The sequence below is a fragment of the Lepidochelys kempii genome, chromosome 12 (genome assembly GCF_965140265.1).
Source record: "Lepidochelys kempii isolate rLepKem1 chromosome 12, rLepKem1.hap2, whole genome shotgun sequence".
In the NCBI taxonomy this organism is placed as follows: Eukaryota; Metazoa; Chordata; order Testudines; family Cheloniidae; genus Lepidochelys; species Lepidochelys kempii.
Window position 1 is genome coordinate 2,764,721 of NC_133267.1, and position 461,832 is coordinate 3,226,552.

A 461,832-nucleotide genomic window follows, 5' to 3' on the forward strand; every position below is an offset into this window, starting at 1 on the left:
GCTTTTCCAGGGATACCTGGGCAGGAGGATCCCAAAAGATAAAGAAAAAAAAAGGGGTGGAGTGTTAGGATATAGATATTCAGGCCTGTCTGCAAAGGCCTGTACTTTAAGAATTTAGGTGTATTCTTATCGCTTGGCTAGTTCTAGAGGTATAAAAGAAAGAAATCACTGTCTGCTGGTGTAAGGGCCTTCTCTTACTGTGACAGTTTGTGGCCCTGTGCTTAGGCTCAGGCCTTTGGCTAAGCAGCAGAGGCAGCCATAAGCTGGGAAGCGAACGGTCACATCCTCACATTCCAAACTAGTCACATTGAAATAAGGTGCTATTGGGCTGTTAGACACTATCAGGACAGGATTGTATTCCTATCACCTCCAGAGAAAGGGAAGTGCCTAGAAAATGTAAAAGGAAACTTAGTTTGATAGCATCCTGTCTGGCAAGAACTCACTTATCAATAGCTGGGATGTGAAATCCTCACTTCTGTATTGTCTTGTCATTATAGTTCCCACTTTGCTGTTGTTTGTCTGTATAATCTCTGTCTGGTTCTGTGATTGTTCCTGTCTGCTGTATAATTAATTTTGCTGGGTGTAAACTAATTGAGGTGGTGGGATATAATTGGTTACATAATCATGTTACAATATGTTAGGATTGGTTAGTTAAATTTCAGGAAAATGATTGGTTAAGGTATAGCTAAGCAGAACTCAAGTTTTACTATATAATCTGTAGTCAATGAGGAAGTGACGGGGTGTGGGTGGGGGTGGGCATGTGGGTGTGTGAGATGGGAACAAGGAATGGGGGTAAGAAAATTGGAATCATGTTTTGCTAAAGGGGGAAATGGGAACAGGGAATGGGAGTAAGGAAGTTGGAATCATGCTTGGCTAAGGGCAGGAATCAGAACAGGGACACAGGTGTAAGGCTCTGTGGTGTCAGAGCTGGGAAGGAGGATACTAAGGAAGGAAACTGGAATCATGCTTGCTGGAAGTTCACCCCAATAAACATCGAATTGTTTGCACTTTGGACTTCGGGTATTGTTGCTCTCTGTTCATGCGAGAAGGACCAGGGAAGTAAGTGGGTGAAGGAATAAGCCCCCTAACACCAACAGAAACATAAAAACCTACATATAATATATATTTTTTAAAAATTACCATAGGGATAATTACTCCAGCCAGGACAGGCTAAATATTTTAGAACTCACTACTCAAAGAATTAAATTTAAGTGTAAGAGAGAAATAAAAATTATGAAATGCATAGATGAGTTAAAAAACTAAAATAACAGCACTTTGAAAGAATAAGATTATAGAGAATATATGTGCATTGCAGGAAGTATCAAGAAGTAACAACAACAATAATACAAGGCTATCTGTTCGGCACTAACTCCCCGAGAGATTTTTAAAAGGAAATAGATCCTGGGTTATTTCTCATGAGAGCACCAAAGGGCCTGTTACAACTAGCCTCAGGAGCTACTTTCCATGTGATATAGCAGGTAAAAGCCAGGTCTGGGATTAACCCAGCCAGGTACCGTACCGCCTTGGAACAAGACGGGGCTGGAGCTCTCCCTATAGAGCAGCCCTGAGCAATTAATCCAGCAGTGCTAAGAGTCAGAAAGCTTCACTCTGATTCCTGTTCACCAAGAATTTCGAGCTGATTGACAACCTGCCAACCTGAAGCATATTCTCACCAGCAACGACACACCACACCATAGTAACTCTAACTCAGGAACCAATCCATACAACAAACCTCGATGCCAACTCTGCCCACGTATCTACACCAGAGACACTATCACAGGACCTAACCAGATCAGCCACACCGTCACCGGTTCATTCACCTGCACGTCCACCAATGTAATCTACGCCATCATGTGCCAGCAATGCCCCTTTGCTGCACATCAGCCAAACTGGACAGTCCCTATGTAAAAGGATAAATAGACACAAATCAGATATTAGGAACGGCAATATACAAAAACCTGTAGGAGAACACTTCAACCTCCCTGGACACACACTAGCAGATTTAAAGGCAGCCATCCTGCAGCAAAAAACCTTCAGGACCAGACTTCAAAGAGAAACTGCTGAGCTTCAGTTCATTTGCAAATTTGACACCATCAGTCACCACCACCATTAAACACAGACTGTGACTGGCTCGCCAACTACAAAAGCAGTTTCTCCTCCCTTGGTGTTCACAACTCAACTGCTAGAAGAGCGCCTCATCCTCCCTGATTGAACTAACCTCGTTATCCCTCGCCTGATTCTTGCTTGCCTCTGGAAATTTCCACAACATGCATCTGACGAAGTGGGTATTCACCCACAAAAGCTTATGCTCCAATATGTCTTTGAGTCTATAAGGTGCCACAGCAGTCTTTGCTGCTTTTACAGATCCAGACTAACACGGCTACGCCTCTGATACTTAAGTTTGTAAGGGCACTGAAAGTGTTAAGATCAGCTTAAAATGCATTTCGCTTTTCTTTCATTTGACCAAATCGGACTTGTTGTTCTTTGACCTATAATTGCTTAAAATCTATCTTTTGTAGTTAATAAATTTGTTTGTTTAGTCTACCTGAAGCAGTGCATTTGGTTTGAAGCATGTCAGAGACTCCCCTTGGGATAACAAGCCTGGTACATATCAATTTCTGTGTTAAATTGACAAACTCATATAAGCTTGCAGCGTTCAGTGGGCATAACTGGACGCTGCAAGACAGAGGTTCCTAGGGTTGTGTCTGGGACTGGAGATATTGGCTAGTATCATTCGCTTGCACAATCCGAGCAGTGGCTGGCCAAAAGTGCTCAGTCATGTATCTGGGAGCAGCTTACATACCAGAGGCTGGGCATGAACAGCCCAGGAGTGGGGGTTCTCACAGCTGAGCAGGATAAGATTGGCTCCAAGAGTCGAGGATTGGAGTGATCTTGCATATCACCAGTCAAGATAACACCAGGGGAACATCACAACCAGATACGAAGAAAAAGTTTGTGGGGCTTCCTTATGGTTCTTCACCTCCAAACTTGTACACTTCAGCTGGTATGCCATCTGGCCTGGCTGCCTTGTTGGTCTTGATTTGTATAATGTCTTGTGTTACTTCTTCGAGGGTAGGGGGGGTCAGCAAGAGATTCTCTTTCACATTGTTGAGGTATAAATTCAATAGTGGCATCAGAGACGGTTGACTCGTGGTTCAAGAGTAACTCAAAATGCACCTTCCATCTGACTTTGATGGCTTCACTGTCCTTAAAATATGTTGACATGTCTTAGGCTCAGAGTGGTGTGGGACCATGGGAGCATGGACTGTAAATGGCCCTTGTTGCCTGAAAAAAACTCCTCATGTCATGTTTATCAGTGTAAAGCTCAATCTCCTTGGCCTTTTCTTGCTACCATTTTTGATGTTGCAGATTTTCCTTTGGGCTTCAGCTTTGAGTTGCTTGTATGACTCTTTCTTCTGCTGGTGTAATATGTCATTTTGCCATATGCAATGAGGTTTTCTTTTCTGGTCGAGCAGTCCCTGAATCTCAGCATCAGCCTCATCAAACCAATCTTGGTAACGGCGAGTGACATAGCCAATGGACTTAGCACATGCTGAGAGAATGTATAAGACCACCTGGAGAAACCCTCGCTCCAGGCATTAACACCTTCTTGACTATGTTATTGTCAGAGCTCGAGATCAGAAGAATGTCCGCATCATGAGGGCCATGCATGGAATTGATGACTGTTGGACAGACCATTGCTTTGTTAGATCTATCATGAATTTCCAGATTGCCTGAAGACATCATAAGCAGGCAAAATCAGTATGAAAGGAATTCAACATCAAGTCCCTTCAAGATATAGTGACTTGGGGGAAACTTCAGCAGTATTTTCAAGAGAGGTTTGCTGCTATGCCTACAGTTGATGATTATAATGAAAATTTCTGGAAGGGATTAAAGGCTGCCATTCTCTCGGCAATGGGGACTCTAGGAGCTACTGTGATAAATACTAATAAGGTTCACATTCCCAAACTGCATAGTGTTCAGATCTGGACTTTTTTTTTTAAAATTTCAGGCCTACATCTGCCTTGAAATAGGTTACGCAGCGCTTACAAATTTGCCATTCCCTGTCCAGTGAGAACTGCAGAACAAGAATAAAATAGGTACAGAATGTGCTGGGTACAGCTGGTGCATCAGGAACTCTCCACTCATTCAGTACCAACTGCCAGGACAGAGGGGGAGCAATGCTGACAGCCAGGCACCTGCACAAGTGTGTCCCACCAATATACTAGGTCTCATTTTGGAGGCACAATATACTCCTTCCCTCAAATGCTTGTCAGCTGCAAAAATAATCTACTCTGAAGTGATTTTTTCCAGAAATTAAACACTGCTGGCAGAATATACAAAACACCTATGCAAGTCCAAGGGCTTTATGTGCAAATACTGACTGAATCCAGCAAAACAGCAGTATGCAATAAAAGTCTTCTGTAGGGAAATAGCAAATAACTACCCTATCTTCGGTTTAATTTTAAGGGGTCCTATGCAGCCTTCTTGACATAGGGTGCTTCACTTCTCCTCTGATTTCTATGACCTTTGCCTGAGCGGAATAAGGCTCTAGACTGGAGATTGGCCTTGATTCCCAATATGAACTAATAAAAACAACAGGGTAGGCTTAGAAGTGTAACCCATGCTAAAACGGTGTGGCTGTTTGTCTCCCTCTAGTGGCAAAAACAAGTCTGAAGCTTTGTGAGTCTGCTATTGCCTCTAACCCTGTGGCTTCCAAGTTTTTTAGCGCCGCGGCTCTTCACAGCCAAATACTGTGGTTTTTTACCCAATTCAAGACATTAGATTCAAAAATTCAGGCCACCAGATTCAAGAGGGACACTAGAGTTTGGATGATTTTGCACATTTGTTCAGCTATAGATGGTTTGTTTACATAATATGATCTACTCTGGGTTCTTAAAACTATAATTTGAAAATGTAGATTTTTTGGCATGCTCAGACACAGCCGAAGATTTTAGTGAGAAGAATGGGACTGCTTAATAAATGTTCTTCAGCTACTGTACCTGCTTGGACAAATCTCCTGACACAGAAACTGAGCCATGTGGGCTGTGTGAGGGGATGAGTCATGCCTGAACTGGAGCCTGACTGAGTCACATGCAGGGATGAGTCATTCCTGTGTTAGGTTCCAGCCAATCCACAAGCCAGCAGCTGGTCTGGTGACACTCAGGACAGGCATATAAACCTCACAGGAGCCATACCAGTTCAGTCTGCTCAATGTCATGTCATGGCTTGGAACTCTCCTCTGCTTGATAGTGGTTCCAGGCTCCCCTGCCCCTAACCTGCTCCAGCCCTGCTCTTTTCCTAGTCCAGCCTTGTCCCTAGTCCTGCTCTTGCTCCAGTCGAGCTCCCAGCCGTACTCTTGCCTTGTTCCAACTCCCCTCTTGACCTCTGCCAACTGCCACCACTCTGACAAGTAAACCTAACCGGCACTGCTCCAACCACTAAGCATGACCATGCTCCCCTTGGGTTCTGATGCTATCATTGTGGATTAATCAAGCTGCAGTGCAAAATATTGACTCTTCTTAACTTCTTCTATCCACTAGTTCTGGATATGAGCCACAAAATATACCCATCAGAAATTGTCTGCTTTTCTTCTTTTTCCATCCAACTTGATTACAATCTTCTTCACTTGAGCGTATGCTGCATTGTAGGCTTAGCACTTGGTAAAAACCATTCCATTACAAAGATACACCTGTCTCTCTTTCACTCCCCTTCCTCGATCTGCTGGTGCTGCAGCTGGCATAGGCGGGAGCCTCTCTTTGCCCTTTGCTCTAGTGGGGGGTTTGCTGCAGAGCGGTTTTCTGCTGAATGCTTCCCCCAGCAGGGAAGCGCTTTGCTGGAGACCCAGGGCACAGAGAGGCTCTACCAGCAGCTGCAGTAGGAGTGTCAGATGCAGACCCTATAGATAAGATGCAGGTGATTTTTTAAGCCTAGTTTAATAGTCTCTTAATTAAGAAAACAAAAGCAGGCAGATGGATTAAAATTTTTTCCCAAGCACTCATGGCTCCCTCATGCACATGTGATGAGCCACACAGACAGCAATGGCTCACAGTTCTGGGAGTACTGCTCTAAGGAAATGGTTTAGCCCTTTAGCTCAAACAATCTAGACTTATGTTTTTAGGGATTGGTCCCTGTGGGCTGTATAGGGTTTGGGTGGGGGAGGGATGTTCAGAAGGATTTAATTTTTATGATGAATTTCAAAACTTAACATAGTATCACACTGGTCAGTTTACATCTGTGCAGCAATCCTTTAATGCAGGGGTGAGCAAACTTTTTGGCCCAAGAGCCACATCTGGGAATGGAAATTGTATGGCGGGCCATGAATGCTCACAAAATTGGGAGTTGGGGTGAGGGCTCCAGCTGGGGGTGCGGGCTCTGGGGTGGGGCCAGAAATGAGGAGTTCAGTGTGTGAGAGGGAGCTCCGGGCTGGGGCAGGGGTGCAGGAGGGTGGGACTGAGGGGTTCAGAGGGCAGGAGGGGGGATCAGGGCTGGGGCTGGGGGTTGGGGCACAGGAGGGAGTCAGGGGTGCAGGCTGCAGGCGGCACTTACCTCAAGCAGCTCCCGGAAGCAGCGGCATGTCTGGCTCCTATGCCAGGTGGTTCTGCGTGCTGCCCCATCTGCAGGTGCTGCCCCTGCAGCTCCCATTGGCCGCGTTTCCCAGCCAATGGGAGCTGCGGGGGCGGTGCTTGCGGCAGGGGCAGCATGCGAAGTCCCCTGGCTGCCCCTACACTTAGAAGCCAGAGTGTGGGACATGCTGCTGCTTTTGGGAGCTGTGTGGAGCGGGCACAAGCCCTGGAACCCACTCCTCAGCAGGGGCTCGAGGGCCAGATTAAATCAACTGAAGGGCCGGATGTGGCTTCCGGGCCGTAGTTTGCCCACCCCGGCTTTAATGGATGGAATTGGAACTGCTAAACACTGTGGCAGAGGCCTGGTACTGCTAACAGTGAATAGAGATTCTGCTTTAGCTTGTGTTGGAGATTTTGTTTCTGGAGCACCCTTACTCAAAATTATAGGTTAGCCCTTTGAGCTTTATTGATCCTGTCTGCACTGCATGCATATCTGCCTGGCACTAACTGAGCTCCCAAAGTCCTGTTACAGCACATACAAATGATTGATTAGCTGGAGAGTAGTCTCATGGGTTGTTCCAAAGGCCTGGTCAGAAATCTGGAGATGTTGTACTCAGGACATTAAAACTGTGATTGCTAGTGGGAGGATTCATGGAGGAAAATAGCAGTCTCCATAAGGAATGAAAGGTGAGTTATTCAGATAGGCATTTGTTTCATGTCTCCTGAGTAGAAAATGCTCAGTATATTCTTTCCTATGTGGAAGGAACACTGTGAGCTTCATGTCTCCTCTTGGATTTCCTTTAAACAGTTAGACTAGATCCTGACAGCATTTTACTTTCAAAATCCATCAGTTTGTCTAAAAAAACCACAAACCACTCTTCATGCAACACCTACAAAAGCCAGCCTGAGGGATAGCAAAGAGAACTTCAGTAAATGGTAAAAGGCTATTATTTGTTTAATACCTAACAAATTCCAATAAGAGAATATCTTATGTTTTTGGGCAGGATAGCTATTGGCTCCTGAATCTTACACAAGGTTGGATCCTGGACTTGCAGAATTCCTTCACCCCTGTTGTGTAGCCCCATGATTTTGTTTATTTTGTCAATGTCATGCCTGGATGTGGTGTTGCAATCTCTGAGACCCGCAGGACCAGCTGGGAGAAGGTGAATCCTGGGGGGGGGGGTGTGTCACCAGTGGGACCATGCTAAGGCACCGAAAGCATCCATCACCATCTGATATGTGAAGGGAAATAAAATTCTCATAGCTCAGGCACTGGGCTGGGATTCAGCACCTCTGGGTGTAAGCCCCAGCTCTGGCAAGTCACTAGATCTCCCTGTAGAGCAGTAGCTGCTCTTGGGGCCAGGGGCTGTCTCTTACTTGGGGTTCGCACAGCGGGGCCTCGGGCTCTGCTGTCATCCAAAGAAGCACAGAGCTGGCAAGGACCCCAGGAGGTCACTTAGTCCAGCCCCCTGTGCACAGTCTCCCTCCCAGTACCGGATTTACCATGGCGCCCTAGCGCCGGGCCCAAGATCAGAAGGGGCCCATAACACTCCCTTCCTCCCCTCTGGCAGCGCTGCAGAAATGGATCCTCAGAGCAGCAGGGATCCAGCCTGGGAGCTGAGAGCCCCCCGGGGCCCTGGGAATTGTAGTTTCTTGGCCAGCTCCCTGCCTATAGTGCTGGCCCTGGAGCATGGAAGGAACTACATTTCCCAGCATTCCCTTGGCCACTATCCACAGGAAAGGGAGCGGGAGGGAGTGGGGAAGCTGAGACCCCATGTACTGCAGCTTGCTGTGAATGGGGAGCTGGCTGCTAGAAGGGGGTGGCACTGTGAATGGGGAACACGTATTCCCAAGGAGTAGAAGGCTTTGGCCCAGATAGCACCCTCAGAAGACTTCCCCACACTGGATTAGGGATGTTGGTGTGACCTTGCCTGGCAGCCCCCAAAGAAGGAACTGGGTGGACTAAATGGACAGTGCACCTCTCTATCTGAAGCCTAGCAAGGGACGTATGTGGATCCCACCAGAAGTTTAAATGAAAAGTAAGGGAGGGGAAGAGGACCCAGGCAGCTTCAGATACAGTACAGGAGGATTTCCACTTCTGAGTCATGAAAGTAGAAATTGACTTTTCCTTTCCAGACTTATCTAATATTCAGAAAGGGAATCTAGCACCTGCCTTCCAGATTTGAACACCCTCAAAATTCAGGAGTGCTCAAGCTCAATTTGGGCAGCTGTTACTTCATTTCTCCAAATCAAATATGCTGATCCACTGTAATTTGCTGTAGAAAAAGAGGGATAAAATTGAGCAACAAATGCTGGCGTCTTCCCAGTGCTCACTAAGACTGGAATTGCTATTTTCAACAGCCGTTACCATTTTTAGTTTTGTTTGTTTAAAAGGAAGACAGTATTATTGCATTGGCAAATTCCCCATAGAAATGAAGAGTGGAACAAAAGAATAATAAAGACACCTCAACATTTCCTCATTTATGTAGGGCAGTCTTATAATATGGCTCCAGATATCCTCCAATCACACAAACTGAAAATTGTTCCACTTTACTGCAGTTCTATAACCATGCGGGAACCAGTCCTGTCTGTGTTCTGTGCACATCCTGAATTCAGAAGGGCCTTGCTTTTGTGACCACACTACCAGACATTTTCAGCCCTTGTAAGCGAAGCAGGTTTGCATTTGGTAAGTGGGTGGGAAGCCTCTCAGAAAAAGTTAGGTGCTATAGGAGGTGTTGCTTATTCACTGGGTAATGTGAGGTCTTCCTGTTACCATAAACATAAACATAAAAAAGAAGCTTACAAGAAGTGGAAGGTTGGACATATGACCAGGGAAGAGTATAAAAATATTGCTCGGGCATGTAGGAATGAAATCAGGAGGGCCAAATCGCACCTGGAACTGCAGCTAGCAAGACATGTCAAGAGTAACAAGAAGGGTTTCTTCAGGTATGTTGGGAACAAGAAGAAAGCCAAGGAAAGTGTGGGCCCCTTACTGAATGAGGGAGGCAACCTAGTGACAGAGGATGTGGAAAAAGCGAATGTACTCAATGCTTTTTTTGCCTCTGTCTTCACTAACAAGGACAGCTCCCAGACTGCTGCGCTGGGCATCACAGCATGGGGAGTAGATGGCCAGCCCTCTGTGGAGAAAGAGGTGGTTAGGGACTATTTAGAAAAGCTGGACGTGCACAAGTCCATGGGGCTGGACGAGTTGCATCCGAGAGTGCTAAAGGAATTGGCGGCTGTGATTGCAGAGCCATTGGCCATTATCTTTGAAAACTTGTGGCGAACGGGGGAAGTCCCAGATGACTGGAAAAAGGCTAATGTAGTGCCCATGTTTAAAAAAGGGAAGAAGGAGGATCCTGGGAACTACAGGCCAGTCAGCCTCACCTCAGTCCCCAGAAAAATCATGGAGCATGTCCTCAAGGAATCAATCCTGAAGCACTTACATGAGAGGAAAGTGATCAGGAACAGTCAGCATGGATTCACCAAGGGAAGGTCATGCCTGACTAATCTAATCGCCTTCTATGATGAGATTACTGGTTCTGTGGATGAAGGGAAAGCTGTGGATGTATTGTTTCTTGACTTTAGCAAAGCTTTTGACACGGTCTCCCACAGTATTCTTGTCAGCAAGTTAAAGAAGTATAGGCTGGATGAATGCACTATAAGGTGGGTAGAAAGTTGGCTAGATTGTCGGGCTCAACGGGTAGTGATCAATGGCTCCATGTCTAGTTGGCAGCCGGTATCAAGTGGAGTGCCCGAGGGGTCGGTCCTGGGGCCGGTTTTGTTCAATATCTTCATAAATGATCTGGAGGATGGTGTGGATTGCACTCTCAGCAAATTTGCGGATGATACTAAAGTGGGAGGAGTGGTAGATACGCTGGAGGGCAGGGATAGGATACAGAGGGACCTAGACAAATTGGAGGATTGGGCCAAAAGAAATCTGATGAGGTTCAATAAGGATAAGTGCAGGGTCCTGCACTTAGGATGGAAGAACCCAATGCACAGCTACAGACTAGGGACCGAATGGCTAGGCAGCAGTTCTGCGGAAAAGGACCTAGGGGTGACAGTGGACGAGAAGCTGGATATGAGTCAGCAGTGTGCCCTTGTTGCCAAGAAGGCCAATGGCATTTTGGGATGTATAAGTAGGGGCATAGCAAGCAGATCGAGGGACGTGATTGTTCCCCTCTATTCGACATTGGTGAGCCCTCATCTGGAGTACTGTGTCCAGTTTTGGGCCCCACACTACAAGAAGGATGTGGATAAATTGGAGAGAGTCCAGCGAAGGGCAACAAAAATGATTAGGGGTCAGGAACACATGACTTATGAGGAGAGGCTGAGGGAACTGGGATTGTTTAGTCTGCAGAAGAGAAGAATGAGGGGGGATTTGATAGCTGCTTTCAACTACCTGAGAGGTGGTTCCAGAGAGGATGGTTCTAGACTATTCTCAGTGGTAGAAGAGGACAGGACAAGGAGTAATGGTCTCAAGTTGCAGTGGGGGAGGTTTAGGTTGGATATTAGGAAAACCTTTTTCACTAGGAGGGTGGTGAAACACTGGAATGCGTTCCCTAGGGAGGTGGTAGAATCTCCTTTCTTAGAAGTTTTTAAGGTCAGGCTTGACAAAGCCCTGGCTGGGATGATTTAATTGGGGATTGGTCCTGCTTTGAGCAGGGGGTTGGACTAGATGACCTCCTGAGGTCCCTTCCAACCGTGATATTCTATGATTCTATGATACCATAGTAAAGGAGTGCACCATAGAATGCACTTTGCTCCCAGAGTCTAGAATGGGGTATTTTGCTTCTATACACAACCCATTAAAGACAACGAAAATACTCCCACTCACTTCAAGAGGCCTTGGACAGAACTGGTTATACACTCACTGTCTTCACAGGGTCCTGGTCCCACAGTGGAGCGGGTCCATGTGAGCTTGTTGCAGAGCTGCTGCTCAGGGATGGGAACTCCTGGCACCCCAGTCTCCAAAATCATTCAGGCTACACTTTCTGCATGACTACGTGCTAGCTGAGGGGTGGGTGGGAATTGGTGGCCTCTGCTGCAGGTGATGGGCATCTCAGGTACATATAGCCATGGCCTAGAGGAGGGAAGTGCATAACTGCAGAGTCTGCAGCTGCCTAGGGCCAGAGCTGAGGATTTAGAGTCCCTGGTGCCGCCGTTGCAAGGTTCAAGAATGCATGGCCTTGGAATAGCCACCCCTTCCTTGACTAGTAGCTGCAGCGATCTAAGGCTGGCCTCGGGCAATTGGCCCCATGGCTATAGCCAGAGAAGCTGCAGATGGCTTTGTGATACTGGGGGCCATTAAGCTAGAGCAGATAAAGAAACTGGAGTTAACCTCAAGGAACAGAGGTCACCAGTAGGAAAGGAATGTCAAGGGGAGCGGGGAAGGAGGAAGCAGGTCAGGCTTGCAGCGGCTGGTTGGGGAGCATGTCCAAAGTAGAAAGGAAACAAGCATGGGGAGAGGTGGTGGTGATCAGGTAGTAGACTAGCATGTAGATGGGAGCAGAGGGAGAAAGGCTGGTGTCTTCAGATTCCTAAGGGCTAAGTCCTCACTTTGGGGAAATGGTGTTTGCAAGTGGCTTGCTCAAATGGCGGGATGGGTGCTGGGGAAGGGATTTGTCAGAATTGATCAGGTATCTGCTGGCTTTGGATCTTTGAGCTGAGACTAGGACCACATATGGTGACCGGTGACATAGGGTGGTACTGGAGACATGGCTATAGAAGGGCTGAATGAGGAAGGAGATAAATCTGTGGGGAGTTTCTCTGATCACTATGAAAGTTCTGTTCACTGTGGACACTGGTAAATGCACATGGGTGTAGAGCGCAATGAGAAGAACTGGGGGCTGAGGGAGCTGTGTATGGCAATGCAGCTAGTCATGTAGAGGTGTGTGATCAAAATGAAAAATGTCTCTGAGATTCAGGACCGGGGACACTAGGGCACCAATGGCCCTGCCACACCAGGCCCACACTCGGAGCCCACAGTGACAACTTAGGGGCCCACAAATATGTTTGGAGCCGGGGCCCATAAAAGGTTAATCCAGCTCTCCCCTCCCTATAACCTCCATTCATGACAATCAAATACAATGGGTAGGGGGCCCCTTAAGAAGCTGTCCTCTCCTGCAGGGCCCCAAGCACCGGCCTCCGCCCTTGCCGGCGTCCCTACAGTTGCCATGGAGCCCAGAGCCTGCCGCTAAAGCTCCCTGCTGGAGGGCTGGCAGGCCCTGGTTGCTACGGGAACGAGGGTAACAGCCAGGGCTGGCGGCCAGAGCGGGAGAGGCCGGGGTGCTGGTGAGGCTGTTAAACAGGCGGCAGCAAGAGGGACTGAGCATGTAAGTGTCCAACCACGTCCCCCGTGGGAGCCGGGCCCCACTCTGCAGGGGATGCCAGGGAGGGCTCAGCGCAGAGATGGGGGGCAGAGCTCCGGGGAGCCAGGCCCAGCTCTGCAGGGGATACCAGGGAGGGCTCAGCGCAGAGATGGGGGGCAGAGCTCCGGGGAGCCGGGCCCTGCTCTGCAGGGGATGCCAGGGAGGACTCAGCGCAGAGATGGGGGGCAGAGCTCCGGGGAGCCCCAGGCCCCACTCTGCAGGGGATACCAGGGAGGGCTCAGCGCAGAGATGGGGGGCAGAGCTCCGGGGAGCCCCAGGCCCAGCTCTGCAGGGGATACCAGGGAGGACTCAGTGCAGAGATGGGGGGCAGAGCTCCGGGGAGCCCCAGGCCCAGCTCTGCAGGGGATGCCTGGGGGGCTCAGCACAGAGATGGGGGGCAGAGCTCCGGGGAGCCAGGCCCAGCTCTGCAGGGGATGCCTGGGGGGCTCAGCACAGAGATGGGGGGCAGAGCTCCGGGGAGCCAGGCCCAGCTCTGCAGGGGATACCAGGGAGGGCTCAACGCAGAGATGGGGGGCAGAGCTCCGGGGAGCCAGGCCCAGCTCTGCAGGGGATGCCTGGGGGGCTCAGCACAGAGACCGGGGGGAGTGGGCAGAGCTCCGGGGAGCCCCAGGCCCAGCTCTGCAGGGGATACCAGGGAGGGCTCAGCGCAGAGATGGGGGGCAGAGCTCCGGGGAGCCGGGCCCAGCTCTGCAGGGGATACCAGGGAGGGCTCAGTGCAGAGATGGGGGGCAGAGCTCCGGGGAGCCGGGCCCCACTCTGCAGGGGATGCCAGGGAGGGCTCAGCACAGAGATGGGGGGCAGAGCTCCGGGGAGCCAGGCCCAGCTCTGCAGGGGATGCCTGGGGGGCTCAGCACAGAGACTGGGGGGAGTGGGCAGAGCTCCGGGGAGCCGGGCCCTGCTCTGCAGGGGATACCAGGGAGGGTTCAGTGCAGAGATGGGGGGCAGAGCTCCGGGGAGCCGGGCCCCACTCTGCAGGGGATGCCAGGGAGGGCTCAGCGCAGAGATGGGGGGCAGAGCTCCGGGGAGCCAGGCCCAGCTCTGCAGGGGATACCAGGGAGGACTCAGTGCAGAGATGGGGGGCAGAGCTCCGGGGAGCCCCAGGCCCAGCTCTGCAGGGGATGCCTGGGGGGCTCAGCACAGAGATGGGGGGCAGAACTCCGGGGAGCCAGGCCCAGCTCTGCAGGGGATGCCTGGGGGGCTCAGCACAGAGACTGGGGGGAGTGGGCAGAGCTCCGGGGAGCCGGGCCCTGCTCTCCAGGGGATACCAGGGAGGGCTCAGTGCAGAGATGGGGGGCAGAGCTCCGGGGAGCCGGGCCCCACTCTGCAGGGGATGCCAGGGAGGGCTCAGCGCAGAGATGGGGGGCAGAGCTCCGGGGAGCCAGGCCCTGCTCTGCAGGGGATACCAGGGAGGGCTCAGTGCAGAGATGGGGGGCAGAGCTCCGGGGAGCCGGGCCCCACTCTGCAGGGGATACCAGGGAGGGCTCAGTGCAGAGATGGGGGGCAGAGCTCCGGGGAGCCGGGCCCTGCTCTGCAGGGGATGCCTGGGGGGCTCGGCACAGAGACCGGGGTGAGTGGGCAGAGCTCTGGGGAGCCGGGCCCTGCTCTGTAGGGGATGCCAGGGAGGTTCTCAGCACACAGCTCCAGGCAGGGTCTGGATCTGGATGGATATATCCCCTACCCCAACTTGTGCAGGAGTCCCCAACCCCGCTCTTGGCATGTAATGGATGGACAGACTGTCCAGCTGCCCTTTGGGCACGGACGTGGCGGGGGTTAATGTTCCGGTATGCTGGCTGGCCGAGGGAGGGGTTGTTGGTAACATGTTTGAAGACCCAGTGGTACCTGATCGTAATACATAGGTGTGGCTAGGACCCTCAGCATGGAAAGCTATGAGGGAAAGCAGTGGCCTCTCCCCCGGATGGCTCAGTTCAGTCCCAGAGATCCTAGGGTAGGAAGGGGGTGAGGCAGGTGCATTGGGGCTCACATTTATTGTTCCCTCCCCACCACCCCTGGGTATTCTGCACTCATGTTGATAGGATGTACTGCTATATTAACACTCCTGGGGTGTCCTTTCCCCTCCAGGAAACCCACATTAAAGGGGGTCCTGAGGGTTGCTGCAGGAGGAGGGAGCCCGTAGAGCTCAGGTAAGCTGCAAGGGCCCCCAAAGTTGGGTTAGGTGCACAGGGCCACCATGCAATAGATCCACAAGATTCCCGTTAATCTCCAGGGGATTGTGTGCTAGAATCCATGCTGCCTCTGTAGAATCAGGCTGGGGGCAAACCCCATGCCCTGGAAGAAGAATATGGAGGAAACCCTACAAGGGAAACATCACAGGGCTTCCTCCCCTGGGGGGCATGCTCTCACCTTAGTTTAGGGCACGGGGCTAGTTGTGAGGAGAAGGGGTTCTGCTCCCAGCTCTGCCACTTATGTGCTGGGTGACTTGGGGTGAGGTGCTTAGGCTAAAATATTCCAGAGTGGCCTGCCGCTTTGGGTGTTCAGGTTCAGAGGCCTTGGGCCTGTTTTCAGAAAGTCTGTGCACCTACAGCCTCTGTTGACTTTAGGAGGAGTGCTGGGTGCTGAGTGGTTCCAGGCCTTAAGTGGCTCAAGTTGCGCGTCCAAAAGCAGAGGTCACTTTGGAACATTTTAGCATTATCTTTTCTGTGCCTCATTTCCCAATCTGTAACCCATAGGATTATAAAAAGATCAGACTTTTATATGGATAAGGAGAATATCCTCAGTTAATTAGAGAGGCTAAAATATTTTAAGGGTTGTAAACTTTCATGCTTCAGGGCATAAACCAATTGCTAGGGGTCAGGAAAAAATTTCCCTTATGGACAGGTTATTCAGTAACTGTCCACTACAGGTTTCTGTCACGAAGCAATTGGTACGGGCCACCATGAGAAACAGGACTTTGAACTGGGTGGCTCAGTGCTCTGATCCAATGTGGTATTTCCATTTCTCAACCACTTCTTTTTCTATATATTCATGATGATGAAGTGAATCTGTTGCTTTTGTGAGTACCTTATTAGGGGAATGTGACCCCATCCCAGTGACACTGGTACAAATGTTCCATTACAGCTCCATATACTGGTTCAAAGCAGCTGGTGCAAGGCACTGTACCTATGTATTCTCGCCCTAATAAAAATACATCAGAGTCCTCTGCTTCTGTAGGCAAATCTCTTTTTGCCTATGCAGAATGGGTGTAGATCCACCCCTGTGGCTCAGTTCTCCACCTCTTAACACCCTGTGAATGCCTCTCCATGCTGTATGGTGGTGGAGCAAAGGAGCAGTTACCTTCCAATGGAAATCTGCTAGATTTCCAGGTGGAAATCCATCCAGAACTTAATACAGCTTGGATAAGTATGTCCCACTGGGTTCTCTCTGGGCAAGGGATCCCAGGCCGTAGCAGCACAACTGCTTCAAAGTCCATGGTGCCAGGGAGCAGTGATGTCCCATGGAGGAGCAGCCCATGCTGATGGCTCTTGCCTCCGTAGATCTAATACACTACAAGCTCCATTTCCTTTCTTAATCCCCTCCCACAGTAGGAAACTTTGGACCAGATCTAATGCTCATTGAAGTCAGTGGGGCCCAGATACTCAGAGGTATTTAGGTGTCTAACTCCTGTTGAAATCAGTGGGAGTTAGGTGTCTAAACGCATATGAGGATCTTGGCTTAGGAGTCTTTCCGTAGACTTCAATGGGCTTTGGATTAGGCCCTGCTAGAGTTCACCCTGCAGAGTTTTGCTGCTTCCATGGCCCAATCTACTGACATTTGCATCCAATCCTAAAGCACCTTCTTATTTGTTTAGTTTCCTCCTCTCCTTCCCAAAGAGGTTAGCCTCATGCGATGTTTGAAACATTCAAAACCTAACAAACATATTCCAAGCTTCAGCTGGTTTTATTCATGCCAGAAATAAATGGCTTTAAATAAAAGAGAACTTGATGCATGTTAGAAAGCCTGAAGAGCAGAGATCTGTGAAAGGGAAAGGAATATTAAAATATTTAGAAATGGGTTTAGATATTAATTGTAGGTATTCCAGGAAGTCATGAAATTTCAGCATTGTAATGGAACTTGGGAGGGAAATGCTATTGGCATTTTTTAGAGTAACAGCCGTGTTAGTCTGTATTCGCAAAAAGAAAAGGAGGACTTGTGGCACCTTAGAGACTAACCAATTTATCTGAGCATGAGCTTTCGTGAGCTACAGCTCACTTCATCGGATGCATACCGTGGAAACTGCAGCAGACATTATATACACACAGAGATCATGAAACAATACCTCCTCCCACCCCACTGTCCTGCTGGTAATAGCTTATCTAAAGTGATCATCAAGTTGGGCCATTTCCAGCACAAATCCAGGTTTTCTCACCCTCCACCCCCCCACACAAACTCACTCTCCTGCTGGTAATAGCCCATCCAAAGTGACAACTCTCTTCACAATGTGTATGATAATCAAGGTGGGCCATTTCCTGCACAAATCCAGGTTCTCTTACCCCCTCACCTCCCTCCAAAAACCACACACACAAACTCACTCTCCTGCTGGTAATAGCTTATCCAAAGTGAACACTTTCCCTACAATGTGCATGATAATCAAGGTGGGCCATTTCCAGCACAAATCCAGGTTTTCTCACCCCCCTCCAAAAACCACACGCACAAACTCACTCTCCTGCTGCTAATAGCTCATCCAAAGTGACCACTCTCCCTACAATGTGCATGATAATCAAGGTGGGCCATTTCCAGCACAAATCCAGGTTTTCTCACCCCCCTTGCTTGCTCTTCCATATCACTGTCAGATGAGAATGGAAGTTTAATAAAAAGGAATAACAGGATGATGTAATCTGGGAGCCCTAATTAGTAATCTCAGCTATGGCAGAGTTTATTTCTGTAGTAAATTACAGTTTGACAGTAATAAATTGTAAAATATTGGAGGGACTGGAATGTAGAGGTGGCGGGTCTTGCATCCCAGATTGCAGGGTTTGATTTAAACAGCAGTCAGCAGAGGCAGATTTATAGTGAAACACAGGGTGCCCTGGCATGGGGCCCCCCAACGACAGGGGCCCTCAGGGCAGGGCAGCTGCGGGGGCAGAAGCTTGATCCTGCTGGGTCCTGGGGCTCCTGCTGCAGGCTCCGCCCACACCAGCAACCAAGCTCCCTCCTTCCCCGCCTCTTCCCTGCCTCCTCCCTCAAGCGTGCCGTATTCCTGTCCCTCCCCCTCCTTCCCAGCGCTCCCCCCTGCTGCCAAACAGCTGTTTGCCGGCGCTCAGGTTGCCGGGGCACTCCAGGAGGGAGAGGGAGGGGCCGGGCCGCAGCACACTTGGGGGAGGAGGTGGAGAAGAGGCGGGGGCGGGGCCTTGGGAAAGGGGTTGGAATTGGGGCAGGGCAGAGCAAAGGTGGGGCCCCCGCACTCCCCCCTACATATACTCCCTGCTGTGAGCCGCTGGAATTTCGGGCATCTAGCAGGATTCCCAGTAGTTTCTCTTCTTGGCCACCAGAGGCTAGAGCCTACGCTGGCAATGGAATTGTAGGTAGCCAAGCTGCTGCTTCTTGTGCTCTGCTCTTGCTGCTCCCCTTGCTAGTTCCCAGCCAGTGTGGAGCAGCTGTGTCTGACTGCCCCAGTGCCCTGCCAGCAGAAGGAGTGGGGACTGAAGTGGGATAGAGGCAGAATGAACAAGGCTCCTCTAGGATCTCCCAATCAACCCTGGTTCACTCCACAACCCCGTGGAAAGAAAAGGCCTGGGTAGAGACCTTCGAATCGTGGAAGTCAGCGAATGGCTACACAGGTGGTGTCGGAGAGAAGGCTTTGGATTCTTTGACCATGGGATGGTGTTCCAAGAAGGAGGAGTACTAGGCAGAGATGGACTCCACCTAACGAAGAGAGGGAAGAGCATCTTCGCAAGCAGGTTGGCTAACCTAGTGAGGAGGGCTTTAAACTAGGTTCACCAGGGGAAGGAGATTAAGTTTAGATTAAGTTTGACAAACAGAGTTTGAGATTAAACTCTGGATTAAGTTTAGAAGTGTGAGCAACAAGGGTGATGTCATGGTGGGAGTCTGCTATAGACCACCGGACCAGGGGGATGAGGTGGACGAGGCTTTCTTCCGGCAACTCACGGACATGACTAGATTGCAGGCCCTGGTTCTCATGGGAGACTTCAATCACCCTGATATCTGCTGGGAGAGCAATACAGCGGTGCACAGACAATCCAGGAAGTTTTTGGAAACTGTAGGGGACAATTTCCTGGTGCAAGTGCTGGAGGAACCAACCAGGGGCAGAGCTCTTCTTGACCTGCTGCTCACAAACCAGGAAGAATTAGTAGGGGAAGCGAAAGTGGATGGGAATCTGAGAGGCAGTGACCATGAGATGGTCGAGTTCAGGATCCTGACACAGGGAAGAAAGGAGAGCAGCAGAATACGGACCCTGGACTTCAGAAAAGCAGACTTTGACTCCCTCAAGGAACTGATGGGCAGGATCCCCTGGGAGAATAACATGAGGGGGAAAGGAGTCCAGGAGAGCTGGCTGTATTGTAAAGAATCCTTATTGAGGTTACAGGGACAAACCATCCCGATGTGTAGAAAGAATGATAAATATGGCAGGCGACCAGCTTGGCTTAACAGTGAAATCCTTGCTGATCTTAAACACAAAAAAGAAGCTTACAAGAAGTGGAAGATTGGACAAATGACCAGAAAAGAGTATAAAAATATTGCTCGGGCCTGCAGGAGTGAAATCAGGAAGGCCAAATCACACCTGGAGTTGCAGCTATCAAGAGATGTTAAGAGTAACAAGAAGGGTTTCTTCAGGTATGTTGGCAACAAGAAGAAAGCCAAGGAAAGTGTGGGCCCCTTACTGAATGAGGGAGACAACCTAGTGACAGAGGATGCAGAAAAAGCTAATGTACTCAATGCTTTTTTTGCCTCTGTCTTCATGAACAAGGTCAGCTCCCAGACTACTGCACCGGGCAGCACAGCATGGGGAGGAGGTGACCAGCCCTCTGTGGAGAAAGAAGTGGTTCGGGACTATTTAGAATAGCTGGACGAGCACAAGTCCATGGGGCTGTATGCGCTGCATCCGAGAGTGCTAAAGGAGTTGGTGGATGTGATTGCAGAGCCATTGGCCATTATTTTTGAATACTCATGGCGATCGGGGGAAGTCCCGGATGACTGGAAAAGGGCTAATGTAGTGCCCATCTTTACAGAAGAGAAGAAGGAGGATCCTGGGAACTACAGGCCAGTCAGCCTCACCTCAGTCCCTGGAAAAGTCATGGAGCATGTCCTCAAGGAATCAATTCTGAAGCACTTCGAGGAGAGGAAAGTGATCAGGAACAGTCAGCATGGATTCACCAAGGGCAAGTCATGCCTGACTAATCTAATTGCCTTCTATGATGAGATAACTGGCTCGGCGGATGAGGGGAAAGCAGTGGACGTGTTGTTCCTTGACTTTAGCAAAGCTTTTGACACGGTCTCCCACAATATTCTTGCCAGCAAGTTAAAGAAGCATGGGCTGGATGAATGGACTATAAGGTGGATAGAAAGCTGGCTAGGTCATTGGGCTCAACGGGTAGTGAGCAATGGCTCTATGTCTAGTTGTCAGCCGATATCAAGCAGAGTGCCCCAAGGGTCGGTCTTTGGGCCGGTTTTGTTCAATATCTTCATAAATGATCTGGAGGATGGTGTGGATTGCACCCTCAGAAAGTTTGCAGATGACACTAAACTGGGAGGAGAGGTAGATACGCTGGAGGATAGGGATAGGATACAAAGGGCCCTAGACAAATTAGAGGATTGGATCAAAAGAAATCTGATGAGGTTCAACAAGGAGAAGGGCAGAGTCCTGCACTTAGGAAGGAAGAATCCCATGCACCGCTACAGACTAGGGACCGAATGGCTAGGCAGCAGTTCTGCAGAAAAGGACGTAGGGGTTACAGTGGAGGAGAAGCTGGATATGAGTCAACAGTGTACCGTTGTTGCCAAGAAGGCCAATGGCATTTTGGGGTTTAGAAGTAGGTCCATTGCCAGCAGATCGAGGGATGCGATCATTCCCCTCTATTCAACATTGGTGAGGCGTCATCTGGAGCACTGTGTCCAGTTTTGGGCCCCACACTACAAGAAGGATGTGGAAAAATTGGAAAGAGTCCAGCGGAGGGCAACAAAATGATTAGGGGACTGGAACACATGACTTATGAAGAGAGGCTGAGGGAACTGGGATTGTTTAGTCTGCGGAAGAGAAGAATGAGGGGGGATTTGATAGCTGCTTTCAAGTACCTGAAAGGGGGTTTTAAAGAGGATGGATCTAGACTGTGCTCAGTGGTAGCAGATGATAGAACAAGGAGTAATGGTCTCAAGTTGCAGTGGGGGAGGTTTAGGTCAGATATTAGGAAAACCTTTTTCACTAGGAGGGTGGTGAAACACTGGAATGCGTTACCTAGGGAGGTGGTGGAATCTCCTTCCTTAGAAGTTTTTTAGGTCAGGCTTGAGAAAGCCCTGGCTGGGATGATTTAGTTGGTGTTGGTCCTGCTTTGAGCAGGGGGTTGGACTAGATGACCTCCTGAGGTCCCTTCCAACTCTGATATTCTATGATTCTATGATTCTAACCGTCTCTTCCTTCTCAAAGGGCCTGCATGCCCACCACCTGCTGAGGTTGCCCCAGGATTCCTTCAGTTTTCCAGCCCCTCAACCTGTCCCTTTGTCACTCAGTTGCCCCTGGTTCCTACACCTGCCTCTGAGGTGTAGTCTCCTTGCTCTCCCTACCTGTTCCATGAAGCTGTACAAAACACAGCAGCTCTGCATTCGTGGAAGGGAAGATACTTTCACTGGCTGTTTATCTCCACAGGCTGACAAAGGCTCAGATCCTTAAAGATGTTGGGTACCCACAATGCCCATGGATTTGTGGAGAGCGGTGGTGTTCAGCACACTGTAATCAGTTCATTGCAGCACTTAGGGATGGCGTGCACAGAGTGTTATGGACTGCTTACATGCATGAGGCTCTGCTGTTGCCCATGTGGCTGGGTGCCATGCGAGAGACATATTCTGCAATGGATCCATACAGTCTGGCCGGTCTCTTGCTGAATCAACTGGCTGGGTCTATAGCCAATTTTATTTTTAAGTCTTGAGCCTTTCTTGATTAGATTTTAAACCTCCGAATAATGAATAGTTTCAGAGTGGTAGCCATGTTAGTCTGTATGAGCAAAAACAACAAGGAGTCTTTGTGGCACTTTTGTTAGTCTTTAAGGTGCCACAAGGACTCCTTGTTGTTTTTGAGAATAATGAATGTTAGTTTTCAAACCAGATTTCCTCACTAACAGATTAAATGAGTTGCTGTTTTTGTTTATAACTTACGCTGTGCTGCAAATTCCTTGGCATCCAAGAGGAGTTTGTGAAGTTGGGTGTCCTTGTCTGTTTTTTGTGTGCCTGCTATTAATTGAAGCATGCACCATATATAAACAAGAGGACAACCCCAAAGGAATGGTCAGAGTATGCTATGCTGCAGGAAAAAGATTGACTCTGTTCCACCTTTTGCCTTGATATTACCAACGTCCTTGCTGGTTGCATAAAACAGAATCTGAATCCTAGTTTGTGAGTTGATGTGGAAATTTCTTTTCTTAAAGAACTAACTAGCTTATCCGCAGTGATGAAATTAACTTATCTGATATTCTTGGAACGTTAACAGATGCCGTTAGAAGGTGTTCTTTGGAATGCTGCTGCAATCATTCATAGCAGAGTGATTCATTCATAATAATAGATGAGCTTCTGTGGTTTACAAGGAAATAATTCTGTTGAGGGATCTTGGTGACATAAAGCATAGCAGCACAGGCCAAGTCACCGGCTCATCCAAGGAAGAAATGATTCCACATAACGCTGTGTGTCCTGTTTGTTCAATGATAGATGGTTCTAACAGTGACATTACATTTAAAAAAGAAATACCTAAAACATTAATTAGTGCAACAACTCAATTAAAGACTATAACAGCTACTATGAAAGTTAAAGAGCCAACACTTACCCTATCCTCAAATTCTTTTTTGTAGCATATGCGCAACATGCCTCAGGTGGCACGTGGCCGGGATTCAAAACAGAATTTGGTCTGCTGGTTGGATCATTAGCTCCCTGGCTAGGGCCGGGTACTGATGGGGAGTGCAATGTGAACACTGATCCATGCCCCCTATCCTCGAATTAAAAAACTCCCAAAGCATACAGCTTTTTCCCTTTTTGAAAACAAGTCAGTGTTCTTACATGAAGATGGTAAATATAATAAAATCCCTGTTTCTTTGCCGGGTGACCCATCACAGTAAAAGTAAAGCTGGTTGGATGGGCTTATTTGCAGTTATCATGTGTATATCTTTGCCACTTGCTCTGTTCTTGGGTTCCATTGGGGGTCCTGAAACATGCAAGCTGCTCACAAGAACAGAGTAGGTGGGCAGAGTGGAGGGATTATGTAGTGGGAACGCTTGTATTTTACAGGATTCTCTACAATCCAAAAGCAGTAGGTTAAATGTTGTGCTGATTTACACCCCGTGCAGTTCAGCTCTGTCTATTTTAGGTGCTTATCTGGCCCCCAGCTGTGCAGTATTTGAGCACCTCTCACAACACCCCTGTGAAGCTGGATATGAGTCAACAGAGTGCCCTTTTGTCCAAGAAGGCTAACAGCATTTTGGGCTGTATAAGTAGGAGCATTGCCAGCAGATCGAGGGAAGTGATTATTCCCCTCTGTTCGGCACTGGTGAGGCCACATCTGGAGTATTGCGTCCAGTTTTGGGCCCCCCCACTACAGAAAGGATGTGGACAAATTGGAGAGTCCAGTGGAGGGCAAGGAAAATGATTAGGGGGCTGGGGCACATGACTTATGAGGAGAGGCGGAGGGAAATGGACTTGTTTAGTCTGCAGAAGAGAAGAGTGAGGAGGGATTTGATAGCAGCCTTCAACCACCTGAAAGGTGGTTCCAGAGAGGATGGAGCTAGGCGGTTCTCAGTGGTGGCAGATGACAGAACAAGGATCAGTGGTCTCAAGTTGTAGTGGGGGAGGTTTAGTTAGGTTGGATATTAGGAAAAACTATTTCAGTAGGAGGGTGGTGAAGCACTGGAATGGGTTACCTAGGGAGGTGGTGGAATCTCCATCTGTCAAGGCTGATTCCCCACTCTGGCACTTCGAGTGCAGAAGGTGGGGGCCCGCAAGGATTCTAAAAATTAATACTGGCCACTCCAGTCTTGTATTAAACTCCCAAGGTTACAGCTTCTCTCTGACCTTGGATGGATAGATGCTGCCACCACCCAAGTGCAAAAACCCCCTTTTGAGAACCCAGAAAGGTGCACTTGGGAATTCCTTCCTGTGGGGTATCCTCAAGCCCTTTCACCCCCTCCCTCCGGGGAAGAGCTGAGAAAGAAAAACAAAGGAAATCAGCTCTTGCCACCAGCTAGTTAAACAACATATGCACAAACCTCTTAGGATACATAAAAAACCCAATCATAGAATCATAGAATATCAGGGTTGGAAGGGACCCCAGAAGGTCATCTAGTCCAACCCCCTGCTCGAAGCAGGACCAATTCCCAGTTAAATCATCCCAGCTAGGGCTTTGTCAAGCCTGACCTTAAAAACCTCTAAGGAAGGAGATTCTACCACCTCCCTAGGTAACGCATTCCAGTGTTTCACCACCCTCCTAGTGAAAAAGTTTTTCCTAATATCCAATCTCAACCTCCCCCACTGCAACTTGAGACCATTACTCCTCGTTCTGTCATCTGCTACCATTGAGAACAGTCTAGAGCCATCCTCTTTGGAACCCCCTTTCAGGTAGTTGAAAGCAGCTATCAAATCCCCCCTCATTCTTCTCTTCTGCAGGCTAAACAATCCCAGCTCCCTCAGCCTCTCCTCATAAGTCATGTGTTCTAGACCCCTAATCATTTTTGTTACCCTTCGCTGGACTCTCTCCAATTTATCCACATCCTTCTTGTAGTGTGGGGCCCAAAACTGGACACAGTACCCCAGATGAGGCCTCACCAATGTTGAATAGAGGGGAATGATCACCTCCCTCGATCTGCTGGCAATGCCCCTACTTATACACCCCAAAATGCCATTGGCCTTCTTGGCAACAAGGGCACACTGTTGACTCATATGCAGCTTCTCGTCCACTGTCACCCCTATGTCCTTTTCGGCAGAACTGCTGCCTAGCCATTCGGTCCCTAGTCTGTAGCGGTGCATTGGATTCTTCCATCCTAAGTGCAGGACCCTGCACTTATCCTTATTGAACCTCATCAGATTTCTTTTGGCCCAATCCTCCAATTTGTCTAGGTACTTCTGTATCCTATCCCTCCCCTCCAGCGTATCTACCACTCCTCCCAGTTTAGTATCATCCGCAAATTTGCTGAGAGTGCAATCCACACCATCCTCCAGATCATTTATGAAGATATTGAACAAAACCGGCCCCAGGACCGACCCTTGGGGCACTCCACTTGATACCGGCTGCCAACTAGACATGGAGCCATTGATCACTACCCGTTGAGCCCGACAATCTAGCCAGCTTTCCACCCACCTTATAGTGCATTCATCCAGCCCATACTTCCTTAACTTGCTGACAAGGATACTGTGGGAGACCGTGTCAAAAGCTTTGCTAAAGTCAAGAAACAATACATCCACTGCTTTCCCTTCATCCACAGAACCAGTAATCTCATCATAAAAGGCGATTAGATTAGTCAGGCGTGACCTTCCCTTGGTGAATCCATGCTGGCTGTTCCTGATCACTTTCCTCTCATGCAAGTGCTTCAGGATTGATTCTTTGAGGACCTGCTCCATGATTTTTCCAGGGACTGAGGTGAGGCTGACTGGCCTGTAGTTCCCAGGATCTTCATTTGGCCCTCCTGATATGATTCCTACATGCCCGAGCAATATTTTTATACTCTTCCCTGGTCATATGTCCAACCTTCCACTTCTTGTAAGCTTCTTTTTTATATTTAAGATCCGCTAGGATTTCACCATTAAGCCAAGCTGGTCGCCTGCCATATTTACTATTCTTTCGACTCATTGGGATAGTTTGTCCCTGTAACCTCAACAGGGATTCCTTGAAATACAGCCAGCTCTCCTGGACTCCTTTCCCCTTCAAGTTAGTCCCCCAGGGGATCCTGGCCATCCATTCCCTGAGGGAGTCGAAGTCTGCTTTCCTGAAGTCCAGGGTCTGTATCCTGCTGCTTACCTTTCTTCCCTGTGTCAGGATCCTGAACTCAACCAACTCATGGTCACTGCCTCCCAGATTCCCATCCACTTTTGCTTCCCCTACTAATTCTACCCGGTTTGTGAGCAGCAGGTCAAGAAAAGCGCCCCCCCTAGTTGGCTCCTCTAGCACTTGCACCAGGAAATTGTCCCCTACGCTTTCCAAAAACTTCCTGGATTGTCTATGCACCGCTGTATTGCTCTCCCAGCAGATATCAGGAAAATTAAAGTCACCCATGAGAATCAGGGCATGCGATCTAGTAGCTTCCGTGAGCTGCTGGAAGAAAGCCTCATCTACCTCATCCCCCTGGTCCGGTGGTCTATAGCAGACTCCCACCACTACATCACTCTTGTTGCACGCACTTCTAAACTTAATCCAGAGACACTTAGGTTTTTCTACAGTTTCGTACCAGAGCTCTGAGCAGTCATACTGCTCCCTTACATACAGTGCTACTCCCCCACCTTTTCTGCCCTGTTATTTAAAAAGGTAAATTTTATTAAAAACAAAAAGAAAGGAAATACCTCTGGAACATAGGTTTTGCTAGATTTTAAAAACCCGCTTACAAAAATAAAATGTCAAGAATAACCTTCTTGGGGTCCAGCTTAATGGTTACAAGCAAAACAAAAGCATCTGGGGTTAGCACAGAGGAGTCCACAAGCCAATAAGAAATAAAAGAAATAATCCTAATCATGTCTTCCTAGACATTCTCTGATTTACTTACATATCTGGGGTTTCAGATAAGCAATTCCTAGGTATGATTTGATGATTTTTCATACCTGGTTTAAAGCTTCCTATAGCATAGTTTAACCCTGTTCCTGCTCTGTGTCTCCTCTCTCTGGAGAACAACTACAGACAGACAAAGGGAAAGATTTTTCCCAATTTTAAAAAAATTCTAGCCCTCCCATTGGCTCTTTTGGTCAGGTGTCCACTCTCTTCTTTTTACCTATGGGCTTTTAAAACCCTTTACAGGTAAAGCAAGTAGAGAACAGCTACCAAGAGGATTTTTATAGCTAACTGGCTGGCTGGGTGTCCATAAAAGGAAGCTACCCCTTCCCCACCTTCATTTATCACACCATCCTTAGAAGTTTTTAAGGCCCAACTTGACAAAGCCCTCGCTGGGATGATTTATAGAATCATAGAATCATAGAATATCAGGGTTGGAAGGGACCCCAGAAGGTCATCTAGTCCAACCCCTGCTCAAAGCAGGACCAATTCCCAGTTAAATCATCCCAGCCAGGGCTTTGTCAAGCCTGACCTTAAAAACCTCTAAGGAAGGAGATTCTACCACCTCCCTAGGTAACGCATTCCAGTGTTTCACCACCCTCTTAGTGAAAAAGTTTTTCCTAATATCCAATCTAAACCTTCCCCACTGCAACTTGAGACCATTACTCCTCGTTCTGTCATCTACTACCATTGAGAACAGTCTAGAGCCATCCTCTTTGGAACCCCCTTTCAGGTAGTTGAAAGCAGCTATCAAATCCCCCCTCATTCTTCTCTTCTGCAGGCTAAACAATCCCAGCTCCCTCAGCCTCTCCTCATAACTCCTGTGTTCCAGTCCCCTAATCATTTTTGTTGCCCTTCGCTGGACTCTCTCCAATTTATCCACATCCTTCTTGAAGTGTGGGGCCCAAAACTGGACACAGTACTCCAGATGAGGCCTCACCAATGTCGAATAGAGGGGAACGATCACGTCCCTCGATCTGCTTGCTATGCCCCTACTTATACATCCCAAAATGCCATTGGCCTTCTTGGCAACAAGGGCACACTGCTGACTCATATCCAGCTTCTCGTCCACTGTCACCCCTAGGTCCTTTTCTGCAGAACTGCTGCCTAGCCATTCGGTCCCTAGTCTGTAGCTGTGCATTGGGTTCTTCCGTCCTAAGTGCAGGACCCTGATTCAACCCTGGTGTAACTCCATTTAATTAGTGGTGTTACACCAGGGATGAATTTGGCCCAGTGCTCCTGTGTGCAGTGCACACAGTTTAGAATCATAGAAGCGTAGGGCTGGAGGGGAGCTCAAGAAGCCATCTAGTCCACCCCGTGTGCCAAGGCAGGATTAAGGGTATGTCTGCACTACGAAATTAGGTCGAATTTATAGAAGTCGGTTTTGTAGAAAGCGGTTTTATACAGTTGATTGTGTGTGTCCCCACACAAGTGCTCTAAGCGCATGTAGTCAGCGGAGTGTGTGTGTGTACCGAGGTGACCGTCGACTTCCGGAGCGTTGCACTGTGGGTGGCTATCCCACAGTTCCCGCAGTCTCCGCCGCCCATCTGAATTCTGGGTAGAAATCCCAGTGCCTGATGGGGCTAAAGCATTGTCACGGGTGGTTCTGGGTACATATCATCAGGCCCCCGTTCCCTCCCTCCCTCCGTGAAAGCAAGGGCAGACAATCATTTTGCACCTTTTTTCTTGAGTTACCTGTGCAGACGCCATACCACGGCAAGCATGGAGCCCGCTCCGCTAACCGTCACCGTATGTCTCCTGGGTGCTGGCAGACGTGATACTGCATTGCTACACAGCAGCAGTTAATTGCCTTTTGGCAGCAGACAGTGCAGTATGACTGGTAGCCATCATCGACATAGTCCTGGGTGCTCTTTTAATCGGGCGCCTGGGCAAACATGGGAGTGACTCATCCAGGTCATTTCCCTTTTAAGTTTTGTCTCGTGGCGATTCAGTCCTACTGGCAGTGCACTGTCTTTTAACCTCCAGCCAGCAGAAGATGATGGCTAGTCGTCATACTGCACCATCTTCTGCCGAGGACCCAGGAGATGATGACGGCTAGCGGTCGTACTGCACAGTCTGCTGGCAGCAAGATGTATAAATATAGATGAAGTGGCTCAAAACAAGAAATAGACCAGATTTGTTTTGTATTCATTTTCTCCTCCTTCCCTCTGTGAAATCAATGGCCTGTCAAACCCAGTTTTGAGTTCTATCCTTGAGGTTTGTGAGTTCTATCCTTGAGGAGGCCATTCAGTTTCTTGCAAAGCCACCCCCTTTGTTGATTTTAATTCCCTGTAAGCCAACCCTGTAAGTCATGTCGTCAGTTGCACCTCCCTCCATCAGGGCAACGGCAGACAATCGTTCCGTGCCTTTTTTCTGTGCAGACGCCATACCACGGCAAGCATGGAGCCCGCTCAAATCACTTTGGCAATTAGGAGCACATTAAACACCACGCGCATTATCCAGCGGTATATGCAGCACAGGAACCTGGCAAAGCGATACGGGTGAGTAGGCGACGTCAGCGTGGTTAAGTCAGTGATGAGGACATGGACACAGACTTCTCTCAAAGCAGGGGCCCTGGCAATGTGGGCATCATGGTGCTAATGGGGCAGGTTCATGCTGTGGAACGCCGATTCAGGGGTCGGGAAACAAGCACAGAGTGGTGGGACCGCATAGTGTTGCAGGTCTGGGATGATTCCCAGGGGTTGCGAAACTTTCGCATGCGTAAGTGCACTTTTATGGAACTTTGTGACTTGCTTTCCCCTGCCCTGAGATGCAAGAATACCAAGATGAGAGCAGCCCTCACAGCTGAGAAGCGAGTGGCGATAGCCCTGTGGAAGCTTGCAATGCCAGACAGCTACCGGTCAGTCGGGAATCAATTTGGAGTGGGCAAATCTACTGTGGGGGCTGCTGTGATGCAAGTAGCCCACGCAATCAAAGATCTGCTGATATCAAGGGTAGTGACCCTGGGAAATGTTCAGGTCATAGTGGATGGCTTTGCTGCAATGGGATTCCCTAACTGTGGTGGGGCCATAGACGGAACCCATATCCCTGTCTTGGCACCGGAGCACCAAGCCGCCGAGTACATAAACCACAAGGGGCACTTTTCGATAGTGCTGCAAGCTCTGGTGGATCACAAGGGACGTTTCACCAACATCAACGTGGGATGGCCAGGAAAGGTACATGACGCTCGCATCTTCAGGAACTCTCGTCTGTTTCAAAAGCTGCAGGAAGGGACTTTATTCCCAGACCAGAAAATAACTGTTGGGGACGTTGAAATGCCTATATGTATCCTTGGGGACCCAGCCTACCCCTTAATGCCATGGCTCATGAAGCCGTACACAGGCAGCCTGGACAGTAGTCAGGAGCTGTTCAACTACAGGCTGAGCAAATGCAGAATGGTGGTAGAATGTGCATTTGGACGTTTAAGAGCGCGCTGGCGCAGTTTACTGACTCGCTTAGACCTCAGCAAAACCAATATTCCCACTGTTATTATTGCTTGCTGTGTGCTCCACAATATCTGTGAGAGTAAGGGGGAGATGCTTTTGGAAGGGGTGGGAGGTTGAGGCAAATCGCCTGGCTGCTGGTTTCACACAGCCAGACACCAGGGTGGTTAGAAGAGCACAGGAGGGCGCGGTGCTCATCAGAGAAGCTTTGAAAACCAGTTTCATGACTGGCCAGGCTACGGTGTGAAAGTTCTGTTTGTTTCTCCATGATGAAACCCACCGCCCCTTGGTTCACTCTGCTTCCCTGTAAGCCAACCACCCTCCCCTCCTCCCTTTGATCACCGCTGTCAGAGGGAATAAAGTCATTGGTGCTTCACATTCATGCATTCTTTATTCATTCATCACACAGATAGGGGGATAACTACCAAGGTAGCCCGGGAGGGGTGGTGGAGGAGAGAAGCACCAGGAGGGGTGGTGGAGGAGGGAAGGACAAGGCCATACAGCACTTTAAAAGTTTAAAACTCATTGAATGCCAGCCTTCTGTTGCTTGGGCAATCCTCTGGGGTGGAGTGGCCGAGTGGCCAGAGGCCCCCGCACCATGTTCTTGGGCGTCTGGGTGAGGAGGCTATGGAACTTGGGGAGGAGGGTGGTTGGTTACACAGGGGCTGTAGCGGTGATCTGTGCTCCTGCTGCCTTTCCTGCAGCTCAACCATATGCTGGAGCATATTGGTTTGATCCCCCAGCAGCCTCAGCATTGAATCCTGCCTCCTTTCATCATGCTGCCGCCACATTTGAGCTTCAGCCCTCTCTTCAGACCGCCACTTACTCTCTTCAGCCCGCCACCTCTCCTCCCTGTCATATTGTGCTTTCCTGCACTCTGACATTGTCTGCCTCCATGCAGTTGTCTGTGCTATGTCAGTGTGGGAGGACACCATGAGCTCAGAGGACATTTCATCACGAGTGTGTTTTTTTCGCCTTCTAATCTTCACTAGCCTCTGGGAAGGAGAAGATCCTGTGATCATTGAAACACATGCAGCTGGTGGAGAAAAAAAAAGAGGCAGTGGTATTTAAAAAGACACATTTTCTAGAACAATGGCTACACTCTTTCACGGTAAACCTTGCTGTTAACATTACATACACAGCACATGTGCTTTCCTTTCAAGGTCGCATTTTGCCTCCCCCCACCAAGTGGCTAGCCCCTCACCCCCCCCCCCCCCCCGACTAACAGCGGGGAACATTTCTGTTCAGTCACAGGCAAACAGCCCAGCAGGAACGGGCACCTTTGCATGTCCCCTTAAGAAAAGCACCCTATTTCAACCAGGTGACCATGAATGATATCACTCTCCTGAGGATAACACAGAGAGATAAAGAACGGATGTTGTTTGAATGCCAGCAAACATACACTGCAATGCTTTTTTCTACAATGATTCCCGAGTACGTGCTACTGGCCTGGTGTGGTAAAGTGTGCTACCATGGTGGGTGGAATAAGGCTGCCCTCCCCAGAAACCTTTTGCAAAGGCTTTGGGAGTACATCCAGGAGAGCTGCAAATCCCAGGGCAAATTAATCATTAAACATGCTTGCTTTTAAACCATGTATAGTATTTTAAAAGGTACACTCACCAGAGGTCCCTTCTCTGCCTGGCAGGTCTGGGAGGCAGCCTTGGGTGGGTCTGGGGGGGGGACTGCCTCCAGGTCCAGGATGAGAAACAGTTCCTGGCTGTTGGGAAAACCGGTTTCTCCTCTTGCTTGCTGTGAGCTATCTACAACTTCATCACCATCATCTTCCTCGTCCCCAAAACCTGCTTCTGTGTTGCCTCCATCTCCATTGAAGGAGTCAAACAACACAGCTGGGGTCATGGTGGCTGAACCCCTAAAATGGAATGCAGCTCATCATAGAAGCGGCATGTTTCGGGCTCTGACCCGGAGCAGCCGTTTGCCTCTCTGGTTTTCTGGTAGGCTTGTCTCAGCTCCTTAAGTTTCACGCGGCATTGCTTCGGGTCCCTGTTATGGCCTCTGTCCTTCATGCCCTGGGAGATTTTGACAAATGTTTTGGCATTTCGAAAACTGGAACGGAGTTCTGATAGCACGGATTCCTCTCCCCATACAGCGATCAGATCCCGTACCTCCCGTTCGGTCCATGCTGGAGCTCTTTTGCGATTCTGGGACTCCATCATGGATGATGATCATCCATGAGCATCATCCATACTGATGAGCTCTGCATGGTCACCTCTGCTGATGAACTCTGGCCAGCATGGCAAGCTGCGGGTGACCATGCAAACAGGAAATCGAAATTCAAAAGTTCGCGGGCCTTTTCCTGTCTACCTGGTCAGTGCATCTAAGTTGAGAGTGCTGTCCAGAGCGTGCTGTTCAGAGCACTCTGGGATAGCTCCCGGAGGCCAATACCGTCTAATTGCATCCACAGTACCCCAAATTAGACCCAGCAAGGCCAATTTAAGCGCTAATCCACTTGTCAGAGGTGGATTAAGGAAATCGATTTTAAGAGCCCTTTAAGTTGAAAAAAAGGGCTTCATCGTGTGGACGGGTGCAGGTTTACATCGATTTAACGTTGCTAAATTCGACCTAAACTCCTATTGTAGACCAGGGCTAAGTGTACTTGTGTCTGTGTATACCCTGTATCTGGAGCTCTGCATTTCAGTATGGGCCAGCCTGATTCTGAATACACCAGTGTGAATCTATTGTAACTCCAGGAGCAACCACTAACAGGAAAGAAAGAGGACTAGTGGGCTGCTTTATACTGGGTCTATACGGGCAAAACTGAAAGCCAAGTCTAACCCTGCAGTTGAAATCAATTGAAGTCAATGGGAGCTTTCAGTGTGAAGCTAGGATTTCACCCTATGTGTCTAACAATCAGTGGAAAATCAAGTAGAGGCAAACCCATTCCCTAACACCAAATGCAGGTAGCTTGGCTGGGCATTGAGACTCTCCAGAGAGGAGAAAGGGAACAGAGCTGCTTTGCAGAGCACTTGGTGGCTAGAGCAGCTTCCAAGGCAGTAGGTATAGCTCCTCCCAAGGGGGCGGAGGGCTCGGTGGCCCAGTATATAATTGATTGGAAACACTGTGGTAGCACGAAAGCTCTCCCATTCCCATCACTATGGTAGCTCCACCATAGACAATCCAGGAAGTTTTTGAAAAGCGTAGGGGACAATTTCCTCGTGCAAGTGCTAGAGGAGCCAACTAGGGGGGGAGCTTTTCTTGACCTGCTGCTCACAAACCGGGAAGAATTAGTGGGGGAAGCAAAAGTGGATGGGAATCTGGGAGGCAGTGACCATGAGTTGGTTGAGTTCAGGATCCTGACACAGGGAAGAAAGGTAAGCAGCAGGATACGGACCCTGGACTTCAGGAAAGCAGACTTCGACTCCCTCAGGGAACGGATGGGTAGGATCCCCTGGGAGACTAACATGAAGGGGAAAGGAGTCCAGGAGAGCTGACTGTATTTCAAGGAATCCCTGTTGAGGTTACAGGGACAAAGCATCCCGATGAGTCAAAAGAATAGTAAATATGGCAGGCAACCAGCTTGGCTTAACGGTGAAATCCTAGCGGATCTAAAACATAAAAAAGAAGCTTACAAGAAGTGGAAGATTGGACATATGACCAGGGAAGAGTATAAAAATATTGCTCGGGCATGTAGGAATGAAATCAGGAGGGCCAAATTGCACCTGGAGCTGCAGCTAGCAAGAGATGTCAAGAGTAACAAGAAGGGTTTCTTCAGGTATATTGGCAACAAGAAGAAAGCCAAGGAAAGTGTGGGCCCCTTACTGAATGAGGGAGGTAACCTAGTGACAGAGGATGTGGAAAAAGCTAATGTACTCAATGCTTTTTTTGCCTCTGTCTTCACTAACAAGGTCAGCTCCCAGACAGCTGCACTGGGCATCACAACATGGTGAGTAGATGGCCAGCCCTCTGTGGAGAAAGAGGTGGTTAGGGACTATTTAGAAAAGCTGGACGTGCACAAGTCCATGGGGCCGGACAAGTTGCATCCGAGAGTGCTAAAGGAATTGGCGGCTGTGATTGCAGAGCCATTGGCCATTATCTTTGAAAACTCGTGGCGAACGGGGGAAGTCCCAGATGACTGGAAAAAGGCTAATGTAGTGCCAATCTTTAAAAAAGGGAAGAAGGAGGATCCTGGGAACTACAGGCCAGTCAGCCTCACCTCAGTCCCTGGAAAAATCATGGAGCATGTCCTCAAAGAATCAATCCTGAAGCACTTACATGAGAGGAAAGTGATCAGGAACAGTCAGCAAGGATTCACCAAGGGAAGGTCATGCCTGACTAATCTAATCGCCTTCTATGATGAGATTACTGGTTCTGTGGATGAAGGGAAAGCAGTGGATGTATTGTTTCTTGACTTTAGCAAAGCTTTTGACACAGTCTCCCACAGTATTCTTGTCAGCAAGTTAAAGAAGTATGGGCTGGATGAATGCACTATAAGGTGGGTAGAAATTTACCTAGATTGTCGGGCTCAACGGGTAGTGATCAATGGCTCCATGTCTAGTTGGCAGCCGGTGTCAAGTGGAGTGCCCCAGGGGTCGGTCCTGGGGCCGGTTTTGTTCAATATCTTCATAAATGATCTGGAGGATGGTGTGGATTGCACTCTCAGCAAATTTGCGGATGATACTAAAGTGGGAGGAGTAGTAGATACGCTGGAGGGCAGGGATAGGATACAGAGGGACCTAGACAAATTGGAGGATTGGGCCAAAAGAAATCTGATGAGGTTCAATAAGGATAAGTGCAGGGTCCTGCACTTAGGACGGAAGAACCCAATGCACAGCTACAGACTAGGGACCGAATGACTAGGCATCAGTTCTGCGGAAAAGGACCTAGGGGTGACAGTGGACGAGAAACTGGATATGAGTCAGCAGTGTGCCCTTGTTGCCAAGAAGGCCAATGGCATTTTGGGATGTATAAGCAGGGGCATAGCGAGCAGATGGGGGCTGGGAGGGACTGGTGCAGAGCTGCTACCGTCTAGCTCATTAAGCTGCCATTATGGTTGCCTTGCCTTTGCCTTGCACCTTGTCACTTAACACCTGTGCCAAATGAATATAAAACACTCCCACCAGTGTGGACGGGAAGTTCTGACTTGATAGCAGTTAACTGGGGCCATAAGGAGCAAGACAACGGAGACCTGGGCTCAAAGGAAGAATGGCAGGGGCCGCTTTATCTTTGTATCCTTCTGTTGGTTGCTTTTCCTGCTGCACTCCCCTTTCATCCTCATGGCATGTAAGTGACTCTTGTTTTACACACCAGCTGAATGACAAATTGGTATAAAATACACCACTGACTCTCAGTGTGTAACTTACCTCCTCATTTATGCCACTGCAGCATTTGTCTCTAGGAGATCTGAGAAGGTGCTGACACTAAATCTCCTGATTTGTGAGACTAACATAACTGGTCATTTACTGATGAGTAAGGGAAGAGAAACTGGCCTAATGACTCGCTGGAGAGGACCAGTGAGTGTTTGGTTTTGTTATTACCAAACTCTTTGGTTGTTTCCCTGCCCTCCACCTTTTGCATGCTGCTTGTCTTCTTAGATCGTGATCTTGTTGTGGTAGGTACTATGTTTGCTCTGCTTGAATGGAGTCTTACCCGGTGGTTGGTGCTCTTAATGTTACTGTGGTAATAAGATCCCAGACCTAATGGTCTGCCCAAGACTCAAGAGGCTGAGTGCAGTTCCTTGGATCTGGTGGAGAGCATTGTACAGTGTTAAGGTATCAGGGATCTCCTTCAATCAGCTGGATGTTTGGGACAGAATAATGTAAAATGATTGGACTGGTTCCAAGGTTCTGTAACAATTGAACGCTTGTTTGAAAGGAGTCAAAGGGGACTGTGCTTCCACATCCAGCTCAGACCTTCTCTCCCTTCACCCTCCTCTCAATTAAAACCATAAACAACTCCCTGAAATGGTAAAAAATAGAGTATTTGTTCTAGGCCCTACCTCCTCAGAAGCCAGGTGAGAGGAACATGAGTGTTTTAAAAGGCATTAACGTGTCAAGGAAATGATGTGAGGTTTTCCTCCAGATGTGGCAGAGCAGACCCATTCACTGATGGGGGGAGCTGGGTGCATGCCAGCTCCCACTGTATTTTTTTTTAAAATGTATTATTTAGGTGAACTCAAATAGCTTTTCCTTATTCTCCCCTCCTCCTGAGGATCTCACTGATACCATTGGGCAGTTTGGCTCTGAGCGTGTTTCCTCTGGTTTCACTGCTCTCTGTCCATGATTTGTAAGTGGGTCATTATTCAGGAGAAGAATATCCATCCAGAAGATCTGCTGCCATCGTATCCCATCTGCCCTGGATTGCTACTGCCCAAATCCCCTGTCCCTGCGAGCAAAATGGCTGGGCCTGCGTGGGGCAAGGGTTGGCAGTAGCGTCAGTGTGTTTGTGTCTCCCGCATGCTCTGCTCCACAGAGGCTGTATCTGAGATAGTATTGAAGGGGTTTCCTGGTGCAGGATGAGGGTTTGGTCAATGAATCCATGGCTCTCTAGATTCACTGGCTGCCAATAATGAGGCTCACTGTGGAGGTTGCTGCCACCCTTTTGTGTCTTAATTGGTGCTCATGGCTTGGGATTACACTCAGTCCCACCCGAGCGCTGCAGTCCTTACTCGATCAAAACTCCCAAAGAAAATACACCAGGGATTATAGAAATACTCCACTTCCACAAGCCCCTCATTCTGATTCCCCTAAAGATGCACAAACCCACATTAGTGACTGGGCAGACAGTATTTATGGTAAAGAAGGGAGTGAGATTTGGGAGGCCGTGTGCATGACATGTTTTATGCTGGTGTAACTCCATTGACTTCAGGGGGGTTATTCTGTCGTGTTCCAGTGTGAGAGGATAATCTAGCAGTAGAGGTTTAAAAATTAAAACCCTGTAAATTAGAACTCTCCCATGGGTCTCCCAGGGTATCTCAGGTTTCAGTTTCTGCAGCCTTGTGTCATCATTTGCTGTTGAGCGAAGTGAGTGTAAAATGCCCAGTCAGTGCCTGAGTCAGTGGAGTTCTACACTCTGTCCCATGCAGTAGGTACCTAAGATACAGGGCAGTGAAAATTGGGCCCAGTACCTGTTGTTGCTGAGGATTTTTAATTCCAAGGGGTTTTTTGGCTTTTAAAAATTGCACTATTGCTTATTCCAGATGAGCTAAGAAATTATGTGAGGATGCCATCCAGCAAGGTTCATCAATCCTTGGGGCCCTCCAAGATGCCTGAAGGATTCCAGAGCAAAGTTGTGGCCCCTCGTAATCCTAAACTTGTCAGAGAAGAAGAAAAGGCTGTTACTGTAAGTACTTAACACATGGCTAGAACATCTGATCAACATCAGGGGTGGGGAGGGACCCCACAGTGCCAGTTTCCCTGCCCCCCTTTCCCACAAAGAGGTAATCCCACATTTTGTTTTGTCTTCTGACTTCAGGAAGCCCCTCCTATGGGATCCAGGATCAATGGATGAGGAAGGGGTGGGCAAGAGGAAAGGAGTGGGAGGATACTCATCATCCCTTACCACAGACCTTGCAGTAAAGGAGAACCCCAGCAAAACAGCCGTCTCCTCAGAGTTTAAACTGGAAGCAGGTCCTTAACTAGTGGAGTGATGCTGGTGGTTGGTGCAGTAGGAACTTGCTATGCAAGCCATATCTTATGAGACTATTCCTGTTAGGCTCAACTCATCCCACCCTACTGTAAGATCTAGCAGCCTTGGGGAATTTGCCTGGCGTAGGGGCTTCTCCAGATGGCATTGAGACACCATAATGGCCCTACACCTACCCCTGCACTAGCCCTTGGGGAATGTCAAGGATGATCTGGGAGAGAAGGAAGCCTGGCCTGTGTGCCACTGAACTCCAGCTATTCCTGGCTGATGCAGTAGCCCCTACGTGCCTTTGGCAGCTGGTCATAAGTTTGGGTCGTCTTCAGGCTGCTGTAACCTGAGCCTGGGGTTGAACTCATCCAGAATAGGTGAACACAGAAATGATATCATGCCAGCTTTGTCCCCTCATGAACTCTGTGTCAACCTCAGTTCCAATGCAGGGATCCACTGAGCCACTGACTTCATGTCACGTGAAGTGAGGACTAATATGATAAAGGGCTTGTAGGGTCAGGGGTCAAACCCCGCCCCTTTTATCCACACATTTAGTGAATGGGGTTTACTGTTTGAGAAGGTAAGCAGGATTCAGCCCAATGCTAGATCAGACCATGGAAACAGCTCTTTAGAGTGCCATCAAAAAGGCTATAAGGACAAAGCAAGATCAGACAACTACTGATTAAAATTTGATGATCTAAACTTGGGCCATTCCTCTTTCCTTGAATCTTGTCGCTCCATTTCTTTTATGCTTTGCCTTGACAATTCCCTCAGAGAAGTTGTCCCTACATGGGTCTTTGCATGAGCATTGTGTAATAGTGTAGCCATGGGATTTTACTAACTTTTTTCCTTTTAAGTCACTTGCTTCAGTCAGGAGTTAAAGGAACTCCCCGCCCAAAGAATCAAATTCCTCAGCTAGATGTCATTTCAAATCATGGCTGACAGAGAGACAAATAGGATGGAATCTCTTGGGTACTGCATGTATATTCCGCTCTGTATAATTAATTTACCAGTTTTAAATATTTCAGCAGGGAACTTAGTGGCATTCCAGGACTACCCTAACGGCTGAGAACACAAATTATTTATCAGCGGCACTGTAACAAGAAAAATCATTTATATAGCTCTGGTTCCTGTTGTTTTGAATTGCAGCTGACTCCATCTGCCTTCCTGAAGGAGATGTCTCTTACTACGGAGCAGAAGCTGGCTAGTACTCATGAGATGCGGCCACCTCAGATTATTGAGCTTTTAGACATGAGTGAAACCTCCCATCAAAAGGTAGCACTTCTCTGCCCTTCCCTCCAGCTCCCTTTTTCTTTCTATTTTATGTGATGTTTACAGAGACACAGTACATAGGATTCAACTTGTTTAAATCCTGCACACAGTGGGCCTGACTGTCCTCTCAAACCACTTATTTCAATGGAACTACTCCTAGTTTACACTTGTGTAAGTCAGAGGGGATTCAGGCTCCATGTCTTTTGCAGACAAAGGGCCAGATTCTGATCTCACTTCCACCAGTATGAATGCAGAGGATCTCAGTTTAAATGAATGGAGTTTGTCTGGATTTTAATTTCTTCTTTTTTGAGTGATGATCTCTATATGTGTTTCAATTGTGGGTGCACATGTGTGCCATGCGCCAGAGCTGGCAGGTTTTCATAGCAGTGACTGCTGACTGGCACATGTGTCTTGGCACATGACTGCTGACTGGCACATGACTGGCACATGTGTCATGCGTTTCCATAGGCCATGTGGGTCAAGGCCTCTCCAGTTCCCTCTTACTGCTGCGTGGCTGGGGTCAGAACCCCTGATCCTGTTTACACTAAGAGAGCTTTTAGTGTTCCTGTTTATAGTTCCTCTTTGTTGTTTTTTGCAGTGTAGATTGTTTTAAATAGGCGTGATAGTTTTCCCAGGTCTGGACCCCCAACCCTGGGGTCTCTGTCCTGTAATCTGGGGTTCAATGACTGTTTATCTGCCCTTGCTAGTTCTCCAGCACAAGGACCAGCACTGTCTGTACTGCTTCAGGGAAGCCCATTTTGCTGCTTGCTGTGCTATCTGTAAGGCTTTCCCACTGTGGACCTGGGAGGTGCGACAACTTCACTTTAGAAAGCACCTCATGGAGGGGACCAGGGGGCCACATGCCCATTTGGACCCAGGACCATTGGAACCAGCGGTGCAGTGTCCGTCATCAGTGGTGAGTGCACTTCCCAGCACTTCCCATGCTTTGGACCATGCCCTACCCACCTTTGCCACTGCTCTCCGGCCCATCACTCACCTGCCCGGTTCCCACTGTGGAGACAAGCTGGTCCTGCTCCAGTTGGAGAGGATGATACCCATGCTACACCATGGTCTATCCACACTGCTGGCTCCCCTGCTGCCGAAGGCATCTTTGGATTCCGAGAGCTTTTCTGAAGCAGAGCCAACATTTTCTCCGATATCCAGACACAGCTCTGACTCTTGCTCCCAACTGCCTCCACTACTCCTCTGCAGTGTTATAGTTTCACATTGCCAACTATCAGGTTCTGCTGGTGAAATACGACCTTAACACCTATGCTTGGAGAGTTCAAGGACAAGCTACCCCAAGACCAGCAGCAGCGATTGCAGGCGCTGGTGGATGAAGGGCACCTTTGTAGACGAAGTCAGCCTCCAAGCAGTGGTCAATCCAGCTGACACATCCTTGTGCTGGCTTGCCAAAGGGGTCCTCATGCACCACAAGTCCTGGGTGCAGTCCTCTAGTTTCCCTCAAGAGGTACAAACGACCATAGGGACCTCCCCTTTGATGAGGACAAGTTGTTCTATGCTAAGACTGATGAGCATCATCACTCGCTAAAGGACTCGAGGGCTACGCTGTGCTCCCTGGGGATCTATACTCCAGCCCCGCGGCGCGAACAGCAGCTCCAAAAATTCCGCCCCTGACTGTATGCACCCTATCCCCACTGTACTAGCAGTGGCCCCAGGAACCCCGACGCCAGCACCTCCAGTCCCAGCATCAGTGACCCATGACCTCAGCCAGGGCCATTTCCTCGACTCTTACCCACTGGCAACTCAAGGCATACTTCTGATAGGTCGGTTGAGAGCTGCGAACCCTTCCCCTTGCTACCTGTGGCCCCACACATCATCTTTGGGGGCCATCTTGCCCTATTCACCCACAATTGGGACAAGATCACCATGGACTGTGAGGTCCTGGAGATAATCCACTATGGACACTCCACAGAATTTCTTTTGTTTCCCTCACCCCCCAGACACCTCCAGGGGACCCTACCAATCAATGCCTTCTCCAACAAGTGGCCGAAGCTCTTCTCGCAAAGGGTGCCATAGAGACCAAAGGCTTCTACTCCTCTTACTTCCTCATCCCCAAGAAGGGTGGAGGTGCTGCCCCATTCTAGACCTGTGCATACTAAATAGCTTTATCCGAAAGTCCGAATTATGTATGCTGATGCTGGCTTCTATTATCCCCTTCCTCTCCCGCCCCGGGGCCTGGTTTGCAGCCCTTGACATGAAGGATTGTATTCAGGTTACAGGGAACCAGATGAACTAATTCGGATGGGGCCAGGCACTATTTGTGTCACCAGGCGTCAGGCCAAGATGAGGACACTGGGAATTAGGCAGGTCACAGTACATAGGGCTGGGCAAGCGTTCCAGGCAGCAGCCAGGTAGAGCCCAGTTGTGCAGATAATTTCCTGTGCCTCCCTTTGGGTTTAAATAGGAGCTCTGACCAATCCGAGGTCCCATTGTTTCACCAATCAGGGCCTAGGGGAGGCCTCACTGATATAGCTTCAGGTTTCATGGTCTCGCCGCTAGGTTGTTTAGTACCAAGCTGCTGAGTGAGACAGGGAGGTGAACTTCAGGGTCATGATACCATGGAGGTTGCATAGGGGAATGCCCCTCTGACAGCGTGGAGGCATGCTCAGCAGGATAAACATTTAAATTTGGTTTCTTGCTCAATATTTAATACCTATTCCAAGAGGATACATTACTGAAGTGCTCTACAGAGCAGAAAATCCCCAGCCAAAACCTGTAACAAATTGGTTGAGAACTATCCTAAATAGCACAGGAAACTTGGAACATATCCAAACTCCAGGGGCCGGAAATAGTTGACAGCACACACTGACAATCCTCCCCCACCTGTGGATGAAAACCTGGCCCCACTACAGTCAATGGCAAAACTCCCATCGACTTGAGTGGGCCCAGGATTTCATCATGCAGGCCTTCTCAGTCTGGACCAGTGGTTTTCAACCTGTAGTCTATGGGTCTGCAGACCATGTCAGAGATTTCCACAGTGGTCTACACCTCTGTTATAAATATAAAGGGAAGGGTAACCACCTTTTTGTATACAGTGCTATAAAATCCCTTCTGGCCAGAGGCAAAACCCTTTCACCTGTAAAGGGTTAAGAAGCTAAGGTAACCTAGCTGGCACCTGACCCAAAATGACCAATGAAAGGACAATGTCAAGGTTTCTTCCCCACTCTGAATTTTAGGGTACGGATGTGGGGACCTGCATGAAAGACCCCCTAAGCTTATTCTTACCAGCTTAGGTTAAAAACTTTCCCAGGGTACAAACTTTGCCTTGTCCTTGAACCGTATGCTGCCACCACCAAGCGTGTTAAACAAAGAACAGGGAAAGAGCCCACTTGGAGACGTCTTCCCCCAAAATATCCCCCCAAACCCTACACCCCCTTTCCTGGGGAGGGCTTAATAAGAATCCTTACCAATTTGTACAGGTGAACACAGACCCAAACCCTTGGATCTTAAGAACAATGAAAAATTAATTAGGTTCTTAAAAGAAGAATTTTAATTAAAGAAAAGGTAAAAGAATTACCTTTGTAAAATTAGGATGGTAAATACCTTACAGGGTATTCCAGAAGGAATTTTATAGCACTGTATACAAAAAGATGGCTACTCTTCCCTTTATATTTATTACAACCTCCATTTGAAATTTTTTAGGAGTCTACAAATGAAAAAAGGTTTAAAATCACTGGTCTAGACTCAAGGAGTACTTGTGGCACCTTAGAGACTAACCAATTTATTTGAGCATGAGCTTTCGTGAGCTACAGCTCACTTCATCGGATGCATGAAAGCTCATGCTCAAATAAATTGGTTAGTCTCTAAGGTGCCACAAGTACTCCTTTTCTTTTTGCGAATACAGACTAACACGGCTGTTACTCTGAAAACTGGTCTAGACTCAGATGTCCCTCGAGGGTCTTGGCGCAGGATGCCTCCTTATTAGACTGTGGAGATGGTACCTGCCTGTCGGTGCAAGGGCAAGCACAGTCAAATTAAAATATTTAGGGCTAACCTAAGAATCTCCACTGAATATGTGCTGCTTTGCCCCACAACCCCCTGCTCTGTGTGTCAGTGCACATTCCTCGGCATGCTCAAGGAACAGCGTGAAATAACACAGGTTTGAAAGGACAAAGTTGAGTATTCCTCGCTCTGGTTTAAAACTCACTAGAAAAGATTATGTAACCAAAGTTCTGTCCTCATTCAAATCCTCCAGGGACACCAAGGTAATGTGAAATCATATAGCCTTGTCTTCTGTCATCTTTTGCTGAACTCTGAACAGCTGCTGCATTGCTTCTCTTGGTTGCCTTCCTTACTGACACTAAAACTCTCTGCTCTCTAGTCTCCTGGGCCAGATCTTCAAAGGTATTTAAGCACCTTACTCCCATAGGATCCTCCCAGATCCTCAAAGGCATTTAGGCACCTAACTTCCATGGGATCCTCAAAGGCATTTAGGAGCTTAATTCCCATGCCTTACTCCTATGCCAGTTAGGCATTTAAATATCTGAGGATATGGACCCTGATGTCTTTACCTCAGGGTGAGTGCAGGCTATAAAGTTAATGGGCAACAATCATCCCTACAGTATCTCCACTGGGGTCCTGATGTAAATTCATTGATCTCAGTTACTCCATGGTTCTTTTGGGGAGTGTTCACTGCAAACCTTATATAATTGCTCATAGAGATGGTCTAGATTGCATCCTGTTAAAGAGCAATGCAGAATTTGCATTCATGACCCCATTCCTCCAAGCATTTCTGTGTCCACTTACTGAGTGTCTCTTTACATCTTTAGTTCTCTTCAGTTGACCTGGAGCAGAGCTTGTTTCAGCCCTTCCCATCAGAGGTGGTATTTCAGAACTATGCCCCTTGTGAGATCTATGAAGTCCCGCTGATTCTGAGGAACAATGACAAGGTAAGAGCCATCACTTGGACCTTTACCAGTCCATGGTGTTGTCTAATTTCTATAGGTTTTGTACTGCACTGATCACTGTGTTATTAGCTCAGTGTTGGAGCACGGCCTATAATAAGATGCTTCTGATGGCTATAGTTACAAAGTGACTGTAACCTACCAGCAGAATTTGTGCCCCTAAGTGCCTGATGCTTCAGTGTGTAGGACACACATTTTTCTGCAAGCTAAAATTCTGATTTATTCATGCAAATGGATTTTGCACCCGTATCCCGGGTACTTAGATGTTTAACTACTGCACTGGCAGGCATAAATGCCAATTGACATTGAAAGGTTTCATGTGAAGGTGTGAGCCTGAAAATCAAACTTTCAGACTGACTAGGTCTAATCTTTCTCATTTGTGTGACCTGCTTTGTGACTGTGTCGCCTAAGGGGGATAATATTTCGATTAGGATCCAAATTAGGTTTACTCTGGGATAAGAGGCCAAGGCTGAGTTAGGGCAAGGTTTGCATTGATGGTGCCAAAATCTGATGAATTGTTCTGAACTGGGGTCCAAATGTCGCTCTGGTGGAAGGACATGCAAGCTCATTGTCTTCATTGGGGGCTGTTCCTCTGACACCAGGATTGGAACAGGCCCTGGGACTGGGAGAGGAGTGTCTTTCTGCTATTTGGATCTAGAACTCAAGCCAAAGGCGCAGATTTGGTGTGGGGATAGACTCAGAACCACCTTTCCTCCTGAAATCCAAAGGGAACCCATTCTTAGGGTTTGGTTTTGGCCTGTCCTTGCTGTAGCTGCCCTGGACAGTGAGAAAGTACCATTTATAGAGTAGTGGTAAGCAGGTCCCTGCTTCCTTGATGAAGGGCCTTATCCTTTGATGTGCCAAGTGCCCATTTTAATGTCTTTTTAAAGCTCACCTCTTCCTTTTCGAGGCTCATTTTGTCCTCCTTTTTGGTCCCCTTTGTTGACATGGGCCTTGACAGGAAGTGCAGGACATTTAGGCTTGCCATGTGATGAACTGAAAGAACAGTTTCCTGCTTGCTGATAACACTCACCCATACACCTCTCATTCCATAGACTCCACTTAGTCTCTGCTTGAACCATGCAGATGGGCCTTGTCTGAACCCAGGGAAGATGGAAGTCTTGGGAGGGGTTCTTGGCTCGCTCCTTTTTGTGTCCCTGCTCATGGAGGGGTCTGTTCCAAAGGAGTTAACCCAATTAGGAACCATTTTTGGCGATGTCCTTCCTTTGGAGAGCTATGTTTCTAAGGTGGTGCCAGAGTGTTTTGGGCTTCAGCCTTGCACATGCTGTGGCCTTCTCTGTCCTGCCATGGCCAGGGAACAATAGCACGAGCCCTTGTGGCCAGAAGGCTCAATTCCTGCCAGTAATTTCCTCTTCGCAGTGTTCCCAGCAGGACTTCTCTGCTACTCACAGCTAGTGTGTAGCATGCCTGACTGATCAGCCGTACTCTGACTACACCCACCACATGTTCCGTGCCTGCCTACTAAGTGATTGTCAAGGTTCCTTCCCCACTCTGAACTCTAGGGTACAGATGTGGGGACCTCCATGAAAACCTCCTAAGCTTCCTTTTACCAGCTTAGGTTAAAACTTCCCCAAGGTACAAATTAATTTTACCCTTTGCCCTTGCATTTCCACTGCCACCACCAAACTTTATCTGGGTTTACTGGGAAACGTAGTTTGGACATGTCTTTCCCCCCAGAATCCTCCCAACCCTTGCACCCCACTTCCTGGGGAAGGTTTGGTAAAAATCCTCACCAATTTGCATAGGTGACCACAGACCCAAACCCTTGGATCTGAGAACAATGAAAAAGCATTCAGTTTTCTTACAAGAAGACTTTTAATAGAAGTAAAGGAATCACCTCTGTAAAATCAGGATGGTAGATACCTTACAGGGTAATAAGATTCAAAACATAGAGAATCCCTCTAGGCAAAACCTTAAGTTACAAAAAAGACACACAGACAGGAATAGTCATTCTATTCAGCACAGTTCCTTTCTCAGCCATTTAAAGAAATCATAATCTAACACATACCTAGCTAGATTACTTACTAAGTTCTAAGACTCCATTCCTGTTCTGTCCCCAGCAAAAGCATCACACAGACAGACACAGACCCTTTGTTTTTTCCCCCTCCCGCCAGCTTTTGAAAGTATCTTGTCTCCTCATTGGTCATTTTGGTGAGGTGCCAGCGAGGTTACCTTTAGCTTCTTAACCCTTTACAGGTGAGAGGATTTTTCCTCTGGCCAGGAGGGATTTTAAAGGGGTTTACCCTTCCCTTTATATTTATGACAGTGATGGATTGGCATGAACCAAGAGCATCCTGCCTCTGGTCAAGACCTTTTTTAGCCTTGTTCTTTAGATGCTGTAGCAGTGTGAGACTCACCCCTGTGGCACCTCCTGCTGGTCGTCCAGGGAATTAGTGTTCCAGCCTCCGGAGCGCCCTCTGCAGGCCGGTGTCCTGCTTGCTGCTGGCCCCCATGTCCCTCCCGGACCCCGGTGCCCCTTTTACCCAGGGTGCTTCCCCCTGGCAGTACCTCCACAGATCTGGGTCTCACCTCCCCCAGGGAATCCCCACCCACTATCCCCACCTCACCTCAGTCTGTTGCCACTGCCAGTCATCAACTAGCCCCCGTTCCCTGAGGCCGACTGCAGTGTAAACGCCAGTCGTCACAGGCAAGAGGGGTTTGGACCTGCTGCCTTTGCCTACCCCCTCCAACCCCAGTATCTATTTAGCCTTATTCTAGGCCTGCAGCCTGGGGAGTTTCCAGGCCGGAGCTCCCCAGCTCCTCTAGCCTTCCCCCAGCCCTGCTCCACCTCAGGTACTCTCTCAGCTTCCAGGCAGTCAGGTCCTTTTCCCTCAGCAAGCTAGAGGGAGAGTCCTCTCAGCTCCTGGCTTCACTGGCCTTTATAGGGCCCACTGGGTCCGTTTGGGTCGTGGCCCCAGCTGCGCCTACTCCACCAATCAGCCCAGCTTTTCCCCTGTCCCAGCCCTCTCCCAGGGCTGTTTTAAGCCCTTCAGGGCAGGAGCGGGTGACCACCCTGCAACAGGAAGGAGGGTCAGTCTGCTCGGGCTGCCCTGCTGGCTGGAGTTCTCTCCCTTCTTGGGCTGCTGCTGCCACTGCTGCGGAGTGAGGGGGGGTATTGCCGGCCCGCCCCCTCCACCCTCCGCCTCCGGAAGGAGAAACTAGAACCCCACCATCGCTACCATCTATGGGTCCTTCCTGCCTGGCTGGCTGATTGCTGCTCACTGCTGCTCCTGTGGGAACCGCTGCTGCCGGTGAGGAGGAGCAAGAAGAGGACTCCCGCAGAGGGACATTGTTGAGAGGGTTCATTCACAAACGGAGTGACTTTTGACATCTCTGCTCTTCGGGGGCGGGGGTGACTTTATTGCTGCTGGGGGGAGCAAGAGGAAGAGGCGTGGAGCCCTCCTCCTTGCCCATCTGCTCCCAACCTACCACCACCCCCAACTACCGCCGCCCCCTCCGTCACCCCACATACCAACCGGACCTGCTCTTCGCCCCTCGACGTGGCTGATTGTTTTCCCCCCCTTCACCACCTGGGACTGTTTGCAGCAGTGAGCGGCAATAGACTGAGCTACACAAGCACATGTGGGCGCACGTGTCTCCTTACCTTGGACCTTCCCTCCCCCCAGCTGCATTTGGCTGGTGGGGTCCCCTCCCTGCTGTGCCCCCCAGTCCCCTGTGCTAGTTTGCCCCCCCCCCCACAGCCAGCCCCGCCTGCTACTTGTTTTGTTCCCCTAGGGGTTCTGCTTTTGTTAGTTTTGCCTCCTCTGCCCCGGCCCTTCCGTGTTTGCTACCTGCCCCGCCCCAAACTTTGGGTTTTAGTTTGGTTGCCTGCCCCTCCCTTTTATTTGTAGCTTCCATTTGTGATATATTTGATAACTTGTATTTGGTCCGGGACCTCTTGGAGCTGGGGTATAGGGATGCTGTGTCTTTTGCCCTCCTGTCCCTGGACCAGGAGAAGGCGTTTGACAGGGTGGACCACGGGTATCTCCTGGGGACCCTGTGGGCGTTTGGCTTCGGTTCCCAGTTCGTGGGCTTTTTCCAGGTGCTGTACGCTGACGCGGAGTGTCTGGTCAGGCTCAACTGGACCCTGACTGAGCCGGTCAGCTTCGGGTGGGGAGTATGGCAGGGGTGCCCCCCTTCGGGCCAGCTGTATGCTCTGGCGATTGAGCCCTTCCTCTGTCTCCTCTGCCAGAGGTTGATGGGGTTGGTGCTTCGGGACCGGAGCTGCGGCTGGTCCTGTCTACATACGCCGACGATGTGCTCCTTGTGGTCCAGGACCCGGACGACCTGGTGCGGGTGGAGGCCTGCCAGGCCGTTTACTCAGTGGCCTCCTCCACCCGGGTCAGCTGGGTCAAGCGCTCTGGCCTGGTGGTTGGGGACGGGTGGCAGGCAAGCTCCCTCCCACCTGCGCTTCAAGCCATCCAGTGGGGCATGGGTCCGCTGCTCTATCTTGGCGTTTATCTATCCGCCACGCATTCTTCTCTGCCAGAGAACTGGCAGGATTTGGACGCCAGGGTGGGTGTGTGACTGCGGAGATGGACAGGACTGTTCTGGTGTCTCTCCCTGTGAGGGAGAGTGCTGGTGCTGAACCAGCTAGTCCTGTCCATGCTCTGGCACCGGCTCAACACCCTGAGCCTGGCCCCGAGGATCCTGGCCAGGCTCCAGAGGATGGCTCTGGAGTTCTTGTGGCTGGGGCTGCACTGGTTCTCTGCAGGGGTCCTGAGTCTCCCTTGGAGGAGGGAGGACAAGGCCTGGCCTGCCTGCGCAGCCAGGTCCATGTCTTCTGCCTCCAGGCCCTGCAGAGACTCCTTTATGGTGCAGGTAGTCCGGCGTGGAGCACGTTGGTGCACGCCTTCCTCCGCCACCTCTGAGGGCTCCGATACGACCAGCAGCTCTTTTTTCTCCATCCGAGAGGTCTCCCGCGAGTCCTTTGTGGCCACCGAGGGGGCGGACCTCCTCGCGGAGCCCCTGCTACACAACCTTGATCTACGTATGCAGGTGGCAGAGTCTCCCTCGGTGCATCGGAGGTTGGTCCTGGCAGAAACCACCAGAGTCTGAGACTTCCTGGACTACGACAGGGGGGACTGGGTGGTGCCCTGTGTGCTCGGTCGACACATGGGGCTTTCCACCCTTCTGACCCCTAGGCACGTACTCCAGGAGGTGGAGGCCGCCTTGTCACCTGATTCTCTCGTTTTCCTGCGGCGAGCCCTGCGAGAGGGTGCTCTCCACCCACCCCTCTCCCCTGGCCCTCCAGACATTTTTCTTCGGCCCCTGTTCCACGAGGCCCCCCCCGGCCTCCCCGTTCCCACACTCCGAGCCAGCTGTACACCCTGCAGCCAGTCTGGTTTCGAACCGCACCCAGAAACCATCTGTACATACTTGTACTCCACACACTGCACTTCCTCACCCTCGTGTCCCGCCCCGATGGGACCTTTCCACCTCAAGAGGGTGAGGAGCCCCGGTGGGCCAGCCTTTATTCCACCTTGGACCCACGGACCTTCGGGGACATAGGTTGGTGGCTTCTTCATGGAGCCATGAGCATGGGCATGCACCTGGCGCGGTTCACCCCTATACCCGAGGCCTGCCCCTTTTGCGGCGAGGGAGAACCTGGCACACGCCTATCTTGAATGCACCAAGTTGCAGCCCCTATTCCGGCTCCTCCAGAACCTCTTGTTGAGGTTCTGGCTGCACTTCTCCCCGCACTTGTTCCTCACGAACAAGGTCAGCTCCCAGACTACTGCCCTGGGCAGCACAGCATGGGGAGGAGGTGGCCAGCCCTCTGTGGAGAAAGAAGTGGTTCGGGACTATTTAGAAAAGCTGGACGTGCACAAGTCCATGGGGCCGGATGCGTTGCATCCGAGAGTGCTAAAGGAATTGGCGGCTGTGATTGCAGAGCCATTGGCCATTATCTTTCAACACTCATGGCGATTGGGGGAAGTCCCGGATGACTGGAAAAAGGCTAATGTAGTGCCAATCTTTTAAAAAAGAGAAGGAGGAGGATCCTGGGAACTACAGGCCAGTCAGCCTCACCTCAGTCCCCTGAAAAATCGTGGAGCATGTCCTCAAGGAATCAATTCTGAAGCACTTTGAGGAGAGGAAAGTGATCAGGAACAGTCAGCATGGATTCACCAAGGGAAAGTCATGCCTGACTAATCTAATTGCCTTCTATGATGAGATAACTGGTTCTGTGGATGAAGGGAAAGCAGTGGACGTGTTATTCCTTGACTTTAGCAAAGCTTTTGACACTGTCTCCCACAGTATTCTTGCCAGCAAGTTAAAGACGTATGGGCTGGATGAATGGACTATAAGGTGGATAGAAATATGGCTAGATTGTCGGGCTCAACGGGTAGTGATCAATGGCCCCACGTCTAGTTGGAAGCCGGTATCAAGTGGAGTGCCCCAGGGGTCAGTCCTGGGGCCGATTTTGTTCAATATCTTCATAAATGATCTGGAGGATGGTGTGGATTGCACACTCAGCAAGTTTGCAGATGACACTAAACTGGGAGGAGTGGTAGATATGCTGGAGGGTAGGGATAGGATACAGAGGGACCTAGACAAATTGGAGGATTGGGCCAAAAGAAATCTGATGAGGTTCAACAAGGACAAGTGCAGAGTCCTGCACTTAGGACGGAAGAATCCAATGCACCACTACAGACTAGGGACCGAATGGCGAGGCAGCAGTTCTGCAGAGAAGGACCGAGAGGTGACAGTGGACAAGAAGCTGGATATGAGTCAACAGTGTGCCCTTGTTGCTAAGAAGGCCAATGGCATTTTGGGGTGTATAAGTAGGGGCATTGCCAGCAGATCGAGGGACGTGATCGTTCCCCTGTATTCGACATTGGTGAGGCCTCGTCTGGAGTACTGTGTCCAGTTTTGGGCCCCACACTACAAGAAGGATGTGGAGAAATTGGAAAGAGTCCAGCGGAGAGTAACAAAAATGATGAGGGGACTGGAACACATGACTTATGAGGAGAGGCTGAGGGAACTGGGATTGTTTAGTCTGTGGAAGAGAAGAATGAGGGGGGATTTGATAGTTGCTTTTAACTACCTGAAAGGTGGATCCAAAGAGGATGAATCTAGACTATTCTCAGTGATAGCAGATGACAGGACAAGGAGTAATGGTCTCAAGTTGCAGTGGGGGAGATTTAGGTTGGATATTAGGAAAAAGTTTTTCACTAGGAGGGTGGTGAAACACTGGAATGTGTTACCTAGGGAAGTGGTGGAATCCCCTTCCTTAGAAGTTTTTAAGGTTAGGCTTGACAAAGCCCTGGCTGGGATGATTTAGTTGGGGATTGGTCCTACTCTGGGCAGGGGTTTGGACAAGATAACCTCCAAAGGTCCCTTCCAACTCTGATATTCTATGATTCTCTTTGCACACCTTATCCGTGGCCCCACAAAGTCACAAGACCTCCTCATCAACCTCCTCCTGGCCCTGGCCAAAGTTTCCATCTATAACAACAGGAGGAGGATGGTGGACAAGGGGGTGCTCTGCAACTGTGGGGCCTATTTTTGCTCCTCCGTAGTTTCACGCATCCGGGCAGAGTTCCACTGGGCAGCATCACTAGCTCCCTTGACAGCTTTGAGGAGCGGTGGGCGCTGTCCGGGGTTCTCTGCTCGGTGTCCCCATCCGGTATCCTCGTTTTGAACCTATGACCTTCACTCCGACCCATTTTTCATTAGTTGTCCCCCGCATTTACTTGGTCCCTGGGTCCAGTGGTCCCTCCCTCTAGGTTGGGGGAGGGGCCTTTAGAACCTCCCACGTTTTCCAATACGACCCCGCTAAAGATGTCTACATTCTTTTGGGGGTCCCACCAGACCCCCTGGAGTCAGCAGGTCACCATGCTGCTGTGTGAGGACTCCTAGAGTGTCTCAGTTCATCTTCCCCTGGTCTGCAAATGTTCCATGTTGACATGTGTCTTCTATTTTACTCAAGCATGGCCACAGTGGGGCCCAGCCCTGGTGTCCTCATCCCTGCTTGTTAAAATCAGGATTGTTCACTTGGATTGTGTCTCAAAACAGGGTGATTTCCTTCACACTTATTCCCTCTCTGTAATTAATATGATCTCCTCACATTGATGTAATCCATTTACCAGCCTCTGTCTCTGCATCATTACTCACCTGGGGATGGATGAATCAGCCTCAGCTCAGATAGGCTCTCCTTCCCCTTTGAAGTTGTCATAAATATAAAGGGAAGGGTAAACCCCTTTAAAATACCTCCTGGCCAGAGGAAAAATCCTCTCAGCTGTAAAGGGTTAAGAAGCTAAAGGTAACCTCGCTGGCACCTGACCAAAATGACCAATGAGGAGACAAGATACTTTCAAAAGCTGGGAGGAGGGAGAGAAACAAAGGGTCTGTGTCTGTCAGTATGCTGCTTTTGCTTGGGATAGAACAGGAAAGGAGTCTTAGAACTTTTAGTAAGTAATCAGCTAGGTATGCGTTAGATTATGATTTCTTTAAATGGCTGAGAAAAGAATTGTGCTGAATAGAATGACTATTTCTGTCTGTGTGTCTTTTTTGTAACTTAAGGTTTTGCCTAGAGGGATTCTCTATGTTTGAATCTAATTACCCTGTAAGGTATCTACCATCCTGATTTTACAGGGGTGATTCCTTTACTTCTATTTACTTCTATTTCTATTAAAAGTCTTCTTGTAAGAAAACTGAATGCTTTTTCATTGTTCTCAGATCCAAGGGTTTGGGTCTGTGGTCACCTATGCAAATTGGTGAGGATTTTTACCAAACCTTCCCCAGGAAGTGGGGTGCAAGGGTTGGGAGGATTCTGGGGGGAAAGACGTGTCCAAACTACGTTTCCCAGTAAACCCAGTTAGAGTTTGGTGGTGGCAGTGGATATTCCAAGGACAAAGGATAAAATTAATTTGTACCTTGGGGAAGTTTTAACCTAAGCTGGTAAAAGGAAGCTTAGGAGGTTTTCATGGAGGTCCCCACATCTGTACCCTAGAGTTCAGAGTGGGGGAGGAACCTTGACAGAAGTGTTCCCGATTTGTATGGGGCCAAATCACTGCACCACCTGTGCACCTCACTCAATGACTCTGAAGTCAGCTGACGCTACTAGATGATGTGGAGCTGCTGGGGGTGGGGAATCAGGCAGAGGAGCTTCCTTCCCCTGCCCATAACAGCACTGTCTCAGTCCCGACTCTGTCTGTCAGTCTGTGATGTGGCAGAGGTCCGTGCCACCCTTGGGCTGCTGCTCTTGCATGGGGAAAGGAGAGTTCCAGGTATTGTGTTACAGGAAAGGCTGGGTTGATGGGAGTTGCTGGAGGAGACTTCTCTGTACCCTGTGATTACCTTCAGGGAGATCTTCCTCCCAGTGGCCTCTTCTCCTCTCCCCCCTGACAATCCTGTTTCAGGTTGGTGGGAGTTGTGGGAGGAGACTTCTCCGTACCCTGTGATTACCTTCAGGGAGATCTTCCTCCCACTGGCCTCTTCCCCTCTCCCCCCTGACAATCCTGTTTCAGAGCTGTGAGCCATCTTGAGCCATGTGGCCTGTTCATGCCCCCTGTCTGTCACTCACCTGGGGAGGAATGTGTCTGCTTCCCTCTGGGCCAACCAACAGCATGGCACTGCATACCTGAAGTCTTTCCCCTCCACCCGATTGCCAGTAGAAATAGGGCTGGGCTTAGCCAGACATGCTTGTGGCTGCAAAGCCTCCCCATTGCATGTGGTTGCTATGCACTCTACTCCCCAGACTCTCTCTGGGCCCGGAACTGACCCACAGGTTTTAATGTTAATCTCTTTTGAGAAGTGAGTTAGTAACATATGTATCCTCTGCATTGAACTGACATGTCTTATAAATCACTAAGAGCAAGTACAGGGACTGATTTCCTTCTTACATACACTGGAGTAAAATTAACTCAATGGTGTTAGTGTCCAGAAATGTTCATTTAAATCAGAAATGGGAACAGACTGACTTACTGGCAGCAGTAGAATGCCTTTTAATTGCATGCTTATGAACGAATTTCAGAAGCCCTTTCAGTGCCATGCCTTTTCTGAGAGGAGTAGCTCTGTTTTACCTTTAGAGGGCTCACGATCGCCAGCACCTCAGCTCTTTCCACAGTGTCTGCCGCCTTTGCTTGAAATAACTTTGTGATCATTTTGAGATTTCCCTGAGAGGAGTGGGAGCGGGGAGGCAGTTGAAAGATCTCAGCAATTTTGAACCATTGATTTATAATCAGGACTGAAAATGGAGAAAACGAGGACTTGAAATTTCAGCAGAGAATAAGCTTGCTTGAAGGAGGTGTGTGCCGGAAAGAATCCCATGGGAAAAGATAGTGAGAAGGAGCAAGAAAGGGATCTGAATAAGAAAGTGTTCCAGGAGAAACTATTGTACGCCCCAGGGTTTTGTTTGACATCTGAACAACAAGAAGAAAGTGTGAAAAGTAATCAGAGATCTCGTCCTGCAAGGAAAAGGCATATTAGATATAAAACTTCAGGTGCAAAGAGGATGGAAAAGTGTATAGGAGAGAGTGGAAAGAAAGAAATCCTTCTCTGGTTCTAATGGTACAAGATGATAAATCAGAGGATGAAATGAAGCCTGCCTGAGAGTAATGGCTAATGAGAAGCTCTGCTGTTATGGAGGTAGTAGGAGGCTAAAGGGAACTAGTGTTAGAGAGTGTCCCAGGAGAGGAGAAAGATGCTGTGAGGACCTTAGGGCTACATTCATTTGGTAGTGGAGGAATATTGGCAATATGGCTGAGCCATGACACATGTATTCCCAAAACAAAAGGGAAGGAGCTTCCTCGTGAGATTTTGTATGCTCTACAGTATAATCCCAATTTTAACTTGGGTTGACCCTGCCTGTGTACACTTCTCCAACAAACCCTGCCTCACTTCTCCTCCTTGACCACTTCTCTGCTGCATTCCCTTACACTTGCCCTTTGGAGGACAGGCGTACCATTGCCACAGCACTGCTTCCGAGTGATGTAGATGTGGCAGCAAATGATGTTCATCTTTGCCAAATACCAGCCAGCAGACAAAGCGTTAACTCTTCTTTTTAAGTGGAAAAGAACTTCTGCATAAATATTTCTGCAGCTCCCAGCAAAATGAATAAACGTGTACAGTTGCAACTGGGGAGGTGTACGTTATGGGAGGGAGGGAGTGACTGTGTGAATGAGACAGTGTGGAATTGTTGCTGTTCCAAAACAAATGTGTTTTGGAAGCTAGTGAGACCTCAGTCACTGGACAGCACTTGTGTAATAGGGACCCTGAGACATACTGTAGCATTAACAGTCTTGAAGATTCCACACTCATCTCTGCTGAATTTTAATACCACAGGGATGTTGTTAATAAACCCCCAAAAGATCCCCTTACGTTTTAATTTGACTGTTTTTGTAAATAGTTTTCATTGTATAAAAGTAACAAGACACTTCAGCAGTTAGTTTAGAATGTTTTATCTCTAGTTTTCAGATCTCTGAATTGACAGCTGCAGACAATGCACTTGTGATTATAACTCTGTGCTCTGCTTTGTGAAAATCAAGTTAAAGGCATAGAGTATTCCGAATGTGGCCTCTCTAATCTTTTAAATACAGAGGTGGAATGATTTAGTCCATCTTTATTGCTGCTATTTATACATAGTAAAATTGCTTTCTTTTTCTCTGGCTCTTTCTAAGCAGTGCTTAGAGAGATTTTCATTGTTTGTTCTGCAGAAAATGCTTATGTACATTCATTTTATTAGAGAATAGATTACACAGGACTTTTGTACACAATTTAAAGTTAGCCTTTGGAACTCACTTCCACAAGCTATAATTGAAGGATTCTGGATCATCTGCATTTACAGTGATGGTAGCCATCAGTGACTGGTTACTGGTCTGATCACATGTAGAAATCCCTATGCTCCAAAGCATGAATTGGATTTTGTGGCATATTTGTGAAGATCTCCCAGCTTGTTAGTAAAAAAAATTTTCATTTGAGTTTCTCTCAGCGGTAGATTGCATGCTTTAGGCTTGCTGCGCCAGTACCAGTAAACCCCTGTTTGTTTTCTATTTTCTTCCAGTATCATTGTGACAGATGTATGTTATCAATTTGCCTGAGGCATCAGGTGATCAGGCTGAGGCCGCAGGATCGTTAGGGGAGGTGATGAAGGAGCACACCAAGTGACTAAGTTTTAAAGCTTTATTAATAAAATAATAGCGGGGAGTGCTGGGTGCTCCCCACGTCACTCAGAGGAAGGAAGAAAGCATTAGTGCCCGAGCCCTAACCCACTTTCATACTCACACATGCACAACCAGAGGCTAGCCATGCCTGGATGTAACGTAAGAAGAAGGTGGGGGAGGGGTAGATGAGAGTTCTGTCCTGTGCACAGGCCATTTAGGGTCTGCTGTTGATCTCTGACTTGCTTCAGCTCTCGGGAGGGTTTTAAGCCCTGGGTTCTTCCAGGGGCATTTTCGTCCAGAGCCCTTTGTTCCCTGTGCTCTCGGTACCAGTCCGAACCCGCCTGACCAGTCCGAACGCTCCCTTAGGTTCCCCAAAACACACTGGGCTGCAGGGTTGCGAGACAGTTGTTTTTCAATTTACTGGCCTTCGCAATCTTTTTTGTTTTGCAACCCCCTTCAGGTCTGTCTGGTTCAGGTCTCCTTGCCAACAGGCTTTTGGCTGTTTAGCAGCAGGGAGCTTGTTTGTGTGCATTGGCCTTGAGTGGCAGTTTCATTCCTTATCTTCGAGCCTAGCTGAATCGTCGAGTTAACCCGTTCCTTTCTCCCTTCTTCCCTCTTCGGCCTCTCACAACCTGCAAAGGAATCTTTCATTCCACACACCTTCAACCCTTCCCAATGCATATAAAAGCATTAGCAATATACAATGCTGGTGCGTACCCAGGGGACTCCGTGGTGAGGGGGGCAATTTTATTGTGACATCATGAAGGGCAGCTCTCATTGCAAAATGCCATGCAAGGTTTCCTGTGTATTAACAAGGTACTTGGGAATTTGGCTCCACTGAGCTTTAACTGTTGTCTGATTATGAACTGATCAACCGGCAGAATCTTCTGCAAGAAGTCATGCTAGTTTTTAATAATGAAACTGGAATACAAGTCAATAACAGTAACATAGCCTGAGGCTGGAAATACACAAAGGTAGCATTCCCCCTAAAGAACAGTATCAACAGATGGGCATGCCCCAGGGGAAACCAAGTAACCACAACCTTTCTTTGGACAGTCAGTAACTCTCTGCTTCTGGCTTCCTGCTCTTTGGGCTTTTGTGACTCTTCTCTGATTCTCTTCAGCTGTTCCTTTGTCAACTCTTGGGTGGTTCTTCCTTCATCTCTTCTGATGTCAGTCAGTGCCTTCCCAAGGCTGTCTTGCTCCCTTCCTTCTCCCTCTGCTCCTCATCCCTAGATGAACTCCTTTATTCTCACAGCTCCTGTTACTTATGTTTATGCTGAGAATTCCTTGATCGTTTACTTTGTTTTGCTTGGCCAGCTGATTATGTGGCATTTTTCTTTGGAACAGAAAAACCCCTACCAAAGTAAAAGACTCCACTGCACACACTCCCCTCCCCCTCCACCCCAGGGGAGAGGATGAGAGAACAACCAACATGTCACAACGTTAATCATGTTGCTTAATGCAACATGGGAAGGTGTCCCCCTCTGGCTCCCTGCTTTTGACCCTCACTCCCATCCCTGTCTTATCATTTGTTGCCCACTGTGGTGGGGTCAGGACTCACTACCGCTGGCGTCTCCCGCTGGTTGCTCTGGGAATTAGCTCTTGTCAGCTGCAGAGTACCCTCTGCAAGTGGTGTCTCACCCGTTGACTGCTCTGCTGGTTTGGGAACCGTGTTGCTCCCCGCTCGGCAGCGTTCTTTTCAGGACACTGCCCTCCAGCAGTGCCCACTACTCCAGTCTCACCCCCTTCTGGGAGGCAGGGGGTTAATAGCAGTCCTTTGGCTTGCACCTGTCTCAGTGGCCAACCACAAACACACTGTCTAGCCTCTTGCCTCAGGAGCAGGTTGCCGTCTGTCTCGGCCCCACTCCTCTGTGGCCAGGTGCAGTATAAGGAGGGAAAGGGAGAGACCCAGGCCCACCCGCTACTCTGGGTCCCAACGCAGGGACCCTCTAGTGGCAGCCTCTCTCTGCCCTCCTTCACTCCCCTCTTGTCTGGCTGTCTTCCCCGGGCCACTTCCCCTTTGGCCCCGTGCACCTTCTCAACCCTTTTTAGCAGGGGCTGCAGCCTGGCAGGTAACTGGGCCAGAGCTCTTCTCTGCTCCTCCAAGCCTGCCCAGCACTTCTCTGTCCAAGGTGCTATCTCCTTACCGCAGGAGCCAGTCCTCCTCCCTTGCTAGTCAGGGAGAGACTGTCTTCTCCTTTGCTAGGCAGCCTTTATATAGGACCCAGCTTGGCCCTGATTGGCCACCTCTTCCCTTGCCTTCATTGGGTCTCCACAGGCCTTTGCTGATTGGCTGCTGGTCTGCGCAACCTCTCTGGCCTGTTCCAACCCTTTTTCTCATGGAGTGTGGCAGCTGCCCCACTACACCCCCACCCAGAATTGTTTGAGATCTGGGTCTGGTAGCCCCACTCCTTACGCTGAGGGAGGGGCCTTTAGATGTGGGCAGGCTCGTGCACACCTGTCCCCAGATGTTCAATAGGTACTGGAAGGTGCTTCAGTACTATGGTGATGAGCGCAGTGCAAGAGCCTACATAGAATAGAATAAATGGCCCACTGCCAACTCAAACTCAACACATCAAAAAGTTTAATGTCTCTCCATTTCCCCTATAATAAACTAATTGCACTTAACCTTTAGGGAGCACTAAGGATCAATATCCCCATTTGATGACTAGGATGATTTCTTTCTCTTTGCCCTTCCATGTGGATTGCATAATCTTATATTTTACATGTCTCCTACAGATTCCCCGGTTGGTGAAAGTCATCCTGGAGAGTTCTCCTTACTTCAGAGTTATCAGTCCCAATGATGTGGGTCACAAAGTAGCACCGGGCATGGCATCTACCTTCCACATCCTCTTCATTCCTGAGGAGAACAAGGTAACACCAACACCCTTAAAGGGATCGGTGCCTTTTAAACATTGAATATGCACACAAAGGGCTAGATTCTGGCCAATAAAACAGGTGTAAATCCAGAGTAACCTTTCTGATTTCAGTGGAGTTACTCTGGACCCAGCCTACTGCGATAGCAGGAGAACACCCACTATTCCTTTGTGAAGGGTATCCTTTAACAGACTGGACGTTCCTTTTGCCTGTTGTTCTGTAATCTGTCAACCTATTTTCGGGGCTCTTTTCATCCTTCAATACCCAAGGGATTTAAGGTGTAACTCAGGGGTTCTCAAATTGCAGGTTGTGACGCTGCAGGGGGTGTGAAGTTATTCCGTGGGGGGGTCATGAGCTGTCAGCCTCCCCCAACTCCACTTCACCTCCAGCATTTATAATGGTGTTAAATATTTTTAAAGTGTTTTTAATTTATAAGGGGGGTCATACTCAGCGGCTTGTTGCATGAAAGGGGTGACCAGTACAAAAGTCTGAGCCCTGCTGGACTGTAACTCCTATCAGAGAACTGCTTAAGCACCTGTGGGCTGATAGATTATGCACCATACAATCAAACATAGGGCTTTCTGCATGACTGTACATATTTTGAGTTACTGAACCAATTATAAAGACCAACGCCTAAACTTTCAAAAGTGATCAGTGATTTTGGGGGCCCAACATGGGCCCCTTGAAAGAGGCCTGATTTCCAGTGGGGGGATGTTCAGCACTTTCTGAAAATCTGGCCACTTTAAGGTGTCTCAGGTTGGACACTGAAAAATGGAAACACTCAAGTTCGATAGTTCTTTAGGCCTAAAGTCTTTTTTAACCAATCTGTGTATGATTTCATTGCAGTCCACTTACCACAGTTCGAGAACCACTGTTTTAGACTAACTGGCAAGGGACAGTGTGGAATTCTGGGAGGGTATGGGTATTTGATAGGCCACACTTGGGATTACATTGCTGCTGTTTCTCCCTTTTTATATGGGATCTGTATGTATGAGTGGGAAGACACATACACAGATGTTCAGTTATACCTATAGGAATGCAACAGAATCATAGAATCATAGAATATCAGGGTTGGAAGGGACCTCAGGAGGTCATCTAGTCCAACCCCCTGCTCGAAAGCAGGACCAATCCCCAATTAAACCATCCCAGCCAGGGCTTTGTCAAGCCTGACCTTAAAAACTACTAAGGAAGGAGATTCCCCCACCTCCCTAGGCAACGCATTCCAGTGTTTCACCACCCTCCTAGTGAAAAAGTTTTTCCTAATATCCAACCTAAACCTCCCCCACTGCAATTTGCAATAGATTAGGGAAACCTATTCTTCATCTCTCCCCCTCCTCATTTTGGCCTGGGGAAAAGGAGATGACTTTTAAAAACTCTGTTTTTAGGCCTTACAGATATGCTGCGCCTGCAGCCATTCGCCTGCCTACATTCCAGTTGTCAATCAGGGAGAGGAAGTGCTACATGTGTGGCAGAGAGCCAGCTTGGCACAGACAAACTGAGCTCTAGATTTTCTTCATTAAGAATGTGCTCAGTGTGCTGCAAAGGGCTTAGTGGTACTTCCTATCTGAAAGATTCTGTGCAGAAATAAACAGGCATATGCATTGTCCCACTGCCATGTTATCTCTGTCATACGCATGTTGTCTCGAACTCAGTGTTTCTCGCATCGTAGGAGGTTATAGTGCCAAATGTAAAGAAACGTCTTTTAATATTGGTTTGCCTGCCTCCTTTAGCCCTGTGCCACAATGATTCCTAACAGCGCCTCTGCCTACCTACTGGCATCTCACCGCAGTATCTAGGCTGCTCTACCATTCCTTTGCTGAAGGTGTGCAAATAACATTGCTGTGCTAGTAGGGAGTGCTAAGATGTCAACATTCACTATGGTGATCATGAGACTTGTTGGGGCAGAAGAAGATGTAGCAGCTGGGAAGGGTCATACGCATGGCAAGTTGATGCTTAAAGAGGTGCAGAGCAAATTTTTTACAGCATCCTAGTGTTAGTATGGTCCTTCATATAACCTGTCTTGAAGTGGAAAGGTTAGGAATAGCTTTGTACTAGCCAGTGTTGGTGCACAAGAGAGCTGAGGAGTTTGGTCCTCTCTTTGGACACAGTTGATTTCTTTTCTTTCATTTGTTGGTAGGTTTTGGTTTGATTGTATTCCCTTTTGTGTAATGTTTGGAAATGGAATAGTGTAATAGATGAAAATCCCCATGATCTGTATCCTGTTCCCCAGCAACATGAGCATGTGAAGTAATTGATTTTCCTCTGACAGGACTGAGAAGTTATTGAAAGTCATTAATGTTTGCAATAAAACTATGTTGGTATGGGAGGAAATTTTCAAGAGCACCCAAGTGATTTAGGCTCCGAAGGTGGTCTCTCAAGTAGAAAGGACCCATGTTATTTAGGTCTTTATAAATCAAAGCCAGAACCTTAAATTCCTACAGGATTTAGCCCAATTCCCCAGGTCCTAATGTTACAAATATGAAAAATGGTTCCTTAGAGCCATATTTTGAAAGCCGTCTGCATTGTGTTTGCAGTTGCGTGCAACAGAGTAACACTGATGCACGCATACTAGGCTCTGTACTTTGTACGTGCTAATGTATGGCCCACTTCTGCTCCCATTGTTGATGTTATGGGAGCAGGATCGTGCTACTAGAATCTTTTTTTAAATAGGGGGGGAGCCTTCTTGATGCTGAAATACTCCAGTAAATTAGTATGTAAGTTATGCCACTAGGACAAAATGTAGGTACGTGTGTGTGTGTGTACATACATTATATATTCAAAAAGAAAAGGAGGACTTGCGGCACCTTAGAGACTAACACATTTATCTGAGCATCAGCTTTGGTGAGCTACAGCTCACTTCATCAGATGCAGTGAGCTGTAGCTCATGATGCTCAAATAAATGTGTTAGTCTCTAAGGTGCCGCAAGTCCTCCTTTTCTTTTTGCGAATACAGACTCACGCGGCTGCTACTCTGAAACCTGTATATATTCAGTGCTTGTCCCTGTAATCCCTCTTCAGGCATCTCACGTGTTTCAGCACACGCACGCACACACATACACAGTATGCCTGAAGAGGGATTACAGGGACAAGCTCTGAATTATCCCACTTTATGCTAATAAAAGTTCAGTTTCCATAGATTGAGCATATCATCTGTGACTCTTGGTTAAGTGTGGTACTTTAAAAAGCACTAACCTTTCTCTGTTTGAGCTCTTCCCTGTTATTATTGGTTACCTGTAATTCTCTTAGCCTGAGTCTGATCTTACATACACTGGATAACTCTGACTTCAGATGAGTCATTTACAGAGGTATTGCACAGAGCAGGATCAGGGCCTGTGTGTTCTAAAGAAAAATAATTTGGATGCTGTCAGTGGCTGGAATGCCATGTGGCACGAGGCTTCATCCTGAGAATGGAGCATTTTCATATTATCTCTTAGCCTTGTGGGTCTGCCACACAACTGGGCAGTCAGTAAATAAATAAATAGCTGATATGTAATTGGAATGTACTTTATAAATATGTAATGCAAATCTTTCCACTTGGCAACAATTCCAGTTCGTTACGCTAACTGCTTCTAATTTACACTGTTTTGTTTTATGGCTCTGTTTGTTTAATGTGGGTGTTCTTGTTCTGTAATGTGTTCTCGGGTGCTCTTGTATTTCTGTCTGACAGAATCTGTCTAATTGGAAACCTTTGCCGAGTTGATGGGCAAATAAACAATGGACAGGAATCTTCACGTTTTATGTGTGTCCTTCCAGATTATTAATAGATTATGATAAAAGAAAATTAAAGGGAAAGCAAGAGGCATATAAAACTATTTTACAGCACAGTTTATTCAATCTTCCGCCTCCTACTCTTTGCACCATAACAATGCCACATTTTTCAGGCAATACCAGCTTAGACGGGAGAGTTTGCAAAATTCATTACTGCTGCCAGTAATGCTTTTTGATTAATATGAACTATGACAGGACAATGAGTTATTGTATTAGCAGAATTAAGTCCTTTTAAAATTGAGTCCAGCCTGTTAGAGATGTTTTGTAGCATATTGAAGGCATTCCTAGTATATCTTCAGGGGCAGGGTTCCTAAGGGAAGCGCTTATGTTCACTTCACGGAATGCCTTTCTGTAAAATTGAGTTGGGATCAAATTATCCCCTTATCAAGGACAAGAAAAACATAGTCCCTGATTGCAGGGTTCTCTGTGAATTGTTCTTTTGTGGGAGGGGGATGTCCCCCATACAGCAAAAGTGGCATGGGGTATTTGTGAGATTTCCAGAGTCTCTGCACTATTATCTAGTACACCACAGTTGTGCCTCCGTGGCCCCATGGTTCCGCCATGGAGCTGTGTTCCTCTACATTCTTGCCTGACTTTTAATTACATTGCAGTGGACCTGGTGATGTTCTTTGCAGCTATGATCAGGAAATAATTCATGCAGTATTTGTACTCAATTATATAGTTAAACGGACATATGAGAGCCACCTGGCCCATTGGGTAGTTATCAGACATGCCATTATGAAATGAAAATGTGCAAATCATCAAACTGGTGCAGAAATGAAGCCTTAGATTGCAGAGATCCTGAAACAATAATTCTTTGAGTGATGGTCCCTATGTGGATTTCAAACGCAGGTGCGCATGTGTGTTATGTGCCGGAGCTGGAACTGTTCATGGTAGTGTCTGTTGACCTCCACGTGTGTTGTGCTCCACTGTGTGAGATGTCCAAGGCTTTAAGAGGCTGTGCGGGTCGATGCCGCTCCAGTTTCCTCTTCCTGCTGCATGGCCAGAGTCAGAACCTGTCATAAATATAAAGGGAAGGGTAAACCCCTTTAAAATCCCTCCTGGCCAGAGGAAAAATCCTCTCACCTGTAAAGGGTTAAGAAGCTAAAGATAACCTCGCTGGCATCTGACCAAAATGACCAATGAGGAGACAAGATACATTGAAAAGCTGGGAAGAGGGAGAGAAACAAAGGGTCTGTGTCTGTCTGTATGCTGCTTTTGCCAGGGACAGAACAGGAATGGAGTCTTAGAACTTTTAGTAAGTAATCTAGCTGGATGTGTTAGATTATGATTTCTTTAAATGGCTGAGAAAAGAACTGTGCTGAATACAATGACTATTCCTGTCTGTGTGTCTTTTTTGTAACTTAAGGTTTTGCCTAGAGGGATTCTCTATGTTTTGAATCTAATTACCCTGTGAGGTATCTACCATTCTGATTTTACAGAGGTGATTCCTTTACTTCTATTAAAAGTCTTCTTGTAAGAAAACTGAATGCTTTTTCATTGTTCTCAGATCCAAGGGTTTGGGTCTGTGGTCACCTATGCAAATTGGTGAGGATTTTTACCAAACCTTCCCCAGGAAGTGAGGTGCAAGGGTTGGGAGGATTTTTGGGGGAAAGACATGTCCAAACTATGTTTCCCAGTAAACCCAGTTAAAGTCTGGTGGTGACAGTGGAAATTCCAAGGGCAAAGGGTAAAATTAATTTGTACCTTGGGGAAGTTTTAACCTAAGCTGGTAAAAGGAAGCTTAGGAGGTTTTCATGGAGGTCCCCACATCTGTACCCTAGAGTTCAGAGTGGGGGAGGAACCTTGACATGGTGGCAGAGTGGTGGGATTAACCTGAAATCATTTTGAGATCAATTTGAGATTTTTTTGAGCCAGAAATACAGATTTTAAAAAGGAAATATTTTTTTTTTCCTTTGGAGCTGCCGGAAAGGAGGTCCAACTGAAAGCAGCTAGTTTTTTCTCTGCTTTGGGGCCAGAGCAGAGACAAAAGGGGATTATCTTTGTGAATTGCAGGTTTTCTTTGCCTGGAGGCAGAGTAATTAACTCCTGCAGGGAAATTCACAGTCTTCACAAACCAGAGTTTTTTTTCCCCCTAAAAGTAAATGGGGGGGGGGTGTTCTACCCATTTGCCTGGAGACAAAAGTGGCAGGGGTTTTTTATAGATTTTTTTTTTTTTTTTACAAGAGCACAGGTTTGAAAGGAATTTTTTTCCCTTTGGGCTGCTGGTAAGCAGGTTTCCAAGTAGTTAGAGGTTTTTTGCTTTGATTTGGGGCCAGAGCAGAGACAAAGGGAATTGTCTTTTTCTGTAGGCTGACAATCACTATCAGAGAATAGGTATCCTATTCCAGCACAGCAAAATTTTACAGCCAAGTTTTGTTTGTTTATTTCTAAACCTCGGGAGTAAAGTTAGTTAAAAACAGAGAGGTTAGGTTTCAGAGTAACAGCCGTGTTAGTCTGTATTCGCAAAAAGAAAAGGAGTACTTGTGGCACCTTAGAGACTAACCAATTTATTAGAGCATAAGCTTTCGTGAGCTACAGCTCACTTCATCAGATGCATATCGTGGAAACTGCAGCAGACTTTATATATACACAGAGAATATGAACCAATACCTCCTCCCACCCCACTGTCCTGCTGGTAATAGCTTATCTAAAGTGATCATCAGGTGGGCCATTTCCAGCACAAATCCAGGTTTTCTCACCCTCCACCCCCCCACACAAATTCACTCTCCTGCTGCAGACTCTACCGTCCTCAAGAAGAAATGCAGCATGATTTGGTCCCACCACACACTGTTTAATAGTAGCCTGTTCCAATACATTCAAAGGGGGGTGGCTATTTAAATTGTATTTGTTCAGCTTCTCTGAAACTTAGGATGACAGATTCCACGGCTCAACAAAAGCTGGAATTAGCCAGATTTCAGGCTGAGGAAAAACAAAAGGAACATGAAAGACAGATAAAACTCATGTGGCTGGAGAAGGAGGTACAGGAGGTTGCCCACAGGAGGGAAATGGAGGCAAGGGCCAAAGAACTGGAGGAGAAGGAAAAAGAGAGGAAGCATGTGGAGGAGATGGAGAAGATAAAGGCTGAGCAGAATATACCAACAAACCCTAGCAATCCTTCTCCAGGTACCACTTCCCATCCCAGAAAGTTCCCCACCTACAAGGCAGGCGATGATACGGAGGCCTTCTTAGAAAACTCCGAAAGGGCCTGCCTTGGGTACAGCATCTCTACCGACCAATACCTGGTAGAGCTGAGGCCGCAGCTCAGTGGACCCTTAGCTGAGGTGGCGGCTGAAATGCCTAAAGAACACATGAACAAGTATGAACTGTTTAAATCCAAGGTGAGAGTCAGAATGGGGATAACACCCGAGCATTCTCATCGGCGGTTCAGAGCCCTAAGGTGGAAACCAGACGTGTCATTTACCCGACATGCCTACCACATTGTGAAACATTGGGATGCCTGGATATCAGGAGCAAGTGTTGAATCTCCAGTAAATTTGCCCTTCCTAATGCAAATGGAACAATTCTTAGAGGGTGTTCCTGAGGAAATAGAAAGATACATCCTAGATGGGAAGCCCAAACCTGTAATTGAGGCAGGAGAGATTGGAGCCAGATGGGTGGAGGTGGCAGAGAAGAAGAAAACTGGTCGCAGTTGGAATGGAGACCAGAAGGGACAACCCCAGACCACACCCTATTACCGGGGGCCGCCTAACCTCCTAACCCTAACCCATCTACCTCCTAAAGAACCCTTCAGACACCTTATTGTCCCACCCACCCTGTTCTCCAGCAACCCGCCTCGCCCCAATGACTCATCAGCTGGATGATGTTTTAAATGTAACGAGCTGGGCATTTAAAGGCCAACTGCCCCAAGAACCCCAACAGATTACAGTTCATTGCATCGGAATCACACCAGAGGTCCGCAGGCCCAGATACCTCCCAGATACCCTTGGAGCGGAGGGAAACTGTGAGTGTGGGCAGGAAGAAGGTCACTGCATGGAGGGACACCGGAGCACAAGTGTCAGCAATCCATGCTTCCTTAGTGGACCCCAGTTTAATCAATCCAGAGATCCAAGTGACGATTCAACCCTTCAAGTTCAACTCTTTCGATTTGCCTACAGCCAAGTTGCCTGTCCAGTACCAGGGCTAGTCAGGAACGTGGACTTTTGCAGTCTATGATGATTATCCCATCCCCATGCTGTTGGGGGAAGACTTGGCCAATCATGTGAAGCGGGCCAAGAGGATGGGAATGGTCACCCGCAGCCAGGCTAAACAAGCCGTAAGGCCTAGCTCTGTTCCAGAAACTTCTATCAGGACCCGCTCAGAGGTGATGGACCCGGACCCCAGGCCAATGTCTGCAACAGCAGTAGTGGATCCAGTCCCAGAGACCCAGACGGAACCAGTCCCAGAACCGGAACCAGCGGAACAACCAGCATCAGACCCATTGCCAGCACTGAATCCAGTACTTGCAACCTCAACACCAGAGGGCCCCACCGAACCTGAACCGGCAGCAGCCCATAACCCTACACAAAAGGCTCAGCCGGAGCCTGAACCCCAACAGAGTGTCCCAGCGGAGAGCGGTTCACAGTCAACGGAAACAGCCCCATCCCCTACATCGCTTCCAGAGGGACCAAGCATAGGTCCACAATCCAATGAGGAACTGATGTTTCCAGCATCAAGGGAACAGTTTCAGACCGAACAGGAAGCAGATGGAAGCCTCCAGAGAGCTTGGGCGGCGGCACGGAGCAAACCACCGCCTCTCAGCTCTTCTAATCGATCCAGGTTTGTTGTAGAAAGAGGACTTTTATACAAGGAAACTCTTTCTGGTGGACACCAGGAAGACTGGCATCCTCAGAGACAGTTGGTAGTTCCAACTAAATACCAGGCCAAGCTTTTGAGCTTAGCCCACGATCACCCTAGTGGCCATGCTGGAGTGAACAGGACCAAAATCCGTTTGGGGGGGTCATTCCACTGGGAGGGAATGGGCAAGGATGTTTCTACCTATGTCCGGTCTTGTGAAGTATGCCTAAGAGTGGGAAAACCCCAAGACCAGGTCAAAGCCCCTCTCCAGCCACTCCCCATCATTGAAGTTCCATTTCAGCGAGTAGCTGTGGATATTCTGGGTCCTTTTCCAAAAAAGACACCCAGAGGAAAGCAGTACATACTGACTTTCATGGATTTTGCCACCCGATGGCCGGAAGCAGTAGTTCTAAGCAACACCAGGGCTAAAAGTGTGTGCCAGGCACTAGCAGACATTTTTGCCAGGGTAGGTTGGCCCTCCAACATCCTCACAGATGCAGGGACTAATTTCCTGGCAGGAACTATGGAAAACCTCTGGAAAGCTCATGGGGTAAATCACTTGGTTGCCATTCCTTACCCCCATCAAACAAATGGCATGGTGGAGAAGTTTAATGGAACTTTGGGGGCCATGATACGTAAATTCGTAAATGAGCACTCCAATGATTGGGACCTAGTGTTGCAGCAGTTGCTCTTTGTCTACAGAGCTGTACCACATCCCAGTTTAGGGTTTTCCCCATTTGAACTTGTATATGGCCGTGAGGTTAAGGGGCCATTACAGTTGGTGAAGCAGCAATAGGAGGGATTTACACCTTCTCCAGGAACTAGCATTCTGGACTTTGTAACCAACTTACAAAACACCCTCCGAACCTCTTTAGCCCTTGCTAAAGAAAACTTACAGGATGCTCATAAAGAGCAAAAAGCCTGGTATGATAAACATGCCAGAGAGCGTTCCTTCAAAGTAGGAGACCAGGTCATGGTCTTAAAGGCGCTCCAGGCCCATAAAATGGAAGCATCGTGGGAAGGACCATTCACGGTCCAGGAGCGCCTGGGAGCTGTTAATTATCTCATAGCATTCCCCACCTCCAACCGAAAGCCTAAGGTGTACCATATTAATTCTCTAAAGCCCTTTTATTCCAGAGAATTAAAGGTTTGTCAGTTTACAGCCCAGGGAGGAGACGACGCTGAGTGGCCTGAAGGTGTCTACTGCGAAGGGAAAAGTGCTGGTGGTGTGGAAGAGGTGAACCTCTCCATGACCCTTGGGTGTATGCAGCGACAGCAGATCCAGGAGCTGTGCACTAGCTATGCGCCAATGTTCTCAACCACCCCAGGACTGACTGAACGGGCATACCACTCCATTGACACAGGTAATGCTCACCCAATTAAAGTCCAACCTTACCAGGTGTCTCCTCAAGCTAAAACTGCTACAGACTGGGAGATCCAGGATATGTTACAGATGGGTGTAATCCGCCCCTCTGGAAGTGCATGAGCACCTCCAGTGGTTCTAGTTCCCAAACCAGATGGGGAGATACGTTTTTGCGTGGACTACCGTGAACTAAATGCTGTAACTCGCCCAGACAACTATCCAATGCCATGCACAGATGAACTATTAGAGAAACTGGGATGGGCCCAGTTCATCTCTACCTTGGACTTAACCAAGGGGTACTGGCAAGTACCGCTAGATGAATCCGCCAAGGAAAGGTCAGTCTTCACCACACATCTCGGGCTGTATGAATTTAATGTACTCCCTTTCGGGCTGCGAAATTCACCCACCACCTTCCAAAGACTTGTAGATGATCTCCTAGCGGGATTAGGAGAATATGCAGTCGCCTACCTTGACGATGTGGCCATATTTTCGGATTCCTGGGCAGAACACGTGGAACATCTACAAAAAGTCCTTGAGCGCATGAGGGAGGCAGGACTAACTGTTAAGGCTAAGAAGTGTCAAATAGGCCTAAACAGAGTGACTTACCTTGGACACCAGGTGGGTCAAGGAATATCAGCCCCCTACAGGCCAAAGTGGATGCTATCCAAAAGTGGCTTGTCCCAAAGTCAAAGAAACAGGTTCAATCCTTCTTAGGCTTGGCCGGTTATTACACACGATTTGTACCGCAATACAGCCAAATCGCCGCCCCACTGACAGACCTAACCAAAAGGAAACAGCCAAATGCCGTTCAGTGGATCGAAGAGTGTCAGAAGGCCTTTAACCAGCTTAAAGCAACACTCATGTCTGACCCTGTGCTAAGGGCCCCAGACTTTGACAAACCACAGATGCGTCCGAGCATGGTGTGGGAGCAGTTTTAATGCAGAAAGGACCTGATCAAGAATTCCACCCTATAGTGTTTCTCAGCAAAAAACTGTCTGAGAGGGAAAGCAACTGGTCAGTCAGTGAAAAAGAATGTTATGCCATTGTCTATGCCCTGGAAAAGCTACGCCCATATGTTTGGGGACGGCGTTTCCATCTGCAAACCTACCATGCTGCACTACAGTGGTTTCATACTGCCACGGGAAATAACAAAAAACTTATTCGGTGGAGTTTAGCTCTCCAAGATTTTGATTTCGACATCCAACACATTTCAGGAGCTTCTAACAAAGTGGCTGATGCACTCTCCCATGAAAGTTTCCCAGAATCAACTGGTTAAAATCGTCCTTGAGATGTGGAAAATATCGTTAGTCTTTATGTACTTGGTAGTATATTTAGAGATGCATGTGTCTTATTAACTCTGTTTTTCCTAGAGCTCCAGGAGGAAATCCCAGCCAGCGTTTCACCCTAGCTGAGATTTGGGGGGCGTGTCATAAATATAAAGGGAAGGGTAAACCCCTTTAAAATCCCTCCTGGCCAGAGGAAAAATCCTCTCACCTGTAAAGGGTTAAGAAGCTAAAGGTAACCTCGCTGGCACCTGACCAAAATGACCAATGAGGAGACAAGATACTTTCAAAAGCTGGGAGGAGGGAGAGAAACAAAGGGTCTGGGTCTGCCTGTATGCTGCTTTTGCCAGGGACAGAACAGGAATGGAGTCTTAGAACTTTTAGTAAGTAATCTAGCTAGGTATGTGTTCGATTATGATTTCTTTAAATGGCTGAGAAAAGAACTGTGCTGAATACAATGACTATTCCTGTCTGTGTGTCTTTTTTGTAACTTAAGGTTTTGCCTAGAGGGATTCTCTATGTTTTGAATCTAATTACCCTGTAAGGTATCTACCATCCTGATTTTAGAGGTGATTCCTTTACTTCTATTAAAAGTCTTCTTGTAAGAAAACTGAATGCTTTTTCATTGTTCTAAGATCCAAGGGTTTGGGTCTGTGGTCACCTATGCAAATTGTTGGGGATTTTTGCCAAACCTGCCCCAGGAAGTGGGGTGCAAGGGTTGGGAGGATTTTGGGGGGGAAAGACATGTCCAAACTACGTTTCCCAGTAAACCCAGTTAAAGTTGGGTGGTGGCAGTGGAAATTCCAAGGGCAAAGGGTAAAATTAATTTGTACCTTGGGGAAGTTTTAACCTAAGCTGGTAAAAGGAAGCTTAGGAGGTTTTCATGCAGGTCCCCACATCTGTACCCTAGAGTTCAGAGTGGGGGAGGAACCTTGACAGAACCCCTGTTCCTCGGTGATCTTAACTCGCTAAGAGAACTGCTCTTCATCTTTGCTGTATATAGTTTCTAGTTAGAGAGTTGTCTGTTACTTTTTATTAGTTTGTTTGTTTTCCTTGGGCTTTTCCCCTTCAGGGTTCTTTTTTCTCCCCGACCTGGGGACTATGCCCCGACAAGTCTGCTTCAAGAACTGGGCCTTGTGCTCTCACTCCTTTTCAGTGAGTAACGAGCACACTCGTTGCCTTTACTCTCTTGGTGAAGCCCATGTTGTCTCTTGCTGCTCCATCTGCCGCTTGTTTCCATCCCAGACTTGAGCAGCTCATGAACTTTGCTTCTGCAAATGTCTGATGGGGGAGGTGATGCACCCACATGTGCAACCAAACCCAGCTCCGATGGACCCACTCAAATGGGACCCGTCACCCAAGGTGAGCACTTCACTGAGCCCCTCACTGGCAGCACTGTCACACTCATCCAAGTCCCACCTCATGCACAAGAAGCACAGACATAAGGGCAGCTCCCTGATGGGGACTGTCTCTAAATGCAGTGTTACCTTCCCAAGCTGTTAGGTTGGGTGAGAAGTTGTGCGCAGCTGTGGATACTCCTGCTCTGAAGAAGGCTCATATGGCGCATCACTCCAAATGCTGTCGTACACCACCATCCCCATCTTCTGCTCCAGCACCTGGGCCTCCTCCTTTGCCCTTGGCACCATCGATGCTGCCAGCACCTTCTGGCCTGTAACGCCCAGTCCCGCACATTCCAGGGCAATTATCACCCCTGACACCATCGGCTGAGCTCGTGCTGCCTTTTGCTGGCTCTCCCACACACTCTGGACCTCTGCCTATTCCAAGACTACATTCTCCAGTGGATGAGCCCCTCGTGCTCCATCCTTCTCTGCTGGCTCCAGTGATGGATGAGCCCCTTCTACTTGTTGAATTCCCTCTCGGACCTCATCTTGCACTGATGGCCCCTCCCTTGCTGGACCATTCTTCTGAATCTGAGTGGTCTCCAATCTAGACACAGCCTTCTCTCCTGCCTGGTCCTACAGCTCAGACTCTCTCCACTTGTCCTACCCACCGACATACTGACCCGTGGTTCTTCTACCTGCAGGCACCTCTGATGCCTGGTGATCCGTATTCCTGTCCCTAGTCACCTGCTTTGGACCCCTACCATGATTGTGGGATGCACCACCCGCATCACCACCTATTTTCCACCCATACTGCAACTTTCCATGATGAGTCTCTGGGTGCTTCTGCTCCATCAGCCCTGTGGGCACCAGCTGCAACATTGGCCCCTGTGGTCCCCGCGGGTGCCTCTTCATTCCTGGACGATGCCCTCATTTCACTCTCCCTCTCGCCACCTGATGACCATGCCCAATACCAGAGCTTGCTTGGCTGCTGAGCTTAATCTCTCAATGGAGGACATTCAGGACTTCCAGGACCAATTCCTGGACATTCTCCAGGACCTTCCTGTATTGCCTTGCCCATCCATGATGCCATCTTGCAGCCAGCTCAGGCTGTTTAGCACGCATCAGCCTCCTGTGCTGAGGTGGGTGGAACGCTGCTACTTTGTGCTGTCTAAGGATACGGACTTTCTCTTTACCCACCTGCCACCCAACTCCCTGGTAGCCCACATGGCCACCGAATGCGCTAAGTCAGAAACACTTTAAATCCACCCCTCCTGACCACACTGCCAAAAAGCTGAACTTGCTCGGCCACAAGGTATCTTCGTCCACGGGTCTACCTGTTCTGCATTGCCAGGTACCAGGCTGTTCTTGCAAAGTATGAGTTCCTGTCCTATTCCAAGCTGGTGGTTTTTCCGAACTTCTTCCCTCCAGAAAAGCAGCAGGACTTTCAGCATCTGTTGGATGAGGGCAAGCTGGTGGCCAAGGTAGCTCTCTAGGCTGCTGTTGATACCCTGCCACCACCGCGTCATGCTCCCTGGCATCCGGAGTGGTGCTCCATTGAGATTCTTGGCTCCAGTCTAGCGGTTTCCCTAAGGAGGTCCAGACAACTCTTGAGGACCTTCCCTTTGACAATCATAAGCTATTTAGTGACAAGATGGACGAGTCCCTCCTCTCCCTTAAGGACTCCTACACCGCCCTATGGTTGCTGGGCATTTATACTCCGGCCCTGACCTGCCAACAGCAATGCTACTTCTTCCACCCTTGCCCTCAAGCCGCTTACTAGCAGTACCCTCAACAGCCACCTGATTTGCCTTGCTGCTATCCACACTCACAGCGACCTTGACATTTTTCCTCTGCTGCTTCCACCTTCCACCACCATCTGTCTAAGCAATCTCTTTGACTCTTTTCTCGAGACCAATGAAACCTCTTCCATTTCTCCGGCCACACCATGGATCGCCTTCGGGGGTCGTCTTGCCCTCTTTGCCCACAACTGGGCAGGATCACTTCTGATTGTTGGGTGCTGGACACCATCATCAGGGCTACCTTATCAAATTCCTCTTCTTCCCTCCTTGTCATGCGCCCAGTGGCTGCCCTTTAGACCCTTCCCAGAGCCATCTCCTCCATGAGAAAGTGACCGCCCTCCTCCAAAAAGGCATTATAGAATCAGTGCCATAGCGCTACCATGGCCGTGGTTTTTATTCCCCCTATTTCCTCATCCTGAAGACAGGGGGTGGTTGTCAGGGTTCCCTCCCCACTCTGAACTCTGGGGTACAAATGTGGGGACCCGCATGAAAGACCCCCTAAGCTTATTACTACCAGCTTAGGTTAAAAACTTCCCCAAGGCACAAATCCTTTCCTTGTTCTTGGACGGTATTGCTGCCACCACCAAGTGATTTAGACAAAGATTCAGGAAAAAGACCACTTGGAGTCCCTATTTCCCCAAAATATCCCCCCAAGCGCCTTCTCCCCCTTTCCTGGGGAGGCTTGAGAATAATATACCAACCAATAGGTTAACAAATTGAGCACAGACCAGACTCTTGGGTTTTTAGGACACTAAAAACCAATCAGGTTCTTAAAAGAAGAACTTAATTATAAAGAAAAAAGTAAAAGAAGCACCTCTGTAAAATCAGGATGGAAGGTAACTTTACAGAGTAATAAAAAGATTTAAAACACAGAGGATTCCCCTCTAGGCTCAGCTTCAAAGTTACAAAAACAGGAATAAACGTCCGTCTTAGCATAGGGAAAATGCACAAGCTAAAACAAAAGATAATCTAATGTATTTCCTTGCTATTACTTACAATTCCTGTAATTTTAGTTGTATCATTTCAGTAGGAGCTGGGTTACCTGCTTCATCTCTCTCTTTGTCCTGAGAGGTAACAAAAACAAAGAGAACAAACAAAACCTCCCTTCCCCACCCCCAGATTTGAAAGTATCGTCTTTCCCCATTGGTCCTTTTGGTCAGGTGCCAACCAGGTTATTTGAGCTTCTTAACCCCTTACAGGTACAGGACGGATTTTATGCTACCCTTAGCAGTATGTTTATGACAGTGGTCTTCATCCCATTCTGAATCTCTACTCCATGAACAAGTTTATTTGCAAGTTTTGCTTGATTATCCCTTCCCTCCTCCGTGGAGCTTGGTTTGCAGCTCTCGATATGAAAGATGCATACTTCCACATAGACATCCACCCTGCTCATCGCAAATTCCTTCCCTTTCAGGTGGGGAGTTCCCATTACCAATTCCCTGTCTTGCCCTTTGGAATTGCAATTGCCCCCCCCACCCCCCACATCTTCACTAAGGTCTTCATGGTCGTGGTGGCCTATATGTGCCACCTCTGCCATTCCCTCTTTCCCTACCTGGACGACTGGCTCCTTGTGGCACCATCTTTCCCCCTTCTCCTTGCTACTATCCAGACCTTCTGAGCCCTCATCGGCAGCTTGGGGATCTGCATCAATGAGGAAAAGTCTATCCTTGCCTCAACCCGCACGCTCACCTTCATAGGGGCACGTCTGGACTCTGTCTCACCTTTCTTCTCACAGACCACTTTGCTGCTCTTATCATGATGCTCTGCCACTGCCCATGAACGTGTGTCCATCAGTGCCTCTCCCTCCTGGGCCATATGGTGGCCTGTACCATGGTCATGCCATTTGCCTGCCTCCATATGCGTTGTCTTCAGCTCTGCAGCTCTGTCTATGTCCTGCAGTCGGACCCCCTGAACAATCTGGTTGTCATCCCTCCCACTGTTTTGGCTTCCCTCGCCTGATGGTGCAACCCGTCTGTGGTTCTAGCAGGCATTACGTTCATGTCCCCCATGTTCAGCACTACTTTCACCACAGATGCCTCACTCATGGGCTGGGGCACCGACCTCGACAGTCGCCCAGGCCAAGGACTTTGGTCAGCAAGCATCATGCAGATGCACATCATCATTCTGGAACTATGGGCGGTGCACCTGGCTTGTCAGGCCTTCCTGCCCTTCTTCTGGTTCCCATCATATTCAACTTATGTCTGACAACATGATGGTGTTTGTATATATCAACAAACAGGGCAGAGTCAGGTCTCCTTCCCTCTGTGTGGAGGTCATCCTTCTTTGGAACTGGTGCCTCCAGCACAGAGTCACCCTTCACGCTGTGCACCTCCTGGGCACCAACAACTTATTGGCGGACAGGATCAGCCAGTCCTTCCACACCAACCACGAATGGGAACTCCATGACTCCACTCTCCGGTCCATCTGTTATCTGGGGGGCACATCATGCTGGGATCTCTTCGCAACATTGGAGAACTACAAGCTTTTCCCTCTTCTGCTCCAGGGAACTCTTGGCCCAGGTTCATAGGGTAATGCTCTTCTCCTCCCCTGGACCTCAGATCTCCACTACACCTTCCCATCCATTCCCCTTGTCAGGGTTCCTTCCCCACTCTGAACTCTAGGGTACAGATGTGGGACCTGCGTGAAAAACCCCCTAAGCTTATTTCTACAAGGTTAGGTTAAAACTTCCCCAAGGCACAAAGTCTTTGCCCTTGGTTTAGTTAAACACTGCCACCACCAAGTGATTTAACAAACAATCAGGGAAAGGGCCACTTGGAGTTCCTATTTCCCCAAAATAATCCCCCCCCAAACCCCTTACACCTCCTTTCCTGGGGAGGCTTGAGAATAAACAAGATAAGCACAGACCAGCCTTGGATTTTTAAGACCCAAAAACCCCAATCAGATTTTTAAAAAACAGAACTTTATTAGAAGAACAAAAAAAGATAAGAGAACAACTCTGTGAGATCAGAATGGAAGATAATCTTACAGGCAGTCAGATTCAAAACATAGAGAATCCCTCTAGGCAAAACCTTTAAGTTACAAAAAGACACAAAAACAGGAATACACATTTCCTCCAGCACAGTGAATTTCACAAGCCAAAACAAAGAAAACCTAACACATTTTCTAGCTAGATTACTTACTAACTTTACAGAAGTTGGAGGGCTTGCATCCTTGATCTGTTCCCAGCAAAGGTAACACACAGACAGACAAAAGCCTCTCCCCCCCCCCCCGATTTGAAAGTATCTTTTTCCCTCATTGGTCATTTTGGGTCAGGTGCCAACCAGGTTATCTGAGCTTCTTAACCCTTTACAGGTAAAAGGACTTTGCCTCTGGCCAGGAGGGATTTTATAGCACTGTATACAGAAAGGTGGTTACCCTTCCCTTTATATTTATGACACCCTCCTTCCCCAGGTCCTGCGCAAAGTACGGAAGGACCGAGTGACGGTTATCCTTGTAGTTTCCTCCTGGCCTGACCAGTATTGGTGCACTGATGATCTCTGCCTCTGCGCTCACCCCCTGATTCCTCTTCCAACCCTCCCAGATCTCCTAACACAGGTGCACGTCCAGCTGCGACACCCCAACCTGAGCCCTCTCCACCTCACAGCATGGTATTTGGTTGGGTTCATGTGTACACCAGGCTTGCTCCACTCCCATCTGAGACATCCTCACTTGTAGCAGATGCCAATCCACTCAAACTTGTTATCAAGCAAAGTGGCACCGATTCACTGCATGGGTGCACTGCCATCACATCTCTCTGGCTCCCTCTCCATTCCTGTCCTTCTGGACTACCTCCTTCATCTTCGCCAATCTCTTGCCCACTCTTCCATCTGCATCCACCTGGCAGCACTCAGAGCCTTTCTTCCTCCTGTGGATGGCTTCTCTGTCTTCACCCATCCAACGACCTTCCACTTCTTCCATGGCCTTCTCAACGCCTTTCCCACTCAATATAGAGGCCTACCCCTTCTTGGGATCTGAATCTGGTCCTCTCTGCACTCACCAAGCCACCCTTCGAACTCCTCAACATCTGCTCCCTTTCCCATCTTTCCATGAAGGTGATATTCTTGGTGGCCATTACCTCTGCATGGCATGTCAGCAAACTGGCAGCCATGATAGCAGATCCATCATTTACCATCTTCCATAAAGACACAGTCTCCTTACGCCTTCACCCCAGGTTCCTCCCCAAGGTGGCTTCCTCCTTCCACCTCAACCAGAGTATACACCTTCCAGTCTTCTACCCTAAGATGCATGCCTCCCCAGTGGAGCAAACTTGCACACCCTCGATGTTTGCAGAGCATTAGCCTTTTATCTCCACAGCACCCGTGACTTCCGAGCATCCCCCTGGCTCTTCATTGCCATTGCAGAGCATTGCTGCAGTTATGCCCTTTCTTCCCAACACCTCTCCAACTGGATTTCCCATTGCGTTGGACCTGCTATGCACTCTCTCATGCTTCCCTTCTGCTGGGAGTCACAGCCCACTCCACACAGGCTTATGCCACCATGTCAACTTTCCTTGTGGTTGTTCTGTGGCAAGAGATATGTCAGGCAGCTACTTGGTCCTCTGTCCACACCTTTTCCACTCACTATGCCATTGTCTCCTCAATGGCAACACATAACACAGGTATGGGTCAATGGACACTACTATGAACAGTTCCAGCTCTGGTACATGGCACACATGCACACCCACCTTTGGAATCCAGATAGGGACCAGACATCTCGAAGAACCTCCATTTACAGTAAGTAACCTTCTCCTCTGAGGTGTAAACTGTTGCATTCATTTCAGTGGCTGCAACTCAGATGGCAGTGATGATACTTTGAATGTCAACACGTTTCACTGCTTATCAAAGCATGTAAGAAAGGAGAGGCTTGTATTACAAAGATCTACTTCACCATTTCCTAAAGTATGTGCGTCTCTCTCTTTCTGAAGAATTAGCCATGTGGCGCAGTCTAAACACAAAATTGTACTAGTTTAAGTAAAGATGTGGTGTTAAATCAATGTAAAATCTGTGTATGGAGACTTAATTTGATTTAAATCTGCCTTAACCAATATAAATCAGTTTTAAACAATGACCAGACTGGAATATGCAGCAGTTTAATTAAGTTGGATTTTAAGTTGATTTTGGTTAAACCAGTGCAACTTCTATGCGTAGACAAGATCTTAGCTGTGTTTGCTAAAATGGTGGGATTGCAGTGGAGCCATGATTGGTTTCATTTTCTTGACGGGGCGGGGGGAGTCTTACCTTTTAAAAGTCTGGGAAACAATGGGCTAGTAAACAGGACAAACACTTAAGAAGATAATTTTGCCTTACCCCTAGCATACTTGGTTCATTTTTTAAAACAGGCAATAAATAAATAAAAATCAATGTTCTATAACTCATTCCATAGCAAGGACTATCACCTGGATGGATGTTAGGATGAAGAGTCTTTTTGTTCTGTGTTTGTACAGCACTGAGCACAAGCGGGCCTAGAGCCATGACTGGGAGGCTCACAGGGGCTGCTGTGATGGCTGACACATTGGGGATTGAACCTTGCAGAGCTACACGGACAAACTACTACTGCTTGAGCTAAACAGCCAGTTCTCTGTACCCAGGGATGTAACAACTCATATCCTCTGTAGATCGGCACAAAATGGGCTCTGCAACACACAGTTACCAGTGAGCAGTGCTTTATTTGTGACAGGGTTGAGCCTTGGTACCTCTAGGCTTGCTGCATCAGATATGAATGTAAAAAAATTGCTTGCACCCCAGCACCTAAATGCTTGTGCCCCGAGACCTCTTTCATTACAAATTAAACACTGGCAGTGGGTTACGTATGTCATCTGCTCAGAAGAAGCTGATCCTGAGTGTTTGAGGCCCACAGTGAGACTTTGACTTCGTCCCATTTAGGAACATAGAAATTTTTTTTCAAAATTTCTAAAATTCTTGTGGGACAGGAAAACTATTTCCCACCCAGCCCTGCCTATAACACATTTAAGCAATGTGCTTGTAACAGTGAGTAAACAAATACTGCTCATGAACCATCTATAACAAATAGTGTACTGCTGACATCAGTAGTGTGTTTATTGGGCTGTGTCTATCACATCTCTATCATGTATTAGCCTTTATAAACCATCCACGAATGGAAACTTAAGATAGGAATACAGGAATTGCCAAACTGGATCCAGCCCAAGGTCCATCTAACCCAGTATCCTGTCTCTGACAGTGGCTGGCAGCAGATGCTTCAGGGGGGAGGTTTAAAATGTGGGGTAATCCCGCCCCCCATTGGTCCCATCCTGGTCTATAATAAAGATTGGTTTAAGTCTTGAAGCACAAGATTTAATATCCCTTCGAAAAGTGTATATAAATAAAACTGTAACTGTATTCATTTTATTTATCCTAAAAGACCTCCGTTATTTTTGTACAAGTTAGATTTTCTCTCTGTAGCAAGCTCTGTGGTATGCTCTAGGAATTATTTTGGGAAATGGTAACAAGATGGTAACAATGACCCCTTCTGGCTTTTTGATCTATTAATCTGTGACAATAAATAATGCCATTACTTCAACTGACATGTCGGTTAGAAAAACTCCCTCATTGCCTATTTTCTTTCAGTGCTGTTACCATTTAGGTTTCTCTGACATCACTTCATGGCAACCCATCAACCCCTCTGTGGGACAGCCCCGGTAGGGGTGCTGCTCCACACAGTGCAGGGCCGGGCACATAGTTGGCGCTCGGCGATATGCAAATAATTATAATGGCCAACCATATTTTTTTAAAATAAATGTTTGCTGAGTAGCACTTCCCATCTCTCAGGGTTGCAATAATACCTAGCTCTTCAGTAGCGCTGGTCATCAGCAGATCTCTTTACAAAGGAAGTCAGCATCATTATCCCCATTTTCAGATGGGGTAATTGAGGAACAGAGAGGTGAAGTAACTTGCCCAGGATCACCCGGCAGCTCAGTGACAGAGCCAGGAATAGAGTCCAGGTCTCTGGAGTCCCAGTCCAGTGCGCTCTCCACTAAGCAAGGCTATATAAGGCATACTCCCAAGGGATAGTGTTATGGTGGCAGACCCTCAGCTCATGTTAGTTGTCACGGCTCCATTGACGTAAATGGAACTGTGATGGTTCGCACCAGCTGAGGATGGGCCCTGTAGTTGACATGGGTCCCTTAACTCTGAGTTCTGTTGCTGTGGCCTTCAAAATCAACATCTGAACGCAGTGGGCCTGACACTCCCCTCACTGACACCCGTTGAGCACCATCAAAGGGCAGTGCAGGCAATTCATTTACTCCTGATTTACATGGGGGTGAGAGGAGAATCTGACCCAGTGTGAATCATAGGCCCCCACTTCTCCGGGCGCTGGAGGCGGGGAGCTGCCAGTGGGTGCAGAGCACCCACCAATTTTTCCCCGTGGGTGCTCCAGCCCCGGAGCACCCACGGAGTCCACGCCTATGTTGTGAATGGGTTTGAATACAGTTGGCCTGCTTCTGCTCTCATATCAATGGAAGGCCCCGATTCAACAGAACATTTAAACACGACTTAAGTTAAGCAACTGCTTAAGTGCTTTGCTGAATGGCGATGGGATTACTCACGTGATCAAAGGCAGTCATGTGCTTAAGTGCTTTGCTGAGTGAGGATTTAGATCAGGAGTAATGGGGAAGTTGTCTCTACAAGGAAGTTAGGATAAGTAAGCTAGAGTGTGAATTTAAAGTGTACTGGCTACTCTGCACTAGCCCCCTGAATGGACACTCCTACTCCACACTAGGAACGCCTTTGTGTGTTTTATCTCAATACACTTTGTGTGCTGAAGCACACCCAGGAATATGACTGTCCATGCGGGGGGTTAGTGCATACAGTAGAACTTCAGAGATATGAATATGATATGAACTCCAGAGTTACAGACTTCCTGGTCAACTGGACACGCTGTGAAGCTGGAAGTCCTCAATCAGGCAGCAGCACACATGCAAAAAAGGCAAATAGGAGGCTCAGGGCTTCAATCAAGAGGGGGTTGGGACTGCAGCTGCGGACGGAGGGAGAAGGAGGGGGGCAGGGCTCTGGGCAGAGTGGGAGCTTGGGGCTTCTAACCCTGGACTCAGGGTTTCAACCCTGTGGCTCCGTTCCCGGCTTCAGTCCATCAGGGGGTGCTGGGGCTTGGGGCTTTAGCTTTGAGGGGAGTGTGATGTTGCACTCCATATTCTTTATGGAAATATGCTTATAATATGGATTTGACATAGCTGAGATATACTTTATGCAAGATGGGTCTTGTAAGATATCATTAAAAAAAAGAAAAAACATTTGGATGATTTAGTTGGGGATTGGTCCTGCTTTGAGCAGGGGGTTGGACTAGATGACCTCCTTAGGTCCCTTCCAACCCTGATATTCTATGATTAGAAAGGTTATGATTTACTGAATGTGATTATCCAATTTGTATGCATGCATCATTTCTGTATCTAAAGTTAGGAATATGGACTATGTAACAACTATAGCTGGGTGTGTATTGGGAAGACACCCACCAGGGGATGGGCCATCAGGAAGGAACAACAAGACCATGAAGATACTAATCTCTCTCCCTCCTGGGAGGTGTCCAGGAACATAACTGTGACAGTATTAGGTCAGGTGGTCTTGTCACCTGATATTAAACACTACCTGGGACTTCTTGTAACTTTCCACTGGAAGGGAAGGGGAGTCAAGTTTGGGAAACAAAGGATTCTCGCCTTATGTAAATCCTATTTAAGGGTGGGGAGGAAGGCAAACAGGACCCCTCCTCTCCATGGCTGGTCTGCCCAAGAAGAAAGACTGCTAAAGTTCCATAAAAGAAAGGTGGGGGGCAGTCCAGACTGAGACAGAGGTCCAGTCTGAAAAGAAATATAACTGGAACTCTGAACCACAGAAACTTTGCAACCTGCCTAAAATAACATTTAGGGTAAGAAATTACATCTTGTAACCGGTTTCTTAAGTATATTGAGCTTAGCTTGCATACTTTGTTTTATTTGCTCAGGAATCTGCTTTGTTCTGTTATCTCTTATATTCACTTAAAATTCACCATTTGTAGTTAATAAACTTATTTCTTGTTTATAATATAACCCAGTTTGTATGATTTCTAATGGGGGGGAGAAGTGTGCACATCTCTCTTCACATTGAGGAAGAGGGCGGATTTTTATGAGCTTGTGCTGTGCAGATTTTTCTGTACAGCGCAAGACCATATTATTTTGGGTTTATCTCCCAAAAAGGGGTGTGGACTGAGTGCTGGGGGAGTCCTCTCACACAGAGCTGACTTCAGTCTGTGTCTGCAGCAGGGTGTGGCCCGACCTGTGTCTGTGTGCTGCAAGAGGCCAAAGAGCCGAATTCAGCAAAGCAGGGAGAGGGAACCCAGGCTGGTAGAGCAGGGGAGGCTCAGTAAAATCCCAGTGTATCAGGTGGCATCCCAGAAGGGGGGTCCAACCCGTCACAGGGAGCACTGTTTCAGCCCCAGCTCTCCCCCCCCCCTCCCTTCACAACTAAAACCCAGAGCCATGGCACACACACCCCTGGCTGAAACCCAGAGCAGAGCCACGACACTGAAGCCCTGATTTCTGGCACCTCCCACAGGGCTTAAGCCAGGAATGGAGCCATGGGGCTGATGCCCCAAACCCCATTGCTTCCTCCAGGTCTAAAGCCTTGAGCCCTGGTGCTCCCAGGAGGTAGAAGCCCTCATGCTGGGAATCCTGGCGGCCTCTAGGGCAGAAGCCCCTTCCCCCCCGGCCCTGGATCTCTGACCCCCTGGGGCTGAAGTCTGTATCGTCTTTTTCAGAGTTACAGACCATTTCAGAGTTATGGACAACCTCCATTCCCGAGGTGTCCATATCTCTGAGCTTCTACTGTAGTAGCTAATGCATGCTAGCTGCTTGTAGACAAGTCAATGGAGTTACCTAGGTGAGATTGGTATCATTTCCAATCCAGTGCCCGTTCTTAGGCTTGACCTTCAAAACCAAAAAGCTGCTTAGCTCCTCAACAAGAACAACCTTAACCACATTTTTATGAGATCAACGCCTGCTCACCTCAATCACATGAGGCTTGCTTCTGATACCCTTATTTACACTGAACAGTCTTTTACTTTGCAAAGGGTCCCATTTAGGTCAGTGTCAATTTAGGTTAGTCAGTCAATAGTCCCAATACTACCCACTGGAATAAAGGTGGCAGAATCTGAACCATGATGACCTCCATTGGCTTCAGTGGGTTCACACACTTGAGTAGGGAAAGCAGAATTTGGCCCTTAGATTCTTATTTACAACGTTGTCCATTGTTCAGTCCTTTGCCCTGCACTCACTTTGACAATGACTTTTTCTTAGTGCCCCTTTCCTCTCAAATGCCCTGAACGATATGAATTTTTTTTCTTTATCCTCCTGTTGATCTGAACTCTCTGCATCCTCCTCTGCCCACCTTACACATGGAGGGAGAGAGACCAGATATGTAAATTGCAATGCTCCTAAGCTTACTAAGGCATTCATCTTCCAGTTGGGTTTACAATGCCCATGTTATATCAGCATGTGCAAAATGATAATACGAAGTACATTTTTCTATCATTTGCTTATACAGCTTTCTGAGAATATAAATAGTCAGGAATGCCAAGTACCCAGCTAACAGGTGCAGTGAATTCACGCTGGCTACCCTTAGCTTTTCTTCTTCTTAGAAGGTTAAACTGCAGATTAAGTGCAAAATTATTCATTCAGGGAGGATTGGTGCAGGTGAATGTGAAGAACTGCATCGCAGCTAATGTTATGTTGATTTATCTTTCCATGTATTGAGAGAGTAAATCCCCCTGAAATTTTCAGCTTGAATACTTGAAATTTGTTTTTAAAAAAACTATTTTCTGATGCTGAATGTAACGGTGTCTTTTGTTGTAACCTGAGAATCCCATCTGGACTGGCAGTTCATGTGGCATGAGAGCCATGAAAATGCTCAAACTTAGCTGCTGCAGCTCTGATAATACAATATTTCTAAACTTGTTCATGTGTCTGTGTGCCTGGGTTTATCTTCCAGTAGACAGTACCTGGAAAAAGCAGCACAGTTAAGAAGAAATGTGTCATTCAGGTGACAGTAACAAGTACTAAATTCCATGTGCTGGGGTAATATAGTGTTAGACAAATTTCTAATGCAGCAACAATCTTTCCTAAGTTAAAACCCTGGGGCCATTTAATCTTTTAACAGAAGTAGTAGCAAGGAGACAGTTTTCACTGATTTCTAAGTACCCATGAAAGAGCACCACTATGATAAATAAGTAGGTAGTGTGGCCTAGTGGATAAAGCACTGCACTAATCTCGATTTGAGATGTGGGTTATTGTCTTAGCTCTGCCATTAGCTGCTGGGTAATCTTGGGCAAGTCATTTCCCTTGTCTGTTCCTCAGTTTCCCCATCTGTAAAGTTGGCATAATGATACTGATCTCCTTTTAAAAGAAGCCCTTTGAGATCTCCTGATGAAAAGTGATACAGAAATGCTAGGTGATGGTGGAATTATTAATAAGATGCAGGCATGTCTATCAATTTAGACTATTGTTTCTTAGAGCAACATTGGTTCTTCTTCGAGTGCTTGTTCATGTCGATTCCAGTCAGGTGTGTGCACACGCACGTGCACGATGGCTGGAAGATTTTTCCCTTAGCAGCATCCATCGGGTCGGCCTGGGCACCCCCTGGAGTCACGCCCTTATGGCACCTAATATAGAGCCCTGCTGACACGCCACCCCTTCAGTTCCTTCTTACCACCAGTGACGGTGTCTGGAACTTCCCTTAGCTCTTGCTCAGCAAGTTTTCTTCATTATTCTGTGGATATAGTTAGTTAGTTGTTAGTAGTACCAGTTTAAAGTTTAGTATAGTATAGTAGTTGGGGGTTTCCCCCCACCCACTCCGGCCCTGGCTCTGTGACATGCCGCAGTCCCCGAGTTTTAAGAACTGCGTGGCTTGCGCCAAGCGCATGCCTAAGAGTGATCCGCACTCATTGTGTCTTTGGTGCCCGGGGGAGACTCATCAGAAAATTCGTTACAAGATCTGCTGCGAGTTCCACCCGAGAACACTTAAAGAACGGGAACCACAGCTGAAGGCGATCCTCATGGAGGCAGCCTTGCACCCCCACTTCGACCCGGGCTTGAGAGACTGGACCCTGACGGCATCGTCCTCGACATGAAGTGCCAAGGCGCCATTGGTGACTTCGACGCCGAGGAAGGACTCCTTCAGGGATGCTTGACACCGCCATGGCTCCTCAAGGGGCCCTTCTGATAGGAGGCACCGCTCCCATTCACCGGTGCCTCAAAAGAAGAAAAAGCCAGACAACGGTTCTCTGGCTAAGCCTGGAGAAGTGTGACCCCAGGTGGGCCACTCCTCGGCATCTCCTTCCGGGGCTGTGTCGACTCCTGTCCAGGTGAGGCAGTCGAGTCTGGCCCCACCTCGATCTCAGGTGCCTACACAGCTGTTCAGCTCATGTCCACGCAGGAAGCGTACCAGGCTGCCAGAGATCTCCTCCACCTGACTGAACCGTTCTTGCCTGCCAGGGAGGAACCCTCAGTGCCGACAGAGCCCCGTCCTCTGGTGCATTCTAAGGGAAAGCTGGCTGTGATGTCGAGGCACTCCCCTTCACCTTGTCCATCGGCACCTACACGCTCCGACAGAGAGCCTTCCCACTCCCAGAGCTCTCGCCGTTTGAGACACCAAGGATTGGCTCCTCCATGGTCTTCAGTGTCTGAGACCTTGGAGTCAGAGCCCGACTCCTATCACTCAAGTAGGAGCAGAAGCCAAAGAGCGAGGTCGGGCAGAGACAGAAGGGAGCATCAGGAGTGGCCTCTGCAGTGGCAGAACCCACCTCAATGGCCCTTCTGGACTCCCTGGGCTTATCACAAGGGCCAGGGCGTAACCCAGGGCCCATGCTCAGCGACGTCTTCAGTCGCCTCCACCATTTACGTACTGCCTTCCGCTGCGCATCTGCACCTGGCTCCTATGGTCCTGATGCCTTTTCCTTCAGCACCGTCATCAACTCCAGCACTGTGCTCAGCTCCGACTTTGGCACTGGCCTCCACAACTTCAACACACCCGTCTCCCTTGCCTGAACTGTTGTCGACGTTGACCTCGATGCAGGCACCTACGGCCCAGGTGCCGATGTTGGCTCCTGTGAGCATGCCGATGCAGCTCCCTCCTGTGAGACTGATGCCGACGCCAGTGTTGGCTACGATGCCTACGGCCCTGGCACCATTATCGGCACCACCTCTTACAACTCTGCCCTGGGAATCACATGACCCGCCCAGGGCAGATGGCAGGGAGCTTCCCTCACTGGCACATGCTTCTTCCTCCTCGTCACCGGACGAAGCGTTGGCAGGGACGTCCAGACCCCCTGCATTAGAGGACAACAGAGTTTTACAGCAGTTGCTCTGCGGGGCTGCCCAAGGCTTGGGCATTAAGGCCGAGGAGGTGGTCACAGAATCATAGACTATCAGGGTTTGAAGGGACCTCAGGAGGTCATCTAGTCGAACCCCCTGCTCAAAGCAGGACCGATCCCCGACTAAATCATCCCAGCCAGGGCTTTGTCAAGCCTAACCTTAAAAACTCCAAAAGAAGGAGATTCCACCACCTCCCTAGGTAACGCATTCCAGTGCTTCACCATCCTCCTAGTGAAAAAGTTTTTCCTAATATCCAACCTAAACCTTCCCCACTGCACCTTGAGACCATTACTCCTCGTTCTGTCATCTGCTACCACTGAGAACAGTCTAGATCCATCCTCTTTGGAACCCCCTTTCACGTAGTTGAAAGCAGCTATCAAATCCCCCCTCATTCTTCTCTTCCACAGACTAAACAATCCCAGTTCCCTCAGCCTTTCCTCATAAGCCATGTGTTCCAGTCCACTAATGATTTTTGTTGCCCTTCGCTGGACTCTCTCCAATTTTTCCACATCCTTTTTGTAGTGTGGGGCACAAAACTGGACACAGTACTCCAGATGACGCCTCACCAATGTTGAATAGAGGGGAACGATCACGTCCCTCGATCTGCTGGCAATGCCTCTACTTATACATCCCAAAATGCCATTGGCCTTCTTGGCAACAAGGGCACACTGTTGACTCATATCCAACTTCTCGTCCACTGTAACCCCTAGGTCCTTTTCTGCAGAACTGCTGCTGAGCCATTCGGTCCCTAGTCTGTAGCGGTGCATGGGATTCTTCCGTCCTAAGTGCAGGACTCTGCACTTGTCCTTGTTGAACCTCATCAGATTTCTTTTGGCCCAATCCTCTAATTTGTCTACGTCTCTCTGTATCCTATCCCTACCCTCCAGCGTATCTACCTCTCCTCCCAGTTTAGCGTCATCTGCAAACTTGCTGAGTGTGCAATCCACGCCATCCTCCAGATCATTTATGAAGATATTGAACAAAACCGGCCCCAGGACTGACCCTTGGGGCACTCCACTTGATACCGGCTGCCAACTAGACATGGAGCCATTGATCACTACCCGTTGAGCCCGACAGTCTAGCCAGCTTTCTATCCACCTTATAGTCCATTCATCCAGCCCATGCTTCTTTAACTTACTGGCAAGAATACTGTGGGAGACCGTGTCAAAAGCTTTGCTAAAGTCAACGAACAACACGTCCACTGCTTTCTCTTCATCCACAGAACCAGTTATCTGGTCATAGAAGGCAATTAGATTAGTCAGGCATGACTTGCCCTTGGTGAATCCATGCTGACTGTTCCTGATCACTTTCCTCTCCTCTAAGTGCTTCAGAATTGATTCCTTGAGGACCTGCTCCATGATTTTTCCAGGGACTGAGGTGAAGCTGACTGGCCTGTAGTTCCCAGGATCCTCCTTCTTCCCTTCTGTAAAGATGGGCACTACATTAGCCTTTTTCCAGTCGTCCGGGACCTCCCCCGATCGCCACGAGTTTTCAAATATAATGGCCAATGGCTCTGTAATCACATCTGCCAACTCCTTTAGCACTCTCGGATGCAGCGCATCTGGCCCCATGGACTTGTGCTCATCCAGCTTTTCTAAATAGTCCTGAACCATTTCTTTCTCACCATGCTGTGCTGCCCAGGGCAGTAGTCTGGGAACTGACCTTGTTTGTGAAGACAGAGGCAAAAAGAGCACTGAGTACATTAGCTTTTTCCACATCCTCTGTCACTAGGTTGCCTCCCTCATTCAGTAAGGGGCCCACACTTTTCTTGACTTTCTTCTTGTTACTAATATACCTGAAGAAGCCCTTCTTGTTACTCTTAACATCTCTTGCTAGCTGCAACTCCAGGTGTGATTTGGCCTTCCTGATTTCACTCCTGCAGGCCCGAGCAATATTTTTATACTCTTCCCTGGTCATTTGTCCAAACTTCCACTTCTTGTAAGCTTCTTTTTTGTGTTTAAGATCAGCAAGGATTTCACTGTGAAGCCAAGCTGGTCGCCTGCCATATTTACCATTCTTTCTACACATCGGGATGGTTTGTCCCTGTAACCTCAGTAAGGATTCTTTACAATACAGCCAGCTCTCCTGGGCTCCTTTCCCCCTCATGTTATTCTCCCAGGGGATCCTGCCCATCAGTTCCCTGAGGGAGTCAAAGTCTGCTTTTCTGAAGTCCAGGGTCTGTATTCTGCTGCTCTCCTTTCTTCCTTGTGTCAGGATCCTGAACTCGACCATCTCATGGTCACTGCCTCCCAGGTTCCCATCCACTTTAGCTTCCCCTACTAATTCTTCCCGGTTTGTGAGCAGCAGGTCAAGAAGAGCTCTGCCCCTAGTTGGTTCCTCCAGCACTTGCACCAGGAAATTGTCCCCTACACTTTCCAAAAACTTTCTGGATTGTCTGTGCACCTCTGTATTGCTCTCCCAGCAGATATCAGGGTGATTGAAGTCTCCCATGAGAACCAGGGCCTGCGATCTAGTAACTTCCGTGAGTTGCTGGAAGAAAGCCTTGTCCACCTCATCCCCCTGGTCCGGTGGTTTATAGCAGACTCCCACCACGACATCACCCTTGTTGCTCATGCTTCTAACTTAATCCAGAGACTTTCAGGTTTTTCTGCAGTTTCATACTGGAGCTCTAGGCAGTCATATTGCTCTTACATACATTGCAACTCCCCCACCTTTTCTGCCCTGCTTGTCCTTCCTGAACAGTTTGTATCCATCCATGACAGTACTCCAATCATGTGAGTTATCCCACCAAGTCTCCGTTATTCCAATCACATCATAATTCCTTGACTTTGCCAGGACTTCCAGTTCTCCCTGCTTGTTTCCCAGGCTTCTTGCATTTGTGTACAGGCACTTGAGATAACTCACTGATCTTCCCTCTTTCTCAGTATGAGGCAGGAGCCCTCCCCTCTCGCGCTCTGCTGCTCGTACTTCCTCCTGGTATCCCGTGTCCCCACTTACCTCAGGGCTTTGGTCTCCTTCCCCCGGTGAACCTAGTTTAAAGCCCTCCTCACTAGGTTAGCCAGCCTGCTTGCGAAGATACTCTTCCCTCTCTTTGTTAAGTGGTCAAGGACACTGATCCCATGGTGAACATCCTAGCACCCTCAGGGCCCTCACGGGTAGCATTGCCCCTCATAAAGACAGTGGTGGACACCACCAAAACTCTATGGCAGATGCCAGCATCTCTGCCACCCACTGCCAAACGCAATGAGTGCTGGTATTTCGTCCCCTCCAGGCTTTGAGCATCTATACTCCCATCTGCCTCCGGACTCGTTGGTCGTCGATGCGGCTAACCAGCAGGAGAGACAAGGTTTCCAAGGTCCTTCCCCAAAGAATAGGGATGCTAAACAATTGGACCTTGTGGGTAGGAAATCTACTCCACCAGCGGTCTACAACTCCGTATTGCTAATCAGCAGGCCATTGTGAGCAGGTACTCTTATAACCTGTGCTTCCATGGCTAAGTTCACAGAGCTCGTCCCTTTGGACTCTCAGTCAGAGTTCACCGCCTTGGTGGAAGAAGGGAAATTAGGCTCTCACGCTTCACTGCAGGCAGCCTTAGATGCTGCAGACACTGCCCCAAGAGTCATGGCGACAGGGGTGGCTATGTGATGGGGGGCCTGGTTGCAAGTCTCAGGGTTACGCTACCAAGTCCAACATACGATTCAGGACCTCCCGTTTGAGGGTGAGACTCTATTTTCAGAGAAGATGGACAAACGGCTCCATAGACTAAAAGATTCCTAAGCCACCCTCAGATCCTTGGGCTTTCATACCCCTGCCACACAGCGCAGACACTTCCGCCTACAACCTCCTCCAAGGTTCCAACAGCAGAACCGCCAGAGCAACTCTAGGAGGAGGAACCGGAGCAGTAGAAGACAACATCCCTCCGCTAACCAAGGCCAGCCCAAACTGCCCTCTGGCCCTAAACCAGGATTTTGAAGGTGCAGTCAAGGACAGTGCACCAGACCAGAGACTGGATTCACCCCGCCTTACCTTTTCCTTCCCACTATCCCCTTTCTACCGTGCATGGTCCCATATAATTTTGGACCGTTGGGTGCTTCGCATGGTAGAGAGGGAATACTCCATCCAATTCTGTGCCCTCCCGCACTTCCTCCCCCTTCCCCGTCCCTCTTCAGGGACCCTTCTCACGAGAAACTTCTCATTCAGGAGGTGCAATTGCTCATAGCACTAGGGGCTGTGGAGGTTCCACTGCAGGACAGGGACAAGGGTTTCTATTCCTGCTATTTCCGAATACCGAAGGCCAAAGGCGGCCTAAGGCCCATCCTGGACCTGCGTGACCTCAACAAGTTTGTATATTTTCATATAGCAATAGCGCAAAACCACAGAAAGTACCTCAGGTTTGTGGTCAACAGTTCCCATTACCAATTTACGGTCCTCACTTTCGGCCTGTCAGCGGCACCTCGAGTCTTCATCAAGTGCATGGCAGTCGTTGCCGCCTTTCTGCGGAAACATCAGGTACAGGTGTTCCCATACCTCGATGACTGGCTAATCAAAGGCTGATCCAGAGCTCAGGTGGAGGCTCAGGTGGCATTCATCAGAGCCACCTTCGAGAATCTGGGCCTCCTACTGAACAAGGCGAAATCGATTCTGTACCCGGTCCAGAGGATAGAGTTCATAGAAGCGGTTCTGGACTCAACCCAAGCCAGAGCATTCCTCCTCCAAGTGAGATTCCGGGCCCGCGACGCCATGATCCAGGTACTCAGGCAGTTCCCCAACACCACCATGAGAAATTGTCTCAAACTGCTTGATCGCATGGTGGCCTGTACATATGTGGTCTGACATGCCAGACTCAGGCTTTGGCCGCTTCAGTTGTGGCTTGTGTCAGTGTACAGACCTGCCAGGGACAGCTTGGACAGGATCGTGACCCTGCCTCCTCCCATCCTCGACTCGCTCCTGTAGTGGATGGACGCTCAGCAGGTGTGCTCAGGAGTCCCCTTCACTGCTCCACAACCATCCCTGACGCTAGTAACGGACACGTCAGATTTGGGGTGGGGGGCTCATCTGGGGGACCACAGTACTCAGGGCCTCTGGTCACAGACAGATCGCCGTCCTCATATCAATGTCAGGGAGCTCAGGGCAGTATGCCTAGTGTGTCAGTCATTCTCCCTGTATATAGCAGGTCGATGTGTATCGGTCATGACAGACAATATGACCGCGATGTTCTATATCAACAAACAGGGGGGTGCATGCTCCTCTCCCCTGTACCAGGAAGCCCTCAGGTTATGGGACTTTTTTATAAAGTACTCAGTCGATCTACAGGCATCGTACCTTCCAGGGGTCCAAAACAAGCTGGCGGACCGCCTCAGCAGGTCCTTTCACAGCCACGAGTGGTCCCTTCGCCCGGACGTCACATCTTCGGTCTTCCAGAAGTGGGGCTGTCCCCAGATCGACCTCTTTGCCACGTGATGCAACAGAAAGTGTCAGCAGTTCTGCTCCTTCCAGAATCACAGTCTGGGCTCCACAGCGGACACGTTTCTCCTCCATCGTGGAAAACTGCTTCTCTACGCCTTCCCACCCGTACTGCTCGTGCACAAGGTCCTGCTCAAGATTCGCAGAAACTGGGCTCAGGTCATTCTCATAGCACCAGCTTGGCCCCGCCAGCATTGGTACATGTCTTTCCTAGGCATGTCAGTCGGAACCCCGATTACCCTGCTGCTTTTCCAGGACCGTCTCACGCAGGATCACAGGTGGCTCCAGCACCCAAATCTGCAGTCGCTGCATCTCACAGCCTGGAGGCTTCATGGCTAAACCTGTCCAAGCTCTCCTGTTCAGAACAGGTCAGACAGGTTCTCTTGGGTAGTAGGAAACCCTCCACTCGGGCCACGTACCTGGCCAAGTGGAAGAGATTTTCAATCTGGTCAGCTCAGTGTGACTTTCCCCCGGTGCTAGCCTAAGTGCCCCAGATTTTGGATGATCTTTTCCACCTGAAGCAGGAAGGTCTCTCCTTGTCTTCTGTCAGTCGCTTCCTGAAGGGCCTCAACAGGTTGTACCCCCATGTCTGCCAACTGGTTCCTGCTTGGGACCTTCACTTGGTCCTCTCTAGGCTCCTGGAGCATCCCTTTGAGCCTCTAGCAACATGCTCCCTGCTCTACCTCTCCTACAAGGTCGCATTCCTGGTGGCGATAACTTCAGCCCGGAGGGTGTCTGAGCTTAGGGCTCTAACATCAGAGCTACGCTACACTGTGTTTTTTAAGGACAAGGTTCAGCTCAGACCCCATCCGGCTTTCCTCCCGAAGTTGGTATCGCAGTTCCACATCAACCAGGACATTTTCCTCCCGGTGTTCTACCTCAAGCCTCCTGCGAGTTGTAGTGAGCAGAGACTCCACACTCTCTATGTCTGCAGAGCGCTGGCCTTTTACATAGAAAGGATGAAACTGTTCAGGAAGCCAGTACAGCTCTTTGTCGCAGTAGCAGACAGAATGAAGGGCCAGCCTGTTTCGACACAGCGCATTTCATCATGGATTGTGGCCTGCATTACCGAGTGCTACAATCTTGCAGGGATCCCAGTGCCACCGATAACGGCACACTCTACAAGAGCGCAAGCTTCATCAACAGCTTTCCTGGCCCAGGTCCCCACCCAGGAAATTTGCCGGGTGACGATGTGGTCATCGATACACACTTTCGCCGCACACTATGCAATTACTAGACAGACCAGAGATGATGCAGCCTTTGGTAGAGCAGTACTCCAGTCAGTGGACAGCTCCGACCACACTTCCTAATTTTGCTTGGGAGTCACCTGATTGGAATCAACATGAACAACTACTCGAAGAAGAAAAACCGGTTACTCACCTTCTTGTAACTGTTGTTCTTTGAGATGTGTTATTCAGGTCCATTCCAATACCCATCCTCCTACCCGTCTTTTGGAGTAGCTGGCAAGAAGGAACTGAAGGGGTGGCGGGTCAGCAGGGCTCTATATTAGGCGCCATAAGGGCGCGACTCCAGGGGGCGCCCAGGCGGACCCAACAGATGCTGCTAAGGGAAAAATCTTCTGGCCATTGCATTGTGTGCGCGCACACACCTGATTGGAATGGACATGAACAACACATCTCGAAGAACAACAGTTACGAGAAGGTGGGTAACCATTTTTTTTCATTCCCCTATCACAAACTTCTCAGGTTAAGAAGAAAAGATGGTTGGGAGGTAGGGCCAGTTTCCGGTTGTGCCGTTGGTTTTAGTGGGACCAAGATTTTACCGCAGTACACAAAGTCTTTAACTCTGGAGACTAAGCTAAAATCTGTTAGATCTATAGTAGGATGATTTTGCTGGTTTGATTCTGGTCCTAGCTGCGTTTATCCAGGTCTCCAAACCACCACTCATCTGCATGGGATTGTCCAGCTCTGTTCTGAAAAAGCCAAGGCCTTAGAGTTCCACAGTTCGGTTTGCTGTGATTGGCATGTGTTGGCAGAGCAGTCTGGGAGAAGACTGAGCCTCTGTGATTCGCAGCATGGTTGGGTCTCACTGTTCTCTTCATTGGCTTGTCCAGTTCATCCCACTTTTGAACTAATAAAACCTCAGATCATCCCCCCCGCACCAACTCAACACCAGAATTATTGTGCTCACCATGTTTGGTGTTTCATTGGAGACTGGCTGTTTGATCTTTACAGGATGATAAAATATACACATGGCTACATTATCAGGAACATGCATCTGTGTATACAAAGAAAGTGGCATGGATTCACCAAGGGAAGGTCATGCCTGACTAATCTAATCGCCTTTTATGATGAAATTACTGGTTCTGTGGATGAAGGGAAAGCAGTGGATGTATTGTTTCTTGACTTTAGCAAAGCTTTTGACACGGTCTCCCACAGTATTCTTGTCAGCAAGTTAAGGAAGTATGGGCTGGATGAATGCACTACACGGTGGGTAGAAAGCTGGCTAGATTGTCGGGCTCAACGGGTAGTGATCAATGGCTCCATGTCTAGTTGGCAGCCGGTATCAAGTGGAGTGCCCCAAGGGTCGGTCCTGGGGCCGGTTTTGTTCAATATCTTCATAAATGATCTGGAGGATGGTGTGGATTGCACTCTCAGCAAATTTGCGGATGATACTAAACTGGGAGGAGTTGTAGATACGCTGGAGGGGAGGGATAGCATACAGAAAGACCTAGACAAATTGGAGGATTGGGCCAAAAGAAATCTGATGAGGTTCAATAAGGATAAGTGCAGGGTCCTGCACTTAGGACGGAAGAACCCAATGCACAGCTACAGACTAGGGACCGAATGGCTAGGCAGCAGTTCTGCGGAAAAGGACCTAGGGGTGACAGTGGACGAGAAGCTGGATATGAGTCAGCAGTGTGCCCTTGTTGCCAAGAAGGCCAATGGCATTTTGGGATGTATAAGTAGGGGCATAGCGAGCACATCGAGGGATGTGATCGTTCCCCTCTATTCGACATTGGTGAGGCCTCATCTGGAGTACTGTGTCCAGTTTTGGGCCCCACACTTCAAGAAGGATGTGGATAAATTGAAGAGAGTCCAGCGAAGGGCAACAAAAATGATTAGGGGACTGGAACACATGAGTTATGAGGAGAGGCTGAGGGAGCTGGGATTGTTTAGCCTGCAGAAGAGAAGAATGAGGGGGGATTTGATAGCTGCTTTCAACTACCTGAAAGGGGGTTCCAAAGAGGATGGCTCTAGACTGTTCTCAATGGTAGCAGATGACAGAACGAGGAGTAATGGTCTCAAGTTGCAGTGGGGGAGGTTTAGATTGGATATTAGGAAAAACTTTTTCACTAAGAGGGTGGTGAAACACTGGAATGCGTTACCTAGGGAGGTGGTAGAATCTCCTTCCTTAGAGGTTTTTAAGGTCAGGCTTGACAAAGCCCTGGCTGGGATGATTTAACTGGGAATTGGTCCTGCTTTGAGCAGGGGGTTGGACTAGATGACCTTCTGGGGTCCCTTCCAACCCTGATATTCTATGATTCTATGATTCTATGTTCTTAAGAGGATGGATCTAGACTGTTCTCAGTGGTAGCAGATGACAGAACAAGGGTAATGGTCTCAAGCTGCAGTGGGGGAGATTTAGGTTGGATATTAGGAAAATCTTTTTCACTAGGAGGGTGGTGAAACACTGGAATGCATTACCTAGGGAGGTGGTGGAATCTCTTTCCTTAGAAGTTTTTAAGGTCAGTCTTTACAAAGCCCTGGCTAGGATGATTTAATTGGGGATCAGTCCTGCTTTGAGCAGGGGGTTCGACTAAATGATCTTCTGAGGTCCCTTCCAACCCTGATATTCTCTGATTCTGTGACTCGCTCACCCTCCCTGGGTCACTTCCTACCGTAGTTCCAGAAGTTGCTGTCTGTAGGGCATCAGGGTCTCCAAGCTCCTCAACATGGATGGTTCTCTGGTGCTCCTTAGGCTCCAGGCCTCCAATCCGGCTCGTAGGGTCTCTGGCTCTTGCAGGCAGGGGCTGTGGTGGCTCAGCTGGTGCTTCAGCCAAAGGTCCTTCCTCTCCGGCAGTCAGCCCAGAATGAGCTGGGCTGCTCCCTTTTATACTGAGGCAGCAGTTGGAGCATGCCCAGCATGGCCTGAAGGCTGGGATTTCTGCCACTCATGGTGTAGGGTTAACCCTTCCCTCTCCAGTGTGGGATATGCACACCCCATCACAAGACCCATCTGTCAGGTCTAGGATCTGAGATACGCAGTGTATCCCCAAAACACATGAAGTTACATCAGCCACTGAGTCTTGGCACAGACCACCAGCCCTGATGAAAGATATCCTACAGTGGGACTGTTGGCAAAGGGAGGGAGGGCCCCTGTGGAGCTGGGGAAGGATCAAGAAACACAGGATGTTGGGAAGAACAAGAGTTATCGTGTCCAGTTTGGGGGAATCAGAGTGGGAGATCCCAGCTGAGGCACGGGATGAGGAAGAAAAAGGATAGGATGGTTAGGGGGTTTAGAGCTCAAAGAAAGATCTGGTATCCTTGTGAAGTGTCAAGGAGAAGGATCGGAGTGAAATTAACTTGTGTCACCATCTTAACTGTATCAAAAAGGCAATTAGGATTAGGTGAAGAACATGCTTGCAGTTGCTTGCTTTCAATATATGTACTTTCACTGCGTTACCATTGCAGAAAAATTGGTACTGTTTTTGAATGTCTCTATGAAGAGGATTGATCATAAATCATAGTAGTAGGGAATAGTGCTATTTTGCTCACACCTGAAACACTGGGAGCAATTCTTGTCTCCAGTTTGGGAAGAATACATTGTAGAAAAACTGTTAAACCATGATACAAAGAGTGAAGGCCACGGCACCCGAAATGCCTTAATGTTCCCTTCTTGTAAGTATGGATTCTGTTGTCCATGAAGCCAGTTGGATTCCTTCTGTTGCTCGCTTTGTTGTGGGAATGATGCCTGAGTTTACCAGACTGACGTGGTATGTGTTATTTCCCCGTAGGATTACATCCACCAGGTAACCTGCATCACAGAAAGAGAAAAGTTTATTGTGCCTATCCGAGCGATAGGGGCTCGGGCAATACTGGACTTCCCTGACCAACTGAACTTCTCCACCTGCCCCGTCAAGTACAGCACTCAGAAAACTCTGCTGGTTCGCAACATTGGCAATAGAGAGGCCCTCTACAGAACCAGCCTTCAGAGGTAAAGGGGGCTCTGGTTGGTCTTCATGTGCTTCACCTCGCTTGCTAAAGGCTGTGTTAATGCAGGGTAGCAAAGAGGAACTGAGCAATCAGATAACGTGCACATTGCAGCTTAGAGCACACCAGCTGTTTATTGTTACTTGCTGTGTGATGGAGAAAGTGTTTGTCTGAGACTCCAACCCTTGTCCATGGTGAGTCGCAGAGTTTTAGGGCATGCTGTTGTGTGTGCTCCATGGAAATAGCATGCACCAAACCTGTCAGATGAAAAAGGAAAAAATCTTGTTGCAGCCCTATAGTTAAAGATACAGATAGGAGAATGGTAGCTAAGTCCTTCTCCCGCTATGGAGTCTATGGGTAGGAGCTGTTGTCAGTTGCTGAATGTGGGTGTGTTCTCTCCGTGTGCTGTACCGGCTCTGGCCAGGTAGCCAGTACAGCAGACTCTGATCAAACTGCCCAGGAAGACCACAGACTTGGTTCAGTAGTGAAAACACTTGGCCAGGTTTACTGTCAATGAAGCACGGTCCTAGTGCCCAGGCTCAATGGTTATAGGTACACTAACACACGTATACTCATTACAATGGACCAGTTAAGTGAACTGCGGGATTTTTCATTCTCACCATGGCCAGACAAAGACACCCCCCTGTGATCCCTATTTTATACACTGATACAAACAAGTTACGTATTGCCCCTCTGATGTGGTTAGTTACCACCCTTTAGTTGCACCTGTTTGTTGGATCAAAACATCTCTATCCATCACACAGTCATCCTGACTTTATTTTTAAGAGGGGTCAGTGTGCCCTTGCATCATCTTCAGGGAGTGACAGGGAGTGTGTGTACACCATAACCTTGTATTGGGATGTTCTGGTACTAAGTGCTTGTGTTTTCGCAACGCCTTGCCAAGTTCATGTATTGGATAGTGAACCTGCAAGCATCTGCTTTGTAAAAGGGTTTTGCTCATAGCTTGAGCCTTGGTAACTTTGCTTTATCTCAGCAGGGTCTGTCTTTAGTTCAGGCCTTAGGCCTTACACCATGCCACTTATGCCAGACCTGTCTCAGGCTCTCTCTTTCTACTAGAGAAGCTTGTCAATCAGAGTCCATTTCTTGTCAATCAGACTCCATTCTCCAGATTTAGCTGCAATAGCTATTGTATGGTAAAGAAATACCAACTGAGTACTAAAACTTCTTTAAAGGTGCTTATCAGCTCCACGCCCCACCCCCGCATAGATACACCATAGATTATATTCATGTTAAACTTCACTAACTATGTATGTCAGTCAGTTCCTAGGTCAGCAATCAACTAGTTCAATCCTGGTTTGCAACATGAAATTGAATGCATTGGAAAACTTTTTTTAATAATCTTGAACTGCAAGAAAAATCCAGCTGACTGTTATGAAAGTGCATGTTGACTGTGTAAAGATGAATAGCTGATAAGATTTCTCTTGTAGTCAAATAGTTGTGGGGAATCTGTCATCTTTTGCATTTTATTACGAATTTTCCAAAACCAGACTGGATTTTCAAGCAGAAAATTTACATCTTTGACTACAAACTGTATTTTGTGCTAATTAAAAAGAGAGGCCACTCTGCTGTTCAGGTTCCTTTTAAATACTTATCTGCTCTTTCAGCATTGCAGCTGCAGCAGGGTTTTGTTTTTTTAAGTGCCAAAAATATTCAGTGAAATGTCAAAAAGAGCTCTGCAGTGAAAACACTAAGAGAGATTGACCTCCAAGCAAAGCTGACAACCCAGTTGGAGGGTCAGGCCAATACACCACTGCACAGGAAAATAAACCATTTGCTGGCAATTATATACGAATAAATATGTCTAGGCAGACTTTCCCCGGAGACAGGCTCTTTTTCTGTTAACAGTATGGGGGTTGATTTCACTGCTGCTCGGGCTGCAGTAGAGACCGTGATGGTGTTACTAACAGTACAGGTGATGGGGATAAAGTTCAATTTGACACTGGCTCTTTTGCATATCAGCAGTAGTAACTTGAGGATGGTGATTGACTGTTATCTTTGAGCATTCAGACTTGTGCCAGGAGCTTCACAAATAAATGAGAGATGTGTTCCCTGTCCTGGAGAGCAGACAATGAAAATATAAGATGGTATGCAATAGTGAGACCAGCAGCGTGGCGAATAGGGGACGGTAGCCAAGTACACACCTGAATTCTGCTAAGTATGTGAGCACGTGCTTAAGTCCATCTCTGTTCAATAAAGTGACTAAGCACATGCCTAAAGTTAAGCATGTGCTTAGTCTTTGCTGAATAAGAATGGACTGTTGAATTGGGGCCATAATATACATTTCTTGGATGTGTCTTGAAGTGCCCTTAATGTGTGTCCGTTAGAGTTCAGTGAATAATTATTTTTTTTGTTTTGATGGCCAAATTGGGGGTAAAAAGTTCAGTTAACTTCTAATCGAAACAGAATTTTTTCATTTTTTCTTGCTGAAACCAAAATGCTGGAAAAAATATGTTTGGGTGGAAAGAAAATATTTTGAGTGGTGATTGGGAAATACCATTTTGGAAGTTTTTGTTTTCAGAGTTTTTTTTACTGAAACTATTTGCACAAATTCAGATCAGATTTGGCAGTTTCAGTGGCCCAGAACAGCATTTCCCAGCAAATTTACTAATCACTTCCCCCAAAATCACCCAACTTTAATATACATGTGTGTGTATTTTTACATATACATATATATTAAAAATTGAGGAGTTCAATTTGGTGGAATGGAACTGGTGTGGTGGAATAGAACTGAAGTGATTTGTAAGGGCATATGAATGTATAAACATAGGGAGGTGTCCTGGTGTCTTCCCCCTCTCTTTTTGTCATTGATAAAAGCAGAATAACGAGTTTCTCTTCTGTGATATTCAGCAAGATAAATGTCAAGGGCCAGGAACTTTGAAATGAAAATGGTGCCTCAGAGCAAATCTCAGCGCACAGCTTCCCGTTTTCATCTCAGCCTTCTTTGTTGTTGGCGCTAAAACCACTGTGCTGCGCTGCCTTGTAGGGAAGGGATGTTGAATTTCAAAGATGAGCACTTGCCTTTAGGAGCTTCACCACAAATCTCCTAAAAGTTTTAGCAAACTCTCATGCAGAAAGAGTTATTGATGCTTTACTGTATTCTGATTCATTGTTATGATGAGTATGCCCATGACCCCAGCTCCCTACCCCCACTGAGCACAGGCAGGCCCCTCCCTGAGCCTCTGCCCATACCCTCACCGTACCCCCACCTGTGCCTCATGGCCATGAATAAATTTAGACTGGAAAATAGGTTTCTAACCATCAGAGTAGTGAGGTTCTGGAATAGCCTCCCAACAGGAGTAGTGGGGGCAAACAACTAACCTAGTTTGGAAATGGAGCTTGATAAGTTTATGAAGGGGATGATCTGATGGGGTTGCCTGCTGTAGCAGGGGACCGGACTCGATGACCCAGGAGGTCCCTTCCAGTCCTAAATCCCTATGTTTGTCACAGCTCCAGTGTCAGAAATCCCCTTTAATCACTCAGTGCACTTCCAACACTTCCTCCTCCTTCTCCCTGATGTTCTGGAGAGCAGGAGGGCATGGTGCTGCCCTGGCTTCTCTCCTCTTTGTTGACAATGTAGTGCCAACATTGTGCGGGAGCTTAGCTGGAGAAAGTGGCAAAGTATGGTTCTGTGGGTCTCAGAGCATCTTTTCCCCTACGTCTGAGGCCAGAACACAGGTCATGTTGAGAGCTGCAAATCACCAGGCTCATTCTAGGAGAGAACCATGCTAGAAAAGAAGAAATTCAAGGCGACTGATCCCCTTTCCAAACAGAAAGACACATTGAGTCAAATTCTTCCATCATGCAACTCCATTGATGTCACTTGAGTTACATGAAGGTTGAGATTGTCCCATCAATGGTCAAGCCAAGGGAGAAGATGTCTACCGAATCAGACCAAGACCACAGGCAACCAGGAAACAGAGTAAGTGGAAGGTTGATCAGCTGCAGTAACAAACAGTGATTCTGAAGAAATGATAAAGATGATCAGCTCATCTTCTCTCTTCAGAAGCTTCCTCTTAGCTGTCTCTCTGCAGAGCTTCTTGTCTCTATCAGGGAATGATGCAGAGGACAGTTAGGGCCATCACAGTATTCAAGGATCCTTCTGGGATATAGTTCAGCCCCTTTGATGCTGAAGAAGAGCTCCCAAAAATGGAGGCTGGAGGCAGAGAAGAGATGGAGATGTGGAAAGGGAGAAGCTGAAGATTCTTTGCAGGATTCTTCTGTGATACGATGGAGTGTTGGCTGCTCTGCTTATCCCATCAAAGAGACCTGTCTAACTGGGACAATCTTATTTCTTGTCTTGGTAACAGTACCATTATTAAAATTAACGTATGTGCTCAGATTAAATTATGGTTTGGGATTCGCCCCTTTTAGGTCCTAATGGAGGCCTGGAGGACATTCAGTCACTAGTAGGTTAATGCAACTCTGCTAGTGATTTCTCAGGGTCAGCAGGTGATTTTTTAATGAAATAAAAAGAATGGAAAAACCAGTTTTCAGCCTAACCTAAATTATTGTATTGTGAAGAACAGGTTTGGACACTGATAATGAGAAAGCAAAGACATTTTAGGAGGGAATAGAGAAAAAGGCAAATAAAAAGGTTATTGATGAAAGGTATAATATGGCTTGATAAGAAAGATATTGTTGCACCTGTGTGTGGTCCATGCATCTCGCAACTGGACAGATATTGAGGGTTTGGTTTAAAACCTAAATAAATTAATTGAATGTTGCCAACGCCACTTCCTCTTGTTAGTTACAATCCTAAATTTATAGCAGTGGTATTTGGGTTTGGCATCTTGATCAGATAGATACATTTGGCCAGCTCTTTAAAGAAGGGAAACTGATGACTGGAGGAATCAAGCTAATTATAAACGTCAAAATACCCTTTTATGTCATAACTTAGAAATTCAGTATTGGTCCCTTTCCAGTGTGGAAATAGGGGCCAGATCTTTGGTATCTAGCTCTGTTGAAATCAATGGAGTGAGGCTGATTGGTACATGCTGAAGCTCTGACTGTGATTTTTGTTGACTGTAGGGAGCCTTCTAAACTTAGGCAGGTAAAATGGAGACAGTAGATCAAAACCAGAATTTGAAAAACAAATCAAATAGCTAAGTATATAAAGACACATAATACATCAAAAGTAGGAAAGTCATGTAAAGGAGAAAAAATAAGATAGTTGAAGATTTTTCAATATCCAGGGTCACTGGTGATCAGTTTAAAAGGATAGATTATCCAGAACCAGTATGGTTTTTAAGACCAATGCACAATTAATAAACTAAAGGCTAAAGTTTAATCTGACATCTTCATCTCAGCTGACCATTTGGCCGTTGAAATACATTCCCAGCTGGGGTGTGTAGCCTACCGTCTGTTTTATTATTTATGAACTATAGAAACCAAACTGATGAATTGATTTAAATCAAGAAAAGTTTAGGTTTAACAATGGGGCTCCCATTCCCCAGACCTGGAGACCTGGGATGCCTGTCAAAGGTAATGCACTCAGGCTTCAGAGAAAAAAGGCGGGGGAGGCAAAGCACAAGACTGTTTCTGCTGGCTTACCTCTGCTAGGTGGCTACAGACTGCGTACAGCTCAGTCACAGTAGCGAGGCCCCAGCCTGAGGGTTATTGCCTAATACAGCAAGGCGTAGTGGCCTCCATCCCCGCTTGAGAGTGATAGACCACTACACTTCCCTTCCTCATCCAGCCATCTACATAGGCAACTTTAACAGCCATCCCAAAGACTGGGGATACTGCTCAAATGACACAACCGGGGAACCGATCACAGAATGGGTCTCCCTCGAAGACCTCCACCTGCTCTATGATCCGAAGCAATCCAGATCTTTTCGGTCTGCAAGTTGCACAATGGATCGCAGCCCTGACCTGTGTTTTGTGACCTGTAACAGCACAGGTATTCCACTGGCCACAACAAGAACCATTTTAAGTCACTTCCCACATAACCAACATTACTCAGTTATCCTCCAACATTAGTTGAAGACAGGGATCACGTTTGTTGATTTGTGTTTCCCTTCATCCTCTCCCCTGGTTCTTGTCACACATATGGAAAGCAGACCAGAAGTCCAAAGTGCAAGCAATGTGATTTTTATTGGGGTTAATTTCCAGCAGGCATATGTATACTATAATTCAATTCTGCAGAGCCCTGTTTCCCAGTGTTCCCACTCCCCCCTTCTCAGCAGGCATAATTATAACTGAAATGCACACCCATAGTCCCACCTCTTACAACTTATGGTCATGTTTCGTTTTGGGGCTCATCTGGCTAGAGTCTTCCGTCCTACCCCTTTTGTACCCCATGGGAGGGGTAAGGAATGAGGTTGTACTTTGGTCAGGGGCAAGCATTTCTCTGGTCTTTTAGTGTTTTACTGGTTGCTTGACCTTGCCTTGAGATAAGGAGTTGAGGCAGTCTTCAAGTGTGCACTCATATATTACATTCCCGCCATGCCTGAGAACACTTTAACTGCTTTTATCTATTTTCATTATATTAACAAACCCATCTGGTTTAGGCAAAAGCAACATTTACAGTGTCTCTTTGGTTTTAGTAAAATCCTTTTGTTCATACATATTAGTAAAAATATATATATATATCCAACACCAAACAGACAAGCGGAACTCAAAATACTATCTCAGGCAAAACTTACAGGCCTGGATCCTACATTGGCACTAATACAGTAAACAATTTGTCCTCTGCATACAACACTGTCTGGAGACAGGGCCTCCTCCTCAAGATCTCCCGTGTCATTCACTGCTGGCGAACGAGCTGTCTCCTGGGAGCGATGACCGGGGACTGCAGCTTTAAGGTACACCGTAATGGCCAGATCAGTAGTCCAAGAACTCTTAACTGAAGCATCCCTCAGGGCTTTATCCTGGCCCTGATACTTTTTAATCTATACACTGTGGATATAGCAGCAATGGAGTTGAGGAAATTTGTGTATGCGGATGATTTTGCCCAACTGTTCAGCATACAAGCTTCCATACCATCAGCTTCACCCTAACCCAAAATATTAGCATAATGGCTGATTATTTCCAATGCTGAGAACTTAGGCCTAACCTGAAAAAAAACATGGTAACCACTTTCCATCTCAACAATAAAATAATTAATACCAAACTCGATGTGCAGTTCAGTGGTGAGAGTGTCAGCCACGAAGCTAACCCAAAGTATCTTGGCGTTACACTGGACTGGAGTTTGATCTTTCAATAACACATCGAGAACACCCACGATAAGGTCAGATCTCATGTTGTGCTTATCAGGAGATGGCTGGAACATCATGGGGCCCCAGTACAAGGACCTTATGATCCACAACAATTATTTTGGTATATTCTGTGGCTGAATACTATGTGCCAGTGTGGTCTCACAGCAGTCTTGCTAAACTCCTTGATACTGAATTCAGTAACGCCATGCGCATAGTGTCAGGAACACTCAAATTGACTCTGGTTGACTGGCTCCCGGTCCTATTGCACATCCATCCTCCACAGATTAGAAGTGCTTCCTAGACATCTCACTTTCTCAAACACATCAATGCAAACATAAGGATCCCATTGCACGATGACCTGCAGAAGCCGCCAAAGACAAGATTAAAATCCCGCAACCCTCTATGGAACTGCATCAAGACCCTTACAATCAACTTCAATGCTGATGCTCAATGGAGAGCCACAAGGACTGTTTCAACTACTCAAAACAAACAGCTCGTCGATGACCCTGCCGAGGAATCACTGAGGTTTTGATTTATCTTGGACAGGCTGATTCAAATTGAATCGCATCAGGACATCTCATGGGAGATTGGGACAAACCCTCTTTAAATGGAAAATGAGGCAAACACCTGTATGCGACTCTGATCACCAGACACAAACAATGAAGCACATCATATCCGACTGTCCTCTTAGTTCTTTTGCCAGGAGCCTGAGGACATTCACCAGTTCACTGCTGTGGCAATGTGCTGGCTATCAAATCTAGATTTACATTTGTAGCTGTTGCTATTGACCTAAACCATACGAAAGAAGAAGGCTTCCTGTGGCTTCCTGCCACAGCCTCGCCAAGAAGCCTCTTGGTGAGGCTGTGGCAGCAAATAAATCAATGGGGACACAGCTGTCTGACCAATAGATGGCTGGCACAAACAGTCCACTACAAGAGTGCTTTAACTTAAAGCTGCACTTTATTTAGTCTCTAGCACTTACACATGTCTGCAACAGGTTAGTAAAACACTCCAAAAATTAATAATTACTAAAGTCTGGAGTGGTCTTCAAGTGGTACAATGACAGCCATCCGATTGGCCCATCTTTCAGCTGCTGTTGGGGACCCTAAGATGTGTCCACAAAGTTTCCCTGAATAGTCCAACTACCCCATACTTTTTCTCCTTATTTATTTGGGTTAGAGTAACAATAACATGTCAATAAAAAAAATGAAAAGGAGTACTTGTGGCACCTTAGAGACTAACCAATTTATTTGAGCATAAGCTTTCGTGAGCTACAGCTCACTTCATCGGATGCATACTGTGGAAAGTATAGATCTTTTAATACACACAAAGCATGAAAAAATGGGTGTTTACCACTACAAAAGGTTTTCTCTCCCCCGACCCCACTCTCCTGCTGGTAATAGCTTATCTAAAGTGATCACTCTCCTTACAATGTGTATGATAATCAAGGTGGGCCATTTCCAGCACAAATCCAGGGTTTAACAAGAATGTCTGGGGTGGGGGGTAGGAAAAAACAAGGGGAAATAGGTTACCTTGCATAATGACTTAGCCACTCCCAGTCTCTATTCAAGCCTAAGTTAATTGTATCCAATTTGCAAATGAATTCCAATTCAACAGTCTCTCGCTGGAGTCTAGTTTTGAAATTTTTTTGTTGTAATATCACAACTTTCATGTCTGTAATCACGTGACCAGAGAGACTGAAGTGTTCTCTAACTGGTTTATGAATGTTATAATTCTTGACATCTGATTTGTATCCATTTATTCTTTTACGTAGAGACTGTCCAGTTTGACCAATGTACATGGCAGAGGGGCATTGCTGGCACATGATGGCATATATCACATTGGTGGATGTGCAGGTGAACGAGCCTCTGATAGTGTGGCTGATTTATTAGGCCCTATGATGGTATCCCCTGAATAGATATGTGGGCACAGTTGGCAACGGGCTTTGTTGCAAGGATAGGTTCCTGGGTTAGTGGTTCTGTTGTGTGGTATGTGGTTGCTGGTGAGTATTTGCTTCAGGTTGGGGGGCTGTCTGTAGGCAAGGACTGGCCTGTCTCCCAAGATTTGTGAGAGTGTTGGGTCATCCTTCAGGATAGGTTGTAGATCCTTAATAATGCGTTGGAGGGGTTTTAGTTGGGGGCTGAAGGTGACGGCTAGTGGCATTCTGTTATTTTCTTTGTTAGGCCTGTCCTGTAGTAGGTGACTTCTGGGAACTCTTCTGGCTCTGTCAATCTGTTTCTTCACTTCCGTAGGTGGGTATTGTAGTTGTAAGAATGCTTGATAGAGATCTTGTAGGTGTTTGTCTCTGTCTGTGGGGTTGGAGCAAATGCGATTGTATCGCAGAGCTTGGCTGTAGACAATGGATCGTGTGGTGTGGTTTGGATGAAAGCTGGAGGCATGTAGGTAGGAATAGCGGTCAGTAGGTTTCCGGTATAGGGTGGTGTTTATGTGACCATCGTTTATTAGCAGTGTAGTGTCAAGGAAGTGGATCTCTTGTGTGGACTGGTCCAGGCTGAGGTTGATGGTGGGATGGAAATTGTTGAAATCACGGTGGAATTCCTCAAGGGCTTCTTTTCCATGGGTCCAGATGATGAAGATGTCATCAATAAAGCGCAAGTAGAGTAGGGGCAGCATTGTTCTAAGTCAGCCATAAAAATGTTGGCATACTGTGGGGCCAATTAACTTAGGCTTGAATAGAGACTGGGAGTGGCTAAGTCATTATGCAAGGTAACCTATTTCCCCTTGTTTTTTCCTACGCCCCCCCTCAGACGTTCTTGTTAAACCCTGGATTTGTGCTGGAAATGGCCCACCTTGATTATCATACACATTGTAAGGAGAGTGATCACTTTAGATAAGCTATTACCAGCAGAAGAGTGGGGTCGGGGGAGAGAAAACCTTTTGTAGTGGTAAACACCCAATTTTTCATGCTTTGTGTGTATAAAAAGATCTTCTATACTTTCCACAGTATGCATCCGATGAAGCGAGCTGTAGCTCACGAAAGCTTATGCTCAAATAAATTGGTGAGTCTCTAAGGTGCCACAAGTACTCCTTTTCTTTTTGCGAATACAAACTAACATGGCTGTTACTCTGAAATAAAAAAAATGTAAGCAAACAATTTCAAAGTTTAAGCAAGAGGTTTCCTCAAACCATTAGACAGATATGTTTTTGCAGAGTCTGCATGTCTTGACGGCCCTGACAAACACATCCCAAAGGGCAGATATAGATAAGCTTTCGTTTTTTCTAAAACACATACCTCAACAATTTCAACAGAGATCTTATCGGGAAGGACAGAGGGTCAGGCTCCCCACCTACTCCTCCTCACTGCTTCCTTAGTTATTCTAAGGCTGTTGCAGAGGCCTGCTAAGAGCTACTGATGTAGCTACATTTGGCCATATGCATGATAATCAATATTACAATTATCGGTAGCAGCCAGGCATCTTGCTGGTCCACCAAAATCTCCCCATACAGTGGCAGACATTGGGAATACCCATAACGGAATCCCTATCCATAGCAGAAAGAAAAGGAGAACTTGTGGCACCTTCATGCAGCCGATGAAGTGAGCTGTAGCTCACAAAAGCTTATGCTCAAATAAATGTGTTAGTCTCTATGGTGCCACAAGTCCTCCTTTTCTTTTTGTGGATACAGACTAACGCGGCTGCTACTCTGAAACCTATCTCTAGCAGGTATCTGATGGTAGGTACGCTGACCTGAACACTTCTGGCAGCAGAAGCAATCTGTGTACCCTTGAGAAACAAACCCTCAGCTGTATAGGAACAATTAATTTGTGACATTTGATCCTTCCTGACTGGTTCCGCTCAGCTGTCAGTGAAATGACTTGTTCGCCTTTAATACACTGAAGAGCAAAACTATGTTTTAGCTCAGGAGTTCTCAACCATTTTCTTGCTGAGGCCCCCCTCAACATGCTATAAAAACACCAGGGCCCAGCAGCGGGGGGGAGGGGGAAGAAATTGGGGCTCCAGTCCAAGGGGGACCCTTGGGCATAGGTATGGTTTTACTTTTATTGGGGTGTGGGGCAAGAGCTGGTGAGGCTTGAGCCAGCTCCGCACAGCAGTGTCCAGGGAGGGAGCACCACCTCCGCCCCCTGACTCACTCAGGAGGCCACCAAGTCTGTCTGGGCTGTGGGGGCCCTGTCAGGGTTCCCTCCCCACTCTGAACTCTAGGCTACAGAGATGTGGGGACCTGCATGAAAGACCCCTGAGCTTATTTTTACCAGCTGAGGTTAAAACTTCCCCAAGGCACAAATTCTTTGCCCTTGGAGGGTACGCTGCCACCACCAAGTGATTTAACAAAGAATCAGGGAAAGGACCACTTGGAGTTCCTATTCCTCCAAAATATCCCCCCCCCCCAAGCCCTTACACCACCCTTCCTGGGGAGGCTGGAGAATAGTATCCTAACCAATTGGTTACAAAGTGATCACAGACCCAAACCTCTGGGTCTTAGGACAATAGAGAAGTCAGTCAGGGTCTTAAAAGAAGGACTTTATTAAAAAAAAAGGTAAAAATCACCTCTGTAAAATCAGGATGGAAAATAACTTTACAGGGTAACAAAAGATTCAAAAACACAGCAGAACTTCCTCTAGGCTTAGTTCAAAGTTACAAAAAAAACACAAATAAATCTCCCCCCAGCAAAGGAAAAATTCACAAGCAGAACAAAAGATAATCTAACACGCCTTGCCTGGCTTTTACTTACAATTTTTGTAATACGACAGACTTTTAGGATGGTTTATAGGAGAAGGAGTTTTCTGACCTGATGCTTCTCTATTCACAAGAGAACACACCAAACAAAGCCTTCTGCCCCCAGATTTGAAAGTATCTTCTTTCCCCATTGGTCCTTTTGGTCAGGTGCCAACCAGGTTATTTGAGCTTCTTAACCCCTTACAGGTAAGGAGGAATTCTAGGCTACCCATAGCTGTATGGTTATGACAGGCCCGGAACCAAAAAATATAACTCAAAGTGGGGACTCAGTTCAAAAAGTTTGAAAACCACTTGGGGTGCAGGGAGCGGGTAGCTGGGGCTGTGTGCTGGTAAGGGAGTAGCTCAGGGTGCAGGGAGGGGATAGCTTGGGGCTGTGTGAAGGCAGGTGAGTAGCTAAGGGTGCAAGCAGGGGGTAGCTAGGGGCTGTGTATGGATGGGGCTGGGGGGTCACAGTGCAGCTCTCAGCTTTGGGGAGGAAGGTGCTGAGGCTCCTGGCTTTGGGGGAGGTTTGCCAGCTTCACCCCACAACGCTCCCAGCTTCAACGCTGGGGCTTGGGGCATCGGGTTTCAGCGGTGGAGCTCCTCGGTCCCTCTGAAAGAGCTCGCAGACCCCCATTTAAGAACCCTGTTTTAGCTGATGCCTAATCATCGGAATTCAACTCCCTCCATCACATTAAAGAGCAGTTATTAGGGAACCCGAGACAGCTTTCACCAGTCATAGGGGTTCATGGGATCCAACCATGGCAATTGGAATGCAGATGAACTACTGCATTTGGCAATCCAAGTATATGAACATTGGGGCTCATAATGGCCAGTGCTGCTTTCCCAATAGCAAACAGTCCAAGATTCCTCACTCAACTTCTCGGGATATATCTGCACTGCAGCTGAGAACCAGCCTCCCAGCCCGGGTAGCCAGAGTTAAGCTAGCGAGACTTAAGTTACTGCGCTATACATAGCAATATGAATGTTGTGGCTCCTTTGCAGACTTGGGCTGTCCTGAGCACGGGCCCAGGGGGTCTTGGGAGTGCGAGCTGTTACCTGATCCGTAACGTCCATGCTGCTATTTTTAAGTGCACTAGCTCAAGCCCTGCTAGTGGGAGTCTGTCTATCTGGGTGAGCTTGAGGCTCACTCTCAACTGCAGTGTAGACGGACCTGCAAGCTCCAGTGCTTCTCCCATTGAAATCAGTGGCAAAGCTCTCACTGACTAATGGCCCTTAATTGGAGCTACTTATCCTTAATGAGCAAAAACTCCAGCAATTTCATCAGCTGTCTATGGGTTCCTATCAATAATGCTCCGTATGTGCCATGCTCCAATTGTTCACCTTGTTTTTATATATGAATTACATTTCAAAACCACAGTGAGACACTCCAGACTGTGCTTTTCAGGATGATAATTTAACTACCAGCAAAATAATAAAAACAAATAGATCTTGGTCCTTTCAGAGGATGCTATAAGCCCCTCCCCCCACAAATCAGGCAGTCCTTGCCCAGAAATGCATTTCACCTGACTTATCCAGAAAATGATTCCAAGACATTAAGATGTTGAGACTTCCCTTTGATGAACCAGGAGTCCCTTGTTATGTTCTGTCTCAAATCACCATGTTTTTATGTCAATATTAATGCACAGCAAATTCTTATAATGACTTCTAACACACTGGAAAGAGCTTAAGCAGTCCAAGTACTTCTAGTAAGCATAGCCAATGTTCTTTACAGACTCACTTAGCAAGCACTCTTGATTCCTGCCATCCAGAATTACAACTTTCATCACTTGTGCTTAAATAGAGAATCTCCCATTAAATTCACTTACAATTAAATCCTCCTGTTAATGACACTTCAGTTACCTAGAAACTCAATTGCTGAGATTGTAATTGAAGTATTCTCTTCTCTTGTTTGACTTATTTACATGCTGAGATACCACTCTAGCTACAGTTTTGATCTTCATTGATTCAACGCCTTTACTTCTTAGAATTAACTGTAACTGAAATACCAATAGGTTATGATCCTTCTTAAATAGAATCAGGATATTTTTAAAATTGAAACAATGAAAACGATAGATTAAAAACCCCATTAATCATTCCCTCCTTTGGTCTCCTAGCAGTCTCATAGACTCATAGACATTAAGGTCAGAAGGGACCGTTATGATCATCTAGTCTGACCTCCTGCACCCACCCACTCTTGCAATAAACCTCTCACCTATGTCTGAGCTATTGAAGTCCTCAAACCATGGTTTAAAGACTTCAAGGTGCAGAGAATCATAGAATCATAGAATATCAGGGTTGGAAGGGACCTTAGGAGGTCATCATAGAATATCAGGGTTGGAAGGGACCCCAGAAGGTCATCTAGTCCAACCCCATGCTCAAAGCAGGACCAATTCCCAGTTAAATCATCCCAGCCAGGGCTTTGTCAAGCCTGACCTTAAAAACCTCTAAGGAAGGAGATTCTACCACCTCCCTAGGTAACGCATTCCAGTGTTTCACCACCCTCTTAGTGAAAAAGTTTTTCCTAATATCCAATCTAAACCTTCCCCACTGCAACTTGAGACCATTACTCCTCGTTCTGTCATCTGCTACCATTGAGAACAGTCTAGAGCCATCCTCTTTGGAACCCCCTTTCAGGTAGTTGAAAGCAGCTATCAAATCCCCCCTCATTCTTCTCTTCTGCAGGCTAAACAATCCCAGCTCCCTCAGCCTCTCCTCATAACTCATGTGTTCCAGTCCCCTAATCATTTTTGTTGCCCTTCGCTGGACTCTCTCCAATTTATCCACATCCTTCTTGAAGTGTGGGGCCCAAAACTGGACACAGTACTCCAGATGAGGCCTCACCAATGTCGAATAGAGGGGAACGATCACGTCGCTCGATCTGCTCGCTATGCCCCTACTTATACATCCCAAAATGCCATTGGCCTTCTTGGCAACAAGGGCACACTGCTGACTCATATCCAGCTTCTCGTCCACTGTCACCCCTAGGTCCTTTTCCGCAGAACTGCTGCCTAGCCATTCGTTCCCTAGTCTGTAGCTGTGCATTGGGTTCTTCCGTCCTAAGTGCAGGACCCTGCACTTATCCTTATTGAACCTCATCAGATTTCTTTTGGCCCAATCCTCCAATTTGTCTAGGTCTTTCTGTATCCTATCCCTCCCCTCCAGCGTATCTACCACTCCTCCCAGTTTAGTATCATCCGCAAATTTGCTGAGAGTGCAATCCACACCATCCTCCAGATCATTTATGAAGATATTGAACAAAACCGGCCCCAGGACCGACCCTTGGGGTACTCCACTTGATACTGGCTGCCAACTAGATATGGAGCCATTGATCACTACCCGTTGAGCCCGACAATCTAGCCAGCTTTCTACCCACCTTGTAGTGCATTCATCCAGCCCATACTTCCTTAACTTGCTGACAAGAATACTGTGGGAGACCGTGTCAAAAGCTTTGCTAAAGTCAAGAAACAATACATCCACTGCTTTCCCTTCATCCACAGAACCAGTAATCTCATCATAAAAAGTAATTAGATTAGTCAGGCATGACCTTCCCTTGGTGAATCCATGCTGACTGTTCCTGATCACTTTCCTCTCATGCAAGTGCTTCAGGATTGATTCTTTGAGGACCTGCTCCATGATTTTTCCAGGGACTGAAGTGAGGCTGACTGGCCTGTAGTTCCCAGGATCCTCCTTCTTCTCTTTTTTAAAGATTGGCACTACATTAGCCTTTTTCCAGTCATCTGGGACTTCCCCGGTTCGCCACGAGTTTTCAAAGATAATGGCCAATGGCTCTGCAATCACAGCCGCCAATTCCTTCAGCACTCTCGGATGCAACTCGTCCGGCCCCAAGGACTTGTGCACGTCCAGCTTTTCTAAATAGTCCCTAACCACCTCTATCTCCACAGAGGGCTGGCCATCTCTTCCCCATTTTGTGATGCCCAGCGCAGCAGTCTGGGAGCTGACCTTGTTAGTGAAAACAGAGGCAAAAAAAGCATTGAGTACATTAGCTTTTTCCACATCCTCTGTCACTAGGTTGCCTCCCTCATTCAGTAAGGGGCCCACACATTCCTTGGCTTTCTTCTTGTTGCCAACATACCTGAAGAAACCCTTCTTGTTACTCTTGACATCTCTGGCTAGCTGCAGCTCCAGGTGCGATTTGGCCCTCCTGATATCATTCCTACATGCCCGAGCAATATTTTTATACTCTTCCCTGGTCATATGTCCAACCTTCCACTTCTTGTAAGCTTCTTTTTTATGTTTAAGATCTGCTAGGATTTCACCATTAAGCCAAGCTGGTCGCCTGCCATATTTACTATTCTTTCGACTCATCGGGATGGTTTGTCCCTGTAACCTCAACAGGGATTCCTTGAAATACAGCCAGCTCTCCTGGACTCCTTTCCCCTTCAAGTTAGTCCCCCAGGGGATCCTGGCCATCCGTTCCCTGTGGGAGTCGAAGTCTGCTTTCCTGAAGTCCAGGGTCCGTATCCTGCTGCTTACCTTTCTTCCCTGTGTCAGGATCCTGAACTCAACCAACTCATGGTCACTGCCTCCCAGATTCCCATCCACTTTTGCTTCCCCCACTAATTCTTCCCGGTTTGTGAGCAGCAGGTCAAGAAAAGCTCCCCCCCTAGTTGGCTCCTCTAGCACTTGCGCCAGGAAATTGTCCCCTACGCTTTCCAAAAACTTCCTGGATTGTCTATGCGCCGCTGTATTGCTCTCCCAGCAGATATCAGGAAAATTAAAGTCACCCATGAGAATCAGGGCATGCGATCTAGTAGCTTCCGTGAGCTGCCGGAAGAAAACCTCATCTACCTCATCCCCCTGGTCCGCTGGTCTATAGCAGACTCCCACCACTACATCACTCTTGTTGCACACACTTCTAAACCTAATCCAGAGACACTCAGGTTTTTCTGCAGTTTCGTACCGGAGCTCTGAGCAGTCATACTGCTCCCTTACATACAGTGCTACTCCCCCACCTTTTCTGCCCTGCCTGTCCTTCCTGAACAGTTTATAACCATCCATGACAGTACTCCAGTCATGTGAGTTATCCCACCAAGTCTCTGTTATTCCGATCACGTCATAGTTCCTTGACATCACCAGGACCTCCAGTTCTCCCTGCTTGTTTCCAAGGCTTTGTGCATTTGTATATAAGCACTTGAGATAACCTGTTGATCGCCCCTCATTCCCAGTATGAGGCAGGAGCCCTCCCCTCACAGACATTCCTGCCTGTGCTTCCTCCCGGTATCCCGCTTTCCCACTTACCTCAGGGCTTTGGTCTTCTTCCCCCGGTGAACCTAGTTTAAAGCCCTCCTCACTAGGTTAGCCAGCCTGCTGGCAAAGATGCTCTTCCCTCTCTTCGTAAGATGGAGCCCGTCTCTGCCCAGCACTCCTCCTTCATGGAACACCATCCCATGGTCAAAGAAACCAAAGCCTTCTCTCCGACACCACCTGTGTAGCCATTCGTTGACTTCCACGATTCGACGCTCCCTACCTAGGCCTTTTCCTTCCACGGGGAGGATGGACGAGAACACCACTTGCGCCTCCAACTCCTTTATCCTTCTTCCATCTAGTCATCTATCCTTCAGGTCATCTAGTCCAACCCCCTGCTCAAAGCAGGACCCATCCCCAATTAAATCATCCCAGCCAGGGCTTTGTCAAGCCTGACCTTAAAAACTTCTAAGGAAGGAGATTCCACCAGCTCCCTAGGTAACGCATTCCAGTGCTTCACCACCCTTCTACTGAAAAAGTTTTTCCTAATATCCAACCTAAATCTCCCCCACTGCAACTTGAGACCATTACTCCTTGTCCTGTCATCCGCTACCACTGAGAATAGTCTAGATCCATCCTCTTTGGAACCACCTTTCAGGTAGTTGAAAGCAGCTATCAAATCCCCCCTCATTCTTCTCTTCTGTAGACTAAACTATCCCAGTTCCCTCAGCCTCTCCTCATAACTCATGTGTTCCAGTCCCCTCATCATTTTTGTTGCCCTCTGCTGGACTCTCTCCAATTTCTCCACATCCTTCTTGTAGTGTGGGGCCCAAAACTGGACACAGTACTCCAGATGAGGCCTCACCAATGTCGAATAGAGGGGAATGATCACATCCCTCAATCTGCTGGCAATTCCCTTCCTTATACATCCCAAAATGCCATTGGCCTTCTTGGCAACAAGGGCACACTGTTGACTCAGATCCAGCTTCTCATCCACTGTAACCCCTAGGTCCTTTTCCGCAGAACTGCTGCCTAGCCATTCGGTCCCTAGTCTGTAGCAGTGCATTGGGTTCTTCCGTCCTAAGTGCAGGACTCTGCACTTGTCCTTGTTGAACCTCATCAGATTTCTTTTGGCCCAATCCTCCAATTTGTCTAGGTCCGTCTGTATCCTATCCCTACCCTCCAGCATATCTACCTCTCTTCCCAGTTTAGTATTGTCTGCAAACTTCCAGAGTGTGCAATCCACACCATCCTCCAGATCATTTATGAAGATATTGAACAAAACCGGCCCCAGGACTGACCCTTGGGGCACTCCGCTTGATACTGGCTGCCAGCTAGACATGGAGCCATTGATCACTATCCGTTGAGCCCGACAATCTAGACAACTTTCTACCCTCCTTATAGTCCATTCATCCAGCCCATACTTCTTTAACTTGCTCCAATCCTCCAGCAAGTGAACTATGCCCCATGCTGTAGAGGAAGGCAAAAAACTCTCAGGGCTTCTTCCAATCTGCCCTGGAAGAAAATTCCTTCCCGACCCCAAATATGGTGATCAGCTGAACCCTGAGCATGTAGGCAAGATTTACCAGCCAGATACCCAGGAAAGAATTCTCTGTAGTAACTCAAATCCCATCCCATCTAACATCCCATCTCAGGCCATTGGGCAGATCTACCACTAATCGTCAAAAATCAATTAATTGCCAAAATCATGTTATCCCATCATACCATCTCCTCCATAAACTTATCAAGTTTAATCTTGAAGCCAGATAGGTCTTTTGCCCCCTCTGCTTCCCTTGGAAGGCTGTTCCAGAACTTCACTCCTCTGATGGTTAGAAACCATCATCTAATTTCAAGTCTAAACTTCCTGCTGGCCAGTTTATATCCATTTGTTCTTGTGTCCACATTGGTACTGAGTTTAAATAATTCCTCTCCCTCTCCGGTATTTATCCCTCTGATATATTTATAGAGAGCAATCATATCTCCCCTCAGTCTTCTTTTGGTTAGGCTAAACAAGCCAAGGTCTTTGAGTCTCCTTTCATAAGACATGTTTTCCATTCCTCGGATCATCCTAGTAGCCCTTCTCCGTACCTGTTCAGTTTGAATTCATCCTTCTTAAACATGGGAGACCAGAACTGCACACAGTATTCCAGGTGAGGTCTTGTATAATGGTACTAACACCTCATCTCTACTAGAAATACTTCGCCTGATGCATGCCAAGACCGCATTAGCTTTTTTCATGGCCATATCTCATTGGTGGCTCATAGTCATCCTGTGGTCAACCAATACCCCAAGGTCCTTCTCCTCCTCCATTACTTCTAATTGATGCGTCCCCAGCTTATAACAAAAATTCTTTTTGTTAATCCCTAAATGCATGACCTTACACTTCTCACTATTACATTTCAGCCTATTACTATTACTCCAGTTTACAAGGTCATCCAGATCCTCCTGTATGATATCCCGGTCCTTCTCTAAATTGGCAATACCTCCCAGCTTTGTATCATCCGCAAACTTTATTAGCACACTCCCACTTTTTGTGCCGAGGTCAGTAATAAAAAGATTAAATGAGATTGGTCCCAAAACCGATCCTGAGGAACTCCACTGGTAACCTCCCTCCAGTCTGACAGTTCACCTTTCAGTATAACCCGCTGTAGTCTCCCCTTTAACCAGTTCCTTATCCACCTTTCAACTTTCATATTGATCCCCATCTTTTCCAATTTAACTAATAATTCCACATGTGGCACCGTATCAAACGCCTTACTAAAGTCTTTCTTCTTTATGTCAGCCTTATAGGTTGTAGACTTTCTGGGAGAGGGACTATCTCCGATATTTATGCCTTGTGCAATGCAAGGTACCTTGCTAGTACTCAGCAAATAATTAATAATTATTTCATTTTGTGAAAATAGTTAGTCTAAAAGATGAGCTAGAAAAACCTCGCATAAAAACCAGATTTTAAAACAGAGTCTAGTCTCTGATGTGAGTTAATTGCTGTTAGGATTATTGTGTTCTTCAAAAAAAGTTGTGCAGTTGTGTTTGTATAACACCGACAGACCCCGGTCGTCAGTGGACGGGATCGAAGCTGGGACCTGTGGAGCTTAGTGCATGAGCCTCTCCTGCATGAGCTAAAAGCCAACTGGCTATTAGCTAAGGCTATTGAGCAGACTCAATCTCTTTCTCTCTCTCTCTAAGTCAGGGGTTCTCAAAGTGGGGGTCAGGACCCTCAGGAGGTCTCAAACTGGGGGTCAGGACCCCTCAGGGGGTCGCAAATTTATTTCATGGGGGGTCTCAAGCTGTCAGCCTCCACCCCAAACCCTGCTTTGCCTCCAGCATTTATAATGGTGTTAAATATATAAAAAAGTGTGTCCATTTATAAGGGGGGTCTCACTCAGAGGCTTGCTATGCAAAAGGGGTCACCAGGACAAATGTTTGAGAACCATTGCTCTAATTTGTCTCATTGCCACTACATGGGACAGAACACCACACCCAGAAGGTGTGTGGGTTACATACTTCCCCTAGCTGAGGAAGCATGACCCAAGCTTCAGAGACTTCCCAGTTGAAATCCTGGATGAGCCCCCAGTTGTTACGCCGACAGACCCCTGTCATCAGCAGACGGGATGGGACCTCTGAAGCTAAATGCATGAGTGTCTACTGCATGAGCTAAAAGCCAGCGAGTTATTAGCTAAGGCTGTAGAGCAGACTCAGTCTCCTCCTCCCTCTCTCTCTCAGTGGTCTTGGTGCCCCTAGATGGGACGGGGCACCACACCCAGGAAGTGTGTGAGGTACACTTGCTGACTCATTTTTATTTCAGTGGCTGCTAGAATGGGACTCAGTGGGCCTGATTCTAGAACTCTATAGACCATCACAGAATCATCCCATACAAGTGGAAATTTACAAGGGGCTGGGATTTCATTTGATTACAGACTGATTACATCCCAGTAATAATTTGAGGTGTGAGATCTCTGCAGAAAGTTGGGGTCACTGAGCCAGATTCTGATCTTACAAACCCTGATTTAAGTGCCTCCTAATATACACAGGTGTAAAAAAGGAGAACAAGAACTAATAATCAGTTTGCATGTCTGTTAGCCATCAAAGGGTGTATCCCAGTTTAGGCCTGATGTGTCATTTTCATTGTGTTGCAGCCCTTTCTCTGTAGAGCCGTGCATTGGGACACTGGGTGTTGGGGAGACCATGCAGCTAACAGTAGAGTTCCAGCCGCTGGAAATAGGTGATCACTCCAAGGACCTGATTGTTCATTATGACACAGGTGAGTGCTGTGCTGTGTAAGTACTCCATATATTTCCAATCAAAAACCTGGAGTTAAAAAAGAGTTAAGGCTGGTAGCCTGTTTCAGTGGAGTCCAGCCAATGCCCCAAAATAATATTAAAATGGCTTTACACAAACTGCCCCTTTTCAGACCTCGAAACGTTTGAGTGCCTGGAAATGAACAGTCAAAGGATTCGGCCTGTACATATTTGTCTGCGTCGAGCACAATGTGGTCTTGATCCATGCTGGGGGTTCCGTTGTGATACATAATGAAATAATTGTTTGTCACTCACTATCGCCCCCACCCATCCAAATGTAACTTTACCAGCTCGATTGTATCCAAATAGAAGTCAAGGTCAAAATAGTTGGTGACTAGAGGATTAATGGAAATGGATCTCTTGAAAAGTATGGGTTGGATGAATGGACTATAAGGTGGATAGAAAGCTGGCTAGATCGTCAGGCTCAGTGGGTAGTAATCAACGGCTCGATGTCTAGTTGGCAGCCGGTATTAAGCGGAGTGTCCCAAGAGTTGGTCCTGGGGCTGGTTTTGTTCTATATCTTCATTCATGATCTGGAGGAAGGAGTGGATTGCACCCTCAGCAAGTTTGCAGATGACACTAAACTGGGAGGAGTGGTAGGTATGCTGGAGGGTAGGGATAGGATATAGAGGGGTTATGGTGGATGAGAAGCTGGATACGAGTCAACAGTGTGCCCTTGTTGCCAAGAAGACTAACTGCATTTGGGGCTGTATACGTAGGGGCATTGCCAGCAGATCATGGGACGTAATCATTTCCCTCTATTTGGCATTGGTGAGGCCTCATCTGGAGTTCTGGGTCCAATTTTGGGCCCCACACTACAAGAAGGATGTGGAAAAATTGGAAAGAGTCCAGCGGACGGTGACAAAAATGATTAGGGGTCTGGAGCACATGACTTATGAGGAGAGGCTGAGGGAAATGGGATTGTTTAGTCTGCAGAAGAGAAGAATGAGGGGTGATTTGATAGCTGCTTTCAAGTACCTGAAAGGGGGTTCTAAAGAGGATGGATCTAGACTGTTCTCAGTGGTAGCAGATGACAGAACAAGGAGTATTGGTCTCAAGTTGCAGTGGGGGAGGTTTAGGTTGGATATTAGGAAAATCTTTTTCACTAGGAGGGTGGTGAAGCACTGGAATGGGTTACCTAGAGAGGTGGTGAAATCTCCTTCCTTCGAGGTTTTTAAGGTCAGGCTTGACAAAGCCCTGGCTGGGATGATTTAGTTGGGGATTATTAGGTCCTGCTTTGAGCAGGGGGTTGGACTAGATGACCTTCTGAGGTCCCTTCATATTCTATGATTCTGTGTTTCTAAGTTACTTTGATCTGTGTGACGAGGCAAATTAATACCCTTTTGGTCATCCTTGTTCTAGAAGGAATGAGGATTTGTGCTGGCTGACCTAATAAATCTTAGTATCAATAAAGAATCATTGGTGTATTTACCTTTGTCTGACGGAGAAGTCATCTTCTGCCCCTTGTTCTAATTCTTGGTCCTGAGAAGCTTGATCTACATTAATGTGGTTAACACCATGCAACCTAAGAAACGGTTCTATTTGTCCCAAGTATGTATGGGTTGGTAAAAAGCTTTGACTTGTACAGACTAACCTTTCTAGCGCTATGGGTATTAATGCCTTTATTTAATATTTGGCATTTTCTGGTACCCTGACTGAGAATTGTTCAGTCCTATACTTTCTTCTTTTGATCACACTGTCCTTTAAAAGAAAGGCATTAAAGTTCCAGATGGAAAGCAACTGAAGTGCCTCATTTGTATGTGTGCACCATTTTCACTGCTTCCTTAACGAAGCCAGAGGATAAAAAACAAAGGACCAGATCCTTCATGGTGTAAATTAGAACGAGCTGAGTTGGAGATCTGGGTTGTGAGGAAAGAGCAGGGGAGTTGTATCCTTATGTATCAAAGATGCTAATGATAAAACTACCTGAATATATTGAGAAATAGTGAAAGTGCCATGCGGCCTAACCACACATCATTTCTACATTGGTAGAACTCCTTTGATTTCAATAGGGGTAACACCTGATTTATAAATGAGATCAGAATCAGGTCCAGGATCTACATGACACAGACTGAGGTTTTCAATCTGATTCTCAATGCACAGAAATCCCTGTCATCTAATCTGATCCCCCACTACAGCTGGAATAGGTGCTGGAACAAGGGGTGCTGGAACTAGAGGTGCTGGGGGTGCTGCTGCACCCCCTGGCTTGAAATGGTTTCCATTATATGTAAGGTTTCCAGTTTGGTTCAATGGCTCTCAACACCCCATTATAAAATTGTTCTAGCATCCCTAACAGCTAGTCCCCTTGCTGGCACAGAGGAGATAAGAGTGGATGGGCCACAGAGATAGATAGAACTAGTGTCTCACTCCCCTAAGAGGTGGTCCTTCTTCACTGGGGTTGAAATATATTCTAGGAGTGATGTGGGGGAAGCCTGCACTGCACGTTCTGTAGATAAATACAGGACTTCACTCCCCATCACTATGACAACTTTCAATGGGACTAAATTCATTAAAGCAAAACAAGAGAGAGATAAAGAACAAGGGAAAAATTAAGGATCATCTCTGTTGCTTTGTAGCATACAAAGAAGTAGGTGACTGCAGAGATTGATCAAATGCTTCAATTCCATTTCAGCTATTAATCAGTCTCAAAAGCTGCTTATTGCAAGTGTATTACAGAGCAGCTGAGATCCCATTACACAGCCTAACACAGCAGACCCTTGCTAATTTATACTGCGCTGAGTCATACACCCATAACTCGCAACCCAAAAGCAGGCACATCTCTCTTACAAAGCTGCACAACAGATCATTTTCTAGTGAAATACAAACTATAAAGACTAAATGGCAGTTCAGTACATTGTGATGCATTTTCCTTGTATTATTGTTTTTCGTTAATTCCTCACTAACTTATATTCTCATTGGGTCTTCCAGTTGTTAATGTGATTTAGAGAGGGGCTACCATCTGTTACGTTATTGTTACTGTGACGTTGCACTCTATATGATTTTATGGAAATATGCTAATGAGTGTGTCTATAATGTAACTGGAATATGCTTTATGTGAAAGGTTTCTTGTAAGGTATCATTATAAAGCTTCAGAGTCGCAACCGTGTTCATCTGTATCCACAAAAAGAAAAGGAGGACTTCTGGCACCTTAGAGACGAACAAATTTATTTGAGCATAAGCTTTCGTGAGCTACAGCTCACTTCATCGGATGCATTCAGTGGAAAATACAGTGGGGAGATTTATATACACAGAGAACATGAAACAATGGGTGTTACCATACACACAGTAACGAGAGTGATCAGGTAAGGTGAGCTATTACCAGCAGAAGAGCCCAGGGGGAAAAAACCTTTTGTAGTGATAATCAAGGTGGGCCATTTCCAGCAGTTGACGAAACCGTGTGAGGAACAGTGGGGGCAGGGGGAAATAGTTTTACTTTGTGTAATGACACATCCACTCCCAGTCTTTATTCAAGCCTAAGTTAATTGTATCCAGTTTGCAAATTAATTCCAATTCAGCAGTCTCTCATTGGAGTCTGTTTTTGAAGTTTTTTTCCTCAGCTCTCGTCCCCTAATGCCCCTACTCTACTTACGCTACATTGATGACATCTTCATCATCTGGACCGATGGAAAAGAAGCCCTTGAGGAATTCCACCATGATTTCAACAATTTCCATCCCACCATCAACCTCAGCCTGGCCCTGTCCACACAACAGATCCACTGGACACTACAGTGCTAATAAGTGATGGTCACATAAACACCACCCTATACCGGAAACCTACTGACCGCTATGCTTACCTACATGCCTCCAGTTTTCATCCAGACCACACCACACGATCCATTGTCTACAGCCAAGCTCTACAATAGAACCGCATTTGCTCCAACCCCTCAGACAGAGACAAACACCTACAAGATCTCTATCAAGTGTTCTTACAACTACAGTACCCACCTACTGAAGTGAAGAAACAGATTGACAGAGCCAGAAGAGTACCCAGAAGTTACTTACTACAGGACAGGCCCAACAAAGAAAATAACAAAATGCCTCTAGCCATCACCTTCAGCCCCCAACTAAAACCTCTCCAACGCATCATCAAGGATCTACAACCTATCCTGAAGAACGACCCATCACTCTCACAGATCTTGGGAGACAGGCCAGTCCTTGCTTACAGACAGCCCCCCAACCTGAAGCAAATATTCACCAGCAACCACACACCACACAATAGAACCACTAACCCAGGAATCTATCCTTGCAACAAAGCCCGTTGCCAACTGTGTCCACATATTTATTCAGGGGACACCATCACAGGGCCTAATCACATCAGCCACACTATCAGAGGCTCATTCACCTGCACATCTACCAATGTGATATATGCCACATCTGATATATGTGATATATGCACATCTACCAATGTGATATATGTGGCATTGCCAGCAATGCCCCTCTGCCATGTACATTGGCCAAACTGGACAGTCTCTACGTAAAAGAATAAATGGACACAAATCAGACGTCAAGAATTATAACATTCAAAAATCAGTCGGAGAACACGTCAATCTCTTTGGTCACTCGATTACAGACCTAAAAGTGGCAATTCTTCAGCAAAAAAACTTCAGAAACAAACTCCAAGCAGCGACTGCTGAATTGGAATTAATTTGCAAACTGGTTACAATTAACTTAGGCTTGAATAAGGACTGGGAGTGGATGTGTCATTACACAAAGTAAAACTAAGTAAAAAGCAATGTCTAGCAATGTCAGTGTCATAGAATATCAGGGTTGGAAGGGACCTCAGGAGGTCATCTAGTCCAACCCCCTGCTCAAAAGCAGGACCCATCCCCAATTAAATCATCCCAGCCAGTGCTTTGTCAAGCATGACCTTAAAAACTTCTAAGGAAGGAGATTCCACCACCTCCCTAGGCAACGCATTCCAGTGTTTCACCACCCTCCTAGTGAAAAAGTTTTTCCTAATATCCAACCTAAACCTCCCCCACTGCAACTTGAGACCATTACTCCTTGTCCTGTCCTCTTCCACCACTGAGAATAGTCTAGAACCATCCTCTCTGGAACCACCTCTCAGGTAGTTGAAAGCAGCTATCAAATCCCCCCTTATTCTTCTCTTTCTGCAGACTAAACAATCCCAGTTCCCTCAGCCTCTCCTCATAAGTCATGTGTTCCAGAAACCTAATCATTTTTGTTGCCCTTCGCTGGACTCTTTCCAATTTATCCACATCCTTCTTGTGGTGTGGGGCCCAAAACTGGACACAGTACTCCAGATGAGGCCTCACCAATGTCGAATAGAGGGGGACGATCACGTCCCTCGATCTGCTCGCTATGCCCCTATTTATACATCCCAAAATGCCATTGGCCTTCTTGGCAACAAGGGCACACTGTCGACTCATATCCAGCTTCTCGTCGATTGTCACCCCTAGGTCCTTTTCCGCAGAACTGCTGTCGAGCCATTCGGTCCCTAGTCTGTAGCTGTGCATTGGGTTCTTCCGTCCTAAGGGCAGGACCCTGCACGTATCCTTATTGAACCTCATCAGATTTATTTTGGCCCAATTTGTCTAGGTCCCACTCCTCCCAGTTTAGTATCATCCGCAAATTTGCTGAGAGTGCAATCCACACCATTCTCCAGATCATTTATGAAGATATTGAACAAAACCGGCCCCAGGACCGACCCCTGGGGCACTCCACTTGACACCAGCTGCCAACTAGACATGGAGCCATTGATCACTACCCGTTGAGCCCGACAATCTAGCCAACTTTCTACCCACCTTATAGTGCATTCATCCAGCCTATACTTCTTTAACTTGCTGACAAGAATACTGTGGGAGACAGTGTCAAAAGCTTTGCTAAAGTCAAGATACAATACATCCACTGCTTTCCCTTCATCCACAGAACCAGTAATCTCATCATAGAAGGCGATTAGATTAGTCAGGCATGACCTTCCCTTGGTGAATCCATGCTGACTGTTCCTGATCACTTTCCTCTCATGTAAGTGCTTCAGGATTGATTCTTTGAGGACCTGCTCCATGATTTTTCCAGGGACTGAGGTGAGGCTGACTGGCCTGTAGTTCCCAGGATCCTCCTTCTTCCCTTTTTTAAAGATTGGCACTACATTAGCCTTTTTCCAGTCATCTGGGACTTCCCCCGTTCGCCACGAGTTTTCAAAGATAATGGCCAATGGCTCTGCAATCACAGCCGCCAGTTCCTTTAGCACTCTCGGATGCAACTCGTCCGGCCCCATGGACTTGTGCACGTCCAACTTTTCTAAAATAGTCCCTAACCACCTCTTTCTCCACAGAGGGCTGGCCATCTATTCCCCATGTTGTGATGCCCAGTGCAGCAGTCTGGGAGCTGACCTTGTTCGTGAAGACAGAGGCAAAAAAAGCATTGAGTACATTAGCTTTTTCCACATCCTCTGTCACTAGGTTGCCTCCCTCATTCATTAAGGAGCCCACACTTTCCTTGGCTTTCTTCTTGTTGCCAACATACCTGAAGAAACCCTTCTTGTTACTCTTAACATCTCTCGCTAGCTGCAGCTCCAGGTGCGATTTGGCCCTCCTAATTTCATTCCTACATGCCCGAGCAATATTTTTATACTCCTCCCTGGTCATATGTCCAACCTTCCACTTCTTGTAAGCTTCTTTTTTATGCTTAAGATCCGCTAGGATTTCACCGTTAAGCCAAGCTGGTCGCCTGCCATATTTACTATTCTTTCAACACATTGGGATGGTTTGTCCCTGTAACCTCAATAAGGATTCTTTAAAATACAGCCAGCTCTCCTGGACTCCTTTCCCCTTCATGTTAGTCCCCCAGGGGATCCTACCCATCCGTTCCCTGAGGGAGTCGAAGTCTGCTTTCCTGAAGTCCAGGGTCCGTATCCTGCTGCTTACCTTTCTTCCCTGTGTCAGGATCCTGAACTCAACCAACTCATGGTCACTGCCTCCCAGATTCCCATCCACTTTTGCTTACCCCACTAATTCTTCCTGGTTTGTGAGCAGCAGGTCAAGAAAAGCTCCCCCCCAGTTGGCTCCTCTAGCACTTGCACCAGGAAATTGTCCCCTACGCTTTCCAAAAACTTCCTGGATTGTCTATGCACCGCTGTATTGCTCTCCCAGCAGATATCAGGAAAATTAAAGTCACCCATGAGAACCAGGGCATGCGATCTAGTAGCTTCCGCGAGCTGCTGGAAGAAAGCCTCATCCACCTCATCCCCCTGGTCCGGTGGTCTATAGCAGACTCCCACCACTACATCACTTCTGTTACTCACACTTCTAAACTTAATCCAGAGACTCTCAGGTTTTTCTGCAGTTTCGTACCGGAGCTCTGAGCAGTCATACTGCTCTCTTACAGTGCTACTCCCCCACCTTTTCTGCCCTGCCTGTCCTTCCTGAACAGTTTATAACCATCCATGACAGTACTCCAGTCATGTGAGTGTCCATTGTTGAAAGCTGAGGTTACACGGTGAGTGTGAGAGTGTTGCATTGCCCGTCATTTCTGTACCAATAGGCTGGCCTTTCCTTCTGTGCCAGTGGTGCCATGAAGGAATGGGAAGAACAAAATGGCTTGTCTCCACAGTACAGATCATGGTGGTGAATCATAGCAGGCAGGGATTTAGTAGTGAAAATCTGGAGGTTATCGGGACCTTGTGCTTTAGCTTTCTTTATAATGTGTGGGGTTTACTGCTGATAAAGCTCTTCTACTGTTTAGGGCTCATTTCAATGTACAGTGGGTTCATTAAAAACTTTGCACTCACACCCCGAATACCTGTTGGAACTGGATCATTTTCCTATATACAGAATAGATGTCACTGTGATACTAAATTCACAGAGGCAAACTGTGAGCTTCTGCTGACCACATCTATATATGCTGATGGATATACAAGTCCCTGTTTGTTCATTTTAATGCAATTCTTGATTCTTTTGATATCAGATAGATTTACAGTAGTTACCTGAACCAGTCTCAGGGGCTTGGACAGTCTAATTTCTGAGCAGTGACCTCTTTTGAATCACTAGTTAATTTCTTTAATGTTTCTGTCCACACATTTTTGATTTCTAGAGCTAGTTACAGTAGTGATTTTTCTGCTGTTTTAGATGGGGCTGTTCTACTTGTTACAGAGTTGGCTGGGAACCACTGTCTCTCTCCATGGCCCTGTGTATTGAGACAGATTATCTGTCACTGTAAGGGTACATGGGGGAGAATTATGTTTGAGTCTGATTTTAGATATCTGTTGGCACAACTTTCTAGCTCAGAAAGCAAGAAAAACCTGTTAATGCAACACTAGGATTAGGGCTTTCGTTCCCTAAGGTCTGGAGATGCCCAACCCGGTTTGCAGAGCAACAGTAACTCACTCACCTGTATGTGCACAGCTCTGTGTAATAGCGAAGAGCACAATAACTATGTGCGAAGTGTGTTCCTGGTGCAGTAAGCAAATCTCCATTGATTTCAGTGGAGGAGTGTTAGCTGTGAAACTGGGCCTCTCTATGCAAGAGCTGAGTTCTGTTTGCTGTGGGACCATTGTTCACTTAAAATCTGAGTGTTGGCATTGCATTTAATTAATTTTTTCTGCCAAAATTTATATTTCAGCCAGGCGGGTACCATAGCTCATCATTATCACAACATCAATAATGGTTAAAAATAGGCACCATCATCCTGTATATACTGCAGCCACGTCTTTCAGAGCTTCCTCATTCTCTGATAGCGCTGGGCTCTTCCTCAAATATATTCTGAGAGATTCCTCCACTTTGCTTCCATTTGTAGTGAAGCCTGTTCCATGACTCCCAGTAATTCCAGTGACACAATGTATGATTGCAGGAGACATCTAACTCGTCTATGCTCCCCAAGGGTGGTGCAGAGCAACTGATGGGCCCCTTTTGTCCACCCAGTTAAAGAAAGGGCTGAGATTGGGGGCACTGCTTTGCCTGTCCCAAAAACCATTTGGAGCATAGCACTTAGATCAGAGAGCTGCCTGAGGACAACACAGCTTATCCTGTTGACCAGTATTGTTTCATTGCTTCCTTGTACTCCCACATCAGTCTGTCTCCAGCTGGTGTCTCTTGTCTTCTACTTAGCTTGTGAGCTTTTGCAGGCAGGGACCATTTGTTTATTCTGCGTCTGCACAGGGATTCTGGTCCAAGGCGAGCGCCTGGATACTACTGTAATACAAGTAATAAATTGAAGAATGTCCTGAGCTTTCGTTCCAGTCTGAAAAACAATTCTTTAAAACTGTAGATTTCATCAGTGGCAATTATTAAGGGATGACTTTTATAAATGAACAATTGCTGAAGGCCAGCATAAATAAAGCAGTGATTTAACAATGTCCAGAAGAGGCTCCTGGATACAGGCTGGTGGGAACAATATTGAAATTACCTGCACGTAGAAGTCTCTCACTTCAAGAACTGTAACTGGTGTACTACCATGAAGGAAATTTGAGTATGGGAGCTTACATATGGCCTCTCCTCAGCCCAGTGAAGATCAAGTAGATCGCTGAGGCAATGCAGTTAGTCTCCCTGGAAGTGAGAAGGACCAAGTGCCTCATTCTTGAGTATTACCTGCTGGTGACTCCAGGGATGGTCCAGTGGATAAGGTGTAGGTTTGGGAGAGCTGGGTTCTCTTCTCCATTTTGCCACAGACTCCCTGCGTAATCATGGGCAAGTCACTCTCTGTGCCTTAGTTCCCCGTCTGTACAACAGGGAGTATAGAGGATAAAAATACATTAATGCTTGTGAGGTAGAGTCATAGAATATTAGGGTTGGAAGAGACATCAGGAGGTCATCTAGTCCAACCCCCTACTCATGACAGGACCAACACCAACTAAATCATCCCAGCCAGGGCTTGGTCAAGCTGGGCCTTAAAAACCTCTAAGGATGGAGATTCCACCACCTCCCTAGGTAACCCATTCCAGTGCTTCACCACCCTCCTAGTGAAATAGTGTTTCCTAATATACAACCTAGACCTCCCCCACTGCAACTTGAGACCCTTGCTCCTTGTTCGGTCATCTGCCACCATTGAGAACAGCCGAGTTCTATCCTCTTTGGAACCTCCCTTCAAGTAGTTGAAGGCTGCTATCAAATCCCCCAAATCCCCCATCACTCTTTTCTTCTGCAGACTAAATAACCCCAGTTCCCTCAGCCTCTCCTCGTAAGTCATGTGCCCCATCCCTCTGATCATTTTCGTTGCCCTCCGCTGGACTCTCTCCAATTTGTCCACATCCTTTCTGTATTGGGGGGACCAAAACTGGACGCAATACTCCATATGTAGCCTCACCAGTGCCGAACAGAGGGGAACGATCACGGCCCTCGATCTGCTGGCAATGCTGCTACTACTACAGCCCAATATGCCGTTGGCCTTTTCGGCAATGAGGGCACACTGCTGACTCGTATCCACATTCTCATCCACTGTTATTGCCAGGTCCTTTTCTGCAAAACTGCTGCTTAGCCAGTTGGTCCCCAGCCTGTAGCAGTGCATGGGATTCTTCCTTCCTAAGTGCAGGACTCTGCACTTGTTCTTGTTGAACCTCATCAGATTCACATACTCTGCTAACATACTGTGGTAACTGTGGCCATATAAGTACCAAACAAGACAGATATGGAGCCATATTAATGCCCATCTGAGTGACAGGCTATAATTTTTACTTGCATTTCCAGTAATGAATTATGAGGACTTTCTCATACCTGTAAATCTTCAACTGCATTTATTGCTTAAAGAGGTGATAGCAAAGCCCGATTGAACCTTTGAAAGCCGGGACAAAAAGAGTTAAATCTGAATTTCCATATTTCCTAGGCATTCAAAACTTTAGACATCTGCTCATGTTAGCTTCTTAAGAGATTCTCATTACAAATCCCAGCAAAACAAAGGTGGTAAGGAATAAAGGAGCAATACATATCAATGAAGATGAGAAAAACATGCAGCATATTATTCAATATGTCTGTCTAATCACTCTGTTTATCCTCCCTTAACATCTGGAGTAGTTGATGATGAAATATTGGCTGCAGATTTAATAAAAATCCCAAGTTAATTTTGGAAGTTTGTCGAATAGTTTTCTCACCCATTCATCGAAATAGGCATTCAGATAAACAAGGTGCTTTGACTCTGTTGTAAGATCAGTATGAAGAGAGATGTTCTGAAAATTCTTACATCTAGTAGTTCGGGATGGCATTTCCTGTATTACTAGAGTTCTCTGGAATTCTGTATCACCTTGTTTATTTTACACATTCAGTTGTTTCCTATGGCATAGGAAAGATAATTAGCTGGCTCAATCTCTTATTTGAGAAGGAAAAAAGGTACCATGATATGCTAAATTCTATGTGTCCATAGGCTTGCAGATAAATGCAAACTCCAAACATACCTTGGTGCCTGCTGTGTCAAAATACCTTTCGAAAGCCCCACGCTCCAGTTACTGTGCTTTGCTAATGTATTAAAAGTCCCTTTTGATTTACATTTCCAGTTTAGGGTTTCCTAACTGGCTGTAGAGTGAGATTGTCTTTTATTTGTCCTGCCGCTATGTAAATAATTTATTTAACAGTATCTAAGGGTAAGATGATTGACAGTCCCCGTAATAAGGATGTATTCTGTAAAAAAGAATAGGGCTGACATGTCCAGTTTCAGTAAGCATGTGGTTTGATGGCTACAAAACATCCCAAGCTACTAAACTGCAGAAATCTACCCTGTCAACTGAAATTCTCAACCACTGTTACAGTCAAGAGATTTATTTTTCTTATATATTAAGATACAAAGAGTCCTAAATGAAATGTCACATCTAATTTGCTGCTGAAGACATGAAGCCTGCAACTGCCCTCAGCTAACCCTGACAGCTCCATGCCTGGTGTCAATTCATCTGCCTCGCAGTGAAATCCACAGCATACTGCTGACTCACTGGGATCTGGGCTCTCTATTGCATATTAAGCTATTCGTGGATCTATATATTGAATATGCTTTCAAATGCATCTCCTCTTCTTGCAGCAAAAGCCCCAGAGCTTTCAGTGGAATCCCTAACACATTTTACCCAGGCCAACACTTTGAAAAGAGAAGGCACAAAATCGTGGCACAGAGCCTCAGCTAGTGTAATTGGACGTGGGTCTGTTGACTTCTGTGGAGCGACACTGATGATTTATACCAGCAGAGTATCTGGTCCCCCATGAAAGCTTTTGACATGTGTCCAGGTCCTGTACACAAAGCCTGGTGCACATGTCGTCTGTACCTTGGTGTGCTCCATCCCCCAACTTGTGAGCATACATCAGGGACCTGGTGCTAATTGGGCATGCTCACTTTAAAAAATGTCAGCCACTTAGACTCTTCTCAATAGCAATCCACTCGTTTTCTGCGATAGATTGTCTGTTATGCAAGCCAGATCCTCAGTGGAGAATCATCCTCTCTCCAGCAGTTAGACTCAGATGTCTGTATCACAAAAGCACCATTGCAGTTGGCACTAAAGCCTTGTGAGCATCGTCAGCAGAGAAGATAAAGTTTGCATGAACATGGAGAGGCAATTACCCACTCACCAAGGCCTAGGCAACACCTGAGCACTATTTGACCTGTCCTGTGAAATCAAGACTTCTCCTACATTTAATCCACATTTCAGGAGAGGTTTGCAATGCATGTAAGTCTTTATCTGGTTTGACTAATGGTCCATGCCCTGGAAAAATCAGCAGCAGCCAGAACATTTAGCCTGCTTGTTGCTAGGACTCAAAGTGCACGCAGGGTTTGGGGTGGATGTTAAAGCCACTTGAGAGTTCCAGACATCGAGCAGTTCTGATGGGTAAACTTAAGACAGAGAGAGACCAGACATGCCTTCCACACACACACTGGGGTGACTAGAAGCAGGGCACACTCTCATGTGGCTCCATTCCCTGGGGCCATGGAGGGACCCCCTTGTACCAGAACCAGTGTCATTGTGCTGCACAGTGCCTGGGCCAGGGTTTGGGGCACTCCAGGCAGGACAAGCACACTCACTTTGTGCCAGGAGTGCAGTATGGTCAGTGTTCTCTGTGTGCTGTTATCCAGCAAGCATTTGTGGGCAGGACCATTCACTGGCCGCCCTCCCATCTACTGTGTTCTGGGTCACGAGGAGCAGCAGACGCCACTTCTGCTTTCCAGCTGGAGTAGACGCTGCTGCCAGGAGGTAGTGGGGATTATGTGGCCTGATTGAGAGGAATGCTCCAGCATGTGGCCTGGCTGCTCAGGCTGTGCTTGGAGGCCAGCCTTTGGACCTTGTCTCTGCACAGAGAGAGATTTAGAAAGGTCATTTCTAGGTAGAAAGTAGAGGTGGGCCTGGACTTACATGCTTGTATGGCAAGTAAATGTATTTTTCTTGGTGGTTGCTTCCTCCCACAGGACCCATCACTTGTATGCAAACAGGAGTGTGTGCTAATGCCTCAGAGCCACAGTCTGATTTCATGCATGTCCCTGCAGCCGCCTTGCTGGAAACTGTCAGATGGGCAACTTTCAAAATGCTGGTGTCAGTCGTGTTATAGGCAGGAGCCCTCGCTGTGTCTTTAAAAGTGCTGGCAGGTTCTCAGAACATGGCATTATCATGCATTATCCATTGTTCTGGGCAGTCAGCAGCCATCTCCACTTGGCAGATAGGGAGGAACAGGTTAGAACTAGTTGAAGGTAAAAATTTCCTGACTAGTTTTATTAAAATAGCTGTGAGCACATTCAGCATGCAACTGCACACTTGGGGTAAGCAACAATAGCAGGGCAACAGCAATGCTCGAGCGGGACTGTAGTAGGCATGCTGGGTGCCAGCCCCTGTCCATGGCCACACTCCACAGAGCCTCAGTTCACTGTGTTCAAGTCAACCTGTCATTGTCCTTCTCATAACACTACAGCAAACAGAGAGCCCAAAAGAGGCTCTGGCTTGCTGTGTCTCACTTCATTTTGGATTCTCTCTCCACCTGTCAGTCTGAACCACCGTGTGTCCCAGGTCCTGTCAGTGTAAGGTGATCAGGAAGGGGGGCATTGCGGTGATCAGCTCTGATCCATGAAGTACACAGAAGGCCCCGAGCAAGTGGTGTCTAAGGTGGGACTTTTCAAAAGCACCCAACTGATTTAGGAGCACAGATCCCATGGACTTTCAATAGAACGTGTGTGCCTAAATCACCAACACACCTTTGAAAATCCCACCCTACACTATTAGCAGCCTGAGGAGTGGGCATCTCCATAGAACTCCAGAACTGCAGTCTCACTCATTGCAGTCCCAGTGTACCATCGCTGTGTACTCTTCCTTGGAAAGAGAACATGAGTACATCCAGTGGTAAGAGCTGAATCCACATTGCTCTTGGCCATATCTGCCATGAGGATATGTTAAATATATCAGTTTATTTCATTATAGATCCTTCCATATTGATGTATTGCCCTAAGCAAAAAATTCACTTAGAAAAGACCACTGAGTTTCTGTCCTTTGCTCTGTTCTAGGTGAGGATATCCACATAAGTTTGTATGGAGCGGCCATAGACGTCAATGTCAGACTGGACAAGAACTCCTTGATGATTGAGAAGACATACGTTACTTTAGCAAACCAAAGATCGGTGCTTATACACAACCGAAGTGACATCATAGCACGCTTCCAGTGGAAGGTCTTTGTTACTCAAGAAGAGGAGGAACAACAGAAGCTAAGGTTAATTTGAAAGATAGATTGTTTTCAATATGACACTCAATCTTGACTAAAGCCCATGTTCAGTCTTTCCTGTTCTTGAGTGGATTACGGCAAATTAAATTTCACTCTAACCACCCAAGGCTAGAAATGCTCCATTGGCCTCTAGGGCAGTGGTTCTCAGCATTTTCCCTCCTAACCCCACCTCTCATATAGCCTTTCTGTTTATCACCCAATGAACGCCATGGTTGGATGGTTTCCCATATTGAAATTACTGCACATTTTTACCATAAAATGTTAGCAATGACAAAGCCAATGTCTAAAAAACATCTCTACCAATGAGGAACCTCTTTCCTAACCATAGCCATTCTTGTTCCCTGGGACCCTCTTGCCTGTCAGACTGCTCGCACTCCATAGGAAGGCTAATTTTAGGGCTTGGCACTTTTTTGGAACACTCTTCTCCTGTCAGTGAGAATGTATAGCTGTAGAACGCCCAGACTTAACATGTGGGAAAAAACGTGGTTCAGCCTGCAGCAGTGACCTGGGGATGTTTGTGCTGTTACCATCCCCTGCTGAGGGCATCAGAGACTCATTCTTCAAATGTCATAGCAAACAAATGGACAAAAGGGCTTTTCAAAGTCTCGATGTAGCCTGTTCTTTGGCATCCGCAGAACTGGGCACTTTTGGGAGCTCTAGGTTTTGCACTTGCCAACAGCATTTGTTTGCACATATCAAATAGCTTAGGGCCACGTGCACCCCTCTGTTGATGGGAGGGGAGGGGAGCAAAGGCTGGCTGGTGGCCATAGAAGGATATCTGGGAGTTGTGTGGGTTTTGTCTCTGTGGGCTCCATCTGGGGTTCCCTCACACTTTCCCTGACAGAACAGCCAGACAGCCTTTCCTGGTCCTTTGTGGGTATTTTGTATGATATCTAGGTCCTCAATCATATCACAAACTTTAAAAGAAGGCCAAAGAGAGGTGGGAGTGGAGTGTGTGTGGGTTTCTCTCTCAGAACTCTGGAGTTAGGGATATCCTCCCTGCACGCATACTCAGCACCCGAGATTTCACTTCCCTTTGCAGATATGAGGTCATGGCAGAAAAGTGTAAGTGTGTATGAGAAGTATGCTGGGAGAGTAACTAGTCTTCAGCTGCTTGTAGGCTTGCTCCCTGTGTTTGCATGGAATTTCATTCTAGTAGCAGTGAGAGTTGCTAGCACAGAACAACAGTGCAGCAGGAGACAAAGAAAAATGGCAAGGACATATGGCCAGCAAAAACATCCTGAGATCATGGGGCCAGCATGAGGGGAAAGTCCTGCATAGGTGAGCATGGGACAAAGATCTCATCTGGGATAAAATAGAGGGGGAGGGGGACTTTCTTCACTGTGGGACAGCTGTTGTCATATGTCCACACTAATGGTTGCACTTAACAGTTTCAGAGGTGAATTTGGGAATTGCACTGAAAAGACTAGGTGATTTGGGGATCTTGTCTGTAGCTTTTCATACTTGGATGGAAATAAGTGTCAAAAAGCTACACTTTAGCCCAATGATGATCAGAGAAGTGCCTTAGACTGGAGCCAAGTTTTTAAAGACTTCTGAGCAAATAAAGATCAATATAATTAGGTCAGCCATGCCTTAAAGGGCATAACTAGTTTTCCACTGTTCTCTGTGTTTAATTACATAGTATATGACTTCTGTGCAAACTCAGTGTTCCAAAGGAAAATCTAATGAGATAATCTGTTTGTATCTCCCTCCCTGATTTCTTCTGTACCCCTTTATGTTCCTCCATCCCCAGCAGGCCCCCTCTAGGAAAGGCAAGGTTTCCCTGTAGCCTTACCCAACCAGGATTTTGTATTTGATTTTCTGATAACTTCCAGTTCAAGATTCCATTCTGGATTGTTTGCTTCCTACTAGTGGTGAGCCCAGTGGGATGGCCCTAGGTACATGGCAAGCGGCTATGCCATCAGACTCCTAGCACATCCCTACAGTACAACACTCCCCTGTTTGCTGTGATTCTCCCACAGGGGCATTCACAGGAATTTAAATTTGACCCCTTTGGAGGGGCACAGAAGCTTGCTATCCCCCGACCTGGCCCCGGCCCAAACATGATCTTCCCTCCCTCCACCCTGCCCCTCTCCTGGTCCTGGCAGGAACTCAATCTTCCCTGCCTCTGTGGCCCTGGAGCCAGAGAAGTTCTGTGCCCCTGAGGATTATTGGGGGGCCAGTGCCCCTGCTTGCTCCCCCTGCACACGCGCCTGTTCCCCCATCTTCAAAGATCAACTTGGGTCTCCCAAAGATGAGAACCCTAACCCATACCTTACCAGGTACAGGCAACCTGCCCTACAGACCTCTCATCAAGTGCTCTGAACTGCTGCCCAGCTGCCAACTTAATTCAGGCCAAAACACATGCTATTTGGGATATTGAACTGCAGTCTTGAGCTCCCTGAGCACACACTGAGATCAGCCAACTGTATGGAACCCAAATATCAGGAGTTAAACAGATTTGGGTGCAGGGCTAGTTCAAGCCAATCAGCAGCCCCGGTGAAGCCATTTCATTCACCTCATCTGTCTACAAGGCCAAAGGTTGAGCATGCATCTTCTATACTCCACCTGGTCCGAATTCTCTCCCGTGCCAGCTGCAGGTTCAGTGGAGCACCCAGAATGGAGAAAGGGGTGTTTGTGGAGTAGGGTTGCCAGGTGTCTGGTTTTCGATGGGAACACCTAGTCGAAAAGGGACCCTGGTGGCTCCGGTCAGCCCCACTGACTGGGCCTGTAAAAGTCTTGTTGGCAGAGCTGCAGGGCTAAGGCAGGCTAGTCCCTGCCTGTCCTGGCACCGCGCTGCACCCCGGAAGTGGCAAGTAGGTCCGGCTTCTAGGTGAGGGGGCTATGGGGCTCCACATGCTGCCCCCACCCTGAGCACCAGCTCCGCATTCCCATCGGCCAGGAACTGCGGCCAATGGGAACTAGGGGGGTGGTGCCTGTGGGCGAGAGCAGTGCGCAGAGCCTCCTGGCCCCCCTGCCTAGGAGCCGGACCTGCTGGCTGCTTCCAGGGTGCAGCGCACTGCCAGGACAGGCAGGGAATCTGCCTTAGCACCCCCACTGCGTCGCTAACCATGAACTGCCCAAGGTAAGCCTGCATCCCAACCCCCTGCCCCAGCCCTGAGTCCCCCCTGACATGGATCCCCCTCCTGCACCCCAAACCCCTCATCCCCGGCCCCACCCCAGAGTCCATATCCCCTCCCACACCCAGCCCCCTGCCTCAACCCACAGCCCCCTTCCACACTCCAAATCCCTCAGCCCCCCCCCCCAGCTTGGAGCTCCCTCCTGTCCTCCAAACTCCTCATCCCCAGCCCCACCCCAGAACCCACACCCCCAGACCAGAGCCCATACTCCCTTCTACACCCCACCCCCCTGCCTCAACCCGCAGCCCCCTCCCACACTCCAAATACCTCGGCCCCAGCCTGGAGCCCCCTCCTGCACCCCAAATCCCTCATCCCCAACCCTACCCCAGAGCTGCACCCCCAGTTAGAGCCCTTACTCCTTCCCACACCCCAACCCCCTCCCCCAGCCCAGTGAAAGTGAGTGAGGGTGAAGGGATTGGTCCTGCTTTGAGCAGGGGGTTGGACTAGATGACCTCCTGAGGTCCCTTCCAACTCTGATATTCTATGATTCTATGAGAGTGAGCCACCAAGGGAGGGGGAATGTAGTGGTGGGGAGGGCTCGGAGAAGAGGTGGGGAAGGGTGCAGGGCCTCAGGGAAAGGGCAGGGCTGGGGTGTTCGGTTTTGTGCAATTAGAAAGTTGGCAACCCTATTGTGGAGGAAGCTGGGGGTTGGTGCATCACCACGCCCAGGAAACCTTGCATCCTGGAACACAAGGAAAAGCAAAGGACTGGCCACTTATCTGTTCAACCAGCTCTCTATTGCTACCTATGTCCTGGGACTGTTCTGGGAAGGAGTCTTGGAATTATCACATGGTGATACAGGTTGGGATCAGGGGCCCTGAATTTTGTGGCAGGAAGCTATCCTGATACGCAGCATTTTAGAACAACTATAGATAGAATTTTCCTATTGAACTAAATGCAGAGCTAGTCCAAGGGATATTTTCAGCACTGGTATTGGTGACAGGGTCCGCCTGAGGCTTTGTCTATGTGAAGTTAGCACTAACCATGAGCGAACTGTCTTTGTAATTGTATTTGACTTTGGAAGTGCAATAATCACTGTCCTTCTGCTTTCATTTCCCTGCCCATTTTGTTACATGTCGTGCCTTGCACTCTCTCCCACAGAATTGTCACCTTGTGGCTGCTTCTAGCTAGGAAAGTGGGAATGCAGCACCTCTTTGATTGGACACAGCAATATTCCAAGCAGGAAGAGACTTGCTACGGAGAGATGGAGTGTTAAGCTTTCCCCAGCCCAGCCCAGAGAGTTTTACTCCATGAAACAAATGTTTGCTGACCAGCTGTGGAAGCAGGGTCACCATCTATGGCGAAGGGGAGGGAGCCGCCTCTTCTTTTTCTCCAACCCTCCCCTGCTCTAGCCAAAAATATATTTTAAAATTTTGTTCTTGTGTTCCTGCAGTTAGGTAAGGAGAGTTAAACAACCCATGCATTTGTGAGCAAGCGCATATGGCAGGAAGGCAGGTCTAGTAGTTTAAGTATAGCAATAACATAGAATAGCAAATATGGCAGGCGACCAGCTTGGCTTAACAGAGAAATCTTCTGTGAGCTTAAACTCAAAAGGGAAGCTTACAAGAAGTGGAAACTTGGACAGATGATTAGGGGGGAGAATAAAAATATGGTTTGAGTGTGCAGGGGTGTAATCAGGAAGGCCAAAGCACACCTGGAGTTGCAGCTAGCAGGGGATGTGAAGGGTAACAAGAAAGGTTTCTACAGGTATGTTAGCAACAAGAAGATGGTCAGGGAAAGTGTGGGCCCCTTACTGAACCGGGGAGGCAACCTACTGACAGATGATGTGGAAAAAGCTGAAGTACTCAATGCTTTTTTTGCCTCAGTCTTCACAGACAAGATCAGCTCCCAGACTGCTGCACTGGGCAGCACAGGATGGGGAGGAGGTGAGCAGCCCTCAGTGGTGAAAGAACACGTTAAGGACTATTTAGAAAAGCTGGTCATGCACAAGTCCATGGGGCCGGATCTAATGCAACTGAGGGTGCTGAGGGAGTTGGCTGATGTGACTGCCGAGCACTGGCCATTATCTTTGAAAACTTGTGACGATCAGGGGAGGTCCCAGATGATTGGAAAAAGGCAAATATAGTGCCCATCTTTAAAAAGAAGGAGACCCAAGGAACTACCTCAGCCTGAGCCTCACCTCAGTCCTTGGAAAAATCATGGAGCAGGTCCTCAAGGAATCCATTTTGAAGCACTTGGAGGAGAGGAAGGTGATCAGGAATAGTCAACATGGATTCACCAAGGGCAAGTCATGCCTGACCAACCTGATTCCCTTCTATGATGAGATAACTGTACAGCTCTTGGATATGGAGAAAGTGGTGGACATGATATATCTTGACTTTAGCAAAGCTTTTGATATGGTCGCCCACAATATTCTTGCCAGTAAGTTAAAAAAGTATGGATTGGATTAATGGACTTTAAGGTGGATAGAAAGCAGGCTAGATTGTCAGGTTCAACAGATAGTGATCAACGGCTCGATGTCTAGTTGGCAGCTGGTATCAAGCAGAGTGCCCCAGGGGTCCGTCCTGGGGCCAGTTTTGTTCAACATCTTCATTAATGATCTGGATGATGGAATGGACTGCACCCTCAGCAAGTTCGTGGATGACACTAAGCTGGGGGTAGAGGTAGATATGCTGGTCGGTAGCGATAGGGTCCAGAGTGACCTAGACAAATTGGAGGATTGGGATAAAAGAAATCTAATGAGGTTTAACAAGGACAAGTGCAGAGTCCTGCACTTAGGACGGAAGAATCCCATGCACTGCTACAGGCTGGGGACTGACTGGCTAAGCGGTAGTTCTGCAGAAAAGGGCATGGGGATTACAGTGGATGAGAAGCTGGATATGAGTCAACAGTGTGCTCTTGTTTCCAAGAAGGCTGACTGCATATTGGGCTGCATTAGTAGGAGCATTGCCAGCAGATCGAGGGAAGTGATTATTCCCCTCTATTCAGCACTGGTGAGGCCACATCTGGAGTATTGCATCCAGTTTTGGGGCCTCCACTACAGAAAGGATGTGGACAAATTGGAGAGAGTCCAGCTGAGGGCAACAAAAATGATTAGGGGGCTGGGGTGCATGACTTATGAGGAGAGGCTGAGGGAACTGGGCTTACTTAGTCTGCAGAAGAGAAGAATGAGGGGGGATTTGATAGCAGTCTTCAACTACCTAAAGGGGGGTTCCAAAGAGGAGGGAGATCGGCTCTTCTCAATGGTGGCAGATGACTGAACAAGGAGCAGTAGTCTCAAGTTGCAGTGCGGGAGGTCTAGGTTGGATATTAGGAAACACTATTTCACTAGGCGGGTGGTGAAGCACTGCAATGGGTTACCTAGGAAAGTGGTGGAATCTCCATCCTTAGAGGTTTTTAAGGCCCAGCTTGACCAAGCCCTGGCTGGGATGATTTAGTTGGGGTTGGTCCTGCTTTGAGCAGGGGATTGGACTAGATGACCTCCTGAGGTCTCTACCAACCCTAATTTTCTATGATTCTAAGTATACAACAGGGGAGCTGAATTCCTAAGTGCTGCTCCTAACTCCACAGACTAATTATGCAAACTCGGACAAGTCGCTTAAGCTCTCTACCTCGGTTTTTCAATCTGTAAAATGGAGAGACCTACCTCACAGGCTTAATTCCTTACTGTTCACACAGTGCTTGGAGCTCCTGGTATGGAAGGTGCTATAGACATGGAAAATATTATTTCATTGGGCAAACCACATTTTGTCTGTTTATCCTGGGAAAACCGGGAGCTGAAACAGGGGTAGAAAAATCAATGGGACTTGTGCCTCTAAATTGCTTTTGAAAATTCACCCAGTCCTTATCCAAATATTATCCTCTGATGATCACTGCTGCTGTTGCCCTGCCAGTGATAAATGGCCTTTTTCGCTGTGCTGAGCTAAGTGTATACTACCTGACTGCCACATGCAGCACTGGTTGGGGGGGTAGGTGGACTCCACATGGTACCATCAACTGGTAGAAGCTGTGGAGCAATAGGAACTTAGACACACAAGTCCCATTGACTTTCCCACTGTTATTCAGGGGTCCTAACTTTCAAAAATCCTGTTCTTCAGCAGCTTCAAATGGAGAGGCTACTGGCAACTGAGCTTCGAGAAAAATTCCCCATCATGCCAGTGTGGAAACCAGTTGATTCAGTTACCTCCTCTGTAGTGCCGTGGGTTGCTTCCTCATGCACCACACTGCAAGTTCCATCACCCATGCATTCAAGTGACAGCCTTTAGCAATACTTTGTTTATTAAATTCATAGATTCATAGATATTAAGGTCAGAAGGGACCACTATGATCATCTAGTCTGACCTCCTGCACAATGCAAGCCACAGAAACTCACCCACCCACTCCTGCAATAAACCTCTCACCTATGGCTGAGCTATTGAAGTCCTCAAATCATGATTTAAAGACTTCAAGAAGCAGAGAATCCTCCAGCCAGTGACCCGTGCCCCCATGCTACAGAGGAAGGTGAAAAACCCCCAGGGCCTCTTCCAATCTGCCCTGGAGGAAAATTCCTTCCCGACCCCAAATATGGCGATCAGCTGAACCCTGAGCATGTGGGCAAGATTCATCAGCCAGATACCCAGGAAAGAATTCTCTGTAGTAACTCAGATCCCACCACATCTAACATCCCATCACAGGCCATTGGGCCTATTTACCATGAATAGTTAAAGATCAATTAATTGCCAAAATCATGTTATCCCATCATACCATCTCCTCCATAAACTTACCGAGTTTAATCTTGAAGCCAGATAGGTCTTTTGCCCCCACTGCTTCCCTGGGAAGGCTGTTCCAGAACTTCACTCCTCTGATGGTTAGAAACCTTCGTCTAATTTCAAGTCTAAACTTCCCGATGGCCAGTTTATATCCATTTGTTCTTGTGTCCACATTGGTACTGAGTTTAAATAATTCCTCTCCCTCTCCGGTATTTATCCCTCTGATATATTTATAGAGAGCAATCATATCTCCCCTCAACCTTCTTTTGGTTAGGCTAAACAAGCCAAACTCCTTAAGTCTCCTGTCATAAGACAGGTTTTCCATTCCTCGGATCATCCTAGTAGCCCTTCTCTATACCTGTTCCAGTTTGAATTCATCCTTCTTAAACATGGGAGACCAGAACTGAACACAGTATTCCAGGTGAGGTCTCATCAGTGCCTTGAATAAGGGTACTAACACCTCCTTATCTCTACTGGAAATACCTTGCCTGATGCATCCCAAGACCGCATTAGCTTTTTTCATGGCCATATCACATTGGCGGCTCATAGTCATCCTGTGATCAACCAATACTCCAAGGTCCTTCTCCTCCTCCATTACTTGTAATTGATGCGTCCCCAGTTTATAACTAAAATTCTTGTTATTAATCCCTAAATGCATGACCTTACACTTCTCACTATTAAATTTCATCCTATTACTATTATTCCAGTTTACAAGGTCATTCAGATCCTCCCGTATGATATCCCGGTCATAGAATCATAGAATCATAGAATAACAGAGTTGGAAGGGACTCTGGAGGCCATCTAGTCCAACCCCCTGCCCAGAGCAGGACCAATCCCAACTAAATCATCACAGCCAGGGCTTTGTCAAGCCTGACCTTAAGAACTTCTAAGGAAGGGGATTCCACTACCTCCCTAGGTAACGCATTCCAGTGTTTCACCACCCTCCTAGTGAAAAAGTTTTTCCTAATATCTAACCTAAATCTCCCCCACTGCAACTTGAGACCATTACTCCTTGTCCTGTCATCTGCTATCACTGAGAATAGTCTAGATCCATCCTCTTTGGATCCACCTTTCAGGTAGTTAAAAGCAGCTATCAAATCCCCCCTCATTCTTCTCTTCCGTAGACTAAACAATCCCAGTTCCCTCAGTCTCTCCTCATAAGTCCTTCTCTAAATTGGCAATACCTCCCAGCTGTGTGTCATCCACAAACTTTATTAGCACACTGCCACTTTTTGTGCCGAGGTCAGTAATAAAAAGATTAAATAAGATTGGTCCCAAAACCGATCCCTGAGGAACTCCACTGGTAACTTCCCTCCAGTCTGACAGTTCACCTTTCAGTATGACCTGCTGTAGTCTCCCTTTTAACCAATTTAACAAATTATCTGCTGCGTTTGTCTCTCTCCCTTTGGTTTCAGGCTCTGTTACCAACTGCAGACACAGGAAGAGGATGGGACTGATCCATTTCTGGAGGAATGCAATGCAGACCCTATGTTGCGAGAGCGCCTTTCCACTCTCTCCCGCACCTTCCAGAACCACAGGGCAATGATGCAAGGAGACTCCATGCTCTTCTCTGATAATATTTTCACTATTGAGCCAGTGGTAAGTGATAGCAGACTGAGAACACCCCCCAGAATGGATCACACCATAAACAAATAAAGACATTGAGGATGTACTGAGGATGTCAGCTTTGCAGGTTTTGCAGCTAGATTTGAAGGGCAAATTGTAAGGTCATTTCTGAACTGGGGGCTTCCAGTGGATGATAAGAAAGTGCTCTCATCCAAACTATTGCCTTAGATCTACATGTTGGTTTCTAGCAAGCAGTGTGGTCCAGTGATTAGGGAGTCTATTGAATTGGGTTCTATTCCCAACTCCATCACTGAGTTAGGTAAGTTACTTTAGTGCTCTTTGCCTCAATTTCCCCATCTGTAAAATGAGGATAATGGTACTGACCTTCTTTGTAAAGAAAAGCTTATACTTAGTAGCAAAGTATTATTATTAGGACACTTAGCTCTACATTTATTTAGCTTTCTTTCCATAGCAGGTGTTAATGGAAATGTGGCTATTTATTCTATGCACCTACTTAACATACATTTGCAATTTGCGCGGTTCAGAGAGGTGCTGATTTGGGCACATCTCGCATATGTGGTGTTTCAAGATTATTAAATCATAGATTGGCCAATCCAGGTCACACACTGATTCTAAGACTAAGAGGTCTTTTAGGGATACAGGGCCAAATTCAGACCAGACATAAGCATGGGTTAACTCCATGCAATTCTGTCCATACAACTTTGACTCATACCATGTCTGAATTTGCTCTACAGTGTCATTCATGAACCCTTCCGCAAACATGGCACGTTGGAATAGGCTTTTTGATTTTAAAGATATGTACTTTTAAAAACAGTCCTTGCCTTTTTGTTTATATCTAGTGTAGCTATGTGAAAAGCAGGCACTTAAATTAATTGGAGCCCTAATTCTCTGAATGTTTTCACTGTCTGATGCCAGCAATACATGTTCTTTTTGCTGAGCAATGAAACAGCATTCTCTTTTGAGTAAGCCCTGGAGTAAATCCAACATCTCCTTTCTAATAAAATATATGAAACTAAATCTTTCTGAGTAAAGTAGTCAAATTCTATACTCAGTTACTCCATTGTTTGTCTGGAATAATGCCACTTATGACCATAGAGCAGTGGTCTCCAACCTTTTTATGCCCAAAATCACTTTTTGAATTTAAGGGCACCCCAGAGTCTAACCTTCACCATCACTCGCTGTCCCCCGCCCTCACTCACTTTCACCAGGCTGGCAGAGGGGGTTAGGGTTTGGGAGGGGGTGCGGGCTCTGGGCTGGGATGAGGATTTCGCAGTGTGGGAGGGGACTCTGGGCTGAGCCTGGGGCAGGAGGCTGGGGTGAAGGAGGGGATGAGGGGTGCAAGCTCTAGGAGGGAGTTTGGAGGGGGTTCCAGGCTGGGGCAGAGTGTTGGGGTGCAGGATGGGGTATGGGATGCAGGCTCTGAGAGGGGGTTACAGGCTGGGGCAGAGTGTTTGGGTTCATGAGGTGGTCCAGGGTGCTGGCTCTGGGAGGGGGTCAGGGATGGGGTTTGGGGTACAGGAGGAGGTTTGGGATGCAGGAAGGGTTCAGGGTGCTGGCTCTGGTAGAGAGCTCAGGGTTGGGGTGGCTCCCAGTCAGTTGCGCAGCGTGGCTGCTGCTAAGGCAGGCTCCCTGCCTACCCTGGCCCCACGCCTCTTCCAGAAGGGGCCAACATACCCCTACAGCCCCGGGGGGCGGGCAGCACATGGCTCCGCTCACTTCCCCTCTTTGCAAGCACTGCCTCACAGCTCCCATTTGCCACAGCTCCCCATTCCCAGCCAATGGGAGCTGCAGGGGCAGTGCTTGTAGGCAGAGGCAGTGAGCAAAGAGGGAGACCTCAGGTCCCCCACCCCTGGGCCCGCGGGGCCATGCTGACTGCTTCCAGGAGCGTCGCGGGACTGGGGCAGGCGGCACATGGCTCCGCGCAGTGCTCCTCTCTGCAAAAGCCACCCCCACAGCTCCCATTGGCCACAGCTCCCTGTTTCTGGCCAATGGGAGCCAAGGGGTGGTGCTTGTAGGCAGGAGCATCATGTGGAGGGAGACCCCCCCGCCCCTGGGGCCGCGGGGCTGCGCTGACCGCTTTCGGGAGTGGTGTGGGGCCGGGGCAGGCAGTCTTAGCGGCAGCCCTGCTGTGCCGCCGGAGATTGCGATCGACTGGGAGATCCTCGAGGATTGACCAGTCCATCGCAATCGACTGGTTGGTGACCACTGCCATAGAGCTACTCCAGACTGACACTGCTGTAATTGAGAGCAGATGCTGTGCAGTCATTGTATCAGTGGCGTATACTGCACTCAGTGTGAGTGGGGCAGTGGAGCTTTACCAAGGTCACACAGCAGGCCAGTGGCAGAGAGCGGAATAGGATGGCTCCAACCACTAAGGGGAAATGTGCAAAAGTGCCTGAGTCCCATTTTCAAAAGCAATCTAGTCCTAGATCTTCAAAGGTGTTTAGGCTCCTGACTTTCACTGTGAGGCAGTGAGACTTCGGCTTCCAAGTGCTTATGTCACTTCTGAAAATGTGCTTTAGAAAACTTTACCCTTGGTCACTGTGCAGGCAATGATTGGGGGCAGCATGTAGAGTACAGACAATGTACTAAGAACAGGAGGACTTGTGGCACCTTAGAGACTAACAAATTTATTTGAGCATAAGCTTTTGTGAGCTTCAGCTCACTTCATCGGATGCATGTAGTGGAAAATACAGTGGGGAGATTTATATACACAGAGAACATGAAACAATGGGTGTTACCATACACACTGTAACCAGAGTGATCAGGTAAGGTGAGCTATTACCGGCAGGAGAGCAGGGGGTGGGGGTACGGGACTTTTTGTAGTGATAATCAAGGTGGGCCATTTCCAGCAGTTGACAAGAACGTCTGAGGAACAGTTGGGGGCTGGGGGGGGAATAAACAGGGGGAAATAGTTTTACTTTGTGTAATGACACATCCACTCCCAGTCTTTATTCAAGCCAAAGTTAATTGTATCTAGTTTGCAAATTAATTCCAATTCAGCAGTCTCTCCTTGGAGTCTGTTTCTGAAGTTTTTTTGCTGAAGAATTACCACTTTTAGGTCTGTAATCGAGTGACCAAAGAGCCTGAAGTGTTCTCCGACTGGTTTTTGAATGTTATAATTCTTGACGTCTGATTTGTTTCCATTTATTCTTTTACGTAGAGACTGTCCAGTTTGGCCAATGTACATGGCAGAGGGGCGTTGCTGGCACATGATGGCATATATCACATTGGTAGATGTGCAGGTGAATGAGCCTCTGATAGTGTGGCTGATGTGATTAGGCCCTATGATGGTGTCCCCTGAATAGATATGTGGACAAAATTGGCAACGGGCTTTGTTGCAAGGATAGGTTCCTGGGTTAGTGGTTTTGTTGTGTGGTGTGTGGTTGCTGGTGAATATTTGCTTCAGGTTGGGGGGCTGTCTGTAAGCAAGGACTGGCCTGTCTCCCAAGATCTGTGAGAGTGATGGGTCGTCCTTCAGGATAGGTTGTAGATCCTTGAAGATGCGTTGGAGAGGTTTTAGTTGGGGGCTGAAGGTGATGGCTAGTGGCATTCTGTTATTTTCTTTGTTGGGCCTGTCCTGTAGTAGGTAACTTCTGGGTACTCTTCTGGCTCTGTCAATCTGTTTCTTCACTTCAGCAGGTGGGTATTGTAGTTGTAAGAACGCTTGATAGAGATCTTGTAAGTGTTTATCTCTGTCTGAGGGATTGGAGCAAATGCAGTTGTATCGTAGAACTTGGCTGTAGACAATGGATCGTGTGGTGTGGTTTGGATGAAAGCTGGAGGCATGTAGGTAGGAATAGCGGTCAGTAGGTTTCCGATATAGGGTGGTGTTTATGTGACCATCATTTTTTAGCACCGTAGTGTCCAGGAAGTGGATCTCGTGTGGACTGGTCCAGGCTGAGGTTGGTGGTGGGATGGAAATTGTTGAAATCACAGTGGAATTCCTCAAGGGTTTCTTTCCCATGGGTCCAAATGATGAAGATGTCATCAATGTAGAGCAAGTAGAGTAGGGGCATTAGGGGACGAGAGCTGAGGAAGCGTTGTTCTAAGTCAGCTGTAAAAATGTTGGCATACTGTGGGGCCATGCGGGTACCCATAACAGTGCCGCTGATTTGAAGGTATACATTGTCCCCAAATGGGAAATAGTTATGGGTGAGGACAAAGTCACAAAGTTCAGCCAGCAGGTTTCTCGTGACATTATGAGGGATACTGTTCCTTATGGCTTGTAGTCCATCTTTGTGTGAAATGTTGGTGTAGAGGGCTTCTACATCCATAGTGGCTAGGATGGTGTTTTCTGGAAGATCACCGATGGATTGTAGTTTCCTCAGGAAGTCAGTGGTGTCTCGAAGGTAGCTGGGAGTGCTGGTAGCGTAGGGCCTGAGGAGGGAGTCTACATAGCCAGACAATCCTGCTGTCAGGGTGCCAATGCCTGAGATGATGGGGCGTCCAGGATTTCCAGGTTTATGGATATTGCGTAGCAGATAGAATACCCCTGGTCGGGGCTCTAGAGGTGTGTCTGTGCGGATTTGTTCTTGTGCTTTTTCAGGGACAATGCACTGTATAAATAGTAGTGTAGACGGTGAGGCATGGCTTAGATGAGTAGAGAAGAGTAGAGAGCCCTGCATTCCTGAACCCCCAGTGTATATACCCTTCATGGGCTGTCTGCATGCCCAAGCAGTGTCTCTCATGTCTACCACTATTTTTTAGCAGTGTAATGGCTCAGTGCCTCCCCACTGCTGGAGCTTTCCCCTGCTGAAGTGAAAGGCTCTGGCATGGGGAGGCAGCAGGGAAAGGCTCTGGCAGCTCCCACTCCTGCTCTGTCCTCTACACACTGCCATTAAGTGTAGTCATAAAAGTAGCATCCTACTCACTAAGGCACAAGTCCACTGATGATACTGTAGCTAAATGATTTGCAGCAGCTCTATTGTACAAACAGGTACTGCCATTTTTAATTCCCTTCTTACTTTGCACCTTCCCGTTTTCTCCGATTGTTTCTTGTTACCATTTCAAAATATCACGATTTTGCTCATCTACTCCCAACGCTTTTGCACTCTCATCCTCTGTCTTTGTTTTTCTGACTCGTTGTCATTTAAAATCCCACTTCTGCATCTCTCTCCTTATTGGTTCTAGTGCTATTGGGTTTAGGCTTTGCATTGAGGAAAGCATCCAGATCTTGACTAAATATAGCCTCTTCCTAAAGGTAGATATGGATTTGGCTGTAAAGGCATCTGCTGAAGCTGTGTGTGTGGTTCATTAGATTAGGTCAGCCCCTCTGCCCTTATTTGCCGGTGTTGTTGTGTTTAGAGAAATGGCCATAGAAATGTTGATGGATACAGAGTTAACTTGACTGACAATAAAAAGGAAAAAAAGATCAATAATGTCTTAATTATCATGTGAATAATAAACATTTTGAGCAGCCTTTCAAGCCTGTGGAAAACAAACTGTTACGCAACTCTGACTTTCTGACTGCATCTCGCATTTGGTTTAATTTATTTCTGCAAATAGACGTGATATGTCAGCAGCAACAGCTGTGGTAGAAGCCCAGGTGGCTACCAAAGACATTGATCTCCCTTTTTGCTGCAGATTTTTTTTTCCAGCATACGGTGCCATTAGCTGTGAGTCACATTGGGAGCACGAGGGAGCTGACTCCTTGGAAATGGAAACCAAGGAGGACAGGGATTTTCTACCATTGCACTGTCCTTGACAAGTCACCACTATCTTGTCATTGCCTTCCTGATTAATGCTGATCCTCTGGAAATCTGCCTTTCCAGGTTGTGACAGTGCTGCCATTTTTGTAGTACAGCAAGGCAAGGAGAGGCAAGTGTGTATAGGAATTGTTAGTATTCCAGAGGCTCTCCAAATCAGCTGGAGAGCTGAGAGGCTTGGTTAGTGGCACTCACTAGAAGAAGAGGCCTTTTCCGATCAAGTCTCTGCCGGGAGGAGTCACCCCTATTGTGAGTGATAGCGTCCATCCAACAACCCCACTGTGTTTTCAATGAGGCTTCAGTTACTTGTGGGAAAAACACAGGACAGGTGTTGGGTTTTTGTACTCCTTTTTTTATGATGGGTCTGAAGGGATGTGCTTTGCAGTCAATAGCTCCTCCTCGAGCTCCATTCCCAGCTCTATTACTTATTTTCTGTGTGGCTTTGGACACATGACTTCACCTCTCTGCATCAGTTTCACCCTTCTATAAATGATATTAGCCATGCTCTATCTACCTCCCATGCGGGCTGTGTGAAGCTAAATCAGTGAGGGCCAACTTTACACAATGGCCTTTCATTATTATTGTCAGAGCTGGTGGGAGTCACTGGCTTTTTTTGAGAGTTCTAGGTGCTCAGGATCTCTGAAAATCAGGCCCTAGATGTCTGAGGGTAGGCACTCAAAGGTAACAACCACTTTTAGATATGTGGCCCGTAACATCCATAGAGTGCTTTGGACTTGTAGAGTGCTATATGTGCTGCACATTGCTTAGAATGCCTGTATTGCACTGCTTTACAACATATGTAACAAAGCCAGGTAACACCACATGTGTAACACCAGCAGACCCCGGTTGTCAGCAGGCAGGATTGAATGTGGGACCTCTGGAGCTAAATACATAAGCCTCTACTGCATGAGCTAAAAGCCATATAGCTATTAGCTAAAGCTGTAGAGCAGACTCATTAACTCTCTCTAAGTGATCTCAGTGCTACTAGAGGGGACAGGACACCACACCCAGAAGGTGTGTGGGTTACACTTGTGGGTTACACTTGTTACTCCTTTTGTGCTGTATCTTGATACAATACCTCTTTGCATTGTATACCATGTGGCAGTTGTATCTTGTCTCTGACTGCCATTAAGCCATATACACTAAAATATCATGCTTGCAGTTTTGTATCTGTTATTTCTTTAGGAGTAGGTGTCGCCCGTAGCATTCCACATGTTGATTCAAGTATCGTCCTATAGAGGACTTGGCTGCCCAAGCTAACCTATCCTCATCTAAAAACACATATACCTGTACCAGCTAGTCTCAAACGGTATGTAGTGAAGCATAGTCTTTTAAGCAGTAGTTCCTGTTCTCCTGTGGCTTTACAAACCAGCATCTAAAACTCCACCTGGAGACTAACAGCCAGCCAGAGCAGATCCTGATCATTGGTGTCATATCCTTCTAACACAATGCTCTGCCAAATAAGCACGCCTATGCATTTCTACAGCAGTATCAGTCTCCAAATAGCTTTCAGGTGCAGCCCCAGGTACAGCACATTCCAATGGTCTAATCCTGAGATAACAAAAGCATGGATAACAGTGTCAAGGCCTGCATCCAAAAGGAAATGTAATAACTTCCTAGCCAGATACATGGCAGGTCCATCTCTTTTTTTTGGAGCATGCACTCTGAAAGCTTCCTTGAAAGGTTACCTTGAGCTAGCTGGACTGAATGAGAAGCCATATAACATTCTTTACTATCCAGTACACTGGACAGATATTCCCTGCCTAAAACTGTCCTTGGTGCTCCACCTGAATCAGAATATTTCCTCCAATTGTCTGGCTTAGGACGACCCAGTGCTGTTTTTGCCCAGCTGCATGAAGTTCAGTACAAACTCTTACAAAATGCTGTGGATCTATTGGAGATTGGTATAGATGCCATAATGGAGGAAGTGGGGGGACAAAGGAAATAAAAGAGGAGCTAAATGCATAGGGCCAAGTCCACCCCTGGTGCAACTCCAATTCAATCCATGCAGCCTATGCTTTGCAAGTCTATTCACAGCAGAAGGAAACCTGTGGTGAACAGAATTAGAGCAGATGGCATTAGAAATCCAGAGGAACTGCCCCATCACTGCACCATGACACAGACCACAAGCAGATGGGAGTCACCCAAGGGTATTACAGGAGTGAGGGGGTGGCACTTTCAGACTCAAACTCATGGATATTGAAGTTGTCATAGAGCAAAGGCAGAGAACAAAGAGCATTTAGGGAGGCTGATGTAAAGCTAGTTTTTAAAAAAGAGCAGCAGGTGTGATGCTAGTAACTGCAGATTAGTTGATTTGATCTCTGTTCCAAGTAATATAGTTAAATCAATCATTAGGGATAACATGGTAGGGTGGTTTAGATGGAAATGAATTGCCAGGCAGACATCAGCTTTGGTTTATAGAAGGCTAAATCTTGTCAGCTAAATCTGATTGACTTTTGTGAAAGGCTGATGAAATAGGTAAAGGAAAAACAGACATCACCATTTGATAAAGCGTTTGATAAAATGTCACATAGAAATCTTGTAGATAAAGCTAAGAAGACAGGCATTGATAATCTGGATTACAAATCGGCCATTGGGAAGGCCGCAGAGGGCAGTTGCATATGAAAGGAAAGGAGTGGGGTCTTGCATTGCTGGGGGTTGGGATCCATTCCAGTTTATACATAAGGCATTTGGAAGGCAGGACAAGCTGTAGACGGTACAAACTACCAAGGATGTCAGGGATCATCAAGGGGATGTAAACAGAGCAGCGAAACCCAGCATACTGGAGAGCAACAGCCTTGATGTTACATTTTGGTGGGGTGATAGTGAGTGTCAAGGTTCCTTCCCCACTCTGAACTCTAGGGTACAGATGTGGGGACCTGCATGAAAGCCTCCTAAGCTTCCTTTTACCACCTTAGGTTAAAACTTCCCCAAGGTACAAATTAATTTTACTCTTTGCCCTTGGAATTTCCACTGCCACCACCAGACTTTAACTGGGAAAACGTAGTTTGGACACGTCTTTCCCCCCCAAATCCTCCCAACCCTTGCACCCCACTTCCTGGGGAAGGTTTGGTAAAAATCCTCACCAATTTGCATAGGTGACCACAGACCCAAACCCTTGGATCTGAGAACAATGAAAAAGCATTCAGTTTTCTTACAAGAAGACTTTGAATAGAAGTAAAGGAATCACCTCTGTAAAATCAGGATGGTAGATACCTCACAGGGTAATTAGATTCAAAACATAGAGAATCCCTCTAGGCAAAACCTTAGGTTACAAAAAAGACACACAGACAAGAATAGTCATTCTATTCAGCACAGCTCTTTTCTCAGCCATTTAAAGAAATCATAATCGAACACATACCTAGCTAGATTACTTACTAAAAGTTCTAAGACTCCATTCCTGTTCTGATCCCAGCAAAAGCAGCATACAGACAGACCCAGACCCTTTGTTTCTCTCCCTCCTCCCAGCTTTTGAAAGTATCTTGTCTCCTCATTGGTCATTTTGGTCAGGTGCCAGCGAGGTTACCTTTAGCTTCTTAACCCTTTACAGGTGAGAGGATTTTTCCTCTGGCCAGGAGGGATTTTAAAGGGGTTTACCCTTCCCTTTATATTTATGACAGTGAGTGACGAAGGATTACATGGCAATGGGGAGCCAGCTGGTTGTCTCCAGGCATTTGAAAGTTTGGGTTTTTACTAGGTGTGGCATTTCTGTAAAGGAAGCACTGCACTGTTTGAGAGTGTTAGCCAGACTCCCTTCAATACACTTGTGATGGGTTCAGTCACAGAGACCCCCTTGGGACTGTCACCTGATGTGCTGAAATTACCTCTGAGCCAGTTTTCCGTGCCATCTTGGGACTCCTGAACCTTGCCTTGTTGAGCCAGACATGCTAGCCAGCTGCAAACACAGACCCAGGTCTGGTCCACGCCCCCAAAGCTGCAGATTTTAACCAAAAACTGCTCAGCAGGTCACCTATCTCCAGCACCCAGACACCCTGTTCCCAATGGAATCCAAACCCCAAATAAATCCATTTTACTCTGTCTAAAGCTTATACAGGGTAAACTCATAAATTGTCTGCCCTCTTTAACACTGATAGAGAGATATGCACAGCTGTTTGCTCCCCCAGGTATTGGTCACTAACTCTGGGTTAATTAATGAACAAAAGTGATTTTATTAAATATAAAAAGTAGGATTTAAGTGGTTCCAAGTAATAATGGACAGAACAAAGTTTGTTACCAAGCAAAATAAAACAAAACATACAAGTAAAAAGAAAAGGAGTACTTGTGACACCTTAGAGACTAACCAATTTATTTGAGCATGAGCTTTCGTGAGCTATAGCTCACTGTAGCTCATGAAAGCTCATGCTCAAATAAATTGATTAGTCTCTAAGGTGCCACAAGTACTCCTTTTCTTTTTGCGAATACAGACTAACACAGCTGTTACTCTAAAACATACAAGTGTAAGCCTATTACATTAAGAAACTGAATACAGGTAAATCTCACCCTTAGAGATGTTCCAGTAAGCTTATTTCACATACTAGACTTCTTCCTATCTGGGCCCAGTCCTTTCCCCTGGTACAGTTCTTGTTAATTCCAGCTCAGGTGGTAACTAGGGTATTTGTCATGACTGGCAGCCGCCTTTGTTCTGTTCCACCCCCTTATATATCTTTGACCTAAGGCATGAATCCTTTGTCTCAATCTGGGTTCCCACCCCTCGTTCTAAATGGAAAAGCACCAGGTTAAAGATGGTTTCCAGTTCAGGTGACATGATCACACGTCACTGTAAGACCTCCTTCTTCATTACTCAGGAGCTGGAGGACAGGTCCACAGGCAGGCTGGCAGCTAAACAAACCCATTTGCAGGTCGTTGATTCTGAAGCAGCCTTAATGGCTTCCACTTAACATGTTTACATTGGCAATCAAGTTGATGTCTTATTCCCCTAATGCCAGACCTAGAACTCGTACCTGTGAACAAATGGGATGACCACACTCAGTAGATCATAATCATTGTAATGATACCTTACAAGAGACCTTTTGCATGAAGCATATTCCAGTTACATCATATTCACACTTATAAGCATATTTCCATAAACATATGGAGTGCAATGTCACAACACTTTCAACCTTCACTCTTAAGCAAATATTTTCTTTGGGAGTGTCAGGTGATAAGTTCACTTTCTCCCATGTCCACCCCCTCCCTTTTCTACATATTTCTCTCCTGTGTCTGCTTTTCCATCACTGCAGGCCAAAACAAAAATCACCGCAGTTGGCCGGGGTACCTGGAAATGAATGCAATACCGGGAGATTCCCAGCAAATTGAGCCATGTGGCCCCACCGTCTTCCTTCACCTTTCCTCCTAGCCAGGTCCAGTCTATGTTCAGAAAATCCAGCAGGCTCTCTGTCCACTCAGCCTCTGGAACTCACCCTATCTCCCCACCATTCAGATAGTTGGTGTTGTTACCCAGGGCTTTCAGAACCCAAAGCAGTGGCAACTTAACTGTTTTTCTCCAGGCGGTGTGAGGAATAAATCAACGGGTGCACAGCTCATCCATCTAATAAATGATTGGCACCAGCAAAGTCTGAAATGGTTCTGAGGGATCAGTGGCCAGGCTTCAGGGGGGGCCCTCCTTCCATCTGACTGCTGGGGAACGTAGGTGTCAAATCCTTGCCCAAAGGAAAGCTTCCTCGAACTACTTCAAAGCACACTTTCTAACTAAACTTTTTATAATTTTTCTCCTAACAAAGCACATGATTCATAATAGCCTCTAATAGGCTAACAATTTTCCTAGCAATTGCCAATAACAATTCATTATTCTCCTTATCAGCAAAGCATTTCTCGTCATAACAACAATAAAACTTACATATTAGAGACACCTAAAACCAAGGTCATTGTCCAAACAATCCTTCTATTTTCATGGAACTTTCACTTCTTGTCCCAACTTCCCATTCTGCTAACAAAACTGCAAACATGCAGTTATTTGGCCTTGCCTCTGAGGCCTAAGATTTTCCTAGCTATGTGATGTGTGGTTTTCAGCTGGCAGTGGCTTAACATATAAAATTGCTGACTGTAATACTGTCAAATTCTGGGGTACACTAAAGAATGTCAAATTCTGGAGTAACAGTTTACCATCTGTTTCTAGAGCAAGGAGGGAATCTGGTTTAATTGGGCTACAGGCCAGGACCCCTGGGTTCCATTGGCTCCCTGTGTGACCCTTTGGGAAGTCACCGAGGGGAAGTCATAATCATATTTTAAAGGTATTGCCCCTTTTTGATCAACTGCTAGTCAAGGTTTGGGGCCCTGGGAATATTCCAGCTGGGAGCATAAATTGATGGAGTCTGGTATGCTATTTGATGCAATGTTGTTTATTTACAACGAATGTACAAAGTTATGTGTCTCTGAACTCAGAAGCCACTGAATAAAAGGAGCAGATTCGTTAGCTTACAGCCCTCAAGTCTCTTTAGCAAACATGAGACCCAAAAGTTCTCTCTTGCTTTCTCCAGAGTCACATTTGCTTTCTTGCCTCTTTCTCTCTCTGTGTGTTCTTGTCCTCAGTTTTTGTGTAATCTCTCTTCTCTCACACACATACTCCTACCCAAAACAAAGCTCAGTCAAAAGCTCCTGGGCAAGTTCATACAGCTCTGTTGTCTTTGGGGGTGGCTTACGCTTACAGTTGTGTTAATTGAAGGGTGAATTCACATCTATCAACCTCAATGGGGTTTTAACTCAACCCGTAACAAGGTTTAGCCCAGGTCATAACAACATTTAGGTGTCTAACTTCCTGAATGGGATGTCGATGCCTAAGGGCTTGTCTACACTGGCAATTTACAGCGCTGCAACTCTCTCGCTCAGAGGGGTGAGTGAAAAAACACCCCTGAGCGCAGCAAGTGTCAGCACTGTAAAGGGCAGTGTAGTCAGGGCCCCAGCGCTGGGAGCCGCGCCCCTCGTGGAGGTGGGTTTTTTAGAGCGCAGGGGGAGCTCTCTCCCAGCGCTCTGCCATGACTACACAAGCCACGTTAAAGCACGGCTGCAACGGCGCTTTAGCGCTGCCCGTGTAGACTAGCCCTGAGTATCTTTAAAAATCTGGCCCTTCGTTTTTCTGTGCCTCAAGAGCCCCAGCAAATGGGGGTTCTGAGGATAAATCCAGGAAAGATTGGGAGGTGCTCATATACTAGGGTAATGGGGCCAAAGAAGTACCATAGGATAGACAGAGAGATTCCCAGCTCTGATGCTGACGTGCTGTTTGATCTTGGGCAAGAACCGCTCTGTGTCTCAGTTTCCCTATAGCAGAAAACAGGAAGAAAACCATGTTTTCCTCACAGCAGGATTGTGAAGCGACATTTGTTAGAGTTTGTGAAGTGCTCTGAAAAGCTCTGATGGAAGCAGCTGTTTTTTAATGTAGCCCTTTTTCCTAGTTCCTCCTTTCAACAAAATGCAGTGTGTCTTTATTCACAGCCAGCAGCGTTAGTGTCCAGGTTGTGCTAAAGATTCAAGTGCCCAGAGTATGAATCTCACATGGCACCATAGCTTACCTCTCCTTACCTTGATTGCCTTAATTTAGGTGGTAAATAACCATTCACAATCCACAGGCCAGTCACTTTAAATCCAAATCTGTTACCAGTGGAGAAGAACTGCTATTTGTTTTGGGGGGCACTAATGACAAGACTAAATTGGTGTGGCCTGAGAGCACCTGCTGACTCTGGCCTATTTACCACGTCTATCCCTGGCTCTTGACTCAGCCTCCCAAACCTAGATTTATGTGTCCTGTTATGTCTGTCTCCCTATCAGTCCCATTACTGAGCTCGGAAACAGCAGGGTAAGAGCGTAGTGTCAGTCATAACTGTGTCACAGATGTGCTGGCCTTGGATTTCATCAAATCCCAAAGTCAGCCAAACCCACTCAGCTAGAAAACCACACTGTTGTTAGCAAGGGCACCTGTATGTTTAAATTCTCTCTCTCTTCTGTATGCGTTTGTTTTTGCTTATGAGTTTCATTGCGCTTTCTTCCATGACACCTGTCAGCCTTTGAGTAATGAGCAAGCCAGCTTGAGGAGAGTGGGTTTTAGGGCCAAGATGTCTGAACAGACCATTGAGCTCGACTGGCTCGCAATCCACACTAAAGCAACAGTAAAAGGCACTTTGTTGTGCAGTCAGTCCGAGAGCCTGAGCCTGCACCATTATAGTTACAGGGAGATTTTCCATTGCTTTGAATGGAAGCAGGATCGAGCCCTAAATGTCCCAAGCCTGATTTGGATTTCACCAAAGTGTAAATAACCCCAGTGAAATCAATGCAAGAGTGATCATAACTGGACAATATCCATTTATGATGATGGAATGATCAGATTTTGATGAGCTCTGGGAAGCATTCCATTGGAATTTTTGCATTTACTGCTGTGTAGGTCTAAGGAACTGAGTTTCCTTGACACAGCTCCTTTTCTGATGTTTTTAAAGCCTGCTGTGCTGTGGTGAACATATCGCCACCTTCACTCCCCTGAACGGGGGGGGAGGGGGGAGAAATACCTGCCCTGAAGCAAGTTGCCATGGCTGAAAGGTGAGGCTGAGAGCTGGGACTCACAAAGGAGTAGTGTTTGGGCTATGGCAGAGGCCCTGGGTTCAGGGGGGAAAGCACACTGCCTGGACCCTGGCCTGAGAGGACTCTTGCTCCTGGGCTGAATAGCACAGATGTTAACAGACACAGAATTTAGCTTGCTTTGGACTCACTGGGCTGACGTTATGGTGATGATTCCTGGTGATTGGGGAGATTTTGCTGCAAGTTAACCCTTCCAGCCATCTAGAGGAAATCTTGTTTGACATCTCCAATTGTGTTGTAACTGGCTTTGTGAAGCCCGAAGTCTGCTGAACCCTGACAACCCCACTGAGAAGGCCCTAGGCCCTGACATAACTGTCCATAATCCTTGGCACACATAGACCCACACTGACACGCACCATCACCAGTTTTCTGTCTTGTACGGGAGGCCTTACAAACGCTAATGAAGAAAATACCATGGATTCCTCAGGGTAACAGTTTTCAGTTGTCATTCGCTTTCCTCTTTCCAGTGGCAACATCGGTGTTCCAGTTGTAAGCCTACAGGCATCCTGTTTTCCTCTGCTTTACATCCCCATCTTTTCTAATACCTCCATCATAATCACTGTCCTTCTAGCCAGAGGTTAAGGTGATTTTCTCATCTTAGTGTAATGGCTGGTGTGAGGGAGTTTTACACTCCAGCTTGCCATGAACTAAGTGTTCATGTAGACAAGCACTCTTTGCCTTTGAGGGACAGAATTGGTGGGCTCTGCAGCTCTCTGCTCTGAGGATCACGACAACCAGGATGGAGAGTCAGACCTTACTGCTTAGCCACTGAGTCAGCCCTGACATAGTCCTTTTAAAGAGAAATGTACAAAGTCAGAGAGCTGTTAAGATGTACATTAAACCTCATACAGTAGATAGTGTGGCAAACAAAATTAGCTGCATACTGCATGTGTCCATACACCTGCTCTGGGAATAGACTGCCAGGATGTGAAGTGATAGAGTTAGTTATATTTAACTGGAGGAATAGTAGAACAAAGAGCACTGAATAATTATTACAGACTTGTTTTAACTAAGCCAGGGAAAACTATCATTTGTGTTTCAGTTTACCTCTTCTTCTGCTAGATTAAAGCCTCAGACAACTTGGGCTGGGTTTTGTTTTGTTTAGAGCCATTGGGACAGATTTGACTTTTAGTTAAACTTGTGTAAATCCATGATAACTCCTTGGAAGTTGTTGAATCAGGGTGAGATCAAAATTGGGCCCAATGGCTCTATAATGAAATGAGATGCTTTATGGTTTGCAAGTAGTATGCAGTATTGTTGTACCCGTGTCGGTCCCAGGATATTAGAGACAAGTAGGGTGACCAGATGTCCCAATTTTATAGGGACATTCCCGATTTTTGGGTCTGTTTCTTATATAGGCTCCTATTACCCCCCCCACCCCTTCCCGATTTTTCACATTTGCTGTCTGGTCATCCTAAAGACAAGGTGGGCGAGGTAATATCTTTTATTGGACAAAGTTCTGTTGGTGAAAGAGACAAGCTTTCGAGCTTACTCAGAGCTCTTTTATTCATAACTTTGCTAGACACTAAAAATCATGGACTGAATAGAGACACTGTCTATTACAACAATCTGTAACCCCAACCAACTGCTCCCCCCCACTTTCTTTCATGTTAACAGGTCACTTTACCTTGAATGGTTCCTTGAAACATGTATTAACTACTTATGCTAAACAATTTGTTCCACCTTGTTTTTAGCTGTGACACTCTGATTAAGTTTCCCAAACCTGAAGATGAACTTTGTGTAAGCTTGAAAGCTTGTCTCTCACTGATAGAAGTTGGTCCAATAAAATATATTACCTCACCCACTTTGTCTCTCTATGGTTTACAAGGTCAGTCTCTTAAATTTCTCTAGTATGCTTAATCAGGTAGTAGTATCGGGATATAATATTCATGCTATCCTTGTTATTTGTTGGTAGAAACCTGTAACATGAAGTGCTCTTAATAAGGAAGTTATATTTACAGTATGTTTTTTAGTAAATCCAAATGGCTTCATGCCTTCAGTTTTTCCTTTTTTTTTCTTTTTTAACTTGTGTATCTGTAGTTGAAACTGCGCTATTCTTTTTTGTTTTAGGAGGGAGATGTTTGGCCAAATTCTACAGCTGAAATTAATGTGATCTTTAAGCCCCGAGAAGCCAAAGTCTATCATAGGACCATCTACTGTGACATCTCAGGTACAGCATTTCCAAAGGCACAATAAGCATAACATACTAGTGTGGTTGGTTTTCATGTCATGGGATAGCCAACATTAGCTCTGGTGTGAGGCTTTCCGGTGGTGCTAAGCTACTCCAGAGGCAAGCTTCAGGATGCAATGTCTGGAAGTCACTAACTACACTGAGCTCATCTAGGTCGAAGTAAGGTCTGTCATTGTGTTATATGGACCACATAATATAGTAGCTTTCACTCTCAAATTTTCAGACAGTTACAAACTTGGCCTGTGGCTCCCAATCATTGCCTGGACTATGGCTCATATGGCATGACTGCATGGATGGCAGGGCCCCATCCTAAAGTCTTGCCACGCAGCCAAGCAGCAGCCCCTCTCCCTGAGCAGTCTTGCAGAGCTTTATGGAATGGATTGGCATGTGGCAGTACTATCAGGACCAAGTCCTGTAATCCTAATGCTTCTCTCCATACATGTGGGTGGAGAGGAGGAAAAGTGAGTCTAGATGCATCCAGCCCCCTGGGGACCGAGTGCAATGCTTTCCAGGCCCAGTGCAGTGGTGGCTACCAAGGATTTGCAGCTGAGAGCCGCCTAAGTCCTGCTCCCTTTGTGACCGTATGCACATCTCAGCTGACACTGGCATGGAAGCGTCTTCTGATAGAAGTGACTGATTCACTGTCCCTGCCTAATGACAGGTTTCAGAGTAGCAGCCATGTTAGTCTGTATCCGTAAAAAGAAAAGGAGGACTTGTGGCACCTGAGAGACTAATAAATTTATTAGAGCATAAGCTTTCGTGAGTACTCCTTTTCTTTTTGTCCCTGCCTGTTACCCCTTGTGGAGACAGCCATTAAACTCTGCTGTCTAAAACCAGCACGAAACATTCCTGGAACTGGGCAGTTCCTCTGGGGCTTGATGTCTGTCCTGCTCAGCTTGCTGTAAGGCACTCCTCTTGAGCTGGAGGCTGTGGAGATGGAACACTGTGGGTTTCCTAGTGGAGTATTTCCCTGCCTGTGGGTTTCTGAGATGGAGGGGAACATCAGGCCCTTGATCTGTTGGCAGCCAAACTCCCGTTGAGCTGCTGGATAGTACAATCTATGGTCTGTGCACAGTCATTTGTTGACTTCCATAAGGCTTTAAGCTAAAGGATACAGATGTCATGCAAGTACTTTTTATTTACATAGTAATTGCATATGATTTACTTGGCAAACATCACCTCCAGTAATTAAAGAGGGCTTCTGTTAACAAACTGTCTTCCCAGCTGCCAGCTGCAAGGGTTGGTCTTCACTTCTCAGCCCTACTGAAGGAAAGATTTGTTTGAAAAGCCCTTGCCCAGGAACCCATGTTTAACATTCTGCTCCTTAGCCTGGGCTTCTAGGTCTACCACCAGTGGAGTATTACTCAACTTTCTACTGGAGTCCCCCAGTATGCTGCAAAGGGAAGAGGCTTTTTCCTTGCTGACATCTGGAACAAAATATAGCACTAAGGGAAGAGCCTTAATAAATGGGAAGATTGCAGAGGGAAAGGAGAAAGAAGGAAAGCTGCTGCATGATGCAAGATATTTACAGGCGAGGGAAATCCACCCAGTTAGACTGACAGTAATAGCAGAACTAGAACTCAGCAAGTAATTGCAATGATTAAGAGGAGGGATGGTCTTGTCATTAAGGCACTGGATTGGAACTTGGGAGATCTTTGTTCTTCCACAGCTTCCCACTGTGTGAGCTCAGGCAAGTCACTTAATCTTTCTGTGCCCCAGCAGTCCATCTGAAAAATGGCAATAACAAACCTTCCATTGTCTTAACTATAAAAAGAAAAGGAGTACTTGTGGCACCTTAGAGACGAACAAATTTATTTGAGCGTAAGCTTTCGTGAGCTACAGCTCACTCAAATAAATTTGTTCGTCTCTAAGGTGCCACAAGTACTCCTTTTCTTTTTGTGAATACAGACTAACACGGCTGCTACTCTGAAACCTGTCTTATAAGATCTTCAAGGCAGGGACCGTCACAATGGGGTTCTGATCTTGGCTGAGGTCTCCAGGGGTAACTATAATGCAAATAATAATCTTTAATCAATTATTTATTGAATTTTGCTTCATATTCTAGTTCAAAAATTTCTCATGTGTTCTCAACTTTCCTCAGTGAATAATGCACAGAGTGCTTGCAAGCAGCCCATTATGAATCTTTGCAGTTCTTACTTTATTGGGCCCTGATCTTGCAGAAGAATGATGCAGGCAAATCTCTGCACCCATATGAGTGGGACTCTGCATAGGTCCACTTGCACAGGGGCCTTGGCTCATTACTCAGTGTCGTTTCTGTCTCTGGATCAGGTGACTGCATAACTAGCCAATACAGCACAGCTTGCAAATTTGACAGTTAAGGAGAGAGGCCATTTGAAATTTGCTTTTGGCAAATATTTGAGCTCAGAATAAGCTTTTCTAGGTATACATGCTAGTAAACTTAAGCTCTGAGTGTTTGTAGAAAACAAACATGGAAGAGCTGAGAACAGTCCAATTAAAATTCACTTTCAGATTTGACTGAGTATGTACAGAGATTTCTTCCACTTTTCCATTAGCTCAACACAGCACAAATCAGGGTTCTGTACCCTGTGAGGTAAATCAGGAGGTATTAAGGAAAGGAAGTAGCCTTTTCACAGGTAAGATTGCAACCAGCTTCCATTGTAAAGCCCTATTTTAGCACCCCTTGTCGGACTGAGCTCTAAATTAGATCTTCTTAGTTCATTATGGAAAAGTTCCATTGGATTCCTGAGTCTAGTGCCAGTCACTCGTTTAATTTAATAGTCTAGTGCTATGTCCATCCCACTTATCTGAACTGTAAAGAATAGCTAAAATGAAAGCTATAAAGAAACCACAAAATATGTTTTTCCATAAACAAAAATTTGTATTTAAAAACCAGGTTAAATTTGTTAAATGACTACAGTCTCCTTGCCTATTGTGTCATTTATGAAACCCAAGGACTTAAAAGCAAGGAAGTGACCATTTAAGGTCACTATAAATCTTACACCCACACCAACCTGGATTAACCAACGTGTCCTCTATGCACTTGCACAGGGCTTCCATCTCAGGGGACCCCCCAACAACCAGGAAAATACCCCACAACTGAACAGCGCTGTGTCCCCTTGCACCAGAGTGCAACACCACTCACTCAAATTTGGCCCACCCCCCTCCCCACCCTGCCCCTTCCACGACGGAGGGAGGGGTGGCTGTGCCAAACCTGAGGGGTGCAAGGGCGTGTGAGTGCAGTGCAGGCTGCAGGAGTGAACGGAGCTGCCCGGCCAGGATTGGAAGGATCCACCCGAGCCTGGGGTGGGAGCAAAGCACTGAGCTGGGGGCAGAGGGCGCCGGTGAGTGCTTAGGAAACTCTCAGAGATGGTGGGTGCGGGGGTAAGGGTGAGCAGCAGGTGGGCTATGGGGTGAGGGGTTGGGAGTGAGTGGGGGATGGTGGAGGGAGTGGAGAATGTTGGGGGGATGGAGGTGGGGGCCAGCACGTTGGGGGTGAGCAGGGGATGGTGGCGGCTGTGGCCAGTGGCATTAAAGTATTGGGAGCTGGGGTGAACGGGATGTATGTCAGCGCTGCTGGGATGTGTGTGAGGGCAGTCAGGATAGGTGGGGCTGGTAGAGGGCTGATGGTGTATATGTGGGTTGGGAGGGGGATTCCAAGGGCTGTGGGGGATGGGAGGGGGATTCAGGGGGCTGTAGGGGATGGAAGGGGGTTATCCAGGGGGCTGTGGGGAGTTGGAGCGGGATTCAAGGGGCTGTGGGGGATGGGAAGGGGATCCAGGGACTGTAGGGAATGGGAGGAGGATTCAGTGGCTGTATGTGGAGCAAGAGGGGCATTCAGTGGGAAGTGGGGGGTAGGAGGGGCATTCAGGGGGCTGTGCATGGAGCAAGAGGGGCATTCAGGGTTGTGTGAGGGGCTTTCAGGGGTCTCTGTGTGGGTTGAAGAGAGAGGGGCATTCTGGGGCCTGTATGGGACAGGGGTGCTTGATTGTCTAGTTTAGGGAAGATGGGGGACCTAATTTCCATAGTGCACAGGCCCCCACAATTCTGTAATGGGGCCTGTGCCCACATATTATTCCCATCAAATTCAAATGGCTATAGGGCAATTCACTAGCATGCATGGAGTCCAAGTAAGATTTGACAATGCTGGCAGACAATTCTATGGTAAACTAACTAAAGATTTATTAGCTAAGAAAAAAGAATTACAGTTTCTGAGAGATTAAAGCAGGTAAAATATAACAATAGGTAAATTACAGTTTGTAACTCCAAATGGTGGAAGTAATGTAATAAACTGCCAGTTTCCCAAAAGTCTTTCAGGGCTACTTAGAATTATTCTGGGAATCTTTGTTTTCTCGTTCAGTTATTCTGTCCTGTTAGAATCCAAACAGTCCAGAGAAAAAGGATCTTTCTTTGAATCCGTATGTATAGTCTCTTCACACAGAAAGCAAGCTGAGAGTGTTTCTATTAACATGGCCTTTTCCTTTAATGATGGTTAGTGAGGAAAGCACTTAGACCTTTGACCTCTGACTATATATATAATGACCTCTTGCTGTGAAATTAGCATTTCTGTTAAAGTCCTTAAGTCCTTCATTAGCCTTTCACAAGATTTCTTTGATGGGTAAGTTAGTTACAAGGTTATTAGCAACTGTCTGTATTCGCAAAAAGAAAAGGAGGACTTGTGGCACCTTAAAGACTAACCAATTTATTTGAGCATGAGCTTTCGTGAGCTACAGCTCACTTCATCAGATGCATTCAGTGGAAAATACAGTGGGGAGATTTATATACATAGAGAACATGAAACAATGGGTGTTACCATACACACTGTAACGAGAGTGATCAGGTAAGATGACCTATTACCAGCAGGAGAGTGGGGGGACAGGGATGGGACCTTTTGGAGTGATAATCTAGGTGGGCCATTTCCAGCAGTTGACAAGAACGTCTGAGGAACAGTGGTGGTGGTGGTGGTGGGGAATAAACAGGGGGAAATAGTTTTACTTTGTGTAATGACCCATCCATTCCCAGTCTTTATTCAAGCCTAAGTTAATTGTATCCAGTTTGCAATTGTATCCCTTCCCCCGCTCCGCTATCCTGCTGGTAATAGCTCACCTTACCTGATCACTCTCATTACAGTGTGTATGGTAACACCCTTTGTTTCATGTTCTCTGTGTGTATAAATCTCCACATTGTATTTTCCACGGAATGCATCTGATGAAGTGAGCTGTAGCTCAAGAAAGCTTATGCTCAAATAAATTTGTTAGTCTCTAAGGTGCCACAAGTCCTCCTTTTCTTAGTTACAAGGGTGTTTACCATGTAAATGTTTGCTATTCCATTGTGACAGGAACAGATAAGCAAAAACAATACCAGTAGCATTTCACTAGTTTTCATGAAGTTTAAACATCTGAATATACACTTATACATCTAACCATTACTTTGATCTACAGAAATGAATTGACCTGAATACACTCTAGCATGGCCTAGTCAGCCAGAGTCACACTGGGCTTAGATAGGATTGACCCAGTCTGGCAATTCCTGTGTTTTGTGTATTGAAAATGGGATCTTCTTCACAGGCCGTGAGACCCGGCTCCCCCTGCGCATCAAAGGGGAAGGGATGGGCCCCAAGCTCCTCTTCAGCTTCGACCAGCTAGATATTGGAAAGGTTTTTGTTGGGTCAACACACAGTTATGAGGTAAGCAGATAGGGCAGTGCTGATAGGCCCATGGCATGTAGACTATAGAGTACTGACTGCTTACTGTACAGCCAAAGGTGAGGTAATCCTACAGAGTATGGAGACTCATGAACCCCAGAGCTTTTGGTAACTGGGTCATTTTGATTTGAGAGTGGCTGGGTGTCCTCAGTGCAAGCTCAGAATGAGCAAACCCCGGGTTTCATCTACATGGTGTGAATGGTGTGTATGTTTCCAGAAGTGACCTCTGCCTACTTCTGGGTGCACGTTTCTCCTTGCAGTATCCTTAGTGCAGGGTTCCTATGTCTGATGTGTTTTGTGGCTTGAGCAGCACTTTATGCATTAAAATAGCATGAGGACATAGCTACTCCTCTGCAAAAAGACTCCAGTGACTTCAGTAGGCTTTGGTTCAGGCCTTAAATGCAATGCACCTTTGTGCTATGGCTGTTAAGAAGACACGGTGTCCAGGTCTACACTACAAAGTTTTGTTGATCAGGGTGTAAAAATCCATGCCCATAGCTGATGTAGTTCTGCCGGCAAACCCCCCAGTATAGATGCAAAGGTGCTGACAGAAGAGTTCTTCTGTCAGCATTGCTGATGTTGTTAGGGGAGATGGTGGTACTATGTCGGCAGAAGAATGCCTCCTGTCAGCATACATGGTGTCTATGCTTGAGGGCTATGCTGACATAGGTTTTGTACAATAGACATGGCTAATAGCTGGAGCATTCAAACAACCCTCAATTCAGTACATCCTACAGATTCCTGAGGTTAAGGGAAATGCCACCTCGTCTATTTTCTTTTCTATGAGAGGAAAGTGATCAGGAACAGCCAGCATGGATTCACCAAGGGAAGGTCATGCCTGACTAATCTAATCGCCTTTTATGATGAGATTACTGGTTCTGTGGATGAAGGGAAAGCAGTGGATGTATTGTTTCTTGACTTTAGCAAAGCTTTTGACACGGTCTCCCACAGTATTCTTGTCAGCAAGTTAAGGAAGTATGGGCTGGATGAATGCACTATAAGGTGGGTAGAAAGCTGGCTAGATTGTCGGGCTCAACGGGTAGTGATCAATGGTTCCATGTCTAGTTGGCAGCCGGTATCAAGTGGAGTGCCCCAAGGGTCGGTCCTGGGGCCGGTTTTGTTCAATATCTTCATAAATGATCTGGAGGATGTTGTGGATTGCACTCTCAGCAAATTTGCGGATGATACTAAACTGGGAGGAGTGGTAGATATGCTGGAGGGGAGGGATAGGATACAGAAGGACCTAGACAAATTGGAGGATTGGGCCAAAAGAAATCTGATGAGGTTCAATAAGGATAAGTGCAGGGTCCTGCACTTAGGACGGAAGAACCCAATGCACCGCTACAGACTAGGGACCGAATGGCTCGGCAGCAGTTCTGCAGAAAAGGACCTAGGGGTGACAGTGGACGAGAAGCTGGATATGAGTCAGCAGTGTGCCCTTGTTGCCAAGAAGGCCAATGGCATTTTGGGATGTATAAGTAGGGGCATAGCGAGCAGATCGAGGGACGTGATCGTTCCCCTCTATTCGACATTGGTGAGGCCTCATCTGGAGTACTGTGTCCAGTTTTGGGCCCCACACTTCAAGAAGGATGTGGATAAATTGGAGAGAGTCCAGCGAAGGGCAACAAAAATGATTAGGGGTCTGGAACACATGAGCTATGAGGAGAGGCTGAGGGAGCTGGGATTGTTTAGCCTGCAGAAGAGAAGAATGAGGGGGGATTTGATAGCTGCTTTCAACTACCTGAAAGGGGGTTCCAAAGAGGATGGCTCTAGACTGTTCTCAATGGTAGTAGATGACAGAACGAGGAGTAATGGTCTCAAGTTGCAGTGGGGGAGGTTTAGATTGGATATTAGGAAAAACTTTTTCACTAAGAGGGTGGTGAAACACTGGAATGCGTTACCTAGGGAGGTGGTAGAATCTCCTTCCTTAGAGGTTTTTAAGGTCAGGCTTGACAAAGCCCTGGCTGGGATGATTTAACTGGGAATTGGTCCTGCTTCGAGCAGGGGGTTGGACTAGATGACCTTCTGGGGTCCCTTCCAACCCTGATATTCTATGATTCTATTGACTGCAAATTACCACTTGCAAATGACTCTGAATGCTGTTCACTGCCCATCAATCTCTTCCCACCCCTTTCTCTCTTTGCAATGAGGACTTTAGAAATAAATCTGAAAGAGTTAAGAGTTTCTGCAAGTGAAGCAAATATTAGCAATGGCATCAAATATTAGCAAAAATGAAAAGCACAGCAACCTAAAGAGGTATTAAATGAGGTAATGCATCATGTTGGACATTTTTGAAAGCCCCACTGTGGCGGGGAAGGACATGCTTAAGGTGTTTCTTAACAGAAGTATTTTGTACTCTGTGCATTTTTAATGCTGATGCCTTATTGCTTCTCTCTCTATCAATTTATTATTTTCCTTACTTGAGAAAAATTTAAACAACTAGATGTTGCCCTTAGTCAGTGCTGTTTTTGGCAGCTACACAGAGAGTAAACTTCAACTTAGGGGTAGCTTATATTAGGACCTGGTATAACTAAGGAGTAAAATACATGAAAGTGTGTATGATTATTTTTATTCTTTCCTCAATGAGGAATAGGAGGGTGTGCAACTATTCTTTGCAGCAGTACCAGAATTTAAAAAAACAAGGCACATTTTCATGCTTCTCCCTCAATTTCTTTGCTAGATTCTACAAGGACAAAAGGGAGAGAGATATTGTAAAACAGGTGAAATGTGTCTGTGGAAATGGCAGGAAGTCACCCTGCAGCACTGAAGAAATTTATAATTTTGCCTAAGGCAAACTTAATCAGTGAAACAATGTGTTTGTTGATAGTAGTGGGGACTTTTTGACTAGTATAAAGGGTATGATCTGGAGAGAAGCTGAGGCCTACATCTCTTATTCGAGACAATGGGATTTGTGGGTGCTCAGCAATTTACAGAATCCAGCCCCAAGCTTACAATTTGTCACAAACAATTGCGAAAGTCTTAGATTGTGGTTGTGAATATTTATGAGATTAAAATTGTTTGGAACAGGTCATGCCGATATTTGCCCTCCTTGTTCACTGGCCTTTGTAGTTTAGCTAAGACAGAGCTGATCCAACAAGATAAAGGAAAATAAAAAAGGGTCTGTATTGAACCCCAGTACTTTTGGATACTTCTGAAATTAGCAATAATTGGGTTTCTGAGTACTACTTGGCTTTGTACAATAAACAGCAGGTGCCCTCGTCACATAAAAATAAAGGTGTCCAGCAAAATAAGATAAGTAGGTTAATAAAAATGAACTCATAATATTTTGCATTTCTGTATTATAGAAGCTTTCACCAGAGGACCCCAAAGTGCTTTTCAAAGGAGGGATAAACAACCATTTAATAAATACAATAATAGTTCCCAAGAAAGGATGTCTGAAAAATGCGTCTATCTATCTATCTCTCTCATCATGACAAGGTCATATTTTTTCTGTTCGCAATCTGGTTTATGCTCCCAGATCTAAACAACAACAGTGGGCATTATCAATGTGATAACCCAGTCCACCCAAGTCTGCAAGGTGCCAAGCGCCCTCAGCTTATTGGCTACAGAAGGAGTGAAATGCATTCAGCATGTTGCTGGATTGGCACCATCAGGAGCAATATGATTGTATGATGTTTCATCAGAAACAATGTGACTGTTCTTTGCTACTCTTGGGGACTTTTCTGAAAGCACAGATATCTGTGTTCAGTATCTATCTTGTACTGCAAATTCAGTTACAGTGGAGGATATTCTGCTCTCAGTTGCAGTGGTGTAAATTCAGAATAACTCTCTTGATTTATTTGGAATTATTGCAGTTTTAATTGAGTGCAGAATTTAGCTCACTGTATTTCCCTTGGCTTCCAACAGGCAATGTCTTATCACTTCTCCCCTTTTCAGATGTTAATCATTTAATTAGAAAACAAATCAATTCAATCTATGAGAAGTAAAGGTTCCTTGTATGTTTCCATTCCTTCCCTTTTACTGCTGCAGGCAATCCTGTATAACAAAGGAGCCATTGATGCCCTCTTTAACTTGATCCCTCCATCTACTGCACTGGGCGCCTGTTTTACCTTTGACCCCAAAGAAGGCATCATTCTGCCAGGTGGACTTCAAGCCATCCAGATCTCCTTCAGTTCCACCATCCTGGGGGAGTTCACAGAGGAGTTTAAATTCAGTGTGAACGGAGCCCCCGAGCCTGTGATCTTAACTATTAGGTAAGTTGGGCTTATTCATTAATAATTGGCATTTTTGTAGCATCTTTCATCTTAGGACAATTTTGATCCTCACAGCACCCCTGTGAGGTAGAGTATAAATCCTCATTTTACAGATGGAGCTACTGAGAAGAACAGAGATTTGTCCAAGGTCACATCATCAGGAACCAGTGTCAGAGCCAAGACTAGAACCCATGATTCCTTATCCCCTGCTCTAACCACTTAGACTCCATTATCTCCCAACTGTGTGCAGCATTCGTATGGTGAAATATAATGCTCTGTGAGAGGGAAAAGTTTCTGTAAGCAAGGACCCCGGTCTCCTACATTTTCTGCTCATAACTAAACCAGGAAGTTACTGGTCCTCAGTAAACCAGCAATAACTGGTTTCAGAGTAACAGCCGTGTTAGTCTGTATTCACAAAAAGAAAAGGAGTACCTGTGGCACCTTAGAGACTAACCAATTTATTTGAGCATGAGCTTTCGTGAGCTACAGCTCACTTCATCGGATGCATACCGTGGAAACTGCAGCAGACTTTATATATACAGAGAGAACATGAAACAATACCTCCTCCCACCCCACATGTTCTCTGTGTGTATATACAGTCTGCTGCAGTTTCCACGGCATGCATCCGATGACGTGAGCTGTAGCTCACGAAAGCTTATGCTCAAATAAATTGGTTAGTCTCTAAGGTGCTACAGCAATAACTGGGGCTTTCTTAAAGATCAGGCCAATCAGTATTTTTGATGTCAGAATAATCTGTTTGCACAGACTTCTGCAATGTGATAACTCCCTTCTGAGACCAATACCTGTCCTCATGCAGAGAGGTTCAAGGGTACTAGTGCTTTTAGTATAATTGCTTATTCTGGAGAACTGCTTCAGGGAGGATTGTACAGGAAATAGTCTGGTCAGGGGGGACTGGGGTAGCTCATAAATTCTTAGATTTCTAATAGTTGTAAGGCCTGCACCATTGGAAGTGCACAGTACCTCAGCTGTAGTTCTGGGGGGTTAGGAGATGGAGGAGCGTAAATCCTTAGTTTTCAGGGTAATGACACAGGCGACTGCTCAGACCTTATCAAACGGAGTCATTGTGTCATCTCAAGACTGCTTGGATGTCAGATGGGCAAGTTTCCAATTCTGGAGCAACATAAACTTTGGTGGGCTTAATTCAATGGAGAAAGTGACAGATTTTCTGATCCTTCAATGTGCTGAGTGCTTCGACCCCCATTGAAATAGGAGATTGAAGCATTTGAAGGACTGGACCTGCAGCAAGGGAAACCAGATAACTTGGTGTTCACACCTCAACTGCTAGAAGAGGGCCTCATCCTCCCTGATTGAACTAGCCTCGTTATCCCTAGCCTGATTCTTGCTTGCATATTTATACCTGCCTCTGGAAATTTTCATTGCATGCATCCGACCAAGTGGGTATTCACCCACGAAAGCTTATGCTCCAATACGTCTGTTAGTCTATAAGGTGCCACAGGACTCTTTGCCGCTTTTAAAGATCCAGACTAACATGGCCACCCCTCTGATACAGATAACTATAGACAGTGAGGTTCTGGCAGCTGCCAGTGTGGCAGAGCGGGCTCTAGCATGGTCTGTTCCTGGGACCAGAAGTCTTTTAATATGTTATTAATGATTCACACCAAAGCACAGCAACATCTACCGTGCTCTCGTATTGGAAATGATCGTGGTATTTCCTGTTCCGAGCACAGCAAGGGCTGTGGTAATCCATAAACCTCAGCCAAAGAAACACTGATTTATAAGATCATTAATTTTGCAGATAGCACTAATATAGGGGGAGAGGTGCAGATTCAGAGAAGAATATTCTTCACAGCCTGAATGAATGAGCTGAATGATGGAATATGAAATTTAAGGGCCGATTCTTCTACCCTCTCCAGCCCCTGTAGGCCACTCTGGTTGTGTATAGGGGCCTTACATAAGCTACAGGAAGCCGGCGGTGAATCCCTTCAGGATCAACATAGGATCAGCACAAGTCATCCCTCCCTGCAGACCTTGGTGTAGGGGGTGTATTGCGGCAGGAGGCACAGCAGCTGTAATGCTGGGCACTCTGGAGATACTGGGCTGGGGGCAGCTTATTGGCAGCCCTGGGGAAGCTCCCCCTCTCCCCTAGGCTATGGGTTTGGGGAGATGCAGCATATTATCAGACCCTCTGAGGAAAAGGATCTCCACTATGTTTATTGATAAACATTTACATTCTTGGGCCAGCGTGCAACAACAGGAAAGAAGGCTGATGAGTTGTTGGCTTTTATCAGAAGGGCATATTGTGTCATCCACGGTTATTGTGCTTTCACCCTATAAACACTTATTAGTGCACATTTAGTGCCCTGTCTGAACCATGTTATTTGAAAAGAGATGTCGTTAACATGGAGCAAGTTCAGCATACAGCACAACAGGTGATAAATGAGATGGAGTAGGTCATGTATGGAGAGAGAATGACAAAGCTGGGATTATGTAGCCTCGAGAGATGAGGCAAAGGTGACTGAAGCAGTTACATTGGCAGAGATTTTATTAAATTAAGATGGATGATCTAGTTCAGGTTGTTGGATAAGCCAGAAATGGGGGATGCAGGTTTAAACTGAGGGAGCATATGCAAGGAGAATTTAATTAGGTTGTTATTTTACAGAGAAAGTGTTGAGTTGGTGAATTGACATCGAGGGGGGATGGTGAAATTAAGTAAGAAATGAATTTTAATCCAAAATAGTTGACTATAGTATCTAGAAATTAATAAATAAAAGGGTTTGTAGTTAGTTTTGTGCTTGGAAGTAGGCTGCCCTTTTTCGGGACCAAGTGAGAATGTTTTGCAGTCACATTTTTCCTCCCCGAAACTGGTTATGGTATGTCTTTGCAAGAGACGGGAGTGTTTTTGCCTTCTAGCAAGAAATGGCATTTTAAGGGTGTACCTAGGATGGAGCTGACAGAGTTCGCATCAAATACTTCCTGTCTTGAGGGACCCATAGTTGCACCTGCTTCCCTTCAGTACATGGCTATGTAACTACAATATGTGTTGAAAGGGGTGGTTAAAGTGGGCAGCCATCTTTCGTAAGTGGACTAGGTCATTCAGCAACAAGAAGGTCAGGGAAAGTGTGGGCCCCTTACTGAATGCGGGGGGAAGGAGGGGAGTGGGGGTTGGGAAACCTAGTGATAGAGGATGTGGAAAAAGCTAATGTACTTAATGCTTTTTTCACCTCTGTCTTCATGAACAAGGTCAGCTCCCAGACTACTGCACCGGGCAGCACAGCATGGTGGGGAGGTGACCAGCCCTCTGAGGAGAAAGAAGTGGTTCAGGACTATTTAGAAAAGCTGGACGAGCACAAGTCCACGGGGCCGGATGCGCTGCATCCGAGAGTGCTAAAGGAGTTGGCAGATGTGTTTGCAGAGCCATTGGCCATTATCTTTGAAAACTCATGGCTATAGGGCGAGGTCCTGGATGACTGGAAAATGGCTAGTGTAGTGCCCGTCTTTAAAAAAGGGAAGAAAGAGGATGATTTAATTGGGGATTGGTCCTGCTTTGAGCAGGGGGTTGGACTAGATGACCTCCTGAGGTCCCTTCCAACCCTGATATTCTATGATTTGACTTGATGTATGTTTGCTCATATTGCACTTTAACTCAATCACCTACCATCCTAACTTCCTTTGTCTCCAGAATTCGGGAGCATACTGATTACTCCTGCTTCCTAGACTCCCGTTCCTTTCAGTGTGGCTGCTGCACCCTTCATGCTGCTGGAGCAACCCCCTTCAGGGTCAAAAATGACCTTCTAGTTAAATCAAAAGGGCACGCCTTTAAATTAATCCTTTATAATTCATCTGCTTCCTTAAATAGTCACTCCCTCCTCCATTTTATTTCTTCTCTTGGCTCTCTTGACTCTTTGTTCTCTCCTGGTTCACTCCTATTTTGATGATTGTTCCTTCAGCATCTCACTTAATGGCTGCTCATCCTCCCCTCTTTGTCTTCTGTTGATGTCCCTCAAGTTTCTGTTTTCAGCCCCTTCCTTTTCTTTCTCTATACTCTCTCTGCCACCCTGGATTCTACCATGCTTCAGAGTCAGGGACTCCTGTCCAGCCCTGATATCTCTTGTCCCACCAGTTCCATAACTCAAGCTGCATTTCTGACATCTCCTCCTGGATATCCACCCACCATCTCAAACCTAGTTCCTCTAAAACTGGATTTCTTGGGCCAGACTCTCAGCCTCACTCCATTCCCTTTGCATGGCTCTGATTGCAATGGTGAGGGACACTTCCCTGGCTAGCCAGGAATTCCTGACTCCCTGGTGGAGCAGAGCCAGTGCATCAGTGCTATACCTCCCACCTACTTCCCTTTTCCCACCATAAAGAGTGTGGCCAGGGTGCCTCTTCACTCTGGCTACTTACAGCTGCCAGAGTGGCCTCATAGGTGCAGAGTGTAGCTCAGAGCAGCCCATGTTATGCTCATAAGAAGCACCTGGGATCTTTTTCAGGGGAAAAGGCAATACGATGCATTTATTGAAGATACAACAATTAGCATATGCATTCAATTACACACACACACTGTCCCGCCAGTCAATGTTATAGTTACCAGTCCAGAGTCTGGATCAATCTAGTGGCCAGCTAGGTTGATTGCGGGTAGGTAGGAGCCGGGTTCTTTTGGTTGTGACACAATGCTCTGGGGAAGTCTTGGCAGGACGAACCCAAAGTTTCATGGCAAGGCACCCTGTTAATATAGTGATGTTCCTTCATTGGGACCAATGATTTTTGCACCGTCATGCTGTAATTAATTGTTGTTTGACAAGTGCTTGTTTTTTTAAATTGTTTTTTTTTTATGCTTAATTTTTTTTTTAATTAAGTCTTTTAGGGAGTTATTCCAGGCTGGTTTTGATCACAGCTATTATGTCCCCATTGATAGGTGCCTGTTTTATTTTTAGAGTTGTTAATTTGCCCTTCTCTGACATTTCAATAGGGGCATGTTGCAATTTTCTGGAGCCCTTACGTTTGTCCTTAGGTTTTTTCCTAGAACATTCGGTTCGCTGATGGCCTTTATACTTATTTTCTAACACACTCATTCCTCATTCACACACAAAACAGAATTGATTTACACAGAACATTTGAACAGGAACATTGAATTGTAATGCAAAAGAAAAACAATCATTTCATTCTTTTCCTTATTTTAAGTTGCTAACCCTACAACAAAGTGGCTACCCTAAAAGGTCTGTTACTGCCTTGAAATCAGCTAAGACACAGATTCTGCCTCATGCATTTCTACCAGTGGCCCATTAGGCCATTCCTTTCTGCTTTTAGAAAGGGTGGCTGGCAGGATATGGTCAAATTATACACCAATACATTTAATACATGCTACATTATTGTTCTTTATTCTTCATTTTAAATTATACAAAATACAAACATAACATTTTACTACTACATATATTTTTTTTGACCCTTCAAGAACGATTTTTGAGTGGGTCATATTTTATACAACTGTTTCATAGCAATATACTGAGAGGCCATTTGAGGTTGTGGTTGTAATTTAACAAACATTCTTTTTGTTCAGCAGCACATACAACACATTCCTAGAAATCAAACACAGGACAATGTTAACACAACTAGCAATGGGTGGAACATGATAGATAATATGCCCTTAGAAGTCGGGGACCAGCCTGTAAAAACGTCGTGCCAATGATAGGCTGTTAGGTTTTTTTTAGACCTAGCAATTTCTAGCATGTGTCCATTTGCATGCAATATTTGAATGACACGCTTCCCTGTATCCCTCTGTGTCTGTTGTAAAAACTGAGTCACCTTTGTTTTTAACGACAAGTGATCAGTTCGATTGTGCCAGTTCCGACCAAGTGTAACAGAGAAATTAACCAGAGTAGAGGTGATAATGCTCTGTGCTTTTACACTGGCATTACGTTTACATTTATTCACTGGGGATGGACTGATACTTGCATTTTTCCAAAATACTGTTTTCCAGGATGTAACACATATACATTGTTCATTGTACAAAACACGCGTTACATTTTTTAGTTTGTTTAACACACATGTTCCCAATGAGGTATTTTTGCTTCATGGTTCTATGGTGACAGGTAGGGACAAGCATACCCATTTGAGAGGGCTCCATTTCGTATACCCTCAGGTGTCCAATAATTTCTTCTCTTTCCCAGCCTAATGACCCATAACCTGGGGTAGCCAAAAGGATCCCATGGTCAGTTTTGGGAGTGGGCTCACTTTCCATATTTCTGTTTTTACAGACTGTTGGTGAGCAATTTTAACAATAATTTTACCTAATTACAAATCAGGCTTAACCATGCTGAAACATATTGCATTTATTTATATTTGTAGGTATTGAACAAGGACCTTTTTCATTGTTTTAAAAGATGCCTTAATACCTTAACTTTCTCTGATATTACCAAAACATTTTGTGTTCAAGTGATGCTAAACTAAGAATTTGCATCTTAGCACCATCTATGGCCAAGGCAGTTTTATTTTCTAACTTTATTTGTTGTTTATAAAGCATCCAGGAGGTGGTGTTTAGCCACCGCTACATATTTTATGTTGCTTTTAGGTTTCCCAGTCCTATTTGTACCAACTCCACAGTAGTAATTGCCTGCTTGTGAATGAGGGCTATCTTGCAGTTGTGACAGGGAACTTAACTTATTTTTAGGTCTACAGTATTTATAATTCCTGCTCCAAAACCAATTCCTTCTAATATGGTGTCTGCTACATGAGGATGTTTCCCTATTAACAGACTGGCATTCCTTGACCTTCGCCCTTCTGCAACATTGGTTTTTGTAAATACAGTTAAAATGCTTATTAACTTTTTTTTGCCTAAGGCAGTAGGTTTTTTTTTGTAACACAATACACAACAATGCTAGCAACAAGGCAAACAACACAAGGCAAAACATAAAACACAAAACACAATTTTTGTCACAACTGTAGAATGATGGTATTTTGGGTTGCATTTTAGCTGGTACCAGCTTTTTTTCAAGTTCTGAAAGACAAAAAGAATATTTTTCTACCCCTTTTGGGGTGGCAGATTATTGCTTAAAATATCCCTTCCTTTTACAAATATCCTTGCTGATTGCAGGCAAAACAGAGGAATTACCCCCATACTTTCCTATGTTTTTGTTGTATAGGCAAGCCAGGTTTAATGGTTTTTAGCCTTTAACAGTTTAGGGGAAATTATCCCACTGTTCAGTCATTAAATTCATGAGGTGGTGTATGGCGTACCTCAGTTTCCCTTTTTATACAGCAGACCAGGTTTGCAATGTTTTTTCTGTTGTGCTAAGCTTTAAGTTTATTCACAGGTAATAGCTGAGAAGCATCATTACCATATGACCTTAAAGGTTTTTTCAAAAAATCATACATGCTATACATTATTACAGGAGTACTTATTAACATTAAATTTATCTCAATGTTTAATATTAACATCAAATTTATTAAAAATATCTTGTTATACCATGCCTTTTATTTAGACAATTTGTTTTTGAGGCCAGTGTATTTAATGTCCTCTTGAAATCTTTGCATAGGCTTTTTAATATAATTATATACTTTGGGTTTTGGTGAATTAAAAGGGAGGGGTGTTATGCATATAAGCAGATCCCTTTTGTATTTGACTTCAGATTTTAGCACTGTGTATACACACAAAAAAGTATTTTTTTTCTACTTAGGGTTAACCTGTTCCTCTCTTATTCTTAGGTTTGACTTCTTTTTCCACCTTCCTCTGGGGGGTTATAATTTGATCCTTTTGGTTTCAGGTAGTTTGTTTGCTGACCAGGTATGTCCTTTATTTGCAGCTCCTTTGTGCTGCCATTTATAGGCAGTTCTCTCCTTCCTCTATCAGTTAGGTAATTTGCATAAACACAGACACTTTCTGGCTTGCTTTTGGATTCAAAGCCGTCAGCAGCGCTCAGAGACTCTGTCTTGAAAGGGACACAGTTAACTTCCTCCAGAGTTTTAATTACTTTTTACTTTTAACTCCTGCTTCCAAAACACACAGCGATCTGAAAAAGAAAACACAACCTATGGTGGCTCCTTTTAGGAACCGTAAAAGGAGTTTAATTAAGTAGCATGTTTTGTTTGCATTTCTTTTACCCCTTCTATAATATACACTGCACATGTCCTGGGAAAAATGCACATTCCTTTCATAGTTTAACTTCTATAATATTATATTAGCCATATCAATTTTTGCATAAAGTGTAACTGGGTTTTTTTCCCGTGCTCATGGAGTTTTCATATACCTTTATTAAAGTTTCAGAGTAGCAGCCGTGTTAGTCTGTATTTACAAAAAGAAAGGGAGTACTTGTGGAACCTTAGAGACTAACACATTTGTTTGAGCATAAGCTTTCGTGAGCTACAGCTCACTTCATCGGATGCATAGTGACAGTCTGATTATTCAGAGCCACCTTAAGGCTCAAAGTTCCTAATGTTGCTTCTTTTTTTTGTGCATCTTACCCCTGCTGTTGCTCCAGAGGAGCACTGTCTTTTTTTAGCTTTATATTGTTTTACTACAGCTCTTATTTGCTATTTTGTTACCAAAAAACAAATCCAGAATCTCTTCCCATTCTCCTAGTTTTGACTGCCCTGCTGCAGTCATGACTTTGGTCTTTAAAAAGATATTGAATGTTATAAAGCATTAAGGTACCTTAAGTGTTAAATGCTAAATACCAAAGCCAAACAACACTAGTTACCTGTGTCTGGCAAAAAGGGTTTTTCAGTATTGCAACTTTGAATAAAAGATTCAAATGGATTTTAGTGGTATTATTTAAAAACAAAACAAAACCAATTCATCTGAAACCTACAGACCAGAAGTGTTGATTTAGGTCCTTAAAACCACACATATTTACACAATATATTTACACACACATGTTCTTTTTTTTTTTTTAACATTTCTTACACTGCTTTAATTTTTACACAGCTGTACATAGATTACACTTGTATACATTTGGAGACAGTTAAGTTCCAATAGAAACCCGTTATGTTCTTTTAGCAAATTTGACTAAATTGTTCATAGTCAAATGATTTAAAATTAGATTGTCTTTTTGCCTGGCTTATTTACAGACATTCCTTTGGAAAAGGGCCCATTTTTCCTTCAGAATGACTGCAAAGAAACCAAGAATTCTCTTTCTATAACACTTTTCCTTTTTAACATTTTTGCAGTGTTTAACTGCTTAATTCCCTCCAGCCTCTGCAGAGTTAACTTATGACTCTTTTTTCTTAAATGACTTGCTTATTTCCCAAAATGACACCTGCATCAGCCCAGATATCACCATTCCAAGTATTGTCCCAGGGATCTGAAATCCCTATGCCTGTACTTACTCCTTTCCTTACTCCTGCCACTATGCCCCTCAGGCCTCTCAACTTGTTTTCCAATCTCTTTATTTGTTGCCTGCCTGCTTGTCTGGGCCCAATCCTGCTTTCCTTGTTGAACCGTCCCTTTTCATGGTCACAGGCTTTGTCCCACTAACCATTTAGCAAGGAGGGTGGGCTCCTTAGCTAGCCCCCAAACCTCCTGGTCCATTTTCCTAAACATTTTTAAATTTTCCTGTAGACCAACGCTTGTGCTGGGACTTACACAACACACAAAAAGTCTATAACCACTAAAAATTCTGCCTGACAGAGCAAGAGGGAGAACGCTAAGCCTTCTACCTTCTGGGCTCGATCCTGCTATGACTGAGGGTATATTCACCTATGCAATATTTTCCCGACAGAGAGGTCGGAGCGAGGACTCTAACCCTCTCCCTTATGGCTTGGCACTCTACAACCAGGGTTGTATATACCTAGACAGTTTGTACAAACAGTCTATCTATCTATCTATCTATCTATCTATCTCGGTATAGTTTTTCCCGACAGACGGGTCGGAATGAAGACTCTAATCCTCCCCCTATTGCCTGGCACTTCTACGACTGGGGGTGTGCACACCTGAATGATCTATCACTTTGTATGTATGGTATACCTTTTAGCAGTATTTAGCAGTATTTTCAACAATCACAGTGCATATCTTTCCCCTTGCGCAATTCTCCACCAAAAATGTTATGCTTATAAGAAGCACACGGGATCTTTTTCAGGGGAAAAGGCAATGTGCTGCGTTTATTGAAGATACAACAGTTAGCGTATGCATTCAATCACACACACATACACTGTCCCGCCAGTTGATGTTATAGTTACCAGTCCAAAGTCCGGATCAATCTAATGGCCAGCTAGGTTGATCACAGGTAGGGAGGAGCCAGGTTCTGTTGGTCACGACACGATGCTCCGGGGAAGTCTTGGCAGGACAAACCCAAAGTTTCATGGCCAGGCCCCCTGTTTATATAGTGATTTTCCTTCATTGGGACCAATGAGTTTTGCACCGTCATGTTGTAATCAATTGTTGTTTGACAAATGCTTGTTTTCTTAAATTGTCCTTCTCATCCTTCATTTTGTTCTTTCATTAAGTCTCTCAGGGAGTTACCCCATGCTGGTTTTGATGACAGCTATCTTGTCCCCATTGATAGGTGCCTGTCTTATCTTTAGAGTCATCTATCTGCCTTCCTCTGACATTTCTGTAGGGGTGTGTTGCAATCTTCTGGGGCCCTTACATCTGTCCTCGGTTTCTCCCTAGAACATCTGGTTCGGTGATGGCCTTCATACTTATCTTCTAACACACACATTCCTCATTCACACACAAAACAAAATTGATTTACACAGAACATTTGAACAGGAACATCAAATTGCAATGCAAGAGAAAGAAATCATTGTGTTCTTTTATTTATTTTAAAATGCTAAACCTACAACAAAGTGGTGGCCCTAAAAGGTCTGTTACTGCCTTGAAAGAAGCTCAGACAGATTCTGTCTGATGCATCTTTACCAATGGCCCGTTAGACAATTCCTTTCTGCTTTCAGAAAGGGTGGCTGGCAGGATATGGTCAAATTATACACCAATACATTTAATACATGCTACATTATTATTCTTTATTCTTAATTTTAAATTATACAAAATACAAACACAAAATCCTACTACTACACCCACATACATTGGGTGTTGAATTGGCTCCTGTTGGCCCCTAAAATTGGGGCGGTGGAAACGCACACCAGAGCATGAGGCAGACTCACAGAACTTCTTACGGCTCAGTACTATGCTGGGTTGAGTGTGCACAGATAGAGTTGGGGAGCAGCTGACTGACTTTGCAATGATCTGGTCACCCCACTTTGATGCTCTGCACTCATGCTGAGCCCACTCACCATTTTCCTGGTGAGTTCCAGTTGCTCTTGGGCCCAGCCAGGCTATTGCTGCTATACTCCAGGTGTTGGTTCTACATGAAGAAACACTCCCAGTTCTCTTTTGGATGGAGGTGCCCTGGCTGGAGGATCCTGCGGGATAAGGTATGTGGTGATGGAGGTCACATAGGCTGGGATGAGGGCTCAGACGACTCATCCCTCACCCCCATGTCCTCTCCCTCATCTGCCACAAGGACCATCATCCCTCCAGAGCTAGACGGTGCATATCTCTGGAGGGCCTCACATCTCCTGGTTGGCTGTGGCTTAAGGGGCTGCCCCTGCATGGATGTTCCTGGCTAATTAAGGACCAAGGGAGACTCTCAGAAATCTCACCCAGCACCTCCATCCATGTCTCTCCTACTAGGTGGCCCTTCACCACCAGAGCTATCATCCCGAGGAAGACGGGACATCTTTCATTGACTGTGCTGCTTAGTAGTCTGACCTCCTTCTGATTAAAACTGGCCTGGCTTCTGAATTTGGTCAGGTTACCTTGTCACTACAGACTCACTATTCGGAGTAGATGCAGACAACTTAGCAGCAGCTGAAACCCACATCAGCTGGCACAATCTAAAAGATGCCAGTTTAGCTGCAAAATCACTATTTACATATGAAAATTTTACATTGTAATATTTAAGTCATATAAGGGGCAGAAATCTGCTCTGCCAATAGAGCATACAGCTTTTGAAAATACCTCTGGTAACTGCCTACATAAACACCTGTGCCCTTGTACTCATCCCCCTGTGCTGCTCCAGCAGCCAGTTCTGGTGGAGGCCAAATGCCTTTAAACTGTTAGCATCATCCATAACAGCTGCTCATAACTCTTCTAAGCAAGCAGTAGTTCTGATACAATGTCGTGTTGGTGCCTTCTTTCCCAAAGTATTGGTGAGCCCCTGCACCCGCCAAATGAAATCAGAGAGCACCAGGCTTCCCCAGTCAGTGGCTGGGTCCTTTGCCCCTCTCCTCTCGTCTCTTCTCCTCTCCTCTGGTGAGAACATAAGATCGACCACACTGGGTAAGACCAAGGTCCATCTAGCCCGTATCCTGTCTTCCAACTGTGGCCAATGCCAGTTGCCCCAGAGGGAATGAACAGAATAGGTAATCTTCAAGTGATCCATCCCCTGTTGCTCATTCCCAGCTTCTAGCGAACAGAGACTAGGGACACCAGCCCTGCCCATCCTGGCTAGTAGCCATTGATGGACCCATCCTCCATGAACTTATCCTGTTCTTTTTTGAACCCTGTTACAGTCTTGGCCTTCACAACATTTTCTGGCAAAGAGTTCCACAGGTCACTTGTGCATTGTGTGAAGAAATACTTCCTTTTGTTTCTTTTAAACCTGCTGCCCATTAATTTCATTTGGTGACCCCTAGTTCTTGTGTTATGATAAGGAGTAAATAACACTTCCTTATTTACTTTCTCCACACCAGTCATGATTTTATAGACCTCGAGCATATCCCCCCTTAGTCGTCTCTTTTCCACCTGAAAAGTTGCAGTCTTATTAATCTCTCTTCATATGGAAGCTGTTCCATACCCCTGATCATTTTTGTTGCCCTTTTCTGTACTTTTTCCAATTCTAATATATCCTTTTTGAGATGGAGCGACCACATCTGCACACAGAAGTCAAGATGTGGGCGTACCATGGATTTATATAGAGGCAATATCATATTTTCTGTCTTATTCTCTATCTCTTTCCTAATGATTCCCAACATTCTGTTCGCTTTTTTTACTGCTGCTGAACATTGAGTGGATGTTTTCAGAGAACTATCCACAATGACTCTGAGATCTCTTTTTTGAATGGTAACAGCTAATTTAGACCCCGTCATTTTATATGTATAGTGGGGATTACGTTTTCCAATGTGCATTACTTTGCATCACCAAGCATCACCTGCTCTTGCTCTGTGATTCTTTAAGAGATCACTGTTTCAAAACCTGCTGTCCTTTCTCTTGTTATGTGGTGGCTGCCCTGTTATCAGCTATTGGCACAGAGCTCTGAGATGGCACCGTGCCCAGAACTTCTGGGTAGACAAGCAGGGTTTAACTCATTCAAGCAGAGATGCAAATGGCTAAGCCCAAAGAAAAGTAATCTTTTCCCTTTGCATGGCAAGCTTGGTCTTTGGTAACTTCCTGGTAGAATCCACAATCAGAGGCATTTTAGAGGTAGCTTTCCTTTGTGTTGTTAGTGAGGCTAATGAGAAGCTTAGGGATAATGGTAGGATGACAAATGGGAAGGAGGATATGGAGGTAGATATTACCACATCCGAGATAGAAGCCAAACCTGAACAGCTTAATGGGACTAAATCGGGGGGCCTAGATAATCTTCATCCAAGAATATTAAAGGAACTGGCACATGAAATTGCAAGCCCATTATCAAAAAATTTTAATGAATCTGTAAACTCAGGGGTTGTACCATATGACTGGAGAATTGCTAACATAGTTCCTATTTTTAAGAAAGGAAAAAAACGTGATCTGGGTAACTACAGGCCTGCTAGTTTGACATCTGTTGTATGCAAGGTCCTGGAAAAGATTTTGAAGGAGAAAGTAGTTAAGGACATTGAGGTCAATGGTAATTGGGACAAAATACAACATGGTTTTACAAAAGGTAGATCATGTTAAACCAACCTGATCTCCTTCTTTGAGAAGGTAACAGATTTTTTAGACAAAGGAAATGCAGTAGATCTAATTTACCTCGATTTCAGTAAGGTATTTGATAACGTTCCACATGGGGAATTATTAGTTAAATTGGAAAAGATGGGGATCAATATGAAAGTTGAAAGGTGGATAAGGAACTGGTTAAAGGGGAGACTACAAGGGGTCACACTGAAAGGTGATCTGTCAGGCTGGAAGGAGGTTACTAGAGGAGTTCCTCAGGGATCGGTTTTGGGACCAATCTTATTTAATCTTTTTATTACTGACTTTGGCACAAAAAGCGGGAATGTGCTAATAAAGTTTGCGGATGACACAAAGCTGGGAGGTATTGCCAATATAGAGAAGGACCGGGATATCATACAGGAAGATCTGGATGACCTTGTAAACTGGAGTAATAGTAATAGGATGAAATTTAATAGTGAAAAGTGCAAGGTCATGCATTTAGGGATTAATAACAAGAATTTTAGTTATAAACTGGGGATGCATCACTTGGAAGTAACGGAGGAGGAGAAGGACCTCAGAGTATTGGTTGATCACAGGATGACTATGAGCCGCCAATGTGATATGGCCATGAAAAAGCTAATGCGGTCTTGGGATGCATCAGGAGAGGTATTTCCAGTAGGGATAAGGAGGTTTTAGTACCGTTATACAAGGCACTGGTGAGACCTCACCTGGAACACTGTGTGCAGTTCTGGTCTCCCATGTTTAAGAAGGATGAATTCAAACTGGAACAGGTACAGAAAAGGGCTTCTAGGATGATCCGAGGAATGGAAAACCTGTCTTATGAAAGGAGACTCAAAGAGCTTGGCTTGTTTAGCCTAACCAAAAGATGGCTGAGAGGAGATATGATTGCTATCTATAAATATATCAGAGGGATAAATACCGGAGAGGGAGAGGAATTATTTAAACTCAGTACCAATGTGGACACAAGAACAAATGGATATAAACTGGCCAGCAGGAAGTTTAGACTTGAAATTAGACGAAGGTTTCTAACCATCAGAGGAGTGAAGTTCTGGAACAGCCTTCCAAGGGAAGCAGTGGGGGCAAAAGACCTATCTGGCTTCAAGATTAAACTCGATAAGTTTATGGAGGAGATGGTATGATGGGATAACATGATTTTGGCAATTGATTGATCTTTAACTATTCATGGTAAATAGGCCCAATGGCCTGTGATGGGATGTTAGATGGGGTGGGATCTGAGTTACTACAGAGAATTCTCTCCTGGGTGCCTGGCTGGTGAGTCTTGCCCACATGTTCAGGGTTTAGCTGATTGCCATATTTGGGGTTGGGAAGGAATTTTCCTCCAGGGCAGATTGGAAGAGGCCCTGGGGGTTTTTCACCTTCCTCTGCAGCGTGGGGCACGGGTCACTTGCTGGAGGATTCTCTGCACCTTAAAGTCTTTAAACCACGATTTGAGGACTTCAATAGCTCAGGCATAGGTTAGAGGTTTATTACAGGAGTGGGTGGGTGAGATTCTGTGGCCTGCATTGTGCAGGAGGTCAGACTAGATGATCATAATGGTCCCTTCTGACCTTAAAGTCTATGATTCTATGACATGTGTCACCAGATAATGCTGTTATACACAGTCTTCCCAGTTCTTTTTCTCAGCCCGTGAGCAAATGTTCAATATTGGGAATATATGCAGTGGTTTTAGTTTTTGTTATGCAAGATTCTGTGTAGGGATAGAGATAGTGGTCCTTGCAAAGGGAGCTGTGCAAGCAGCAGGAGAGTTTGCTGTCTGCCATGGTCTCTGATTAGAGTCCATTCTTAAAGCAGAACTGCTTCCTGTGAACTGAGCATTGGTTCTGGCCGAGATTCCTGAAAGAGGGGATTGACTGCTTGTGGTCCAGGACTGAACAAATTATGACCAGAATGTACCCAGTCCCCAAGTCACTGATTTCTCCTCTACTGGGAAGCCAACCTGCAAATTCCTGGGTATCTGCTCCTGCTCAACGAATGGCTACGCAGGTGGTGTCGGAGAGAAGGCTTTGGTTTCTTTGACCATGGGATGGTGTTCCATGAAGGAGGAGTGCTGGGCAGAGACGGGCTCCATCTTACGAAGAGAGGGAAGAGCATCTTTGCCAGCAGGCTGGCTAACCTAGTGAGGAGGGCTTTAAACTAGGTTCACCGGGGGAAGGAGACCAAAGCCCTGAGGTAAGTGGGAAAGCGGGATACCGGGAGGAAGCACAGGCAGGAATGTCTGTGAGGGGAGGGCTCCTGCCTCATACTGGGAATGAGGGGCGATCAACAGGTTATCTCAAGTGCTTATATACAAATGCACAAAGCCTTGGAAACAAGCAGGGAGAACTGGAGGTCCTGGTGATGTCAAGGAACTATGACGTGATCGGAATAACAGAGACTTGGTGGGATAACTCACATGACTGGAGTACTGTCATGGATGGTTATAAACTGTTCAGGAAGGACAGGCAGGGCAGAAAAGGTGGGGGAGTAGCACTGTATGTAAGGGAGCAGTATGACTGCTCAGAGCTCCGGTACGAAACTGCAGAAAAACCTGAGTGTCTCTGGATTAAGTTTAGAAGTGTGTGCAACAAGAGTGATGTAGTGGTGGGAGTCTGCTATAGACCACCGGACCAGGGGGATGAGGTAGATGAGGTTTTCTTCCGGCAGCTCACGGAAGCTACTAGATCGCATGCCCTGATTCTCATGGGTGACTTTAATTTTCCTGATATCTGCTGGGAGAGCAATACAGCGGCGCATAGACAATCCAGGAAGTTTTTGGAAAGCGTAGGGGACAATTTCCTGGCGCAAGTGCTAGAGGAGCCAACTAGGGGGGGAGCTTTTCTTGACCTGCTGCTCACAAACCGGGTAGAATTAGTGGGGGAAGCAAAAGTGGATGGGAATCTGGGAGGCAGTGACCATGAGTTGGTTGAGTTCAGGATCCTGACACAGGGAAGAAAGGTAAGCAGCAGGATACGGACCCTGGACTTCAGGAAAGCAGACTTCGACTCCCTCAGGGAACAGATGGCCAGGATCCCCTGGGGGACTAACTTGAAGGGGAAAGGAGTCCAGGAGAGCTGGCTGTATTTCAAGGAATCCCTGTTGAGGTTACAGGGATAAACCATCCCGATGAGTCGAAAGAATAGTAAATATGGCAGGCGACCAGCTTGGCTTAATGGTGAAATCCTAGCGGATCTTAAACATAAAAAAGAAGCTTACAAGAAGTGGAAGGTTGGACATATGACCAGGGAAGAGTATAAAAATATTGCTCAGGCATGTAGGAATGATATCAGGAGGGCCAAATCGCACCTGGAGCTGCAGCTAGCCAGAGATGTCAAGAGTAACAAGAAGGGTTTCTTCAGGTATGTTGGCAACAAGAAGAAAGCCAAGGAATGTGTGGGCCCCTTACTGAATGAGGGAGGCAACCTAGTGACAGAGGATGTGGAAAAAGCTAATGTACTCAATGCTTTTTTTGCCTCTGTTTTCACTAACAAGGTCAGCTCCCAGACTGCTGCGCTGGGCATCACAAAATGGGGAAGAGATGGCCAGCCCTCTGTGGAGATAGAGGTGGTTAGGGACTATTTAGAAAAGCTGGACGTGCACAAGTCCATGGGGCTGGACGAGTTGCATCCGAGAGTGCTGAAGGAATTGGCGGCTGTGATTGCAGAGCCATTGGCCATTATCTTTGAAAACTCGTGGCAAACCGGGGAAGTCCCGGATGACTGGAAAAAGGCTAATGTAGTGCCAATCTTTAAAAAAGGGAAGAAGGAGGATCCTGGGAACTACAGGCCAGTCAGCCTCACCTCAGTCCCTGGAAAAATCATGGAGCAGGTCCTCAAAGAATCAATCCTGAAGCACTTGCATGAGAGGAAAGTGATCAGGAACAGCCAGCATGGATTCATCAAGGGAAGGTCATGCCTGACTAATCTAATCGCCTTTTATGATGAGATTACTGGTTCTGTGGATGAAGGGAAAGCAGTGGATGTATTGTTTCTTGACTTTAGCAAAGCTTTTGACACGGTCTCCCACAGTATTCTTGTCAGCAAGTTAAGGAAGTATGGGCTGGATGAATGCACTATAAGGTAGGTAGAAAGCTGGCTAGATTGTCGGGCTCAACGGGTAGTCATCAATGGCTCCATGTCTAGTTGGCAGCCGGTATCAAGTGGAGTACCCCAAGGGTCTGTCCTGGGGCTGGTTTTATTCAATATCTTCATAAATGATCTGGAGGATGGTGTGGATTGCACTCTCAGCAAATTTGCGGATGATACTAAACTGGGAGGAGTGGTAGATACGCTGGAGGGGAGGGATAGGATACAGAAGGACCTAGACAAATTGGAGGATTGGGCCAAAAGAAATCTGATGAGGTTCAATAAGGATAAGTGCAGGGTCCTGCACTTAGGACGGAAGAACCCAATGCACAGCTACAGACTAGGGACCGAATGGCTAGGCAGCAGTTCTGCAGAAAAGGACCTAGGGGTGACAGTGGACGAGAAGCTGGATATGAGTCAGCAGTGTGCCCTTGTTGCCAAGAAGGCCAATGGCATTTTGGGATGTATAAGTAGGGGCATAGCGAGCAGATCGAGGGACGTGATCGTTCCCCTCTATTCGACATTGGTGAGGCCTCATCTGGAGTACTGTGTCCAGTTTTGGGCCCCACACTTCAAGAAGGATGTGGATAAATTGGAGAGAGTCCAGCAAAGGGCAACAAAAATGATTAGGGGACTGGAACACATGAGTTATGAGGAGAGGCTGAGGGAGCTGGGATTGTTTAGCCTGCAGAAGAGAAGAATGAGGGGGGATTTGATAGCTGCTTTCAACTACCTGAAAGGGGGTTCCAAAGAGGATGGCTCTAGACTGTTCTCAATGGTAGCAGATGACAGAACGAGGAGTAATGGTCTCAAGTTGCAGTGGGGGAGGTTTAGATTGGATATTAGGAAAAACTTTTTCACTAAGAGGGTGGTGAAACACTGGAATGCGTTACCTAGGGAGGTGGTAGAATCTCCTTCCTTAGAGGTTTTTAAGGTTAGGCTTGACAATGCCCTGGCTGGGATGATTTAACTGGGAATTGGTCCTGCTTTGAGCAGGGGGTTGGACTAGATGACCTTCTGGGGTCCCTTCCAACCCTGATATTCTATGATTCTATGATTCTATGTTCAATAGAAGGGTGAAGCTGGTGTCAGAAGGGACACTGGTGTCAGAAAAAGGGGGAATAGTGTGCACTGCATACACAATGAATGTAAATTCCCTCCAGCAGGACACTGGAAACCACCCTATCACCTCCTTACAATGGCAACAAACGCAGAATGGCTGCAGTCACAATCCTGAGAACAAACTTTGAAGGCACAGTGCAATGACTGTGATACCTTTATTCAGTCCAGAAAGACAGAGATCTCAGTTCTTTGCACCAGACAGTGCAAATACCTATTTAGCATTGTTCAGCTCCAGTCACCAGTTTCAGTGGAGTCTGCAAATGTCCTGGCTGTGGGGCTGGGGGATGAGTGAGAGGGAGGGGAGAAGTAGGAAAGTGAGCTGGCATCAGAGCAGTTCAGATTGCTGGCAGCTTAATTCAGATATGCATTGGTTATTGTTTTAATTGTCAACCAGTGTGTATGTGGCTAATTGGCATATTTCTCCATTAGCCACAACTCCAGTACAGCAACCATGTTCTTTAGTGCTATCTCACTTGCATTTGGGATACTGACAGTTGTCTTGAGCTCCCCTGGATCCAGGCCTCAGAATCCTGCAAGTTCACTGTTTGCTTGGGCCAATATTCATCAAGTGAAAGACAAACCTTATCCATCAGAAGAACACCTATTACAGCTCAGAAACATTGCTGGCATTTTGAAGAACATCAAGCTAGCGAAGCTATGGTCTGGAACCCTGGCTAGGTAGCATCATTGGATTGAGTTTTAGGGTCTCTGGTATTTGCAGTACATTGAAAAAAGGGGATATAAAAGTGAAACTGTTACACTCCAGGTCCTTGCCAAGGGAGGGAAGGAAACTTGACTTTCCAAATCATTTCACTTGATCCCAACTTGCCTCCCTCTCAGAAAGATTTTGACTTGACCAGTCAGATTGATAAATAAGACTAATTAGAGTCAGCCTTCCTCAGTTTGCATTTATTCATCACTTCACGTAGGCTGCCCAGCTTCCACATTGATGCCTTGCTAAGAACAGGTGGGAGGAGAATTGATTTGACACTGGTGAGTCTAAGACCAACATTCCCCTAGTTGCACTGCTGACTGTAGCTGTAACTAAAAGCTAAGGACTTTTTCTTGCTAACCAGGATGACACTTTCTCCTTCTGTGTCTTTTTCCTCCCAGGGGCTGTGTCATTGGACCAACGTTTCATTTCAATGTACCATCCCTAAATTTTGGCGATGTCTCCTTTGGTGAGTATATTGTTCTTAGTTGCCAGTAGTAGGTGAGATCTACTGCAATATTAAAATGAAACACTTTCATGCAAGAGCATCCACTGCATGAGATCCTTTGCGTAAGGCTTTGGGGTACTGAAACAAGCTTTGTTTTGTAGAGTCAGCTGATTTGTAAGATTAATACGTAATGGAAGTATTCCACATTGCAAAACAAGCACGGAGAGCTCTTTGCTGATGGATCAAGGTATTAGGGAGACAGTCCCGATAATTGCATCTGGAAAGACCCAAATTTCCCACACTGCATTTGGGCAGCTCTTAGTCACAAACGCATGCACATTAATGGGACAAAGTTCTTGAAAAGAAACTAGAATGTATTGTACTTTGTCAGGAATGATAGGAAACGTTCAGCACCATCTGAAACGAGGGGGAGGAGTTTAACTCCTCTTAAAGTTTTTGAATGGCAAGAGAAAACTAGGAGTTCTCAGGTTACATCACTTTATATTATGTGCCATAGAATGTCCAAAGTCAGAGTTTTATAGTAAGTAGTAATATTAGCTCTTTGTATTCCATTTCTCATTTGGAGATGTCAAATAGGAGGAAGCAACCAGTATAGCTAGTGTCAATATTATACAGTATCCACCAGTGTTTTTTTTTTAAGGTAGGCCTTGGCAGCAAAGTGGCAAGAAATGGTCTGGTCTCAGAAGGAGAAAGGGATGGGAGGTAGAGTTAACTATTCTCTGTACATCTCAGAGAGAGAAGAGTTAGTCATATCACTAACCTGTACCTGTCCTGGGAAATTATTTGAAATCCAAGGCAAAGAAATTACTTATTCCACTGTCCTTTAGTGTGAGAAGTTAATTCATCCTGTGTGGACATCTCGCTATCACTTACCAGCTAATATGCCCATTCAATAGCTGTGTGGTAGGCCCTGATGTCCTAGATTCTGGTTTCTTCTCTATTGAAAGCATGGCATTGCTGACATACTCTTGTGTCCCTGCATTCAGAACATCTCCATTTAAATGCAGATTCTGACTCTCCATCTCAGCCTTACAAAAGTCTTTTCCCAGAGATGATCTAAAGTTTAAATGTGAAATCAATTGTGGATTGATTGAAGGCACATTATCATTCTTGCCTAGTGTGCCTCTGTGCTTTCATGCTGTCCTTGGATTCTTTAAGAAACCTAATTACCGTTTCTGAGCATTTTCTTCCTTTCCATGTGTCACCATACTGTCTTTTACTCTTATTTCCTTTTGAATAAAAAAATAAAATAACTCCAGACAGTTCATACTGGAAAAAAAGGAATAGGTGCAAAAACAATTAGGTAATGTGAGTTTCATTTCCTTTAATCTGATTTCATTAATGAGGCTCTTTCAGCATTAAAAGAGAGACTTTCTTATCCTTGCTCCTTTTAATATATACTAATAACTATTGCCATTGTCTGGCGACTTCAGCCAATTTTGGGATTCTAGATAGTGTACATGTATCCTCCAAACTGATCTCCAACCTCCTTGCTAAATAACTTCCACAGAAGATTTCCATGCAGCTGGCCTGAGACAGGAATTTATCACTGTAGGACATGGGTAAATGACATCTGCATCTCCAAGTGGTTTCTTTCCATACTTGAATGCATCTGATGCTTTGTAGCTGGAGAGTGGGTGATATGCCATTTCTACCACAGGTTTAGTTGACTGAGCAAGCGGACCAATTCTGCCTGCTCTCATGAGTTAACCCCCTTTTTTGCTGCCTTGTGCATGCCCTGTAAACTACAGAAGTGATAGAACATTCTTGCCAAGTACAATTGTCATACTGGGGTGCAAAAAAGAGCCAGTATGCGAGATAACTGGAGCTTAAACCATTTAGAGGGCTGTTGGTAGATACCATTGCCCTGAATTTCACCTGGAACTGAATTTGACAGCCAGTGCACCGTATAGATGTTATACGTATTCACCAGCCTGCCTTGCCTTGCCTAGCAAGTGAGTAGGTTTGTTTTGAACCAGCTTCCAAGTGGACTTCAAGGTTGTGCTAGTAACGAATACTACAGCAGGAAGTCATATGGTGACTGTAGTGAGATCTCTAGCAGAGAGGAAGGGGAACAATTTCTTGGCCAAATGAAGGTGGAAAAGAGTGTTTCTGGTGTTTCCAGTTTCTATCTGGAAATCCATGAACAGAAGTAAATTTAATAGATTCTTCCCAGATTTCAAACTATTTGGCAATAGATGGGCCGACACCCACGTTTGAGGGAGCAATCAGATTTTGGCCCGGTTCTTAAGAATGTTTCCCTTGCCAACTGAATGTTTCCCCATCACCTCCTCTTTTTCCAGACTGATCTTAATCCGATCAAATAGTACAACTTCAATGGAAAAAATGGGACAAGCAAAGGTTTGAAGATCAGGTTGAGTTAGCATTTATAACTGGTGCGAGTACAAGAGTTGTAAAACTTATTTTATTTATAATAAAGAAGTAATCCTATGAGTGTCTGATTTACAGTGGAAAAACTAAAAGAACCAGCCTTAGTTCCTTCAGACTTGAACTGTGACAAAGCACATGGTAACTCATGCAACCAGTATAGTTATTATTTCCCCAACAACAGCACTAGTTCCTGACAATGGGATTCAGGACAGGTAAACTCCCAACATGTACTTGAACCCACTCGGCAGGGAAAGCAGTCTTCAGATTTTGATGTGCCTTGGTAGGTAGCAGGAGTGAAGCAGCTTTGCTCATATTTGTCACTAATGATCCAATCCTGCTCTTAGTGAAGTTGACTGAAGTTTCACCATTTCATCCACTGAGAACAGGACCATGTCTTCGATAACAGCAAACTTGCAGTGGAAAGATCTTGGGGGGGGCAGGGATAGCTCCGTGGTTTGAGCATTGGCCTGCTAAACCCAGGGTTGTGAGTTCAATCCTTGAGGGGGCCATTTAAGGATCTGGGGCAAAAATTGGGGATTGGTCCTGCTTTGATCAGGGGGTTGGACTAGATGACCTCCTGAGGTCCCTTCCAACCCTGATATTCTGTGATTCCATGGTGCTGTAGTTCCCAAAGGATTCATCATTCTGATTCTTTTGCCACCCTTTCTCATGAGTAGTACCATGTGCTGTATTTTATTTATGTATTGAAAATCATGGGGTAAAATGCTGTTCATGAGCAAGGGTAGCAGAATCTGGGTCTTATTCCAATATGCCCATCACGCTCTCTCTAGACTTAGGTTTAAAAATGAATAATAATCAGTGCTAGTTAGAGAGGACTTCTCCCAACTAAAGCTGTAATGAAAATCTTCCCACATTTGGTGATCAAGAATCGTAAATTAGTATCCCCATGGAATCAACCTGTGTGATCAATTTACAGGGAAACCAAGTGAAGATTAATTACTTGCTTAGCATCTCAATTAACTGTGATTCAGTCTGAAAAGAGCTAAATTCCAAGCACAGCTTTTATCATTCTGAAATATTCACACTAGAAATCAAGGGATAATTAATGCATAAACTCATATTCAGTGACATTCTTTTATAGGCTTTCCTCGGTCCTTATCGTGTTGCCTCCGGAACACGTCTTTGATCCCCATGACATTCAACCTTTGCATCCCTGGGGATGGCCCCGGGGATCCAAGTGTTACCAGTTTTGTTCAGACCTTGGACATCACAAGAACATCCTGGAGAAAGGGAGCCCAGGGAAGTGTCAAGCCAAAAGAATTTATCATAACACCCAGTAGTGGTACCATCCGCCCTCATGGGCTCCTGGATATCCAGGTATAGTATGTGTCAAACTACAGTTGAACAGGAGAGTCTGATGGTTTGCAGAGCTAAAACAAGGCTTTTGTTACTGTTGGGTTTATTGTAAAGTAATAATCCAAGAGCTTTTCATAACCACAGTTTTGGGGGCGCTCAAGGAGGTGCAGTTCAGTTTCCAAAACTGCAAGGTCCAGATTATGAATTTCAACCACAATAGTCACATATTAATGAGTTTCCTGATGTGGGTTTAGAAAACTTCTCAGAGCAGTTGGTCTTTGATTTAAAGTGGAAGGAGGAAGAAATAGGATGGAAAGCAGTAGTTAAAAAGTAATGTTTTACAGTATATAAGCAAAAATAGTTCACTCTCTTTTTCATTCTTACATTCACTCTCCCACTAAGTCTCCTTAAATGCAATGATCTCCGGGGGGACAGTGAAAGTTAGGGTATCCATTAATGATCCCAGTCACTCTTGGGCCAAATTTTGCTTTCAGTTACCCATTGTAAATTTGGAATAATTCTATTCAAGTCAGTAGTCTTCCTCTGGATTTACATTGGTGTAACTGAGAGCAAAATTTGGTCCCTTGATTTTAAAGCCACAATGAATTTATTTAATTTACGTTTGTTCAGGAGACCTGGGTTAAAGGGAGTGTTTTAAGCCTTGCTACCAGGCTGAAGGAGCTAATAGCATCATGGAAATGACTGTTTTCCCCATTTTTGTAGCTGGGATTTTGTCATGTAACACACAAAACAAAGCCATGATCTCATTCTAGTGACAGTGTGTAGTGTTTGGCTTGCATTTCAACTCATAGCCAAAATATGGTACCATCCACTTTCATATTCAGCTACATTTGAAGGTGATTTATGGGATGGATTTCCACCATATCTGTAACATTAGCTTGAAAGTCAAGGTCTTTTTATGAGGAGGAGGTTTTAGGCAAAGCTGAACTCTGGCATAGGGATCTGCTCTTGCGTAAGGGTTGTGATGTGGGTTATGGAGCAGAATCCTCTGTCTCTTTATGCTTTAGCGTGGAAGTTTGGAGGAGATAAACCTTTTGGGGTCTCTCGGTTCTTAACTTGGTTTTGCAAAGATCCCAGGGCATCCAAAGTATTCACTTGTGGAGCAAATTCAGCCTTGGTAAGTGGACACATTTAAGTCAATGGAGTTGCACCTGGTAACATTAAGCTAGTATTTGGTCTTGTATCTCAGTTCAGAGATTGTCCAAATGTAACTTTACTCTAAGGGGCCATCTGTTGTAAACAAACCTACAGATGAAGATTTAGGTCAAAATCCTTGTGTTAATCATCAGACCCACACAAAGGGGAAGAGGAGAAAAGGCAAGTGTGACTTGCTGACACCCCAATATTCACCACCGTCATGTAATTAGAATATGTTTTGTACAAAGTATGTCTTGTGAGCTATCATTCTAAAAGCCTTAATTTGCTAAACATTAATATCTCATTGGATTGTACGTGCTATCATCATATGTGAAGTTCTGAAGTTTAGCTACGTATGTGTTACTGAAACATGTTGTGAGGCTGAAAACACCCACAATCAGCCTTTCAGGTACAACAGTAAAAAGACCAAACAATGCTAATGGCTTGCTGAGGAAATGCACAGAAGCACAAGGAACTGTGTACAACAGAAACCTCTCAGAGACAGCACTACACAATGGGGACTGTTTGACCCAGGTCACAGCAAAAGAGCTTTCCAGCAAGTGGGAAGAAGATATAAAAGGGGGGACAATGAGATCATGATGGTACCTCACTCTCCCTGCAACAATACATCTGGAAACACCTGAGGGGCAAGGACTGAACTGTGGGAAGCGATGGTCCCAGGCTAGAGGGAATCTTTAGCCTGTGTATGAAAACTTGGGAAAGCCAAGGCAATTTCTGCCTTAAGAATCTGCCAACCTGTTTATCACACAGGGTGAGGATTTGTTAATTTATATCCTACCTATCTAGTGTGTTAAGCTCAGTTTGCGGTTTTTGTTTATTTACTTAGGTAATCAACTTTGATCCGTTTGCTATCTCTTATAATCACTTAAAATCTGTCCTTTGTAGTTAATAAACTTGTTTTTGTTTTCAACCCAGTATGTGTCATTCATAACTAGGGGGCCAAAACTGTGCATATCTCTCTCCACATTGAAGGAGAAGGCAAATTTCAATTAGCTTATGCTGTACAGTTCTCTGTGCAGTGCAAGACAATACAATTTTGGGTTTACTCTCCAGAGGGGGAGTGCACTTGAGTACTGGGCAATTCCTTAGCTGAAAGCCTTCCCACGCAGTATTGATTTCAGTGTCTGTGTCTTTCTGCAGCTGGGTGTGTCTTTACCTGTGGGTGTGCTAGAGGAGGCTTGAGGGCCTGGCTTAGCAGGACAGGATGAGGGAGGCCAGGCTGGTGGAACAGGCAGGCTCAGTGGTACCCCAGTACTTCAGGTGGCACCCCGCAAGCTTAGTTGTGCTGTAGGTCCTGAGCTGTGCTCCTGGAGAGGATGGGAGATGTATAATGCAGCACACTTTATTTTTATTCCATATGGTAACACCCCTTGTAGCACCTTTGCTCAGGAGTCCATTGAGCTGGTCACATCCCTGAGCCAGCAGACTATGGCCCATTGTGACATATGCAGATGTCATTAGCCATTCCCACAGCTTTAGGCTAGAATGGCTGCTGTGTGGGAGTGGACATTCTTCCTCCACTAGCCCACCTTAATAGGACAGGCCAGGTTTTGTCTTTGGCATTTTGGCTTTGTTATTCTGCTGTCTAAAGTAAGAAATGTAACAAATATAGCTGTTTTCACAGTGGAACTTTCTATTTTGCACTGTGTCTGATTTCTCCAGGAATTTTAACTTATCATTCCACTGTGAACTCATCTCCAGACAGATCGAAGAAGAGACACACTCCTTTTTACAGAGTAGTGGCTAAAATAAATCAGAGAAAACAGGCACCAATAAGTATCATCCTTGATGTGCACACAATGTGGGAGGATTCTGGATGACGATGTGTTTGCTAAAACATAAGGATGACTAGGGTCACTTCTGGCTCCTTTTCATTCTTAATGAAAGCAAACTTAGGAAGGCCATCCCTTCAGATCCCTGTGAGTGCTCAATACCAAGATGTAGAGCTTGCTGAGGAAAAGAACTGCAGCTTTTTGAGCCATCATGGATGCCCATTGTTATTTAAAGTGATCCTCGTTGGGGAAAAGTTCAAGTGCTGGAGGAACCAACCAGGGGCCATGCTCTTCCTGATCTCCTGCTCACAAAGAGGGAAGAATTGGTAGGGGAAGTAGAAGTGGGTGGCAACCTGGGCAGCAGTGACCATGAGATGGTCGAGTTCAGGATCCTGACAAAAGGAAGAAAGGAGAGCAGCAGAATATGGACCCTGGACTTCAGAAAAGCAGACTTTGACTCCCTCAGGGAACTGAAGGGCAGGATCCCCTGGCAGGCTAATATGAGGGGGAAAGGAGTCCAGGAGAGCTGGCTGTATTTTAAAGAAGCCTTATTGAGGGTGCAGGAACAAACCATCCCGATGTGCAGAAAGAACAGCAAATATGGCAGGCGACCAGCTTGGTTTAACAGAGAAATCTTCAGTGAGTTTAAACACAAAAAAGAAGATTACAAGAAGTGGAAACTTGGACAGATGACTAGGGAGGAGTATAAAAATATTGCTCAAGCATGCAGGGGTGTAATCAGGAAGGCCAAAGCACAACTGGACTTGCAGCTAGCAAGGGATGTGAATGATAACAAGAAGGGTTTGTTACCATACACATTTAGGTATTTTAGCAACAAGAAGAAAGTCAAGGAAAGTGTGGGCCCCTTAGTGAATGAGGGAGACAACCTAGTGACAGATTATATGGAAAAAGCTGAAGTATTCAATGCTTTTTTTGACTCGGTCTTCACAGGCAAGGTCAGCTCCCAGACTGCTGCACTGTGCAGCACAATATCGGGAGGAAGTGAGCAGCTCTCAGTGGTGAAAGAACAGGTTAAGGACTATTTAGGAAAGCTGGACATGCACAAGTCCATGGGGCCGGATGCAATGCATCCGAGGGTCCTGAGGGAGTTGGCTGATGTGATTGCAGAGCCATTGGCCATTATCTTTGAAAACTTGTGGCAATTGGGAGAAGTCCTGAACAATTGGAAAAAGGCAAATATAGTGTCCATCTTCAAAAAAGGGAAGAAGGAGAACCCGGGGAACTACAAACCGGTCAGCCTCACCTCAGTCCATGGAAAAATCATAGAGCAGGTCCTCAAGGAATCCATTTTGAAGCACTTGGAGGAGAAGAAGGTGATCAGGAACAGTCAACATGGATTCCCCAAGGGCAAGTCATGACTGAACAACCTGATTCCCTTCTACGATGTGATTATTGGCTCTGTGGATATGGGGAAAGTGGTGAACGTGATATGGATTGACTTTTGCAAAGCTTTTGATAGGGTCTCTCACAGTATTCTTGCCAGCAAGTTAAAGAAGTATGGATTGGATGAATGGACTGTAAGGTGGATAGAAAGCTGGCTAGATCATTGGGCTCAATGGGTAGTGATCAATGGCTCAATCATAGAATCATAGAATATCAGGGTTGGAAGGGACCTCAGGAAGTCATCTAGTCCAACCCACTGCTCAAAGCAGGACCGATCCCCAATTAATGTCTAGTTGCCAGCCGGTATTAAGTGGAGTGCCCCGGGGTCACTCCTAGGGCTGGTTTTGTTCAACATCTTCATTAATGTTCTAGATGATGGGATGGATTGCACCCTCAGCAAGTTCATGGATGATACTAAACTGGGGCGAGAGTTAGATATGCTGGAGGGTAGGGATAGGGTCCAGAGTGACCTAGACACTTTGGAGGATTGGGCTAAAAGAAATCTGATGAGGTTCAACAAGGTCAAGGTTTTTAAGGTCAGGCTTGACAAAGCCCTGGCTGGGATGATTTAATTGGGGATTGGTCCTGCTTTGAGCAGGGGTTGGACTAGATGACCTCCTGAGGTCCTTTCCAACCCTGATATTCTATGATTCTATGATTCTATGACAAGTGCAGAGTCCTGCACTTCGGACGGAAGAATCCCATGCACTGCTACAGGCTGGGGACCGACTGGCTAAGCGGCAGTTCTGCAGAAAAGGACCTGAGGATTACAGTGAACGAGAAGCTGGATATGAGTCAACAGTGTGCCCTTGTTGCCAAGAAGGCCAATGGCATATTGGGTTGTATTAGTAGGAGCACTGCCAGCAGATCGAGGGAAGTGATTATTAATTGCCTTCTATGACAAGATAACTGGTTCTGTGGATGAAGGGAAAGCAGTGGATGTGTTTTTCCTTGACTTTAGCAAAGCTTTTGACACTGTCTCCCACAGTATTCTTGCCAGCAAGTTAAAGAAGTATGGGCTGGATGAATGGACTATAAGGTAGATAGAAAGCTGGCTAGATTGTCAGGCTCAACGGGTAGTGATCAACGGCTCCATGTCTAGTTGGCAGCCGGTATCAAGCGGAGTGCCCCAAAGGTCGGTCCTGGCGCAGGTTTTGTCCAGTATCTTCATTAATGATCTGGAGGATGGCATGAATTGCACCCTCAGCAAGTTTGCAGATGACACTAAATTGGGAGGAGAGGTAGATACACTGGAGGGTAAGGATAGGATCCAGAGTGACCTAGACAAATTGGAGGATTGGGCCAAAAGAAATCTGATGAGGTTCAACAAGGACAAGTGCAGAGTCCTGCACTTAGGACGGAAGAATCCAATGAAACGCTACAGACTAGGGACCGAATGGCTTGGCAGCAGTTCTGCAGAAAAGGACCTAGGGGTTACAGTGGACGAGAAGATGGATATAAGTCAAAAGTATGCCCTTGTTGCCAAGGAGGCCAATGGCATTTTGGGATGTATAAGTAGGGGCATTGCCAGCACATCGAGGGACGTGATCATTCCCCTCTATTCAGCATTAGTGAGGTCACATCTGGAGTACTGTGTCCAGTTTTGGGCCCCACACTACAAGAAGGATGTGGAAAAATTGGAAAGAGTCCAGCAGAGGGCAACAAAGTTATTAGGGGACTGGAACACATGACTTATGAGGAGAGGCTGAGGGAACTGGGGATGTTTAGTCTACGGAAGAGAAGAATGAGGGGGGATTTGATAGCTGCTTTCAACTACCTGAAAGGGGGTTCCAAAGAGGATGGCTCTAGACTGTTCTCAGTGGTAGCAGATGACAGAACAAGGAGTAATGGTCTCAAGTTGCACTGGGGGAGGTTTAGGTTGGATATTTGGAAAAACTTTTTCACTAGGAGGGTGGTGAAACACTGGAATGCGTTACCTAGGGAAATGGTGGAATCTCCTTCCTTAGAAGTTTTTAAGGTCAGGCTTGACAAAGCCCTGGCTGGGGTGAATTAATTGGGGATCGGTCCTGCTTTGAGCAGGGGGTTGGACTAGATGACCTCCTGAGATCCCTTCCAACTCTGATATTCTATGATTCTAGGACACTGGTGAGGCCACATCTGGAGTATTGCATCCAGTTTTTGGCCCCCCCACTACAGAAAGGATGTGGACAAATTGGAGAGAGTCCAGCGGAGGGCAACGAAAATGATTAGGGGGCACATGACTTATGAGGAGAGGCCGAAGGAACTGAGTTTATTTAGTCTGCAGAAGAGAAGAGTGAGGGGGGATTTGGTAGCAGCCTTCAGCTACCTGAAGGGGGTTTCCCAAGAGGACAGAGCTAGGCTCTTCTCAGTGATGGCAGATGACAGAACCAGGAGCAATGGTCTCAAGTTGCCATTGGGTAGGTCTAGGTTGGATATTAGGAAAAACAATTTCACTAGGCAGGTGGTGAAGCACTGGAATGGGTTACCGAGGGAGGTGATGGAATCTCCATTCTTAAAGGCTTTTAAGGCCTGGCTTGACAAAGCCCTGGCTGGGATGATTTAGTTGGGGTGGTCCTTCTTTGAGCAGGGGGTTGACTAGATGACCTCCTGAGGTCTCTTCCAATGCTAATCTGTGATTCTATTAAAAGAAAATATCAGTTGGTTTGTTAAAGCCACATTTCCCCATTTTTCCATTCTATGGATCACTTTATATTAAAAAAAATAATCTTGGAGCCCATCTCTGATCCTAGACTTCCCAGTCCCTTACAGTTTTGGTCTCAAAATGCTTCCTTAATGGTCCACCAGATAAGGCTTCCTGGACCAATGATTGTCCAACGATCCTCAACTGAGAACCATTGATACAACTAATGCAACCTTACTCAACAGAGTCCTTCTCCAGCAAATGATCTCCAAGTTCCAAAAGCCTAACAAAGGAGATACTAGAGGTTGTTAAATGAGCACCCTATCTGAGGGATTGCTTTAGAAAGTAAAGTATTTGTTCCCCTTTTCCTGCGCTAGGTGACCTTATGTTCCAACACTGTGAAGAAATATGAAACAGCATTGGTGGTGGATGTGGATGGTATCGGAGAGGAAGTGCTGGCACTCCTAATCACAGCGAGGTATTGACACTCCATTTGCATCCATTCCCCCTTTGTCCCTGTGTCAGCTACACTGTGCTGTCATATACACAATATGGTGTATTTATCCCTCCATTCCAAAATGAGAACCACTGTTTAATATGATTATTGTGCATAGTTAGGCATGAGAACTAAATCTGATATGGGAGTGGCAAAGTATTGTAAACAACACATGCTGAAAAGCACCTGTACTAAAGATAAGGGAAGGGCCCTGAGCCTTTTTCAACACAGGAAGAGTAAGAGTATACGTTATGGTCTGTGACTTTCAGTGTTCGCAACAGGTTTCATGCGTGAAGAGCCCAACAGCTATTCCTTTTCATCCTGAGTATTGTACTTAACTCAGGTTTCCTGCAGTGGAAAATCTATTTGGCATGGAGACATCTGCGGCATGGATGGCAATGCAATGATGGGGCTAGTTTCAGACAATTAGCATGTGGATTAATACTGAAGAGTTTAAGACAAAATTGTGAATTTTAGCTAGGAGAAATAAACAAAAGATAGTGACGAGGGAAGAGTATTATTATTATTATTTGCTTTATAGAATGAGCTCAGCTTCATCTGCTTTCCCTAGTTTTAGTTATTTGCCATCAGAAATTTGAGCCAGGAGTCATTTTTCCTGGGTCAGAAACTATAGGACTGTTGTGACTCGGTTGACTTCAGTGCAGTTACAAAAGGGATGCATTTGGCCCTGTATGTATAATTGTGTATATATAGATGCGGGGGGTGTTGGGGAACAGTTTTAAAAGACCTTGGTACTGGCAATATCCCTTTGAAGTCAATGTGAACTTTGCCATTGACTTCAGTGGGAACAGAGTTAGGCCAACACTGAGTCTGAAAAATCCCACTTGGAATCAATTTTGTAGGATAATTAGGAGATCATCATGCAGAAACACTAATGAACATGAGCTTCATCAGCCTCGTGGTCCCCCTGACTCCTCTCTGATACATCCTGCAGAGGGCAGAAGTTGCCCCAGTTTGTAAATTAAGACCTTTTCCTTCTAACAACCAAATGTCTTCTCAAATCCAGATAAGGGAGGAAGATTTGTAGTCTGGGTTAATGGGCAGGTGTTGCAGAATGACAAGAGACAGAAAGCTCCCTGGAGGCTCAGATACAAACCCAAAATCACCCTTTCCAAGTAGGTTTTAGGGTAGGGGTGTCAAGTTAATGCACATTAACACAGATTTGGCAGAAATCTCTAGCTGCACATTCCTTCCACGCAGAAGACACAAAAAATACGAACCAACCAGTAAATATCATCCAGGCTAAGAAAGCTCAGAATGTTAGCAGGGTTCCAGTCTGAGAAATTGTACTCTGCTTGAATGCTTGCTGGTGTTAATGAAACACTGTTGAGTAGAGACCCATCGCAGTTTCCCCACATGTCCTTTAACAGAGATTGTTGATTAAAAAGTGAATAAAAATAATTTTAATATGATTAATGTCTGTATGAGTGTCAAGCCTCTATGTGACAATGACAAATATATTATGCTCCATTTCACCATATTCTGGGAATAAACAAACACTGTGTTCTCTTGGTTTCTGTCATGCTGTTTTTTGGGGGGCTAGATGTGTTGTTCCTCCACTGTGTGTGGTCAACCCTGTGGTGAAGTTTGGACGGTGTTTCCTGAAGTTCCCTTACCAGCAGGTGGTGATGCTTGTGAACGATGCTGAGCTTCCTGGGTGCTACGGGGTTCTCCCTCAGGTTTGTCATCTCATCCTCCCTTTCTGCTGCTTCTCTTCCATTTCCATGGGGCTCTCTGAGAATGGAAGGGGTATTTCCCCACTAGCACATAATAGATAGTATCAAGGGTTGTATTATTGTTGTCTCTAGCCTCACCCGCATTTGATGTGAGAATGTTTGAGTTATCTTCTTTGGAACTCTCTTGCAAGTGAGAACTTACAAGTTCTTAAAGGGGAGGGTCCCACAGCATTGAAACCAGGAGTGATTCTTTGAAAGATACAATACATTATAAACAGCAAGGGTTTCTTTCTGAGAGGCTGTAGTTCACAAGAAGAAAGGGAAGAAAGCCACTGACTGAGTCCATAGCTGGCGGTCTGTGTGGCATTCCCTGATATTTCATGGTGTAACCCATTCTACAACAGGAAAGGGGAACAATTCAAAGCCTTCTGTGAACTTGGTTTATGAGTCAGCTGTAGGCTGGGCTGAATAGATGCAGCTGCTGTGGGAGCCACTGGGCCAGATTCAGTAGTGGTGTAGTTACACATTAGGCATTTGTTGGTTAGAAAGCAGGTGTCAGTGTTGACTTGCACCAATCTACAAGATTTTCAAAGCAAGCAGAACTTGCAAGCCAGGGGCTCATTTCACTTTACTGGTAAAAACCAGACTGCAGTCTCTGGCAACAGAGAGGTCACTGGCATTTGGGCATGGGGGCCTCACAACTCCATATCTCCCATGAGGACTGGAGCCAGCCAAGGAAAAGTTGGGCCAGAGTGCCTGGAAGGTACACTGACTCAGCATATATTCCTGGGAGCCTCCATTGGTGAGCCCCAGATGGAACCTAAAGCTGCCTTCGTCCTAGGGTGAATCCCTCTTGGAGACATCTCTCCTGAGAGCAATCGAACTCCTGTGCCTATATGGATGAGTCAAACCCTGAAGGAGCTGAAGGGGAGAGTTGCTTTCCTTCCTACCTCACAGGAGAGTGTAAGATAAAGCAGCTAGGCCACTCCTTCTCCAATTTGCTAAGACCAAATTTAGCCCTGGTATAATGGAAATGGCACCTGTTTACCCAGAGCTAAATTTGGACCCTGCAGAATACCAAACTCGTGCAAGTTTTGCTACTTACACTTGTTTATACCAGTTTCTGGCTAACTTTACTCCCCCATTTACATGCTGTTAAATGTAGTCCATTGTATTTTATTTTTACTTGTAATATCCTCATAGGTGATTGAAAATAATGTCCTTCCCCTCCTATTTTTCCTATTTCCATCTGGCAGACATGGACACTGTTCCATATTTTCTGGGGCACCAGCCAACATAGCCACTGTGTTTTCTTTCATAGTTTTGAGTAACTCTTTCCTAATGAAACTTGGAGATGCTTGGAACAGGTGCTCCTGATATTGAATCCGTTTGATTGGCTGGATTGCCTTTAGGTAATGCCTCGGGCAAGTAAATGTCTGTACTAGTTCCAGAAAGATTTAGAAACTTGAAGGCCAGAAGGGGCTATTGTAACACAGGCCAGAAAATTTCATCCAGTAATTCCTGCCTCATTCCTATAACTTCTACTGAGCAATATCAGGTCCCTTAGAAAAAGACCCAGTCTTGATTTAAGGACTGCAAGTGATGAAGAACTTACCACATCCTGTGGTGAGCTGTTCCAGTGGTTAATTACCCTCCCTGTTAGAAATGTGTGCCTTCAGCTGTGCTGTTTTGCATATTTTACAGTCTATCTCTGGGTGAAATTCACCCCTGCGCAGAAGGCTGGCGCTTGTCTGTGCATCACTTCAGTCCCACATAAGTCCTCAAAATAGGGGTCAACATAGGCTTTGTGCTAGTCCTCTGCACCATGGTCAATTCCCCCCTTTGACGTGATTCTTTTAACTGTGCAATAATTGTAATATTTTTAAATGTCAAGGAACAGAAAGTTTCCAAAGAAGTCATGGTGAAGACTATGTTCTGGTTGTGTCTCTGCACAGGAGTATGAGAAGAAGCCCTCTGTGTTGTACTCCAGCCCCAGGCCTTGTGGCATTATTCAACCTCATAGCACTGTGGAGATCCCCTTAGTACTGGAAGCCCAGGTGACTGGACAGCAGGACACTGTGGCTTCCATAGCCATGTTTGGGAGTGAAGAACCCCCCCTGGTGAGACCCTGATGATGAAATATGCCTTGTGTCTGAATCAATGTTCTCTCTGGAGTGTGGAGACATGTACTGAGGGTTGTCTTTGAACACAGCACGTTTGTATTCAGACAGTCTAGTTCTTTACAATTCCAGGGATTTTTCTGGTGAATTCAAAAGCTGCAGTAGTAAACTTAACGTCATTAGAGTATAAATATCACTGTGATAGCACCTCACTGATGATAGAAGTCAGATGTTTTGAGGTTAATTGCACTGCTCATACCAATAACGAGGAGGGTCAGGAAAGATCAAACCTGTTTCAGTTGGCAAGGAGAATATGGGCCTGATCCCAGAAAGTGCTGAGTGCCCTTCACTACTGTATAAAGTCAAGACGAATGGAGGGAGCTTAGAACCTTGCAGGATTGTTCTTCCAAAGGGGCACGATAGGAGTATACAAGTAATGATTGGTGCAGAGAAGGTAAATTGGGCATTTCTAGACCATTTGCTATAGTTCACATCGAAAGGGACAGTCAGTACAATGGAAAGGCCACAAATGTAAATCATTTGCATAGCGTGGCAGGCGTTTTCGGAAGCACCTAAGGGTAGTCACTGGGAGTCAGGCAAATAACTCCCCTCTAGGTGCTTCACTTAACATGACTACCTATAGAACTCATTGCCATCAGAAATCATAGAGACCAGGAGCTAAGTATGATTCCAAAAATATTAGATGTTTATATGAATAATGAGAGAGAATAAAAAAGGAAAGCTATAAACCCTCATGATTCATTGCATAAGCCAAGAACTAACTGCGTGGGGATAAAAGAAAAGGAGTACTTGTGGCACCTTAGAGACTAACCAATTTATTTGAGCATGAGCTTTCGTGAGCTACAGCGCACTTCATCGGTTAGTCTCTAAGGTGCCACAAGTACTCCTTTTCTTTTTGCGAATACAGACTAACACGGCTGTTACTCTGAAACCTGCCTGGGGATAGGAAGGAAACTTTCCTTATGGGCAGATATTTCCATTGGTCATTATGGAGAGTACTCTGAAATATCTGGAACTGTCTATCTTTGTAGATTAACTCTTGGTCTAAGCCACTACAGCAATTCCTTTGTCTCTAAGTCTGTTGTATACTTACAGAGTAACAATAACCACTGCATAATAAAGGCCCCAATTTGAGAAAGCAACCCTGTTCAGGAAAGCCCTTAAGCACATGCTTAACTGTGAGTACATGCTTAAGTCCTCTCACACACTTAGAAAAAGCACCTCCTTAAGTACTGTCCTGAACAGGAATCAACTGATGCATGTGGTTAAGTGCTTTTCTGAATTCAGTCCATTATGGGCCACTGTAGCCTCTGTACTGAAACCACAAGGACGGCCATATCAGCCGTATAATTGGTAGGTTGCAACTGGAGTGAAGATAGACTTTTTCTACCAAATGAGAACTAGTATGGGCAAGTGGTTTCTGAATTATGATACCCAAAAAATAGAGTTATTTGTCAGAATTCCAAGAGGCTTCCTGGGTTTTTTTACCACCTTCTAGCAAAAAAAAAAAAAAAAAGATAGATAGGTGAGTGATAAAATGTATTTATTGAATTAATCTAGCTGAGAGCTAAATCAAGTTTAGTTAATTAAATTTTCATTTAAAATGGCATTAACTTTTGAAATAGCGATGACGGAATGGCTTGTCATCTCTGATGAGCATGAACTAGGGTGTCAAAGGACTGCTGAAAGCCTAAGTGTCCATTAACCAAAAGTAAGGCTGACATTTTCAAAGCAGTCCAAAGGATGTGGGCTTTCTTTAAAACGAATGGAAGGTGTGCAGCTCTCTCCCCTGGACTGCACTGAAAATCTTAACCTAGGTCTCCAACCCTTTTCTTTGCATTAGAATGAAGACCAATGGCTAGTGGCTTTGTCAATGGAGGAAGGTGAATTTTGCCATTAAGGCTGAAGTTAGCCAAATAAGTGGTTTGTAAAGTTAAGACACATTACAAAAAGAAGTGGGGGGAGCGGGAGCTTCTCACAGTTAGAATTTCCTGACCTTTTAGTGGTTGGTTTGTTTTTCAAACTATGGTGATCTTGTAAAGATTTTATCCTTGGATTAATGATGTGTACTTTCAGCCATAGCCTCACTTTAATGATGTGAATTAATATGTCAGACCGTACCCCAATGGGAGCCTTGTGAATTGTGGGATCTTAATAATTTCAAAGGGAAAACTAATAGCACTCCAGTAAGCTCATAAGCGTGCCCATTAAGTTGGAGTTTAATGCATAGCATTTGGCTTTCACACAATTGCAGCAAACATCTGAGCTGTGCTAATAGAAAGCTCGCTGTGCATAAGCACAGTACACACTTGCATGTCCTGTTGCTAAAGCTGCCTCAGGTTTGAATTTTGTCCAAGCTCTGCCCTGCAGCTTTAACACACTTTTAGTGGGTCCCATTCTGGCCACCCAGACTTTTCCCCACTACATTGTGACCAGTATGGCCAACAGCCTGCTAAGCACTCTACTGATGGTTGGTTTCAGATGTGTGGGCCTTATTCTGCTCTCTCTTGCACTGATGTAACTCTGTTGAGTTCAGTGGGGTCACTCTAATTTTAGATCAGTGAAACAGAAAGAAGAGCATGGTCCTATGATCTTATGTTATGCCAGATGCTGGGAATGAGTGACAGGGAATGGATCACTTAATTTCCTGTTCTGTTCATTCCCTCTGGGGCACCTGGCATTGGCCACTGTCAGTGGACAGGATACTGGGCTAGATGGACCTTTGGTCTGACTCAGTCTGGCCGTGCTTATGTTCTTATGTTTTGCTTAATAATGCCCAACAGCTTGAGTCTGCTATAGCCCTTCTCAGAGTGCAGTCTTTCACAAATCCTTCTCTCTAGGCTGACCCTTCATGGCTGTGTTGCCTTGTGTTTTACTTGCAAGTGACTGGATGTCAGTTTCAGTTTGCGGCAAGTAATCCTGTGTGTTAGGGAGCTGGTACAATACAGCCTGGGGTTTACCTGTGGCGTATCAGCCTGCAGCCTGCCAGAGGCAGCAATTTTGCAGCTGGCTGCTATCAAAACAGACAGTCATTCAGTACTGCAGCTGACTGCGGGAGGACAGGCTGTTCATTCCCCAGTGATTGAAACTGACACTATGTCCCCATCAACAAAGCCAGCAAGATCTTTGAGCCCATGGAAAATTACTGATAGCAATGTCTTCCCCCTCATCTTCCTTTTCCCTTTATACCATTTTGCTTGTGAGCAATGGCCTGTTAAATGTTGCTGCTAAAAGCACTTTTGTGAATGGTTTAAGTGAAGCATTTTTAAAAATATTAACCACTTCCCTGCTGAATGACATACCATGGACATCCAGCAAATGTACCTGTCCAGTGCAATTTGACACAGTGAGGAATTCTAGGTGTCCTGTCTTCCTTACTGGATGGTCTGTAGAAAATGAATGACAGAACACTAAAGGTTAACATCCTGGAAGGACACATGCTACATTTGTTTGCTCTGCGGGGAAGAGCACACTAAAAACTTAGATATGCTCTCAGGAGAAGGGTTTATCAATGCACACTCTACAGGAACTCTTTCCTATGTGTTTTTTGCTCTCTTCAGTCTTCTCTATCAAAAAGGGGTATCCTCTCCAAACACTGAAGTGCAAGTACAGTAGCAGAGCTGTGCTTCCCAACTGTGTTCAGAGCCTGAAAGGCAAACACAAGTTTTCCTAACAATTGCACAAACTATTGTTCCACTCATAATGAGGCCTAGTATGAAAAAGAAATGTAGGAAAGATCCTGATGTCTTTAGAAAGGGATTTCACTAGCTCCCCCAACAGTACTGCCGTTTCCAGAAGAGAAAACCAGGCTGACAGCCCCATCCTCTTCCTCCACACTGCCCCAAAATCCTGCTCTCCAGGAAGTGCTGGAAATGAGCGAACCTGATGTCTCCAGGTCTGGGAAATGAGTTATCAATGGCTTCCTTCTCACGCTCCTGCTCTCTCCAACATGTTGGCGGAAACAGCCACTGCAGGTCTGCAATGGAGGCACGTGAGCCACCAGCAGCCGCTGGATATTACTCTTAGGCAGTCTGATGGGGCTGGTATAGGAACCCGTGCAGAGTACACTAGGCTTTGGTGGCATTTTTCCAGCTGAGTGGGACTTAGGGTGACCAGATGTCCTGATAAAATCGGGACTGTCCCGGTATTTAACCCTTTGTCCCGTGTCCCGATCAATGTGTGATCGGGACACCATTTGTCCCAATATTCAGGAAAGGAGGCGAGTGGGAGGGAGGCGCTGACTCTGTGGGTGCTCCGGGGCTGGAGCACCCACCGGGGAAAATTGCAGCCAAGCTCCCCCTCCTCACCTTCTTCTCCCCCCATCAGTGCACTGCATCCCCACTCCTCCCGCTCCCTCCCAGTGCTTCCCACCGCCTAACAGCTGTTTCGCAGCAATTAGGACTTTCCGGGAGGGGCGGGGAGGAGGCGGAGAAGAGGCAGGGCAGGGGTGGGGACGTGGGGGAAGGGGCTGGAATGGGGGCTGGGCAAGGGCGGTGCAGGCAAACACCCACCGGGCAGAGGGGAAGTCAGTGCCATAGGGATGAGTGGCGGGCCAGGGGTATGAAAAGGCGAGTGGTGAGCAGGGGGGATGAAGAGTCAAGCGGTGGGTGGGGGACGCAGCAAGCCAGCGGCAGGCCGGGGGATGAGGAAGGGCGCGGTGGAGGGGGGGCCGAGACCTGGGGCAGATTGTGGGTAGGGCTGATGGCACCCCAACGTGTCCCGATATTTACTGTTGTGATCTGGTCACCCTAGTGGGACTAGATGTGGGTCACTCTAGGAGCAGCCAATGCCATTTCTTGAGCCAGATGTCATTCAGGGTGCCCTACAGGACAGACTGGAACTTTGTGTCTAAATAATATACTTTGCCCTTTCATGAGTCACATAGCATCTTGTCACTCTGGGGGTTTATTACTTATTTGATTTCAGTTTAGGAGTAGGCATGAAGGAATCACAGGTCTTGAACCCATGTCTGTGGTTCCCTAGTAGGCCTCAGATCACAGCCATCATCTGACACCTCCACCAGCAGGGAGTATGGGCTGCTGGACCTCAGCTCACCATAGGCATTGCCCATGAAGATCTCAACTGGAGGTCATGTCTGGCCTCTCCAATTGGCTCAGACTCATTATTTAAGCTGGAAGGAGGCACAGGACTTTGTCTGAGCAACTAGGCAAATCCGTGGGTGGCTGCTACATTAGACCCTGCCTTCTCACCTGACTCCTGAGCCTTGACTTAATCCTGATTCTTGCATTCCTGTCCTGTCTTGTCCCTGCCCTCCTGCTTTGTTCCAGATCCCTGCTTCTGAGCCCCACCCCTGGCTACTGGCTCTGACCCTTGGCTTAGCTCCTGCCTCTGGCTCTGTTGCTGACCCCCGGTTCCTGACTCCTGCTCTGACCACTAGGCCTGATCACCACTGCTTTGACCACTAGATATGACTGCCTATGACCTGGTCCATGACAGTAAGGCGTTTGGTCCTGTGCAGTCTGTCTCCTACAGCAAAAAAACTGGTGTAAACATTTAAACCATTAGCTGCTTTTAATGCTCTGGGAAGGTGACTTGGATAACAGATCACTATTCTACCCCATGCAACCCACCCCTCCATGACCCCTGGAACTGATCCATAGTGAAGATAGAGAATACTATCAGGATCACAGATATTCAGGAGAGACAATTACAGCTCAGGTGACATAATTAATATTCATTACTTATACAGCTCCATAATGTACATGGCACTTCAGAGACAAGACATGAACCCTGCTCCAAAGAGCTTAAAACCTAAGTGTCTGATTCACACTCACACCAGTGTAACTCTCATGGAGGTATTCCTATTTACACCAGTGGTGAGTGTGTGACAGCAGAAAAAGTTAGAGGGAAGGATGGGAAAATGTTGAGAAGGGGTAAGATGGGGTGGCAACGGTGAAAGGGAAGCTGAGGGAGAGATGAATAGGTACAAGTGGGGAGCTTCAGGGCAAATGCAGTTGGTTTGGTGGAACAAGGCAAACAGGGAGGTGGATTTCTCTGTCACCAGATAACCATTCTGAATGGATGACCTTCTTCACATGAAGATCACTCAAAATCCCAGGTCTACTCCAGTCATTCCCTACCATTCTGTGTCCAAGGATTGAAAACAGTCTAGGAGAACAATGAGAGCTAGCTGGACCCTTTCAACTTTCCCTGTTTTTGTTTCCCGTTTCCTGGAGCAGAAGATCCATTTAGTGAGCATCGGTGAAGGCCCAGTTGTCCACGTGGAACCTGCTCAGATAGATTTCGGCAATATCCAGGTTCTAAAGGATGCTTCCTGTACACTCCACCTCTCCAATCAGACTGTTATTCCTGCACCATTTTGGGCACAGATGGTAAGTGCACGTGGGGCTATGTTACAATGAACAAGTAGCTTGGAATATATAGTCTCTAACAGTCTGTGACTTGACTTAATATGCAGCATTCTCCTAAAATTATCTCAGAGAGAGAATGAAATGGGCATGACATAATTCCCCAAAGTGGCTGGCTGAGTCTGCTCTGACGTGCACCTGAGTCACCCCATTGGTGTCACTAGGATCTCATAGATGCAACTAAAAGCAGAATTTGGCACTTGATCTTCTTTATAACCTTTCTCTTGATATAGTGCCGGGGAAGGACCACTTGGAGTTCCTATTTCCCCAAAATATACCCCCAAGCCCTTACACCCCCTTTCCTGGGGAGGCTTGAGAATAAACAAGATGAGCACAGACCAGCCTTAGATTTTTATCACCCAAAAAACCCAATCAGATTCTTAAAAAACATAACTTTATTTAGAAGAACAAAAAAAGATAAGAGAACAACTCCGTAAGATCAGAATGGAATATCATCTTACAGGCAGTCAGATTCATAGAATCATAGAATCATAGAATATCAGAGTTGGAAGGGACCTCAGGAGGTCATCTAGTCCAACCCCCTGCTCAAAGCAGGACTGATCCCCAATTAAATCATCCCAGCCAGGGCTTTGTCAAGCCTGACCTTAAAAACTTCTAAGGAAGGAGATTCCACCACCTCCCTAGGTAACGCATTCCAGTGTTTCACCACCCTCCTAGTGAAAAACATTTTCCTAATATCCAACCTAAATATCCCCCACTGCAACTTGAGACCATTACTCCTTGTTCTGTCATCAGCTACCACTGAGAACAGGCTAGAGCCATCCTCTTTGGAACCCCCTTTCAGGTAGTTGAAAGCAGCTATCAAATCCCCCCTCATTCTTCTCTTCTGCAGACTAAACATTCCCAGTTCCCTCAGCCTCTCCTCATAACTCATGTGTTCCAGACCCCTCATCATTTTTGTTGCCCTCCGCTGGACTCTTTCCAATTTTTCCACATCCTTCTTGTAGTGTGGGTCCCAAAACTGGACACAGTACTCCAGATGAGGCCTCACCAGTGTCGAATAGAGGGGAACGATCACGTCCCTCGATCTGCTGGCAATGCCCCAAAATGCATCTCAAAATGCCATTGGCCTTCTTGGCAACAAGGGTACACTGTTGACTCATATCCAGCTTCTCGTTGACTGTAACCCCCTAGGTCCTTTTCTGCAGAACTGCTGCCTAGCCATTCAGTCCCTAGTCCATAGTGGTGCATTGGATTCTTCCGTCCTAAGTGCAGGACTCTGCACTTGTCCTTGTTGAACCTCATCAGATTTCTTTTGGCCCAATCCTCCAATTTGTCTAGGTCCCTCTGTATCCTATCCCTGCCCTCCAGCATATCTACCTCTCCTCCCAGTTTAGTGTCATCTGCAAACTTGCTGAGAGTGCAATCCACACCATCCTCCAGATCATTAATGAAGATATTGAACAAAACCGGCCCCAGGACCGACCCTTGGAGCACTCCACTTGATACTGGCTGCCAACTAGACATGGAGCCATTGATCACTACCCGTTGAGCCCGACAATCTAGCCAACTTTCTATCCACCTTATAGTCCATTCATCCAGCCCATACTTCTTTCAAAACATAGAGAATCCCTCTAGGCAAAACCTTTAAGTTACAAAAAGACACAAAAACAGGAATACACATTTCCTCCAGCACAGCGAATTTCACAAGCCAAAACAAAGAAAACCTAATGCATTTTCTAGCTAGATTACTTACTAACTTTACAGGAATTGGAGGGCTTGCATCCTTGATCTGTTCCCGGCAAAGGTATCACACAGACAGAAAAAAGTCTTTTCCCCCGCCCCTCCAGATTTGAAAGTATCTTGTCCCCTCATTGGTCATTTTGGGTCAGGTGCCAGCCGGGTTACCTGAGCTTCTTAACCCTTTACAGGTAAAAGGACTTTGTCTCTGGCCAGGAGGGATTTTCTAGCACTGTATACAGAAAGGTGGTTACCCTTCCCTCTATGTTTATGACACCCCCACTCTGTTGCTGGACTTCTGCCTGCATTCTCTTTTTACTCCTGCAGCTTGTTCATTTGTTGATGTTTTGTTTTTAGCAGTGAGTGTTTTTGGATTTAAGTTTCATAGAATCGTAGAATCATAGAAGATTAGGGTTGGAAAAGAACTCAGGAGGTCTACCTGAAAGGGGGTTCCAAAGAGGATGGCTCTAGACTGTTCTCAATGGTAGCAGATGACAGAACGAGGAGTAATGGTCTCAAGTTGCAGTGGGGGAGGTTTAGATTGGATATTAGGAAAAACTTTTTCACTAAGAGGGTGGTGAAGCACTGGAATGCATTACCTAGGGAGGTGGTAGAATCTCCTTCCTTAGAGGTTTTTAAGGTCAGGCTTGACAAAGCCCTGGCTGGGATGATTTAACTGGGAATTGGTCCTGCTTCGAGCAGGGGGTTGGACTAGATGACCTTCTGGGGTCCCTTCCAACCCTGATATTCTATGATTCTATGATTCTATGATCTAGTCCAACCCCCTGCTCAAAACAGGACCAACCCCAACTAAATCATCCCAGCCAGGGCTTTCTCAATCCAGGCTTTAAAAACCCTAAGGATGGAGATTCCACCACCTCCCTAGGTAACCCATTCCCGTGCTTCACCACCCTCCTACTGAAATAGTTTTTCCTAATATCCAACCTAGACCTCCCGCACTGCAACTTGAGACCATTGCTCCTTGTTCTGTCATCTGCCACCACTGAGAACAGCTGAGCTCCATCCTATTTGGAACCCCCCTTCAGGTAGTTGAAGGCTGATATCAAATCCCCCCTCATTCTTCTCTTCCGCAGACTAAACAATCCTAGTTCCCTCAGCCTCTCCTCATAACTCATGTGCTCCAGCCTCCTGATCATTTTTGTTGCCCTGCGCTGGACTCTCTCCAATTTGTCCATATCCCTTCTGTAGTGGGGGGACCAAAACTGGACCCAATACTCCAGATGTGGCCTCACCAGTGCCGAACAGAGGGGAATAATCACTTCCCTCGATCTGCTGGCAATGCTCCTACTAATCCAGCCCAATATGCCTTTATCCTTCTTGGCAACAAGGGCACACTGCTGACTCATATCCAGCTTCTCGTCCACTGTGATCCCCAGGTCCTTTTCTGCAAAACTGCTGCTTAGCCAGTTGGTCCCCAGCCTGTAGAAGTGCATGGGATTCTTCTGTCCTAAGTTTAAGGAATGTTAAGTGTATCTAGCTGCGCCTCCCCCAAACTCCCTTGCAAAACTCCCCTGTTAGCCATTCCTGTTCACTAGCTCCTCTGGTCACTTAGGAGCAAGCTTTTTAAAGCCCTGGTTTTCCTGAGTAGGCCCTCCCCCTGGTTAAGGGTTGATGGGTGCTAAAGAGCTTAGCAAAGCCTCGTTAAGAAGCTGTCAGCCTTACCTAGCAGGCCGCTAGGCTCAGTACACAGTCCCCAAACAAACAGACCACAAAGTACATTTCAATCAAGCAGCAAGCACACCACAAACAAACACCAACACTACAGACAACACTACAGTCACCCACCCACCCCACCCCCAGGGTCACTTAATCGCTCCTCCTTCACCTGGAGAAGTCCCTCGCAAAACTCCCGTGTTAGCTGCTTCTGTTCGCTAGCTCCACCGGTTGCTTAGGAGCGGGCTTTTTAAAGTCCTAGTCTTCCTGTGTAGCCCCACATCCTAGTTAAGGGTTGATGGATGCTAAAGGGTTTAGGGATCAAAGCCTTATTAAGAAGCTCTCAGTCTTTGATGGTGATTATTGGGTGGTGCAGTACAGCAAACCCTGTGTTCCTATTTGCTCTTCGTGAGAGAAGAGAAAATGTAGAAGAAACCATCATGGTGAAAACCATCATGATCCATGGTTATGTCTTTTTTTGTGGGCATAGTCCAATGGCCCACTCCCACAGGTCTAATCCAGGAGACTGGCCTCCTGGTACCACTCACTCCCTGTGGTCTAGGACCCTATTTCTAGGTTTCAAGGGGTGGGCAAACATGAGTCTCCTGGATTGGGAGGGAAGGCTGGTGGTTGATTTTCCCCTCACTTTACTGCAGCAGGAAGGTCTTCCAAGGGGTTGCTGACTGGCTTCTTTAAACTATCAAGACACTCTGTGACTCACCCCTACCTTACACACTATTTTACATTTTAAAACCACCTGATGAGCAGTTTGAGAACCAGGGGCACTTATTTCTGCTGCATCAGAGGGATGGGGAGCAGGCTGCTGAGTCATCCTTGCAGATCTGGCTGGACTGAAGGGGGAAGAAGCGAGGGTTCCAGTAGATAGTGCCTAGTTGGCTTGGGAGCCAGCTACAAAGCCACCTCTGAAGACACTTGGCACTGGGGGAGTGGGAGGAGAGCAGACCACCTTACTTAATCCCAAAGCCGACCGGCCACTGGAGGTAGGTTCAAATTCAGCTGGCAGAAGAGACACAGGTTAGCTCATACAAAAGTGCAGCTAGTTCCTCTGCAATTGATGGGTTTCATTGGCACAGATGTTTGCTGAATTGTAGCGCAGTTTGTAAAGACTCCCAGTCAATATCACAGAGCACACGGGGAAACAGAACTTTGTTATGCAGCCTTTTCTCTTGTGTACATCTCGCCCCATTAGTGCAGAATTTGTTTCGTTTCCCAGGTCACACCCTATTGTTTCAAGCTTTTCCCGTGATTGGCTTTAATAAAGAGAGGGCCATGTGGGTAGAAGCATCAACTTTTAGTGAAACTTAAAAACGCCACAGATAAATGGATGCTGCCTCTATTACTTGTTCTGGTTGACTGAAGATTTCATTCTCAGCTGGTAGAATTGGATGGGCATGGGGGAGGGACGGCTCTTTACTTTAAAGAGTGTATTTGTATTGTTCTTAGCATCCTCCAACTGCTCTCAGTGAAGTCTGAGCAGTCTGCCCTTGGCAAATGAGTTGTTTTTAAGTGTGCTGTAAATTATGATTTTTCTCAAGCAGCTGAAGAATTAATCTGTCAGTGTTTGTTTGCATACTGCTTTCTATTGGCAGGGTGCCGGCAAACACTGGCATGCTCGACTGCAGCAAGTAAGAAATGAGAGTGTTAAACATAGGATGAGACCTATAGTTGGCACTGTGAGTACTGAACATGTCCATTGCTCTAGCACCCTAGCACTTCTCCTCAAGCTTATAGCCCCATTGATCTAGTGTTGGGCAAACACACATGAAGACCTAGTCCTTGCCCTAAAGACTTCAAGGGCCAGACCATCACCTTTGGCACAACTCCATTGATGTAAATGAAGATATACTGATTGACACCTAGCAGGGGATTGTGTAACAAACTATGACTGCAAACATACAGACCCTGCAGCCATCAGCGGGATCAACTCCAGGCCCTCCCAACTTTCTACAGGAAAAATTATGTGGTGAATTGCTCATAGGAGCACAGGGTTGCCATCCCACGTCAGGTCTGGGGGTCCTTCTAGCCCAGCACCCTAGCAGTAGCCTGTACCAAATGATACAGAGGAAAGTGCAGGAAAATTATGGAATAACCTGCCCACCAGAAAGATTCTTCTACCCCTCATCAGTTAGTAGTTCCCTTATGCTCTGAAGCATGAGCCTTCATATTCATTATAAATGTTCATCCTAAAGTAACTGGGGATTGAGCACTGGACTGGGACTCAGGAGACCTGGGTTCTGCCACTGGCCTGCTGGGTAACTTGGGCAAATCATTTCACCTTTCTGTGCCTCATTTTCCCAGTCTGTTCCACTGACTTCTTGTGGAAAGCACTTTGAGATCTACTGATGAAAAGAGCTGAGTATATTATTCCTATTAATAATAATTCTCATACATATCAGTGCAAATCCTTTTTTTAAATCCTGTTAAGCTCTTGGCCGCACTGATACTTTGTGGCAGCGAGTTCCACAGATTAATTATGCCTTGTGTAAAACACTATTTCCTTTTACCAATTTTACATGTGCTGCCTTTCAGTTTCATAGCATGTCCCCTTGTTCATGCATTGGGAGGGAAGGTAAATAGCAGGGCTCAGTCTGCCTTCTCTGTACCGTTCATTGGTTTCTGTGTGTATTTCAAAGAAGAGAACATCCAAATAAAAACAAGGACAGCACCTCCGACCATGTGGATACAGGTCAGGCACAGCTCAGTCTCAGGGGATTCTCTCCTGGCCATTAAGTCATTAGCAAAAACACTTCTGTAAAGAAAAAGTTGCAAAGATATGTGAAGAAAGATAATTGTTTATTGAAGCACCTGATTAGCCACATGCACTGATTTGCACACTCAGTTTGGTCATTTATGCACATATGCATGCAACTATGCACCTCTAACGTTTTCACCATCAATTTATTGTGCCTGCAAAATTAGAGAGTATCTGAAAATGTGACCTAATGGCTTAAATGCTGCAGACTCCAAAAGTCCGGATTTTGGGACAACAATAGTGTGAGTATGTGGCATGTTAGATGCATATGGCATGAGAGGAATGGACTGAGTCAGTGGTTCTCAACATGTATCCCTGGGGTTATGCAGAGGTCTTCCAGGGGTACATCAACTCATCTAGATATTTGCTTAGTTTTACAACAGGCTACATAAAAACACTAGCAAAGTCAGTACAAACTACAATTTCATACAGACAAAATGAGAAAGTCAGCAATTGTTCAGGGCTAGTGCGCTGTGACACTTGTATTTTTATGTCTGATTTTGTAAGCAAGGAGTTTTTAAGTGAGGTGTAACTTGGGGGTACGTAAGACTCCCGAAAGGGGTACAATAGTCTGCAAAGGTTGAGAACCAATGGTCTAAGTCCTGGACTGGAAGCCAGGAATTTTAGATCTAATCCTCTCTCTAGGGCCATGGATAAGCCACTTCAGCTCTCTTCCTTAGTTTCCCATCTATAAAATGAGCAGAATACTGGACTTATGCATGGGGCAATACGGGGGTTAATTGGTGAATATGTGTAGAGTGCTTTGACAGTGGAAGGTGCTCTATACTGTAAGTATATGATACTTTAATGGTCTCTTCTGCCCTTAAACTCTATGAATCTATGAAATGCTAAGTATTACTGTCTCTGCAAAGGTAAAATGGAGATGAATGCATGTCAGCTTTAGGCCATAGGAATCCTGATGGAATTAGAGCATGATGACAATAGCGAGTTGACCTAGTTGGACCTTTCCTTTGTGAGCTAACTTCTCTGTAAGCAGTTAGGAGAGACTATCAGTAAGAAAGACCTACACGACCTCATCTCAGCAGAAAATTCTACTTTGCTGTGCAAATTGCCTCCTGTGGAGCAAGCTAATGAGGTTCCTGCAACCAATGGATATGCTCAAATTGCCTGTTGCCAAGATCAGATCTATCCTCAATACACTCTAGAATGCTGAAACAGAGGGGAACATTTTTCACCATTTAAGCAAAGGCTAAAAACACCGGGACAGTTCACTGGGAGTGTGTGGGTGCATCTGAGGATGGTACTTGGCCCAGCAGGACATGCTGTTCTTTATCCTGCCAAATTCCAAAATGCTGTGGACAGTCATCTTTAATTTGGGGTACATGATGGAATGCCTGTCTCTATGATAAGGAATGGACATTCTAAAACTTGTCAGAGGACAGAACTTTCCAGGGTGTGAATCCTGAAGCTAGTCAACTTGATCAGTTGATTGCTGTGCCATTTGTATACCACATCTCTGGACCTGATCCAACACTCAGTGAAGGCAATAGGAGTCTTTCCATTGATCTGAGTGGGTGAGGAAGCAGGCCCTTTGGCTACAAATTTAAATATTTCCTGGGTTTGGTTTTATTGGTAACTGATAAAAATACAAATAAATCTTAACTGCTCCCCAGAGCTGCTGCTGCCATTAATTTGTATTCCAGTAGTGCCTAGACATCCTAATGGAGATCGAGGCACCATTGTGATTGGTGCTGTACAAACCCATTATAAGAGGGAGTCCCTATCCCAAAGAGCTTGCAGTTTAACTAGACAAGAAAGAAAGGAAGATTGTAGATAGAGAACTGAGGCAAAGAGATAATAAGTGTCTTGTACATGGTCATACAGGGAGCCTATAGCAGGGATAGGAAGTGAACCCAGATCCCTGTTGAGTGCTGTAATCACAAGATGATCCTTCCTCTCAGGCTGTTCCTAGGATTTCCTTTCAGGATCTTCTCTGTCTCAGTGCCTATTTCCCTTTGTCTCAGAGAGACTCTCCGACTTATCTCATCCTGGGTGGAGCTAACACGATCTGCCTATCAGCACGAGTCAGCAGTAACTGCTCTGCATCTTTATTTAGGATTCTAGTGCTGGAGCTTAGGGTAGCTCCACCCAATTCTGATTCAGGGTCCTAGAAGCTACCACCCTGTTACAGTGGTGTTTCTGGCGTTCCTAAGAGGAAGCTCCTATCTCTCTGATCTTTGCAGTTAAAGGAGCTGCTTCTCTTTTCTGCACTAGGCCTCTTCGTTTTTAGAAGTGCAGCCAAATTTTTTCTAGATTTAATCCTAGGGCTTTGTGTGCAAGATGAGGGCCTCATTGGCTACGATGTTGTGTGGGCTGGTGATATATTGAGTTGCGGTTGGTCTGCTCTCTGCGGAAGGGTTTTGTCCTCTCCCCAGCGTTTCCTTTCCCTGGTAGGAGAAGATGGGAGTTATGGAGCAGCCACTCTGAAGGTTGGGGCCATTGTGCAACTGAAAGGGTCACTGGACTGTATCTCCCTGCCCGGCTAATGACCCATTTAACCAATGATAGCGTTAGCTCATTGGAGGCCCTAAGCAGGAATATCCCCCCACCCACCCACAACACATACTAATAACTAAAAGGGGGCTCCTTGAGCTGCTCGGGGCCCTAAGCAATTGCTTAGTCTGCTTCTGCCTAGCATTTGCTCTGCATTAGACTCTGCTGTCACTGTTGTGCTCTTCTCCATTGTTCTTTTGACTCTTCCTTAAGAACTGCTGCTAGCAGTGATGGCCCTTCAGGATCAGACTGAACCTGGCAATCTGGGCATTGTGTTTGTAATTGTCTAGAAGTTACTTTGATTCATGTTGTTCAGACTCTGAGCTGGGCACTCTTCATTCACTGTCATAGTCCGCACTGGGGGAGGTGGGGGGCTGAAAAGGTTGCTTCATGCAAGAAACCTGTATTGGAGTTGGACTGGGGCCTGTTGCCACCTCGTTTAAAAATCCCGCCTGAGAGAATGTAGTCACTCTGGATAGACGGACTGGTAAGAATAACTAAACACTGCTGGATTTGAAGGGCCAAAATTCTGTTTCACTGGTGCAAGGCCCTGATCAATGTAGCCAAATCCTTCTAATTAGCTGGCTATAACTGAACTGAGTGTCATGGCTCCAAACTCAAGTCCCTTATCAATTTTCTGCCCTTCATAACGTCTAATGTATAATAGTTGTGTACTATAAATAGTTGGCACTTTTCCCATTGGGTCCATATTGTTTTTTTATTTATAATTGCTTCCTTCACTTGGTCACTGAATCAGGATGGGCTTTTAGTCAAAGTTGTCCTCTTTCTCAATTGTTAAATCTTGGCTTTTGGCCATCTAATAAACTCTTCTTAAAGAACACTCAATTTTCTTTCACATTTTTCTGTTGAAATTTTTCCTACCAATCAATTTCACTCATAACTTTCCTCAGCTTTGGGAAATTAGATAAATAGATAGATACATACATTTGGGACTGTTCTCTTTGCCCTTATTGAATGTAAGCAGGTTATGATCACTGGACCCTAAGCAATCAGCAACTTCTAGTTTTTATCTGTCATACCTCATGTTGGGTGCAATTCTTTCTCTGTTAAAAAGTTATCATTCATAATTTTTAAAACTTCCAATGATGTTTTACTACTGGCTGCATGAGACATATACTCCTGCGTATGTCTCCCAAGTGGAAGTCCACATAACAACACCATTTTTCTTTCCACACATTATAGATAGGTGTTTAAGGAGTAATTCATCCTGTTTTCTGGTTAGATTCAGTGGTCTGTAACAGATCCCTACCAGTTCCCCCCTCCTGGGCTATGTTAGTTAGCACATTCTTCTTTTGTACACATCACAAATCATTATCTAGACTAGTGGTTTTCAACCTGTGATCCATGGACTCCTGGGGATCTCCAGATTAAGTCTGAACTGTCCAAAGGGGCCCACACCTCCATTTGAAATATTTTAGGGGTCTGCAAATGAAAAAAGGTTGATCTAGGTTGTTTAGACATCTGATTGCTCCATCACTGAGGGTAGTCAGATGTTGCAGTCCACCCTCCAGTTTTCTAATTGTGCACTCCTCCACCACATGTTTGACCATCTGCATCACTACCCTGCAGCCACACTGTGAAAAATGGGCTAAGCCAAATTTCTGCATTGTCATCCACTCTGGCTGTTCCAGACAGCAGCCTGTTAAGTCTAGTTCAGGATCTGCTTCCCAGATTGCAAACAAGAGGATGTGAATCAGGGCTTCTGAAGTTTGTCAGCAGACCTGTTTCTCTATCCCAGAGTTACTGTCACTCGACTAGAACATAGCTATCAACCCTGATATGCTGTTGTTCATCCACGACTGGCACTGGGCTGGCAGTGCTAGACAGGAGTGCATGAACAGCCATTTTAAAAGGAGTTTGTGGCAAGTCGACAAGAACTGCAGGTGTAGGTGTTTTCTTCTGGAGTCAGGCAGATCTTCTTTGGGGAAGTATGCATTGCTTATTGGCACCTGTTGGAGCCATAGTCAGCCTTGCATGCAGCAGGATGTTTTCATCTGTCATAGCTCTCTGTGCAGTTTTAAGGGTGATAGCATCTCATTGAAGTTTTGAGGGAGCTATGTGAGCCAACACATACAAATTAGATGTTAATTTGTGGCTAAGACAACTACTAATAATACGGCTTGAAATTCATAGAATCATAGAATATCAGGGTTGGAAGGGACCTCAGAAGGTCATCTAGTCCAACCCCCTGCTCAAAGCAGGACAAATCCCCAACTAAATCATCCCAGCCAGGGCTTTGTCAAGCCTGACCTTAAAAATATCTAAGGAAGGAGATTCCACCACCTCCCGGGTAACGCATTCCAGTGTTTCACCACCCTCCTAGTGAAAAAGTTTTTCCTAATATCCAACCTAAACCTCCCACACTGCAACTTGAGACCATTACTCCTTGTTCTGTCATCAGCTACCACTGAGAACAGTCTAGATCTAAATTAGGGGAAGGTTTCTAACCATCAGAGGAGCGAAGTTCTGGAACAGCCTTCCAAGAGGAGCAGTGGGGCCAAAAACCTAACTGTCTTCAAGACTGAGCTTGATAATTTTATGGAGGGGATGGTATGATGAAACTTCCTACAATGGCATGTAGTCGATCTGTGACTTCTAGCAGCAAATATCTCCAATGACAGGTGATGGGGAGGTTCTGAGTTACCCAGAGAATTCTTTCCCAGATGTCTGGCTGGTGGGTCTTGTGCACGTGCTCATGGTCTAACTGATTATCATAGTTGGGCTCAGGAAGGAATTTCTCCCCCAGGTCAGTGTGGCAGAGACCCTGGGGGGGTTCTCCTTCCTCTTCGTCATGGGGCATGGGTCACTTGCAGGTTTAAACTAGTGTAAATGGCGGATTCTCTGTAACTTGAAATCTTTAAACCATGATTTGAGGACTTCAGTAATTCAACCAGAGATTATGGGTCTGTTACAGGAATGGATGGGTGAGGTTCTGTGGCCTGCAAATGCAGGGAGGTCAGACTAGATGATCATGATGGTCCCTTCTGATCTTAAAGTCTGTGAGTCTATAGGTGGCTGTGTTCAGTTCAAATCAATGAGATGCACATGCTGATTTCTGCCCCAAACTGCTGCACAATATTCCACTGGAATAAATACCAGTGCCAGGACTGAGGTTTGTCGAACATTTGCCTGAGGGGTTGATTGGCCAGGTGTCATGGACTCATGGGAATCATTCTCTCTCCTGGCTCCGTATGGTCCCTGAGAGGAACCCCCTTCAGTGGGACAGCCCTTCTCGGGGGTCCACTCTCTGTTGGGGGTCAAGCCATAGGCCCTTCTGCCTCCTGGAACCACACCTCTCTGAGCGCTCAGCATGCCTGTCTCTCTCCGTGAGCTCCCTCAGGGAGTTCACTCACTCTGGACTCCCGAGGCCTCCACTCCCAGAAAGAATGATGCAACCCTGATCTCTAGACCGGAGTGACTCTCAGCCAGCATAAAACAGGAGGATTTATTGAATATCTGAACATAGGATAGGAAATTCTCTGGGCCCTCGGGCCTAGCAACAGTACATCTAGGTCTCTCCTGCATCCAAGTGGGCTCTAGCTGCTCTCTCTCCCCAGTCCAGAAACCCCCTCCTTCCAGCTGGGCATCCATATCACCTTCCCCCAAGTCCCACCTCTGTCCTTTGTCTTCTCTCCCAGGTAAACAGGCTGCATGGGCCTTCTTTCCTCTCAGCTTCTCCTCTCATCCGCCCTTTGTTTCCCCACTGGCTGGAACTGGCTGGTCAGGTTACTGGGATCCTCTCTCCTCGGTCCTTTGTCCTCCCACTGGCCAGAACTGGCAGTGACTCTGAGCTGGGCCTCCCGGTCACCAGTCGCCAGGATATCCATTCTCCAGGACATCGTCTGAGGTCCCAAGTGCCACCGCTGGCCCTCTGTAACAACAAACTCCCTCTCTCACCATCTTATTAAACCAGTAACAAACAAGGGAACTGAGTCCCACACCCTCTGCAAGTAAACCATTGAAAATACAAGAAAACCTCCCGCTTCATCACAGTAGGCAATTGCTCAAATGGAAGGTTGTGGCCACCGTCTTAGACTCAGTATAAATCTCCACTGAGGAAGGTAGGTAGCCAGAACATTATGTCTTGGCTAAGTGACCCTTCATTATTGTGTAGATTGTTACCCACACCAGAGAGACAGATGTCATCCACATATATGTACTTATTTGCCTCAGTTGTTGATAGGTCATAAATATATATGTTGAAAAGGAGAGTAACTAGAATGGATCCTTGTGGGAGTCCCTTATGCAGATGACTAAGTTGGCTGACTTTGTCTCTACCTTGCAAGATGAAGCTCTGCTTCATTATCATTTCCATAATGAACCACACCCTGAGCTTATCAGAAATAGTCTGCAACAAGTTGGTGTTCAGCATCACATATCAGACAGTGTCATGTGGCTGACAAGTCCACCAGAATGGCACCCACCTTTATCTTGGGTACAATGTCCTCAAATGAAGGCAGTGGTGGTCTGATAACCTGGTTGATGCACATCAGAATCAAGCTATCCATTAGCTTCTATGTAACGTAAAGGAGAGAGATGGGTTGATAGCTCTTAGGATCTTCCAGCAGTTTTCCTAGATTCTGAATAGCAATGACCTTTGCCATGCACTAGACTTTTGGGATGCAGTTGCCCTGGAAACATCAATTAAAGAAACAGAGCAGCCAACTTTTGGGCCTCGATGAAGAAGGAACTCCAGATGAAGGTCCTGCTTTGAGCAGGGGGTTGGACTAGATGACCTCCTGAGGTCCCTTCCAACCCTGATATTCTATGATTCTATGAAGGTTATCCTGGCATGGAGCCTTTCCTGTTCCCATAAGCTTTATGGCCTGGTACAGATCTTTGTCTGAAAAGGAAGCCACCAGGTTTGAATCCACACTGGGAGCCTGCCACCTCTCTGTGACCTCAATTCTGACCACAGGGCTGAAAGACTTGTCCAAGTTCTGTGTACAACTGTTAGCCACTAGCTGGGATGCGATAGTGTTTGCGGTGATTGGAAACTCCTTTTGGCCAAGGATGGAATCTCCAGAAAGTTTTTGATAGTCTTCCAGGCTTTCCGACTAGAATGAATCTTTATGACTCTCTCTCTCCATCAATATAATCTGGTTTGAGCCTGCAATTGACTGAGTTGCTTGTTTTTATTAATGGTCTCTTGGACATTACCAGCATATATGACTTTCTGGTAGAGCTTAGTTGCCTTTGGTGATCACCCAAGTATATATTGTCAGGAATTAACTTCTTAGCAGCTACATTAACTAATTCACAGAAAGTTTAGTAGGAGTAATTTATGTCGGCTGGACATAAAAAATATGTCAGCCAGTTCGTTAACCGACATCTTTAGTTCTGCTTGAAAGACCTCCTACCAAGCTCTCTGAAAATTCCACCAGACCTGCAGTAGACTGTTGCTGATATCTGTAGGACCATGGTGATCAAAGACACACATTGACCCATATGCATTCAAGATCCTGCACTTCTGAGTTATTGATAACTCTAAAACAGACAATGGTGTCCTTAATGTAAAGTGCCACCTCTTTTGCTCCCTCTATCCTTCCTAACTGAGTTATAACCAATTATTTTAATATTCCAGTCATGTGAATCATCCCACCAGGTTTCAATAAATGCTAAGTACATCAAGTTTTTTCTCATCAATGAGAATTTCCAATTCTTCTTGCTTGTTACCCAGACTCCTAGAATTGGTATGTCAGCAACTGAAATAATGCTTCTCTTCACATTCTTTGTCACATCAGCTCAATTTGTTTATAACATGCTGAATTTCCGTGTGTACCACATTTGCCTTCTTAGCAAAGAAGACTTCCAGCTAGTCTTCCACCAAGTAGTTTAGCCACCTACCTACTACCTGTGAGATGCAGGCCTTCCTGTTTGTACAGCACTCTCTCCAAGTGCAATATGGCGCAGTGTGACACAAATCCCAAATCTTCAGCTTCACAACCCAATCGTGCAGCCAGTGGTGGTCTCATCCAGTATTTTCTGCCTTCTCTCACTCATGGGACCAGTAGGAACTCTGTGAATATCACCCAGACTTTTCTCTTTGTCAGCTCCCTTCCAAGGTCCCTGAATTCTTTTATAATTGGTGTAATTCCACACAATGTGAAGTCATTGGTTCCAAGTATATCATCACCAATGGAGACTTGCCAGATGACCTCATAATCCTATCCAATATTGCTGGTTATATCTCTTAGTTTCATTGCAGCAAGACAACACACCATCCTGTTGTCCTTGTGCTCCTTGCTAAATTTTCTGTCCATTCTTTTTAGTATGGAGTCACCAGTGACAATTGCTTGTCTTCTTAGGATGGTTGAAGAGTTTCTCTTGGTAACTGCTAGGTTCATACCGCAAGGACACTCATCAAGTATATCCCCTGTATCTTACTGTTCCATTCTTCCAGAGACAGATTTCTTGGTAGTTGACTTGCTGAGTATCTAATAATGACTCGATACTTCTAGCTGGGTTGAATGCTTCCAGGTTATCCTTCCCCTCTTGGTCATAAATCATCAGTCCACACCTTTGGTTCCTACTCTCTCCAGTTCTCTTATTGCCAATCCTTTCCCTTGTGGAAGTGATTTCCAAATGTCGTTGTCCAAGCGTGGTCCAGGGAGGTGTAAATTATTTCTGACTGTGCAAGTATGGACTCATTCCCTGAGAGAGGGCAGGTGGCTTTGCTTCCGTCACCCTTGCTTGGGAGCACTTTAAGTTACAGCTGGAGAACCATTGGAACCTCATTGGTTGAGGCTGTTAATTGCTCCAGTCGTGCCGGTCATGACCTCTTCCTGGCTATTAATATCCATTTTGGGGGGCCCTGCACTGGAATTCTACAGGCACTGTGTGAGGTGGGGAAGTTGTGATCTCTCCTTCCTGTAGCAGATTTTCTGTCTCTGGGGCCACGTGCTGTTGTTGGCAGAAGCCAACACAGATACTGGAGTGACTCTGGCCCTATATGTCTTCATCATCTTTTTCCTGTCATTACAATGTCCTGTTCACTAACAGTAGGCCCTTCCTTTGGACCTGCACCAAACTAATTAGTATGTTATGCAAATCCTTTTTATCCAGGGTTAATGTCCCCTCCCTGAAGCGGTCAGCCATAGGGATGCTGGAGCACTGTAGGTCTGCATTGTGTTACAGTGGGAAATGCACACAGCTGCCTTCATCTAACCATTCCATTACTATTCCTCAGTGTTAGTTTTTGTGGTGCAATGTGCTGCCTGACTCGCAGATTCACTTCTACAGCAAAGCTGTCAGGTCTCTTTTTCAGGCTAGCTACCTTGTGTCAGTATGAATCAGAAGATAGATTGAACATTAATGTCAATTTAAACCTAATGTCTTCTGGCTTGAAATAGAACATGCTAATAGAATAGTCTGTTTTGCTGCACCCTACTGGATTTCCCTAGTGCTAGTGACCAAGCGTGTAATGGGTGCAGGAGAGGTGGAGAGGGATGGTGGCACCATGTGTGTATTGAACAAGCTAGGCTTCTCCTGGCCTCTATGGTGCGTTGTCTTCAAGTTATCCATTTTAAATTATCAAAAACTTAAAAGAAGTGAATGCATTTGGTCAGTAATGCTTTGGAGAAAGTTCAAAAGGCTTTATGCAGCATCTGTGATCTGGCTGGGGGAGCGAGCAAAGGTTACCGCTGTATTCACAGATTTCTTTAGCACCCATGCATTTCAATGGGAATGCTAGAGTGGTGGTGTTCACATGGAATCGTAGACTTGTAGGACTAGAAGGGACCTCAAGAGGTCATCTAGTCCAGTCCTCTGCACTCATAGCAGGACTGAGTATTATCTAGACCATCCCTGACAGGTGTTTGTCTAACCTGCTCTTAAAAATCTCCAATAATGGAGATTCCACAACCTCCCTAGGCAATTTATTCCAGTGCTTAACCACCCTGACAGTATTATCTAGAGGTTTATCGCAGGAGTGGGTGGGTGAGATTCTGTGGCCTGCATTGTGCAGGAGGTCAGACTAGATGATCATAATGGTCCCTTCTGACCTTAATATCTATGAATCTATGAATCCCTGACACCTGTCAGGGGTGGTCTAGATAATATTTAGTCCTGCCATGAGTGCAGGGGACTGGACTAGATGACCTCTCAAGGTTCCTTCCAGTCCTATGATTCTATGATCATGTCCCCTCTCAGTCTTATCTTCTCCAGAATAAACAAACCCAGTTTTTTCAATCGTCCCTCAGAGGTCATGTTTTTTAGACCTTCAATCATTTTTGTTGCTCTTCTCTGGACTTTCTCCAGTTTGTCCACATCTTTCCTGAAATGTGGCACCCAGAACTGGACACACTACTCCAGCTGAGGCTTAATCAGCGTCAAGTAGAGAGGAAGAATTACTTGTCGTATCTTGCTTACAACACTCCTGCTAATACATCCCAGAGTGATGTTTGCTTTTTTTTTACATTCAAACACAAGGTCCTTGAATCTGAAACAAGAGGCAGATAACACCCTGGTAGCTGTCCAAACAGCAGAGTTATGGAACACAAGATCCAAAAGCCAAAGAATAAAGAGTAGACTGTATCTAAGGGAGAGTGCAGCAGGTGCAAGTGGGTCCGGTAATTAGATCTGCATCCATCCTTATCTCGACAGTGAAGCATGGCACTGGAGCTAGCCATAACAGACCACCCTCTGCTATGCTGTCTCCTCTTGCTTTGCGGTTCTATTTTAAGGATTCCTCTCCCTGAGGCTGTGGGGAACTACAAATTAAATGGATCTGACTGAGTTTATTAATTTTACCAGTGTAATGTATTTAATGTAATTTTAAAGCCCTGAGTCTGCGGTGGCTTCCACTGCTGCAAACCTGTCACAGAACTGGGGAGAGGCCCTTGCACTCAGTCAGAAACCAGCACAGCCCCAAAAGAACTTGTTCCATGGGATCATTTTCACTTTTCAGGTAAAATCTGGCTCTGCCTACTTCCTCAGACACCCTCCCCCCAGTAGCCTAAAACTGTTTGGGGAGGTTATTTGGAATCCTTTTAAATGCTCCTGCACTTTGATGTGCTGTTTTGTTTTCTGATGTATTTCTCCATTTAGTTGGCTGTCATAACGTTAGAGCTCCATGGCTGATGGACAGAAACTCAGTAGAGCTGATCTCACTTGAAGCAAACAGCATTTCAGTCCATTTTAAGCAGTGAACAAATCCCGGCTTTTCATAAAAATTCTATGTTCTCAAATATTTCCATATTGTTTCAGGTGGTTGTGAGTGGGTCCTTCTGGATCTCCTAGCCCAGGGGTGGCCAACCTGGGGCTCCGGAGCCACACACGGCTCTTCAGAAGTTTTAATACGCGGCTCCTTGTCTAGGCACCGACTCTTGGGCTGGAGCTACAGGCGCCAACTTTCCAATGTGCCGGGGGGAGAGCTGGTGGGGGGCTGCTGATGTATTACTGTGGCTCTTTGGCAATGTATATTGGTAAATTCTGGCTCCTTCTCAGGCTCAAGTTGACCACCCCTATGCTAGACCATGTTTAATGGCCTTTCCCGCTTTCTGCATTATTCAGAGCAGTAAAACACAAATGTACAATTAAAAGATGCTGGAGATTGCGTCTTCTACCCCAGATGTCAAGATGGCTCACTGAGGGATTCTGTTGAGGACAATTAGTCTCTCTTGAAACAGGAGCCTAAGGATGATGCTGGTGGAAACAACCTGCCCGTCATTGCTTTCTCTTCCTTTTAATCATATCCTGTAGTGCCTCACAGGTACATTGAGGCCAATGGTTCTATTCTGATCTTAGCTTTTGGATCTTGTTGCAGGCTTGCAGTCACTCATTGTGGAGGATTGAGCCCAGTGAAGGTGTAGTTCCCCCGGAGACTAAGGTATCGCTGACTCTGATTGCTAACTTGGATGACACGGTCAAATTCCAAGACAAGGTGAACTTGTTCATACAAAACAGCAATACCTATGTGATCCAAGTTCAGGCCGTTGGCATTGGCACCACGATTGTCACAGACAAACCCTTTGCTCCCGCACTCAACTTGGGACCCCATTTCAGGTAGGTCATCTCTCTGGCTCCCACCTTTTCCGGTGCTCCTTCATCTCCATAGACCAAATAAAGAGCCCCAGCAAGGACGTTTTTTATTGTAGTCCCTTAGGACTGTAGCTACAAGGGCGGTTCCCATTGACTTAAATAGGAGCCACATAACTGCGTTTGAAGACATATTGTAGCCCTTTCAAACTCACTTGCCACATTAGAATGCTAACAAGATGGAATGTGGTTGACAAAATGTCACTAAGTGGAAATTGCAGAGGGTCCAGGAGGCTGAAGATTGAGAAATGATACATAAAAAAAACTTTTATTTTTTGAGCATTCGAACATTTTGCCCCTTTTTTCACCTGATGGGTGGGTCACCCCCACACTCCCCTGTAGCAGCAGTGAACCTTGATGTTGCTCTTTAGCAGTCCCTCTTCTAAATTAACAGTACTGCTTTCTTTCTACCTGCAGCAGGCTCCACATCTCAGTGCCTTGGGGGAGCAGCAAAATTTGTCTTTGTCCTTTAACCTTCCCTAGCTCACTTTTATTTCATGGGTCCCCTGCTGGAGTTCTGTCTATTAGTGTCAGGGCTGGGACGTAGGCAGTCAGGCCTAGTGGTTATCTTGTGGGGTGGGCACAGGTCCCCATTGCCAGCTGGAGTTCAGAACCAGAAGGTCAGGAACTATGAGTTAGATGCCAGGAATCAGGCTGTGTCAGGAAACCAGGTGGTTGGGATCTGGAGACAGGAGCAGGTAGTGCTGGATGTGTGGTCCAAAGCAGGGTGGAACCCAGTTAAACAGTTATATTTAGTCCTGCCATAAGTGCAGGGGACTGGACTAGATGACCTTTCAGGGTCCCTTCTAGTCCTATGATTCTATGACTTCCTGTTCCTTCTTCTGGCATAAACAGGGGAAGTAGGCCAATCAGGAGCCCCAGTCTTCCAACAGTTGGGGCCCAGAGGTGAGTTCTAAGTGAGCTGGGTTTCAAGGAGTCCTGGTTCTCCATGTCTAGATGGCAGCCGATATCAAGTGGAGTGCCCCAAGGGTCGGTCCTGGGGCCAGTTTTGTTCAATATCTTCATAAATGATCTGGAGGATGGTGTGGATTGCATCCTCAGCAAGTTTGCAGATGACACTAAACTGGGAGAAGTGGTAGATACGTTGGAAGGTAGGGATAGGATACAGAGGGACCTAGACAAATTAGAGGATTGGGCCAAAAGAAATCTGATGAGGTTCAACAAGGACAAGTGCACAGTCCTGAACTTAGGACAGAAGAATCCCATGCACCGCTACAGACTAGGGACCGAGTGGCGAGGCAGCAGTTCTGCAGAAAAGGACCTAGGGGTTACAGTCGAAGAGAAGCTGGATATGAGTCAACAGTGTGCCCTTGTTGCCAAGAAGGTTAACAGCATTTTGGGCTGTATAAGTAGGGGCATTGCCAACAGATTGAGGGACATGATCGTTCCCCTCTATTTGACAATGGTGAGGCCTCATCTGGAGTATTGTGTCCAGTTTTGGGCCCCATACTACAAGAAGGATGTGGAAAAATTGGAAAGCTTCCAGCGGAGGGCAACAAAAATGATTAGGGGTCTGGAACACATGACTTATGGAACATGGAACACATGACTTATGAGGAGAGGCTGAGGGAACTGCGATTGTTTAGCCTGCAGAAGAGAAGAATGAGGGGGGATTTGATAGCTGCTTTCAACTACCTGAAAGGGGATTCCAAAGAGGATGGATCTAGACTGTTCTCAGTGATACCAGATGACAGAACAAGGAGTAATGGTCTCAAGTTGCAGTGGGGGAGGTTTAGGCTGGATATTAAGAAAAACTTTTTCACTAGGAGGGTGGTGAAACACTGGAATGCGTTACCTAGGGAGGTGGTGGAATCTCCTTCCTTTGAGGTTTTTAAGATCAGGCTTGACAAAGCCCTGGCGAGGATGATTTAGTTGGGGTTGGTCCTGCTTTGAGCAGCAGGTTGGACTAGATGACCTCCTGAGGTCCCTTCCAACCCTGATATTCTATGATATGCCAGTAAGTCATCAGTGGGGGTTGGAGCGTGATGATCCCCGGGAACCTGCAGATCCAGGTTAGAGACCTGCGAGTCATGACAGCCTCTGTTCTCATCTTTCTTCATTTCTCCCCTCCTCTTGGCTCCTCATCTTTTCCCACTGATCTCTCTTAGTTAGGGCAGAAGCTGGAAGAAAAGTTTTATCTCTTGATTGGAAAAGGGAGAATGACTGCAAGGGCCTTTTCTGAAATTAGTTGGGAAAAGCAAAAGTCCACTAACACTGGATGGTGAATGGAAAGGAGTCTCAAGTGGAAGAATTTAGCTCTAAGGGTTTGAGATACAATAGTTTTCAGTCACCTACGCTAGTTTTGAGCTTTAGTTCCATTTGAGTGTAGATGTTAGGGGCTTTGTGATCCTTGGTTAACTATAAGTAAGGCTATGTTTTAGTCACGGCTATTTTTAGTAAAAGTCATGGACAGGTCATGGGCAGAAAATAAAAATTCATGGACCATGACCTGTTCATGACTTCCGCTATATACCCCTGAATAAAACTTGGACGGCGGTGACCCTGGGGTGCCGCAAGTCCTTGGGGCAGGGAGGCTGGTGGTGAGCAGCTTGGGACCCCCGCTGGTGCTGGGGAGGCATGGGCGGCAGTGCACAGCCTAGGGTTGCCTACTTTCTAATTGCACAGAACTGAACACCCTTGCCCCGCCCCCACTTCCCTGAGGCCCTGCTCCTGCCCCGCCTCTTCTCTGAGGCCCTGCCCCCCTCCATCAAGGCCACCCTCCCTCTGTCACTTGCTCTCTCACACCCTCACTCACTTTCACTAGGTTGGGGTAGGGGATTGGGGTGTGGGATGGGGGTGAGGGGTCTGCGCTGCTTCCCGGGCTGGGGCCTGGGGCTTTCCTAGGCCAGAGCTCCCCTGCGCCAAACTACGTCCTCTATTCAGGTCTCTGCAGCCAGGTCCCTCCCTCTCAGAGCTTGAGAGAGAATGCTCTTTTGCTCCTGGCTTCCCTGGCTGTTATAAGGCCTGCTGGGTCTGTTTGGGGCATGGCCCCCAGCTGCGGCTGCTCTGCTAATCAACCCAGCTCTTCCCCTGCCCCAGCCCTCTCCCAGGACTATCTTAAACCCCTCTGGGCCTGAGCGGGTGTCCACCCTGCTACACTGTGGCTTCTGTGATCTCTAGGACAAACTTGCGGCCTTAACTATAAGCTCCATAAAGGCTTGGGTTTGTTCACCACTGTTTCCATGGTTATTCCTGGTGGTTGATCAGACATGTTCTGATGGCCAGATTGGATGCATCGTGGTAAGATGTTGCCAGCATTACTCAATTCATGTTCTTCTGACAATCTTTTTCCTCCTATCCTGCACCATCTTCTTGGGGTTAAGCCCCCATTGCAACTAGCTGCAAAACTGCAGCTAAAAAAAGTGAAATGGGGCATAGATAGCAAGATGACTTTGTCTTTTACCAAACCAGAAATTAGGCATCTGTACAGAACTTGATTTAAAGTTCAGATCTGTCATTGCACAAGGTGATGTATTTCACACAGCCATTGTATGCTTCAAATGCATTTTTAATATTTTCTTTCACAGATTAACTTGGAATATGGTGTATGGTTTTGTATTTCACCAGGTGTGTTATACTCACTTTTCACTGGCTGCATATTCTTTATGTCCAAAAAAAAGACAGTCACTGTGCCACGAATAATTCCTCTGCCTCAGTATACAGTGAAATAATTACTACCTTGCACTCGATGTTTCTGTACATAATGGAGTCAATGTCTCATTGAATATTCATTTCATGTTAGCTCTGGCTCATAGAATCATAGAATCATAGAATATCAGGGTTGGAAGGGACCCCAGAAGGTCATCTAGTCCAACCCCCTGCTCGAAGCAGGACCAATTCCCAGTTAAATCATCCCAGCCAGGGCTTTGTCAAGCCTGACCTTAAAAACTTCTAAGGAAGGAGATTCTACCACCTCCCTAGGTAACGCATTCCAGTGTTTCACCACCCTCCTAGTGAAAAAGGTTTTCCTAATATCCAACCTAAACCTCCCCCACTGCAACTTGAGACCATTACTCCTTGTCCTGTTCTCTTCTACCACTGAGAATAGTCTAGAACCATGCTCTCTGGAACCACCTCTCAGGTAGTTGAAAGCAGCTATCAAATCCCCCCTCATTCTTCTCTTCTGCAGACTAAACAATCCCAGTTCCCTCAGCCTCTCTTCATAAGTCATGTGTTGCCCTTTGCTGGACTCTCTCCAATTTCTCCACATCCTTCTTGAAGTGTGGGGCCCAAAACTGGACACAGTACTCCAGATGAGGCTTCACCAACGTCGAATAGAGGGGAACAATCACGTCCCTCGATCTGCTCGCTATGCCCCTACTTATACATCCCAAAATGCCATTGGCCTTCTTGGCAACAAGGGCACACTGCTGACTCATATCCAGCTTCTCGTCCACTGTCACCCCTAGGTCCTTTTCCGCAGAACTGCTGCCTAGCCATTCGGTCCCTAGTCTGTAGCTGTGCATTGGGTTCTTCCGTCCTAAGTGCAGGACCCTGCACTTATCCTTATTGAACCTCATCAGATTTCTTTTGGCCCAATCCTCCAGTTTGTCTAGGTCCCTCTGTATCCTATCCATGCCCTCCAGCGTATCTACCACTGCTCCCACTTTAGTATCATCCGCAAATTTGCTGAGAGTGCAATCCACACCATCCTCCAGATCATTTATGATTATATTGAACAAAACCGGCCCCAGGACCGACCCCTGGGGCACTCCACTTGACACCGGCTGCCAACTAGACATGGAGCCATTGATCACTACCCGTTCAGCCCGACAATCTAGCCAACTTTCTACCCACCTTATAGTGCATTCATCCAGCCCATACTTCTTTAACTTGCTGACAAGAATACTGTGGGAGACCATGTCAAAAGCTTTGCTAAAGTCAAGAAACAATACATCCACTGCTTTCCCTTCATCCACAGAACCAGTAATCTCATTATAGAAGGCGATTAGATTAGTCAGGCATGACCTTCCCTTGGTGAATCCATGCTGGCTGTTCCTGATCACTTTCTTCTCATGTAAGTGCTTCAGGATTGATTCCTTGAGGACCTGCTCCATGATTTTTCCAGGGACTGAGGTGAGGCTGACTGGCCTGTAGTTCCCAGGATCCTCCTTCTTCCCTTTTTTAAAGATTGGCACTACATTAGCCTTTTTCCAGTCATCTGGGACTTCCTTCGTTCACCACGAGTTTTCAAAGATAATGGCCAATGGCTCTGCAATCACAGCCACCAATTCCTTTAGCACTCTCGGATGCAACTCGTCTGGCCCCATGGACTTGTGCACATCCAGCTTTTCTAAATAGTCCCTAACCACCTCTTTCTCCACAGGGGGCTGGCCATCTACTCCCCATGTTGTGATGCCCAGCGCAGCAGTCTGGGAGCTGTCCTTGTTAGTGAAGACAGAGGCAAAAAAAGCATTGAGTACATTAGCTTTTTCCACATCCTCTGTCACTAGGTTGCCTCCCTCATTCAGTAAGGGGCCCACACTTTCCTTGGCTTTCTTCTTGTTCCCAACATACCTGAAGAAACCCTTCTTGTTACTCTTGACATCTCTTGCTAGCTGCAGCTCCAGGTGCGATTTGGCCCTCCTGATTTCATTCCTACATGCCCAAGCAATATTTTTATACTCTTCCCTGGTCATATGTCCAACCTTCCACTTCTTGTGAGCTTCTTTTTTATGTTTAAGATCCGCTAGGATTTCACCGTTGAGCCAAGCTGGTCGCCTGCCATATTTACTATTCTTTCGACTCATCGGGATGGTTTGTCCCTGTAACCTCAACAGGGATTCCTTGAAATACTGCCAACTCTCCTGGACTCCTTTCCCCTTCATGTTCGTCCCCCAGGGGATCCTACCCATCAGTTCCCTGAAGGAGTCGAAGTCTGCTTTCCTGAAGTCCAGGGTCCGTATCTTGCTGCTTACCTTTCTTCCCTGTGTCAGGATCCTGAACTCAACCAACTCATGGTCACTGCCTCCCAGATTCCCGTCCACTTTTGCTTCCCTCACTAATTCTTCCCGGTTTGTGAGCAGCAGGTCAAGAAAAGCTCCCCCCCTAGTTGGCTCCTCCAGCACTTGCACCAGGAAATTGTCCCCTACGCTTTCCAAAAACTTCCTGGATTGTCTATGCACTGCTGTATTGCTCTCCCAGCAGATATCAGGAAAATTAAAGTCACCCATGAGAACCAGGGCGTGCGATCTAGTAGCTTCTGCGAGTTGCCGGAAGAAAGCCTCATCTACCTCATCCCCCTGGTCCAGTGGTCTATAGCAGACTCCCACCACTACATCACTCTTGTTGCTCACGCTTCTAAACTTAATCCAGAGACACTCAGGTTTTTCAGCAGTTTCGTACCGGAGCTCTGAGCAGTCATACTGCTCCCTTACATACAGTGCTACTCCCCCACCTTTTCTGCCCTGCCTGTCCTTCCTGAACAGTTTATAACCATCCATGACAGTACTCCAGTCATGTGAGTTATCCCACCAAGTCTCTGTTATTCCAATCACGTCATAGTTCCTTGACATCACCAGGACCTCCAGTTCTCCCCGCTTGTTTCCAAGGCTTTGTGCATTCGTATATAAGCACTTGAGATAACCTGCTGATCGCCCCTCATTCTCAGTATGAGGCAGGAGCCCTCCCCTCACAGAATCATAGAATATCAGGATTGGAAGGGATCTCAGGAATATCACAGGCTCATAGAATCATAGAATATCAGGGTTGGAAGGGATCTCAGGAGGTCATCTAGTCCAACCCCCTGCTCAAAGCAGGACTGATCCCCAACTAAATAATCTCAGCCAGGGCTTTCTCAAGCCTGACCTTAAAAACTTCTAAGGAAGGAGATTCCACCACCTCCCTAGGTAACGCATTCCAGTGCTTCACCACCCTCCTAGTGAAAAAGTTTTTCCTAATATCCAACCTAAACCTCCCCCGCTGCAACTTGAGACCATTACTCCTTGTTCTGTCATCTGCTACCACTGAGAACAGTCTAGATCCATCCTCTTTGGAACCCCCTTTCAAGTAGTTGAAAGCAGCTATCAAATCCCCCCTCATTCTTCTCTTCCGTAGACTAAACATCCCCAGTTCCCTCAGCCTGTCCTCATAAGTCATGTGTTCCAGTTCCCTAATCATTTTTGTTGCCCTCCGCTGGACTCTTTCCAATTTTTCCACATCCTTCTTGTAGTGTGGGGCCCAAAACTGGACACAGTATTCCAGATGAGGCCTCACCAGTCTCGAATAGAGGGGAACTATCACGTCCCTCGATCTGCTGGCAATGCCCCTACTTATACATCCCAAAATGCCAGGGTTATTTAGCCCTGAGGTCACTCCAGTCTAACAGCAGACGGTGCCCGGCCCTGTTCTCACTGTAGTTAATGGGAAAACTATAGACTCTGTCTAGTTTTTGTAGCACACCTACCACCATCTTATCAGAATCTCTTCAGTGGGAACAGACCCGCAGAGCCCTATCCTGCCAGGTGGTGAGCACCTCCTGAGTAAAGGCACTCAGCTTCTATCTGTAGCAGGCCATTAATCTGTAGCAGTTGAAGAAAAGGGCAACAGTCTACCCAGATGGTCAAATACGAATGCACACTGTGTTTTCTAATTGCAATGAAAGAGGATCTCTTTAGCAGCCAAAAAAAAAAAAAAAAGCTTTAGTTTCTCTAGTTAATGGAGTTGCAGAATGCAGGCCACCCGGTGCCCTTTCTTTCCTTTAGTCTGAAATCCCTGGAGGTCATGCATGAATCCAGTTATCGCAGCCAGTTCCCGCAGGGAGGCTCAGGGGGTTGTCAAGCTCCATTGGCTTGGCAGCACAGAGATCTGAACGAGAGGAATCACAGACAGGATTCTGTCCCTTCGGGGTCATGTTGGGAAATGGTCAATATCTCCCCTCCAGTCCTCCAAGGTTTATTTTGTAAAATGTAGATGGATATTTATTTAGCTACACTGCAGCTGGGAGCTGTCTACAATCTGATTGATCTAGCACAGTAAAAACAGCAGTCTGGCCACAGTGGCTTGAGCTAGCTGCTCCTCCCGGGCAGGATTGTATTCATGTGCCTAGCCCAAGCCACCACCTGTGCCCAGTGGCTACACTGAAGGGAAGTTGTAACAGATAACGGGGCTGGGTACTTGCTTGCCTCTTCTGCCATGGCCAGTACAAACCAGCTCACTTTGTGGGACTTGGGACTAGCTTTGCACAGATACATAGAGGATATTAAAAAGATAAAGGTAAGGAGAAGCATGACTACTGCAAATGCTGAGATTTGGTCATTCCTGTTTCATTCTTTATTGCAGCTTGTTAGGTAGCCAGCTGCGGGAGGCTCTGCATAAACTGAGGGCCATTTGACACAGAGTGGCTCTTTAAAAAGTACATTGTGTTAGCCATCGCTTCAAGCCACACAAGTCGCTTTGGATGTCACAACATGGCATTCTGTTAAGAGTTAGCTTTAATGCCGTTGATGCAGTCGAATAGCTGCATTCCAGCAATCATTGAATCATAGGGTTAGAAGGGACTGCAAGGGTCATCTCATCTAACCCCCTGCCAAGATGCAGGATTTGTTGGGTCTAAACCATCCTTTTGAAAACCTCCAGTGAAGAAGCTTCCACAACCTCCCTAGGCATCTGTTCCACTGGCCTACTGCTCTTACAGATAGGAATCTTTTCCTGAGATTTAATCTAAATCTGCTGTGCTGTAGTTTGAACCCATCCATTCTTGTCCTGCCCTCTGGAGCAAGAAAGAACAATGTTTATCCATCTTTTTATGGCAGCCTTTCAAATATTTGAAGACCATTATCAAGACCATTATCATGTCCATATCATATCAAATCTCCTCTTTTCCAAACTAAACATACCCTGTTCCTTCAGCCTTTGCTCACAGGACTTGCATTCCATCCCTTTAAGCATCATTGTCGCTCACTTCTGGATCCTTTCCAGTTTCTCCACATCCTTTCTATACATTGGTGACCAAAACTGGACACAGTCCTCCAGCTGAGGCCTAGCCAGTGCTGAGTGGTGTGGTACTATCACCTCCCATGACTTGCATGTTATGCCTCTGTTAATGCAACCAAAATTGCATTTGCTTTTTTTGCCACAGCATCACATTGCTGACTCATGTTGATTGTGATCCACCACAACTCCCAGATCTTTCTCAGCAGTGCTGCTGCCAAGCCAGTTATCCCCCGTTCTGTATTTGTGCATTTGGTTTTTCTTCCCTAAATGTAGAACCTTACATTTGTCTTTGTTGAATTTCATTTTGTTGTCGATAGCCCAGTTCTCCAAATTATCAAGATCCCTCTGAATTTTAGCTTTATCTTCCAAAGTACTGGCAACTCCCCCTTTCCCCCCCCAAGCTTTGTGTCATCTGCACATTTGATCAGTATGCTCTCTATTCCTACATGCTGGTCATTAATACAGATGTTAAACAACTGGACCCAGCACAGAACCCTGTGGAACCCCACTTGAGACTTCCCTCCAACCCAACATCATTCCATTAATAGTTACTCTTTGTTTGTGTTTTTTTAACCAATTATGTATCCACTTAATGTGAGTTCCGCCAAACCTGCATTTCTCCAGCTCACTTATCAGAATGTCATGTGGGACTGTGTCAAAAGCCTTGCTGAAGTCCAGGTATATTATCTCCACCGCATTCCTCCTATCTACCAAACCAGTTACCCTGTCAAAGAAGGAAATCCAGCTGGTTTGGCATGATTTGTTCTTGATAAATCTGAGCTGGCTGCTAGTGATCACCCCTTCGTCCCCCCACTGTTGGCAAATGGAATGCTTTATACATTGCTCTAGTAGCTTCCCAGTTAAATAAATGACTTTTTGCTCTCTCTTGGTAGAGACACCCCACCATCAGTAACCTTTTCCATCTGCCTCCATTCTGCTGTTCTAGTCTGGATCCCTGCTGCTATCGCTTCAAGATAACCAACCGTGGACGACGAACCCATCAGCTCTACTGGATGACAGAAGGTTTCCCTCCATTTCGCCCGCGTAACCGTTTCCCTGCTATTAGTAATGCCAAGGGCAAGAATTCCTCCCAGAGACCAGAGACCCCCTCTCCAGTGTTTAAGCTTCATCCATTAAGGATGGAGCTGATCCCAGGCAAGACCATGGATATGATGCTGGAAGGCTTCTCTGACACCCCTAAGGTAAAGGACTGCAAGAGCTGCAGAGTTTCAATTAGGTTGTTGCAACTGGTATTTCTTAGCTGGTCCCTTGACATTTATCTTAGAAAATGATCAATGTCTTGCAAGAATTGCTGTAATGCCACAAGTTACCATGGTAGCACCAGTTGCGTTTCTTGCTTGAGCACTATTAGTCGCTAAGGCTTTTCTTGTTACTATAGCTACCATAAACCCAACATTCAAATGCCAAAATACCAGCTGACTTCTGGGGCAAGCAGCAAGTTACAGGGAGTCATGTGTTGAGGCAGAAGGGAAGCTGAAGAAATAATATAGCAGTGTCTGGAGAGATTAGGATCACGGGCAGAAAGTAATTAGAAAAATGCAAGGTAATATAATGGGAGAGGGGAATAATCCAAAACACAGCTATGTAATGGGAGGGAGTAACCTCCAACATAGTCATTACTTATATTTATAAAGAAATAAAAAAATGTCCATTTAACATGCTGTGTCCTGTTGGGAAATGTTAGACCTAATGCATTGTTTTTAAAGAACACAGAGTGATATCTTCCACTCTAAGAGGCTGTTCCCACTGATCATTATATTTGACAGCTCATTTCTCATCAATATTTTCCATTCCAGTATGCCCTAGCCCTTATGTCCCAGGGACAGCATGGGACATCAAGTATAGCACTGCTACATGCTATGAAAGGCACCAAACCCAGGCTCCAACAGGCTAATGGGGGGAAATCAGGAATGCTGAAAGTGACTTAGGTGTGATAATGGACAACAAAGTCCAGGGCTGTGTGTATGCACATTACAGCACAGGGACCTAATCAGCCCTTTCCACTGACCCCACACTCCCCTTTCCTTTCTTGAGTGAAAGGGAGCCTGCACCATCGGTGTGAGGTTTGGGAAGGACTAAGAAGTGGGTGTGAAGCTTCCTCCTTTCCTCCCCTTAGCCCAATGGAAGTCCTTCTGCAGGGTTCTGGTTTAACAGGCAGGGAGGGAGAAGAGAGGAGTTGCCAGTCAAGCTGTTCTGGATCCTCCTGCTTCAGAACTGCAGGCCATAGCTGTGCGTAGTAACGCAGAGGGAATGTTTATGAGCTTGTGTTGTCCCTGATGTCAGTGCTTTGGAATGCTCCTGGGGGAGAGGTGTCTCTGGAGTACTCACCAGCTAGCTGTCCCTCTTGGAGGAAATCTTCTGTTCCCTCCTGGGCTATGGCATGTCAGGGGAATAGATAGCATAACAGAGACAAAGGGATGTCAGTGTGGTTGCCCTTCCCTCCGGCAGATCCCCAATGGTCTATGAGCTTAGTGGGGTGGAAATCTTGTGCTATGTCATGGGGGGAGACCCTGTCTGTCCCAACTGGTGGCAGAAGAAAACCCAGTTTTCACACTTCTGCATGGCTTTTTCCAGGTAGCAGACATTCTGATTGCTGTATGGTTCTGTTGGGATATGGACACCTCATTACCTGATAGATGTTGACAAATTGGATTGGGCCTAAAGAAGAGAATCAAACAATCAGGAGGCTAGAGGGATTGACTTACTGTCAGCATCCTGACAAGAGCAGTCAGGACCAAGGGTCAGAGCCAGGTGAAACCGGGGACTGAGAGTAGCAGAGGAGTTCATGGTCAAATTCCAGGCTGGGGTTAATACCAAGGATCCGAGTCCAGATCAGGAGGCGAGATCCAAATCAAGCCAAGGTCAAAGACAGGAATTCAAGAACGAGAATGATCATGGCAGCTACAGGATATCCACTCTGTTGCCTAGACACTTCCTGGACCATCCCTTGGGTTTACATAGGGTAGGGAGCCAATTCGGAGCCATGAGGCTGCTGCCTCTCAGACCCCCCGAGGCAGGACTCTCCGTGGTCTGTGCCTACAGCAGGCATGAGTAGTGGAGCATGAGCTGGTTATAGCTGCTGCTGGGTAGCAGCATGTAGGTGTTCACTGCCCTGCAGCTATGGGCTCAAGACTGAGAAGGGCTCTGGGTACATAGCTTGGTTATGTGACAACTTTGGACTGGGAGGGTGCCAAACTCCAGGGAAGGAGAAAAATGTGTTGTTATAGCACCATAGGGGATAGCTTAGGAGTAATGGGATGAAATTGAAGAAGATTTGCAGATGATACAAAACTGCTCAAGAGAGTTAAGTCCCAGGCAAACTGTGAAGCGCTACAAAAGGATCTCACAAAACTAGGTGACTGGGGAAAAAAATGACAGACGAAATTAAGTATCGAAAAATGCAAAGTAATGCATGTTGGAAAACATAATCCCAACTATACATATAAAATGATGGGGTCTAAATTAGTTTTTACAACTCATGAAAGAGATCTTGGAGTCATGGTGGCTAGTTCTTTGAAAACATCCACTCAAAAAAACAAACAGAATGTTGGGAATCATTAAGAAAGGGATGGATAATAAGACAGAAAATATCATGTTGCCTCTATATAAATCCATGGTACGCCCACATCTTGAATACTGCGTGCAGATGTGGTTGCCCCATCTCAAAAAAGTTATATTGGAATTGGAAAAGGTTCAGAAAAGGGCAACAAAAATTATTAGGGGTATGGAGCAGCTTCCGTATGAGGAGAGATTAATAAGACTGGGACTGTTCAGCTTGAAAAAGAGACGGCTAAGTGGGGATATGATAGAGGGCTATAAAATCATGACAGGTTTGGAGAAAATAAATAAGGAAGTGTTACTTACTCCTCCTCCTCACACAAGAACTAGGTTTCACCAAATGAAATTAATAGGCAGCAGGTTTAAAACAAACAAAAGGAAGTATTTCTTCACACAACGCACAGTCAGTCTGTGGAACTCTTTGCCAGAGGATGTTGTGAAGGCCAAGACTATAATAGGGTTCAAAAAAGAACTAGATAAGTTCATGGAGGACAGGTCCATCGATGGCTATTAGCCAGGATGGACAAGGATGGTGTCCCTAGCCACTGTTTGCCAGAAGCTGGGAATGGGCGACAGGGGATGGTTCAATTGATGATTCCCTGTTCTGTTCATTCCCTCTAAAGCAGCTGGCACTGGCCACTGTCGGCAGACAGGATACTGGGCTAGATGGACCTTTGGTCTGACCCAGTATGGCCGTTCTTGTGTAAGGGAAAGTGTAAGGTGACTCTGAAAAATCTCCTGACGTGAAAGTTGTTATGTTGGTCAGTTGACTCCCAAGGAATGTGTTGCAAGCCGCAATGCAGAGGACTTTTAAAACTGGATCAGACAAACACAGAGGAGGGAGGAATCTTGCATTGACAAAGAAAAGAGCTGACTGAATTATTGGGTCCTTTCTGCCTATAATTTCTGTGATGGTTTTGAGGGCAGGTTTTCTGGCATCAGGATTCCTTTTCAATCTATTTTCCTTAATATAGCACCTGTTTTTTTAAAAATGATTCCCTCCAGTTTTATAGAAGTGTGGTGCTTGGCAAAGGGATAAATCATAAAAATAGTCATTTGATGCTTTAGTTATTATGGTCATAGGTAGCACCTAATTCACAAATGTCTTCATCCGGAGTTCCAGAACACATGGTATTATGGACATTTTAGTATTGAAAAAACAGAATGCAGTGTAAAGAAACACAGGACATTTTACAGACAGATGTATATATCTTTATGACTATAGGCCATGGTGCCCAGTGAGTGCCAAGGGTAGGTAACAGGCTGCTGTACGTGGACCTGGAACCCATTGGCTTTGTACCAGCAGCCAATACGTATCTCAATCCTGACACTGTGCTGTGACTGTTTCCTGCGCAGGTCGTGAAGGAACGGTTGATTTGCCATGCCATTATAGGGAAGCAGTCTGGGAAGGAACAGATAATGAAAGTCGACGTCACATGTGAATTCATTGCACCCATTCTGCACCTCTCCTCCAGAGAGATCACTTTCCGAGTGGAGAAGGTAAACCATTAGGCTGACTCTTGGCATTTAATAGATAGTCAGCCAAATGGCTGTTTGAAAGGATATGGTGTGTGTGTGCGCACGCATGTATGTATATACACAAACATGTGCAAAGACTGTGTGAAATCCTGGCCCCATTGAAATCAATGGCAGTTTTTCAATTGACTTCAGTGGGGTTAGGATTTCACGTTTAATAGTGTTTTATATGGTCAACCTCCTTTACAAGCATTAATTAATTATTCCCCACTGTCCCCCTGTGGCTGTGGGTAGATAAGAATGATTATCTCCATTCTACACCAAGCGACGCTCAGGGCATGTCTATGCTGGAGCTCTAAGGTGTCATTCCGAGCTTGAGTAGCCATACCTGCACTAGCTGTGATTGAGCTACCATGCTAAAAATAGATGTGCAGCTGCGGCGGTGCAAGCAGTGGGAGGGTTCCCTGCCCTGAGTACCTACTTGTCATCTTGGCTGGGATCATACTTGGGGCGGCCAGCCATGGCGGCCCCACTTCTATTTTTGCCACACTAGCTCAATCCCAGCTAGGGCGGGGGTGTTTCCTTGAGCTGGAAATTACACCTCCCAACTCCTCCCCAAGGCCACTGGGCAAGTCGCACGTTAGTGTGTTGTGTAATAAAGAACTGATCAGCTTCCATGTGGGATGGTGCCATGGCTGGCAATGCCAAGGCCACGAGCGGGGTTCCAGATCATCACACATGAATGCCAGTCAAACCATTGCCCCACCCCATTATGTGAGCTCTCGGTGCATCTGATTTAGGAAAGATTCAAAGACTTTTTAAAAATGTTGTGGAGATTATTTTTTGTTCCCTTCCATCAGTATAGCTAGGTGCCTTGGTTACCACTAGTCCATCTGTACTGGGGGAGTCATGACAAACTCTCAAAAGTACCAGTTCTATACCTAATGTTGTCATGATATGGCAGTCTGTTATACCAGGTCTTTCCAGGACGAGGATAGACTCCTAGTCCTTCACTGGAGCCATGACAATTTATACCAGTTGAGGTTCTGCCCCACTGTACTTGAAATTAGGTTGACAAGAGAAACTGTAGTTTCCTACTTTCCCTTCAGGTCCAAATGGATGCACTACAAGGTGGGTAGAAAGCTGGCTAGATTGTCGGGCTCAACGGGTAGTGATCAATGGCTCCATCTCTAGTTGGCAGCCGGTATTTAGCGGAGTGCCCCAAGGGTCGGTCCTGGGGCCGGTTTTGTTCAATATCTTCGTTAATGATCTGGAGGATGGTGCGGATTGCACCCTCAGCAAGTTTGCGGATGACACTAAACTGGGAGGAGTGGTAGATACGCTGGAGGGTAGGGACAGGATACAGAGGGACCTAGACAAATTGGAGGATTGGGCCAAAAGAAATCTGATGAGATTCAACAAGGACAAGTGCAGAGTCCTGCACTTAGGACGGAAGAATCCAATGAAACGCTACAGACTAGGGACCGAATGGCTAGGCAGCCAGTTCTGCAGAGAAGGATCTAGGGGTGACAGTGGACGAGAAGCTGGATATGAGTCACCAGTGTGCCGTTGTTGCTGAGAAGGCCAATGGCATTTTGGGATGCATAAGTGGGGCATTGCCAGCAGATCGAGGGATGTGATCGTTCCCCTCTGTTCGACATTGGTGAGGCCTCATCTGGAGTACTGTGTCCAGTTTTGGGCCCCACACTACAAGAAGGATGTGAAAAAATTGGAGAGAGTCCAGCGAAGGGCAACAAAAATGATTAGGGGTCTAGAACACATGACTTATGAGGAGAGGCTGAGGGAACTGGGATTGTTTAGTCTATGGAAGAGAAGAATGAGGGGGGATTTGATAGCTGCTTTTAACTACCTGAAAGGTGGATCCAAAGAGGATGGATCTAGACTGTTCTCAGTGATAGCAGATGACAGAACGAGGAGTAATGGTCTCAAGTTGCAGTGGGGGGGGTCTAGGTTGGATATTAGGAAAAACTTTTTCACTAGGCGTGTGGTGAAGCACTGGAATGCGTTACCTAGGGAGGTGGTGGAATCCCCTTCCTTAGAAGTTTTTAAGGTCAGGCTTGACAAAGCCCTGGCTGGGATGATTTAGTTGGGATTAGTCCTGCTCTGGGTAGGGGGTTGGACTAGATAGCCTCCAGAGGTCCCTTCCAACTCTGTTATTCTATGATTCTAAATCTGCTCTCCACACTATTGATATATGAACTGGTGTATTAACGCATCTCCATTCTTGCCAATTGCTTTTTCCTCTGTATTCATAAGGATTCGTAGACATTCTTAAGCAACTGCTGTGTTAAGAAATGTAACTCTCATACATAAGCAGTTCAATCCCACTCATCTCTGCAACCAGATTCCTGCATCTTCATCCCCTATCCTGCAGGATATCTGATGATGGGAAGCAATTTTCCCACCCCACTCCTGTTTGTTCATCCCTATTCATAGAATCATAGAATCATAGAATATCAGGGTTGGAAGGGACCCCAGAAGGTCATCTAGTCCAACCCCCTGCTCGAAGCAGGACCAATTCCCAGTTAAATCATCCCAGCCAGGGCTTTGTCAAGCCTGACCTTAAAAACCTCTAAGGAAGGAGATTCTACCACCTCCATAGGTAACGCATTCCAGTGTTTCACCACCCTCTTAGTGAAAAAGTTTTTCCGAATATCCAATCTAAACCTCCCCCACTGCAACTTGAGACCATTACTCCTCGTTCTGTCATCTGCTACCATTGAGAACAGTCCGGAGCCATCCTCTTTGGAACCCCCTTTCAGGTAGTTGAAAGCAGCTATCAAATCCCCCCTCATTCTTCTCTTCTGCAGGCTAAACAATCCCAGCTCCCTCAGCCTCTCCTCATAACTCATGTGTTCCAGTCCCCTAATCATTTTTGTTGCCCTTCGCTGGACTCTCTCCAATTTATCCACATCCTTCTTGAAGTGTGGGGCCCAAAACTGGACACAGTACTCCAGATGAGGCCTCACCAATGTCGAATAGAGGGGAACGATCACGTCCCTCGATCTGCTCGCTATGCCCCTACTTATACATCCCAAAATGCCATTGGCCTTCTTGGCAACAAGGGCACACTGCTGACTCATATCCAGCTTCTCGTCCACTGTCACCCCTAGGTCCTTTTCCGCAGAACTGCTGCCTAGCTATTCGGTCCCTAGTCTGTAGCTGTGCATTGAGTTCTTCCGTCCTAAGTGCAGGACCCTGCACTTATCCTTATTGAACCTCATCAGATTTCTTTTGGCCCAATCCTCCAATTTGTCTAGGTCTTTCTGTATCCTATCCCTCCCCTCCAGCGTATCTACCACTCCTCCCAGTTTAGTATCATCCGCAAATTTGCTGAGAGTGCAATCCACACCATCCTCCAGATTCTCTATTTCCCACAGCCAGCAATGTTGCAGAACCGCAGTTCTGTTATGTAGTCCAATGGTTCTCAGACTTCATTGCACCTCAACCCCATTCTGACAACAAAAATTACTACAGGACCCCAGGAGGGGGGACAGAAGCCTGAGCCTACCTAAGCCCCGCCATCCCGGGGGTGGGGATTGCAAAGCCAAAGCCCCACAGCCCCAGGCCAGGGGGCCAAAGCCCAAGCCCTCAGGCCCAGCAAGTCTAAGCCAGCCCTGGCGACTCCATTAAAATGGGGTCACAATCCACTTTGGGGTCCCAACCCACAGTTTGAGAACCACTGATGGAGCCCGTATGAATGAGCTGTTAGAACTCAACATTCAGGTTTAATTTGGTGCCATCCAGTTGTCCCAGCTGTCTCTCTGCATTCGGTTTGGTTCCATACCCTCTGATTTATTGGCTGTAATGACACAATCACTGCTTGAGATAAATACATTTAGTTTCCCAAACACCATCTACTTTATAGAAACTGATCATAAACCTCTGAGAAATGCAAGGTGTAAACAGGAATGAATAGGCTAGATTGGGACCCTGCCACTCTTTTTTTGTCTTTATAGCAGAAAGGACAGGAAACACTTTGCACCTGAGCTATTCAGGATCCTAGCCTAGTGCATATGCAGCACCATTTTCTTTCTTGCTTGTCTTTCTCATGCAAGTAGCCCCAGTGACTTTAATGGGACTCAGATCAGTAATATTGGCAGGATTTACTCTGTGAATGAAAGCCCTTTGTGCCAGTGAGGCTGAGAAAGATTCACTGTCTATTAGTTAAAGTGTAGGACTTGTAGTCAGGAAACCTGTGTTCTGTTGCCCACTCTGCCACTGCACTTTCCTGTGTGATCTTGGTCAAGTCATTTTACTTCTTTGTGCCTCTACTTCCCCATCTGGAAAATGGGGATAGTAATACTTCCCTGCCTCACATGTTATAGTTTATGGTAAATGCATTTGAGGGAGAAAAGGGCTAGAATGTGCAGAGTATTAATAGTGATAGAGCTGGTTGAAATTTTTCAAACTTTGCCAATTTTGGGTGTGTGAGAAAATTTTGAAATTAAAAGAAAAGGAGGGGAGAGGGAAGGGGAGAAATTGACAAAATTGAATCTTTGACCAGTTATACAGCTGGTCATAATTGTTTTTGAATTTTGATTAAATTTCAAGTTTGAACATTTTGAAAATTGGGGAAAGGAACCCAGGAAGAAATGAGGGGAAAGAATAATAGATACCAAGGCCAGAAAGGGACCATTGTGATCATCTAGTCTGACCTCTTGTATACCACAGGCCCGAGAACGTTCCCAAAATAATTCCTAGAGCAGATCTTGTAGAAAAACATCCAATCTTGATTTTAAAATTGTCAGTGATAGAGAATCCACCATGACACTGGGTAAATTGTTCCAGTGGCTAATTACTCTCACTTAAAATTTTATGCCTTATTTCCTTATCCTTATTTTTTCTTGTGACATTGTAGAAACACAAAGCTACACCCTGCTTCATACAGAAAATGCTTTATCACCACCCTAACAGAGCCACCCCGGCCGTGTCCGCACAAAGATTTGCATGTTGGACTTTGCTCATGCCACAAAGGCTGTAGAAATGAGTTGCCGTGCTGTGTGGAGGGTTGAAATCTCCCCCCCAGTCCCAGTCGCCTGCCTGCAGCCCAGTCGTCATAGTGGGCATGTGCTTTTCCTGGGTTTCTCTTGCTTTCTCACACGGCTTTGCATCTACACAGCACCCCAGTGATGTCCTGACTTCACAGTATGAACCTCTGATCTTAAAGAACATCTCCTCCCTGCCACTCAGCGTTCTCCTGTCCCTTCAAGCACCCTTCTTCCTCTGTGATACAGACCAGCAAACACTGCCAGCCGAGGTTCAGGTAAGCAGAGCATAGGTTTCATGCAAGGCTCCTTGGTGTGTTTGTGTCTGAGGAGCAAAGAGCAGGTAGGTTTCCAAAGGGTAGCACTGGGATTAATTCTATATGATCATCAGCATGTTGGTCTGAATTAAATCTGAAAGCAAAGCAAACTATTGGATCATCCGACACCCACACTTCTGAGTATGTGAAATACACTTGGTCTAAGGTAACTGTTCTTAAGGCCAGGAGGTCTGAGGAGCAGCAGAGTAATGCCTTCTTTTGGGGATAGGCAGCAGGGGCCCTTGTTCTTTTGTATCTATCCATAGTAGGGAGTCCGTTCTCCACTGCAACTCATCGGGTTATCTCAAGTGCCTATACACAAATGCAAGAAGCCTGGGAAACAAGCAGGGAGAACTGGAAGTCCTGGCAAAGTCAAGGAATTATGATGTGATTGGAATAACAGAGACTTGGTGGGATAACTCACATGACTGGAGTACTGTCATGGATGGATATAAGCTGTTCAGGAAGGCAGGGCAGAAAAGGTGGGGGAGTTGCACTGTATGTAAGAGAGCAGTATGACTGCTCAGAGCTCAAGTATAAAACTGCAGAAAAACCTGAGAGTCTCTGGATTAAGTTTAAAAGTGTGAGCAACAAGGGTGATGTCATGGTGGGAGTCTGCTATAGACCACCGGACCAGGGGGATGAGTTGGACGAGGCTTTCTTCCGGCAACTCGCAGAAGTTACTAGATCGCATGCCCTGGTTCTCATGGGTGACTTCAATCACCCTGATATCTGCTGGGAGAGCAATACAGTGGTGCACAGACAATCCAGGAAGTTTTTGGAAACTGTAGGGTGTGAGCTGGATGAATGGACTATAAGGTGGATAGAAAGCTGGCTAGATTGTCGGGCTCAACGGGTAGTGATCAATGGCTCCATGTCTAGTTGGCAGCCGGTATCAAGTGAAGTACCCCAGGGATCGGTCCTGGGGCCGGTTTTGTTCAATATCTTCATAAATGATCTGGAGGATGGTGTGTATTGCACCCTCAGCAAGTTTGCGGATGACACTAAACTGGGAGGAGTGGTAGAAACGCTGGAGGGCAGGGATAGGATACAGAGGGCCCTAGACAAATTGGAGGATTGGGCCAAAAGAAATCTGATGAGGTTAACAAGGACAAGTGCAGAGTCCTGCACTTAGGATGGAACAATCCCATGCACCACTGCAGACTAGGGACCGAGTGGCTAGGCAGCAGTTCTCCAGAAAAGGACCCAGGGGTTACAGTGGACAAGAAGCTGGATATGAGTCAACAGTGTGTCCTTGTTGCCAAAAAGGCCAATGGCATTTTGGGATGTATAAGTAGGGGCATTGCAAGCAGATTGAGGGAGATGATCGTTCCCCTCTATTCGACATTGGTGAGGCCTCATCTGGAGTATCGTGTCCAGTTTTGGTCCCCACACTACAAGAAGGATGTGGAAAAATTGGAAAACCTCCAGCGGAAGGCAACAAAAATGATGAGGGGACTGGAACACATGACTTATGAGGAGAGGCTGAGGGAACTGGGATTGTTTAGTGTGCAGAAGAATGAGGGGGGATTTGACAGCTGCTTTCAACTACCTGAAAGGGGGTTCCAAAGAGGATGGCTCTAGACTGTTCTCAATGGTAGCAGATGACAGAACAAGGAGTAATGGTCTCAAGTTGCAGTGGGGAGGTTTAGGTTGGACATTAGGAAAAACATTTTCACTAAGAGGGTGGTGAAGCACTGGAATGGGTTACCTAGGAAGGTGACGGAATCTCCTTCCTTTGAGGTTTTTAAGGTCAGGCTTGACAAAGCCCTGGCTGGGATGATTTATTTGGGGATTGGTCCTGCTTTGAGCAGGGGGTTGGACTAGATTATCTACTGAGGACCCTTCCAACCCTGATATTCTGTGATTCCATGAGTGAGAGGGAGCCCCTGTCTGGCTGCTAGGACTGGCATGCTGAGGCCCTGAGGGAAGGGTGAAGAATCATAGAATCATAGAATATCAGGGTTGGAAGTGACCTCAGGAGGTCCTTTTTTGGCCCAGTCCTCTAATTTGTCTAGATCTCTCTGTAACCTATCCCTACCCTCCAGCGTATCTACCACTCCTCCCAGTTTAGTGTCATCTGCAAACTTGCTGAGGGTGCAGTCAATGCTATCCTCCAGGTCATTAATGAAGATATTGATCAAGACCGGCCCCAGGACGACCCTTGGGGAACTCCACTTGATACCGGCTGCCAACTAGACATGGAGCCATTGATCTAGCCAGCTTTCTATCCACCTTATAGTCCATTCATCCAGCCCATACTTCTTTAACTTGCTGGCAAGAATACTGTGGAAGACCATGTCAAAAGCTTTGCTAAAGTCAAGGAATAACATGTCCACTGTTTCTGTCCAGCACTGCTCTCTCCAGAGTGCTAGCTTCTTTCTGCCTGCCAGGCACCCAGTCCTCCCTCCTTGAACTACAGGGAGTAACTGACCCTGCTCTGTCCTGCGGCTTTTATACTGGCCTGCCAGGCTCTAACTGGCAGCTCCTTGCAGCCCCTCTTCTATTGGCTGCTTCTTGCACAGCTTCCACAGGGCTCTATTAACCCTTACAGGCCAGTGTGGGGCCAATGCCACATCGCAAGGTCTTGTGATAGACCCCACTCCATTTAAAGAGGGGTTAGCCAATCCACAGGCGAAGGTCCATCCAGGTGATCCCAAGCATAGGCACCGATGGGGTGGGGTGTGGCCTTGAGGGAAGGGGTGGAGTTCAGGCAGGGCTGGGGGCAGAGCGAGGGTGGGAAGGATTGGAGTGGGGGCATGGGTGGAGGGTAGGGGGGGTTGAGCACGCCCCGGGTAGAGAGGAAGTTGGCGCCTATGATCCCAAGGCTGGTGTATAGGCTCCTCAAGGGAGGCAGTTGCTCCAGTTTCCTCAATATCACTACCTGGCCAGGAGCATTCCCCTTGCCTAGTAGTTCTGGTAGTCTGCCCCTGCTCCGGCCCCTGCTCCAGCCTCAGCCAGCTGCCTTGTGTTCTGACACGCCTATGTCAATGGAGTTACACTGAAGTAAAACCAGTGCAAGTGAGATCAGAATCAGGCCTGCTGACTCATCACACTTGCCATAGTATTGCATGAAATTGCCACATCACTTCCTGGCAAGAAATGTTCTCCTCGGTTTGGGTTGAGCAAAACCATTGGAGCTTGAGGTTTTGCAAACTTCAGACTAATTTAGAGGTTTGACAGAACTAGTTTGAGTTCCTGACCTTTTTTCTTGACTCATGTTTCCCTCCCCCACCCAAATGGTTATTCACTTACAAAATCGGGAACATAGGGAATCCTGTGTTCTGTATTAGTGATAGGGGACTACCCCTTGTATTTAGGACTTTGTGGTTACCAATTTGTTGCAAACAGTAGCCACTTAATAGTGACAACAGGGCTAGCCGTAAGATCCTCCTGCTCAAAAAGCACCATCCCCTAGCACTTCAGTTAAAGGAGATGCTCTATAACTATGAACAGGACAGGGCTTATGGCACATAGAGGAGCAGTTCTTATTTTATAGTTTTATACAGGAGCAATAGTGACACACAAATCACAGCCAGTTCACAGTATGCTGTCTTTATTTCTTCCATTGGCTTTTTTCTCTCTGTACTGTTCGCTTTTTTTTCAATCCCTCGTAAATACAACATGAACCCAGCAATGTACTGGTTAGTCAAAACTTTGAGGGGTTCAAAATTCAGCAAAACTATTATCTGCTGGATTGATGCAATGCAGAGGAATGTGTGTGAATCTGACAAGGTCTGAAACATGACTCGTTGGGGGGTGATCTGCCAGACACTTAGACATGCTATAACGAGGCTTAGAGATGGATGGGCTGAGATGCCCATATTTTTTTCATGGTTTGTCATTGTGCGTTTGTGCATTTCACGCCATTGGACCAGTAAAGTTCAGTCCAACGGTGATTAACCCCTGTCTGTCTCAATACAGCCCAGGACACTAGAGACTGGAGAGGAGCAGCATCTCTCCATCAGGTTTGACCCTTCCTACAGAAAGGATTTGAACATCCGGGTTGCAGAGGAGGTCCTGACTATCCGGTATCTGGAACACCCTCATGAGGACCAGGTCACGCTTCGGGGTGAAGTGCACTTCCCAAACCTCCACTTCCAGACTATGGATTTGGATTTTGGCTGCATCTTGAATGACACCGAGGTTGTACGTTACATCAAAATGACCAACTGCAGCCCGCTCTTCGTCAAGTACCACTGGTCCTTTCTGATGGACAGTGATGGGAACCAGATAAGGTAGAGGCGGCATTGCCTAATCTATTATCCTTGGAGCTTTCCTCTTTCTTGTGTTAGTGTTTTGTTCCTTCATGAAACCCAAGACTTTGCATGGAATTGGACTGATTTCTTTAAACTTCCTCCATTTGGAAATAGTTCCCACTGTCTCTGCTCTGACAACCTGCCAGTCTGATTGGGGGAGGCTAGCTGCGTGAAAGCCAGATGGGGTGTTGGGGAGGTTGTGCTTGAGAGGCAATATCCATCCTGCTAAACCAAGGCCACAATAGGAGTTGACAGATTAGCCCCCTACCTTTGCAGCTGCTTGTCTAATCGGTGGACTCAGTCGCAACTGAAGCCCTTTCATATAATTTGTGGGAGGTGTAGGGGCCAATGGATTCACAAAGCCCTATATCCCATAGTTACGCCCATGCCAGCAGCCTGTTCATGACATTAATAGTGCAGAGGCCCAATCTACTGCCCCTCCACTGCAAAGCCCAGTGCGGCCCCAGTGGGGGTGTAAGGTGGTATGGAGGGCTTTATCAGGCCTCCTTGCCCGGTGTGGGATTCTGCCCCTAGTAGGGGTTTTTTTTCTAACCTATTAAAGTGCTTATCACATGCACTGAACTGTTGTTAAAAACAATCTGTAAAGGAATAGTGAATTCTGTAGCTCAGCCATCAATGTTCTCTGCTCAGCCGTCAGTATTGTTTGCCTGCATGTCCTTAGGGAATCAGAACTGCTCAGCTTTGTTTTGAGGGTTCCCAAGCCAAGGAAAATGCGTTGAGCCATTCTTGCAGTATAACCATCAGAGCACGTCTATAAATACATGCCCAGCAGCTCTCCCCAGCTCAGCACACTACAACAGTAGAGTTTGGGCAGTTGTTCTAATTACAGTAGCAAATGTTTTTTTCAGAATGCCCCAGGAAACCTGACAAACTTAACCGCTGAGTATTGATGTGCTGCCATTCTGAATAACATAAGCCATCAGTAAATAATTTCACTTAGGAAACTGGGGTCTGGCTCACAGGAGGGACCTTTTGGGAAGTGGAGGAGATCAGATATTGATACTTGGAGAGTTTGGGGAGTAAATTCAGACATTGGAGTAATTCATTCAGGGTTTGAGCCTGCCACCAAGTGCTGGGTGCCCTCAGCTCCCACTGAAGTTCATGCCCCTTGCAGAATCAGGCTAGCAAGGATCCCAGGATAGAGAAGAGAGAAAAGGCTGGAGGGGCAGGTGGAATACATGGACTGGGGGAAAGTCATCGGCTGTTATATCAATGCTTGGAGGCTCCAGTCATCTCCAGGCAAATTAGATTAATGTTTAATTACAAGCTAAAGAGAGACTCTAATGTTGGTTATTGAACAGTGGTTATATATTTTAGAGTAAGGTAAGTGAGGTAAGCACATTACTATGAAGCCGGCATGGAATTAATTTCATCTGTGACCATTCGCTGGCTGAATGCCTAGGTAGCTGTTGTTATGTTTTAAATATCTTTGCATTTTCGGAAACACGAGGCCCAAATCGGCTTCCAGGTTTTCATGACCCATGTCCATTTAAATCTGTTCCATTGAGTCTGAGCCTGTGATGTGCAAAGTGCCTCCTGCTGGGTGTGGAGTGCATTCAGCTCCTACTGACTCCATGGGCAGTTGAGGGATCTGAGCACATGGCAGGATGGGGCCCTATGCTCCAATGGGCTCTGGCTTTTTCCTTAATGCGATGGAATTTAGGAGAGTGGCTCATTCTCTATTCTGCTCTGCTTGTTAATTAAGCAACAATGTACTCTCTATCCATCCCTCAGCAGACACTACATGACTCTCCATGGCAGAACTGGGGCCCCAAGTCCATCTTTGAGCTAACACCTCAAATTCCTCATTAAGTGGCCAGTCTCAGAGCATTGTCTCAGATATTTCTATTCTGCATTAAACACTATTGGTATTGTACAGTCTAAATAATCATGTGGCGCTAACTCGGCCTGACATTGTTGTTGTTAAACACCAGGATCCATGAGTTGAAATCAGTGTAGTTTAGCCATCTGTCTACCCATCCACCCATTGCCCACCACCAGTGTATTTGAGTTTCATTGAGATTAACGTGCCCATTTTGGCTGGGAGAGAAGATTGTGTCTTTATTTTTATTTCCTTTGGATGGACAGGATCCTGCAAACAGATTTTTCTTCTTTTAATTTCTTTTTTGCCTTTTATTTTTCTCCTCCTTCCCTCTTGCTTCTGTATCACCACTCTGAACAGACCCGCAGATAAGCAGCACATGCCAAATCATTCCTGCACTATTACCAAGCTCACACATGGTTCCATAGCTCAGTCGCCTTCTCTGGCTTTGCTCGGCCAGCTGCCTCTATGAGTTATTGAGCCTGGCCTCTGTTGTTCTGTACTTGTGTAGTTATAGATGAACCTAAAGCAAAAGCCCAGATCCAAACATCCCTGACCATTGTGGTCAGTCAGATCTGAATCCAGGTTTTGCAGAAGACCCCTAATAAAATATTGGGTAGAAACAAAACCCCAGAACCATACTTAGAACCATACTTAGAACTTTATGTTAGGATGGGGCTGGATCCAGATCCAAATGTTGTGTCGTATTTCTTGTCAAGTTTCTCATGAATGCTCTTAGACTGTGGACAGAAGGTTGACTGTATTCAGAAGGAGATGTCAAACTTCACAACCCATCCATCTCCATTGTTTGGAATCCTCTATGGACTGAAGAACCAAAACTCAAAGGATTTACATGACTTTCTTTTTAAATTACTAGCGATATCCCTCTAAGCAGGTAGTGCAGAGCACATACCCTGGATAATCTCCAAACTTACCTGCTTCCTAAGAAGAAAAGGAGGACTTGTGGCACCTTAGAGACTAGCAAATTTATTTGAGCATAAGCTTTCATGAGCTACAGCTCACTTCATCGGATGCATGCAGTAGAAAATACAGTGGGGAGATTTATATACACAGAGAACATGAAACAATGGGTGTTACCATACACACTGTAACAAGAGTGATCAGGTAAGGTGAGCTATTACCAGCAGGGGAGGGGGGGAACCTTTTGTAGTGATAATCAAGGTGGGCCATTTCCAGCAGTTGACAGGAACGTCTGAGGAACAGCGGGGGGGGGGGTCCAATAAAAATGGGGAAATGGACACAAATCAGATGTCAAGAATTATAACATTCAAAATCCAGTCGGAGAACACTTCAATCTCTTTGGTCACTCGATTACAGACCTAAAAGTGGCAATTCCTCAACAAAAAAACTTCAAAAACAGATTCCAACGAGAGACTGCTGAATTGGAATTAATTTGCAAACTGGATACAATTAACTTAGGCTTGAATAGAGACTGGGAGTGGATGGGTCATTACACAAAGTAAAACTATTTCCCCATGTTTATCCTCCCCCCCCCCCCCCGCCGTTCCTCAGATGTTCTTGTCAACTGCTGGAAATGGCCCACCTTGATTATCACTACAAAAGGTTCCCCCCTCCCCCGCTCTCCTACTGGTAATAACTCACCTTAAGTGATCACTCTCGTTACAGTATGTATGGTAACACCCATTGTTTCATGTTCTCTGCATATATAAAATCTCCTCACTGTATTTTCCACGGCATGCATCCGATGAAGTGAGCTGTAGCTCACGAAAGCTTATGCTCAAATAAATTGGTTCGTCTCTAAGGTGCCACAAGTCCTCCTGTTCTCTTTGCAGATACAGACTAACACGGCTGCTACTCTGAAACCTGCTTCCTAAGGTTTCCCTTCTTTGTTAACTTAAATAACAAGCCTCAACTTCCTCCAGAGCACTGCTGTTCCTAAGGTTTATTCCTGCATGACTCCTCTGTCCCAGTGTCTAGTTCTTTCTTGCCTGAGAGAGAGATACAACCTTTTAACCACCTGATTTAGAGCGAAAAGGAACCACCAAATCTAGCTGCCAGGTGAGTCGGCAGAATGGTTCTGCATCTCTGTGCATGGTCTTACCACTGTCTGAATGCCATACATGGAACATCTTCCCTTTGCTGAACTGACATCTGTAGAGAACATGAACCCCTTGGCTAGAGGTCATTCTTAATGGAAAGTACCTAAGGGCCTGATCCTGTTCTTACTTCAGTTCAAAGTTTGCTATGTTAGTTTGATCCTATATATTTATGTCAGCCTTCCCTCTCTGGCTAGGATTTTCCCAGCCAATTCCTTTTAAGAGAATAGGATCTTTTTCTCCTCCCTGATGGGGATTCCTGTGGTGTGAACACATTCTAGTAATCCTCCTTGCTCTTCCCCCATAACCTGGCGTGCCACATTACAAGGCCCTGCAATCCACATTTCAGCCTCGATGCTGGCATGAATCCTTTGTTCCTTTTTAATTTTCTTAAGGAAAAAAAGAAAAAATATATGCAATGAAAAACAAGACAAGGCAAAAATGCAACAGTAATGGACTGACAGTCAATTAATAGAAGAAATATTAACACAAGCAACAGTAATATACATTGGAATCCACAGAAGGTGTGGGGCACTTCATGGGGAAAGTACTCTGATATGGGAGAGCCTGAGATAAATGATGAGGGCATTAAATCCTTCTCACCTCTTTCCCCCATCACTGCTGTTATTTGTTATTACTTGCTCTGTTATGTCTTACTTGGACTGTAAGCTACCCTGTGGACACCTGCAATGCTGTATAAATAATACTAGTAATGAGTGGGATGCGGGCAAATTAATGCAGGTAGGAATCCTGGAATAAATCTGACAACAGAATACATTTTTTAGCAGTGTTTGTCTCTCCTGTCAATGGAGGAACAGTTTGACAGATCAGTGTGATAGGAAAATGGTCTTTCATTTCATAAAGATGGAGCTTCATGTAACTAAGGCCCTAGGCTTCAATCAACCTTTTCTTCTGATGTGCCAGTCTGAATATCGTAAATGTCAAGAGACAAGAACAAGTGTCTCTGTACTTGTGAGTGGCTTATGAGTGTCTCTGTACTTGTGGACAGATATTAGGGAACTTGAGAAGATATCATCAAACAGAACATATGGGCAGAGCAAGTCTATTGCAGCTTTAATACAGGGCTCCCCACAGAAGATTAAAAATAAAGAAAATATGAGTGCTCAAAAAGGAACCAGAGCCAGGAGCAAGTAAATCCGTGTCACTGCCAAGCTTATCTTAAAGACATAAATGCAGAGAGCTTGATATTGGGAGGAGAAGCAGGAGGAGAGGGGAGGGTTATTTGCTGTTTCTCAGTGTCTTTGCAAGTCTTCTTCTCTGTTTGGGTTCATCTTCTTAACGCAGATCAGTTTGCAATATTCCACTCCTCCTTCCTCTCCAGTGCTTTGCTGCTTTCTGAATAACTGGGATTTGTGGCATGCATGCGCCATGTAGACTTATCACTGCTCCCCTTCTGGTTGAGTGTCCAGCAATATAACTGAAATTTTCAGTTCGCTCATTCTCTAGGTACTGTGCGCCAGATTCCGATCTCAGCTACGCTTGTGCAAACCTGGGGTAATTCCACCAGGTTCAGCACAACTGTGCAAAAGAGATCAAAATCTTCAAAATGACTTCATGGGAGGATGTAATTTGGGGGCGACTTTGAAGGTGTTACTTGTTTTTTCAGGGCTGAGAGCTTGGCAGTGATGGTCTGTGCATTTCTCCCACCTAGATGAGTGTGGCTCATGTCATGCTTTCACATGGCTGATTAGTAAGCAGACCCATTGAATGGGGAGTGTGATGTAATTAGTACAAAGGATTTGGGGGCTGTAGAAAACACACAGCTTGGATTAAAAGCGCTGCAAGTCCCATACAGAATAGAATCAGACAACTGATGGCATCTCTTGTACATCATCCTATCCCAGCAATGGTAATGGGAGTCTCCAGTGCAGAACGTTGCAAGGTACCTACGTCCGCCGTGGTCTGCAGTTAGCTGTTGGCAGTGACTCTGCTGCTGTTCTCTCCCTCTCCTATTTTTAGATATTTGGAATGCGGCAACTCTGACGCCACTTAGATCTGTGATGACTTTTCTCCTCTCTTGTGCCAGTGGCTGCCGCAGACACGGCAAGTGACAGAAGAACCAGCTGAGCCCGAGAGAATTAGACTTTTTTCTTTGCTCTCTGAATGAATTTCTTAATGGTTATTTTATATTTGAAACTTCAGGACAGTTCCACTGCAGACTGAAATTTCCCACATGTAAATGCCACTGTCCCTGTATTAAGTAGAAGCCTGTTGCTCTCATTCTCTGTCTATATAAGACTGGAACTCGGAGGCTGTGCTCTGCATGGTTCTGACAGGGGTAACACTATTGGCTATTTATGAAACTATGTTGATTTCAGCTGTTGGGAGCAGTGTGCTGTGATATCTATCAGGGCTGAGCTCAGGCATTGGCGTTGATTTAGGAATCATTGCTGTCTCTTTTCCTTCTTGTTTAAGTCTGTGCACTAACCAACCGCTGTCGATGAAATCTCTATGGCAGGACATGGTATTTGCTTCTGTTTGTTCATAGACCTTCTGCTGTTGTGTGAAGCAATGACACTGAAGGTGTCACGATCTTCCAAACCTGATCTGTCTTATTTTCCGAGTGATTTCTTTCCCTCTCCCCACTTTGTCTTGGTATCTCCTGCAGCATGTGCCCCGGTACTATAAATCATGCTGAGTATTTGGTGCTGGAGCACTACTTAGATCCTCTGACCTCATTCCGTCCAAGAATGCTGCTCCCTTCGTTATTGATATTCTTTCATCTTATTCTGGTCTGCTCTATTCTGGTTTCTATATTGCACCTATCACTGTAGTATCTGAGTGCTATTAAAGGCTTGGAGATGGTTTTTGCGGATGATACTAAACTGGGAGGAGTGGTAGATACGCTGGAGGGGAGGGATAGGATACAGAAGGACCTAGACAAATTGGAGGATTGGGCCAAAAGAAATCTGATGAGGTTCAATAAGGATAAGTGCAGGGTCCTGCACTTAGGATGGAAGAATCCAATGCACCGCTACAGACTAGGGACCGAATGGCTAGGCAGCAGTTCTGCGGAAAAGGACATAGGGGTGACAGTGGACGAGAAGCTGGATATGAGTCAGCAGTGTGCCCTTGTTGCCAAGAAGGCCAATGGCATTTTGGGATGTATAAGTAGGGGCATAGCGAGCACATCGAGGGATGTGATCGTTCCCCTCTATTCGACATTGGTGAGGCCTCATCTGGAGTACTGTGTCCAGTTTTGGGCCCCACACTACAAGAAGGATGTGGATAAATTGGAGAGAGTCCAGCGAAGGGCAACAAAAATGATTAGGGGACTGGAACACATGAGTTATGAGGAGAGGCTGAGGGAGCTGGGATTGTTTAGCCTGCAGAAGAGAAGAATGAGGGGGGATTTGATAGCTGCTTTCAACTACCTGAAAGAGGATGGCTCTAGACTGTTCTCAATGGTAGCAGATGACAGAACGAGGAGTAATGGTCTCAAGTTGCAGTGGGGGAGGTTTAGATTGGATATTCGGAAAAACTTTTTCACTAAGAGGGTGGTGAAACACTGGAATGCGTTACCTAGGGAGGTGGTAGAATCTCCTTTCTTAGAGGTTTTTAAGGTCAGGCTTGACAAAGCCCTGGCTGGGATGATTTAACTGGGAATTGGTCCTGCTTCGAGCAGGGGGTTGGACTAGATGACCTTCTGGGGTCCCTTCCAACCCTGATATTCTATGATTCTATGATTCTATGGGGCCAAGCCACGGAATTTAGATTTTGGTTCTGATTTATTGTGATGTTGCACCCCATAATGCTTTACGGGAATATGCTTATGAAAGTAAATATGACATAACTGGAATATGTTTATGCTACATATGCCATGTAACATATCTCTGCAAAGGTTATGATCTACTGAATATATTCATCCTATTTGTATTCATGTATCATTTTTGTTCTTGAAATTATGAATATTGGCTGTGTACTTGGTTGATTTTAAGTAGCCTTAGTAAGGCATTTGGTCAGCTTCTTTAGAAAGGAATTTGCAAGTTAAGTGCCCAGTCAAGAAACATGTAACAGACAATGGATATTGGAAGACTCCAATCCACATAAGAAGTCTACCTGAGGACGTTCAAGATAACACGTGAACAATGGCTGCTGCCTGTAAGTTCTGAGTCATGCATGGACATGTGACTTGCCCATGTGACTCCAAAACTCCATCTTGTAGCTGGGATTTGACACAGGGGGAGGGAGGGGTGTCCACCCACAAGAGAAAGTCTATGTAAACTCCTGGGAGACCCCTCCATTTTGTCTTCAGCTGGCTCAAGAGATAGCCTCTCCACCCCCAAAGGATACCTAAAAGAAACTGGCACAAAGGACAGTAACCATGGGGGTGTGAGTGATTGCTGGACCCAGACTAAAAGGAGGTTAGTCTGTAAAAGAGGCTTATTGGAACATCTCTGAGGGTGAGATTTTATCTGTATTCAGCTTCTTACTGTATTAGGTTTAGACTTGTGTGTTTTATTTTATTTTACTTGGTAATTCACTTTTTTCTGTCTGTTATTACTTGGAACCACTGAAATCCTACCTTTTGTGTTTAATAAAATCACTTTATCCATCTGGGTGTTGGAGACAGGAACACTTCTTCAGCTGTTTTCAGTTAAGCTTGCAGTTTTGAAGGGATGCAGTTCAGAACTGGGTCTGGGTTTGCAGCAGGCTAGTGTGTCTGGCTCAGACCGCCAGGGGAAGCAGGCTCAGGGGTAGTCTCAGTGCATCAGCTGGCAGTTCCCAAGGGGTTTTCTGTGATCTAACCCATCACATTTATGTCTAATAAAAAGTGAATACACTTTAAAAAGAAATAAGCAGTACTGAGTGGGTAGAGTACCCCCTACAGCACCTACTGTCAATGGTCTGCCATCTAAGGACTGCCTCAGCTCAGCCCAGGTAGCCTGTGAGCTCAGACAGGATCATCATAGCACAAGTTGAGTAATGGTCTCAAGTTGCAGTGGGGGAGGTTTAGATTGGATATTCGGAAAAACTTTTTCACTAAGAGGGTGGTGAAACACTGGAATGGGTTACCTAGGGAGGTGGTGGGTCCTTCCTTAGAGGTTTTTAAGGTCAGGCTTGACAAAGCCCTGGCTGGGATGATTTAACTGGGAATTGGTCCTGCTTCGAGCAGGGGGTTGGACTAGATGACCTTCTGGGGTCCCTTCCAACCCTGATATTCTATGATTCTATGATTCTGTGATTCTAAGGTGGTATGGCTGCAGATCCCTAGGGACAGTTGTGACTTAGACCCAATCCTCAACGGTATTTTAGTAACCTAATTCCCATTGATTTCAATGTGAATTGGGTGCCTGAAATACTTTTGAGGATCTGGAGTTTCGTTATGTTGAGATGTGCTCAGGAATCTTATACACTAGACCTCTGAAAAATAATCTTCCTTATGCCATCAAGTGTTCTCTCTGGCTCATCCCAAGAAAGCGACATGGCTGCTCTTGTGACTTACTTCTTTTAACACTGTGGGTTTTCACGCCAGAGGTGAGGGCCTTTGGTGGGTGAATTGCTCCCTGTATAGTGTGCATCTCAGTTTGTTTGTAAATTACCTCAGGATCTTTTGCATCCTATTAGATGCTTTTAGGGCAGGTGAGAAGACTATCACAGTCAGAGAGAACATTCACCAGGAAACTCAGCCATGTGGTTCCCATTCAGAAGGGATCTACCTGTTATGTGCTGGAGCTCTGTCATCCACATACGTTAATGAGGAAGCAGGAGGTGGGCCCAGCTCAGAGCAGAAATAATACCCAAATTTAGTCTAACAGGCATGCAGCATAAGGCAGAGATACTTATGGGCCTGACCAAAGAAGGAATCAGCAGCGCAGGGGAACACAAGGTACAGGATAATTGCTAGATAACCTTGGTGACAGACAGTAAGGGAGGCATTAGTGCTTATTGGCTGCTGCTTTGAGTGAGTCACCCAAAGTGACTGGTACTACGGGGTGGAGATAGCTCAATACAATACATTCAGCTTATAGAAGCACTTTTGGAAATTGTAAAATGCCATCCCCCTAATTGCCACAATTTAGCAATTCATTTTTCCCGCCGTGTGCCATTTCTCACATACTAACATTTGTGCAGCCTGTCATTACTCCTGAGGGCATTCTGCACCAAACAGTTAAAAATTCTGCACACAATATTTTAAAATTCTGCACATTTTGTTTGTCAATAAATAAATATGGAGGCTTCAGCCTGGCAACAGGAGCACAGGCACAGAGGTGGGAGATCACCCTGCAGCCCACCCCACCGGACATGGACTCGGTGGTGAGGCTGCACCCAACCCTGACACAGTGCAAGGGCTAGACCTGCCCTGCCCCTCCATGCCAAGCACGCTAGATAAAGGCAGGCAGGCTCAGCCTAGCAGTGTGGAGAGGGCATAGTGTGAGGAGATCCAGGTGTGGGGTGATAGGGTTCTGTGTGGAGCAGTCTGGGTGCAGGCCGCTTGGTGAGGGGTCTGGGTGCAGGGGATCTGGACGAATGGGCTCATTTCGGGGGGGGGGTTCTGGGAGAGGCCCTGGGACTCTTCCGGGGGTCCAAGTGAAGGTGGTTGGGGCTCACATGAGGGGTCTGAGTGTGGAGGGATCAGTGGGGGGTGGGTTCTGGCTTCATGGGGTGCAGGTCTGGGTGCTGGCTTGCTGGGGCTCAGTGGGGTGGGGGTCTGGTGCAAGGGGCTTGTTGGAGTGGTCCATGTGCAGGTGGAGTGGGGCTTGTTAGGGTGGGGATTCGGTTGTAGGGGACGGTCTGGGTGCAGGCATGGGGTCCGGAGGCACGGAGGTAGGGCTCAGTCGGGGGTCAGGGTGCAGGGGAGCTCTGGATGCAGAGGGTGAGGCTTGTCAGAGTGTGGGTTCAGGTGCAGAGGGCTCGGTGGGGGTGGTCCGGGGTACAAGGGGTGAGGTTTGGTGTGGCGATCTGGGTACGAGGTGGGTCCAGATGCACGGGGATTGGGCGGATGGGGGAGCAGCTCCCTGTGCAGTGGAGCTTCCTGCAGCCAGAGAGGTTTCTGGGGGTGGATCTGACCTAGCCCTGGCCACTCCTTGCAGGGGAAGAGAAAGCCCAGCCGGGACTAGCAGCTGGGTAGAAGCCACTGGCTGGGGCATCCCCAGCCCTCCCCTCAAGTGATTTACCTCCCTGCTAGTTGCTCCTGGCACCTGAAAGTCCAGGAGAGCTGGCTGTATTTTAAAGAAGCCTTATTGAGGGTGCAGGAACAAACCATCCCGATATGCAGAAAGAATAGCAAATATCGCAGGCGACCAGCTTGGCTAAACAGTGAAATCTTCAGTGAGCTTAAACTCAAAAAGGAAGCTTATAAGAAGTGGAAATTTGGACAGATGACTAGGGAGGAGTATAAAGATATTGCTCGAGAATGCAGGGGTGTAATCAGGAACGCCAAGCACAATTGGAGTTGCAGCTCGCAAGGAATGTGAAGGGTAACAAGAAGGGTTTCTATAAGAAGGCCAGGGAAATTGTGGGACACTTACTGAATGGGGAAGCAACACAGTGACAGATGATGTGGAAAACCCTAACCCTAAGCTGAAGTACTCAATGCTTTTTTTGCCTCGGTCTTCACAGACAAGGTCAGCTCCCAGACTGCGGCACTGGGCAGCACAGTATGAGGAGTAGGTGAGCAACCTTCAATGGTGAAAGAACAGGTTAAGGATATTGAGAAAAGCTGGACATGCACAAGTCCATGGGTCCAGATCTAATGCCTCCAAGGTTGCTGAGGGAGTTGGCTGATGTGACTGCAGAGCCATTGGCCATTATCTTTGAACATTTGTGGCGATCTGGGAAGGTCCCAGACAATTGGGAAAAGGCAAATATAGTGTCCATATTTTAAAAAGGGAAGAAAGAGAACCCGGGGAACTACAGACCGGTCAGCCTCACTTCAGTCCCTGGAAAAATCATGGAGCAGGTCATCAAGCAATCCATTTTGAAGCACTTGGAGGAGAGGAAGGTAATCAGCAACAGTCAACATGGATTCACCAAGAGCAAGTCATGCCTGACCAACCTGATTGCCTTCTATGATGAGATAACTGGCTCTGTGGATATGGGAAAAGCGGTGGATGTGATATATCTTGACTTAAGCAAAGCTTTTGATACGGTCCCCCAGCAAGTTATTCTTGCCAGCAAGTTAAAGAAGTATGGATTGGATGAATGGACTATAAGGTGGATAGAAAGCTGGCTAGATTGTCGGGCTCAATGGGTCGTGATCAACGGCTTGATGTCTAGTTGACAGCCAGTACCAAGCTAGGGCCAGTTTTGTTCAATATCTTCATTAATGACCTGGAGGATGGCGTGGATTGCACCCTCAGCAAGTTTGCAGATGACACTAAACTGGAAGGAGAGGTAGATACGCGGGAGGGTAGGGATAGGGTCCAGAGTGACCTAGACAAATTGGAGGATTGGGCTAAAAGGAATCTGATGAGGTTCAACAAAGAGAAGTGCAGAGTCCTGCACTTAGGACAGAAGAATCCCATGCACCGCTACAGGCTGGGGACCGACTGGCTAAGCGGCAGTTCTGCAGCAAAGGACCTGGGGGTGACAGTGGACGAGAAGCTGGATATGAGTCAGCAGTGTGCCCTTGGTGCCAAGAAGGCCAATGGCGTATTGTGCTGTAGTAGGAGGAGCATTGCCAGCAGATCGAGGGAAGTGATTATTCCCCTCTGTTCTGCACTGGTGAGGCCAGACGCTGAGCTGATGAAAAACAGCATGGCAACATCAAAGTTAATGCAGCTATGGCAGTATACAACAGCTAAGGATCTGGGTCCTAGTTTGTATGAAAGACCCTATCAAAAATAATCTTTTATTTATCTATGGCACTTATCTATCCTGGAAAATACTAAACCCTCATCTTAAGAGCTTACTTTATTGTTTCCCCTCTAGCTCAGTGGTCTCTAAACTGTGGGGCATGCCCCCCTACAGGAACACAGAGGATGTTTGTGGGGTGCACGGTGGGGCCCGGGCCAGCCCCTATGGACGGTGGTGGGAGGGAGCACCACCTAGCCCTGCTCTGCCCCCAGCCACAGCTCCACTCCGCTTATCCCCATTCCCGCTCTGCTCCTAGCCCCAGCTCCTTTCCCATCCCCAGTTCTGCTCCCAGCTCCACCTTCAGACCAAACTCCTCTGCTGAGCCGACTGTGCAGTAATGGTGGGGGGAAAGAATGTGGACAGATTCCATTACTGCGGGGGGGGGGGGGGATGACAGAAAAAATTTGGGCACCACTGCTCTAGCTGTATCGCAGAAGCTTTGATTTCCATGCTGCTGTTTGAAGCAGGCATATTGTCCTTGCCAAGCGAGAAAACAGGGAGCGGTCATTAGGATTCATAAAAATTGGGAAAGCCTATTAAAACATCCCAGCTGATAACTTCAGGGTTTAGGGGATACACTGCCATTCATCTACATATTTTTGTCGTGGTGGGGTAGGCAGCTGGAGGCAAAGAGAGAAGACACTTCAGCTCTTTAAAGCAAAGTGGCACAGAGAGGAGTCCAACCAGTGAGACAATTTAGTGTAGCCATGGGATAGGGTGACAGTTTGTACCCATTAAACGGCAAGGCTCAGACAATTGTCTCCTTGCTGCAGTCCTGTAGTCAGGGGTGAAAGTAACTGAGGACACTTACCGCTACGGGGCTGGGGCGGGTTCTTACTGGTATGCAGAACTGGCCCATACTGGGTCACTTTAACCCCTGCCTGTGCCTGTACTAGTGACCAGCGTTGTGCACACAGTCCCTGAGGCTCCTGCCGTCGGTCCTTCTGCTTTCGTCAGACAGCAGAGTCCTGTAGAAGAGGGCATCAGCTGCAGAAAAGGAAATAACAGTGATGAGGTCTTGCGTCGTCCTTAAAGGTCTCTCAGCTCCTCCTCAATCCCACCTGCAGATTGAGGTGTAGAGCACAGAGAAGTGAAAATACCTTCCCCCGCCTCAGAGGAGTCTGCTCAGCCAGGGTGGGGAGCTAGTCAGAGGAAGGGTTGTCAGGCAACAAGCGTTCTCTGGGGATGGTGCTTTCTGCAGACCAAATTCAGCCTTGGTTTAAATGCTGCATCTCTGTTGACTATAGTTGGGTTCTGCCTGTCATGCTATTTATTATTGTTATTAAATGTCTTATGTGCATTGGGGTAGATCCTGAAAGCCCCACTGGGGTTGAAGGCCCCATTGTGCTCAGGGCTCTACGTACTCTTAAGAAGATGCAATCCCTGCCCCAAAGAGCCTACGATGTGAGTTTGACACTAGGTAGCTACTAGCCTGTAGTCTAGTGAGCACCTTCACAATGAATATGTAGAACTGTGAGGTACAAGGGGAATTCCCCATTGCAGATATTAGCAGAGAACTGATTACTCTCTCCTCTTAACGGTCATCTCCTACAGCAGAACGGCTGCTGTCTCTGCTGAGAGCAAAAATACACGAAGCGGAAAACAAAGGCACAACTGTTGTGCAGTTTCATTCGCCAGTCTGGTGTTCACAGAGGAGGATTGCCAACAGCCCAGGTGGAAGAGCTAACGTGCTCTGTCGGTTCAAGTCCCCTCCAGTGATATTTTTGACTTTATGTCAGCACGGTTCTTCTCTGAGTGCTGACTCGTGTCCACTCCACGTTAGGTGTGTGCGTGCCTTGTGCACCGTTGCCGGAGATTTTTCCCGTAGTGGTATCAATCGAGCCAGCTCTAGTGCCCTCTGGTGCTGCACACTTCTGCACCAGTACAGGGGGGCAGCCAGGCACGCACTCTCAGTTCCTTCTTGCTGCCTGGGATGGTTGCTGGAATGATGCTTCTTGCTTTAGCAAGGCTTCTTCCCAGTTGTTTTTGGACTATAACTTTTAGTTTCTTAGTTTAGCATAGTTTAGTGTATATCGTTATTGTAATTAGTGTTAGTGTACATAATTAGTCCCTGTCGTCGAGGGATGTCTTCGCCCCAGGGGCCAGGCATGCCCTGGTCCCCGGGCTTCAAACCTTGTGTTTCCTGTGGTAAATCTATGCCTGTGAGCGACCCTCACTCCAGCTGTTTAAAGTGCTTGGGGGAAACTCACGTGAGGGACAAGTGCAAGCTCTGTCGGACGTTAGACCCCTTACTAAAAAAAGACAGAGACATCAGGTTGAAGGTTATCCTGATGGAAGCTGTCCTCAGATCTGCCTCAGAGCTGAGCTGCTCTGATTCGGCACCAAACACTTTGGCGGCAGTGTGAAGCCCCCCCAAAGCACCAAGCTCTTCCTGGCACTGTTCACCACCTCCGCTGCTGAGGCACAAGCAGAAAAAGCAGTGCACTAACAGGGAGCGCTTGCTGGTGCAGAAACCGAACAAGTGGGGGGAAGGAAGCACAGTGAGACTCGTGCCAGGCCACTCTTCCACTCCCGATCTCATGATGGCACTGTTGACTCCGTCCAGAGCATTGAGTCTGGTGCGGGACCCTCCACCGACACTCAGAAGCCACTGTGGCACCAGTGGTCTGACTTTCCCATCGACCCTGGAGGCTTTTCAAATGGCCAGGGATTTACTGTCTCTCCCAGTCCCCCAAGCTCCGATGGGACACCTGCTAGCTCCGATGACCGGAAGCAGGACGGAGCAAGGAGCATTGAGCTCCTTCCTGGCACTGGGCCTCCTAGCACCCTCTAGAGCCAGGATGGGCAAACTTTTTGGCCCGAGGGCCACATCGGGGAATAGAAATTGTATGGCGGGCCATGAATGCTCACAAAATTGGGGTTGGGGTGTGGGAGAGGAGTGGGCTCTGGCTGGGGATTCAGGCTCTGGGGTGGGGCTGAGGGGTTTGGGTGTAGGAGGGTGCTCCAGGCTGGGACTGCGGGGTTTGGAGAGCGGGAGGGGGATCAGGGCTCGTACAGGGGGTTGGGGCACGGGGGGTGGGGGAGGGATGTGAGGGCTCCGGTTGGTGGTGTGGGCTCTGGTGTGGGGCTGGGGATGAGGGACGTGGGGTGCAGGAGGGTGCTCTGGGCTGGGATCGAGAGGTTCAGAGTGCAGGAGGGAGATCAGGGGTTTGGGGCTTGAGGGGGTGAGGGCTCCAGTTGGGGGTGCGGGCTGTGGACTGGGAATGAGTGGTGTCAGGTGCAGGAGAGTGCTCTGGGCTGGGATCGAGGGGTTTTGAGGGCGGGAGGGGGATCAGGGCTGGGTCAGGGGGTTGGGGAGAGGCTCAGGGGTGCAGGCTCTGGGCAGCGCTTACCTCAAGCGGCTTCCAGAAGCAGCGGCAAAGGCTCGTACACAGAGGCGCAGCCAGGTGGCTCTGCGTGATGCCCGTCCAATGGGTTCATGGCCAATGGGTGCTGCGGGAGCGGCACTTGGGGTGGGGGCAGTGTGCAGAGTGGAGTCCCCTGGCTGCCCCTATGCATAGGAGCCGGAGTGGGGCAATGCCACTGCTTCCAGGAGCCTCGTGGATTGGGCTCTGACTCTGCTCCCCAGCTGGAGAACCGGAGCAGGGCAAGCCCCAGATCCCGCTCCCCAGCAGGAGTTCGAGGGCTGGATTAAAACAGTTGGTAGGCCAGATCCATCCCACAGGTCGTAGTTTGCTCACCCCTGCTCTAGAGGCAAGCCAGCCCTGATCCCAATGTCCTGACCATCTCTGGTTCGCTGCCAGTCCCCGTCTACAAGCATGGCATGAAAGCAGAGACAGGTACCTCTCTGCCATTGTCTCTGAGGGAGGACTCCTCTTCTGAGTCTAAAGGGAACCCATATGTGCAACCTAGAGGTCATCACCCAGCCTATGCACCACTGAACTTCAGTGCTGGTTCCCTCACTGGCACCTGGCCGGTGGATCACTGGTCAATGCAGTGGCCTTACTGGAACCCCTGGGGGTTTTCCCCAGTACCAGGTCCTCCCTCCCATCATTCTGACTTGGTGGTTTCTGAGAGGCAGGCTACTGCTCCTTCCTGCTCAGCACCAGACCCCACCTCTGGTACAGACCCCGGTACCAACATTCAGGAGATGAAAGTTGTTGAGGCTGAGGAAGAGGAAGGAGCTCCTCCTCCAGAGCCAGCTGCCTCCTCATTCTCTCCAGATGAGGTTGTCATGGGACCTAGTTACCTGCTTCCTCAGGACAATTTCAGGGCCCATCAGGACCTCCTGAAGCAGATAGCAGCTATCCTGGGGCTACAGATTGAGGATCTTAAAGAATCATCCCATAGCCCTATTGATATTAAGTCTGCAGCAGCTCCCTCCAAGGTGGCCTTACCCATCAGTGAGGCTGTGATGGGTCTGGTCAGTGCCCTGTGGCAAACTCTTTCTTCTCTGCTGCCCGCCTCAGAGAGATCAGAGAAGAAATGTTATGTGCTAGGGAGTGGGTCTGAATACTTATACGTGCACACACACCCCTCCAGAGTCACTGGTGATGTCAGCAGCCACCAAAAGGGACAGGCAGTGCCAGTCAAGCGATACCCCAAACGAAAAGACACCAAGAAACTGGACCTTTTTGGAAGAATCCTTCCTATGAGACTTGAGAGGGAAGGGGTTTTATCCTGACATTTCCAAGGCCTTTGGCCCATTCTGAACCTGCATTGCCTCAACAGATATCTCAAGAAACTGAAGTTCTGCATGGTCTCCCTGGCTCCATCATTCCCTCCCTGGGCCTGTGGTACTGGTATGCTGCCCTCGACGTAAAGGATGCATACTGTCACATGTCTGTCTTCCTTGGCCACAGGAGATTTCTCAGATCCATTGTGAATCAACGTCACTGCCAATACACGGCTCTCCCACTTGGCCTGTCTGCAGCCCCCTGGGTTTTCACAGCGTGCCCGGTGGTAGTAGTGGCCTTCTGCAGACCCAGGCGTCCAGATGTACCCGTACCTTAATGATTGGCTGGTCAAGGCTTGGTCAGAAATTCAAGTACAGAACAGCATCAGCACAGTTTAAGCCACCTTCAGAACTCTGGGTCTGCCGATAAATGAACAAAAGTTAACTCTTGTCCCAGTTCAGAGAATAGGATTGATTGGGGTGGCCCTTGACTTAACCCAAGCCAGGGCCTTCCCAATGAAATTACAAACTATCCACCCACCCACCATCTTTCCTGAACTGTCCTCCCATGTCTTGGTTTCACCTAGTGTGGCTTAGGGCAAGTCCAGCATACTCACCTGAGTCCCTTGAATTCAATGGGATTGTTTCTGTGGATAAGGGTTTGTAGGATCAGACCCACAGACCGCAAACCCTTATGTTGCAGGATGTTTTACTTCGTCATGCTGAAGTGGGAAGTAAATGAATTGTGCTGTATACCTGACCTTTAGTCATAAGTAAATTTAATGTTAAATTAATAATGTACATGGGGCTTCAGGGGGGTATATAAATCACAGCAAGAACTGAATTTGGCCCTAAATCTGTCTGTTATTCCTGCTTCTGAGTAGAACTCGACTTATTCTGAACAAGGTATCAGCTCTGGATATCAGCATGTACACTGGGGCTATGTTGTCGTACCTTTTTAGTTCATTTCAGAGTCTGATCCTAAAGAGTATATTGCATTTAATGCTCCTGTTTTTTTCTTCGTAGTTTTGGTTTTCTTATTTTCCTGCCTTCTCTGTCAATTACAAACATTAAACAATCCTGTCAAAATGAGTGTCCTGCTGGGAAGATGTTGCTAATCAAGTCCGAAAAGTGAGCACAGGAGACAGATGTCAGGACTCCACAAGCTAGCCTGCGCCAGACAGTGTGGCTGTGGAGACCCCTACTGGGGCTTTAGCAGAACTGGCTGATATAATCATAGAGGATGAAAGATGGTGTAACATTCCCTGGCTTCGAGACATGGGATATGGCTGCTGCAATCGGGGTGTGATTGCAGCTCGTGTAGAAATACCTGAGCTAGCTTTAAACTCGCTGGCTCGGCTCCTGGAGCAGCAACGCTGCATCGGCACAGGCTTCAATGCAGGGGAGCTGCCTGAATAACTCCCCGGGGTTCCAGGTGGGATCGTACAGGCTGCCACAGCTTCACTGCTCTGGCACCAGAGCTAGCTAGCTTGGGCGTGTCTACCCCCCCTGCAGTCACACAGCGTGACTGCAGGGTAGGTGTAGACCTTGTGGTTCTTATTTCAGCTCCCCCTTCTCTTGCTGCACTGTTCCCAAGATGCACCCCCACAGAGGGGGAGGATCAGTAACCCAGCCCCAAATGGCATAGCAGTAACCCAAGTCAAAGACCAAGCCCCTGCATAGTGGTGTTCTTTAAAAAATAGTTGTCCTGCAATCTCCAGAATGCTAATTTCAGTCCAATTGCAGTGTGGCGCAGTTGTTAGAAACACTGCTACATCTGTACTCTTGAGCCTGGTTCTGTGAGATGCAGGGGGTCCTTCACCTACCATTGATGTCAGGGGACCTAAGGATACACAACACTTCACAGAATAGCGCTTCCAGCCAAGCAGTTTAGCATGTGCTTAGGTCCATCTTATTTAGCAAAGCACTTACATCTGTGCTTCGCTTTAAGCACATGCATAAGTCACATTCATAAGTCAACTAAAGTTAAGCACATGCTTAGGTGATCTGCTGAAGAGGGCTGGTTCATTAAATTGGTGTGTGAGAGAATTAGGCCCCATTGAAATCAGCAGGTGCTTTGCCACTGATTTCAAGAGAATAGGAGCCACCCCTCCTCACTATCTCATGACCTGTTCCTGTGCTTGAATGCAGTGATCCTGCCTGTCATCCAGGGCCCAGTGCTCTCCGTGGAACCTGAGGTGGCTCAACACGTGTCAGGATTGTGCCTGTTGTGAATTATACTGAAGATCTGGCATGCAATTAAACAGCCGATGTCCAGATCTCTGATGTGAACTGTGCTAGTCAGACACATCACTCACTCTTTGTTATCGTTTACAGACACAAATACCATCAGATAGCTTTAGGAGTAATTTGAAGTAATTGATAAGTTTGTAATTGCTGCTGCTTACTTTAAATAACATCCTCTCAATTATACATTGGTTTATTTAGAACAAAAGACATTACATTGTATTTATTATTGGAGTCACAATCATTTGTTCAGTAGAGACCTTTGGATGAAGACTGATTTCGAAGCACCTCTTCCCAAGAGATGGGCAGGAATTACTTCTCACAGCATCACCATTAGTCTGTAATTTCATTTGGTCAGGTTACTGGTACATGAAACGCAAGGAAGGAAGAGAACTAAATGGGTCAGATTCTCCTATTGATTACCCCAGTTTAAATCCAGAGTAACTCCATTAAAGTCAATGGAAATTTGTACAGAGATGATGCAAAACTCTTGATAGTGGGGGGGGGGGGCACAATTTGCCTTTGGAGGAACAGGAGTAGAGCCAGAAGTGCCAAGGCAGCAGCTAGTGAGCGCCTCGGGAAGTGTCTCGTGGCAGCCAGGGTCCATGGGCAGGGGCTGGCTGGAGGGGGGGTATCACTGGCTGGTGCCGGGCTCCTTCAGGTGAGAGGCAAAAGCATGTCAAAGGCGCAGATTGGAGCTGTGCCACCCGCCCTACCTGGGGAGTGCCCGGCTGTGCAGAGGGGGCCCAGCTGGGAAAGCAGGGCAGGGAGGGCTGCTGGGCAGCCAGCCACTGCCCCAGCTCCCCCAGCTTGGAGAGCCAGGGGCCCAAGCAGGCTGGGCAGCTCCCACCAGCTTCCAATCTGCCAGTTCCTGGCAGGAGATGATGGTTTTCAAATGGTGGGGCGCATCCCACCGTTTGAAAACCTCTGCTAAATGGAAAGCAGAAATCGGGGGGCAGGGGTGGCACATGAACCCGCATGCCTCCCTGCATGTCATCTCTGTTCCCACAATACCTATGTTTTGACCAAATGACAGCCCAAAGGGAAAATGTAACTCTACAAGTATCTAAAGGATTTAAACACCATTGGGGCTGAGGAATTGTAGAGTGATCTAAAGGGGGTTTAATGAGGAGAAATAGGATGGATCTGAGTGAAGGATAATGTAGCATGAATAGAAGGACAGCATTTGCGAGCAGTGAGATTTCTTAGACTTTGGAAAAGCTTCTTAACGGAAACGGTGGTAGCTCAATTTCTTGAATCAGGTGAAGCTGCACCAGATAAAGCATTTGAAAACATATTCGAAGGACAAATCGTGCACAGGCCCTTGAGGAATGAACCGAATGACCTAACTGACTTTTTTCTGAGTGCTGCCATTGGAAGTGGAGGTACATTCAAAGCCTCATTTTCAGAAGAGCTGACCGCCTGTCTCTCCTGGACTTCAGCCACAGTTGTGGGTGCTCAAGGCTGCTGAAAGCCAAACCCATAATACATAACCCTGCTTAAAGGTAGTCAGGAATTTTCTTTGCAAATGTGGAACCAAAGGTGTTCCATTTCTTTTCAATAGCAACATTCTGAGTCCCTGCTCCTATCCCAATCTTTCTGCATTTCCAGAAAAGAACGAAACCGAAATACTTCCCCAAGGTGACATTTTGACTAAAATAAGTCTCTCTCAACACTGCTTTCTAACTGCTAGTTAACTAAAAGAAAAGGAGGACTTGTGGCACCTTAGAGACTAACCAATTTATTAGAGCATAAGCTTTCGTGAGCTACAGCTCACTTCTTCAGATGCATATCGTGGAAACTGCAGCAGGCTTTATATAAAGGCTTTATATAAAGCCTGCTGCAGTTTCCACGATATGCATCTGAAGAAGTGAGCTGTAGCTCACGAAAGCTTATGCTCTAATAAATTGGTTAGTCTCTAAGGTGCCACAAGTCCTCCTTTTCTTTTTGCGAATACAGACTAACACGGCTGTTACTCTGAAACCTGCTAGTTAACTGATACTCAGTCACAATGAAACATCCATGGGACTGCTCATTGCATTCACATTAACACCAAATCTTCTGCTAATTAATTCCAGCAAATAGAAAACTGATGCAGGAAACCTAAATTCTCAGTACAGTGCTGCTGCTGCACTTTTCTTCCTCTCCACGGTCTGGTCTGAATTTCAATGCATGGTTCAGTAAACACACAAATCTTATCTTAGCAAAGGAACTAAATATTCTTTTTGGTAGGAAGCTTGGCACAGTGCTCCCCCCCTGGCCCACCCCGTGAATGCGGGGAGGGAGAAGTAAATGTTTCTTAATGTTTATATTTGCAACCCAGCAGATTCTTATTGATTGTTTTTATGTAAACAGGAGCTGAAAATATCATAAGGAAGTGGAGACTTGAGCCAAAACCACTGCTGCTTAGCCAGTATCTGAGTCTGTTTCAGCACTGGCTCCCCCTCGACAAATAACAAATGGCAGAGTCTTTCATGTCTTGCTGATCTAACCTTTCCGGATTTGAAACAGAATTGTTCTGGAATCCCAGAAGATATAGACTTTGGTTCTCTCTCTTTCTCTCATTTAGTCAAACCCAGGCTGGGGCAGTTGAAGCAAAAATATTGACCTGGCCTGGCGAGTAAAATGAATTTGGATTCATGTCACTTAAACAACTCCTAAACATAATGGGGGAAATCTTTAAAGGGCCATTTACAAACAAGGTAGGAAGCAGTGTGGCTAGAGCATTGGACTGAAACTCAGTTCAGTTCTATTCCCAGAAGTGCCAGCTTCCTGCTGGGTGCCCTTGGGCAAGTCACTGCCCTGCTCTGTGCCTCAGTTTGCCCATTTGTAAAATGGAGACAATGATGCAGACTTTCTTTGTTAAGTGCTTTGAGATCTACAGATGAAAAGTGCTATGCAAAAGCTAGGTATTATTAGTTTTTAAAATAGTTTTATTAAAAAGTGACATATCCTATTAATAATCTATCATGTTAAATATATCACGGTTCTCAATAGTCATGCCAGCAGAACAGGATTTAATGGTAATTATTGGCCAGTACAAATTGTCTTCCATGTCATGTCCCTCCCAGGTAGATGGGACAAAGATGGGAGTTTTTCTGCTCACTCTTATATTATGTTAAATTATTTTACTTTCATTTGTAAACACCCTTTAGCATAACACCTTGCTGACTGTGAGGTTTTTTCTGCTAAGCTGTTTGCCGAGCTTTCACGTCCATGGAGCACACAATGCAAGCGATGTGTCAGCATTCTCTAAATGGGTAATATGAAAGAAGGTTTCAGATTATCTGGAGAAGGTTCCAACCACCTACGTTATCTAACACAGCCATGCAATTCAGACCAATTAAACAGTCTATCCTTCCCAAAATCATTATGTCTGTGAAAGAACAAAGGAGATATCCAGGGAAATGTGTGTGTTGGTTTTGCTAAGGTTACAGTGCAGCCTGGAAAAGCCTGTTTCAGTCCTAAAGTCTGTAGGTGTTGATGTAACATTAATCTCTCCAGTGCCCTGCTTGCCTATAAAATCGCACACCAGGCAGGCTAGAATGTAGGCAGTCTAGAGGTCTGTCTTAAAGTCCTGTAAACCTAAAAATCACCCCTCTCTCCCAGTGAATCATATCACAGGCAGGGATTCTGTGCTTTACCCTGTGAGTGCTAGGAAACTCCTGCTGGTCAGCTGTCTTATGCATTGTTGCATGATAGATTGGTGATGGTGGAGGGTAGCACTAGAGAGAATCTACTTTTAGGTTGCCACCTGGCATAGAACATCATATGGAGCTGTTATACCAAGGGATGTCATTGTAAGCCGATCATTTGCACTAGGAATAACTTGAAAAGGGATAAAGTCTCTTGCATTCATTTGGTTTCTGTGTTTTCAGTGATTGCATAAGCCCCTCCCAGGGGACACCTCGATGTGCAATCCATGACTGTATAAACTGGGGCTACCCAGGCCTGTCGTTGTGTGCTCCATGCTTGCGCAAACCAGCCTTGTGCATCTAGTGCTTGTACTGCCATTGTGTGCTCTGGGCTTGCCTCAATCCTGCCTGCTGTACATGGTGTATTTCCATTATCTTTATATTGATCGTGCATTGTAAGCTCTGATTTATAGAGAAAGAAATCACTGTAAAATCAGGTATTTTCCAGGCACTCCTCTTCTTCCCTTCAGTGTCAGTGAAGGCAACAAATAGAATCACCTGAAATACTGGGCCAGCTCTGCAGCAGAGTCCTAGTACGGCCCATACCCACGCAGGGCATGTCTGCAGCACGTGTAGACGTATCCGAGCCAGCTTTGATTTAGCCTCTGCTGTGCTGCCACGAGATCAAAGCTAGCTCGAGGGTATCTACACATGCTGCAGTTACACCTCCTGACGGCAGTGTAGATGTACCCACAGGAAAGTGAGTCCACAACACAACTTACTCCCTTGCTCCTGTGTGGGCAGCAAATTCTGAAGTGACACACGGGCAGTCCTCTTGCCGTCTTGCAAGCTCTTGGAATTTTATCACAAGTCTTCAGCACTTGGTGTTGTTCATAAGCGCCTAGCTGCTGGAGCCACATCATTACAAAAGAAATCTCAGCTTTTATTTAAAAAAAACAAAGTGTGACTTGTGACTGAGAATGTGACACGAGTGCGGCTGAAAGGCCAGAAACCGGAACACAAAGGGGAGGGGGATCCTCTCCCTTACTATTGTAAAACCAAGCACTTGATTTTTGAAAGCTTGGGATTGGCAATACGGAACTGGATCACAGCGGGCGAGAAGCTGGAGATGAGTCAGCAGTGTGCCCTCGTTGCCAAGAAGGCCAATGGCATATTGGGCTGCATTAGTAGGAGAACTGCCAGCAGATCGAGGGAACGGATTATTCCCCTCTATTTCACACTGGTGAGGACACATCTGGAGTATTGCATCATAGAATGTCAGGGTTGGAAGGGACCTAAGGAGGTCATCTAGTCCAACCCCTTGCTCAAAGCAGGACCAATCCCCAATTAAATTATCCCAGCCAGGGCTTTGTCAAGCCTGTCCTTAAAAACTTCTAAGGAAGGAGATTCCACCATCTCCCTAGGTAACGCATTCCAGTGTTTCACCACCCTCCTAGTGAAAAAGTTTTTCCTAATATCCAACCTAAACCTCCCCCACTGCAACTTGAGACCATTACTCCTCGTTCTGTCATCTGCTACTGCTGAGAACAGTCTAGATCCATCCTCTTTGGAACCCCCTTTCAGGTAGTTGAAAGCAGCTATCAAATCCCCCCTCATTCTTCTCTTCCGCAGACTAAACAATCCCAGTTCTCTCAGCCTCTCCTCATAAGTCATGTGTTCCAGTCCCCTAATGATTTTTGTTGCCCTCCACTGGACGTTTTCCAATTTTTTCACATCCTTCTTGTAGTGTGGGGCCCAAGACTGGACACAGTACTCCAGATGAGGCCTCACAATGTCGAATAGAGGGGAACGATCACCTCCCTTGATCTGCTGGCAATGCCCCTACTTATACATCCCAAAATGCCATTGGCCTTCTTGGCAACAAGGGCACACTGGTGACTCTCATCCAGCTTCTCGTCCACTGTCACCCCTAGGTCCTTTTCTGCAGAACTGCTGCCGAGCCATTTGGTCCCTACTCTGTAGCGGTGCATGGGATTCTTCCATCCTAAGTGCAGGACTCTGCACTTGTCCTTGTTGAACCTCATCAGATTTCTTTTGGCCCAATCCTCTCATTTGTCTAGGTCCCTCTGTATCCTATCCCTACCCTCCAGCGTATCTACCTCTCCTCCCAGTTTAGGGTCATCTGCAAACTTGCTGAGGGTGCAATCCCTGCCATCCTCCAGATCATTTATGAATAGTCCAGGGGGTTGGACTAGATGACCTTCTGGGGTCCCTTCCAACCCTGATATTCTATGATTCTATGAAGATATTGAACAAAACCAGCCCCAGGACCAACCCTTGGGGCACTCCACTTGATACCGGCTGCCAACTAGACATGGAGCCATTGATCACTACCCGTTGAGCCCGACAATCTAGCCAGCTTTCTATCCACCTTATAGTCCATTCATCCAGCCCATACTTCTTTAACTTGCTGGCAAGAATACTGTGGGAGACTGTGTCAAAAGCTTTGCTAAAGTCAAGGAATAACACGTCCACTGCTTTCCCCTCATCCACAGAGCCAGTTATCTCCTCATAGAAGGCAATTAGATTAGTCAGCATGACTTGCCCTTGGTGAATCCATGCTGACTGTTCCTGATCACTTTCCTCTCCTCGAAGTGCTTCAAAATGAATTCGCTGAGGACCTGCTCCATGATTTTTCCAGGGACTGAGGTGAGGCTGACTGGCCTATAGTTCTCAGGATCCTCCTTCTTCCCTTTTTTAAAGATGGGCACTACATTAGCCTTTTTCCAGTAGTCTGGGACCTCCCCCGATCGCCATGAGTTTTCAAAGATAATGGCCAATGGCTCTGCAATCACATCCGCCAACTCCTTTAGCACTCTCAGACACAGCACATCTGACCCTATGGACTTGTGCTCATCCAGCTTTTCTAAATAGTCCCGAACCACCTCTTTCTCCACAGAGGGCTGGTCACCTACTCCCCATGCTGTGCTGCCCAGTTTTGCCACCCCCTGCCTGCTACAGAAAGGATGTGGACAAATTGGAGAGAGTCCAGCGGAGGACAATGAAAAGGATCAGGGTGCAGGGCACATGACTTACGAGGAGAGGCTGAGGGAACTGGGGTTATTTTGTCTGCAGAAGAGAAGAATGAGGGGGGATTTGATATCAGCCTTCAACTACCTGAAGGGGGGTTCCAAAGAGGATGGAGCTAGGCTGTTCTCAGTGGTGGCAAATGACAGAACAAGGAGTAGTGGGGGAGGTCTAGGCTGGATATCAGGAAAAATTATTTCACTAGGAGGGTGATGAAGCACTGAAATGGGTTTCCTAGGAAGGTGGTAGAATCTCCTTCCTTAGAGGTTTTTAAGGCCCGGCTTGGCAAAGCCCTGGCTGGGATGATTTAGTTAGTGTTGGTCCTGCTTTGAGCAGGGGGTTGGACTAGATGACCTCCTGAGGTCCCTTCCAACCCTGATCTTCTATGATTCTATGAATTCAAACGCGCATGTGGCTGGCAGCTGACCAGCCCAGCACACATAGCTCTGAGCATCAAGAATACCTCTTGGGAGTTTTACAGCAACTTCTCCAGCCTATTCAGGAGTGACGTCAACTAGTTCCCAAGGGAGAGGTTCTATCTATCTGTCTATGCATGGTGCTTCTCTGGACCCAGTTACCGTGATATCTCACAATGCCCCTGTGAGGTAGGGTACTGAGGCACAGAGAGATTAAGGGTATATCTACACTGTAGGTGTACCTGACCTAACTTTGAACCTGCTTGAACAACACTAGCAGTGAAGTCACAGCAGCACGTTAGCCCCATCTGTCCAGGATAAAGGGCACATACGAATATAAGAACGGCCATACTGGGTCAGACCAAAGGCCCATCTAGCCCAGTGTCCTGTCTTCCAACAGTGGCCAGTGCTAGGTGCCCCAGAGGGAATGAATAGAACAGGTCGTCATCAAGTGATCCATCCCCTGTTGCCCATTCTCAGCTTCTGGCAAACAGAGGCTAGGGACACCATCCCTGTCCATCCTGGCTAATAGCCATTGATGGACCTATCCTCCATGAACTTATCTAGTTCTTTTTTGAACCCTGTTATAGTCTTGGCCTTCACAACATCCTCTGGCAAGGAGTTCCACAGGTTGACTGTGCATTGTGTGAAAAAATACTTCCTTTTGTTTGGTTTAAACCTGGAGCCTGTTAATTTCATTGCGTGACCCCTAGTTCGTGTGTTATGAGAAGGAGTAAGTAGCACTTCCTTATTTACTTTCTCCACACCAGTCATGATTTTATAGACCTCTCTCATATCCCCCTTATTCATCTCTTTTCCAAGCTGAAATAGTCCCAGTCTTATTAATCTCTCCTTATATGGAAGTTATTCCCTACCCCTAATCATTTTTGCTGCCCTTTTCTGAACCTTTTCCAATATATCTTTTTTGAGATGGGGTAACAGCATCTGCACACAGAAGTCAAGATGTGGGCGTACCATGAATCATAGAATCATAGAATATCAGGGTTGGAAGGGACCTCAGGAGGTCATCTAGTCCAACCCCCTGCTCAAAGCAGGACCAATCCCCAATTAAATCATCCCAGCCAGGGCTTTGTCAAGCCTGACCTTAAAAACTTCTAAGGAAGGAGATTCTACCACCTCCCTAGGTAACGCATTCCAGTGTTTCATCACCCTCTTAGTGAAAAAGTTTTTCCTAATATCCAACCTAAACCTCCCCCACTGCAACTTGAGACCATTACTCCTTGTCCTGTCCTCTTCTACCACTGAGAATAGTCTAGAACCATCCTCTCTGGAACCACCTCTCAGGTAGTTGAAAGCAGCTATCAAATCCCCCCTCATTCTTCTCTTCTGCAGACTAAACAATCCCAGTTCCCTCAGCCTCTCCTCATAAGTCATGTGTTCCAGACCCCTAATCATTTTTGTTGCCCTTCGCTGGACTCTCTCCAATTTATCCACATCCTTCTTGTAGTGTGGGGCCCAAAACTGGACACAGTACTCCAGATGAGGCCTCACCAATGTCAAATAGAGGGGAACGATCACGTCCCTCGATCTGCTCACTACGCCCCTACTTATACATCCCAAAATGCCATTGGCCTTCTTGGCAAAAAGGCCACATTGCTGACTCATATCCAGCTTCTCGTCCACTGTCACCCGTAGGTCCTTTTCCGCAGAACTGCTGCCTCGCCATTCGGTCCCTAGTCTGTAGCTGTGCATTGGGTTCTTCAGTCCTAAGTGCAAGACCCTGCACTTATCCTTATTGAACCTCATCAGATTACTTTTGGCCCAATCCTCCAATTTGTCTAGGTCCCTCTGTATCCTATCCCTGCCCTCCAGCGTATCTACCACTCCTCCTAGTTTAGTATCATCCGCAAATTTGCTGAGAGTGCAATCCACACCATCCTCCAGATCATTTATGAAGATATTGAACAAAACCGGCCCCAGGACTGACCCCTGGGGCACTCCACTTGACACTGGCTGCCAACTAGACATGGAGCCATTGATCACTACCCATTGAGCCCAACAATCTAGCCAACTTTCTACCCACCTTATAGTGCATTCATCCAGCCCATACTTCTTTAACTTGCTGACAAGAATACTATGGGAGACAGTGTCAAAAGCTTTGCTAAAGTCAAGAAACAATACATCCACTGCTTTCCCTTCATCCACAGAACCAGTAATCTCATTCATCACCATGGATTTATAGAGAGATAATATGATATTTTCTGTTTATTACCTGTCCCTTTCTTAATGATTCCCAACATTCTGTTTGCTTTTTTGACTGCCGCTGCACACTGATTAGATGTTTTCAGCAAACGATCTACAATGACTCCAAGATCTCTTTCTTGAGTGGGAACAGCTAATGTAGACCCCATCATTTTATACTCATAGTTGGGGTTATGTTTTCCAGTGTGCATTACTTTGCATTTATCAACATTGAATTTCATCTGCCATTTTGTTGCCCAGTTACCCAGTTTTGTGAGATCCTTTTGTAGCTCTTCACAGTCTGCCTGGGACTTAACTATCTTGAGTAGTTTTGTGTCATCTGCAAATTTTGCTATCTCACTGTTTACCCCCTTTTCCAGATCATTTATGAATATGTTGAATAGGACTGGTCTCAGTACAGACCCCTGAGGGACACCACTATTTACTTCTCTCCATTCTGAAAACTGACCATTTATTCCTACCCTTTGTTTCCTCTCTTTTAACCAATTACTGGTCCATGAGAGGACCTTCCCTCTTATACCATGACAGCTTACTTTGCTTAAGAGCCTTTGGTGAGGGACCTCGTCAAAGGCTTTCTGAAAATCTAAGTATAGTATGTCCACTGGATCCCCCTTTTGTCCACATGTTTGTTGACCCCCTCAAAGAACTCTAATAGATTAGTAAGACATGATCTCCCTTTACAGAAACCATGTTGACTTTCCCCAACAAATTATGTTCATCTATGTGTCTGACAATTTTGTTCTTTACTATAGTTTCAACCAGTTTCCCCGGTACTGAAGTCAGTCTTACCAGCCTGTAATTGTCGGGATCACCTCTGGAGCCCTTTTTAAAAATTGGCGTCACATTATCTATCCTCCAGTCATTTGGTACCGAAGCTGATTTAAATGATAGGTTACAAACTACAGTTAGTAGTTCTGCAATTTCACATTTGAGTTCCTTCAGAACTCTTGGGTGAACGCCATCTGGTCCTGGTGACTTATTACTGTTTAGTTTATCAATTTGTTCCAGAATTTCCTCTAATGACACCCCAATCTGGGACAGTTCCTCAGACTTGTCACCTAAAAAGAATGTCTCAGGTTTTGGAATCTCTCTCACATCCTCAGCCATGAAGACCGATGCAAAGAATTCATTTCATTTCTCTGCAATGACCTAATCGTCCTTGAGTGCTCCTTTCGCATCTCAATCGTCCAGTGGCCCCACTGGTTGTTTAGCAGGCTTCCTGCTTCTGATGTACTTAAAAATGTTTTTGCTATTACTTTTTGAGTCTTTGGCTAGCTGTACTTCAAATTCTTTTTTGGCCTTTCTAATTATATTTTTACACTTCATTTGCCAGAGTTTATGCTCCTTTCTATTTTCCTCAATAGGATTTAACTTTCACTTCTTAAAGGATGTCTTTTTGCCTCTGACTGCTTCTTTTACTTTGTTGTTTAGCCACAGTGGCACTTTTTTGGTTCTCTTACTGTGTGTTTAAATTTGGAGTATACATTTAAGTTGAGCCTCTATTATGGTGTCTTTAAAAAGTTTCCATGCAGCTTGCAGGGATTTCACTTTTGGTGCTGTACCTTTGAATTTCTGTTTAACTTCCTCATTTTTGTGTAGTTTCCCTTTCTGAAATGCTCCTGTGATGGGCTGCTCCAGCCACAGGGATGTTAAATTTAATTATATTATGGTCACTATTACCAAGCGGTCCAGCTGTAATCACTTCTTGGACCAGATCCTATGCTCCACTTAGGACTAAATCCAGAATCACTTAGGACTAAATCCAGAACCCCTCTTGTGGGTTCCAGGACTAGCTGCTCCAAGAAGCAGTCATTTAAGGTGTCAAGAAACTTTATCTTTGCATCCCGTCCTGAGGTGACATGAACCCAGTCAATATGGGGATAGTTGAAATCCCCCCATTATTACTGAGTTTTTTATTTTTATAGCCTCTCTAATCTCCCTGAGCATTTCCCAGTCATTATCACCATCCTGGTCAGGTGGTGGGTAATATATCCCTACTACTATATTCTTATTATTGAAGCATGGAATTACTATCATAGAGATTCTGTGGTACAGTTTGGTTCATTTAAAATTTTTACTTCTTTTGATTCTACGCTTTCTTTCACATATAGTGCCTCTCCCCCACCAGCATGACCTGTTCTGTCCTTCCGATATATTTTGTATCCTGGTATTACTGTGTCCCATTGATTATCCTCATTCCACCAAGGTTCTGTGATGCCTATTATATCAATATCCTCATTTAATACGAGGCATTCTAGTTCACCCATCTTATTATTTAGACTTCTAGCATTGGAATGTAAGCACTTTGAAAACTTGTCACTTTTTGGCTGTTTGCCATTAGATGATGTAATTGAATGGGCCTCTCTTTCATTTGACATACTTATGTGCTGCCATTGCTTCATTGCTGTTGGTACTCCAGCTCACTCAGGTGTATCTACACATGCTTCAATCCCACCACTTGAGTGTAGTGTACTTTAATCTATTTTCCCAAGGTCTCTGGCAGAGTAGGGACTTGACTCTGGATGTCCAGAATCCCAGCCCTCTGGACCAGCCTTCCTCTCCTCTGCTCTTCTCCTGCCCTGGAAGGACGATTGATCAGTACGATGCTGGACAATTGAAGGCATGAGGCACAAAGGGAAATAAGGGGAAAGATCAGATGAGGAGCTTAATGGATGCCTACATGAAACCAATGAATCTCTGATGGAGTTTGGAGGAGATGAGCCACAGTTAAGTCCATTCCCCACTTCCTCTTCTCTTTTTTGGGGCCATTTCCTGAAGTTCCTCCTTAGGCAAAACTCCCATTAATTTCAGTGAGAGAGTTGCCTATGGACTGATTGAGGATTCTGGAATTTGATTCTGGTATCCTCTCCATCTTGTATCCCCTCCCATCCCTTTTACTTTCTAAAACAGCAATTGCCTTTTGTTTCGACCCTATGGAGTTTATTGTCTTACCTGTCAGTAATAAGCTTTCCTATAGCCCCCATCAGTTCCCTGAGAATGATCTCACTCCCATATTTTAGGTGTTTCACTTCTTGTTATTCTTTTTTTCCCCTCTGGTAAAAGTCTCTTAGTGGTTTTGAGCTTCTTCTTAGCAGAAGCTAGCTGTCATATTATCTTCCAGCATGACTTCAGGATGCTTTAGGATGAAAGATATTGTTATTATCTAGGCCCTGTGGTCCAATGAAGTTGCCTTAAGCTGTTCTATAAACCTGGGGGTAATTTAATAAGTGACTATACATTTTCCATCTCAGAGGCTTTACTCTTCTCATGAGTTGCTATTAACAGCAGTATTTATCACAAGAGGCTTCTTGTTAGAAGGCAGTATAGCTAGCAGTGTGGATATAACCAAAAGGGATGGCCAAAATGTTCAGGCCTAGGTGGCTGATGCAAGGTCCCTAGGCCCAGATCCTCAAAGGCATGTAGGCTCCTCGCTTCCATGGAAATCAATGAATGAAATCAGTGGAACCAAGAGGAGTTGAGATCCTAGCTGAGCACATGGGGAGGGGAAGGATTCACAGTAATTTCTGGGACCTCTGGATTGCAGTTCAGAAATGTTCACACTTCCTTTTGTTCTCTAGGCTTTGTTGACCTAGGCTCCCAGGGGCCATATTTTCAAAGTTATTTAGGCACCTAAGGAATAAATACCTCTGGGTGCCGATCTGCATCTTTTTGAAATTTAGCCCTAAATTCCGTTCTCAAGAGTGACGCAGGCACCTAAGATTATGAATACAGTCAAATAAGGGATTTGTGGATATTAACCTAGAAGGACCAAAGCTTACTCTCAAAGCCAGGACATATTGCTGCTGCGCCAGTTCTTCTCCCTTTGCCCTCCAGGGAGAGACTGAGCTCCTCTCTGCCCTGCAGCCTTTTTATAGGTCCCAGCCTGGCCCTGATTGGCTGCTTTCAAGCCTCCACTAGACTGGCTCACAGTAAGCCCTTCCAGGATTGTCTGGGGCTCTGTGCAGCCTCTCTGCCTTGCTTCAACCTCTTCCACGCCAGAATGGAGCAGCTGCCCCACTACACAGCCACACTGTATCTGCACGGAAAGTGGTCTCTCTGTGAGGTGCAGCATGGCCTGCCCTCCTCTATACAGCCTGAAATACTCAGATGTTGTCCATCAGCTACTCATACTTGGTTCCTGCAGCAGCTGGGAGCAGAGACAGCTGAGCAGTTTCATGTGTAGGGTATGTCTGCACTGCAATCAGGACAGTAATCATAGGCACGCCTGAGCGAGCACTGATCAAAGGAGCTCAGTAAAAATAGTTGTGTAGCCATGGTAGCATGGGCTAGCTGTCCAAGCATGTACCCGGGTCCTGGGTGGGATTGTCCTCGAGTAGCTAGCCCATGCTGCCACAGCTAGACTACCATTTTTAGCCAGTTAGCACAATCAAGGCTAGCTGTGCTATGCCTATGTCTGCAGCAATCGTGGCTCCTGATTGCCAGGTAGATATACCCATAGAGACATCAGCACCCTTCCTGGGACCTCCCCCGGCCAAGTTCTGGAGCGGCTGCAGTTAGAGGATGGATGGGGTAGCTCTGGGAATTTCAGTATTCTCAATAGTCAGTATTCTCCCCCTCGGGCACAGGCATGTTCACAGCATACTCATGTTGAAACCTAATTTCATTTTCAAGGTTCAGCCCTGGAGGACGTAAGTCCGTCATTGAACCCGAACCAACAAATGAGCAGAAAACTCAGCAGGAGCCCGAGACAGCCTCAGAACAAACTGACAGCAACATCTCTATGAGGTTTGTACAGAAATCATCAGCCTCAAGGGTCGGATTCTGACAGAGCTTTCTGTAGGGGACCCATTCCACCACACCCACCCAGTCTGTGAGCTGTCAGCTGCATTTCCATGAGTGGGACCAGGGCCATCCTAGAGGATCTAGCTGTCGTAGATGGCCTTTCCCAGCAACCCAGTGGCACCTGTGCTCTTCCCCTGCTTGACTTCCCACTTGTGCGGGCCGCAGGAGATAAACATCTGTCAGATGCTTGGCAAAACTGCAAAGCTCTGGTGACTTTTCTCTCCTTATGTTTCACCAGAAACTCCAGAGGGATGGATGTGGAGAAACATTCCAATGGGATGAGTGAAGAAGAGACCCAACACAAAGAGCTGCTGGACAGAAATGATTCCTCAGAAATAAAGGTAGCAATTCCCCTAGCCCAATTGCCTGGATCCCATGAAGTCTGAGTCATTCACCTGCTTGACCTACACACTCCAGCAGAATCATACTAGTCACCCCCCCACACACCTTTAAACCTTCCAAATTGCCTGCTGACTTGGTGGGTCATATATCTTGGGTGGGATTTTCAAGCACACACAGCATTGCTCTAACTCTGCTCTTCATAGATATCTCTGGTAATAAAACTCCCATTAACTTTAATGGGAGCTAAATTAGGCTGACACTAAGCACTTTTTAAAATCACATCTCTCTTCTCCACTGACCTGATTCTCACACAGCATCAGGCTAGGCCTGTGTTTACATACTAACTTCAGAAGCAGTTACTGCCTCTCTCCCTAATTTACATAAGTAGCTTCTAACTTCCTAGTCTTTTCTAATGCAATCTGCACTGACGACTGACCTACAAACACCCCGCACCTGCTCAAACCCAGCTAGAACTGCCTACTGATGTAGTTGCTACCTTCTTCCTCAAAAAGAGAAGGAGGACTTGTGGCACCTTAGAGACTAACCAATTTATTTGAGCATGAGCTTTCGTGAGCTACAGCTCACTTCATCAGGTGCATGCAGTGGGGAGATTTATATACACAGAGAACATGAAACAATGGGGGTTACCATATGCACTGTAACAAGAGTGATCAGGTAAGGTGAGCTATTACCAGCAGGAGAGCGGGGGTAGGGGGGTAAACCTTTTGTAGTGATAATCAAGGTGGGCCATTTCCAGCAGTTGACAAGAACATGTGAGGAACAGTAGGGGGGAGGAAATAGTACTCCTTTTCTTTTTGCGGATACAGACTAACATGGCTGCTACTCTGATACCTTCTTCCTGTATCTCTTAATCCATGGCGGGAGGGTGACAAGTAAAGTCAACAGGTACTTGTGTGAAATGATGCTCTGGAGAAAGAGGCACAAAGTCTGTCATTTGCTAAATTCTTATGCATGGCTTTGAAAATTCTCTTCAGCTCTCTGACCTTTAGCTGTTAGTCTTGCTTAGAATCATAGAATCATAGAATATCAGGGTTGGAAGGGACCTCAGGAGGTCATCTAGTCCAACCCCCTGCTCAAAGCAGGACCAATCATTCCAAGCTTGACCTTAAAAACTTCTAAGGAAGGAGATTCTACCACCTCCCTAGGTAACACGTTCTAGTGCTTCACCACCCTCCTTGTGAAAAAGTTTTTCCTAATATTCAACCTAAACCTCCCCCACTGCAACTTGAGACCTTTACTCCTCGTTCTGTCATCTGCTACCACTGAGAACAGTCTAGATCCATTCTCTTTGGAACCCCCTTTCAGGTAGTTGAAAGCAGCTATCAAATCCCCCCTCATTCTTCTCTTCCGCAGACTAAACAATTGCAGTTCCCTCAGCCTCTCCTCATAAGTCATGTGTTCCAGTCCCCCCATCATTTTTGTTGCCCTCCACTGGACACTTTCAAATTTTTCCACATCCTTCTTGTAGTGTGGGGCCCAAAACTGGACACAGTACTCCAGATGAGGCCTCACCAATGTTGAATAGAGGGGAATGATCGCATCCCTCGATCTGCTGGCAATGGCCCTACTTATACATCCCAAAATGCCATTGGCCTTCTTGGCAACAAGGGCAGACTGTTGACTCATATCCAGCTTCTCATCCACTGTAACCCCAAGGTTCTTTTCTGCAGAACTGCTGCCGAGCCATTCGGTCCCTAGTCCATAGCGGTGCACGGGATTCTTCTGTCCTAAGTGCAGGACTCTGCACTTGTCCTTGTTGAACCTCATCAGATTTCTTTTGGCCCAATCCTCTAATTTGTCTAGGTCCCTCTGTATCCTATCCCTACCCTCTAGCGTATCTACCTCTCCTCCCAGTTTAGTGTCATCTACAAATTTGCTGAGGGTGCAATCCACGCTGTCCTCCAGATCATTAATGAAGATATTGGACAAAACTGGCCCCAGGACCGACCCTTGGGGCACTCCACTTGATACCGGCTGCCAGCGTTAGACATTGATGTTATTGTCTATCAGAATTGACTCCTTGTTCTGTATCCCATTGAAAAGAGGATGTTAATGGAACATTAAGATGATAGGAAGGCAGTGTTTCCTAGTGGACTGAGCACAGGGCTCAGGAGTCCTGGGTTCTATTCCCAGCTGTGCCACTGGCCTGTTGTGTGACTTTGGGCAAGTCACTTCCCCTCTTGTGCCTCAGTTTCCCCACCTGTAAAATGGGGGTAGTGCTACTGACTTCCTTTGTTTTGAGGTTGACTGATGAAAAATAGTGGAGAAGAGCTGGGTGTTATCATTCTGACATTGTGAAGCACACAGAATTCAAGAGGCGGCAAACTTAAGTTTGCAGTACGTTCTAGTTAAGGTCAGCAGGCAGTCACTGATAAGAATTTAACTATCATTGCGGCGTATTCACACTGGAAATTTTCTCTTGACTGGGAAAAATGGTGCTCAGTGACCACAAATACATTGTGAGCCTTGTTTTCAAATACAGGCCTGTAGTATATTCAGCATTGCCTGCTTCATTGCCGTGGTTATGTACAACCGACAGACCCCTGTCTGTTGGCAGGCAGGATCGAACTGGGGACCTCTGGAGCTTAGTGCATGAGCCTCTACCACGTGAGCTAAAAGCCAGCTGCCTCTTAGCTCAGGCTGTAGAGCAGACTCATTTCTCTCTGCCACTAGATGGGACAGAACCCCACACCCAGGAGGTGTGTGGGTTACAGTTGCCCAGGTGAACCAGGTAAATGCATACATTAGTAGCTAAGTATGGACCTAACTACGCCTCTTGCTTCATTTGCACATCCATTGTGTGCACACACTTTTCTGAACTTGGGGCTGGGCCTTTGCCTTTTGATGAGATGTCCCTGTGTATGTGCAGTACAATAATGTATGCAGCAGACATGCTATGTTCAGAAACAGACCCAGCCAGGAGCAAAATGACTGCAGTGTTCGTTGTGAAAAAGAAGGGGCGGGCTCAAGATTGGGAGTGGCCGTCTGCTTGCCCTAGCTCAGTGGCTCTCAACCTTTCCAGACAACTGTACCCCTTTCAGGAGTCTGATTTGTCTTGTGTGCCCCATGTTTCACCTCACTTAAAAACACTTTGCTTACAAAAAAAAGTGTAACAGCTCCACTGGTACTGTGCAAAAGTGCTGACTGTCTCATTTTGACCATAGAATTATAAAATAAATCAACTGGAGTATAAATATTGTCGTGTATTCAGCATTGCCTCCGTCGTTGCTGTGGTTGCACAGGTGAGCTGTTCAGTTCAGTGCATAGTATTTCGAGCCGCATAAACAAGTCGTATGAGATTTTAGTTTGTATTGACTTCACTAGTGTTTTTACGTAGCCTGTTGTAAAACTAGACAAATATCTAGATGAGCTGATGTACCCCCGGAAGAGCTCTGGGTACACGCACACCTGGTTGAGAACCACTGCTCTAGCTTGTGCTGCTTGTTTCCTAGATGCTAATCGTGGGTGCTGATGAGGTGGAAGGCATTTCTCTGACTCTGAGCCCGGCGGAGCTCAAGGAATCACTGTGGTTTGTGGAGTCAGAAGACCTTCTTGCAACAGGGGTGGAAGAAGTAAGCAGGAGATTCACTGGATTTAAGACTGTTCTCTCACTCCCTTGTCTCTTGCCTCACTTCTAAGGATCATTCCCAGGGACACAGCAGCAGACTGTAGCTAACAAGCTGTTCTGTACCACACTTTGTACAATGCTGCCATCATTGCAATATGTGTTAACTGGTCCTAAGAGCTTGTCTACATTACCCGCTGGATCGACGGGCAGCGATCGATCCAGCAGGGGTCGATTTATCGAGTCTAGTCTAGATGCAATAAATCGACCACCAACCGCTCTCCCGTCAACTTCGGTACTCCACCGGAGCGAGAGGTGCAGGCGGAGTCGAGGGGGAAGCGTCAGCTGTCGACTTACTACAGTGAAGACTAAGTAGATCTAAGTACATCGACTTCAGCTACGTTATTCATGTAGCTAAAGTTGCATAACTTAGATCGATCTCCCCCTCCTCCCAAGTGTAGACCAGGCCTCAGTCTCATGGACCTTAAAGGCTATGTATCTTTTAGAACCTTTCTTCTGAGGAGCAGTAACACCTTTCTGAGGGAATACTCCCATTGACTTCACTTTCACTGACTTAAATAAAAGTTTTGCCTGGATAGAGTGTAAAGACTTCAATAGTAATCCCTTCATTAATTAATTGGTTAATAATAACAATTCTGTTGTTGCCTTAGCACTGTAATGGAGAATAGCACACAATACAGGAACAAAATCAAGAGTGTTCAGAATAAGCTGAACTGAGTCACTGTGTCTCGCATTGGGCTCTGCTGACTCTTACTCTGTCTGAAGTCCCTTCAAGGGCTGGGAATTCCAAGGAAGAGGAACCTCACCTGAGAGGACCTCTGCCACCCATAGGTCTCCAAGACTGTACTAATGCTGCCTTAGTGACCATGGAGACTACGTATGCCCTATGCCCTTTCAGTTTAGATCAGGGTGGTTGTAAGCCAGAGATTAGAATCATTCCATTTGTGCCAGCCCCACCGGAGGATCTAGTATTGTCTGTGCCTTGCTCCAAACAACTGCTATGCAGAGTAGAATGCCAGGGCATTTGAAAGGATGAAGCTCTTCTGAAGTTGCTAACCATTGATTTCTGCACTTTGAAATGTTTAACTGTGTCATTTCTGCCTTCCTCTACCCTCTCCACTCCACCCCACCCCACCCCCACCAGGTGTTTGACATATTGCCCCTCTATGGAATGCTGCAACCCAACGAGAGTCAGCAGGTCTCATTCACCTTTTATGGTCACGCTGACATCACTGCCCGGGCCAAGGCGCTGTGCAAAGTCGAGGGAGGCCCTACCTATGAGATCGTGCTGAAAGGAGAGGCTTCGCTCATCAGTTACGCCTTTGACATAAAGGAGATTGACTATGGGCTACAGGTAAAACACAGGAGAGGCCTGCATTTCAGAGCCACCAACTTCCATTCAACTGGCCAGATGTGCCATCATCCACGCTGTCAGTGTCCCCTCCTGACAGGGTGGCCCTACCTCTGGATACCGTTATACAGCCCCTCACAGCTCCACTCTCACTGTCAGTAGAACCTCCTCTGCATAATATGCACCTGTATCCCAACAGCCTCTCTCTTGTGGGCAGCATAACCTCTTCAGAGTTTGTCCATCATGAAGCCCTGCATCTTTTTGGTATCTACTGTTCTTGGGCTTAGTAGAAGGGAAGCAGTGGAAGTAAGAGTGCTGTTGCTTGGAGGAAAAATGATTCTATCGATTAACTGCAGCGTCACTGGTGAAGGTCAGTCAGTGTCATGCCGTGATCTGACCTGTGCATGGTATTCCTCTGCTGGTAAAGTAGGAAGCAGCACAAAGGTACTCTGTGTTGGAGGGGGATTTTAATGAACCTGCACATTAATGAAGGAAAAATAAACCCTTGAAGGAAGAGACCAGCCCCCTTGACCATGTAGAGGAAAAGACAGAGGAGGAGGAGTTTGGAGACACATGACATGCCTTCAGAGTCTGCCGGAGAGCACTTAGTAACAAGCGACATTTGCTTTGAGCTCTGCCTCTGCCTCTGCAAATGCCTGAGAACAAATTAAAGGCAGTGGGGCAGTTTCATCCATGCATTAAAGCAGCACAGACTAACTGAGCTCCTCTCCTTTAACCAGTCATTCTGTTTTCTTTGTTGCCTTTTCACCATTAATAGTGTTTTTAACTAGAACCCAGTAATTGTAGACCAAATGGTGTGAGACTCAGATATCAGAATCAAAACTCAAAGAACCACTGTTTCACTTAAACCAACTAAAAAGGACCAAAGAGATTATTATCGAATCTCTTTAGATGTTAATGCGCCTTTTGTATTCCTTCTCCTACCACTGCAGGTTCCAAAAATACTTGGGCATAGGAGCATTTTCCTGTATACATCCTCCAGCCTCATCCAAGCAGTGCTGGACAGAATCCAGGGTTTACCACATTAAAAATCATGCTTTCCCTGAAGATGAATGATACCTTCCTTCATTATTAAAATAATAATGTCAACTAACATCACATACATTGGATTATGCTATCACTGGAATGGGCCAAATCTGCCCCGATCTATCTCCTTTGACTTCAGGGGAGTTACCCCAGGGATCTGTTTGACCCAGGGAGTCCGAAATACAGGACTGTCTTCCAAAAGAAATTGTTGGCAGTGTTGCAGCCATGTTGGTCTCAGGTTATGAGAGCGACAAAGGCGGGTGATTCAGTCTTTTATTGGATTCACTGCTGTTGGTGGAAGGCACAAGCTTTCGACAGAAGTTGGTCCGATAACAGATATCATCTCACCTATCTTATCTTTCCCAAAAGAGGCACATTTGGAAAATGGCAGCAAGGAATAGAAAAAGTTCATGTTTTCTGATGCTGAGGGGGATCTCCCAGGTATTTCTGTGCTGGTTCACAGCTTCTCCTGCTTGCCAGATAGGAATTGCCAGGCTGGATTAGACCCCAGGGCTACCCAGTCCAGTGTCCTGTCTCTGACATCGACTCAGAGGCCTCAGAGGAAGGTGCAGGACACTGAAGCAGGTAGAATCATAGAATCATAGAATAGAATCATAGAATATCAGGGTTGGAAGGGACCTCAGGAGGTCATCTAGTCCAACCCTCTGCTCAAAGCAGGACCGATCCCCAACTAAATCATCCCAGCCAGGGCTTTGTCAAGCCTGACCTTAAAAACTTCTAGGGAAGGAGATTCGACCACCTCCGATGGTAACACATTCCAGTGTTTCACCACCCTCCTAATGAAAAAGTTTTTCCTAATATCCAACCTAAATCTCCCCCACTGCAACTTGAGACCGTTACTCCTTGTTCTATCATCTGCTACCACTGAGAACAGTGTAGAGCCATCCTCTTTGGAACCCCCTTTCAGGTAGTTGAAAGCAGCTATCAAATCCCCCCTCCTTCTTCTCTTCTGAAGACTAAACATCCCCAGTTCCCTCAGCCTCTCCTCATAAGTCATGTTTTCCAGTCCCCTAATCATTTTTGTTGCCCTCCGCTGGACTCTTTCCAATTTTTCCACATCCTTCTTGTAGCGTGGGGCCCAAAACTGGACACAGTACTCCAGATGAGGCCTCACCAATGTCGAATAGAGGGGAACTATCACGTCCCTTGATCTGCTGGCAATGCCCCAAAATGCATCCCAAAATGCCATTGGCCTTCTTGGCAACAAGGGCACACAGTTGACTCATATCCAGCTTCTCGTTGACTGTAACCCCTAGGTCCTTTTCTGCAGAACTGCTGCCAAGCCATTCGGTCCCTAGCCTGTAGCGGTGCATTGGATTCTTCCGTCCTAAGTGCAGGACTCTGCACTTGTCCTTGTTGAACCTCATCAGATTTCTTTTGGCCCAATCCTCCAATTTGTCTAGGTCCCTCTGTATCCTATCCCTACCCTCCAGCGTATCTACCACTCCTCCCAGTTTAGTGTCATCTGCAAACTTGCTGAGGGTGCAATCCACACCATCCTCCAGATCATTTATGAAGATATTGAACAAAACCAGCCCCAGGACCGACCCCTGGGGCACTTCACTTGATACCGGCTGCCAACTAGACATGGAGCCATTGATCACTACCCATTGAGCCCGACAATCTAGCCAGCTTTCTATTCACCTTATAGTCCATAGTTATGGGACAAGCTTCTCACAGGAAATACCCCCATCAATTAGAAGCTGGTTTATGCCCTGAAGCCAGGAGGATTTACATCCCCTCCAAAACTCTTCCTTGGTTCCTGATTGCTATTTTAATCCTTTCTCTCATAAGTCTGCATGTTCTTACAGAATATCCAGTCCGTTCTGGATTCCTGCTGAGCTCGTGACCACAGCAACATGTTGTGGTGATGAGTTCCACAGTCTAGTAGTGCACTGTTTGGAAAACTTTCCTTTGGGCCGGTGTTGAATTTCCTGTCTCTTGCTTTCATTGAATATCCCCTTGTCTGCGTGTTATGAGTATGTGGGAAGCAAATCTGAAAAAAAGCCTTGATAGTGACACTCCTGTTCCTATCTCTTCCCCTCAGCTATTTGACCAAGTCATTGAAGCTGAAATCACTCTGTGCAATAACGGGAAGGTTGGATTTGGGTACATGGTACTGAACACGAGCCAGGCCTCATCCGACAACCCTCCGCCAGGAGTGCCACTGATCCTGCCTGCCACTGTAAGTATCTGTGACAGATGGACGGAGCCCTGAGGGGCTAGAATTAAAATCCTGGTACTGCCCGGCAGAGGCCCCACAAGCGCTGGCAACTGGGCTGATCACCATTCCTAAGGGAAGCCCCCTCCTTGGCACAGCAAGGGCAATTGTCTAGCTGTGTTGCCAGAGGGTGAGGATGTAAATCCAGCAGGGGAGATGATGGAAGGTTATAGCTACTGGGAGCTAGTGAAGGTCAAATGGGCGTGCTCCTTAATAGACTCCCTCAATATACTCTGAGTGGCAAGAGGCTCCTCCATCAAACGACCAGCTGCAGGCAGCTCAAGTGCTTTGGCCACACTTTGAGTTCTGGCTGCTGGGAGCTTTGGGTTTGTGCTGACGATGGAATTGGATTGCACAGATTCTTTTTTCTTCACAGCAGAACCTAGGTCACATTGCTCAGCCCAGCCCAGCCAATCTCAGAGCCTGGTCTGTAACCCAGCAAGATATACTCCTTCCCCACCTGCCCAATCACAGACACCAGCTTATCCACCCACTCCTGCAGCACGAGCCGTGCTGGTGTGTCTCTTTCAAGTGCTCAGGAGTATACTTGTATAGGCACATTTAGTTTAGGAACAGTCCTTGCTGTTTTTATGGACTCAGAGATGATCTCCGGAGTGAGGAAAGCCCAGTGTGTCTCTGTTGCTCAGTTTCTCTTTCTCTCGCACTGCTGCTTTCTCAGCAGACCTCTGAGTCACCTCCACTAGACACAAACCTGCATGCCTCTGCACTCACTTGTGTTCTCTGCTTTGATGGGCTTTGCCTGCAGCTTGTGTTCATTCCCCTTAGTGCAGTGGTTCCCAAACTTTAACAGCCCGCGAACTCCTTTCACTAAATTGTGCAATCTCGTGAACCTCCTCCTAAAAATTAATATTTCCAGGAATTTAAGTTTAAAGTTCCTCCGCACTCCATTGGGCTCCTGCTGCTGGACCCCATTGACCGCCCCGGTCAACTGAGCTCCACTGAGCTCAGGCTGCTGGTCCCGCTGACCACCAGGGCTCAGGCTGCCGGCCCCAACTGTTGGACCTCGCTCTCCCTGGGGCTTGGGCTGCCAGCCCCGCGCAGAGCACTGGGGTTCGGGCTGCCGGCTCCCCCACTGATGGGGGCAGGGCTCGGGCTGCCAGCCGCAACTGCCCAGCCCCACTCCCCCTGGGGCTCGGGCTGCCAGCCCCGTGCGGAGCGCTTGGGTTTGGGCTGCCGGCTCCCCCGCTCATGGGGGCAGGGCTCGGGCTGCCAGCCGCAACTGCCCGGCCCCGCTCTCCCTGGGGCTTGGGCTGCCAGCCCCGTGCAGAGCACTGGGGTTCGGGCTGCCGGCTCCCCCACTGATGGGGGCAGGGCTCGGGCTGCCAGCCGCAACTGCCCAGCCCTGCTCTCCCTGGGGCTCGGGCTGCCAGCCGCAACTGCCCGGCCCCGCTCTCCCTGGGGCTTGGGCTGCCAGCCCCGCGCAGAGCACTGGGGTTCGGGCTGCCGGCTCCCCCACTGATGGGGGCAGGGCTCGGGCTGCCAGCCGCAACTGCCCAGCCCCACTCCCCCTGGGGCTCGGGCTGCCAGCCCCGTGCGGAGCGCTTGGGTTCGGGCTGCCGGCTCCCCCGCTCATGGGGGCAGGGCTCGGGCTGCCAGCCGCAACTGCCCGGCCCCGCTCTCCCTGGGGCTTGGGCTGCCAGCCCCGTGCAGAGCACTGGGGTTCGGGCTGCCGGCTCCCCCACTGATGGGGGCAGGGCTCGGGCTGCCAGCCGCAACTGCCCAGCCCCGCTCTCCCTGGGGCTCGGGCCGTCTGCCCTGCAACCAGGTCCCACCTGCTGCCTCCAGTGCCGGGGTCCTCTGGCCGCCATGAGTGACATTTTTCTGGCGACCCCCCTGTAACATTCTGTGAACCCCCAGGGGTTTGGGAACCCCAGTTTGGGAACCACTGCCTTAGCCCAAAGTACTGCCTGAGATCCTGATGGTCCTTGTGCAGCGGGATGGGGGCTGGAAGGCCTTCCCCTGCTCCCATGACTCTGCAATGGGCCCCCACCGGAACAGTCTCTGTGCTCTGGGCAGCAGGATGTTAGGGGGTGCAGCCCATAGATCTAACTTAGCCTTTTCTTTTCCTTAGCAGTAACTAGACTAGACTAGATCCCTGTTCCTCCAGCTCATTACATTCGTATCCATTGACAACCAATACAATTATTAACTGTTAAAGAATAAGGCTACAGGGGGCCAGGAGGAGTTGGAGCCAATCCCTCTCTCCTGTTCACCTGCCCACAAAGTGGGACCGTGTAGGGGGGGAACCAGTCCATGCCATTAAGCAGATTGCTCAGCTCCACATGCAAGGAGAAGCCCTGGTAAAGTGCTTGCCTCTTAGGCCCCATCTCACTGCCTCTGTATAGGTCTGGGAAAGCCATAGCCTGCCCCTCATGTTGCAGTGATGTCCCCTCTCTGTCCCCCTCGGCAATGTGACTAATGTACCTCTCAGGTTTATTGCTTCTTTCAAGTCTCCTCTTTCCCAAGGAGAGGAAGCCAAATGGCTCTAATATTTCCCCATAACTTTCATGAAGCCTGGTATCCTCACATAGATGAGTCTCTGATGCCCTTTGCTGCAGCCTCTCTGAGAATGTGATCTCCTGCCTGAGGAACAGCAAGCAGGACTGCCCGGGACCCTGGATGGGGGTTAGGTGCTTTGTAACAACTGCTGCCCCTCTGCTAACACAGCCGAGGACCTGGTCTGGCTGTCTTTTTACTATGTGCTGTGCTTGTGTTCCCAGGAATTTCCACTGCTCTGTGCCCAGTGAGCATGCTGGCTGATTGCTCTGTTGAACAAAGATTCTGCCCCCCAACACAGCACTGTGGGGAGCAAAGCTGAGGAAATTCCATTGGAATGGGACTGAAGGGTGACACAGGAGGGGAAAGCAGTTACCCACCAGCACCTTCCGATTGCACAGAGGCCAGTACCTTTGTCTGACAGACCCTGTCTGAGAGGGGCTCCAGGTCTGGGGCTGCCAGAGCCAGGGAATAGCCACTCTGCGTGGAAGGCTGCCAATCAACCCGGCAAAAGTTTCCTGCTGCTCAGAGCAGCATTGCCACCTGCTATATACACTCCCTGCCCACCGACCACAGTTATCAGCGCACGGGGAGCCAAGGAAAGCTGGCGGTTGGTGCTGGGAGCAAGGCAGGGAGGAGCACAGCAGCAAAAAGGGGACCCCCCACATTCAGGAGATCCCCTGGTTTTCTCATAGATGTTGGCCCTACATGAGTTCTAAAGGCTACAGCACCTACCAGCCCTGCAGCTGGACAGCTCTCCTTCAAAGCGACCTCTGGAAGTCAACGTCTTCTCTTACCTGCTATTCTGCAGGCTTTTGTTGCTATTCCTCTCCGAGGTGCTGCCTTGTCAGCGCTAACTACCCGATGTCCACTGGCTACTGCCGATCTGTGATAGCTTCCGCGTGTCGGAGCGAGTTAATGAAGGACTAGGTGCCCATGCTGGAGTGCACACTGGTTGTCCTCAATCACACTGCTCTCCCAGGCGACCCCCATACACCCCCTACAGAGGGACTGGAATTCATGAGAGAAGAGCCATTGACTTGGCTGCATTTTGTGTCCCTCTTTGCTGTCCCTGCTGATAGAGCTGTCTCCTTTCCGGTCCAGCTTCATGAGCCTGCAGCTCAGGGGCCTCTGCATTTAGAATTACATACTTGCCTAGGGTGTTTGCATCCAATATGGCCCTAGGTTGTATGTGCTCCAGGGATGGGATCTGCACAAAACACAGTTAGCTTTTCATTTCCATTTGCTCCTCCCTTTTCCCCACTGGCTCCTGTATTTTGCTGGTAAGAAACTTCCCTTGGTCTCTGAATGGACTCTCTTATATTCCTCGCTTCACCATCCTTTAATTGAAGTAAATGTCTAGGTAACTTCTGTACACCAGCTGCTAATCTGTCATTTAGGTTCAGATTTTTAAAGGTACTCAGGTGTTGCTGAGTTCAGCATTGCAGTGCCTCACTGATTTAGGAGTCTTTGTCTCATTTTCAAAGTGATTCACCCATGTAGGCGTTAAATTCAGTGGGGTTTTGGCTCCTAAATGCCTAAATTCCTTTTGAAAATGAAATTTAGGCTCCTAATTGAGTTAGCTCTTGCAGCGCTGAATGCAGCAACGCCTGTACACACCTTCACAAATCTAAGCCTCAGCCCATTTCTCCAATAATGCTACTTCCTGTTCCCAACTGCACTTTGCTATCTAAAAAGCATGCATCTCTCGGGGATGCAGTGTGTTATAGGGATGGGGCACTGGCTGGGGTCTCAGGAGATCTGGGTCATAGACTCATAGAATATCAGGGTTGGAAGGGACCTCAGGAGGTCATCTAGTCCAACCCCCTGCTCAAAGCAGGACCAATCCCCAATTAAATCATCCCAGCCAGGGCTTTGTCAAGCCTGACCTTAAAAACTTCTAAGGAAGGAGATTCCACCACCTCCCTAGGTAACGCATTCCAGTGCTTCACCACCCTCCTAGTGAAAAAGTTTTTCCTAATATCCAACCTAAACCTCCCCCACTGCAACTTGAGACCATTACTCCTCGTTCTGTCATCAGCTACCACTGAGAACAGTCTAGAGCCATCCTCTTTGGAACCCCCCTTTCAGGTAGTTGAAAGCAGCTATCAAATCCCCCCTCATTCTTCTCTTCCGCAGACTAAACAATCCCAGTTCCCTCAGCCTCTCCTCATAAGCCATGTGTTCCAGTCCCCTAATCATTTTTGTTGCCCTCCGCTGGACTCTTTCCAATTTTTCCACATCCTTCTTGTAGTGTGGGGCCCAGAACTGGACACAGTACTCCAGATGAGGCCTCACCAATGTCGAATAGAGGGGAACGATCACCTCCCTCGATCTGCTGGCAATGCCCCTACTTATACATCCCAAAATGCCATTGGCCTTCTTGGCAACAAGGGCACACTGCTGACTCATATCCAGCTTCTCGTCCACTGTAACCCCTAGGTCCTTTTCTGCAGAACTGCTGCCGAGCCATTCGGTCCCTAGTCTGTAGTGGTGCATGGGATTCTTCCGTCCTAAGTGCAGGACTCTGCACTTGTCCTTGTTGAACCTCATCAGATTTCTTTTGGCCCAACCCTCTAATTTGTCTAGGTCCCTCTGTATCCTATCCCTACCCTCCAGCATATCTACCTCTCCTCCCAGTTTAGTGTCATCTGCAAACTTGCTGAGGGTGCAATCCACACCATCTTCCAGATCATTTATGAAGATATTGAACAAAACCGGCCCGAGGACTGACCCTTGCGGCACTCCACTTGATACCGGCTGCCAACTAGACGTGGGGCCATTGATCACTACCCGTTGAGTCCAACAATCTAGCCAGCTTTCTGTCCACCTTATAGTCCATTCATCCAGCCCATACTTCTTTAACTTGCTGGCAAGAATACTGTGGGAGACAGTGTCAAAAGCTTTGCTAAAGTCAAGGAACAACACGTCCACCGCTTTCCCCTCATCCACAGAGCCAGTTATCTCGTCATAGAAGGCAATTAGATTCGTCAGGCATGACTTGCCCTTGGTGAATCCATGCTGACTGTTCCTGATCACTTTCCTCTCCTCTAAGTGCTTCAAAATGAATTAGTTGGGGACCTGCTCCATGATTTTTCCAGGGACTGAGGTGAGGCTGACTGGCCTGTAGTTCCCAGGATCCTCCTTCTTCCCTTTTTTAAAGATGGGCACTACATAAGCCTTTTTCCAGTCGTCTGGGATTTCCCCTGACCGCCATGAGTTTTCAAAGATAATGGCCAATGGCTCTGCAATCACATCCGCCAACTCCTTTAGCACTCTTGGATGCAGCGCATCCGGCCCCATGGACTTGTGCTCGTCCAGCTTTTCTAAATAGTCCCGAACCACTTCTTTCTTCACAGAGGGCTGGTCACCTCCTCCCCATGCTGTGCTGCCCAGTGCAGTAGTCTGGGAGATGACCTTGTTCGTGAAGACAGAGGCAAAAAAAGCATTGAGTACATTAGCTTTTTCCACATCCTCTGTCACTAGGTTGCCCCCCTCATTCAGTAAGGGGCCCACACTTTCCTTAACTTTCTTCTTGTTGCTAACATACCTGAAGAAACCCTTCTTGTTACTCTTAACATCTCTTGCTAGCTGCAACTCCAGGTGTGATTTGGCCTTCCTGATTTCACTCCTGCAGGCCCGAGCAATGTTTTTATACTCTTCCCTGGTCATTTGTCCAATCTTCCACTTCTTGTAAGTTTCTTTTTTGTATTTAAGATCAGCAAGGATTTCACTGTTAAGCCAAGCTGGTCGCCTGCCATATTTACTGTTCTTTCGACATATCAGGATGGTTTGTCCCTGTAACCTCAATAAGGATTCTTTACAATACAGCCAGCTCTCCTGGACTCCTTCCCCCTCATGTTATTCTCCCAGGGGATCCTGCCCATCCGTTCCCTGAGGGAGTCAAAGTCTGCTTTTCTGAAGTCCAGGGTCCATATTCTGCTGCTCTCCTTTCTTCCCTGTGTCAGGATCCTGAACTCGACCATCTCATGGTCACTGCCTCCCAGGTTCCCATCCACTTTTGCTTCCCCTACTAATTCTTCCCGGTTTGTGAGCAGCAGGTCAAGAAGAGCTCTGCCCCAGTTGGTTCCCTCAGCACTTTCACCAGGAAATTGTCCCCTACCCTTTCCAAAAACGTCCTGGATTGTTTGTGCACCGCTGTATTGCTCTCCCAGCAGATGATTGAAGTCTCCCATGAGAACCAGGGCCTGCGATCTAGTAACTTCCGTGAGTTGCCGGAAGAAAGCCTCCTCCACCTCATCCCCCCCGGTCCGGCGGTCTATAGCAGACTCCCACCACGACATCACCCTTGTTGCTCACACTTCTAAACTTAATCCAGAGACTCTCAGGTTTTTCTGCAGTTTCATACTTGAGCTCTGAGCAGTCATACTGCTCCCTTACATACAGTGCAACTCCCCCACCTTTTCTGCCCTGCCTGTCCTTCCTGAACAGTTTGTATCCATCCATGACAGTACTCCAGTCATGTGAGTTATCCCACCAAGTCTCCGTTATTCCAATCACATCATAATTCCTTGACTGTGCCAGGACTTCCAGTTCTCCCTGCTTGTTTCCCAGGCTTCTTGCATTTGTGTATAGGCACTTGAGATGACTCGCTGATCTTCCCTCTTTCTCAGTATGAGGCAGGAGCCCTGCCCTCTCGCGCGCTCCTGCTTGTGCTTCCTCCCAGTATTCCAATTCCCTGCTTTGGTCTTCTTCCCCCGGTGAACCTAGTTTAAAGCCCTCCTCACTAGCTTAGCCAGCCTGCTTGCGAAGATGCTCTTCCCTCTCTTCGTTAGGTGGAGCCTGTCTCTGCCTAGCACTCCTCCTTCTTGGAACACTATCCCATGGTCAAAGAATCCAAAGCCTTCTCTCCAACACCACCTGCGTAGCCATTCGTTGACTTCCACGATTCGACGGTCTCTACCCAGGCCTTTTCCTTCCACGGGGAGGATGGACGAGAACACCACTTGCGCCTCAAACTCCTTTATCCTTCTTCCCAGAGCCACGTAGTCCGCAGTGATCCGCTCAAGGTCATTCTTGGCAGTATCATTGGTGCCCACATGGAGAAGCAGGAAGGGGGAGCGACCCGAGGGCTTGATGAGTCTCGGCAGTCTCTCTGTCACATCGTGAATCCTAGCTCCTGGCAAGCAGCAGACTTCTCGGTTTTCCCGGTTGGGGCGGCAGATAGATCACTCAGTCCCCCTGAGGAGAGAGTCCCCGACCACCACCACCCGCCTCCTTCTCTTGGGAGCGGTGCTTGTGGAACCCCCAACCCTAGGACAGTGCATCTCATGCCTTCTAATCGCCGGAGTCTCCTTCTGTTCCCTTCCCTCAGACGTATCATCTAGTCCACTCTCCGCCTTCGTACCTGTGGAGAGAAGATGAAAATGGTTACTTACCTGTATCTGCGTTGCTGGTACATGGACGCTCCCCTTTCTTCTTCTGGAGGTCACACACTGCCAAATTTCTTCACCATCTTCCTGTCCCCACTGCGCAGCCTGCTCCGAATCTTCAGAACATTGTAGAAGCATATCCTGACGTCTGTCCAGGAAATCTTCAGTTTCTCTGATGCAACGCAGGGTTGATCCTTGTTTCTCCAGACCTTGAACCTTCTCTACCAATATGGAGACCATCCTGCACTTTGTACAGACAAAGTCACTTCTGTCCTGTGGAAGAAAGACAAACATGGCACGTCCAGTGCAGGTCACAACAGCTGAACCCCCCCCCATCCATATTACCTTCCTTCTCCGAGCTTCCTCAGGAGTTGTAGTAACTGCTCCTGAGGTTCTGCTCTTGGCTCTGCCACTGACCTGCTGTGTGACCTTGGCTAGTCACCTCCCCGCTCTGTGCCTCAGTTTCCCCTTCCCCCCATTGTCTGCCTTGTCTATTTGGACTATAAGCTCTTTGGGGCAGGGACTGTCTCTCATTTTATGTGTATAGCACCTGCTCCATGGGGCTGTGATCTCAAGTGCTTGTATTACTGTAGGCCCTACTGTAATACAAATAATAACAAAGAACACCATGCAGCCCACTGGAGAGACACCAGCATCCCTTCAGGCACCTAACACTTTCCTAAGCATTTCAGCCTCTCTCAGCATATCCCAGCAGATCCATGTTAGGGAATGGGGTTTGTCAGGGACAAGAGGTTCTAGGTGGTGCCACATTTTGTCACGTGTACTGATCGATAGTGTCTGAGCACCTCACCATCTATTTCTTGCCATTATTCTCGCAGCACCCATGGGAGGCAGGGAAGTGCTCTTATCCCCATTTTTTGACCGATGGGGAACTGCAGCACAGAGAGACTAAGGGAACATCGCCACAGCAGCTGGGAAGTGCAATCCCCAGTTTGGGCAGACGCTCTGGTGCTTGTGCCTAAAAATCACCGTGCAGCGGCGCGGGCTCGCCACCCACATACAACGCTTCCCAACCCTCCGGCTACATCCTTGGGTGGTGAACCTGCGCTACCAGGGCCGTGCTGCTAGGGTGTGTACATCTCCCGGAAGTGGGAATCATACCTCCCAGATGCCAGGAAGACAGACCGTCACAAGGGCACACAGGAAGTTGGTAACCGAGAAAGGAATTGAATCTGGGTCCCCCCTCGCCCAGGCTGGCCGCTTGGCCATGCAGCCACCCTTCCCCTGGCTGAGCAGACTGAGTTTCTCCACTGGGTTGCTGTCTTGAAATGTGCGCCCTGCACACCTCTGGCCCAGCAACTGAGCTGGTTGGCAGATACACTGGAGGTAGGTATAGGCAGTGATGAGCTGCCAAAATCTTAACAACCGGTTCCCTATAAAAAGTTCTGATGTAAGGGCTGTGCCCCAGTATGTATTTTTTGTACCCACAGGGTTACCATACGTCCGTATTTTCCTGGGAGGAATTTTAAAATTTGAAACTTCCTCCCGGACGGCGATTTAAGAACCAAAAAGCCTGACCTGTCCGGGAAAATACGGGTGTGTGTTAACCCTGTCTAAAGTTCTTTTTTAAAAAAATGGGCCTGACCTAGAAACGAGCTCCGTTTCCCATGTGTGGGGCCCTGCCACGCCCTGGGGGTGTGCTCGGGTGACCAGATGTCCCGATTTTATAGGGACAGTCCCGAGTTTGGGGTCTCTTTCTTATATAGGCTCCTATTACTCCCCACCCCCGTACCCGATTTTTCACACTTGCTGTCTGGTCACCCTAGGGTGTGCACATGTGTGGGTCTCAGCTGCTCCCTGCCCCCCTCACTGAAGCAGGTGTGCAGGGTTACTGCCCTGGGAACTGCAGGGCACCAGTGGACGTGGAGCCAGCTGCAGACAGGGGCATGGGGCAGGGATAGCAGGAGGCAGGGGGTGCGGAGCTGGCTGGAGACAGGAGGGTGCGGGGTTGGCTGGAGGCAACGGGGTATGGGGCTGGCTGGAGATAGGGCAGGGGCTGACTGGAAGTAGAGGCTGGCTGCAGGCAGGGGCTGGTGCGGGCAGGACAGGGGGTGCGGGGGTGGCTGGAGGCGGGGGCCGGCTGCGGGCAGGGGGGTGGGGGCTGGCTGCAGGCAGGGGCTGGCTGTGGGCAGAGGGTGCGGGGCTGGCTGCAGGCAGGGGCTGGCGTGGGCAGGGGCTGGTGCGGGCAGGACAGGGGGTGGCTGGAGGCAGGGGCCGGCTGTGGGCAGGGGGTGCGGGGCTGGCTGCAGGCAGAGGCTGGTGTGGGCAAGGGCTGGTGCGGGCAGGACAGGGGGTGCAGGGGTGGCTGGAGGCGGGGGCCGGCTGCGGGCAGGGGGGTGGGGGCTCGCGGGGAGCAGCCCGAGCAGCAGGACGCAGCCCCAGCCCAGCAGAGCAGCCGGGGACCCACCCGGCAGCAGCGGGAGCCCCAGGGCCAGGGGAACAGCAGCAGCCCCAGGGCTCGTGGCCAGGGCCAAGCGGCAGCCCACGTGGCTCCCGCAGCGCAGCGCCCCCGGCGGCCGGAGGGGGAATTACATCACTTCCTGGCCAGAGCCCATCAAAGCCTCAGCGCCCCCTGCAGGGAAGCGGGTTAACAACCGGTTCTAAAACTGCTTCAAAATTTAACAACTGGTTCGTGTGAACTGGCTCCAGTTCGCCACTGGGTATAGGATACAGAGGGACCTAGAGAAATTAGAGGATTGGCCCAAAGGAAATCTGATGAGGTTCAACAAGGACAAGTGCAGAGTCCTGCACTTAGGATGGAAGAACCCAATGCACTGTTACAGACTAGGGACCGAATGGCTCGGCAACAGTTCTGCAGAAAAGGACCGAGGGGTGACAGTGGACGAGAAGCTGGATATGAGTTAGCAGTGTGCCCTTGTTGCCAAGAAGGCCAATGGCATTTTGGGATGTATAAGTAGGGGCATAGCGAGCAGATCGAGGGACGTGATCATCCCCCTCTATTCGACATTGGTGAGGGCTCATCTGGAGTACTGTGTCCAGTTTTGGGCCCCACGCTACAAGAAGGATGTGGAAAAATTGGAAAACGTCCAGCGGAGGGCAACAAAAATGATTAGGGGACTGGAATACATGACTTATGAGGAGAGGCTGAGGGAACTGGGATTATTTAGTCTGCAGAAGAGAAGAATGAGGGGGGATTTGATAGCTGCTTTCAACTACCTGAAAGGGGGTTCCAAAGAGGATGGATCTAGACTGTTCTCAGTGGTGGCAGATGACAGAACAAGGAGTAATGGTCTCAAGTTGCAGTGGGGGAGGTTTAGGTTGGATATTAGGAAAAACTTTTTCACTAGGAGGGTGATGAAGCACTGGAATGCGTTACCTAGGGAGGTGGTGGAATCTCCTTCCTTGGAGGTTTTCAAGGTCAGTCTTGACAAAGCCCTGGCTGGGATGATTTAGTTGGGGATTGGTCCTGCTTTGAGCAGGGGGTGGACTTCCAACCCTGATATTCTATGATTCTATGATGTGCCCAGCTACTGCAGTGGTTTGCCACACTTTGAAATCCATGCAGGTGAATGAAAACACTTCCCCTTTGCCAGCAGGAATGAAGTATTGTCCTAGAAAAGACTTTCCCAAGCCTAACACCTAGCTGTGGGCCTGCTTGGGTGACCAACTGTGAAGGGCACAGGCAGCCTCTCTTCCCCCACTCACAGCCCTGTGCAATGTGGATGGGAGTGGGGGCACAGGGACTGGTCCCTGTTTGCTGTTACCCTCTTGGGTGCAAGCTGTCTGAAAGGGAGTGGGGTAAAAGTGGGGCTATGTAGCTGGTTGGGCATACTCTGTCCCCTCTCTGAGCCACAATTGGGGCCAAATCAGCCAGCCGTCCTACAGGGCATGCTGCCTGCAGTACAGCACCCTATAGCATGCCTGAAGGCACCCAGGGCACAACCAGTCCTGCATTAGTAATGGTCTGACAGGATAGGCCTCATGGTATATTCTGACACAGAGGCTTGAGTTTATGTGTGCTTTGCGGTCTATGGAAGCTACAATACATCGCTTGAATCCAGTAAGAGCAACTTCACTTGTTCTGTTTGCTTCAGCTCTGTGCCCTCCCTTCCTCACCTCTTGCCCCCATCCCAGCTCTTGGCAGCATCTCCATGTGTTCAGTGAACCCTCTGCCCGGTACCATATCCTGGCTGTCTCCCACCTGCTGCAGGGTTACATTGAACCAGAAAAAGAACAGGTGCTCAAGGTCTATTACCTGCCTGGCGTGCCTGAGGTCTTCCAGCAGACCTTCCAGATACAGGTGGCCCACCTGGAGCCAGAGAGCATCACCTTGAAAGGAGAGGGAACCTTCCCCAGGATCTGCCTGGATCTGCCCAGAAACATCAAAGGTAGGGACCCCCTCCCCACCATACCCTCTTCTGCTCAGTTCCAGACACTTGCTGAAGGCTTTCTCCAGTACTTCCTTGCCTTGCATTCGTAGGGCACCATCACACGTACTTCCAAAGAACATGTAGGTTCTGGGAACAATAGGACTGGCAGGGACCTCCTGGGTCATGGAGTCCACTCCCTGCTATGGCAGGCTGCTCCATCGGAGAAACTTATCAAGCTCAATCTTAGCACTAGTCAGGTTGTTTGGCCTCGCTCTGTCCATTGGCTCAGGGGATTATTAACGAAATCTTCAACCTTTCAACCGCTGCTATTGGCATGTGGTATTTACTGAGCACTGGCATGGCAGCAAATGCAGGAGAGGATGTGGTCTCTGCCCCAGAGACTGTACCATTGAGAGAGCCAGGTGATACAACAGTGGCCCAGAGAGGGTCCAGGTGGGCAAGAAGTTGTGGGGTAGGATGGAACAGTGGCAGGGAGGGATACAGCTCAAGGGAATGAGACACTTATATTGAGGAGGAAGATGAATGGGACCGAAGGAGGGATTCAGAGAGGGAGACACATGCTCTGCATGGTGTGTGAGGGGAGGTCTTTTTCACAGCAGCATTTGGGATGTGCTGAAGGGGAGGGAGGTGGGAAGCTGGGGGGCCAGAGAGGAGGAGACTGGGGATAGTCAAGGCAGGAGAAGACCCCAAGCCATGGAGAAGAGATTTAGTCACAGGGCTACAGAGGGAAGGATGGGATAGATGCTGGAGAGGAAAAGCCGAAAGGATTTAGGAATAACCTGAATGGGGTTTGTGGGAGGAAGAGAGGACTCAAATCAGATATTGAGGTTGTTTGCTTCAGTGACAGGGAGGACAATGGAGGAAGGGAGCGAGTCTGCGAGGAAAGATGAGGGGGCTCACTCTGGGTCATGCTTAGCTTGAGTTGGAGGAAGGACAGCGAGGTTGACAGGCAGTGACCGTTGTGCAAACACATGGAGTCGGAGAGGTAGATCTGGCGGGAATCAGCACAGGGAGAAGCCATGTTAGGTGAGCCAGGGATAAGAAGAGTCAGACGGGGGGAAGATGGGGAAGGGGATGGAGAAGACAAGGGAGGAGCTCTTGCCAGTTGTATCTATTTTGATTATGAAGGAACCAGCAAGTTCCTAAATGGAAAGGGAGGAGGACAGAAGCAGGGGAGAAGTTTTGAGAAGAAAATCAGAGGTTGAGCAGAGATCATAAGCACTGGACCTAATTGGGAGAGAACAGAACTGATGGCAGAGCTGCAGGAGGAGAGAGCTAATCTGTAGGGAAGGAAGTATGCACTGTTTCTGCATTTTCCTCAGTAGGTCTGAGAGATGGGGGGTCATGGTAGGGTTCAGTGAGGTTTCCTGGGTGTAACTGGGGTAGAATCTGTCTATAACCCGTGCTTTTTTCCTGACCACCCATTGGTTCCTCCTACAGGAAATGAAAGGTATGAGAATATCCTCAAGGAGGCAAAACAGAGAATGGAAGGAGAGATTCAGAGAAATGAGACACTTGGCCACCCAGATGCAATGGCTGCAGAGCCATCCACGGACCATTCTGGCACCATGGTAAGAAAGGCTGCTGTTTTCTTTAAGTGCTTCCTGCTGCCCTGGCCACACCCCTCTGCAGCCACCCTTATTTTGGCCTGTACTGACTCTTCATGCCCCCACCTCCGCGACGTGACTGACACTGTATCCAGTTTGTGTCACTGCAGCTGCATCCTTGGTAGGTTATCCACAGTCACCTGCCACGGGGATCATGCCTACAGTTTGTAACTACTCTAATTGCATTCGATAATTCTCAGAAAATACAGAAAATGTAACAATCTCAATAATACATGGTCTGATCCTGCAGCCCATGCTGACCTGAGTAGTCCCACTGATTTCCAGTAGGACTGACTGTGCAAGTAAACACTGGAGGACTGAGCCCAGAGAAGTGCACAGCCAAGAGAGGGATGATACAAAGGCATAAACATTGTGCCTGGTCTCTGCAGCAGATGGTTATCTAAGAGCCTCGCGCAGCAGAACTCTCAGCATGCTACTGGTGTGTAGCATTTGGAAGCTTATACAAGGAAGTATGGTCTGACAGGTGATCTATGCTGGCTTGGGTGTACTGTACTCGATCAGCTCAGGCAGTGGCTCTTCCAGGCTAGGAGCATGCCTTCATTCTGCTGTGTAAAGCGCTGGTAAACCTTTGGTGTGGAATCTATGTTTGGTAACGGTGATTTAGCTGGTTGCTGATGTGGGGAGAGCTATGTGTCTTACTCAGACCCAATATTTCTAGGTTTACCTGATCATAGAGAACTGAACTATTTGAGTCTGTAGTCTAAGATATTCCAGAGTCTTGTTTACATATGTTCTTATAACCATGCTCATCACGGTAGCATCAGACATGCATGAAGTGACATGACTCACGTCTGTCATGTGTGGTTTGTTCTCTCTCTCATCCTCTCCCCAACAATTCTGGGTGGGACTTTCCACTCTAACAAATACCCACTCATCAGTAGCTCATTGATTCCCTCAGGTCTCTGTAATGATATTCAGTTGAATTCTTGATTGTATGCTAGTTCCTGGATCTTTCTCTTTTCAATGCATTGCAGTCCATATTCTGTATAGATTCATGCCGATGGCAAAGAGCATTTAAAATAGTTCCCTGGGTGGGAAAACCTACATAAAATTGCATTACATTGTATTATATCACACAATTAGCTGCGTTAGACAGACAGGTGTTCACCCTTCCACCAGCAGATTTACTACAGTCCGGCCTGTATCAGTGATTGGGGTGGTCCTCCCTGTTGCATTTGTCTTTAATAGTGACCATTTAGTACATTCCAGGCCTCCACCGGGGACAGACAGATGCTTGGGATATTGAAAGTTTCCTGGCTTGTCTGGTAACTGGCCTGTATATTTGCCTGGCTACTCAGTTTTTAATTGTGAGTAGCCAGACAGAAAACCAGGTCATTTACCAGAGTGATCTCTTACGCTATCTCCAGGCAAGGTGGCTTGCTGGTAAACTACAGCCAGATCAACACTTACAAATTAGATCAGCCTCACTGCGTCACTCGAGGGCCGGGGGGGTGAAAAAATTCACCCCTTCAAGTACTGTAGTTTAGCTGACCTAACCTCTGGTGTAGCCATGGCTAGGTCGATGGTAGAGTTCTTCCATCATTGTACCTGCTGCTGCTCGAGGAGGGGGATTACCTACATTGACAGAGAAACCCTTCCGTCGATGCACAAAGTATCTACGCTACTGTGCTGCACCGCTGTCGCACCTGTAGGGAGAATGGTGGAGAGCTACATCCAGACTCAGCAGTGAGACAGAGGTGTTTGCCTTGTAGAGGGGATGACACCACCAACCCCATCAGAAGTTGCACGCAGTGAGAATGGGGGCCTGCCTTCCGGGAAGAGCTTTTGCTTTCTAGAGGGCTTCTGCTGACCAGTTACTCTCTTTGCTTTCCCCAGTTTGACACTTGGCTGCAGATGGAAGTGGAGCGGCTGCTCATACAAGAACATGCCCTGGAGCAGCAGAAAGCTATTGTCTCTGATCCCACGGAGGACTCCACCCTCAGCCAGCGTGCTCGCCAAAAACTAGTGAAGTTAGTGATGGCCTGTGGCCTGTTGGCCTGTGCAGGATGCCCACATCTACAGAACCATGCGGCAATAGTTCTGCACCTCAGCAGGGGCCTGTCTCTATGGGATGCTGCACGCCTCCTGCGAGCTGCTGAGTGTCCTCAACTCCCACTGACATTACTGGGACTTGCGGATGCTCAACACCTCACAGTGCCAGAGTTTGGAATTCAGGATTGGTTCCGATTCCAACTCCTGCGGGTCCCTCTGCAGCTCACTGGTTGGAAGTTCTTTGAAGGGGTCAACAAACATGGACAAGGGGGATCCAGTGGACATATACGGTACTTAGATTTCCAGAAAGCCTTGGACAAGGTCCCTCACCAAAGGCTCTTACATAAATTATGTTGTCATGGGATAAGAGAGAAGATCCTTTCATTGACTGAGAACTGGTTAAAAGACAGGGAACAAAGAGTAGGAATAAATGGTAAATTTTCAGAATGGAGAGGGGTAACTAGTGGTGTTCCCCAAGGGACAGTCCTAGGACCAATCCTATTCAACCTATTCATAAATGATCTGGAGAAAGGGGTAAACAGCGAGGTGGCAAAGTTTTCAGATGATACTAATCTGCTCAAGATAGTTAAGACCAAAGCAGACTGTGAAGAACTTCAAAAAGATCTCACAAAACTTAAGTGATTGGACAACAAAATGGCAAATGAAATTTAATGTGGATAAATGTAAAGTAATGCACATTGGAAAAAATAACCCCAACCATACATACAATATGATGGGGGCTACTTTAGCTACAACTAATCAGGAGAAAGATCTTGCAGTCATCGTGGATAGTTGTCTGAAGACGTCCACGCAGTGAGCAGCGGGATGTTAGGAATTATTAAAAAAGGGATCGAGAATAAGATGGAGAATATCTTATTGCCCTTATATAAATCCATGGTACACCCACATCTTGAATACTGCGTACAGGTGTGGTCCCCTCATCTCAAAAAAGATATACTGGCATTAGAAAAGGTTCAGAGAAGGGCAACTAAAATGATTAGGGGGTTGGAACAGGTCCCATATGAGGAGAGATTAAAGAGGCTAGGACTTTTTAGCATGGAAAAGAGGAGACTAAGGGGGGATATGATAGAGGTCTGTAAAATCATGAGTGGTGTGGAGAAAGTGAATAAGGAAAAGTTATTTACTTGTTCCCATAATATAAGAACTAGGGGCCACCAAATGCAATTAATGGTCACCAGGTTTAAAACAAATAAAAGGAAGTTCTTCTTCACACAGCACACAGTCAACCTGTGGAACTCCTTGCCTGAGGAGGTTGTGAAGGCTAGGACTATAACAGGATTTAAAAGAGAACTGGATAAATTCATGGAGGCTAAGTCCATTAATGGCTATTAGCCAGGATGGGTAAGGAATGGTGTCCCTAGCCTCTGTTTGTCAGAGGGTGGAGATGGATGGCAGGAGAGAGATCACTGATCATTACCTGTTAGGTTCACTCCCCCTGGGGCACCTGGCACTGGTCACTGTCAGCAGACAGGATACTGGGCTGGATGGACCTTTGATCTGACCCAGTATGGCCGTTCTTATGTTCTTATGAATGTGTAGCATTCCTTGCAAAAGATTTTACAATTCCATTGTTGACTACAAATGTTTTCCTCGTGTTGCTGGGCTGGTTTTGTCTCCAGCTCTGAGCCCAGCAGGGTCAGTCAAATTTATTAAAGTCAAATTGCCTTTTTCCAGGTTAATGCATCATTACTGGCAACAGCCAGAGACGATCAAACCAGTTCAGACTGGTAATAACCATTGCTACTGATGGGCCATGGAGCAGAAGGCTTCATAGGACAAGCTGACCAGACTGGGCATAACAGCAGGAAAATATTCCACTCCTGAGTTCAGGAACTGGGAATTACACAGATATCAACTGGACAAGACTTAGCCCAAGGAGTGTGGCTACTGGTGGGATCACAGGGGTACACAGACCAACAAGTCTTCTCAGTGCCCCTCCTTGAATGAGACAAAGACATTTCCCCTGTTCAGCTACACCTTGATTCAGGAACATGCTTGTGCTTCCGTCCCATTGACTTCACCTGCACCTAAGCATGTGCATAGGCTTATGCTTAAATGCTCTCCGCAATAGTGATGCCTTCCTGAATTGTGACCCTAGCACCAACGAGGAATGGGCCTGCTTTGGAAGAGCCTCACCTCCTATCTATGGAGGCTGAGTGCTGCATTCTAAGGGCGTTGGCATGGGTGAAACTTGGTTACAGTGCAGAGAAACTTCACTGAAATGTATTGAAGCAATTTTAAGTGACCCAGCATTACATTAATATACACTAGGGAACTTTTAGTTCACGCCAGCAGGCTCTACATGGGCCAGTTAGCATGCAACACATTGGTGTACTTTAGAAATCATGCACTGCTGCCCATGCAGACAAGCCGTTAATGACACATCATTGGGAATTTGGGCCTGGCGTTCCGCACTTAGGGCTGAGTTTTCTAAGCAGTGAATGGTGATATAATATGGGACTTGCTCCTTGCTTTGAAAATGCAGCCCAGTTGAGCAGGAGGTGTGACTCAAACTGAGCTCTCGTTAACCCTTTCAGAGCTCAGCTGCCTGAATACATCTTGGACTTTGGCTACATCATTCTTGGTAACATCCGAACTCACATTGTCAAAATCACCAACACCGGCGAGTTCCCTGTATCCTTCCATGCAGACAGACGGGCCCTGCATGATACAGGTAATGGGGGTGAGATGCTTATGTGGGCTTTAACTAAATGGGAGTAGGAATGAACCATCTCAGTTTGATGCAATAGTTCAAAATCTGTTGAATGTGCAGAGGCAGCAGTTCTGCAGAAAAGGACCCAGGGGTGACAGTGGACGAGAAGCTGGATATGAGTCACCAGTGTGCCCTTGTTGCTAAGAAGGCCAATGGCATTTTAGGGTGTATAAGCGGGAGCATTGTCAGCAGATCGAGGGACGTGATCGTTCCCCTCTATTCGGCATTAGTGAGGGCTCATCTGGAGTACTGTGTCCAGTTTTGGGCCCCACACTACAAGAAGGATGTGGAAAAATTGGAAAGAGTCCAGCGGAGGGCAACAAAAATGATTAGGGGACTGGAGCACATGACTTATGAGGAAAGGCTGAGGAAACTGGGCTTGTTTAGTCTGTGGAAAGGAAGAATGAGAGGGGATTTGATAGCTGCTTTCAACTACCTGAAAGGGGGTTCCAAAGATGATGGATCTAGACTATTCTCAGTGGTAGCAGATGACAGAACAAGGAGTAATGGTCTCAAGTTGCAGTGGCGGAGGTTTAGGTTGGGTATTAGGAAAAACTTTTTCACTAGGAGGGTGGTGAAGCACTGGAATGGGTTACCTAGGGAAGTGGTAGAATTTCCTTCCTGTAAGGTTTTCAAGGTCAGGCTTGACAAAGCCCTGGCTGTGATGATTTAGTTGGGGATTGGTCCTGCTTTGAGCAGGGGGTTGGACTAGATGACCTCCTGAGGTCCCTTCCAACTGCGATATTCTATGATTCTATGTACTATGGGAAATCCCACCTCTTCCCATTAGGGCTTTCTGTTTCTTACGCTTTCCTCCATCCAGTAACGCTCACTCCACCCGCCACTCTGCCAGCTGCCTTTTTGCCAACTCTTACTTCAGTTGGAGGGACAGAAAGCCAGGATCCCCTCCCCTCCACCCCCGTTTCTGGGCTGCTCTCAGCTGATGGAAAACCTCATACCAGCTCCTAGCCAATGCCCCATCTACACACCCTGTTGGTGGGGGAAAGTTGGAGAGTGACTGTGCAACTTTCTCAGCTGGCCAATGGTCCCATAGGGATCATAGCCAACTGGCATAAGTAAGAGCAGCCCCTAAGCCCACCCCCAGGGCTGAGTGGCTCTCAGTGCAGGAGAGAATCGAGACCAGAATATATCAAGTCTGGTCCTGCTCCCTAAGTGATCAGTGGAAGTTTTATTGTTGACTTTAATGGGAGCAGGATTGGGCCCAGAGTCATCCTTTAAGATCAGTGTCAGTGTTTCTCCAGGGATCAGTTATTAGGGAATTAGATGATGCTGCAGGGGGAAGTCAGCACCTTCTTTTCCCCCCTTGCTACAGCTTGGCCTGTGGCCTGGTCTCCCTCCATCTGATAGCTGGAATGCAGGTTTGCAGCATGGGAGCACACAGACACATCTCGTTCATGACAGACTTGAGCACAGTGCTTATTTTGTTATTAAACCTGGGTTTTAGACTCACATACAAGGCTCTGATTACTTTGTTCTGTGTATGTACAGTGCCTAGCACAATGAGGTTCTGATCTGTCACTAGGGGCCCTCGCTGCTCCGGTGCTACCAACAATAAATAATCATCCCCTTTTATAACACTAATGAAAATGTCTGGGTGTTTGTTTTCAATGTTTTGCTTTAAAATTACAGGATAAACCAGCTCTTAGCCAAGTCCTGTTAGAAAGCAGTGACTGTCCTGGGAGAAAGGTCCTTAAAGCCACCTCTGGGGTGTCTGGTAGGGAGCTGCTGATTGGAAATCTCTGCAGAAGAGAGTCAGAATAAGTGGGATTTCAGCAGCTGCAGTAACTTGTACCAAACACTTGGGATGCTAAAGAGCAAAGTGTGCGTGTTACTTCACTGAGGGGGCCTGCCCAGATACAGGCAGAGCAGATGGGTCTCTCCTGTGCTCTGTTATTGGGGGTTGGGGTTTCTGTTGTTTTACTGGCTGAATAGTGACATGCATTGTCACACTCTGATGTGCAGTGCTTTGTATGTAAAGTTGCTCTTTGCATTAACAGGGATCACTCATATAAATCTCCAACCATGAGAAACTCAAGAGACTAGCCAGGAAGTGTACAAGTGTTCACACTGGCTCAGTTTTGCTGTGTTGTGATGAACATGTGTGTGTGTGTGTGTGTTTCTACTAAGCAGAATCAGAACTGCTGTGCTGTGTCATACATAGGCCCTAGTGCTTTCAGCCGGTGGCGATTCTCCTTTCCCTCTGGTACCTGTGCTCTCGGAGCAGAGGGATCTGCTTTCTGTCACCAGTAAGGGGTGGAGGGATGTATTGTGACAAATTGTATTGTGAAGCATAGTTACACTACGACTCACATGCATCATGCTTTCTGCAGACCATAGGTTCTAAGTGGTTTTGTTATATGGTGTTCAAGGTTTCAGCGTAGAACTGGACCGCGTGAAGAACCTGCCCTACTGTGAGACAGAAACATTTGAAGTACAGTTTGATCCACGTAGTGCCAACTTGCCCTTGGGAGATGTGGAAGTGCTCCTGCCCATCAAGGTATGAGGTATTCTCCAGCCCCGTAGCCTTCACTCTCCATCCAGGTTTGAGTCACTCTCTTAGCCCGGCTTCCCCAGCCTGTCACGGTTCAAGTCTGCAGTTAGTTCTCCTCCAGACTTCTCACCGGGGGCTATGTTGTGTACTCAGGTTGTAGCTGGCCCGACGTTTCACATCTGCCTTCGTGCCAAGGTGACTATGCCTTCACTCTGCATCTCCAGCAACAAGCTGGAGTTCTCCTCCGTCCAGTGTGGGCAGTGCCAGGTGGAGACCATCCAGCTCCACAATCAGCTGCAGATCACTTGCGAATGGTTCATCACCAGTAATGAGTGCATCAAAAAGGTAAAGCAAAGACAGCCAGTGACGCCCCTGCCTCCTTCCATTACCGCCACTCCCCATTGTGCCCTCAGGCCTCAGTTCCACAACCCTTATTGCACAGAGTAGTACTTACCTCAGTAATGACTCAGTGAGTAAGGATTGTAGATCCAGGACCTACAGCAGAGTACCAGCCTGCTCCAGCCATAGAGTCAGCTTACTAGGCCGTGGATGCGTTTTAAGACCCAATAGTCAAACAGCTGATGACGTTTGCTGAGCTGATACATTTGAGCTGCTAATGTCAAAGCTGTGAGCCAAGTGGGAATTCCCTTTTTAAGAACATCATGGGAACATCATAGCGCCTTTCATGCTCTGTTCTGCAAACAGGAACATGCTTGATTCATGAGCCCCATGTGTCATTCCTCAGACCAGGAGATGCAGGGAGCACAAGGCTGCCCAGGGGATTGTGGGAAGAAGGAATGATACTCTGCAGCATCTCTGGTAGTGAAGCAAGGGCCAGCATTGATGAGCTCTGAAGAAAGTCTCATGCAGCCACGGCTGGTCCCTGCACTAAGGGGACTTTGAGAGAGGAGAGAAGAGGAGGAATTGCTCAGCTGGAGATTGGGGAGGAGGTGGGAGAAGGCCTGTTCTCAGCATCCCCTAGTCTGTTTTGAAATTCCCACCCATACTGTTTAATTCTTGTAACTATCATCAAGAGTAAAGTGCTGTAGCTAAAGGTTTTTGAACCTGGGTAATTGGAGCTGGCTCTGATTGTCTGGAATTTGTCATCTGTTTGTGCCTTGCCTCTCTACTAATTCCCTGGCCGTCTCCTTCCATCATTCTTTACCCCCGGCCTGAGCGGTAACATGCTTCTGTGTTTCTCGTTGGTTAATTGAAACAGCTGTTTCTGACTGGTTACTTGGCTGGTCCATGTTCTATGAAGGCTGTGGCTGTAGCCGTGTTTCAGGGTCTGAGCTAATCGTTTGGGTTTGGGCAATCAGGTGGATAAACGCTTGCCAGCCAGCCTGCGGCGGAAGCTGCGTCAGGAATTCAAATCAAAGCCCCCTATCTTTGAGATGGTCCCCTCATCTGGGATGCTGGCTCCGGGGGAGCAACTCAATGCGCAGGTCAAGTTTGCGCCACTGGAAGAGGTGAGATTGTCTAGTAATTACCAAAGAAGGGGGAGGCAGTGTGGTGTGGTGGTGAAAACCCAGGGCTGGTGCCTCTGTTTCCCCCTTTGTGCTCCCAGAGTGCAAAGTGCTGCTAGCCTACTACTTCTCTATGACCCCCAAAGCCGTCCCTTGGGTAAGGTGAATCAGGGCGACCGCTCCAGGCCCCATGCTTAGGGCGCCCCCATGCTTCAGCATGCATGTGTCTTGCGGGGTGCACTAGGCCAGCCCAGTGGGGTGGAGTTTGGGATGCCTGGGGAGCCAGGCTGGCTCAGGGGGTGGGGTTAGGGGTTAGCGGTGGGCCTGGCCCTGGCAGCAGGGGTTAGGCCTGCGCTCACCAGTGGGAAGTACGCGTTGTATTTCTTTTTCTTGCTCAGTCTCTGGCAGCAGCAGCAGTGACCCCAACTCGCCCCGCTCTGCCCTGCCCCGCCGGCTCCTGGTGTCACCTGCTGCCACACCAGCCGCCAGCGTCCCAGAACATGCCAGTGCCCAGCTGACCCCATCCAGTGCCCTTCTGCCCCAGACCCTTCCCTTTTCCAGGACCCCCCAGCACAGCGGGCCCCCTCACCCCTAGCACAGTGCAACCCTGTGACTCTCCATCGTCCCCTCCCCACACCAGATTTCACCTGTATAAAAATGTTAAGGGGGTCCCATAGAGGCTGATTTGTCCCGGGCCCCGCACCCTGCTAGGGACGGTCCTGATGACCCCCTTCCTATGGCTTTTATAACTGGGAGCGCTGCCCCATCACTCTGGGAGCAGCCTTTCCACCTTTAACAACACAGCTCTCCTAGACTCCCCATCAGTGCTGCCACCAAACTCTGCCTCCGGAGATAACTGTCCCATGAAGGGGGGAAACCCCAAGGGCCATCGAGCCTGGTAGCCTGTCTCTGACAGTGGCCAGTGCCAGATGCTTCAGCAGAAGGTGTAAGAGCTCCTTAGATGCAGGCTGATCCACCCCCATATAAGTCTCACCTGTTCTGAGGCAGTGCTGCCAGGCATTATGCTCAGGTAGTGCGGCTTTGGGAAGAGGTGAATCACTCTCTGCACTGTTTCAGAGGAACAGCCGTGTTAGTCTGTATTCGCAAAAAGAAAAGGAGTACTTGTGGCACCTTAGAGACTAACCAATTTATTTGAGCATGAGCTTTCGTGAGCTACAGCTCACTTCATCAGATGTTTTCCTGCACTCTGCACTGTGTGTCATTTGAGCCTTTCTGTTAAGGCTACAGCTCATTTCCCCACTGGCTTTGTGTTGTACATTCACCAAGGACAGGATGAAATCACCCAAAACATCATCTTGGCTTTGTTATACAAGTACCCAGATACAGTGCTGGGTCCTGGAACCACCTGGGGCCTGAATGCAAATACACTGAGATATGGGCCAAATTCACTGGTGATGTAAGTAAATGGGTGCAACTTCATTGGCCCTTAGGGCCTTGATCTCACATAGGCCAGTAGTGCACTTGGACCCTGTGTGTTTCTTTGGAGCAAGGGGCATGAAGGAATCCCACGGGTTTCTCTTTCTCTTCCCAGAGGTTTTACACCAACCATCTAACAGTGCACATCTCCCAGAGCAGTGACCGGCTGTTGTTGCTTGTCTCTGGATACGGTCTGGAGCCACGGCTGGAGTTCACGCCCTCAGTGCTGGAGCTGGGGCCCCTGCTGCCATATGGTGTGGGGGATGAGGCAGAGGTGGTAGTGAAGAACCCATGCAAGTTCCCCATTGAGTTCTACTCCTTGGAGTTTGACCAGCAGTATCTGACTGAGGAGAGGGTGAGAGGAGAGGGAGTCCTGGCACCCCCCTTGTCACTTAAAACCTCTGAATGCTTCAGAGGTCCTGAAGTTCCAACTCTTTATTAAGCGGGACCAAGCACTAGAGGCAAACCATGCAGGAGAGCCCAAAGGGCCAGCAGCTGTGATGCTGGCATTGAGGAGTAGCTGCATTTCATTGCTTGCTTCCCAACTCCCATGGATTATCCCTGTTGGAGTCATTCCCTAGTCCCACAAACCCCTCCCTCCATGTGCTATTCCAGAGAAATGCCCTCTTCCCTCCTCCACTGCCCTGTGACACCAGCACCTCCCGGCAGAGCAATTGGGAGCTGGTGGGAGACCTTTCACACTGAGTCATAGGCCTCGCACCAGGGGGCAGGCTTCAAGTGAATGGTGTCACAGCAGGCCTCAGGTTGACTTTGATCTACCGGTGTGGGAGGAGGCTGTGGTCCAGCTCTAGCAGCCAGCACCTCATGTTACCCTGTAGCCCCATTCGGCAGATGCAGGCAGCTGCGCTGATGGGCTGCAGAGGGGTTTGGGGCCAGCCCAGTTCAGTTAGAGGGGAGGTCTCTACAACGCCTTTGTGGGAGAGAGGAGAAGGAAGAGGGGATATGAGAGGCCCCTGGGCTCTCTCTGAGGCACTCTGGGGGAGGAGGGAATGGATTCCTGGAAGCCTGACCTATGTCTGTGGCTTCTCTTCTTTTTGGCCACAGATTTTGCGGATGCTGAAGGGCTACGATTCCCATAACACCCTGCTGCTGCCCCCTCGCATCCCAGGTGAGAAGCTGCCTCCAGAGGTGCTGGAGTATTACAAAGAACAGAAGAGGATTCCAGATGAGCTAGCTAAGGCCAAAATGATGGAGGCAATAAGCCAAGAGAACGGTGAGGACTCTGAACAAAGTGCAGCTTGTTCTAGACTTTCAAGGAACAGAACTGACCTTAGCTGTGTCTAGGATTTTCCCCAAAGCTACATGTAAGTGGAAATGCTGATGGAGGAAACCCAGATATCCACATGGAAACACCTTACTGGCTGGCCTTCTATAGCAGGCCTTGTCTGCAGCAGCCAGCAGTGCCCACACCAAGCACTGTATGTACTGGTCCCAGTTCTGCTCTGACTTACACTGGTGAATCTCCGTGGACTTTGATGGGTCACTCCTGACTTACAGGCTATGAGAGGAGACTTAGGCCCCATCTGCTCAGTGTAAATCAGGAGTATCTCCACTGATGTCACTCCCCCTTTGTACAGCAGTGTAATGGACTGAGAACAGAATCCAGCCCTTTAGACTCCTGTCACCAAAGACTCTAGGGTGTAGGCTGGAGCCAGAGCCCAAATGATGGGATTTCATGGATTCTTTTCATGCCACCCAGATCTAGCTCTTTCTACCCATTGTTACCTTAAATAATAGAGTCATCCATTCAAAGGCCAGGAGAGGCCATTGTGATCAACTAGTCTGGCCCCCTGTACAAGAGACTCCTCCACATCATGCCTATGTTGCAGAGGGTCACGGGGGTGATAGCCAGTGGATCAGTGGGGCAATGGTTTCACTGGCCCCAGACTGGCCCACTCTGCCCTGCCACTCCAAGCTCCACTGTGCACAGAAACAGGAGGATCCCCTGAGCGAGCTCCCAGAATCCTGCCTTCCCCTCACTCTGCAGAACTACATCCATCCTACTGCACCCATGCCCCTCCATGGCTGTGGAGGAAGAGCCCTGCCCCTCAATAATTCCGAGAACATGGTAGGACACAACACATCTCTCAACAGAGACTAACCTGAACCATGTACAATTACACATAATGAGTCACTACCATACTGCAAGTGCATGAGAGATACAGGCCAGCAAGCTTTAGCAATCTAGCGCATGTATTTCCCCACTATGTTCACACCTTGAAGAGCAGTGCTTTTCAGTTCAGCTACTGGCTGATTGCTCTGTGTGCAGCAAATTCCTCTGGTCTGTTGAACAGGAATTCATTATAAAAATAGAAAAGGCTGACACGCACGTAAGAATTACAAAGAACAGAAGCGGGATCCGCAGGGATCCAAGAGCCCCGAGAGCAGCCCGGCTTCCAGGGGGAGCTGTGCACAGAGCTGAGAGTCCAGGCTCTCAGCCCCCCACACTGCCCCTTTTACGTGCTTATCAGAAGAAGAAGGGCAGTGTGGCCATGAACCACCACAGTAATTACTGCAGTAGCTATAGACATGCCCAATGAACATTTGACCAAACATTTCTGCTGCAAGGGCTGTAATTTGCTGTTCATCATTTTGTATTAGCTGCTCTCCAGCTGTGAAAGTTTCAGTCACCCGATACTGAGGCAGAAATCATATTATGTGATTTATCAATCGCACACCACGAAGAGTACCTAATCAAAGAGAACCATTTGAGAAAAAGCCACGAGGTGAAATTGCCCTAGGCGCAGTGGGCGGCCTATGGCTTGGGCATTGCCTGAACCTAGCTTGTACAGTAAGGCAATCACAAATGTCAGATGGTGATTAGCCAATTCCCACCATGTCTTCCTGCACTCAATCTCTCCTCCCTTCCCTCCTCTTCCTCCCTCTCTTCCCCTCCCTCCCTCCCCGGCTAGATGACGAAGAGAACCCATCTCTCTCCGAGCGCAGAGTGAAGCAAAATCCTTCTGGGACCACGCGCACTGCCTCTACCGGGATCACCATCTTTCCCTCCATCTCCGTTGTTGAGGAAAGCCATTCTCACAAGGTGGAGTCTAAATTCGAGCAGGAGGAAGAGGAGGAGGAGGAGGAAGGTGCTGAAAAAGGACAGGGGCTAGGTAACCACTCCCAGCTCTCCAGCAGTTCACCATCCTCTGAGGTGGGAATGGCCCTGATAGAGAGTTCATGTATTCCCTGAATCATTTCACTGCAGACTTGGCCTCCTAAGCTGATCCCATCTCTCACCTTCTGAAAGTAATCAGGCCTCAAATCCTCTCCTCCACGTCATGCCTATGTTGCCGGGCTGGAGGGTCACGGGGGTGATGGCCAGTGGATCAGTGGAGCAATGGTTTCACTGGCCCCCACTGCTCTGCCACTCCAAGCGCCACTGTGCACAGAAACAAGAGGATCCCGAGTGAGCTCCCAAAATCCTACCTTCCCTTCACTCCACAGAACCACATCCATCCTACTGTACCCATGTGCCTCCCTGGCTGTGGAAGCAGAGTGGGATTTTTTGCTCTGGTTGTGAAAAATTCGCACCCTCTCAGATCTGTGGGTTAGCACCCATGTAATGTAGTCTGGGATCCTTTCCTTTCCCTGGACAGGGTCCCCAGGCTCTCAGCTGGACCTCTCATGATCCTTCCATTTGCCTCGATGTTAACTCCCCTTCTCCTTACAGAGGAGCTTGCCACTGACTCTGGAGGGTTGTATGAAACTCTGTGTCACTCCCTCCACTTCTCTGTTAACCAGAAACATCACTACTGAGCCACGGGAGGTGCTTTTCCCCTGCCAATGCCCAGCTTCGCCATCATTCTGAGATCTGGACACTTGGAGACTGAGACCACCACCAGGATTTGAGTGTGGGTCTCCTGCATGGCAGTGCAGAGCATTCCAACAAGGGAAGCTCTGTCACTGTCATGTGTGTGGCAGCTGCTTACAGTGTCACGAGCCAAGATGTATGGCAATCGGTGGGCTAATAAGGGAAGAAGCTGGGAGCTGTAAAGAAGCAAATGATTGTTTGCAAACACTGCAGTCGATTCATAGAAGGGCCATGAAAATAATCTTCACAGTCAAATCTCCCTGTGTTGTGTTTCTTAACCATTTGACTGAGCAGAAGAGAAACGGCTGAAAGAGGAAAACAGCTCTCTGCTGGAGATCATTAAACTGCAGAGGAATCCCGCAGGGCCTTGGCAGTCCGATTCCCATAGCAGATTATTTGCTTGGGCCACACATTCAATCCCCAGTAGCAGGACTGCATTAAATGTCTGTTGCTATGTGCCTGGTAATTATACTTCATACGCCCTGGGATCAAACCCACAGGTGCTGCAAGGCAGTCAGTGTGATGTCATTTCCTGTGGTGCTGTTGGATAGTGGGGTGTATTGGGATGTGACAGAGTGGGCAGAACAATTTGAGTGTTTGTGGCAGACAGACTGGCTGTCCATTCCCCGCTCTGTCACCCTGTTCGCTTACCTTCCAGCAGCTAGGACACTTGCAGCAGTGAGTCGATGTTCTGAGAGGACACCAGGGAGCGCCCAGGAATGTCTGAGCACCCTTAGCTGAAGGCAGGATTGAGGCCCTTAGTGTTATGCTAACCATGCCTTGTCCCTACTTGGCGAGTGTCCTTTTCCTGAGGACTCTCCCAAAGCACTGAGTGCACTGTCAGGGAATGGGGAAGGATTCTCTGAGACACTGACATCTGGTAGAGTCATATGACCCCTTGTTTCTCTGTGGTAGAGTATCAGCGAAGCATTGATGGCAGCTGCAAGGAGGCTGTTGGAGAACTAGACAACAACCCCATTTCCAGAGCCATCGCACGCCACCTTGGAATCGATATCTCTCCAGAAGGTCGTGCAGCCAAGAACCGCAGAGGCATTGTCATCATAATCCATGGCGCTCCCCTTACAGGTGCAGAGACTGTTCTCTTCTAGCCAGAAGGATGGTAGGGGAGGAAAGGAAAGGCAGGAAAAATTATCTCAGTTGCTACGACAATGACAAATTCTCTCTCATTATCTTCACCACGTGGCCTAGAGCTGGGTAGGAGACAAAGATCCAAACTGGTGGTAGCTGGGCCAGAGAAAATAAAAGTCCCACTCGGAGATGGGAAGTTGGGCCTGAGTCTCCCCGCAATTACCCCTGTATCTGACATTAGCATAACATCATTCGCATCAATGAGTTAGTTGTGATTACACCAGTGATGACACCTATGTGGGAGGATAATTTGTTTGGCAGACATTAGGCCGCAGTGGAGCAGACATGGCAGCTCCAAACCCTGGAAGTGGAGGGCCCCATCTCTGGGGAAGGGAGCTGGGGAGGATTATGTGGAGTGCACTTTGAATTTTCCTTTCAAAAACAAACAAACACCCTTTGACCCAGTTTGTATCAGGATCAGCTTGGTGACAACAAACTACACCCCATCTAGTGGTGAAAGACACCTCAGTGTCAGCTGGTCTGCAGAGAGGTGTAAATGGTGACACAGGGACTTGGCATTCCATGAGTGCAAAACAGGACTCACTGACATGGGGGAAGAAGATAGGCATGTACAAGAAAAGCAGCTAGTGGAAGGCTCTAGAGATAAAGCCTCCCCTGGTGCTTTGTCTAATGCTCTAAAGGACATCATTTTTCCAGACCCTCCCATCTTCCATAGCCTTGTGTGTAAGTTACACTAGTTCTTCTTCGAGTGCTTGCACATTTCCATTCTGATTTGGGTGCGTGCATGCCCGAGCACAGCTGTTGGAAATATTTTCCCCTAGTGGTATCCGTCAGGTCAGCTCTGGTGTCCCCCTGCCCTGGTATCGGAGCATGCCTCGGTCGCCGTGGTTCAAGGCTTGCTCCGCCTGTGGGAAATCTATGCCCACCAGTGACCCACATTTGAGCTGCCTCGAGTGCTTGGACAGATTGCTGCCAAATCTGTCGGAAGTTTAAACCCTGCATGCAAAAGGACCAGGCAGCGAGACTCAAAGTCCTCCTAATGGAGGTGGTGCGAAGACTGACCTCGGAGCTGAGATCCGGCTTGGCACCAAGCACCTCTGGCTGATATAGAAGAGGCATCATAGTCACCATGAAAAGAGCCATTCGCTGGCACCGGAGGGAAGCAAGAAAGGAGACCAAGATAGAGCAAGCCCTGGGGCAGGCCACTCTCCCTCTTTGGCACAGCAACAACCACTGCTGCCAGCAGCCACACCAGTACCGCAAACCCCACAAAGGGAGCAACACCGCCCCGCAGCACCGTGCCGAGCAATTTGCAGTCCCTTCCACACTGGAAGTGTGTGCAGCGGAGAGACGCTTGACGACTCTGCCAATACCAGGATCACCTGGCAGCCAAGATGCAGCACCTCCGGCACCAACCACTAGTTCAAGAGCGGTGCTTAGACCACTTTCCAGGGGAAAGCCTATCCTGATCACTTCACATGGACATCGCTGCAGCACTGTTCCCCAGCACCAGGAGAATCGGCGGCACCATGGTCTCCCCGCTCCTCGTCGTTCCTGGTCCTCTTCAAGGTTGGACCTGTTCCATGCACCGATGGGACCATCGGGGCTACAGACACCACTCCCCGTGCCCATCGGTGACCCTGGGAGCTCCAGGTGCAATGTTGTCACAGAGCGCCTGGCCCATTTATCCATGGGAATCGACACCCATGCAGTGGCCTTTCTGGAACCCTGGGGGTTTTCCCTGAGCCAAAGCTCTAGCTCGTGGTGCTCCGACTCAGTCATGTAAGAGAGTAGGGTGCTGCTGGTGCCTCACTGAGGGACCCTGGAACCATCAGCTGGTACAGATGCGGAGGGCTGGCCCCGGTACCAAGCCGGTCACTGGACTCGGCCCACAACCCAATACCGATCCCAGTGCACAATCCAGTACCGAAGTCAGTGCTGATCAGCAGGCACAGGTTCCCCAGGCAGAGGAAGAGCTGGAGGTGGGGACAGCTTTTTATGCCCTTTCCTCTTCTTCTTCACCTGAGGAAGAAGTGGTGTCAAAGGTGTCGTCTCTTTCTCAGGGCGATTTAAGGCCCCACCAGAACTTACTGAATCTGGTGGCGTCCGATCTGGGCTTACAGGCACAGGCCATCGAGTAACCACCCCAAGGCTTCTTGGACATCCTGGCAGCAACAATGCCCACAAGAGTTGCCCTTCCACTGCGTGAGGCGATTATGAAGCCCAGCAAGGTCCTCTGGCAGACCCCTGCCTCCCTCCCACCCACCGCCAAGAAAACTGAACAGAAATACTTTGTGCCTGCCCAGGGCTCTGAATTTTTATTTTCTCACCCTCCCCCTGGGTCACTCATGGTGGTGGCAGCCAATGAGAGGGATTGTCAGGGCCAGAAGAGACATACATCAAGGGAAAAAGACCCCAAAAACTTGGATCAGCTTGGGAGGAAAGCATATTCAACAGGAGGTCTTCAACTTCGCATAACGAACCAGCAGGCTCTGCTGGGTAGCTATGATTTTAAATATGTGGGAGACTCTGAGCAGATTTAAAGACAAACTCCCCCAGGACAATCAGCAGGAGTTCTTGGCCCTTGTGGATGAGGGCAAGTCGGTTGCCAGAGCCTCCCTGCAAGCAGCCTGAGTGTGGCTGATTCTTTGCCAGAGCCTCCCTGCAAGCAGCCTGGATGCGGCTGATTCTGTGGCCAGATTGCTGTCACTGTGCTCAGAAGCTCATGGTTACAAACCATCCTGGCTCCAACAGGAGGTTCAGCAGACTTTGCAGGACTTGCCCTTTGAAAACCCTTCGCTCTTTTCAGAGCAAATAGATGCGAGGTTCCACAGCCTTAAATACTCCACGGTGACACTAAAGTCCCTGGGTTGCACAATCCTGCATCACTTAGGAGACCATATAGGCCCCAGCAATATGGCTGCTATGTCCCCCAGCAGCCACGTCATGATTAGAGGGGGAGAAGGAACAGGGGGTTTGCATGCAGGCCACCTCCATCCTCTTCCTACACAGGGCCTTCTCAATCAGGCCTATGCCACTCAGGCAACTTGAGACACTCGTTTTGATGAGGTGCTCAAGGATGGCATACCAAACCCCCAGATTCAGGATCCATCCCCTATTTTAACCACCTTTCCCACTTCCTCAAGGACTGGGAACGGGTTACTTCCAACCACTGGGTTTTGAGTAGAGTCGGGGTATACCCTCCAGTTTATTTCTACCCCTTCTTCCCACCCACCTTCCCCATTCCTCTTCAGGAATCCTTTTCATGCACTTGTTCTGGAGCTAGAATTGCAATCACTTCTCCGGGTGAGATCCATGGAAGAAGTTCCGCTACAACTAAGGGGAAAGAGGTTCTATTGCCACTGCTTTCTGATCCCCAAAGCCAAGGGAGGGCTCATGCGGATCCTGGATCTGTGTGGACTCAGCCCATACCTAAAAAAAGCTGAAGTTCTGCATAGTCCCCCTGGTGTCCATTATCCTGTCTCTAGATCCAAGGGATGGGTATGCCGCCCTCGACTTGTGTGACCCGGAGTCCCAGGGGAGCCAACAGGTCACTCAGGGTGAACTGAAAAGAATGGGGCAGACAATCCCCAAAGCTGGTGGATATTCCAATACTTAGATTCACCAAGCCAGCACAAAACAGCCTCTATAATACCTCACTGGTTACCCGGAAGCCAATAACAGTTCTCTTAAAGTAACCCAGCCTCAGGCCTCCACCCAGACACCCAAGTCAAATATGATGAGGATTACTGAAAATGTTATTCATCATATAAAAAAGTTCTACCAATCCCAAAGGATCAGACACATTACCTCCCAGGTTGATGAATATTCCAGATCTTATCTAAATATACACTTATGGCCAATTCTTATTAAACTAAACTAAATTAAACTAAAATTTATTTAAAAAGAAAAGAGTACTGGTTAAAAGATCAATATACATACAGACATGAATACAGTCATGTCTGTATGTATATGTATGTAGGTGTTCATCAAAGGCCAGTCCTCAGCGCAAGTGGAGTCCGACATTGCACTCATACAATCAACCTTCCCAGAGCTGGGTCTTCTGATAAACGTTCAGAAGTCAACCCTAACGCCTCTTTGAAGAATAGAGTTCATTGGGGCAGTTCTTGGCTTGACACTGGCAAGGGCCCATCTTCTGGAGGACCGTTTCTGATCAATCTCATCATTAATACGCTCCCTCCAGGCACTTCTGACTATGACTATTAGAATGTGTTTAAGTCTACTTCCTGCACATACATAGTACAGCATGTGAGACTGAGAATCAGACCTCTCCAGGCCCGGCTGGGCATGGTGTACTCCCCTTTCAGACATCTGGACAGAGTCCTCAGGGTGCTGCCTCAAGTCCTCAACTCCCTGGAGTTGTGGTTAGTCCGCAGGATGCTATGCAAGGGAGTGTCCTTCACAAGGCCCCTACCGTCCGCACATCTGGTCTCCAGTGCCTCAGTGCTAGGTTGGAGTGCCCACGTAAGACATCTCAGGACACAAGGTCTGTGGTCCCAAGAGGAACTTTCAGTCCACATCAATATCAGGGAACTTAGAGATCTCTGTGTAGCTTGTCAGGTGTTCCTGCCCCATATTACAAACAAAACAATCTCAGTTCTCAGGGACAATACATCAGCCATGTGTTACATCAACAGACAAGGTGGGGCCTACTCATCCCCTCTTTGTTGAGAGGCAACTCTCCTATGGGAATTCTTCATCACTCATGTGATGGAGCATCAAGAATCTTATCTACCAGGCGTACAAAACCAGCTCACAGATCACCTCAGCAGGTTCTTTTCCACTCACCACAAGTGGTCCCTTTGCATGGATGTTGCATGGGACCTCTTCCGCAGGTGGGGGTTTTTGCCACTTGCACCAACAGGAAATGTCAATAATTCTGCTCCCTGAGGGGCCACAGCCTGGGGTCCATCACGAATGCCTTCCTGCTAAAGTAGTCATCCCACCAGTTTTACGCTTTTGCACCCATCCCGTTGAGTCACAAGTTGCTGACAAAGATCAAGCAGGACTGGGCCCGAGTTATTCTAATAGCTCCGGTTTGGCTCAGATAGCACTGGTACTCCGCACTCGTGCAGCTGTCCATGGAGGTACCGGTCAGCCTGCCACTCCACCCAGACCTGATCTCCCAGGACTCAGGGAACTGTTCTACCCAAACGTCAGCTTCTTGCATCTGAAAACTTGGAATCTTCATGGCTAAACCCTGATGAGCGAGCTTGTTTGGAACAGGTGCGTAAAGTCCGCCTAGGCAGCAGAAAACTCTCCACGAGGACAACTTACTGGACTAAGTGCAAGCGTTTCTCCCTCTGGTCTTCCCAACGTGGAGTGTCCCCTATGGAGGCTTCACTACAGCTCATCTTGCACTACCTCCTATCTCTGAAGGAGCAGGGCCTGGCCCTCTCCTCAATCAAGGTCCACCTGGCAGCCATCTCAGCAATCCACCCGAAAATAGACACTAGGTGGGTCTTCCCACATGAGGTGGTAATTCGCTTCCTTAAAGGCCTAGAGAGGATATTCCCACAGATAAGGGATCCGTTTCCCCCATGGGATCTGAATCTTGTCCTTTCGAAATTGATGGGGCCGCCTTCAAGCCACTAGCAACATGTTCACTGGTGCACTTGTCTTGGAAGGTGGCGTTTCTAGTGGCAATCACCTCGACCAGGAGAGTGTCAGAGATTCAAGCACAGCAGAGCCTCCTTATACAATCTTCTTTAAGGACAAGGTGCAGTTACTCCCGCACCCAAGTTTCCTTCCCAAGGTGGTGTCCCAGTTTAACTGCAACCAACCTATTTTTCTAACAATTTTTTGCACTAAACCACATGCAAATGGGGAGGAACAACGCTTGCACTCTGTGACGGGGCAGAGTGGCCCCGCACTGGTACCGCAGGGGTTAACCCTTCCTTCCTGGCAGAGGAAGCCCCGCCCCAGAAGCCCTGCTGGGCATGCTCCAACTGGAGAATAGGTATAAAAGCCTGCAAAGGTGCTCAGTCTGGGCTGACCACTGGAGGAGAAGGAGGCACACCGCCAGCTCCTGAGGAGGGACAGCCAACGCTCCAGGAGCCAGCCAAGCTGGGATGCACCTGGCGTCCCAGACAGAGGTCCTGACCGGAGGGGACGGACTGGAGGACCCCCCACCCCCGGAGTGAAGAACACGGCGGTGAAGGTAGGAAGTGACACAGGAACTTTAGAGACAAGCAGCGTTAAAGTTGCACTGACGCTTGGTGTGTTGCGGGCGGATCCCGGAAACCCCGCCAACAGGAGGGCCGGGTCCCCCTACCACTTTGAGCATTGGGATACACTTCCCCACCTGAGAGGGGGGAGCTATGGACTCTGGCCGCTGGGCCACCCTGCCCTGATACGTGGGGCGAGTTGCATGGACTCAGACTGTTAGGTCCCACTTCCCCGACCAAGGGGCGAGCACGGGGAAACCGGCCATTGGGCTGCATCGGAACGCCCTTAAAGGACCGGCATGGGAATGTAAGAGTGGCGAGGCCCCGACACCCCATCCGCCCCTGTCACAAAGGGGCATTGGACCTGTCACACACTCCTTGGATGTTAGATGAGCCCTGGCATTTTATATCGAAATGAGCATTCCGTAAGTCTCCGCAGCTCTTCATAGTCCCTAGCCTCAGCAGCGGCTTTCCTGGCCCAAGTCCTTATTCAAGATATATGCAGGACAGCAACCTGGTCCTCGGTACATACTTTTTCCACACACTGTCATTACTCAACAGGCCAGAGATGATGTGCAGCTTGGCCAAGCGATGCTCCAGTTGGCTTGCCCTTGAACGCCGAGCCCAGTTTGAATGGACACGTGCAAGCAGCTGAAGAAGGAAAACCAGTTACTAACCTTTCTGGAACGGGTGTTATTCGAGATGTGTTGCACATGTCCATTCCGAGACCGACCCACCGGCCCCATTCTCAGAGTGGCTGGTAAGAAGAAACAGAGGTGCACGGGCCACCAGGGGACACCAGAGCCAACCTGATGGACACCACTAGGGGGAAATTCCAGCAGCTGCGCTCCGGGTGTGCACGCACCCAAATCGCAATGGACTCTTGCAACACATCTCGAAGAACACCAGTTATGGAAAGGTCAGTAACGGTTTTATTTGCACACTGTTCAGTGCCAAAGCGGTGCTAGCTATATCACTTCACCACTAACATGGCTTCTCTTACCAGCCTGGCTCCAGTGTGTGGCTGATGCTGCTGTTTACATACCTGCTGAATTGGACATGGAGGAATCTGTGGGATTTGTGCAGTCTTTAACTACCTGTTAGTTTGATGCCCTGAGCCAAACTCATCCCTGGTATAACTCCATTGAAATTAGTAGGCCAAATTCATCCCCATTCATGCAACCAGTGTGAGATTAGATTTATGCCCATACCCATAGTATCCATCTCGTCACTGGCATCACTGGCCATTTTTTTTAAAGTGACTATCACTCTGCTATTCATAGGGGTCACAAATCCCACACCAGGCTATTTCAAAGCATTTGCTCATACAATGCCTAGATAAAGATGCACCACACATGAATGTCAGAGACTTGTTTCTTAAAGGAAAGACAACTGCTGCTGTCACCTTGGCCAAACACTACAGTGCTGCCTGCCTATCCATTGACTCTGTGGTACTGGAAGCCCTCTCCGACAGGAGCAGTTCCGCGGGGCTTCGTGCACGGGAGCTATGCATCAAGGCCGCCATAGAGCAGGCACATCGGGAGTCAGAGGAAGCTGGTAAGGGCTCAGACCTTCAGCAGCACAAAGGCTGGACAGCTGTGCTGCACAGAAATGCTGGGTATGACCCCAGCACCATTTTGATAATATAGCCTTTCCATCCCCTCCCTGCATTTTCTCCCTCTAGTGCATTGTTGTGAAGACTTTTCAGCAACCCATGGGGGCTCTTGGTAACCACAGGGATGGGTGGAGGGAGCTTTGATGCATTTGGGTATGAAATCCCATGGGGAGCGCCACAGATGGTAGAAGCTGGAGCATAAAGTGATCTTCTCAGTTTGCAGTTAGATTACCACCTCTAGTTGAATAGCAGTAATGCTGGACAATAATAGATTTCTAGCCTTGAAATCAAGAAGATTGAGGGTTCAGAGGTGCAGAATCCCCAGTAATGCAAAGTCCAACTTGCTGTTTGTAGTGGCTCTTGCCTGTTAAAAATCTTTTAGTCTCTGGTGTTAGTACCTAGGCATTCCATTCCATTGTGATGCTCTGGATGTATTCCTTTTCAGAATAGAGATAAAACACTTTGGTGCTTTTCTAAGGGATTGCCCTAACTCGTGGGTGGTAACAGCCACTCTGCCTAGGCTTCATGCTATGATGATCCAGAAATGCTTTTCATGATATCTTGTTACTGAAGTTGAAGTCCCCTGCAGCGCCCATTAAGATCCAAAATGATTGGCTTGAAAAGATAGTGATTTAATGAGCATGGGGTGTGTGAAACAATCCTCCAGGTCAGTTATACAGCGAGTTACATAAAAATACAAATGGATTCATTTCACATCTTTGAAGGTTTTGTGCAAAGAAGTTTCTCCTGCAAATTCTCTCAGGAGACTCCTGCTCTTAGGTTCTGTGCCCTGACCCCTGTGACCTGGTGAGCTGCATACATTAGCACACTCGGAGCTGGCAGCCTGAGGGTGCTGTGTGCTCCCGGGGTCCTGCTTTAAGGGCTAAAATTCCAAGCAGAGGGACAAGGAGACCCCAAGGCTAGCGAGGGTTAATAGGAACGAGTTTCGTGACAGTTTGTGCCCAAACATGGTGCAGGCAAGAGGTGCTGCATTGACAGCCCTGGAGAACAAAGCCTCACAGTTCCCCTTGGAACAGATACAGCACGAGCAGCACCAGCTGCTGCGAAAGGCCTTTATGTGTGCTAACCCATTTGTCATGAGCTTTCCTTTGTGCTTGAGGCACATCTGCTGTCCACTTGGTGGGGCACTGGGCTCTGTTCCTTGCTTCTTGGGGCAGAAGGATGAGTGGTTTAGTTCTAACAGTCATGTTAATCCCTCTCTACCCCGGGTTCTGCTCCTCATGGTGCAGTGAAGGTGGGGCCAGAGGAAGAAGCATTGATTTAGATGTTTCTGTTCTGCTGTCCATTTCCCTGGACAAACAATGAACTACAGAGCCACTTGCAACTGAGTCCTGGTCTCGCTGCAGTCAGTGACAGTCTGACAGAGGGTCATTCATTAATTTGCTCGACATCAGTATTTCTCTGACTATGCAGGCTTTTATAACTGTCCATCACCACAGCATCTGAGCACTAAAAGTCTCTGGCTGTAGAACCCATGCATCCTCTTTTGCACTTTACCTTGACAGTGACAGAAACATGGGCAGAAACGTTTGTTCTGTGCAATCAGATATGACCCCGGTGCTAATGGCCAGCTTGTGCTTGAATGGCCTAATCCATTCTGGAGCTCCATGCTCCTGGGGAGGGTACGTGCTGTGCTGTGTCCCTTGGGAGAGTGTGGCATGCTCCCCTATGTATCTGGTCAGTCCGCTGGCAGGCAAAGGCAAGATGCCAGCAGGTTCAGCTCCAGTGACTTGGATGAAGAAGCACGTGTTCATCCCTGGCAGTTTGAGGAACATTAACTGCTATAGCCTGTCTTCTGCAGATTGGATGTGATTTGCCCCTTCTCCCCCTGAGGCTGAACTCCTCTTTCATCCTAGGTCAGTCTTCTGAGGGCTCTGCAGGGCAGACAGCTCTGAGCACAAGACTGAGCGCTGAGGCTTTGGCCAAGCATACCATGGAGGGTAGCCAGCCGAGCTCTGAGACTAAAACCGGGCCACAGTCCATCACCTCCAAGAGCTATAGGAGCAGCACAGCAGTGGGCAGGGGGAAGTCAGAAGGCCATGCGTCGCAGGCTCAGAAGCAGCAGCACCAATCGGATCAAACAGGATCACAGGTGAAAGCGAATTCACATCAGTAAACAGATGGGATTATTCCATCACTCTTCTAACAGTGTGAGAGAAACTAGGACTCCTGCACGGGCGCTGACTGGCTCAGTGGGTTACTGCACTGCGCTTTCATCTCTGCTGACTTAGGGTTTCGACCTGTGTGCTCACAGGTAAAAATAAGCCTGGTGGTCTTGTTCTAGTCTCTAGTGGGGCTTAGTCTGTGTGATAAAAGCACTATTGAATTAGGCAAAGTTGGCTACTTGAGAGACCTTGGGCTGGGAGGACTTTTGTTTCTTGACTTTAGCAAAGCTTTTGACACGGTCTCCCACAGTATTCTTGTCAGCAAGTTAAAGAAGTATGGGCTGGATGAATGCACTATAAGGTGGGTAGAAAGCTGGCTAGATTGTCGGGCTCAACGGGTAGTGATCAATGGCTCCATGTCTAGTTGGCAGCCGGTATCAAGTGGAGTGCCCCAAGGGTCGGTCCTGGGGCCGGTTTTGTTCAATATCTTCATAAATGATCTGGAGGATGGTGTGGATTGCACTCTCAGCAAGTTTGCAGATGACACTAAACTGGGAGGAGAGGTAGATATGCTGGAGGGTAGGGATAGGATACAGAGGGACCTAGACAAATTAGAGGGTTGGGCCAAAAGAAATCTGATGAGGTTCAATAAGGATAAGTGCAGGGTCCTGCACTTAGGATGGAAGAATCCAATGCACCGCTACAGACTAGGGACCGAATGGCTAGGCAGCAGTTCTGCGGAAAAGGACCTAGGGGTGACAGTGGACGAGAAGCTGGATATGAGTCAGCAGTGTGCCCTTGTTGCCAAGAAGGCCAATGACATTTTGGGATGTATAAGTAAGGGCATAGCCAGCAGATCGAGGGATGTGATCGTTCCCCTCTATTTCGACATTGGTGAGGCCTCATCTGGAGTACTGTGTCCAGTTTTGGGCCCCTCACTACGAGAAGGATGTGGATAAATTGGAGAGAGTCCAGCGAAGGGCAACAAAAATTATTAGGGGTCTAGAACACATGACTTATGAAGAGAGGCTGAGGGAGCTGGGATTGTTTAGCCTGCAGAAGAGAAGAATGAGGGGGGATTTGATAGCTGCTTTCAACTACCTGAAAGGGGGTTCCAAAGAGGATGGCTCTAGACTGTTCTCAATGGTAGCAGATGACAGAACGAGGAGTAATGGTCTCAAGTTGCAGTGGGGGAGGTTTAGATTGGATATTAGGAAAAACTTTTTCACTAAGAGGGTGGTGAAACACTGGAATGCGTTACCTAGGGAGGTGGTAGAATCTCCTTCCTTAGAGGTTTTTAAGGTCAGGCTTGACAAAGCCCTGGCTCGGATGATTTAACTGGGAATTGGTCCTGCTTCGAGCAGGGGGTTGGACTAGATGACCTTCAGGGGTCCCTTCCAACCCTGATATTCTATGACTCTGGTACTGGGGAGCAAGGGCTGAGGTGAATTTGCAAACTGTCCATGGGCCAGAGCTCTAAGTGTTTGATGGGGGTTGGTTGTTTGTTAAGCACCAGCAATGTGCTCCTCCCTTAACAGCACGCAGGCCCTGAAGAGTTTTAATTCTGCATGTTGGTGGGGATCTGACTCAGTGTGTTCTGTTAGTGTCATGCTCAGCTTGTATAGCAAGAGTAACTGAGGCTCAAAGAGGTTTGAAGGCCCAAATTTTCAAGTGTAGCCTCTAATTTTGGTTGCCACAGCTTTTGAGTGCTCAGCTGTGGGGCCTGAGCACTCACTATGCCAGCTGAAGTCAGTGAGTGCTGAGTAACTCTAAAATTCAGGTCTGAGGGACATGAAGCCCTGGCAGCCTAAGTCTGTAGACCCGGGCTCTGAGAATCGCTGCCATGGGCTGCTGCTTGCCATGCAGACATTTTCCCCGTTACTCAGCAAGTTAAGTACATCCAGGTTAACCTGAGGTGCATCAGTCATCCCCCTTGTGGAGCTGGGCACCTGACCCCTTTGGAGGGCCAGCCACTCACTAACAGTTGGGTACCCATAAACCGAAGCACCCAAAATGAGAGGGCCCTATTGAAAATGTGTGTCTACGTGTCTTGCCCAAGGTGACACAGCAAATCAGGGGGAGAATGAGGACTAGGCCCAAACCTCCAGTGTCCCAGTCCAGTACCCTGGGCACAGACACCCTACCCAAGCGGTAGCCCTTGCGTTTTTCTGAATAAATATGTAGGTTGGGACAGAAAAAAACAAACGGTCTGGATCCTGAGAGAGCTTTCGGAAAAGGGCCTGGCATACACTAGTAAGGGGATGCTATGCTGTTATGGCAAATCTCCCTTGGAGACTCCGCTTAGCAACTAAACAGATGTAGCTTATACTAGTTCTCTGAACAAAATAAGCTACACCAGCAAAAGGCACATTTTAGCCAGTATAACTTCCTTCCAGTATGGAAATGTCCTAAAGAGTCATACCCCTAACTGACCTTATTAAATCGGCTCCTGTTTCTAATGTAGACACGGCAATAGAGGGTCTCAGGTATCCACAACCAGCACAGCTAGGAGGCTGTCAGGGTTCCACTGTGTTGGGGTCAGTATTAAGGAACTTCACCATCCTGCTCCCTTCACACAGCTCCCAGGCCCAGGGGGAATGGGCATGCTGCCCCATTCTGTGGAACGGTGCAGCCTCCTCCTGCTCCAAAGTGGGGGAGGGAAAGCAGTTGCATCTCCTCTTTGCTGCCTCCATGGGTGTGTGCTGCCCCAGTGAGGGAGCAGTCCCTACACTCCCCCACGCTGCAGGACTGCGATTGTCCCTAGCCCTTGCCTACTCATGGGAAGAAAATTCCTCGCTTCCTGAGCTCCCTTACCATGGCCATGGACTGAGCAGCAGCCTCACAACTCAAGAATTCACAACACTAAGCCTGGAGGGAAGTGGGTGCTCAACTGCTTGGAAGGCCATACTCCAAGTGTCAGACTTGGAGGGCGTAAAATCCCCAGCATTTTTGTTTTTAAGAACAGGCTGGACAAACACCTGCCAAGGCTGGTCTAAGTTTTCCTTGGTCCTGCCTCAGAGTAGAGAGCTGAGCTTGATGACCTCCTGAGGAGCCTTCCAGTCCTATGACTTCTGTGTTAAGTTGCACCATTAACATGTGACAGCAGTCTTAGCTGGTAGGGTGAAGGGGCTGACGTGATGGGCAGAAGAGATGAGCTTGGTCTGAGGAATTGTATGGATTTTTCTGAAGCATTTTTTTCCTTGCGGTGACGAATGCTGCAGGTTCCTCCCAGCCCTATTCCCAGTGCTCCTGTCCAGCGACGGCTCAGCATCAGTACCAGCATGGCAGGAGAATCAGGCCTGATGAGCTGCATGCTTCCTGAGGAGCTACTGGTGGAGATCCTTTCAGAGAGGATGCAGGTATGGCAGGAGCTCACCGGGGCAGAAGGAAATGCTGGTCATGAAGCTTGGTGTGTCGGGTAAGGATGTTGGTGTGAAGGGATGGGGAATGTGGTGTTGTCGAGGTTTGATTTAAATGATGTGTTAAGTGTGACAAAGTTCCTCCTCTGCCTTGGTGGGTCCTGCGCTTATTGGCAGATTTGCTCGCCTCAGACTCACAGCAGTTCTCAGTTTGGCCACTTTTGCTAGTGGCTCAAACCTGCCATTTACTCAGCTAACCTCCTCACTGGCCAGCATGGGAAAAAGGAAGAAGAACAATCCCCACAGTCTCTGCTGATCCACCATGTGGGTCAGGGAACAGCCCAGAGACCTTCCCCTCTGCTGGAACCCACAGTCCAGGTCAACTCCTCCTGGGTCTGATCAGGAGTTGGGAGGTTTGGGGAGAACCCGGGCCCACCCTCTACTCTGGGTTCCAGCCCAGGGCACTGTGGATTGCAGCTGTCTAGAGTGCCTCCTGGAACAGCTGCATGGCAGTTACAACTCCCTGGACTACTTCCCCATGGCCTCCTCCCAACACCTTCATTATCCTCACCACAGGATCTTCCTCCTGGTGTCTGATAATGCTTGTACACCTCAGTCCTTCAGCAGTCCACCTTCTCACTCTCAGCTCCTAGCACCTCTTGCTCCCAGCTCCTCGCAGGCATACCACAAACTGAAGTGAGCTCCTTTTTAAACTCAGGTGCCCTGATTACCCAGTCTGCCTTAATTGATTCTAGTAGCTTCTTAATTGGCTCCAGATGTCCTAATTAGCCTGCCTGCCTGAATTTGTTCCAACAAGTTCCTTCTTGTTCTGGAACTGCCCGTTACTTTACCCAGGGAAAATGGACCTGCTTAATCTGGGACTAATATATCTGCCTTCTAACACTCTCTTATGGCTAAGATCTAAGGACTGTCTATTAAATTGAGTTTTGGAATGGGGGGCTGGAATAGGAGCTTGCTCTGTCCACCTCATGCATCGACCTGGTATTGCAGTGTCTCCAGGAACCGTGCAAAAACAAAAACAAACCAAAAAAAAACCACTCTCCTGTAGCCCTCTGGCCTGGAGGGAGAAGGAGGGAGCGGGCTGCTGCTCCCGCCGCTGATACTGCTGCTGTTAGGCCCTGGGCTCTCCCTGCTGCTGCTCCAGCTGCTCCCCTGGCTAGGCTAGGCCCCGCTCCCCCCCCCCGTTCTCTGCTACCTGGTTGCTGGCTGGCTGCTGGACCCCCCCACCCTCGGGTGCTGCTACTGCTCCAACTGCAGCCCCTTGGGGGGGGGCTGCTGGCCCGCTCCCCAGAGGGGGGGAGTGAGGGACCCCAGCCCCAGCTGTTGCTGCTGTGAACACCACCACCACCTCCTGAGGGGTCCTTTCTGCCTGCCTGGACCACCGCCTGGAGTTCCTGGAGCTGCTGCTGCAGCTGCCTGGAGCTGCTGCAGCCCCGAGGAGGAGAAGAAGGGGACCATCTACCAGTGGGGGAGCACCTGGAGACTCTGCAGACCACCGTGGAGGGGCCTTTGGAACTGAGTAACTTTCGAACTGTGCTCTTGTGGCGGGGGTCTTGACTGTGTTTGCAGGGACACAGGGGTGTGGCGTGGAGCTGCCCCCCCGATCCATCTGTGTCATTCCCCCCCCCAGCCCCTACCACCGCTGCCCCCTCCACCTCCCCCACTGGCTGTTTACCATCTGCCTCAGCTCCTGCCTCTGGACTCCGCTGCTTGCTTGGCTTCCCACGCCCCGATTCCACCCTTCGGGCCAGAAGCAGCAGCCAGCCCCACTGACTCTGTGCAAGCACACGTGGGTGCCCCCCCCGGACTGCCCACCCCACAGCTTTTCCTGCCCCGCCCGTTTTCCCTCCGCAGCCTTTGTTTGTTTGCCCCGCCCCAGCCTCTGAAGCTAGCCCCTTGGTTTCCCTGCCCTAACTCCAGCCCGCTCAGCCCCTTGCTCCGTGCGCCCATGCCCCCTCCCGTGCACTTGTGCCACTCCCCATTTGAGCTTAAACCCTCTTCACTGCCCCCCCAATGCTGTTGTATCCCCCTCCCCCAGTGCAGCTAGAGGAGCCGGAATTCCACCCCACGTCGGCGACAGACCCCTAACCCCTGTTTTGTGTCCCCCCCCCCGTCCAGCCCTCCCTTCTTGGCGCCCTCCTCCCCTGCCTGCAGCCTAGCGGGGAGGAGTGGTCGACCTGCTTCCCCTGTTCCCTCCTCCTTCTGGTGTCTCCCCTTCCCGCCCTGCTCATGATGGCGGGGGACGAGAGCTGCCCCTCCCCCGCCTGCCCCTCTGTCACCCCCCAAGCCTCGACCTCCGCTGCCGAACCACCTGCCGCCGCCCCTGCTGGGGCACCAGCAACGGCGGGCACCGGGGTGACCTCTGCTGCTGCCACGTCCCTCCCCCCCTCAGATTCGGGGGGAGCCCCCCCCAGCCGGCGGGAAGGGCCAGGATAAGAAGAAGGGGAAGGGCCCCGCCAAAACGACCAGGCCCTCCATGGCAGGGGCTGCCCCCACTGCCGCGGCCCCACCACCGGCCGTGGCGTCCCTCCCCGCTGTTCCCCCCACCAGCTCTGCGGGTGCCCCTCCCCCGGCCCCCAGGGCGTACGCCCAGGTGGCAGCAGCCCCCCCATCTGCCACTCCGTCATCTCTCCCGCCCACCGCCTCCGCGACCAGCTATAGTGGCCAGGGCCCCTTCCCCACCATGACCAGGAAGCACGGCGTCCGTTGCCTCCTGGTGCCCGCCTCGCCCCACGTAGAGCCCTACGTGCGGGCGTTGGCGAGGGTGGTGGGGCCCATGGCCATTGTGGCGGCCTCCAAAATGTACGGCAAGATCGTCTTCTTCTTCGCATTGGAGGCTGCTGCCCAGGAGACGGTGGAGAGGGGCCTGGCGGTGGGGCGGGTGTTCGTCCCCCTGGAGCCGCTGGAGGACCTGGGCGTCCGCCTGGTCCTGACCTCTGTCCCTCCCTTTCTTCCCATTGCCGCCCTGTTACCCGTCCTCTCCACCCTGGGGAAACCCATCTCTGTCATCAGCCCTCTCCCACTGGGCTGCAAGGATCCCGCCCTCCGTCACGTCCTCTCGTTCCGCCGGCAGGTGCAGCTTCAACTGCCGCCGGCGGTGCGTGAGGGAGAGGTGCTCGAGGGGTCCTTCCTGGTCCCCTACCAGGGGGCCCGTTACCGCGTGCATTACTCCACGGGGGGGCCCAGTGCTACCTCTGCCGGGCGATGGGGCACGTCCGGAGGGACTGCCCCTTGGCCCAGCAAGGAGGGGCATCTGGGACCCCCGAGTCCCCGGCAGGGCACTGGCCCCGTCATCACTGGCGCCCCTGGCTGCCCGGTGCCCAAAGCCGCCCCTCCTCCTTCCCAGTCCACCACTGCTCCCGCTCGGGCCCAAGGAGCAGCTCCCCCAGTACGCCAGACAAGCGGGAGAGCCCCACCCCCGCTGCTTGCAATCTGGCGGGGCCCTGTCGAGGAGGGTGCGGCAGGGTCCCTGCCGGGCATGGGAGAGGTCCTGCCCCAGGGGGAATCTTCCCTCCCTCGTGCTGCCCCACCGTTACCCCCCGAGTCCCTGAGCCATCGCCTCTGCCCCCTGACACGACCCCTGCTAGCCAGCCCCCCGATGATGCCATGGAGGGCTGGGCCCTGGTCCGGGGCAAGCGGAAGGCTCGAGCTCCGCTCCCCTCATCCGATGCGGAGGCCCCCCGGAAGACCAGGAAGGGGGGCATTGATGCCGAGCCTTCCGCTTTGCCCACGGGTGTGTTCCATCCACCGGTGCCGGCTGGGGAAGACGTGGCAGCACCGGAAGGCAGTATCTCCCCTCCACGGGAGTCCCTCCTCTCTGAGGCCCGCGAGGGAGCCCCTCCTGCCTTGGTACCATCTGAAACCTCTGTGAGCCGCGAGGCGACCGTCGCATCGGGTGCCGGTGGGGAGAACCCCGGGGTGGCGGAAAGCAATCTCACCTCCATATATGAGGAGATCGAGGCCCTAGGTCTGACCCTAGTCACCCAGGGGGAGGACAACCCTATGCCAGCAGGCCTCGATCTGGGCGACCTCACTCCAGGCCCCCTTTTCCCATGCTCCCTCCCCCTAACCATTGCTTCCGCTCCCACCACCGAGGAGCCCCTGGACTCCTCCATCAACCCGGCTGCAGAAGGCACCCCGCTGACGGCGACCGAGCCTGTTCAGGCGACAGCCAGTGCCACGCGGCCGGGACCCAAGCCACCAGGGGCACCCCTCGTTGGTGTGGAGCAATCAACCTCCTTCCCGGACAGGGGCCCTACAGAAGATAGTCTACCTCCTGATGCCGTGGCTGCCAAACCCACCATAAAGCCTGTGCCTGGCATTGCTGAGAGCCCCCTCCCCACCCCGCCAACCCTTGAGCTTGACTGGGAAGTGCCACTGCCCAGTTGCTTGGCTTCTGGAGCCCAGAATCTCACCTCTGCCCCTGCCCCTGGCTCTGCCCCTGATGCTGACCCTATCCCTATCCCCTCCACCTCCCGTGATGTTATTGCCTCCCCTGGGGCTGTCTCCTTCTCCTTTCCAGCAGATGACCCCCAGGGAGCGGCCTTTATGTTTCCCTGTCCCGACCCACTAGCGGTTGCTATCTTCCCTCCGCTGCCCCCTATTGCCCCAGGATTAGAGGCGGGCCATGTGGTGCCAGCCCATCAGGCGCCCAGTCAGGGGTCCGCACCCTGCCTGGGCGGGCCACGGGGCTGTACCAAGGGCCCCGTCGGGATGACCAGGAGACAGTAAACCTACCCCCCCATTGGCTGCGAGAGGAGCTGCGGGAGTTTTTAGAAGACGTCCATGGCTCCCGCAACAAGGTACAGCTGGCTCTCCAGCGATGGGGAGACTTTCATCAGATCCTCCGGGCCGCAAGGGCCCTTATGGGGGAGGGTAAAAGGACTGGGAAGCAGGCCGCTGCAGCCTACCAGCGGGTCCGTGGCTTCCATGACTTGTTGCTCACATATGGAGTAGGTCACGGTTTGCTGCGTGGCCCAATGGGGGCTGCGAGCATCCCTGCCAGCGAGGATCCCCCCCAGCCCTCCTCATGGCTCCACTCATCTTCGCAACATTGAACACCAGGGGCTGTAGGATGGCTCTCCGCTGGTCCCAGGGGTTCTCCTTCCTTCAGGAGGGTGGGTACTCTGTGGTCTTCCTGCGGGAGACGCATACGGATCCGGCCGCCGAAGACAGCTGGCGGCTGGACTGGGGGGACAGGGTCTACTTTAGCCATCTCACAGTTCATACAGCTGGAGTGGCGACCCTCTTCTCCCCCAACCTACGGCCCGAGGTGCTGGGGGTTGCCGAGGCTGTGCCAGGCCACCTGCTGCACCTCCGGGTCCGTATGGAGGGGCTCATGGTCAACCTCGTTAACATCTATGCCCCGACATCGGGCCCGGAACAGCTGCAATTCTATCAGCAGGCATCCGCCTTCCTCAGCACCTTGGAGCCTCACGAGTGCCTGGTCCTGGGCGGGGACTTCAACACCACCCTCGAGGAGCGGGACCACTCAGGGACCGAGCAGTGCCCGGCTGCCGCGGACACCACCCGGATGAACACCGCTCCCTGGTGGACATCTGGCACGACCACCACCCGGATGACATTTCCACGTTCACCTTTGTCCGGGTGGAGGCCCATCGGTCGCGCCACTCCCGGTTGGACCGCATTTATTTATCATGCTTCCACATTTCATGAGCCCACTCCTCCAGCATCCAGCCGCTCCCATTCTCTGACCATCATTTAGCCACCGTGACGGCCTCCCTCTGCGCGGAGAGGCCGGGACCGGCCTATTGGCATTTCAACAACAGCTTGTTGGAGGATCTGGGCTTCATGATGTCCTTCCGGGAGTTCTGGCTGGCCTGGCGAAGGCAGCGGTGTGCCTTTCCCTCGGCGTGGCAGTGGTGAGAGCTGGGGAAGGTGCACGCCTGGCTCTTCTGCCGTGACTACACCCGGGGCGCCAGCCGACGGAGGGATGCGGCGATAGGGCAGTTGGAACGGGAGGTCTTAGAGCTGGAGAGGCGTCTGGCTGCCAGCCCCGAGGATCCGCCCCTCTGTGGAGCGTGCCGGGAGAAGCGGGAGGAGCTCCGGGCCCTCGAAGATCATCGGGCCCGAGGTGCCTTTGTTCGATCCCGCATCGTCTCCTTCAGGAGGTGGATTGCGGCTCCTGCTTCTTCTACGCCCTGGAGAAAAGGAGGGGGGCCAAGAAACACGTCACCTGCCTTCTGGCAGAAGACGGCACCCCCCTCACGGATCCAGTGGAGATGTGCGGGAGGGTGAGAGCCTTCTACCAAGCCTTTTCTCCCTGGATCTGACCGATCCTAACGCTTGCAGAGTGCTCTGGGGGGAGCTCCCTATGGTCAGCACGGGCGACTGAGACTGGCTAGAGCTGCCTCTCACTCTGGCTGAGTTCTCGGAAGCCCTCCGCCGCATGCCCACCAATAAATCTCCGGGCATAGACGGGCTGACCGTGGAGTTGTACTACGTGTTCTGGGATGTCCTCGGCCCAGACCTAGTCACCGTCTGGGCCGAGTCTTTGCAGAGCGGGGTTCTTCCTCTTTTGTGCAGGTGAGCCGTGCTCCCCTTATTGCCGAAGAAGGGGGACCTCCGCGATTTACGAAATTGGCGTCCCGTCTCGCTCCTTAGCACGGACTACAAAATCGTAGTGAAAGCAATCTCGCTGTGGCTAGGGTCCGTGATGGCGGACGTGATCCACCCAGACCAGACCTATACTGTCCCGGGTCGCAGCATTTTTGACAACCTATTTCTAGTCCAAGACCTTTTGGAACTCGGGCGTAGAGACGGTCTGTCGTTCGCCCGCCTGTCTCTCGATCAGGAGAAGACGTTCGATAGAGTAGACCATGGGTACCTCCTGAGTACTCTGCAGGCGTTTGGATTCGGACCTCAGTTTGTGGGTTTTCTCCGGATGCTGTACGCCTCCGCAGAGTGTCTGGTCAGGCTCAACTGAACCCTGCCCAAACCAGTCAGCTTCGGGTGAGGAGTACGGCAGGGGTGCCCCCTCTCGGGCTAGCTGTATGCTCTGGCGATCGAGCCCTTCCTCTGTTTCCTCCGCAGGAGGTTGACAGGGTTGGTGCTGCGGGAGCCGGAGCTGCTGCTGGTTCTGTTGGCGTATGCTGGCGATGTGCTCCTTGTGGTCCAGGACCCAGGGCGTCTTGCCGTGGGTGGAGGCTTGCCAGGCCATCTAATCGGCAGCCTCCTCCGCTCAGGTCAACTGGGTCAAGAGCTCTGGCCTGGTGGTCAGGGACGGCTCGCAGGCAAGCTCCCTCCCACCCACGCTTCAGGCCATCTGGTGGAGTGTGGGTCCGCTGCTCTATCTCGGCGTTTACCTTTCTGCCACACACCCCTCTCCACCGGAGACTGGCACAATTTAGAGGGCAGGGTGATAGAGCGGCTCCAGAAATGTACAGGACTACTACGGTGCCTCTCCCTTAGAGGGAGAGCACTGGTGCTTAATCAACTCGTCCTGTCCATGCTCTGGTACCGGCTCAACACCCTGGTCCCGGCCCTGGGTTTCCTGGCCAACCTCCGGACATTGATTCTGGAGTTCTTCTGGTCAAGACTGCACTGGGTCCTTGCAGGGGTTCTCCATCTACCCCTGGAGGACGGAGGGCAAGGCCTGAAGTGTCTGCACACTCAGGTCCATATCTTCCGCCTCCAGGCCCTGCAGAGGCTCCTTTATGGTGCAGGTAGTCCGGCGTGGAGCATACTGGCGCACGCCTTCCTGTGCCACTTCCGAGGGCTCCGATACGACCGGCAGCTCCTTTAACTCCATCTGAGAGGTCTTCCATGAGACCTCTCTGGGCTGCCGGTCTTCTACCAGGACCTCCTCCGGACCTGGAAACTGCTTTCAATGACCAGGTCCATGGTGGCCACCGAGGGGGCAGATCTCCTCGCCCAGCCCCTGCTACACAACCCCCAGCTCCGTGTGCAGGTGGCGGAGTCCCCCTCGGTGCACCAGAGGTTGGTCCTGGCAGAAGTCACAAGAGTCGGAGACCTCCTGGACCTCCTGGACTCGCTCAGCGCATGGGGCTCTCCAGACCTCATACTCCCCAGCGCGTATTTCAGAAGGTGAGGGCCGCTTTGCCACCCGCTGCTCAGGTTTACCTCGACCGGGTCCTGCACGAGGGCGCACCTTGCCCACCCTCCACCCCAGGCCCGCAGGACCTTTCCATCGGGCCCCTACCCTGTGGACCCAACCAACCCCCCTGCCCCTTCACCGTGAGCCGGCTGCACAAGCTGCAGCCGGTCTGCCTCCAGACCGTGCCAAGGAAACATCTATACACGCTTGTGCTCCACACCCTTCACGTCCTCACCCTCGCATCCCGCCCTGATACAAAATGGCGGGACCTCCTGCCACCTTTGGAGGGTGAGCAGACCCGGTGGGCCAGCCTGTATTCCACCTTGGTCCCGAAGCCTGCCGGGGATATCAGTTGGCGGCTCTTTCATGGAGCTGTGAGCACAGGCGTCTTCTTGGCACGGTTCACCCCTATACCAGACACCTGCCCCTTTTGTGGCATGAGGGAAACCCTGGCACACATATACTTGGAGTGTGCCAGGCTGCAGCCCCTATTCCGGCTCCTCACGAATATTTTATTACGTTTTTGGTTACACTTTTCTCCTCACCTTTTTATTTATGCACTCCCTAACGTGGCCCCACAAAGTCATGGGACCTCCTGGTCAACCTCCTGCTGGCCCTGGCTAAAATTGTCATCTATAAAACCAGAGTGAGGAGGTTGGCCGATGGAGGCCTATTTCCGATCCTCGGTCCATTCACGTATCTGGGCAGAGTTCCTCTGGGTGGCGTCCACTGACTCCCTTGACGCCTTTGAGGAGCAGTGGGCGCTGTCCAGGGTTCTCTGCTCGGTGTCCCAGTCCAGTTCCCTTCCTTGGACCACACTTCTGTCCCTGTTATTTCATTAGTTGTCTCCCATACTCATTTGGTGTCCAGGTCCTGTAGATCCCCCTCTTAGGCTGTTCCCAATAGGAACACTTTCCTGTAGCCATCTGGCCTGACCCTGTCACATAAGGCAATGGAGAGACAAGCCAGGGCAGTAAGGGGCATAGACAGAGAAATATGTAGAGAAAAGAAAAACAGGTGCAGATGTGCTGTTGATCTGCTCTAGCTCAACCAGAAATTTTGAACTTGATGGCAGAGTCACTGGGTGAGCTTCTCTGGCCTGTGCTGTGCAGGAGATCAGAGGAGATTATCAGAGTGGTCCCTTCAGGCCTTAGAATCTGTGACTATTTCAGACATTTGGGGATACTGCTTGCTAATATGTTTTTACATCAGAGCAGTTTTATTTGCTGAGGAGAATACTGTATACCCATTAGGATGGATTTATGCCCTTTGTGTTCCACATTCACAGCTGAGTGACTGCTATCGGGGAGTGGTGTTTGATGGACTAGAGACACTCTTTGCCCGCAGTATGCCTTCTGCTCTCCTTTGCCTGCTCAAAGCGATCAACAACCGGCGTTACATCTACATGGTGAACCTGTTCCAGGATTATGCTGCCATGAAGGCTAGGGAGAAGGCCAAGAAAGAGCAGGAAGGTGAGAAGGATTCTTCTGTGAACCCCCTGACACTCACACCTCTAACATGTCTGTGTGTCTGTCTAGACATTTCTAATAGTGGCTGTCAGCAAACTGGGGGTGGGGGGAAAGTTTTCCACCTCAGAAAATTTTGACCAAAACAAAAAAAAATTGTTTTCATCTGCATTTTCAACAGAAAATTTTGATTGGCGGCGGGGGGGTGTGTGAAAATTCAGATACCAAAATATTTCAATTTGGAAGTGTTACCGTGGTGCCTCATGGGAGTTGTAGCTAAGGTATCTCGTGCTCCCATTCTCCTTTCTAGGCTAGGGTCCCTGTCAGAGTTCATCTCCCATGATGCATCACAATCTCTCCTTTTGGAGACAGGAGGCAGTGCACCCTGGATGTGGTGCATAATGGAAGATGTAGTCCAGTTCAGGATCCTGTCCCTTAAAGACAAATGGGGACACAAGGTAACCAAGCTACAACTCCCATGAAGCACTGTGACAGAATATACAAGAGGTTTTTCGCAGGAGTGGGTGGCTGAGATTCTGTGGCCTGTGTTGTGCAGGAGGTCGGACTAGATGATCATAATGGTCCCTTCTGACCTTAATATCTACGAATCTATGAATCCATGTTCAGACATTTTGGGTTTTTGACAAAAATTGACTTTTCCTGCAGAAAGCAGACGCTTTTCTCAGAATGTTTTGTTTAGTCCTAAACCCAGTTTTCCATTGAACAGAAATTTTTCGACCAGCCCTAATTTCTAGAGTGCCTATCACCATATCTAGGCAGCAATACAAGCTAACAACCAGGATTCCCCTTTTGGTCATTTCACACAGTTACTGCAGCTTTTCACACCTGTATTCACATGATTTTAAATAGCACTTGAAAGGGTGTTTTATCCTTGGGCATAGACACAGAAGGGGTACAGCTTTGTTTGAAAGAAAAAATCGAGCTTCATCGGTGGAAGACTGTCCTGGCAGCTGGTGGCAGATGCTGGGCAGTCACTGCCAGGCAGCCCATGGGCAGAGCAGCGCAGGCCTGGCTGAGAGACTGGCAGGGAAACAGGGTGTAGGTGGACTGTTTTTAGGGGTGTATTCTCAGAGCCTCCTAGGGTGCTGGGGACACCAGCAGTAGAAGTGGGAAAGAGAAAGTCTCATAGAAGAGATCGGCACAGTCCAGGTGCCTGGGATGAATCTGAGCTCTAGCTCTGGGGTAACTATGCAGCTTGCATCAGGATCATCAAGTAGATCTGACTCTCTTATGGATTCTTTGGGTTCCTGCTGTCCCATGGGACATTCACATAGTTACGTGAGTAAAAACTGCTGCCCTCCCTCCCTTAGCACCTGTAGTTTTAGAGCCAAAGCTGCCCCGGGATCCAGCTTCACAATGCACAAAATACAGTGCGGCCAGCAATGTAGGACTCACAGGATCTGTCTACACTGCAGTGCAAGCCCAGGGCTGGCAGAATTCAAGTCAGCAGACCCAGGGTTTGTTAACCTAGAGCTTGAGCAGCTACACCCATTTGTAACCCCAAGGTAGGAATTGTTTAACCCTAGGCCCCAGCCTGGGGCTCCAGCGTCTACACTGCATTATGCGGGCTCCGTCCAGCCACCCAACTCCCGGACTTCCTAGCGCTCTCCTAAAACGTGGCCGCTCGTGGAGCAGTGTGGGGAAACTTGACAGTCCAGAGGTCACAGAGAGTTGACCCATGGGATTGTGGGATACTATTGGCAGATTCTCAGAGCACGAGTCCAGTGGGGCTGCATCTATGCTGCAAAGCAAGAGGGCTTGAACCCTAGGTCCCAGCTTGACTCAGGCTCAGACCCTCCACCCCCATGGTGTCCTGGGAGTCTGGGTCTGAGCCCTGGTTTAGTATGATTTGTGCGTGGACGGAAGGGGGGTAAAGTCTGAGTTCAAGCTCTGGGCTTACAATGCAGTGTATATGTACGCCCCCCCCCCCCCAGCACCTAACTCAGTGCCTGCTAATCGGAGCAAGGACACACACCTTTGTGTGACCCTGGGGCACAGCACAAGCTGGCTCCGGAAGAGGGCCTGTCCTGAGCACTGAGCTATGATTTCAGCTGGTGCATTTCTCTGTTTGGCTGCATGACAGAACAGGAACAGAAAGACGCCATTGCGAGGGAAAAGGCTCGTCTGCAGGAGATGGATGAGGAAGAGTACGATGCTCTCACTGAGGAGCAGAAAATTCAGTTTGATAGCGAACTGCTCCAAGCGCTACGGGAGCGGAAGAAGAGGTGTGTGAACTGTCCCTGGACAGCCGCCTGGGAGTGCTACTCCACCCTCCACGTGGGACACTTCTGTGCTTGCCTGTTGTTTCTTTTCCTGCGCCATGCACTGACACTACCTGCTTTTCAGTTGGTTTGTCTGGTTTTACCAAGTAGGAGTCATGGTTCTGAGTGGGGGTGAGTGGGATGGCGGGGAGAGTAGCTCAGAAAAAACAGCAGGAAGTTCTGTTTCTCCTCAGTGGTTCAGGAAGTGGGAGGAGTAGCTCACAAGAGGTGATGGAGCCTCTGCTCTCACATAGTAGGAGACTCGTAAGGCCCAAATGACTCTCCTGCTTTTACCCATTGTGTAGGTTGTTGGCCAGAGGATAGCGTGCTGGATGGGGACTCGGGAGACCTGAATTTTAGTCTTGGCTAGGCTGCTGGGTAACCTTGGCAAGTGACTTCCCCTCTCTGTGCCTCAGTTTCCCCATCTGTAAAATAGGGATAATGATACTGACCTTCCTGTGTAAAGCACTTTGAGACCGGCTGATGAAAAGTGCTGGATAAAACTATGTATTATTGTGCTTTAATAATCCTAAATTAAGGACAACACTGAAAATTCAACTGTAACTCTTCTAGAGACACAGAGAGCTCCTCCTATTCCTTGAAAATCACATATGAACTATATTGGCTCAGTTTCACTGTTCTTTTCACAGTAGAGAAGTCCCTACAATGCTATTTGCATAGTACCCCTCTCATTGACTTAATATGCGTAGTGACACTGGCCATAAATATTAACTGTAGCCAAAGGGGTGTGACATAGAGAATTAGGTTCTGATTCAGGTAATCATCCTTATTCAGTAGGGACGCTTATGCATCTGCTTAACTTTAAGCATGTATTTAAATCAGTGGGACTCAGGGTCATGCTTAAAGTTAGGTACATACTTGAGTGCTTTCCTCAGTTGAGGCCAAATTTTGTTTTCCCAAAAAGAAGAAGAAAAATCAATGTGTTTGTTTTTAAATTGACATGAGCTCAGTTATATATTGTGTGGACTTCCAAGTGAATGGCTGCATTATTGACCTGGAAGCTCTGCAGACTACAGGAGGTGAGACTAGATGATCTGATGGTCTCTTCTGGCCTGAGAATCTATGGAGCAAGGCCTCAAGTTCAGACTGGTGTTCTAAGAGCCTAGATTTCCTAGGGCTGCGGCAGAGCTGAGAGTTTATGATGAGTGAGTTTTCTGTCTGCTTTACTGAAGGGAGCTGGAGAAGTTGGCTCGAGAGCTCGAGGAAAAGAAGCACCAGCAGGAACTGGAGCGTTTGCGAGAAGAGGAAGAGATGAGGAAGAAGACCAAGCGGTGGAAGAAGGATTCTGGAAAAGAGAAAGATGAGGCCTTGGGAAAGAAAAGCCAGCTGGGAGGCAAACAGGTATGTGGTTGGGCTAATAAAGATGTTTAACTCTGTCTCTGCACTGACCCTGTCATGTGACACAAGCCAGCACCACAGCAGCTGGAGGTTCAATCGCATGTAATTTGCTAGGCCAGGGAATCCGTAGCTCATGATGAATATATTACATGGATCTGTTCTTGAAGGCTGTTGGGAAACTTGAGCTCATGCACCGCACTGTGCTCTCTGTCAGTGCGTTTCCCAGTTGAAGCATAGGACCCCTGGTCTCTGTAGACCACACTGAGTTCTAGTTCATTTCCAGGTGCAATTGCTCTGGTTGGTTTTGACGTAGAAAGTGCATGTGCTTTTAGTCCCTGGTATGTTGGAGCTGACCTTTTCTGCTCATTTTGCATGGTGACATCTGATCTGCTGTTCGTGACAAGCCATAGATTCATACAGCTTTGGGCTGGAAGCACTGGACTGTGCTCAGCTTCCCGCCATGGTCTGACAGGGTGTCGGAGTTCCCTCCCCACTCTGAACTCTGGGGTACAGATGTGGGGACCCCATGAAAGATCCCCTAAGTTTATTTCTACCAGCTTAGGTTAAAAACTTCCCCAAGGCACAAATTCTTCCTTGTTTTTGGACGGTGTTGCTGCCACCATCAAGTGAGTTAGACAAAGATTCAGGAAAAGGACCACTTGGAGTTCCTGTTTCCCTAAAATAGCCCCCCAAACCCCTTGTCCCCCTTTCCTGGGGAGGCTTGAGAATAATATACCAACCAAATAGGTAAACAAGGTGAGCACAGACCGGACCCTTGAGTTTTTAGGACACTAAAAACCAATCAGATTCTTAAAAGCAGAACTTTATTATAAAGAAAAAAGTAAAAGAAGCGCCTCTGTAAAATCAGGATGGAAGGTAATTTTACAGGGTAATAAATAGATTTAAAACACAGAGGATTCCCCTCTAGGCAAAACTTTAAAGTTACAAAACACAGGAATAAACCTCCCTCTTAGCTTAGGGAAAATTCACAAGCTAAAACAAAAGATAATCTAACGCATTTCCTTGCTTTACTTACAATTTTTGTAATCTTAGATGCTTATTTCAGGTAGGGTTTTAGGAGAGGTTATTTCCCTGCCTGGTCCCTCTCTCTGTCCCAAGAGAGCACAACAAAGAGAGCACAAATTTGAAAGGATCTTCTTCCCTTATTGGTCCTTTTGGTCAGGTGCCAACAAGGTTATTTGAGCTTTTAACCCCTTGCAGGTAAAGGAGGGATTTTATGCTACCCTTAGCTGTATGTTTATGAGACAGGGCCAGAATCACTTTCCATTCAGGATATGCTGCCAGGTCTGTATATTCACTAGAGCCCGATTGTCAGAGGTGCTGGGCACACACTCGTCACATTGACTTAATTGAAGTCTCCTGCAGGAGAGAGTAATTTTGTCAGAAACCTGGGCTTGTCCAAACCACTACCCTCATTGCTGGCATCTCGAACTCAGACACAGGAGAAAGCAGTAGCCTTCCCATTAAGAGATGCTGAGGATATCATTATGCAGGGGATGCAATAGCCCTTGCACACTTGTTGTGGGAAGGTTCTGTATCAAATAAGCTAGATTGGAATCTCTTCGGCACAGTGCCCAAATCTTTGTTCTGTGTCTTTGCCGTGCCTAGCACAATGAAGTCCTGGTCCATGCCCATGACTCCTAGGCGCTACGGTAATACAAATAATAAGCTATGAGTTAGTACTTAAACATGTTCCCTTCCTTTTCCATAATCCTGATCTTATAGGGTGCCAGTATCTCCACCGTCAATAGGTCAGACCTCAGGCTGAATGAAGGGGTGGAGAGGAAAGTGTCTATGAGAGAGCGTCCAGATTCTGTGGCATGTGAGAAGGAGGACAAGAAAAAGCGGAGCAAACTCATTTTGCCAGACATCCTGCCACTAGGGCTGATGCCACCCTCCATCCCAGAGCAGGAGGAAATGGAAAAGGAGGTGGTAAGTGACAGTGAGAAGAACTTGACACAGAGGTTTAAAGTCTATGAGGCTGCGCAGAGGGAAATTGTCCAGATTCTGTCACTCTGGGACCGGGTGCAGGGTGTCCAACTGCCGCCCCCAGGCCTTGAGGAGACCCAGCATGAAGCAGAAGATCAGCGTCAGGCTCCATCTGGCCGCAAGGGCCGGAAGGACAGGGAAAGGGAGCGTCAGGAAAGACTGGAGAAGGAGAGAGCCGAGAGAGAACGGCTGGAAAAGGAGAGAGCTGAGAAGGAGCGCCTGGAAAAGCTAAAGGCACTGGAGGACTCTAAGGTGTCTGGGCTGGAGGGAGAAGGGGAAGAAGGAGCAGACAAAGACCAGGATGGAAAGAAAGACGTGGGGGTGCCATGCTTGGACTTCCAGGTGCTGAACTCGGAGGACTCCAGTGGGAAGAGGATCTTGGAGAGTGGCAAGCTGCCAGAAGTCGAACAGGTAAAACCACTGTCTCACATGGTGAGCAAGAGCATGTGTTCCTGGGCTCTGGAGCGCTCTCTCAGCCTAGGGTTGCAGTGGCAAAGCTCTAACGCGTGGCTATTCGTTACACACAGTAGCCTCCAGGCTCTGAAACTGGAGGCTCAGTTTTGCAAGGTTCTAATCACCTGCTGGGAGTTGAGGGAGCTCAGCATCTTGCCGGATTGAGCCTAGTGAGGATTGGGCAAATCACATAGCCTCTTTCTGCCTTGGTTGCCCTCGCTTGGGGGTGCTGATTCCCGCTATTAATAAAGTTTCAGTGCTGCGTGTCTGAGAAGCACCTCAGACTGAATAAGTACTAAGTGGTGTTATCCAGTATTATCCCCATCTTTGTTCTTCCACTTTCATTTTTTTCCCTCCTCTTTCTATTTCTCCTTTTTATTCTCCTGCCATCCTCTTTCCTTGTGTTTCTCTACTTTCTCTCCTCTCCTCTTCTCTGGTCCTGCCATCCTGGCTCCTCCTTTCTAATGGAATTATCAGCACCACAGAGTTAGCTGCAAATGGCACAAGAGCCAGGCGGATCATGGGGCCACAGTGCTGAGCTCTGTAACTCTTCTCAGGGTAACTGACTATGCGAAAGATTTCTTCCCAGAGTCATGCAGGAAGGATTTCCACAGGCTGGCAATGCTCTGGGCCTTTTCCACTACACTTATGCAGCGAACCCACTGTCACACCTGTCTCCTGGGCAGCAGTTTAACACTCCATTCCTCTCTGTAGAGGAAAGAGTTGGAGGTTAATGATTAAGGCTATGATTTAGTCATGGGTATTTTTAGTAAAAGTCATGGACAGGTCACGGGCAATAAACAGAAAGATCTGGCCCCGATCTGACCATGACTTGTACTATATTAATATGCCCGACTAAACCTTAGGTGCTCTGGAAGGGCTCCCACCGCTGCTGCTCTGATGTGGGGGCTCTGGCATGCCACCGCTGCCGCTCAGGGTGGAGGGCGGCCTGGGGCACCACTGCTGATGCCCCGGGGTGTGGGGCTACTCGGGGCCCTACCGCTGCTGCTCAGGATCGGGGGTGGCTCCGGGCAGAGGGCAGCTCAGAGTCCTGCTGCTGCTGGAGGGGGGCGGCCCGGGTACCGCTGCTGCTCCTGGACTGCTGCTCCGGGGGAGCACCCGGGACCAGCTGCCTGGGGCCACCTGAGCAGCTGAGGCGGCCCTGGGATCAGCCACATGGGCCACTGCAGAAAACAGAGGTCCGAGAAAGTCATGGAATCCATGACTTCCGTGACCTCTGTGAAAGTCTCACAGCCTTATTAATGATGAATGAGGCATTAATGAAAGGCTTTCTCTCATGGCTTAGATCCTGGATGGCTTGGGGCTCGGTCCCTCAGGGCCACCCATCCCTCCGACCGCCTTTTTCTCCGTGATTCCCTACCCAGAGAAGCGGATGGCTCCTGTGGCAGGAGAAGCTCTCAAGCACTTCACCTTCGTTGTGCCCGAAGATATGAATATGGATGAGGAAAAGAAGGATGCAGAGGGCAGTGCAGATGCTTCTGTCGCTGTCTCTGTGGTGAAGGTACAGGGCTAAGTGGAAATGTTGCTTTGCTGCCTTTTGCAGAAGGTCCCGCGGTGATGGGAATGATCATGCTGGTGAGCTGCAACACCTGACCATAAAATGAAATTAGCAGCGGAGAAATGACATGTCCCTGTGTCTAGGAAGATTTGGACTGACATCAGTCTCTAACCATATGCTGTGTTTGTACAGTGCATTGCACAATGCGGTCCTGCTCCCTGACTGGGGTCCTGGGTGTTGTGGTAATGCAATTAATAAATAATAGTAAACCTTAAGGCTGACATTTTCTGAAAGGTGTGTGTACTTGTGCACCTGATTTGCACACACTGTTACCAGGACTTCACACACAGCTGACCCGTGGCACTTCCAACTGGTCAGTTCCACAGGCAGTGTTCCTGATCCCTTGTAGAGTCATGGTAGTTGCACGTGTAGATTAGATGCACAGTTGGATGTGAACATGTTTGTGAACATGTTCGCCATGCTGTTTCCTACCCACTGCCCCTGACATTGCTAACTTCTAAAGAACAACAGCTCCCTTGTTTGCTTTGAGGGTTAGTGTTGACTTGTGAACCTGAACTTGGGCCTTAGCTGATTTAAAAACAAAACAAAACCCTCTTTTCAATTTTCCTTTAAATAAAGAACCATTTTCATTGCGGCTCAGTTCAGAGCACAGGGGGAAAATCCGTGTCAATCAGCAAAGAAGGGGAAGAGATGGAAGGGGAAGAAAAGCCTTTGATAAGACTATTATAAAGCATGAAAAGCAACAAACTAACAAACCCAATTGTTGTGGTTAGAATTTTACAGGCATTTCACAAGGAGAGATTTCCTTGATGAAATAAAAAAAACAAACAACAAAGGATCTAAATCCTATGCAGAAAGAAGCCATTAATCCTGTGTAGGGTGGATGCTCGTTACTTGTTATCTGTCGCATTGAACATGCTGGAGGCCTTATCTCAGGGACTTAGGGCTAAGGCACATGGTGACCCTAACCATGGACTCCTGCACAAATAAGACCCTTGCCTCCATTCTTGGCTTTTCTTTCATCTCGGTGCCATTGCTCTTGGATCGGCGCTGTGGCGCCTTGGTAGAGTACTTGGCTGCCTCTTCTTTGGGTCTCCTGAGCTATTTCTGACTGTCCTTCCTGCCCTCGCTCTGGGTTGCAGGAAGAACAGATCACCCCAACCAGAGGCAGACTAAAGAAGGACAAACCAGAGCCCAGCCGTGAGGCTCAGAAGGACAAGCGCAGCACAGGCCGCAAGAAGGGTCTTCAGGGGCCAGGCCCTGGGGCACTGGTACCGCTCTCAGAGCCGGATCAAAGCAACTTCATTGGGGAACAATCCCAAGAAAAGATCCTCAGGTGAGCTACCAAGCAGCTGAGCCTGACGCCTTCTAGCCGGGAGCCTGATTAGCATAAGCCAGAGAGACCGGAGACCAGTGATGTCCCTTCTGCCTTGGGGATTTGTAGGGGTCTCACTAGGCCACTCTGCTCACCCAGGACATGTCTCCCAGGCATACTGAACAGCAGTGGGTGCTGCTCAGTGGAGAACGTGGATGATTCCATGTAGCAGGGAGGTGCTTAGGGCTCTTTGTTAGGGTTGCCAGGTATCCAGTTTTCAACCAGAATGCCCGGTCGAAAAGAGACCCTGGCAGCTCTGGTCAGCACCACTGATTGGGCCATTAAAAGTCCAGTCATCAGTGCAGCAGGGCTAAGGCAGGGTCCCTGCCTGCTCTGGCTTCACATGGCTCCTGGAAGCAGTGGCATGTCCCTCTCCAGCTCCTACGTGTGGGTGCAACCAGGGGGCTCCACATGCCGTCCCCTCCCCAAGTGCCACCCCCGCAGCTCCCATGGGCTGGGAACCTGCAAATGGGGCAGGGAACAAAGCCGCCTAGCCACACCTCTGCATAGGAGCCAGAGTGGGGACATGCCACTGCTTCCAGGAGCTGCTTGAGGTAAGCGCTGCCCATAGCCTGCACCCCTGACCCTCTCCCGTGCCCCAACCCCCTGCCCCAGCCCTGATCCTCCTCCCGCCCTCCGAACCTCTTGGTCCTAGCCCAGAGCCCCCGCCTGCACCCCAAATCCTTCAGCCCCACTCCAGAGCCTGCACCCCCAGCCGGAGCCCTCGTACCCCACACCCCTGTCCCAGCCCGGAGCCCCCTCCTGCACCCTGAACCCCTCATTTCTGGCCCAACCCTGGAGCCCTCACCCCCTTCCGCACCCCAACCCCCTAAGTCAGCCTGGTGAAAATGAGCGAGTGAGTGAGGGTAGGCGGGGGGGGGTATGGAGTGAGTAGGGGTGGGGCCTCAGAGAAGGGGTGGGGCAAGGGTGTTTGATTTTGTGCGAGTAGAAAGTTGGCAACCCTATTCTGTGTATGTCTCATTCTTATGCTGGATCAGTCTGTTGCTCCCTCCTTAGCTGTGAGAGATGCAGAAAGAGTATAATCTCTTCACTTCCATGCCGGTGACAAGGCTGGGCCATGTGTACAGGCAAGCAGGCCCACTCCCTATACGCAGCATAGACCGTGCCTTCTCCCAGCTCCTCCTCACAGCAGATCACCTCACAGCGGGACTGCTGTTCAGATGGAGCCTCCTGTTCGCTGGGAATTCTCCTTCCTGGGTACAAAGGGCCAGCACCAGACCCTTCCCAATAGGTGCATTCTTCCTGCATGTATTGGGAAGGTTTATCAGAAGTCCTGAGGTTAATACTTCTCCCTTGGCTCCTCTGAAATAAACAAAGACACTGAAAATAACTATTCTTCACCTCCTACCAACCTGCCCAGCTCCCACCAGTCAGGGCAGTGCCTTGTAGCACATCCTGTAGATCACCCAACGCAGACTGTCAGACTGGCTGTGAGAGCAAATTGCTATGGTCCCGAAGACCCTCTGCTGAGAACGCCATCCCTCCAGTGGGTCATGGGAAGAGATGGCCCCTCGGGCAGCCGGGATCCAAACGCCACAGGGATCAGTATTCAAAGTGAACCCCTTGAATTTCTCTGGGAAGCAAAGAGGAAGCCGTTGTCAGAGATCTAGTGTAATGTCACTGAGCCAGGGAGCAGCCACGCTCTGCACTAGCAGCGGTCTCTGGCTAGGCTTCAGGGGTGGCGCGTGTAGAGCACATGGTAGGAACCCAGTATCACAGTCACAGATATGGTGGCATGTTCTGCTCTAACAGGCGAGACACCTGAGTGTCCACATTTCTGTGGAGAGTGCGAGTTCCTGACCCAGAAGCCAGTCTGGCAGGGTTCCTATGATTTTATGTTCTACAAGTTACCCCACCTTTCTCAGTGTCTCGCCCTGTCGGGTGTCTGAAGCACATAAAGGGTTCTCTCTCACCGCCAGGCTGAGCAGCTTCCGCTGGACGGTGCCTGCTGACGGAGAGGTTGTCATGAAGATACACTTCTCCTCCACCGTGGCAGGGCAGTTTGATCAGACCCTGAACTTCGAGATCCTGGGCACACGCCGGCAGTACCAGCTTTACTGCCGAGGCACCTGCACTTACCCTACCATCAGCCAGGACCCCAGGTCAGCACCTGCATGCCTGGTAAAGCTGCTGGGCTACTCTTCTGAGCAGGTTCCCTGAGGTCTAGAGGGAGCCTGAGCTGCTGAATCTGACACCACCTTCCCGCCTCCCCCATCAGTGTAGAGTCCCTGTCGACTCTGACAGTGGGGAAGCTGTGGCAGCTCACCAGGGCCCTGGGTGATCACTCAGGTGACCAGCTCCTGCTGCCACAGCATCGCTGCCACCAGTAAGTGAGCTGGTTAGTCACCTGTGTCGCACCCCGACTGCAGCGGAAGCATCCTCTTCGTTGTTGTAATTCACGTGCCAAGGGGCCAGAAGGCAGGAGAGTAGGAAGTAAAGCACAAAATCAGAGGAGAAGAGAATAGGCAAGTTAAAGTGGGACACCCCAGCTCTAATTTACACCGCGTTCCAGCTTCTGAGTGTTTGATCTCCCTGGCCTATCAGTGAGTGGTGTAAGTCAGTGGTTCTCAAACTAGGGGTGCTGCTTGTTCAGGGAAAGCCCCTGGCGGGCTGGGCTTTGTTTACCTGCCGCGTCCACAGGTTCGGCCAATCGCAGCTACCACTGGCCGCAGTTCGCCACTCCAGGCCAAGGGGGACTTCGGGAAGTGGCGCGGGCCGAGGGATGTGCTGGCCGCCCTTCCCAGAGCCCACATTGGCCAGGCAAGGCGAACCGTGGCCAGTGGGAGCTGTGATCGGCCAAACCTGCAGACGCTGCAGGTAAACAAACCGGCCCGGCCCGCCAGGGGCTTTCCCTGAACAAGCGGCGCCCCTAGTTTGAGAACCACTGGTGTAAGTAATGGAGTCTAAGAGTAACTGAGTCGGGGGGAGCTGGTTACAATAAGGCTAAAGGTTGAGGGTAGGTGAGACCCAAACACCTCCACATTACAGGGCTGAAGCCTTGAGCTGTCTGGGATTTAAATAAGTTGAGGGGAACACAAGTAACTACTTATGTGACCCCCAGTATCTGAACACCTCACGTTCTTTCATGTATCTATTCTCACAACATTCGTGTGAAGTGCTATTGCCCCATTTTATACATGGAAGTTGAGGGCAGAGTCTAGAGTTAAACCCAGGTCTCTGAGGCCCTAGGTTAGTGTAACCGCTGTCCTAACCAGCCTTCTTCTCTAGCTGCTTCCGACACTCACCTTTTAACCATGTTCTCCCAGCTTCAGGGAGCACCCATATCGTAACTGGTCTCCTGCTTAGATGAGGTTCAAGGGAATCCAACCTGCACCACTCTTTCCACATCACTTCTGATGAATCCCAATTACCAGCTGAGTACTTAGGACACAGGGACAGGGAACAGAAACGCAAAGACAGGAGAGTTTTACTGTATAGGAATGGATGAACCTTGCATGGGACAAGTGGTGGATTTGTGGTCACCTTCGCATGGGAAAGAGCCTGCTCCCTGGCCTTGAGTACATTCAGCATGAGCCTCCAGGCAATGTCAGTTGTTGTGTGGGAGGAGCGTGATGTCTCTTCTCAGCGAGATGCGGGATAGAACTGGAGCAGGAAAGAGGCTTGGCCTTATGCTGGTAGGGCAGGGAGGGAGGATAGAGGATTTAATATCATCCTCCATGCCTGGACTTGATTCTGCTCTTCCTGAGGGCGCTAAGGGTTACAGGAAACCTGGAAAGTCTGTTCTGTGGAGGATTTTTGATAGCTTGAAGTTTGATTTTGTTCTGATTTGAACTGAAAACCAAACATCTCCAAATTCTTGGTGACAAAGAATGAAGACTCCGCTCTGGAGCAGGCTACATGGAAGCCAGGGCTGCCAAGGAGTTGGGTGGGTAAGCTGTCAGGAAACCACACGTTTTGATTTCATTGCATCAGCAAATTCAGACGAGAGAATGTTTCACCAAAATTTTTCCAGCTACCTCTAGCTACAGGCTTGTTAGCTTCTGCAGCTCCTCACACCAGTCTGCTTTTCTGCTACAGGGTGGTATTTCCTCATCGGAGGAAGAATGCGAAGCCTGACGACATCCTCTTCAAACAGTATGTGATGAGCTCAGGGGTGTTCCACTTCGGCCCCTTGCTCTGTGGAAAGTCGAGAGACAGGTACCAACAAAAGGAGCAAAGGTCTAGTCTCCTAGCACGGCTGCATGTTAGTTTGTTTTGTAGGTTATAGCTATGCTAGAAAGTTTTACTTTTGCTGCCGACGTTGTTACATCAGTAGAGCACATGCACACGTGGCTGTTTTTGCCAGTGCTGTGCATACTCACCCCGAGAGGCTGTAAGCAAAACCACAGACCATAAAGAAGGCCTACAAGGTTTTGTGACAAAGTTCCTGCTCTACCTTGGTGGGTCTTGCACTTATTGGCGGATTTGCTCGCCTTGGAGCTTCACGGCAGCCCTCAGCTTGGCCGTTTTTCTGAACCCACAGTCCAGGTCGACTCCTCCTGTGTCTGACCAGGAGTTGGGAGGATTTGGGGGGAACCCGGGCCCGCCCTCTACTCCGGGTTCCAGCCCAGGGCCCTGTGGAATGCAGCTGTCTAGACTGCCTCCTGGAACAGCTGTGCGACAGCTACAACTCCCTGGGCTACTTCCCCATGGCCTCCTCCCAACACCTTCTTTATCCTCACCACAGGACCTTCCTCCTGGTGTCTGATAATGCTTGTACACCTCAGTCCTCCAACAGTCCAACGTTCTCACTCTCGGCTCCTAGTGCCTCTTGCTTCCAGCTCCTCACACACACACCACAGACTGAAGTGAGCTCCTTTTTAAAACCCAGGTGCACTGATTAGCCTGCCTTAATTGATTCTAGCAGCTTCTTGATTGGCTGCAGGTGTTCTAATCAGCCTGTCTTAATTGTCTCCAGAAGGTTCCTGATTGTTCTGGAACCTTCCCTGTTATCTTACCCAGGGAAAAGGGACCTACTTAGCCTGGGGCTAATATATCTGCCTTCTATTACTCTCTTATAGCCATCTGGTCCGACCCTGTCACAGTTTTTAGTTGTTGCTGTTACTGGGCAGGGAGAGTGATTTATGCTGTGGTGTTGTTGTTGTTTTTAACATTAAAAAGTCAGTTCTCTTCTGCTTGGGAACTCTGTGGATGACTGGAGAACTAGTGGTGTTTTGTTGTCCCATGTAATTGAAATCTAAGCAAGTGACAGCCAAAGGGGATTTTTAGTCCAATTGTTTTAAGATGCTTGCTTTTTCTTCTGTTTCTTTAACCATTTAACGCCAACGCCTATTTCACACGTTGGAGAAAAGGGAGCCTTTCTCCAGGATTCAGCATTTCCTCCCCCACCCCTTTCAGTTAAGGTAGGAACACACACCTGAGACATCCAGCAAAACAGGGAACACAAGGAAATGTCCTAGTATTTCTCAGGTGAAAACCAATCAGAAAAAGTGAACTAGTTTTAAACTATCTTAAAAACCCCATCAGACCTTATTTATTACTCAGAAAGAAGCAAAACAAATGAACAAAAAAAGCCACAAGCCAGATCAATTTTTGGCACTTCTTCAAATGGCCTCTGCAGAGACAATTGATCCTACTCGCCTGACGCTGCAGAGGCCGCTTACAGCACTCGGGTACAAGGAAGTAACCCTCAGGTTTATAATGTTCCTTATACCAATGATGATTGTGATGGGACTATTTTATAACTTGTGTTAACAGGATATGGTGTGTGAACAGATGCATGAAAGGAGGTGCTGTACATATGGCATAAGAAAGGACGAAGGTGCAGCACTTCCTATGGTCCGCTGTCTCTTCTACAGTGCATTTCATTTGCAGATACAAGGCCCTCCGATACCCCAACAACTCCGAGAAGATAACCATCCTCAACTCATCCCCTTTGGAAGCGGAGGTATTTTTCTGCTTCCAGCATGACATCAAGGCAAATACATACCTCTTGGATCCTCCCACCATGATGCTGAAACCCAGTGAGAAGCAGGTAGGAGACAAACAGGTATCGCAGTCTCAAGAGATCTGGGAGCCATTTTCCCCTCTGAATGAATGCCCTGTTCTCTCTCTCCTTCTCTCTGGGGTGCCGTACCAGGAGCTGAGCATATGGGCGTACCCCACCGCACCTGGCATATTTGATGACAGCATCGTCTGCTGTATTAAAGAGAATCCAGAGCCAGTGGTCTTCAGAATCTGCTGCCAAGGAGTGCGTCCTGAGCTGGAGCTCGACCGCAAGCAGTTGCATTTTGAGAAGCTGCTGCTGCACAGGTTGGGATTCCAAAGGGCAGTCAGAACATAGTCTGGAGCCTACTCTTCAGGCCAGGCCTTGTTTGGTTTTTCCGAGTTGCTTATTTTGACTCAAGGACTTGCCTTTTATCTCCAGTTTCTCTTCTTATTCATTCCGGGTATGTGTACGCTGCAGCTGGGAGGCGTAATTCCTGGCACTGGTGGACACTCGTGCTCTAGGTCTGCTCAAGCTAGCACGCTGAATACAGCAGTGTGGCTGGGACAGCATGAACGGGTCACCCAGGGGGTCGGGCAGGATTGGACTCAGGCGGTTAACCTGTGCTGCTTTGGCCACGCTGCTATTTGTAGGCACTAGCGAGAGCAGAGCTAGCATGTGTCGGTGTCCCCACGCGGGGAACCACACCTCCCCACTGCACGGTAGATGTATGCTCACGGCGAGGGCAAAGCTGATAGCCCGTGGCTCTTCACGGCACCCTGCCTGCCGTTACTGCGTAGTTTAACTGGTATATTGGGGGGCCAAAGCACGAGCGCGCATGCTGAAGCCTGTTCCTGGCTCACTGGTTCTGTCCCCTCCCTTGGAGGGCTACCTAGGCTGCAGGTTCCGGGACAGGACAGGACAGGCTAGCTTAATGGGGGAGCTCCAGCTGCTACTGTCTGCTGTGGTGACCTGAGCACAGGAGCTGCAGCCATGTGGCTGCTCTGGTGCCTCCCAGCTGGGGCTGCTGCTGCAGCTGAGGGGACACCACACGCCGGGCTCCCACTCCCCCCCAACAAACATTCCTGTATCTCCTTCCCTTCCCTCCCATCTCCCTTCCCCTCCCAAGCTCATACCCCTCCCCCTACTCCCACATCTCTTTCTCTTTCTCCTGCCCTATCCCCCACTTCCCCCGTCTCTTCTCTGCATCCCCCCATGGTTGCACAGGAAACAGGCAAACAATAGGACCCAGGAGGCATCAAGGTAGCAACCTGGAGCATCTGCTCCATCCTGCTCCCCACCCTGGCCAGGCTGCCCAGCTTGCTCCACTTGGCTGCGGGGTGCTCAATGCTCACAGAAATGGAGGGGAGTGGCACGCGAGCCCCATGTGCCCCCCTCTACCCCCCAAACTGCGCCCATGTTTAGGCTACACATTTTTACCCTTTGGGCTGGACTCTTTAAGCAGTCAGTGATATTGGGACTTTTCACAAGTCTCTGCATTGGCTGCACCAATATGTTCCATGCTGCAGCTCCCAAGGGATTACTCCTGCATTTTAGCGCCTTATTTTCCAGTGAGACTGCAGTGCTCCTGCCAGTTGCCCGTCCTTTAGCACCCTTCCTCCAGCGAGGCCCATGTCCCAGGGAACAGAAGGGATCTGTCTTCGCTTGTCTGGGTTGCTGTAGCTCAGTGCTCAGCTCTTCCACCTTCTCACAGCCACCTCTAGGCTTGCAGCGTCTAACAGACCAGAAAGTGAGCCGTCGGGCTCCGCTCTGGCTTCTCCTTTACACCCATTGCAGGTCACCCTGGAGGCAGGGCTGTTTTCCTGCTCACCAGCCAGGACTGGAGCATGTTGACTCATTGCACGCAACTTGTCATCCCACGCCTCCTCAGCAAATCTGCCCCTCCACCTTCCTACGATTGAACGAGTCTTTATCTTAAGCTTCTAACTCTAAATCCCACAAGTTCGAGTGATTAAATGTCACAGTAAAACAGTCAGAGAGATCAGAGAAACGTAGGGGAGGAAGGGACCTTGAGAAGTCATTTAATCCATCCTCCCATGCTGAGGCAGGATTACGTATACGTAGACTATCTGGCATCAGTCCACTTCTCATTCCCTGTCCTCCCATGAATATCGATGAATACTTTCTGGTGCACCTGTTCCTAACTAGGGCTCTGGATGTGACCCACACTCATGCTGGTTCATCAGAATGACCCCCGTGCCCCCACTCCTATGAGTAGGAATGGAGCTAGTTAAAATGATCCAAGCATGTCAGATGTTGATCTGCTACTTAAGTTCTTATTTTGCTTGTGTTCATTGTAACTAAAACTCTGTGATTCTCCCCAAAGCTTGAACTTAAGGTTCTGGCACATGCAAAGTAAGAAAGAACTGAATATGGTTAAATCCTGTGGGTCCAGCTGGATCGGTGTGATTTTTATAGGCCACGTGAGACTGGATTGGCCTGGGCCCCATTCAAATGCAAAACTAAAATGGCTGCTTTGGCAGCAACAGCTGAGTGTCTTCCTCTCCTTTTAGAAAGGACACCAAGATGCTTTTCCTGAGAAACACCTCCCCGCTGCCTGTAGCCTGGCGGCTCAGCGGCCTGGAGAACCTGGGGGATGATTTCTCTGTCTCACATGACCAGGGCTCCATCGGTCCTCGCTCAGAGTACTGCCTGCAGCTGCATTTTAAGGCTACAAAACCTCTCAACATTAAGAAGGTCATCCGACTGGAGGTGAGGCAGACCCTTCCCTCCCCAGCACCTGCAAACCCAGGAGCCCAGCCTTCCCACTCTTTGGAGGGCATTAGTGAGGCCCTAAGTACACTAAGGTTTGTACTTGGCAGTTACCACCGATGGCAGGTGAGATGGGTGGGGCAGTGGTGACCACGTGTTGTGAATGACATAGCCTCCTACCTGCAAGGAGCACTTCTGCTAGCTCCCCTCCCCACCCCAGCTCTGGCCTTTCTCCAAGGGACCAGCTTGTAGAAGGGTAAGACCAGCTTGTAGATGGCTGCCTTACTGGTTACTTCCAAGTAACCAGTGAGGCAGCCATCTTGTATCTGAGGCACTGCTGGGTAAGCGAGGTGTTATGGGCTGGGGAAGTAGCACCTGCAGGCAGCTGGACAGATGGCCATTTTTGGACATGTTTCCATTGCTTTTCTTTATTTGAATCAAAATATTCCAGTGTATCCTGGAGCATCCGAGTCTCACAAATCCCCAATGGGCTGGCCCAGCTGGACCAGTTTGGAGCAGCCCCAGTTCCCACCAGTCAGCTGGGGCTAAAGCCTGGATGATAGAGCCATCCAAGAACAAATCCAACCCCCTCACCCCCGAGGCAGGTTGGTTCAGGTCAAGGGAGCAGTGACTGGGCTGATTCAGGCTTGCTGATATGGTGCTCTCCATTTGGCATTGGCTAGTCCCACTTGACACATCAGGAATCGCTCTAGGGTTCCTGCACAGCCTCTGCCACTTCCCTGCCAGAGAGTCCCATTGCAGGGCCCTGCTGGAAACAAGCTTGGTTTTGAAATGTAAATAGCAACAACTCACAGGAAAAAGGCACAATAAGGGAGTCCCTTTCCTACCTTCTACATTGCGGCAGGGCTGATGTTCAGAAGGGCTGCCTCATGAGCTTGGCTGGGGGTTGTTAGGAACATCTCTTATTGCAGACTATGCTGGTAACCATAAACAGCATCATTAGTAGTGAGTTTCTCATGCTGGAAGGGTGGAGAACTAGGCTGATGTTTCACACAGCGGGAGAATCCTTTTGGGTCATCCCAGGAGGTTAGCAGGGTAGGAAAAGCCTTGCAGCTGGATGGCTGCTGGTGCTGGAATCTGATGGCAAAGAAGGAGGTGGGTGCCGTTGGCAGTATGAAGAACTCGTGATGTTCATCAGCAGAGGTCAGAGGTGCTCTGAATGACAGCTGTTTATTTGTTGCCTCAGGTTTCAGACATGGAAAACATCCTGGGGATTGTTCAGTACGAAAATATCCAAGTCCTTGCCGAGTCCTATGATGTTGCTCTGGACATCAGCTTCCCCAAAGGTCAGTCTTTGTCCCCCACACTCAGGATTGCCTGGCTGGATCAGTAAGAAGAATTAAGGTTGCCCTCAGTAGGCACAGGGTCCAGATGTATAACTGAATGAGGCAAGCATCCAGTAGAACAAATAGTCAGTGACCATGTCATTAAAGACTGTATCATGATATGTACACACCAAGGCGATGAATTAAGGTCACCTTAATACTGGCATTTCCTAACTTTTGAGTACTTGACTTCACCTTAGCCTTCTGTTAAAGCAGCTTTTTTGTATGCAATTTATTTTATTTGTTGAGATGGAAACCAAAATAACAATAAGCCTGTACAAAAACATTTCCAGCTTTCTGACATGTAGGCTATCTAAGCAGGCAAGTCTGCACTGCTCGCAGACTGGAGAGTGACATATACTTTTCAGCATGTAGCACTGCAAGGAAATGAAAATGACAATGTTTAGCCACTAAGCCATGCAGTTCTTCTCCATGTAACAAAAAGGGCTATAAAGCATCCCGGGGCTAATTTTGAGAATAAGACTTTCTCTGGAGGACTTTGACTTCCTGGAGAGTCAAATCTTGTGATTTGGAGGTGTGTTTCATGCAAGACCTGAGTATTCATCACCATCTCTCCTCCCACTTGTGGCTTTCTCTGCAGGTACAGATGGTGGTTTGGATTTCGGGATCATTAGAGTATTGGATGAAACTAAGCAAATGCTGTCCCTGAAGAACAAAGGAAAATATGAGATTGCATACAGGTAAACTACTATTTCAGCTGTGTGGTGTTTAAGCATTTGATGTCCCCATGAGTCCAGTCTCTCATTCCGATATTCTCCTGGATATAACCTCTTCCTGGAATGGCTAGATCCCAATCAGGGTAAGTAGCAAAGCTCAGAGGTCACCACTTTCAAATATTCAACACCCCAACAAGTGTACTTTACACAGCGTGACAATTGAAGCAGAAACACAACAAAATGTAAATCATTCCCCAGTGGGCATGGCTGTGATTTATTTACAGATTTCAGAGGGGAGCGCTGAGCTCTATGGCTGAGTGCATGTGTCTGCACCCTCTCTGTTTGTCCCTGCTCTGGGACAGAGCAGTGCCCAAGGGCTCCCTCCCAGGAAACAACGTCTTTGGCCCTGTGGGCCTTCTGGCTGCAGCTCTCCAGCTGGGCACTACTCTGGGGTGCCTCAATGTCCATGCCACTTCCCCCAGTGGCTAATGGGGAGTGGGGGTGGGGGGAAGACTTGGACCTACCCACTACTCCAGGTCCCAGCCCAGGGACCCTTTAGATTGCAGCCATCTGTTGTGTCCCTTTAACTATGTCACACCGCTGCTCTAATTCCCTGGCCCTTTTCCCCACGGTGCCTTCACCCTTACCTTAGGGTCTTGTCCTAATGGAATCCCAGCAACCAGTTCAGGGCTCCTTCTTGCTCATCCCGGATTCCGGCAGCGCTGCCCTGTCTGGGGTTCTGCAGCTCCATCAGCCACACCCCAGCCACACTCCTACAGCTCCAGCAAGGAACTGAACTCCCTCTGGCCTGCAGCTCTTCTTATGCTTGGCTCTGGGTCCTGATTGGCTGTGCCCCACACAGCCACTCTAGGCAGCTTGGAAAACCCTCTCCACTATCCTTTTTGGGGGCGGGGTGTGGCAGGGCCATGAGGCCTCCACCAGAGGGCCTCGGAGGGTCTGGTATACCCCATCACAAGATGTCAGGGTTTTTTTTAAAAAAACTTCTATTTTGCAAAGCATGGGCACATTCTGCATCCTACAAATGAGGAAGTTAGGCATGAAAATGCAGATTACATGCACAGACAGGTGCATACAGAAAACGCAGACCCTTTGAAAATCTGGCCTTGGAAATAAATCAAGCTAAAGTCCACAACTTTAATTTCCATCTGGAATCTCTTGAACAAAGCTGAGTGAGATCTTAATGGCCGTTTCCACATTCCTAAGTGTCTTGTGCCAAGGCTCTTAACTGGGCTTCCTGGCTATGCGACTGGCTCTAGTGTCTTTAACCGAACAGGCCAATTCACAAAGAGTCTTTGTTTTGTCTCCATCCTTCAGCTTCACTCTAGAATCCCCTGAAGCCAACATGCCAAATTTGAACTCTGTCTTCAACATCCAGCCCCAGAAGGGGACTTTAGCTGCTGTTGACCGCCCCACTCAGATCCAGATCACCTTTCGGTCCAAGAAGGAAATAAAAATTGAAGACAAGCCTATCCTGTACTGCCAGGTGAGATGCCTGTAAAGACATTGGCACAGGCCAGGCTGTGATGGCTGTGACAGTAGCTAATGGTGCCCTGTGTCTTGTGATAGCTGTGATCTGTATATTCCTAGTCACACACAAGTGGGGATGCACTGGTTAACTGGGGGATCCAGTGCTACCATCCATGTATTTGTCAAAGCCTTTCATGATGTTCCTAAAGCATGGATGAGTATCCACCTCTAGCTTTGGAATAGGTATTTAAAGAGCCAGCAGTACTGGCCTCTCCAGTCCTAGCTTCTCCTAGGATTGGATTAAGGAGCCTGACCTTGAAAAAGCTCAAGGCTACTCCAAGTTTAGCCTTTCCCAGCCAAGAATTCCCTATAAGAAGAATAATGCAGGACCATAGAAGATTTCACACTAAGCCCTTTTCAGCAGGAGTCACTGTAAGGAATAGTACTGACCAGTCACTGGAGTAGAGAGGCATTCACAGCTGCTCCGTCATAGGTTTCTGTAAGAAGGATGGTTCAGGACTGCTGACTGTAGGAAAGTTCACACCCAGGGATTCCACATCAAGCATTCTCCAATGGGAAATAGTGCAAGAGTGTTGGCAGTGGGGAAACTAGAAGATATCAAATGAACCTAACATACAATAAATGGATTCAAATTGGTGAGGTTATAGATCTCAAAATGTAATTGCAAATGGAGAATCATCATCAAGTGGATGTACTTGCAGTGGGGTCCTGCAGTGATCAGTTCTTGGCTCTATGCTGTTTAACATTTTATCAGTGACCTGGAAGAAAACATAAAATCATCACTGATGAAGTTTGCAGATGACATAAAAATTGGGTAAGTGGAAAATAATGAAGAGGTCAGGTCACTGATTCAGAAGTGATCTAGATTGCTTGGTAGGCTAGATGCGAGGAAAAATATTAATTTTAGTACAGCTAAATGTATACATCTAGGAACAAAGAATGTAGGTCATATTTATAGGATGGGAGATTCTACCCTGAAAAAGATTTGGGGATGTGGTGTATAATCAGCTGAACGTGAGCTCCCAATGTAACACTCTGCCCAAAAGAGCTAATGCCATCCTGGGATGCATGAACAGAGGAATCTCAAATTGGATTAGAGAGGTTATTTTACCTCTTTAGAGACTAACAAATTTATTTGGGCATAAACTTTTGTGGGCTAAAACCCACTTCATCAGATGCATGGAGTGGAACATACACTAGGGAGATATAAATACACAGCATATGAAAAGATAGGAGTTGCCGTACAAAGTGGGGGTCAGTGCTAACAAGCCAATTCAATTTAAGTTGGAAGTAGGCAATTCTCAACAGTTGACAAGAAGGGGAGGAAATCACTTTTGTAGTGTTAATGAGGCCAATGTAAACAAGGTGGCCCATTTCAAACAGTTGACAAGAAGGTGTGAGTATTTAGCAAGCGGAAATTAATTTTTGTAAAAACAATGAGGAGTACTTGTGGCACCTTGGAGACTAAGAAATTGATTTAGTTTCTATAGTGACCCATCATGAACAGATCGGAATATGCATGAGAGGCTGCTAGACAACTCTCTGACAACTCTTAATTGGGGATTGGTCCTGCTTTGAGCAGTGGGTTGGACTAGATGATCTCCCAAGATCCCTTCCAACCCTGATATTCTATGAGTCTATGATTCTACCACATTCTACAGGCCATTACCCTCTGATCTCACTGAGGATTACCAAAAGAAACTACACCATCTGCTCAAGGAACTCTCTGAAGAAGCACAGGAACAAATCCGCACAGACACATCCCTAGAGCCCCACCAGGGGTATTCTGTCTGCTACCCAAGATCCATAAACCTGGGAATCCTGGTTGCCCCATCATCTCAGGCATTGGCACCCTGACAGCAGGGGTGTCTGGCTATGTAGACTCCCTCCTCAGGCCCTAAGCTACCAGCACTCCCAGCTATCTTCGAGACAACACTGACTTCCTGAGGAAACTACAGTCCATCAGTGATCTTCCAGAAAACACCATCCTAGCCACTATGGATGTAGAAGACCTCTACACCAACATTCCACTCAAAGATGGACTACAAGCCGTCAGGAACAGTATCCCCGATAATGTCACTGCAAACCTGGTGGCTGAACTTTGTGACTTTGTCCTCACTCACAACTATTTCAGATTTGGGAACAATGTATACCTTCAAGTCAGCAGGACTGCTATGGGTACCCGCCTGGCCCCACAGTATGCCAACATTTTTATGGATGACTTAGAACAAGGCTTCCTCAGCTCTCGTCCACTACCGCCCCTACTCTACTTGCGATACATTGATGACATCTTCATCATCTGGACCCATGGGAAGGAGGCCCTTGAGGAATTCCACCAGGATTTCAACAATTTCCACCCCACCAGCAACCTCAGTCTGGACCAGTCCACACAAGAGATCCACTTCCTAGACACTACAATGCTAATAAACGATGGTCTCATAAACACCACCCTAGACTGGAAATCTACTGCCTGCTTTACTTACCTACATGCCTCCAGCTTTCATCCAGACCACATTGCACGATCCATTGTCTACAGCCAAGCTCTACGATACAAATGCATTTGTTCCAATCCCTCAGACAGAGACAAACACCTACAGGATCTCTATCAAGCCTTCTTAAAACTACAATACCCACTTAGTGAAGTGAAGAAACAGATTGACAGAGTCAGAACAGTACCCAGAAATCACCTACTACAAGACAGGCCCAACAAAGAAAGTAACACAATGCCACTAGCCGTCACCTACAGCCCCCAACTAAAACCACTACAGCGCATCATCAGAGATCTACAACCTATCCTGAAGGATGATCCCTCACTCTCACAGACTTTGGGAGACAGACCAGTCCTTGCTTACAGGCAGCCCCCCAACCTGAAGCAAATACTCACCAGCAACTACACAACAAAAACACTAACCCAGGAACCAAACCCTGCAACAAACCCCGGTGTCAACTATGCCCGCATATCTATTTAAGGGACACCATCATAGGACCTAACCATCTTAGCCACACTATCAGAGGCTCGTTCACCTGCACATCTACCAATGTGATATATGCCATCATGTGCCAGCAATGCCCCTCTGCCATGTGCATTGGCCAAACTGGACAATCTCTACGCAAAAGAATAAATGGACACAAATATGACATCAGGAATTATAACATTCAAAAACAAGTAGGAGAACACTTCAATCTCCCTGGTCACTCAATAACAGATTTAAAAGTGGCAGTTCTTCAACAAAAAAACTTCAAAAACAGACTCCAGCGAGAAACTGCAGAACTGGAATTAATTTTCAAACTGGACTCCATCAAATTAGGCCTGAATAGAGACTGGGAGTGGATGGGTTACTACAGAAACTAAATCAATTTCTTAGTCAAGCCACAAGTACTCTTCATTGTTTTTACAAAAACTAATTTCCCCTTGCTAAATATTTACACCTTCTTGTCAACTGTCTGAAATGGTCCACCTTGTTTACACTGGCTTCATTAACACTACAAAAGTGATTTCCACCCCTTCTTGTCAACTGTTAAGAATTGCCTACTTCCAACTTAAATTGAATTGGCTTGTTAGCACTGGCCCCCACTTGGTAAGGCAACTCCCATCTTTTCATATGCTGTGATTTATACCTCCCTACTGTATGTTCCACTCCATGCATCTGATGAAGTGGGTTTTAGCCCACGAAAGCTTATGCGCAAATACATTTCTTAGTCTTGTGATGGGGCAAGGCCAGATGACTATAGAAAAGTAGTGGGAGATAGATATATTAGCTCCAGGCTAAACAAATCCCTGGTACCAGGTTAAGTGAAATGGAAGCTGCTCGAGGTAAATTAAGACACCTGGGGCCAATTAAGAACTTTCCAGAAGGCAGGGAGAAGGCTAGGTTGATTGGGACACTTGAAGCCAATCAGGGGCTGGCTGAAACTAGGTAAAAGCCTCCTAGTCAGTCAGGTGGGTGTCCATGTCAGGAGCTGTGGGAGGAAGTTGCGCTGTTGGAGAGGCTGAGTAGTACACACCATATCAGGCACAAGGAAGAAGGCCCTGAGGTAAGGGTGAAGTGGAGCTTGAGGAAGTGAGGGCTGCTGTGGGGGGGAAGTAGCCCAGGGAATTATACATGTCATGTTTCTAAAAGGTGAGCTATCATAGCTGATACTATTAGGGTCCCTGGGCTGGACCCCAGAGTAGAGGGTGGGCCCGGGCTCCCCCCCACACCTTTGCCCCCTGATTAATCACTGAGACTAGGAGACAACAGAGACTGTGCAAGGAAGGATAACTTCTCCTCACCTCCCTCACTGGCTTATGATGAAAATGGCTCAGTAGATTGTGACCGTTGTATCTAGAGAAAGAAGGGTTACGTGGAGGGTCACAGTGAGCCTCTGAGGCTAGCGAAATCCATCAGGAAATGCGGGACCCACGGAGGCAAGGACAGAGCTTTGTCACAGTCTCTAAAGTGCCACAAGGACTCCTCGTTGTTTTTGCTGATACAGACTAACACGGCTACCACTCTGAAACCTATTTTACCTCTGTATTTGGCATTGGTGCAGTCACTGCAGGAATCCTGTGTCCAGTTCTGGTGCCCACAACTCAAGAAGGATGCTGGTAAATTAGAGAGGATTCAGAAAAGAGCCATGAGAATGCTTAAAGCATTAGAAAACTTGCCTTATAGTGATAGACTAAAAGAGCTCAATCTATTTAGTTTAACAAAGAGAAGCGTGAGGGTGACTTGATCACAGATCATAAGTATCTACGCAGGGAACAAATATTTGATAATGGGCTCTGCAGACAAAAGGTCTAACATGATCCAGTGGCTGGCAGTTGAAGCTAGACAAATTCAGACTGGAAATAAGGCATACATTTTTAACAGGGAGGGTAATTAAACACTGGAGCAATTTACCAAGGGTCATGGTGGATTCTCCATCACTAGCAATTTTTAAATCAAGACTGGCTGTTCTTCTAAAAGCTCTTCTCTGGGGATTACTGGGGGGAAGTTCTCTGGCCTGTGTTTCACAGGAGGTCAGGCAATGTGATCCCAGTGGTCCCTTCTGGCCTTGGAATCTGTGAATCTATGAAAGCTCCTAGGGACTTCTGCCAAGTCTTTGCAAGGGTAATCTTAGGAATGACAAAGGCCTTCAAGTCACCAGGGAACTGACACAAGGGGGGAGTGCCTGGCTATGTGTTCCATGGCTCCCGCTGTAGGCAGCAACTCTGTGGATTTATGAAACAGACCAGCAGAGTCCTCTAAACTCCACTTGCCAATCCACCCTCCTCTGCCTAGGTGATTGAGCCCAATGTCTGTGAAGGAGGCGAGACCATTGCCAGCATTCCAGTGAAAGTGTCAGTGAATTCTTTGTTCACTAAGTACAGCATTTCCCCTGCCTCACTCATCAACTTTGGCTCCATGATGAACAGCACCCGTAAGACCTGCAGCTTCACTCTGGAGAACAAAGGCGCTCTTGATTTCAAATACTTCATCGGCAAGCTAATACGAGATCTGCCCATCTCACCAAAAAAGGGGTAAGAGAAAGCACTAGCTAATGCTGACAACTCCGTGCCTCAGTTTCCCCATCTATAAAATGGGGGTGATGACATTGACCTCCATTGTAAAGCACTTTGAGCTCTGCTGATGACAAGTGCTACAGACAAGATCGGGCTTATTAGTGCCCTTCTTTGTAAAGTGCTGGGATTTATGGATGAGAGATTGCATATATGTAATCAGTGTTGTTATTAATGTCCTTCAGCCAGTCATGCACTTGTGTGTATTACATTTGGACACTTGCTCAGAATGGGTGTGCCCCTTCCCAGGGCAATCCCAGCTCTGGGACAGTCAAACCCAGGAGGGGATTGGACACAGTGGAGACCCCAGCACGATGTATTTCTGCTGTTTCTTCCAGACCATCCCACATCAAGCACTCCCGTTCCCGTGACAGCGAGACCCTAAGCAAAATCCCTCCGGTTGGCAAACAAAGCAAGCGCTCAGAATCTCTTCAGAAGGACATCAACTTTGTTGCACAGGTGGGCATAGGTGCCATCTTCTCCTGGCGCTGGTGGGTGCTCACGCGCCCCTGGCCCTGCCCCAACTCCACACTAGCCCTCCCCCCATTCCAACCCCTTCCCCAAAGTCCCCGCCCCAACTCCGCCTCTTGCCCCTATTGGACCCCTTCACCAAATCCCCGTCCAAGCCCCACTTCTTGCCCACCTCCTCCCCTGAGCGCATCGCGTTCCTGCTCCTCCCCCTCCCTCCCACAGCTTGTTATGCCGCAAAACAGCTGTTTCGCGGTGGCAAGCGCTGAGAGGAGAAGCAGGGAGGGCGCGCTCAGGGGAGGAGACGGAGGTGAGGTGAGCTGGGAAGTGGAGGAGAGGGGATGGGGTGGGGAGCTGCCAGGGAGCTGCCGGTGGGTGCAGAGCACCTACCAATTTTTCCCTGTGGGTACTCCAGCCCCGGAGCACCCACAGAGTCAGCACCTATGCAGGTGGATGCATGGTCCACCCCGCTCCTCACATCAGCTGCAGTGTCTGCTAGGGCCCTTCTTCGGTCTGAATTCTTCCGCTCCCCCAGGGACGACCCTGCCTTGGCAGCTAGATCAGAGAATGTGCTGTTCTCATTTACGGTATGTCTGCTCCAGAGCTGATATTCTTTCTTTGGGTGATTTTCTTTCTCACATGCTTTCCCCTTTCTCTCCCCCAATCTTTCTACTCTCATTCCTCCCTCCTACTTTTCCAGGAAGATATTTCTCCTTTTTGTTTTGCTCCCTATCAGAAATCAGGATCCTTGCTGTTTTCCCCTCCCTTTACTTCCCAATCCCCCTTCCTTTGACCAGGGAGGATTAGATGCTGCTTCTTCTACAGTTTGTCAGCATCACTCTTGAGCTGACCAGAAGGTTTCTGGTGCTTCCCCTGCTGCCTAGGGCAGGGGGACTGAGGTAGGTTCCTGAACTTGGCTGTATGCGCATGGCATGACCATTAAACTGACAACCCAATGCTTTATGCATCCTCTTTAGAAGGCTGTTGGAGTACTGAGAGTTTGTTCCAGGTCTTAGCAGCCCCAGGGAATGTGCAGTGATCATGACTGGCTGTAGGGAAGCAAGGAGAAATGAAGGGAGTGGAATGCTCCACTCCTGGGACTGTTAACTGGCAGGATGTCTGAGGCAGGCTTTCCCTGGACTCTTTTGCAGGCTCGCTTCACTCTAGGCATGTTCACAGTGTATCCTGGGTTTGGATCCATCCCTGCAGGAGGCCAGCAGATCATCACAGTTGATTGTTTAGCAGAGCCAGTGGGAAAGTGTGAGGAATACCTGGCCATCGACATCGCTGACAGAGACCCCGACGATAATCCGGGAGGCATCCCATACACCATAATTGCTGAGTCATGCCTACCAGGTATAGACATGTTCCGTACAGCCATTGGCTGAATCACTGCATCCACTCCCTCTTCCCCAAGGAGCATATGGAGAGGGGTTGCATTATCCTTGACACACACCCCCCTTGAGAGAGAACATGGCTCATCTTGAAAATCTCCACTGCCTGCCTCCATTCCTTGCTGGATTTGGCAGCACATTATGGGATAGTAGGTAACCAACTCTCATGCTTCAGAGTGTAAACTGATCACTGCAGGCAGGCTCAGGAAGACATTCCCCCACGCTGGTGTCCAACCTAGGTGTGTTGTATGGAGCAGGGAGGACCCTTTTCTTCTGAGGCATCAGCTGGCAACTGCGGGAGGTAAGAGGCAGGAGCTGACAAACCAGCGATCTGATCCACCAGGGCAGTAAGGGGAAGGGACAGTGACCTCTGACAGCCTGTACAGTTATTTAGCTGTCACAGAGGTATCAGGTATTTCCTAATGTTTCACTGTGTTTTCCCCTGCTTGCTTCTGGCTCAGTCCTGGCTGACTAGAGAGAACGATCATTCCCTGTTCCCCATTGGTCTCGTCCACAGCTGTTGTGGCACCTCTTGGCCTCCCTTTCTCTAGACTGAACATTCCTACTCTCCCAAACTCCATAGGTCAAAGTGGCAAAGAGTCCTGTGGCACCTTACAGACTAACAGATGTATTGGAGCATAAGCTTTCGTGGGTCAATACCCACTTCGTCAGATGCATGTAGTGGAAATTTCCAGAGGCAGGTATAAATATGCAAGCAAGAATCAGGCTAGGGATAAGGAGGTTAGTTCAATCAGGGGGGATGAGGCCCTCTTCTAGCAACTGAGGTGTAAACACCAAGGGAGGAGAAACTGCTTTTGTAGTTGGCGAGCCAGTCACAGTCTGTGTTTAATCCTGAGCTGATGGCGTCAAATTTGCAAATGAACTGAAGCTCAGCAGTTTCTCTTTGAAGTCTGGTCCTGAAGGTTTTTTGCTGCAGGATAGCTGCCTTTAAATCTGCTAGTGTGTGTCCAGGGAGGTTGAAGTGTTCTCCTACAGGTTTTTGTATATTGCCGTTCCTAATATCTGATTTGTGTCCATTTATCCTTTTACGTAGGGACCGTCCAGTTTGGCCGACGTACAGAGCAGAGGGGACTGTATGTTATGGCCAGTGGAGTTCTGTTGTTTTCTCAGACATTCTCAAAACTATGATACCCGCACGAGGAAATAAGGAAACAGATCAACAGAGCCAGATGTGTGCCCAGAAGCCTTCTGCTTCGAGACAAGCCCAAGAAAGAAACCAACAGAACTCCACTGGCCATCACATACAGTCCTCAGCTAAAACCTCTCCAATGCATCATCAGTGATCTACAACCCATCCTGGACAAGGATCCCTCACTTTCACAGGCCTTGGGAGGCAGGCCAGTCCTCGCCCACAGACAACCCGCCAACCTGAAGCATATTCTCACCAGCAACGACACACCGCACCATAGTAACTCTAACTCAGGAACCAATCCATGCAACAAACCTCGATGCCAACTCTGCCCACGTATCTACAACAGAGACACTATCACAGGACCTAACCAGATCAGCCACACCGTCACCGGTTCATTCACCTGCACGTCCACCAATGTAATCTACGCCATCATGTGCCAGCAATGCCCCGCTGCTATGTACATCGGCCAAACTGGACAGTCCCTACGTAAAAGGATAAATGGACACAAATCAGATATTAGGAACGGCAATATACAAAAACCTGTAGGAGAACACTTCAACCTCCCTGGACACACACTAGCAGATTTAAAGGCAGCCATCCTGCAGCAAAAAACCTTCAGGACCAGACTTCAAAGAGAAACTGCTGAGCTTCAGTTCATTTGCAAATTTGACGCCATCAGCTCAGGATTAAACACAGACTGTGACTGGCTCGCCAACTACAAAAGCAGTTTCTCCTCCCTTGGTGTTTACACCTCAGTTGCTAGAAGAGGGCCTCATCCCCCCTGATTGAACTAACCTCCTTATCCCTAGCCTGATTCTTGCTTGCATATTTATACCTGCCTCTGGAAATTTCCACTACATGCATCTGACGAAGTGGGTATTGACCCACGAAAGCTTATGCTCCAATACATCTGTTAGTCTGTAAGGTGCCACAGGACTCTTTGCCACTTTGACCTATGGAGTTTGGGAGAGTAGGAATGTTCAGTCTAGAGAAAGGGAGGCCAAGAGGTGCCACAACAGCTGTGGACGAGACCAATGGGGAACAGGGAATGATCGTTCTCTCTAGTCAGCCAGGACTGAGCCAGAAGCAAGCAGGGGAAAACACAGTGAAACATTAGGAAATACCTGATACCTCTGTGACAGCTAAATGACAGCTAAATGTGACAGCTGGGCATTCTGTCCTCTTCCTTCCCAAGAGAGAGGCTGGCGTCTAGAAGGGCTGGATAGGCTGACGGAGAGACCTGCAGCATATCTGCTTTGCCATTCCCCAGTGGCTGTTGCTTTTTTGCCATGAGGGATCATGAGAAAAGAGTTGGTCTGAGGAATAGATTCTGGGCCAAACCCTGAAGTGTGTGCTTCAGCTGTACTCCATCCTTACTCGGGCAACATGTATCCAAGTCAAAGGAACATAGAATCATAGAATATCAGGGTTGGAAGAGAACTCAGGAGGTCATCTAGTCCAATCCCCTGCTCAAAGCAGGACCAATCCCCAACTAAATCATCCCAGCCAAGGGTTTGTCAAACTGGGCCTTAAAAACCTCTAAGGATGGAGATTCTACCACCTTCCTAGGTGACCCATTCCAGTGCTTCACCACCCTCCTAGTGAAATAGTGTTTCCTAGTATCCAACCTAGACCTCCCCCACTGCAACTTGAGACCATTGCTCCTTGTTCTGTCATCTGCCACCACTGAGAACAGCCAAGCTCCATCCTCTTTCGAACCCCCTTCAGGTAGTTGAAGGCTGCTATCAAATCCCCCCTCATTCTTCTCTTCTGCAGACTAAATAACCCCAGTTCCCTCAGCCTCTCCTCATAAGTCATGTGCTCCAGCCCCCTGATCATTTTCATTGTCCTCCACTGGACTCTCTCTAATTTGTCCACATCCCTTCTGTAGCGGGGGGACCAAAACTGGACGCCATACTCCAGGTGTGGCCTCACCAGTGCCGAATAGAGGGGAACGATCACGGCCCTCGATCTGCTGGCAATGCTCCTACTAATACAGCCCAATATGCCGTTGGCCTTCTTGGTAATGAGGGCACACTGCTGACTCATCTCCAGCTTCTCCTGCTGGCAATAATTGTTGACTCAGACTGTAGTGGGCTCATAAACCCCTCTCAGAGTGGCCCAGCCACCACTGATATAGGACAGAGCGCCACACTGAGTGGGTGCGGGATAGACAAATGTAGGTGATAGAGGCACATTCCTTAAGATCCAGAGGCCTGAGGTTCAATACAAATTGCTGACAGCTCACTCAGGGGTGTGCCATTACCCTGACCCGTGAAAAAAAGGATTCTTGAGTCAAGTTCATCCTGCATTAATGCCACTGAAGTCAGTAGAGTTGCTCCCAAGACAAACTAGGCCTATGTTTCTCAGCCCTGAAGAGAACACACGGTCTCAGCTGTCATGTCTATCTTCCCTCAGCCTTTGTGGTTGATGACATCGGGACCATTTTTGAGGAACATAGGATCTGCAGCAACATCAACCTTTACCAGATCCTGCAGACAGTGGATGGCGGAGGGGTGTTTGTATCAGATGAGAACAAGTTCATCTTCAGTAACGTCCTGGTTGGGCACCAGGCAACAGCTCGGTTCAAGATCGCCAATCTGGGCAGAATTCCTTGTGACGTGGTCCTCGCGGTCAAGCCTGTCTCCAGCAAGGTCAGAATAAGAGCTGAAGGGACGGGTGTGGGACCATCCACTGGAGACCCCACAAGCAAGTTGGAGCAGCATGCAGGGTTTCTGAGATGTGTGTTTCAGCCTTGCCTGGTCTGGACCAGTGTAGGGTAATAGAATGTCACTCCCACCCCTGCCCAATAGTGTTAGACTGCTGCCCAAGCTGATCCCGTGAAGCCGATCCACAGTGAAGCCTCCCGATCAGCCCATTGCTGGCGGTGCCTGGAATGAGGTACGATAAGCTGAGCACTGATCACATGGGATCTGATAAGATATGGATCTGATTAGTAACCACGTACTGTGAGGAAGAATAAAGCAATCCCCAAGGAGTCCTAGAGAGAAATGTCCCCTCTTACCCATAGGAGTGACAGAGTCCCCATTCCTCACAGCAGCCAGTCAGAAGAGCCCAACAAACCGTTCTGTGATAAGTAACCCTAATTATCCCCCCTTCCACTGCCAGACTTGCCAGCATCTCATACTGTGACAAGCCCCTTCCTTAAGTCGATCCTGACCCTTGACAAAATTATACACAGAGAAATGGCACTGATGTGTTGGTCTGCCCCGGCATAAAGCCAGTCTGGGTTGTTTTCAGCACCCTTCAATCTCTTTTCTTCTTCTTCATCTGGATGGCTTTCTCTCATTTAGTCTGGTGTTTAGTGAGATTCGTGATATACACAAAGGGTCTGATGGGCAATAAATCTAGACACTAAAGTGTGGGGTTAACTGAGTGACTAATACAGCCATACAAACAGCTATGTGCTATGCTGCAGTCGTGGCTGCTAAAAAGTGAGCCCTTACCTTTAGTTATCACATACTGTTGTCTCAAATACCCCACTATTTCCCACCACTTGGAACAGGATGGGTTTTTTCTGATCCTGACGGTACATTCGTTAAGTCAAGAAACATGCTGTTTGACATCCCTTCTTGAGACAGGAGAGGAGAACCTCCTGACGGCTGAGGGAAGAGTCTTGCCCCTGTGGCTCTTATACTGTGTATGTTTTGTGTGTGTGAATTCCACTGACTGTGTCTATGGGAGGGGTATTTCATAGCCACCCCTGCTGTCTGGGTTTCCCCTAAGGCTGCTGCCCGCATTAATGACATCTTCGAGGTGGATCCCGTTCGGATGTGCATCCCCAGCCACTCCCATGCCTTTGCTACAGTGACTTTCACCCCACAGACGATGCAGAGCTACCAGTGCATTTTTGAGGCTTTCATTGACGGACTGCCAAGGTAATTTAACCCACTGTTTCCTGGGGGTGGGCTTTCCTGTCCCCTGTGTACATAGCAGGCATGTGCCTGGAACAATGATTTTTTCCTGCTCCCTGCAGCTTGGTCGCTAAATCACGAAATTTAACATTTGATATCACCGGGGATGGGAACTTCCCCCAAGTGACCATCTTGCGCCCTGTCCTCCGCAACAAAAGAGGGAACCCACTGCTCCTCTTCAAGAGGCTCCTGCTCGAGCATTCGGAGAAACTCCCTTTTGTCCTTAAGAACAGTGGCGTGATACCCGTCCAGGTAATAACTTGCTAGGCAAAAGCTTAAAAATGGCAATGAAGCAAATTTTCCTCCTGTTATGGACAAGCCTTATAGAACTTAACACAAATGAAGCCAGTAGAGATGTCTAGAAAGCACATTAAAACTCTATGGAATTGAATATAGAATGAGATCCTTTCTGCATGTGTTTTGAACCATCCGTAGTAAGGATATAATTCTCTATTAAATTCCACAGGATGCTTCTGGAGAACAATAGAAAAGCTCCTATTTTCTATCAGATTCTATAGGACAATTCTAAAGGGGAAGGCTTTTGCCTGTTCATCTTTGTCTCCTTCCCAATAACTTCTTCAATGTCTTCTCCAGTCTGATATTATGGCCCTCTGCACCAGCTCTCCTTTCTGTGCCTTAATAAACCACTAGTTGAAATGGGTGTCAGTCAGCCAAGATCGCGCATGGCTGACTTTCACTTACTTGCCCTTGGGGGTGTCTGATTTTCTGACCAATTTGTCATTCTTAGTTAACAATATCAGAAGACAGCTGGTTTCCTCTTCACAGTTTGGTTATAATTATGAGAATGCTTCTGTTACATTCTAATTCCATTCTGCTCTACATGATTACGTTTTAATACTGTCTAATTACATTCTATTTTATTTGATTACCTTCTAATTACATTCTATGATGTTCTAATTCCATTCTACTCAGTAACATTCTATTCTATTTGATTACATGCTATTATACTATAATTACATGCTATTCTACTTGATTGTAATTAGAAAGTATTAAAATGAATTCTATTTTAATTCTGTAGTTACCTTTTAATACTTTCTAATTACATTCTGTTCTGTTTGATTACCTTCTAATTGCATTCTATTGTATTCAGTTGATTTCCAATTATAATCTATTCAGTTTCAGAGGAATATAGTCTGTTCTATTTGATTACATTCTAATACATTCTAACAGTGAAAGCAATGAGTGTTTGGTTCTCTGGAACATCGGTAACATTCGATGACTCCACTTGCTGCCCCATATCCTAGCCCGTGTTGCCATGCTTTGTGTTTTTCTTTCTCCAGGTGATGGTTGACCTCTTGGATGACTATGGAGTTTTCTCACTGAAATCCAGGCCTACAACTCACTGCCTCTATGTGGCTCAGAGTGAGGGGGATGAATCGGGCAGAGAAGGTAAATGCAATGACGCTGGCAGAAGTGAAGAATTCCAGCAGCTCTCGTAGGGGATGTCTTCACTGTGAAGTTAAGTCAGGTGATTGGCACCCGGGTCTGAGCCCCAAGACTAGCCTAGCCCAGGAGTGAGCAGCTAGGCCAGAAAGTGGTGCCTGAGTTACTGGGTCCTCATTGGTGCTGCAGACACCAGGCCTTCCGGGGCACTTCCCAGGAGTCTTTGTGCCGCAGTGCGTTGAGCTGCTCTGTGATTCTTTCCCAGTGAACTGGGGGAGAATTTGTCCTTCTGGGCACCCGGGGGAATTGTAGGAAGGCATTTGAGGATTACCAGCACTCAAATGGTTTAGCCTGAGTACTTGCTGCAAAGTGGGTGGGTTACTAGCCTGAGAGAAAGCAGTGCCTCACCTGTAGCCGATAGCCATGGACAGGCTAGCTAGCCCTGTTTGAAAGCACCATCGCACTGGATGGAGTGAGGAGGGTTTTGTGTGTGGATGGGAGTCAAGTCGGAACCAGCATTTGAGTAAGAGCCCAAGTTAATTCTGCAGCAAAGACATACTCATAGACCCTGCAGTATGGAGCGAGTCTGTCATGTGACCTCCTCCCTGTGGAACTCAGCCACCCTCCAGGAGAACAAGGGTTTGGGGACAGCCATGCTTTAGCTGGTTTTCCTGTTCAAACCTCTTAGGAATGTCTCCTTCTGTATGTCTGCAACCCTCAGGTCTGATTTCCAGCCCAAATGCTCCATTTCTTTGCAGGAAGGAAACCCCACACAGCCTCCCTAATCCTGCAGAATGGTGAGTCGGCAGAGTTTGATGTGCTTTTCAAACCCAGCCTGGCCCAGCGGGTGGAAGGGAAAATCCATCTGTCAGTGGTGGACAACCAGTATGAGGAAACCTGCATTCAGATGGTGGGAGAGGGCTACCAAGACGATATCACGCTGGAGAACATCCATGGGCTGGTAGCAGAGAGCAACGAGGAGAATGCAGAGGGGCAGCTGGAGGAAGACAGAGTGGAGGGTAAGAGGTGTTGTTGAGAATAGTTTGGCCCCTTTGAGGTTTTTAGAAGATAAATCAGGATTTTGGAATGAATGAGCCTGCTGCTGTTGAAGTCCATGGAAATTTTGCTGTCCGTTTAGCTGACAAGAGCTGGTGGTGTTGGGATTTTGAAGGGGGAGGAAGAAGCTATATAGATTGGTGAAAACCTTCGCTGCTCCAGGAGCTAAGAAGACCAAACTATTGAGAGCAGGCAGGAAGTGGGAACAACACAAGGGCTTAGAAGAGAGGAGACCTTATGTCCAGAGAAAAGAGTGCTGTTAATTGTTAATAATAGAAGAGGAGGGTCAGAAATGGCCAACATGCACTTGGGGAGTATCCCTAAAAGGGACATGTCAGGTCAAACACCCTCTTTCTGTGACATCCAGTGGAGACTGCAACTATACAGGAGTTGCTAGCATGTGTAGTACTTAGTGTTAGAGCCCTACCAAATTCACGGCCATGAAAAACATGACATGGACCATGAAATCAGACTTCCCCCATGAAATCTAGCTATTGGAGAGGCAGAGAAGGGGCAGGGCTGGGGGCACCCCAGTGGGGGGCTGTTGCCATTCACCGGGCTCTAGCTGCAAGTCGGCTGGGCTGTGGAGGGATAGGACTTCCTCTTTCCCTGTATGGCCACTCTTGGTGGGAGATCAGACCCACCTCCGTGTGCTTTCCCTGGCAGCAGAAGCTCCTCAGCTGTGCTATCTTCAGAGCCCAGCTGAAGGCAGCACAAAAGTGAGGGTGGCAATCCCACGGCCCCCCCTACATCAGCTTTGCAACCCCCCATGACCCTCTCCTGTGTTGGGACCCCCACAATTACAACACCATAAAATTTCAGATGTAAACATCTGAAATTGTGAAATTGACCAATTTTAAAACCCTCTGTCTGTGAAATTGATCAAAATGGACAGTGAATTTGGTAGGGCTCTGTGATGAGCTGGATCACAGAAACCCCTTTGGGACAGCCACCTGATGTGTCTAGACTACCTCTGAGCCCGTTTTCCCTGCCAGCTTGGGACTTCAATACCTTGCCTTGTTTGAGCCAGACACGCTTGCCTGCTGCAAACACAGATCCAAGTCTGAACCACGTCCCCCACAAGCTGCAGGCTTAACTGAAAACAGCTTAAGACGTGCTCCTGTTTCCAGCATTCAGATACCCAGCTCCCAATGGGGTCCAAACCCCAAATAAATCCATTTTACCCTGTATAAAGCTTATACAGGGTAAACTCATAAATTGTTCATGCTATAACACTGATAGAGAGATATGCACACCTGTTTGCCCCCCCTTCCCTCCCCCCAGTATTAATACTTACTCTGGGTTAATTAAGAAGTAAAAAGTGATTTTATTAAATACAGAAAGTAGGATTTAAGTTGTTCCAAGTAATAACAGACAGAACAAAGTAAATACCAAGTAAAATAAAATACTCAAGTCTATCCCTAATACAGTAGGAAACTAAATGCAGGTAAATCTCACCCTCAGAGATGTTCCAATAAGCTTCTTTGATAGACTAGCCTCCTTCTAGCCTGGGTCCAGCAATCACTTACACCCCTATAGTTACTGTCCTTTGTTCCAGTTTCTTTCAGGCATCCTTTCGGGGGTGGAGAGGCTACCTCTTGAGCCAGTTGAAGACAAAATGGAGGGGTTTCCCCAGGGGCTTATATAGTCTCTCTCTTGTGGGTGGAAACCCCTTCTCCTCTCTTATGTAGGATCCAGCTCCAAGATGGAGTTTTGGAGTCACATGGGCAAGTCACATGTCCATGCATGACTCAGTTCCTTACAGACCAATGCCACATTCCCAGAAAATCTCAGATGTGGAATTGGTGTCTCTCAAAGTTCATTGTTAGCTTAAGTGTTTCTTGTTTGGGCACTTACTGAGAATAGTCTTTTCTCAAGAAGCTGACCAACTGCGTCACTGAGGCTACTTAAAATCAGTACATAGCCAATATTCATAACTTTGAATACAAAAATGATACATGCATACAAACAGGATGAATATATCCAATAGATCATAACCTTTGCAGAGATATGTTACATGGTATATCTAGCATAAAACATATTCCAGTTATGTCATAATTACACTCATAAGCAAACTTCTATAAAGCATTATGGGGGTGCAACATCACAGGCCCTACTTATTGTGCCTTCTCTACAGCTGAGTTTGTGTATCTCTGTTACACAGGACACCTGAGCGTATGTCCTCCAAGTGGAAAGGTGTGTTGCAGGCTGTAATGTATTGGGGAGGCCTTTTGATTTCAGTGAGTGGGGTGGTACGTGTGTCCGTGGATGAGAGCTGGATGCATTGCTTGAGGAGGGGCTGCTTTAGGAGCTCTCTCTGGTTGAAGCAGGTGTGTATGTGCCAATGGATGGGAAGGAAATCACATGAGGGGAAGGGTGCTGTGCAAGTAGTCACTGCCCTACAAGTGCTATAACCAAATCAGTGAGCATCCCCATTTTCATTCTTTCTAGCTGCCAGAGAAGATCACATCCAGTTTGGGGACTGTCACATCGGGAAGCCCTACCAGGTGACCTTCACGATAACCAATCGCAGCAAAGCAGACGTGATGAGGTTTGAATGGCCTGCTGCGGCTTCGCTTGTCTTCTCTCCCCAGGTATACAGGGACCACTTTGTTTTCCCCATGCACAAGAGGTTGCTCAGCAAGTTATGTGTAGTTAGCAGAGCACTGATGCAGAGCTAGGTGGCAGTGCTCCTCGCTGCCATGCAGGAGCTCCGGTTTGTGTCTTGGGTCAGTTCTCTGAATCCTTGGGCTTGCAAAGGTGGGAGCTCTGTGGGGGCAGAACTGTCAACTCTCGTGGGAGAATCGTGGGATCCTAACCTGCTGGGAAACTGCTCTTGCTCCCAGAGGGCTCTCAGTTGCAGAATTTCTCTTGCTTATAAAGGTCCATTCTCTTTTTAAAGTACGGTGTGATAGAGCTGTGCCTTCCTGGAGCGCCCTCTTGCGGCAGAACAGGCACATCTGCCTCCGTTTCCCTCCACCAGAGTCCCCAGAAATAGCCCAAACAGTCTTTCTCACTACCAATAGCCCTATTAATTTATTACAAAATCCCCTGCACATAACCCATAACAGTACCTCAAGGAGAGCCCTGGTGCCCTCCCTTTGCCCCCATTCTGACTCTGGCGCCCCTCACCACACTTCACTCCCAGTCTTCAGCCCCCTCTGGCCCACCTCCTTCAGCTCTGCAGCTTAGAGAGCTAGCAAGTGTCTCCCTCTGCTGCTCTCAGCCTTCAGCCCTCTCTGGCTGTCTCTGGCTTGGCTCTCTGGCTCAGGAAGGTTTGCCAGCTTCCTCTGGCTCCCTAGCCCTCAGCCCTTTTCAGCCTCCTGGCACTGGCTTTGGCTCTTGAAAGTCAGTAGGCTTCCTGAGGATACCTCCCTCTTTCCACAGAGGGCCTGCAGGGTGCTCTCTACAGCTGGCCTCAGAGACCTTTCTGACCTCCTGACTCCCACCGGCTCTCCCTAGTCCTTTGTAATCCCCCAGGTGCCACTTCGCCCTCTTCATTGGCCAAACTGGGAATGGCTGTTCTGGCACAGGTGAACTGAACCTCCTTCATTTATGGGGCCAGAAACCCTGTGACACAAGGCCACTGAAGGAGACTGAGTTGCTCTAGATTCTGGTGTCATCTGGATGCTGGTATCCAGCTGTGCATCTTCTTCCCATTAGACCCAGATGGAGCAGCTTCCTAGAGGTGGTCCCTCCAGTGTGTTGTTGCTGGTGTCCATGTGGGGAAGCATGCACCACCATTGCCTAGGCTAGCAATAAACAGAGGTGAATCTGGCACCAAATTCACTGCATGGAAAAATAAAGACTCACATTCTAGCCCTTCCATTTCTTCTCCATGTAGCTCACAATAACAGTCCATTCTTTGCTGGCCACAGACTGACCATGGATGAAATAATGGCATTGGCTCTCTGATCCTCTCCAGGTCGGCCACCTCCATGCTGAATGTTCTAAGGACATCACAGTGACTTTGAAATCTAATGTTCCTGCCACCTTCAAAATGCACAAAGTTAAGTGTAAGGTGTCCAGAATCACCTTCCAGCTTCCTGCGGACCAGGTCCCTGACTGGGACGACCGCCTGCATACCGTCAAGTGGGTGGATGCTCTGAGGAGCCTGACGACCACACGCCCAACAAAGAGGAAGGTAAGAAGTGAGATTATGAGATCAAGTGAAACAAACACAATGGCATTTGGAGCCATCCGTGTAAAGCCTAAAGACAAAGGGTCACATTCACTGCTGACTAATCAGCTCCAGCTGTTCTGCACAAATGTTTAACAGCCAGGGTGATGAACCATCGGAACAAACCACCAAGGGAAGAGGTGGATTTTCCGTTTCTGGATGTCTTCCAATCCAGACTGGAGGCCTTTCTGGAAATAGGAGTTAGCCAAGTTGCGCAGTGGGCTACTGAGCGCAGTGCAGGGGCAGCTGGGTGGAATGCTGTGGCCTCAGTTATAATGGAGGTCAGGCTTGATGATCTAATGGTCCATTTTGTATTTAAAATGTCTTAGTCTGATTTCAGTCAGGAGGGAATTAGACCCAGCAGGTTCTAGTTACAGGTTCCTTGTGGAAGAATGACCCTACTTCCCCATTGTGTGTTTCCGTTACCCTACCTGTACTTTGAAATGAGCTCTCTCCACATTTTAACAGCTGAGATTTCCCTCATGAAATCATTACTGTGTGCAGGGTCGTATTAGACAACAAGTGTTAGCAGGTGGCTTCATTAGCTATGTAGCAGGTCGGCTCAGGTACCATAGAAGTATTTTCTTCAAGAACTCTCTCTCTTTATAGCTTTTACCAGGTCAAACCGAAAAACAGAGGTGATGAATGTTTCAAAGTTCTGGAAGGTTGAATGGAAGGTTGCCAAGAAGACAAATATTTTCTTTATCCATAAGAAGTAGCAGTACCTCCAGGCCTTTCCAATCAATTCCCCTCCACCCTGATCCAGACATGTTTGTCTCACCTGAGGTGGAAAGGAAATTCAGTCTCATTTACTCCCAGTCATGATCTGGAGAAAAACACCCACTGCTAAGAAAAAAGGGAAAGTCAGTCCCTGTTCATTCAGCCATGGGCTTTTTTACACAGGTGTCTGCAGTGGTGGGGTCACTGTATTAACAAGGGGTGGGAGCAATGTGATATTGGTCATTCAGGCCTGCACTCCTTTATGTTTCTTCACCAATTCTGATCTGCAGACACCATTTCCTCAACCCCTCTGCTGGAACACAGGGTTGAGACACAGCCACCTCATAGTGCTCCCACAGACAGTTCTCCCTGTCATCCGGGTGGTGTCTGTTTGCTCCAGAACCAGGGATGCTGGAACAATTTTTATAGTGGGGGTGCTGAGAACCATTGAACCCAACTGTAAATCCTGGATACAATGGAAACTACTTCAAGTCAGGGGTGCTGCAGCACCCTCCACACCCCTAGTTCCAGCACCTATGTCCAGATAATCAATGGCAAAGGAATGGGTGACAGAAGGAAAGTTCAGGATGGTTGTGTCTGAATGGCCCTCACTGTTTTGATGGCTCTGGAGAGGCTCAAGTGCTTAGTCAGGTTACTGTTGTTTTTCTCGTTTCTGTCTGAAGGTGATAGAGACAGACCCCGAACCCGCCCACACTGTTCTGGAAGAGAACAGCCGAGAGCTAGAACTTCAAATCAGTGCCATTGTTGATTACACCCAGTTCAAGCTAGAAACTAACTTGGTGCAGTTCAAGGAGACCTTGCTCCTCCAGACCAGGGTGTTCAGGTGAGTAACTGAGATTACACAGGTTTCAGAGTAGCAGCCGTGTTAGTCTGTAGTCGCAAAAAGAAAAGGAGGACTCAGGAAAGCTTATGCTCAAATAAATTGGTTAGTCTCTAAGGTGCCACAAGTCCTCCTTTTCTTTTTTTGAGATTACCCAGGGACAACTCAGAAAAACTGGTTCTTCTTCGAGCGATGTCCCTGTGAGTGCTCCACCTCAGGTGTTGGTGTGTCCCGGCGCCGTTAATCAGAGATTTTCGGTAGCAGTGTTGGTCTGGGTACCGCGTAAGCACTAGTCATCTTGCGGCACCATTGGCACCTCACCTAGCGCCTGTGCCACCCGATCCCCTCAGTTCCTTCTCAGCCATCCGCAGCCTCCGACAGAGTTCATGCAGCGGCAGAGTCCCAACATCTTTTGCTCAACCTTAACAAATCAAACTAGGTTGCTTAGTAGCGTTTGGTAGTTAAGTAGTGCAGTTAGTCCTGGAGTACCTACTTAGCACTTAAGTAAAGAAAAATCTTTTTTTTACATTAGCTTCTTCCGCAGCGGGAAACCCTGTCCCCGCTACAAAATGCCTAGTTCCACAGGATTTAAGAGATGCGGCTCATTCTGCGAAGCCGTGTCCATCTCTGATGGGCACTCCTTCTGTGTCCGTTGCCTTGGGGAGTTGCACATCCCTCAGAAGTGCACTCACTCTAGCAACCTAACAGCGAGAGCCAGGTGCGACAGAAACCCATGCCTAACGCTGATCCTGGTGGAAAAATCACTGCAGCCGGCCTCTGACACAGGTGAGAAAACCCCCCCCTTCTGGTGGCTCCCCAGGCACAGCCTCAACTGAAGAGAGCAGCCAGTCCCCCAAAAATACATGGAAAGAGCCGCAACCTCCCCACATAGAGAGACACAGAAAAAGAAGCAGTTGCCAACCAGGTGGCTGTCCTCAGTGCTGACCTCCACACAGGTAAGCACCTTTGAGGCATCAGGCACTTTCGGCACCGTCCACACCAGGACCTCTGCCGAGCCCCACTGCAAGGAGAAGGAGTTGAGACGTAATCATGTCTCCTTCTCAACGGCACCAACCACTCCGGTGAGAGACACAGTGCCAAGGCCCTCCCCAGTGGCCATGCCCCCATCCCTGGCACCGGTGAGTACATTGGCACCGAGCTACAGACCCAAGACAACACATAAGCCATCGTCACAGACACCAGTACCATCTAAATCAACAGCATCGACATCGACGGTACTGAAACTAATTCTTACAACATAAAGACCTTGCAGTCTCCTCAGTGCTGCAGTCACCTCATTCAGCCCCGACAGTTCTTCTGTGCATACTAATATACAGCAAATGATATCGCCTGTCACCCCACCTATATCGAGCAATGAGAACAATGATCAAGACGGAAGTCACTTTTCATCTCAACACTCTTCACCCACTGCACGGAGGCCACCTTGGGAACCCATGAGACTCAAAACCCAGTACAGACAAGACGTACAATCTTGGTATGGGCAGCCATGGATGTGCCCACCTATGCCCTTCCCCTTGCAATGGATCCCTTGGGACCCTCGAGCGGCATAGAGGGCTCATCATACCAGACCAGCGACTCCAACCAGGGGTGAAATTGGTCACCCACATCATCCCCTAGCTAGGAGACTTCAGAGGTACACAGGAGAAGAGAGAGAAGAAGGCACAGACCAGAGGTCACATCACCTGCACACAAATCATCGTTATCCCCAGATAAAGCTGTAATGCCACTACCCCCTATCACAGCTGATGACTTCAAACAATTTCAAGAACTGTTTAAACGAGTAGCCATCAGTCAAGATATCCCACCGGAGATGATTCAGGATAACCAGCATAAATTGTTACAAATCCTCCAAACATCTTCATCCTCCAAGATAGCTCTCCCGATAAATGATGCCATCATGGAACCATCGGAGACAATCTGGCAGATTGGTACCATCAATGTGCAAAAGGGCAGACAGAAAATATTATATCCCCACCAAGGGGATGGATTTCCTGTTCTCCCACCCACAGCCCAACTCTCTAGTGGTCAAATCCACAAATCAACACGGGAAACAGCCTCAGTACAGGTCCACCCCTCAGGACAAGAACCACAAAAGGCTCAACCTTTTCAGTTGAAAAGTGTACTCCTCAGCGACACTACGTAAAGTTGCCAACTTTCACGCTGTAAATAAGCAACCCGGATTTCAAAATAAGCCAAAAAACAAGGCTAAAACAAGCCAACCCCAAGACTCTGTGTGACGGGATCCCCAGGGTGCAGTCTAGGACTGTGGGACTGCGGTACCCCCCTGAACTCTCTCCAGCCTGGGCTGTCTCTTACAATGCCTTGCTAGTGACCAGCAGCAAACCCCTCCAGGTGCTGTTATCACTCAGCACAACCACATGTGGAGCCCCACACCCAACTAGATTGCATGAAGCTCCCAGAGTCACTCATGAATCACACAGAGAAAGGCACCAGCCAAATCCCACCCCCAGCTTCCAGCACTGTACCCCAGGAATATACCATCTTACACTGCTCAAGATGAGCAATGCAGATTTATTATTTGGTTCACCACTTCATCAATGTAAAGTGGATATACACCAGCCTTTGCAAAACGTGAGCAGATTTGCCACACACTTCATACAAACTCACTGGTAAAGATAAACAGTAAAACAAATTTATTGACTACAAAAGATTTTAAGTGATAGGCAAAAAGTCAGAGTTCGTTACCAAAAGAAAACAAAATATAAGCATGCAGTCTAAACTCTCAACCCTATTAGACTGGGCAGCATCTAGGTTAAGCAGTTTTTTTCACCCCAATGGATATTGCAGTTCATAGTACACAGATTTTACCCTTGAAATCTGAGCCAGTCCTTTCAGTTGGAGATTTCAGAGTGTCCTTGTTGCTTGTAGCATAGGTGGGTGAAGGATAAAGGCCAAGCATAGGCCCCCTGTTTTAGGTTTTATACCCTCAGTCCATGTGCTTGGGAGCACAAGTCCAGGCATGTCTGGGGGGCATTGCTGAGTCTCCAGGCAAGGATGAGCAATTCCCCTGGCGTGGCCTTGTGCAGATGAGTCATTGAATTGTAGTTCCCTTGCTGGACAATGGCTGTTTATGGTTGTTTGACACCCCTCTGGGTACTGGTTACTTTCCTTGCTGTTGCCTCCGGGAGCTAATATCTGGCTGAGCCAGGCAAAAACCAAGAACTTTAAATTGTTTAAAGCACAGTCCACATGCACATCATGTCGCCCCACCTGCAGGTCACCACGCACGGGCATGCAGGCAATGCAGCAGCTGGAGCCAAATGCCAATCACCATACGTAAAAAACCCTAATAAGCCCAAAACTAGCCAATGCTAGCCAACTCAGCCTAAAACAAGCCGAATTTCTGCTTATTTTCCATGGATTTGGACACAAAAACATCACCCACAACAAAGACAATACAAACTACAAAGAAACAGACAGCAGCTACAGAGCTGGAGAACATCTCAAAGTCAGCCCTCAACATCGCGACTGGCTTCCTCCAAACAACAGTTTTGAATATTTGGTTGAGGGTCTGAACGACCTCCCCCACTATACAGCGCCAATACCATGTTTCTTTGACCATTGACTACGTCCATTTTACCAAGCCTGGGCATTGATAACAATGGGTCAATGGGTTGTGGAGTTTGTAAGACTGGGCTATGCCATCCCCTTTCTCTCCCACCCCCCCTTCCTCAGCTCCTTCCCTGTCCCTCTTCAGGGACCCTTCTCATGAGCACCTTTTAAGACAGCAAGTAAACCATCTTCTACAGTTAGGTATCGTGGAGCAAGTTGCCCTACAACACAGAGGGGAGGGTTTTTACTCCCACTATTTCTTGACCCAGAAGAAAAATGGTGGCTGGAGACCCATTCTGGATCTCAGAAAGCTCAACAAATTTGTACAAACCCAAAAATTGAAGACTGTCACACTGACCACGATAATACCAGTGCTAGAAAGGGGGGACTGGTTTTCAGCCCTCGACCTACAAGATGCATATTTTCACATCATCATACACACCCCTCACAGACAGTTTCTACAGTTCACAGTGGGGGGCAATCACTGTCTATACAGAGTACTACCTTTCAGCCTCTCCACCTCATCAAGAGACTTTCCCAAAATCCTTGCAGTAGTGGTGGCACTTACAGAAATGAGGGATAATGATTTGCCCATACGTAGATGATTGTCTACTGAAAGGCCTGACTCAAGAAGAAGCGATAAACATTGTGCAGAAAACTATCCCCCTCTTTCAGAATCTAGGGTTACAAATAAATGAATAAAATCAACACTACTTCCAATAGAACAACTGGACTTCATCGGGGTACACCTCGATTCCACAGAGGCCAGAGCTTCATTACCCATGAGCAGAGTCGTAACATTGACCGGCCTCATCTAAGTAGTCAACAACAGCCTTCAAACATCAGCATGAACCTGCTTACAACTATTAGGTCACATGGTGGCCACAATGTTAGTGGTAAGACACACAAGACTTCATATGCGCTTCCCACAAGGCTAACTGAGCTCAGTATACATCCCCAGCAAACACAGCCTGAACAAGAGACTAACAGTGCCACCAAAAGTCATGGTCTCCTTACAATGGTGGACAAAACCAGAGAATGTGTGCATGGGGATCCCCTTTCAGCAGGATCCACCATCAATAAGAATCACGATGGATGCTTTGTTGAGAGGCTGGGGAGCCCACCTGAACCAACTCACTGTTCAAGGCAGGTGGTCAACAGCGGAAACCCGACTATACATCAATCTACTAGAGCTATGTGCAATACTCAATGCCTGCAGGCACTTCCTACCAAGCACAAAGAACCAGTCAGTGGATAATGACCAACAATATAGCATGCATGTGCTATATCAGTCACCAAGGAGGAGCTCGCTCTTACTCATTATGCACCGAGGCCATGAAACTGTGGAGCTGGTGCATACACCACAAAATAAATATCTCGGCCTCCTATCTCCCAAGATGCCAGAACATGACACCGGACACACTAAGCAGACAGTTTTTCCAGGAACACAAATGGGAAATAAACAACAGAATCCTACAGTCAATATTTCAATGATGGGGCTTCCCCCCGTCAACCTATTCGCATCATCACTAAACCACAAGTGCCCACTCTTTTGCTCCAGATCAGGACTGGGATCCCAGTCACTGGGAGATGCCTTCCTCATCACATGGGATGCATCACTCATGTATGCATTCCCACAGATCCCACTGATCTCACAAGTGATACAGAAGATATGTGCTGAAAAGCACATCATACTGATAGTCCCAATGTGGCCCAGGCAGACCTGGTACCCTTATCTGATGCGCATGGCAGTATGCACCCCATGAACTCTCCCACTGCGGGCAGACCTCGTCTCACAGAACAAAGGCAGGACGCTCCACCCAAATCCAGAGAAACTTCACCTGAAAGCCTGGCTCCTTCATGGTTCAAACATGACAAATTAGCCTGTTCAGAACAAGTTAAACACATGTGTCAGGGTTCCCTCCCCACTCTGAACTCTGGGGTACGGATGTGGGGACCCGCATGAAAGACCCCCCCTAAGCTTATTTCTACCAGCTTAGGTTAAAAATTTCCCCAAGGCACAAATTCCTTTCCTTGTCCTTGGATGGTATTGCTGCCACAACCAAGTGATTTAGACAAAAATTCAGGAAAAGGGTCACTTGGAGTCCCTAGTTTCCCAAAATATTTCCCCAAGTCCCTTCACACCCTTTCCTGGGGAGGCTTGAGAATAATGTGAGTACTGACCAGACCCTGTGTCTCTAGGACACTGAAAATCAATCAGGTTCTTAAAGGAAGAACTTTATTTAAAGAAAAAGTAAGACTCACACCTGCAAAAATTAGGATGGAAGGTAACTTTACAGGGTAATAAAAAGATTTAAAACACAGAGGATTCCCCTCTGGGCTCAGCTTCAAAGTTACAAAAAACAGGAATAAACCTCCCTCTTAGCATCGGGAAAATTCACATGCTAAAACAAAAGATAATTTAACGTATTTCCTTGCCCTTACTTACAATTTTTGTAATCTTAGATGCTCATTTCAGGTATGTTTTCAGGAGATGTTTTTCCTGCCTGGTCTCTCTGTCCATCCAGAGAGGGAACACCGAAAGGGGCACAAACAAAACCTCTCCCCCCAGATTTGAAAGTATCTTCTTTCCTTATTGGTCCTTTTGGTCAGGTGCCAACCAGGTTATTTGAGCTTCTTAACCCCTTACAGGTAAAGATTCAGTACAGCTGCTCAGGAGGGATTTTATGCTACCCGTAGCTGTATGTTTATGACAATGTTACTAAATAGCAGGAGATCAACCACTTGCAATACTTACCTCCAAAAATGGAAAAGGTTCACAGTATGATGTCAACAAAAACAGTTAACCGCAGTTACAGCACCACTCCCATTAGTGCTGGACTACATGCTAGAACGGAAGAAATTGGGTCTCTCGACAAGCTCAATTAAAGTACACCTCACAGCTAGTATAGCCTTTCATCATAAGATCAAGGGAATCTTGATATTTGCACACCCAGTCACCAACTGTGTCCTCACCAGCATACAGAACATTTACCCAGAAGTCCGACAACCTACATCAGCATGGTGTTTAAATCTAGTGCTTAAATGCCTCACTAGACCCCCCATTTGAGCCCTTAGCTACCTGCTCCCTGCTTCATCCATCGATGAAGATTGCATTCTTGGTCACAATCACCTCCACTCAACGAGTAATGAGATAGGGGTGCTCATGGCTGACCCCTTTATACCGTATTCTTTAAAGACAAGGTCACATTGAGACCACACCCAAAATTCTTACCTAAAATATCAACATCCTTCCATATAAACCAACCCATACACCTTCCTATGTTTTATCCCAAACCACATGGGTGCTCACAAGAGACTATCTGACGTACACTAAGTGTCAGACGAGCAATAGCATTTTCTTTAGGCAGAACCAAGCCTTTCTGGAAGTCCTTAGACTTTTTATTTCCACAACAGAGTGCTCCAAGGGATGTGCAGTATCCATGCAGAGACTATCTAAATGGATCTCTACCTGCATCCAACTCTGTTATTGAACAAATAACACAGAACCCCCAGAGGGGATCAGATTCCACTCTACTTGCTCAGTAGCAATGTTCATGGAGTTCCTGAACAGCGTACCGATAATAGACACATGCAGAGCAGCAGTAGCGTCGCTAGGGGGGGAGCGGGGCAGCGGCCGCTCTCCCCCCGAGCAGAAGTGGCACCTTTTTTAATTTTTACTCACCCGGCGGCGTGCCGGGTCTTTGGTGGCAGGTCCGGCAGCACGCCGGGTCTTCAGTGGCACGTGCTTGTACTCGCCTGGCGGCACTCTGGGTCTTCAGCGTTGGGTCCTTCACTCGCTCCGGGTCTTCAGCGGCACTTCAGCGTTGGGTCCTTCACTCGCTCCGGGTCTTCGGCGGCACTTCAGTGTCGGGTCCTTCACTCGCTCCGGTCTTCGGTGGCATTTCAGCAGAGGGGGGTCCTTCAGTGCGAGTGAAGGACCCGATGCCGACGTGCCGCCGAAGACCCAGAGCGAGTGAAGGACCCAACGCCGAAGACCCGGAGCACCGCCGGGTGGGTACAAGCAGGTGGTGCCTTTTTTATCTCCGCTCCCCGTTTCCTCCACCTGGCTACACCACTGCAGAGGGGCTGCCTGGGCCTCTGTGCACACTTTCACAAACCATTATGCAATCACTCAAAGCTCAAGGTCAGATGCTATAATGGGCCTCACCATGCTCTCTTCGGTGGCCCAACTGAATCTGAAGCCCCTTTCATCCCCAGTGGGGCACTGCTCTACGATCACCTGAAATGGAGCACCCACAGGGACAGCACTTGAAGAAGAGAGGGTTACTCACCCTGTGCAGTAACTGAGGTTCTTCAGGATGAGTGTCCTTGTGGGGGCTCCACCGCCCACCCTCCTCCCCTCTACGTCGGAGTTTGCAGTAAGGACTCTACGGTAGAGAAGGAACTGAGGGGTTGGTCACGTGTGCGCTGGAAGAGGTGCCAGGAGCACCAAGAGACGACTAGTGCGCATGCGCGACTCAGACGGACACAGCTGCCAAAACTCTCCATCAACAGCTCTGGGACACACCCACACCTGAAGTGGGGCACCCACAGGGACGCACATCACGAAGAACCTCAGTTACTGCGCAGGGCGAGTACCCATCTCTTCTACCAGCGAAGGAAGTGGTATTACCCAGCCAGGGCCAACTTGCTCCAGAGTACAGCTAAGCTGCAGGTGTCCGCGTTGGGACAGTGGGAGGCTCCACGCTCTTACATTAGCCTGCGAGCTTCCAGGAATTTGGGTAGTTTGTTTGCTGTTGTTTCTGACCGCTGATAAGCACCAGGAGGCAGAAGAGTTGCTACTGCTTTTGCCAGGGCTCTTGGTGCCTGTCAGAAGTCTCAGTCCCGAGGGTTGCCATGGCATTGTGTTCTGCAGTCCAGACCTTATCCCACATCCTGGCCAGAGCCAAGTTCTGGTATTTACGTTCTGCCTCCCAGCTCCCTCCTTTGCGCTAGAGAAACCGTCCTGGATCCCATTCTGCCTCACAGAGCCTGGTGTCACTGATATAAATAAGTCCCATAAATAAAGCAAGGTGCTGTGCAGTATTGCTGACACCAGATATTTCCCACAGTCCTCCCTAGAACTGACTACATTTATTTTGGTCCCTAGAGTGACTCCTGTACCAGTTAGGGCCCAAGCCTACAAGCCATTTGTTGGAGTCATTCTTACCCTGGTTACACACTGCCAGCATTCACCCCAGAGTACTGACACTCCTGAAAACAGGCCTTATTTCACTGACGGCAAATGCCAAAGTTACCAGACGTGTAACAGGTTTGTCAGTTGCAAGATGCAGAAGTAGAAATCCTTCTACTCTCACAAGCCGCCGGTGGCAGCTCCTGTGGGTATAATATGGGTTGGTGCAGGGGGGGTGCTAGGGATTCTCCTGGGGCCCCTCACTCCCAGGCAGGCAGGAGACACTGTAGAACCATCTGCTGAAATGTGTGGGCCACATTCTGCTCCCCTTCCTCAAGCTGAATAGCACTTGTGGACCCATTCTGAATGATGCAACAGCTTGCAGAGCAAAGCACTACTCAGCATGAGTAAGGGTGTCAGAATCTAACCCTAGGTGATTTTTCAGTGCTTGCTTAGCCCTTCTATGAGACCTTATTTCTTCTCCCTTTTGCCCTGCTGCCTTTGCAGGTTCCAGCTGTCCAATAAGGGGAATGTGGCGCTGGAGTACTCCTGGAAGGTGGTCATGGAAGACAGCAGAAGGGCAGTCAACTTTACCGAAGAACCGTTGCCATGCAGTCCTGAAGGTATAGCAATCAGCCCCCTCCCCACGGCACCTGGTGCTCCCCACAGCAGCTTCCTCCTGTAACCCATAGGGGCTTTACAGCATTCAGGGAACCTGAGAGCTCAGGGAGCAGACTGGGCCTCTTTGCCTGAGGCACCAACACAGCACAGTTCTGAAGGTGACATCATAGCTCTGCTTCCCTCCCCATGTCCTCCCCCATCATCCTCAGGCAAGTGGCTTCTTTCAGGTTTGGATAAAGAGTCCCTCTGATTGCTTTCTTTCCAGCTCCCCCCACCTTCAGAGTGCCCAGAACTGGTACGGCAGAGCTGCTGGGCACTGTGCAAAGGTCAGAGAGGTCAAGGGAGGAGAGAAGTTAGGGCCACACATTGGGGGGCGTTCAGAAGCTGAAAAGGGAGCATGGGGGCAGTCCTGTTGGAGGATCGCAGGGTAATGGAATCCAGGTCACTGGTAGGGTGACCTGGTGTCCAGTTTTCAACCGGAACAGCCGGTCAAAAAGGGTCCCTGGGCCGTTAAAAGTCTGGTCGGCAGTGCTGCAACACTAAGGCAGGCTAGTCCCTACCTGTCCTGGCTGGCACCACGCTGCACCCTGGAAGCGACCAGCAGGTCCGGCTCCTAGGCGGCGGGGAAGGGAGGGCCATGGGGCGCCACACGCTAGATCTGCACTGGGGTCGGGGGGCAGTGCCTGTGGATGAGAGCAGTGCATGGAGCCTCCTGGCCCCCAGTCTAGGACCCGAACTTGCTGGCTGCTTTTGGGGCACATGCAGCATGGTGCCAGGACAGGCAGGGAGCCTGCCTTAGCCCCCCCAGGAACCACCCGAGGTAAGCCCACCCCAGAGCCCTTACCCCTTCCTGCACCACAATCCCCTGCCTGAACCGCAGCCCCCTCCCTCACTCCAAATCCCTCAGCCCCACCCCCCCAGCCCGGAGCCCCCTCCTGCACCCCAAACCCCTCATCCCCGGCTGGAGTCCTCAGCCCCTCCCATACCCCAACTCCCTTCCCTAGCCTGGAGCCTTCTCCCACGCCCTGAATCCCTTATTTCTGGCCCCACCCCAGAGCCAACACCCGCAGCTAGAGCCCTCACCCACTCCCGCACCCCAACTCCCTGCCCCAGCCCAGTGAAAGTGAGGGAGGGTGTGGGAGAGCGAGGCACCAAGGGAGGGGGAATGTAGTGAGCGGGGGGGCGGGGCCTCGTGGCAGGGTTGGTGAAGGGGCAGGGCCTCAGGGAAAGGGTAGGGCTCAGGTGTTTGATTTTTTGCGACTAGAAAGTTGGCAACCCTAGTCACTGGGGGAGAGGTAGGAGCTGGGTTGCTGTTGGAGGGAAACAGGGATGCATGTCTTTGATTAAATGTTTGTTTAAAAAGAAGAAAAAGATGCGAAAATACCCAGATGTGGTGTCAGGAAGCAGCTGTGCCCCAGATCCAAGAGCAGCACGGGCAGTTCAGAGCCTGCATTCTGAGTCATCACTCAGCATTTTGCGGCAGAGATATGGAATCATAGAATAGTAGAATTACAGGACTGTAAGGGACCTTGAAAGGTCTTCAAGTCCAGTCCCCTGCACATTATCTTTCTGGGTACTGAAGTTTAGCTGACTGGTCTGTAATTCCCCAGGTTCTCCTTATTCCCCTTTTTATAGCTTGGCACTATCTTTTCCCTTTTCCAGCCCTCTGGAATCTCTTCTGTCTTCCATGACTTTTCAAAGATAATCAGTAATGGCTCAGACATCTCCTCAGTTAGCCCCTTGAGTATCCTAGGATGTATTTCATTATGCTCTGATGACTTGAAAATATCTAACTTGTCTAAGTAATTTTTAACTTCTTCTTTCCCTATTTTAGACTGTGATCCTACCTCATTTTCACTGGCGTTCACTATATTAGACGTCCAGTCAATACTAATCTTTTTGGTGAAAACTGAAACAAAAAAGTCATTTAGCACTTCTGCCATTTCCACCTTTTCTGTTATTGCTCCTCTGTCCTCCCCACCCACATTGATGAATTATTGTTTTCCCCCCTCTTAGGCCCTGATTCAACAAGGCCCCTAAGCATGTACATAACTTCAAACACAGACATGCTTAATGTTATGCACACGCTTAGTAGCCTTGTTGAACTGGGGCCATAATATAGACATATTTTGCAAGCAGGAGGAAAAGTATTTGTAATTAAAGCTGCATTTTTGTTTTTATGATGGTCTCATACATGCAGCAGCAGGGTCTGTTCAATTATGTGGTGTTCTCTCCCAACATGGCCTAGCTTGCTCTGTTTGAGGCATGAGGGTGCTTTGCTAACTATTTCTGTGCCTCTTTAACATGTCTTCAGCAGCTGTGCAGCGTCTTATGCAGCCAGCTACCAAAAGGGTGAGAAGGACAAGGACCGGACTTTTTATGAGTAAAACTAACATCAGCAGTTAAATTAGTTAGGATGGAAATGAGCACTATCAATCCTCATGCTCAAGGCATAAACTCATTACCAAGTGGGTCAGGAAGGAAATTCTCCTGCAGTGTAATGTATAAATTGGTGTACTGGAGGAATTTAACATCTGGCAATGGCCACGCCCTGAGTCATAGACTCATAGATATTAAGGTCAGAAAGGACCATTATGATAATCTAGTCTGACCTCCTGCACAATGCAGGCCACAGAATCTCACCCACCCACTCCTGCAATAAACCTCTCTCCTATGTCTGATTTAATCATGATTTAAAGACTTCAAGATGCAGAGAATCCTCCAGCCAGTGACCCGTGCCCCATGCTACAGCGGAAGGTGAAAACCCCCCAGGGCCTCTTCCAATCTACCCTGGAGGAAAATTCCTTCCCGACCCCAAATATGGCGATCCGCTGAACCCTGAGCATGTGGGCAAGATTCACCAGCCAGATACCCAGGAAAGAATTCTCTGTAGTAACTCAGATCCCATCCCATCTAACATCCCATCACAGGCCATTGGGCATATCTACCACTAATAGTCAAAAATCAATTAATTGCCAAAATCATGTTATCCCATCATACCATCTCCTCCATAAACTTATCGAGTTTAATCTTGAAGCCAGATAGGTCTTTTGTCCCCACTGCTTCCCACGGCTATTCCAGAACTTCACTCCTCTGATGGTTAGAAACCTTCCTCTAATTTCAATTCTAAACTTCCCGATGGCCAGTTTATATCCATTTGTTCTTGTGTCCACATTGGTACTGAGCTTAAATAATTCCTCTCCCTCTCCGGTATTTATCCCTCTGATATATTTATAGAGAGCAATCATATCTTCGCTCAACCTTCTTTTGGTTAGGCTAAACAAGCCAAGCTCTTTGAGTCTCCTTTCAGAAGACAGGTTTTCCATTCCTTGAATCATCCTAGTAGCCCTTCTCTGTACCTGTTCCAGTTTGAATTCATCCTTCTTAAACATGGGAGACCAGAACTGCACACAGTATTCCAGGTGGGGTTTCACCAGTGCCTTGAATAACGGTACTAACACCTCCTTATCTCTACTGGAAATACCTCGCCTGATGCATCCCAAGACCGCATTAGCTTTTTTCATGGCCATATCACATTGGCGGCTCATAGTCATCCTGTGGTCAACCAATACTCCGAGGTCCTTCTCCTCCTCTGTTACTTCCAACTGATGCATCCCCAGTTTATAACTAAAATTCTTGTTATTAATCCCTAAATGCATGACCTTACACTTCTCACTATTAAATTTCAGCCTATTACTATTACTCCAATTTACAAGGTCATCCAGATCCTCCTGTATGATATCCCGGTCCTTCTCTAAATTGGCAATACATCCCAGCTTTGTATCATCCGCAAACTTTATTAACACACTCCCATTTTTTGTGCCGAGGTCAGTAATAAAAAGATTAAATAAGATTGGTCCCAAAACCGATCCCTGAGGAACTCCACTGGTAACCTCCCTCCAGTCTGACAGTTCACCTTTCAGTATAACCCGCTGTAGTCTCCCTTTTAACCAGTTCCTTATCCACCTTTCAATTTTCATATTGATCCCCATCTTTTCCAATTTAACTAATAATTCTCCATGTGGCCCTGTATCAAATGCCTTACTGAAATCGAGGTAAATTAGATCCACTGCGTTTCCTTTGTCTAAAAAATCTGTTACTTTCTCAAAGAAGATCAGGTTGGTTTGGCACAATCTACCTTTTGTAAAACCATGTTGTATTTTGTCCCATTTACCATTAACCTCAATGTCCTTAACTACTTTCTCCTTCAAAATTTTTTCCAAGACCTTGCATACTACAGATGTCAAACTAACAGGCATGTAGTTACCCGGATCACTTTTTTTTCCTTTCTTAAAAATAGGAACTGTGTTAGCAATTCTCCAGTCATACGGTACAACCCCTGAGTTTACAGATTCATTAAAAATTCTTGCTAATGGGCTTGCAATTTCATGTGCCAATTCCTTTAATATTCTTGGATGAAGATTATCTGGGCCCCCCCCGATTTAGTTCCATTAAGCTGTTCAAGTTTCGCTTCTACCTCAGTTATGGTAATATCTACCTCCATATCCTCATTCCCATTTGTCATGCTACCATTATCCCTAAGATCCTCATTAGCCTTATTAAAGACTGAGGCAAAGTATTTGTTTAGATATTGGGCCGTGCCTAGATTATCCTTAACCTCCACTCCATCCTCAGTGTTTAGCGGTCCCACTTCTTCAGGGTGCTCTGGACCATTGGGCTGTTCCATTATGCCCCTGCTTTGTGGTTTGATGGCTATTGCTAGCTGTGGAAGCTTGATAAACAGAGGAAGAGAAGACCAGATACTGCAATATGCACCAGTGCTATTCCTTGATCACTTAATGCCTGCCTACCTTTTCAGCTGAAAGGACATACACACAATGAGCCACATTCTGCCCTCCGATTCATCTGTACAACCCTGCTAACCAGGCATGGATGTACCTGTGGGCATGATTTGTTCAGACCAGCATGATGGGGTGTCTTTCAGTATTTCGATTTCATGCCTTTGTATGGAACTTTTCTAGGTGTTTTTCAGCATATGTATTCTCCCCAGCTGCCCCTTCTGCCTGCCCTTTGCCCTCATTTTCCCACTACTCCTTGGCTCTCACTTGGATGAGGAGTTGGTAAGAGGCAGTGCAGAAGTGATGACATGAAGCCTCATTACACCTTTCATTAACGCAGGTTGGAATTATCCTTGGAAAGGGTTTGCAAAGGGGGATAGCCTTTGTGTGGTCTTTAAGCCAAATCCCCTCAGCTTCTGTCCATAGTACGGAATCAGGGGGTCTTGGGCTTAGAACAAGAGGTTTCGTCCTCAAAGACAAATCCAGTGAAACTGACCTAACCACCCATTCCTTAACACAGGGGAGTTCCCATCTGCCACGTCTGCTGCCTCCACCAAACTACCCTGCAGCCAACCCGCTAGCCAGCTAGGCAGTGTTCTGGAGAGTGTCTCATCCTTCCTGTGTGCTGTTGCTGCTCTCCCTCCATTCTCCATGGAACCCAGCAGCGGCATCATCCCAGCCGGGAAGAAGCAGCAGTTCCTGTTGAAATTCTCCCCACTGGAAGTGGGAGAGTTTGAGGGCCACCTACTCTGCAGGTAGGAAACACTCTGGATGGATCGCATCTTGACAAGTTCTAATAACACGGAATTATTGTCCAAAGGACTTTGGTGTAAATGGGATTTGGTGCTCTCTGAAATGGATGGACCAAGAATGCAGTCGAGGAAAGGTGGGGCATCAAAAACCTAGAGCTTTGTTCAGTCCCAGCTTGGAAGCCTTTAGCCCTGGGACCAAACCTGTGCCATCCCTTAGGATCCCTTAGGCTGTTTACTCTGGAGGGAAGGTGATCAGGGATGAAAAAGAATCATAGAAGATTAGGGTTGGAAGAGACCTCAGGATGTCATCTAGTCCAATCCCTTGCTCAAAGCAGGACCAACACCAACTAACTCATCCCAGTCAGACCTTAAAAACCTCTAAGGATGGAGATTCCACTACTTCTCTAGGTAACTGTCAAGGTTCCTCCCCCACTCTGAACTCTAGGGTACAGATGTGGGGACCTGCATGAAAACCTCCTAAGCTTACTTTCACCAGCTTAGGTTAAAACTTCCCCAAGGTACAAATTAATTTTATCCTTTGTCCCTGGATCTCCACTGCCACCACCAAACTCTAACTGGGTTTACTGGGAAACGTAGTTTGGACACATCTTTCCCCCAAAAATCCTCCCAACCCTTGCACCCCACTTCCTGGGAAAGGTTTGGTAGAAATCCTCACCAATTTGCATGGGTGACCACAGACCCAAACCCTTGGATCTGAGAACAATGAAAAAGCATTCAGTTTTCTTACAAGAAGACTTTTAATAGAAGTAAAGAAATCCCCTCTGTAAAATCAGGATGGTAGATACCTTACAGGGTAATTAGATTCAAAATGTAGAGAATCCCTCTAGGCAAAACCTTAAGTTACAAAAAAGACACACAGACAGGAATAGTCATTCTATTCAGCACAGTTCCTTTCTCAGCCATTTAAAGAAATCATAATCTAACACATACCTAGCTAGATTACTTACTAAAAGTTCTAAGACTCCATTCCTATTCTATCCCTGGCAAAAGCAGCATACAGACAGACCCAGACTTTGTTTCTCTCCCTCCTCCCAGCTTTTGAAAGTGTCTTGTCTCCTCATTGGTCATTTTGGTCAGGTGCCAGCAGGTTACCTTTAGCTTCTTAACCCTTTACAGGTGAGAGGATTTTTCCTCTGGCCAGGAGGGATTTTAAAGGGGTTTACCCTTCCCTTTATATTTATGACAGTAACCCATTCCAGTGCTTCACCACCCTCCTAGTGAAATATTTTTTCCTAACATCCAACCTAGACCTCCCACTTGAGACCATTGCTCCTTGTTCTGTCATCTGCCACCACTGAGAACAGCCGAGCTCCATCCTCTTTGCGACCCCCCTTCTCTTCTGCTGCTATCAAATCCCCCCCTTCTCTTCTGCAGACTAAATAAGCCGAGTTCCCTCAGCCTCTCCTCATAGGTCATGTGCCCCAGCCCCCTAATCATTTCCGTTGCCCTCCGCTGGAGTTTCTCCAGTTTGTCTACATCCTTTCTGTAGTGGGGGCCCAAAACTGGACACAATACTCCAGGTATGGCCTTACAAGTGCCGAATACAGGGGTATAATCACTTCCCTCGATCTGCTGGCAATGATCCTACTAATGCAGCCCAATACGCCATTGGCCTTCTTGGCAACAAGGGCACACTGCTATCTAATATCCAGCTTCTCATCCACTGTAATCCCCAGGTCCTTTTCTGTTGAACTGCCACTTAGCCAGTCAGTCCCCGGCCTGTAGCAGTGCATGGGATTCTTCCGTCCTAAGTGCAGTCCTTGTTGAACCTCATCTGATTTCTTTTAGCCCAATCGTCCAATTTGCCTAGGTCACTCTGGACCCTATCCCTACCCGCCAGGGTATCTACCTCCCACCCCGCCCCAGCTTAGTGTCATCCACAAACTTGCTGAGGGTGCAATACATCCCATCATCCAGATCATTAATGAAGATGTTGAACAAAACCGGCCCCAGAACAGACCCCAGGGGCACTCCACTTGATACCGGCTGCCAACTAGACATGGAGCCATAGATCACTACCCGTTGAACCTGACAATCTAGCCAGCTTTCTATCCACCTTATAGTCCATTCATCTAGCCCATACTTCCTTAACTTGCTGGCAAGAATACTGTGGGAGACAGTATCAAAAGCATTGCTAAAGTCAAGGTATATCATGTCCACCACTTTCCCCATATCCACAGAGCCAGTTATCTAATTATAGAAAGCAGTCAGGTTGGTCAGGCATGACTGGCCCTTGGTGAATCTATGTTGTCTGTTCCTGGTCACCTTCCTCTCCTCCAAGTGCTTCAAATGGATTCCTTGAGGACCTGCTCCATGATTTTTCCAGGGACTGAGGTGAGGCTGGCTGGCCTGTAGTTCCCTGGATTCTCCTTCTTCCCTTTTTTAAAGATGGGCACTACATTAGCCTTTTTCCAGTCATCCAGGACCTCCCCCGATCACCATGAGTTTTCAAAGATAATGGCCAATGGCTCTGCAATCACATCAAACAACTCTCTCAGCACTCTCGGATGCATTAGATCCGGCCCCAGGGAGTTGTTCATGTCCAGCGTTTCTAAATAGTCACCTGGTCACCTGCCATGTTTTCTGTTCTTTCTGTTTATCAGGATGGTTTGTTCCTATGCCTTCAATAAGGCTTTTTTAAAATACAGCCAACTCTTCTGGACTTCTTTCCCCCTCATATTAGCCTCCCAGGGGATCCTGCCCATCAGTTCCCTGAGGGAGTCAAAGTCTGCTTTTCTGAAGTCCAGGGTCCATATTCTGCTGCTCTCCTTACTTCCTTTTGTCAGGATCCTGAACTCAACCATCTCATGATCACTACTGCCCAGGTTGCCACCCACTTCTACTTTCCCTGCCAATACTTCCCTGTTTTGTGAGCAGTGGGTCAAGAGGATCAGGCCCCCAGTTGGTTCCTCCAGCACTTGCACCAGGAAATTGTCCCCAACACTCTCCAGAAACTTCCTGGATTGTCTGTGCATTGCTGTATTGCTCTCCCAGCAGATGTCAGAGTGTTTGAAGTCCCCCATGAGAACCAGGGCCTGTGATGTGGAAATGTCTGTTAGTTGTCCAAAGAAAGCCACGTCTACCTCATCCTCCTGGTCTGGTGGTCAAGAGCAGACGCTCACCACAACATCGCCCTTGTTGCTCTCACCTCCAAAGTTAAACCAGAGACTCTCAACAGGCTTTTCTGCAGTTTCATACTGGAGCTCTGAGCAGTCATACTGCTCCCATACATGCAGTGCAACTCCCCCACCTTTTCTGCCCTGCCTGTCCTTCCTGAACAGTTTATACCCATCCTGACAGTGCTCCAGTCTTGTGAGTTACCCCACCAAGTTTGTTATTCCAGTCACATTATAGTTCCTTAACTGTGCCAGGACTTCCAGTTCTCCCTGCTTGTTTCCCAGGCTTCTTGCATTCATGTACAGGCACCTAAGATAACTAGCCAATTGCCCAACTTTCTCAGTATGAATCAGGAGGCCTCCCCTGTTGCATGCTCCTCCTTCTGTTTCCTCCCAGTATCCCACTCCCCCACTTACTTCTGAGCTTAGGTCTCCATCCCCCGGCGAACCTAGTTTAGAGCCCTCCTCACTAGGTTAGCCAGCCTGCCTGTGAAGATGCTCTTCCCTCTCTTCGTTAGGTGGATTCCATCTCTTCCTAGCAATCCTTCCTCCTGGGAACCTGAAACATACTGGGAAAACTCACTTTAAAAAAATGTTTAAAATGGGGGTTGGGAACAAGTAGGATTCCGCCTTTCAGAGATGGATGGTAAGTAATTCACAGTCCTCCTGCAGCCCCTTTGCCTGGCTTGTACCATTCTGGTGGAGTCCTAATGACTAATACTAATTTACCTTGGGTATGGGAAATCACTTAAGCCCCAAGAGGTTCGATCACTAGTACTGGCTTTTGGATGAGTATGGAAACTTAGCAAGGGCTTATCCATATTGAGTCACCAACGACCTCCAGTGTGTTTATCAGTAAAGGTGTCACTTTTCTCGCACTGAGGAATTACTATACATTTGTCTCTTTTGCTGCCTCATCACCACAAAGTGAGCTTCCATTTAATTCACTGCTTGGTACATCAGAGAGAGAGGACGTGAAAGCTGTGTACAACAAAGCCATAAAACTGGCCCTCTGCCTTTGATAACACTAACTGGTCCATTTCTTCTCAGTATCCCCAACCTGAAGCCCAATCACCAATGCCCCGTAGTGGCTGTGAAGGGGAGAAGCCTCCTGCCATACTGCCATTTCGACCTGGAGGACTCTGACTACCTCACCGCAAACAGGCGCAACCCAGAGCTGCGAGGGCCGCGGGGGGCTGCACTGGATCCCAACACCAGGGTGATAGAGTTTGCATCCGTCGGAGTGCATGCTTGGAACAGCAGGTGGGCATGGAGAAGGCTTGACTTGCTGACTACTGGCTATTCACAACAACTCAGCCAGAGACCCACCAGCTCAACCTTCTAAACTCCTTGTGGCACAGCTGCACCGTTCCTATGGTCCAGCTCTCAGTAGATCACTTGGGGCTCTGGGAAGACAGGAGCAACATAGACTAGCCATCCCTGCTTCCACCATCCAGTCCTGCAACAAACGTAGCTGGTCCCCAGCCCATAGGTATCGTTGAGTATAACTCTCCTTTCTCTCCGCAGGAGACTCTGAATACTTGAGTCAGATTGGGGCAGAGAAGGAAATAACCCCTCTAGAGAGCTGCACTTAGGAAAGAACCTTGTTATGTTGGATTTTACCCTCATCACTCTGGAGCTAGGGTTTGCATTGGAGTGATCTCAGTATCTGTTTACAGATGGTAAAGGTAGCCAGTCGGCCCAGAGGGCTGTGGGGCTCCAAAACCGGTAATGGGATGAAGCTGTCATGCCCATAGCAGTAGAGGTAGATGGGGTGTGCCAAGGAATCCTCCCTTGGAGGAGCTGGCAGCGCCTGGTGTCTGCTGAGCAGCCAGCCCACTAGCTCCCAGAACTGTTCACTGTTCCTTTTCTAATGGCAATTTCTGTTTGTTGTGGCCAGGACCTTCATGCTTGTGAACCCCACCAATTCCACCTACTCCTTCCAGTGGGCTTGTGAACAGTCAGAAGACTTGCGAGAACAGTCAGTCTTCAGCTGTCTGACAGAAATGGGCCAGATCCGGCCTCAGAAAAAGGCCGAGGTAGGAGGGAGGCTGATGCAGGTGTCTCGCCTAGTGGTGTGCAGGTCTCACTGTACACAATACCGCTCTAACTGTAATGCATAGCTCTTACACAGCACTTTGTTTTCAAGCACTTTAAAGAGCTGAGCTTATTTCAACCCTGCAGGTGCAGGTGGTGCCAACTTGCATCACCACCACCCAAGGAGAGAGCATGGGGAGGGACTGGCAGAGGAAGGGCAGCTTTAAATGCAGTCTGGGTTGCCACTGGTGCCCCACGGATGGAGAGTGCCCCAGAGATGAATGGAATCAGCATGTCTCCTGGTTGCCATGGTCCTGCCCACTCACTGGCCGGCCTAGACCACTTTGTAGGCTGTGCCAGCCTGCTCCAGCTCCCTTGGCTAAGCAGGGACTACAGGCAGCTTGTTCCCCTGCAACACCTCAGTGCAGGTAGCCTTTCGAACTCACCCCCAGGCTATGCGGGCAGGCAGGGGGCCTGTCAGTAATAACTAGTTCTCACAAGCTCCCTCTGACATAGGTGAGTAAGAAAATGAAATGGGCAGGTGGGTGAGGGTAAGGAAGGAGGTTTCTCCAAGAGCAGAAATGAATAGGGACCCAGAGACAAAGCCTGGAGCCTGGGGATTGGATGACCCAGCTGAGCAGTGTTGGGATACAGAGTCTTTCCACTATAGCCCCCTGGTTTGAATCTCTCGAAGGCCGTTAGGGGCTGCCTGTTGTCTGTGTGACAGCAAGCTGTCTAGGGGCCAGTGTGAAGCATATTGTCTCACTTCAGATCCTTGTGATTAGCCAGTTCACATGTCTGCTGTAGCAAACTGGCACAGTGCCATCCCAGTTCCGCCCAGGGGGTTATGTGTTAAGCAGGCATGGAAGCTGCCCTCTGACCCTTTCAGGTAGCTGCCATGGTCAGAAGTGAGAAAATTCTGGAGGGGAAGTTTGCTCTCACCTATTTTGTGACTAACTAGAGGGCTCCAGTCTGCATGACAGCAGACTATTGGAGACAGGATGCTGCAGCTACAGTAGGGAGTGTGGGTATCTCTCCTCATGAGCAATAGCCATGTCCAAGTGTGAGGAGTGGGAGGACAGAGGAGTGCCTGGGTAGAATACAGGGAGTCCCTAAAGAACTTTCTGTTCCAGAAATGACAACTCTTCCTGCTCCGTGTCATTCATTGGGTCAACCTGCACAGGCTGGAAATCAGCACAGAATCTGGCCCATTGTCTTAGTGTTCTCTGCTAAAACCATCTTAGGGCATCTCCTTTGCCCATGGCACAAACCTGCACCGGGAAATTTTTGAATGGAAGGGAAGAGTTTTGTCTACATAGGGACACTCAGGGTATGTCTACACTACGGAATAAGGTCGAATTTATAGAAGTCGGTTTTTTAGAAATCGATTTTATATATTCGAGTGTGTGTCCCCCCACAGAAAATGCTCTAAGTGCATTAAGTGCATTAACTCGGCAGAGTGCTTCCACAGTACCGAGGCTAGAGTCGACTTCCGGAGCGTTGCACTGTGGGTAGCTATCCCACAGTTCCCGCAGTCTCCGCTGCCCATTGGGAATTCTGGGTTGAGATCCCAATGCCTGATGGGGCTAAAACATTGTCGCGGGTGGTTCTGGGTACATATCGTCAAGCCCCCGTTCCCTCCCTCCCTCCGTGAAAGCAAGGGCAGACAATCGTTTCGCGCCTTTTTTCTTGAGTTACCTGTGCAGACGCCATACCACAGCAAGCATGGAGCCCGCTCAGCTCACTGTCACCATATGTCTCCTGCAAAAAGAAAAGGAGTACCTGTGGCACCTTAGAGACTAACCAATTTATTTGAGCATGAGCTTTCGTGAGCTACAGCTCACTTCATTGGATGCATACCGTGGAAACTGCAGTAGACATTATATACACACAGAGACCATGAAACAATACCCCCTCCCGCCCCACTGTCCTGCTGGTAATAGCTTATCTAAAGTGATCATCAAGTTGGGCCATTTCCAGCACAAATCCAGGTTTTCTCACCCTCCGCCCCCCCACACACAAACTCACTCTCCTGCTGGTAATAGCCCATCCAAAGTGACCACTCTCTTCACAATGTGTATGATAATCAAGGTGGGTCATTTCCAGCACAAATCCAGGTTCAAAACCACCTGATTTAATTTGCCTCTTCTTCCTCAGGTCACATTTGAATTCATCCCGCAGCGCCTAGGTATCACAGAATCGTTTTGGACCTTTACAATCGCTGAACAGAACATCTCAGTCCCATTCCTGTTGGTGGGCAACACCACCGACCCCTCAGTATCTCTGGACAGATCCCACCTGAACTATTTCTCTCTGTTAGTTGGTAAGGACAGATTCTGTGTCCCGCACTATGGGAGCCTGTGGTTGCTGCTACCTTCCACTTTTCTCTCCATTCAAAAATGTAGTGTTCTGTAGTTACTGTTGATCCTAATTCTATTATTTATCATTAAAAAAACAGAGGCTGAAAGTGGAAAAGAGCACTTCAAAGGAGAAAAACAATTTCTGTCCATCTATCTTAGGGTTTATATTGCTGCCCACTTTAGTATCTGAGCACCTTCCATGTAAAATCAATAACAATATTCAGCAGCAGTCAAAAAAGCTAATGTTAGGAACCCTTAGGGAAGGGATAGATAATAAGACAGAAAATGTCATAATGCCACTGTATAAATCCATGATACTCCCACAACTTGAATACTGTGTGTAGTTCTGGTTGTCCAGTTTCAAAAAAGATATATTAGAATTGGAAAAGGTCCAGAAAAAGGCAACAAAAATGATTGGGGTATGGAACAGCTTCCATATGAGGAGAAATTTAAAAGACTGGGACTTTTCAGCTGAGAAAACAGACAGCTAAGAGGGAGGGATCTGATAGAAGTCTATAAAATCATGACTGGTGTGGAGAAAGTGAACAAGGGAACGTTATTTACCCCTTCACATAATACAAGCACCCAGGGTCACCCAATGAAATTAACAGGCAGCAAGTTTAAAACAAACAAAAGGAAGTACTTCACACAATGCACAGTCAACTTGTGGAACTCATTGCCAGGGGACGTTGTGAAGGCCACAAGTGTAACTGGGTGCAGCAGAGAATTAAATAAGTTCATGGAGGACAGGTCCATCAGTGCCAGGGATGCCACTCCACACTCAGGGTGTCCCTAAACCTCTGACTACGAGAAGCTGGGACTGGATGAGAGGGCATGGATCACTCAATAATTGCCCTGGTCTTTTCATTCCTTCTGAAGCATCTGGTACTGACCGCTGTCGCAAGACAGAATCCTGCGCTAAATGAACCATTGGTGTGACACAGTGTGGCCGCTCTTATGTTCTTAATAGCAAAGATCCTAGTTGATTTCATGCAGCATCTGGCATTTCTCCCTTTTCAGGCTCAGAATTCTGCATGGGGCAGTGTTGGTTGGTTTGTTTGTTTTTTAAAGATTTTATTAATTTAATTTATTTTTGTTTGGTTGGTAGGGGTTTAAGGGTAGAAAGGGTGTCAGATTTCAAATTTCTCAAGCAAAGATGCTTATTAGTGGTGAGTGAGATATAGCAACTGGGAAGAGAGAGAGTGGAATAAAAAATGAGTTAAAAAAGAGATCTCAGATTTGTTCTATGGAGCTTCTGTTGTCAGCTGAAGCCCAGCCCATCCATTCATCCACCAGTACAGTATGTGTGTGTCAAGGGGTTGGTCCCATGTCAAAGTGTCATTGGTCCATGCCTGGTGTGGGGACATACCCTTAGTCCTTGGCTATGCATTTGTACAGTGCCTAGCACAACGGGGTCCTGGTTCATGACTGGAGCTCCTAGGTGCTACCACAATACAAAATATCAATAATAATAACGATGAGGATACAGAATTCTGGGTTAGCTCGGATGCTGTATTTCTCATGCTCAGCTCAATGATAGATGGCCATATTGTTCACTAGCATCCCTAGTGATTCCCTCCACCTGTATAGGAGTTTAATTTATTTTACATTCTGCATTAACAATGCTTCTCCGGTAGGGGGAGCTTTTTTGCCCTGCCCTTTCCACCTGCAGCACGTCTGGCATAGTAAAAATAGACTTGGACGAGCCATGCACTTTTCTATGGGATAAATGAGTGGTGGCTGATTCCATGCTAACCTGACAGGAGAACTAAAGGTTTGCTGTCTCTTTCCTGTGTTTCCCCCAAAGGACATGAGGCCCACAAGACTGTTCACATGATTAACAACGAGAATGAGACCTTCAGCTTTGCTTTCAGAGACTGCTCGCGCTATTCCGAGGGATACATTAACTACCTAACAGTGCAGCCCATGGAGGGCTACATTCCACCTCTTTCCAGGTAAAGGGGGAGAGAGAATGTCTAGGGCTCACAGGGCTAGACTGTGGCTCCCAAGCACAGTGCTGTGTTATCTGCATTATTAGAGTCCTTCCAAGCTGTACAGTGGTTTCACCTCATGGCATCAGCTCTTACCCAGCCAGCAGGCAGCTCTTGGTGGGGACATGCTGGTTCCTGTTCTTACACAGTCGGTCTCCCCATTTGTATTCAGGGTCAGATCTGCTGCCGTTAGTGATGCCTTTAGAGATTGCTGCTGTTTTTCACTCCCGTTAGACCTAAAGCCAACACAGCTCTGGGGTTATTTACACTGGAGCTAGAGGTGTAATTTCCAGCTCCATTAGACATACCCACCTAGCTCTGATTAAGCTAGTGCACTAAAAATAGCAGTGTATTAACAAAAGGCTATAGGTTAAGTGATACCAAGGAGAAGGAATAAAGGTAGAAAGAGTTACAAACAGACCGAAGTACAAATGCCCTTTCTAATGGCTAACTCCTAACTGAACAAGCTACAGTCTTTCTACAAGGAACTTTCCTCACCCATCTTCTTTTCCCAGCAATGGCTGGCTTGCTTTCAGCTATGTTCCCTGCAGAGTCCAAGGTGCTGGTTCTCCTTGTCTCCTCAGGTGAAGGATGATCCAAAATCTTTCTGTGTGTCCTTATGTCCCAATCTGCCTTTGTTTCAAGGATCAAACTGATCCCCTGGGGTTCAGTCTCCCATCTCCTCTGGGGGTTGACTCTATCTTGATTAGTGTGTCCCCTGGTGTGTTCCACAGTGACACTTCCTGCTGAAGTTTTACAGTGTAAGGCCATGTCTACACAAGCACTTATGTCAGCAAAACTTTTGTCGCTTAGTAGTGTGAAAAAACACACCCCTGTGCGACATAAGTTTTGCTGGTATAAGCGCTCGTGTGCAGAAGACTCTATCCCACCAACACACCTACCACTGCTCGTTATACTGATTTTATTATGTCGACAGGACAGCTCTCTCCCGTTGGCATAACTCAGTTACATGAGCAATCTTACAGCGGCACAGCCGTATCGGTACAGTGTAGACATGACCTTAATGTTCTCTTCCCGCATTGCAACCTCCAATGCAAATGAATAGCCCATTGACTTTGGTCACACCTGCTTTGAGATGTTGGCCTCTTTCCTTTGTCTTGAGAAAACCTGTTTAGCAACTCTCCCTGATGTGCCTGGTTAAAACACCTTTTAGTTACAGACTTTAAAGCTTAATTTCAGTGAGTATTCACAATTCCACATACTGCGTTGTCACATGCATTTTACAATGATTTTACTGACCACCGTGATACCTCACAAGGCGTACTTTGTACAAATATCATTGCAGTAGTGTGTTGGGTGTGAACACAGGGGTGCCTAGGGTCACAAGTGTAGACATACCCTAAGAAAGAGCATGCTGGATTCTCTTACTTGTCTCCCTTCCAGCTACAAGGCCATTCAGTCATTTACACCTGTGCACACCCATTGAAAGCAGCAGGGCTCCCAGGTAGCACTGAGGACATAATTTGAATTCAGTGGGAAAGTATAGGTGTCACCGAGGCCATAATTTGGCCTACAGAAGCTTTATTTCTGATGATGACGCATGAAAAGGACAGATCCCAGCTTGAGGCAAGGCTGAGTTTGCCAGGTTGCCAGTCAGAAAACACATCTTCTAGCTTTTAATCCAAGCAGTTGATCTGGAAATTAGTGAGGGACGATAAAAATGGAGCCACTGGGCCTGGTGACATTTCTGCAGAGTCACTTTCCAGAGCAGCATCACGCTTCAAGAGCTGCACGTTTCTCTGATGCCACTGCAGGGCGCTCGCTCTTGGAGCTGTCTGATTTTTAATCTCCCTTTCAGGTGTGTTGTCTTTTGCCTTTTCGAGCATGTGACACATTGAAAAAGGAACGAATGCTCAGCCTCTGTGCCCCTTTTCTTTCCATCGCTTCCCTGGATCTCCATTGCCATGACAGTACCACGGGGAAATATTCTACCCATGAACTCCCGCTGGTTTAAATAAAGTTGTTCTTGTTTTTAAGAACAGTTTATTGATCTGTACTTTCCTCAGAGCCTTCTGCTGAGCTGTAAGGAAGGCATATGGGTGTCCTGACCTTTGATCTCATTTGATCCTGGCCCTTAGGCACTGACTACCTCCTGTGAGGGTCTGAACTCCCATCAAAGTCAGTGGGAGTTGAGAGTCCTCATCAACCCCCAGGAGCTATCCATTGTGACATAGCAGGGTAGAATCCAGACCAATGAGTAGCTGTCACCCCTCCCCTCTAACCTGGGTTGCCCCTTACAATGCCTTGCTGCTCACAAACCGCCCCCAGCATGCCAGTCACTCCCAGCTATGTCTGGATGTATGCTGCAGCCAGCCAGCCACACGTTGGCCCTTACCAGCCTTAAAAATTACCACAGGGTGACCCCAGCACACTCCCAGTCCTAGATTTCCCCCAGGAATGTTTGTCCTGTACTGCCCAGCCCTCCCCCTGGACAGTGCAAATATACTGAGTCTGTTATTCCTTTAAGGGAATAATATGCACACAACTTGTTATCCCTAATGGAGTTTCCTAGGCACTTCAATTTAATACACTGGATTAGATAAAATAATAAAACAAGTTTATTAACTAGAAAGCGAGAAATTTTAAGTGAGTCCAAGCAATGTTGCATAAAAGTCAGAAATGGTTACAAAAAATAAAGATAAAACACTTGTTAATGCCTAACCTAACCAACTGTATTGGATTCAAGCAGTTTCTCACCACATGCTCCAGCAGATGACTGACCAAACTCTCAGTCAGGACTCCTCCCCCAGAGTCCAACACCTGCTTCCTTTGTCTCTTCAGGTGCAGTAAATGCAATAGACAGGGAGAGAGCGATGGGTGGCTTGCAGTGTTTGTCTCTCCTGTTTATAGTGTCAGTCCCCCTCTTGAAAAATATTTCTAGCTGAGACCTGGACCCACCAAAATTTCTGGGCACCACCAAAATTTCTGCAAACCTGCCACCCCTGCTCACAAGGCATACATTGTACAAAGATTATTACACTAGTGTGTAGGCTGTGATTACAGGGGAATATTCTCTCACATCTACCTTAGGTAGCTATGTGGCCCCATTACCATCATACCTGAGTACCTCAAAACCCTTCACGTGTTTATCCTTCACATGCCCTGCTGAGGCAAGGCAGAGCTCTTATCCCTGTTTTACAGATGGGGAGCTGAAGCAGAGAAAGACTAAATGATTTGCCTCAGGTCACCCCTGGGGCAGAGCATGAAATTAAACTCAGTTTTCCTGAGTCCCATGCTACTGCCCCAACCACGGGGCCATCCTTCCTCGCTTGCTCACAACCTCTAGTGCAATAGAGTTCCAAGAGCCAGCAAATAAAGCTGCTGTGTTCATCTCCCCAGGCTTCCTGTTACCATCCTCTTCACACCAACGTTGGAGGGGGAGGTGAACTTTAACCTCATCTGCGATGTCAAGAGAAAGACCCAGCCCCTCTTCTTAAACATCAAAGCCATTGGCTACAGCATGAATGTGTGCGTCAGGTGTGAAGAAAACGATGGCTTGTTCACTGAGCTGAGTCTGCAGGAGAGCAGTATCATCAGCTTCAAGGAGGTGAGAGGGTGGAGACGGGAGGGGGCGGAGGGAGAAGGTGAAAAGTGCACAGTCATCTGCAGCCCGCACACGGATATGGCTCTTTGTGAAATCGTCTCAGGAGAACGCGGCTGTGGGGCAGTCAAAACAGGCCCGCCAGGCAGAACGCCCACCCTGTCCATTGCAGAGCAGATGTAGTTACGTGCGGCTGGGGCTGGTGGAAGTGTCCTTGCCTTGCCTTGATGAGACAGCTGTCAGTGCATTTGCTCTTGGTGTGCAGACCTTCCCTGCTGACCCCACACCCAATGGTCACTTCCAGCCAGCTTGCTTTGCCTGGCCTTAGACTTATCGATTTAAAGCCAGATGAGACCATTGTTGTCATCTAGTCAGACCTCAATCTGCCATTTTGACCGTAAGCTCCTAGAGGCAAAGGCCCACTGTCCATGTGCTCTCTGCATGCTTGTGGCACTGTGTCTTGCTCCCACTCTTGTGAACTGCTTCGCTGTGAAGCTGGCAACTCCAATGTTCCCTACCAAGCATCTATGGCATGAAAAGTGATCCTTCTGCAGCAAGAAAGGCCTCTATAAAAGGGACGGCCCAATCTGCAGCGTGGGGAAGGTTAGGGCCTCTGTGGTGACTACTGCTGCATTGGGGTCCAAGGGGGATGCTTCAGAAGTGTCTAAGGGATTTAGGAGCACATGTCCCAGTGTATTGGGCAGATCTGAAAATCTCCCACAGTCTTCAGTGAAATAGAAACGAACTCAGGGCCTGATCCTGGCAACCCTTTCTCACATGAGTAGCCATTACCCCAAGGAATCCTTTCAGATCAGACCCTAAGCAAAGGCATTTCACAAGCCCTTCTGTGCCTAGCACTCAGCTGTACGTGGCCCACCACAGCTGCAGAACAGCCCAGATAATGTAAATGGTGCTAGATCCTTGCTGGATCCCATGATGAATGAAGTGATGAATGTAGAGGAATATTGCAGGTCAGGATGGAGGTGCACAGAGTTGTGTGGGTGAGACATGCCCTACATGTATTTTCATTGGTGCTGTTGGTACAATGATTTTGTGAGGATCAGATTTCATTTTAAACCAAGAACGTGTGCTATAAGACAGCAGCAAGTTGTTAGAGACTCTGGGACTAGCTGCCTGATGGATCTTCGGCATAGTAGGCCAGTGCATTACCAGGCCCCAAAGCTGCGGAGTTCACTGGACAAGCTTGTCCTGAGTAGCTGAGGTCCATCCAAGCTGTCATTTTGTGGAGAACTGTGTTCACAGACATGTACAGGCACCACTGGATATTAGGAAACACTGTTTCAGTAGGAGGGTGGTGAAGTGCTGGAATGGGTTACCTAGGGAGGTGGTGGAATCTCCATCCTTAGAGGTTTTTAAGGCCCAGCTTGACAAAGCCCTGGCTGGGATGATTTAGTAGGGGTTGGTCCTGCTTTGAGCAGGGTGTTGGACTAGGTGACCTCCTGAGGTCTCTTCCAACCCTAATATTCTATGACTCTATGATTCTGGCCCTGCGCCTAGATCCAATCCCTGCTGGTGTGTGTGCTGTTTGGTGGTGCATTGCATAGGCAGTAAGAGCCCAAGCCCTCTCTCTGGCTCAGGGCTGCCTATGGCAGGAGGTGACTTGGTTTTCTGTCCATTCATGTTGTGTTTGCCAGCCCTTCGGGTATTAACCCCATGTGTGCTCTCCTCCTGCACACAGGTGGAAATAAACGAATCTGCTCACCGCAACTTCTGTGTCCTGAACACTGGCAAGTTCAATTTCAGCTTCTCGTGGGAGTTTTCCGGCCCCAAAGCACTGCAGCACTACCTCTCCATCGCCCCCGAGAACGGCACTGTGGAGGCAGGAGAGCGCGTACATGCCCAGCTGACCTTCCACCCACTGAAGACATGCATCTTAAAGGACATGGAGCTTAAGCTAAAGGTCAGGGCGGGGGTGTCATGCTCTCCTCCCTGCAGGGCACAAAAGCCAGGCAAACCCTTTTGGCAGGTGTCAGAGTAACAGCCGTGTTAGTCTGTATTTGCAAAAAGAAAAGGAGTCCTTGTGGCGCCTTAGAGACTAACCAATTTATTTGAGCATAAGCTTTCGTGAGCTACAGCTCATGTCATCGGATGCATACCGTGGAAAGTACAGAAGACGTTTTTATACACACAAACCATGAAAAAATGGGTGATTATCGCTACAAAAGGTTTTCTCTCCCCCCACCCCACTCTCCTGCTGGTAATAGCTTATGTAAAGTGATCACTCTCCTTACAATGTGTATGATAATCAAGGTGGGCCATTTCCAGCACAAATCCAGGGTTTAACAAGAACGTCTGAGGAGGGGGTGGGGGGTAGGAAAAAACAAGGGGAAATAGGTTACCTTGCATAACGACTTAGCCACTCCCAGTCTCTATTCAAGCCTAAGTTAATTGTATCCAATTTGCAAATGAATTCCAATTCAGCAGTCTCTCACTGGAGTCTGGATTTGAAGTTTTTCTGTTGTAATATCGCAACTTTCATGTCTGTAATCGCGTGACCAGAGAGATTGAAGTGTTCTCCGACTGGTTCATGAATGTTATAATTCTTGACATCTGATTTGTGTCCATTTATTCTTTTACGTAGAGACTGTCCAGTTTGACCAATGTACATGGCAGAGGGGCATTGCTGGCACATGATAGTATATATCACATTGGTGGATGTGCAGGTGAACGAGCCTCTGATAGTGCGGCTGACGTTATTAGGTCCTGTGATGGTGTCCCCTGAATAGATATGTGGGCACAGTTGGCAACGGGCTTTGTTGCAAGGATAGGTTCCTGGGTTAGTGGTTCTGTTATGTGGTATGTGGTTGCTGGTGAGTATTCGCTTCAGGTTGGGGGGCTGTCTGTAGGCAAGGACTGGCCTGTCTCCCAAGATTTGTGAGAGTGTTGGGTCATCCTTCAGGATAGGTTGTAGATCCTTAATAATGCGTTGGAGGGGTTTTAGTTGGGGGCTGAAGGTGACGGCTAGTGGCGTTCTGTTATTTTCTTTGTTAGGCCTGTCCTGTAGTAGGTGACTTCTGGGAACTCTTCTGGCTCTATCAATCTGTTTCTTCACTTCTGCAGGTGAGTATTGTAGTTGTAAGAATGCTTGATAGAGATCTTGTAGGTGTTTGTCTCTGTTTGAGGGGTTGGAGCAAATGCAGTTGTATCGCAGAGCTTGGCTGTAGACAATGGATCGTGTGGTGTGATCAGGGTGAAAGCTGGAGGCATGTAGGTAGGAATAGCGGTCAGTAGGTTTCCGGTATAGGGTGGTGTTTATGTGACCATCGTTTATTAGCACTGTAGTGTCCAGGAAGTGGATCTCTTGTGTGGACTGGACCAGGCTGAGGTTGATGGTGGGATGGAAATTGTTGAAATCATGGTGGAATTCCTCAAGGGCTTCTTTTCCATGGGTCCAGATGATGAAGATGTCATCAATTATAGCGCAAGTAGAGTAGGGGCGTTAGGGGATGAGAGCTGAGGAAGCGTTGTTCTAAGTCAGCCATAAAAATGTTGGCATACTGTGGGGCCAGGCGGGTACCCATAGCAGTGCCGCTGATTTGAAGGTATACATTGTCCCCAAATGTAAAATAATTATGGGTAAGGACAAAGTCACAAAGTTCAGCCACCAGGTTAGCCGTGACATTATCAGGAATAGTGTTCTTGACGGCTTGTAGTCCAACTTTGTGTGGAATGTTGGTGTAGAGGGCTTCTACATCCATAGTGGTCAGGATGGTGTTATCAGGAAGATCACCAATGGATTGTAGTTTCCTCAGGAAGTCAGTGGTGTCTCGAAGGTAGCTGGGAGTGCTGGTAGCGTAGGGCCTGAGGAGGGAGTCTACATAGCCAGACAATCCTGCTGTCAGGGTGCCAATGCCTGAGATGATGGGGTGCCCAGGATTTCCAGGTTTATGGATCTTGGGTAGTAGATAGAATATCCCAGGTCGGGGTTCCAGGGGTGTGTCTGTGCGGATTTGATCTTGTGCTTTTTCAGGGAGTTTCTTGAGCAAATGCTGTAGTTTCTTTTGGTAACTCTCAGTGGGATCAGAGGGTAATGGCTTGTAGAAAGTGGTGTTGGAGAGCTGCCAAGCAGCCTCTTGTTCATATTCCGACCTATTCATGATTACAACAGCACCTCCTTTGTCAGCCTTTTTGATTATGATGTCAGAGTTGTTTCTGAGGCTGTGGATGGCGTTGTGTTCTGCACGGCTGAGGTTGTGGGGCAAGTGATGCTGCTTTTCCACAATTTCAGCCCGTGCGCGTCGGCGGAAGCACTCTGTGTAGAAGTCCAGTCTGCTGTCTCGACCTTCAGGAGGAGTCCACGCAGAATCCTTCTTTTTGTAGTGTTGGTAGCTTGCTAGAGCAAAGCCTGAATTAGATCTCACGTTGAAAAATGTGGCACCCCACCTGGATCCACACTGGGCATCTGAGCTAAATGCCATGACAAGCTGCAGGCCTGGGACCATCCAAGGCACCCACCAAAAGCAGAGTTTGATTCTACCATAGTACCTAGGGGCACTGACACAGTGTCTACTGGGACCTTCCTGTTAGACACCTGCTGGGGAGCAAGACTCTGCTCTGAGACTGAGCTGTGTGGCTATGGCTTGTTGTGCTGCAAACTAACAGCTACCAAAATCTGTATAAAAACAGTGATGAAATTCCCCTTAAATGTTAACTCATTAAGCCAAGGGGTCTCTTTTTTCACACTCCATTTTCAGTTTCCACTGCATAAGCCTCTCTGGGCTGTCACCATTGCAGGTTCCCATGGATGCTGGTCTCCCACTGCTGAGCAGCAGCATCTGTGTGAATGCACCCCCTCTATCACTGGGTCTCTCTTCCTGGCAAATTCTTCAGCAAGGCACCTTGTGGCCTGTTCTCTTCCCAGATCAGCAACGGGCCCACGTTTAGCTGCATGCTCCTGGCTTCTGTGGTGATGCCCACCGTCCACTTCTCCTTTACCAAGCTCGACTTTGGAACCTGCTTCATCTACTATGCCGGGATGCCCCCTGCCAGACACATCCTTACCATCACAAACAAGGAGGCCAAGGAGATTAGGTAGGGCAGCAGTGGGAAGCTAGCTACCCATGTTAGCTGCTTCCCTGGTCCAAGTCAGAGAGTTTGAGCATAGATCTCCCACATCCCAGTTGAGCACCCTAATCACCAGGCTATTGGCTATTCTGGGGTGAGTGTCGCTGTCTCTGGATTTGGCCAGAAATTCCATCCTGGCCTTGATAAACCTTCCCAATGAAAGTTTCATGAAAACCAACCCTTTCCCATGGCAGATCAGAATTTTCCCATAGAAAACCTTTTTATCAAAGAAATCCTGACCATTACTACACGTATGCCCCATGAACCAGGGTAGTGCTGTTATTCCCATTGTACAGATGGGGGAACTGTAGCACAGAGAGGCTCAGTGACATGCGCAAGGTCACATAGGAAGTCTATGGAAGAGAAGGGAAGTGAACTCATGTCTCCCCAGTCCCTATCCAGCACCCTTACCACTGGGCCATTTTTCTAGGGAGAGAGAGGGCAGTGTGTCTGTATTCAGCTTCCAAACTGCCTAATAGTTATAAGCACATAAATCACACAGAAAAGGACACATTTTCCGAAGTGATAGACCCTCTTTTCTGTTTTCATGTGAGATAAGAGGGTGCCTTCATTCACTGACCTGTATGAAAGAAGTGCATTCAGCCGGGGGAGTCCTGCCAGGCGTTTTTCCCAACGGTGATCTGAAGATACCTGTATTTACTTCCCTTTGGGGTTATGTTCATCAGAACAGACCCAATTCAACACTGCTGGCATTAAGCAGACCCAGCTTCTGTTGCCATCAGGGTGGATTTGTCTCAGTCTGCATAGCTAGCAGACTTGGTTGGACCACTGGCAACTCCTCCGGATAAAATTGAATGGATGTGGTCAAAGAGGGATGGGGGACAGTTCTCAGCTACTGAATGATCACCAGCCAAACATTCAGAAAGGATTTTTTTCTGGTCTTCCACAGCTTAGACTGCTTGTACACCAACACTACTCACTTTGAGGTGAGCTTCCAGGCTGAAGTGCTGAGTCCTGGAGGGAAGATGGAGGTGCCAGTCACTTTCTATCCCCGAGAGGCTGTTTCGTACCACGATATCATCCCCTTTGAAATCAATGGGCTCTCCCAACAGACGATTGAGGTTCTGGGAAAGGGCACGGAGATGAAGGTGAGATCAGACCACTGTTCTATAGCTCCATATGTCACACGGTCAGAGTGAATCTCTTTCTCCTTTCCTCAGTCATCCACTCGTTGCCTTTCTCCCGTTCCTCATTACCAATCCTCGCACCTTCCCCATTCTTTTATTCTTATCCTGCCCACAGATCGACATCTTAGACCTTCCCAGCAAAGTGGTGAAATTGGGTGCGCTGTCTGCTGGACAAACTATGAAGAAGACTGTCACAATAGTGAACAATAGCGTTGCCCTTCTCACTTTTAACCTAACTTTCGTGTTCACTGTTCCAGAGCTGCTGGAATCTAAGGTAAGGCCTGTTCTTCAACTGGAGTGCTCTTTATCTTGCCACTTATTTGTTATTTGTACTGCCAATGTAGCGAGGAGCCCAGTCATGTCTAGGCACTGTAGGTTGTCTGACCTAGTGGGTAGCTATTATTAGAGTTTACAGGTAAGATGACGTGGTCTAGCACAGCTCAGCTGCCCAGAGACTGGACAAGCATTACAGGTAGTTGGGGAGTGAGTCCCCCACTGCATGCGGCAGAGACGCTCACCCTTAAGAAGACCTGCAGAACTCGCAATTGTTTTATTGCAATATCACAAACACTATCATGTAGCAAAGTAGACAGAGAGAATATAACCCCCAGAACTTGCATTCTCACACCATTCTTTGCATGCAGCCCTAGAGTTGGTAAGATGACCCATGAGAGGTCCTTGCCTTTGCAGGGCCCAGGAGTGCCTGAACAAAGTGCTACCTTGAATCATAGATGATGCTAACACCTAACTCATATTCAGTGGGGTTCTCAGCCCCTTTTCCTTATCTGTTTCCTCACCCTACTAATGTTTGGGTACCCTTCTTCCATAGGTTACTAGGACTCTTACTTCAAGCTTATTAGCAAGTACATCCATCAGTTACCATGGCATTCTCACGACTGGACATCTGCTGGATATTCCTAACTGAAAATATCTAAAGCTAGTATAAACTTACCTTGTGATTACTTGTCAACAGTTCAGCAACACTTGCTTATAACAGCACTCTGTCTTGTAACAACCTGTGATACAGGGTCACTTACTGGTTAGCTGCTACATAGATGACTCGTGCCTCCCCATACCGGAGGGGGACAATCTAAAGGGGAGGACAAGTGACTGCCCCACACGTCTCCTCTGCCCAGAGACCTCCCCCACACTGTGCCCAGCCCAGGGCCACTGTGCTCTCCTCACCCCACGTTACCTTCCCAGGGAGGGGGGCTCTGTCCTCCTTCCACTGTACTTGCCCCCAGCATGTTCAGCCGCTCTCCCGGACAGCTGAGCCAGGCGGGGAGCAGGAGGGAGCCACTTCTCACACAGCTGAAGCTGGCTGCTCCCGGTCGCTGCTCCGTGCAGCGCAGCAGCTGCCTGAGAGAGCCTGGGTGGGGAGGCTGAGGTGACGGCCAGCTCCCTGCCTGGGGTTGGCTGCCAGTGCCAGGGGCCAAACATGCCAGGGAGGGGGGCTCTGGCTCACTCAGCCCCTGTCCCCGGCAGCTTGGCCCGAGTCGGGGGCAGCCCGCTGCTGCTCCCTTTCCAGCCAGGCTCTCTCAGGCAGCTGCTGCACTGCACAGAGCAGGGACCCAGCAGCTGGCATCAGAAATGTCTGCGCCTGCTCCTTTCACTCCCTGCCTGGGCCTGGCTGCCAGGGACAGGAGCTGAGTGTGCCAGGGGGCAGGCGCAGCGTGAGAAGGACAGCGCCCTTCTCCCTCCCCCAATCAGACCAATCTGGGGGGCACTTGACTCTGCATACACCCCCACACATTGCCTCTGGTTGCTTATGTTGAGTCTTTAGGCCTTAGTTACTTTGGCTACACTATTATATTACAGGCTTGAGGCCTGTAGGCTTTTGCATGCCTGCTTTGAGCCATACCTAGATCTTATTAATCATTATACCATGTAGCTATAGCAACATAGCCTTGGATGGAAGGTGCTATGGAAGAGTAAGTATTTTCCCTCCTTCCCACCCATCCGCCAAACAGGTCCATTCTTGGCATAGATGTAATGGCAGCTGAGGAGAGGCACTGTAGGGACACACTACTACAGGGAGCGATTGGGATTGGGCTAATAATGATGGGAGCAGCACAGGAATGAAACTAAGCAGCTCTGGGAAATCTCTCCTGTTACTCTCAATAGCTCTGAGGGCTCTGTGTTCCCAGTGGTCAGACATCACATTTGGCCCTCTGTCTGGGCAGGTTCTCAGCTTGTCTCCATCCAGCGACATAACTCTGAAGCCCAAAGGGGGCACCTGCAGCGTAGAGGTGACTTTCTCCCCAAAGTGCCGCATCCCGCAGTTTGCAGAGGAGGTGATGCTCGAGTGCATGGGGCTGCTGCACTCCTTCTTTGTGGTGCGGGGCTGCTGCCAGGGCATTGAAGTGAGCTTGGACCAGGATCATATCCCCTTTGGAGCAGTGGTGCAGCGGAGCCAGGCTTCCCGGCGCGTCCTCATGCGGAACACGGGAGACATAGGAGTCAGGTGAGGTAGCGTCCTCACACAAGACCTATTCCACTGAAGGTTTGTGGTGAGCCTGAGCCCCAGGAGATCTTTGCTTGACCTGTGCCTGTCCCAAGAACGCAGAGATAGCAGAACAGTATGTAGCATGCCATCAGAGTGGTGGAATATGGCCTCCCTACAGGCTCAGTTCTGTAGCCCCCAGTGTTGCTGAGATACTCACGCAAGCCAAATCATCCCATTTAACTCAGTGCCAGTGTGCGCTGCAATGTGAGTCAGGGCTGCAGACTCAGGACCTACATGTCTGTGAAGGCCCATAGCCACCTTTCATGCTACTGCAGCTGTGCCCAAGGGCTGTATCTATAGCTGACTGACAGCACAGAAAGGCATCGAGATGCTTAGAGAACCCTGCTCCATCTTTCCCAACCCGGCCTGGGATGCACTGTGAGCCCAGCTCTAAACTGTCCTTTTCTTTGTGCTTTTCTTGGAAAGATTTAAATGGGACATCAAGAGTTTTGAGCCAGATTTCTCCATTAGCCCGGTGGAGGGTTACATTTCCCCAGGAATGGAAGTCCCCTTCGAAGTGATCTTTCATCCCTATGAGCTGAACCCAGATATCCACTATGACAACCTGCAGTGCTGCATCCAGGGCAGCGAAGCGCTCAAGCTCACTCTGACTGGATACTGCGTGGTGGTGCCCATGACAAAAGAGGTAACCTTAGCAGAGAGAGACCCCACCCACCCCACCCCCGGCCCGTGCCGTTCCCAGTCCAGCATAGAAGCTGGCTTGGTTCCCAAACCTGCAGTGTCACTGTGGATGCAGGGCATAGTCCCCCAGTTTCCCAGCACAGGTGGAAACTACAGCAGGACAGAGCTTTAATTCTAGGACTAGGTCCAAGTGAGGATCTTCAACTTCTGTAATGACATGAACACTCATGCCCAGCTTTGTGGCTCCAGTGTGGGCCTGACAGCACCTTGTGAAGGGAGAGGCCATGAACGGGAACTCTGGCACTGATGGACATTTCTTGAGTGCCGGACCCCACAGTCCTCCTGAATTCCAAAAGGAGAACTCAGACCAAATCAAGCAGCCAGTCCACAAAAAGGACTGTAATTGATGTCTGCCCATTCTGCAGCACTTACAATGAGTAGCCCCACTGCGTTCAGTAGGCCTGCTTGTGTTACTAAGGACTGCAGAATTGGGCCCTCCATGAAAACCTGCAAAATGGTTTTATAAGAGAGAGCTCTGTTTCTGTATTTATATATGCCTCCCTCTCTGTCTGTCCTTCACCCCTCTTTCTTTTGTGTCTTTGCATGTGGGTGAGGAGTACCTGCACCCCCACACACCACAATGCCATAGGTAAATGGAATGGATTCCCTAAGGGGGATGAAGTCTCTTTGTGCTCCTCTGTTGCAGGTGATGAATTTCACTTGTCACGTGCGTGGAAAACACACCCAGACTATCATGCTGTCCAACCGGAGCAACCAGTCATGGAACCTGCAGCCCATCATTGAGGGGGAACAATGGAAAGGGCCTGAATTCATCAGGGTAGAGGCCCATCAGCAAAACAAGCCCTACGAGATCACTTACAGGCCCCTCACCATGAACGTGGAGAACAAGAAGCATCAGGTATGAGCTGTGGAGGCATGAAAGCAGTGCAGCCGTTTCTTTTATTGCACCAGACCTTTGTAACCACTGCTAGAGACCTGATAACACAGAGCACTGATTCTGGGAGAGTAACCTGTGTATCAGATTAGCAACTACAAGCTTTAAAACAAAGATTTTCAGAGGATTTGAGTGTTGAAATGAGCCCCATCCTTCCGGGTGATGTCATAAGAACATAAGAATGGTCATACTGGGTCAGAACAAGGGTCCCTCTACCCCAGTATTCATATCCAACGGTGGCCAGTGCCAGCTGCTTCAGAGGGAATGAACAGAACAGGCAGTCATGGAGTGATCCATCCCTGTCGCCCATTCCCAGCTTCTGGCAAACAGAGGCTAGGAACACTTCAGAGCATGGTTTTGTATCCCTGCCCATCCTGGCTAATAGCCATTGACAGACCTATCCTCCGTGAACATATCTAGTTCTTTTTTGAACCCTGTTATAGTCTTGGCCTTCACAACATCATGTCATGGTATCCCTTGGACTGAGGAGACCCCTCTGGGAGAAGGGACACCAGTTATTAGGGAGACACAGGTAACAGTAATGAGGAAATTGACAAGGTCCCTCACCAAAGGCTCTTATGTAAATTAAGTTGTCATGGGATAAGAGGGAAGATCCTTTCATGGACTGAGAACTGGTAAAAAGACAGGGAACAAAGGGTAGGAATAAATGGTAAATTTTCAGAATGGAGAAGGGTAACGAGTGGTGTTCCCCAAAGGTCAGTCCTAGGACCAATCCTATTCAATTTATTCATAAATGATCTGGAGAAAGGGGTAAACAGGGAGGTGGCAAAGTTTGCAGATGATACTAAACTGCTCAAGATAGTTAAGACCAAAGCAGACTGTGAAGAACTTCAAAAAGATCTCACAAAACTAAGTGACTGGGCAACAAAATGGCAAATGAAATTTAATGTGGATAAATGTAAAGTAATGCACATTGGGAAAAATAACCCCAACTATACATACAATATGATGGGGGCTAATTTAGCTACAACTAATCAGGAAAGAGATCTTGGAGTCATCGTGGATAGTTCTCTGAAGACATCCATGCAGTGTGCAGCAGCAGTCAAAAAAGCTAACAGGGTGTTAGGAATCATTGAAAAACGGATAGAGAATAAGACAGAGAATATCTTATTGCCCTTATATAAATCCATGGTACGCTCACCTTGAATCTTGAGTGCTGCATACAGATGTGGTCTCTTCATCTGAAAAAAGATACACTGGCATTAGAAAAGGTTCAGAAAAGGGCAACTAAAATGATTAGGGGTTTGAAATGGGTCCCCTATGAGGAGAGATTAAAGAGGCTAGGACTTTTCAGCTTGGAAAAGAGGAGACTAAGGGGGGATATGATAGAGGTCTGTAAAATCATGAGTGGTGTGGAGAAAGTGAATAAGGAAAAGTTATTTACTTGTTCCCATAATATAAGAACAAGGCGCCACCAAATGAAATTAATGGGCAGCAGGTTTAAAACAAATGAAAGGAAGTTCTTCTCCACACAGTGCACAGTCAACCTGTGGAACTCCTTGCCTGAGGAGGTTGTGAAGGCTAGGACTAAAACAGGGTTTAAAAGAGAACTGGATAAATTCATGGAGGTTAAGTCCATTAATGGCTATTAGCCAGGATGGGTAAGGAATAGTGTCCCTAGCCTCTGTTTGTCAGAGGGTGGAGATGGATGGCAGGAGAGAGATCACTGGATCATTACCTGTTAGGTTCACTCCCTCTGGGGCACCTGGCACTGGCCACTGTCGGCAGACACGATCCTGGGCTGGATGGACCTTTGGTCTGACCCAGTCTGGCCATTCTTATGGGAAATCAATTATTAGAAACATAGATAGCTGGGTTTGTGATGACTGGGAGAACCACATGGTGGATTGCCTGCCGGGTGCAAAGGTTGCAGATCTCTCAATACACCTAGATCAGAGGTGGGCAAACTATGGCCTACGGACCACATCCGGCCCGTGGGACCCTCCTGCCTGGCCCCTGAGCTCCTGGCCCGGAAGGCTCACCCCCAGCCCCTCCCCCGCTGTTCCTCTTGCCCCACAGCCTCAGCTCATTGTGCCGTCAGCGCAATGCTCGGGGCGGCGGGGCTGCGAGCTCCTGGGGCAGCACTGCTGCAGAGCCCGGCCTGACCCGGTCTCTGTGCTGCGCGGCAAGGGGGCAGGAAGCGGGGGGCTGGATAGAGGGCAGTGGAGTTCGGGGGGAGTGGTCAGGGGCGGGGGTGTGGATAGAGGGTGGGGCAGTCAGAGGGTGGGGAACGGGGGGTTGAATGGGGGCAGGGGTCCTGGGCGGGGGCCAGTCAGGAAGGAGGGGGGGTTGGATGGGGCGGCAGGGGGCAGTCAGGGGCACGGGTTCTGGGGCTAGTCAGGGGACAGGGAGAAGGGGTGTTTGGATGGGGCAGGGGTCCCGGGGGGTGGAGGCGGTCAGGAATGAGAGGAGGGGTTGGATGTGGTGGCGGGGGGGCAGTCAGGGGTGGGACTTTCGGGGGCGGTTGGGGGGGTGGATGGGGCAGGGATCGGGGGGGCATCAGGGGCGAGAAACAGGGTGGGGGGGATAAGGGGCGGGGGCCGGGCCATGCCTGGCTCTCCCCGACCACACCAGCAGGAGGGATGAGCGGTAGAGCAGGCGACCCCTATATCGATTCTTCACCAGTGCAGGATCAGCCTTCCATTGGGGTGCGTCTTTCTAGGCTGGTGAAAATGGCTCGCTCCCCCGGCAGTGCAGCACAGGGCACTTGTCATACCAGCAGCTCTGGCCCGTGTGTGTGCGCACTCAGGAGCTGAACAGGGGACCGTGAAAGCAGAGGAACCTACCAACCTTTTGCATTGTCTCTAGGGCTCCATCTTCTTTCCGCTCCCCGATGGGACAGGTTTGCTGTACCTCCTGCAGGGGACTGCAGAGCCCCCTAAGTCTTCAGGGACCATTGTCCGAGAGGTGCCATGCAAAACTACCTACACCGAATTGCTCCCCATCTCAAACTGGCTGAACAAGCCACAAAGGTAAACTGGGAAGGGCCTAGTGGCTGTTCACAGCTAGCAGCACAGAGAGGGGCTTTCCATGCTAGCTCCATCCCCGCTGTTACCCCAACAACTCCCAGCCAAGAAGTTGGTGTGTGCTGTGACTTGGGGTCCCAGAAGGCCTCTTGGGAGATTGTCTAGGCCACAAGGTCGACATGCACTTAGACTGGCCTTTATTCCGGTCTCAGGAAGCATGGATCTGGCTGACAGCTCTGCTTTGGGAGGGTTTATGCCAAATAAACTCCATCTCCCTCCCCATAATGGCCCGGGGGAAATTTACCCAACAGCTTTGGCAGGGCAAGAGCAGTCTAGAAACAATACAGCAGGGGTCTCAAAGTCCCGGCCCGTGGGCCATCTGTGGCCCGAGAACCTGCCCACTGTGGCCCCCGGGGCTCCAGCAATTTTGGGGCCGGGTCTCTCCCTTGGTCTCGCCTGCCACCCCCGGGCGCTCCCCCGCGCACTTCCTCCAGACCATTTAAAATGGCCTGGGGCCCCAGTCACCACCAGCAGTGCAGCAGAACTGAGCAATTTCCTGCACGCTCCACGTGGCTGCTGGCCCCTCCTTGCAGCCCCGGGGTGGGGTGGGGCTGTGCTTCCGCACACCGCCTCCACCCTGAGCACCCCTGCAGCCAATGGGAAGCTGCAGGGGCAGTGCCTGGAGGTAGCAGTGCGTGGAGGCCCCCTGGCCCACCCCACCTTGGAGCCCCAGGTAAGTGCCCTGACCCCCTCCCAGAGCCTGCACCCCCATCCCCTGCCCCAGCCCAGAGCCTGCACCCAGCACCCGAACTCCCTCCCAGAGCCTTAGGCAGGTGGGGGCGGAGTTTGGCGGGCCAGGTTCTGTGCGGCATGAGTGACATTATTGGCCCGCCGGAAGGATTTGAGGACTGGCACTGGCCCTAAGGTAAACTGAGTTTGAGACCCCTGCATTACTTGAGTAGGACTTCATAGAATCATAGAATATCAGGGCTGGAAGGGACCTCAGGAGGTCATCTAGTCCAACCCCCTGCTCAAAGCAGGACCGATCTCCAACTAAATCATCCCAGCCAGGGCTTTGTCAAGCCTGACCTTAAAAACCTCTAAGGAAGGAGATTCCACCACCTCCCTAGGTAACGCATTCCAGTGTTTCACCACTCTCCTAGTGAAAAAGTTTTTCCTAATATCCAACCTAAACCTCCCCCACTGCAACTTGAGACCATTACTCCTTGTTCTGTCATCTGCTACCATTGAGAACAGTCTAGATCCATCCTCTTTGGAACCCCCTTTCAGGTAGTTGAAAGCAGCTATCAAATCCCCCCTCATTCTTCTCTTCCGCAGACTAAACGATCCCAGTTCCCTCAGGCTGTCCTCATAAGTCATGTGTTCCAGTCCCCTAATTATTTCTGTTGCCCTCCACTGGACGCTTTCCAATTTATCCACATCCTTCTTGTAGTGTGGGGCCCAAAACGGGACACAGTACTCCAGATGAGGCCTCACCAGTGTCGAATAGAGGGGGACGATCACGTCCCTCGATCTGCTGGCAGTGCCCCTACTTATACAGCCCAAAATGCCATTGGCCTTCTTGGCAACAAGGGCACACTGCTGACTCATATCCAGCTTCTCGTCCACTGTCACCCCTAGGTCCTTTTCTGCAGAACTGCTGCCTAGCCATTCGGTCCCTAGTCTGTAGCGGTGCATTGGGTTCTTCCGTCCTAAGTGCAGAACCCTGCACTTATCCTTATTGAACCTCATCAGTTTTCTTTTGGCCCAATCCTCCAATTTGTCTAGCCCCTCCGGCCTGGGAACGTCCTCCTGACTGCTCGGTGGGGGCTGATGGCGGGGTGTCCTGCCCCCCCCCCGGTGTACCGATTCCCCCTAAGCTGGGGGGACGGGACGGGGGAATCTGTGGGCGCTGCTGCCTCTCTGGGGCTGGAGCTGCTGGCGGCTGCTTGTGTCTGAACAAGCCAAGGTCAGGCTCCTGCCCCGAGTGCTTTCTTAGAGACAGCGCACGCACGCACTCACTCGGGCGCCCACACGCTCCCCCCCCAACGCACCCCCACACCCCCCTTCACACTCCCCCCCCAACACACCCACACCCCCTTCACACTCCCCCCCAACACACACCCACACCCTTCACACTCCCCCCCAACACACCCACACCCCTTCACACAGTTCCCCCCAACACACACCCACACCCCCCTTCACACAGTTCCCCCAACACACCCACACCCTTCACACAGTCCCCCCAACACACACCCACACCCCCCTTCACACAGTTCCCCCAACACACCCACACCCACATCCCCATTCACACTCCCCCCAACACACCCACACCCTTCACACAGTCCCCCCAACACACACCCACACCCACATCCACACCCTTCACACAGTCCCCCAACACACCCCCACACCCACACCCTTCACACAGTCCCCCCAACACACACCCACACCCTTCACACAGTCCCCCCAACACACACACCAGGACTCCCTGCATCCAGGTCACTTCCCCACCTGGGCTGGGCCGAGACATCAGGAACTGCTGCTCTCCTGCCCTCCCCTTACGCAGCCGGCAGGGAAAGTGACCTGGATGCAGGGAGCCCTGACAGCTCCTTGCTCCCCCATCACAGGCTCAGCCCCCTAGGGCTGCGGGGGGGCGGAGGAGCAGCAGTCCGGTGGGGGAGCGAGAGCAGTGCCAGCTGCTTTGTGCATCCAGGTCAGTTTCCCCACGTGGGTGCAGGAGGGAGGTGCAGGGGTTGGGGTGAAGGGGGCACAGGGCAGGGGTTAGGGGCTCAGGCAGGTGCTGGATTTGGGGTGAAGGGGGCACAGTGCAGGGATTGAGGGCACATGAGGGGCGGGGTTGGGGTGCAGGAGGAGGGCAGAGGTTGGGGTGAGGGGACATGCAGAGTGCAGGGATTGGGGCACAAGAGGGGGCAGGGGTTGGGGTGAAGGGGGCACAGTGCAGAGGTTAGGGGCACAGGAGGGGCAGCTGTTGGGGTGAAGGGGGCACAGTGCAGAGGTTAGGGGCACAGGGCAGGGGTTGGGGCTCAGGAGGAAGGTGCAGGGGGTAGAAGTGAAGAGGGCACAGTGCAGGGATTGAGGGCACATGACGGGGCGGGGTTAGGGTGCAGGAGGAGGGCAGAGGTTGGGGTGAGGGGACATGCAGAGTGCAGGGATTGGGGCACAGGAGGGGGCAGGGGTTGGGGTGAAGGGGGCACAGTGCAGAGGTTAGGGGCACAGGAGGGGCAGGTGTTGGGGTGCAGGAGGAGGGCAGGGGTTGGGGTGAGGGGACACACAGGGCAGGGGTTAGAGGCACAGGAGGGAGGTGCAGGGATTGGGGTGAAGGTGGCACAGTATAGGGGTTAGGGTGCAGGAGAGGGGCAGAGGTTGGGAATGAAGGGGTGTAGGGATTAGTAGTGCAGGAGAGGGAACAGGCATTGGGGTGAAGTGGGCACAGTCCAGGAGTTATGGGGGGAGGGAGAGTGGGGAGCCTGGGGAGTTCATGGGGGCCAGGGGCAATGGGGGGTGCCAGGCACACAGGGGCCAGGGGCACCAAAATGCAAGTTCGCCCAGGGTGCCATTTTCCCTAAAGCTGGCCCTGGTCACATGGTTTGGAACCACAAAGCACATGTTTGACCAGCTATTGAGGAGCAGAAAGGCCAGACCGTGCAGGGCCCAGGAATTATGGGATAGCTTTGCTGGACTGTCCAAACACAAGCCTGGCTACAACAGCCTCGGCAAAGTGGGCTGGCGTGACACTAGAGTGGAACGTGGGTGCAGACCTCTACCCTGGGATGAGCCAGTCAGCCTGTGTTCGGAGGGATGTGGGTGCTGTGTGGGTGTTAGGGCAGGGTGTAGACATATGTCAGAGCCCGCGTCCCTACTATAGTGTAGACATACTCTAGGGGCACCAATCGGACAGCCTGCGTAAATGTTTGCTACCTGGCTGATGTCTGGCTGTTTGCAGTGGAAATGAGGCCTTTTGACCTTTGTCTTGTTTGTCTCTCCCCAGGTTCCATGTGATAGTGGATATGATCAAACCAGAAAAGTCGGACATCACCACCATGCTGAAGGGGCTGGATTACACGGAAGTGCCTGCCTCCTCCAAGAAGGACTATAAGCTCACCTTCTTCTCCTACAAGGAAGGGCTATTCAGTGCCAAGGTAGGCCCACTCCCAGGCCCCGCTACTCTGCAAAGGAATGGTTGCTTGCTGATTGTGTGTAGGGGTGATGATGGGAGTCTCTAGGATTTTAAACCAAAACATTGAAACTTTTGGGTGCCCAGAATGAAGTGACTGCTCTGGTAGTTAGGTATCTAAAGTAAAGCTCCCCTGGAATCCACTGGAAGTTGATCAGGGCACTTGTTCTCTGCCAGGTGTGCATAGGAGGCAGGTGGGAAGAGTCCAAGGTGAGTTCATTTCTCCTGTGACCAGAACCAGTCCCTGGTCCAGAGGGGAGCTCCCCTAGGTCTGACTGTTACCTCTTTTGTGCTTGATTTCAGGTGACCTTTCGCAATGAGGCGACACAGGAGTACTTGTTCTACCTGGTCACGTTCAAGGCCATCCCTTCCGGTCCGCTCAGCACCATCGAGATGGTTACCCCTGTTCGGCAGAGCACGTCTTCATCCATCAGGGTGGAAAACCCCCTCTTCTTCCCGGTGACGTTTACTACAGACTGCAAAGTGCCTGATGTCAACTTCCCACCGCAGTTCGTTGTGCCCGCCCAGTCCGAGGTAGAGCAAAGCCTTGCACAGCAAACCTGCTTGCACTGCTCTCCTCCCTCTGCAGTAAGGCAATTGCTCTGACCTTCAGGAATGTCAACAGCCCAAGTGCTCCTGAGCCAGGTGTTAGCCTGATCTGTGTGTGCACTATGGGGCTGGTTTCCAGTGGTAACAGACACCACCTGATCCTCAGAGGGCTGCAGTCCCCAAAGGGTCCCATGGAAAGGAGAAGATGGGTAGGGTAAGCAAATCAGAGATGCAGCAGAGTGTGGATATGCAGAGTATCCCTACACTGCCCTGCAGGAATCTTCCATGCACCACTGGTATGCCTGTAACACATCACACGGCCATGTGCAAAGTTGCTGCCAACAAGCCCACAGGCCTTCCCACCGCTGTTGTGGTTGCACTGGCTGTTTGCAAGGCCAGCTACTGAGTCATTCGCCCCTGTGTCAGTCCCCGTCAGGGCAGTCGCAGGGAGCAATCACTGCACTAACTGCTGCACTGGTTCAGTTGCTTCTCCAAGTGCAATCCCACGAGGCTTCTGCCTGCCCTCCTGTGCATCATCTCTGTCCCCAGTCCCAGCCTTGGCTGCGCCCAACACCCCAGCTCCCCACACCCTTCTTCTAGGTAGGCCGAGAGCAGCTGAAGAGGGGCTGAGCTGCTCTCTGCTCTACCAAGCTCCTTCACCACCCCAACTCCCCTGGCCCAAAGAGCAAAAGGACACAAAAGTTGGATGCAGGATACAGCTTTAGTTTGGAAAATATTGCCACTTTGCCTGGGGGCTGGCGGGGTGCTTTTAATTTTCCCTGGGACAGATTCTCCACAACGCAGGAAGGACACAATGAATGGCTAATTAACGAACAGACAGACATGGACAGGCACAAGCATCATCCTCCCTCCTGCTTCACAGGGGTTTCTCACAGCTCTCCACCCACTTCGTCAATGCACCTGCCCCTCCCCCCACCCCAGGATCTGGGCATGAGAAATCAGGAATGTCGTTATTTATATCGACGTTTGTTATAACCATACAGCTATGGGTAGCCTAGAATTCCTCCTTACCTGTAAGGGGTTAAGAAGCTCAAATAACCTGGTTGGCACCTGACCAAAAGGACCAATGGGGAAAGAAGATACTTTCAAATCTGCGGGGGGGGGGAAGGCTTTGTTTGTGCTCTTTGTTTTGTGTGTTCTCTTGGGAAGCAGAGAAGCACCAGGTCAGAAAACTCCTTCTCCTATAAACCATCCTAAAGTGAGTGTTAATATTGCAAAAAGAGTAAGTAAATAAGGCAGGGCGCATTAGATTACCTTTTGTTTTCAGTGTTCCAGCAATTCCTCGAGACACATACCCTTGTGGTTCAGCCCATAGAGACTTATCAGAGCTAATCCCTGTCCCAAAATGCTTACAAGCCAAATGGACAAGCCAGGCTCAGGGAAGATGGGTGAAAGAGATGTAACACGCAAGCAGAGTGATCAGAACAATGAAACAACTTTGTTAGCTCCACAATTTATTCTCTTTCTGTCCCCCTGTCTAGGGGTACACATGTGTCATTTCATCTTATGAATTGATAAATAATGGTCATTGATTAATTAATTCACACCCCGTCTGCACCATGCCCACCATGTAAACCCAGGTGCTTCTCTATGAGGCTGTAGATGATAAATGCACTGAGCAAGTGTAACCCACACACCTCCTGGGTGTGGTGTTCTGTCCCATCTAGTGGCATCAAGACCACTTAGAGAGATTAATGAGTCTGCTTTACAGCCTTAGTTAACGGCCGTATGGCTTTTATGCAGTAGAGGCTCATATATTAAGCTCCAGAGGTCCCAGGTTCAATGCTGACCACCAGGGTCTGTCGGCGTTACAGGTGTGAGTGTTACACAAGTGAGTACGGATTGGGTTGCAAGGGCACTGGGTGTTACAACAGCTGTTGACTGTCCATGATGCAGCACGCCAAGTACTAATTTCCATCCCTGGGCTGGGCACTAACATTTCTGCTCCCATGCAGATGGACTAGGTTGTTCTCTCTTTTCCCCCCAGGGGGTGCTCATGTTCGAATTCCAGCCCCTAAAAGTCGGGGAGGTCAGTGGGCGCTTGGTGCTCCAGAGCAGCGACTTGGGCTCCTTCCAGTATGACCTGAACCTGAAAGCCCTTGCAGCCAGGCCGGAGAAGCCGCTGTACTTCCGTGCCATGCTGGGCAGCAGCCAGATCATCACCACCAAGTTCATTAACTACACCCGTCAAAGAACAGAGTACACCTGCAAGGTGATCAGGGTCCCCCGCTCTGCTCTGGGGCTAGCTGAAGAATAAGGAAGCCACCAGTGCTCAAGGGGGTGGAAATACAAACATTCAGCAGGCAACTCAGTCTATGTACCCCATCAGCCCTCTTGAGCAGTACTAGGCCCCTTCAGCACTGCTCTCCCCGTCCTGCTGGAACCTTTCCTAGCTTGGCCAATACAGGTGGTGAGGTTGTGGTGAAGTAGCCAGCCTTCCCACTGACTTCACCACCAAAGCTGAGCCTTCTGCAGGGACCATCTTCCCTTGTGGGGTCACTCAGTCTTTATCAGAGCTGCCACCACAGTGCAATGGTGCTTAGGGGGTCAGTGTAGCCTAGGGGACAGAGCACTGAACTGGAGGCTTGGGCTGTAGTCTCAGATCAGCCACTGGCCTGCTGAATGACTGTGGACAAGTTGCTTCCCCGCTTTGTGCCTCAGTTTCCCCATCTGTAAAAGGGGTTGAATGTTACTGTCCTATTTGTAAAATACTTTGAGATCTACTATGTGCGAGATGAGTTCTACCTAGTGCTGTGATTATTCTAGAGTGAAGACATCCCCTTTTGTGGCAACGTTAGTCATGGTGTTACTGCCCAACACCTAAGCCATCCCCAGAGCCAAACTTTCCCAGAGTTCCAATTGGGAGGGGGGAGGTTTGGGCTTTCCCTGTGTGCATGGAAAGGCCCCAAGTGAAGGGGGCTGGAATGTGCATTTCAGTTAGAAAACAGTAAACATACATTTTGTATCGGGACCCTGCTGATGCTAAATTACCCCACTGCCCCACTGCTGTTCCTGTTCCTGAGCTCTGGGGTATGTCAGACCTTGGGCCACAGGGGCTACAATGCCTTCTCCAAATCCAAGTGGCGCCTTCTCTCCCCTTGCAGATTGACTGTTCAGATTTCCACACGGATAAAATCATCAATGCATCCCCAGGCTCTCAGGGGGGCACAGAGGTCAGTGTGGACATAACCTATGAACCCTACCAGCTGGGTGAATCAAGAGCAACTCTCATCCTGTCTTCACCCATCGGAGGAGAATACAGCATCCCGCTCTTTGGCATGTCGGTGCCCCCCAAGCCTCAGGGCCCCTTTCAGATCAAGGCTGGCTCCAGCACGACCATTCCCTTCAAGAACGTGTTCCTGCAGCACACGGCCTTCACCTACAATGTGGAGAACCCAGCTTTTACCATAAAGGCAGCTGAGAACATACGTTCCAAGAAGAACATCTTCATCACCGTCTTCTTTGAGGGGAACCCCACTGGCAGCAAGATGCCCGTCACCAGCAGGCTGGTTGTCTCCTGTGCCCGGGCATCAGGCATGGGGGCAGGCATTTCCTGGGTTTATTACTTGAAGGGTATAACCCCTGAGAAGTGACCTAGTGGCACGCATGCAGAGCATCAGTGTCCCAGTCCCTAAACGGGCATTTCCCCCACTTTGCTGAGCCACTCGCAACTCCAAGTGTGCAGTCATGCACCTCCTAGGATCTGAATCAGACTGGTCTTCATTTCCCTCCCCATCTCCATACAGAATGGACTCTCTCTACAACACAGATGTGCCTTGGCAGTGAAAAGCAGCACCGGAATCTCTTCACCACTGTTCTTGCCAGTACAGAAAATGTTTATAGGATCTGCACGCCTACTGAAATCAGTGGGCGACTGCAGGATTGGATACAGCAGCGTGCACAGAACACACCCACCTGTATATTTGTTGAAAATTCCCAAAGAGCAAGCTAACTACTGAAGTGACCTTGGCCTGATAGAGTCACTGATCTGTTAGTCAAATTATATCAAACTTACGATATAGAAAGGGGCATGAGATCAGTGGGGAAGATCCCAGCTATCTGTGTATATGGTCTGACTGCATGCGTCAAGACTTGGTCAATTTATCCTCCCTCAGTTGATAACCACCAATGGCATTGCCTTCAAAGTACAAACGTTCCTGCCTGAAGGAGGATTCGCTTACTGTGGATTTCTTAAAAATATACCCTGTGTACAAGCCACCAAAGGTGCTGCAGCTTTTCCCAAAAGAGCAGAGGAGAGTTCATGAAAGCACTCACGTTGTACCCCAGAAATATGAGGACTCCATCATGCCTCCCAGCTGATCTCACCCTCTGGGATCAGAGGCTACGATGACTGTTGGCAAGGTGGTTTCTTTGTTTGCTGTATAAAAATGTGTTTTGGAATAAAGATAGTTAAGCAAACATAGAGATTCTGGTGGATCTGGTTAACGTGATAGTACTTCTGGACTGGAATGCCATAGCTAGCACACAGACACCCTGGGCCTCAAGACAAGGGAAAATTGGGGTGGAAAAAGAATCCAGAGAACTTGGGGGTTTCATGACTATCTAGAAAGGAGTCAAAGCAGGGGCGCCATTTAGGGGGGCCAGGGGAGGGCTCTAGTCCCGTTCCGCCCCCCCCCCCCCCCCGAGTTTCATAGGGAAGGCCTACTCACCCTAGCCCCTGACAGCACTCTTAGCTGCAACAGCTGGAGTGTGAGATGTGAGGAGTTGGGAAGCTGGGAGCAGCATAGCCTTTGGGGCAGGGAGTTTGTTTATACACAGGGGCAGGGGGATTAAGGTAACAGAAGACTTGTCATTACAGTAAATTAAGGATCCTTAGATGATCCTGAAAGCACTGCCAGGCACTCCAGTTAAAAGACAGGAAACAAAGGGTAGGAATAAATGGTGAGAATGGAGAGAGTGGTGCCCCACAGGCTCTTTACTGGGACCAGTCCTATTCCACATATTCATAAATGATCTGGAAAAAGGGGTAAACAGTGAGATGGAAAAATTTCCAGATGATACAAAACTACTCAAGAGAGTTAAGTCCAAAACAGACTGCGAAGAGCTACAAAGGGAGCTCACAAAACTTGGTGACTGGACAACACAATTGCAAAAGAAATTCAATGCTGATAAATGCAAAGTAATGCACTTGGCAAAATATAATCCCTGCTATACATGCAAAATGATGGGGTCTAAATTAGCTGAACCTGTCAATAAAGAGATCTTGGAGTCATTGTGGAGAGTTCTCTGAAAACATCCACTCAATGTGCAGCGGCAATTAAAAAAGCCACCAGAATGCTGGGAATCATTGGGAAAGGGATAAAAAGAGAAAAATATCATATTGCCTCTCTATAAATCCATGGTATGCCCACATCTTGAATAGTGCAGATGTGGTCATCCCATCTCAAAAAAGATACATTGGAATTGGAAAAGGTGCAGAGAAGGGCAACAGAAATGATGAGGGGTGTGGAACAGCTTCTGTATGAGGAGAGATTAATAAGACTGGGACTTTTCATCTTGGAAAAGAGACGACTAAGGGGGATATGCTCGAGGTCTATAAAATCATGACTGGCGTGGAGAAATTGAATAAGGAAGTGTTATTTACCCCTTCACACAACACAAGCACTAGGGGTCACCCAATGAAATTAACAGGCAGCAGATTTAAAACGAACGAAAAAAAGTATTTCTTCACAGTCAATATGTAGAAGTCTTTGCCAGAGGATGTTGTGAAGGCCAAGACTATACCAGGGTTCCAATAAGAACTAGATAAGTTCATGGCGGATAGGTCCAGTAATGGCCAGGGTGGGCAGGGATCCAACACCATGTTCTGCGTGCCCCTCACCTGTTTGCCAGAAGGTAGGAGTGGGCTACAGGGCAACTTGATGATGACCTGTTCTGTTCATTCCCTCTGGGGCACTTGGCATTGGCCACTGTCGGCAGACGGGATACGGGGCTAGATGGACCATTGGTCTGACCCATTATGGCCGTTCTGATGTTCTTATATAGAACCCAGATGTATCTGCTCCCCGCTGTAACCCACTAGACCCCGCTCTCCTCCCAGCGCTGGGATAGAACGAAGGAGTCCCTGCAGGGTCTCTCTCTCCACAGAGTTAGTAATGAAATAAGAATATATACATTAACATTTTAAACCTAACCAGTGTCCCTTAAGTGACTTGCCACAAGATGTCAGAACATGTTACTGGAGCTGAGTAGGTCTAATATTTATTTAATTTTCTTTCTTTTATAAAGGAATTAGATACACGACTCCTGTCAGCTAATTGCTAAGTTATCGGACAAAAAAACTAGAGTTTTCAAGTGCCTAAGTAGCCCCAGGAATCACAGTTAAAGTTGCCCCCACTCCACCACCACCAAAATCTGAAATGGTGCCCCTGCGTCAAAGGTGTAAACTAAGGTGTAAGCACAAAACTGGGACCCAGGAACCTGGGTTCTAATCCCAGTGGTGATCCTCTCCATGGCCTTGTTTGTAATGATATTTAGGCACTTACAGATGCAGATAGGGACCTAGTAAGATTTTCAAAAGCATCTATGTACCTAATTCCTACAGGCCTGATGCTGCTCCTAGTGAAATAACCGGCAAAACTCTTGTTTTGTGCCTCAGTTTCTCCAGCTATGAAATGGGGATAATAATAATAATGGCTCTAAATATGCCATCCACTGGGCCTCTGTTCCACAAGGTAAGACAGGTCTGTGAGGTAGTTGTCCAATGGAGTGTGAAGCAGCCCCCTACAAGTGGGGCACGCCACCCTGTTGCCCTCGGAGCCTGCCAGTCAGTTTCTCCCTGACGGTAAAGATGGAATCTTTGCAGGAGCTAAAGCTCTGTAGCCACCACTCCACTTCTTGCCCCTGGACTACGCCGCGGAATTGTTGGGCAACCTCTGCTGAGTCCTTGCTTTCCACTCAGGCCCAGGTTATGACCTTCTTTAGCACTTTGCTTTCTCAGTGGTGCTCAAGTTGGCACTTCAGCAGACATCGATGCTCTGAGCCCTATTTTGCAGCTCTTTGCAGTTTGCCTGGGCATTTCAGTGGATGATTTCCAGCAGGTTGATGCTTCAGAACCTGGTTTTTACTGCTTTCCTGATTTTGGTGCACCTTAGGCCCATATGTATGTCTTCACTGCAGTTAACCTGAGTGATCAGCACCCAAGTCTGAGCCCACCTGGGTTAGCTTCGCCCAGGTGTGAGCAGCCAGATTGCAAAGCCCTACCCAAGTTACTGTAGCCTCACGTGCTATGCCCGCTGTATGTCTCTGGGACTTGTGGGGTCACAGCCCATGGGTCTTTGTGCTACAGTGCGCTGAGCCGCTCTAGGAGTCTTTCCCAGTGAATTGTGGGAAAACTTGCCTCTCCTTCTGGGCACATGGGAGGAATTGTTTGAAGGCACATGGAGGACTTTCAACGCTTGAGTTGTTTAGCCTGTGTCTTCATTGAAAAGTGAGTGGGTTACAGCCTCGGTGAAAGCACCCAGATGCTAACCTCTGACTCTGGATGGACCAGCGAGCCTGGGTTGGAAGCATCACTAAACTTAGGTGAGAGGGTTTTGTGTGTGGATAGGGAGGGGATTAGGGGCAACATCTGGGTAAGCACCTGGGCTAAATCTGCAGTGAAGACATCCCCTCCTTCCATTTTCAATGCCTAGCTTTGGTGCCTACTTTCTGGCGCTTTGGCTCAGTGTTTCTGTTCTCAATTTCCAGCACTGGAGAAAGGAAAAGGAAAGAGAAGGGGGGCAAAGGTGGAAGTGAACCTTTCACCAGCTCTCCGCACTAGATTGAAGGGAGTGAGTGAAAGGGGAGTAACAAACAAATCCAGAGCTCACTAGAGGGAGAGTAGAAATGGAAGGAGAGAGGAACAAGAAACAAGGATGGAGTTGGAACGACTGGTTTTTGGAGACAGAGTGGATGTCTTGGCCTCTTGTGTTTGTGGAGACCCAACAGCTATGAGCTCAACCCTAGGACCTGTTGTCCAAGATTAGCATTGTCCCAGAAGCAATGCAGGTTCCTGGCACAAATTGTCCAGCCCAGCTTTTCACCAGTATGCTACCCAGCATTCTCCTAGTTTTGTGGTTGCCCTAAGTGTGCACATTAACATGGAAGCTCTACTCTCTGCACCAGATCAGGAGAAGCAGCTATCTAGCTCTGAAGTCTGTCCCCTGCCTCCCACAGCCATAGCTCTTGTACCAAACCACAGATCTCTCTGCTTCGCTGCAGGCCTCTGACTCCCACTTTTAAAGAAGAGATTTGTTCCTGAGATAGTTGATCCAAATGTCAATTTTCAGAGATGTCAGCTGCAAGCTCATATCTGTGCTTCAAAGAGCGCTAGAGGAAACTTTCCCTTACATTTTCAGTTTCCTTGGAAATTGGATCATATTTTCCCTTTCATCATTTTTTAGGCATTACAGAATTCAATTAACCTGAAAAAAAAGTAAAACGTCATAGCATAATTGACGAAGTACCTGCTGGCTATCAAGCTGTATTATAGACATGAGGGAAAAATAGACCAAGCATGTGGCCTCAAAGATCTGGCTGTATTCCTAGGCACAATCTCTGTGAGACCACACCCAATATAAGTAGCAGAGCCCTGGCTCAACCCTATTAGTTATGATTTTAATGATTATTAACAGAAGAAAATCACACCATAGTACCATCAATTGCAAGGTGCTTTACAAGGAAAGGCAAGTTTCCTTAGCAACGGTTCTGAAGAGGTTGTGGGGAATTAGTGAAGAGAAGAGAAGACGTCCTGGAAGAAATGGGGTTTACAGGGTGGTTTGCAGGGGAGACTGAGAAACGATGAAGCAGTGGTTAGAGCACCAGCCTGGGCAGCAGTAACCCCAGGTTCACTTTCTGTCTCTACCAGAGACTTTGTCTCCTGGGGCAAGTCATGGGGTCTCATATGAAATCAGTGGCAGTTTGCACCCTAACTACCTTTAAGCATCTGGGCCTTGGTGTCCCTGGGCCTCAGCTCACCATCTGTCGAATGGAGCTAATAGCACTGTGAGGCACAAATACATTAGATTATGAGGTGCTCAGACCCTCTGGTTATGGGGGCCTTCTGAGTACTTTAGCCAGAAGCAGGTTCCCTCTCATTTTCCCCACCCGTGTGCGGAATGAATTTTGTTATGTGCACCAATGTGGAGGTGGTGTGTGACACGTCCCTTTCACATTGGTGCACATAACAAAATTCATGTGGTGGGGTGGGGCCGAGGGGTTCAGAGTATGGGAGGGGGCCCAGGGCTGGGGCAGAAGGTTGGGATGGGGGGGGGTGAGGGCTCTGGTTGGGGGTGTGGGCTCTGGGGCGGGGCTGAGGATGAGGGGCTTGGTGTGCGGGAGGGGGCTCAGAGCTGGAGCAGAGGGTTGGGGATGCAGGTTTTGGGGTGGGGCCGGGTCTGAGGAGTTTAGGATGCAGGCTACCCCCTGGCTACAACTGGGAGAGAGCGGTGACAGTGGACGAGAAGCTGGATATGAGTCAGCAGTGTGCCCTTGTTCCCAAGAAGGCCAATGGCATTTTGGGCTGTATAAGTAGGGGCATTGCCAGCAGATCGAGGGACTTGATCGTTGCCCTCTATTCGACACTGGTGAGGCCTCATCTGGAGTACTGTGTCCAGTTTTGGGCCTCACACTACAAGAAGGATGTGGATAAATTGGAGAGAGTCCAGCGAAGGGCAACAAAAATGATTAGGGGACTGGAACACATGAGTTATGAGGAGAGGCTGAGGGAACTGGGATTGTTTAGTCTGCAGAAGAGAAGAATGAGGGGGGATTTGATAGCTGCTTTCAACTACCTGAGAGGTGGTTCCAAAGAGGATGGATCTAGACTGTTCTCAGGGGTAGCTGATGACAGAATGAGGAGTAATGGTTTCAAGTTGCAGTGGGGGAGGTTTAGGCTGGATATTAGGAAAAACTTGAAGACCTAGCCAACCATGTGAGGCTAACAGAAAGGGTGGGGATGGTCACCCGCAGCCAGGCTAAACAGGCCTCCACACCTAACCCCATTCCTGAGCCTCCTACAGGGACCCAGCCAGAGCTGGTCAAACCAGACCCCAGACCAGAGTCTATGACAGCAGTTGTAGATCCAGTTCCTGGGACCCAGCCAGAACCAGCCCAAGGATCGGAACGGGGGAGCAGCCAGCACCAGAGCCCGTGCTTGCATCCCCACCAGAGTCATGGGAGCCAGCACCAAAGGGTGCCACAGAGTCTGCACCTGCAGAAGCAGCTAAACCAGCACAAGAAGCTCAATCGGAGCCTGAAATACCTCCTAGTGCACCAGCAGGGAGCGGTTCCCAGTCTTCTGAGAATGGGATTCAGACTTCGGCACAGCCATGCTGCTTATTAACAACTGCTTTTGGAAGAAAGACCCTGGCCACAGGAAGGTTTGTGGGGCTGCAGCCAGGGAAGGAAGTGCTGGGGCTGCATAGTACCTCTCCCTGCCCCCTCTGGGCTGCATCCTGCCCTGGCACCGGGACCAATATGCGAAAGGCAGGTTTGTTGGGCTGTAGGCAGGAAAGGAAGCTCTGGGATGTGGCTTTCCTGCCTGCAGGCCCTCAAATCTACCTGTTGCCAGAGACCGCTACCACAGGGAAGCAATGAGCTGAAGCACCTGCATCCTTGTCCAACAACAGAGCCCCTGCCGCGGTCCTGGCACTGCATGCTGAGAGGGGAGGCTGCGGGCAAGGTAGTAGCAGAGGCGGGAGAAGCTGCAGCCCAGGTGTCGGGGCTTTCCATGGGGAGCGAGGGTGCTGGGGGAACCACAGAGCTGCATGGGCTCCTCTCTCTGGGCTGCACATAAGAACGTAACAAGAACATAAGAACGGCCAGACTGGGTCAGACCAATGGTCCAGCCAGCCCAGTATCCTGTCTTCCAACAGTGGCCAGTGCCAGGTGCCCCAGAGGGAATGAACAGAACAGGTATCATCAAGTGATCCATCCCCTGTTGCCCATTCCCAGCTTCTAGCAAACAGAGGCTCGGGACACTTCTGAGCATGGTTTTTCACCTATGACCCCTTCAATTAAGGTGTTAGAGCTCACAAATAACCCTGAGACTCTGCAGAGGTCCTTCAGTGGAACCTGGGAAGATTAGACACCATTCAAATAGGTAACGTTAAAAAACCTTTTTGGAAAGACAATCTACTACACAAGTAACAAGCACAGTTGCCAACTTTCACCTGGTAAATAAGCACCCCAACTTTCACAATAAACCAAAAATCAAGCTAATCCCATTTCAAAACAAGGCCAAAACAAGCCAATCCCTTAGAACCCCAACACTCTGTGACTAGATCCCCCCAGCCTGCAGTCTGGGACTGTGATGGGCCCACTGTGCACCCCTGACTCTCTCCCCCACTTGCCGGGAGCCAATCAAAAAAAAGAAGCAAAACGCTGCAAGCTACAAGCCACAAATGACTTTTCTAGTGCATGCAGGGCTTCCAGGCCACACATCCACAGCTGGCAACACCATTCTCCTAGTAGCCAAGATAGGAAAATCCATGGAAGACGTGGGAGTGCGATCACTCTTGTCTGGGATTTAGGGGCTGGCAGTTTCGTTTGTATATGGCAGGGGTGGGCAAACCATGGATCGCGAGCTGCCTATGGCTCTTTTTCAGTTAAAATGTGCACGGCTCACGGAGGCTGCACCCTGCCCTGGCACTGGAGGCCCAGGCTTGGCATATCCCAACGCTTCCTTCCCTGGCTGCAGCCCTGCTGGGAGGTTGCAGGGCTGCAGCCAGGGAAGGCACATCCCAGCACTTTCTCCTCTGGCTGGAGCCCTGCCAACCTGCCTTTCGCCTATTGGCAGCTGCTGGATAACAGCCACTTTTAGCTGGAACCAAGAGGTCACTAGAAGAGGAAGCCACAGTATCCCGGGTTTACAGCTGGCTGCTCCCCAGTCACTGAGCCAATCAGTGGCCAGTTCTGGGACAGAACGTAGGAGCCTCCTGCTCACACCCATTGCAACATGCCAGCCTGTGCCTAGTGGCATTGGTGGAGCTGGGTATGAGTCACAATGCCCATCTCCTCTCCTGTCCTCGCACACGTGAGTAAAGAACCCTTGGGGGGTCTGAGGACTCGTTAGCGTCCTGGGCATCCATTCAGACATATCCATGGAGGGCAGTTTTAATTTCTGAAGCAACAGTTCCAGGCACAGGGTACTTTCCTACCCCCGTAGCCTCTGCTCGTGGCACATGGAGCTTTTGTCACCTTCAGGGTGGTGTCATGGGGTGCCTGCATGTTATCAGGTGTTCTTACTCGTGGACCAGTCAGACTTGCTGTTCGTTTATTGCCAGGCTACGTTACTTTCCCTGGCTTCCCCAGTGGAGTGCAGAGATCCTGGCTTGCGGAGAACTTCACTCTACTGTTAGCTGAGCCAACCATGTCCTTGTCTGAGCGGAGCACTTCTGCAAATGGCCTGTTGGGAAGTGAAATGAACCCTCTAAAATAAAGAGCAAGACAGTGAAATGAAGAGCCAAGGGGTGCTCTTGCTTCCACGGTTTATGGGGCAAGGTTTAAGAAGCCTAAGGCCAGAATTACATGTTTCCAAAGCAGGGGCGTAACCCGAAACTTCCTGACTGTCACCATGTGTGCAGTGTGAACGAAACAGCTGGGGAAGCAGTTTTTTCCAGCTGTAGCATTGGTGGTTCAGTGGTAGAATTCTCGCCTGCCACGCGGGAGGCCCGGGTTCGATTCCCGGCCAATGCAAGAGTGAGGCTTTTTTTCTTAATTAAAAGTGATTGCCATGCACCAACCTAACCCTCTGTCCTAGTTAGCCCTTTCCAGGGGACTGACTTAACAAAAATGAAACCGAGTAAATCCCATTTCTAGCACCATGTGGAGAGGAGCGTTCACTGACGTAGCAGCTTCAGTGTATGTGAGGAGCAGTTCCTGGTCCGGGGCGTCCCTGGGACTCTGGGCCTGTCTGCGCTATGGAAGCACATCTGCAGCTCTGCCACCTGAGCGCCAGCGATGCCCCGACGTTGATGGTGGGGGGTTTCCATCAGTGTCAATATCCCACTTCTCCAAGTGGCCCGAGCGAAGTCACTGGAAGAATTCCTTCGCTGACCTAACTGCACCTACAGCGGGGTCAGGCTTGCTTATGTACGGCACTTGGGGTGTAAATTTTTCACACCCCTGAGTGCCGTGACTGGGTCGATCTAAATGTTGTGTAGACCAGGGCTCAGTCCTTAAACGACTGGTCCAGCCTTTCCTGCAGCCAGGATATTGGTGGCTCAGTGCAGAATTCTCGCTTGCCATGGGGGCCGCCGGCATTTGATTCCTGGCCAGTCTAGGAGCAGCCTTTTGAAATGTAAGCCAGTCTATCTGGAGGGGTGTGGGACTGCAGTGTGAAATGTACAGCCCCAGACTTCTCATCCTAGGCTGAGGTTTTCAACCAGCTTTGCTGCTTCAGTTCACAGAATATCATAGAATATCAGGGTTGGAAGGGACCTCAGGAGGTCATCTAGTCCAACCCCCTGCTCAAAGCAGGGCCAATCTCCAACTAAATCATCCCAGCCAGGGCTTTCTCAAGCCTGACCTTGAAAACTTCTAAGGAAGGAGATTCCACCACCTCCCTAGTTAACGCATTCCAGTGTTTCACCACCCTCCTAGTGAAATAGTGTTTCCTAATATCCAACCTAAACCTCCCCCACTGCAACTTGAGACCACTGAGAACAGTCTAGTTCCATCCTCTTTGGAACCCCCTTTCAGGTAGTTGAAAGCAGCTATCAAATCCCCCCTCATTCTTCTCTTCCGTAGACTAAACAATCCCAGTTCCCTCAGCCTCTCCTTATAAGTCATGTGTTCCAGTCCCCTATTCATTTTTGTTGTCCTCCACTGGACGTTTTCCAATTTTTCCACATCCTTCTTGTAGTGTGGGGCCCAAAACTGGACACAGTACTCCAGGTGAGGCCTCACCAATGTCGAATAGAGGGGAACGATCACCTCCCTCGATCTGCTGGCAATACCCCTACGTATACATCCCAAAATGCCATTGGCCTTCTTGGCAACAAGGGCACACTGGTGACTCATATCCAGCTTCTCGTTCACTGTAACCCCTAGGTCCTTTTCTGCAGAACTGCTGCCGAGCCATTCGGTCCCTAGTCTGTAGCGGTGCATGGGATTCTTCCGTCCTAAGTGTAGGACTCTGCACTTGTCCTTGTTGAACCTCATCAGATTTCTTTTGGCCCAATCCTCATATTGTCTAGGTCCCTCTGTATCCTATCCCTACCCTCCAGCGTATCTACCTCTCCTCCCAATTTAGTGTCATCTGCAAACTTGCTGAGGGTGCAATCCACACCATCCTCCAGATCATTAATGAAGATATTGAACAAAACCGTCCTGAGGACTGACCCTTGGGGCACTCCGCTTGATACCAGCTGCCAACTAGACATGGAGCCATCGATCACTACCCGTTGAGCCCGACAATCTAGCCAACTTTCTATCCACCTTATAGTCCATTCATTCAGCCCATACTTCTTTAACTTGCTGGCAAGAATACTGTGGGAGACCGTGTCAAAAGCTTTGCTAAAGTCAAGGAACAACATGTCCACCACTTTCCCCTCATCCACAGAGCCAGTTATCTCATCATAGAAGGCAATTATCTCATCATAGATATTAATTCATGGTGGCTGAATGCACACAAAATGGTTGCAGTTAGCTTGATCATATTCTGGGGTACACACACACTCCTCAAATCCAGGGCAACAAAATCATTGGTACCTGATCCCTGGGCTGATTTTGTTTTGGACCAGGAGGGGAGAGGCCAGTGGTAAGAAGACATCACTAATCTCCTGTGATATCCCTGTGTGTTTACCTTCTATGCATCCTCACACCCCATTGGCCTCCTGCTCACTGTGTCTCTGCCCAGCGATACCAACCCTTTAAATACCACTGAGGGGTAGTCAATGGATACCCTGAGGGAGCAGGCTGTGGGGAGGGGACCCTTACGAGTGACGTGCACTCGCTGACACACCTATCTGGCAGAATGCATTATGGGTGAGCATTTGCATAGGCAAATGAGAGCTATACTTTTTTGGAATTAATTGAGAAACTGAACAGTAACAAGTCACCAGGACCAGATGCCATTCACCCAAGAGTTCTTAAAGATTGCAAATGTGAATTTGCGGCACTATTAACTATGGTTTGTAACCTGTCCTTTAAATCAGCTTCTGTACCCAGTGACTGGAAGATAGCTAATGTAACGCCAATATTGAAGAAGGGCTCTAGAGGTGATCCTGGCAATTACAGACCAGAAAGTCTAACGTCAGTATTGGGCAAATTAGTTGAAACAATAGTAGTGCAGGAGGTCGGACTAGATGATCATAATGGTCCCTTCTGACCTTAGTATCTGTGAATCTATGAATAAAATTGTCAGACACATAGAAGAGCATAAATTGTTGCGCAAAAGTCAGCATGGTTTCTGTAAAGCGAGATCGTTTCTTACTAATCTATTAGAGTTCTTTGACAGGGTCAACAAACATGTGGACAAGGGGGATCCAGTGGACATAGGGTACTTAGATTTCCAGAAAGCCTTTGACAAGGTCCCTCATCAAAGGCTCTTATGTAAATTAAGTTGTCATGGGATAAAAGGGAAGATCCTTTCATGGATTGAGAACTGGTTAAAAGACAGGGAACAAAGGGTCAGTCCTAGGACCAATCCTATTCAACTTATTCATAAATGATCTGGAGAAAGGGGTAAACAGTGAGGTGGCAAAGTTTGCAGATGATACTAAATTGCTCAAGATAGTCAAGACCAAAGCAGACTGTGAAGAACTTCAAAAAGATCTCACCAAACTAAGTGATTGGGCAACAAAATGGCAAATGAAATTTAATGTGGATAAATGTAAAGTAATGCACATTGGAAAAAATAACCCCAACTATACATAGAATATGATGGGGGCTAATTTAGATACAGCTAATTAGGAGAAAGATCTTGCAGTCATCGTGGATAGTTCTCTGAAGACGTCCACGCAGTGTGCAGCGGCAGTCAAAAAACCAAATGGGATGTTAAGAATCATTAAAAAAGGGACCGAGAATAAGATGGAGAATATCTTATTGCCCTTATATAAATCCATGGTACGCCCACATCTTGAATACTGTGTACAGATGTGGTCCCCTCATCTCAAAAAAGTTATACTGGCATTAGAAAAGGTTCAGGAAAGGGCAATTAAAATGATTAGGGGTTTGGAACGGGTCCCATATTGTTGGTGACACTGGGCACTTCTCTAGGTAACTCGGGAGGGTGGAAGACCACGAGGGTCGATGAAGCCCCCTTGCTCTAGGCCCGGACAAACTGAGGCCCCTCTGCTCCTTGAACTTTCTGTGACCCTTCACAACTGTGAGGAAGCTAACACACAAACAGACAGGTTTGCAGACGGGTCGCCAGCCAAGGCCAGCTTCGGCCTGGGAAACGTAGAGATGAGGCAGAAATGTTTAGCAAAAACTAGTAACAGACCGAAATAAGGCAAGGCTCGGGCAATACTACTGAGGAAAAACACAACTGGCTGCTCTAGCCGATTGGCTACGGTATTGTACGGGGCAACCGGTAATTGGTTGCATAAGCTTGTGTAGTGAAGTAGGCAAAGGTATAAAATGTATACTGGTATCTGCATGCAGGGCTGCAGGATTTGAGACAGCTCAGTCTCCCTGCGCCCTATTTGGAGCTCCAAATAAATCTCTCTGCTTCTCCACCCTGTTGTGGTCATTGGCGCGACGCACACCAGGCAATGAACCCAGCTGTTGCTTGCCTCAGGCACTCTGTGCCGGCAACAATATGAGAAGAGATTAAAGAGGCTAGGACTTTTCAGCTTGGAAAAGAGGAGACTAAGGGGGGATATGATAGAGGTCTATAAAATCATGAGTGGTGTGGAGAAAGTGAAGAAGGAAAAGTTATTTACTTGTTCCCATAATATAAGAACTAGGGGCCACCAAATGAAATTAATGGGCAGCAGGTTTAAAACAAATAAAAGGAAGTTCTTCTTCACTCAGCGCACAGTCAACCTGTGGAACTCCTTGCCTGAGGAGGTTGTGAAGGCTAGGACTATAACAGGGTTCAAAAAAGAATGGGATAAGTTCATGGAGGTTTAAGTCCATTAATGGCTATTAGCCAGGATGGGTAAGGAATGGTATCCCTAGCCTCTGTTTGTCAGAGGGTGGAGATGGATGGCAGGAGAGAGATCACTTAGAATCATAGGATACCAGGGTTGGAAGGGACCTCAGGAGGTCATCTAGTCCAACCCCCTGCTCAAAGCAGGACCAATCCCCAGTTTTTGCCCTGGATCCCTAAATGGCCCCCTCAAGAATTGAACTCACAACCCACTTGATCATTACCTGTTAGGTTCACTCCCTCTGGGGCACCTGGCATTGGCCACTGTCGGTAGACAGGATACTGGGCTGGCTGGACCTTTGGTCTGACCCCGTATGGCCATTCTTATGTTCTTATGTTTCCCCCACCAAGGAAACTAGGTGACTACAGCATTGGCCTCTCCAGATCTGATTGGAGTTGATCTGTGTCTGATGGTGCCTGGCCCAATGACAGCAGCTACCCTCAGTGTAGCCAGCAAACCCAGACTGAAGAAAGAGAATACAATCCGGGCTTAACCTACAATGCGCCCAGCACTCTGCCCAGCTCAGGCATTGTGGGTTGGAGTGAGCTGAGAACAGAATAGGACAGGACAGGACAGGACAGGACAAGACAGGAAGGCATAGCTCAGTGATTTGAGCATTGGCTTGCTAAACCCAGGGTTGTGAGTTCAATCCTTGAGAGGGCCATGTAGGGATCTGGGGCAAAAGTTAGAGATTGGTCCTGCTTTCAGTAGGAGGTTGGACTAGATGACCTCCTGAGGTCCCTTCCAACCCTGATAGTCTATTCTAAGACCCTGGACACAGTGAGCTGAAGATTGGGATTGCCAGACCAGTTAAAAACCCTGTTTTGTAAACCATCTGCTTAGTGAGACAGTTTGCTGTTCCCTGTTTTCATACAAAGGTACGGGCAATGAGTTAATAACCTCAGATTAGCAGGGGAGGTGTTAAGGCTGTGAAGTTTAATTTAACTCTGGAGAGCACTGAAGACTGACATTCTTTCTTCTTCCTACATGGGTTGACAGGCAGCTCAGGAGTGAGTGAGAGTGAGACTTAGGTCTGCATCCAAGAGAGGTGACAGCTGAAAATAGTAAGTAGGTGCCCTTGAGAAAACACAGAGGGAGAATACAGCTGCAGCTACCCTTTAAAGCTGCACAGCTTCCTGTCTTGCACTGTTGTTACCCACACAATTTATGACTCCACCCCTACCCGTCTGCATGGGTACTCAGGGCGTAAGGGACCCAACATTACCCCTCTAGGGGCTCAGGGCTATACCCTTCTGTGGGTTCAGGGCTAACACAGTGGCATAGCCAGCATGGGATATTTGGGTGAGCCCCAACTTTGGGTCGGCAGGCAATTACGGGGGAGCTGGGAGGGCAGAAGGGATGGGGGGGGCGCACCTCCCCTCTCCCCCTGCAGCCAGCCTTGCGGGAGGTGATGGATGGACCTTCTGGCCAGGGGCTCCCTGGGGCCCCAGGTACACACCCAGCTCTGGGACGAGACACTGCTCTCCAGTGCGCATGGCTCCCAGCTCCCTTCCAGGTCCAACCGCCCCAAGCTGGGCCTGGCTCCCACAGGTGGCGGCCTACCTTTCTTGAAGATCTCCTCTACCTCTGCTGCCCACCCACCCGCTCGCCCTCCTCCCAGTGGCGGATTAGCCACTGGGCCAACCCAGGGCCTGGAAAAACAGGCGCTCGTGTGCCCCAACCCAGCACTCCTGCCAGGGAGCAAGGTGGGAGCCTGGGAGCAGGGGAGTACCAGGCAGGTGGCAGAGCGGGGCAAGTGCTGGGGCCAGAGCAGAGAAGGGGTTGGGGGAGCCTGGATGCTAAGCGGATGGGCCACAGCCTACCCAGGCCCACCCATAGCTATGCCCCGGGGCTAACACCCATTCTCGGTGGACTCAGAGCAAACATCCATTCCCAGTGGACTAGGTGCTCTACGGGTCTGCCGTGTCTTTTCTCAGTGAAAAAGTCTTCACAGTGAATATCCTTATACGTGTACAAGTATTTATTAACAATTAGCAACAAATCAACAGAATACACACGCCAAGCATCTTATGCTCATCACTCCCAATGAGACGGACGTCTCTCAATGACCCGTCAGGGTCATGGCGTCTGGGCTCTGGCTTCTGCACAGTCTAGTCATGCAGGGGTTAAAAACCCTGGCAGGTTTGGTCATGCACTGTATTCAGGAGTTAAGTTCTAACAAGCTTGTTTTCTGGCCCTCGTGATCTAGTTAACATGAGGCGCTTATCTATGCTTTAACCAATGATTTCACTAATTCATCATGTTCACTATACAGGGGTTCACATGCTGAAGACTGCCTACTCAGCAGCTTTGGTATTTTCCAAAGTTAGTAACAAGTTCTCTGGGTGTTTGTATCATGCTTCATCAGGGGGATACACTTGCAACAGCAACACCTCATCCTTTCATTGTCAGGGAAAAGCTGCGGAAACTCGTGGTTAGCGTCTCCGTTCTGGCCCATTCGCATGACTCTGTGAATTTACATCTATCCCCGTTAGTGATGCTGCAGCTGATACTTTTTATCTGTCCACCCTGTGGTATGGTCAAATTCTCTTGACTCTGTAGTTTTTATTTCCAACTCACGGTGGCTGAGCACACAAGATGGCTGTGGGTTATGCTAAGTCCATATATAAGAACGCTGTGGGTTATGTCAAGTCCAGGCCTCTCATTTCAACTATGATCCCATCAGCAAGCCAGTCTGCCTAAAGCCCAGCATCTGTGCATTGCTTTCACCCCACAGGCTATGAACAGTGCATTACCAGCAGTTATAAGTTACCATACAGCTCTTTCTAGCAAGCACCTTTATTCTTAAGGTAAAAGAAATACAGGGGGGGGAAAGCAATAATCAGATAAACAACACACTGAACATACCAGGAGTCACCCATCAGTCTTATTTGACCGTAGTGAGCCTGAGTCTTCCCAACCCTTCTGCAAGGGCTGGAGGCCCCCCGGGACAGAAGGTCCTGTCCATTTGCTGGGTCAGAAAGAAAGCCCTGTGTCACTTCAAGCTCATCTTTTTATACCAAAACAGCTTTGTCTCCTTGGCTCTGGAAAACCCAACTTGAACCAGTCTGTGCAAACCACTCCAGGTTCTGGTGCCTCTCTAGAGTTGTTCAGGCTCAGGGATTCACCTGAATCACCTCCTATTGTTTTTGGTTGGTTGTTTTGTTTTTCGTTCCTGGAGGAACTATGGTAACCCTGCCCCATAGCGCAGAACACAATTATACATAAACCCTTCATAGCCTTAGTACAATATGGTCCCCAAAGATATCAGCAGTATCTCTCACACCAAACACTGAGCAATGGACATTATAAAGGCTTAGCCTATGAATTACCAAGTAACTATGATAAATACACAAAGTTAACTGTCTGGTAGCCACTTGTCATGAATATAGGGGGAAGGTAGCAACCTTTATGTATGCTTGGCAGCTGTACTGGATTGCCTTACCTGTAAAGGGTTAAGCAGTTCAAATAACCTAGTTGGCACCTGACCAGAAGGACCAATGAGGAAAGAAGATGCTTTCAAATCTGGGTGGGGGAAGGATTTGTTTTGTTGTTCTGTGGTTGTTCCCTCTCCAGATGGAGGGAGAAGCCAAACAGGTACAATAGCTCCTGAAATATATACCTGGAATAAAAAAACAAGGAGTACTTGTAGAACATTGGGGTGGAGGGATAGTTCAGTAGTTTGAGCATTGCCCTGCTAAACCTGGGGTTGTGAGTTCAATCCTTGAGGGGGCCATTTAGGGATCTGGGGTAAAAATTGGGGATTGGTCCTGCTTTGAGCAGGGAGTTGAACTAGGTGACCTCCTAAGGTACCTTCCAACCTTGATATTTTGTGACACCTTAGAGACTAACAAATTTATTTGGGCATAAGCTTTCATGGGCTAAAACCCACTTTGTTTTTTGGGGTTTTTTTGCTGTTACTGACTAACATGGCTACCACTCTGAAACCTGATACCTGGAATAATCCATCTAAAACCACAGAGACTGTGAGTAGGGAAAATGAATTGGTGCAAGGAAGGAATTGGTGCAAGGAAATGCATTACGTGTTCTTTTGTTTTGGCTTGTGAATTTTCCTATGTTAAAGAGGTAGTTTCATTCCTGTTTATGTAACTGTGAAGCTGAGCCCAGAGGGGAATCCTCTGTGTTTTAAATCCTTTTATTACCCTGTAAAGTTACCTTCCATCCTGATTTTGCAGGTGTGATTCTTTTACTTTTTTCTTCATAATAATGTTCTTCTTTTAAGAACCTGATTGATTTCAGTGTCCTGAAGACAAAGGGTCTGGTCTGTGTTCACATTGCTAAGGCAACTGATTGGTATATTATTCTCAAGCCGCCCCATGAAAGGGGGTGAAGGGACTTGGGGGGGTATTTTGGGGGGATAAGGATTCCAAGGGACCCTTTCCTGAATATATTATGTAAATCACTTGGTGGTGGCAGCAATATACTGTCCAATATACTTTCCACAGAGGATGTGGAAAAAGCTAATGTACTCAATGCTTTTTTTGCCTCTGTTTTCACTAACAAGGTCAGCTCCCAGACTGCTGCGCTGGGCATCACAAAATGGGGAAGAGATGGCCAGCCCTCTGTGGAAATAGAGGTGATTAGGGACTATTTAGAAAAGCTGGACGTGCACAAGTCCATGGGGCCGGACGAGTTGCATCCGAGAGTGCTGAAGGAATTGGCGGCTGTGATTGCAGAGCCATTGGCCATTATCTTTGAAAACTCGTGGCAAACCGGGGAAGTCCCGGATGACTGGAAAAAGGCTAATGTAGTGCCAATCTTTAAAAAAGGGAAGGAGGAGGATCCAGGGAACTACAGGCCAGTGAGCCTCACCTCAGTCCCTGGAAAAATCATGGAGCAGGTCCTCAAAGAATCAATCCTGAAGCACATGCATGAGAGGAAAGTGATCAGGAACAGCCAGCATGGATTCACCAAGGGAAGGTCATGCCTGACTAATCTAATCGCCTTTTATGATGAGATTACTGGTTCTGTGGATGAAGGGAAAGCAGTGGATGTATTGTTTCTTGACTTTAGCAAAGCTTTTGACACGGTCTCCCACAGTATCCTTGTCAGCAAGTTAAGGAAGTATGGGCTGGATGAATGCACTATAAGGTGGGTAGAAAGCTGGCTAGACTGTCGGGCTCAACGGGTAGTGATCAATGGCTCCATGTCTAGTTGGCAGCCGGTATCAAGTGGAGTGCCCCAAGGGTCGGTCCTGGGGCCGGTTTTGTTCAATATCTTCATAAATGATCTGGAGGATGGTGTGGATTGCACTCTCAGCAAATTTGCGGATGATACTAAACTGGGAGGAGTGGTAGATACGCTGGAGGGGAGGGATAGGATACAGAAGGACCTAGACAAATTGGAGGATTGGGCCAAAAGAAATCTGATGAGGTTCAATAAGGATAAGTGCAGGGTCCTGCACTTAGGATGGAAGAATCCCATGCACCGCTACAGACTAGGGACCGAATGGCTAGGCAGCAGTTCTGCGGAAAAGGACCTAGGGGTGACAGTGGACGAGAAGCTGGATATGAGTCAGCAGTGTGCCCTTGTTGCCAAGAAGGCCAATGGCATTTTGGAATGTATAAGTCGGGGCATAGCGAGCAGATCGAGGGACGTGATCGTTCCCTTCTATTCGACATTGGTGAGGCCTCATCTGGAGTACTGTGTCCAGTTTTGGGCCCCACACTACAAGAAGGATGTGGATAAATTGGAGAGGGTCCAGCAAAGGGCAACAAAAATGATTAGGGGTCTGGAACACATGACTTATGAGGAGAGGCTGAGGGAGCTGGGATTGTTTAGCCTGCAGAAGAGAAGAATGAGGGGGGATTTGATAGCTGCTTTCAACTACCTGAAAGGGGGTTCCATAGAGGATGGCTCTAGACTGTTCTCAATGGTAGTAGATGACAGAACGAGGAGTAATGGTCTCAAGTTGCAGTGGGGGAGGTTTAGATTGGATATTAGGAAAAACTTTTTCACTAAGAGGGTGGTGAAGCACTGGAATGCGTTACCTAGGGAGGTGGTAGAATCTCCTTCCTTAGAGGTTTTTAAGGTCAGGCTTGACAAAGCCGTGGCTGGGATGATTTAACTGGGAATTGGTCCTGCTTCGAGCAGGGGGTTGGACTAGATGACCTTCAGGGGTCCCTTCCAACCCTGATATTCTATGATTCTATGATTCTAAGGACAATGAAAGAAATTTGTGTCTTGGAGAAGTTTTAACCTAAACTGGTAGAATATAAGATTAGGGGGTCTTTCATGTGGGTCCCCACATCTGTATCCGAGTTCAGAGGTGAGGGGGAACCCTGACACCACTTCAGATTTGTATTGCATTATTCATTATTTAAAAGTGCCAGTGATGTGTTGTAATGCTGCCGGCTAGGTCTGTGTAAAGCCATTATGCTATTCATAATACACACTGTAGGACCTGACTCTTCAAATCTTTACTCACTCACATGCATCATCCCATGGAGATCAATGAAACTGCTCACCTGAGTAAAGGTTTGCAGATTTAGGCTTACAGTTCTCCATTCTGTGACTCTTTCATCCAAGGATCTCTATGTGTGTTCCAAATGTTAATGAATTAAACCCAACAGGCCCTCTGTGAAGTAAGTATCCTCCCCATTATCCAAATGGGAAACACTGAGCTGTTAAGGGCCTGATCCTGGTCCTATTGAAGTCAGTGGCAAAACTTCCATTGACATTAATGAGAACGGGATTGGGTCCTAAAAGTGAAATGTGTTCCTCCTACGTACAGCCCAGTTACTCCCCTCTATATTGCTGGAGTGCAAAGGGTTTAGGGAAATGAAATCCACCCCTGCAGCCAACCTTGGAGCCAGTGAGCCGTGCTGGTGCAGAGACAGAATAGTACCCAAAGCTCCATTCAGTCACCTTCCAGGTGGTTTGGGGCTGCTGGGTGTGAGGTCCTGACCAAGCCAGTTAGTTATGCACATGTGTGAGTGCTTTTCTCAATAGGGATTGACTTAACTCTGCTCCTGGTCACGGCCATTAGTTTTGTTTAGATGACTCTGACTTTAATCATTGCAACATTTTCTTGCAATCATGGGATAACCAAGCAGCTTTCCAAAGGAAACAGCAACAGGAGTGCCAGCCAGGAGCATGAGTGGAGATAATGAAGCAGTAAGAAGTGATTAATAAAGTGTGATGAAGTTTATTATATTTTAAAAAATCACTGCTTTGGCCTAGGGCTTTGGCTGGTGCTGAAATGTACAAATCCCTTGGAAATCTACAACTCTGGAATGTAATTACCATCGATTTCTTTAGACATCCTCTGTCTTCAGTACAGGTCTGTATTTTTTTTCTTTTCCCTCCGAAGGTACAGAAGGTTTTCTAAAGCTGTTTTTTTTTAAATCCACTACAATGGTCTTTTTCCAAAATGAAAGCGATGTAACAAGGCAAGATGACGAAATGGCTACAATGGGATTTGCAGATACTGATGACAGGAAAGCCAAATATTGGGAGATTTGGTTCCTGTTAGAATAACCCACATAGCTTCAGCACTGTGAAAGACCCTTAAAGTGAGCACTAGCATAAATATAATTTACAAACATTTTAAGCGTCTTTCACACTGCCAGAGTACACAGGCCTTTAGTGTAAATGAAAATCAGTCCCAACTGAAAATAAACACTAGCATAAACGAAGTGACAACAAAGTTAAACTATGTACCTGAGTAGGAAACAGTGCCAGTAGAAACTGATCTGTGTGTTTCAGGGCTGCAGAAGGATGCTTAAGAGCTGGTTGGCCCTGCTTACCTGAGTAAAACAATGGATCCTCCACAGCTGGAGCTTTGTCCTGCTTCTCCTTTTAAGAAAGAGTTTTAGGAGTGGATCCCCGTAGATGTATGAAGACCATTCAAAACTGGGGGAAGTGGAAGAGGAGTCAAATGGATCCTCTGTTCTAACAGACCTATGTATCTTATTCATTTTGGCCCTGGATCCAGAAGCCAGTGTCAATTTAGGCACTTGGATAGGCTCTTTAGGCCCTAAGGATGGATTGGAAATAAATGAAAGATGGCCTCTTTGGGTCCTAGATAGAACATGAGGATTTAGCTGACAAGGCCTCTTGTAGGAAGAGTGCCTGCAGACAGTACTGCATCTCTTTCTTTGCCTTCCATCTGTTTAGCCAATATAACACCAGTGCACCAGAAATGTAGACAGATAAACCTGTGCATACATTTGTAAGCAAAGTCAGGATGAGCTCCACTCTGACATCTGGTGAGGAGTTGTGGCAAGTTGTGGAAAAGAACTTCAGGGGCTGATCTCATTTGCATAGGCACACCCACCCCACCTAGCATGAGCCCATAGCTGCCCAAATGGTCACTTTGGTTGCTGTGGAATCCCCAGTTTCTCTGTTATTGGGGCAGGAAGAATAAATTGTTATTATCCTGATTATGTGAATCAAGGACAGTGGAACTGTATTTGGCCTTTTGTTTTGATGGAGGGACTCGCCATCAACTAAATAGCACTCGCTAGGCAAGGGACATGGGTTCCAAAACTGAGAGCGAGAGGTATTAATACCTGGTGGTATAGGCTCTGTATGCTAATTGTGCCTCCTTTTCTCTCTCCATTGTGGAATATTAGAGCTAATTTTGATGCCCTCAGGCTGCTGAGCTGAATTCACTTTGGCCTAATGGTGTACCAGCACTGAGGCTTCCCTAGTACAAGCTGAAATCATGACAGGGCTAAAATTAATTACTAAGAGCTGAAATCACTGAGTGTTGTGTTAAGCAGTGTGGGGGGCCTGAAGATATGGTGAAGAGCAGTTTGTGGGATGGCTGAGCACAGTGATTTGTGGTATAGTTGCGAGAGTGGAGTGGGCAATTGGCTTCGGACCACGCAAGGTGCCCCTTAACCCTCCCATTTCCATCCAGGTTGGGAGGTAAGACTCTGCAGATAAACTTTCAAACTTTGGGGCTGCGCTGACCAGGGACAGAGACTTTTGGGTTGTTGGGCTTTTGGGACTTCGGGTGACTTTTGGGTTGCTGGACTCAAGAACCAAAGGGAAAGAACACGGCCCAATTTGCTTGGGATGGGTTTTGCTCATGGGCTGTGTTATGAATCCTGTTGGTGGTGTTTCCCTAACATGCCACATTGTTTCTCTCTGTTATTAAAAGGCTTTTGCTACACTCAGACTCTGTTCTTACAAGAGGGGAAGTATTGGCTCTTAGAGGCACCCAGCGGGGGTGGTATGTATTTGTCCCAGGTCACTGGGTGGGGGCTCGAGCCGGTTTTGCATTGTGTCAGTGGAATGGAACCCCTAGATACTGAAC

The 461,832-nt window shown here is 47.9% G+C and overlaps 1 protein-coding gene, 1 non-coding gene and 1 pseudogene across 2 annotated transcripts; all 3 read left to right on the top strand.

Moving 5' to 3' along the window:
- The first annotated feature begins 12,830 nt into the window (after positions 1–12,830).
- On the top strand, positions 12,831–439,867 carry HYDIN (HYDIN axonemal central pair apparatus protein). The gene is made up of 86 exons (XM_073307159.1): positions 12,831–12,904; positions 37,458–37,600; positions 39,041–39,166; positions 43,957–44,076; positions 58,961–59,095; positions 97,225–97,424; positions 118,676–118,800; positions 133,247–133,448; positions 142,725–142,908; positions 159,258–159,357; positions 164,925–165,043; positions 169,052–169,275; positions 189,442–189,509; positions 193,003–193,238; positions 200,573–200,673; positions 202,256–202,391; positions 204,344–204,508; positions 210,730–210,882; positions 229,368–229,606; positions 239,541–239,796; positions 243,530–243,673; positions 248,793–248,936; positions 252,900–253,213; positions 286,813–286,926; positions 287,222–287,324; positions 290,799–290,918; positions 292,077–292,286; positions 295,399–295,536; positions 307,675–307,852; positions 309,296–309,426; positions 311,320–311,453; positions 314,034–314,170; positions 316,600–316,727; positions 316,875–317,066; positions 318,041–318,190; positions 319,740–319,979; positions 320,690–320,858; positions 322,558–322,758; positions 324,375–324,545; positions 332,141–332,314; positions 334,250–334,485; positions 337,720–337,857; positions 347,244–347,427; positions 349,526–349,667; positions 350,897–351,065; positions 352,809–353,483; positions 354,832–355,047; positions 356,208–356,401; positions 358,381–358,563; positions 360,500–360,619; positions 362,297–362,456; positions 362,562–362,734; positions 364,943–365,141; positions 366,349–366,448; positions 367,089–367,188; positions 368,500–368,668; positions 373,938–374,176; positions 374,554–374,674; positions 375,835–376,039; positions 379,649–379,884; positions 380,978–381,129; positions 381,228–381,417; positions 382,467–382,575; positions 383,328–383,588; positions 386,077–386,219; positions 387,551–387,769; positions 389,209–389,369; positions 398,605–398,720; positions 404,038–404,272; positions 408,457–408,669; positions 409,307–409,445; positions 411,601–411,766; positions 413,611–413,758; positions 417,155–417,362; positions 419,056–419,277; positions 422,239–422,408; positions 423,352–423,550; positions 423,705–423,863; positions 425,773–426,053; positions 426,522–426,741; positions 427,444–427,656; positions 430,522–430,685; positions 434,689–434,839; positions 435,178–435,408; positions 437,432–437,656; positions 438,549–439,867. The coding sequence occupies exons 2-86, from the start codon at positions 37,481–37,483 to the stop codon at positions 439,035–439,037; spliced, it is 15,444 nt and encodes a 5,147-aa protein (XP_073163260.1). The 5' UTR covers positions 12,831–12,904; positions 37,458–37,480; the 3' UTR covers positions 439,038–439,867.
- Positions 338,742–338,893, top strand: LOC140896581 (U2 spliceosomal RNA; annotated as a pseudogene).
- Positions 439,868–448,072: 8,205 nt separating the features above from the next.
- On the top strand, positions 448,073–448,143 carry TRNAG-GCC (transfer RNA glycine (anticodon GCC)). Its single transcript has one exon. It is a non-coding gene; the product is annotated as a tRNA-Gly (tRNA).
- The last annotated feature ends 13,689 nt before the right edge of the window (positions 448,144–461,832 follow it).

Excerpts from the sequence above, each read along its gene's own strand:
- HYDIN (XM_073307159.1), top strand. The coding sequence starts at position 37,481 with ATGCCATCCAGCAAGGTTCATCAATCCTTGGGGCCCTCCAAGATGCCT. Across the intron at positions 239,797-243,529 it reads GCTTCTCTGACACCCCTAAG|GTCGTGAAGGAACGGTTGAT; the intron begins GTAAAGGACTGC and ends TTTCCTGCGCAG. Across the intron at positions 295,537-307,674 it reads CACTGATCCTGCCTGCCACT|GGTTACATTGAACCAGAAAA; the intron begins GTAAGTATCTGT and ends CACCTGCTGCAG.